At 45.1% G+C, this 576,716-nt stretch overlaps 6 protein-coding genes, 1 long non-coding RNA gene and 1 other non-coding gene across 12 annotated transcripts; 5 read left to right on the top strand and 3 right to left on the bottom strand.

The window, feature by feature from the left end:
• The first annotated feature begins 2,936 nt into the window (after positions 1-2,936).
• LOC115094726 (homeobox protein CDX-4-like) lies at positions 2,937-51,632 on the top strand. The gene is made up of 3 exons (XM_029607983.1): positions 2,937-3,411; positions 41,820-41,965; positions 51,459-51,632. Exons 1-3 carry the CDS (start codon positions 2,937-2,939, stop codon positions 51,630-51,632), a joined length of 795 nt encoding a protein of 264 aa, XP_029463843.1.
• A 23,256-nt stretch (positions 51,633-74,888) lies between these two features.
• Positions 74,889-144,527, top strand: CHIC1 (cysteine rich hydrophobic domain 1). Its single transcript, XM_029607690.1, has 6 exons — positions 74,889-75,193; positions 100,590-100,644; positions 118,560-118,715; positions 136,172-136,228; positions 136,428-136,487; positions 143,076-144,527. The coding sequence occupies exons 1-6, from the start codon at positions 75,033-75,035 to the stop codon at positions 143,124-143,126; spliced, it is 540 nt and encodes a 179-aa protein (XP_029463550.1). The 5' UTR covers positions 74,889-75,032; the 3' UTR covers positions 143,127-144,527.
• A 33,813-nt stretch (positions 144,528-178,340) lies between these two features.
• Positions 178,341-238,475, top strand: LOC115094538 (pre-mRNA 3'-end-processing factor FIP1-like). Of its 2 annotated transcripts, none has more exons than XM_029607687.1 (16): positions 178,341-178,708; positions 180,115-180,154; positions 181,460-181,544; positions 188,134-188,255; positions 194,053-194,111; positions 195,184-195,294; positions 196,309-196,439; positions 202,127-202,254; positions 205,841-205,946; positions 212,922-213,132; positions 225,207-225,233; positions 226,177-226,234; positions 226,676-226,731; positions 234,273-234,435; positions 236,096-236,257; positions 237,256-238,475. In XM_029607687.1, the coding sequence occupies exons 1-16, from the start codon at positions 178,630-178,632 to the stop codon at positions 237,377-237,379; spliced, it is 1,662 nt and encodes a 553-aa protein (XP_029463547.1). In that variant the 5' UTR covers positions 178,341-178,629; the 3' UTR covers positions 237,380-238,475. The 2 variants fall into 2 exon arrangements, with proteins under 2 accessions (XP_029463547.1, XP_029463548.1); XM_029607688.1 differs by having other exon boundaries at positions 178,349-178,708; positions 188,134-188,231.
• A 13,467-nt stretch (positions 238,476-251,942) lies between these two features.
• Positions 251,943-252,070, bottom strand: LOC115094769. The gene has a single exon (XR_003857622.1). It is a non-coding gene; the product is annotated as a small nucleolar RNA SNORA76 (small nucleolar RNA).
• Positions 252,071-253,485: 1,415 nt separating this feature from the next.
• LOC115094533 (ligand of Numb protein X 2-like) lies at positions 253,486-344,518 on the bottom strand. 2 transcript variants are annotated; one of them, XM_029607682.1, is made up of 10 exons: positions 344,384-344,518; positions 327,057-327,526; positions 307,418-307,644; positions 298,097-298,296; positions 296,791-297,162; positions 295,421-295,603; positions 294,602-294,776; positions 286,319-286,544; positions 263,843-264,001; positions 253,486-256,318 (listed from the first exon to the last, which is right to left on the bottom strand). In XM_029607682.1, exons 2-10 carry the CDS (start codon positions 327,443-327,445, stop codon positions 256,183-256,185), a joined length of 2,067 nt encoding a protein of 688 aa, XP_029463542.1. In that variant the 5' UTR covers positions 327,446-327,526; positions 344,384-344,518; the 3' UTR covers positions 253,486-256,182. The 2 variants fall into 2 exon arrangements, with proteins under 2 accessions (XP_029463542.1, XP_029463543.1); XM_029607683.1 differs by lacking the exon at positions 344,384-344,518 and adding an exon at positions 343,872-344,027.
• Positions 344,094-413,369, top strand: LOC115094537. Of its 2 annotated transcripts, none has more exons than XR_003857576.1 (3): positions 344,094-344,366; positions 357,161-357,292; positions 413,254-413,369. It is a non-coding gene; the product is annotated as an uncharacterized LOC115094537 (long non-coding RNA). The 2 variants fall into 2 exon arrangements; XR_003857577.1 differs by lacking the exon at positions 344,094-344,366 and adding an exon at positions 344,423-344,544.
• Positions 413,370-413,385: 16 nt separating this feature from the next.
• On the bottom strand, positions 413,386-455,962 carry LOC115094536 (ras-like protein family member 11A-like). Its single transcript, XM_029607686.1, has 4 exons — positions 455,622-455,962; positions 449,311-449,367; positions 437,438-437,520; positions 413,386-416,569 (listed from the first exon to the last, which is right to left on the bottom strand). The coding sequence occupies exons 1-4, from the start codon at positions 455,764-455,766 to the stop codon at positions 416,102-416,104; spliced, it is 753 nt and encodes a 250-aa protein (XP_029463546.1). The 5' UTR covers positions 455,767-455,962; the 3' UTR covers positions 413,386-416,101.
• Positions 455,963-462,384: 6,422 nt separating this feature from the next.
• LOC115094534 (ubiquitin carboxyl-terminal hydrolase 12-like) lies at positions 462,385-549,084 on the top strand. Of its 2 annotated transcripts, XM_029607684.1 has the most exons (9): positions 462,386-462,624; positions 492,667-492,747; positions 502,761-502,974; positions 520,154-520,380; positions 530,278-530,354; positions 532,068-532,151; positions 534,120-534,317; positions 535,136-535,214; positions 546,145-549,084. In XM_029607684.1, the coding sequence occupies exons 1-9, from the start codon at positions 462,577-462,579 to the stop codon at positions 546,244-546,246; spliced, it is 1,110 nt and encodes a 369-aa protein (XP_029463544.1). In that variant the 5' UTR covers positions 462,386-462,576; the 3' UTR covers positions 546,247-549,084. The 2 variants fall into 2 exon arrangements, with proteins under 2 accessions (XP_029463545.1, XP_029463544.1); XM_029607685.1 differs by lacking the exon at positions 492,667-492,747 and having other exon boundaries at positions 462,385-462,624.
• The last annotated feature ends 27,632 nt before the right edge of the window (positions 549,085-576,716 follow it).

Here is a 576,716-nt window from a genome sequence, read left to right as displayed (position 1 = left end):
ACCTATATGGGCACCCAGTTTCCCCTTCCCTTTTTCGAGCTAACTCAAAATCCAACAACATTAATGCTTGCTCAGCAACACGGAATAATAAGAGATTATTGTAAATAGATTGAGTAGCAATACAAGAATTCCAAATGACTCAAAATCCAACGCCGCTTGCTCTTCGGCACTGGATGGTAGCAGCTTGTATTCATCTGCTCAGTTTATGCATCTCTAGGTATCATGCCTTAATCTTCTACGATATCCATCCGGTATCTCTCTTAACAAATCCATTCTCAACATCCCTTCTTTACTGTATAAATCCCAAAGAAATGTTGGTTTTGAATCCTCCAGTCAATATGCACTCGTAACACAGCCTCGGCAAACGCCTGACCCCAACCTCTGAAATGCACCTTATGACTCCAGTATAACCATTAGACTGAACGCCATTCAATAATCTCCCAACATAAACTTGCACACTGACAAATAAGGATGCCAACGAAATCAAATAGCAAGTCTGTGAACAGCAGCACCGGGCACATGATTTAAAAGAAAAGTGACATGCTATCACTGCGGAGCAAACTGATCAATAGCTAATGGCAGCGGGGTTTGTTTGAATGAGCCCCATTTCCAGACACTCAACAATGACCACATTGCTGGGTAACAGACTCCTCCCTGGGATATGGTGCTGCAGTTACTATTACGACCTTTAAAATGAAAACTGTGATGTTACGGGCAGGCATAACAGTAAGAAGTCAGAAATACATTTTGAGTAAACACGTAAGAGAATTCCCAGAAATCTCTGAGGCAAAGGAAGGAACCAGACTCTGAAGACGTATTTTATTTCCTTTGTTTGAATTCACGTGCTAAGAACTTTCAGTCCCACCCTTAACTCCTAACCACCGTGCATGATGTAGATGCAAATGAAAATGCCTTATCTGAGGCTCCTTTTTAAGCATATCAGATTGGCACTTTCCAGGCTGTCTGTGGTCACCCATAGATCTCATGAGGAAGTACAGAGCCAGTGGTGCTCGCAAAGAATCAAAATTGCATTTCAAAGGGAGAAATGTGCCAGGAGAGGTGGGGAAGGGGGAATCAACCAGGGGGGGGGGGGGGGGAAATGGAGTACAAAGAGAAAACCTGAAATTTCTAGGGTGCCATAAGATAACATAAGCCAAAAATCGGAACGTGCTCTGCACTGCCCAATGGGAAACCTGACATTGGATTCTGTGGTTGCACGGCGCTGGCTGATTAGACCTGGGGCAGGGAACCGTGCAGAGAAGGAGAGAGTACAACACCTTTTTCTGCACTGACGCCCTAGTGGCAAGTCAAGAGGGCAGCGGGGGAGAAAGTGCATCTCGCCCTCCGGGCTACAGAAAGTCACGGTGATACTTTGCTTACACCTGTATGACTAGGGAAAAAAATCTTTTATGCAGCGCAGCGTACAGAGATAGCACTATACTGCTTGTAATTATCAGTCCTGAGGCCTTAGGAGGGTACAAAACTGCAAAGAGCTAAATTCAAATAGATATTTATTTATTTATTTATTATTAGTCACATGACCCCCCCCTTTCAAAAATGGAGTGGGTTACGCCATTGCAATGAACAGCAGGTTGGTACCTACAGACTTGCAAGGGTTAAATATAAGTTCTGTAAGGCAAAGGAAGTCGTCCTGCAGCAGGGCCTCCACGCCCATCAGCAGAGGTTCAGACCTGAGTGCGTTTATTCCGAATTGTTCTGGAGGTAGCGCAAGGTGTGAGTTACATTCAGGAACAGAAGGCACTGCCCTGTCCCCAGAAGGACTTATAATCTAAGAGGCCTGTTTACCGCAGGTTCTCTTCCAGTTTGGGTCTGCGCGGAACAATGCTTAGTAAACAGGGCCCTCGGTTTGCGCCCGGGGCAACGCAGGGCGATGCGACTTTGCCCACGGTCACGAGGGGAGCGTCAGCGGGATTCAGCCCCGGCTCTCAGCCCCTGGGCTACTCCTCCGCACGCGAACAGGGCGAGCCCTCGGGTCCTTTCCTCACTGGAGTCAGGGAAGAGCCCCAGGTGACTCTGAACGGTGTCAAAGTGCAAAGAATTCGCTCTGGGAAGGAAGGTGAACTTCAAACGGCTCGCCAGGGCCTGCACCTCCTTTTACAGCAGGACCTGCTGATAAAACAGCCTTGCTGCTCCGGGCCAAGGCAAAATAAGCTGGCTGGAAATTCAACCAGCCCTCCAAAGTCAAAGGAATTCGTTTATCACCTTTCCCCAATACCTATGCGCAGCGCCCTAAACTCTCAGACCTGCACGAGTTCTTTACAAATAAATTGGTGACCTGAAAAATCAAACCGTAATGTGGTTTGTTTTTTTTAAATATGTATCTTTTTAACTCCTCTGAGATTATTGCTCTATCCAGCAATGTTCATTTGCAGCCCAAACGTCCTCCAGATAGCTCCCTTCCCAAAAAAATGTTGCTTTACATGACTTTTCTTAATACAAGGGTTAAGTAAGTCATCCCCGTTGCTTCATCTCTACGAGAAATGTGGTTTGTTTGTTTTTTTTAGGAGAGAGGGAATTGGGGTGAGACCCATGAAAGAGCCCAGGGGGAATAAAAAGAAGGCAGGCAGGAGAAGTCACAGCGAGGTGGGGTTGTCTGGGATAACCAGCCCTTCATTTGAATGCAAATGTCACTTCAGGGCAGGCAGCTTATCCTGACGTCAGGAAGGGCTTGGTAAACCATTACCACCAGCAGCACCACCTGGAAACACAGCCCCTCATAGCGAAGTAGTGTGTGTGTGTGTGTGTGTGTGCGTGGGGCGGAGGACGCTCACGGAAAGGAGCGTTTCTATCTGACAAGGTGCAGAGTAGGGAAAAAAAGACAGAAAACAAAAACCAAAAGGTGTAACCGAGGGAGGGAGGAAGGGGGTAAGGCTCAGGATGTCTTAGAAAGACCTTGCCCGTGCCGTACAGTCATCATGTACGTGAGCTACCTGGTGGAGAAAGAAAGCAACATGTACCCGGGATCCCTGAGGTGCGCCAACAGCGGCGGCGGCCTCCCAGCGCAGAACTTCGTCCCTGCGCCGGCGTACTCGGACTACGTGGGATACCACCCCGCGCCTGGGGCGGAGAGCAACAGCCACAGCCACCACCACCACCACCACCACCACCACGGGCAATCCTCTGCGGGATGGGGACCTCACTACGGCGCGCCGAGGGAGGACTGGAGCGCGTATGAGCCGGGACCTTCCAGCGCCGTCCCTGCCCCCCTCACTGGTTTATCTCCCGGGCAGGTTTCCTACAGCTCCCCCGACTACAGCTCCTTACCCCCCGCTCCTGGATCTGGAGTAATGGCTCTTGTTGACACGGGCAGCACAGTGCAAAACCCACCCAGCTCTCAAAGGCATCATTCCTATGAATGGATGAGAAAAAATGTGCAATCCACTGCCTCAGGTAAGCAAGTTAAAAAGTTTACACAGGGGATTACCTGTTTCCTCTTTTATCGTTATTATGGCCTGCAACATACAGGAGCTTTAGAACTGGTTTAGCAATTATGCTGGATGCCAAAGTATTTTCCCAGGCTAATGCAGGTTTTCACAGGAAATGTGCTCCAGAATAGTTCCACTAACGTCCCTGCGTTGCTCAGCGCGATCCACTCAGATTTTACTTTAGGTCCCGTGGAAAGCTGGACTGCTCACGCCACTTCACCGGACAGACTGCCATAATGTCACTGGGGGAAATGTCAGGAGGGGGGGGGAGGAAAAAGCTTTGTTTTAATCATTGGTGCGGAGAGAAACATTTTGCCCACTGCTGTGGAGGGAAGAGCCGGAGGCTTCAAGGAAGAGAGCCCAATATCATGGCCCTCCTGTCAGAAAAAAACCCGATTTCTCTCATACTGTGCTCGTGGCAAAACCGATTTGAGAATGGGGGTCCTAAGCACTAAAGGCACTCGGACAAGACCCCTTTCAGGTTTTTCTGCGCAGTGGACACCGTCAGGCACTTGACGAACTTGTGCAACCTTTCGTAATAAAAAAGGAACCCAGAGGTTCTCAGCCTTGTAAATATTTTGGGGCCCCTTTATTAAAGCTTTGGCATCAGTTTCGCTCCAGCCCGTGGCCAGACCCTACCAACGAAAACATCTCCCCGTTTTTTAACAGAGGAAAACGCCGGCCCGGGTCTCCCAGAAGTGATCCCTATTGTTTAGCCCTGCAAGAGGAGGCAAGGATATAGAGGAAGCCCCCGCCGAATGCCGCAACCCCTTTAGCACAAGGCAAAACCTGTCACACTTTTTCTGAGGGCTGAAATGAGAGCGTTTCGTGCCTGCGTTTTCCTGTTCCACTTATCCTCGGTTCTAAATGAAAACCCTCCATTCAGGCATTTTGAGCTCATAATATTCCTCCGTATCTGTGAATGCGAAACAGGGCATCATAGACTCATAAATCGGATATGTTTGCCGGGTGAGTTAATTCCTGAATCCACGCACATTTTTTATCATTTCTATGACAATGTACAAGCTAGAAGTCTGGCAAAAAAAAAAAAAACCCAAGGCAAAATTTTATACATAAGGTTTGCTGTATTGAAGTCTAGAAAATGCTTTTGGAGAAGCTTTTCACACACGGAAGTTTATGTAAGGTGAACCACGTAATCCTACCTAAAGGAAAGAAATGTAAAATAAGTCGATTTTAATAAGGTTTTATCGGTGAAGCTTCTGCCGGAAGTGAATCAGATATCGTGCAAGAGGGAAAAAAAACCCGATATGCATAATTTCTGGGATGCCAACTGGAAACCAATATTAATATTTTCATAGTGCTCTAGTCTCATCCTAACCCCATGAACAAGTGATCAGGGAATACACCTGTCTGCATCTTTCACAGAAAGCAGAAAAGGAACTGCCGCGAATTCCACCAGGGATAAAATTAGTTTAAGAAAAAAAAAAAGTCCAACGCAAGTAGCCGCAGGCTACATGTTTAATAGACTAACAAACGTAAATCAAGTAATGTGAAAACCTTGCACGTTGAAAGGTTTTATTCGGCTTATCCAGGTCACAGCTCCACCCAGCTGCTGTGCTGCTTTCTCACTGACCTAACTTCCTTTGCAGTGAACCAAAGTCTGTCGAGAAATACAAATGGATACTGTACATGGAAAGGTTTGTCCTCATAAAAGAATGAGGGCCAAACATGCATTAAATGTGAGAAATGCCTTTAATTCTACTGCACCTACATTCGTAAAAAAAAGCCCACACACAACTCCCAGAGCACCGAACAGCAGTGCATCCCAGGAAAATCTGTCACTTGAGTTTTAAAAATCCTAAAAGTTGGGCAGCCAGCTTAGGAAATAAGTTCATAGAGGATTTTACGTCAAAACAATATTTGCTTTTAAAGTTTTTAAAGAAACAAAGGTGCGTTCTTTCTGTAAGCTCTGAATACAGTAAAACAAGTTTCTCGCAGGGAGATCCCCCACCCTTGCCGTTTAATATCAGGCAAACGAAAAAAATTAACGTGTGATGTCTTCCTCCCCCCTGCTTCGATTTCCTTAATCACAAATGTATTTTTGCATCAAAGACTGAACGAGCACTGTCCCTTATCATTTGTAAAGTCCTACGCGCACCTCACGTAGGTGACTCCCTTGTTTCTAACAAGTTTCTGAGAAAGTCAAAATAAAGAGAAATGCCAGAGCTGCAAACACGAGCCCTTAAGGAGTTAACGCTTACAAGGATAAAAGCATTGGAAACCAAACTGTCTTAGCATTTCACGTGTTTTTATTGTGTTCATAAGAGCAAACCTGACAATCCAAATCTTAATAAAACACAAAAAAATGTAGCTATACTGAGCCCTATTTTCAAAAAGGCTTTCTCTCCTTCTGTGACTGGGCCAAAACAACCTTCTGAAAATGGGGCAGCCTGCGTCCCAAGCACCTGTAACTGTGCGTGGATTAACTGAGAATAAATGTGTCAGCTGACACGCGTTACCTTTTTAATCTTATTAAAGGGAAAGTGCAAACAAAAATCTCTCTCTATATATAATATACCATATGTATATATATAGAGAGAGAGCACACAAACTCTGAACTGAGGAAGAAAGCTTAGCTCTCTAAAGCTAGTCATAAATGCATTAAGTTAATCCAATAAACATGTAGTGGCTACAAATTCTTTGTTGTCCTATAATCTCCAAAAATACATTCAAATGGAAAATAAATGGATTAATTAATCTGTGGATTTAGCTCATATTAAGTGCAAAATAAATCAAGAGAGAAACTCGATTGATGTCAATTGTAAATTTTGTAAGCATATGTAAAAACCCTAAACTTTCTCCCTATTCCGGAAGGATTATAATTACTGTTTACCCTACTGACAGATGCCCTTCTCATGAAACAACGCCGGCAGAAAGTCAGTCTGTCCTTACAGGTAAAACAACTGTGCAGATGTTTTCATGTGTACGGGAGGGAGGAGTGAAGAAAAGGCCGACTAGGATAAAAAAAAAACAAGGTCTAGCAATCTACATGTTGCCACAGATAAAGAGATACAGATAACAGGGAAAGAAAGAGAGAAAAAAACCCAGATAAAACGAGAAGGAAAAGAAGCACAAACAAAAAATGAAACTAATAAAAAAAAAGACAAGAAAAGGAAGAAAATACATTTTTCCACATAGAAATCCCCTTGAAATTGAGCCCTTGGGTATTGAGTTTTAACCGCAGTGAGGAAATATTAGCAGAGGTGAAAACCATACAAAACGTGAGCGCAAAATCCTACTGCTTGTCACCTTCCGATCAACTCTTACACATCAAGGAGCCACTCTCCCCTCCCATCTCCTTCCCCTGTGGCTCTCCCCTTCACTCCATCACTGCAATGCAGGTTGCGATTCACTTGTAGTTTCTGCTAATGTCATTTTTTTTTTTCCTGCTCCGACATTCTCCTTTTATTTTGACCCCGCTGAGGGGAGTATAACTCTGGAAAGCTATAGTCAGGAAATGAATTACGGTAAATCAGACCAATGAAAATATTATCGCCTTACACTATTTTTGTTGTTGTTGTTTAACGTTTTTGTGCATTCGACTGGACTAACAAAAGCAAGCATTCCACTTTATCCAGCGTATAATTTTATACGTCGATATGACCTTATGAAAGTGCACCACGGCTTACAAATGACTCTGCTGACAAAACGTGTAATAATTAAGATACAATGCTGATGGGCAGCAGGAGAGTATGGGCTTCTTCTCATGGTAATTCAGCTCTCTGTAAACTTGTTTGAGGCCTGTTTTTATCTGTCTTGGATTTCGAGGCCTATCTGTCAGAAAGAGGCAGCAGGCCCCCTTTTAACACTTCTTCCCGTGGCTTTGATATGCAGCCCGGTCCCTCTCTCTCTTCTCCCTCCTTTCTGCGGGAGTTATATGGCCGGAAAGGGTGATGATTTTCACAGCACATAAAGAGGCCTGCTCCTCGCTTTTATTGTCTCCCGAAGAAGTGCTCCTCTGAATTTTATGACCAAGGTGAATGGGGAAAGGCCTGGTTCCCTTTTTCCCCCCCTTTCCAATACAGGACGCATGGGCCAGGATTATTGAGGAACCGATATTACCCAGTTGAAGTTTAACTCTCTGTTTTTCAAAGGCCAGCAGCTGTTTTCTGGAACCACACTGCGCGGACTGCTTCTAAGCAACCATCGTTTTATTAAAACCTGAGAGTTTAGCCTCCTTAAAAAAATAAAAATATTATTAAATGGCCGAGATTCACTCTAAAACAGAAATCAATGCAAAACAAGCCCAGCTCGGAATAGAATGCTGCCAGGAATTCCTTGATAAGCTGATGCGATATTCTACCGGGGGGGGGGGGGGGGGGGCCATGCAATACGGAGCTCTCGGCCAGGCGCACTGTGTAACCCGTGCTGGGATGCGTGCTTTGGATGCGCGTCCATAGCCCCTTATACTATAAGGGGATGAGCGCACGCAAAACGCCGTGTCCAACACGCTCATCGAATGCGCAAACGCACGCGCCCGACCCGCACATTTTTACGCTCGGAAATTAACGCCTTACCCAGAGCAGGCGTTAATTTCTGAGCAGCCCCAAAATACTGCTTTTCTGTACATCTTCCGACTTAATACTGTGGCGATATAATAAGCCGGAGGAACCAAAAGGTTTAAAAAAAAAAATTTTTTTTTTTTTTTAAAGTGTGCCGGCGTTCAGGTTAGGAAAAAAAGGATGCTCTATTAACAAGCATCCGTTTTCCTAACTAGCTGACAGCCACCTTTCCTTGGCAGCGAGAACCCCCTTCATTTAAGCATTCAATCTCGGGCCCAGGCTGGACGGGACTTAGGAAAAGCGGGCGCTCAACGCCGAGTGCCCGTTTTCCCTGCTGATTTTTTTTTTCTTTTTTTTTGCATCGGCCCCTCTGCGTTAAAACCGTGCGCTGAAATCCAGTGCATGGTTTCTTAAGGCACAGATTAAATTTGTTCTTATCTCCCGATGTAGTAAGCTAATAATTATATATGCTAATGCCTGTGGAGTTAAAATATACAGGTTCGATGAGTCAGTAATTGCATTCGGTACGTTTTAACTCGGGAGGAGATAGGGGGTGAGGGAGCCGCCAGCAGAACAGCGCTGCCACTTATTCGGGATAAGTGTGGACGGATCCGGGTTTAAGTGGCCGAGGATAGCCGCTGCCATTCACCCCTACAAGTCGGTGCTTATCAGCTACCTGGCCAGCCTTGTGATAAAACTTTCAATTTTGCCTGTCCATCACCAGATAGCAAACTTGGAAACTTTACTCCACCTCTGACCCAGGGGTAAGGTTTCCGGCATCAAGATGTGCTCGTTCAGCCAGGGCACCTCTGTGCATTGGGAGGGCACACTCAATGCCCCCGTTAGCATGGGATTTCCGCGCGAGGGCGCTAAGCTGACCGCACGGTATTAAACGCTTATTCTGTGAGCGTGGAAGCTCCTTGCTGCGTGGGCAGTAAAGTTTTATGCTTGGAAAGCGAGCAGTGAAGAGCAGGTAAACCCGTGCGTTCGGCCGAGCGCATCTTCCTGAAGCAGGCGACATTACCCGAAATCCCAATTCATTTTAAATGCATTTTAGTGAGGAACACCTTTCATACTGGAAGTAAATTCTAGCTGAGCGGCGCAAGTTATTTTGATGCATGCCACCACTTTAAACTAAGCTCTCGCCCTTTTATGCAAATGGCACAGTTTAGAAACTAATGCTTATTAGACCCGCAGTGTAAACGTGTGCACATACGTTGCTTGTACTGTAATTTTATTTTTTTTTTAATAAAAATGAATTATTCCCTGTCCGCTGCTAATAGTTTGCCTACCAGCTGACAGAAGAAGGGTGACCGGGCTGGACCCATGGCTTTCTAGGGCGATGTCTCCATGTGTCGAGCTGATATAAAAGATGCAAAGAGATTGCAAGGCCATTTCTAAACTAATGCCTGCAGCATACATTATAGGGTCCGCATCATCTCCAGCCAAGTTTAGAGGGGAAAACGCAAAGACAGCAGATACCAAGTTGGGGCCCCTGACTTTTACGGAACTGGACCCCGGCCATGTCACGTGCTCAATACCACCAATTGTTTGGGGCTTCGACGGCAGGGTTTTCAATAAAGATTAGGAGTTAACGAAGTTGCCGCTGAACTAGAGTAAGCCTTATCACCCTGCACGTTTGATAGGCAAAGTTACAAGTTTATAAGGTTTGCGATATCAGAATGAAAAGTTTTAATAACTATTTAATGTTCTATGTAATTTGAATGTTTAATTGAAGCTTGTGCTTAGGGAATAGCCACTGTTAGTAATTGCATCAGTAGCATGGGATCTATCGACCCCTTGGGATCCTGCCAGGTTCTTGTGACCTGGATTGGCCACTGTTGGAAACAGGATGTTGGGCTTGATGGACCCTTGGTCTGACCCAGTATGGCATGTTCTTATGTGCTTATGTAAGGAAACTACCCCAAAATAATAGAAGTGATATAGAGGGGGTACTGGTGACTCCTTACACCTAACAGATCTCACTTATGGGTTTATTTACTAAGCTGCAGTGTTGAACCGCAGGGAAAGGTTACCCCAGGATTTACTATAACTCGAGGGAGTTGGTGATTGGGGCGAAGGTGTTCCTTGGGGTCAGCCAGAGCCATTCTGAAAATGGGGCAGGCCAGAGCGGGAACCCTAGGGGGGGGCATTACTGCCACCGCTAGACCACTAGAGATATAAAGTAAGAATTTGAGGGTGTCAGGAGAAGGGGGTCCTGGGGGGGGGGGGGAGAAGAGTTTTTGGACCAAGGGGGGGTGACTGTGACTGGGGCTACTTTCGACTTATTCATCTATTTCCATCACAGGTTGCAGCTGTGGGTGGGGGTGGGGAGAGACAACTCACTAGAAACCCCCCCCCCAGGGGTTTTTACAGGTGGGTTGAGGGAGGGGGACTGGCGGCCGCCTGGTCCCTTTGCGAACAAACCCTGGGAACACCGGATTGCATGTTGGCGCTCCGATACTCTCACCAGGGGAGGGGGGGGCAGGAAGATAGCTACACCTTTTGAGGTTTAGTGTAATTTCCATCAAATAACGTGGCTGGCCAACTTCACCAGAAGCCGCCTATTTGACTTGCATAGTAAACAGCTGATATGCATCCATCTGCATGCAAATCAGCTCATTGCACTGGGTTTGCAAACTTGCAGACAGACGGAAGGACTCCAGATTTCAATGCATTTACCTGTGCGGTAAATGACCGCCTTGCAGAGCCGAGGGGAACCACTTTATTATTTATCTTTTTAAATTAAAAAAGGCCTACTTTTTAAAAACAACGGCCCCTCTTCTGCCTGTCCATTGGGCTCCCTACACCCCCCCCCCCTTTCTTTGCAAAGCACTGCACATGGAAGAGAGATGATGAGGCTTGCTTGTCATTTAAGCATGAAACATTTTATCTATTTATTTATTTACTCATCGAGTTTTATAATACCGTCGTTCGGTTTCGCCATCACAACGGTTTACAAAGTTATGATGTTTAACCGTGTTTCCAAAACACGGTTCATATGGTTGCTAACATAGAAGATATCGTTTATGAACTTAGGGGGTAATTTTCAAAAGGAGTTACATGCGTAAATGTAGCTACTATTGTAGCAATTTTCAAAAGCCATTTACTCAAGTAAAGTGCACTTATGTGAGTAAATCCTATAGACAAGTCAATGGCATAAACTGTAGCAATTTTCAAAAACCCACTTACTCAAGTAAAGTGAATTTACCCCAGTAAACCTGGTTTTTACTCGAGTAAATGCTTTTTAAAATCAGGCCCTAGGTTTGTAGATTCATCAAAACATATTACAGAACTGAGTAATAATCACAAGTTTCTTGGGTCCATCTGTTTTTCCTAGTGTTATAGGAGGGGAGCGGAGTTTTTGAGTCAGTGGGTGAGTTGGTAGGCTTTGGTAAACATCCATGTTTTTAGCTCTTTTTTAAGTTTCTTGTGTTCTGAGATCTATTGGGAGGGTGTTCCAGAGTTTGGGGCTTCCAAGTGAAATTGCTCTCTTTTGAGTTGAGGTGAGTTGTTTGGATCAAGAAGGTGGGTCGTTTATTTGCTGATCTGAGGTTTCTGTTTATACTTTATTACCCGCATTATACTGCCCTCTGCCACTGCAGGGAAATTCTGTACACATTTGTTTCTTTAAGTTAAAACTTTACAGAGACGACCTGGAATATAAACTCTACTCAATAAAATGCAATCAACCTCGAAATAAATGATAAGTTTCCAAAGTCCTGATCTGTTTTGCGTTAAACTAAATAACCTTCGGATTTTGTTTCTAAGGGACATCTTACATGTCAGGGCTGTTCAAATCTACAAAATTTAGAGAATTCTTTTCACCTAAAGGAACAACTGTATTAAAAAAAAAAAAAGAAAGAAAAGTCTTCCTTCAAGTACAGAGCATCTTGTCCTTTTGTAACTTCTCCTGAGATGAAAGGAAGCCCGACATTTGTTTAGGCTTGTAAATTCCTAACCAAACTGGCTGGTGTCCCTGGACCTGAAAGGGCTGCGGAGGATAAGATCTTCCTTGTACTTCTTTTGTGCCAGTAGCTGCTTCTTCGGCCTTAACACCTCAAGAAAGTTTAGGGAACTGCTCTGGAGAAGCTTTTGTCCTTCAGTTTGTCCCCGAAATTCAGATCAAAAACAACCTGGGAAGATCAGAGGGGCCTTCACGGAGTGGGGAGGAACAAAAAAAACAACAAAAAACAATCAAAACTCCTCTTTACGGACTAGAAAGTGCTTTACAGAAGAGTGAATGGGCAATGGGTCTGGGAAGACAGGGCTGGAATGGAGGACGAACGAGTTAGTGATCCCCCTGCTATGGGCAAGCGCTGTGTGCAACGCCATCCTCATAATTCAGCCTAGCGGAGCACGAGTGCCCTGCTGGCAACAATTAACAGCAGCAGCGCTATCCAGGCTCCCCTCGTGCGGCCCAAGGTCTCAGTCAAGGTAATGTGCAAACGTGGTCCCACTGATGCACATTTATAGTTTGAATATTCAGCAGTGGTCGAACAGAGAATTTGTTTAATATAATTAAGCAGGAGTTTCCTCTGGAACAGCTTTCTGGATCACCTGGGATTTTATCTTGGCAAACGTGATGGGACTCAGTGTCACTGGAGTATTACTGGAGTATTGCCCTTGGAGAAACTGGGGGGGGGGGGGGGGGGGGGGGAAAGGGGAGGGGGCGTGGCCTGTACTTAGGGTTCTGATGATGTCCTATGCTGTTAGGTGGCACCGTAAAAGTGCCCTGTTTACATCATGGATGTCTGAGAGGATCCCTCACTGTCTTGCAAGCTGACCTGCCTCAGTTCCAATCCATAGGACGCCACCAGAAAATACATCAGGACGGCCATTACCTGTGAAAATGTCCAGCACTGATGAAGCTGGGAGGGTTACTGATATTTCTGACTAATTTAAAAAGTTTGGATTCTGAGAAAGAGAAGGACTGATGCAGAAAGTTGTTCTGACACTCCAGTTAAGTTTAATTTAAAACACTAAGGGTCGATTTTTAAAAGATCTGCGCGTGCGTCCGCGTGCGCACGGTTCCCGGCGCGCGCACGTGGACGCGATAGCTTTATAAAACGCATGCATCGGGAACCGCGCGCACACGGACGCACGCGCAGATCTTTTAAAAATCGAGCCTCAACGTTTTCAATTAAATTTAACTGGAGTGTCAGAATAACTTTCTGCGCACCGAGTTTTAACACTCGCACACGCATGTGTGGGCGGCCTGCGACTCGCGTGTGCGGGGCAGGAGGGGAAAAATTTCAAAAGTACTTGCGGCGACATGATCAGGCCTTGGCAAGTTCCCTCCCAGTCCATTCCAATCAAGGAGCAGACTGGGAGGAAACTTCCCTATCCCTAACCCTATCCTTCCTCCCTCTTCCCCTCTCCTCCCCGACTCCTAAACCCACCCTGGCTTTCCCCATTTTTTTATTATTTTAACACTTACTGCTCCTCCCGAGCTGAAGATCACTCAAAATCCTGCAGCCCGTTTCTTGACTGGCACATCAACTCGTGAGCACACTGCCCCGGTATTACAGCCACTTCACTGGTTACCAATCACATTGCCAAGTCAAAATAAACTTGCCTCAATTACTCGTTCCCTCATTAATAACAATATACAATCCCCATGGAGAAACACCATCCTGAAAATACATTCCCCGGCGGGATCACTCCCTTCAACTAATCAGAATCTCTTGGGTATTCTCTCCTCTAATAGCCACTGCTATTAATTGCATCAGTGGCATGGGATCTTCTTAGTGTTTGGGTAATTGCCAGGTTCTTGTGGCCTGGTTTGGCCTCTGTTGGATGCTGGGCTTGATGGACCCTTGGTCTGACCCAGCTTGGCAATTTCTTATGTTCTTATGTTCTTAATTGGCGCGCCTTGATGAAACGAGGGAAAGAGCATTGTCAATAGCAGGTCCAATTTTCTGGAATTCACTCTCAAACGAATTGGGAAGCGTAAAAGACCCGAGGTTCTTTAAAAAGGCATTAAAAACCTTTTTATTTAAACTTGCTTTCATTGATTAATTTTATGTTTAATGTTTTTTTTTTCTGATTTTTTTTGATTATGTGTCGATTTTTATAAGGATTGTATGTCAAATCCCAATGTTCTCTTTTTAAAAATTGTGAATGTTATACTGTAACCCGCCCTGAATGTCGGACGGGCGGGCTAAAAATATTTTATATAAATAAATAAACAAGTATCTTCCACGCGCCAGCAGCCAGCTAACGGCGCATGCTGCTCTGGGACGGTGCCTAACGGCCCCTGGCACTTCTGTGCGTAAAGGGGGTCACGCGTGCGGCCGGGCCTGTTCTAAAATGCGAGAGGCACACGCAAGGCCCGGCCGCGCGCGTGACCCCCATTTTTTACATGCGCAGGCCTTTTAAAATCGGGCCTTTAATGACTTGCCTATCTAGTATCCTAAGGTGGAAATTTTAAAAAGGATTTACAAGCAAGACTGGAAGATTGGGCATCCAAATGGCAGATGAAATTTAATGTGGACAAGTGCAAGGTGTTGTATATAGGTAAAAATAACCCTTGCTGTAGTTACACGATGTTAGGTTCCATATTAGGAGCTACCACCCAGGAAAGAGATCTAGGCATCATAGTGGATAATACTTTAAAATCGTCGGCTCAGTGTGCTGCAGCAGTCAAAAAAGCAAATAGAATGTTAGGAATTATTAGGAAGGGAATGGTTAATATTTATTTATTTAAAAACTTTTATATACCGAAGTTCATAGCAATATCACATCGGTTTACAGACAACAAGGGTAAATAATCAGATGAACCAAATGAGAAGAATAAAGTTACATTAAACAGGGCATAAGCGAACTTGGGCGGTAGGAGAAGAGATAGAAGAGTGTTACAGAACCTGAGAGCGAGGTTTTTTCAACAAAATATCAACAGAGAGGCACAAAATAACTATAGTACATAATAGAACGGAAAATGTCATAATGCCTCTGTATCGCTCCATGGTGAGACCGCACCTTGAATACTGTGTACAATTCTGGTCACCACATCTCAAAAAAGATATAATTGCGATGGAGAAGGTACAGAGAAGGGCAACCAAAATGACCCAGCATGGCAATTTCTAAATTTCTTAAGTGTAAAACTGGATTTTACATGTGTAAATGCACTTTACCTGTGAAAGAGGACTTTTGAAAATTGCTATAATATATGTAATTAAATTGTCCATACGACATTCACATGTAACTGCTCTTTTAGTATGTAAATGGCTTTTGAAAATTGTTACAATAGTATAGTTAGAATTTTTTAGCTCAGGTGAGTTTTTAGTTACAGGCACTTGGACTACTTTTCTTGTTATTGGAACCTCACTGTTGGGATGCCCTAATTCTAATGCATCATTAGTATCCTTTGAAGGTACCTCTCTCTGAACCATGCGCTGCTGAGCGACTGTCGGCTTTCCCCTTTGTTCTAGTTTAAAAGCTGCTCTATCTCCTTTTTAAAGGTTAGCGCCAGCAGTCTGGTTCCACCCTGGTTAAGGTGGAGCCCATCCCTTCGGAAGAGACTCCCCCTTCCCCAAAAGGTTCCCCAGTTCCTTACAAAACTGAATCCCTCTTCCTTGCACCATCGTCTCATTCACGCATTGAGACTCCGGAGCTCTGCCTGCCTCTGGTGACTTGCACGTGGAACAGGGAGCATTTCAGAGAATGCTACCCTGGAGGTTCTGGATTTAAGCTTTCTACCTAAGAGCCTAAATTTAGCTTCCAGAACCTCCCTCCCACATTTTCCTATGTCATTGGTGCCCACATGTACCTCGACTGCAAGTTCCTCCCCAGCACTGTCTAAATTCCTATCTAGGTGACGCGTGAGGTCCGCCACCTTCGCACCAGGTAGACATGTTACCAGGCGATCCTCACGCCCACCCGCCACCCAGCTATCTACATTCCTAATAATCGAATCACCAACTATGACGGCCAACCTAACCCTTCCCTCCTGGGCAGTAGGCCTTGGGGAGATATCCTCAGTGCGAAAGGACAGTGCACCACCTGGAGAGCAGGTCCTTACTACAGGATCCTTTCCTGCTGCACCTGGTTGGTGCTCTCCCTTCATGAGACCTTCTTCCTCCAAGGCAGCACCAGGGCTGCCAGTCTGAAGTTGGGACTTGGCTACGATGTCCCTGAAGGTCTCATCTATTTACCTCTCTGTCTGCCTCAGCTCCTCCAGGTCTGCCACTCTAGCCTCCAGAGATCGGACTCGTTCTCTGAGAGCCAGGAGCTCTTTGCATCGCATGCACATGTACAACTTCTCACCGGTGGGTAAAAAATCATACATGTGACACTCGATGCAAAAGACTGGGAAGCCCCCCTCTTGCTGCTGGGCTGCTGCCTTCATCTCAATTTTGATCAGTTCCTAGTTAAGGTTTAGGTTGCTATGTGTCTAATGTCCTTTAAATGTATTAATGAATTCACTATACGTCTGGTAGTGGCCTACAGGGGAATGATCAAACTCTCAGTAAGGTGTGGGGAATTTGTGAAGTGAAGTTAAAAGCTGATTTGTTTTTTTTTCTTTTTTTTTAGTGTGAAAGTGGCACCTGCCTATAAATTAAAGGTTGAGCTACTTGGATTTATTACCCATCTTTTTTTCAACCAAAGTGGTTTGCAGTACCTTAGAATAGCAGCATATGATTAAAGATTATCCACAGCTTTAGAAATAGAAACTGTATAACAAATTAAAGTAGTACGGTAGCAAAATCACATTACTCAGTCAGAACAAGTCTTTCATAGTGAATATAATGTGGAAATATCAGAACTACAGTATGAGCAAAAAATGGATAAACCTTACAAATTTCAGACTATAGCTGCCATTAAGACCTTCCATGCAGTAGTTGGCTATGATGGAAATCAATGTAAAACCATGCGATATCAAGGGAAGGTAGTCGGAGTGTTCACGTAACCTTATGTGTATGCTAACTAAGGATATGTGGGGAATGTAGGTGATCCCCTTTAAATAACAATGGGAAAAGGATTCTCTAGAAGGAATGTGTCTGGTTCCAGATAAGCTGGTGTTCAAAAGTTTAGGCAGGGAGATCCAGGGTAACCAGCAGGAGGCAGGGGTGCCCAGAGAGCTTTCCCTCACAGAGAGGGCTCAGCAGAGGCTTTCCCCTTAAGGAGAAAGGCCTGAGGTTAGAGAGGAGTTTTTCCCCTTCAAGAGAAAACTACTAGGAGACCAGGATTTGATCCTAAGGAAGGAAGAAGTGAGTTGCATCACCACAGTTTGTGGATGGTCCCAGAGTTTTGCAGTCCAGAAGGGCTAAAGCTTGGGGAGTTGGGGATGTCTTGCTGCTGCCCTAAGGGGTATAATGAAGTCTGGGAAGGGTTCAGCATTGCCCTAAGCATGAGAAAAGAGTTATAAAAACCGCTGAGAGATCTGTGATGATGAGATTTGTTTGAAGAGAATTCCAAAGGGACAGCAGGTTTCCTTATCATAAAAAGTGTTTTCCATACACAGCAGGATGAATTAGTCATGGCATGTGGGTGATGTCATCCAACAGCACAAAACAGATCCTTCTTCTATGCTCATACAGCTTTTTTCGTACTGAGCATGTGCAGGAATTCCTGCACAGATGTTGCCTCATAAGCCCCCTCAGTCAATTTTAGAACTAGCTAAGTAGTCGACTCTCCAGGTAGGCAGTCAGTAGCATGGCTAATTCATCCTGCTGTCTATGGAGAAGTCCCAGGGCTGCGCACCGACATGCGCAATGGCCCGTTGGTGACATCGAGGCAGACCAGGCTTGAAAACCCGACCCCCCCCCTCCCGACTTTGCAATGGAGGGCACGCCGGAGGGGAGGGGGGAAGAACGACGCACGATGCACGCTCGACCCCTAACCCCCTCTGTGCGCGATTGCGTGGTGACGTCATCAGCCGGGGACGGGTGCGCGGTGATGACGTCGCCAGCGCGATTTAAATGGCTGGCACACGCTTGCCGGCCCTTTTCCCCTTACCGGCCGGCGCAATTCCCACCCACCCTACCCAAGGCGAGGTTAACGCCTCTGCTTGTTAGCATCGACGAAGTTAAATGTATCTTGTGTATCTTGTTCTTTTAATTGAACTCTTATGTTTATACGGCACAGTTAGTAAAGTTATGTTAGTTAGAGTTATGTTAATAATGTACATCGATTACACCGTCACAGCTATTTATGTGGGTGAATGAGCCGGTAGAGCGACCTTGGAAATCACGGCGGGGTGCTGGGCATAAGGGGCTGCCTTGCTAGGAAACAAGGCTGGCAGCCTGGGGGTTAGTGCTGGGAGTGTATTTGGCTTGCACCAGGGTTGATTAATCTGTTGTTAATAACAATAAAAATTCAACCTTCTTCATCCACTTAATTTTGTATGTGTAATAATTTCTTTAAGTCAGGATGATATCGGGTGGGAGGGGGATAGCCCGAGGCATTGGTGCCGGGTCTCAGCATCACTGTTTACAGAAAGCAAACTTGCCTTCTCTGTCAACAAGCAGGTCTGAATTAGCAATGACATGTGAGGAGTCCCAAGCTGAGGACTGTAGCAGAGCATTTACTGAATAAGCTACCTGGAACCCCACCATGAAGAGTAGCAAAACTGCGTGTCCGAATTTAGTGTCACTCTTTGAAAGAGTATCAAGACATATTGGGATGTAAAGGTGGACACTGACAACCAAGTTGCAGCTTTGCAGATGTCTTCAAGAGGTACATTAAAAACATAAGACATGGCATACTGGGTCAGACCAAAGGTCCAACAACTCCAGCATCCTGAGTCCAAGAGTGGACAATCCAAGTCGCAAGTACCTGGCAAGTACCCAAACAATAAATAGATCCCAAGCTACTAATACTGGTAACAAGCAGTGATTATTCCCTATTGATTAATAGCAGTTTATGGACTTCTCCTCCAGGAACTTATTCAAACCTTTTCTAAACCCAGCTACCCTTCCTAATAATTCCCAACATTCTATTTGCTTTTTTGACTGCTGCAGCACACTGAGCCGACGATTTCAATGTGTTATCCACTATGATGCCTAGATCTATTTCCTGGGGGGATTTGGAAGTCCTATTCTTTAACTGGGTGAACAGGGAACTTACTGGGAAAACTGGCAATGGCATCGGCGTGTGTGTCTTTTAAATTTTCCCACACTTACGTGGCAGAAGTGGCATTTACTTGCACAGGTGCTCGCCCACTTAAAACTGCACCGCTAGTGCACAGTCAGGCTATTTTATAGCGTGCGAGCATACACATGCATAGGTTATAAAGTGGCCAAGTCCCTGGGTGCAGGCTGACAAATACGCGCAGTTCTGCACCCGCGCGCCTCTATGACAATTAATATACCCTGGGTGGGTGTGGAATGCCAATCTAATGTGGAAGAACTGTATATAAGGAGAGTGATGAAATAAAGCCTGGAGCTCACTGACTTTTCTGGCTGACATGGTTGCAACAATGAATTATCCTTTCCACTCTAGTGATTCAAACGGTGACTTCACAAGCTGTGAGAATCACATTCAGGTCTCATGTTTGAGAACCAGAGGTTTTGTATGCCATAAGCCTTTTATGAACTTGAATACCAATGAATGAATGGGAACTGGCCTAACCTCAATATGAATATGGTATGCCACTACAGTACTGACGAGGTACTGAGACCTGAGGAGGAAAAACAGACAGGCCGATACAGTAAAGTACGGCCGAGATTACCCCATTTCTAACCCGCTAGGTACCCGCAATTTGGCCGCGTAACTCCAACCCGCGATTCACTATCCCTTTTAACCCATCCTTACCGCTTCTTTAAATCAACGGGTAATCCTTTCCGCCCGCGGCATGTAAATGATATGTAAACGCTCCGATTAGCTATTCCCTCCCATTCAGTAACGTGCGCCCCGACTATCGCCTTTTTAACCTGCAGTTTAGCCGCGTCTTTAACCTGCTAAATTATCGCCTACCCTTACCCCTGCGTTAGAGGCAGGGGTAAGGGTAGGCGGCAAACTTTCCCCCAGCCCCCGCTCACCTGCCCTGGCCGCGTCCATGGGTGCTGGTCTCCCGTATAGGCCCACGCTGACAGGGACAGGGACATTGACTCACAAATGTCCCTTCACTTTCTCTTTCAGCATTCCTTCTCCCGCTTCAGCAGCCCAGGGCAGATCGGGCGCTCTCCGCGAGGCGGCTTCCAGCAGCCCCCGCCGGTGAAGATGCATGAACGCATCCCCTTGCGCACGCTGTCCTCCAATTTTATAACATGCGGCGCTTGTGCGCACGTTGTAAAATCATGTGTCCATGTGTGCGCGCCGGGTAGCGCGCGCAGGTCTTAAAATCTATCCCAATCAGTGAGCATTTAACATCCAGGTTGAAGCATAGAGGGGGAAGGTTCAGATGATATAGACAGCCCTCTTCTTGAGTAACAAAGATGGATTGGCCCCGAGAGGGATCGGAGGGCTGATGGCAGTTGTACCAAGTGCATGAACCATACTTTTCTGGGCCATGCTGGTGCTATAAATTTCAGATGGGATCGATCTTTGAGCATTCTGTATACCATCCTAGCTATCAGCAGAATCAGTAGAAAAATGTACATGAAATCTGCATTCTAGTTAAGCAGAAAAGTGTCCTCAGCAGATATGAGTTTGCTGGGAAGCCTGGAGCAAAATCTTTCCACTTTTCTGTTTTCTTCTGATGCAAAGAGGTCTATTGGCTGTTGAATGTTGCAGGGACCATTCATGTAGGTGAAATATCCTGCTGAGATGGTCCGCAAATGGTGATTCCCGGAAGATAGGTTGCTTGCAGAATAGCTTGATGATTGCACTCCCATTCTGATATATTTATTGCCTATTAGCAGAGAACCCATGGCACTGTGCCTTCTTGTTTGATGACACAGAACTTGAATAATTAATTGTTTGTCTGAATAAGAATTCTCTTCCCTTTGAGGACATGCATAAAAGTCGCTAAGGTGTGCCTGATCACTCACAGTTCTAGAAGGTTGATCTGAAACTGCCTTTTTGCTAATGACAACATCCCTTGGGTTCGGAAGGGACCCATGTAGGCTTCCCATCCCTCGATGAAGACATCTGGTGAGGAGTAGATGGAGTGGTGTTCCCTCCTGTAAGGTGTAGGGGTCTAGCCACTTATGAAGTTCTTGTTTCATTTCCTGTGAGATATTCACCAAAGTAGTCAATGGTTTCATTCAACTGGTTCCAATGGATGCAGAGGCCCCACTTGAAGGAGTCGCATGTAGAAGTGGGTTAGTGATACTACATGAACAGCTGCTGCCATGTGGCTCAGAACAACTAGCACTTACCTGGCTGTTGTTTATGTTCAGCAAACAATAAACAAGGAATCCCAACATATTCGCTCAATCTGTCAGAAGAAATGCATTCTCTTGTAAAATCTATTCATGTCTCAATTAATTTGATTGAGATGGAACTAGAGTCGATTTTTTGAAATTCACTAGGAATCCTAGTAATTGTAGGAGTTGAAGTGACTTCTGTAGGGAAGTCAGTACTCCTTCCTGTGAAGTTGTTTCATCCAGTTAAGGAAAGACATAGATGCCCTGACAAAGGAGGTGTGCAGCTACTACAGCTAGGCATTTGGTAAAGACTCTTGGAGCTACTGACAGACCAAAGGGAGCACTAGATACTGGTAGTGAGAGAATTCCACCACAAAGCTTAGATATTGCCATTGGGAGGGATAGATGGGTATGTAAACATAAGCATCTTTCAGATCCAGGGCACACATCCACTCCTCCGCCTGGATGAAAGTAGAACCATGTGGAGGGAGTTGATTTTGAATTTCACCTGAAACACATTCTTGTTCACATTCTTCTTAAATCTAGGGTGGGTCTCAATCCTCTGGATTTCTTGGGGATAAGAAAATAGTGGGAATAGAATTCCCTGGCCATGTTGATCGGGCGGGACAGGTCCTATCACCCACTGTGTGAGCAGCCACTCCACCTCCAGGTAGAGTTGAATTTAGTGAGCTAGATTGAAGGCTGAGCAATGAAAAAGTGTAGGAAGTCGAGAGAAACACAAATGGTAACCAGACTCTATAATCTTGGGAACCTAGCAATCACTGGTGATTTTGCACCATTCCTCCGGATAGAGGTGAATTCTTGCCCTACTGGAGAGCATGAGTTCTGGGCTTGGAAGCTAGTTAAAAACCTGGTCAAGATATGGACTTGTTGCATCACTTTTTGTTGGCGCCTTTCAAGCTCTCGGCTTTTGAGACGGAAACTGTTGTTGCCTTGAAAGCAGAGACAGAGCTCTGTACTGCTGGAATTGCCAGAAGGGGCATATCTGGAAGTAAGACCGCTTCTAAGAAAAATAGGGCCATCTCAAAGTGGACTGTTGCTTTGAGCCTATTGAGAGCGACTGGACTGCCACATGTTGCTCCTTTATTTGAGCAACTGTTTCACCAAATTTGTCTTTGAAGAACTGATTTCCCAGGCAAGGGATGTTTGCTCTTCAGACCACTGCTAAAATGATAAGGGGAATGGAACAACTCCCCTATGAGGAAAGACTCCCCTATGAGGAAAGACTAAAGAGGTTAGGACTTTTCAGCTTGGAGAAGAGACGACTGAGGGGGGATATGATAGAGGTGTTTAAAATCATGAGAGGTCTAGAACGGGTAGATGTGAATCGGTTATTTACTCTTTCGGATAGTAGAAAGACTAGGGGGCACTCCATGAAGTTAGCATGGGGCACATTTAAAACTAATCGGAGAAAGTTCTTTTTTACTCAACGCACAATTAAACTCTGGAATTTGTTGCCAGCGAATGTGGTTAGTGCAGTTAGTATAGCTGTGTTTAAAAAAGGATTGGATAAGTTCTTGGAGGAGAAGTCCATTACCTGCTATTAAGTTCACTTAGAGAATAGCCACTGCCATTAGCAATGGTTACATGGAATGGACTTAGTTTTTGGGTACTTGCCAGGTTCTTATGGCCTGGATTGGCCACTATTGGAAACAGGATGCTGGGCTTGATGGACCCTTGGTCTGACCCAGTATGGCATTTTCTTATATTAATTGATTTCCGGACAGTTCTTCAGACCTTAGATAGTAATTTTCTTTTTTTAACTTTCTGTTTAATAGAATTTTTAAATCATGCAAAAACCAAGTCTTTGCACAGTAAAAGCAATAAAGACAAGAAAAGAGATAATTATACAATTTATAAATTAATATATAAATCTTTCTCTCCCTAAATGATTAATAACAAAGAAGGGGGGATTCAGAAACCGAGGAGAAATGAACAAATCTATATTATTTATTTATTTATTTATTTAATTCTTTTTTATATACCGATGCTCAAGACCAGGTCTTATCGTACCGGTTTATAATAAACTAAGGGGGGGGGGGGGAAACCAGTTAACACAGAGAGCGAAAGTTACATTACAACAGGGAATGTGGAATAAGGATGTTAGAAAAAAGGGATAGATTAACAATTTCTAACTGGAGAGCGGTGCATGTAAGCAGAGAACAATTGCTTACATGGTAAAATTATATACAGTTTAAACAGAGGAGTCAATTGGGCATGTTATATAAGAGCGTACTTAGCAGAAAACAGTTCCTTTGTGGGGTGGAAAGAGGATATTAATACAGACTGTGTGGATATTAATCACCCCTAATAACAATAATCTAATATACTCCTAAAATGACTATGGGTTGACAGCAGAATTTGTCATCTTAGTGCTTAAAAAAGCCCTTAACTGGTCAGGATAAAAAAAAAAAAAGTGTTCACACCCAGTTTAATATTTTGAAGACTATCTTAGAAGAAATGTTGCACCTAGAGCTATTACCTCAGACCTTAATAACAAAAAGCCATTATGTCGGTCTTGCGTTATCTTGGCTAAGTCAGGATAAATTCTGACAAAACCCTCAAAAAGGAAACATTGAAATTAAAAAAATAAAACTTCATTACCAATTCAACATCTTGCACATGCAAAAAGAAACCAACATTGTAGACCTTTCAGTCCCTTCAACATTGGAATTCTCCAAATAAGTGGATACATTTGTGAATCAGCAATAGGTTGAGAATGAGCTGCTTGATTAGAAATTGGCTTGAAAGAAAGAAACATAACTTTATCAAAAGAGGAAATCTTCGCCACTGGGATCTTCAGGATTTCAAGGAAATAGTGTCTATATGTTAGCCGAGGCAATTCAGCCAATACTTTGGGGAAATTTAAAAATCTCAGATTTAAACGCTTGGCTTGATTTTCCAAACTTTCTATCTTCGTGGAGCGATTAAAGCGCTCCCAAAAGGTTGTGGCATTCACAGTCTTAATGTCCTTAACCTCTCTCTCCAAAGACTGAAAAGTGCCTGAATACTCTTGCAGGATGTTTTGATGATATTGGGCAACTTTATCCAACTTCTGGGAGACAATCTCAATCCGTGAGGAATGAGCACTGAAGGACTGAGACAAGCCCACGATCAAATCCCAAAGGGAATCTAGGGCGACCACTGCCAGTTTAACAATTGAAGGGGGATACGCAAGAAGCTCGCCATCTACAACAGGACCAGCCTCTGGCAGACTCAAATCCAACAAAACCTCCGTGGTTGAAGCACCATATACGGCAGTACTGTCCTCCACACCGGGGAGTTGAAACCGCCATTGTGGAGAAGAGTTCAACTCCTCTCCAAGATTAATGCTGACAACACCCTCCAGGATGGAAGCAACGATGAAGTAATCAGAGCACGCCCCCGCTGTGTCGGCGCTCGTCTGGGCTAATTCAAATAGCAGGGGCCACGTATCAGGCAGGCTGAGAGTAATTTCCCCAGGCAAAAACAGAGCTCCTCGCTCTGTCTCCCCAACGGGGCTCGAAGCCCGCAATTCAGGGGTAATAATGGTGTATTCAGTCTGCTGGTTCCGGGGAGCGAGGATTTGGAAGGGTAAACCCTCACTCTCCCCTTCCTTTTGTGAAGCATTCTAAAGCACAAAACATAGCCAAGAAACAGGTAAGCGGAGAGCAGCTGAATACATGAACACTCTTGCCACCATCTTGGTTCTGCCCCTCAGTCCTTAGACGGTAATTTTAAAATGAGTGTACATGCGCCCTTAAAGACGTATATCAGCGTGCAAGCAAAGATATGCTGGAATTTTTAATCGTGTGTGCAGATGCACACATAAGGCCAAATTTTAAAAGGCCCACGTGCATAAAAATCAGGGGTTACGCGCGCATTTTAAAACGGGTCCAGCCAAGCGCGAGTAACCCCTGATATGCGCACAAGTGCCGGGCCTGCTGAAAGGATCGGGCTGGGGGGGGGGGGTCTGGGCAGGCCGGGAAAGTGCCATTAATTGCCTTCTCGGGAAAGGAGTTTACTTCTGCTCCAAAGGAGCAGTAAGTATCAAAACAAAAAAAAATGGGGATAGGTTGAGTTAGTCTAGGGGTCAGGGAGGAGAGGGGGAAGAGGGAGGAAGGATAAGGTTAGGGTTACGTTAATTCCTTCCCAGTCCGCTCCTTTATTGAGACGGACTGGGAGGGAACTGGGGAAGCCCTACTAGCATAGTCACGCGTATTATTCTAAAATTCCCCCCTGCACACGGAACAGGGCACCCGCCCGCACATGCGCGCACAGACATGAAAAACGGACATGAAAACCCGGCACACATGCGCGTGGGAAACATATTTTATAACGTGTGCATGCTGACGCGCACATGTTATAAAATTGGCAAGTCCATATGCGTGAGCTGGTAACCACGCACACACATGGACACGTGTGCGCGTCTTTTAAAATCAACCTGTTATGTTTTAAAATACACCAACTGCACGTAAGTATGCTCCTAATTTTAAGAGGTTACTCAATCACAGCTAGCGCTTGTCTTCCACAGGACTTTGTTGGCTTTTATGCACAAATATATGCAGATTTTAAAAGCCACTTTGCCAATTTTCCAATTAGTCCTCCAGTTTGTCCAGTTAATATTGAGGTCTTTCAGACCCCTCTGGTTCTTCATACTGCACGCCGTCCAGTTGACCTGGACCCTCACCTTACATATAAGCCCTAAAACTCGAGATCTACAGACTTACTCATCAGGAGCAGCGGTAAAGTTATGCAGATATCTCGCGTATGTGAGCTGCAGTTTTCGGTTTTAAAATATGGAGTCATACGCATAAGGTTTGGCCCCACTCTGGAATGCCCATGCCCTGCCACTTTTCCAACCTCTTATTCCTCTGGAGAGCATAATTTGTGTTTTCTTTAAATCTGCATTGCTTGTGCAAAGCCCATGTATGAGCATATGTGAGCATTTTAGCACGAGCAATACTTTTAAAATCAACCAGTTACTGTTTTTGGTAATTTATTGTATTTCATTATTTATTTATTTATTTATTTGACAGTTTTTCTATACCGACATTAAAGTACACATCATATCAGTTTACATTATAACAAAAGGTGAAAAGTACAAATAACAGGGGAAGGGGAAGTGGAGAACTATGAGAAACTGCGGGTCGGAGGGGGGACCCCAACAAATTAGAGAAGGAGTGAAACGATAGGAACGGTAACATATGGTTAAATATGGTTCAAGTGTACAAAATATACAAGAAGTGCACGGGTACAGAAAATAAATGTACAAAATGTATAAGGTTAAATGTATATGGTTAAATAAGTACAAAATGTATATGGTTAAATAAGGTGCAAGAGTACAAAATATACAGGAGGTACATGAGTACAGAGTATAAAAATATTCCGGGGTCCGGTGTGTAGAGAAAACAATTATAGAATATGCATGGGTTATGAAGATTACAGGGGGGTAATGAGAATAGCTGAAGTGTCGAGGATGTTAATCAGGGAAGGCTTGATGAAAGAGCCACGTTTTTAGCTGTTTTCTAAATTTGAAAGGGCAGGGTTCCATGCGAAGATTGGACGGTAGGTCATTCCAGAGCGTGGGGCCGGCAATTGAGAAGGCGCGATTTCTTGTGGCTGAGAGGCGGGCTTTCTTAAGAGGGGGAACTAGTAGGGTACATTTATTTATTTATTTATTTATTTAGCATTTTTATATACCGACTTTCCAATAACAGAATTATTGATCAACTCGGTTTACATTATAACAGAACAATCACATTGACAAGTAAATGTCTTACAATGAACAGGTAGATATAACTTGGATAGGTATATATGGGGTTAACCAGTACAAGATACATTGCCTAATGTAGGCGTAAGTAAAGATACAGTGCCTAATGTAGCTTAAATAAACAGTGCTAATTATAAGACTAGCTTATGATCCTCGACTGCCAAAGTCTGGCAGGGCGAGAGGATTGCGTGGGTTGGAGGGGTTCATTAAGCCAAGAGGAGTTGTGGTTGTAGACAGCTTTGTATAAAATGGTGAAGGTTTTGAACAAGATGCGGTAGGAGATGGGGAGCCAGTGTAGGCTTTTAAGGATAGGGGTAATATGGTCAGATTTGCGTGTGTTACTAATGATCCTTGCTGTGGCATTTTGCAGTATCTGGAGAGGTCTGATGGTGGAGGAAGGAAGGCCAAGATACAGGGAATTACAGTAATCTAGCTTGGGTGTTAATGTGGCATGAATAACAGTTTTGAGATCGTGGGTGTGGAGAAGTGGCTTGAGCTTTTTTAGGACCATGAGCTTGTAAAAACCTCCCTTAATTACAGAGGTGATGTGGTTTTTGAGGTTCAGATGTGGATCGATAAGGACCCCTAGATTCCGTACTGAGGGTTGCAAGAGGAGGGACATGCTCAGAGGGTCAGTGGCTGTGGCCAGCTTAAAGGTTTGGTGGTTAATGCTTGGCCTTCTCAGTAGCACCCTTAGATTTCTACAATTACTTCAAAGTTCCGCCACTAGAGTCTTAATGGGACATTCTATTTATCATCCGATTACACCTGCTTTAGCATGATTTCACCATTTACCGATTTCATTTAGAATTCAATACTGTTATGACCGTCAGTCACAGATGGCTGCGGCCGCATCTACTCACATCCTGCACCGTCCTGCTACCCTCTCCGGGCCTGCTCGTGGCAGGGGCTAGCCTCTGCTGCTGCGTACCCCATGGTTTCTCGTGGAGGTCGGGATGCCACCACCACTCACGCCAACTCCGGGCCTTCCTAGGCGCACGCGCCACCGGGCCCTCTTTTGAAGCTGCTATGGCGAGAACCTTAGGGGCGTCCCTCACTGATGATGTCATGGGATCTGGGTTCTTAAGCTCCACCTTCGCCTCCAGCTAGCCGACTTGGTAACAAGTTCCATCACTACTCTACTGACTCCCGTCTCCTCGGACCTGTGGTGACTGTCTCGGACCCTTCTTGGACTCTGGACCCTGGCTCAGGTACCTGCTCCTCAGGGGCCTGCGTGCACTCTCTCTGGAGACCCAGTCTCCTGGCTTCCCCCTCTCCTCGGGCTAGCCCTGTGCCTTCCAAGAGTCCTACCTGCCGGCTTCCCGCCCCTCGGAATTGCCTCTGGGAACACTCTCACCACTTGGGAGATGTATCTCTGTGCTTCCCCGCTCCTCGGGGCAGTGCCTACATTCTACACTTGAGATTGTCTATGCTTCCCCGTTCCTTGGGGCAGTCCCTACATTCAAGCACCGGCGATTGCCGGCACTCCCCTGCTCCTCGGGGTTGTCTACGTCATTACCTGGAGACCTGACTCGGGCTTCCTCGCTCCGCGGGTTAGCCTATGACATCGCATCAGTACCTTCCTCGCCTTGCAGCTCCGCCCCTCAGGGTTGCCTCTGCAGTATACCTCCTGCGCTCCCTGCCTCGCGCCCCCCACTCCTCAGGCCTGCCTAATGCCACCCTCTCAGAGGTCTCTGCCCAGGTACTGCTCTCCAACTTAACCTGCTTACTGTGGGGTCCCTCTTTGCTGTCTCTCTCACCCTGCTCCTCGGGAGCTCCCCACAGATTCTCTCCCAGAGCTCCTGCTGTACCAAGACCTCGCCTCCCGACGGTGTGGACCTCTGGGGGCTCCTCCCCACAGGTGGTAACAACTCTCACCTCGGACCAAGGGTCCACGAAACCCACAAACCATAATAAATACAAGATATTGGTCCATAAAATCATTAATAATGCAATCAGAAAATAAGGAACTATTGGAGGTCTCTACAATTCATTCATCAGGCTCATCTGAGATAGATCAGAGACCAAGCTTCTCTTTGGCTAGCTCTTTAATTTGGAATGCCAGGCCAGGAAATCTATGAGTTAAGACCAGACACCAGAACTTTTTTTAAAAATCCCTGAAAACCTGGCTTTTCCAGCAAACCTTTGCAGCAGTAAATTAATAAAAGAATTAAGTTTGGACTTGGCCTAGAAGCAGACTATGATTTTGTATATAATCAACCTTAGGATTATAAGATGATGATAGGTTGAAAAATCACTCTTCCCTCCCATAACAGTGAATTTTGTTCAGGCTTATTTGTTGACGTCTATGTTTATGCTTATATGTATGTTTTAATTTTGTAAACCACCACGTCTACTGGAATGCGCAGTAAAATAATTTTAAATAAATAAATAGCTTATTGTGGACACAAACTGCTGGCTTCTCAGCCAAGGCATCCGGCATGCTCCAATGGAGCCTGATGAGGAGCAAGTTGTCGTATTGAACACCTCTGCTCAGATAAGATGGAGTGTACATTTTTCTGCATCTAGAAGCAGCTGTGGGTATCCAGAGCTGCTACCCCCCTGGAGGAAGAAAGAGCTTCAGTTTTTGAATGCAGTCATATAACTATTGAACCATGAGTGGAAATACATGCAATAAGTATGGAGTTTTAAAACATCTTTTTACAAAATGGTCCATGGAGTATTTGAAAATATTCTTGTTTTCTTTGCTCTTTTCAGAGCTGACTCCACTACAACTGACTGATGAGACAGCTGTACTACTCTGAAACCTAGAGTTTTCTGGACTTTATATTTGTTTTTCTAATTTCCTCGCTACTGGAGCACCGGAAATCAGATTCTCCCACATTCTTGTTTGCAATTCTTGCAGGAAATAGACTCTGCCGGGATATCTATGATCTGAAGAAGACCGAAGACTTCTGAGTGAGGGTCTTTGTCTTTATGGACACTGACTCCTAGCACCTTACCCAACTTGATAAAAAAAAAAAATTGGATTACGAGAAATTCTCAGGTGGAGACAAGTGTTCCGGACTGAGGGTATTCACATTGAACCTTCCTCAGATCCAAGAGGGGAGGAAATACTAACCCAGGACCCCAAAGATGAAGCAGGCAGCTGAGGAAGAATTGATTGCCTCGAAGGGATATATTCCTAATGGATCTCCTCCAACTGGCTGGACTCCGCTGCATGCAAATGTTGAGGGCTAGAACCACCCTGCAGTCAGGTGGGACTCCTTGCATGAGATATCAGAGATATCATGGAGGTTGAAGAGTATCTTTTTTGTCTTTAGCCACCAGAGAAGTACAGAAAGATTTCACCAACTCTGCCACTTGATCTAAGGGCTGTTTGGCCAGGCACTGGAGATGGAACATCTTCTTTTCAAATCCGGATGGAACCTTCCTGCATGTTCTCTGACTTTGTAACTAGTTACTGGGCCACTTTGTAATAACTAGTGGCCCAGTTAGAGACTAAACGCAGCACATATCAAATGGGATCTGTGTTTCTAGGCATAGTCCTCGCTCTAATAATGTCGGTGGGGATACTGTTCTAGTGATTCGCAGAGGTAAGTGAAGCATATCTCCTTCTGCCCTTGAAAAACCTCCCAAATGTATGTAAGGAACTGGAGATCAAGTGAAGAGTGGCATTAGAAGCACTTCTGCTTGGTATATCAACAATGCAGCAGCTTCCTTTGACGCATGAGGTGCAGATGGAGGGAACACCAATGGTGTTGATGCACAATATGTCGAGTGCTCCAGGTTTTGATGCTCCAGGGCCAGTGCGCGGTGCATCAACGGTGCCAGTACTCCAAACATTGACGTCACTGATGGTCATTGGATGGTGAATGATGCACTGACTACATCAGTGGCACCAAACTTGATGTTTTTTTCAGCGACAATTGCACCACTGGCTCCAAAGAGTGATGCTTCTTCTTTTTCTAAGGACCTGACCTCCATGCCTTTTCATGTTTACTTGAACCCAAGCACCTGACCTGCTCAAGCAAGGAGGGGAAATTTTCAAAGATCTCCTGCTTAACTCAGCACCTGGGGAGCACGAAAAGGCTCTGCTCCAGGGAGAAGGACTGGCTGCAGCTCCTCAGAGATTAGGGAGATACTTAATGAAGTCAGCAATTAAAACATTCAAAACAAATCAGAGAAACTTCCTTTTTCACTCATGCAAAATTAAGCTTTGGAATTCATTGCCAGAGGATGTGGTTAAGGCAGTCAATGCACCATTCACCACTGCATCGAGCCCCAGTGACATCAATGTATATAATTCTTACATTTTCCAGGTCCTGGTCTTTTGGGAGTGTGAAGGCATTCGACCACAGTGGAAACAATTTGCCTGGTCATGGTTTGGTCCCAGGCAGCAGTAGCAGATATTGTGCTCATCTGTAATTCGCTTTTTCTGCCGCATACACGGTTCTTGAAGCCATTAATAGTGGGCTTTTTGGTGCCAGACATCCTGTGAAGAAAATATATTTTTTTTTAATATAGCACTGAAAAGTGCTGTTTAAGTGAAGTGGTTGCCAAGGCAGCGAGGCAACACAGAAGTGGAAAAACTGAAGATCAGAGAGAGATAGGATACACGGCCGTGCTAAAGCTCAGAAAAAATCAAGACTGAGGAGCCTCACAAGGCAATGCCCATGGAGGAATTCCTGCACATGCTCAGTAGAGCAAAAGCTATATGAGCTTAGAGAGAAGGCTGCATTTGGTGCCATCAGCTGATGTCATCCACAAGTCATGGCTAATTCAACCCTGCTTGTTGATGGAAAATGTAGTGATCTATTTTACTTAAGTGGAAAGTTGTGGAGTGATTATGGTATTTTCCTATAAAGCAACGCAACTAAAGCTGGGCAAACATAAATCCCTGGTCAATACATCTTGGCAGAAAAAACTCTTATTGTAGATACAGTCACATTAGTCAAAGAAATTGTGGTTTGTGGTGTGGAAACAAGGACCCTGACACGGCCATGTTTCGCATCAGGGCTGCGTCAGGGGGACCGGACACTGTACGTATCTATAAACAAGAAAAAAATGTATATAGTATTGAGCAGGCAGGAGAGCACCAAACTTGCATTTGTTCTATATGTGTGTGCTGCTTACTCCGCCCTTCCTGTGTGCATTTTCCTATAAAGCACATGAAGAACAGATTTGGAGGTAGAAAGCATTGTTGTTGATGATGTTGCTGCTGTGAACCTGTAAGCCCTGATTTAATCAGTAGAATGTTAATTTTTTTTTTTCTCTGATTGCTGGAGACCCCAGAAAATAAATGTTTCCTTGTTTGAAGAGATGTTTGGATTGACGCCTTCCTTTGCCATAAGGTGTGGGCTCAAGAGAGGAAAACTGTCTTTCCAGGAAGTGGAGCACAGGCAGAAGGGTGGCAGAGGAGAAAGCTTCCCCTGTCCAGCTTGATAAATTCAGACCATTCCCCCATCTTCTACACCATCTGCTCCACCACTTTTATTTTTTTAACCCATTCAGAGAATGGTGCTCGGCTCATAAGCAGGCAGCAGATCCTCTATCGTTTTATGTGCAACATCAGGGGTTTACATTCACAGAGGCAGATTTTTAAAAAAGTGCCGCTCGCGCAAAAATGGCCTCCTACGAACACATGCGGAGAGCGCACGAACAATGCCGATTTTTTTTTTTTTTTTTTTTTATTAAACACTTTTGTTGTTTTACTGGTATAATATTCCATATTAGGAGCTACCACCCAGGAAAAAGATCTAGGCATCATAGTGGATAATACTTTAAAATCGTCGGCTCAGTGTGCTGCGGCAGTCAAAAAAGCAAACAGAATGTTAGGAATTATTAGAAAGGGAATGGTGAATAAAACAGAAAATGTCATAATGCCTCTGTATCGCTCCATGGTGAGACCACACCTTGAATACTGTGTACAATTCTGGTCGCCGCATCTCAAAAAAGATATAGTTGCGATGGAGAAGGTACAGAATCCTAACACCGTCAGCCTAAATAGTGGATTTTTCCCACGCTAGGCGCAGGGGGTGTCAGGAGGGGCGCCAACATGAGGGGAGGAGTGCAGACGTGTTGGCGAAGGTCCCGATCGCGCCGGCAGTCTGGAGGTTCGGGTCTGGGTCCTAACAGGGGATGGATGTGTTTGTGTGTGAATGGGAGCTTGCCTTTGGGGGCAAGGGGGTGAAACATTTTTGCCACCCCCACTAATCCAAGACAAGCTCAAGGAGACTGAAAATCAAAAGTTTTCAGGTATGAGAAGCTGGGGATTTTCCCTTCTTGCTTTAATTATTAGGTGTTTTATGTGTCTGCTATTTTGAAATATTTTATTGCCTTTTGAAAATTTTTAAAACTTTTTATATGGGTTCTTAATTATGGTTGCTATTCTATTTGTTATCTTTTTGGCAATATTCTATTCTTTTTATTAGTATGGCTTATTATGATTGATTTATATTTCTTGATTTTATTGTTTGACTTATGAGGATTGGTGGTTTCTGTTTTAGACATTTTATATACCGTCATTCCATATATAGATCACAGCGGTTTAGAAAGCTACATTCATAGTTATGACTCAAACAAACAAACAATGATTGGTTACAGAGGAAGTATTCCTATACATGTATTAATATCTATCCTGTGAATTTTCTATTACATATGAATAACATCGCTCTTTGGATTTATTTTCATGTTTTGATTATTATCTTTTGTCTTTCTTGTCTTTATGGTTCTCTATTTTCAGGTGTATTAGATTAATTCATACGCGTTTTTGAACAGCCATGTTTTTAGATCACATTTAAATCTTTTTCTATCAGGTAAAATACGTAACGTCTCAGGCAGAGAATTCCAGAGCTTTGGGGCCACTACAGAAAACACGCGATCTCTTATTTGCATCAGATGTGTGCTTTTTATTGTTGGAATAGTCAATAGTCCTTTATTTTGGGATCTTAATGTTCGCTGAGGTGTGTAAGGTTGCAGGGTTACTCCTAACAGGCTGGAGTTATTGTAATGAATGATGTTGAAAATAATCTTTAGTACTTTATAATAAATTCTGGATTGTACTGGTAACCAATGCAGTGAGATCAGCGAGGGTGTAATGGGGGTCATATTTCTTGGATGCTGCGGCATTTTGTAATAGCTGTAGTGGTTTTGATATGCTGGCAGACCTGGTAGGAAGGAGTTGTAGAGTTTGCAGTACAGTAGGGAAGTCTGCCATTGTTAATAATGGTTTCAGCCGGTGCAGTATATGCAGCTTGGCGTAACCAGTTTTGATTAGTTTACTGATGTGCATTTTCATTGTTCGGCTGGTTGTATTCCTAAGTACTGTATTTGATCTGAGGGATTTATTTGAAAATTGCCCAGGTCCAGGATGGGTGGTTTAACTATTGAAGAGTTTCTACTTAGCCAGATGATTTCGGTCTTTTTGGGGTTTAATGCTTCGTAATATACAGAGTCTAGCTTGTTGGAGTTTCTGTCTACACACGTCTATTGGTATTTATGGTCTCTCTGTTCTGTATTTGGTGAGGCTCTGCCTGTGCTCACGAGGTGAGATGTTCTGCTAGCATGTATGGTTTCTATGTAGGAATTTAGAGCAGACTGGTTTGCTCTGCTTTCTTAATAGGAGGAGTTAGGGCCTGGTGGAATATTTGCCTTTTCATAGACGGGGTTGTTCCTGTTTGAGTGCTTGCAGTTAGTACTGTTTTGGTACGAGATTTTTACTGTCCAAGGGCCAAACCCACACCTATGACGCATTACAATAGGTTTAATACTATAGGGGTTCTGAGTGTCTTATTTTGCAGGGTTTTCTGGTCGGCGCCACAGCAGCGCACGTTGTTCTGAACAACAAACTGGTGCTGACTTACAGGGCCCAGCCTGCGTCGATTTTATGTACCGGTGGCTGGGGAAGGAGCACCTGGGGATCATTCCTGCACAATTTAGAAATTTTGGATCTGTGGATGGGGTAAAATGGGTTCAGGGGGGGAGAGGGTTAATGTTCGTAGTTTTGATTGCTGGAGAGAGCAGGGCTTTTTCTGGCAGTGGAAGGGGGACTGGGACAGAGCGTAAGACTGATGATTTCTATTGTGTGCTGAAATGACAGGAGTCGGATGGCACCTCATAGACTTAACCAGTTTATTAAAGCACGAGCTTTCCAGGACAGTTCACTTCATCAGATGTATTTGTGTGTGGGTTATTGGGGAAAACAACAAAAATTTTGTGCTAAAAAAAAAAAAAACCAAAGAATGTGGAGGGAGGGCAACACAGCAATTTTTTCGCACAGAGCAGCAAAAAATGCTCGCAGCGGCCCTGGTCCAAGGGTCCGTGCCCACAACAGAAACTGAACGCTTGAACACATTTATAAACTGAAACATCACCTGCTCATCCCAAACACATAATCATTCCTCTTCTCCCAATAAAGCAGAAAAAAAAAAAAAACTCAGCCAAACAACCAAAAAGTTATTTTGCAAATTTCTTTTTACATTTCAGATTTTTCACTACACAATTTTACAATGAAAATAAGCAGCCTGCCTCCATGGCTTGATAGCTGGAGCACAAATCATCGATCCACCGTCTTCACCTCTCTATATTTAGACTGCAAGCTCTAAGGAACAAGGCCATTAGAGCCATGTGAATACTTGTGTACAGACGTGGTGTACACTGCCACAGAGAAAACATAGCGGGATCAATATTCAAAAATGGATAACTTATCCAGGATATTCAGCTGAATGAATGTCCTGCTGAATACTGACAATTATAGTTCTTCAACTAAATGTATCCAGATACCTTTTAAACCTAATCAGCTATGTTTGAATATAGCCCATTAGGTTTAAAATGATCCAGCTGATAACTGGATAAGAACACAAGAACTTGCCATGCTGGGCCAGACCAAGGGACCATCAAGCCCAGCATCCTGTTTCCAACAGAGGCCAAACCAGGCCACAAGAACCTGGCAAGTACCCAAACACTAAGAAGATCCCATGCTGCTGATGCAATTCATAGCAGTGGCTATTCCCTAAGTAAACTTGATTAATAGCCATTAATGGACTTCTCCTCCAAGAACTTATCCAAACCATTTTTGAACCCAGCTACACTAACTGCACTAACCACATCCTCTGGCAACAAATTCCAGAGCTTTATTGTGCGCTGAGTGAAAATGAATTTTCTCCGATTAGTCTTAAATGTGCTACTTGCTAACTTCATGGAGTGCACCCTATTCCTTCTATTATCTGAAAGTGTAAATAACCGATTCACATCTACTCGTTCAAGACCTCTCATGATCTTAAACACCTCTATCATATCCCCCCTCAGCTGTCTCTTCTCCAAGCTGAACAGCCCTAACCTCTTCAGCCTTTCCTCATAGGGGAGCTGTTCCATCCCCTTTATCATTTTGGTTGCCCTTCTCTGTATCTTCTCCATCGCAACTATATCTTTTTTGAGATGCGGTGACCCGAATTGTACACAGTATTCAAGGTGTGGTCTCACCATGAAGCGATACAGAGGCATTATGACATTTTCCGTTCTATTCACCATTCCCTTCCTAATAATTCCTAACATTCTGTTTGCTTTTTTGACTGCTGCAGCACACTGAGCCGACGATTTTAAAGTATCATCCACTATGATGCCTAGATCTTTTTCCTGTGTGGTAGCTCCTAACATGGAACCTAACATCGTGTAACTACAGCAAGGGTTATTTTTCCCTATGTGCAACACCTTGCACTTGTCCACATTAAATTTCATCTGCCATTTGGATGCCCAATCTTCCAGTCTTGCAAGGTCGTCCTGCAATGTATCACAGTCTGCTTGTGATGTAACTACTCTGAATAATTTTGTATCATCCGCAAATTTAATAACCTCACTCGTCGTATTCCTTTCCAAATCATTTATATATATATTGAAAAGCACCGGTCCAAGTACAGATCCCTGAGGCACTCCACTGTTTACCCTTGTGAGTGGGCTTTTGAAAATTGTTACAATATATGCCGTTGAATTTTCCATAGGATATTCACTTCTAAGTGCACTTTATGCATACAAATGGATTTTGAAAATTGCTACAAAGGTATGTTACATTTGCACGTGGAATTCCTTTTAAAATTACCTCCTATAAGCTGTTCACTATGTTAGATGCAGATAGAATATGTGATAATAGAGCTTGATCAAATCATGGTGTTATGTTCGTGGACCCTTGGGCCGGCTGAGACGGTAGATGTTATACTGTGGGAACCCACAGGGAGCGTCACCGCCGGGAGGTGGCGCTGAAGAGACTCCGGAGAAGACTTCACCACTGGAAGTCCGAGGTCCCCCCAGGAGGAGTCCGAAGGAACCCGGACCTCTTGGACTTAGGCAGGACCCTATGTGACCAAGGATCCGGACAGCGGCCGAAGAGATGGACGAAGAGGACGGCTGGGGCGCAGGAGGCTGGAAGAGTCTTCACCCTTGGAAGCCCACGGCTCCCCCGGGAGGAGCCCGTGAGAGGCCGAGCCGCTGGGACATAGGAGGATCCTCTGGGCCACCAAGTACCGGATACCTGAGGTGATGGAAGAGGCTGAAGTCAGAGTCCAAGAACGAAGCTGGATCAGAAGCCAGAAGTCAGAGGTCCGAAGCCAGAGGCGGAAGCTGGAATCAGAGTCGCGGGACAGAGCCGGATCGGAAGCCAGAAGTCAGAAGTCAAAAGCAAAACCAGGGGCGGAAGCTGAAGATGAAGTCAGGAGATGAAGCCGGGTCAGAAGACGAAGAGATGATCCAAAATCCAAACGCAGCAACTAGTAACTCAGGGGACTGAGTGAACCTCGTTGTAAGGCACTGTCATTCGAGGCAGAGCTTGAGTTTCCCGCGCTGGGCCCTTTAAGAGGGACTCCTCCCCGCCCGCGTGCGCGTCTAGGGGGCGGGGCCAGTCGCGGCGGATGGTCGGCGTCTCTCCCGGGACCGTAACACATGGCAGTCGAACAGAAGAACAAAAGAGGGGCGTATGAAACCAAGCATGTTGCAGAATAAAGCCATCAAGACCAACTGTAAGACAGGCTGAAACCTCAGTATAGTAGGGATAGACTATAAAAAAAGCTTTAGATAGTATCCCACGCTCTTGGATGATAAACTGCTTTGAAATGTACAACGTGCATTGATTAAATGCATTGTTTACCATGAAACGGTGACAGACTGCACTCCCATCTAAATTATGAAGATGGACAACATGCTATCAAGATCCAAAGTCAGAGCTAGGGCAGGGGAAAAAGTTAGGAACTTACGCATAGATTTTTCAGCACTAGGCTGTTCATTTAAGGCACATAACGTAGGTGCCTAGTGAATAGCAGGCCTACATTTAGATACTAGGAAGATAACTTTGAAATATGTGTATGGGTGCGCACTATTTCACTATAGTCTTTTATAACGTGTTTCACCTATGCTCATATTGTAAAATACGCATATGTTTGCTGCACAGCATGCGCGCACATGAACACCTATGCACAAATACACGTGACGTATTGAAACTATGCATTTTGATATATTGAGAGCGTGTGCTTTACCCACCTATTTTAAACATACACACTGATATATTTATTTATTTAAAAACTTTTCTATACCGTCGTTTAGTGATGCACCATCACAACGGTTTACAATTAGGCATGAAATAAGTTTGGTTTGGTTTATAAATTATCCATTATAAATTAATTTAGGCATGAAAGTAAGCGAGGACTTACTCGCATTAAGTGCTGATGCACGCGTAACTCAAGCAGTTTTATAACACATGCATGCCCTGGAAATTAACCAGTTTGCTGATTAGTTCACCAGTTCGCTCAGTCCTCTTCCAGGTCATCGAGACGTTCCTGGGTGTTCAGCCTGAATTCCCTTCGGTCCATCCAGACCCGACCCCCCCCCAGTCAGAACTACACAACAATCAAGGAACGCAGGAACACTGGAACAGACACATGGTTACCTGCGCGTGTAAATTGCGGCTTTTAAAATCCGCCTTGTTCGCGTGCAGCCCGCACATGCGCGTAATGTAGGCATTTCCGCGCGAGCAACGCTTTTAAAATTGACGGTAACTTCGAAAGCAGCACAGCTGAGATGTCCCAGAGGTAGTCCCGAGGAACTGGAGGCCTTGCAGGTTTAGATCCTCAGGTGATACGCCTTTCTTACTTGCCGGTATCTGACCTGTTGCCTAACTCTCATTGCTCTAGTTGTCCAGGCCTCTCCTATCTGGAACTTCTTAGCTGTTCCTGTCCCTTTCTCTCATGTGTTGTGCCATCCTCACCTGCTGTTCTCTCACGTGATGCCTCCTCCAGTTGCTCTGGCTGTTTCCGCTTCTTCCTCTTGGTTTCCGGGATGCTCCCGTGCATCTCCTCTAGCCCTCTGCTCCAGTTTTCACCCTGATTTTAGGCTGATTAAGAAGATGGTGCAGTGTTTCAAGGCCTCCAGCCACTCCCGGAACCCGCGTTTCAAGTTCTGCCACCTCACCTCCCCCCAAGCAGCCAAAATGCCTGCTGCCTGGTGCCGCAAATGTGTTTGGAGCAGGCCCCATCCACCACGAGCTCTTTCCAACAGGCTCCCTGGCCCTGCAGAAAAGCAGACGTGCAGCGTGGCAGCACGAGGGAGCCTCCCTAAGCGTGAGGCCGAAGGAGAGGCAAGAAGCCCGGAGCCACCACCACCACCAGTAAGGATGAATGCTGCCGCCGCTGCCGCACAGGGAGAGGTTGGGGGGGGGGGGGGGGGTGGCAGAGGGAGAGGGAGATTCTCGGTATTGAGGGGGTGGGGGGGGGGGCAGAGAGGAGATAGGGGGGTAAGGAGTGTTATGCTGCTGAGAGGGTGGGGTGGGAGAATCTGCTCAATATTGTTTTATTGTCCACCAAAATTAATTCCGATATTTACCCAGAAAAATAATGAGCTGGGCGTTTTTTTTCCCAACTGATTTTCTCCTGTTTTTATTCTTAACTTAATAAACCCTGATACATTCCTGTCAAAATAAAGAAGCATAAAAACCGAGAAGTTATCAGGGCAATGGATTATCGTGACCATGCTTGCCTTCTAGGTGGAGTTTACATACTTAGTAGAAATGAAAGATAAATGCTGTCAGGATCTGTGGGTGATTTGCTATTCAAGGTGTCTAGCAGGGCACCAAGATTCCTGACTTGAAGTTTCAAGGTGTTATGATTTGTGGCTATGTGGGCCCCTGGCCCGAGATGCAAGTTGTTACTGCCTTTGGGAAGGACCCCCACAGGTCTGCAGCGTCGGGAGGCGAGGTCAGAGACAGCGGAGAGCTCTGGGTGAGGCAATGGAGAGGTCTCACGGTACCAAGAGAGGATCCCCGTGGAGAGTAGACTGGAGGCAATACCTGGGCAGGGACCCAGAGGGGAGGAGTGCCAGACAGACCGCAGAGCGGCCAATCTGGAGGTACTCCGGAGGGCAACCCCGAGGGGAGGAGCTGCACAGCGTAGGATGATGATGTAACGCCGAAGGCCAACCCACAGGACAGGGAAGCCTGAGCTGAGCCTCTGGTGATGACGTAGCACTGCCCCGAGGAGCGGGGAAATGTTGGCAGTCTCGATATAGTACGTTGGCGCAACCCCGAGGAGCGGGGAAGTGAGCAAAGTCCCAGAGAAGCCGGAGGGCGCTACCCCTAGGAGTGGGGTAGCGCCCCTGTAGAACTCACAAATAGTTGAGGTGTCCCAGAGGTAGCCCCGAGGAATGGGAGGCCTTGCAGGTTAGAACCCAGGAGACGCAGAGCCAGCCCGAGGAGCTGGGTAGGCGAGGAGAGCGAGTCCCCGAACGCGTGCACTGGCCCCCGAGGATCGGGCACCAGACAGGGTCCAAGCCCAAGGCACGAAGCGTAGTTTCTGGAACACGTAGGCAGTAATCGAAGACGTACGGAACCTGTTGCCAAGTCGCTAGCTGAGGGCGAAGGTGGAGTTTGAATACACCGGTCTGATGATGTCATCAACCGGAGACGCCCCCGAGGTTCCCGCCGGTGGCGCGCGGGCGGCGTCCAGACCGCCATGAGAAGTTCCGGGGAACACGGCAGTGAAAGCTGGCCCGAGCTGCGAACAGCCCCGGGGAGGGCAGGAGAGCAGTGCAGGAAGTAAGTACACGCGGACGCAGTCATCTGCGACCAACGCACATTACACAAGGAGAGTGTATAGTATCCGAGAGGGATTTTAATATTTAATACTAAATTTGCCCAAATTGGGCAAACTTTAATAAAGGGCTTTTTCTATACACCGAATCTTTACTGCTACACAGCTAACTGGATCGGCTTCCGATTTGTTTTATGTTTTGAACATACAGCATCTCCGTTTTATTCGGGTTTAGACAAAATGTATTTTTAGCTCACTCTTGAATGGCTGCCAAGGTGCCTTAAAAGAAGTCTAAAGGTTCATTAACACCACTACCTACCCCAGAATTACAATGGGAATGGATTTTAATGGCCCTTATTGTATTTATTTAATGAACTGTGTTTTGGCAAGGAAAATAAAATGCAGAAGGTTTAGACTGATGTAGATAGGAGAAATGCCAGAAAGCTCACAAAGGAATCTGTGCTCGGTCAATCAATAACACAATTTTTATTGCATGCTCTTCCCGAAAAGCTCAAGGCACAGTACAACAAAAAGGAAAACAATATAATAACTCGTGTGTATTTCACCTACCTTGAGAAAAACCTTCCCCTACGGCAAATGCATCTTCCTTTTCAGGACAGTAGCTAGCACCTGTTGGTTTAATTAATGCTCTTCAGTGATTGCAAAGTCACATAAACAATTACTTCTGACTAAAACAGTTGTATAAAGATTTTAAAAAGAAATGAAGGTTTAAATGTCTGACTTAAGATGCTACAGCACATGTAATAATTTTTTTTTTTTTAAATTTCCATACACAGGAAAGACAAGGACAAAGGAGAAATACCGCGTGGTTTACACAGATCACCAGAGGCTGGAACTGGAGAAGGAATTCCATTCAAACAGATACATTACAATCAGGAGGAAATCAGAGCTGGCGGCCAGCCTGGGACTTTCCGACAGACAGGTACACGTGCTGCATGTGGTCGCCGAGTCCAAAGCACCTAGTTATAGCATCAGTGGTGTAGCCAGAATTGAATTTTTTTTTTGGGGGGGGGGGGCTTAAGGTTAATATGGGTGGGCAGAAGGCAGCATATAGGTCCGAGCCCTCCTAGTTGTACTCTTATCAATAAATACTACCTTGGAATGCATCTGACCATGGATTTCTTTGTAGTCTGCAACATCCATCATGCATCATGAGTGACGCTTTAAAATATTTTGTTTCTAGCACTTACCAACATTAAAAATAGCTTACTGATCTGTATTAATTTATTTCATATGTATTGCAGTTTATAAACACACAACAATATCATATAAAAGTCAATAAATAACACCTCACAGAAACATCTGATCCAGTCATGTAATAAAACAAAAATCAATGCATTCTTTTATGAAGACTCTTTGCAAAAATGCAAATTATTTCATAATTACAATAAAACAGCAATAATCATAAGAACTTAAGACTTGCAATGGGTGCAGAGCAGAACTAGGATGATTCATATTATAACCCAACAGGCAAAAAAAAAATGTATTCAGATTCTGGTGTCACCTCAGTAATAGCAAAACAAACTCCCTCCTGTTAGGTTTTGTGGACCCAATGGTAGTGCAACAGTCTTACCTGAGTCAGCTCGGGAAGGAAGGTAAACTTGACGTTCCCGGCGACAATCCAGGAACAGGAGGAGACACGGGTATAGCGCCCTAGGATGGTCAAAACCAGAAGGCAGGCAGCAGACAAGAGTAATCCAAAGCCAGTCCAGGTATAAGGCAGGCGGCAGACAAGAGTAACCCAAATACAGTCCCAAACAGTGGCAAGACACGAACTCCAAAGACAGCACCAGCACAAGCGAGCCTGTAGCTGAGGCAAGGGACTTGCGCTGGACTGTCAGATTAAATACAGCAGCTCTCCCGCGCAAAGCGTGGGGGCTGCCGAGAGCAACGCTGGTGAAAGGGGAGAAGCAATGCTGTGTTGGCTTGAACACCCCATCGCAGCGCAGGACCGCACCAGGGACGGCCCCGATCGCAGCGGATGGCCGGCAGCAGCACGGGAGCCACAGGTTCGTTCCCTAACAGTACCCCCTCCGCTAGGCTTTCTCCCCAGATTCCGAGGCCTGGGCTTTTGAGGAAAACGTGCATGAAAGTCATTAATTAATTGAGGTGCTTGGATGTTTTTAGGTGGTTCCCAAGAGTTTTCCTCAGGACCAAAGTTTTTCCAAGAAATTAAATATTGGAATGTTCGTCCCTTTTGTCTGACATCCAAAATCTCCTTAACTTCATATTGGGTGTCTTCTTCCACGATGATGGATGAATCCTGTTTACAATTTCTGGACGGCCAGGATGAAATTGCTGGTTTCAAGAGGAATATGTGAAAGACATCGTGAATTCGGAGTGTAGGAGGAAGACATAATTTGTAGGTAACCTCCCCGATCCATTTGTCTATTGGAAAAGGTCCCACAAAATAAAGAGCGAACTTCAGAGATGGCATGCGTAATCGAAGTTTGCGGGTGCTTAACCAGACTAGATCTCCAGGATGGAGTTGGGAGCTGGTCTTCGTTTCTTATCCGCTTGTTTCTTAGCTTTAATTGCAGCCTGCTGTAAGAGGTCTCAGGTGTCTTTCCACAAGTTCTTTAGGTCTTGGATGGCCCACTCCACAGCAGGACAGACGGAGGGAGTATAGATCGGTAACGAAATCCGAGGGTGGCGCCCATAGACCAGATTGAAGGGCGAAGATCCGGTGGACTGTTTACGATGATTATTATAGCAGCTCTCTGCCCAGGGAAGAAGCGGTGACCAGTTATCTTGTCGTTGGTTTACATAACAGCGTAAAAAGGTTTTAAGGTACTGATTAGTCAGTTCTGCCAGACCATTGGTCTGGGGATGGTAGGCCGAGGAAAAGTCGAGTTTTATCCCAATGTTTTTGCATATATTCTTCCAATATCACACTTTGATTTGTACACCTCTGTCTGAGAGGATATATTGAGGTAGTCCATGGATGCGGAATATGTGTTGCACAAAAAGCTGGGCTAGTTTTGAAGCCAAGGGTAGACCAGGAAGAGGGATAAAATGTGCCATTTTCGAAAACCTGTCCACTATGACCGAGATGGTGTTATTACCTTCAGATAGAGGAAGATCCGTGATAAAATTGGCAGCAATGTGAGTCCAAGGTTTGTCAGGGATAGGTAGAGGTTGAAGCAGGCTCCAAGGTTTATTTTGGGGAGTCTTGTGAGCCGCGCAAATGGAGCAGGATTCAACAAATCTTTTGGTATCTTATTCCCAATGTGGCCACCAATAATGGTGGGCGAGAAGTTCTTTGGTGCGATGGATCTCCGGATGGCCTGCCAGACGAGACTCATGGACCCAGCATAACACCTTTTCTCTCAGACGCTTGGGGACCACGGTTTTGCCAGGAGGGACAGAAAAGGTAGCGGCGATCACAATTCGAGCAGGGTCAATTATATACTGAGGTGGTTCTGGAGTGTCATTGGACAGGAAGCTCCTTGATAAGGCATCAGCCTTCAAATTTCTTTTGGCTGGTCGAAACAGAATTTTAAAATTGAATCGGCTGAAGAATAGAGCCCAACGGGCTTGTTGTGGATTCAATTATTGTGCATGCATTTATTTATTTATTTTATTTATTTAAGATTTTTATATACCGACAATCGTTGGGAACATCTCATCGGTTTACATGAGAACGAAATGCAGCAAACAGGCTTTACATATAACAAGGAACAGGGATATATAAAATTTTATCAGTTAACATGTAAACGAAATGCCGCTAACTGGCTTTTGGAGGTAATAAGGAACATGATAAATTAATAAGAATATCAAAACATATGTAACAGGATTTTTACAACTGTTATATCAAAACTATGTAACAGGAATTATATCGAGTTTTATATAAAAATTAGGGTGACAGGTAAACAGAGCAAGCTGGGGGAGCATTTTGCGGGGAAAAGTATACATAAGAAATCAAGGAAGGGAATAGGTGGACCAGGAGTAGGTGGAAAAGGAACAGGTCTTAGGAGCGAGGAAGAGGTGGGAGACTGGGGAGGGAGTGGGAGGAGCGAGAAGGAGGGGTAAGAAAGGGGGGAGGGGCTGTTGGGGAACTGCAGGGTCGGGGAGCCAGGTTAAGGGGATGAGTTAAAGGAGGAGTCAGGCCAGGGGGGAGCCAATGGAGGAATGATGAGCTTGTGCAAGCAGAGGGAAAAGTAGATTATGTGTAAGCCTGCTTGAACAGCCAGGTCTTGAGGTTCATGAGCTATGCCAAATTCTTGCATGAGCTATGCCAAATTCTTATGATCTGTATAGAAGATAATGGTGTGTTTTGCACCCTCCAATAGATGCCGCCATTCCTCTAGTGCCATTTTAATTGCTAGAAGTTCCTTGTCACCAATGGCATAATTCTTCTCGGTCGGTGAAAACGTTTTAGAAAAATAAGCACAAGGGACAAATTCCTCGTCCTGAGGCTGCTGTAAGAGGATAGCTCCGTCACCTAGGGCAGAGGCATCCACCTCCATATAGAATGGTTTTGCAGGGTCTGGATGTTGCAAACATAGGTCCTTTATGAATCTTTCTTTTAATAATTGAAAGACTTTAACAGCCTGACAGGTCCTGTTATGGCTGTTGGCCCCATTTCTAGTCATGGCCGTGAGTGGTGCTACTAATGTTGAGTAATCAGGGATGAATTGGCGGTAGTAGTTTGAAAACCCCAGGAATCGTTGTAAGACTTTCAATCCTACAGGTTGCGGCCAGTCCAGGATTGCCTTAAGCTTCTCAGGGTCCATTCGTAGGCCATCCTGGGAAATGATGTAGCCTAAGAAGGGGAGTTCTGTCTTGTGAAACATGCATTTCTCTAATTTTGCAAATAACTTATTTTCCTGTAGTCGTTGGAGAACCTGTTGGACATGGATAATGTGTTGTTCCAAAGATTTAGAAAATATAAGAATGTCATCTAAATAAACCAGAACCTGAGAGTAAAGGAGATCCCGAAAAATATCATTGAATCATTGTCTGAAAAACTGCCAGGGCATTACATAGTCCAAAGGGCATAATGCCCGTCACGTGTATTAAAAGCTGTTTTCCATTCGTCCCCTTGTCGAATTCGTACAAGATTGTAAGCTCCCCGAAGATCTAACTTTGTGAAAATTTTGGCACCTTTAAGCCGATCAAATAATTCCGTAATGAAGGGAATTGGATATTGATTCCTCTGAGTGATGGCGTTAGTCCTCGAAAATCAATACATGGTTGCAGAGACCCATCCTTCTTTTAAACAAAAAAAAAATCCTGCCCCTGCTGGAGAGGAGGATGGTCTAATAAAACCCTGAGCTAGATTTTCTTGGATTTATTGATTCATTGCCTCTGTCTCGGGTTCCGAAAGCACATAGATTCTTCTACGGGGAGGAGTTTTCCCTGGAAGAAGATCAATAGCACAATCGTAGCCATGATGGGGGGGGCATCCATGAAATCCGCATATTGATTAGGCAGTCCAGATAAGGTAGATTTCATACAGAAGAGATTACCAGAGGGTTTTTTTTTATAGAAGCCAAACAGTTTTTATGACACTCTGAACCCCAGCCGGTTCCCAGTCTATTCTAGGTTGGTGCAGTCTTAACCATGGCAGGCCCAAAATAACTTGATTGACTGAAGAGGGTAGCACATAAAGACGGATAGTCTCCTGACACAAGACTTCTGTAGTCATGGTAATGGGTTCCATTATGCGTGAAATTCTGTCATTAAGAGATTGTCCGGAGACTGAAGAAATGACGAGGGGCACCTTTAGTTGTTCAGTGGAGATTTGGAAATTTTGGACTAGTTTTTCTGCAATGAAGTTCCCAGCAGCCCCGGTATCCAAGAAGGCCTGTAAATTGATGGATTTCTGGGCAATGGAAAGAGTCACAGGCATTAATATTTGTTGAGAGGAGATTGCTGGACCAAGGGAGACTTCTCCCACCCGTCCTAGGTCTGGGAGTTTCCCGATTTCAGAGGGCAGGTTCTGGCGTAATGTCCAGAGTCAGCACAGTAGAGACATAAGTTCTGTTGTTGTCGTCGCCACTGTTGCTCCTCCGCCGAGATACGAAGACGATCTATTTGTATAGATTCTTCGAAAGGACCAGAAGACTCCTGAATTTTGGGGGGAATGAATGGACGTTGAAAGGAGGGTGCTAAATGCACCGTCTGCCGAAAGGTGCTCTTTTCTCGAGCCCTCTCTTGAAAGCAGAGGTCTAAACGGCTTGCTAGTCTGATTAAGTCTTCCAGGGAATCTGGCGGATCTAAGCCACATAGTTCATCCTTTAATTTATCTGAAAGAACTTGGCGAAAAATAGCGGTAGGACATTCTTCACCCCATCTCAATTCTGTGGCAAGGGTACGAAATTGGATGGCATACTCTCCCACAGTTCTTGAGCCTTGACGAATTTGAAGCATTTCTGATGCTGCTGACGCAGAGTGTCCAGGTTCATGAAAAACCAAGTGAAATTCTTTCAGGAATTGGTTTAAATTGTTTAGCAGCCGATCATTACGCTCCCAAAGCGGAGATGTCCATGCCAAAGCTGAACCTTCCAGGAGGGAAAGGATGAAAGTAACTTTGGTCTTGTCGGTGGGGAATAATGGAACTTGCCAGGAAAAGTGCACCTTGCACTGGTTAATGAACCCATGACATAGCTTCGGATCTCCGTTAAAGCGGGGGGGGGGGGGGGGAGGGAACCGGAGAACGCTGCTAGGGGCTGGAGGGGTTGCGGGGGATGGAGATGGTGCTACTGCTAAGGCATCCATCCGCGCCGCCAATCTTTCCAGGACTCCCGTAACTTGATCCAGGACCCCCTGTTGTTGCTGGACTCGGGTTGCTAGTCCTGGGACGGCCTGCAGAGCTGTTAGGTCTACCGGGTCCATGGCCTCAGCTAACTGTTAGGGTTTGTGGACCCAATGGTAGTGTAACAGTCTTACCTGAGTCGGCTCGGGAAGGAAGGTAGTCTTGGCGTTCCCGGCAACAATCCCATGCCCGCACAGGAGGAGACACGGGTATAGCACCCTAGGGTGGTCAAAACCAGAAGGCAGGCAGCAGACAAGGGTAATCCAAAGCCAGTCCAGGTATAAGGCAGGGGGCAGGCAAGAGTAATCCAAAGCCAGTCCAGGTAGTAGGCAGGCAGCAGACAAAAATAACCCAAAGACGGTCCCAAACAGCGGCAATACACGAACTCCGAAGACAGCACCAGCACAAGTGAGCCTGTAGCTGAGGCAAGGGACTTGTGCTGGACTGTCAGATTAAATACAGTAGTTTTCCCGCGCAAGGCACGGGAGCTGCCGGGAGGGACGCTGGTGAAAGGGGAGGAGCAACGCTGCGTTGGCTTGAACATTGCATCCAGAGCAGAACCGCACCGGGGATGGCCCCGATCGTGGCGGATGGCCGGCAACAATGCGGGAGCACAGGTTCATTTCCTAACACCTCCACTGCCAAGCACTTTGTGAAGTAATACAACCCCTACAAAAAAATAAAAAAACCATCTAGAACCTTGCCATACCATAACATAACAGCAATACCTCTCAGGACTCAAATAGCAGCAACCTGTGAAAAGGCAGAAAGGCAAACATTACACCAGGCCCTAGAACACTAATACACCACCTACTGGGCAAACAAGCCGGACTCCTACAAATCCATACACAGAAACTACACGCTAGCCGAAATATTGCATCTCTGTCACACATGCACAACACACAGACAGAATAAGAAACTATAAATTAGAAACAGAAACATGCAGACAAGATTGAAATGGAAAAACCCCCCAAAACAGTCTCTGTAAACAGTGGAATAATGAAGAAAAAGTAAAATACAAATATGTAAGAAATGCACATTCCCAAAGATGGCATTTTTCAATTGCTGAAAGTTAATATACATTTTTTTTAACCTTCATTGTCTGATCTATTTTTCTAATCAGCTGGTCAAAGTCTCTTTTTTTCCCCTTGTCTGTCTTTTCCTAATTCCTTTTTCAAGGTCTCTTTTTTTCTGCTTTCTTCTCCTTCTCTTCCTCTCTCATAGAGGCTCTCACTCCCACACACTCTCTCTTACATAGGCTCCCACTCTCACATGCAGGCTCTTACTCTCATATACTCTCTCATACATGCAGGTTCCCATTCCCTCACACACACAAGCTGTGAGTCTTACATGCTCTCTCTCACAAGCAGGCTCCCACTCCTATATGCTTGCTCTCTCTCACATCCACAGGATCTCACACCCACATGCTCTTTCACAGTCTCTCCACACCCATATACTCACTCTCTCTTTTTCACACCACACAGGCTCTCCTCTCCACATGCTCTGTCTCTCACAAACACTTACAGGCTCACTCCTACATGCTCTCTTTCTCTCACACACACAAACATGACACACAGGCTTCTCACTCCCATGCACTCTCTCATACATACACCAGGCTTCTCTCTCATGCATACATACACACACACACACACACACACACACACACACACAGGCTTCTCACACCCATGCTCTCTATCATGCATACACACACAGGCTTCTCATTCCCATGCTCTCTCTCATGCATACACACACACACAGGCTTCTCACTTCTCACTTGTAGCAGGGCCGCTGCAGTTCCTACCTCGCAGCGGCCCGAGAAGAGGAGGCTAAGAGGTGACAGAGAGGCTGAGGCCCTGTAGTGTGTGTTTGTGTGTGTGTGTATGAGAGTGAGTTGAAATATTGTGTGTAAGAGAGAGTTGAGAGACTGTGTGTGGGAGTGAAAGCCTGTATGATTGGAGAGACAGCATGTGAGACCTTCTGTGTGTGATTGTGTGAGAGAGACCACTGTGTGAGAATGAGAGCCTGAGTGTGTGTTTGAGGGAAGAAAAGAAGAAGACAGATGGATAGAGAAAAAAAACAGAAAAAAAAGAGACCCTGTAAAAGGAATTGGCAAAAGACCAAGAAAGGGAAGGTGGAAGAAAAAAAAAAAGCCTGTGACCAACCAATTAGAAAACTAAGACCAGACAGCAAAATAAAAAAAAAAAAATATTTGGAATTTTTAGTGATTGTCATATGTTATCTTTGGGAATGTGCAAGACTAGCACTATCTCTAGGCCCCGCAAATGTTTAATACTGCGGGGCCTGCACAGAGGAGGCAGCAGAATGGGCTTCAGTGCCAGTAGCAGCGATCAGCACCTCCCCAATAGCCACGCGGCAGCAGTGATAGCGGCAGCAGAGGAACGAGAGAGGCTCTGAGGGCACCCGTGGGTTTGTCTGAGAGGAAGCCTGTGTCTGTATGAGCTTGCATGTGTGTGTGTGTGTGTGTGTATAAGGAAGAGAGGAGAAAGTTTGTGCATCCCTCTTCCACTAATCCATAACAATCCTGGGGTGACTGGAAATCAAAGGTCCCAGGTATGGAGAGTGTGGATTTTTAAAATCCTTTTGAGTTTTATTTTTCAGGTGTTATTTGCTGTGTTTGCTGTTTTGAAATATTTTATTGGTGTTTGAGACATTTAAAAGAACATGTATATGAGTTTTTAATTACTTGATCTTTTATTCATCAGTTTTTTAAATAAAATTATTAGTATGCTTTTAGTATTATTAATCAAGTTTACTTGGGGAATAGCCACTGCTATTAATTGCATCAGTAGCATGGGATCTTCTTAGTGTTTGGGTAATTGCCAGGTTCTTGTGGCCTGGTTTGGCCTCTGTTGGAAATGGGATGCTGGGCTTGATGGACCCTTGGTCTGATCCAGCATGGCAAGTTCTTATGTTCTTATTGTTTGGGGATGGTGATAACTCTGTTTTTTCATTGTTGCACTGCATAGAGTATCTGGCTTCTTGCGGTTTCCAGTTCAGGTTTTGTCTGCGCGTTTGTATTTCTGCTTTATGGTTCCTCTGCTCTGTATTTGGTGAGCGTCTGTTTATGTTCTGCATGTGTGACTGAGGTGAGGCATTCCCCTAATAGGAAGTGTATCAGTGTATTCGGGCTTTCAGAGGGACAAGCCCACGCCCAACACCCATCACAACAGGCTTCATACCATAGGGGTTCCTTGTGGGGGTTTTTGCAGGGATTTCTGGTTAGCATCACAGCAGGGCATGTGAATATAACAGAGGTGATATTTGTACCTCAGAATACTGTACTCTGATATTTTTCATTTATAATATAAATGTATAACTCTTAACTGGGTGTGTGGAATGGGGCGGGGGGCGTTGTGCAAGGCTATAAGGCTCTCCTGGGGCATCTAATACCCTTGCACCAGCCATGGGGTTCGGAAGAGGGCGGTTGTCAGTTTTTAAAGTTTGCATCACCGAAGAGAGCTGGGCGGGTTTTTTTTGTTGGTCCTGGGACAGCGAATGAATAAAGGGGGTGGGGGCAGCACAAAAGCTAGCACCGGCCCCGTATCCTATGTCCTGAATGCATTTGGAAGAGGAATTTCTTAGGTGCAAGATCCACACAAGACCGTAACCCTTTTTATTTTCTCTAACTCTGCAGGTGAAAATTTGGTTTCAGAATCGTCGAGCCAAAGAGAGGAAGCTGATAAAAAAGAAGATCGGTCAGTTTGACGGCAGCGGGGGTTCGGTTCAGAGTGACTCGGGCTCAGTGAGCCCAGCAGAACTGACCAGTGCATTATTTCCCCCGCCACCGCATGCCATGAACGGTTTATAGCCCCACCACCACCACCCCCGGGGGGGGGGGGGACCTGCAACACTTTATCTGAAACAATCCCCCCCCCCCCCAGCAAATAACCAGAGACACGCCAGGCAGCTCTTTCCCCAGGGAACGTCAACGCTGTAAAGGGAGCGGACCTCATCCTGACACAATCACAGCACCGGCCTGCGAAAGGCAGAGGACCGCAGGAGTCACAACGTTTAGGGCTCTTATTTGCCAGGAAACCCACGGACCAACTCCAGCACGAGGACGCCTGAGAAATAAAGCAGGTTTCTCGACGCCTAGCGGCCCTCATGTAAAAACCACAGGGTTATAGATTTCGCTGCCAGATCGTGCCAGAACAAAATTCACTTTTAGGCCGCAGCATCTCATCTCTGGGCACGGCAGGCTTTACTGTGTGGTCGCAACATAAGACCCCGGATTTTCTTTTAACGGAGGGCTATATAAACTTTAAAGTATCCTAAACCATGGACCCCCATCCACGGGATGCTGGACTCACTTTGCTGTGCATTCCATGTGCGCGTGTGGACCTTTCAGGCTCTGAGAAACCACGCTGAGCGGCTGTGTATGGGAATGATTATTAATTCCACCCCCCCTTCTTCATCAGTCACAGCCAAGACTCTGAATCCTCTTAAAAGTCACAGGGCAGCATAAATCAAAAAAGAAAAAAAAACAACAACCTGATCTTCCGTTAGCAAAACTGGTTGAGATGCAGGCTTCAAACGCAAAATACAGCGAAGCCTGCAGAAAAGGGCGATTCACTCCTCAAGTGTCAGACAAACGTTCGATAAGCTGACTGCATGGCTCTAATGCTCCCTGGAGCCGTCAGGGGTTGAATGCGTTTCAGGAACATGCGCTTGTGGTACGTTCCATGCAGACTAACGTATTGATCTTTGTAAATTTTCAGATTTAGTACACCGAAGGCAATAATCGTGTTTTCTGAAACCTGAAAGAATAAGAATGAAGGGCACCTCACCCTACACTTGAATGTGATTCAATAAAAGTTTATTCTGGCCTCCAAAGGCGTTCGGGTTTTTTTTTTGTTACGTGTCTTCGTTTTCTGTTATTTTAGGTTTGTGTAACCTCATGGTCTTGGATGCTACAGGAGCGGCACTCGCAGCCAGGGGTGGGGGAGAGGGGGGTCTCGGCCATCTCACACAATGGCGACACCTACAGGGCAGGCTCAGGATAGCAGAGGCCGAGGACCGACGGGGGGGGGGGGGGGGGGGGGGGGGGGGGTGGGGTAATATGCAAAATAAAAAAGGCGTGGGGGTGGGGAGGGGAATCTCCCATCCAGTTGCAAATGAAGGCCCAGTACAGGCCAGCTCTGAATCTGCAGGAGGAAACTGCCCAGCCAAAACAAACAAAAAAAAAAAAGATCAGTTTTGGTTTCAATTTTTCACAGGTAACCTTATTAGGGATGTGAATCGTTTTTTAACGATTTAAATTATCGTCCGATAATTTTGAAATCGTCATTAATCGGTAAGGGACTCGATACAATAGGAATTCCCTCGATTTATTGTGAAAAATCGTTAAATCGAGTATGGGAATTATTTGGGGGGAGGGCGGGAAAACCGGCACACCAAAACAACCCCTAAACCCACCCCGACCCTTTAAAACCAATCCTTTACCCTCCCCCACCCTCCCGAACCCCCCCAAAATGTTAAATTACCTGGTGGTCCAGTGGGGGGGGGGGGGGTCCCGGCGCAATCTCCAGCTCTCGGGCCATCGGCGCCATTTTGGCTACCACTGATAAAAATGGCGCCGATGGCCCAATAAAAAAAAACCCACCCCGACCCTTTACAAATTACCCCTTTGCTTCTCCCACCCTCCCGACCCCCCCAAAAAACCTTTTACATGTACCTGGTGGTCTAGCGGGGGGTCCGGGAGCCATCCCTTCAATCATACCCTCAGTGCCAGTGCCGGTGCTGGACTGGTTTCAAAATGGCGCCGATCGCCTTTGCCCTCACTATGTCACAGGGAGCGACCGTCGCTCCCTGTGACAAAGTGAGGGCAAAGGCGATCGAGCTCCCTGTGACAAAGTGAGGACAAAGGCGATCGGCGCCATTTTCAAACCAGTCCAGCACCGGCATCGAGGGTATGATTGAAGGGATGGCTCCCGGACCCCCCCGCTAGACCACCAGGTACATGTAAAAGGTTTTTGGGGGGGTCGGGAGGGTGGGAGAAGCAAAGGGGTAATTTGTAAAGGGTCGGGGTGGGTTTTTTTTTTTATCGGGCCATCGGTGCCATTTTTATCAGTGGTAGCCAAAATGGCGCTGATGGCCCGAGAGCGGGAGATCGCGCCGGGCCCCCCCCCCCCACTGGACCAGGTAATTTAACATTTTGGGGGGGGGTTCGGGAGGGTGGGAGAGCAAAGGGGTCATTTGTAAAGGGTCGGGGTGGGGTTTTTTTTATCGTCGGGCCGATCTTCCTGCTTGGGGGGAGGGAGGAAGCGGACGTTGTGCGCTGCGCTTCCGCCCCCCCCCCCCCCCCCGACAGGAAGTTCGGCCCGACGCCCGAAGATAGCAGGAGTCCGGTGGCAGCAGGAGAGGCAGCTGATCTTCCTGCTCTGGGGGAGAAAGCGGAAGCTGTGCACGTGCTTGAATGTGTATGTGTGGATGAGAATGGGAGTGTGTGTGGGTGAAAACTGGAGCCTGGGTGTGTATGTGGGTGAGAATGGAAGCTTGAATATGTGGGTGAATGGGAGCTCAAATGTGTGTATGTGTGGTTGAGAATGGGAGCCTGGGTTTGTGGGTGGGTGAGAATGGGAGCTTGAATGTGTGTATATATGGGTGAGAATGAGAGCCTGGGTTTGTGTGGGTGGGTGAGAATGGAAGCTTGAATATGTGGATAAGAATGGGTGCTTGAATGTGTGTATGTGTGGGTGAATAGGACCTTAAATGTGTATATGTATGGATGAGAATGGGAGCTTGAATATGTGTGGGTGAGACTGGGAGCATGGGTTTGTGGGTGAGAATGGGAGTCTGGGTTTATATGTGTGGGTGAGAATGGGTGCCTGGATGTGCGTCTGTGTGTGCATAAGAATATAAGCCTGGGGAGGGGTGAGAAAGTGAGAACTTGTATGTGTGTCTGCAGAGAATGTGAGCTTGTGGGGGGGGGGGAGAGCATATGAGAGTGACAGCTTGAGTGTGTGAGAGGGAGTCTGTGAGAGAAAGCGTGTATGTGTGTGTGGAAGGGAAGAAGACAGTAATAGAAGAAAGACACTGAAAAGGAATTAGGAAATGAGCTATAAGGGAAAAAATGGGAAAAAGAGACCAGGACCAACTGATTAGAAAAATACAAAGATCAGACAACAAAGGTAAAAATATATATCTACAAGCCGTTAAGCCCGTCACAACGGGCTACATTACATTTTCGTTTTCGGTCCATTTTCGAAAACAGCACCCTCCTACACTTTTTCTCCCTCATTCCCCCTTCCCCTCAGTCACTCACCCCCTTCCCACCCCTCAGTCTTACTCACTCTCTGTCTCCCACTGCCTCCTTCCCCTCACTCTCACCTCCCTCCCCTTCCCTCAGTCACTCCCACCTCTCTCCCCTTCCCTCAGTCACTCCCAACCCTGTCTCAATCCCATCCCCTCTCCCTCAGCCCTCCTCCACTCCCTTTTTCTCTGCTCCACAACTTCTTACCCTTCCACTTACTCACATCCCTGTCTCTCACCTCTCCCTCATTCTCCCTCTCCCCTCACTCTTCCCCCCCTCTCAGTCCCTTCCCCTCACTCAGTCCCTCCCTCCCTCAGTCCCTCCCCCTCCCTCAGTCCCTCCCTCCCTCTCACTCAATCCCTCCCTCCCTCCCACTCAGTCCCTCCCTCCCTCCCTCTCACTCAGTCCGTCCCTCCCTCCCTCTCACTCAATCCCTCCCTCCCTCCCACTCAGTCCCTCCCTCCCTCCCTCTCACTCAGTCCGTCCCTCCCTCCCTCTCTCTCCTCCCTCCCTCGCTACTGGCCGCCGCTGCTCCTCGTCGTCATTCGCTGCCGTCGCTGCCGCCGCCGCCCGACGCTGCCGCCGCCGCTGCCACCCACCGCCGCCATCGCCGCTGCCGCTGCCACCCGACGCCACCATGTTTTTTTGTGTTTTACGCTGGCTAAGACCAACGTCCTTGCCCGCACATGCGCAGTAGAGCTGTGCTCTACTGCGCATGTGCGGGCCGTCGGTCATGGCCCATTTATAAGGTAGATATTTTGAGATGTTAGCAATTTAAATATAAGCAACACAACCGCTCTCTCAAAATTTATGGACAGGTAGGAGCCGTGTATAAAATCGTAATAATAAGAAGGCTAAAGTACCACAAATCACCGTGAATTATGTTTGTATCATTAAGTAAACCTCATACTTAGGCGTAGATGTGAATGCTATGCTGCATAATTTGGCATTTATCAGTAAAAAAAACAACTAGTAGACCTGCATGCCTACAGCCCACCCATGTTAACCTTGTGCCCACCCAAAAAAATCAATTCTGGCTACGCCACTGCCGCTGAGACGGAGAGTTGGAAACTGACACTTATCAAGCAGGTGAGAAGAAGCTGAGGGGACTGGACTGGCCCATCCTGCTTGAGGCATTTCCTGCTGAGCTGCTGCCCGTGCCTCTGCCTTCACTTGGTTCTCAAAGCCCTGTTCCTACACCACATCTGTAAACAGCTGTCGGCCACCGCAGTGCGGCACACCGGGCCTTATCCAATAAAAGTATTTTCCTATAGGCACAGGACGGAGAAAAATCCTTTTGCAGAAGGCGGCCAGCTGTGGCCCCCTAAACATTTCATGTTTTCAACAGGAAAAGCTTAAAAAAAATATCCAAAAAGGGCTAAAAAGCCAAGCCAGGTTGACGGCAACATATAACAACAGGGTTAACAAGATTTATCATTAAAAAGAGTTCCAAATTCCCATTTTATCAACACTGAGAGTGTCTCTTTAACATCTTCTCAGGGAATGCGGATAAAAATAACGATTTGTGTGTCAACAAAGGAACCCACATTGTTCAATTCTACTGGACGAGCAACGTGGGTGCTCTGTGGGGCAACCACTTGTCTTGTTTCTCTGGAATGCCAACATCAACAGATGAACTACTACATTTATACTGTATAGAAACAGATAATCTGACACCAGTTAAGAATATTAAGACCCAACCACTTCGTCTCCTTTTACAATGCCATAGGCCACACTGGTTAGTACCAGGTAATGTGTACAATGACTATTTCTAAGCAATCAAAATAGCATTGGCCTAGAATTGTCAAACACACATGGATAAAGCTGAACAATTCCTTATCTAAGTTTAAATATCATTAAGAGAGAAAAGTGATGACTCCGGAGACATATGCCTGCTTTTTCTACAGATTGGTATGTATTTCCATTCAGACACTGCCAAGAATACAAAACATCATCTTTTATTTGTAGCAACACTGTGCGTTCAAAGGTTAGGGTCTAAAGACAAGCCCTATAAACTGTGATAACGCATACGAGTTCACTAACCCTAGTTATAGGTGAAACTTCTGAACAATTTCCTGGGAATTTTGTTTCTTCTGGAGTTCACTAAACCTGGGAGCCTCATCTGATCAGACTGCAAACAAAACATCTTCTGGTCGAGTCATGAGAACACACAGACGGCCATTTTGTGATTTTGGATTCCCAGTCCTGAAGAGGCAGTAAGACCCAAAGTGGCTCATGGGTATTACTGATATGCAGAATGCATTCAAACTACACATATAATTTATCAGGAATATATTAGAACTACCTTATAAGCATTTGGAGAAAACATAATCTAGACAAAGTAACAGTGAGTCTTGATATCTGTGCCTTGTAAAATGGTGGAAGCTATAACTAAGAACAAAACTACGGGCCATACAGTAAACATAGTTCAATTGGGAACAGCCTGCATGAATTTAGCAGAGGAAAGTTGTGCCTTCCTAACAGGGGCGGTTCATGTCAATCTGCTGCCTGAGGCAAGGGATTAGATGACGCTCCCCCTCCCCCCACCAAGCATGGTGCAGGTCAAATCATAGAACGGGCTAAGGGGGACGGGAGCCATTTCAGTGATTAGAAATGCTAAGGAAGAGGGTGTAGATGGGGGACATTGTCTCAGAGGAGTGGCAGATTGAGAATCAAGAATAATTTTCTAGGAATCTGGCAATCCCACCACACTCCCAGTAACCTTGGCCCCCTGGGGAAGTGGGAGATGGGGGTATGGTGGAGGTCTGTGTGCACTGCACACTCTCATGGCCAGTGCAAAGGTACTAAGTGCCCTAGGCAAACATTACAGTTTTGAGCTCCTACCCCCAGCCCTCACTATACACAATTCAAAAATGCATTTATAGTAATAGGTTTTATATGCAAAAGATCATTCAAAGTACAGTCTTCTGAGGAAATTATATCATTTACAACAACATGTATATTATATTTACATGCATTGCTATAGTACCAATGAGGAAACTCTGCAAAACAGCAAAAAAGACACATGGAACCCATATGGTGTTAGGCCTGTTGTAAAGTGCAATGGGTTTGGGCTTAGCCCTCAGAAAAGCCATGAATAAGCTGAACTACAATTACAATTTAGTAAACCTTCAATAACAAAACAGCACTAGCTGCCATCACCCAAACAGTGAAAATCCTGCCTATGAAAATGCAACACTGCAAATATTACACCAGGCCCTAAAACACCAATATACCTTCCATTAGGAAAACAAACAAGCCAGGCTCCTACACAGAAACTATGCACTAGCAGAATACTTCACCTCAGACATGTATACAGAACACAAACAGATCCTCACCAAATACAGAAGAAAGAGACTATAAAGTACATACAGAAACATGTAGACAAAAACTGAATTGGAAACTGCAAAAAGCCAGACTCTGCATGCAGTACAACAATGGAAAAAACAGAAATATCACCATGCCTCATAAAACAAAGATAAAATCAGGAAATATAAAAAAATCAATAATAATGTTAAAATCATACTAATAAAAAGATATTTCAAAACAGCTGACACACAGAATAATATTCAATAATTAAATTCATAAAAATGTTTAAAATGTTTCCTATGCAAAATAGGCTCGGCGCGCGCAAGGGGCTTTTTTAAGGGTTACGCGCATAATGTATGCGCGTAACCCTTTTAAAATCCGGCCCAGAAACTATAAACTAACAGAATCCCTCATCTTGGTCACACATACAGACCAACAAACAAGAAAATCAAGAAAAATAAAACATCAAACATAGTAAAACCATACTAATAAAAATAAATACAACTTTCAAAACAGCTAATGAAGAGAACATCCAATAATTTAAATCTCATGAAAATGTTTATAAATTTCCTAAAACACCAAAATAATATTTCAAAACAGCAGACACATCAAATAACATCCAATAATGAAACTAATAACAATTAAAATATCTGCCACTCTCCTTATCTGGAATTTTTTATTATTTCCAGTCATCATGAGATTATCATGGATTAGGAGAAAACGGCCACACAAACTTTATCCTCTCTCTTTCACACACACACACATGCTCTCTCACACACACACCCCCTCCCTTCTATTTCTCTCTCATACATACCCCCCATTCTCTCTCACACACACATGTACACACAGGCTCTGTCTTACACACATAACTCTCTCTTCCTCACACACACATAGGCTCTCTGTCTCTCACACACACACACACACACTCACACTCTCTGGCTCTTATATGCATACACACACACACACAGGCTCTCTGGCTCTCACATGCATGCACACACAGACGCAGGCTCTCTGGCTCTCATACACCCATCCCCTGCAGTCTTGCTTATCAGTCCCCAGAGGTCTTGTTCCCCAGCATAGACCCCCAGCATTCTTGGTCCCAAGCCCCCTCTCCCCTCTCAGACCCTCACTCCCCAGCCGTCTTGCTATCCGGCCCCCTTCTCATCAGCACTCTTGGTCCCAAGCCCGTCTTCCCTCTCAGATCACCCAATCTCCCCTTCCAGATACCCCACTTCCCAGCAGTCTTGCTCCCCAGCACGTTTCCCCTCCCCCTTCCATATACCACACTCCCCAACAGACTTTCTCTCATCCCCTTCTCCCCGCCCAGGCCCCACTTCCCAGCAGTCTTGCTTCCCAGCCTCCTTTCCCTGCCCCCATCCCCTCCCAGACCCCCTACTTCCCAGAAATTGTTCCCAGCAGTCTTGTTCTCCCTCCCATATCGTCTCACCCACAATCCCCTCACTCACCGCAGGTGACCCAGTATATTATTTCCTTTTTGCCGGCGCTGCTGCAACCCCCCTAACTCACCCTCCACAGCGCAGGTTACTTCTTCCTCCTCGGCTGTCGGCATCTGATGACATCATTCAGTCGGAAGGGAAGAAGCAGCCCGCGCTGAAAGGCCACGATCCTTTAATTTTTCAGACGCATGGAAGGTGGGGATGAGCAGCAGAAAAGAATAATGATGTGCCCTCCCACTGCCACCAATCAGGCATCTCCCATTGTCAGCAAAAAACTGTGGGGGAGGGACCATGGCCCCTGCAGCCCTCCCATTCCAAAGCCTATTGATTCCACTGGTTGACGCTGAGTGAAGAAGTACCTTCCCTGATTTGTTTTAAATCTGCTGGTTGTATTGCTATTCGTGCAAATCCCTTGTTATCCCTACCAGTAGCAGTTAAAGAACTGGAGAAGTTTAGAAGGGTTGTCTGGATTTAAAGTTAACATGGGGAAATCGGAGTTGTTAAATTTAACTCTAGATGAATTGCAAATAAGTCAAATAAAAGATGCATTTCCCTTTAAATGGGCAAAAGGAGTATCAGATACACAGAGATCTAGTTAGAGGCAGCTTGGCAACAATTGTTCTATTTAAATTTATCACCCATTAATGGATAAAACTACAAAGGAAATGGAGCTGTGGTCTCTTCACCAGTTTTCATGGCTAGGACAAATATCCATGATTCTAGGGAATGAAGAAGGGCTTTTGACCTTCCTATGCACGAGGCCTCGGGAAGTACGTAGGCAACATGATGTCCTGGTTAATATGGAAAGCTGAGACCACATTTGGCAGAAACTTTGGGTGGGTGCAAAGCACCACTCTTTTGTGGAAGAACTGCAAATATAAGGTGAATACTGAACCAAAGCTTGAAGCTCGCTGACTCTTCTGGCTGAGGTGATTATAACAAGCAATAATGCTTTCCAAGTGAGAAATTTAAGAGAAGCTGACTCCAGTAGTTCAAAGGGTGGCTGCATAGGTTGCATCAGGACCATGTTAAGGTCCTATGGGACATTTGGTTTGACAGCTAAATGCTTGGTGTGCCATAAACCTTTCATGAACTTCGATTCCAAAGGATGAGTAGAGACCGGCCTACCCTCAACATGAATATGGTACGCTACTATGGCACCAAGATATACTTTCACTGACAAAGTACTGAGACCTAAAGAAAAAAGAAAGAGTAAGTACTAAAATAGGTCTCATGGTTCACATATGAACAGATTCAAGAAGCTTTGATGACACTAGGGAGAGAACTGTCTCCATTTAAAGCTATAAGCTCTCCTAGTTGAGGGTTTTCTAGTGCTTTGGGGTAAGAAAAGTGGGGCAAACAGCGAATGCTTAACATCCAGGCTGCCAAGTTGAGAAAGGAAAGGTTTGGATGATACAGAGGTCCCTCACTTTGAGTTAACAAGGATGTACTGGCACCGAGGGGGATTGGAGGGCTGTTGGATAGTTGTACCAAGTATATGAATCACACATGTCTGGGTCATGCTAGTGCCATAAGTATTAGATGGGTCCAGTCTTTGAGCACTTTTTATACATTCCTGGCTCTCAGCAGAATCAGTGGAAAAGCGTAAGTGAGATCTTCATTCCAGCTGAGCAGAAAAGGTCTTGAATGGCCCTGAGTCCGCTAGGAAGAATGGAACAAATGTTTCCACTTTTCTGTTCTCTTTAGAAGCGAAGAATTCGATGGAGGGATGTCCCCGAACAATGAATATTCTGTCGACCATTGATTGTTGAAGGGACCATTCGTGCAGGCAAAATATCCTGCTGAGTTGGTCCAATAATGTGCTGGCGATTCCCAGAAGGTAGTTTGCTTACAGAATAGCTTGATGATTGCATGCCTATTTCTGTCACAGCCATTACATACCTGAAGGGGGGCCTAGGGCTGCAGTGAAGATCCAGATCACAAGGCAACCTCCAACAGAGTTAGGTAGGCCTTCACAGGTAGGACCTGAGGCACTGTGTAATAGTAGCAGGAGGTGGAAAAGGCAGGCTCAGGTTGGGACAGGCAGCATTTATAGATATGTGATAGTCAATCTGAAATCAGGGAAGGCAGCGATCAGGCATAGGCGAAAGACAATTCAAGGTTAAGGCATGCAGCAAGCAGTACAAGGCCAGATCACAAGGAGTAGTATGGGCCATAACAGCTAACAAACTCAGGAGCAGGAAGCAAGACCTATTGTTAAGGCACCTGGTGAGTGGAATGGGCTTCTATGTATACAGGAGTAGTCCAGGAGCCAAGCTGGAGGATCTCAACAGGCCTCAGGTTTCAACAGTGGGACCTGGATCGCAAGGCAGGAGCACACGATAGATGGTATGTTACAATTTCCATATCTTTGTCGCCACCTGACAGAAAGTCCATGACTGCATGCCTCCTTGTTTGTTCACATAGAATATGGCTGCTTGGTTGTCAGTTTGAATAAGAATGTTCTTTCCCTCGAGAAAATGAGGGAAAGTTCTTAAAGCACATCTAATTGCTTGCAGTTCTAGAAGGCTGATTTGAAACTATCTTTCTATTAAAGATCAAGTCCCTTGGGTTTGGAAGGGAAACCTGTGGGCTCCCAATCTCTTGGGGAGCCCCCGTAGTTCCTCAACAGGTCTCTCACCAATGTGACCTGGTGAGGAAGTAGATGGAGTGGCACCCACTCTTCTAAGATGTAGAGGTCTAGCCACCAACAAAATTATTTCATTTCCATGAGACATTTAGTGAAGCAGTCAAGGATTCAGTCAACTGGTCTCAATGGGAGCGGAGGCCCCATTGAAGGAGTCAAATGTGGAGATGGGTTAATGAAACTACATGAACTGCCATCACTATGTGTCCTAGAACAACTAGCACTTCCCTGGCAGTTGTGTGATCTCTGTTCTGCAATCAAAGATCAAGGAATCTGAGAGTATGCACCCAATTATTTAGAAGAAACACTCTTCTCTGTAGGGAGTCTATCCATGCCCCGATAAATATGATTCTCTGAGATGGAATAAAGGTCAATTTTTTGAAAATCAGTAGGAATCCTAATGATTGTAGGAACTGAATTGACTTCTGTCAGGAGGTCAGTACTCCTTCCTAGGAAGTTCAGTCACAGATGCCCTGTTGAAGAAGGTGTGCTGCTGCTACTACAGCTAAGCAATTTGTAAAGACTCTCAAAGCCACTGACAGACCAAAGGGGATCACTAGATATTGGTAGTGTGAGGATTCCATCACAAAGTATAGATAATGTCAGTGTGAAGCGTAAGTAAGCATCTTTCAGATCCAGGACACATAAGTTCATTTTGAATTTCTCTTCTTAAATCCAGGATGGGTCTAAATTCTCAAGATTTCTTGGGAATAAGAACATTGCCCTGTTGATCAGGTGGGAAAGGTTCTATTGCCCAATCTGTGAATATTAACTCCATGGCCAGGTGGAATTGCGCTGACTGAGATGGGTCCATTTTGAAGGCAGAGCAATAAAGTTTGGGAAGAAGTGTAAGCTGTAGTGAGATTTAGCAATCTTGAGAACCCAATGATCCTTGGTAATCTTGTGCCATTCTTCCAGATGGAGGTGAATTCTCCCTCCTACCAGAGAGGATGAGTGCCGGGTTTGGAAACTGGTCAAAAACTTGGTATATGCATGGTCTGGACTTATTGGATCAAGTTCAATTGATACATTTCACACTGTCGGCTTTGAGCCAGAAGCCGTTGTTGTGGTGGAAGTAGAACTAGTTTTCAGTACCAGTCGAATTGCCAGAAGGGGCGTCTCTAGAAATACAACTGCTTATAAGCAAAATAAAGTCATCTTGGACTGAGAGCAACTGCACTGCCACATGTGGCTCCTTCATTTGAGCAACCACTTTTCTGACTTTGTCTCCAAAGAGATGATCTTTCAGACAGGGGATGTCCATTAGTGTATCGTAGACACTGGCAGCCAAGCCATCTGGTGTTTCCTAATGAAGGCTGATGAGGAGCGGGCTGTCATATAGAAAGCCTTATAAACTGAATGAATAAGATGGTGAATATCCTCTTCTAGGAGCAGCTGTGGATATGCAGAGCTGTTTATTCCCTGGGGGAAGAAAGGGCTTCAGCTTTTAAATGCAGTCATGTAAGTACTGAACTATGTAAAACTGGTGAGCAAAAATGAATGCATTAAGCATGGAACTCTGGAACACCTTTTAATCCAAAATTGTTCAGAAGCTTGGATCTTTCCTTGGTGGAGTGTCTGAAACATTCATGTTTTTTTTTCTTTTCTTAGAGCTGACTTGACTACAACTGACTAATGAGGCAGTTTTCTGGACTCTGGAGTTTTCTAGACTCTGTATTTGAGGTCTAGTTTTTTTGGTACTGTGGAGCAGGAAATTGGATTCTCCTACATTCACATTTGTAATTCTTGCAGGATAGCATGAATGGGAATAGTTGCTGGCTCCGCTTGGGGGTCTAAGATCTGGAGAAGACCAAAGACTTCTGAGTGAGGGTCTTTGTCTTTATGGACACTTGTCCAAAAACCTAAAGACGTGTTCCAAAGGCTCAGGTAAGGGATTGGATGGTTTTCCCATCGAATCTTCATCAGATCCAAAAGGAGAGGAAACACTAACCTAGGACCCCAATGATAAGTAGGTGACCTGGAGAGGTCTTTGGTCACCTTGGAGAGGTGACTGGATGCCACTGTAAGCAAATTTTGAGGACTGGAGCTACCCTAGAGGCCCTGATGGAATGTCTGTCTTGTCAGGACTCTTTCTTGGAATAAATCTGATATTCTAGAGAGGAGAGGCTGAAGAATACCATCCTTGTCTTTAGTTGCCAGACAGGTAAATAAAGTCTTCACCAACTCTGCCACTTGGTCTAAGGGCTGTTGAGCCTGACCAGATATTAGAGGTGGAACAACCTCTTTTGAAACCAGGTTGGAACCTTCCTGCACATCCTTTGGACTATGTAAGATCTGTCCTGAGACTAGTTAAAGATTAAGGTGGCACAGAGCAAATGGAATCTGGTGTTTCTGGGTTTAGGCCTTGCTCCAATACTTTTGTTGGGGACACTGCCCTATAAATTGTCAGAAATAATTGAAACGTATCTCCTTCTGCCCCTGAAAAACCTCCAAGCTGTATGGAAGGAACATTGAATCTAGTGAAGAGCTGCACTGGAAACACCATGGACCAGTGCATCAACAATGCAACAATCTGCTCTGACACATGAGATGTAGAAGGAGGGTGCATCCATGGCATAGATGCCCAAGTGCTCCGGAGCTTGATGTTTCAAGTGTTCCGGAGTTCAATGAATTGAGTGCTCCAGCATCAACAGCACTGAGGCCTTCTGCATCAATGATGCTGAGGCCTTATACTTCAGCTATGCCAAGGATTTATGCATTGACAGTGCCACAAACAGATACATTGATGGCACTGATGAATTGATGGTGCTGATGTACCATGCGTCAACAGTGCCTGTGTTGCATGCATCTGTTAGTTTACCTGCTCGCGGACTGCCCCTTTAGCCTTACCTAGCTACCTTCTTCCTACCCTTGGACGGATTATAGTATTAATCCTTAGCCTGGACTCTCGCTATCCTTGCCTGCCACTGACCATAGCCTGGACTCTCGATATGCTTGCCTGCCTCCGAACTCAGCCTGACCCCATATCTACTCTTCAGCTTGTGTCACAGAGACTGCCACCTAAGTCCTGCCAGTCCCTGGAACCCAAAATATCAACCCAAGGAGAAAGGGGTTGGTACGGACAATTCTTTAGTTCAGTTTCTGCACTGCCAGCTGGCAGTGAGGACCTACAGGGCCTTCCTGTAGGTTGTATCAATCTCACCCCAATACAAGGGTCCACAATCCTAACACCATTGGGACTCAATGCAATGACAAATGACACATAGACTGCTTCAACAGCACCGAGACGTGATATCTTTTCTGTGCTCTACATAAGAACATAATATATAGCAGGTGGTGCAATTGGCACAGAAAAGTCATTGTGTCTCAGTGCTGTTGATGCAGTCTATGCACCATTTATCACTGCATTGAACCCAAGTGCTGTCAATGCTGTTAGGATTGTGGACCCTTGTGTTGGGGTGAGGTTAATGCAACCTACAGAGAAGGCCCTGTAGGTCCTCACTGCCAACTGGCTCTGAAGAGTAAGACTTCTTTTTCAAGGGACATGAGCTCCAGTAGCAGATGCTGTGTCCATCTATAATGGACATTTTCACACCACATACACAGTCCTTGAAGCCACTAATAATGGGCTTCTTGGTCCTGACATCCTGTGGAATATATACAGAATATGTATATATATATTTAGAGAGAGAGAGAGAGAGAGAGAGAGAGATACATATGTATGTACAGATATAGATTAGATGTTAGAAAAGTCATTAATCTCATCCATAATGCAAAACAACACAAGGTGCCCTGGGTGTTACTTGAAGTGGACGCCGAAAAAGCCTTGGACCGGGTAATGGAAAAGATGGGGCTAGACATGTATTTCTTAAAATGGGTAAAATCATTATACTAAAGCCCAGCAGCCTGCATCAAAGTAAATGGGGGATATACCCAAAACGTTTCTGCACAACTGAGGCACAAGACAAGGGCGTCCGCTGTCACCCTTATTATTTGCAATATGCACAGAACCACTTGCGGAGAAAATCAGACGAAACCCAGCCATCGAGGGTATTCAAACAGGGGAAAAGCAGTATAAAAAATCTTTATATGCTGATGACATCCTATTTACCCTATCAGACCTGGAGCAATCATTGAGCAAGGTTATCACTGAACTGGAAGATTTATTTATTTATTTAGACCATTTTCTATACCGGCGTTTGGAACCAGGACCTTCTCATCGGTCTACATCTTATGCAACACGCATACAGGAATAAATAACTAAAACACTCTTTACAGTACAAAATAACACAATCAATAGTAATGTTAGCTATCTTCAATTTCAAATAATAAAAAACTATCTAGGTTAACGAAAATTAATTGAAAATTCTGTAAAAACTTGCACAAATAACCATATTAATTGTCATGATAACAATTATTAATAGCATTGCTAAAAATATGTTGGCTGATCATTTGACACCTTTAATAACATCACAATTGCTGGACTAAACTCTTATTAAAAGCTTGATTAATAAGCCATGTTTTCAATGACGGGAAAATGTCAGGATTTAAAATTAATCACGATAAATCGGAATTGCTGCCCATCTCCTCACCTGAAGGGCTGGCTCCAAACCTTAAAAAGCAATTCCCTTTTCAATGGGCGAATGAAGCAGTGAAATATCTAGGAATAGTGTTGGGATCGGAACATTCTGGCTTATTTCATTTGAACTGGACCCCACTTTTTAAAAAAAAATTGGGTAAAGATTTGGAGGCTTGGGAACGACTGCCCACGTCGTGGCTAGGAAGGACAGCGGCGCTAGAAATGTCTCTCTTACCAAAATGGGGTTATCTCTTTCAAACTCTGCCGTGCCTTGTGCCGGTTGGCTATTGGAAAGCATCGCAGAGGAAAACGTTTTCCTTCATATGGAAGAAAAGACCACCAAGGAGTCTCCAGAAGAGTGCTATATCAAACCAGGTCTAATGGAGGACAGGGGGTCCCTAATATCGTTACGTATTATGCGGCCTCACACTTAAAAGCAGCGGTAGACCTCCATAATGAGGTTAGATTTCAACAATGGATGGCTATTGAGGATGATATGTTCTTGGGTGGAAATATGAGAGACCTAATCTGGAAACCCGGGAAAATTCTACATGATCCCAACATATATGTCACCCTGCACCGCTACCACATTGATGATAGGGAGGTCATGGAGGCAGCCACTACTGGGTCGTCGGCAATACGCTTACTCTACCCCTATATCAGACTGTGAAAGTTTTCCTGCAGGAAGAGATAGTCAAGGGTTCCAAAAATGGGCAGATAAGGGGGTTAACCGCATTGGGGCAGGTGTGGCAAGAGCAGTCAATGGCCCCTTCCGAGCTATTAAAGGAAAAATTTCATCTCACAGATAAAGATCTTTTTGCTTATATACAATTACGACATTTCATGTCTACTAAGCAGATCCAAGAAGATCTCGTTAAAGGGAAAACCCTTTTTTGAAGGCTACTGTGAAAAGACCCACATGTTAAAAGGAACAATCTCTAAATTATATAGGCTGCTTTATAGCACTAATGGCAAGAAAGAGGCCCACGTGCGGGCTTGGGAGTGAGAGATAGCGCAAACGTTATCAGAGGAGGAATTGGGATTTTTGTTTTATGATGGCCCGTCGCAGCTCCATATCTGCACAAAATTCTATATAAGATGGTACATGACTCCAGTTAAGTTAAATAAGATGTCATCCACTGTTAGCCAATATTGCTGGAGGAAATGTGGTAAAGTGGGCGACTTCCCACACAAGTGGTGGGGGGTGCCCAGTTATCCAACAGCTCTGGACCCTCGTGGCAGGTTGCTTGCAAGAATTACTGCACTTTCCTATAATATTAACTCCACCGGTAGCCTTATTGAATTTTCCCTTGGACAGTGCCATCCTCTCAGCAAGCCACGAGAGGAGCTATAGCCAAAGACTGGGAAGATGTTAGGGCACCCTCTCTTAAACAAAAGTACTTACCAGACTGAAGCGGATCTATTATATGGAAAACCTGACCGCTTTAAGACATGATAAAATGCAAACATTTCAGGATACATGGCAGTGTTTTTGGCTATAGCCGGAAAAGCAGAAATCTTAGTTGTACGGGAACGGCTATGGGCTGAGAGAGGAGCTACGCTTAGATAACCTTTTATGCTATCCCAATCTTTTGCTTACTTCCATGTCCTGAAAAGCTACACCTACTTCATACTGATACCATTTAATATGTTGCAGTCCTCTCAGGACAGAGCCTATTTTGTTGGAAACTATATTGCCAGGGGGGGGGGGGTGGTATGGGGGGATAATCAGGGGGGAATGGGAGATATTATTGGAAACCTCATGGTGAGCGTGCAGTATAAATGTATTTTATTTGGCTCTGATACAGCGGTATGTCTTATAATCTATAATGTATCATTATTATGTAGTATATTATTCAAGATTTACTTGGTCTCGGGGGTCATGATAGGTCAGTATTGGTTGTCTAGTAATCATGTGTTTCTTTTCCTGAACTCCTGTATCTCCCCTATTTGGGAACATTTCTCTGTTTATATGCTGCCTCATTCATCACTGTGAATAAAAATACTAATTACAGAAAAAGATATAGATTAGATATATATCTCACTGAAAAGTGCTGTTTGGAGGGCTGCCAAGACAGCAAGGCAACACAGAACGAAAAAACTTTGAAACACCAAGAGATCACTAAAAAAAAAAAAAAGAGAGAAATAGACTACAAGTCCATACTGCAACACAGACAAAAAAAGACTGAGGGGTAGATTTTCAAAGGGGTACGCGCGTAAGATACGCGCATACCCCTCAAAAACCTACCCCAAACCCCCCCTGCGCGTGCCAAGCCTATTTTGCATAGGCTCGGCGGCGCACGCAAGCCCCGGGATGCGATTAAGTCCCAGAGCTTGCATGGAGGGGCGTGTCGGGGGGGCGTTTCAGGGGCGTACCGGGAGTGACGCGGCGTTGCGGAGGTGGCGCCGCGGGGGTGGTTTCGGCCCGGGGGCATTCCGGGGCCGTGGCCGCAGCCTCCGGACCAGCCCCTGGACCGGAACATGGAGTGCGGCAGCCGGCCCGGCACGCGCAAAGTTAGGGGGGGGTTAGATAGGGCCGGGGGGGTGGGTTAGGTAGGGGAACGGAGGCAGGCTGCGCAGCTCGGCGCCCACAGGCTGCCGATTTTGGGCAGCCTTGCGCGCACTGACCCCGGATTTTAATGGATACGCGCGGCTACGCGCGTATCCATTAAAATCCCGCGTACTCTTGTTCGCGCCTGGTGCGCGAACAAAAGTACGCGTGTGCGCAGATTTATAAAATCTGCCCCTGAGGGAGCTCATGAGGCAACGTCCACGCAGGAATTCCCGCATATGCTCAGCAGATCAAAAGCTCTGTAAGTATAGACAGACGGGTCCATTCGGCACTGTCGGATGACATCACCCAGGTATCATGACTAACTTAGCCCCTGCTTGTCAACAGAGAATTAACAATAATACATGATAATAAAAAAGACTGCACCTCAAAATCCATCAAATGTAGCAAAGCAGTCTGCAGAAAAAAAAATCGTCAGCTCCGCACTGAAAGTCCACTGAGAGTGCATGCTTCATGAGAAGTTCTCATTTACTTTTTACTATATTTCCAGCATGAAGCAAAGAAGATAACATAGCACTGATCTAAAAAAAATAAAAATGTTAAGGCAGGAATAAGTTGGAGTGATTTATGAGCATGTCACTGACCTGATTCCCTTCCAACCCAAAGGTTAAGAGGTTTCCCAACATATTGGTTCTCTTCTTAGAAATTCCTGGATTCTGAGAAGGTAATCGCTCTGACCTGCAAGGAAATACAGAATACAATTAGAATATAAACTGCCTTTGTTCTGTGCTGCAACCGCACCTTGAGCATTTGTTGTGTGCAGTTCTGGTCTCCCCCCCATCTCACGAAAGACAACGGTGGAACTAGAAAAGGTGCAGAGGAGGGCATCAAAGATGGTAGAGGAAAGGCAATGGCTGTGCAAAATGGGCTTCTTCAGTTTGGAAAAGAGACGAATGAGCGTGGACAGAACAGAAGTTTATAAAATCACGAGTGGGGTGAAACAAGCAAATAAAATAAATGGTTACCTTCTATACTGAATTTTCTCTGGGCACTGGATATCAAGTAATTCTCGCTGTGTTTCTGTGGGAGAGTTCAGTCTCTATGGCCTTACAGTCTTTACCCTTTCTGATAGCTACCGTACTAACTGTAACTGTACTTCTTTTACGGGCTACATATCCACTGAGATCTGGACTGAGGCCGCTATCTCATTTCAGGTAGGCCTCCAAAACGCCATCAGATGCCAGTTTTTCTCTGACCAAAAACATGATCTACAGGCACACCCTAGGATGAAAGGATCTGTAGCTTTGTGCCAGCCTACGAAACCGGCGGGCCTTCCGCATGATGGACTGTGCGTCTGCAATCCACTGGGCTATCCAGTTCTAGAAATGAAAAGCCATCCATACCTGTGCCAAATCATACAGCAAGCTAACGTCCCTCTGATTTAGTCCGTTTCTTACTATTGTGACCTTGAATTTTAATTTGTTCTTTTCCCCTCTGGCATTGAAAAAGGGGGTCTATTTTGGTTTTTTTATGTATTTATTTGGACACACACAACACACTAAATTCAAGAAAGCATGGGATAAATACAGAGGATCTCTAAGGAAGTGATGTGAATTTTGATGCTAAATTAATTGGATGGGCAGCCTAGATGGGCCATACAGTCTTTTAGACAGGAGAGAGAGAGAGAGAGAGAGAGAGAGAGAGAGCGAGCAAGAGACTAGTGATAATGCCCTCATCCTAGATAGGTATTTATATCTCGATGGGAGGCCCACCTAATAACTCGAGGTGAGGTTTAGGTATTAGTGTAGATGTTAGGGGCCACTATGACATTCAAAGTGAGACGTACGAACAACACAGTGCTCTCTTGTGAAGATTTGATGACCTTCAGCCTGGTTGTCTTGTCTTCAGAGTTCCAAGCTCCATGTCTTGTCTTCAGAATTCCAAGCTCCACGTCTTGCCTTCAGAATTCCAAGCTCCACATCTTGTCTCCGGACTTCCAAGCTCCAGTCCCAGACTAGGCTGAGTCTTGCTGCAAGGGCACACACCCCTCGACCTGCTCTGGGGAGCGCCCCCTAGCGCTCCCTTCCACCACAGCAAACACTATGTATTGTGTCAATTTTCTCAATACAAAAACTTCAATATATAAAACCACTTCTGCCATCATCGGCAAAACCCATATCAAGGGTAAATTTAATAAAGTAATATGGTATAACTATGTCAGCAGGATAACCATCACATTTGACTCTAATTGTAGAATCCTTTTCTAGCTGGCAAAAAATAAGATCCAAAATATGCCTGTCTACCTGTGTTGACTCAGAAATAACCTGTGACATACCTAAATCTGACAAATGCCATGGTGATATCCTCTGTATTAAGCAAAGGTTCATCAGCATGTAAACTAAAATCATCCAGATCAATCGTATTGAAAGAGTCCAAGATAAAGTCTGAAATTTCATCCACTACAGACTCAAAGATGCTCCCATATTCTCTGAGGCAGGGGGAGGGATGCCATGGAACATAAAATTCCACAGTTTTTCCAACCTCCCTCATTTATAAATAAACATTCAGACCCATATGAAATTAGTTTTTTTTGACTATGGCAATTTTAGCCATGGACAGATTTCACAGCTTTCCTTAATCGTTTGCCTCTGCAACACCTACTACATCCATTCACCTCCCCTAAACCATTCAAACACTATAGATTTTCTGCTAGTGTTCATAAAAATAATGTTGTGTCAATAAAAATGTCATGGAATGACAAGCCTGTTGTCTTCAGGGTCAGGAGCTCAGGGTCTGCGAGGATGCTGTACTGGAGAGTGGAGGACTATATTTCCAGTGATAATTTTCCAAAATAACAGGTCGATACAGTTATGCCGCGTTAGAAAGAGTGCGGCAGTGCCGGGCGCACCCTCGTTCCCCGCACGCACAGTTCTCTTCACATACCGCTCGATACTCTATTTAAATTGCATGCAAATGCAAGCCGCGTCTGCGAAGTGTTAGGCGAAGCGTTAGGCCCGCGCAACCCATTTTACTGTATAGGCGCTTAATACAGCGCCTATACAGTATCCTGGGTGCGCTGGTACCTGTCATTTCAAATGACATTTCAACTGACATTTGAAATGATAGGTACCAGGAAGTGGATGGTTCCCCCCCCTCCTGAAGCAAGGCGCAGGGCGAAAATTAAAACAAAAGGGAATAAAGTGTAAAAAAAGTAAACTTACTGGCGGGAGCCAGCGGGCGCGCGTTCGAGGCGGGAGCGAGTTCATCGAGGCGGGAGCCGGCAGGCGCGCGTGCTGTCATTGAGGCGGGAGCCGGCGGGCGGGTGGGCGCTCGTTCATCCAGGCAGCAGCGGGAGCCGGCTGTCGCGCGTTCATCCAGGCGGCGGCGGGAGCCGGCGGGCGTGCATTCATCCAGGCAGACGGAGCCGGCGGCGAAAGCAGCCTCCAGCAGCCCCCGCCGGCAGTGAATGAATGCACGCCTGTGTACGCCCGTGCAATTTCGGGGCTCAAGGCATGACGTCACGACGCTTGACGTTACAGCATGTGACGTCGGCGTTCGCTAATGCACTGCCTTGAGCGCCGAAATTGCACGGGCGTACACAGGCGTGCATTCATTCACTGCTGGCGGGGGCTGCAGGAGGCCGCTTTCGCCGCCGGCTCCCTCCGCCTAGATGAACGCACGCCCGCCGGCTCCCGCCGCCGCCTGGATGAACGCGCGCCCGCTGGCTCCCGCCGCCGCCTGGATGAACGCGCGCCCACCCGCCCGGCGGCTCCCGCCGCCGCCTGGATGAACGCACGCCCACCCGCCCGGCGGCTCCCGCCGCCGCCTGGATGAACACACACCCGCCGGCTCCCGCCGCCACCTGAATGAACGCGCGCCCACCCGCCCGCCGGCTCCTGCCGCCGCCTGGATGAACGCGCGCCCGCCGGCTCCTGCCACCGTCTGGATGAACGCGCGCCCACCCGCTCGCCGGCTTCCGCCTCGATGACAGCACGCGCGCCTGCCGGCTCCCGCCTCGATGACCGCCCGCCCGCGTGGAAATGGAGGATTCGGAAAGTGACATCCAAGGTATTTATAACAACTTAACCAAAAGCGGGGCTCGCTGCAAATGTTAGTATATATGTATCTAGCATTATTGTTTTAAATTCATTTAAGGAATCGCATGTTTAGTGCAATGATTCACAATATCATTTAAAAAAAAAAAAGGGGGGGGGGCTAGCCGACAATAATAAAATAGACATGGACAGAGATTAAAAGCTGCCCTTTCATATATTTAATGGTTTAAAGGTTTTTAGGTTTTCTTTTGAGGGAAAGTTTGCCGTCTACCCTTAACCCTTGCCTCTAACGCAGGGGTAGGGGTAGGCGGTAAGTTAGCAGGTTAAACGCGGGGCAAAATGGCAGGGTAAAATAGCGATAGTCGGGGCGCGCGTTACTGTATGGGAGGGAATAGCTAATCCGATCGTTTACATGTAATATACATGCCGCATGCGGAAGGGGTTACCCGGGGATTTAAAGAGGCGGTAAGAATGGATTAAAGGGGATAGTGTATCGCGGGTTGGACTAACACGGCAGAAAAGTGAGTAGAAAGCCGGTTAGGGGCAGGGTAACCGCGGCCGCACTTTACTGTATTGAGCTGTAAAATAGGTATTGGATTGGGGGCCAGAGGCAACTTTCACTTTTCACTTCTTCCCAATAGAGAAAAAGGAAGCAAGTTGAAGTTCACCTACTGGGAATCTGCAGGGTCCTTGTGACCCAGACTGGTCACCCTCAGAAACAGGATGCAGGGCTTGATGGGCCATGGGTGTGGCCCAGCATGGCACTTCTTAAAGTTGTTAAGGTTCAGGTGGCAAAAGTTCCCAGGTCGACAACCTAGCAGAAAATCACCACTAGGCTGATGCCCTGTGCGAAAATTGGCTCCCCCCTCCCCTGTGGCAGCTGCTCTGGCACAACATTCTTTGTACACAAATGATGACGGTAAAATAATAATAATAAATAAAATAATAATAACAATAATAAAGGAATTAAGCTCTCAGTAAACATATCTTTTCTTCATGAGTTGGCAAGCCTAGTGCTTGCGAGCCGAGCCCCTCTGCCCCCTTCTCTTGGCTTCGTAATAACTGTAATGGTCCCAGGTCTGTCACCTTCTCCCTTCGCTCTCCGGCGCCCCTGGTGGAGAACCAGGCACGTGCCCCATCACCGCCTCGCCTCGCCTCCGCCCTTCCAGCGCGCGCCTCCGCCCCGCGCCCTGGGAGGCGGTGCGTGTTCAAACTTCCGTGCCAATAAAGTTTCTTGAATCGGAATCTGACAAGAGACAGAAAGGCAGCTTTTAGGGGCGCGCACGCGCAGCCTCAACTACTACTACAACACCACTCACAATAGCAGCGCAGACTCGGCGGCGCGTGCCCCTGATCTACTCCTCTCCCGCCTCCCCCCCCCCCCCCCCCCTCCTTCCTTGACGCGTCACGCAGTGATTGCGGCTCTCGGTGACGTCATGAGCGTCCTGCTGCCCAACATGGCGGACTTCGACACAATCTATGAGCTGGACGAGGAGGAGGAGGAGGAGGACGAGGTGGAGCGGGTGGTGAGCGAGGAGCGGCTGCTGCGCTGCACGCCTGACCCGGTGGCGGTGCGGGGCGCCGGGCACATCACGGTGTAAGCGGCGGGGCGCGGTTATGTGGCTGATTGTTATTGTTGTGATGCTGGGGAGGCGGGTGTTTGCCGATACTTTATTACCGCGCGCAGCGGGAAGTGCTAGGCCGGGCTTCCGTGACGGCAACTCTTTAAGAAACCTCCGCTGCTGGCTCTCTCTCTTTTTTTTCTTTCTTTCTTTCTTTCTTTCTCCCCGCCCTGTACCTTTCCCCTCCCCCTGTGAGCCCTGGCGGCGGCGGCTGCGGGGATGCTAGAAACACGAAATCTGAAATAAAGATGCTTTTAAATGAAAGATTTAAGTGGTAGAATGAAAGACAAAAAACTTGGCTAACCGCTCTCCGTTTGTTTAGGACAAATTGTTATCAAGCATATGCGATGTTAAGGGTTTGCTCTTTTAACTTTTTCTGGCAACTTAATTTTTTTTTGTTTCCTGAGTGTTTCTGATTCTTTGGGTGAAATTACACTTTTACAGTTTCCTTGACAAGGTGTGATTGAAAATGGTGCTATGTAAAAGATCTTTTTTTTTTTCCCTTTCAATTAAGTAAGATAACAAAAGCGATTTCCGGCCAAAGAGGAAATTAGTGACAGTGAAATAAACATAAAGTTTAAAGAGGAGTGATCAGATCGGCATAGTTTCACATAATTAAAAAGGAATTACAATTTAATCTATAAATATAACTGCTGGGCTAGAAAACAAGTATGCAATACACTGGTATGATGTAAATAAACCTTCTGAACCAGAGCATATACTTCTTTAATGCAGTACCTGAAATGGAATGAAAATCTGATATGCCTTTTATCCCTTTAATCCAGTTGATGTTTAAAACTCGTGCTTTCTGACTTCAAGTAAGATTCTGCACAGAGGTTTAATTGAGACATTGTATTTAATTCATTTTCTTGCCACTATAAGAAATTTGGACCATATTTTGACAAACTGCATTGGTTTTCTAATTGCTTCTTCAAAGACTTGCAAATTGGCCACACACAAAAAACACAATCAAATTGTATCTTGCTGGTGTTAACAGACGTAATGCTTTAAGTTTTGGTAATCTGAAAATTAGTTTTACAGCATTCATAATATAAAATTAGGGGAAAAAAAACCTTTAAATTGTGATTTAGATCAATTTGTGTTGGGAACCCCTGATTGGTCATACTTTGTGAATGATGGATGTAGTGTTATTCTCATAATCCTGCTTGTAAGCCACTGATGAAATTTAGATATTCATTTGTAACGGGGAATATCTAATTAAGATACTGTTCTCATCCTAATAATTGGTGGAAAAAAGTTATGAAATTGCCCACCCATTTTTAGTCAAAATAACCACTCCCATTCTATTTGCAGATCCACCTCTTGCCTAAAACTTAAGAGGTTTAATGCCAAAAGCTGGCCTCCTGTATAATAAATCAAAAATATTAAGGAAAGTTTTCTTAAAGGTTATTGGAAACAAATTTTATGAACTTTGCATTATAGAGACATTTACCTACTTTTCTGCCAGTTTAAATATATTTATTGATCTATTGGAAGCGTTGTAGAGCAATCCTTGATTGCTTAGAAATAATTCTTACAGTAAAAATTGTTAATCTGAATTTGGAAGTTGAATTATATTAAAAAAAGGGGGGTACAATAGTAATCAGGTCTCCATTTTCAGTTATTAATCATTTGTGTTAAAGCATCTGTGAATTAAATCTCTCATGATCAGAAACTTTCAGGTACCAAGTGTTTTAATCTTGGTATGATACTTTTGAAGCAAATTCCTCTTCTTACGGTATTCAGTTTTAGAATGTTTTAAAAGAATAAATCTGCCGTGTGCTTTTTATGCACGTAAATGGCTTTTTAAAATTGCTACAATAGTATGTTACACTTTCACATGTAACTCTTTTTAAAGCTTTTTAAAGCTATCCTCCTTAGATGATAACTAAGTTATGCATGCAGTGGCACGTGTGTATATGGCCATGTGGAGGCTTAAGATAGTATTTTATAACCTGCCAGTCTCATATTCCATCCATTAAGAAAGGTGGAAGGAAGGCCAAACGATTGCTGGTATAGTTGGTTGAAAGATGAGGAGAAAGAGACTGTTTTAACCAAAAGATCTTCATTCAAAAATAGGAAAAAGCATAACCATTGGCAAGTTAAATATAAAACATCAATAAGACAGGCTAAAAGAGAATTTGAAAAAAAGGTGGCTGTAGAGACATACTCATAATGAAAACTTTTTAAAAATATATCCGAAGCAGAAAACCTGCAGGGAAGTTGGTTGGACCATTAGATGATTAAGGGGTTAAAAGGGCACTTAGGGAAGATAAGGGCATCGTGGAAAGACTAAATTAATTCTTTGCATCAGTGTTTAACGAGGAGGATGTTGGGGAGATACCCATTCTGAAGACAGTTTTCAAGGGTGACGATTCAGATGAACTGACCCAAATCGCAGTGAAACTGAAAGATTTAGAAAACCAGATTGCCAAATTGAAGAGTAGCTAATCAACTGGACCACATGGTATATGCCCTGGGGTTCTGAAAGAACTAAAAAATGAAATTTCAGACCTAGTATAAGTAATTTGTAATCTATCATTAAAATCATCCATTGTACCTGAAAACTGGAAGGTGGCCAGTATATATAACCCTGATATATAAAAAGGGCTCCAGAGGTGATCTGGGAAACTAGAGACTGGGGAGCCTGACTTCAATGCCGGGAAAAATCGTGGAAACTATTATAAAAATAAAATCACAGAACATATAGATAATGATTTAATGGGACATAACCAGCATGGAGTATACACAAGGGAAGCCTTGCCTCACAAATCTGCTACATTTTTTTTGAAGGGGTGAGTAAATGTGGATAATGGTGAACTGGTAGATGCGATGTATTTGGATTTTCAGAAGGCATTTGACAAAGTCCCTTATGAGAGGCTTCTAAGAACTAAAAAGTCATAGGATAGGAGGCAAGATTGTTCTGTTGATTGCAAACTGGTTAAAAGACAGGAAACAGAGTAGGATTAAATGGTCTCTTTTCACAGTGGAAAAATGTAAACAATGAAGTGCCTCAGCGATCTGTACTTGGACCTGTGCTTTCTAGTATATTTATAAATGATCTGGAAAAGGGTATGACAAGTGAGGTGATCAAATTTGCAGATATGACACAATTATTCAGAGTAGTTAAGTCACAAGCATATTGTGATAAATTGCAAGAGGATGTTGTGATACTGGAGGATTCAGCGTTCAAATGACAGATGAAATATGTGGACAAGTGCAAGATGATGCATATAGGGAAAAATACCCATGCTGTAGTTACACAACGTTAGGTTCTGTATTTGGAGTTACCACCCAGGGATAAAATCTGGGCGTCATAGTTGATATTACATTGAAATTGTTGGCTCAGTGTGCTGTGATGGTTGAAAAAGTAAACAGAGCATTAGGAATTATTAGGAAGGGAATGGCAAATAAAGAGGTATTAGGACATCCTCCATTTTATCGCTGCATAATTAGACCGCACCTTGAATACTGTGTGCAATTCTGGTCACCACATCTCAAAAAGATATAGTCGTACTGGAGAAAGTACAGCGAAGGGCCGACCAAAATGATAAAGGGCATGGAAAGGCTCCCATATGAGGAAAGTCTAAAATGGTTAGGGCTATTCAGCTTGGAGAAGAGACAGTTGAGGGGGGGATATAATAAAGGTCTATAAAATCATGAAAGGACTTGAACAGGTAAATTTGAAACGATTAGTCTTTTGGATAATACAAGTACTGGGGGCACTCCATGAAGTTAGCAAGTAACCCATTTTAAAATGAATCTGAGAATTTTTTTTCACTCAATACCCAATTAAGCTCTGGAATTCATTGCCAGAGAATGTGGTCAAGGCAGTTAATGTAGCTGGGTTTAAAAAAGGTTTGGATAAGTTCCTGGAGAAATACCTAAACCACTATTAATGAAGCCACTTTTTGTTGCCAGCATTAGTAGCATAGATTCTCTTTAATGTTTGGTTATTTGCCAGTTACTTGTGACTTGAATTGGCCGCTGTTGGAGACAGGATACTAGGCTTGATGGACCCTTGTTCTCACCTAGTATGGCATATCTTATGTTCTTATATCTCTACCCTGCAACACATAAATGTATATTTCCTTATGGCTGAATATATGCAGTGCATTGAAAGCGCATACTTTTCTCCAAGGAGAAGCAGGGTGGTAGTCCTCACACATGGGTGACATCATCAGATGGAGCCTGGCACAGAAAACTCTTATCAAAGTTTCTAGAAACATTGACAGGTACACTGAGCATGCCTAGAATGCCACTAATCACGTGTCCATGCGGGGGCTCCCTCTTCAGTCTCTTCAGGGTGGCGGTCTGAATCCCTTCTCTTGCTCTCCTCCTACATTCTTGGACTACCTGTTGTCCCTCTCAGTCTGGTCTGCAGAACCCATCAGTGAGGGTTCACCTCGGTGCCATTGGGGCATACCATTGGGGTTCTGATGGTTCTGCAATTTCTTCCCATCCGCTAGTGGGCAGATTCATGAGGGGTTTACTACAACTAACCCCCCCCCCCCCCCCGCTTGACCCCCTCCCCGGCAATTTCCTGGGATCTCGACGTAGTCCTCTTGCAACTCATGAAATCTCCGTTTGAACCGTTGCGTTCTTGTGATCTAAAATACCTCTCCTGAAACATGATCTTCTTGGTTGCGGTTACATCAGCTTGGTGAACTGCAAGCTCTGGTGTCGTACCCGCCTTACACAAAGTTTTGTCACGACAAAACAGGCTGGGCTGTTCTGCTTGGAGAAGAAACGGCTGAGGGGGGATATGATAGAGGTCTTTAAGATCATGAGAGGTCTTGAACGAGTAGATGTGACTTAGTTATTTACACTTTTGAATAATAGAAGGACTAGGGGGTATTCCATGAAGTTAGCAAGTAGCACATTTAAGACTCATTGGAGAAAATTCTTTTTCACTCAACGCACAATAAAGCTCTGGAATTTGTTGCCAGAGGATGTGGTTAGTGCAGTTAGTGTAGCTGGGTTCAAAAAAGGTTTGGATGAGTTCTTGGAGGATAAGTCCATTAACGGCTATTAATCAAGTTTACTTAGGGAATAGCCTCTGCTATTAATTGCATCAGTAGCATGGGACCTTCTTAGTGTTTGGATAATTGCCAGGTTCTTGTGGCCTGGTTTGGCCTCTGTTGGAAACAGGATGCTGGGCTTGATGGACCCTTGGTCTGGCCAGCATGGCAATTTCTTATGTTCTTAAGGTGATCCTATGGACACACCCGAAGTTCCTTCCCAAGATGGTTTCGGAGTTCCATCTCAACCAATCCATTGTGTTGCTTCTTTTTTCCAGATGCCTCACGCTCACCAAGGGGAGCATGCTCTACATGCATTGAATTGCAAGAGGATGTTTGTCTCTTACAAGTAAAGGACAGCGCCCCTCCGCATCTCCACTCAGCTTTTAGTCTCCTTCGACAGAAACAGAATTAGGAGTCGCTGTCTCCAAACTGGCTAGCGGATTGCATCGCTTTCTGTTACGCACAGTCGGGTTTGCAGCTTGATGGCCACGTCAAAGTTCACTCTCTCTGGGCCATTTCGGTCTTGGTGGCTTACTTGCGTGCAGTTCCCATTCACGAGATTTGCAGAGCGGCGACCTGGAGTTCCCTTCACACATTTGCCTCGCATTATTACCTGGACAAGGATGGCCAACAAGACAGTTGTTTCGGACAGTCTGTCCTCCGTAATCTCTTCCAGTCATAGAAACCCAACTCTTCCTCCATGGGCCCTATTTTTGGGGGCAGGTCTTCTCCTGTTTTTGGCAGCTACAGTTGCTGTGCATGTTGGCACCCTTTCTTTGCTGCACATGTTCGAAGCGGCCTGGAGCTACTTAATCACCCATGTGTGAGGACTACCATCCTGCTTGTCCTTGGAGAAAGCAGAGTTGCTTACCAGTAATAGGTGTTCTCCAAGGACAGTAGGATTTTAGTTCTCACAAAACCTGCCCACTGCCCCACAGAGTTGGGTTTCTCTGTTTATTTTTTTTCGCGAACTCTATAATACTGAAGAGAGACCCCCGCGTGGACAGCAGCATGCTGAGCATGCTCAGTGGGCCTGTCAAAATTTCTTGAAACTTTGACAAAAGTTTTCCATGCCAGGCTCCATCTGATGATGTCACCCACATGTGAGGACTAACATCCTGCTGTCCTTGGAGAACACCTGGTACAGGTAAGCAACTCTTGCTTTCCTACCTATTTTAAAAATATATGCACATATATTTTACGCATGGAAATAAAGTAGGACTTGAGAAAAACCCGATTTATGCGTACAAGTTGGTAATAATTTTAAAACATGCACACTTAATTGAAATTATCAGTTTACCAATTACTCCACCAGTTCAAGCAGTCCTCCAGATCATTAAGATCCTAGTTCTTCAGCCACAACTTTTCTCAGTTCACCAAGACTTCCCACCCAGCCAGTAATACAATAAACACTTTTGATAATCATGCCAGATAATTAGCAGGTATATAATTACATGAGTAAGCTGGCAAATTATGTATGTAAATATTGTCTCCGCCCTGGAATGCCTCTAGCGTTTTTACGCGCGAACCCTGAATTATGTGTATGCTTTCAATGTTTTTAAAATAGCGGCATACGAGTACAGGCTACTTGCATGAGTATTTGCTAATTTTTGCATGTATAACTCTTTGAAAATGCACTCTTAATTTGTGCTCCGCGCTAGGCGATTAACATACACAACTATAACATTCAATCACATAAAACAATACATTTAATTAAAATAACATAAAACAATACATTTACATTTAATTAAAATAACATGAAATGTAAAGTAAGAGAAACATAACTTATCCTTAGGCCTGCTGAAAAAGAAATGCTTTTACTTTTTTCTTGAACTGTAAATAATCCTGTACTGCAATTAGCTCTCTAGATAAAACCATTCCAGAAACTAGGTTCCATATAAGAAAATGAGCTCAATATATAAAGAATACGTCTCCATTCAATTAAAGTTTCTAATCAGACAACCCTTTGGCGTCTTATCCCTTTTGTTGCCCTCACGGCTTTCTTAGATAGCCTACCCTCCTGTTTTGTCGGTCCTGTAATGTATAATCATGCAATAGTGGAACAAATAATAAATTCTGATCTGCAAATAGGCCGCCGGCGCGCAACTCCCGGGGCTTTGCTTGGGGGGTGTGCTGGGGGCGGCGCAGCGTTCGGGGCGTGTCCAGGGGCATGATGGTCTGGGGGCGGGGCCGAGTGCTCTAGCATAGCGGCCTGTGCTGGGGTAGGGAGCCGGCGACGCACGCAAGTTACGCCTGCCAGAGGCAGGCGTAACGCAACAAAATAAGGTAGGGGAGGGGGATTTAGTTAGGGCTGGGGGGTGGGTTAGATTAAAAAAAAGGTTCCCTCCAAGGCAGGCTGCCGATTTTGCGCAGCCTTGCGCATGCCAACCCCGGATTTTAAAAGATACGTGCGTATCTTTTAAAATCCAACATACGTTGTTTGCGCCAGTTACGGGAACAAAAGTACATGCGCGCGCATACTTTTTTAAAATCTACCCCTTTGAATATAGTTCTCTGTTGAACAGGAAGCCAATGAAAATATTTTAATGTAGGAATAATACTACCATAAAACTTCACATTAGCAATAATTCTAGCAGTGACATTTTGTACCAGTTATAATGCTCGTATTAGAGTTTTAGGCAACCCCACAAATGCATTACCATAGTCCAGCTTTGATATCAGAGCTTGGGCCACCCGCACTAAATCTTGATATGAAACATGTAATTTTAATAATCTATTCTAAGCAACTTAGGCATATAAAAGGCAGACCTTGCCATCATACTTATGTGAGTCTTTAAAGTAAATCTCAAATCCATCATAATACCCAAATTTTATGAATCTGTCAGTTTATTAGTCCCGCAACAATCTGCTCAATAAAACTTGTAGAAGGAGGTAATGATCTTGACACCCCGAACAACCCTATTTTACTCATATTCAATACCCATTTATTTTTAACCATCCAAGAGTTGATCGTTTTATGACAATTTGCCAACTTTTCAACTGGTGGACTACTTTCTGAGCTACATGGCATGATGAATGTCATTAACGTATAAACGGTAGGGTACCTCTGCTGCTAAAACTTGCCCGAAAGGCAAGTTTTATTGTATTTTACTTTTATCTAATTCTTATACTTTTTTTGTTTTAATTCTATTATATTTATTATGTAACTGTATTATTCTATATAATAATGCTAGTTTTTAATTGTTTGCAATTATAAACTGTTATTGTTCAACAGAATAGCGGTGTATAAATCTTCTAAATAAACAAAACAATAAAGGTTAAAGATAAATATTGAATAATATTGAGGGCAAGGCAGAGCCTTGAGCACCTAGATTAAGCACTTTCTAAGAAGAACATTTATCACCTAAACAAATTTTTCTATCTCTCATAAAGGTGGAGAACCATTTTAACACCATAGCCCCAATATAATGCAATTATTCAGTAAGTCGATGATGGTATCAAATGCAGCAGTAATATTCAGTTGAACAAGAATAGCAGATTGTTTGTTTGTTTTTTATCTAGTTGTCGTAATGTGTCAAATAGCATCAAAAGCATCAGTACTGTGTCCTTTTCTAAACTCCAAAATGAAATGGGTCTGGCACATTATGCTCTTCAAGATAGTTCACTAGACGGACTTCCGGTTATGCTGTGAGAAGGGTGTCAGCAGCCTGGTAGAGTTCCCGTTCCCATCCGTCTTCGTCCTTTTGAGGTGGATCACAGCATTTCAACAACACAGTGTCTGCTTCAAATGAAATCATAAAAATTCTATTCCCTCCATGTAGGCGAGTTGCAAACCTAAAAGCGCTTCAAAGTAGAATCGATCTACAGAGGCCTTGTCAGCTGGTGTGGAGGACTCTACTTCAGGAGGAACTGGGCTTTACACTGAATACAAACGATCCCTCTTGCAGACTTGCAGATAAAATCTCATCTAAGCTGGATTCGTGCCTTAAAATAATGGTTGACAAGGAAGCACAATTGGTTCAGTCCGTATAAGACAACACTGAGCATTTGGAGGAACGTGATGCTAAGATAATGGACCTGGAGCTGGCGCAGGCCTCTGCAGGGGCTAATATTGACAAATTGGACAAGAACCTTACCGCAGCAATGGAGAAGATTGACTATCTTGAAAATAGATTGAGGTGGTGCAATATCTGGATTCTCTGTGTCTCTGAAAAAAAATGAAGACCATGACATGAGCCAGTTCTCAAAATAACTACCCAAACTACTGCAGGTACCAACAAAAAATGGTACAGTCAAAATTGATTGAGCTTGACCGCATGCTTGTTCCTGCTCCAGGAATAGGAGGAAGACCTCGAGCTGTCGTTAAATTTTATAACTTTAACGACAAGTGGCTCATTCTTAATGCAGCATGAGAGGCAAAGACTTTGGAATATCGGTGGAATCACGTAATGATCTTTCCAGATTTCTCAACAGGGCTGCAAAGAAAACGGCTTGCATTTCTGGGAGGTAAGCGGGAGTTTCAAAAAAGTAACAAAATATGCCATGATGTACCCAGCCAAATTACGAGTACATGTGAATGGCAAGCTGATCCTGTTTGATGACATTTCTTCAGCTGAGAAATATCTACAAGCAGCTCGGGATGATCATGCAGTGGTGGATTAGTGCTCCTGACTTCTCTTGTGGCTCTTCATGATCCATAGCAGAGAGCGGGTGCAACACTGGGCTTCCACCTAAATGGCTAGGCCTGAGTGAGCTGCAGGCTTCGCAGCAACTTCAATGTCTGGTTTGGGTGTTTTCCCTTATTTTTTTCTGGAGCACCGATCTTTTCTCCTGAACTGGTTCTTATTTTATTCTGGTGTGTATCTCTGCTTTTTTTTATGTTTTTTATTTTGCTTTTGGCCTACTCCTGCATCTTTATAGTACTTGGGCGAATAAACTATCCGGTGAGAGAGGCTGTTTTAGCCCAGGATGGAGACTGTTTCAACTACAGGTCACAGACTGGAGCTTAATGACCCTTGCAGAAGTTATGTTCTTTGCTTATGACTTTATTATGCGGAGTGTCTGTTTTTGGATGGGTAAAGGACTGTCAATTTTGTTTTTTTGCTTCATATGTGATGAGTGTCAAGCAGTTGGATCTGTTAATATTTTTCTTATGGGTCTTTTTCATTTCTTTTTTTGGATTCTTATTACTTCTGCCTACACTTCTGAAATATGCATGCCTGTCCACTCTATACAGGCTTCTGTTCCTGATCTAATACTTTTGTGTCTTCTTTTTCCTTTTCATATTTTCTTTCTCATGCATAGAGGAGCAAATGATATGGTGCTGTTTATTCTCCTTGTGTTCATGGTGGGATACTAGAAGTTTGGGTAGGTTGGGGGGGGGGGGGGTGATTTGTGGGAGAGCTATAGAGGTTTTGGAGATGGGGTGATTGAGATGATTTGTTATATGGGCCTTGAGATTATCTACTTGGGTCTTCGGTATATTTATTCTTCCTTTCACTACTTTATTAAGAATCTTGATTGCTTTTGTTGGTATCACTTTCGTGGGCCTTGTAATTTCATTTTTCAGTTTATCCATGCCCATTGCTCTGGGGAATATATAGAAGTTAGAGGATGGTTGATGTTAATGGGTTTGTTACTAAGGGAGGGGGGATTGCTGACTGGGGTAGGTTTACCAAAGGTGTTCCCACCCAAGAGAGTTTGGGCTGTTAGGTTTGGTGTGAGGGCGGTTTCATCAGGGGAGGAGGTTACTATTTTTTCAGATGCTAATGGGGTATTTTTTTACGGTTGAAGTGTTTATTTTAGGTATTTTCAGTAGCTGGGGTAAATGGCATGCTGTTTTTTTATGTATTAATGCAGTGGGTTACAAAACAAAAGGGAATGCAGAGGAGAAAATGGTGACTAGCATATCATTTATTCAACGCTTCATTACCATTTCTTTCTCATTTTTGCTTGGGTTGACTGGATATACTTGGGGGGGGGGGAGACTATCTCTTGGGTTTTTAGCCAAGAGTCCTTGATTGTGGTCTCTGTTTTCTGGGTTTATGTTTTTCTCTGTCGGATATGGCTATAAATTTTCTTTGAATGTTAAGAGAAAGCAGATCCTTTAATTTGCTAGCAGGAATTGTATTCATGTTTTGATGATGTAAGAGACACATCTCACAAATCAGAAACTTGAAAACTTAAAACTGGATTGGTTGGGCAAATTTACTATTTTTCTTGCAATTCAAGGAGTAAGGGAGTATGTATTTTTGTTAAGAATTTACCCCCGGTGGTCTGTCGTTTACATGGGCCCAATGAGGATCAATCAGATTTCTTTTGTTCCTTTATGGACAGAATTGCAAGTTTTGGATTTGAACATTTGTGCCTAGGAGGAGACTGGAATGTATGTCCTGATCCTGTAAAAGACAGCACCTCAGTACCTAGGTCTAGTTCTCCCCAGTTCAGGGCTTTAGGGATCTTGTCACCACTTTCAATTTGATTAACATCTGGAGTCAGTTGCACCCTACTGAAAAATATTTCACATTTTATTCACCCAGACACAATATGTATAGCAGACTCCATTACTTCCTTTGTACCCCCAATTAAGGGTTTAAAATAATTGATAGTGATATTTTCCTGCACATTATCTGACCATCACCTGGTGAGAGTTCATCTATGTCCTGAGTCTGCTAAATTCAGGAACTTCACATGGAGGTTCAGTACTACTTTGTTGAGGGTTAAACGCTTTCCTGACCTTGTAAGTGAGGCAGTTGCAGAATTTGATATCCATAACCCCAAACAAGATTGTGTCAACTCTCTCCGCTGGGAAGCTTTCAAGGCTTTTTTTTGGGGGGAAATCATTAGTTATGCCAGTTTCCTCCAAAAAGAGAGGAAAAAAAGTGGAAGCCACGTTGATATCTAAAATTTGTGACTTAGAACTTCAGCACAAGCATTCTTGTTCAATATGTGTTCTCAAAGCACTGGAGAAGTGTAGATGAGAGCTGCGGTCATCTCGAAATTGGTAAGATTGAAAAGCTTTGAAATTTACCAAGCTGAAATTTTATGAACATGGGGATAAACTAGGGTGGTTTTGTTTTTTGTTTTGTTTTTGTTTTGCAAGAGCGGTTAAAAAAAAAAATGGGTGTGCAGATCTTATATTGTGCAAGTTAGGAAGCAATTGGGAATTCTCACTACAAAATCTCAGATGCCTTTTTGCAATATTTTTCCATTCTTTACAAGGAATCCGATGAGGCTAACCCTGGTGATATTGGTTACTTTCTGCAGGGGTTAGGATTGCCTACTTTTGATGATGCACAAAAGGATAGGTTAGCTGCTCCTAATTCCCTTGCTTGAAATCCAGGTGACTGTTAAGACCTTACCTGGAGGTAAATGCCCAGGCCCAAATGGTTTTCCCATTGATTATTTTAAAAAAATATCTTTCGCAGATCTCTCTCCATCTTCTTCTGGTTTTTAATGTGGCTGCCGAAGGAGAGCAATCATGGGGGAACCATGGCTAATGCTATGATCACATACATAAAAAGGGGAAAGATGCAACATATTGTGGGTCCTATAGACCCATCTCTCTTCTTAATTCAGACATAAACGTTTCTTGGCAAAGGTGTTATAGCTCAAATTAGAAATACTGCTTCCTGCTTTGGTACATCCTGATCAAACGGGGTTTGTGAAAGGCAGGATTTCATCCTCAAACACGAGAAGGCTATTCAGTCTGTTACATTTGGCCAAGTTCAGGGGTATGCCTGGCCTGATAGTTTCGTTGGATGCAGAAAAGGCATTTGATCACTTGGCATGTCTTTTTCTGTTTGTGGTTTTAGAGCATGCTGGCTTGCCTGCCCAAATTATTGCCTGGATTAAAGCTTATGTATGAATGGCCTAGAACCCATCTTAATTTTAATGGGTCTCTTTCTTCCTTTTTTTAATATTGCTAGAGGTATTAGGCAAGGCTGCCCTCTCTTACCCCTGTTATTTGATCTTGCTATTGAGCCTCTGGCACCCGGGCATTCAGGGGTTTCGATTTGGAGGGCAGGCCCATAAAATGTCTTTGTATGCTGATGGTGTTGGTTTACTTAACAGCTCCTCGGGTTTATGGCCTAGCCCTTCTTACTCTCCTTCTTAAATATGGTGCCATGTTCGGATATAAAATCAGTATTGATAAATCAGAGTTTGACTTACCCAAAGATGGGAGTCCAAGAGATTTTCTGAGTTCAAAGTGGAGGCAAATGGTTTTAAATACCTGGGGATTTTTGTTCCTAGGAACCCTAAAGAGCTCTATGTCAAGAATTATGCAGGCCCCCCCCCCCCCCCCCCCCCCCCAGTCAGTCAGCTGAAATATAATCTTTGCATGGGAGCATTTGACGATTTCCTGGGTGGGTCGAATTAGCTTTCTCAAAATGAATATGTTGCTGAAGCTTTTGTATCTTTTCCAGCTTATTTCCCGTCAATTCCGGTCACTGTGTTTAATGATCTAAAGAAGGGTGTGTCTAGATTCATATGGCAGAGTCGACAGGCCAGGATGAGGTTGTGTCATTTGTGGCTGCCCAAGAATCAGGGAGGGTGTGGCATTACCTAATCTTCATGTATATTATTGGGCAGCCAGACTTATCGTCTTGAAAGCATGGTTAGCCTCACGAGACAAGGCTTCTGTTGGAGAAGATTCAAGCCGAGGCGGTCAATTTGGGAGCATTTCCTTTCCTACCTCATGACTCTCCTAAAAGTAGAAGAGTGTGCATATGTTGACCCGCATATTTGGAGACAAACTTTACAGTTCTTCAGATGGGACAATGACACCCTTTCACCTGTTACTCCCATTTATGAAAACCCAATTATTTCTGGTTGCACGTTCTCACTAGCATTAAGGCTTGGTGGGATAAGGGTTTGGTTTAGATATCCCAGTTATGGGATGATGAGTTGCCTTATGTTTCAGTATTTATGTGAAGAATTTGAAATTTCCCCAGATTTTCATGCCTATTTACAATTAAGGCAATTCTTGGGGAGTGCGATTTGATTTGTCTAAACCTTCAAAGCTGTTGAATGGTCTGGAGGAATGTTTGACTGATCTAGATGCCTATGTTAAGGGCATTTTACTTATGTATTGGGGATACTTCGGAGTAAATATAGTAAGGAAACTCCTCGTTCTATCATTAATTAGTGGAATTAAGACTTGGATGTTGACCTAGATTCCAGGGCGTGGAAAGCTATTTCCATCTGCGCCAGAAGAGTAGAGCTTATGATTGTTACTAAATAGAACTTATCACAGCCCTGTATTTTATTCCAAATGTTTTCCAGGTGCCAGTGGTCAGTTAGGTACCTAATATTTATAGGTGGTGGTTTTGCCCTGAAGTGCTACGTTTTTGGCACAAAAGTTACATAAGAAATAGCTGAACTCCTTCATCTTGCTATTCATGTCGCAGCGGAATTGGGGTTATTGGGCAGATAGTATCAGTCCCTAGTGCCGGTGCACTGTAGGGCGTTGGTTGTGCGGCTGCTGTTAGCTGCTTGGCTTACTAGTGCTACTTTCTGGAAAGTCGTTCCCAGTACTGATTATTGGCACTCGCAGATCCGGGATATTGCTGACTTAGAAGAGTTAAGCTACAATCTTAAGGGCGAAAGTGCTAAATATAATGCTGTTTGGAGCCCTTGTTTTGCGTATTTAGGCACTCTTTAAAGGATGTCTGACTTGGAATGATTGCCTTTTCTCCATTTCCTTTCCACTCGGTCCCCTTAATGACCGTTTTTTAAATGTGATTCCTTTTGAGGTAAACCTCACTGCATTACTGTTGTTCGATTCTATATATATTCTTATATTATATCCCTGAAAATTAATAAAGAGTTTGTAAAAAAAAAACCCAAAAAACATTGTAATACATATTTTTCTAAAACTTTTGCCAAAGAAGGTACATTTGAAATTGGGCACTGGTTTAATTTATTAACTGGAAGCAAGCTGCTTTTTTTTTTTTTTTTTATTGAATCAGATGAACAACAGCTTGTTTTAATTTCTCCAGAACATCTTCCTTATGGTACTGGTTAATAACATTTACAATAATTCCATCAGTGAAATCCTTCATACCCTGTAACCTCCCAAAAAGTACAAGGTTTTAAATGAGGGAGTTCTTAACTAGCATATTATTGTCTTCACTTCCAACTGAGTAACAAACTCAAATTCTGACCGGTATCCGGGTCTACAGTATCATCTTCTCTGTTACCAAATTGATTCTAGAACAGTCTTTTTCTCAAAGTAATCGGCCAGATCCTCACAATTTTCAAAATTATCTTTCCTTTTTTTTTTTTTTTTATAATGACCTTTCCTTTTCCTCCTGCTAGACCAAACCTTTCAGGTGACGTTACTTCTCAGCTGACAGAGACAGAAGTCTCATCTCCTCCGTGATTTCCTCACCTGCCATAAAGGAGGCATGGATCTGGAGCCTGCAGCTGCAGGCAAGAGTGTGATGGATTCTCCTTAAACTCCCAGAGCTTGGGTTGTGCCCTCAGCATGGCTGAGTTCTTCGCTCCTGGGGCAACAGTCCTACAGGACTGCTTTTCCCAGTACAGCGAGCCTCCCAGGAAGAACCTTGGTGGAGTGCACCCTGGGAATTTGATCCCAGTACCCCTAGGGTACTGGGGATCACTCTTAGTAGGGGGTTCACTATTCTGAGCAATAGGCAACCAAGAGGTTTGGTCCCTAGTAAGCAAAGACTCTCTTTGGGGCTTCCCCCTTCAACCTGCCAGCCCCACCATTGTTCTTCCCTGCCCTTTTGTGGGGCTGTGCTTAGAGCAATAAAGCAAAAAAAAAAAAAAATTGCAAGGAGGAAAAAAATGCGAGCCAGCGCAGAGGGCCTCCGGTAAATAATAGCAGAAGGGAGCAGGAAAAGTGGAGCAAGAGCTATTGTACATTTGGCCATTATTTCGGCGCATTCTTGCACACAGATTCAGACTCATGGTTCACCTGATAGAGGTAAAAAAAAAAAAAGTGAAGACATACTCCAAGGTCACAGATGCACAGCCTGAGAGCAAAGAGTTTCCAATATTGTGGGCTTTTTTTTTTCCCCCGACATGCCCTAGATAGGTTTAGTCAAGGCCCACTGTCAGCAGGGGAAGGCCCTCAGGAAGGGGGTGAGCTAAGAACAGACCCTGCCCATTCACCTGTGGTAGCTGATGACTCTCTAGCCCTGGGACAGCCAAGATCTCTGGCCTGACAGGAAGACTGGGGCAGGAGCTCCTAGGGGACCCATGGTGGAGGTTTTATGCTAGAGGTTTTTGTGCTTTTTGTTTGTGCTTTTGCACCAAGCCTAACCCTAACCCTATAAACCCAGACCCATGCAGAGCAGAGAGAAAGGGCCCTACCTTGAAATGCCTAAAAGGAGCCCCTAGGGCTGCAATTTCCTCTGCTCCCATGCCCACCCCTGGTTCCCCGGAAGGAGTTTGCTCAGGGGACATCTGAGAGCAGCAACGACTCCCAAGCTTCCGTGTTCCTCAGAGGAGGAAGAGTCAGCCAGAGTGCGGCTGTTCCACAGAGAGGAGCTATCAGCTCTTATTTACCAGTATGTTAACATTCACTGGGCACAAAGGGGGCTTTTCCCTTGTATGAAGCCTTAAAACGCATAGTCCCAATAGAATGGGATACTCCACACAGGGGTTTCAAAGAAGCAGAGTTATGGGGAAATTATACCCCCCCCCCCCCTTCCTGTGGAGGAGAAAAATAATCTCATAGATCTCAAAGGTGAATGTGCTAGTGTTGGCTGTGACCTGTAAAACTACTATCCCAGTAGGAGGAAGAATGGCATTAAAAGACCACCGAATAGGAAAATCGAGGCTATCCTAAAGCAAGCCTTTACAGTGGGAGCTATGGTATTGCAAGCCTTGCTAGGCAAAGGATACATAGCCCAAGCAGTGTTATGTTGGATACAGTAGCTACCCGAGAGTACAGAGACGGCCCCCTTAGAATCGAGGGGTGGCTTTTCTGTTTGATGTAACACTACTAACCTCCCAGTTTTCCCCACCGTGAACTTCAAGTAATCACAGAATTGATCTGGTTCTATCACAGCTCTAGTTAATGTAACAATTCATATATCCAGAACCTTTGAGGATGAAATCTTCAATCCAAATGAATTCATAGCATGATCCGATCACGGACTGGTGACCACAGAAGGTAGCAATAACATGTCCTTTTGCACAGTCTCTTGACAATAACAGTCTCCTTTTGCACAGTCTCTTGACAAAATATTCAGATAGTCTGGTGTAGCAAACATGATAAGAGGCATGTGGCATCTTATAGACTAACCAATTTATAGAAGTACGAGCTTTCCAGGTCAGAGTTTACATTGTCAGATGATTCAAAGCTGGTTCAAAATAATATTCCATTTCTTATGCCATGTTTCAGTGATCAGGAGCATATTCAGCTTATATTGTGAAATAAAATCCATAATATATTTATCTATATTAGTAACTGACTTTGTGGTGTTATGGAATTGAGCTGATTAGTTGCAAACACAGAGAGTTTGAGAGACTTCTTTCAATTGGCAGCAAAGCAAAAGCATTAGGGAAGAAACAATGCCTTAATTATTTCTGGTACCCGACAATTCCTATCTCTTATTTGTTGTGACCCTTAAAAGATTCATATAGCAGCCTTTTTTGGAATCCCAGATTGGATCTTTGATCGAGTTTGAATCTTTCCAATTGGGGTGCAAAGTTTTGTATTGGGCATAGATATTAAGGAAGTGATTCATGCTTTTATTTCTTACTGCAGTAGCATTCAGCGCACCCCTAATACTATCTTCTACAAATTAACTGAAGTATTTGCTAGAACTCAACCTTGCATATGTCCCCATCCCATTTATAAACTGTATTGACTACCATTTTGCTAGTGCATGTACTTCAAGATCTTTAACGTCCTGAATCAGATTGATCTTGTATGCCTAAGTATCAGCTGCACCATCCTGCCTTTCAAGGTTTGCGTTAGAGAGCCTAATATGCTCCCAAACGTGTTATAGTCATTTGGCATGTCTGTATATTTGAAACGGATTAGACCCTAGCACTCAAGTCATTTTTGAGGTGGGATTTGTAATGCGGGAAAGAGTTTTAAAGACAAAGTCACTAGTTGATCATTTCAGCAAGGAAGGATGAGTAATTCTACTGCTGGTTCATTTGATTAGGGGGTGGAGAGAAGAGCGGAATTAAAAGATGGAAGGGTGACAAATTTAAATAATGTCACTAAGTTAAGTGAAAACAAATCTAGAGTGGATTTTGATAACAAGAATAGAAATAAACATGACTACTATCTCTGAGGGATGAGATGATATGGCCTTGCTTTCCAAAATAGATTTGGAGGCAGTTTGCAACATGATTGATATAATGGACTAGAAATTTTTGTTTTTCAATTTCTAACTGGATTTATTCCAAGTTTCCAGTTAGTAATAATTCTGAATTGAATCTCCAGAGGCTGCCTTTGGTTTTATATTTAGTATTTTTCCAGTAGAGATCCAGTAGAAAAGACACAAAACTGTAAACAGTGAATCAGAAAAAGACCTAGACAGATTGTCTGTGTTTCTGTGTGAGCTAAACATTTAATGATTAGAGACTCCATGTATTTATTATAAAGGAACTTTGAGGTTGTCATTCAATCAGGTTCCTGGATAGGCATGCTCCTAGTCCTCTGTTACATATATCTTTATTGAAATGTATTAATTGTTCATGCTGGATGTCCTAAGCAATGTACTGTAAAACATACATCTAAATCTGTATATAATATCTATAAAAATAAACAACTAAAACAGAACACAGAAAAGGCATATATCCTTGTCACATGAGAACTCGGAGCATGTACACTAGTTTTAAAAAGGTGCATTTTCAACGTTGTTTTAAAGGTCTTATTACAATCCAATAAACGCAAGGCCTCTGGTAATGAGTTCCATAGTGTGGGGGCTGCTATAGAGAAGGCAGACTCTCTTGTTTTCCATAAGGTGTGCCTGCCATATTGATGGTATGTCTATCAAATCTCTCTGCGAGGATCTTAAAGCAAATATGTGGGTCAATAAATGCGAAATAATGCATTAAACCAGGGTGAGTTGCAGAAGTTGATTAGCTTGAAGACTGTCATACTGACTTTATATTGTATGTGCTGGTCAATGGGAAGCCAATATAAGTCAATTAATACTAGGGAGTTTTCCATTGATAAGCAGGAATTAGCCATGCCGCATGGGTGACGACATAAGAAGGCACTTTGCAGCAGCCTCCAGATACAGGACCAGGCTGTACCTCAGCCACTGATATTTTCCTCTGGTGACCTAGTATGATCTGTCCTCGCGTACTAAAACCCATGCGATTTTTCTCATCGGCAGCCTTTGACGAACGCATGGACCAGAAGGATTTGCGAGGCTCTCTTCTCTGTCGCACTCTGATGCATTGACAGCAATGCAAATGGTGGTAGAGCTTGTCCTCAAAACCCTCAGAGATCCGACCAGCATCAAATCATTTATGTTGCCTTGAGACAGAATACCAGCAATGCTGTGGGCTGTACCAAGTGCATTAAGGGATTCATTAGCATTGGAAGCTTTCCCAGTGCCCCATAGTGTCTTGGAATCTAGGCCACAGCAGCCATCTGGGAGTCCTTCTGTTGACATGATTGACGCGGTGCATCCTTGAACCCCTTCACCAGTTGTAACTTTTGAAACTGTGTCTGAGGAGTTGAATTATTTATATGGTTCTGGGGATTTCTCTAATTGGGCGGTGTCCTTAGGCCTCCCTTTAGATCTCTATCTCTATCTTCCACAAGCAAGAACTAAAGCCTCCAGAAGATCTCTCGTTTTGAGATTTCATGAAGATTTGGCTAAAACCATCCTGTTTGAGTTGGAGGTAGGAGGAAAACCAAAGCTTCAATATTTAGTTTCCCCTTTATCATTTTGGTCACCCTTCTCTGTACTTTTTCTACTTCTGGTATATCTTTTTTGGGATGTGATCAGAATTGCACGCAATACTCAAGATGAGGTCTCACCATGGAGCGATACAGAGGCATTATGACATTCTCTGTTTTATTCTCCATTCCTTTCCTGGTAATTCCTAGCATTCTATTTGCTTTCTTGGCTCAGCAGAAGATGTCAACGTATCCATGATGACACCTAGAACCTTTTCCTAGATGGTGACTCCCAGTTTGGTATCTTGCGTTGTGTAGCTATAATTTGCGTTGCTCTTCCCTGTGTGCATCACTTTGCACAGGTGGCATAGCCAGAACTGATTTTTTTTTTTTAGGTGGGCCCAAGGTTAACGTGGGCAAGTAGTAGGCATACAGGTGCGAGCTCTACTAATTGTATTCTTATCAACAAAGAATACCTTAACATGCACCCTCCAATGGACTTCTAAGTAGTCTTAAAATATTTTAACTCACTTATTTCAAGAACGTACCAAACCCGGCAAAAGAACCTTGAGCAATATCACAGTATTTCTTAACTTTGCAGACTATTTTTGTTTTTGATAGACAGCAGGTTTTGTTTGTGTGCCTTCAACATGTTTTATATAAGTTGCTGAACCAAAACAGATCATGCCCATGGGATTTCTCCCTGTTCCTGACATTCATGTAAGCCCTGGGCGGGATGGCTCCCCTAGACTGAACACAGAGCACATAGAAGGAGAAATGGGCCTGATCTGCTCTCAGATTCTCCACAGATAGTCTCACACATCTGAGTTCCAGGGTAGGAAGCTTAGCTTCAAGGCCCTTTTGCATTAAACCCAGTACCAGCCCCTCTTCTTTCTCTGTACACAGCACTGATAATAGTCACAGTGTATTACATTCAAAATCACACTGAGAAGCAATGTGTTTTCCAACTTCTTTACTCGTAGCTGATTAGATGACTGAAAAATATTTACAGCACTCAAATCAGATTTCAATGAATAATTAGGTGGTAGATTAATAAACTTGTAACCTCACTCTTCTAGCAAAGTCTCTGATTTTCTTTGGAAGCCAAGTCCTTACCGCTTGTCGTCCTGCTTTTGCCAGTTACTCAGATTGAAAATAGTTCAATCCTCCACTCCCAAATGTATTGCATCTTCTCTGCACCGTGGAATGATTAGAATAAAGTCCCAATAATTTATCAGAATGTAAGTCCCAATTCTCATACCTTCTGTGAGTCTTCTTAAATCCTTCTGAAAGTACCGAGTGGGCACTCCCTTCTCAAGTACTTCTCACCTGAGTTGGCAGCTTACATAGTTCCTGGACAGTATCTTCAGCATCATCTCCCTGCAAGGGACAGGATTCCACTCCTCGGGCTATTCCCAAGTGAAAGATGCTTCCTCCCAATAGAATGGAAACCGATTCCCAGATACCAAGGGCACGCCACTCCGGGTGGAACAACAATTAGTCTTTTACACAAAGGGGAAACCCCCCCCAAAAAATAAACGGGAAGAGTAGAAAAACTTCCTTGCCTCAAAACCGAGGTGACAGAACGACAGGCACTGTAAAGTGGAAACTCCTCGGCATTGGGTCACTAACAGGTCTGACAGTAAATATTACCCTGCCTCAAAGGGCTTATTTACTAAAGGTTTTCTCTCATTTTGTGTCTATGGGGGGGAAAATGCTTATTAAATAGAGCTGTGTGATTATGCTTGAGGCAATGGGGGATGAATTGACTTGCCCAAAGTCACAAGGAGTATTATGGGAGGAGCAGGACTTGAAGACTGGCTTCTCTGGTTTTCAGCCCTCCTGACCCTCTAACTACTAAGACTCTTCCTCCTCTTATCCAGGGCAGTTTTTGTCTCCCTCATTTGTAATGCACTGTCTTGGGCAGTTAGCTATACAAGATCCCCCACCTACTTCAAATCAGCAAAGTTTGTAATCATCTATCTACCAATATTAGTGTGGCCATTGCACAAATATCTGGCCTCTTAGGTTCCCTGCGTAGCTTGCCGGACAGACCTTGCTAGGTAAGCACCACTATCTTGTGATCATTTCTTTGCTATTTAAACATTAATTTTCTGGTAAAACATTGGTTAAAAACAACTATCAGAATACCTGAGAGATCCAAGACACACAGGATTAAAGATTTTTATTTGTAGATGAGAACTGTATTTGTAAAGGAAACAGTCTTGGTTAAGTTTGGACTCGGCACTGGGTGCTGTCATCTAGGAAGCTAACTTTCTATCCAGCTAAAAAGTTGGTCAGCTAAATAAGGGGGTTAAACGGAAGCGTTCCAGGGCAGGGACACTTGTTTAGCTAACTAAGGGGGTCATTCATCAAATCGTGTTAGGGCTCTAACGTATGCAATAAATATCGCATCGTGAAATGCGTGTGCAGATTTGAAAAATGTATTCAAGTGGGAGGAGTTTGGACAGAATAAATGGAAATGAGGGATGTTTAATGTTGCGTGCGATCCCGTAATGCATGCTATTGTGGGATTTAATGCTGGAAATAACTTTTTTTTCCTGGCGTTATGCCTGCGATAGCTGGGCGTTTCGGGGGAGGGGAGAGAAAGAGAGAGAGCGCCTCTGTGGAGGTCCACTGATTTGTGAACTTTTTATACCCCTGTAAGAGGGGCCATTATGAACTCGGGGTGAGGTTTGTGGGGTGAGTTGGGTTTTGGGGGCCAGTTTAACATGCACAGTCATATTTGCGAACAGCACGTGTTCTCTCATGGTACAAATCTACTCTTCTTTCACCTTTCATCACTCCAAATCACATTAAATCTTCACGGATGGTAACTCTGCTGTTCGTAAGTATGACTGTGCATGTGAAATAGCCCCTCCCCACAAACCTTGATACTGCGCATTATCTGGATAAGTCTAGGACTGCTATTCAGCTGTCATAAAGTTAGCTGGATAAATTTATCTGGCTACCTATAAAATAGTTGATTATATTCAGCAGCGTGGCTGTACCGCTAAATAACTTGGCCAGGTTAGCCAGATAAACGTATTTAGCTCTTGTGCATTCAGTGGCTGAATATCCGCCCTGCTGGGGATTTTTCATATGTCCAAAGATAGTTACTGCAGTAATATACTCTTGGCTATTGTGTTTAATTTGAATTCATTATACTGTTGGCTTAGTCATACAGCGCAAGTTGGAAATCACACCCGTTAATTTTATATATTGTACTTTGAAGGTGAATCTTGGTGCTTATTTTCCTTATGGGCTTGTGTTTGTCTCGGTAGAATTTTAAAGTTATCTTTAATTAGTGAATTTCTATACTCTTATTTTTTTTGCTTTGCTATGTTTTATGCGACCTTTTAGGAGCCGAAAGTAAGTTAAACACAGTTGGGTCCAGGACATTTTCTGTGTAGGTCCTGTGCAGTGGAATGAGCTGCCTTATGGGCGAGGAAGTGAGAAGACTATCTATTATGAAAACTAAAGTATTTTTGTTTTTTTTTTTTTTGCAAGCCTGTTCTGTATAGGGTCACAGTTAGTTAATAGCAACATTTTGGTATATGGTGTATATGACTGATTTTAATATTTTATTGTATTTTGTGTTTATAGGTCAGAATTGTGTTTTAATTGTGTGTGTGTGTTGTAATCTACATTGGACAATTTGCAGATTTATGGAATAGAATATTTATTAAATAAATAATCATCACAGCCTAACTACTAGTTAACACATTTGTCAAGATGAGAGAGAAATCTTCAGTTATCTTATGAAGGGTATCCTGCTCCTCTGAAGAGGAAAGAAGGTCATATTTACAGCAAACTTCATGTCAGGCAGCTGCATTCATTTCTACATCTAGTTAGAACTGGGAGAATTCTGCACTACTGTGGAGCGCAGAATTTGCGCAGAATTCCCCTCCTCCCGAGCAGAATTGCCATTTTCTTTGCAGAATTTGGCAGAGGAGACCCTAGCATGCTGCGAGCGGAGCACGCGAAGATGAAGGCCCCCGGCGCGCCACCAGACGCGCGCTCTACTTATGGCAAAGATGAAGGCCCTAGCATGCCGTTCGTGGCAAAATTGAAGGCCTCCGTGAGAGTGAATGTGTGTGTGAGAGGGGGGAGAGAGCATGGGAGATGGGGGCAGGGGATGTTTGAGTGTGGGTTTCAGAGAGAGGGAGCCTATATGAGCAGAGTGTGAAGGAGTGTGTGTGAGAGACTGGGAGCTGGTGTGCATGAAAAAGGGATCGTGTGTATGTGAGGGTGCTAGCCTGTGTGAAGAGATTGTGTATGTGTGAGACAGAGCCTGTGTGAAGGGATTGTGTATGGGTGAGACAGAGCCTGTGTGAAGGGCTGCATGAGAGAGAGACATAGGTAGACTGTGTGTGTGGGTGTGTATGCAAGAGAGAGGACCCTGTATGAGGGGATGTGTATGTGAGAGTGAGGGAGCCTGTATAAGGGGATGTGTGTGAGAGAGTGAGGGAGCCTGTATGAGGGGATGTGTGTGTGTGTGTGAGAGAGTGAGGGAGCCTGTATGAGGGGATGTGTGTGTGTGTGTGTGAGAGAGTGAGGGAACCTGTATGAGGGGGTGTGTATGTGAGAGTGAGGGAGCCTGTATAAGGGATGTGTGTGTGTGAGAGAGTGAGGGAGCCTGTATGAGGGGGGGTGTATGTGCACTAGAGAGAGGGAGCCTGTGTGTGAGAGAGGGAGGGACAGAGGGAGCCTGTGTGAGGGGCAGTACTGAGAAAGGGGTCAAACTCTGGGACTGGCGATAGTGGAAGGGGTTGAGCCTAGAGGTGGAGGGGAGAGATACTGGCAGGTGGAGGAGTTGGGGCCTGAGAGGGTAAAGTGGCCAGGGGAGTAGGGAGAGCGCGTGGACGGGACACTCTTACAGTGAATTTCTAGGGAAATTCTGCTCAGAATATTTAAAATTCTGCATCTCTAAGTAATAACTTTTTTCTGTATTAATTGAAAATGTCCTGTAAATGGTGTTGTTTTGAGCAATATAAAGTTTGCAGAATTCCCCCAGGAGTAATCTTCTTGACTTGGGAGGTCAAGGAAGAAATCCTCCTTTGAGTTTCCTCCGAGGATTTCCTGTTTCCAGTTATTGTTCAAGATCTCCTACAACTTTCATTTGAATCGAGTCTTGGAAACGGCACTGAGCTTGCTCACCACCTGCTTTCCTTGATGGTACTTAATAACAGCAGTGATAAGGGTATTTTTTTAATTGCTTTAAAGGCCTGCATAATGTCCCTTCTGAACCTGGCGCCATGTTTTGTTTCAAGTGGTTTAGTTATACATGGGGGAAAATAATTTGTGTTTGGGACACAGGATTAGTAGTGGTGAACTTATGGGTCATACTTATAAATGCATATAGGATGGTTATTAATTATTAAATCTATACTATGACATTAAAATATTGGTATACTGAAAATAAAAAAATATATTCCCCCATGTTAGCCTTATATTTCATGTTTGCCTCATATGTATAATTTAAGATGTGAAACAAAATCAGAGTGGATAAAACTGGATTATTTGTATTTCTTTTTAAAGGTTTGGCTTGAGCAACAAGTTTGACCCCGAATTCCCTTCTATTCTGACAGGGAAGGTAAGTGGATTTACCCAAGGTTTTCTAAAATGGGGTAAAAGTAAATTCTTAAGTTTTTTTCGGAACGGTATTGATATTAAAGAGAGAGTAATTGAGAGACAGGTCTTTAAAGCACTGAATTATATTGGATTGATTTTCTTGCACGTCAGCATGTACTTTGGGTTTTTCTTTTTCACTTTCACCAGGCGTTGTATTCCTACAAAGAAGGAAGCTCTGCAGTGTCATTTGGTTAAAATAAAGGCTGATAGGTGTTGATCATAAGTGCATATACATCTGTATTTGGTGTTTAATGCAGGTTTCTTGCTGCAAATCTTTTAATCTTGTTATTTTGGGACAAAAGAGGGGTGCTTGTTTTTTTGGGGTTTTTTTCACCTTATCTCCAGCGACAACTTCTACTGGGGAAAGTTACCTTTTGATCTATGGCACAAAAGCACAGACTTGCTCCAGGTGACAAGAAAATGAGAGGCACTGAACCTTAAGGAAAGACAGGGAAGGTTTCCTGCCCTGAGCTTTAAACAAAAAAAAAAAAGGTTCCTACCGAGAGATTAGCCTGCAATGCAGGGAAGTATAGGGCAATAAAGTGCGCCCCTCTGTATTGTGATCTAACATGACAGGTGATTGATTACCTTGGATTCCTGATGACCGAAGGAGGCAGATCCAGCCTGCTGGGCTTTGCTCAGGCCTTTCCTCTATTTGCAGTGTCTCTTGCATCCTGTTGTAAAATATTACAGCCCCCCTTTTAAAGATGTTTAAAAAGGAATGAGAGATGCCCGAAGGAAATGTCCCTTTACAATGTGGACTGTACAGCCAGAAGCTGTATGCTTATCATTCTTTCTTTTGAAGACACAAACAAAAACTCTCCAAGTAACTACATTAGCCAGTTCCAAGGTTTTCCTAAAGCATTCCTGATTGCCTGAATCAGGATGTTACTTCATTTTGTGGCCTTTAAACTTAAAATGTAAATCAACACTATTGTAGGAAGTTTGACACACACATTAGTATCCAGGTTTTTGCAAATAACTTTACTTACTGCATTAGTACACTACTTGCAAAGTAATTTAATGCTCTGACTTTCCTCCAGACAAATAGCAGATAATAACTTTTAATTGGATTAAACTTGTATATTTGAAACTAGTTTTCTGGAATTGCAGTGTTCATCAGAGGTCAATGTAGTAAAGAGGAAATGTCAGATGAATTTGATTTCCTGATTAACCCACAAAATAGGAACTATATGGAATCATGATATAATGAGAGTTAAAGTAGCACTCACTGCCTTTGAAGCTGCTTGAAAGGAAAAATGTACGTGATTTGCTGGTTAGGCATAGTAGTACTTGTAAACCATTTGCCTATTTGACCTGTTCCACACTTTAAAAGCATTTTCACAACTATTTTTTGATACTTTTGCTCACAGATGGAATGAGACCAGCCACTGCTGATCTCTCCAATCATGAGATATTTTCATTAACTTCTCTCAGTGCTCTGGCAGTTTCATCAGAGTATCTTCACACTGCTAAAGTCACGTTGTCACATATGTGCCTGCTTTGACTTTCAGATCATGTGTGCTCAGTTTACCATTTAATCTGTTACCGTTCCTGGATGTACATTGCTCAATTAATACATCGTTCTCTGTTCATGACATGTTTTGTGTTGTGTAAGCTTTTCTTATGATTTACTGTGTATGTTGCCTGTAATCCACTGAATAGAAACTGTGGAAATAAATGTAAGAATACAGTCACTACCCCATTGTCAGATGCTGTGAGCAGGAAGAGCAAATGTCAAGTTAAACAATCCATTTTTACTGGGCAGTAGCTAGCAAACGGGGAAAAAATATTTAGCGTGCACATAAATGGAGTTTCATTTTCACAAAAGTGAAAGGCATTTGGCGGTGGTTTAAGAATTGAGGTATTTTATTTTATAGCTCTACCCCATAACCCAAATCAAATCTATTTTGTTGTTTGGTTTCTGAAGCTATCTTGCAAATTTATGGCCAGTTTAAGTTGTCATTAGCAAAGAGAGGTTGGATAGGAAAAGGAAAACATTTGTCTGTTTCGGTGTCTGGTAGATTTACTGTGAAATTAAGGCCAGTGACCTGCAAACATCACTGTATAATGTCTGGATCTTGTCAAAATAAATTATGAGCATGTGTGAATATTACAACTGTTCACGTTATTCATGTAAGGCATATTTGGATAGTGGATTAAGTCTTGTTTGATGAGGAAATGTAAATGATGGGGTTCATTTTAAATAGTTCTAAAAGGTAAACTAACCATGATTATTTATTTATTTATTGGGTTTTATATACCGGGGTTCCTGTGTGGGATACAGATCACCTCGGTTTACAGTGAACGGTAACTTTGCTCATGGGCTGTACATAGAACAATAGATAACAATGGAAAACAAGAACAGTAGAAAACTTCGCTCGTAGGCGATACCAGTAGGGTTGTGCACGGGAAAATGTATTTGGTTCATTTTTTTTGGTTCGGTTTCTTGTTTCATTTGATTTGGATCAGAAGAAGCTCATTCATTTAATTTGTTTCCATTAAAGTCAGTGGAGGAAGCAATGCATCCTATTTTTGACTCTTAACATTGAGGTTTTCCCATCCAAGTTTAACGAAATTTGCTGGCGGGCTTCAGTAGCAGAGGCAACGGCACCTCAAAACACCAAGAGTGGCATGAACACCCTACAACCCCAAAAGAGGAACAAAGGTCACAAACTATGGCATGAACAGCCTGAGCCACTGTGAGAAGGGGCAAAGTCACACAGATCATGGCATGAAAACTGCAGAACCCCAAAAGAGGGGCAATGCAGTGCAAAAAGTGGAAGAAATACCCCTGGGCGCCAACAGAGGCAAAGGTGCCAACAAAAGTAGCATAAATACCCCAAGGCATCATGAGAAGGCATAGGGCCCTAACAACAATGGCATGAACACCCTAAGGGGCATTAGGAGAGAGGTAAAACACACCAACAATGGAATGATCATCCTTTATTGCCGTAAGAGGGGTATGGTAGCAAGAGGAGTAGCATGATTACCTCGTAGACATTGAACGAGGTGTGAGGCAGCAAGAGGAATGGCTTCAACACTCCAAGATGCTGAACTAAAAGGTAGGCAGGAGGAGCAGATCTAGACAATGGGCAGAGGCAAGGCTTCAAAGATACCAAAGCATCCAGAAGGGCAAGAGAAGGTTTTTCTTTTGCTTTCTGAAAATATTTGGGTCATCACATCTTTATCTGCCATCTTTTACTGTTGTGTTCTCAGTCGACAAGCAGAGCTGGATTAGCCATGATGCAGGTGATGTCATCCACCAGTGATGGATGGATCTATCTCTGGGCTCAGTAAACTTTACTGTGCAAGAGTTAGTGCATGCACAGCCCCATGAAACCCTCATTCTGTTTTAGTCTGTGCTATCACATGGATGTCTGACACTCACTCGCTTTCTCTTGTATTTGTTTGCATGTTAAATTTTTCTCCTGCCTCGTTGCAGTCTCGTGTTTTTTTTTTTTCCTTGCTGCCTCTTAACAGCACTTTAAATACCATAGAAGAAAAAAAAGTTAGAAAATATCCAAGGAAATGCCAAAGCTGCTAGCAGCAGCTTCAAGGTCTGTATCTATGAATGCCAGATGTCTGTCATGGATTCTCATGAGGTTTGATATAAGTGTTTGGGCCCTGATCATAATATAGCTAATTGCTACAATTGTGGTCGTAGATCTCTTAGACTGGAGCAATCTCAAGCCTGGAAGATGTGGGACCTTAGAGTACTAAGGGTAAGCTCTGGCATGAGTCCAAACACCGGAATCTGTTCCCCCTGCTAGAGAAGGATGTTCTCAGGCTCCCAACACACAGAGCTAGATTGGGATTCTTTGCCCCTTTTTCTTCACTCTGCTGGAAAGGCTCCTCCTCCTCATGATACCAGCTGCTGGAACCCCCCTCCCCCCACCCCGTCAGTACCTAGAAAAGATGGTGTCTTTTCAGCACAAAAACCATCATTGCTATGATGCAGAAAGTCCCCATGGCACAACAAATCTTTTCTACCAGGGCCCCAATTCTTTCAGGGTGCTATCTGTAGCATTGACATGGAAACCACGGTAGTGGTGCTGATGCTGCTCTATCAGTGAGAGGAACTGTGGCGTCTGTAAGGAAAGCATCGGAACATTCAGCACAGAAGACTTTAGCAGAGGCCCCGGCACAGATATCAGTTCAGACTCCTATCTGTGCAGAGCACCTCGAAGTAGAAACTCTTCTTTCCTTGGAGTCGAGCACTTCTGAGTTGCTACAACAGAATGAGGAAGAACCCATATGGGCGTCTGAAGAGGAAGTATTTCCTCCAACCTTAGCGAAGAGGGTACCTCAGCCCATGGACCAGCTCACAGAGTTGGTGAAGAATTTATTTTTCTCTTTGACGCCTGAGGATAGGAGGGAAGGCTTGCAACCTCTCCTCTCCAAGATGGGGGAACTGTTCCCACAGAGTGGCATTCTACTTAATTCAACACCAGTACGCAACTCACTGTAATAGCTCCTGTCTATAGGTCTTGGCCCCCAACAGTCTGGCAATGTCAGTCTTCTGCAGTTCCTACAATCGCCAACAGACTCTGCAGCGATCCTGGTGCACGAGTTATTTCAAAATCTCCAGTCAAGGATGTTTCCCACCTCATGGCTCAAAAGCTTGATTTTGAAGTACATGATGTAGCCAGCCCCTAGGTTTGACGTAGTCCAGATTCCTGACCACTCTATGATGGTCATCTCTCAGGCATGCCAAAAGGACTTAGGAGTACTCTCAGTATTCCCTCAGGAAAAGACCTAAAACTTCTGGGCACCTTTAACAAGAAAGTCTTCCATAATTCTATGTGGAGTACTCTGATTGTGGTGCATCAATTGTATATGGCTCATACCTGCATGTGTGTCAAGAAGCTGAAGCCTTTAATGGAATTGCTGGACCAGGAGCAGGCTGATGAAGGATGCGGAAAAACATGATAAACATGTAATCGGCTCAGTTTGGGTCATTTGATACTGCAGCCAGGACCTCAGCAGCAGCCATTAGAGCATGAAGACTGATCTGGTTTTGGGCTAGCAGTCTGCATGAAGATGTATATGATCGCTTCATTGTTTGGATCACAGCAAAGAGATGATAGCTCAAATTAAAGAGCATCAAGCCACGATTCAGTCATTGTCAGTCGGAGGAGACCAGCATTCTCTGCCCAGACATCAGTATTTCTCTTATAGATGACTGTTCTTTCAAAGATGCCCTTCCTACTGTGCAACAACTCCCTGCCAGGGAATGTCAAAGGGAAAATGTCAAGTGAAGATTCTGCAGCAGATGCAATCAAAACCAGGTACGGTTTTTGAAGGCCCTCAAACCTGACTGTCTTACCCCCTCTGGTGTGGGAGAGGGTCTAATTTATTTTTCTGGAATGGTAGAAGATCACCAAGGACAAGTGGGTTCTAAAGTTTATGGAAGATGGCTACCACTTTTCAGCCTTTTGTCACTTTTCAGCCTTAAATTCAGACCCTTCGCATCTGCCTAACTATATCTGGAAGTGGTCTCTCATTCTGCAGACGGTGATAGAGTGAATGCCTTTGCAGAAGTTTGTTAAGGGATTCTACTCCTGGTGCTTCCTCATTACCAAGAAAATGGGAATATTGAGACCAATTCTGGATGTACAAAAACTGAATAAACTACCGGTTCCAGAGAAATTCAGGATCACCTCCCTCCACACAATCCTCACTTTTATTCAACTGTGGGATTGGATTTTCACTCTAAATCTCAAGGATGCTTATGCACACATCCTTATTCATCTTTCTCACAGGAAGTTCCTCAGATTTGTAGTGAAGGAGCTACGTTACCAATACAAAGCATCCCCTCTAGCTTTTTGATGGCCCTGAGAGTGCCCAGCGCTGGTAGCAGCCCGACTTTAAAGGATAGATGTCTGTGTATTCTCTTACCTAGACAACTGGCTAGTGATGGGCCTATCCCAGTAGGGGGTTCTGCAGTCATGGGAAGATAAATTGGCTCCGCCAGACCTTGGGATTACTGATCAACAGTCTATCCCCTTGTTCAGAGAATTCAGTTCATAAGTGTGTGGATAAATTCTGTACAGGAACAAGCCTTCTTCCTGCAGAAAAGGGCCATAGCGCTAAGAGGCCTAGTGAAGTCACTCTTGCATTGGGACGGTCTCCAGCAAAGAATAGTCTTGTTCTTCTTTGACCAAATGGTAGCTGTTGGGACCTTCAGTGGGACCAGCTAAGGAAATGTCCCACCTCATATTGGTGATATTTAAAATGAAAGCATCCCTTCTCTGGTGGTTGGAACAGTTAGTCATGAATGTAGGCCTCATCTCATGAAGCAATTCTCTGTACCGATGCTTTCACTGAGGGGTTTGGGGGCTCATACTTGTATGTCTTGAACTCAGGAAGCGTAGACCTTTGTGAAGAGTTGCCTTAAAATCAATCTACTAGAACTGCATGTCATTTTATTATGAAGGAAAAGCTGTCTTTCACCATTGGGAAAGAGAATACTGATCCAGATGGGCAATTAGGTGGCCATGTTCTAGATAAACAAGCAAATGGGCATAGGACTCATTCATGCTCTGCCAGGAGTCTGTCTGGAATTGTCATGGGGTTCACCTGTAAGCCATCTTATCTTCCAGAAACATAAACACACTAGCAGACCATCTCAGCAGAGTTCTACTGCATGAGTGGTCCATGGATGAATGGCAAACAGATTGTTGGGCGTCTTCAGAGATTGATTGAACAATCAACCTGTTTGCCTCAGAAACGTCAAGAGGTTCAGCTGCCAATGATTTTCTGCTAAACTATTAAATCTGTCTACTTTATGCATATCTACAAATCCCATTTATTACAAGGACAGTCTAGAAGGTACTTCAGGATCATGTGCAGATGATCCTCATTGCTCTGGCATGGTCATGGCAAGTGTGGTTTCTATACCTCACCCAGTTGTCAGTATAATCTCCAATTCCATTAGGAGCTTTTCCGTTTCTCATCACACACAGAACAGAATCTGCCACCCTAATCTCGCCTCACTGGCCTTCATGGCACAGATGTTGAATACGCAGTCTGTTCCTTCTGAAAGATGTGGAAAATGTCCTGACTTTGGCCAGGAGACCTTCCATTTTAAGAATGTCAGTCCTGCTCTCTGGATTTGCTCCAATACTTGTTTTGCCTTTCTTATTCAGGGCTTGGTTCTTCAGTGAAAGTGCACCTCAGTGTGATTGCAGCATACCACCTACAGGTGGAAGGAGTTCCAACCTCCGTACATCCTTTGTATCTCATTTATGAAAGGATTGTGGCAATCCAAGCCCCCAGTCAGTAAACTACCAATGCTTTGGAGTCTTAATGTTGTCTTGCTTCGGCTTATGAAGCCTCCCTTTGAACGTTTGACTAGTTTGAAGGAAATTGTTCCTTTTATTGCTGCATCCACTCAAAAGGTTAGTGAATTTCAAAACCTGGTCTCCTATTCACTATACCTTCAATACTTCCACAGCAGGGTGGTTCTACATAATCACCCTAAGTTCCTTCCAAAAGTGGTGTCTACTTCTCACATTAACCAAGCCATGTGCTGCCTATCTTTTTTCCAAGACTATATGAGAAGGATCTTCACTCTTTGGACTGTAAGAGAGCCTCATTGTCAAGTTTCTCAACTGTTTTGTATCTTTTGATCCTAATAAATTGGGTGGCAGTAGCCAAAAGAGCTCTGTTCAATGGCTAGTAGACTTACCACCCCCTGTTATGCACTGGCTGGCTTGAGATTTTTGACTGTTATAGCCCATCAAGCGAGAGCCATGGCATTTTCTGTGGTTCACCTCATGGCTGCATCCACTGAAGACATGACTTGGTCTGTATATACATTCACATCCCACTATTATCTGGACAGCATGTCAAGAGATGATAGTAGTTTTGACAAGACGTTTTGCACAGCCTGTCAACCTAGTAGTCCATTCTCCACTAATGGGGCCAGATTGCTTTTTCAGTAATTGCTCTACTGCGCAACTCTCAGCTTGGGATTCCCCACATATCATGGCTAATTCAGCCCTGCTTGTCAACAGAGAAAGCAAGTTTGCTTACCTGTAAATAGGGTTCTCTGTAGACAACAGGATAAATTTGCCAGGCTTATTCTCACACCTCCCTGAAGAGTTGACTACTTTGCTAAAGCTTAAGTTCTGCATAAGATTGAAGGGCTCACAAGGCAGTGTGTGTGTGTGGGAACTCTCGTGTATACCCAGTAAAGTTTACTGAGCTCTGAGAAATGGGGTCCTTTCAGCGCTATCAAATGACATCACGGCAGGAGGGGGGGGGGAGAGGAATTGGATTCAGTCGACAACCAATATGGGCCCTGACTTTAACAGTCTGCGTCACCAATAAAGAAACATAAGGGAAAAAGCACAGGGCTGCTTTTATGGCCAAGTCCTTAAGCAAAGCTCGTCAAGCATTGCTATCTGAGTTTTCAAGAAGGCTCATCACAGGGTAAAATTGTTGCTAGCAGTACATTTTTTTTAAAGGTTATCAAAAGACTTGGGGGGGTAACTGCACAGAGCGGCAGCTGCTGCCCATAAGAGAAACATGGGGGTAACCTGCATGGCAAGCTTTCTGGGCAGACTGGACGGACCATTTGGTCCTTTTCTCAGTCATTATTAAGTTACTGTGTTTCACCCATGTGTCATGGCTAATTTAATCCTCCTGACTACGGTGAACCCTTTTTATAGGGAAGCAAACTTGCTTTACCTCGGTATAACCAGGAGAGACTCTGAGCAGGAGAAGCAGATCTGGTAGAAATAGTGGCCCAGCAAGACGCTAAACCAGAAGAGAGGCGAGGCATGGAGAAGCAGGTTGAGTAACAGCAAGAATGGCAACACAGCAAGTTAAAACCTTTTTATTCAGTTTAGCTTACAATTAGATCATAGATTTAAAAAAAAATTTTTGCCTTGTTTTATATAATTTAATTTTCTGTTTTAAGTTAAGTGATGTTTATTATTTTACGATGAGGATTTTGTTGTCATTTTAATTCTTTTTGTTTTATTGTCCTTTTTGCTGTATTATGTTTACATGGTGATGTAAGGTGCTGAGGCCAAAAACAGTTTGTGCATTGGTTCTATGTAGCTATGACCTCAGTCACCCTGTCGCTTGCTTGGAAATTCAGGGAATCCCAGCAGAGGAAGGTTTATCTTAAGGAGGATCCAACACAATATGCAAATCTACTCCATGGAATAGTAACACTAATGAAAACCAAACCACCACTGGAAAAAATTGCATTTCTTATATAAGCATAATGACATGAAATCACTTTCAGAAGAAAAGCACATGGGCTGGACAGAGAAAAAATGTCAAGTCTGGTGCAGACAGTTTCAATCATTGTTTAAAAAAACCAAAAACCCTTCTACAAAAGGTTTATTTTTCTTAATCTTGTTAGCGTCTTTCATACACTTTAATACAACAAGTCTGTGACTTCACAAAATAAGCTACGTACAATTTAAATAACTCTCGATGAATTTATAAAAAGGCAGATTCTTCTTATTCCGATTTAGGATGTTAGGCATCAAAATACACACATCCCAAATTTTCTGTGGAGTCTCTTGTCCAATTTCTATAAAACAAAAGAGAGAGCGAGCACATTGTCTTTCCTTATGTACTTAAAAAAAAAAAAAAAGTTAACTCTTAATGTAATCATGCATTGGGAGTTAAAAATAAACAATTGTGTTATCCCAAAAATGTGTGCACTGCAAATTAGCCTGCACAAAACATAATTTCTTCATCGGGTCGGACTAGTCTAAAAGACTGGGTTATGCTCATCGACCAGCAGATGGGAGATAGAGACTGACAGGTTCCCGGATGTTGCCTCTCTCCATGCATCCATGCTGACCTCAGCCTAGCGGAATATTCTCATTCATTCTCACTCTCACTCATATATGGTGGGTGAGCATCCCACGCTGTTGAACTGAGGCATTGTTAGCCAAGCAGAATCCGTTAAGGGGACTATTGCTGAAGTGACAGCAGTGATATTTTGGATGGGCCCAAGGTTTAACAAGGGTGGACACTAGGCATGCAGATTATACTCTTCTTGATAAATAATGCTGTAGCGTGCACTTATTTATTTTACTATATTTAGACATTTTATATACTGTCCCATGTAAAGATCACAGTGGTTTACAAAATGACATTCATAGTTACAAATTCAACAGACAAACATAAGCAGAACAAAGCGGATGGTTACAATGTGGGTATTCATATGTAGGTGTTAAACTCCATAATTCTAGAGAGGGTTTCTGGGGCACATGAAAATATGACAAGCAGTGTTGTTCCTCACAAATAAAAGGTAGTTTTCACATCTTAGTCTGTGGGTTGTTTGAGAATCATGCATTCTCTCGTTTGATTTATTCTGCATGCTGTGATTATTATTTGTTTGACAACCGAGTTCTGTTTGCTACACTTGTTACACTTTTAATATTTCAAACTGTCTTCATGCACTTACCAAATGCTAAAGCCAGGTATATATTTATAATAATCCCAGTTTAGGAATGCTGCCTTCGTAAACTGTCATTAATTGCAGCTCTCACACATCCAATTTTCCCTGCCCCATGCTCATCCACCTCCTCTCAACCCCTCACCCATATCATCCTCTCCCCAGCAGTCTCACATTCACTCCCCAGATCCCCTGCAGTCTCATTCTCACCTGACCCCCACCCTGTCAGCTGCCTCCCATCCTCTGCTGGCCCTGCTGTGCCGTCCCTTTGCAAACTACAGCAGGAGAGCTCAAACAAGCAGCCTGACAGACACTGCCTTACCTCATCCGGCCAGTCTGTGTTATTTCAGTGAGCAAATTTTAATGCCCTGCCATGCTACTGCTAAACATTTATTATAAATCTTTCCTTGCTTCGATTCTGTTGCACACTGAAGGTTCCTCTTCCCGTATGTTGTGATATTATAAGGATTACATTTCAGATGCCTGTTTTTTTTTCCCCACCAGTTTGCTTCCCACTGGATGTGTGGAGCTTACAGTTTCCCCCGTTTCCTTTTCTCAGCTGTAGCTTTGGGAGGGCAGGCTGTCATGGGGGGGGGAGGGGAGTCGGAGAAGTCCCTCTCTGTTACAGAGGGGGCTCAGATATCAGTGCAGCGCTGGTGTGAGGCCTCTGATTTCAGTGAGTCTGAGAAGCAAAGCGGGTCGGCTCAGCTTCTGACGGCCTCCAGCACCTCTCTGCGCTTACATTCCCTACCCTGGGTAGGGAATAATATATTACCTAATGTCCCGCTCCTGCTTAACGCCTGCTTCTCCTGCATACTACTGCAGACTTTGTTTCCTGCCACCTCTGATCTTCTCGCTTCCGTGGATTTTTTTTTTTTTTGCTCTTTGGCTGCGTAGTGCAACAAGCCTGCTGCAATTGGCCCATCCCTGCCCCCTTGCCAAATACTCACCGAAGCTGCTGGCTCTTTTGTCATTGGCCCTAGGTGGCTGCTAGATGCTTGTTGTTGGCCCCATGGTTAAACTTGCAAATTGAAGGGAAAAATTGGGTGGGCAACTGCCCACCCGTGGCTGCGCCACTGAGTGACAGTATTCACTCCTTCCCTCTGTTGAGCTTGGTCCTGGCTCTGCGCATCTTCACCGTTGCTTCTTCCTTAATTGGAGTGATGGGACCAGGGGGCTTCCAGTGACATTGCCTTGGATTGAGGTAAAGTTTATTTTACTTGTCCTGATTCTCTTTCCTCTTGTCCTCACCCCATTCCCCTCCTTTTGCTACACTTATCCTGATACTCTGAATTGGTAGAGGGTTCCTTTTCTCTGTGTGTGAGCAGTCTGGCTTGCCGGAGGACAGAGTTGACTGAACTCCATCTATTCTTCTACAGACCTTTACAGACCAAGAACAACCAAGAGCTCGCTTACGTAGAAACAGAAAATGCAGTAGTCTTCAGAAAAGTAGCTTTATCAAAGCTCCTACTTCCTTCTCCTCTCATTTGGGGCCTGCTATCCTCCCTAGGGGCCTGTCTGCCTTATCCCTCTCCCCTTGGGAAACATCTTGCAACCACCCTTGTGAGCTGTCTTAAAGTGGACCAGACTAAATGTGTATTAGACCCTTTAAGGAGTGTCTAATATACATTTCTTTACAGTAGCATAAAGCAAAAAAAAAAAAAAAAAAAGAGCAAGGGCTGAGAAGTGCTCTGTCAGGACTTGTGAACAGGGCAGGTTCAACAGCAGTGTGGAGGCCACAAGGGAAGCCAGTAAGGTATTGTGGCCTGATTTGGTACCTGGGGTGTTCTGCAGCAGCTACACAGAAGATAGGTGGCAACATGGCTTCCCTTGAAGAGTGGGAGGAAGCCCGTGGTCTGCAGTAGTTCTGGAGTTAGGAGAGTGCATATGGGGAGTGGAGAGACTCTGCCATGGCTGTTCTGGAGCAGTGAGCAGGAAAGTATAGCGACAATCCAGGGGGATGGGGAGTTTCTGATAAAACGGGATCAGCAGTTGCAGATTCTCTCACAGATGCAGGCAGTCTTGAAGAGGGCCTAGTGGCCTTTTAACAGTGCATGCAAGTGAGAGGGACATATAGCCTCCCTTCCTTCCCTCAGTTGAGCAAGTCTTCTCAAGGGGCGAAAGCTGGCAGTGAGTTCCCGGGCCGGCTCATCTTTTTGTGGAGACATCTGTGGTGTGAGGCTGGCAGCGGAGTCATTCTTCATCTAGGAGTGAAGTTTAGTCGGACTCTCAATTCAGGAAATTGAAATGAGTATTCCTGATCCCATAAGCATGGGAAGGCTTCTTTCCCATGGCGACAGTTGCCGGATCCACCAGAGCTCAGGGATTGAACATTGTATGGAAGCCTACAGTGCCAAATGAGGCACCAATAAGAGGAGCCCATTTCTGGGCCATCCCTCTCAGAGCAAAAGAAAGTGTCATGCCTGCTTCTCTGGAGCAGGCATGTCCTCGACACTGAGGTGGGAAATAGCTCTGTCAGTGCAGGGCCTATTGTCCTTCATGGTGCAAAAGATCCCCATGCACCAAGTCATTTGTTTTATCCATCCCAGGGCCAACCAGGGTGCCAACTGTGTCCTTGGCATGAAGCTCAAACTCTAACGTTCAGTGGACCTACTCAGCGTGACATACCAAGGTGCCCTCAATGGTATCAGAGTGGAGGGCTTTGCATAAGGGAACAGCACAGGACTGCTTCTACAGCCAAGTCCATAAGCAAAGCACATCAAGTAGCACTGTTTGAATTTTCTAGAAGGCTCATCACCCAGTAAAAATGTTGCTAGCAGTACATTTTTTATGAGTTATCTTAAGGCTTGGGGATAACTGCATGGAGTGGCAGTTGCTACCCTTAAGAGAAACATAAGAGTAATCTGCATGGCAGATACTACATAAGGAATTTGCTGGGCAGACTGGATGGACCATTTGGTCCTTTTCTGCCGTCATTACTATGTTATAAGGCCAGGAATCTCACCACTGAAACTAGGGCATGGCAGGAGATGCAGCTAGTGCCATCCTTGGGCCAACTACAGCAGAGTCAGTGGCTTTGGTGCAGAGTTCTTCCACAGCTGTATAGACAGCTTTTAATGATGATGAAATGATTTGGATCTCCAAAGATCAACTGCATCACAGAGGGTTCCCTGGCACATGGGGTCCAGCTGTCAGAGCTAGTGAATGATTTCTTTGTCTTCTGAAGCCCTAGAGGGGAAAATTAGAACCTCTCTTGTCCAAAGTTGAGGAAGTCCCACGCTGGTGCAAACCTCTCCTCAAGAGCTTTTGAAATTGATTCTGCAGGTAATGGATTTCTCTTCCAAGAACTTATCCAGTCCTTTTTTAAACACAGTTTCACTAACTGCACTAACCACATCCTCTGGCAACAAATTCCAGAGTTTAATTGTGCATTGAGTGAAAAAGAACTTTCTCCGATTAGTTTTAAATGTGCTACTTGCTAACTTCATGGAGTGCCCCCTAGTCTTTCTACTATCCGAAAGAGTAAATAACCGATTCACATCTACCCGTTCTAGACCTCTCATGATTTTAAACACCTCTATCATATCCCCCCTCAGCCGTCTCTTCTCCAAGCTGAAAAGTCCTAACCTCTTTAGTCTTTCCTCATAGGGGAGCTGTTCCATTCCCCTTATCATTTTGGTCACCCTTCTCTGTACCTTCTCCATCGCAATTGTATCTTTTTTTGAGATGCGGCGACCAGAATTGCACACAGTATTCAAGGTGGGGTACACAGTATTTAAATGTTCTTACCAGACATTTCTTCCTCCACCTAGCAGAAGTTTCTTCAGTCACCTTTGTTCTCTTCAGGATCATGGCTTAGTGGTCCATTGTGGTTGGGAAAAGAGGAAGATTCTACAGGGATTCTTTCAGATCCACTACTCGATTTATCTCTGGAGGATTTCTGCTACTCCCAGTTCTTGGTAATGTTATCAAAGATGCTGTCCATCAGTGTCAGGAAGGAACATAAGAACATAAGAAAATGCTATACTGGGTCAGACCAAGGGTCCATCAAGCCCAGCATCCTGTTTCCAACAGTGGCCAATCCAGGCCATAAGAACCTGGCAAGTACCCAAAAACTAAGTCTATTCCATGTAACCATTGCTAATGGCAGTGGCTATTCTCTAAGTGAACTTAATAGCAGGTAATGGACTTCTCCTCCAAGAACTTATCCAATCCTTTTTTAAACACAGCTATACTAACTGCACGAACCACATTCTCTGGCAACAAATTCCAGAGTTTAATTGTGCGTTGAGTAAAAAAGAACTTTCTCCGATTAGTTTTAAATGTGCCCCATGCTAACTTCATGGAGTGTCCCCTAGTCCTTCTACTATCCGAAAGAGTAAATAACCGATTCACATCTACCCGTTCTAGACCTCTCATGATTTTAAACACCTCTATCATATCCCCCCTCAGTCGTCTCTTCTCCAAGCTGAAAAGTCCTAACCTCTTTAGTCTTTCCTCATAGGGGAGTTGTTCCATTCCCCTTATCATTTTGGTAGCCCTTCTCTGTACCTTCTCTGTACCTTCTCCATCGCAAGGAAAAGATCCTGAGAACAGATGTTTTCAGGCTTTTAATGTTTCTTCAATCTCCAGCAGATTCTGCAACTATCCTGGCTCACAAGCTACTTCTGGACCTCCAGTTAAGGATGTAGCAAACACAATATCAAGTCAGTTGGGAGCCCGGAAACTGTAGTTGAAATAAGGGATACAGGCTTACCCAGAGTTTGGGGTCATTCATATCTGCATGAATGCGTGCAAAAGCTTTCTGATTCGACAGACCCAGAGCAGGTGGGTATCCACTAATCTGGTTTTGTTTGATGTGATGAAAGGAGCATAAGTCTCTTTCATATGTTAGTCAAGAAATGCATGACATTAGTCCAATAAAAAGACATTGCCTTAAAACTTTTTGCTTACTGACCTTTATATCTGTACATGCAAGTAGACTAACAGGGCAACCATAATACTTACATAAGAAGTTGTCAGACTGGGTCAGACCAAGGGTCCATTAAGCCCAGCTTCCTGTTTCCAAGTGGCCAATCCAGGATACAAGTACCTGGCAAGTACCCAAAAACGAAATAGATCCATGCTATTTATGCCAGTAATAGCAATAGCTATTCCCTAGGTCAACTTGATTAATAGTTTATGGACTTCTCCAAGAACTTGTCCAAACCTTTTTTTTAAATCTAGTTAAGCTAACTTCCTTAACCACATCCTTTGGCAACGAGTTCCAGAGCTTAATTATGCATTGAGTGAGAGAGAATGTTCTTCAGTTTGTTTTAAATATGCTACTTGTTAACTTCATGGTGTTGCCCCCCTGTTCTTGTACTGATTTACATTAACTCGTTCTAGTCCTCTCATTTTATAGACCATCATATCCCCCCTCAGCCGTCTCTTCTCCAAGCTGAAGAGCCCTAACCTCTTTAGTCTTTCCTCATAGGGGAGCTGTTCCATTCCCCTCATCATTTTGGTTGCCCTTCTCTGTACCTTCTCCAGTGTATCAATATCTTTTTTTGAGATGCAGCGACCAGAATTGTACACAGTACTGAAGATGCCATCTCACCATGGAGCAATACAGAGGCATTATGACACTTTCTGTTTTGTTCACCATTCCCTTTCTAATAATTCCTAACATTTTGTTTGCTTGCTTAACTGCCACAGTACACTGAGCCGACGATTTTAATGTATTGTCCATTCTGTCACCTAGATCTTTTTTGTGGGTGGTAATTCCTAACATGAAACCTAACATCATATAACTAAAACATGGGTTATTTTTCCCTATATGCATCACCTTGCACTTGTCCATTTAAATTTCTTCTGCCATTTGGGTGCCCAATCTTCCAGTCTCGCAAGGTTCTCCTGCAATTTATCACTATCCGCATTTGATTTAACTAATGTGAATAATTTTGTCTCATCTATAAATTTGATCACCTCACTCATCCCGCTTTCGATATCATTTATAAATGTATTATAAAATAGTCGTCCAAGTACAGATCCCTGAGGCACGCCACTGTTTACCACTCTCCACTGAGAAAACAGACCATTTTAATCCTACTCTCTGTTTCCTGTCTTTTAACCAATTTGCAATCCACAAAAGTACATCTTCTCCTATCCCATGACTTTTTAGTTTTTAGAAGCCTCTCATTGGTGCTATTGGATTTTCAGAAGGTGTTTGGCAAATACACTACATCTACCGGCTCACCTTTATCCACGTTTGTTTAATCCTTTCAAAAAAAAATGTAGCATAGTTGTAAATCCATTCTGACTGTGTTGCCATTAAACCCATGTCTATCTATATGTTCTGTGATTTTGTTTTTTAGAATAGTTTCCACAATTTTTCCTGGCACTGAAGTCAGTAGATCACCCCTGGAGCCTTTTTCAAATATTGGGGTTACATTGGTCACCTTCCAGGTAGAATGGACGATTTTAATAATAGATTACAAATTACTAGTAATAGATCTGAAATTTCATTTTTTTAGTTTTCAGATTTACTACTCTTCAGTTTGTCAATCTGGCCTACTACATCTTTCAGGTTCACAGTGATGTGGATCAGTTCATCTGAATTATCACCCTTGAAAACCATTTGTGGAATGGATAAATTTAGGTACACGCATTCACTGTCAAATTTTCCTGACTTTTAGTTAAAGCACGCACACTTGAAGTTAGTTTACCCCACAATTTCACTTCACCCCAAACTTTTAAATCCCAATATTGCCCAGCTAGCAATAATTACCAGTCCTCTTCAGCTAGCAAAATCTTCTTTTCCTCTCAATTCTTCTTGCATGGAATGAATTTGATTGGCTAATATAATTTGTATTAACTAGCTGACACCCATTTAAAATTCCCTGGAGGTCTCTCTTCATTGTCCCTCTCCCACAGTCCAGACCCAGCACTCCCATCCACTATAGCATTTCTTTCCCTTCTTTCTGATCCGCTGCCCAGGCCCTCTCCTCACCAACCAAACCCACTTCAAGCTGACCTTGCCAGTCTCTAGGAGTTCCCCAGTCTTCCCCTTATCCTATCCCTTGCCCCATTGCAGGTCTGGACCTTTCGGGGCAGGAGCAATCACAAGTCACTCTCGTCCCACTGCCCCTGCAATTCAAAATGGCTGCCAGTCATCCTAAAACCGGCGCCATTATTTTCATAAAATACATAATACATCTAGAATATTTTTTGAACAAACAAAAAGGAGACCTAGAAACAAGATTTACAATAAGCAGTGCCAAGACTAAAAATGCACCCCCTTCTATGTTGGAGACTATAGGTAGCGCTGCTTTAATAAAACCAAAATTCCCTAAACTCCCTTGAAAATGCTTCTAATGATGGTGCTGCCCTTGCTTGTTTCACTTGGTGGCTGCACTGTCCTGTTGTAATTCCTTTGTGGTGTTACTCGTGCGTACGCTGAATATTCCCTGCAAACCAGTAAAGTCTCTTCTCCGTTGTTTCAGGTCGCCCCAGAAGAGTTTAAGACCAGTCTTGGCCGTGTGAATGCGTGTTTGAAAAAGAATCTCCCAATCAATGTAAAGTGGTTGCTGTGCGGCTGCCTGTGCTGCTGCTGCACGTTGGGCTGCAGCCTGTGGCCTGTTATTTGTCTAAACAAAAGAGTAAGTACAAAGTGTACAGTTTTATGGTGCCGGACGATTTACAGCGGCTGCTAATGGTAAAAAGCTGTGCAGATGTGTAAACAATGAAGTAACCAAACCCTTTTCTTTATTAGAAACGTTTCCCCTAAACTGATTTAACAAAAATCATGGAGCAAGTTTCACAGTTGTCTAATTTGCCAGGAGTATCTTTCGTGCTTGGTGGTCGATATTTATTTAAGCACGCTCAGGCCAATTCTGGTGAATAAAGGCACTTGGTTGTTGTGTTAATGTACTTAGATTCATAGGCTTAAAGGGCAGCAAACAAGTTAGAGGCGAGTATCTTTTATTGGAGTAACTTAATACAATTATAAGCAGCAGATCCCTGCAAAATAAGCCAAGGATGATTTACGACCCATACAGGTAAACCGAAGGTTGGGTTGCCACATCCGTATGGGTTTTTTTTGCCCCAGCAATTTCTTCCAATTACATCAGGTTGTCTTCCAGTTTAGTGCACAGTGCTCTGTCGTACGTTTTATCATCTGATAACATAAGGGATTTGAATCAGCTGCTTTTTCTTAGTGCAAGAACTTGAAAATGCGTTACTTGAAATCCCCAAAAAATTGACACTGAGAATGATGGATCCCACTATACTGTGTTACATAAAAGAAGAGATCACAGTATAAGGCTTCAAGGGAAGGGGGGGTTAGACTCAGAAATGATCGTAAGGAAAATGTTTCATCACAGAAAGAGTGGGGGATGCACAGAACAGCTTCTTGTGAAGATGGAAAGGAACAGTAATGGAATTCAGGAAAGCACAGAGGATGCCTAAACTGCAGGGAGTTGAGGGGGCAAGCCTGAGATCAGTTGGGGCTGTGTGGCACTGCATCAGGAATGAAAGTGGGCCGACCCTACTGGCTGTGGAATCCTTGTTTGTATGGAAGAGCGGAGGCAATTAGCCTGGGGATTGGGCAGCATATGGATATTCCAAGCAGGTGAAGGAGAAGAACTTAGGAAAACAGAGACACAACTGAGTGTGTGCAGTGGGAAGGGGAAGGAAAGAAAGACCAGGGTCTGGGATCAGTTGTTGCACCTGTTCAACTTCAGATTGGACTCGCACTTGCTAAGCAAGACCTCCATGGTGAGAAGGGGAAGGTGGAAAGAAGTTGGAATATGGAAATCCAGTGGTTCTCAACTTTTGTTTCTGGCAAGACGCACCTGACAGATGGTTCTCACATGCATGACACACTGAACACATGACCGTCATGGGGCTAAATGTGAATATGTACTCTGTATCTACAGGAACCACCCTGACCCCCCAACAATGGGTACAGAACTAGGGCATTCTCCATTCAGTTCACCATACAAAAAAGATATTTCTGGTGTGCTCTCACTAACAGCAACATAAACTCTCTCGCCTACCAGGCGCAATAGCCCTCCTCATGAAAAAAACAACTAATTTACCACCAATGCATGTCCTATTGAGAACACAACAAAAAGGATTGATACAAATGCCTGCATTCTAGTAAAATACCTCAACTTAGTCACACGCAAAGCCGACCTTCACCAAGTACAGAAAGACCACAGATTACAAATATGGAGACAGAAACAAATGGATATCCGAAAAAGCCACTCTGCATGCAGTGCGAACCTGGAGAAATGGAAAGAGAAATAGAGCACCTAACATAGTGACAGGATCTGCAATAATGCACACAAACTAACCCGCACAAAGTTACACCTGCATTATGGCATGCACTCAAACAGTAACAACCCTATCTATGAAAAGGCAACTCTATAAATATTAAACCAGGCCCTAAACACCAATATACTTCCTATTAAAGAAACAGGACAAGCCAAGCTGTTATAGATCCCCCACACAGAAACTTCAAGCTTGCGGAATACCCTTACCTGGGTGTCACACGCAGAGCACAGACAGACCCTCACCAAATACAGATTAAAGTGACAATCACGTTACATTTTTTTGTTTTCCCATTGTTGCACTGTATACTGAAATAGAATTTATTTATTTAACATTTTTTATATACCGATAGCCGTTTGCACATCGTATCGGTGTACATTTAACTCAGAACTAGTAGGCGATGCCTTTACATGGAACAGAAACTAAAAATAAACAGTAAAGTATATTAAGAGATATTACAATGGACAAGTTAAACAATATTAATAAAAGTAATGTACAGTATATGTACAATAGCGTCAACAGTCATATAGACAAAAGATTTTCGTACGTCGGGTGGAGGGTGTAGAGGGGAAGTAGGCTTGTTGAAAAAGCAATGTTTTTAATTTCTTTTTGGGGTGGATGTTTCTGTGCAGAGATCAGGCGGGAGAGAGTTCCAAAGAGGGGGCAGCGAGGGAGAATGCTCTATTCATAGTATAGTTTAGTTTGTAGGGTTTGATGAAGGGGGAGCAGAGTGTTCCTTGGAGGGCAGGACGTGTAGATCTAGTGGAGGAGCGAGGAAGAAGGGGGGGGCAGAGCCAATTGAATTTTTCATTAGAGATACTTTTGTGGATGAGGGATAGTGTTTTGAAAAGGATACGTGATTGGATAGGTAGCCAGTGGAGTTCTATGAGGGTAGGTGTGATGTGATCTTAGAAAATACATCCAATCATTAGATCTTAGAATAACATCCAATCATTAAAAACTTACAAAATTATTTAAAAAGACAAATTCTCTAAACACCAATAAAATATTTTAAACAGCATATACATCACATAATACACAATAATTAGAATGGCAGTCAATCAAGAAAGATAAACTTAAAAAGCCACCTTTGCTTACCTTCTCCAGCAACTTTCCTACTCCTTTCCTTTGTAGGACAATAGCACACAGAAGCAGCAATGGCTGCTGAAGCTCTGTCCTTGTACTCCTCTTCCTTAGGGCCCATGACTAGTCTGACTCACACCAGTCACCTCCCTGACCAATCTTTCTCTTTCTCTCTCACACACACACAAACGCACACCAGTTATCTCCCTGACAAAAGAACATGCCATACTGGGTCAGACCAAGGGTCCATCAAGCCCAGCATCCTGTTTCCAACAGTACCTGGCAAGTACCCAAAAACTAAGTCTATTTCATGTTACCGTTGCTAGTAATAGCAGTGGCTATTTTCTAAGTCAGCTTAATTAATAGGTAATGGACTTCTCCAAGAACTTATCCAATCCTTTTTTAAACCCAGCTACATTAGCTGCACTAACCACATCCTCTGGCAACAAATTCCAGAGTTTAATTGTGCGTTGAGTAAAAAAGAACTTTCTCTGATTAGTTTTAAATGTGCCCCATGCTAACTTCATGGAGTGCCCCCTAGTCTTTCTATTATCCAAAAGCGTAAATAACCGATTCACATCTACCCATTCTAGACCTCTCTTGATTTTAAACACTTCTATCGTATCCCCCCTCAGCCGTCTCTTCTCCAAGCTGAAAAGTCCTAACCTCTTTAGTCTTTCCTCATAGGGGAGTTGTTCCATCCCCTTTATCATTTTGGTCGCCCTTCTCTGTACCTTCTCCATCGCAATTATATCTTTTTTGAGATGCGGCAACCAGAATTGTACACAGTATTCAAGGTGCGGTCTCACCATGGAGCGATACAGAGGCATTATGACATTTTCCGTTTTATTCATCATTCCTTTTCTAATAATTCCCAACATTCTGTTTGCTTTTTTGACTGCCGTAGCACACTGAACCAACGATTTCAATGTGTTATCCACTATGACACCTAGATCTCTTTCTTGGGATGTAACTCCTAATATGGAACCTAACATTGTGTAACTGGAGCATGGGTTATTTTTCCCTATATGCATCACCTTGCACTTATCCACATTAAATTTCATCTGCCATTTCAATGCCCAATTTTCCAGTCTTAGAAGATCTTCCTGCAATTTATCACAATCTGCTTGTAATTTAACTACTCTGAACAATTTAGTATCATCTGCAAATTTGATTACCTCACTTGTCGTATTCCTTTTCAGATAATTTATAAATATATTGAAAAGTAAGGGTCCCAATACAGATCCCTGAGGCACTCCACTGCCCACTCCCTTCCACTGAGAAAATTGTCCATTTAATCCTACTCTCTGTTTCCTGTCTTAGCCATTTTATAATCCACGAAAGGACATCACCACCTATCCCATGACTTTTTACTTTTCCTAGAAGGCTATCATGAGGAACTTTGTCAAATGCCTTCTGAAAATCCAAATATACTACATCTACCGGTTCAACTTTATCCACATGTTTGTTAACTCCTTCAAAAAAGTGAAGCAGATTTGTGAGGCAAGACTTGCCCTGGGTAAAGCCATGCTGACTGTTCCATTAAACCATGTCTTTCTATATGTTCTGTGATTTTGATATTTAGAACACTTTCCACTATTTTTCCTGGCACTGAAGTCAGGCTAACTGGTCTGTAGTTTCCCGTATCGCCCCTGGAGCCCTTTTTAAATATTGGGGTTACATTAGCCACCCTCCAGGTACAATGGATGATTTTAATGATAGGTACAAATTTTTACTAATAGGTCTGAAATTTCATTTTTGAGTTCCTTCAGAACCCTGGGGTGTATACCATCCAGTCCAGGTGATTAACTACTCTTCAGTTTGTCAATCAGGCCTACCACATCTTCTAGTCCATCTGAGTCATTATCCATGAAAACCACATCTGATAGGGGTATCTCCCCAACATCCTCTTCAGTAAACACTGAAGCAGAAAAATTATTTAATCTTTCCGTGATGGCCTTATCTTGTCTAATTTAACCCCTCGATCGTCTAAGGGTCCAACTGACTCCCTCATGGGCTTTCTGCTTCGGATATATTTTAAAAAGTTTTTACTGTGAGTTTTTGCCTCTATGGCCAACTTCTTTTCAAATTCTCTCTTAGCCTGTCTTATCAGTGTCTTACATTTCACTTGCCAACATTTATGCTTTATCCTATTTTCTTCTGTTGGATCCTTCTTCCAATTTTTGAATGAAGATCTTTTGGCTAAAATAGCCTCTTTCGCCTCCCCTTTTAACCATTCCGGTGATCGTTTTGCCTTCTTTCCACCTTTCTTAATGTGTGGAATACATCTGGACTGTGCTTCTTTGCATCTGAACTGAATCACAAAGTGGACAAATTCTGCTCCCTGCACAGGCAACAACACAAGTTAGCCATGGAACGCCTTCGCTCGCCCCTGGAACACAGGCCTTCTATACGCGTATCCCCTGATACCGCTGATAGCCAAAACTCTTGTGAAACTACAACAGGACAAAGGGTCAATGATACTCATAGCCCCGTATTGGCCTCGACAAGTATGGCTTCTCATGCTTCTCGACCTCTCGATCAGAGAGCCCATTCGCCTGGGCACAGCACCCACTCTCATAACTCAGAACCAAGGCATGTTACGCCACCCGAACCTTCAAACTCTATCCCTCACAGCCTGGATGTTGAAAGCTTGATCCTGCAAATGCTCAACCTTTCAACTGATATCTCTCAAGTGCTTTTAGCTTCACGAAAGCCTTCCACATGAAAATCCTATTGTTCTAAGTGGAATAGATTTACCATATGGTGCACACAAAAAGGTATTGATCCTTTTTCATGCCCCACTCCAGACTTCCTTGGTGAGGGTTCCCCTGAGTGCCATCTCAGCGTACCACAAGGGAGTAGGGGATGCCCCAGTAACAACGCAACCCCTTGTGAGAAGGTTTGAGGGGTCTATTATAACTTAAGCCCCCTCTACTGCCACCAGTCACTGAATGGGCCCTAAATGTAGTGCTTGTGCTCCCCGTTTGAGCCTTTGCACTCCTGCGATGTTAAATTTCTTACATGGAAAGTTCTCTTCCTAGTAGCCATTACATCCGCTCGAAGGGTTAGTGAATTACAAGCACTTGTCACATACTCACCCTATACCAGGTTCCTACATTACTAAGTGGTCCTCCGTACTTACCCAAAATTCCTTCCCAAGGTGGCTACTGACTTCCACTTGAATCAGTCTATAGTCTTGCCCACATTTTTCCCAAGGCCTCACTCACTAAGGTGAGAGGGTTTTACACATCTTGGACTGTTAGCGTGCACTTGCATTTTACCTAGACTGCACGGCAGTCCATAGGAAATCCACCCAACTCTTCATTTCTTTTGATTAAAAACAAACCAGGAGTTGCAGTGGGCAAGCAAACTCTCTCCAACTGGCTAGCAGACTTTATCAAATTCTGCTATGAAAAAAGCAGGCCTTCCCTTCCAGGGATGAGTGAAGGCGCACTCAGTAAGAGCCATGGCAACCTCGGTGGCACACTATCATTCAGTACCGATTGCTGAGATTTGTAAAGCTGCAACATGGAGCTCTCTTCACACATTTGCAGCTCATTACTGCCTGGACAAGGAAGGACGACAGGACTCTTCCTTTGGCCAATCCGTCTTGAAGAACTTATTTCCAGTATAATCCCAACTCCTTCCACATCTATCTGCTGTGATTTTCAGGCTGCCTCATTTTTACCATCAGTACACCAGTTGTTGTGCCTGTTGCACAAATTGTACGCTGTTGGTCCAAAACAAATGTCAGCCTGTAGCTTGCTAATCACCCACATGTGAGGACTACCATCCTGCTTGTTCTAGGAGAAAAGTAGAATAGCTTACCTATAACAGGTGTTCTCCCAGTATAGCAGGATGTAGTCACCATGAAACCCACCCACCACCCCGCGGAGTTTGGTCAGAAATGTTTTATTGTTTTATTTTTTCGCTCGCACCTTTTGCTACAAACGAGACTGAAGGGAGACCCCTGTGGCTACAGGGATTATGGCATGCTGGGTATGCTCAGTGTGCCAGTCAAAAGTTCTAGAAACTTTGACAGAAAAGTTTTCCGTGATAGGGCTCCGTCCAGTGACGTCACCCAAATGTGAGGACTACATCCTGCTGACCTGGGAGAACACCTGTTACAGGTAAGCAACTCTGCTCTCTAGTATCGCCACCTCAGCAGTAGTTGCAGCAGAACGGTCACAGCATTGGTCACATGCCTGTGCTGCTGTCTACTCTGAGCTCAGGAGGATTGTGAGACACTTAAGGTTTGTAGCCATGTTGAGATCCTGATGAGAATCCATCCACAAGTACCAATGCACCGATGTTTAATAGGCCATCTCAAGAAAAATTTGACCACTTAATTTCAGACACCTTGGAAGCTTTCAAAGAACTGTTGGGGATTTTTTGTTTTAAATTAGTTTAAGATATTTTCTATTAGGCATTTGCTTGGTTTTCTTTGTGCTCTATAGTTGAATTGTATGAAATGGCAGTTGTGAAATACATCTATCCCTGAGGCTGCACTGTAAACTCTGTGCTTTAAAATCAACAAGTATGCACCACATCTTAGATCTCTGAGAAATGCTGTTCTCCTGGAACCCTATGCCACTCGTAAATGATAAACTCTCCTGGGGAAAGCTGCTTTTGTTGGGGAAAAAAAAATCTTCAGAGGGATAGCCTGTACAAGTGACAGACCTGATGATAAATTCTGTAGTCTAGCCAGTGCCTCCAGGGTCAAGAAATTCTGCAGGCTCCCCTTGGAAATGCTAAAGTGCTTGAGGGTATTCCCACCCTAAATTTCTGCTGCAAGTCTGCATTTTATAATTAAGACAAGTAAAGAATGGTACTGCTTTTGATTATAACTAAAAAGTATCTCCCAGTAGTCCATAAACTATTTACAGATATAAATATGAATGCTTGCACATTCATGTGTTTGGATACCAGATTACACAGAACATTTAAAGGATGATTGTAAAAACCATTTCCATGGCTAAAATAGTACTTTTGCCACAGAAATGGGTGTCTTTGAAAATTGCCCACCCTATATGCGCACAAAAGTATGCCTGTCGCTTTGTGCATGTACTTTTACCTGTAATGGTGGGGAGTGCTCCTGTGGGGTGGGGAATGGTTTGCACTTATGTGCAAACTTTCACATTTTCAAAAGCATGCACAGAACCTTTCTTGGAAAAAGTAGGCACTAAAATTAGCAGGTATAAATGTGGGGAAGTAGTTTTTCTGAGATTTTCAAAGGGAAAGTATATACGTGTACTTTTCCTATGAAAATAAAAGCAAAGTCTGCAGTTTGCACCAGTGCAGGCAGTTATAAAATTACCTCCTTAGCTGTGGAGCCTCACAAATCCCAAATTCAATTGGATTGAGACTGACTCGTACCTTTATAAATATGTCATTAAAACTTGAAATTTTCTGTCTGCAACCTTTCTTGTGTTTGAAGTTTATGTAACTAACAAAATAGAAGCACCTGGTAAAGCATCCTTATTTTATTGAAACATATTTAATTGCTTTACAGTTTTCAATAAATCACCAAAAGCAATGTGCAAAATTAAAACATCAAGTTACAATTTGTAAAAACTAAACAAAACTAAAACAATTCTACAACATCATTTTGCCCTTATTTGCCTCTTTCCCCCTTGGTTTGGAGATGTGTGCCAGAGAGCTTACAGAGAGTCCCCAAAAGAGGTATTTTTTAAAATACATTCAGCTTCAGGCACACAGGTGGCTTGTTTACAAGTCTCTGCGGAGGCATGCCAAGTGGAAAAGGCATTCGCCGAAGACAAGCAGGATGGTAGTCCTCAAACATGGGTGACATCATCAGATGGAGCCCTGATGTGGAAAACTTGTCAAAGCTTCTAGAACTTTGATTAGTCACTGAGCATGCCCAGCATGCCCTATACCACAAGTCCACGAGGGGTCCCTCCCAGTCTCTTTCTGCAGCTCACACTGTGAGTGAGCCCACTTTGGCTATTTTTTAGCTTGTGGAAAACCTTGGATTTTCTTGTGTTTTTTGCGGATTTTTCCTCGTTCTGTTGCTGGGTCCCTCTCTGTGCCCTCCCTTAATGTCTCTAGTCAGGGTTTTCGGCGATTTGGGTAAGTTTCCTTTTGTGGTCAGTTCCCGTGGCAGTGGTGCATCGGTGCCCACCTGCCATCGCTGCCATCATTTTCACTTCATCCCTCTTTTAGTTTCATCTGTCATGGCCACGTCCAGTTTTCGGCGAAGCCCCTACTGCCCGAAGACAATGTCCATCACGGATCTGCATGAAATGTGTCTGGGGGCATCACATGAGATCCAGGGTTGCCGCTTATGCGCCCAGATAACCATGAAGGGATGTATGCTTTATCTCAACAAGATGGAACAGTTCTTTGGGTTGAAGAAGTCCAAGCCATCGTCAACAGTGGCTTCAAAGAACCAAAGAGGTACACCGATGGATATCAAGCCATCAATATGGGGGGGTGTCATCTGTTCCGTCTAAGAAAAGAAAAGTTCAAGATGCTTTCCCTGGACACCTTGATCCCCCTTTTGCAAAAAGGGGACCTAAAGGATGCATATACTCACATCAAGATCTTCTCCAGTCACAGAAGTATCTCTGATTTGTGGTGGAAAAACAGCATTTCCAGTACCTGGTGTTGCTGTTTGGGCTCATGTCAGCCCCATGGGTCTGGTGGTGCACCTATGCAGGCTAGTAGTGCATGTTTTCCCATATCTGGATGATTGGCTGGTCAAGAGCACGTCTCACACAGGGGCCATCAGTCCATGCATTTCACCGTCCGAGTATTGGAGTCACTAGGGTTTGTTCTCAACTACCCAAAACCCCATCTCAGCCCATCACTTCAATTGGACTTTATAGGAACCCTGCTAGACATGGCTCAGGCCAAGGCTTTCCTGCCTCGTCGGAGAGCCATCACCTTGACCATTGTGGCAGAGATCCAGCAGGTGTCAGACTGGCATATGTTGAGACTGTTGGGCCATATGGCTGCAATTGTCTGTCACTCCCTTGGCACGTTTACACATACACAGAGCCAATGGAGCCTGAGGTTGCAGTGGCGCCAGGCCACTCAGAGCCTCCAGGAATGCATCCGAGTCACCCCGTCTCTCTGGGACTCATTGTCCTGGTGGCGGGTACTTTCAGATCTGGAACAAGGGATCTTTTTGTGAAGTCTCCCTACCCAACTGCAGGGTAGAAAGTCTGATACTTCACTTTCAATGCATATCCAGCATAGCTCTCTGCTTCAACGGCAGGGGAGAAAGTCTGTTACTTCACTTTCAACGCATATCCAGCATAGCTCTCTGCTTCAACGGCAGGGGCAATGTAGAAAAGAGGATCTATATATGACACCAACAAGGACTGAATTGCATAGTCGAGTAAGCAAAAGCATGGGTGTAGCTTGCTTATTGAGGCGGTTACTACCCCTAACTAAGCTACATATTCAGTTAGATGCAGTTCCAACACTGCTCTCTACATTAATGGTGGGGTGGAAGGGAAATATCTATCCATCAATTTTTACTATCAAAGTTTACTATCCATCAATTCCCTTTTGACCAGCCTCAAACTTATACTAAACACAAACAAAACAGAAATCCTCATCTCACCGGACGAAAAACACACTACCTTCAACATTCAAAACTTAACACAATCCACAATACCACCCATCAACCACTCACCGTCAGTCAGAGACTTAGGGGTGCGCATCGACAATCAATTCAACCTTAAATCCTTCATCCACAACACAACTAAAGAATGTTATTTCAAACTTCAAGTGCTAAAAAATCTGAAACCACTCCTTCACTTCAGTGACTTCCGTTTAGTAGTTCAGTCTATAATTCTATCCAAGTTAGACTACTGCAATTCTCTTCTGCTAGGTCTTCCGTTATCAGCCATAAAACACTTACAGATGGTACAAAACGCCGCGGCGAGGTTACTCACCAATACCAACAAAAGAGCCCACATCACTCCAATTCTGTTCTACCTCCACTGGCTTCCCATAAAAGCAAGAATCACATTCAAGACTTTATCAATGATCCATAAGGATATTATGGGCAGCGCCCACTTAAATCTTACCTCGCAACTACGCCTTCACACATCAAAAAGACCTATCAGATTTAATTATAAAGGTTCTTTATTTGCTCCCCCGATCAAAACTTCGCTAGCTAAAAGGGCACTCTCCACAGCCGGACCCACCCTTTGGAATTCATTACCGCCTGATCTGCGACTTGAAACCTGTTATTTAACATTCAAGAAAAACCTAAAAACGTGGCTCTTCCGGCAAGCCTATCCGGAATCGAAGGTACACTTTGACTCCGATCAATGAGCAAAATAGCTCACTACAAGGCCCAACACAGACCTTTTACCTATTGTTTATTCTTGTTAGTTGACAACTACTATTGTCGTATATTGTATATATGTGTTTTATCTATCACATCTAATTTTATCATTTATTGATTTTAGTTCTTTTTGTTCAATTTGTGGATTGTTTAATGTAAACCCGAACGTTACCTGTTCAATACTCTATTGTTTAATGTAACGCCTTACGGCGAAAGTTTTGTTCTTTGGAAACCGTCTTGATTTGATTTGCATATCGAGAAAGTCGGTATATAAAAACCCTAAATAAATAAATAAATAAATAGAACTAAAAGGTACTAGGAGCCAAGCGTAACAAGTAAGAGGGAAAAAAAAAAGTGCATAGCTTGCTGGGCAGACTGGATGGGCTGTTTGGTCTTCTTCTGCCGTCATTTCTATGTTTCTATGTTTATGTTTCAAATTGTCTTAATCATGGATGCATACACCCTGGGGTGGGGAGCTCATGTAGATGGGCTCAGCATCCAGGGTCTCTGGTCTGATCAAAAACGATCTTGTCAAATCAACTTCTTGGAGCTTCGAGCAATCGGGTACATGCTATGGGCTTTCAGAGATCGGCTGTCGTCAAAGTTGACATGATCCAGACCGACAACCAGGTAGCCATGTGGAATGTCAACAGGGAGGCACAGGATCATACCTCCTGTGTCAGGAAGCGGTCCAGATCTGGTTGTGGGCCCTGTTCCACAGGATGGTGCTCAGGGCCATATATATGGCCGGGACGGAGAACGTGGTAGCAGACAGGCTGAGTCGAGCCTTCAGACTCCACGAGTGGTCCCTTGACCATGGAGTAGCAAATCAGATATTCCGCCTCTGGGGGAGCCTGGATGTAGATCTGTTGGGTCCCCCTGCAACAGGAAGATGTCTCAGTTCTGTATCCTTTACAGGTCAGCCAGCAAAACAACCTCAGACACTCTTGACCATCATTGGGACAACGGTCTTCTGTATTTGTATCCTTTGATTCCCTTAGTGGCAAAGACTTTCTTGAAGTTTGGCGAGGACAGGGGGACTATGATCCTCATAGCCCCTCATTGGCCAAGACAAGTCTGGTTTCTGCTCCTTTGGGAGATGACTATCTGGAGACCGATCTGTCTGGGGACTTCCCCAGATCTCATCACACAAGATCAAGGCAGGCTGTGGCATCCCAACCTCCAGGCCCTGTTGCTCACAGCCTGGATGATGAGAGGTTAATCCTGTAGCCCCTTGATCTTTCAGAGGATGTGTCTCGGGTCCTGGTGGCTTTTAGAAAGCCTTCCACTAGAAAGTCCTATAGGCTGAAGTGAAGGAGGTTTTCTGTGTGGTGTGAGCAGAAGGCCCTAGATCCGTTCTCCTGCCCCACACAAAAACTGCTTGACTACTGCTACACATATCGAAGGCTGGTTTAAAGACTAACTCCATTAGAGTTCATCTTAGTGCAATTGGCACATACCACCAAGGTGTAGGTGGTACCCATCTCTGTACAGTCTATATTTGAACATTTCATGAAGGGCCTGCATAAATTAAAGCCTCCCCTAAGGCCTCCCGCTGTGTCTTGGGACCTCAACATTGTGTTGGCTCAGCTGATGAAAGTTCATTTTGAGCTGCGCATCTGTGATCTGAAGTACCTGATTTGGAAGTCATACTTTTGGTGGCTGTCACTTCAGCGCTCAGTCAGCAAGCTCCAGACCTTAGTGACTTATCCACCTTCCACTAAGTTTTATCATGACAGGGTGGTCTTGCGTACACACCCTAAGTTCCTGCCTAGGATGGTGACAGACTTCCATCATAACCAGACTATTGTCTTGCCATCATTCTTTCCCAGGCACACCAATGAGCCTTAGCCTTCTGGCTGAATCGGACAGAAACCTGAAGACAGTTCACCCATTTTTTTTATTTCTTTTGTTAGGAATAAATTGGGCATTGCCTTTGCCAAACAGATGCTATCCAATTGGCTAGCAGATTGCATCTCCTTCTATTATACCCAGGTGGGACTGCATCTTGGGAATCATATCAAGGCTCATTCTGTCAGAGCCATGTCAGTGGCCCATTGGCAAGCAATTCCTATGGCGGAGATCTGCAAGTCTGCAACCTGGAGTTCTCTCCCCATATTCAAATCTCATTACTGTCTGGGTAGAGATGGCCAGAACCTGTTTGAGGTGTAGACCCAACTCTGCCGCCTAGGGCCTGTTGTTTTGGTTCAGGCTGTCTCCCCCTCTGTTACCAACAGCACTATTGTTGTGCCCATTGGCACCTGGATGGGTGTCTGTTGATCCCCTTTTGTGTTGGGGAGCAGCCTATAGTTAGGGATTCACCCATGTGTGAGGACTATCATCCTGCTTGTTGTTGGAGAATGCAGAGCTGCTTATCGTGACAGGAAATTGGTAGAAAATGTTTAGAATACTTTCAGAATCTCAAAACTGTTTTGTTATATTGCTTAAAGTAGCATTCCTTTTCGTCCCAGACCAGTTCAGGCAAGTGGGTTATACTTCCTTACCAGCAGGCACAGAGCAATAAGCTTATTAATGTTACCTTTTAGGGTCCTGAGCTGACAGCCTGCTAGTAGTATTCTCTGCCTCCATCAGATGATAGGGTAGCATACCTGTGCTGTTTTGGAGTTTGTTTTGGCCTGTTGGAAAAAAAGCAATTTAGAAAAGTTTTTGGTGCACTCCTGGTGCGACAGGCCTGGGATCTGATCCTCCCCCAGTTGAGTGGAGTGGTCCAGCGGGCATCCAAGAGGAACCGGCGGTTGGAGTCCCTGAACCTGACTGCTTGTGCTGTGCCTCCATTCTTGTTTCCCTCCCCTCAGGTTCTCCTCTAATCTCCCTCCCTTCTTGGAAGGGCCTCCTTGCCAGCTGCAGGCTTTGCCTAGCATTGTAAAGTTTGGGAAGAGAGAGAAAGCTAAAGCAGAAGGGTTGAGCAAGCTGACTAGAGCTAAAATCAGTTCAGGTCTGTGTTGGGGTTCCAGGCCTCATTCCTGCGACCTCCACATGTGGTGAGTAAAGTTGGAAGGAATCAGGGAAGAGGCATGGCTGACAGAATGTGCTAAATGTTGCAGCCTGTGCAGGGAGTGCAGCCTGTGCCCAATGTTGCAATTGTTGTGGGAGGGAGCCAATGCTGCTGGGCTGAGGCTTCAGGTAGTGGCAGTCTCCAGGCAAAGGGAGTTTCCTGCCAGTGCATCTTTGGGCACTTTAGGACAAAATATGAGGACCTCTGATTTTAACTCCTATTTCCTCAGATGAGGGCCAGTTGTCTTTGCCCACTCTTGCATCAGGCCCACTGGGGAAGGGGTCTCCAGGAGATCTCAATCAGGCCTCCTTATCCTCAGCCTCTCCTTTCTTACTAGATTTTATATTGTTGCACTAAGCCTACTATTTAAAGCAGGGTACTGGTGGGGAATGCATTTGTTCCCTTGGGTCCTCCCGGGGCAGGGGAGCTTGGAGCCAACAAAGTGCTCCCACTGAGAAAGCTGGAGGAAGAAAGGACCTTTAGGTGTGGTACATCTGTCCCAAAAGAGCAGCTCCGGGGTGAGTTTGGGGAGGGTCCAGAGGAGAATGAAGTTACTGCAAAGGAAGAGGAAGATTCTTTGGTGGTATGCCCTTTTAGAAAGAGTGGCTTCCGTAATTGTTGGCACTCTGTAGCTTTAGACATGAGGGGATTTGGTTGAGGAGAACAAATTGACAGAGGATCCTATCATGGCAGCCTTAAGGAAGCCTGCAAGAGTATTTCTTTTTTTATCAAGTGATCAAGGAGTTGATAGCTGTGGAATGGGACTCTCCAGATGCAAACTTGAGAATCGGGAAGGCAAAGGGTTGGATCTATCCATTGCAAATGGAAGAGAGGGACAAGCTGAAAGCTCTGCGGGTGGATGCACTGGTGTGTGCTATCAGCAGAAAATTACTAGAGTTGAAGAAGTGGGGTACAGCACTCAAAGATGCACAGGATTGCAAGATCAAATCCTTCCTCGAGCAGTCTTTTGAAGTCTCTGAATAAGCCTTGCAGGCAGCTGTATGTAGTGGTTATGTGTCTAGAGCATGCTTTCATTGGTCTCATCAGCTTCAGGAAGGGGTGTCAGGGACAGCTGGTTCAGACCGAGAGGAGGTGGCATAGTTCTAGGGGAAACATCGATGATCTTTTTTGGGTATCTGCATGGAGCATGTCCACAGTGGTGACTGCTTGCTCTGGATGAGGAACTAGATGGCTGGCTCAGCTTTCAAAGCATGGCTCAGCAAGCTCCCTTTTGGAGAAAATTTGGAGAAATTAGTCAAGGATATGGAGTCTTAAGTCTCCCAGACTACCAGAAGATAAATCTAAGGGTGCCTCCAGACTTCTCTGTCTAGGAGTTGCTTCAGAGAAATGTAAATGTTACTGACGGGAAAGTATCCAGCCCTCAATGAACCACCCATTTTGGAGGGACAAAAGAGGGTGGAAGAGAGAGAAATGTAAGTGGTGTATGTGGCACCTCAAGTTCTCAGTGAAAGTCAGGTTCAGAATGGCAGTCTCTTGGTCTTGTCTTACTGGAGGTGGGTCCAGATTACTTCAGATGTCCTGGATGTCATAAGAGATGGTTATGTTTTGGAACTTTTCCTGACCTATTTAGATGTCTTTATGACATCCCCTTGCTACCCTTGTATGAAGAGAGAAGTAGTCCGGATCACTGTGGATCAACTCTAGTACCAGAGTCAGAAAAGGCCTTACAAAGGTATTCATAGTTCCCAAGAAGGGAGGGGACCTTTTAGGCCTATCTTATGCTTGAAATAGATCATCAAGATATTGTGGGTGCCTTGTTTCCTGATGGAAACTGAGATCTGTCATGATGATAAGGCAGGGGGTGTTCTTACCATCCCTGGATTTAATGGAGGCTTTGCCGTTCAGTTTGGCTAATCACCAAGAACCTTCTTGAAGGTAATGGTGGTGGTAATAATGGCATTGCCATTTTAGTGCATCCATATCTGGATGATTGGTTGATCAAAGCAGTGTCTCCTGCGGAAAGTTGTCTATTCACCTCCAGAGCATTACAGTGTTTCCAGGAGCTGGACCGAGTGGTGAATTTTGCCAAGAGCAAAGGGGACCAGGTGTGCATGACTGCAGTAAGCATTTGTGAGATTCAGGGTCAAGTGTTCACACTGATGTCTGTACCGAGACCCAGAGTATGAGACTATCTACAGGTCCTGAGCTCTAGAGCCGTTTGCCCTAGATCTGTTGACCTGGGCAAGGGCTTACAATGCATCCTTTGCAGAAGTCCCTCCTGCCTTGATGGGTTCCTCAGTTGCAGGTCTACCTCTTGAGGTTTTTCTCTGTCAGCGGAAATCAAGGACATCCTGGTCTGGTGGCTAAACATGAAGAATCTGGATTATGGAAAGTGTGTCTTGGATAATGGTCACAACCAATGCCCGTTTTTTATGGTTAGGGAGTGCATTATTGAGATCCGGTTGCTCAGGACTCGTGGAGTTTTCTGGAGGCTATTTGATCCAGCAATCAGTTGGAGGCAAGAACCATCATAAAAGCATTACAGGAATGTGGTCTTGGTCAATCCAGAACAGCCTGTGCGAAGCCTTTCAGAGACTGTGGTGGCAGTGACATGAATGGCAACGGGTAACCCCTGTCACAAGTTAAGGGCAACAGGCACCATTTTGAATGAGGGCAATGGGCAGCTCGGGAGCACGAGGTGGCTCCCAGGCCCCCCCCCCCCCCCCCCCGCTAGATCATTGGGTGTTTTGGTGAGTCCTTGGGGGGGAGAGGGTTGGGAGAGTGTAAGGGGGAGGGATCTGCTGGTGGGAGTCTGAGTTTTTGAATAAATGGGGAGTATTGAGGCAGATTTTGTTTTGTTTTGTTATAAAGCTTTTTTTTTTTTTTATTTTAACACCCCATCAAAAAAGAAAGGGAAAAGCAACACAAAATTTCACATTTTTTTCATATTTTTTGTTTTTCCCGAAATGCAACAAAATAGGAAATATTGTCTGTATTTCCTATTTCGTTGCAAGCGACTTCCCACCCCTACCTGATGCAGATTATGCACACAAGCCTGAGCTCCAGCCATCCCTTCCCTGGGGACCTCTCCCTGGGATGCAGGTAAAAATATGCACATACGTAGATGTTTACCCATAAATTGGGTGGCAAATATGTAAAAGCCCATTTCCACTGGTAAAGCATTAGTTTACTTGGGGGAAAAAGCTTTTAAAATTGCCCTCTCACAGTACATACCATTGGGTTAATCCCTTTAGGGATCCAAGATATTAACTGTTCCTTAATGTACTACTTCCTCTCTTGGTTTAGGGGTTTTTTTTGTCTGTATTTGATGTCTTAGTTCTGCTGCTTACAGTTTGGATGGTGGCTAATATTAAATCTTTGGCTTTCCTTTCCAGACTAGAAGATCAATTCAGAAGTTGTTAGAATGGGAAAATAACAGATTATACCATAAGGTAAGACATGTTTTAATAGATTCGTTGTGTTTATTTTGGACTGGAAATAGCAATGCAGTGGCTGTAGGTGGATGTTGTAATATAGAGCATTGTGGTATAGTTACTGTATGTCAGTTGCAAGAGAATGGGGGAGAATTAGAGAAATGAATTCTGTGGACAGCATAAAATTAACACTGAAATGTTTAATGTACTTCTTCAGCTTGGTTTGCACTGGAAGTTGAGTAAAAGAAAATGTGAAACTAGCAATATGATGGAGTATGTAAGTATAATTTTCCTAATCGTGCTTTTCAGCAGCCAGCACTAAAACCTGGTACATTTGAAAAGTAGTAATGCAGTGTGGCTGGAGGCTTCTCAGTCTGGGGGGAAAAGATTTTAGCTGCACTAAATCGTTTTGTCTTGTGTGGAAGATAGCCTGGTGGGGGGGGGGGGGGGGGGAATATGTTACTGTAGGTATGATAGACCAGTAATGGCTACAAATTCATGGAGTGGGACTTTTTCAAAAGATTTTACCCAAAGAACCCTCACTTTTTCCTAAAGAAGCGAGACAGGGGGAGGGCAGAGCTGGCAGACGATGGTGAGGTCCGTGGATAGCAGGTGCAAAGTCTACAGGTATTGAAGTACCTGCAGCACCAGGTGATGCCAGCTTTCAAAGAGAAACCCCACAGAGTTTCGTTTTTTTTTTTTTTTTTTTTTTTTTTTTAAATTTGCTATGCAAGCTCCACATATATTCCAAATGTTGCCCCTTGGATGTTCAGCAAATCAGCCCCAGCCTCACTTCTTTCTTTCCTGCCAAAGATTCTTAAAGGTTTCCCATTATACTAAGGGCACGTCCCTGAGGCTTCTAGCATCCTGCAAAGCTTAGTCCTTCCAGGTAACGGGCATTCTTTCTTAGATTTAAATAGGAGAAATCTCTCTCTGTAAGAATATTAGAGCTCCAGCTGATCATTTAAGTACAGCTCCAATGCATGCATGGATCGGCCAATAGCATGGGAGGGCGTGCTGAGCAGGAGAGAAAACACAGACACTGCTGAACCAGGAGGTAACTGCATACTGCTGGGGTTTCACACACCCAGCGGCAGATGAGACAAAACGTTAACGTTCCTACCAGGACTCTGCAGTGTCCCCCGAGTCAGTGATGGCACAGAACCAGTCTGCTGCAAAACCTGTGAAGTTTGAGCCACAAGTAGCTGCTCAGATGGTCAGGAAGAGTAGAGGACGGGGGAAAGGGAGAGAGCGGACAGGACAAGTGTAGATAGTGTGCAGGAAGGAGGAGGAAAAGGGTCAGGAAGCAATAGACAATAGGAAGGATGACAAAGTGAGGAGTACAATGAGAAAAGTGGCACACTCCACTCACCCGTGCACCCTCCCTCCCAACAGGCCTAATACATGCAACCCAGAAATATGCCTCTGCCTCCACTCAACACCAGTCACCCCTTCGAAAACCCACTCACCCCTCACACCACTGACCGCATCCACTCACTCCAAAAACATATTCTGAGCCACCATACCACACGCCACCAGAAAGCTACTCCCAATAGTCACCCTGCCACTATGACCACACACTACACACAATACAACCCATACCTCCACCCCATAGTAACACTCTGGCGATCCAACTTCCCCCACCCCCCTCCCTCCCAGCACCACAAAAACATCCTCTTGCGCACACCCCTAACTACAGTCACCCACAGCACGCACGCTGCTGGAAACCCTGTCACGATGCTTGCCCCCTCCCCCACGCACACCCACTCACCCCTTCACATCTTCCATACACGCCCCCATACTTCCACCTGCAACACTCAAACCCCATCCACCCGTAGCCACTTGCCCCTTCACAGCAGCAGCAGCACCACCATGTGCCACTACACCAGCACCACATATCGTCTATACGTGCCCCCTCCACACCTCTCCCTGCAAAACTAATTCCACGACTCAACGCCCCTGCACACCTACTCATCCCTAGCCACCCCCCCCCCCCCCCAATAGCACCACACACCACCCTCACCTCACCTTTTCACATATTGAGGAAGTAGCGGAATAGAAGTTTGAATTGTAAATAACCCTCACAGCCTCTCACACCACTGAAAACTATGTAACCCTCACCCCTCACACATCAACTCACCCCGTCTCAGCAGCACGTTTCACCTCCACACACGTCCACCTTCATCATATGCAGACAACCACAAAACCCAGTCGCAACGCTCGCCTCCTGCACACCTACTCAGCCTCGTGCGCAAACACACACCACCAACTCGACCCTCATGCTACTGACATCCCCACCACCCACACACACTCTCCCACATCCACCTTCACCCACAACCACCACGTTCCGCAGCCTATCCACATAACCACCCCCAAATACATATCTACACGCCCCCTACAAATGCCCTGTGCTGCTGCACGTCACTCTCACAATCCTCTAACCGAGGTGAGTAGCACAGCGCACCTTCCCATGTACACACGTAATCGATGCTGGTCCAGAGCAGGACAGGGCAGCATAGCACTGAAGTTGATGCAGGAGACATTGGGCAGTACAAGGCTAGAGCTGGTGCAGTGGTGGAGGGGGGTGTGTGTGTGTATTGGACAGCAACAGAGAGGCTTCTGGGGTTTCCCCAGACTCCACCAGCAGCAGGAAGACTAGGCCAGAAGTGGAAAGGAGGGAGGGAGGGAAGGAGGAGGATGGGCATGAGTAGGCGATAGAAGAAGGGTTGAGTTACAGATGTGATAGGGTAGGAGAGGGAACATGGAGGAGATGTGGAAAATATGATGGGGAAATTAGTGCGTGCACGCACCCAGCCTTCCATCCCCCTCCACACACACACACACACACACACACACACACCACCACTCTCGCACCCCTCACCTACACAACTCCCACCAACCCCCTACACACACATACAGGGGAGGAAACGTAGAGTGTAGAGGTAGAGCAGGGACAGAGTGGAGGAGAGGAGCTTGCACACATACACAATACCCTCTAGGCCCAGCCTCTTCCATCCACCTACACACATACATTATACACCAGTACCACCCACCCCACACAAACCTTACACCACTCCCTGCCTTCACATCATTTCCGCCTACCTACATCACCCCCCCCCCCCCCCCCATGCCTACACCTACACACACACACACCAGGAGGGGGAGAGTGCGAGACGGAAAGCACACAGACACGAAAAGAGGGAGCAAGACAGCGGAGAGATTGCAAGAGGTAAACCGTGCACACCTACACAGAGATAGTCCCCCTCCTCACACCCGCCACATCAGTGGGGTTGGTGAACGAAGCCCCTAGTAATTAATATTTACAGTACTTTGTCACAGTCCTCTGCATTAGGCAGGCAAGTAACCATCTGACCTAAACGCCAAAAGCAAACATGTTCAGCTGCATGAATAAAGGTGCGAGCAGCAGGAAAAAAAGAAACGATTGCCCTTTTTGTTCACTAGTGTGAGACCCCTTTTTGTGAACTGTGCTCAGTTCTGGAAGCCTTTGTAAGTACCTGGAGGGGGGATGAGAGGTCCACTAAAATAGTATCTGGCCTGCAGTATAAACTCTACCCACAAAAGCTTAAGACTCTCAAAATACACTTGTTGAACAAAAGAAAGGAAAGGGGAGATGTGATAGAAACAGTCAAATGTTTAGCAGGTTTCAGTAAAGTACAAGAAAAATAAACAAGGTCCCCGGGGTTCATGATATGAAAGTGGAAGGGGGTAGAGATATATTCAGTGGAAATGTAAAAAAAAAGAATAATAGACGCCTGGAATAACCTACATTTTAAATGCAAAATCTTACCCAAAAAATGACCGGGTTTAAGAGACTTGTGATTAAAAGACAGAGCCATAAGTTATTTAAGTGGCAGTGTACGATTCAGAACATGGAGAACCACTGCCAAGTGAACCTTGGTGAACTCGTTATTCCCAGGATAAGTCTTATAAACACATCCTTTCTGGTTTTATCTTCACTTTATAATCGTACACCAGTGAATATTAGGGTTCCCCGCTTTTAGTTGTAGAATAAGCTATCGGCAGAAGTAGTGGAAACCGCTTATGTGACAGGATTTTAAAATGCTTGGGACAGATATAGAGGGCCATTGGTAAGAACAAGGCTGAGAGATTGAATAAAAGAGACTGGACAGGCCCTTGCATGCCTATTTACTCAGAATGGCTGAGAACGAGGCTGACTCGGAGAAGGAGCGACATCCTGCATGCACTCAGGCTTCTGTGGCTGACATCTGGGCTATATCTTTAGCTAGCACAGTGAAGATGGGAACAGCTGGGCAGAATGGGTGAGTCAGATGGCCCTTATCTGTCATCGGTGATGTAACTGTGTTACAAGGCATGTTTATAAGGTCTCCAACTTAGAGCTTAGCATTCAAACATGAGCACAAGAAGCTTAAAAGTAAGGTCACTGAATAATCATGGTAGGATTTGATGTTGTCTGCTTCCATGTCCAAAATGTGATCATTATCCTACCCTGCTAGTTCAGTGCATTTATCTCTCTCTAAAAGCCTGCCAGCTATGATCAAGCCAGTAATAATCTGGTTTTCATTCCTCACCATTTACTGTTGTGCATAAAGTTCCACAAATAAGTTCTAGGGGTGTTACCTTTTAATTGATCTAACTTAACATGCTGTATGTAACTATCTTACAAAATGTTATATTTATTTTATCAGAACCGTTATATGCATAAAACTTTCAGTTCCATTGCTATATCGGGATAAAGGAGTAGCAGTGTAAAATCCTTGGGTATTTTCTTTTTTTTTTTAATAAACGTTTTATTGAATGTGATTCAGAGATGTTCCAGACATTGCTTATAATAACAAACGAATGCCCTTGACAAGTTCACCAGTTCAGAAAATGGTGCGATCCACAACGGAACACTTTTTCTGCCCAGGTCCTGCTGCTTTTCTATTTCCTCCCTTCACAGTCCCTTGCATACGCCCAGCCCCTTTCCTTCCCGTCGGCTGTTTAGTCTCCATGCTGAGCCAGTTTGTGTACAGTAGGGATGTGCAGTCATTTTAAGACAAAGGGTAATGCGACCCAAATCAGGTATTTTCAGTTCAGTTTACCCTGAAACAGATACACAATACCCACGAAAATCCCAGATATGTTCAGATAATGGTGTGCGCTATTTGGAAAGAATGATTTAGATGCACTAAGCCGTGGGATTTTTTTTTGCAGGAGGGCTCCCACTCTCGTGAGGGGCTGTTGCCATAGTAATGAGCCTCCTCCCCTGAAAAATTGTGGCCGTATTGCTGCATTGTTGTCTTGGGGGCAAAACAACACAACTTCAGCCCTTTAGGCTTGAGGGCGGCCCCGACCTCACGGGACCGCCATCATCTTAAGTGTCAGAAAAAAAATCAAAGCCGCTCAAAAAAATAAAGTGCAGGGTCAGAGGTGACCCCCCTGCTGACCCTGGGGCTGCCATTCAAGATGGCCCTAACTATAAATGTAAAAAAAAGATAAAATGAAAGGTAGTCATGCGATGATGGCCGCCCCCTCCCCCCCATAATCTTCATGTTGGCCAAAGAGGCTCCCCCATGCCCCAACTAAAAAAAAAAAATTAAAAAAATAGCATTATTACAAACCCCCCCCCCCCCGCCTGACTTTACCCCAAAATCCAGTGACCCCCCTCCCCCAGGACTCTTCAAGTAGGAAAAAAGCACCCCCGCAGCTCTGAAGAATAATTTTCTGCATGCAAAAGTACCTGGGGCGAGGGGACACCCCGGGTCCTTGCACAGGTGAAATCCGTTCTTCAGAGGTATGGGAGTGACAACCGCTTTAAGTTATTAACACTGTGTTTCCTATTAATGAGCTGCTTTGCATGGATTTGCAAATCGAATGCGATGCAGCGGGATTCCGGGCAGGGCAATGCAAGACATCGTGTATGTAGCACATATCATCGCCATTTAACGTGCGTTGGAGCCCTACCGTCTCCCAGAACGTGTGCTGTTTTCCAAAACAAAAACAGCCCATGAAATTTAAAAAAAAAATGAATAAATGAAAGCAAAATAATCATGGCAAATTGAAAAAAAAGGTCCCTGCACATCCCTGATATACAGATATGTCTGTAACACATTATATAAAGTCTGTCTAAATACTTCGCAGAGACCATGGACCCGATCAAACTTAACAGAAAGAATAACAAGATTTCTATACTTTCCTTGCGTTCTTATAAATTGACCAAATGTTAATTTTCTCAATTTGAAGATTTTCCATCATCATTTTGCATCTGAGGAATCTTCCTTTATTTCATTTAATTAAAAATACATTTTCAGGCAACAAACGGATAAGGCCAAAAATGCTTAGGAATAGATGTTCAATCTGAAACCTAACATCACCACATGGAATTGTGATTGAAAGAACTGAGAAATCTTAATGCAGTGGGAAAACTGTGTAAACATTCCTGCACTCTTTTTACATTTGATACATAAAACACCCGGTGTCATGTTTCATTTTATATAAACATATTTTGTTTTCTAAGTGAAGGCTTGCTAAGGCCAGTGCTTCTTATTGTACAAGGATTGTCCCTCTGTGCCTGCTGACCAAGAGGACCCTTAAGGGCGTGGATCCATAAGGCAAGCATACGCGCAATAGCCGTGGTATGCAAGAAGAGCCACTGACTTCAGCAACTAGATAAAGGGATAAACTTCCCCTACCTCCCACCATGTCCCATGTTCTCCCGCTGGACACTGGAGCACTAGAGGAATTAGAAGCACAGGGAGAAAGCAATCTGATTGGCTGAACACTTCTGCTTGTTTTATAATTCAACATTTAGCAGTACAGGAGAGAAGCCTGGCTGTGGAGTGTCAGCAACTAAACTGAAGTATTTTTGTTCTTCCCTTCACAGGTCATACTAATAGAATTCTTACCAAAATATCCTATATTTCGACCTGACTGAGGAATGGCGCTCAGTTTGTTGTTCATGTTCTCCATCATTCCTGCCCTTAGTGCCTTGTAGATGACTGTGGAGAGAAGATGGTCTTCGTTGCTGAGTTTCACAAGAAGCGTTCTTTGTAGAATGGTAGAATGGCCCTCCTTGCTACATTTTTTTAAATTTTTTTTTTCTTTTGTGTAAGACAACTACAATTTGCACATTTATTTTTTTATGTTCGAGTGAGGCTTACGTGTTTGCACTCTGAATTTTGACAAAAAGAAGAAACGACATCGTTGCCACTAAGGATATAACATCAGTGCTGCTTAACACTCGTTTTGAGCTTTGCTGCCTTACTTATTATCTGCAGGCCCCTCTGCCTCTCAGCCCCAATGGAAATTACTTACGACTCAACCCCCCACTCCGGTATGCCACCCTGTAATGGAAATATTTCAAGCACGCTTCTCTTATCTCAACATGAACCTGATAGCAAAGCACTTGCAACAGGCAGCACTACTTTTATCCTGCACTTTGCAAACAAAACAAAAAAAAACAAACACCTCATTGTGTATATTACAAGGTATATACTTATTTTACCTACCAAGAATTTGTAAATATTGCTTCTCTGTGTACTGTAAAGCGTGGTATGCCAATGTTTACAGCATGTAATATAGCTCTTTAATGTGCTGCCAACTGTTCTGTACAATTGGGTTTCCAGTGATGTTTGGAGGATCCTGTTGATTGCACAGACCCTTTAACATGCCATTCTCCAGAAAAGCCATAATAAGTTTGTACATATTGCCAGACAGAGGGCTAAGTTGCACTTTGTGGCAAAAAAAGAAAATTCACAGCTATTTTTTTTTTTTTTTTTTTATAAAAAGCTGTGTACCAATAGTATTTTTCTCAACATTTCTCATTAGAAACTCTTGATGTATTTCATCTTTTTGGAAAGTTATGTAAGGCATGCAGACTGCGGTACAGTGGATGAAATCTTGTATACTGTTAGGAGATAAAAGCCAAATTAAAAACATTATGTAAGCTATTGTCAAAAGAAAGCAGGTTAAGTGAATTCATAATTAAACAGTAAAATGGACCTGTAGTAAAATCAAATATTTAGAAACAGATGTGCAGTACAATTGTCCATGAATAATAATTTTTACTTTGCTTCAACAATTAACGCAGAACAAATTTGCCAGCCCTTGCTACATATGCAGTTAAAAATTGGAGGAAACCAGAAGGTCTATTTGAAGCTCTGTTATTTAGTGTATAAGAATAAAGTATAGATAAGCTATGGATAAGTTCCCAGTGGATTGGTAGTTTTCACTGATCACTCTGAAAAGAGCTAGATGACATCAGAAGAATTGTTTGTTAAATCAAAGTATTTTATAGCTGCAGCAAGTTAAAATGCTAGCAGCAGCCCAAATCATGGCAAAGCAGTTTGTCGTCATCTTTGGTCTGGTCCTTCCATCCTGTTGTGTTATTCAGCTGAGCTAAAGAAATAACACTGTATGGAGGCATGTGTGGCCTAGCATTCAACCCCATTTGTAGAAGTTATAACTGTGAAACAATTTGTTTCTCTTCTTAAAAAAAAAAAAAAGTCAAAGGACAGTACTGTTGAGTTTCAGCTTCTCTCTATAATCTGTAAAAATGATTTTCTGTCGATAAGCAGACTGAATAGCCATTACATGTGGGTGATATAATCCGGCAGCATCAGACAGACTTGTCTCTCTAAACTGTAGAGCTTTGAGCTGTACTGAGCATGTGCAGGATTTTCTGTGCAGGCATTGTCTTGTGAATTGCCTCAGTAATTTTTTGTCTAAGTTAAAGCATGTACTTCATCTCTCCTCTGGTTTTTTTTTTCCTTAAACTTTATTTCCTTCAGAAATTTTTTTTTCTGACAAGTCTCGCTGCTTCTGCAGCCACACAAGTGCTATCTACAGAATAACTAAAAGGAAAAAAAGTGAGTGTCTTCCCTCACAAAAAATGTTGGACCAGAAGAAAGTCTACAACGTTGAGTGGATTTAAGAGCTGCCCATGCAGAAAAATCATCAGTGAGGGACATGACCAGCATTTTTATTTATTTATTTATTTATTTATTTTTTGTTACCACAACCAGGTAAACTGTGAAGCCTGCAGATGGATATACCTGTGCTCACATCACTTCAAGGCCTTAAAAATAGAAGTGCTGCTTAAAGCTCTGAGTAGTAGCAGTAGGTCTTCCACAGTATAGCATCATCTGCTTACTCTGTAAAGCACTTCAGTTGGAGTCATTAAAAAAAATTCTCCTGTCTGTGAAAGCCAAAGCTGCTCCCTGGGTGACATCACTCCCTTGAGCTAGTCTCATCTGTTTTGAAGAAACAAACAACCCTCATGAGGTGTCTATGCTGGCGTCAGACCATTCATCTTTGGCACCATAAGTCTGAGGCATCGCTGCACACCTACATTGCATTGAAACATGCTGCTCAGACACACTCAAAGCATAGCACATCAAAACAGTCTACGCACAGTGCATTGACACACCTAATGCTTGACCCAGCAACGCAAGCTACATCCAGTGCACCCTACACTGATGCATAATGCATCAATGCAAGTCATTCCCTCCAATGCATCTGGACTCTTCTGATACAGGGGTATCTTCATATCGTGTCATGGTGCACCTAATGCGAGCCATGATGCATTTGACACATTTCACTCCATGATGTCCCAGGACCATCCTCAAGTGTACAATATAGTAGGAGCTCAATATCTCCCTTCTGGGATCTAACAACAATGCTTTAGCCATCCATGATCTACTGGAGAAGAAGTCAGGTTACCCTTCTCTCCTCCAATGGTCAGAAGGTTAACACCTCCAAGACTGGTAGCAGAAGATCTCCAGTTACCTATCTGCTCAATAGTACCGCTGTCCTCAAATAAGCCACCTAACACTATGCAAGAACCCATTCTGGTTTCAGAAGATGATGTTCCTCTACTTACCCCAGGCCAAAGGTCACAGCAGTCTTATAACCAGATTACAGGGTTAGTGAGGAGTTTCTTTACTTCAGTTGCAAAAAAGAGACAGATGGAACACTCCAGCTTCTTTTTTCAACTCTTCGTTTCCGTAGTGCCTCAGCCTGGAGTCCCAAACTCACTCACAGATGTGTTTTCGTTATCAGATCATCTATACACTGAGTTGGAGTGGAGTCCAGTAATTTAGAGGCAGTAGACCAGGCTGCTCCTCCAAAGCTTCAACTGGAGAAATGTTCCTCTTCCCTTTCTTGGTATTGGTGTCCTGACTGAGGAATCTGCTGGAATACCATTGGATCCTCTGCTGGATCTTCCAGAGCATTCTTCTCCTCTGCAATACCTCACCAATTCTAACTTATGGACACGAATGCCTAGTGGCAACGGCACTAGGTATTCATGTCCTTAAGATTAAAGACCTACAAAAATTCTACATCTCTCAAAATCCTGGCTACAGCAGCAGAACCTGCCACCTTACCAATTCATGACATTAAGGCATTACCCTTGAAAATGTGGGACATGCCCATAAATGGCCCTTTGATGTTTAGAAAGTTGAACCTCAAATTCAGTCTGACAGTCTCCCAGTTTTGGCATGGTACACCCGCCACACCAATCTGTTGGAGCCGAGTCAGCTATGAAAAAAAGCAAAGAATACTCATACATTCAAATTTCCCACAGGATAAAGATCAAACTTCTAGACAGTTTCTGCAAAAGAACATTCCAAAACACCATGTTCTCTATCCACATTGCAATCCACCAATTCTGTATGGTCCAATACATTCCTGACTGTCTTTAAAAGCTCAAGCCATGCCTACCATCTTCAGATTAAAATACTTTCCTGCAATTGTTCTGGAAAACAGAGGAAGTGCAACACTTGCTCTGTTCTTATTTATTTTTATATAACGACATTCAAAAACGAGTATCACATCGGTTTACATGATAACTTGTGGGATAGTGTGACAGGTCATATTTACATTGTAACATTGTAAAACACAGACGTATTATCTTAACATTATAACAGCTAATTATTGAATAATTATATATTATATATTGAATATAACAGCTAATTATATTCAATAACAGCTAGTTATTGAAACAGTATGGATATTAGATTGGAATATTATGTATTTTCTTGGTAGATTATGTGTAGTGTTGGAGTTCTGGTTGTTTGGAGGGGTGGTTCTAGCTATAAATCCTTTGATTCTGCTTCACATGCCACCACAGCCTTGATTAGAGTAAGCCATATTGTGTGGCTAAGAGCCAGTTCCATCTGAGAAGGATGTCCATGAAAAATTAGCAGACTTTGCATGCTTAGGAGACATCCTCAGAAAGAAGCTCAGAGAAACTGTCTTACAGATAAAATCAGAATGAAGCAGTACAATCCCATTCCCTCCAGAACATCCTGCTCCATCGCAATGTCCATACTATATATATATATATATATATATATATATATATATATATATATATATATATATATAAAACAGCCTTACTTTCATAGAAGGCCATATTGTCCTTTCAAGCAGTGCCAGCTTCTTCTGCTTCTGGCACAGTGTCAACTGCAGCTCTTGGCCAGACCTAGACAAAGGGAATGCCATCTGTCAAAATCCAGAGAACAGTCCCAGCCTAAACCAGAGCCCAGTTTTTGATACAGTCAAACAATCCCCTTCTTTCCCTTGCAGTAGTGGGTCAAATTCAACATTTTCTGGACCAATGGCATCAAATAAAGGACTCTTGTGCAACATGGATACTGGTTGCATTTCTCACATCTCTTCCACACAATTTGTTGCCCCAACTGGATCCTTCTCACCTCCCACAGATCCATCTGGAGGTACAGTCTCTATTCGAACATCAGGCAATAGAAATTATTCCTGCATCACAACACAAGTAGGGTTTCTTCTCCAGATACTTTCTTACCCCAAAATGTTGAGGGGATTACGACTGTTCCTGGACTTGTACCTCCTCAAACATATCTTGCAGAAGAAAATCAAAATGAGCTTCCTCAGTACAATTCTCCCATTCATTCAGCCCCCAACTAGATGTGTGCCCTGGAACTCAAAGATGCCTATACTTGCATTCCAATCTACCCAGCCCATTGGCATTACCCCAGGTTCCAAGCAGATTCATCCCACTACCTTCTATTTGGCCTCGTCTCTCCTCCCAGAGTGTTCATGAAATATCTTGCAGTAATGGCAGCGCACCTTCATCACCAAGGGATTCAAATTTTCCCATACCTAGACTGGCCGACCACAGCAACTTCTCAAGAAGCAGTTCTTCACTCTCTAGGTGAAGTTTCTCATCAACTTAAATAAATTGAAGCTGGAATCCACTCAGACCCTAAAGTTCATAGGTGCTTCGATAGACTCCTTACTTCAGAAGGCATTCCTGCCCCGTGATCAGAGGGCAATCATGCTCTTGTTCACACATGTGCAACTTGCTAAGCCGAGGTCCACTGCCAAGCAGCTCCTAGTTATGGCGGCAGCAATCCACGTAGTTATTTTAACTCACCATCATATACAAAAATGCAGTGGAGTATCAGATCTCAGTGGGATTAGCTCATTCAATCACTGTCTATAGTAGTTCAGATAACACCACCAATGGCATGGGAATTGCCATGTTTGTTGTGCTCTCAAGTACTCCAGGAAGGAGTCTGCTCCATTTGTGTCTCCATCAGCTCATTCTCATGACATACCTCGACCAGGGGCTGTGGGGAGCTCAGGTGGGATCCTTCTGTATTCAAGGAGCTTTGGTCTGCACATAAGAACATAAGAAAATGCCATACTGGGTCAGACCAAGGGTCCATCAAGCCCAGCATCCTGTTTCCAACAGTGGCCAATCCAGGCCATAAGAACCTGGCAAGTACCCAAAAACTAAGTCTATTCCATGTTACCGTTGCACTAACCACATCCTCTGGCAACAAATTCCAGAGTTTAATTGTGCGTTGAGTAAAAAAAAGAACTTTCTCCGATTAGTTTTAAATGTGCCCCATGCTAACTTCATGGAGTGCCCCCTAGTCTATTATCCAAAAGAGTAAATAACCGATTCGCATCTACGCGTTCTAGACCTCTCATGATTTTAAACACCTCTATCATATCCCCCCTCAGTCGTCTCTTCTCCAAGCTGAAAAGTCCTAACATCTTCAGTCTTCCCTCATAGGGGAGCTGTTCCATTCCCCTTATCATTTTGGTAGCCCTTCTCTGTACCTTCTCCATCGCAATTATATATATATATTTTTTTTTTTTTTTAGATGCGGCGACCAGAATTGTACACAGTGTTCAAGGTGCAGTCTCACCATTGAGCAATAGAGGCATTATGACATTTTCCGTTTTATTCACCATTCCCTTTCTAATAATTCCCAATATTCTGTTTGCTTTTTTGACTGCCGCAGCACACTGTGCCGACGATTTCAATGTGTTATCCACTATGATGCCTAGATCTCTTTCTTGGGTTGTAGCACCTAATATGGAACCTAACATTGTGTAACTATAGCATGGGTTATTTTTCCCTATATGCATCACCTTGCACTTATCCACATTAAATTTCATCTGCTACTTTGATACCCAATTTTCCAGTCTCACAAGGTCTTCCTGCAATTTATCACAATCTGCTTGTGCAAATTTGATTATCTCACTTTTGTTGTATTTCTTTCCAGATCATTTATAAATATATTGAAAAGTAAGGGTCCCAATACAGATCCCTGAGGCACTCCACTGCCCACTCCCTTCCACTGAGAAAATTGTCCATTTAATCCTACTCTCTGTTTCCTGTCTTTTAGCCAGTTTGCAATCCACGAAAGGACATCGCCACCTATCCCATGACTTTTTACTTTTCCTAGAAGCCTCTCATGAGGAACTTTGTCAAACGCTTTCTGAAAATCCAAGTATACTACATCTATCGGTTCACCTTTATCCATATGTTTATTAACTCCTTCAAAAAAGTGAAGCAGATTTGTGAGGCAAGACTTGCCTTGGATAAAGCTATGCTGACTTTATTCCATTAAACCATGTCTTTCTATATGTTCTGTGATTTTGATGTTTAGAACACTTTCCACTATTTTTCCTGGCACTGAAGTCAGGCTAACTGGTCTGTAGTTTCCCAGATCGCCACTGGAGCCCTTTTTAAATATTGGGGTTGCATTAGCTATCCTCCAGTCTTCAGGTACAATGGATGATTTTAATGATAGGTTACACATTTTTACTAATAGGTCTGAAATTTCATTTTTTAGTTCCTTCAGAACTCTGGGGTGTATACCATCCGGTCCAGGTGATTTACTACTCTTCAGTTTGTCAATCAGGTCTACCACATCTTCTAGTTTCACCGTGATTTGATTCAGTCCATCTGAATCATTACCCATGAAAACCTTCTCCAGTACGGGTACCTCCCCAACATCCTCTTCAGTAAACACCGAAGCAAAGAAATCATTTAATCTTTCCGCGATGGCCGTATCTTCTCTAAATGCCCCTTTAACCCCTCGATCATCTAATGGTCCAACTGACTCCCTCACAGGCTTTCTGCTTCGGATATATTTTAAAAAGTTTTTACTGTGAGTTTTTGCCTCTACGGCCAACTTCTTTTCACATTCTCTCTTAGCCTGTCTTATATTTAACTTGCCAACGTTTATGCATTATCCTATTTTCTTCTGTTGGATCCTTCTTCCAATTTTTGAATGAAGATCTTTTGGCTAAAATAGCTTCTTTCAACTCCCCTTTTAACCATGCCGGTAATCGTTTTGCCTTCTTTCCACCTTTCTTAATGTATGGAATACATCTGGACTGTGCTTCTAGAATGGTATTTTTTTTTAACAATGACCATGCCTCTTGCACATTTTTTACTTTTGTAACTGCTTCTTTCAGTTTTTTTCTAACAATTTCTCATTTTATCAAAGTTTCCCTTTTGAAAGTTTAGCACGAGAGCTGTGGATTTGCATACTGTTCCTCTTCCAGTTATTAATTCAAATTTGATTATATTATGATCACTATTGCCAAGCGGCCCCACCACTGTTACCTCTCTCACCAAGTCTTGTGCTCCACTGAGAATTAGATCTAAAATTGCTCCCTCTCTCATCTGTTCCTGAACCAATTGCTCCTTAAAGCTATCATTTATTCCATCGAGGAACTGTATCTCTCTAGCATGTCCCGATGATCATTTACCCAGTCAATATTGGAGTAATTGAAGTCTTCCATTATTACCGCACTACCAATTTGGTTAGCTTCCCTAATTTCTCTTAGCATTTCACTGTCCGTCTCACCATCTTGACCAGGTGGACGATAGGAGTATACTATCACTATAGTCTTCCCTGACACACAAGGGATTTCTACCCATAAAGATTCAATTTTGCATTTAGTCTCATGTAGGATCAATCTCCTGTGGCTCAGTTACATGGCATGCTCACCACATTCATGAATCTCCTCTGCAGCAAAAGTATCCTGTTCCAAACAGATAACCAAGTTGCCATGTTCTATGTCAACAATGAGGGAGGAACAAGATTATGGCTTCTCTCGAGAAGCACTGAAGATCTGGAACTGGGCAGAATGTCACCAAGCAACCCTTCAGATGTCTTATCTGCCAGATATTTCCAACATCTTACCCAATCAACTCAGCACAATGTTTTGACTTCACTAATGGTCTCTGCAGCAATCAGTAGCAAACAGACTTGTTGGACTTTAGGAGTCTACCGGTGGACCTGTTTTGTATCACAGCATAACACAAAACTAAATCAGTTTTGCTCTATTCTTCCAAGTAATCACAGACTTACACAGGTCACTTTCCTCCTTGACTGGGGCCAAAGCTTCATGTATGCACTTCACTTGATTTCTCTCATACCCAAAACAGTGCAGCAAGTCCTTTTAGGATTGTGTCCGCTTGATCCTCATAGTGCCGGTGTGGCCCAGGCAAAATTGGTTTGCTTATCTGGTCAAGCTTTTCCAGCAGCCCTCCTGTACCTCTGGGATCGGACCCTGTTCTAATTCAAGACAACAGGATAATCTCTCATCCCAAACTTTCAGCCTTCAATCTCACAGCTTGGATGTTGAACACTTAGTAATAGCGAATCTCCACTTAACATCTAACATTGATGACACATTGGTTTCGTCCAGAAAACTCTCAACCAAGAAAGACCACTTCTTCAAATGGAAAAGGTTCTCCATCTAGTGTCATCAACATGACACTGACCCCTTTTCATGTGAACCTTCACAGCTTTTAAGATACTTGCTTCACCTCTCTAACTCAGGCCTCATCACTGCCTCAGTGAAGGCACATCTAAGTGCCATAGCTGCTTACTATGCCGTGTTGGGTAGCAAATCAATTTCCATGCATCTGCTCATATGTCATTCCATGAAAGGTCTCTGGCTTGTAAAGTCCCTGAAACCTCTTGTTTCATGCAGTCTAAATGTGGTGCTCTCTATTGATGAAGCCTCCTTTTGAACCCTTGAAATCTGTTCCTTTAAAGTTTTTTGACTTGGAAAGTTCTTTTCCTCACTGCAATCATCTCGGCAAGAAGAGTCCGCAAACACCAAGCCCTTGTCCACTACCCTTTGTAAATAGAGTTCTATCAAAACAGCATGGTTCTTAGAACCCATCCAAAGTAGTTTCAACTTTTCATATGAGTCTGTCATTCTACTTACTGTCTTTACAAGGCCCCATAAGCAAGAGTGCAAGAAAGCCCCCCATCCTCTAGGCTATAAGCAGGCCTTGGCATATTAAAGACATACGTAACCTCATATTCAAACTATGACCCAAACCGCCTAGGAATATCAGTTGCCAAGCAGACTATCCAGTTGGATAGCTGATTGGGTCCATCATTGCTATGACTTTGCAGGACTTCAGCTGGCAAATTTAACTAAAGCTCATCAAGTAAGAACCATGGCTGCTTCTGTTGCTCGTCTCCGAGAAGTACCCATCAACGATATCTGCAAAGCTGCAGCATGGTTTTCAGTTCACACATTCACGTCCCATTACTGTCTTGATAACATCTCAGTGTCTGACAGTAGGTTTGGACAAGCAATTTTGTAAAATCTGTTCTCGCCATAGTCCACTCTCTATGGTAGAGTTTGGGTTGCTTAATAAGTAGTTGCTATGCTGCAACCCTCAGCTTGGGACTCCCCACATGTAAATGGCTAATTCAGCCTGCTTATCAATGGAAAAAGCATGTTTGCTTACCATCAACAGTGTTTTCCACTTAGCAGGATGGAATACCTGCCCACCTCACTGAAGAATTGACTACACGGTGTAAATGACAGTCATTGCTGCTGGGCAGGTCCAATGCTCCTCGAGCTCCGGGTTCTCTCAGCGTCTGGTCTCTGGTCCCTTTTGCAACGTCCAGCAACCTTTACGCTCCCAGGCCCAATGAGTTCTCAGCAAAAAGAGAACAAAGCAAATTCCAAAATGAAGGGAAGGTTTTTAATCCACACGCTCACCTTCCCTGGCACCATGGTCGCTGTCCTTTTCGCCCCGGCCGGGACAGCTTCCAGAAACAAAGTCCTCACAAAGCCCACCAGTAGCCTGGTCCCACTCCATCCTTGGCAGTTCCTGGAGGAAGACTGAAAGTGCTCTGGCTTTGGCTCCTTTTTATAGGATGGAGACTCCTCCCCTGCTAGCCAATGATTGGGTCCTGGGTCTCCACCCTTGTCCTCCCACACCTGAGTCTCTATTTTCTCTGATGCCACAGGGGAAAGGAAACCAGCATGACTGACTGTGTCGCTTTGTATTTCTTCCCCCTTCCCAGGGGTTTTTAGTTTCTGGAAGTTTTCTGGTTCCTTGGGTTTTAACCTTCCTCCCCATGTTGGCATAGTGACCCTGTCACAATAGCTACATTTAGCTCTGTTACTGATTTGAAGAGGTTCGTGTGGGGAACTCCCGGGAATGCCCAGTACAGCTCAGAGCTCTCCAGCTTGGAGAGAGAATTCCATTCAGTGCCGCCATGTGACATCATCCACATGTAATGGCTAATTCATCTTGCTGTCTACAGAAAACACTGTTTACAATAAGTAAACATGCTTTATTAGAGGATAGGGTTAGCAGCATTTTTATTGTGGAATTAGAAAATCAAAATAATCCTTCTTTTGGTGGTTTTTGAGTGCAGCAGAGACTGCAGTCCTTTAATCATGTAGGGACAGTTGGGATTGTGCCACCTGCTTTCCTGATGGGAGCTTCTGTGATTATCCAGAACTGTCCCATGACCTCGGGATTGTGCTGTGATCTACCCATTTCTAGGGCAGAGCAAGAGGAGAAATGGGAGCGGAATCATGCCTTGGAAGCAGATAGGCTTTGTCTCATGTCCCCAGTTTCCCACCACTAGTCAGGGATGTATAGCGGATGAGACCTTCTAAAGCCCATTTTGTTGGGGAAATAAGCAGAGAGTGAAAATGTGCTTGAATAAATGGAAACTAGAATTAAGGAAACAATTACCAGAGCAGACTTCCTCCTGTGTCGACTTTGTCAGAGCAGTGCTTTAGATGACATTATTTTGGTAGTTACAGTTGTGCTCATAAGTTTACATCCCCCTGGCAGAATTTGTAAGATGTGTAGCATTTTAAGAAACCTGAGTGATCAGACAAAACACGTCTGTTATTTTCAGTGTGTTTCAGATTAAACTACTGTGCATCACGGAATAGCAGAATCATTAAACAAACTGTTATCGGTGGACCCTTGGGCTGGGGTGAGATCGGTGAGAACCTGCAGGTTCTCACCGCCAGCAGGCGGCAGACCCGGGCAAAGCAGAGACCATTCTGGAGCTTCACCAGCCCACATTCCCCTCGGGTTGAGCCTTTGGGTGCTGGGGCCAGCAGGACTTAGGGGCAGGGTCTCTGCTGATGACTAGCGACATGGTTCAAGACCAGGTTAGGGTCGTAGGCAGGTGGCGGTCAGGCGTCTCGAGAGTCCAGGTAAGGATCAAAACCATGTATCCGTCTGAGGAAGAGGGACGGATAGGGCTGAGGCAGGGAAGGCGGCGGAAAGCAGGAAGCAACACGCACTACAATTGTAGCTTGACTTGTTGCTGAAGCAGGATGCATTGGGGAAGCTACCCTGATATACAGGGCAATGCCGGTGATGTCATTAGTAGGAGCTGCGGGGATTTCAAATGGCCTGAGGTTGGGTGCACACAAGGGGGAGGTGTGGGTAGCTGGAGCTGGCACCCGGTAGCCTTCCACCAAGGGAAGAGTCGGCGGTGTCTTGCCACACCGGGAAGAAAAGCAGTCGACCCAACCACAAAGGTGGGAGCGGTGGTTTGCAGGGGCAGCCCGCGAACTGCCGAACACAAAACAAACCATAGCAATAAGAGAAATAATAAAATGGTCCTGTTCAAAGGTTTGCATACCCTTGAATGTTTGGGGTGATAATATACACTCCAGTTGACACACAGGTTGAGATGGCAATGAAGGGTAGGTATTGACACCTGTACTTTGACTGTAATTAGTGTCAATAAATAATCAATTAGTTTCTTAGCTCTTGAGAACCCCTTATGCTTTTTCATTCAGGGCTGCACTGACTTTGATTACTGAAGCATGGGGAAAGCAAAAGCACTGTCAAAGCATAAAAGTAGTTCAACTTTATAAATCAGGAAAAGGATATAAAAAGATATCCAAAGATTTGAAAATGCCAATCAGTACTTTTCAAACTCTGATCAAAAAGTAGAAAATTATGGGTTCTGTTAAGACCAAGGTTAGACCAAGAAAGATTTCAGACACAGCTGCCAGTTTGTGGGAATGCAAAGAAAGACCCACAAGCAACTCTTACTGAAATACATGTTTCTCTGAAACAAAGGGGAGTGGGTGTTTCAGCATGCACGATAAGATGATACTTGAACAAAAATGGACTGCGTGGTAGAATTGCAAGAAAACAAGCCAATGCTGCACCAACACCACTAAACAGCCCCTTTACAATATACCAAGCAGCACGAAGAGAAGCCTCAAAACTTCTGGATCAAACTATTTGGCGTGAAGAGACCAACATTGAACTTTATTTTTACAACTGTAAATGCTATGATGAGGCGCACAGCATCCCTACTGTGAAGCATGGAGGAGGATCTCTGCAGCAGCACAGGGGATTTAGTCAGGATTGATGGCAGGATGAAAGCAGCATCTTATCAGAAAATACCGGAGGAGAATCTGCATTCATCAGCCAGGAAGCTGCGCATGGGGACGCACTTGGACTTCCCAACGTGACAATGATCGGGAATATAAGGCCAAGTCGACCTTCAGCGGCTGCAGCAGGAGAAAGCGAAGGCTCTGGAGTGGCCGTCACAGTCTCCTGACCTCAACATCACTGAGCCACTTTGGGGAGACCTCAAACCTGCAGTTCATGCTGGACAAGCAAAGAGTTTACAGGAGCTGGAGATTTTTGCCAGGAGGAATGGGCACAGCTTTACCCCATGAGAAAATAAAGGGCCTCGTTCACACCTATCACAAAATGACTGCAAACTGTCATTGATGCAAAAGGGGGCAATGCACGATATTAAGAACTAAGGGCGTGCAAACTTCTGAACAGGACCATTTTATTCCCTTATTGCTATGGTTTGTTTAATGATTGTGCTATTCTGTGATGCATAATAGTTTAATTAGAATCACATTAAAAATAACAGAGGTGTTTTATCTGATCACTCATGTTTTTCTTTAAATGCTATACATCTTACAAATTCTGAAAGTGCAGTTTTTGATGGTTTGATATTTTAATCACAGTCCTAAGTTCATTTTAGCAGATATTCTTAACCTTGTCTGCATATTGTGATGAGCGATCCAGAAATGTCATTACTCCCCTCTTCTTTTACCTTCCTTTTTTTTGGATACGGTTGACTGCTGTTTCAGTACATTTAGGTCCGTACTCGACTCCATCCCCAGAAAGTCACCTTCCAGCCTCAGACTACCGATCATGGAAGACAGACATAGAGTAGAAGTTTCTCTTAAGCCACTGCTGCTCTATGGGTTCCGTGTCCTAAGCATTTGTCCTGTAGATACAAAATAGGAGAAAACCTTAATCCATAAACCCCTAAATCTGCTTGTGTACAAATCTGTCAGGGCTCTGGGCACAGTGGCTTATTTTTTTCCAGTGTTAGTTAAAGAAGGGATCCATAATCAGGCCAACATACAGCAGAGCTAACAACCGTTTTTGACTGGAAAAGAAAGTGCCTTGCTTATTAAAATATCAGATGAACTGTGCAGAGGGGGTGGACAAAGAAAAATATGAAAACTGTAAGGCAAATTTACACTTCCCCTCCAAACACAAAGCCAAGCCAGGGATGAATCTTACATTTACCTAACCTGTATTATCTCTACTTGATCTCATTTGCACCTTTTTTCTGTCCTACCTGACTGTCTCTGTACATGTGCTGAATGTTGCTTAGATAGTATTAGCAGAGCAGGAATACTGTAGATGACATTTGATATCTTGCAGCTAATTCTGTCTGAATCCCACAGAGACACTAATGGAGAAACGGGGCAAAAATGTCATTTTATCATTTAGAAATGGAATCCTGTTGTAAATGTGGACAGCTGAGTACTTATTTTTTTTTTTTGCTGAAAGCTAAGCATTTAAGGGCTGATGTCGTAGGTTGAATATTAAAACTGTGTGCTGAAATTCAGCGCACGGCGTACACACGTGCTAAAATTTTACTCCCAATGCAGTAAGCTAGTGGTATGCTGATGCAGTGGGAATTAAAAAAAAAAGTGTTAACCCAAAAATGTGCACAAAAGACATTCCTAGTGCACCTAAAATACAATTTATGCGCAGAAAAACCTGTTGTTTTATACGAATAAGTCATGATACAGGACTCCCCCGCACCATAAACTTCAGGGCCAGCCCCATAGACTAACATTAGTCAAATAACTTTCCAGCAGCTGTAACCGAGTTTTCAGCAGTGAGAAACCATGCGTTAAGCCTGCATGCTTCTCTGCCATGGGAAGTAAGAGCTAGTGCCTTGGTTACCGGGGGATTTAAATAGAGCACTAATTTGTGCATGTGTTTTTTGCATGCAGAACTTTCTGCATGGTGTAAGGCTCAACTCACCTTATTACTCCAGGCCGTCGGAGATGTGCAGGCAGTGAGCGAGAGCGCGCTTTATAAGACACAAGCCCATGGCCAGCCCCTTGCCCCCACAGAAACATCTTACCTCATAGCTGCAAGATCTGCCTTTTGTCTAGAAGCTCCTGATAAATCAGCTGCCCTGGCTTCTTACTTTTGCCACCTTTCAGATATTACCCCGCATTCAGTTTGGGAAAACTCTTGGTAGCAGAATTGACCTGCTGTGCTTTGCTGCTCAACGTGCAAAACGGATAGCAAAAGTAAAATAGCCTCTAGTGAGTCCGATGCTCGGAAGTCTTCACTGCCTACCCCCCAGCCTGAGTACTAAACTCTGCCTTTCCTTCGGGATCGCAGACCCTGTGAAACGTGCAGCCTGGTAAGAAGAGCACAGCAGGCTCTGTAATCGGAGAGTGAAATCATGGTTTCAGATGGTGGGATCTTATTTTAAGGGAGGGGGTGTTGGCTTTTACATTCATCCTTCCACAGGTGTGTTCTGTGTAAAATTTGTCTCATTGGGTAAATGTTTCGGGGTTTATTTTCAAGTTGATAAATTAGTGCAACTCCTATACTTTTATCATAGAATGAGCCCCTGCATTAGTGTGAAAGTGATTGTAGGTTCAGAGTTTTAGCACATGGACTTGTCGACACTTAGCATTTTAAGCAATAACATGAAGTAAAACTCTTCTAATATACTCTGTGTGTATATATTTTGGCCCTAATGTAATTATATACATTTGTTCAGTCTGAAAACTGTTGTCTTCTAAAAATCCTGTTTCGTTTTTTGTTTTTTTTCTCATTAACATAATTTGTAACTCAGAAGAGAGGCTTCTTGAAATCACGTGAAGTATTTTTAACGAGACTGAGTCCTAACCATTTTTTCCTTTTGTGTGTTTACAATAAATGAAAAATAAAAATAAAAGGAACTTCTTTATTTTTCAAAAGACCTCACCCCTTGAATTGCTGAATGGAGTTGTGTCTGTACATGTTTTGCCTCAGGACTTTACTGCATTAGTGGACACTGGGTGAGGTAGCCTTGGCCACGCTGTCAGACCTGCTTAATGTTACTCTGTTTGCAGGCTGCAGATCCCTAAAATCTGCTCAGCCAATCTGCTTCTTCCATTCCCTGCGAGCCCCGTGAAGGAGAGAGTGTTTATCTCCAATACTTGTCCCACCCTAAATCCAATCCCTTCTGTATTTTGGGATTAATTAGAAGCCATGTTCCCAAAAAGTAGATTACTTCAGGACTGATTTTCTTGGCATGCCTCTAAAATTTCAGCGTTGAGACAACAATGTAATCCTTTATTCCAATATTACAATAGCATTGTGCTGCTGTAAGCAGTGTGGCCGCAGGCAAAGCTGAGGTTTGTGCCAAGCTGATAGTGGCTGCAGCAGAGTTCACATTTTACATAAATCTAGTATGTTTGCTGGCTTTTACAAAAGTTCAGCCTGATAGTTGGTTTTTTTTGTTTGTTTTAATACAAACTTCTCTCATCTTTGGGGGTGCTATAACTAGTTTATGGTTCCTGTAGCCTAGAAATGCAGGAGCTATGTGTGGAAATAAAGCCCCTCTTGTTAGCATAATAGGGAGGAGTGGATTGGCCGCTGTTGGAAACAGGATGCTGGGCTTGATGGACCCTTGGTCTGACCCAGCGTGGCATGTTCTTATGTTCTGAGGGTAAAGTAGTGCTGCACGTGCAGCAATGGCCTTCTAGAAATGTGCATGTCTGATAACCCACTGCCTGCCTGCGCCTTTACGTGCGTAGAGGAGCGGCATTCCAGGCAGTGGGACTTACACACATGCTTTTTCATTTTAAAAAGGATTCTTGTAAACTCTCACAGAAAAAAAAAAACTGCGCGTGCGCACAATATCAAGTGTAACAGTTATGCGCGTAGTCTGCTGGGATAATTATCCCAAAGTGGGAATATGTGCCCGAGTCTGCTTTTGGAAGTTGGTGTAATGTATACACACGTTTGGCAAACACGTGTGATGTTAAAAAAAAAAAAAAAAATTACCGAGTGGTAACATAGCAGATGCAAGATTTGTACTGCTAAAGAGATATCCCAGCTGCCAGCTGTAGAAACGTGGCTGCCATCCACGTCAGTTCCTCTTGTCTTCATCTTGCATACATTCAGACACTTTTAAGCCACCCCCTGTGTCTTACCAGACATTTCAATGATCTAAACAGCTATGAAAACTGTTAAGAATGGGATCAGGTTCTCCAGCGTCTGCTGAGCTTGCATAAATCAGTAGCTAAGTATGTTTGACATGCAGAACGTCCTCTGGTTCCTCCATGAGTACAGGAGCCTTGCTTTCCCCACTCAGGAGATGCTTAGAGATCTCATCCTGTTTTATCTCTAATGCATAATTTATCTTAATACTGGTTCACGTCCTCAAATTTAAACCAAAACAAACTTTCACAACAACTTGAGGCAGACTGCTTGTTTGCAGTTTGTTTTGGTTATCTCTAATGCAGACATGGCATGCTTTGCTGGGGTTATTACTTGTAAGACACTGAAGAGTTTTGTATGTCAACAGAAGAGATTTCATGAACCCTGTGGGAGCTATTTATTTTCTTATTAAAGATGCCTATTGTCCTGAGCACGTTTCAAAAAATTAATATTGAACCTCTGTCTGTCAGCAAGAAATGTCATTTTTTTTTTTGGGCACAAATGACTAAGAAAAGATTTTTTTTGTGTGTGTCATAAGGGTTAAATCGGAAGTTACAGTTTACAAAATCATGTATCATAGATGAACATGTTAAGTTATTAAGATATTCTTGCAAATCACTGTTACTTTTTCTAATACAGAGCAGCTATGTGTAACTACAGGTTTTTGATCTTAAGGGCCTGAATGTGGCTTCATCTGTACAATCTTCAGTAAGTTTTGTCAAAGCACTCATTCAATGTAAATCTGTAACTTCTTTATCACTGATGTCTAGCATGGTCATTATTTTATGGGCTGTTAATCTGAAGGAGTACAATATTTAGATCCGTGCTTATCAGCAAGGTGAGGAAGGAAAAGGCATTTAGAGATCATCTGCCATCCCTCACTAGTACAATTTACCTGTTGCATATGTCATTCACAGTCATTTATGACAATGAGGTATCCAGACTAACACATTTCTTATCTAGATTAGAAGAAATAGTCTGGGATTCAGGTATTTCGTGTTTTCTTTGTGAGTTTAAAAAAAATATATGCTGCAGAAATTACATGTGAGATTATAGAGGATGTAGGGTAATCTGTTGTGTATAGCTTAGGGGTAAACCATTGTCAGATTCCCCCAGGTCACTGTAGAGCAGTGGGGAAAATCTGATCGTAAATATAATTTAGATATTTTGGAATTTAATATAAACAGCAATAATGTACTTTAAGAAGCTGTACTTTTCATCCTTTTACTGTGCTTTAGTCTCTATAAAAATTTACAGCTTTTGTTGTTCAGAATTTGACTTGTTTAAAAAAAATATCTTCCAGAACGTCTATAAAATTAAGAAAATCCCACCCTCGCATTCTGCTGTTTATATAAATGCAGCATAGCTTTCCTTAGCAAACCAAAGCCCCAATAGCAAAGGTCGTAAGGAAGAAGCCAGCAATTTGCATAATGAAGATGTAACCATGCGGAGCCACTGAACGAGGGCAAGTGGATCTGTGCACGCTTCTGCTTTTGGCAAAACACTTTTTTGCAAAGCTGCTTAGAAAATTATTTGGTAGCATCTGTACAAACAAAAAGGATCTGGGGCTAAGCAAAGAACACGCCTCCCTCTTAAAAGAAAAAAAAACGTCATACTGCTTTCTGAGGTAGCAAGAGTTGTTTCAAGCCCTGAGATAAGGAAAGGACTCTTGTCAGCATGAATGTGCCAAATGTAGGAAACCATGTACCTCTCGGAGAGCTCAGTGAGGCTTTTGTCACTTGTTCATGAGTCAAATAGAAAACTGCAAATTGCAGGATTGCAAAGTTCAAATAAATGTTTAAAACAAGTCCTAACTGCCTGCGGCTGAATTTACTTTTCCCATGTGTTATAAATGCGTAAATAACTGTAGTGTCAAATACATTCTAGACAAGTAGACTGTACAGCTTTGAGCATTTATATACAGGCCGATACAGAACGGTGCGCTCAGCTAAGCAACACCGTTTAGCTCCCGTTTGGTCTTGCGTTTTAGACGTGCTATTATCACCCCTTATGCTGTAAGGGGTAATAGCGCGTGGAATACGCGCGGCTAACCCCCCTGAAACTAATAGCACTCATCACATGTAAATGCAGGTTGATGGGCCTATTAGTTATTCCCCCGGAATACTGAAAGTAAAATGTGAGGCCAAGCCGCACATTTTACTCTCAGAAATGAACACCCGCCCAAGCGTTAAACTTAGAAAGCACTGGGAAAAGTGTACAGAAAAGCAGAAAAAAAAAAAAGCTTTTCTTTACACCCTCCGACTTAATATCATAGCGATATTAAATCCGAGGCACCAAAAATAATAAAAAAAAAAATATGCCCGCTGGTCGGCGGGTTAAAAAATGGATGATCAGTTTTGCCGGCGTCCATTTTCCGAACCCGTGGCCGTCAGTGGGTTCGACCAATGCCAGTAAAATTAAAGCGTCAGTCGTCAGACCCGCTGACAGCCGCTAATGAGGCGCTAGGGACCCTAGTGCCTCCTCATTAGCACGTGGCTTTATTTGAATACAAAATCACACGCCCGGGAGAGGTGCCTGGGCACTCGGCGGGAGAGCGGGCGCTTGACTGGGAGCACTGGCTCTCCCGCACCTCTTATTGCATCGGCCTTAAAGTAAGCAGCGGCGGCAGCATACAGAACGCAGTGTTAAAGTTTAATATGGGTCCTGTGTTCCTTCCCTAAAATATAAAGAGGAAGAGGGGAAATGATTTACTTGGGATCACAGATTGAGTGGTGGATAAATAAACAGACCTCAGGTTTTAAGGTCTGTACGACTGCCACACCATGCCATCAGCCTGACTTACACAATCTCTGCGTGAAAGTATTATTACTACTACTGGGGTAGATTTTCAAAAAGGGCGCCCTCGCGTACTTTTGTAGGCGCATCAGGCGCAAACAAAAGTACGCTGGATTTTAGTAGATACGCGCGTATCTGCTAAAATCCTGGATCGGCGCGCGCAAGGCTACCGATTTCGTGTAGCCGGTGCACGCCGAGCCGCGCAGCCTACCTCCATTCCCTCCGAGGCCGCTCCGAAATCGGAGCGGCCTCGGAGGGAATTCGCTAACGCCCTCCCCTCACCTTCCCCTCCCTTCCTCTACCTAACCCCCCCCCCCCCCCCCACCTTTGTTGGGGGATTTACGCCTCCCAGAGGGAGAAGTAAATCCCAGCGGGCCGCTGGTGCGCCTAGACACAACCCAGGGGCGGTTCCGGAGGGCGCGGCCATGCCCCCGGGCCGAAACCACGCCCTGGGCCCGCCCCCGAAACGCAGCGTCCCGCCCTGAAAATGGCGTGCCGCTTGGCCCCGCCCCTGACACGCCCCCCTCGGAAAACCCCGGGACTTACGCGAGTCCTGGGGTTCTGCGCACGCCGGCAGGCCTATGTAAAATAGGCACACCGGTGCGCAAGCCCTGCTCGCGTAAATCCGGGCGGATTTACGCGAGCAGGGCTCTTAAAATCCGCCCCACTATGATTAAAGTGCTACTAGACATATACAGCATTTTACTGATACACATTAGAGATGGGCCCTTCTCCGTGTAGCTTACAAATCTAGTCAAGACCAGAGCCCCTGGTCTTCCATGATGCTGCAGAAAAGGCCACAAAATCAGCGCCTTTCTGAGGAATTCCCCAATACCTGCAGAATCACCACAGGAGACCAAGACCATGGCCTCTTCTCCCATCCTCTGGCTTTCCCCAACTCTACCTCAATCTTGACATGGAGGAGGAGGAGGAGCACAGTGGCGCTGCAGAGCTTCAAGCTGCTGTGTCTTCCTCTATTTCTGAACCCCCCAGTGTTGCACTTTGAACAGTGCAGCATTAAAGTGGGCTGCTCTGTTCAAAATGCGACACTAATCCCGGGGAAAAAGAGAAGGATGCAGCCTGAGGCATTGCACTGTTGATATGTGAGGTAGAAAGGATTGGGGGTAAGAGTGAGTGAGGGGATCTGAAGCCTTTCAAGAAGAAGGAAAGTGAGTAAAGGCTAGGAGTGGAGGAAACCCGAGTGAGGGGATGTGCGAGGTTGCGGGGAGAATGTGGGTATGAAGGGGGAATGCGCTGAGTGAATGCTTTTTCACGTACATTTGAAGCAAAACACCTGCAAGAGAGTCGGTGCATCAGAATAAAACAGTAAAAGGGGCACTAAGGGAGGATAAAGCATATCAGAGAGCCTATAAATGAATTCTTTGCTTTAGTCTTTACTGAGGAAGATGTGACATAACTTTACTGAATGCAGTTTGAATCCTTTTCTTCATCTGCTTCTCTTGTAGAATTAACATGGTAACAACTACCAGAGAAGTGAGCAACTGATGAGTGCTGATTATATAAAAATAAAAAATTGGAATTTCTTAGCATGCGGATAGATGGATTCAGGACCAGTGGGTTATGCACCTCTACCCGCAGATGGAGATGGAGCAAATTGATGTCACAGTATATATATAGTCCTGCCATGACAGACTGCCAGTATTCTCAGTCTCCAGCAGATGGTGGAGGTGCATTTCCCTACTGGGGATTGCTTCAAAATTTAGAGGAGAATTAACAGGAGCTTTGAGTCGCCCTGCTCTCCTGCGGTGATACCTAATGGTCCCTCCCCCAGTTGAGAGTTCCTGTGATGATTTCCGAGGTTCCCTCAGATGAGTGTCTTGGTCCGGTAGCTGGCTCTTCAGCTGGCGTGGACTTAGCTGCTTTAAGCAGCTGAAAGGCAGCGGGTGCAGGAAGCTGAGTGCGGCAGTGACGCTATATGCCCTCTCTTCCCGCAGCTGGAGACAGTCTCTGTACTCAGTCAGGAAAGGCTCAGGTAAGTTTAAAAAAGAAACGAGTAAGAGGGGTTGTTGTAGGACTTCCTCTGGTCTCCGTGCTCGGCGTGCCAATCCAACATTCGTTCCCGCTCCTGTGGGAGTTAAGGGACCCGGGTAGCCTGGCGGGTTGAGCAGCCCAGTTGGGTTAGGCCCTGCGGTTAGGCTTCTTTCTGTGTGCTGCACAGAAGGCTGCAGCAGCGTTTTCGTGTGCTTTTCTGCGCATTCAGCTGCCTTCTGCAGGACCTTCGGTGCGTGCAAGTGTGTTCGACTGTGCATCTGAATTCTGCGCCCGGTTTCTTTTGAGCGCACTGCCTGTGCACATATTCTGGAACATATTGGTTGTGCACCCAGGACTGGTGCAGTGACAATGTGCTTAAGTTTTATGGTGCATAACCTTGGCATGCCTAAATTTCGTGTGTCTAAATGTTTTAATGTGAATTTGGCTGGATCACTTCTTCAATTGTCTGTTAAGCATATTGACGTGACTAATGGCCCCTGGAGCTAAGGAACCTAAGCGCCTTTCCCGCTGCGCTGCCTGTCATATTCGAGCATCTCGGTCTGGAATGCCCTCTAGCTTGAGCAGCACTGCTTAGAGGCTCGGAGAATTATCTTCCTCTGATTTAACTAAGCCTGATTCTTCCCAGCCTGATTAATGGCCTGGTTAAGGACATATCAGGAGAGTCGCCTGACCTTGGAACTCCCTTGACAGGCTCCTCCACAGGAGACGGCAGCTCGGTGGGCACTGCACAAGTGCCTTCTGGTTTTGGCATGGATCTTTCTGCCTTTCTTGGGTAGAATTTCTTTCAAGGATTGCAATCCTTTCTTCAGGCGCAGTCCTCTGCCCCGTCTAATCCTGTCAGGTCAGATTCTCAGGTGGGGGCCTCTGTCAGTACTACTGTTAAGCGCCAAAGTACACCTTGATTGACTGCAGGTCCTCCCGATAGGAATCTGGATGGCATGGATGATGAGGCTGATCCTGACTCTCTGGAGGATGGGGAAATTCCTCCAGGACTGGAACCGTAAAGGACTATGTTGCGGTTCTTTCATAGAGATGAACTGCTGGCCCTGATCTCCCAGGCATTGAAGATGCTGGGAGTACCTGGGGCAGATTCCATATCTGAGCCAAAGAAAAATCCCATTTTTGTTTCTTTGTGTAAAGCCTCTTGTTTTTTTTCCCTATTATGGAGAATTGATTGATCTTGAGTGGGACGCCCCAGAGGCAAATTTCAAAAGGGGTCGCACCTTGGAAGGCCTGTAACCCCTGGATCCAGTGGTGAGAGAGCATCTGCGTTTTCTGAAAGTGGATGCACTTGTTTCTGCCATCTCTAAATGGACTATCCCCGTGGAGGAAGGAGCAGCCTTGAAGGATGTGTATGATAGCAGGATTGAGGCCATACTTAAGCAAGCATTTGAAGCAATGGTGACCTTGCAGATTATTTCTTGTTGTTCCCTGGTAGCTCACTCTTTTTTGCTTCTCTCTCGGGAGGTTGATGACTCTGGAGTGAATGCCAGGGCAGTTATGGAACCCGCCGCCAACTTTTTAGCAGATGCGGGCTGCAAATTGGTCTGCACTTCGGCCAGAGGAGTAGCTTTGGTAATAGCGGCCATCAGTCGATTATGGCTGAGAAATTGGTCAGCCGATGTGAACTCACTCCAGAGAATGAAATTGCCTTTTAAAGGGTCGCTCTTGTTTGAGAGCGAGTTGGAGAAACTGGCCAGTAAGTGGGGCGAATCCCAGGTTCCTGAGTTGACTGAGGATAAGAAGCAGTCACCTACGCCCCTTTAGTATGAGGGATTGTCTCGGGTTCCAAGTGGTTTTGTCCCTACAGAGGGGCAACATTTCAGAGGACTCGACCTTTCAGTAGGTCTCGTCCTTTTATCCCAGACATCCCAGGCGGGGCACGGGCTCAGGTAGTGGAACCTCTGGAGCCTCCCAATGAAGGTCTGCTGACCCATCCTCAGGATAGGGGAACATCTCTCTCTTTTATCAGAGATGGTTGAAATCACATGGGATCAGTAGGTCCTGGAAGTGATACGAGAGGGATATGTGCTGGAGTTTTGCAGTGTTTCTCGGGACCTGTTCATGGTGTCTCCCTGCCACTCCCCAAGGAAGAAGCAGGTAGAAGCGTGTACACAGTCAAGACTCCTCAGTCTGAGAGTTGTGGTTCCAGTACCCACGTCTCAAGAAAATATGGGTCGATATTCCACTTCTTTCCTCGTGCCCAAGAAGGAGGGCTCCTTTCGTCCCATCCTGGATCTCAAAGGGGTCAACCATCATTTGCAGTTGACTCATTTTCGCATGGAAACATTGTGTTCAGTGATAATGGCCATGCAGTCGGAGGAATTTCTGATGACCTTGGATCTGCCCAAGGCGTACCTCCATATCCAATTGGAGCACCAATGTTTTCTGTGTTTCGTGGTGTTGGGGTGCCGTTATCAATTTCTGGCACTGCCTTTTGGTCTGGCCACCGCTCCCAGAACTTTCTTCAAGGTTATGGTGGTGGTGGCAGCAGAGTTGAGAAGGGATGGGATTTGGTACACCCACATTTGGACGACTGGATGATTCAGGCCAAGTCTCTGGAAGAGAGCTGCCTGGTGAACCCGCAAGGTGATCTCCCTGTTGCAGGAGCTTGGTTGGGTGGTGAACCTAGCCAAGAGCAGTCTTCAGCCATCTGTCGTTGGAGTATCTGGGTGTTCAGTTTGAACAAAGCAGGACAAGGTTTTCCTGCTAGAAGCTTGTATTCAGACGTTGATGACACCGGTGCATCTCTTGATGAACACTATACACCCGACAGTGTGGTCCTATCTGCAGGTATTCAGTTTGATGGCAGCAACCTTGAAAGTGGTGCCGTGGCCGAGAGCACACATGTGTCCTCTTCGGCGCTCCCTGCTGTCTCATTGAAACCTGCAGCCTCAGGACTATTCGATTTGGCTCCAATGGAAGTCTGCTCTCACCTCCATCGATGGTTGCAAGCGGATCATCTGAGAGAGGGAATTTCCCTGACATTGCTGGACTGGTTAGTACTTATGACAAATGTGAGCATCCAGGATTGGGGAGCTCACTGTCAGGAACTAACTGCTCTAGGAGGCTGGAATACAGAAGAATCTCTCTGGAACATCAATTGGCTGGAAGCCCAAGCAGTCCGGTTGACGTGCTTGCAGTTCAGCGGCAGGCTTGCAGGGTTGAGCAGTCCAGGTAATGTCGGATAATGCAATGACTATGGCTTACATCAATTGGCAGGGAGGAACCAAGAGGCAACAAGTGTCGCCGGAGATAAATCAACTTATGGAATGGGCGGAAATGCATCTTCAGGAGATCTCAGCCTCGCATATTGCAGGGAAAGACAATGTAAAAGCAGACTTTATCAGCAGGGAGAGTCTGGACTCAGGGGAATGGGTATTGTCAGACATTTCAGCTGGGGCTTTCCATTTCTGGATCTGCTAGCACCTTCTCACAATGTGAAGGTTTGATTCTTCAGTCACAGGAGAGATCTGAAGTCCTTGAGTATCAATGCTGTCATGCAGGTCTGGCAGGAGCTGCTGTATGCCTTTCCCCTGTGGCCCATGTTGGGCAGAATAGTTCAGAGGGTCGAAAGTCATAGGGGGATACTGCTTGTGGTGACACCGGATTGGCCCAGGAGGTCATGGTATGCAGATCCGCCTTCCAGTGCACAGGAATCTGTTGCAGCAGGGACCTGTCCTTCATGAAGATCCGACTCTCTTTTGTGTTATGGTATGGCCCTTGAGAGGACTCACTTGTTGAAGTGTGGATATTCTACTGCGGTGATTGCCATCTTATTACAAGCACGAACGTTCTCCACTTCCTTAGCCTGTGTGTGGGTTTGGCGAGTGTTTGAGGCTTGGTGTGATGATTAGGGAGTGCTTCCTCGTTCAGTTAAGATCCTGCTCATTTTGGAATTTTTGCAGGATGGGTTGAATAAAGGGTTGGCCCTTAATTCCTTGAAGATACAGATAGTGACTCTTGCCTATTTCAGGGCCATGTGAATGTTGAATCCTTATTGTCTCATCCAGATGTGGCCTGTTTCTTGAGGAGAGTGAAACATCTTCGTCCTCCCTTGCGGTTACTGGTACCCTTGTGGAGTCTTCATCTGGTATTGGAGTTCTTGGTGAGCCATAAGTTTCGACCATTGCATAGCCTTTCATTGCAGTTATTGACCTTGTAAACGGTGTTTCTGGTGGCGATATGTTCTGCGCATCAAATTTCTGAGCTGCAGGCCTTGTCTTGCTGGAAGCTGTTTCTTCGAGTGACTCCAGGGACAGTACAGCTGCATACTGTTCCTTCTTTTTTGCCTAAAGTGGTTTCAGATTTTCACTTGAATCAGTCCATTTCCCTACCGTCCCTGAATAGGGAAAGAGATGCAGAAGAATATCACCTGTTGCATCGTTTGGATTTCAAGAGACATGTCTTGAGGTATCTGGAGGTTTCTAAACCTTTCTGAAAGACAGATAGCCTGTTTGTCCTTCATGGTGGAGGTAAACAGGGTGAACCAGTTTCACTGGCTTCACTAGCTTGCTGGATTAAGGAGGTAGTCACGGCCACATATGTGGCCGCTAAAAAGCCGTTGCCTACGCAATGCTCAAGCAGTGTCATGGGCGGAGGTTAGATTGTTGTCCTCCATTGACATTTTGCCGAGCTACATCATGGTCCTCCTTACACACCTTTTCCAGGTGTTATCGTCTGGATGTGCAGGCCTGGGAGGATGCAGCCTTTGCACGTGCTGGGTTGAGACTGGACCGCAGGCAGCCTCCCACCCTGTTCGGGAGGAGCTTGGGTACATCCCACTGGTCCTGAAAACATCCACATGCTAGGAAATGAGAAATTACAACTTATCTGATCGTTTCCTTTTCCTTAATGTGGATAGATGGATTCAGCTTCCCACCCTGGGCTGCCAAATGATTGTGAGAAGGTCGTGCTGTGTGGCTAAGTGTTAGCCACACAGCACGACCTTCTCACAATCACTTACCAGTAAGTGTTCACATGGATGAACACTTACTGGTAAGTGTTCATCCATGCATACGTTCTTGCCTGAATACAGAAGTGGTTGTCACTTTTTAATTACGTTTTTGCTGGTCTGTCCACAGTTGCTTTTGCAGAGATTACTGGCAGGCTGATGTCATGGCAGGATTATATATACTGTGATGTCAGTTTGCTCTGTCTCCATCTGCTGGTAGAGATGCATAATCCACTGGTCCTGAATCCATCTATCCACCTTAAGGAAAAGGAAATTATTAGGTAAGTATTAATTTCTCATTATTAGGAAAATGTGTATATGATATAACCTATAAAATTGACACCAGTGGGGTTTTTTATGTTTATTTAGATTAAGTATTGTGTGTATCATTATGGCAGATACTCATGCCAGAAGGGATATTTAAAGGTGATGTCAGAGAACCTGTAACAAATCTCGCACAGGTGCCTTGCTGACTTTCTAGTACATGCGAAAAACTGATATATGTGCATTTTTAATAATGAGTTATGCACATAATACTGATAATATCAGTTTTTATATCATATAATGAGTTATGCACATAATACCCATTTTTTTTTCGCATGTACTAGAAACTTGGTGAGGTATACGTGTACCCACCAAAATGGAAGAAACAAATGCACATTCTTATAAAATGAGTGAGGTGGAACAGGTAAATTCAAATCGGTTGTTTATGCTATCAAAAACTCTAAAGACTAGGGCACATTCAATGAAGTTAGTAGCCGATCCATTTAAGATAAATAGGAGAAAATTCTTTTTTACTCAAAGCATAATTAAACTCTGGAATTAGTTGCCAGAGGATGTGGTGAAAGCTATTAGTGTAGCTGCATTTAAAAAAGGTTTGGACAAGTTCCTTGGAGGAAAAGTCCATTGACCATTATTAAGATGGAGTTGCAGAAATCCACTGCTTATTCTTGGGCTAAGCAGCTTGGGATCTTATCTACCTCTTGGGATCCTGCCAGGTACTTGTGACTTGGATTGGCCACTGTTGGAAACAGGATGCTGGGCTTGATGGACCTTTGGTTCTTACGTTATCTCAAACTAAAAATCATCAAACTGCCTGTTCTGGTTTGTCATGTCAAGAAAGTTTGCTAATTTTTCTTATACTTTGGTTAACAACTTTTTAAAATGTAATTGAAAAGGAAATCAGAATAGCCGTTGTAGTTTATAAGTATCTGAGACTAATAAAGGGCACTACACAGCGCTAATGTGGGGAATTTAGGACCATTAAAGCAGAAGGAGCAGTGGAAGCAATAATTGTGCAATTATGGATACAGAAGAGGGAGAAATCTTGGGAGTATGACTGTACTGTAACCTGGAAACTTGAGCAATGATTGCTTCTGTCACTTTGGGGGTAATGACTTGTCAATTACAAACAGTGTTCTGGCATCAGAGGCACTGCAGGCCGATTAGTCTGACCTCTGGGGTACGTACATGAGTGAAATCACTGCTAAAGCAGAGGATAGTGCTGTTTCTGGCTCCAGCAGATTACAGTAATCGAGGCAGCATGGTTTTACCAGAGCTGGAGCAGAGGAGAGGCTTGATGTAAAGTATTTGGATTTCAGTAAGGCCTTTGACACGGGTCTGCTTTAGCAACTTATAAATTGAACACCCCTGATGAGGTCCCTAAAGTGGCTGACTGGGCTTGAAACTGAGTGAGTGGGAGGTGAGAAAGAGTAGTGGTAAATGGAGAATACTCTCAGGAGCTGGGCGTTACCACTGGTGTGCTGCATGGATATGTCCTCAGCCTGGTACTTTTCAATATTTCCATATGTAGTAGGGAAAGATTTGTCTTTTTCGTGGATTATACCAAAATTTGCAATCTGGAAAGGTACTGCGAACAGTAAGGGGGGAATCTAGCAAAACTTCAGCTTCGGGTTAAAGTTCGACAGCTAAAATTTAACGCTCAATAAAAAAAAAAAAAAATGCAGTTAAGCATTTGGGCTGCAAAACCCCACGGGATCAGTACAGGCTAGGGAGTGAAATTTTAAGCGTGAACGCAGAATGTGCCTATTCCAAAGGTGGAATCTGCTGCAGCCAGAATGAACAGGCTGCTCAACACCCTGTGGTCCCGCAGCCCGTGGATTGCCTCACTTAAAAAATGTCTCTTATCAAACTGCTTCCCCTTGCTGAGGTCGGGCGCATCTTCATGAGCTTGTCCTTCATGGAGGCCAGTTGCCTTTTGCTAATGTGTGGCGCTGGCGAGCTGGTCTGCAGGATAATCGAGGAGGCATCTTCTTTGTTTGAACTCAAAAAAACCATAAAAGCGGTGCTAAAAAATGTAAGGAAAGGGGGATTGGGGAGGGGGGGCTGTAATCCTGGCAAGGGAGGATTGGGGGTTGCTCCAACTTTCCCAAGACTTGTGGAATTAGGGCAGGAATGGCTCACTGCTTCCATAGGGATCCTTCAGGCCTCGCACTGCCCTAAATACAAGTCTAAATGTGTAAAAAAAAACAAAACCTAAACTAATAATGGTGGGGGGAGAGGTGTTAAAGATATAGAATTAAGCAATAAGGAGAGGGGAGAACACAGATCTTGGATGGCCCCCTGTTTGGAAAAGTCATCATTGGTCTTGGTGGATAGGGGCCAGTTGTGTTCAAATCAAATTCAACTGATTTCAGATCAGAACGTTATTTATCATTTGGATCTTGGGATGATCATAATCTAATAATCTTAAAGTGGTCAACCAGATGGCTAAAGCGACAGCAACATTATTAGGTGCATAGGGAGAAGCCTAGTCAGTAGATAAAAAAAAAAAGTGGTGATATTGCCCCTGTATAGGTCCCGGGTGAGACCTCACTTGGAATACTGTACACAGTCCTGGAGACCGCACCTTCAGAAGGAGAGAAACAGGATGGAGTCGGTCCAGAGGGCGGCTACTAAAATGGTCAGTGGTCTTCATTCTAAAGCATATAAGGATAGGCAAAGACCTAGAGGAAAGGTGGGACCAAGGAGCTATGATAGAGACATTTAAATACCTCCAAGCAATCCTAAGCAGGAAGGCCTCTTTCAAGAAAAGGAGGCTCTAGAATGAGGGGGTCATGGGATGAGGGGGAAAGGAGGTAGACTCAAACAATCTTAGGAAATATTTCTTTACAGAGAGGGGGTGGATGCATGGAATGACCTCCCAGTGGAGGTGGACAGTATGACAGTATCTAAAATCAAGAAAGCATGGGACAAGCAGAGGGGTTCTCATAGAAACATAGAAATGACGGCAGAAGAAGACTAAACGGCCCATCCAGTCTGCCCAGCAAGCTTTCACACTTTTTATTTTTTCTCTCTCATACTTATCTGTTACTCTTGGCTCTTAGTAACCTTTTTTATTCTATTTCCCTTCCATCCCCACTCTTCCAACTTCGTTAAATCTCGTCTCATTCTCTCCACTCCTTCCGGCGTGTCCACTCTGTTGCAGATCTTAGTGTCATCCGCAAACAAACCTTACCTTCTAACCCATCCGCTATGTCGCTCACATAGATATTGAACAGAACCGGTCCCGACACCGATCCTTGTGGCACTCCGCTTAACACCATTCTCTCTTCAGAGTAAGTTCCATTTATTATCACACATTGTCTTCTGTTGGTTAACCAGTTTGCAATCCAGGCCACCACCTTGGCACTCATTCCTAAGCTTCTCGTTTTATTCACCAGTCTCCTGTGCGGGGACCGTATCAAAAGCTTTGCTGAAATCCAAGTAGATGACGTCGAGTGCTCTTGTTTGATCCAACTCCCTAGTCACCCAGTTGAAAAAGTCAATCAGATTTGTCTGACAGGATCTTCCCCTGGTGAATCCATGCTGCCTCAGGTCCAGCAATTCTCCCGACTATAGATAGTTCACTATTCTTTCTTTCAGCAGCCTCTCCATCACTTTTCCCACCACTGAGGTGAGGCTGACCGGCCTATAGTTACCAGCCTCCTCTCTGCTCCCACTCTTGTGAAGCGGGACCACCACTGCTCTTCTCCAGTCATTTGGCACCACTCCTGTTTCTAGGGATCTATTGAGCAGGTCACACAGCAGAGCCGCCAGCACATCTCTGAGCTCCCTCAGTATGCTGGGATGAACCCATCAGGCCCAATGGCTTTGTCCACTTTGTTTCCCCAGCTCTTCCCACACATTCTCCACTGTAAACGGAGTTACATCTACTCCACTCCCCTCCAGTTTCTTGCTAACTAGCGACGGTCCTTCTCCTGGGTCCTCTTTAGTGAACACCGAATTGCAGTGTTTGTTTAATATTTCTGCCATTTCTTCATCTCTCTCTACACATTGATCCTTTTCACCTTTCAATTTCACTATACCACTTTGAACTTTTCTCCTTTCTCTGATGTACCTGAAAAATGTTTTATCATCTCTCCTTACCTCTTTGGCAATCCTTTCTTCCGCTTAACTTTTTGCCATCTTGATTAATTTCTTCATCTCCCTCAGTTGTACCAGATATTCTTCTTGTGCTCCTCCCTTTGGGATCTTTTATATTTCTTGAACGCTGTTCTTTTAGCCTTTATTTTGTCAGCCACCTCCTTTGAGAACCAGATAGGTTTCATTTTTCTTTTGCTTTTCTTTACTTTTCTAACATATAGATTAGTTGCCTTGGTAACAGCTCCTTTTAGGTTGGTCCACTGTTGATTCACATCTCTCTCGTTCTCCCAGCCTTTTAGTTCTTCCTCCAGGTACTTCCCCATTTCCTCAAAGTCCGTGTTTTTGAACTGCAAAACTTGGGTCTTTGTGCTTCTTTTCTTTATCCTTTTTGTGATATTAAACCATACCGTTTGATGATCACTGGTGCTGAGGTGGGCGCCCACCTGGACATCAGAGACATTATCTCCATTAGGGAGCACTAAGTCGAGTATAGCTCCTTCTCTCGTAGGCTCCATTACCATTTGTTTGAACAAAGCCCCTTGCAGGGCATCCACTATTTCTCTACTACTGTTAGATTCTGCAGATGGGATTCTCCAGTCTACATCTGGAAGATTAAAGTCTCCAACGATCACAACTTCTCCCTTCTTTCCTATCCTGTGGATGTCTTCAATCAGATCTCTGTCCAGCTCTTCCTTTTGATTTGGAGGCCTGTAAACCACTCCAATATAAATGGATGCCCCATCTTTTTTTAGGTTGGCCCATTGTGCTTCTTCATTGCCCCATCTTCCTTGCAGCTCAGATGCTTGGATATTGTTTCTGACATAAAGAGCCACTCCTCCCCCTTTCCTATCCTCTCTGTCCTTCCTTAACATGTTATAGCCTGGTATTGCCGTATCCCAGTCATGAGATTCTGTGAACCACGTCTCTGTGACAGCAACAACGTCCAAGTCCGCCTCCACCATTAGGGCTTGCAGATCTGGGATTTTATTGCCCAAACTACGAGCATTTGTGCTCATAGCTTTCCAGCTTTCCTTGTTCAGGTTACTGCTGTTCCTGGACTCCTTTTGAGACTTTAATTGAGTTTTGTTATTCACTTCACCCTTTCCCTTTGCAGTTGTGCCTCTGATGACAGAGTCATCCATCACAGTGAGCTTTTTACTTTGGTTTCTGATCTGGAATTTCTGTATGCATTGGGTTTCTTCTCTCTTTTCAGATAACACTTCAATCTTTTTCTCAAGAACTTCTTCAGTGTTTAATATAGAGAAGGCTTTTTGTACTAGTTACATCACAGGTCTAATTCTACCAAAGGTACTGTAATCCTGGTTTTTATTGAGTTCCTTAATGCCCTGTGCGAGTGGAGGGTTATAGTTGTGGGCTGCCCAGCTGTCAAGAATGGCTGTCTGTGGGTCACAGGTCTTATCCTACCTGAGCCTGCTGTGTAACTCTTTTTTCTTGACTTTTGGTTTTTCTGTGGTAATGGGGAATTAATTCCTGAATAATGTAAAGTGGGGGAGACTTTCTCTATTGAAACTAATTCAGCTTTAACTTCACAGCCAGCTCCTTTTTCAAGGAAGAGAGTTCTGCAGAAATGGGGCAAGCCCTAAATTTCCAGATGCTTTTCCTCAGCATAAAGGCTGCAGAATAGCTACATTGGATATTCCTCATTTTGGTAATTTATTTGATGGTTAACACCTAAGGAAATACCAATTTCCTAATTTATCTTGGTGCCAATTTTGAAGTTAGGCAGACTACATCAGAAAAACAAACCTAGGGGTGGGAAGGAGAGCTAGAGATGGCAGAGCAGCGCAGCTGGGATGGATGGATGGATGGATGGACAGACAAGCTAGGCTGGAATGGTATTTTTCTGTCAAGTTTCTATGTTTTAAATAGAAATAGAGAAATGGATAGAGAGGAATTGCAAGGTCCATCCAGTCTGCTCAATGGGGGGGGGGGGGGGGAAAGAGATGCTCTAACAATTTCTTCCTGCTCCTTTGAGCTTCCCCTTCAGTAACAACTGAAGCTGGGAGCTGGGGCCAGGAACCTTCATTTGCAACTACATGGGGGGATCTCCCCCCTATTCCTTATCCCCTCCCAAGTCACTTTCCTCCAGTCACTACAGGAACAGTCCTGGGTGAGGACCACGCACGAGGGCTCTTTCCAGACCCCTGCAAGCATGGGGCTCTCTCTTCCAGAGCCGGCGAGGGTTTGCAGAGCGGAGTGTACCCAGTCTCACACCTTACCCTCCCTTCCTCGGCTGCGGGATTCCTCTGCGCTTAACCCATGCCGCCTTCAATTCTGTTATGGTTTTGTCCTTTCCTACCTCCTGTGGAAGATGTCCATGTATTCCTCAGCCTCCCTGTGAGAAGAACTATATCCCCCCCCCCCCCCGTGTCTATTACTACTGAATCCTCTAAGCCTTTTGTTTCCTACTGCAAAGGAAATTCTAGAACCGTTCTGTCTTGTGCATTACTTGTACCTTTCAGGTATCTGGATGTCTCCATCCTCTCAAGTCTTCCCGCTCCAGTTTTTTCTTGTGTACATATTTAGGTCCTTAGCTAATCCCAGTGCTGCCTCCCCGCCCATCCTTTCTGGACCCCATGCTGGCATTACCTGACTGAGGAGTGACTTCTAGGAGGGAGGTTTATGTTAAAGAGAGGTGGTTACAATTTTAAAATATTAGGGTACTAAGCCAAGGAGTCTTAGTATCTAGATCAAAAGAAGCAACATCAGGGTCAAGAAACAAAGTGATCTTTTATACTAACTATTACTATTATTCAACTTGGAAAGGATAAAACAGCATTGTGGTCTATGAGAATTGTTAAATGAAATAACCCCCAGCTCATTCCTTGCTGAAGAAATGGGGGCTCCAGGAAATGGATAGGGGCGGATCAAAGCAGGGGGTGCTAGAACCTCACTGGGCTCCTCTGGCTTGGGGCGGGGGAACAGGCAGCTCGGACGCCCCGGAGCCGGGGGACGTGGCTGGCAGCGTTTCAGCTGCCAAGGTTTCCCCGGGAAGGCAGCTCAGTGCTAGGATCCGCCTGGGGCTCCCGCAGCTCGGGGCAGCCGTCTGGGCTCAGGGTTCTGCTCGTGGTGCTGGAACCTACCTGTGCGCTCCCACGATGGGCAGGGAGCTCACAGGCGTTACCCATGTGGACCCCCTTGATTTCGGGGTGGGGGAGCGTTAGGACATGCCCGGCTTTTCTCGGCCGCTGATGATGGTTTTGTGTTCCCCTCCGTCCTGAGAGCGGGAGGCGCTAGGGCCGGCCCGGGCTCCCCTCGGGGCTTGGTGAAAGAGGCACTAGGACCGGCTCTGGCTCCCTCGATGCGCGAAGCCTGCAACGCTCGGACCTGCCCGGCTTCCTCTCGGTGCTGGAACAGAGAGGCGCTAGGACCTGACCGGGCTCCTTCGGTGCTCGTACTGGAAGGCGCTAGGACCTGCCCGGGCTCCCTTAGGTGCTTGTAAAGGAAGGCGCTAGGACCTGCCCGAGCTCCCTTAGGCGCTCGTAAAGGAAGGCGCTAGGACCTGCCCTGGCTCCCTCGGTGCCCATACAGGAAGGCGCTAGGACCTGCCCGGGCTCCCTTAGGTGCTTGTAAAGGAAGGCGCTAGGACCTGCCCGGGCTCCCTTAGGCGCTTGTAAAGGAAGGCGCTAGGACTCTGCCCTGGCTCCCTCGATGCTCATACAGGAAGGCGCTAGGACCTGCCCGGGCTCCCTTAGGCGCTTGTAAAGGAAGGCGCTAGGACCTGCCCTGGCTCCCTCGGTGCTCATACAGGAAGGCGCTAGGACCTGCCCGGGCTCCCTTAGGTGCTTGGCGCGGAAGGTGCTGGTACCTACCTGGGGCTTTGTACGTTGGATGGGGGCAGCGCCAGGGCTCACCTTGGTGCTGCAGGCGTTGGGACCTGCCGGGCTCCCTTTGGTGCGGTGGGCGCTAAGACCTGCCCGGGCTCCTCTGGGTGCTCAAAAAGGGAGGCGCTGGGACCGGCTCGGGCTCCGCAGGGTGCGGGAGGCGCTAGGACCGGGCAGTGCTCCCGCGGTGCTCGGGGACGGCGGTGCGGGGTCCGGGCCTCGGGATGGCGCTGAGGTGGCAGCGGCGGCGGAGGGGGCTCGGTCCTCTGCTCTGAGCTGTGGGGAGCGCTGCCTCCCCCCCCCCCCCACCGGGCCTGGCCCTATAGCCCCATCCGTTCCTTCCAGCGCAGCCATGGCCGCGGGCAGCAGCTCGGCGCCGCAAGCCGGCCGGGAGACGGAGGAGGAGGAGGAGGAGCACTGGCTGTACGGGGGTAGGTGCCGTGGGCTCCCCTCGGGAGGGATGGGGCCGGGGGGGGGCTGCGTGCTAGGATCGCACTTAAAGTAAAGCTTTGGGGCATCTGGACAGGAAGATGCACCCCCCCCATGGACAGGGGAGAGGGCGCCCTGGCTGAGGTTCTGGGACGGGGCCCTGCCGCTCTGAGGTCCTGCATTAGGGCTGTTGCTGTGGGGGGGTGGTCCCGGCTGAGGCTCTGCAGTTAGGGGGTGTTTTATGGTGGAGGTGGCCCAGCCTGATGTCCTGTCCTGGGATCTTGGGGGTGGAGGAGCAAAGAGCCGTGGCACTGAGAGAGGAAGGGTAGCCCCAGCAGCTTCGTCCGTGGCCCTCCTGGCATCCCCTGCAGCCGTGCTGCACGCTCGGGAGGGCCGCTGGGTCCTGTAGGTAAAGCGCCCCTAGAAGTCCCAGTGCTCATTTTTGGATGGAGAGGACTTTTTGCAAGGCATTGGCCAGAGAAATGCCAGATGACAGTGAGTGTCAGCGCATTATACAGGCCTGTGATCGCAGACCAGGAACACTCCATTTCTTTCACTGTTTTGCTATTTGAATTAAGATCTCTTTAAAAAAAAAAAAAAAAAAACTTCCAATGGTGAATTAAAATAATTTGGAACATAGGTTCTCAATGCTGGTCCTTTAGGACTACCCACAGGTCCAGTGTTCAGGATACCCAAGCAATGCAAATGCATATGTGGATTATACAACTTATGAATATGCAGAGTGGATAACTGGACCTGTTGGTGGCAAGCTGTGAGAGTCCTTGGTTCAAAAGACAAATAGGGTAGGACGTTAGAAGAGAAGCAGATTTTTTTTGAAAACAGCAATGACGATGCTCTGGTTTCAGTCTCGGAACATCCTCCTACTTCAGTTCCTGGTGGCAGGGTTGGGGGCTTTCTTTTCCCAGGTAAAAGAGCTGCGAGGCTGGACTACAGACACCTCTGAAAGCGTTTTGGTGCATTTCCTGTGCTGCTTAAAGCTTGTTTTATCAGCGCTCAGCAGACTTGAGTCACTGCCTTCATCTGTCTCAGCTCACCTGAGCTGCTGCTGCTGCTTCAGCTGTATTTCAGTGTATTGCATGGTAGGCACAGGCTGGCTGGGGACATTCCTATCCCCAGAGGTTTCCCCCTCCTCCCAGCCTCGTAAACAAGGTGTGCTCCTCGTCCTGGTGTGCTGCTGGCACTGTTCGGTACATACTGCATCTCCCCCCAAGCCTGCTGCAAATGCCTGGCTTTTAAAACTGTCTATTTTGCCAAGCAGCTCCTTCTGGTTTTTGTGTCTTATTGTAGCTCCCTTGATTAAACTTTTTATGCAAATGCAGGTTATCTGCTGTCCTAGCCAGCGGAATAATTTCTCTCTCTCTCTGCTATTCGATCATGATATTTGTAGATGACAACATTGGTAGACGAGAAGATGGTGCGCTCTCTGGGTAAGATTTTATTCTCTTTCATCTTTATTTTTTTTTTTCCTGCTGAGAAATCATTTTTCTCTGTTTCTGTCTCTGTAATCACAAGTATATCTGTGTAGTGCAAACAGATGAAAACAGCCTTTATATAAAGATGGATTGACAGGGTCATGAACCTGCGCCTCTCCTCCCCCAACACACCTATTTCCCTTTACCCCTTAGTTTGACCCTGCATGGTTTCCCCCTCTAGGTTTGGGTCCCAGGTCAATGCCCCCCCCTGAATCCATCACTGCCCTCTCAATGCATGGTTTAGCCCTGTAGCTTTCATCATTTTGTTACACTACAGTAATGGCTTGAAGCAACAGTGCTAGAAACACTTTTTTTTTTTGTAAAATAATTTCCAATTACAAGAGAGAGTCATTAGGCTTCTCTTTTTTGTTTTTTGAGAAGGTTATGTTTAAACATTTGGACAGCTCTTCATACAGAGTGTTCCCAGCATTGTGGACATAAGTACAATGTGGCACTCCTTGTGTCGATCCTCATCAGGACCTCTTGCGGACAAATGCAAAGCCGGAATATAGCCGGAGCACTGCCTGGGTGCTTGTGGCTGTGTTGCCGGGTCCCTCGCTTATCGTTGCAGTCACGCTCGGACCACATTGGTGTCGAGAACCCCGGAAGCTGTAGAGCCGGCCTGCACGAGTAGTTTGTAGGACCTGAGGCTAGGAGCAGTTATGATTTGCTGCTGTCTGAAGCAGATTTTAAGCTTGGGTAGCTTACAAGAACATGAGTGTACCAACTGAATGGCGGAGAAAATGGCGGAGGAGGAGAAGTGAAAGGCAGCCATGCTGCCAGTGGCTCTCAGTTCAAAAAAGAAAACCTCTTTCTAGGTGTGTGTTTTCTGGGGATGGGGGGAGGGAAGTAGGAGGTGGTGCACTTTTTAATATGGCTGTAGGTTCGCTCCCTGCAGTTTCCCAGTTTGTAGTCGTGCTGTACATCTGGCATATTTTAAATTGCAAACGCCTCTTGGATAAAGTGGAAAGGATGAGGGGCCAGATTCTGTCTTACTCTGCGAAAACGGAGCAAGTGATCTCAGGGTAACAGCAGAAACCTGAAGAAGTCTTTTAGTGAAGAGAGAAATTCACAGTAGAATACCTTCTTGCAGGGGTGGGTGAGGCGTTTCACAGCTCTTCAGTAGAACTCTGCGTGCGTCAGTCCTGCCTCTGTGTGTGGGACTGCAGCTATCACGCAGCACCCATGGAGGCAAGCTCGGAGGAAGAATGTCAGGTGTATATGTCCCCCCTAATCCGTGCTTGTTAATGTCTGTCTTAGACGCTTGGAGTCTTCTCACGCTTTGCAAGATCTCTCTCAGGAGGGCGGGACTGGCGTCACCGAAGACAAACACATATCGGAGCAGGTAGGTGTACCTTCAGACAGATTGTTGGCGGCAGCATCCTGGTACCAGCAAGAGTTTGGATTTAGAAAGCAACACTCTTTTGAGTTACACAAGTTACAGTTCAGTACCTCAGAGATAGACATGTGGATGGTCTGGTAGCACTTTTGTTACCCCGACACGAGAACCTCGCAAAGGATAGTTAAAGGCGAGTCACCTGAATGCAACTTGCCATGAGCTAAATGTAAATAAATAAATAAAAGAATAAAATGTACTATGATTGCTCAATAGCCACTGGGTAAACTGAGGCACGGAGAGAGGAAATGATTTGACAGTGTCACCTAGAAGTCGGGTTGCCTTACGGCATTTTTCTGTCGATAAGCAGGGCTGAGTGCGGCATGGGGTGATGTCGTCATCAGGGTGGCACCAGCCAGAGCTGTCTTTCAAAGCTTAAGGCTTTTTTGCCCTGCTGGGCATGCGCGGTAGTTCTCGCGCAAAGGGAGCCTTCTAGAAATCTCCTCAGTAGTTCGTCATCTGCACTTCGCCTGGATAGGGAATCTGTCTCCGATTCCTTCTTGGTTTTATAATATTTTTTCTTGCTTCAGCAATCCCAAAAAAGCACCAGCTATACCAGCACTGTTGAATTAATTGGGCTGAGTCTTTTATGGTTTGTCTGCTGTTTTTGTGATTTTGATTATTTGTTTTAATTTTATATTTTAATTGACCTACTTTACTTTTACAGCTTTTAATAACTAACTTATTTCATACTTTTTAACAGAGTTAGTTATTACTATTTTATAAATGTATTTATTATATGTCTTAAACCCTGTAAACCGTTGTGAAGGCACGTCTGATGTGACTGTATAGAAATACAATAAACTAAACTACTGCGGCGCAGAGGAAAACTGCAGATTTCAGATATTGTAGTTGTGACCACATAATGTCCTTAACTACTGTTACCTATGCCTGGGCCTGGATCACGACCAGGCTAATTACCATGACACTGGGAGAATGTTGCCCAGGAAGTAGAGGCAGCGAGCCGAAAAAATTGCTAGTCTCTGGGTGGAGGACACCTCAACTCCTCCATCGGCCACCCCCTCATCTCCAGAAGAGGTAGGATGGGAGCTCCTTCGCTTGCAGTTGTCTCGGAGAGGCCTGGGCCAACCCCCCCCCCATGCACTGGAGCACCAGCCAGCCTCTCCAAAAAGGGCTGGGCCCAGGATGGCCCCTTGTAACTTCGCATAAAGCGCTGAAGAAGATGGCGTCGTGTGTTGAAGGCCAGGCAGGCGTCGGTGGTGCGCACACGTTTACTCACCTGGTATCTGGTAAAGAAATATTTGAAAGGACTCTTACCGTGTATGATACTAGGTCATTTGTCTATTCTACGACGAGAAAAATTAAGGCACGGATTATGGAGCACTGCAGTCAGATTCGCAATGCAACTGCAAATGCTCCATTAGAGTTGAGCATTGGCATCAGTGCCAACGTGATGCTGAACTCCCATTTTTTTTTTTTTTTAAATTGTATTTTTGTATTGCAACAGATTTGTGAGTAAACATGGTGGGGATATTTAATAAACTGCTTTTGCAGGCTGAACAGCGCTGATGTTCACCTTAGACTCTTACTTCCAATGGTTGAAATAAGATTGACTGGCTTGTGTGTTTTTGAATGTTTCTGGGAATCTGATTGGGTGTCGTCTGTATTTAATGCTTGGATATTCTCATACATGTGATTGGGAAACCATGATGGTGCCTGATCTGTGGTGAGCATTTTTCTGACGATGCCACTATAGACGTGGTATATTTCAATTTTGTTTTTTTTAACATTTTTATTTGATAGTATTGTGGCGATGTATAGCAGAGTTTGATTTTATGGTTTGTTTGTTTTTTTAGAAGCAAGTCATTTGAGATTTATACATATGAGATGTCTGGGGATATGCTTTTTTTGTCTTTAAAAAAAAATATTTGGAACATTGATCCTTAAATATTAACCAAATAAGGAGGTTTTGTTTTTTCAGTGCATTGTGTTAAACTGAATATTGGAAATATTTTATTATGATGATGTAACTGAAAACCTTTTTGATAACAATGATGTATTTTTGAAGATCTGAAGGAGTGAATTTACACATGAATACTCCTCTGTGATGTGGTTTGAAGATGTCTATATAATGTGAAGCATTGGAGGATACAATTTCAAATCTGTCGTTTATAACTAACATTGAGGCTATGTAATCCTTCCCTGAAGAAGCAGTAATGTGCAAAACATGAGAGGAATAGAATATTTGTAATTTTATCTGTGTGTATGTGTTTTTGTACGGTGGTGGATGTTATTAACGGTGTGATTTTGATATTGTGTGACATGTTGGGATGTTGATTGGATTTTGTTATAGATATGTATAATAAAATGTTTTGATATTTTTGATTAAAATATAGTTTTGTAACTATTTTGTATACATATCACTTATTAATATCAACTAGGATACAGCAACACCCAATTTTACATAGTGCAGTATCTTTACAAATGCCTCTAGCAGCTAAATCTTTGTACAGTTAGCAGAGGGTGAGGAAACTGTCTCACATCCCCTTCTTGACATGGAGGGTGGCAGTTTGAGGGTCTTGATATGGTAGCAAGAAGCTCTGCAGCCTTCATTGCAGCATGCCGATGGCCTGGTTCCGAGCCAGTGGAGTTCGCGAAGACATCCATGAAAAACTGGCTGATCTCCCCTACTCAGGAGAACATTCATTTGGGGACAAGCTAAAAGAAACAGTCACCTAAATAAGGGATCAGAGCCTGGCAATACAATTGCTTTTTAGTGGGGAGAGATCAATCTTCCACCTCATGCCACTTCTACTCGCAATTCAGAAAGCCATTCTCTCCATGGAGGCCTTATCGATCCTATCAAGGCTGCCACCTGCTTCCATTCCAGTCACCACGACCCCAGCAACGGTCTCCCCAACAGAGGGGGAAGACAAAGGGATAGAAGGCTGCAGACGCAACCATCGCAAACTGCAGCAGGATTTTTAAGAGAAACCTCTGCCACAGCGGATAACAAGGATTGGGAGGCAGCTTCTTGGCAAAGATAACATCGGACCAGTAGGTGCTGGCAATAGTGCAGCAGGGGATACGGACTCAATTTCCAAAACAAACCTCTGACACCCCCCCCCCCCCCCCCCCCGCGCTCCCCTATGTGATCAACCCAACGGGATCTCTTACAACAAGGAGGTACAATCCCTTCTCAAGCAGAAGGCCATACAGGAGCTAGCCCATGCAATTATTCCAAATACTTCCTCATTCCCTCATTCCCAGCCTATCCTGGATCTCAGGAATCTCAACAAACATTTCTGTCAGGAAAAATTCAAGATGACCTCCCTAGGCACTATCCTACCCTTTATCCAACCACAGGACTGGATGTGCTTCCTAGATCTCAAGGATGCTTATCCTCATATCTCTATGCACCCATCTTCTTGGTACCTCTGCTTCAAAGTGGGAGACAAGCATTATCAATACAAAGTATTCCCTTTTGGCCTTTCGTCAACCCTAAGAGCATTCACAGAATGTCTAGCTGTGGTAGTAGCATACCTACAAAGGTTGGGAATTTGCATTTTTCCTTACCTGGATGACTGGTTGATCACAGCCCCCTCGAGAGATTCTACATTCAGACTGTGCTAACCATCCAGTGTCTGGAGTAATTTGGATTTGTCATGAGCTATGAGAAGTCGAATCTGCAACCAACTCAAACAACTCAGTTCATAGGGGCCAAATAGATGCAACCTTATCTATGGCTTTTTTCCCCCCAACAACTAGGCTCAAATTCCAGGATCTGGCAAAAATTCTAGAACTTCGGGCCCCAGAACCTGCAGCAGCAATATACGTAGTTCCCTTGACCCATCTCCGTATGCGGCGACTCCAGTGGGACTTGAGAATGCAATGGAATCAGTTCCTCCAGCCCTTCTCGACAAGGGTAGTAATAACAGATTTAATGAAAATAAATATCAATTGATGGCTGCGCCAGAGCATACTGGAAGCCGGACTTCCACTTCAGCCATAACTTCATCAAGTTATTTATACCCATGTTATTTATACCCAATCGTTGGATGTAATTGTATATTTGTTTAATTGTTCAATCTGTTTGATGTAATTTTCTGTTCCTTGTTCTGTGTAAACCGAAGTGGTATGCACTAGTGCATGAACTCCGGTATATAAAAGCCTTTAAATAAATAAATAAATAAATAAAGTTATTCTGACCATGGATGCCTCCACCTGGGGCTGGGGTACACATCTTCTACAATTCAGAACACAAGGATTATAGTTGCTCAGCAATCGTGTTGCCAAAACTCGTAGAGCACAGAACAGTACATCATGCCCTCACAAGTTTTCCAGCATGTACTTCATGCTCAGCACATAATGATTCCTACCGACAACCAATGTATTATATAAACAAGGGGGAACAAGGACCTGGACCCTCTGCAAAGAGACTTTAGTCAACTGGAATTCGGCAAAGATCCACCAGCCCATCCTCCAAGTGGTCTACCTTCCAGGGATCGTAAACACAGAAGTGAACCGACTCAGAGTTTTCCGACCTCACAAATGGGCTTTTAATCAAACCGTCGCAGACAACTTGTTCTGCCGCTGGGGCTAGTCTTGGATAGATCTCTTTGCAATTGAACAGAACAGACTTGTTTCTGCTCTCTCTACCCAAGCTGATATAGGGAAATACCCAGATGCTTTCCTAATTTCTTGGTCCCAAGGACTTCTCTATGCCCTCCCTACTATTCCACTCATGGCAAAAACAGTGCAGAAATGCATATGAGCTGGAGCCAAGATATTGATAGCCCCAGCACAGCCCAGACAAACATGGCATGCATATCTCATTTGACTTTTAACAGAGCCCTCGCAAAGTCTGAGTTCAGATCCTTCCCTGCTCACGTCACTCAAGCATGCTTCCACTTATCAGAGGTCAGTCGTCATAGAAACCATCCCACCCGCTCGTAACTATTCCTTCTGAAGGAAACGATATACCAGTTGGTGCAAAGAATGATCCATAAGACCATTCGCATGTGAACCTAGACTACTGTTGGATTATTTCCACTTCCTTTCTGGAAAAGGTCTCGCAACATCTTCCATTTGAGAACACTTGAGTACAATATCCACTTATCACATCTCAGAGGAGGGAAGTTCCTTATCGTACCATCCTCTCGTTTCTGTACTTAAGGCCCCCTATACAAAAGCCTCCTGTGCCTTGGGATTTTAACATAGTATTACAGAGTCTGATGGAGCCACCCTTCGAATACCTAACTTGGAAGGTTGTCTTTTTAGCAGCAATTACATCAGCAAGAAGAGTAAGCAAACTGCAGGCCCAGGCCCTAGTACACGTCCTACCTTACCTGCAGTTCTTCTATGACAGTGGTCTTGCGAACCCACCGAAAGTTCCTGTCAAAGATAGACTGATTTTATGTGAAAAGCAGAGACTATTATGCTTTCCACATTTTTTCCAAAATCGCATATGCATGAGCAAGAAAGGAAATTGCATTAGTTTAAACTGCAAGAGGGCCTTGGAAGTCATAGGAGGTCCTCCTAACCCTTTGTGTCTTATGACCCAAACAGATTGGGGATGTCCGTTACAAAGCAAACTCTCTCAGATTGGATTACATCCTGCATTCAGCATTGTTATACAACAAAATCCCTTATTCTTTCACATCCAGCGACGGCACACCATGTCAGAGCAGTGGCAGCTTCCCTAGCACATCTAGGAAATGTCCATTGAGGACATCTGCAAAGTGGCCACATGGTTGTCCATCCATACCTTCACGTTGCACTACTGCAATGGGAAGAGCAATTTTGCATCGTATCTCATCCACACAAATGCTGCCCACAGAGGAGTCCGGGTTGTTGTTTAAAAAAAAAAAAAAAATAGCATTACTAGACTCTTCCCCCCCCCCCCCCCCAAGAGATTTTGTTTACAATCCTCAGCTTGGGACTCCCCATGCAGCATGGCTAATTCAGTCTGCTTATCGACAAAAACAAAAAGCAAGTTTGCTTACCGTAAATAGTGTTTTCTGTAGATAGCAGGATGAATTAGCTATGCATTCCTGCCCTTCCTCCCTGGACAGCATCTCCACGCACGCTGGATAACTTTTTTTTCACTTTGGATGTGAACTGTGAAGACTTCTAGAAGGAACTACTGCGCATGCCCAGTTGGGCAAACAGCCTTAAGCTTTGAGAGACAGCTCTGTCCGGCGCCGCCCTGATGTCATCACCCCATGCAGCACAGCTAATTCATCCTGCTAGCTACAGAAAACACAGTTTATGGTAAGCAAACTTGCATTTCTTTTGTCTGGGTGCTCAGTGCTCCCTCTCCATCTTTGAATTCTCAACCATAATCTGTCTGTCACTCGGTGGTGGGGCACGCTTACCGCTGAGGTTGTTCGTGCAAGAATTCTCTCTCACCCAGGGAAACCTGCATGACTGTCATGAAGTTGCTTATCTGCTTCTCCTGTTGACCTCACAGCATGCTGACTTGACTTTGTTTCATGTTGCGTGACTGGTGCTGTATTGTGTACACTGCACAGTGCTGTGCGGAATAAGAACAGAAATGTGCTCGCGTCCCTTCCAGGCCCCTCAGAGTGAGGATGAAGATAGTGACAGCGACAGTGATGAGGATGATGTGAAAGTCACCATTGGCAACATCGAAACTGGAGCATCTTCCTACCTGTATGTATTCTGGAGCTGGGTATGGTAGGTTGTCATGTTATACTGCAAATTCGTAATTGATGATCTTGATATTTTAAGAAATGTATTTTTGAGGGAGAGTTGACGATGAATGGCCTGTATGGCAGTGGTTCTCAACCCAGATCCCTGAAGACCTCCCAGCCAGTCTGGTTTTCAGGAGATCAATGAATATGCATGAGAAGAGATTTGCTTGCACTTGCCCCCCCCCCCCCCCTGCATATTCATTGTAAATCTTCTGGAAATCTGGGTGGCCGAGGACTAGCTTGAGAACCCTGGAAACAAAGTGGCAGCCTGCGATCAACTGATTGTAGCTGGCCAGTAATAAGTGCTGATCAGAAAGTGGCCTTATGCTGCTTCTTATAGTTTAACAGTTGAGGTGGTAGAAGAGTTTGAGGAGTGGAGGCGTGAGGAATAGTTCGGTTCTCTGGTCTTTGAGTTAGTTACATCATAACCAATCCCTTTAGTTTCTAAAATAAACAAGGTAGAATTAAGAACATAAGACTTGCCATACTGGGTCAGACCATGAAGCCCAATATCCTGTTTTCAACAGTATCTTATCCAGGTCACAAGTTACCTGGCAGGATCCTAAGGGGTAGACAGATTCCCATGGTGCTTATCCCAAGAATAAGCAGTGGATTTCTGCAACTCTACCTTAATGGTTAATGGACTTTCCTCCAGGAACTTGTCCAAACCTATTTTTTAAATGCAGCTACACTAATAGCTTTCACCACATCCTCTGGCAATGAATTCCAGAGCTTAATTGTGTTGAGTAAAAGAAAAAAAAAATTTGCTCTTTAAGTGTTACGTATTCCCGAGTAACTTCATTGTGTGTCCCCTGGTCTTTGTATTTTTCGAAAGAGTAAATATGATTAACGTTTACTAATTCCGTTCCACTTATTTTATAGACCGCTCTCATATTTCCCCTCAACAGTCTCACCTCCAAGCTGAAGAGTCCTAACCTCTTTAGCCACAGGGGAATTGTTCCATCCCCTTTATCATTTTGGTTCTTCTTCTCTGTACCTTTTCTAATTCTGCTATATCTTTCTTGAGATGTGGTGACCAGAACTGCACACAATACTCAAGATGAGGTCGCTCCATGGAGTGATACAGAGGCATTATGATATTCTCTGTTTTATTCTCCATTCCTTTCCTAATAATCCCTAGCTTTCTATTTGCTTTCTTGGCTGCTACTACTGCACACTGAGCAGAAGATTTCAACGTATTTTCAGTGATGACACCTAGATCCTTTTCCTGAGCGGTGACTCTAATATGGAACCTTGCATTGCTTATCCATAATTTAGGTTTCTCTTCCCTAAATGCATCACTTTGCAATTGTCCACATTAAATTTAATTTGCCATTTGAATGCCCAATCTCCCGGTTTTGCAAGGTCCTCTTTCTATTTCTCACAATCCTTTTGTAATTTAACAACTTTGAATAATTTTGTGTCCTCAGCAAATTTGATCATCTCATTCCTTGTCCTCATTTCCAGGTCATTTATAAATATATTAAAAAGCATCGGTCCCAGAACAGATCCCTGGGGAACTCCACTATTTACCGCTCTCCATTAGGAAAAGTTACCATTTAGCCCTACTCTGTTTTCTATCTTTTAACCAGTTGGCAATCCACAATAGGACACTGCCCCCTATCCCATGACTTTTTAACTTCCTAAGAAATCTCTCATGGGGACTTTTTCAAACACTTTCTGGAGATCCAGATTCTATATCAACTGGCTCACCTATATCCACTTGTTTTACATCCTCAGAAAAACATAGCAGATTTGTGAGGCAAAGGTTCCTTGGCCAAATCCATGTTGGTTTTGTCCCATTAAACTTTGCCTATCTATATGTTCAGCAGTTTTGTTCTTTGATAGTTTCTACCATTTTGCCTGGCACAGATGTCAGACTTGCTGGTCTGTAGTTTCCTGGATCACCTCTTGATCCCTTTCAGCACTCTGGGATGTATACCTTCTGGTCCAGGTGATTTGCTACTCTTTAATTTATCAATTTGCCCTAGTACATCTTCCAAGTTCACTGATATTTGTTTCAGTTCCTCTGAATCATGACATTTAATGATATTCAAAGGTGAACAATTGCTCTTCATCTCTTCTCTTTCAAGAAAGTCATGAAAACTTGGCTCTTTGGCGAGTGACAAATCTGTTTCAGTGACACATACTCTATTAAAGTCTCTGCCTTTATCCTTAAACTACCCTGCAAGGACGTTGACAACATGGAAACAGAAATAATGTTAATCTTTGCCTATAGCTCATAAGTCTCTCCTAAAGATTGTCATAATGTCAAACCTTACAAATTTCTCCTGACAGCTCAGTAGATCCTTATGATGTAAATAGCCTGATACCTAATGTCAATACACTATGAAAACGAGGGACTGAGACAAATTAAAATACCATATATATAGATTGCACCTATCTCTGTACAACAAGTACCTCTCCTGGAAAATCTCATTACATATCATTTTATTCATATCACCAGATCGAGGCAACCATAGTAACAGACTACATTCTTAACTCCTTTTGTTAATCCTTGGAATACCATATTCTTTTCATGTAATCATAGTAATCTCTAGATCAGTGACTTTTAACATGCCTATACCACTGTATTTCAGTCGACCTCCAATATGTTTCACCACTGTATTATCTTACACAGCTTGAACTCTGGCTGGAAAAGCATGAAATAAGTTCAAGGTGATGCCTTTTTTCTGTCAATAAGCAGGGCTGAATTAGTTATGATGTGGGTGATGACATCCGGTAGCACCAAATTAACTCATCTCTCCTACTTAGAGTGGGGTTTTTGGGGGGGGTTTTTGGCTGAGCATAGCACAGACATGTACTCAGTCTCTCCGAAAGTTTTTCTCTTCAGTTTTTTCTTCAAAAAAATCTTTTTTTTTCTCTTAATAGCCTTGCTGCCTCATAATGCCCAGCAAAAAGAAACCAACAATAACTGGATTTAAGAACTACCCTTGCAACAATGTAATGTCCATTACAGATGGTCATAAATGGTTACCATTGCCCGGGGCTTGGACCATGATCAGGCAAACTGCTAGAATTGCCCCCCCCCCCCTGTCAGTAAGACTGGGGTTGAGTAGCATTGACCGTTCTGCATCGAAGAAGAAGCAGCAGCATCACTCTGGAGCCGCTGGAGTAGCCAGCATCAGAAAAACATCGGTCTGCATCAACAAATAAGTCTTCTATGCCCAGTGCATTAGCACCATCATCACATTGTGCTTTGCCACTGCCGACACATGGCACTTCATCACACGGTGCATCAATGCACAGCGCATTACCACAAGGCACACCCGCAGCATTGAAGCACAGTGCATGTCCCCCATTGATTTAGGAAACTCTGGTGCCATCAACATATGCATGTTCCGTACCTTTGAAATAGAAGCATTCGAAAAATGGCAAGTTGGTGCTATGGAAGCATACTACCACAAAGATACCAAAGCATCTGCCACCACTGAAGCATAAATCTTCGGCACCAGCAAAGCTAAAGGCCTAGACACCATCAACATGTAAGTTGCCTCAAGCTCCGGACATCATGTCGAATTATCCATACAACGTTCTGCTGGTTGCCTGATACCAGCAACAGGAGATGTAATATTTTTACCTCCTGCAATCCATTAGAGCCTTTACCCCAATAAGATTGCTAGCAGAAGGCTTATGCTTAGCGACATCAGATCCAATATGTTGTCTGGTTCCTCTTACCTTGAACACACCTTCCCGTTCAAGGACAAGAGTCTGTCTTAGTTTCTAAAGAAGTTCCACCACTCACACAAGGTCAGAGGACATATCAGCCACTCGACCAACAATTTCTTTACCTCTTTGGCTAAAGAGAAAGGGTGCTCTTTCCTCTCATATCCAGTTTTGGTAGCACCCTCCCACAAGACAGAGTACCAGTATCCCCAATTCAGGTGACTATACCATCAGACACCCCCCCCCCCCCCCCCCAGAGGTTGTTCTTCATCTCATTCACTTACAGTAGAGTCCAACCTTTCAGAAATTGTCCATCAGATATGACTTGAGGGAGGTGATTCACCATCTTTATCTTTAGGATCCTGGATTAGTGTTCCACGATCCTGGGTTTGGAAGAGAGATTGTCAGGAATAACCGTTAACCCATTACTGGAGCCTCCAAAGCATTCCTGCCCTCCAGAAGACCTTTCCTATTCAAATTGTTTATATAAACTGGAAAAACGCTTGGCGTGAATGTGCACAAAGATAAAGATCCTCTGACGTAGGTCTTCGGTCTCCTTCAAATTTTGGACCCTCCTGTGGGACCAGCAGCTGTCCCAGTTCGGAATATCCTATAACAGCTGTAAACAAAAATGTAGAAAAATCCTCGCTTGGGCCACTGCGACAGACCGCAAATATAGTGCAAAAAATACCGGGATTTGTTCTAGTCCAGTTACCTCACCAATCTGTCGTGGAATCCACCCTGAAATAAGCAAAGAAAATAATTTATTCCAATATATCTCCAGGAAAGGATCCCAGGATGCTGGATAATTTCAGGCAGAAAGTTTTCAGAGCTCCATGTTAGATGCATGGACTTCTTCTCACCAATTTTACATGGTGCAGAATCTACACAACTGCATACAGAAGCTAAAACTGTTCCTTCGTTTGGTTGAAGGTAGAAATTATCTGCAGCCACTTCTAGCTACAACTTGGTTGTTAGTACATACCTTTATGTCCTGTTACTGTCTAGACAGCCTCTCAAGGAGTGACAGTAAATTTGGACAAGCAGTTTTGCAAAGCCTGTTCACCTGGTAGTCTACTTTCCTTGTGGGCTCCAGATTGTTTACTCTGTAAATGCTCTGCTGCAGCCCTCGGCTTGAGACTTCCTATGAGTCATAGCTAATTCAGCCCTACTTATCGATGGGGAAAAATCAAGTTTGATTACCTTAGATAGCAGGATGAAATTAGCCATGCTTAAATACCTGTCTGCCTCACTGAAGAGTTGATTTAGCTAAATTTCCACTCTATGCTTGACCGAGGAGGCTCACAAAGCAATGCCCATGCAAGAATTCCCACACATACCCAGTAGAGCTAAAATCTCTGATAGCTAGGAGAGATGAGTCTGGGGCCACTGGATAATGTCACCCAAATGTCATGGCTAACTTATCCTGCTACCTACTATGAACATTTTAAAATATTCAAACTTGCTGTGTTGAAGTAACTCGATACCTCTGTGATGAGCTTTCAAGAGTTCTCCTCTCTTTGAGGTAACCCAAGAACGGGCACAGTTACACTGGGTTTAAATAAATACAGTCAGCTAGATCTTAGGCTGACTGCGTATGCTCTTTACTGGCCCATGCAGATAGCCTAAGAGCTCCATGACTCTGCACTATTTAAACCCAACATAACTATGCCATTTCTTCGCTGACCTGATGAAGAGAGGAGCTCTCTTGAGAGCTGGTCGCAGATGTATTAAATCAGTCGAACAGAAAGGTCTCGCCTATAAAGAGCTTGTTTATTGGCCCTCTATTCTACATAGCTGTGGGAAAGACTAGTTATTTATTCTTTCAAATAATACTAAACCAAGGGGACACTTCATGAAACAACCAGCAGATTCAAAACAGATTATAGAAATCAAACTGTGGAACCTGTTGGCAGAGGACGTGAACAAGGTGACTAGCATAGTCTGGCTTAAAAGAGGCTAGGATGCTTTTCTGGAGGAAAAGTCTATAACCTATTAGCCGAGTAAGAGTTGATTGACCTTGGTCTTACCCAGCATGGCACTCACATCCAAAGCTTTAAGCACCGTGTGAGGAAATGCTCTTCTCTTTGCAGGGGAACTCCAATGAATCTGAACTTAAAAGCAGGTAGAGGCTATGGGGTATCTGTTTCAGGTCAGTTTTTAACGTTGACATTATTGCATAATGTTTGTTTTCGGTTGGTTTCTTTCAACAGTAAATCCTGATTTTCTTCTTTAAGTTGAAATACTGCTAAAAAAAAAAATAATAATAATAATAATTTGCATCAATTCAATGGCATCTCCCCACTGCAACATGATCAGAAAATCTTTTAACTCTCTACATTCTCCGGCATCCTCTCCCTTTTCTTCTCCTCCTCCTCCTCCTGTGTTGGTGGTACTTTTGGGGTTGCCCCTGCGTCTGGAACAGCCACTTGGGGTTCTTGCTTTTTGGGCGGTCTCTGGGGTTATTACCATTCCTGTGACAATCTCTTGGAAACACTGCTATCCATCAGAGCAGCGGGAGGGAGTTTGAGATATTGTAACGTATCTGCCATCACATGGGCTCTTTAATTGGCCTTCTGTGACGTCTCGGAGGAAGGAGACCTGGTCTGGTGGTTGATTAAATATCTCCCGAGACCAGTATGCTTTCTCTGAGTTAGTAGTAGTAAGGTTTAGTTTTCAGTCTCTTCTTTGGAAGCTGTCATTCAGAGTAGGCACCAAAAGTAGTTGCCAAGTGTTCCACAACGGAAGGAAGTGCATATTTGTGAAATATTGTAAGAGTAAATCATAGTGAAGTAAGGGTCATAAAAACACAAGTTACTATTTTTCTTCTGCCCCTATATTCCATCCTTCTCTCTCCAATGACTCAAGGCGCAGAGGCAGCAGCCTGGCTTCTGGCAACCTCTTCACATCCAAGGAAACCATGAAAAAACAAAGAAGACAAGCCATATGTGTTAACTTTTTGAAACTAATTATTTAAGTGCTCCAAATCTCACAGTAAATTGATTTTAATTTGATTTAAACATAACATTTTTTGAAACCTAAGCTGATAATTGGTGTCCCAGGAGTGAGTAATTTCTCTAATGCTCAGAGATGGATGAAGAATTGCTCAGGAAACTGCAATTTCATGATGCATTAAGAACCTCTCTTGTATTATCAAACTATAAAACACTTTGTTTTGTCTTTTTGTGTTTTGTTTTGTTTTGTTGTTTTTTTACATTGAAAAGCCAAGCTACAGTCCAAAGGAATTGACCTGGATGCTGTTGGGAATATAAACGGACTGCCAGTCATTGAAGTGGATTTGGATGCGTTTGAAGAAAAACCATGGAGGAAGCCAGGTGACCTCCCCTTGAAGACTGTTGAGGGGAGCTGCCCAGTGGGCTTTTTTATGTGGATGAGGCTGTGGTGGTCATTGGCAGAGGGGTGTGTGTAGTGTGGGAGTTCTGAGAGGCAGGGCAGCAAGTTCCTAAGTTGTGTTTTCCACCTGTCAGTTCACCACACACTCACTCTCTCTCTCTCACACACTCACACTCTTTCTCTCTCTCACACACTCACACTCTTTCTCTCTCTCACACACTCACACTCTCTCTCACTCACACACTCACACTCTCTCTCTCTCACACTCTCTCTCTCACACTCTCTCTCTCACACACTCACACTCTCTCTCTCTCACGCACTCTCTCATGGATTGCAAAAGACTTTGTGTAGGTGTACAAGAGAAGGCCCCCACCACCTCCCCATCCAGAAAATCTGCTGGGGCTCCTAGGGCGGCGGGTCTGCTCCTACTGCCCTTGGTTGAGGTTTTTGTGAAACTTGAAGTGATTGGTCAGCCATGTCCATATCTTCTAAACATCCGAGTAGTTTTGATTTTGCATTCTGCACAATTAACTCTGTAGCTAATAAAATGGGAAGAAAACTTGCTGAGGTTTTGTTCAGAGCTCCTGGGTGCTTTCTGAAGAGCAGCGTGTCTCTGGTCGTGTGTTCATAGATATCATAGCATTCCTTTTATTTGCCACCTTCCCCCCTTGGGTATTTTTTTTTTTTTTTTTAATACAGGTATTCGACTTTTCCATTTCCAATTCTTGTGCTATAAACAATATTCCCATTTCATCTTGTGTGCACCAGTTTGTGTCCTGATCTTCAATGTATGCTCTGGGCTGAAAATTCCCTTCCTGAGAGAGAATCAAAAGTGAAGCTCAGCTGTTAAAATTCCGTTCTTGTCTCCCTAGGTATCTAGTAAAAATATTCCGTAATCTGCCTTGCGGTGGCATCCCTTGTGTCCTACTGAAAACCATGTGCTCTTTTTCTGCCTAGATCTGTTCTCTCAAACTTACTTTTTCTCTCTCATGCAGGTGCCGATTTGTCCGATTATTTCAATTATGGCTTTAATGAAGACACGTGGAAAGCTTATTGTGAGAAGCAGAAGCGGCTTCAGCTGGGACTGGATGCTTCACCCCCCAGCAGCGTGGACAATAAGATCATGGTACAGGCTATCTTGTCTGGATTCAGCTAGTCCCTGCTCAGTCTGCAGCTTTTCTGACATAGTTGAGGACGAGTATTGCCTTCCCTAAGAGTCAGCATAGTGACCACCAAAACAATGACTACCTGGTTGTAGAGGGCACTTTGTGTTTTGGGGATTGCTATATTTCCCCCCCTGTAAAGCAAGTAGTAAGTTGTAATTCTTGGAAAAACACAGGCATAAGATCATCGTAAATGTGGCGACTGCAGCACTCTTGACGTTGCATGCCATGGGATCTGTTGTCTTGTTGGTGGCTCATGGTTTGGTATCTTTCAGTTGTCTGATCCTTAATCACGGGGAAGCATGGATAAAGCCAGAGATGAAGTAAGGTCTGTGGCACAGTAGTAGATGAGGAGCCTGGAAGTCTGCATCTGCCAATGTTCTCTGTTTCGCTGTCTTGCAATCAAATAGTCCAGTGGGTTTGACGTTAAAAGGCCATTAGGACCAGCTACGATGGTTTATAAGGAGAATTCGGTCATAAAAGGAATTGTTTTCCTTGGAAGATTAGCAGCTTTGATGCCATAGTCTTAGAAGCAGAATATTCCTCTAAACAGCTGTAACTGGCTAAGGATACTTCTTACCTCTCTACCCTCTCCACCTGCAGGAGTGGGCATCCTCTGTGTGGTGGCCACTGCGGTGATCAGCCAGGCTTTTGTGATACGGGCTCCAGGGATTGGGGAACTCTTTGCCACCGGTGGTGTTTGGGTGGCACGTGGCTTTGTGCAGTCATGTGGCTGCAACGCTTCAAAGGTGTGCCCCTGGTAGGGTGGTCTCCTGGTGCTTCCGTGCATCTGCCTCTGGTAGGTGTCTGTCTTCAGCAGATTTTGCTGCATTATCCATTGCTGCTGGTTGCGCTGGTTTCCTGAGGGGGTGTGGTGGGTGTTTGGCTGATCCTGGAGGCATGCTTTCTCCTCTTTGCTGCAGTTTGGTGTTGGCTAAAGGGGCTGTGGGCAGTACACCTGGGGTTGCCTATATGGGGCAGTTCTTGTACGTGGTTCTCCCTTCCTCCATCTCCACAATGCAAGAGGGGTTTGGGAAGGAGGAACTTGGAGACCCCCACAACTCTGTCTGCATGGGGCCCTGGGATTAGCCCTCTGGTCAGAGCGCTACCTCTGCTGGCAGTGCTGGGTCTTTGTTGCAGTGTGTGCCACATACATCCCTTTTAGTAAGGATGTCCGGCCGTGCATGCACAATCGAAACATGCGTGCATGCATACGGAAGGACTGAGACTGTTCTTGTTCGTACTCGGATCAGTCCAGACTCCTGGATTTTGCCTCCCTGCCAGCAGACAAACATTTCACTGATGCTGCATATAACCTAGTGTGCCACCTGCAGTCTTAGCATTTCTCTGTCTCCAGCGGGTGGTAGGGGTGTAAAACCTGCCGTCGACTGGTTTGCTGGATAATTTACACTCAGGAGTGGGCTGGTCCCTGGTTGGGGGGGGACGGGACTGTGATCCTGGGGTGCTTTCATCCTTTCCTGAGGAGGATTGAAAGCCAGTGGTGCTGGCTCCTATCCTCTGACTCTTCTGGGCTGCTGCCCGCCTGTTCTCCGGATCAGGGAAGCAAAGTTTTCCTTGCTTATCACCCTATTTTTAGAGGAGCCTGTGGTTCCATTAAGTTTCCCATCCATAGGGTTTGTTTGAAATGGTTCCGTGGAAAGCGAAGGCGTCTGGGCTTTTTTCAATGGGCTACATGGAGAACCCTTTGGTGTCGGGTTCAAATTGAAGAGCGTCGCTCTCAAGCTTCCCAAGGCAAAATTTGGGGGCCCTTCACCAAGGGGTTTTTGGAGTGGTGGCCTGGTGCTTGGTAGTATTATGGCACATGGGGTGAGGGGATACCTCTGCAAAAAATGTCTTTGTAGTCTTGGCCTTGGGCACACGTGTGGCTGTCGGCAGCTGTTCTCTTGCTGCCTGTTTGTGCTGGGGCTTCAGCAGCCTCAGGTACAGGGGGAAAGGATAGCACGTTCCTCTATTGTGCTATCCAGATCAATTCCAGAACCTGGAAGCTAGCCTCCCTGGCGCGAACCCAGATTGATCTCTGTGAATAATCAGGAGCCACTGCTCCCAATCTCATCTCTAGGACTCTGGCCAATATTTTCAAATCTGTTGACGAATGATATGGGTCTATGAGTCACAAAGTGTGGGATTCCTACCCCCTTTCGCCAAAATAGTTATCCCAGCTAAGTTGGCATTGGATGAGATAGTATCCCCATTTCTCAAAGAATTGAACATATTGACCAATGGCTGAGTAAGAACAGGATTGAATGTTTTGTAGAATCTGGCAGTAAAACCATCCAGTCCAGGGGATTTACCTATTTTTAAGTCCTTAATAACTTGGTATATTTCACCTGTCGAAATTTCTTTAAGGATCTCCCAAATTTCCTCCAGCACCAATGGAAGCTCCACACTGAGTAATTCTCTATGCCCTTTGGTGTCACATTTGTTTCAGTCATATAACTCCTCATAGGATTGTGTGAATTGCTTACGAATATCACCTAAATTATATAGAACATTCCCCATATTATCTTTTATTTTAGTAATGTGATTTTGGGTGATCCTCTTTCAACCTTCTTGCAAGGAGGTGTCTGCATTATTTCCAAAGTCAAAATGCCTCTGTTTGAGCAGATCTAACTGAAATGCTATCTTGGCTAAATCTAACTTCTGGAAATCCCTTTTAGTGGTCTCCAGCTTCCGCAACCTATGAGGATCTGGTGATCTCTTGTGGCTGACCTCCAATTTGGTAATCTGCATAAATTGCAATCCTTTTTTTCCCTCCCTTTTTAAGACATGTTGCCCATAAGATTCTTACCCCTAACTGTAGACTTTAGACACTCCCATAAAGTCCCCGTTGTGACGACATCTGTGCTGTTGATGACCAGATATTTGTGGATATCTTTCAGAGGAGAATCATTAAATATTTAAAAAGTCTATCACTTAAACGCCAATACTGCATGCCCCCACTCCCCACATCCTGTTTTCAAAGATAACCAGACTGGCACATGATCCGACCATGTGATACAGCATCCATTACATGACCCACTAGAGGTTTATCTATGAGAAAGTAATCCATCCTGAGTAGGACTTATGTGTTTGTGAAAAATAAGTATAGTTCCAAGAGATAAGGTTCTTTAGTCTCCAAATATTTACTAGTCCATGGTCCGTAAGTACATTTTTTAAGGACTCCCTGTCTTTTTTTTTTTTTGCCCTTCCAAACCCAGAGCCAGTATTGTCAAGAAAAGGATATCTTGTAATATTAAAATCTCCTCCTATAATGAGAGATCCCTCTGCCCACTCCTCCACCAGAGTAGAGATGCTATCCAATAAAGGTCCTTGTTCTATGTTAGGAGCATATAAATTAAGCATAGTGTATAGCCCATTTATTTTCCTTCTGGGGAACACTGAAAATGAGCAATGATGTACCTTGGCTGGTTATTGTACACAGGCCCCAGAGCTCTTATGTGCCCTCTCAAGGGCACCTCTGCAGTTTTCTTGTCCTGTCCCAGCACCGCTGTACAAATGCTGGAGAGCACCTGGAAGTAGTTCCCAAATTCAGACTCTTTAGGCATGCCTCAATCTTAAGTTCGACTTATGGGACCTGTTTTCAAGGTCATCTATTCGGGCCATTAGATCATCATTTGTCTGCAGCAACTCCATATGGGCCTTACTCCAGCGTGCCATTTCAGAAGCCTGCTCATCCAGCCTGGACTTGGACTCCTCCATGTGGCACCCCAAGTCCGTGATGTCCCTGCAGATGTCAGCCATTTCCCCTGTTTCTTTTTTATGCTGGCTGCATTGGTATGAAGTTCCTTATTCCATAATTGGAACTCCTTCCACAACTGTGCGACTGCAATCACGATAACGCTGCAAACATAGCCTACCTCCAAAACCTTGTGTCTTGCAGGCATTACCGTCGGGCCCCAGCAGTCTGGCCACTGCTGCGCTCACAGAGGAAAACTGTTTTAAGTCAACCTTTTTATCGAGGCCAACCCAGCTCTTAATTCTGCCAGCAGCAGCATGTAAACTATCGAGGAAGCACTTGGTATGTGAAATGAATGGGGATTATTTGAAATTCAGGACAAGAGCGTCCGTTTTAGGCAGCCATCTCGCCTGATGACATCACTTCCTCCTCAGGCAGTTCACTTCTGTCTTGCAGCTTGACTTTTGAGAGGAAATGTCTGAGATGGAAAGGCCAGGCAGGGGAGTGCAACAGATTCATGCTTCAGTTTCACACATTTTAGGTTTTCTACAGAAAGGATTGGTAAAAGGACTAGCCTGTAACTCCCTTCGAGGGCAGCTGGCAGCTTTGGGCTGTCTTAGGGGTAAAGTGCAGGGTATGCCCTTAGCACACCTGGATGTAATGTGCTTTCTTCGAGGGGCAAAATATTTCGCCCTCTGATGTGGTGGATTTGCCTGTCTTTTAATCTTAATTTTAGTTCTGAGAGGCATGTGTGAAGTTCTGTCTGAACCGCTGAACAAAGCAATTATAAAGGATTTAACCCTGAAGGTGGCTTTTCTGGTGGCAAATCTGTTCAGCCAGAAGGATTTCCGAGCTTCAGGTGTTGTCATGTGGAGATCCTTTTCTACAGATTTCAGACTCTGGGGTGTCACACACAGTACCCTTCCTCCCAAAGGCTGTTTCTGCGTTCCCATCTTAATCAAACGCTGGAGCTTCTGGCCCTTCCTGATTTTGGATTCATCTGCTATTCACGCAAAGGAACTTTGGGTGCTGGATGTACAGTGGATGTTGTTGAGGAACTTCAAGGTTGCTAATGGTTTCCATTTGTCAAATCACCTCTTTGTGCTTTTGGAATGGTCCGAGGAAAGGGTGTAAGGTGCTAAAGCTACAATTGTCCGTTGGTTAAAGGAAGCTATTACCTTGGCTTATGCTTGTAAGGATCGCCTCGTACCAAAGGTTTTGAGAGCTCAGGCAACCTCCTGGGCTGAGGGTCAACAGATGTCCCTGCAAGAGATTTGTCGGGCGGCTACTTGGAAATCGTTGCACATTTTTGCCAGACGTTAGCGTTTGGATGTCTGGGCTCCAGACTCCATGGGATTTAGGGAGAGAGTCTACGAGTGGGCCTGTCTCAGTCCCACGCTGTGTAGGGAAGTTTGGGTACATCCCAGGAGTCTGGACTGATCTGGGTATGAACAGGAATGGGAAAATTTGGTTCTTAACCTGCTAATTTTCATTCCTGTAATACCATGGATCAGCCCAGAGCCCCACCCACTGGAGGACTCTGCTCGTACTGATATTTAATGTATAATGCAGAGTGTTGAGGGATTCATTGATATCATCTTTGATTACTATTGGAAGGGATTTTTGCCTTTGGGGCTTCACCTTTTCCCCTGCTCGTTTCAAAGGGGTTTTTGGAGTCCTCTTAGTTGTTAGTCATCTTGGTTTGGGAACAGGTCAATACCATGAGACTGCAGATGTCACACTAAGTTATATGCAGCATCAGTGAAACTTTTTTTTTTCTGTCTCCATCTGCTGGCAGGGAGGCAAAACCCAGGAGTCTGGACTGATCTGTGATATTAAGGGAACAAAAATAAGCAGGTAAGAACCAAATTTCCTATGCTTGGCAATTGGTGCTCTCACTTTTGTGAAATGTGCCCTAAAAATCTTGCCCTAGACTTTTTTTTTTCTTTGTAGATTCAGCAGGGAAGAACGGAAAGTGTAGAGAGAGAGCCCGAAAACAACATTATCGACCCGGAATTTAAATCGGATTTGACGACGTCGTTAGTTGGAGGGCGGATGAAGGCAGGCCCTCCTCCCAACAGGTACAGACTGAGATGATTTGAGCTTTCTTTTATGCATGTCAGTGTTGTCAGGGGTTAGTGTTCTGACACTAAATCGCAAGGGAATTTTAAAGCATCAATGACATATCCTCCCATGCTGTGAGGAAGAGAGCAGCCTTTACTGCAGTCCCTATCTGTTTAAAGCCTATTAAATTGAACTAACGATGCGCTAAGGACCTGAGCTGCACACCCCCACTTTCACCTCCTTTCCACACCATCGTGCCTTCAGCCACGGACTACAATCTTTAGAAGTGGCACTTGTTAGTGACCAGGCAGATGAGAAGAGAAGCTGGGCAAAATTCTAGATGAAGATGGCAGTGTAAGGGCATGGGGGAGGGGAGGGGGAGAGGAGCACGAGCAGTGTCAATGGTGATACAGTAGATGGGAAATTCAGCAGGCTGAGTACCTGCCAACTACTACTGTAGATAATGCAGTGTTTTCCAAGACTAGAGCTGTTTTGGGGGTAAGACTGCTCTTCTACTGAAAGCATATTTAAATCTGGCTATAAGCTGGAGGCACTGCTCATTTTTAGAACTGTATACGGTAGGGATGTGCATTCGTTTCATTCGTTTAATTCGTTTCATAAGTTTCCCATTACATGTCAATTAGATGTGCATTTGTTTCATATGTTTTATACATTTCATATTACATGCTTGTATAGGAAACGGATGAAATGAATGCACATCCCTAGTATATAGCTCTTGTCACGCAGTTGTCTGCAGGTATACCCCATACCCCTGTGAAGAACCTGGGCAGGCAAACCAGGAAAGAGTGCAACAAGGTGATAGAGCTGGAGGGATGCTAGAGTGCATAAAGAGGGGTGTGCAACTGGGAGAAAAGAGGACGTGACCGTGTCATCGTACGGGCTGCTGGCGAGACCTCACCTGGCGTATTGTATCCACTTCTGGATGATGTGCCTCTGGAAGGATGTAGATAGGTGGCCGAGATGGTGTGTAGGGCCTTTCAGAAGCCCTATGAGGTGAGGCTTAGAAATCTAAATACGGCATACCTAGGAGATAAGATCAAGACACTTAAATATCTCAAAGGTATTACTAATGCACAAGAAGCAAACTGTTTCAAGGGAAAGGATATTCTAGATCAAGGGGTCATGATAGGCCCCAAGTTGGGTAAATGGAGAAGAAACATCAGGAAACGTTTGGGGGGGGGGGGGGGGGGGTTTCATAGAAAGGTTGATGAAAGCATGGAATGCCCTCCTGGGGTGGGTGGTGACAGCAAAAACTAACTTTTGAGATTAAGGGGCATGGGATAAGCACACAGAATCCTAAGAACTAAAGCTAGGAAAGCTGAGAGATTAATAAGCAAGGTCAGTAGTCCTAGGCAGCCACGTGGCTGGGGCTGTTGGACTGGTTGTGATGGTGGAATCAACTGGGAGGGTAATTTAAATAGAAGTCCTAGTGGAAATGCAGTCGCTCAAGTAGCTGGATCTGTTCTCCAGTCTTCCTTATTAACAGAAGCTACTCGTAAGACTAACAGCTGGGCCTGTAGGGCAGGCTGCAGAATCTGTAATTTAGAAGTCTTCGTTGAAGAGAAGTCCCTGATGTAACCCTGTCTGTCTAGCAGGCTAAGCAGGGGGGGGACCTAGTTGGCTGGATGGTGCTAGCTATTTATTGTAGGCGTTTAGGCATGGGGAAGGTGGAGTGCTGGAAGGAACTAAGTGGGGATCTTGTATGCTTCCTTCTACCTGAGACGGAGCACGAAGGAGAGACAAAAAAACAAATTTTAAAAGAGGAGAAATCTTGCAGGTGGTCCCCTCCATGGCTGGCAGCCAGGATGTGTCTCTAAGCAGTGAGAACAGAATAACTGAGCGGATGGTCTTTTCTGCTGTCCATTCACTGTTCATTCTAGTCAGGGGGCAGGGGGAAAATAGATTGGCATCTTTTTGGGCAGGCTTCGCTAGTGCTTAGGCAGTAGATAAACCTGAGTGCTCCTGTCCTAGTTCTGCTTTAATTCAGCTCACTGTTGATCTGTTGTAAATCTGTTTTTCCTGTGAAATATTGAGTGATGGACATAGCAAAATACGTATTCTTGAGAAATTAAATGTTGCTATGATATCTTGATGCTTTTGCCCTCACCACATCAGTTCCCCTAAGCTCGCTTTGGCCAGAGCTTGATTGCTGTTACCCTGCTAGAAGTATAACTTTTTTTTTTTTCTCTGAGATTAGGGGGTCCTTGAGGACCACAGCCCAGTTTATTTTTCAGGATTTTCACAATAAATGTGCATGGGAGAGATTTGCATGCACCACCTCCATTTTCTGCAAATAATAAATCTCATGGATATTCATTATGGAAATCCTGAAAACCTGATTGCAGCTCTTGTCTTAGACAGAAGAAAGGCAGACTCCAGCGTTCTAAGATTTAAATCGTTGATTCGTAGAGATTTTTCTTTGGCTTTTGCATATTGAGGTTTTTTTGAATTGCCCTTGTCCTAGTGCGGTATTTTCAGCAGAGCTCCTTCACACGTCTCTGAGGGTGTTTGTCTGCTTCTTGCATATTGTGCTGTAAAATCACATTCTAATCTTCCAGATGAGGCAGCACCAGGAGGGATGAGTTATTCTGTTCAGTGACTGATACAGCACAGGACATCCAGCTACATAACTTCTCCCCTGCAGTTTTAATGAAGGCCGGTGTGAATGACCACAGCCTGCTGTCTGCCTCTAGGTTTAAAATCCAATTTTAGCTTGTGTTCCTCTCTTCTCGTGTCCGTGCTCTGGAGGGCCTTCCCCCGGTGACGTTGAGCCCACTACTTATGGCAGGTCCAGATTGTGTCTGGACACAATCTGGACCTGCCAGATTCAGTGCCTCTGCTCTCCGCCCCACCCACTCATGTGTTGCATCAGGATAGCCATGCCTGCTGTGTCAGGGCTGGGGTGGAGTGTATCAGTTCATTGCTGGGAAATGTCATGTTTATAAGCACAGACTACTATTTGAGGTAGTTACTCCATATCAGTTGATCTTTTTTGGATTAATACACCTTCAAAATAACGTTTGAAAACTTGACAGCATAGTAAATATTGACATATGACACCATTTGACCCAGTCAGTTGGCCCCAGCTACACTGCTGTTGCTAAGGATTATGTCTCAGGTATCAGCGATACAAACTTGCCCGCCTATACTGTTCTGGCTCTGGTGATCACCCTTTCTTGCCTTTTACCACCACCCTCTGTGTTAAGGATATTTCCCAAGCTTGACTGCATTAAATCCTTCTTGCCCTACGTTGGGGAATGTAGCCAAGTCAACCCGCTGTCCATGTTAGGAGATCTGCCATTTCCCACCAGTTATACCTGAGAGCATGCCAGGGTCCCACCATCCTGTCTTCCTAGGAGCTCAAGAGCAGCCACACCGCCAGTTTCTGCACATCATCTCTCCTTTAGGGTATAAAGATTGCATGCACATCTGGATAAGCCAGGCATGGATGAGTAGGCGTCTGACTGTATAAATACGAAACTTGCACGGATGCTGAAGGCCAGGGCTCTTCCAGACTGTTGTTGTTGTTACTGCGCTCGATACGTGCGCTGTTGCTGAGACTCTGTGTGTGCTTTACGTCAGGAAGCTGGGTGGAACAATTGACGTGATTGGCGGACAGTCAGGCACCATCAGGCGGGTGGAAGGAAGGCGGAGGGACAAGCATGCATCCGAGGAGAATCCCATCCAGGTAAGAGTCGGGCGCTTCTGTTACAAGCTATTCATGTAAACTCTTCCCCCACGCACTGCTTTGGGCAGGACAGAGCCCAGGGTAGGAGGAAACGTTCTTCCCCGATATGTTTGTCTGCTTGTCCCAACCCGTAGTCTTGAAAACAATAGTAAACTTGTACCACAAATGTTTTGCATACCTGATGACGTTGCCCATGCTTGGTCTAAATTTGACACCCAACTGATGCAGAAAAGGCACTTATCGTTTCCATAATGGATTATTCCAGTGGGGGTTTATGAATTTTGTTTGGATGAAGTATGATTTCCCTACAAGATAAGAGAAATAAGACCTTTTGATGAACAAGAAGAAAGCTGAGCTGTGCTGTCGATCCATGCCTTGTACTTGCAGCTCACATACTATGCACTAAAGGACTGCAATTTGTATCTGCACACACCAGTCTAGCTTTAGCAAATGTTCCCGAAAGCAGCTGCTAATTCTGCTTAGCTTAGTGTGAAGCGCCCATCACACATGTAGGGTAACGTCATTGCCACTTGGTGCCAGTCGGATGTTTCCAGAGCTTTCTAGGCATTTCTTGAAATGCATCTTGAATGTGTGTGGCAGTTCCCACAACCCCATGGTGTACCTCAGTTCTTGTTTTGTATCCCCATCCCCAAGCGCTTATTGGGATTTCTTCAAAGTTTTTTCCTCTAATTATTTCGATATTTTTTCAGTTTACGGTGTGCCTTGGAACCACTTTTGCCCATTCTAGCTTTCTAGTTGTTTCTTTTCAGCAGTTTGAAGCTTTATATATTTTTTTCAGTGTTTCCGTCGGCAAGCCTGTTTTCAGGATGTAGCCCCATAAGCTTCTTAATCAGAATTTTTCTTCTCTGATTTTTTTTTCTTTAAAACAGTCATTGCTTTTATTTTGCCTTGTGTATTTTTCTAAGTTTCCAAGAAGTCAACCAGCTTAATGTGTTGTCCCAACCACAAACAGATGATGTCCATCAGGACCATCATGATACCTGCTAGTGGTGTTTTGAAAAGGGACACGATTCCACCTGTTGTGGCATCTACTCAAGGTGGTCACCAAGGGTAATCAAATTCTGCAAGATGATACTCCCAGTTTTGTCTTGAAGAACTGAAACTTGGATGTAGCAAACTGGAACCAACGTCAAAGCACCATGGAGCTCCACCAAACACGGAAGGCAAGGATTTGCAGAAGGAAGTCTGGAAGTGTTGGTCTGGATAGAACCCAAAGACTAAAGGGATCTAGCTTTTCCCAGCTCCTGGCAGGCAGCATGTTCCGAACATGGCACCAAGGACCCATCAAAGGAACATAGTCTCTGAGAGCAGGGGCAGTCTGGAGGTTGCTTTCCAGCCCCAAAAGTGACTGCAGCTGGAGGCTAGCTTTACTTTCTCTCCAGGGTACTTGCTATGTTAGTCTCCAAAAATTCCAGCTTCAGGCTTTCAACACCCCTTAAAGAGACTCTGAAGAGACCAGCCCACCTGTTGAGTCCCAGTCAGTTTTTTGAATCTGCATCCTTCAAAAAGGAACTGCAGAGGATGACGGTGTAGTTGGTTGCTTAGCGCACTCGAGTGCAGAGCAGCATGCGGGGACTAGCTCGAACTCTTGGGCCATCAAGTGACTGACCTATTTCTGTCTTGCCTTAAGTGCCGAATGTCTCTATGCAGACACTGGGCGTTCAGTTCTGAATGTGCTAAATCGGAGGCAAACAAGTTCAGAGAGGGAAGTTTCTCCAGTCCCACGTTACTAAAAGTTTGCCTTTGGAACCAAGAGGTGGCTGACTTATGGGTTAGTGCCAGCTCAGAAGTTACTTCAGTTTTTATTGATAGTTACTGACCATTCATGGAGGTTTACCTACAGGTTAGAGAAACTGGTTTCCAAAGAGGAATACTCATCTGACCTCCCACCCTTCCAAGGATCTTGCCTTTTCAGAATGAATTTATTTATTTTTTAACAGATTATCACTAAATCAAATGAAGAACCCAGAGTACCCCTTTTGGTCTCCAGAAGTACCTGGATGCCTCAAAGGAGATGGTTGCCACGCCCATCCATCTTCTCTACCATGATATATGCAGGAGAATGTGTGAAACTGCCCACTCAATGCTACCAGGTGCCAGGAAGGCAGACACCAGTTGCTACAGCAATCTGATGGTCAAATTCATTCTGAAAGGCCAGAAGATCTTAACACTTGCCTTGGTGTCCCCTGTCCATGAGCATCAGACCTTAGACTGTTTTGGAAAGAAGGATTTAAGAATTCCATGCTACGCATCCTGCCAGCCCTGTACTTGATACCATTTGGAAAGGGCATAAAAGTTCACTTGACTGCTTCCCTCAAGAGGATCAAAGGGCATTCCATTCACTAGGAGCTGAAAGTATGGCATGTGAAAAACATCTAGTTCGCTTGGCCTATGATGATTTTGAAATGGCATTTACTGCCTGTCATGGCCATAGATGAGCACAAACACTCAGTCTGAGAGCATCTGGCTTTCAACATGTCTGTAAAAAAAGGGTTGCGGGCATGTTCTATACTGGATGGGATCTCTTCAGAAATAAGGCCAAGGAGGCTATGAATCTCGAGGATCAGCACACTACACTTCAGACCTTCTCTGCTACCACCTCTAAACCACTCTCCTCTTTCAGGAGGTACCAGAGTCAGGAATCCAGGAAGCAAGGCTTTCCAGCAAAGACATTATCAGGACTTCAGCTCTTGCCGCCTTTACAACAGACGTTCTAAGCCTCGCACTGCTATGCAACACGCTAGTCCTTACTCCAAAAGAGTTCCCTTCGGGTGGAAGGCTAAGGTTTTATGTAATCTGTTGGGCAAACTATGGCGCATGGGCCCCATTTTGCTCCACAGGAGTTTCCATCTGACCTGTGGTTATGAGATTGGTCCCAACCCATGGGGGCAAGAGCAGGACCTCCTCCCCTACTCAGACCTTTGAAATCTTCATCAGCCTTTTGGGCCCAAACACTTGGCCACCACTTGCCCATAGTAACTTCCAATAGCTGAGTACTTGGGATAATTTCAGAGGCCTGCAAATTAAACTCCTCTATACCGCCTTTTGGCCTAGTGTCAGCTGCATGGATTTTTACAAAACGTCTAGCTATTGTCACATAATTCCTTAGTGCTTCCCTACTTGAATGACTGGCTGATCAAGGGCACTTCTTAAACAGAGAGAGACTAATTGGGCTGTGGGAGCTGCTAGGGTTAATTGTCATCTACCCCAAGTCCAATTCGAACCTGAAACCACAAATAACTGCAGCTTGAGTTATGCATTTTCATCTCCCTGCCAGCAGAATGTCAGACTTGGTGTGGGCAGTGGAAGAGGCAGAATCAGCAGACAGCTTGGTCTAGGCTGAGGATATTGTGCCAGATGGTTTCACAGTCCATGTTGTTCCTATGCCACATTTCCATTGTGGGCTTTTTTTCGACCCGGCAATTTCTTCTAGCTTCTTTGTACTTTCAGCTCAATTGGAGCCAGGCTGGGATCTTAGCCGCATGAGCCTTCATTTGCAACTAGCTGACTACTTTTTTTTTTGCCCTATTTTGTATCCCTTCCCAGCTTATATTTGTCAGGTCATTGCAGTACTGGTCCTGAGCTCCTTCCAGATCCTCACAATCATGGACCCTGAATTTGACCACTGGATGTCACCTTTTTAAGCAATGACCATGAGACTGCCTTTGCAGTACCCCCAGCCCCATCTGATGTGGGGATGATCCCAAAGACGTTTTGCATGGCAGTGCACAGCACTGAACCAGTAGCACATTTGCAGGTGAGAGCTGTCCAGTGAACCTCCATTCCAGGAATGCATCTGTGTATGAGAGAAGCCGAGACTCCCTGCATTGGTGCCCCTTCCATTCCGGTCGGACCCAGGGCATGCCTTTCCAAATTAGAATAATTCAATGGTCCTAACCATTGCATCCTATTGAGACTGGGTTGTTTACATAAATGGACTCCACACACAGGGACCCTGGTCCCTCCAAGAGAAAAGACTACACATCATTCTGGAGTTAGGAGCAATAAGATATGTTCTGAATATTTTCAGAAACTAGGTGGCCATTCAGATTGTCCAGACGGACAGTCAGCCTTGTGTCTTTTTTGTTTTAATGCTATGTATGAATTATTTATTGATGTATTGTATTGTTTTATGAACTGCGGTGAGTCACACTTCTGTTTGAGAAAGACGGTATACAAATGTAACATTACAGGCCAGATGGCAGGCCCGGAGGCTGTTAGACTGTGGAAATGGACCATCTCATATTGGACGAGTGTCAGCCACTCTGGGGACAGGGACAGAAAACACTTTGGCTGGCAGGCTGAGTTGCCAGCTAGACCCTCATGAGTGGTCCCCTAGTCAGAGTGCAGGAAACGGCATCTTTCTTTGGTAGGGAAGTCCAGAGCTACATCTGTGGGCAGCAACATCAAACAGAAGGAGCTCGGAGAGCAGGGATTTCTCTGCGTATCCACCACTTCAGAAAAGACTGGGGGGCTCTCTGTGCCATCTTGTTTGAGAGATTTGGTTTCAAATATTTTGGGTTATTTCAGGAAACCAATCATGGTGGCTCTTTTTCTAGCTTTAAGAATGCAGAATCAAGGAATGATATTTCATCCCATTCTCACCTTCAAGTCTCATCTCAGCAGGGTGGCGGGGTGCGCACACACCCTGCCCTAAAGTTGTGTTGTATTCCATCCTTCCAACACTATCCCCAAACCATGGGCCAGTAAAGGTGAGCAAGGCTTACACACCTTGGACTGGAAGAGAGCCCATTGCCTTCTATCTGAAGCAGGCTAAAGATCATAGAAAGTTCACCCAGCTTTGTTTCTTTATGCCCCACTGAACCTGGGATTGCAGTGTTACAGCAAAACTTAATTTTCTTTTGTTTCCTGGATTATATCTTGAGCAAAGAACCACTACCATTGGAGGATGAATTATAAGCTGCTCCAACTTTTGGCACCCGCTTAACCTGAAGCAAAAGCTTCAACGAGAAGGCCCAGAACCCTACAAGACGCTGCAGTGTAGGTTGTGCCAGGAGAGAACACCGGACCCTGCAGCTCTTCACGCAGGAAAGACATCAAAATGAAAGGCTCCCGTTCATGCTTTTCTATGAACGTTCTGGGCAGGATTCAGTGCCAAAAAAAAAAAAAATGGGGAGAAGGCTGCTACACCGGTGAAACAATTAAGGACAAGGATCGGTCTTCGTAGACGTAACCTAAAGCATTACAGAGAGAAACAGAATGACAGCTGACTAGGTGAAGGCTTCTCAAAGAAAACACCTCACTTAATGACCTCAGTCAGGGAACTTTCCAAGGGTGGAAGAATGGAAAACATTCTGACATTAGGATGAGACGAGAAGGACCATTGGCTTTCTAGGAAACTGTGAAGTTTTACTGTTGCCTTGTGTCTGTCCAACCCTCTTTCCCTTGCCTGAGCTATAATAGCATATGTTTATATATTTAGCTCAAGGTGAGTTTTATATTCAGGTACCTATGTATTTTCTTTGACCCCAGAGGGCCTACAATCTTAAATTTGTACCTGAGGCAATAGAGGGCTAAGTGACTTGCCCAAGGTCACAAGGAGCATTAATGAGATTTGAACCCTGGCCTTCCTGGCTCTCGGCCTGGCTGTTCTCCACTCCAAGCTGCAATATGCAGGCTGCCTAAGACCTAGATGTCTCTTCTATTCATACCAAGTGTGACTGCGCTGCTTCTTCACCAACCTGATTAAGAGAACTTGTCTCGGTTGTATTAAGTTAGTCCAGTGAAAGACGTCATCTAGAACTGGTTTGTTTGACCCTTTAGTTCTGGATTAAATCTGACTATAAAAAGTAAAGAAAAAAAAATGGAATTAGATAAGATGAATTTCCTTCAATTCTCCCTAAGGAGGTTTGACCTTAGAAGGGCAGGTGGAGGCGTTTAATGTCAGGGCTGTGGCTTCATCAGTTGCCCATCTAAGGTCCACCTTTGTAGATGAGAGACAGGACTGTGACAGGAGTTCAAGTCTCGCGCCCACATCCCGCTGCAGTCCATCCTTCTGGAACTCTCTAAGGGTTAGAGCCCAATTCCAGCTCCCCCCCCCCCCCCCCCCCCCTTAGCTTGAGGTAAGACACACACAATGCTTTTCAGTAAATTCCTAGAAAGCTCTGGAAGCATCCGATCAGCAAAGAATGGTTCTGATGTCAGCCATGTGCGACTGCTGATTTGCTTTGTTCAGAGAGCACCTGTCACAGGTTAGCAGTTTTTTGCTTTTTATGGTGATATTCTGTTGCTGTCCGGCTTTACTGATCCTTGCCAGAGACGCTTCCAGGATTTGGATCCTGCCCTCCCAGGCAGAGCTACCACCACTCACACTTACGGAGCCCACCGAGCAGTTTGTCCCTAAACATGTGGAAGAGTTCTGTGCTGCTTCGGGAGCAAACTGGATTCCCCTTACAGCACCGGCGTGGGAGTTATCCAGAGCCTTCCAGACAGATCAGCCGTGCACTGTTCCCAGGAAGCTCAGCGATGGGCCATTGAGGTCCTTTGCTTTCTTGTTTTAACTTGTCAGGTTAGAGGCCAAAGGTCTGAGACCGATCCCTTGCTATCTTCTCCCTTCCTGCCCTTGTGCAATAAACTTCCTGCAGCCTCCTATCCTACCCCTATTCCATCTCTCACATTGTGCAGCTTTTTTTTTTCAGGATACCCACAAGAAGTGTTCATGCAATCAGTTTGCCTGTTTTGAGCTTATTTTACATTAGTACAAGGTTTTTGTGTTCTTGGGAAGTCCTGTGACTCGCCACCCCACACCCTCCGTCAAGGACCAGCATTGGCAACGTGTGCTCTGTCATCAGTCTCTGGCCACGGGCAGATTTTTCTGCCACTACAGCAGGCTTCTTTAATCTCGCAACCTTCAAGAACATACAAAAGGCGAGCAAGATCTTAACACCTAATCAAATTTTATTTTATTTTTTTTTTTTATATATATATATATAGGTCCTTGGAGATCATGCAAATAATCCACAAGGAGCAAAGCAGCCAAGCTCTCAGCCTCAGCAGAAACCAGTGCCGCCGCCGCCTCCGCAGCAGCCGCCACCGTTTGTTTCACCAGCCGGCCCTCCTCTGCCCCTCGCCAGGCCACCTCCGCCTCACTTCCTGCACCCTCCGCCACCCGTGACGAACGTCCCTCCACCTCTGCACCCACCAGGTAGCTGTGGGAGTGCTGCCGGGACTGTCTGGGCAGGCCGCGCTAGAACCGAATTGGCTTTGGGAAATGTAATTTTCGGTGGCCTTGGTTGGGAATTAGATTTTAATTTGGTTTTAAGAGTTACGGTTAAAGGGTAGGGAAAAAACACACACTCTGTATCAGCTTTGAACGATGTGCGGCGTATCGTTATGAAAAATGAAAATATTTCACTCCGCATTCGGTCTTGCTTATTCTGCTAAAGACATTGGGCAACAGATAATGATAGTTGCAGGTTTATTTTTACTGTACTTAAGTGCCTGGAGAGGTTTAGGAGAGGCTGTGCTCACAGAACTGGGACAGGGCCATGGCACTGATCTGGTTTCTCCGCACGTCCAGCCAAATTCTGGGCTTCAGTTTCTCTGGCTCTAGTCATGCGCACCTAAAAATGGGAAAAGGGACAACCATGATGCACTTTTTCAAAATTTCAGATATACATTTACAAAAGCACATTTATTCATATTTATTATATAAAAACACCCTGGAACATGCCCAAAATCATTTTCAACCTTGTGTATTTAAATAATGAGAGAACAAAACCAATAAAAAACAAACCCCTACCATACCCCAGTCGTATCCACAGCACACACTGAGATTAAGAACATTGTTGCTGAAATGCTGAACAATAAGGTGTTACGCCCTGAAATTATAGCTCAAAAACTATTATTAAATGCTCACATGATTAGTCCATATCAGTCGTAGACCGCAAACCTGTTCTAATTTTTAACCCCAACCAAGGCCTTTGTTTCACTGGTCTTCAGCTTCTGCAGGGGGGGTGGAGGGATATTTGGTACAACAAATTGTGGATATTTTCAAAGGCACTTTCCAGGAACATCTTAAAAGAAAAAAAACTTTAAAAGATGTCTGAGATTCGGTCAACAGCATCTACGGCTGTATTGATCCAACAGCTGGCTTATCAGGTTTCACAGATTGAATCTTCACAAGCTCTGCTTAAATAAAGATGAACAGGTACAGCCGATGAAACCATTGTAGATTCCTTTCACTTTTTTTTTTATTTTTCAAAAGCTCAAAACTTACTTCCTTAGGCTATGATCGCTGCTGAAATTAAACAGAGCAAATCTCACTCTAACTTAATAAAATCTTCTGTTTCTTTATATTGTAAATTGCAAGACATGGATCTTCAAAAAGCTCTCGTGCTCTGCAAATAGAAATATCAGCGCGAGCTGGAAAAAGTGTTATATATATATGGCTTTTTTTTTTTTTTTTTTTTAATCTAGCGCTGAAAAACCTTACTTATAAGAAACTATCACGGCTGCATTCAAACACAGAGCGGTGCCACTCTGAGTTGGAAAATGCCTCTGCCAAATTAGACCAAACCAGACATCTATATAAGTTAAATACAACTTCAAAAAGTATATTGGATTCATTTTTAAATTTAGAAAACAAACCACATCCCCCTTAAAGTTGTCTTATATTACATGTTGAACCTTGGCTTGCCTCAAATTCTTAACCCACAAATTGGAAGTGTCACAATGCTTTCTACTGAGACTGACAAGGGAGAACTTGTAAACTGGAGGAACGCTGGGGTTCCTGCATGAGGTCTGGGACCTCACCTGCTCGTGTGTTTAACAGTTGGGGGTATGGTAGCTTTTCATGTGACTGTTTTGCTTTTATTCCATCATTAGTTAATACATAAGGTTGAAAAGTGATTTGGGGCATGTTCCAGCATGTATTTATATAATGAATGTGAGTACATATGTCTTTGTACATTTATATCTGAAAGTTTGAAAAATTGCAATAAAAGTATTGTTAAATACTTATTGTTCCTTTTTCCCATTTTTTAGGATTGCATTTTGTAAGGGATCTCTTCTAGTACCACCTTTGTTTTTACCTACCTGCTTAGGTGCTACAACCCAAGAAAGAGATCTAGGTGTCATAGTGGATAATACACTGAAATACTCGAATGAGTGTGCTGCGGCAGTCAAAAAAGCAAACAATGTTGGGAATTATTAGGAAGGGAATGGAAAATAAAACTGAGTATGACATAATGCCTCTATATCACTCAGTAGTTATACAGCACCTTGAATACTGTGTACAATTCTGGTCACCGCATCTCAAAAAAGATATAGTTGTGATGGAGAAGGTACAGAGAAGGGCTACCAAAATGATAAAGGGGATGGAACAGCTTCCCTATGAGGAAACGCTGAAGAGGTTAGGACTTTTCAGCTTGGAGAAGAGACGGCTGAGGGGGGATATGATAGAGGTGTTTAAAATCATGAGAGGTCTAGGACGGGTAGATGTGAATCAGTTATTTACTCTTTCGAATAATAGAAAGACTAGGGGGCACTCCATGAAGTTAGCATGTAGCACATTTAAAACTAATTGGAGAAAGTTCTTTTTTACTCAACGCACAATTAAACTCTGGAATTTGTTGCCAGAGGATGTGGTTAGTGCAGTTAGTATAGCTGTGTTTAAAAAAGGATTGGATAAGTTCTTGGAGGAGAAGTCCATTACCTGCTATTAATTAAGTTGACTTAGAAAATAGCCACTGCTATTACTAGCAACAGTAACATGGAATAGACTTAATTTTTGGGTACTTGCCAGGTTCTTATGGCCTGGATTGGCCACTGTTGGAAACAGGATGCTGGGCTTGATGGACCCTTGGTCTGACCCAGTATGGCATGTTCTTATGTTCTTAATGCACAACCAAAGAGAGTCCAAGGCCTCAGCTTCCTGAGCAATAGCCATCCTGAATGTTACAATATCATCACCCCTTCGTGTAAGCTGGGGGAAATCTGCACGGCAAGCCTCACCATGGGGTACAAAGGCAGATGCTCCATCCCAGCTACCAGAAACTGCAGAGCACAACAGCAGTCAGGGCTGCCACTTCCCTGTCAATTCAAGGATTGCAAAGGGAAGAGAGGTCTCTCCAGGGAAAACCCAAAGATCTCCCTACAAAACATTCAGTTTCTGCCTGTCAGGCACTTGGGAGCAGATTGCATTTGGGAACTCAAAGGTATTTCTCTGTCACGAGAGAATCCCAATCTAAATTAGTGACTTGGTCAAGGAGAAGCAGCAGGATTTGAACCCGGGCTTCTCCGGTTTGCAGCCCTGCACTCTAACCACGAAGCTGCTGTGCCACTCGCCAGGCAGAATGATTCCCCCCCCCACACACACTTCACCAAACCTGCTCTTAGCCACCTATTTCTAAGCTGTCAAACTAGAAGCCTACATTTAGGAAGTCGTGGTAAATTTTTCAAAAAGGCCAATTTTAGGAGCTTAACTCCCAACTTTAGATACCTAAACTCTGTGTGAAAATTGACTTCCTGGTGTCTGAGTTTGGGGGTCAGTGATGCGATGTATTCACTACCCTGAAACTGCTCATAGCCTTCAAGCTTGAAAGTACAGGTGACTAGCTCCAGTCCTCATGGGCCACTAACAGACGGGGCTTATGACCTATCCTAAATCTGTGATAGAAGGTGGAACGCACAGTGTGCAGTGATTATCTGACAAGAATTCAGCATGGATATCTTAGAAAGCTTATTTGAATCAGCTGCAGTGCCGTTGCCTTGGCAGTGTGACTCTGATCTGAGGAATCTGTGTATTAAGCATTGATGTAAAAGGGAGTAGTATATACCAGTGCACGAGGAAAGAGGGAGATTTTTTTTTTTTCTAATCGGGGGAATGCTAGCAAGTTTTTAAAAAGGTATCAACTCCTTTCATGACTTCATAGACCTCTATCATATTCCCCCCTCAACCGTCTCTTCTCCAAGCTGAACAGCCCTAACCTCTTCAGCCTTTCCTCATAGGGGAGCTGTTCCATCCACTTTATCATTTTGGTTGCCCTTCTCATTACTTTCTCCAGTGCAACTACATCTTTTTTTTTTTTTTTTTTTGAGATGCGGCGACCAGAATTGCACACAGTATTCAAGGTGCGGTCTCACCACTGAGCGATACAGAGGCATTATGACGTTATCCAGACCACTGAGTTTGATGTCTGTGGCCAGGTAAAATGGTAGAAACAATCAAAGAATAAAATAGATAAGCATAGTTTAATGGACAAAGCCAGCATGGATTTAGCCAAAGGAAATCTTGCCTCACAAATTTGCTACAGTTTTTTTGAGGGCATAAATAAACGTGGCTAAAGGTGAGCCAGCTGATATAGAGTATCTCTATTTCCAGAAAGCATTTGACAAAGTCCCTCATGAGAGACTTCTTAAGAAATTAAAAAGCCATGGGCTAGGGGTAGTGTCGTATTGTGGATTGCCAACTGGTTAAAAGATAGAAAACAGAGCGTAGGGCTAAATGGTAAATTTTCCCAATGGAAAAAGGTGAATAGTGGAGTGCCCCAGAGATCTGTTTTGGGACTACTTTTTAATAAATTTATAAATAACTTTGAAATGGGAACAACATGTGAGATGATCAGATTTGCTAATGACGCACAATTATTCAAAGTTGTTAAATCACAAAAGGAGTGTGAGAAATTGCAACAGGACATTCTGAATCTTCACCCTGGTATCTCCTCAACATCCTCTTTAGTAAACATTACTTTACTAAGGAGGATGTTGAGGAAATACCCATTCTGGAGATGGTTTTCAAGGGTGATGATTCAAATGAACTGAACCAAAACACTGTGAATCTGGAAAATGTAGTAGACTGACAAACTGAAGAGTAGCAAATCACTTGGACCGGATGGTATACATCCCAGGGTTCTGGAAGAACTAAAAAAATGAAATTTCAGACCTGTTACAAATAATTTGTAACCATTAAAATCACCCATTATACCTGAAGACTGGAAGGTGAGCAATGTAACCCCAGTATATAAAAAGGGCTCCAGGGGTGATCTGGGAAACTACAGACCGGTTAGCCTGCCTTCAGTGCCAGGAAAAATCGTGGAAACTATTATAAAGATTAAAATCACAGAACATATAGATACACATGATTTAATGGGACACAGTCAGCATGGCCCAAGGGAAGTCTTGCCTCACAAATCTGCTTCACTTTTTTGAAGGAGTTAATAAACATATGGATAAAGGTGAACCGGTAGATATAGTATACTTGGATTTTCAGAAGGCGTTTGACAAAGTTCCTCATGAGAGGCTTCTAGGAAAAGTAAAAGGTCATGGGATAAGAGGCAATGTCCTTTCTATGGATTGCAAACTGCTTAAAAGGAAATGGAGAGTAGGATTAAATGGACAATTTTTCACAGTGGAAAAAGATAAACAGTGGAGTGCCTCAGGGATCTGTACTTGGACTGGTGCTTTTTAATATATTTATAAATGATCTGGAAATAAGTACAATGAGTGAGGTGATCAAATTTACAGATGACACAATTATTCAGAGTAGCTAAATCACAAGCAGATTGTGATAAATTGCAGGAAGACCTTCTGAGACTGGAAAATTGGGCATCCAAATGGCAGATGAAATTTAAAGTGGACAAGTGCAAGGTGTTGCATATAGGAAAAAATAACCCATGCTATAATTACACAATGTTGGGTTCCATATTAGGAGTTCACATATATATACTAACTGTTGCTGGATCGTGAGTCACCAATATAAATCTCTGTTAAGAATTTTTTTTATTCTTTATTCAAATTATCAAATTCTAAAATCTCAATTTTTCATGTTACTATTTTTAGTTAAATTGTTTTGTATATTTTTTTTTATAATGAAGAGACAGAGCCTCAGAACTGGTATCTTAGGTTATGACTTAAGATTGTTAAACCAGTAAGTTCAATCACCCGCTCAATTTTGTAAGTCTCTTTTTCTGCTTTAAAATAAAATGCCAATGTTGCAAATTGTTTTAATTCTCAAAACTGCTATGAGATCAATCTTTGCATTTTTAAATTCTCAAAACTGCTGTGAAATCAATTTTCTTTGTTGGAATTTTGTTTTTATAATAGGGATGATGCAAATAATCCCTTCTGTATATCTTGACCAATGATAACAAGAATATTTCACTAAATGCAAAAACATCTGTCCATATTGGTAACTTGTATCCCAATTTGTAAGCCCAAAATCTTATAGCTTGCACAACTGTGTAATGGTTTCAGAATCTGACTGACTGAAACTTGCCCGATGTTGCAGGAGAGCCGTTTGTAATTTTGCTTTGATGTGGTTTCTTTTTTTTAGCGATCAGCTTGCTACACATTTGAATTGAAAACGGCTACAAAGTATCAAGGAGGCATGTTACAAATTCTCAAAAATTATTGCTGATGTCTAGCCAAAGCAATGCAAGCCTCTCTTGAATGGCTGTTGTATCTGCTGATTTAATGCAGCAAAAGGCACTTATCTGAAACTTGGAGCTCATTCTGATTTTCTTAGCTTAACAAGTCAGTGCCGTGCTCCACCGCCAACGTTAACGTTTCTCTAAACGCTGCTTCAGGGCGGATTCTGGAAACTAATGTAAAGAACAGAGCAACAGAATTAGTTTAACAACTCAGCCTCAAAATACAATCATTTTAATGGTCTGTTGGATGAGTTGACATATAAGCACGCTGGATGTTTAAACGTTATTTTTCATTGGTCACATTTGAAAATGGAGGGTAGCTTAAAAAAGCCGTAGCCATGTTTGTTGGCAGAATTATGCCCGATACATCTGAAAGCTGAGAGATACGTGTGAGTACAGACCATTAAAATGATTGTATTTTGAGGCTGAGTTGTTAAACTAATTCTGTTGCTCTGTTCTTTACATTAGTTTCCAGAATCCGCCCTGAAGCAGCGTTTAGAGAAACGTTAACGTTGGCGGTGGAGCACGGCACTGACTTGTTAAGCTAAGAAAATCAGAATGAGCTCCAAGTTTCAGATAAGTGCCTTTTGCTGCATTAAATCAGCAGATACAACAGCCATTCAAGAGAGGCTTGCATTGCTTTGGCTAGACATCAGCAATAAGTTTTGAGAATTTGTAACATGCCTCCTTGATACTTTGTAGCCGTTTTCAATTCAAATGTGTAGCAAGCTGATCGCTAAAAAAAAAGAAACCACATCAAAGCAAAATTACAAACGGCTCTCCTGCAACATCGGGCAAGTTTCAGTCAGTCAGATTCTAAAACCATTACACAGTTGTGCAAGCTATAAGATTTTGGACTTACAAATTGGGATACAAGTTACCAATATGGACAGATGTTTTTGCATTTAGTGAAATATTCTTGTTATCATTGGTCAAGATATACAGAAGGGATTATTTGCATCATCCCTATTATAAAAACAAAATTCCAACAAAGAAAATTGATTTCACAGCAGTTTTGAGAATTTAAAAATGCAAAGATTGATCTCATAGCAGTTTTGAGAATTTTTGAGAATTAAAACAATTTGCAACATTGGCATTTTATTTTAAAGCAGAAAAAGAGACTTACAAAATTGAGCCGGTGACTGAATTTACTGGTTTAACAATCTTAGGTCATAACCTAAGATACCAGTTCTGAGGCTCTGTCTCCTTATTATAAAAAAACATACAAAACAATTTAATTAAAAACAGTAAAATGAAAAATTGAGATTTATTTTAGAATTTGATAATTTGAATAAAGAATAAAAAATTTCTTAACAGAGATTTATATTGGTGACCCATGATCCAGTAACAGTATATATTTGTGGATTGAATTGGATTCTAACAGATCCCCTCTTTATTTTGGTTCCATATTAGGAGTTACCATCTAGGAAAAAGATTTGGGATTATAGTGGATAATACACTGAAATAGTCGACTCAGTGTGCTGCGGCAGTCAAAAAAGCAAACAATGTTGGGAATTATTGTAATGAAGGGAATGGAAAATAAAACTGAGTATGACATAATGCCTCTGTATCACTCCATGGTGAGACCGCACCTAGAATACTGTGTACAATTCTGGTCGCCGCATCTCAAAAAAGATATAATTGCGATGGAGAAGGTACAGAGAAGGGCAACCAAAATGATAAAGGGCATAGAATGGCTCCCCATGTGAGGAAAGACTGAAGAGGTTAGGACTGTTCAGCTTGAAGAAGAGGTGGCTGAGGAGGGAACATGATAGAGGTCTACGAAGTCATGAAAGGAGTTGAACAATTAAATGTGAAATGGTTCTTTACTCTTTCAGATAATACAAGGAATACGGGGCACTTCAAGAAGTTAGCAAGTAGCACATTTAAAACAAATTGGAGAACATTCTTTTTCACTCAGTGCACAATTAAGCTCTGGAATTTGTTGCCAGAGGATGTGGTTAAGGCAGCTAGTGTAGCTGGATTTAAAAAAAGGTTTGGATAAGTTTAAAATCCATAAACTACTATTAATCAATAGAAAATACCCATTGCTTGTTAGCGGCATTAGTAGCATGGGACCTTGCAAGGTGCTTTTAACTTGGATTGTCCACTGTTGGAGACAGGATGCTGGGCTTGATGGACCCTTGTTCTGACCCAGCATGGTATGTTCTTATGTTCTTATGTACATTGCAAAACTGGGAGATATGCAAATGACATTTAAGGTGGACAAATGCAAAGTGACACCCTTAGGGAAGAGTAACCCACTCAGGAAAAGGATCTAAGTGTCATTGCTGAAAATACATTGAGATCTGCTCAGTGTGCAGCAGCAGCCAATTAGAAAACAAATAGAATGCTAGGGATTATTAGAAAAGGAATGGAGAATAAAACAGGGAATATAATACCTTTTGTATCGCTCCATAGTGCGACCTCATCTTAAATCCTGTATCCAATTCTGGTCACCACATCTCAAAAAATATATAGCGGAATGTGGAAAGGTAGAGAGAAGGGCAACCAAAATGATAAAGGGGTTGGAACAGCTCCCCTATGAGGAAAGGCTGAAGAGGTTAGGGCTCTTCAGCTTGGAGAAGAGACGGCTGAAGGGGGGAGATCTATAAAATAATGAGTGGAATGGAATGAGTAAACATTAATCAGTTGTTTCCTGTTCATACCCCAGATCAGTCCAGACAAGTGGGTTCTGCATCCTTAACATCAGCTAGAAGCAGAGACTAAATACTTTTCAGGCAATGCTACATAACTGAGAATGCCACCTGTGGTCCTTCAGTATTTCTCTGTCTCCAGCAGATGGTAGAGGTGCAAACCTGCAGTCTGATCTTAGTTTAAAGAAAACAGACATGAAGACAGTGTTTCCAGAGGTATTCGCTCCCTCACTCCCTCTGAGGCCTTCTCACCCAGTCTGGATGTCTGCAGCAGCCAGGAGCTTCCTGCTGTTTCTCTGGGTTGCTCGGGGGCTGTTTCTTTAAAAAAAAAAAAAAAAAAAAAGTGCCAGGGAGTCCTTTTTCTTTCAGCAGCAGCAGTTGGCCTTTGACTCCGGGGTGAGGAGGAAGGCGCGCAGCTTGTGCGATTTCAGAACCTGAGGCCGGGATAGCGTCAGCAGCGGTGTCTGAGCTGCTTTTTTTTCACCACTCAGGAGTGTTCGGTTTTTTTGGTTTTTTTTTAAACCACGGCTGCATCTCTCTTCAGGCCGCCTCCCGTGGAGTGCGGGGAAGTCTATAGGGCCTGCAGGGGGAGGCGATTGCACCTCAGTGCAGCCCTTCTCTTCTGTAGCTGCCTCTGGAGGTGAAGATGCCTTGGCAGAGGGCTCAGCAGGCAGTGATGCACCCATTCTGCAGATTTAGCCTATAATTCTTTCTGGGTCCAAGTAGCAGCCTTGGGTTGTTACAGAGGGAGGTTGCAAGTACTGTTAGCGTCTCATCCGAACATGGTACATTTTCTTAAACGAACAAAGCATTTGCATGCTCTGGTCCGTAAGCTTTTTACCTGTCATGGAATCTTAATTTGGTTCTGTGAGTGTGTATTTATTTTAATTTATGTATTTAAGCATTTTATATACAGTCGTTCCAAGCGAAGATCACAACAGTTTACAAAAGTGACATTCATATTATAGGTCAACACAACATCTAAGCATGTTAACTAGAGGGCTTGGATAGTAATTTGGTTATACATAGTTTCCATTTCAATAGTCTTCATTAGAGATGTGTTTCGGGTAAAAATTTAGTGTCTGGTTTCGTTTCGGGGGGCCTCCTGCAGGAATGTAGTTTTTCCCGCGGTTTGGGGGTTTTTTTTTCCGGGGGCCCCAATAATGCGCACTAACCTGGCAGAGTTAGTGCGCGCATTAACACAAAAATGAATTTTTTCCAAAATTTTGGAAAAAAGTCAATCGTTTTTCGGTTCTCCCAAACCATTCCAAATTAGGCAATTTTGTTGAAATTGCCTAATTTGGGGAAAACGATTGTACATCCCTAGTCTTCATATACTAGTCAGAGGTGTCTTAGTACACTTTACATCACACATTACCTGTCGATCATTCTTCAAACATTAACGATGTTTTTAATCTTGTAGTTTTCTGCATATTGATATTTTGTAAGATCGTATGCCTTTTTGAAGAGACAGGTTTTCAGCTCCTGTTTGAAACTCTTTGTCTGATATCACACGTAATGTCTCTGGAAGAGAGTTCCACAACATGGGACCTGCTATGGAAAACATTCAGTCTCTTATTTGTGTTAGAGTATTGTGTGGACCTCCTTTTCAACCTTTGAAAAGGAATTACCCTGAACACTGTGTTCCTGGTGGCAATTTGTTTGGCGAGATGGAATTTCAGAGCTTCAAGCCTTATCGTGCAGAAATCCTTTTTTGCAAATTTTCGGTGATGGAGTTTTTGTGTGCGGTGCCTTCCTTTTTGCCCAAGGTCGTCAGCATTTCATCTTAGCCAGATGGTGGAATTACCAGGCTTCCCCCGGACCTGCTGTCTGATTCTCTCCATGCAAAGGAGCTTCACCTTTTGGGCGTAAGTCGGGTTCTCTTGCGATATCTCAAGGTGATACATGGATTTCGGAGGTCAGACCTCTTCTTTGTGTTCAGTGGACCAAATAAGAGTTGCAAAGCAGATAGCATGATTGCAAGGTGGGTAAAGGAGGCGATTGTTTCGGCCTGTATTTGTAAAGGTCGGTCGATCCGTGAGGGATTGTGAGCACATTCGATTAGGGCGCAGCCAGCCTCCTGGGCGGACTGTCAGTTGGTGTCTCTGCAGCGGATTTGTCGTGCAGCTCCTTGGTTCTGTTTGCACACTTTTACTAAACATTACTGTTTTGATGACGGAGCCTCCGGAAGAGGCCTCGTTTGGTGAAAGTGTGCTGCGTGCAGGTCTTTCGGGATCCCATGCAGTGTGGAGGGGCTTGGGTACACCCCACTTGTTTGGACTGATCTGGGGTATGAACAGCAAAGGAAAATTGATTCTTACCTGCTAATATTTGTTCCTGGCTTCTTATTTTTATTAGGACTATTTCGAAAGGACCTTTCCTGCTTCTGGAAGCTGCAGGTGCTGCAGAATTTGGAATGTGATTGTACATAGTTTGGTTGGGGGTTCGAACTTATTCCTCAGCTCGGTCGAGAGAGAGAAATCTTTGGTGTTTGGGAAGTAGTCATTGTGGCTTGGGTACAGGTCAGTACTGAGGCACTGCAGGTGGCACTCTCGGCTAAGTAGCATTGCCTGAAAGGTTTTTATTCTCTGCTTCCAACTGCTGGTAGGGATGCAAAACCTACTTGTTTGGATTGATCTATGGTATTCCAGGAACGAAAATTAGCAGGTAAGAACCAATTTTCCTTTACTCTTTTGAAAAGTACAAAGATCAAGGTACACACAATGAAGTTACTAGGAAATACCTTTAAAACTAATGAGAGATCATATTTTTTCACTCAATGCATAATTAAGCGCTGGAATTCATTGCCAGAGGATGTGGTGAAAGCTATTGCAGTAGCTGCGTTTAAAAAAAAGTTTGGAAAAGTCCATCATCCATTATTATTAAAGTAGAGTTGCAGAAGTCCATTACTTATTCTTGGGATAAGCAGCTTGGAATTTATCTACCGCTTGGGATCCTGCCAGGTACTTGTGACCTGGCTTGGCCACTGTTGGAAACAGATATTGGGCTTGATGGACCTTTGGTCTGACCCAGTATAGCAAGTCTTATGTTCTTATGGTTGCGCCATGGTAGATTAGGCCTTAGATTTCTGAGATTAAATGCTTCTTTACCTGGATTTTGAAGAAATATGGAGATTGTGTGCCACAGTATAGACAGCTCAAAATATCCTCTTGGTTTTTGTTCTTGCACAGGTCTTCCACCTCCAGGCCCCATCCCAGGTAAGCCCATGCTTTCTGTGTAATCGCCTTGTTAGAAAACCCAAAGGCGCTGCCATGCAGAGGTATCTGGGTGAGATTTCCTGGCTCTGGTCAGCAGGGACAAAGGGATGCTATAGAGGCAGCGTTGACGACCCCCTGCAGGAATCCTAGGAGTCAGATTCAGGGGACCATGATTACAGAGTTCTGGAAGGCACTCGGCCCCTGGCCCAAGACTGTTGCTACAGTGACCAGATTGTATTAAATTATAGGGGGGAAAAAATATGAAGGTTCCTGATGCAAGATGTCTGCCTTAGTTCCAGCTGAGCTGCAGGAAACTGCCAGATAACAGGGGGGGGGGGTGGGGTGGGTTTGTTTTTAAACAGCAAGCAGCTTCCTTCTGAAAGGGTTTGCCCCATGCTATTCCTAATGTAAACGCTTTTTTTTTTTTTTTTTTTTTTTAAATAAACCAGGGAGGGCAGTTTCTTTTGGTTTTTGGCACGAGCGGTGATCTAGCCGGTAACAGATTCTCCTGCCTGGCTTTTTACGCACTCAGCATGCCAGCGGCTGCACAGCAGTTCTCTCCACTTCTGTTTTTAAGGACTGGGAATTTAGGCTGCAGGTTTACTATGCTAAAAGTCTATGAAGGGGTTGAGTGGGGGGAGAGGGAGGGCAGCAGGTAAGACCATGTAGAGAAAACGACTCGATTTCTTGGCCAGGAGGGATTGACCTGTATGGTTTTTATCTCGGCGGCCATATTGTTGCCCTAAGAGTGCCTGTGCCCACGAGGCAAGGGGGCCTCTCGCACTGTCGGGGACTTGTACCAATTGCGCATCTATGGTTTGAAGCGAGTGTGAGGGGGTTGCGAACATCTTGTACAGTGCGCACACCCCCATGCACCCCTCTGTAATGCAGAGTTGCCTAAAGCCTGCGTTGCCCGCTTGATTTTCTGTGTTTTTATACCTAGGATTGTTTCCTCCACCTCTGGCCCCTCCACCAGCACTTCTAATTCCGACACTGGATGGGTAAGAGGAGTTTCCTTTCAATGCCAATGCCATTTATCTTCTTGTGCTTCCGGTGCCGCGTAGCGCTGTGAAATCAAATTCAATTGCTCTGCCAGTGCCTGGCCCTTGAAGCGTTCAGAATTGTAACTGCTTCTCTCTCCGTGTCATGATCTTACAACGTGCGAGGTTCTGCGGTTACAAAACACGTGGCGTCTTCCAAGTCATGGTGTTCTCGCCGTACCATGGTCCTAGGAACTGTGCCATTCTCTGCCCCACCAGTTTGAGGCATCACGAGTTCAGAAACCATAGCATTCTCCATGCCACGGTCTCAGGAACTGTCGTTCTGTATGCCGTGGTCTTGGGAACCATCGCAACTGGGACGTGGGATTCAGAACAACACTGGCGTACCTTAAAATTACTTCCACTATTTTTATGTCTTTTTTTTATTTTTTTTTTCCAAAGCTCATCTGCCAGTTACAATAACAGACAACCTCCTTCATTTGGATACAGCTCCGGGGGTAAGTAGCGATAAGGACCGACTTGGAATGGTCTTTTTCCAATAGAATGAGGACCTGATGGGGTGGGTTTTTAAGAGCCTATAGTGGTAGTTCCCACAATACAGTCCTGAGGAAGGCCAAACCTCTCTGGTTTTCATGGTACCCATAACAGATAGTTCTTCTGGGTTCCCATCCATTTGTTCTAATTAATCAGATTAATTTGCATATATTAGTTACCTTTAAATTCAGATCTGATGGGGGTTCTTAAGGACCAAATCTGCAAACCAGAGGCCTTGTTCCTTGACAACTATAATGGACTAATGCCGGATTCCCTATTGTTATGGCTCCCAATTGGATTTAAAATTAATAATGGAGACATTTTATTACATTTTTTCCTGATTTCCCACCATCTGGTCTTCTGCCATAGCTCCAGTCCAGCAAGCCCACGATTTTTCCTTCCACGAATCTCCCTGAAGGTGCATAACTAGCTGGGGAAGCAGTGATATTTAGTGAAGTCTAAGCCTTTGGTACATTATGTCATTCCTGGGTTCCTGCCTTAGGCTGCCTCTCCTCTGTGTGATGTCCCATGTCCTTGGGCTGTCCTTGGAGAGGGACACTTTCCACTTTACCTCTGCTGGGTTAAGTTGATCCCAAACATGGGTCTTCCCTGTAAAGATGCACGGCGCCAATCGGTGAACCTGCCTGGCATGATTTTGTGTGGACAGTTTAAGAGCTACGTGTGCTGGGTCGATGGGGAGTCTTCCAGTTTCACTTTACATTGGTGGTTCTAATCTTACAAGGAGCCCCCTCAGTCAGCACTGTGCCTATTGCAACAGTCATATAGGGCGTTTATGTGCACACTTGTTACATGGTCTCAGGACTATTGCAGCTCAGTTACTATGGTCTGCCCCATTGCCTCTCAGGTGCTGCTAGTTGCAGAGTGCTCTGAATACATGGTTGGATGTCTGACTTTAATCATGTGTTACTTTCTCCTGTAATACTGTCACTGAGTTCCTCCAAGTGTGTACATAAGTCTTGTGCACCCCCCCTCCTCTATTTCCTCCTATGCTCTGCTTTCCTTCCCTTACGAGTGAAAACTCCTGTTACCTCAGGTCTTCCAAGTATGAGGCCCCCGCTATACACTTCATGCATACTTCAGATTCAAGTTTGCACCAGAAGGCGTTAATCATGGAACCATTCATTAAACTGTGGTTATCACTAACCGGATGTGTGTACTGGGTTATTATATTGTCTAGCTCTCTATATAAAGAGAGAGAGTGTGTGTTATTGTAACTAATGGCTTCTTTTCTCCTAGGACAAGCAGGATGGTAGTCCTCACATATGGATGACATCATCAGATGGAGCCCAGCATGCCACTATCTATGCATCCACGCGGGGTCCCTCTTCAGTCTCTCTTTTTCCACAATGCTGAAGCCTCGCAGCCATGGAGCTTGCGCTCTTCTGTTTGTGTGGGGAAAACTATTTTCCTCCCTTCCCGTCGGGTCCCTCTGTGCTTCGGGGATGTTTTTGGGCGCTGCGGTAAGTCTTTGTTGTTCGCAGTCGATTACCGATGGTGCCGCCTCCCGGTGGCCACCGGGCATCGACCGCACGTTGCGTGCTTTTTCCAATGGCATCGTCTGGCTTCCGCCAGTGCCCCCGGACCATGTCCATTACAGACCCCCCATGAGGTCTGCGTTTTGTGCCTGGGGGCATTGCATGATGTCCGTGGCTGCGATTTTTTTGTCCAGGGGCGGTCGCACATGCCTCAATAAAATAGAAAAGTTGTTTGGCACCAAAAAGTCAGAACCCTCTACTTTTGGCTTCGGCGGCATCGACACCAAAGGGTAAGGAGGTCTTAGCGACCCCGACCCCCTTTAGTGTCTCCACTACCGGTTACCAGGCTGGAACTAGTTGCAGGGGACTGTCAGATTTCAGTTTCCTCTTGTTCCAGGTCTGGATCCTCTCCATCTCCCTTGGCTTTGGGGCCGAGCATCAGGGGAAATCAAGAAAACATTGCTATCGATCCTCATTGTCACATACGTCTGACCACAGGAGGGCACCGGCACTGACCGTGCTGCCCCCAAAGTGGTCCCGGGCCGAGGAAGCCTCACCTTCCGTGCAACCCGAAAGTCCACAGCGATCCCCACTAATGCCGGTAGAAGGCACAGATCCTTCCCACCCCTCCACCCCCGCGGTTTGGGGAGGATCTGGTTTTTCCGCCACCGCCTCATCAAGCTGTCTTGTCCTCGTCAGCATTCAAGAAGGATTTGGAGAGATGCATGCAGCTGGTGGACAGCTGGGCCTTTCAGGATATTGAGCCGCCAGTTCCACCGGGACTGCCTCTGCCACCAGAGCCCACTCCATCGGAGCTTGTGCTTTTGTTGGAATGGCTGGACCTGCTGCTTGGTGTTTTGCCGACGTAGCCTGCCCCTATGCGACGGGCTCCCTCCTTGACACAGGGAGCATCGATGCGGCCTCCACTGTTGGCTATCCCGGTGAGTGATTCCTCCATTGAAGATAGGCTATCGGGGTTGATGGTGCCACTTCCACGCAAAACACCCTGACCGGTGTTAGCCCTCCCTGGTCCTTCGGGATCAATGCTGTTGGAACCGCCGATTCCCTTGGTGCTCTCAGTGCCCCCAGGGCCTTAGGTGCCGGTGCATCCTCCGGTTCCACCGGTACCTTTGGTGCCCACACCAATGCCATTGGTGTCGCACAGACCATTGGGGTCTCAGCATAAAAGCTCACTGGGGGCTTCACCTCAGGTGTTCCTGGGCACACTGAATGAGGATGCTCTCTATGATCCTTGGGAGGGTGAGGCATCCCCACTCGATGGAGGACTCCGAGGACTTGCCTTCCGAGCCATCTCCTCCTGAGGAGAGGCGTAAATCTCCACTGGAAGACTTAACTTTTTCCAGGTACATGAGGGCCATGGCAGAATCTTTGCCTTTTCAGCTCCTGACCGAGCAGGATTCCAGGCAAAAGATGCTGGAAGTCCTGCAATTTGTGGTCACTCTAAAAGAGATGGTTGCTGTACCAGTGCACTACATCTTTAAAGATGTGGTTGACCGGCAATAGGAGCACCCCATTTCCATCCCTCCAGTAAGCCAGAAGACTGATGCTGTCTATGTGGTACAACACACCACAGGATTTGAATGCCGCCAGTTTCCACACCAGTCAGTAGTGGTGGAATCCGCCTTAAAGAAAGCAAAGAGACTGCGGACTCAAGCTTCGGCTCCTCTAGGTTGTGAGCATAGGGCCCTGGACGTTCTAGGAAGAAGTCTTCCAGGGGTCCATGTTGGTAGCCCGGATTGCGTGTTATCAGCTTTATATGAGCCAATACTCCAGAAACCTCTGGAAACAGGTTCGGGATCAGGTGGAGCACCTTCCACAGCAATTTCAGGAAGATTTCCTGAAGGTGATCCAACAAGGCCTGGAGTGTGACAAATATGAGGTTTTCTCGGCTTACAATGTGTTTGAAACAGCAGCGAGAGTGGCAGCGGCAGGCATTGGAGCTCGATACATGACCTGGTGTCGGGCTTCAGGCCTCAGACCTCCGTCCCTAAGTACAAAACTGTCTTGCGGACCTGTCATGCCCTGTACTGGGGAGAATCTCTTCGGTGATAAGATCAAAGAAGCAGTAGTGCAGCTGAAGGACTACAATGAAACCCTCCAGCAACTATCAGTCAGCACCTTGGACCCTCTATCCTCTGGCAAAAATCCATCGTGGCAAACATCAAGATTCCCCTTTTACTACTAGGGCGAGACTTCAGCAGGCGCCAGCTAGGTCAAGGGTAAGGCAACTATGTGCCCCTCGACCGCACCCGGTCCCGCAGCAGAGCCCCACCACTGGGTTTTGACTAGAGGCGAGGGAGTTTAAGCCAGCAATCCGTGCCCCCGAGAAACTATTCTCCAGTGGGAGGGGCCATCTACAAATGTTTGCCAATCTGTGGCTCTGTCACCTTGGGATACAGATTGAACTTCCGACTGACCCCTCCACCATCTCCTCCGTGACCCTTATGAAGGGCCTCCAGCAAACCAGCAAATACTTCAACTAGAGCTGGCTCAAGTGGTCAAGCCTGTTCCGCCAAATCAGCAGAATGATTGGTTTTACTCCAGGCATTTCCTGATTCCCAAGAAAGCCAGAGGCCTTTGCCCCATCTTAGATCTAAGGGTGCTGAACAGATTTCTCATAAGAGAAAAATTCAAAATGGTCTCGGGTGCCCTAATTCCTCTCCTGAGGACTGGGGAGTGACTTTGCTCCCTCAGACGCTTACACTCATATTGCGATCTCTCCCTGCCATCAGAAATACCTCCGTTTTTCTGGTGGGGGAGGAACACTATCAGTATCAAGTGCTGCCTTTCAGCTTCGCATCCGCACCCCGCGTCTTCACGAAATGCCTGGCAGTAATGGGCGGTTATTTCAGGAGATACCAGGTGCATGTCTTCCCCTTCCTGGATGATTGGCTCATCAAGAGCGACACCAGGCAGGGACATTCTCTCCACTCCACCATCTGGATCCTGGAGGTCTCAACTACCCAAAATCCCAGCTGGTTCCATCACTATAGCTGGATTTCATTGGGGCCAGGTTCGATACAGTCCAGGACAAGGCTTTTTTACCCTGGGACCAAGCACTGACCCTGGTGTCCCTGGCAGAATCTATCTCTTGCAGCCACAAGGCCTCTGCGCACCAGATCCTGTATCTCTTGGAAAACATGGTGGCGACTGTGCATGTCACACCTTTTGCTCGACTGCATGTGTTCAGAGAGCAGTGGACATTGCACTCTCAATGGTGTCAAGCTACCCAGGACCTTCGATCTCGCATCATAGTCACCACGCCACTTCAGCAATCCATCTCGTGTTGGGAGACCCTGTCCAACCTAGAGATGCGAATGCCTTTCCAGGTTTCTCCATCACGGGTTGTTATCACTTCAGATGCATCCCACATGGGTTGGGGAGCCCATGTTGCAGGCCTCAGCACTCAGGGTAAATGGGCCTCGCAGGAGCAGCAAATCAAACTTCCTGGAGCTCCGGCTAATCCGGTACACCCTATGGGCATTTCAGGATCAAGGTAGTTCTGGTGCAAACCAACAACCAAGTGGTGATGTGGTACCTGAATAAGCAAGAGGAATGGGTTATTTCCTCCTCTGCCAAGAGGCAGTACAGATCTGGTCCTGGGCTCTCTCTTACAGGGCATTCTCCTGCAAGCCATATACCTGCCAGGGGCTGAAAATGTGATGGCAGACGCTTTGAGTCGGAGTTGAAATAGGAGGAGGCGGATCGGATCATCTGCCTTTTGGGGGACCCCAGACATGGATCTGTTTGCTTCCCTGTGCAACAGGAAAGTGAATCGGTTCACTCCCTAGTCAGGATGGTCGGCCGACTGGTTTTGGATGCCTTCATTCATCATTGGGGCAGTGGCCTCCTATATGCATATCTTCTGCTTCCACTAGTGTCAAGGACTCTCTTAAAATTTCAACAGGACCGAGGGCCCATGATCCTGTTTGCGCCTTATTGGCCACAGCAGATCTTATTCTCGCTTCTACAGGATCTATCCTCATGGCCTCTGATCCATCTGGGGACCCCTCCAGTCCTGATCATGCAGGATCAGGGTAGGCTACACCATCTCACCCTCCCGGCCTTTTCCCTAACAGCATGGATGTTGATCGGATGACACTGTAGGCCCTGGGCCTCTCAGACAGCGTGTCTCTGGTCTTGGTGGAGTCTAGGAAGCCTTCGACTAAGAAGTCTTGCAATCTCAAGTGGAAGAGGTGCTCTGTCTGCTGCAAGGGAAAATATTTGGATCAGTTCTCCTGCTCAACTGTGAGACTTCTGGACTATCTGTTACACCTGAGTCTGGCTCCATGAGAGTTCACTTTAGTGCCATTGGAGCATATCACCGGGGAGGTGGATGGCTCGTCCATCTCAAGCCATCCTCTCATGGGGTGTTTCATGAGGGGCTTGCTTCAGCTCAAGCCTCCGATCCGACCCCCAGTGGTATCCTGGGACCTCAGCTTGATCTTGACCCATTTCATGAGATCACTGTTTGAGCCCCTGAGATCTTGCGACCTGAAGTACCTATCCTGTAAGGTCATCTTCCTAGTGGCGGTAACCTCAGCATGCATGGTCAGTGAACTTCGGGCTTTGGTGCCATATCCACCTTATACAAACTTTTTCATAAGGTGGTTTTGCGCATGCATCCTAAGTTCCTACCAAAGGTGGTCACTGAGTTCCATCTCAATCAGTCTATTGTCCTGCTCACCTTTTTTTCAAGGCCGCACTCTCACCATGTTGAATGAGTCCTGCACACCCTAGATCAGTGATGGCAAACTCCAGTCCTCCAGTGCCACAAACAGGCCAGGTTTTCAAGATATCCACAATGAATATACATGAGAAAGATCTGCATGCATTGGCTCCATTGTATGCAAATCTATCTCATGCATATTCATTGTGGATATCCTGAAAACCTGGCCTGTTTGTGGCATTCGAGGACTGGAGTTCACCATCACTGCCCTAGATTGTAAGAGGGCCCTAGCCTTTTACCTGGACTGGATAGCAGCCCATCGCCAGTCCATGCAACTTTGTCTCCTTTGATAAGAACAGATTGGGAGTCGCAGTGTCCACGCAGACCTTGTCAAACTGGCTAGCAGACTGTATTTCATTCTCGTTCCGCACAAGTGGGACTGCAACTTAAGGGCCACGTCAAGGCTCATTCTGTACGAGCCATGTCAGCTTCGGGGGCTCACTTGCATGTGGTACCCATGCATGAGATCTGCAGGGTGGCGACTTGGCATTCCCTCCACACCTTCGCCTCTCATTATTGCTAGACAAAGATGGTCGACATGACAGTAGTTTCAGTCAGTCTGTCCTCTGTAAGCCTTTTCAGCCATGAAAATCAACTCTCCTTACCTTGGGCCCTTTTTTCAGATTTAGGCTGTCTCCCTCTGTGACCAACAGCACCGAGTTTGTGTGCCCGTTGGCACCTGGTTGGATGCCTGTTGGTCTTGTTTGTTGTTTGGGAGCAGCCTGTAGCTATGTATTCACCCATGTGTGAAGACTACCATCCGGATGTTAGTCCTCATGAAATCCACCCGCCGCCCCACGGAGTTGACTTTCTTTAGGTTTGTTTTATTTTTTTGTGAATTCCATATTATAAGACAGAAGAGGGGACCCCACATGGATAGTGGCATGCTGGGCATGCTCGGTGTGTCAGGTTTTCTGTGCTGGGCTCCATCTGATGATGTCACCCATGTGTGAAGGCTAACATTCTGCTGTCCTAGGAGACCACCTGTTACAGGTAAGCAACTCTGCTCTCTCCCTCTTTATAAGGTCTTCACTTCACTAACTTGTGTCTTTAATATATTTAGAACAGGCAAACCATTTTCATTTGATGTTATATATCCAAAAGAAATGTAATGGAAATAGAGCTCTATTGATTTTCCCAGCAAGAGAGAGATCTTCAAGGGTGGAAAGTGGTTCACTTTGACTTTGCTGCTGTCTTTTTAGCTGTCTGGTGAGGCCGTGGGCCATTGGGTCACTCAGGAAGTGTTTCCTTGTTGCAGATCCTGGTTTTGTCAGCTATCCTCCAATCTCCACCACTCGCACGCCCTGGGTGACAATGGTGGATAAGGGGACGAGCAGCTCTGCTGGAAGTCGCTGGGAGTACTCCAGATCCAGACGAGAACGGGACAGAGAGAGAACGCCATCTGTCAGTGAATACAGCAAGTGAGTGCTGGGCTGTCATCGGTGGAGACACCGCCTCCTGCAGACATGGCCATAATCTTTCTTTAGACTAGACTAAGAGCAGTTTGGTCCCTTTTTAGCAAAGGGCGGTTAAGAGGCCAGAGCCCTTGTAGCTCGTATGAGAGGCAGTCATGGAGATCTGGTTACCCAGAAAACAGATGTATGCGAGGTCTTTTATGAGACCTTATACACCGCAGATACTAACGAAGGGAAAGAGGTAGAAGACCTCTTCTTTCAAAACTTGCCCCTCCCAAAACTCTTAGAACCGCACTTGGATTTCTTGAACTGGCCAATTCATCGCCTCTGTGTGCAATCTGGCAAATCCCCCAGCCCAGATGGATTCTCATACGACTTCTATAAAATATTGCGCAGCCACCTGGTCACCCCCCTAACAAATTTCTACCTAGAGGGCCTTGCTAAACAGGCCTTTCTGGCAACCTTTAATTTGGCCCACATCACGGTCCTCCCAAAACCTGAGAAAGTTCTTACTCTCCTATTACAGGTCAATTTCCCTTCTATACTGGGACTTAAAAATCCTAGCAAAAGTTTTAGCTGACAGACTAAATATTTAATTACCCTCCTTATCAAGTCGGGTTTGTCAAGGGGAGGAAGGTGAACTCTAAAATCATTAGCTTACTGACTGCTCTGAAAACCTGCCAGTTACACAGAACCCCTGCCTTAGCTATTGGATTCGACTCCGAGAAAGCATTCGACAGAGTATCATGGATATACCTTTTTTCAACACTCTGTACATTTGGCTTTCAAGGAGACTTTTTGAAATACATATCCTTACTCTGTAATCAACTGGTATCGCACATCAGTCACAAGACTGGAGAAGGACCCTGCGTGGACGTGTGATATGGGGCAATGCTGGGCATGCTCAGTGTGCCTAGTCAAAGTTCTAGAAACTTTGACATGTTTTCTGCGTTGGGGCTCCATCGGATGATGTCACCCACATGTGAGGACTAATATCCTGCTGTCCTTGGAGAACACCTGTTACACAGAGCTGCTTACCTATGTTTATGTAAACTGATATTGTGATGACTGACTATTTATTTATTTATTTATTTATTTATTAATTTTTATATACCGGAATTCCTGTATGCAATACAAATCAATCCGGTTTACAAGTAACGAAAAGGTTGCCCTGGTCTTGGGGTTAGACCGGGGTTTTTTTTACATGGAACACAGAACAATAACTAATCAACCATTGAACACAGAACAATAACTAATCAACCATTGAACATTATTTTAGGGAATATTGAAAGTAACAAAATTTAACAAATTTAACAAATTTAAACATAATAACATAATAACAAATAAACTTATTCGTGTATTGAATAGTATGTGTGTGTTCACCTTTTTACAAGGAACTTTAGTAGCGTACTAGTAGACGTACTAGTAGACGTACTAGTAGACTTCTACTAGTTCTGCTGCTACCACTGGTGAGCCTCAAGACAGGTAGAGAACATTACAGCACAGAATGCAGTCTGTTTTCTTGTTAGTATATTGCTTGCTGCATGCAGCACTGATTGCCAGTGCGTGTTGGTCACAAAAATGCATTTGTACTGCGTATCACCCTCTGATTTCCTCTGCGATGAGACGGTGATTCTGGCAGCGTCTGCTTCTTTCTCTGTTTTAGAAGTGACGACGAGCGCTACCATTACTTTGGCCAAGAGCGAAGTTACGATTATGAGCGGGAGTACCGTCGAAGCAGAGACCACAGCAGAGAGAGGGAGGAGCGGCAGCGGGACCGTAGGCACCGGGAGAAGGAGGAGACCAGCAAGCACAAGAGTTCCAGGCGGTGAGGCCACTGTGGCGCTCCCCAAATACCATCCCCGAGAACCTCCGGCAGGCCTAGCACTTAAAGCAAACGCATTTCTTGAAGGTTTATTTCCGATATCCTAAAACCAAAGACAGGCTGGGTGGGGTTTCAAGGACCCAATGTGGGAGTCGTGGATGTAGTGAAATCTCATGTGGGAGAGATGAGGCCCTGGGCTCCAGGGTTTTACTGTTACTAGCGCTGGCATGACGCTGGTCCCCACAAAGTGATCCAGGCAGTAGATTTATGATCCCAGTACCACTCTGATAAGTTGAAGCTATGCTTTCCCGGCCTGCTTTGGTGCTGGTGCCCTGGCCAGGGACCTCAGTCAGTCCTTTTGGTCTTATACAGAGAGATTGTCTACCTACCTTTGCATTTTCTTTTGACTAACTGGGTTGGTTTTGTGAATTGTTTTAGTTGTAGTCATTTTACTGGCTTTTAGTTTCTCAGAGGACCAGCCAGGGAAGTGCTGGGGCTTGTGCTCTCTGCACCTTGCAGTCTCTCCTCCGCGCTACTTCCTCCCTTCCCCCTCATCCACTGATTTGCAGCTTGCATTCTGCTACCCCCCCCAACACAAGTCTGGTTTTTCAGGGTAAGCAAAATTTGAAAATGAATGGGGGTCTTAGACCATCTGTCTGAAGAATTATTGGTTTCTTTTTCTACTTTTCAGCCCCTTCAATGTGGATTACAGTCAGATACTGTAGTAATTTCCCTGTCCCCCTGTGTGAGGGGAGGGTGAAGGGATTTACCCCGGGTCACAAAGCACAGTGGCATTTGAACCCTGGTTTGCTAGCCCTCTGTGTAACCACTGGCCTGTGCCTCCTGAAAGAAGCGATGGAGGACCACTCTCTGATTTGTGTAGCATGGGCAATGCATCCCCATTCCCCCTCACACATTGCAGCCCAATGCTTACCAAAAGCACTGCATTCATGTCTTCTGATGTCTTTTTGTTTTTTGGGGGGTTTTTTCTTATTAATCAGGAAACAGCATGAGAACGAAGAAGGAGAAGGGCACAGACGCCACAAACATAAAAAGAACAAGCGCAGTAAGGAGGAGAAAGAGGAGTGCCTTTCGCTGGGAGGCGATCAGGACGGCAGAGAGTAACGGGCTCCGGCGGCGGTCCCGGGAGCGAGAGAGGGCGTGAGCTGGCGTTCAGCACGCGGGCGCTGACCAGAAGCCACGCGGCCTGGGGGAACCAGCAGACTCCGTGATGGCTTTGGCTGGAAGTGGCGTTAGTAATGAGGATCAATAGCAATGGCCAGCGCTGTTCCCTATCTACAATCAAAAAAAAAAAAAGGGGGAAGAGAAAGTAGCATGACCCAAGCCATGCACCTGTCGTGGCCTGGAGAGGCGTGGGGTTCTCCAGCCGTGGCGAGTGTGGCCGACTAAACTCACCAGCTAAGAGAAACTTTGAAAGCAGTCTCACAGCTGCTCGGCTGAACAGGGCCCTGTGAAATCTTTTAAGACATTATCCTGGACCCCTCCCTAGCAAGTTTGCCTTGGTCTGTGTGCTAGAGGCTACTGTCTGTCTGTCCGACCTTTGGGAGAAGGATCGAGGTAGGGCTGGACTCCATTCTGAGCTGATTGGACTTTGCAGAGTGGCAGGAGCCTCCCGCAAAGCTAAGCCCCCCCCGCAGGGCCAGAACACACATCAATCCCATGATTCCTATGGGCTTGGGGGGGAGGGGGTTATATTATGGCAGCGCTTCCCAAACCAGGCATGGGGACCCTGCAGCCACTTGGGTCTTCAGGATCTCTCCCCTCCCCCCCCCCCCCCCCCGTGAGAGAAATGTGCATATCTTCTGTCTGCAGGGTATGTACGGTGCAGCTCCTGCCACGCTGAGGGGGCTGTGGGGGTATCTGGGCCAGGTTTCAGAACCACCGCGTTAAACTGCTTTCCCCTGCGCCTGGTGCTAGAGTCTGAAATGTGTTCATCATGGTTGAGTCACTGCTTAAAATCGAAATAGGCTGCCACGCACTTTCCAGAGAAAAGCTCTCGCCCAGGAAGCACTGTTTGCCCCTTTTGGATGGGAGCAGAGCTGGGAGGTGGGGGCGAGTCACCCACAGTCACTTGGGCTTTGAAAGGGCAGAACACAGTTCAATCCATGCCATCATTTTTTTTGTATTCTGGCTTTTCACTCTTCATCATCCTCCTCCTCTGACACCTCCCCCCCCCCCCCAAAAAAAAAAAAACCCACCCAATGAAGGATTATTAAAACTCCTGCCTGCCCCTAGAGCAGCAGTTAAATGCATGTTTTCTTTGCCCTTTGAGATTATGCACATTTTTACAATGCACTGCCGGGTCTCTTAGTTTGGGTTACCTGGGGATGCTCTCACTTTGCACTGCTCGCTGCCACTCTCATGCCCTCTTCCTGCCTTTCCCATCTTCTGCTGAGAGCGGACAGAGAAGGTTGCAGGAGGGCTCTCGCCGGTGTGGCAGAAGCTAAATGGTTAACATTATTTGTCTTGAAACTTCTTCTGGGAAACTACCGCAAACATACACACACATATTCTAACAATTTCTCCTACTCTTTAGTTACTTTCAGCCTCTACCTCAAACAACCAGAGTGAGGGGGAAAAACATTCTGCGCTCTGGCCCTTCTGTAAAAAAAGACTATTTCCTACCCTGTGCTTGTGGGGGAAAAAATCTTTATTGCAGCGGGTTCTGTCAGCTACGGGACCGCTAAAGCAGCAGTGTGAGCGGGAACCTGCACCGTGTCCTCTGGGCCTTGGCTGTATGCTTACATTTCTGTCTTCGCTCTTTTTTTTTTTTTTTCCCCCTCGTCTTATAGTATGACCGATTGTTTGAGACTACAAAGTTTGTGCTGTTTGTTTATGGCAACGCGCCCCTGCACCCACATACTTTCTCTCTCATTTCTGTTTTGCAATAAGCAGGGGGGTTCCTGAGCACCCTGCATGGGGGAAGTCAGGCCCTGCTACTGTGGGTAAAGCTGTAGATAGAAAAGCCTGGGAGTAGAGCCTGGATGGAAGATTAATAGAAGAGCAAGACCATGGTGGTAAATTTGGCCTGCAAGTGGCTCTTTGTCGTCTTACTTAGAGCAACTTTTCACCCTGCTGAAGGAAATCTTTTTTTTTTTTTAATTAGTAATTTTTATTTTGCAACATCAAACCACATTGAACAAAACTATTGCTGTGCATTGCAATAGCAGAAGAGATGAGACTGTAGCAATTGCCACCCTCCATGCTTTTATGAAACAAAACTCCCCCTACGACCCCACCCCCAGACCAGATATCATGGACACAACCTTGATCCAATCTATTCTCATTTGCACACCAATACTTTATGCGAGCACAAGGTACCAACGTCTGATGAATCCAAGCCCAGAGCCCTCCTCCAAGGGCCTCCAATAATCCTCAAACTTAGCTAAATTCTTTCTCTGCATTGCTGTCAAACACTTCGCATAAGAAACTTTTTCCAGTCTTTGTGTCCTGCCGCTGCTCTTTCCTCCACGGAGCTGCCCGCTCACAAACAGCAGCACTGAAACTTGTAGAAGATACGGACAGGGTTTGCTACATTAAGCCAAAAGAATAATTGTTCCTTAGCCACTTTTCTCCCCCGAAACATCATTTATCAATTGTAATACCCGATCAGCAAGAAGGAACCTGTGGCCCACCCTGCCTCCTCCATTTAATTTATTTAGATTTATATTCCACTTTTTGCATGTGGCTTCAGAGTGGATTACATTCAAATACTATAGGTATTTCCCTATCCCCAGAGAGCTTACAATCTATGTTTTTGTACCTGAGGCAATGGAGGGGTAAAGTGACTTGCCCAAGGTCAGAAGGAGCAACAACGGGACAAACCCTGGTCTCCTGGCTCATCGCCCACTGCTCTAACCACCAGGCTACTCCTCCACTCCATTTATCCTCCCGCTGGGCTATAATGGATGCAGCCGAACTGCAGTAAGGTACCAGCAATTATAGAGCACCTTAGAACTGCTTTCCTCAATAGAGGCAGAAATGGGACTGTGTTTTGGATGTTGAAAGCACATATCCTGTATCTTTGCTCCCAGGGTGCCACCCCAGTCTCATTCCCCTGCCTGTACACGTGCCCCCTTCAATAAACCTCTGTATCTTAGAGATACCCCCACATCAGTTTGGCTGGTATGCTCACAATAGCCTTTCAACAGGTTTTCCCTTTTTCAATGCTTCAGGCCCCTACCCCCTTTTCTCAAACAAACGATGAGCAACCTGGGCCTTTTAGAAGTAATCATCAATTGGGAGAGCAAACAGCCGCTGCCATTCCTCAAACTCCTCTTAACAACTGCTTGCCATGCCATAATTGCTCAAAGCTAGGACAGCCCCTATCCCTCCATCTCTTAGAGGAAGGATTGCTGATCCCTGGTTGAAAAGATGTCCTATAATAACCTCTAGCCCCTTAACTTTCCATTTATCCCATGTTGTGAGCGTCAAACGTAGCACGGGAGCTGAACGACAAAACAGGGGGCAAAATTCGTGGGGCAACCATACCATTACTTCTGGCAGTGTATTATTCAACATCAATCTCTCCCTATGAACCCACCTTCTATTCCCTTTCCCTATCTGCCAATCTAAGACCACCCTTAATTGGGACACTACATAATACCACTGCAGACATGGCACTCCCAATTCCCCCCCTTCGTCCTTGGTCAAGTATAAAACTTGTTTTGTCACCCTAGGAGGCCTTCACTTACAAAAAATCTCATTGGCTTTCATTGCCACAACTCCAACCACTTCTCTGGGATAACTACAGGCAAAGTCTGAAAAAGGTAGCACAGACGGAATAAGACTTTCATTTTTATTGCCACAATTCTACCCAACCCTGTAAGATATCTCCCCGCCCCCCAATGCTGTAAATCTGAATCTATTGTCCTCCGTAATCCCTCAAAATTCATCTTAAACAAGTCAACTATCTCAGTCCCAAGCTTGATACACCCCCCCCACACCCATATTTAACTCCACTCCTGGCAATCTTAATAGGAACCTTGTCTTTTACCCTTGTCAACTGAGCTTCTGGGAACGTAACATTCATAAGCTCAGATTTTTCCATGTTCATTTTGTATTCTGAAATCTTTCCAAACTCCTCGTTTCATCTAGCAACGGAGGTAGAGACTGCTCCGGATGTGTGAAGACATCATCTGCAAACATGAACAATTTCTACTCTCTGTTTCCCATCTGAATTCCCTTATTTGCTGACAACTACCTACTTTGCTCAGCCGTGGGCTCTAAGTATAAAGCAAATAGAAGGGGCAACAGTCGACGGCCGGGTCTGGTACCCCTTTCTGTCAGGAAGGATAATGTGTAGCTCCCATTAGTTTTCAAACATGCACTAGGTAAAGTATACAACTTCCTAATCCATGTAAGAAAACTGCCTCCTAGCCCCACTTTATTTAACACTGCAAAAAGGTATTCCCAGTGCTCCATAGCAAATGCCTCCTCAGTATCAACAGTAACACCAAAGGTCTTCAATTGCAGTGTGCCCACCATACCAGATGCACTACCCTCCTCATATTATCCACAGATAATCTCCCAGAAATAAATCCAGTCTGATCAGGGTCCACTAACTTAGGTGCTATCTGGCCGTCAAGATTTTTGCCAATATTTTAAAATCCACATTATTAAGTGATTATGGGCCTATATGATCCACAAATTCCCATCCCTCCCAGGCTTAGCTAGGACTGTAATCCCCACCCTATTTGAGTCTTCAGCAATAGCAGCATTTCCCAATGGTGAATTTAACATAGCTACTAGGGGTAGAACAATCACTGAGCACATTTCTTTGTAAAAGAGGCCTTGTCTCTCGTGAGATCCTTTTATCATCTGTTCTACTTCAAATGCGGTTATCACTTTATTGATCCTTTGTTGCATCATCTCATCAACTAAGGGAAGGTCAATATTATGCAAGTATATTAATTTCTACAGGATCAATTCCTGATTTGTTTCACATATAATTCCTGATAGAACTGAGAAAAGCGGGTGCCAGTGCTATGATCAGTACTGGAGAAATTACTTGCCTGATAATTTCATTTTCCTTAGTGTAGACAGATGGATTTAGGACCAATGGGTTATGTGCGCCCCTACTAGCAGATGGAGACTGAGTCAGGTTTCAAAGCTGATGTCACCCCAGCCCTTCTGTATTCTCTTCAAAAGCCATCGTGGACATACAATTGAGGCCGCCCCCTGGTGGACATCCCAGACAGCATGCCTAATTCAACCAGCTTTCTACAGCAAACACTATTTACAGTAAGCAAACTTGCATTTACATTCAGGTACTATAGGTATTTCCCTATCCCCACAGGGCTTACAATCACATTTTGTACATGAGACAGAGGGTAAAGTGACTTGCCCAAGGTCACAAGAAGTGACAGTGGGATTTGAACACTGGTTTCCGTGGGTCGTAGCCCGCTGCTCTAACCACGAGGCTACTCCTCCATCATGCGTAAACCCACCATTCCCCTCCCCTTCCCTCTCCTAGACCTCTTTTTCTAGGTCCTCAATGCATTCTTTCAAAGCTATATTGTCCTTTTGGAGTGCCTTTATCAATTTCCTGTTCCTTCTCACTCCTCATGCTCCTTTGGATGGGTCTCAGCCTCATTCACTCTCGCTCCCAAATCAGCACACTCTTTCCGCACCTCGCTGACCATGCCCAGAATTTCTTCCTTTAGCGATCCCGTCTTGTCTGATCTCTGTAAACCACTGCTGGAAGTCTGCCTGAGTAATCGGCTCTCTCCCCCCCCCCCCCCCCCCCCCCCCGGTATTTAGTGCTGCACTTGCCTGGCCTGCAGCTCGCTCTTGGCCCACTTCAGCTCCGCCATTTTCTCTGCTCTCCTCTCCCTCATGGCCCTCATGGAAGCGCACCAGGGCTGCTGCATAGGAGACATGTTTTAAATCTTCATATGATTTTAGCTCTTGGGATTTACTGTTTTTGCCAAGCCGGGGGGAACGGATTGCAGCAATTAAGGAGGCATTTTGAGAATGGGGATGGGAACACAGGTCTTAGATAGGTCAACATGGGTGACATCTGCTGAAAGAAATCTTAAGTCTTAATTGCATTCAACGTTGCTGCTGTTGCATGATGGGTGTTAGCTTTTAATTCTGTCACTCTTACTTTGTAAAGAAAGCCGAGTGATGTTTTCCTCCATCCCAAAACGAAGAGTAAGTCTGTTGTAGACGAGTTCCAGCTGACAGACTGTTTCAGGGAGAGGAAGGATTGTAACGGGGTGGAAATTGCCTCCTGAAATCTGGCAGCAAATCTGGGGAGCCATTCTTACTCTTCTCCCCCTCCCAGTATGCTTCCATTTCAACTCTAAAGGGGGGGGGGGGGGGAGGGGGCTGTAAGGGGTGACCAAGAGCCACCGTGTGGAGTTTTGCAGGAGACTGGCTCCTTGCCTTAGATCTGTACCTGTCATTGCTCCTTCCCACCTACTGCTGTATAGCTTTATTCCTTTTGGCAATGGGAGAGAATCATGTTCCAGACTCCCTTACACAGAGACTTTTTTTTTTTCCCCTTAACAGATTCACACATTTTTAACTTCTGCCAGCACCAAGAGAACGGGGAGCATCGGTGGCTATGAAATGCTCCAGTAATGAGGGTTGCTCAGTTTTGCAAAACACTTTTTGTATTGTACCCATGTAAGTAAGAATTTAGTACATCTGTGTGAAGCACTACCTTATAATTAACTTTATATACTAGGGATGGGGCCAGTAACTGCCCACCTTTGTGGGGCACAGAGAAGGGAAAGAATAAACACATCTTTTGTAAACCTGTTTGCTGCCACTCTTTATTCCAGGATCAGAGGGCTTCCCGCTTTCTTTAGCGAAGAAGGAGAAAAATACAGAATCCGAACTCCCTGCTCACCAGTCATAATGAAATAAATGTTCCTGATCATTTTCCCTCTTGAAAAGGAAAAAAAACAAAACCCCCTCTCATTGTGAGAATGCGCCTCCTATTAAGGCAGATCCAGGCCTGTGTAAGACGGGCGCTCGTGACTGAGCACCCACTCTCCTTACTCGCGCCCAGCCAGCGCTTCTGGGCGCGCCATGCTTTATTTAAATCAGGGGCAGTAATAAAAAGGACGCGCTAGGGATAAATTGTGCGTCCCTAGTGCGTCCGTGGCATCGGGCGCCCAGGAGAAGCGGCTGTGCGCCATTTAGGAAAACGGATGCTCAATTAACGGGCGACTGTTTCCCTAACAACCTTCGGCACAATGTTTTGTTGTTTTTTTTTTTGTTTTTTAATGCTACTTCCTTTGGTTCCTCCTACTTAGTTTCGGGATGATACTAAGTTGGAGGAACCACATAAAAGCAGTATTTTGGGCTTTTTTATGGCTTTGAGTTTTTTGTTTTGTTTTTTGACTGCCCAGAGCACATAAGACAATGCCAGCCATGGGGCTGGCGCTAGGTTTTCCGTGTTAAAACATGTGCATCGGGGGTCATAGCTAATCGCATCATCTACAGGTGATGCGCGCGATAAGATACACACTAGTCTGGATGCGCTAATCCCCTTATTGCATCAGGCGCTAGGCTCCGCCCATGATATAGCATCGGCCTGAGTGTGGTACAAGGCAGCCTGCATTTTATATTGCTCGATGCTGCACAGTAAGGATTAGTGTGAGGCTGCCTTCCTTGGTACCCTGGGAGGTCATAAGGTAGCTGATTTATAATTTGCTTCATTTAGCCAATGATCACTTTGCACTAACTTTTACAGGTACAAAGCAGAATCTGCAATTTATTGGGGGCCCGTATAAGTACTGTGCAGGACAGAGCATTCTTTCTGGCGGATAGGACGCACCTGCTGCGTATCCTGGCCATTCAGCTGAGAGATTCTACTTGCACCTTGGCCTGCCAGATCTCAACCTTGCTGGGCCACATGGCTGCGGCCATCGAGGTGGTGCCACGTACCTGTTTGCGCATACAACACCTACAATGGGGGCTGAAGGCGCAATGGACAGCTCTCACATCTGCTGCCCTGGCGAGTAAGGCTAACCCAAAGTATGAGAGTGGACTTACTGATGGCTGTGCCCCACAGCTCTCACTGACGGGGCACCACTTTGCCCCCCCCCCCCCAACTCATCAGCTGATCCTCACCATAGATGCCTCAAGCAAGGGGTGGGGAGTCCTTTTGGACCAAGTACAAACACAAGGACTCTGGTCCCGCTAGGAAAGAGTCCAACAGATAAACCTCCTAGAGCTCCGAGCTATTGGAAATGCCAATCGCCCATTCAAGAGGTTCCAACAAGGGAGAACAGTCATGGTCCACATGGATAATCAGGTCACAATGTTCTACATAAACAAGGAAGGAGGGTCCGGTTCCTGGATGCTGTGCAGGGAAGTGGTGCACATCCGGGAATGGGCAGAGGCGCGCTCCATCATCCTTCAGGCAACCTACCTAGCCGGGGGGTGGAGAACTCCAGAGCAGACAAACCAAGCAGGATCTTCCATCCACATGAATGGGATCATCACCAGGACCTCTTCCAGGCTTGGGGCCTCCCATGAATAGATCTTTTCACTACTTAGCACAACAGGAAGGTACAAATGTTCTACTCAGTTTACCCCAGCAGGAACGACTCGCACAAGACGCGTTTCTCAGATCATGGACAGAAGGGCTTATCTACACTTATCTCCCGCGATCCTGCTCATCTAGAGAACAGAAGTTTATTGCTGACAGTGCTGACCTCATCCTGATAGCTCCGGGTTGGCAGCCAGGTAACCCCGAAGGGATGTCAGTTTCGACTCAACAAGATGCATCAATTTGTTGGGTCGAGGAAGACTGAGGCAATTGGCTGCATTGACATGAAAGGACCTGGGCACTGTACCAATAGACACCACCTCATCAACATCAGCAGGACAGTCTGTTCTGTTGAGGTCGCCAGCAGATAGGGGTGCCAGAGACAGACCATTGTTGATCTCCTCTGGGCTGAGGACGCCAGGTTCATCTTCAACCTCGGCACCAGGAAATGACCAGGCCAAGCAGCTAGGGAAGCCTAAGAAGCATCAGTACTGATGCATGGGGGTCAGGCACAGGGACCTACTGGCTTTTTTCCACAAAGCGACCCCGTGGCAAGGAGTGCCCATCCTTCATCAATGCCCAGGTTCCATGACAGTCTCCACCAGTCCTGGTACCAGTCACCCCTCCTTCTTCCCAGTCTGTGTTGGCATTGGCAACATTTAAGGAGGAGCTAGAGCGTCAAGCCCAGCTCGTGGTGGCGCAGGTGCTACAGAGCTTCAGAGCGTGTGCCATCTATTCTTGTTTCGCTTCTGGGGAAGCTCAAGGTGCTCATCAGTGCGTTACTGACCCAGCTAGCATCTGGTCCCAGGACAGCACCAATGCCGCTAGTGACTTTCAGAGATTGGCTGTCCAACAAAGTTGTTCCAATCCAGACTGACAATCAAGTAGCCATGTTAGTATGTCAACAAGCAGGGAGGCATGGCATCATACCTCCTGTGTCAGAAAGTGGTCCAGATCTGGTCATGGGCTCAATCTTACAGGATGGTGCTCAGGGCCATGTACCTGGCCGGGACAGAGAACATGGTGGCAGATAGACTTATTGGAGCCTTCAGACCTCACGAGTGGTCCCTGGAGCAGGGGTAGTGAATTGGATATTCCGTTTCTGTGGGAGCCCAGATGTAGAGCTGTTTGCATCCTCCTGCAACAGGAAGGTACCTTGCTTCTGCTCCCTGCCAGCTCATACACAAACCAGCCTCAGATGCCCATGCCCATCATTGGCGCAAGGGTTTTCTGTACAGATAATCCTCCAATTCACTTAGGGGCACTCTGTTGAAGCGTCATAATGACAGTGGTCTTGTTTCCACTCCTGTGGGAAGCTGTCCATCTGGAAACTAATCAGTCTGGGAACTTCCTCAGATCTCATCATGCAAGATCAAGGCAGGCTGTGGCATCCCAGCCTCCAGGCCCTGTTGCTCACAGTCTGGATGTTGAGAGGTTAAGCCTGCCACTGCTTCATCTTTCTCAGGATGTGTCTTAGGTCCTGGTGGCTTCTAGAAAGCCTTCCACTAGGAAGTCCTGTGGACTTAAGTGGAGGAGGGTTTCAGTGTGATATGAGCAGAAGGCCCTAGATCCGTTCTCCTGCCCCACACAAAAACTGCTTGATTACCTTCTACACCTTTTGGAGGCTGGCTTAAAAAGCGAGTTCATCTTAGTGCAATTGGTGCATACCACCACAGTGTTCTAGTTCATGCAGGACCTGCTTCAATTGAAGCTTCTTCTAAGGCCTCCCACTGTGTCTTGGGACCTCAACATAGTGTTAGCTCAGCTGCTGAAAGCTCCTTTTGAGCCGCTGCACACCTGTGACCTGAAGTACCTGACCCAGGTGGTCATATTTTTGGTGGCAGTCACTTCATTGCGCAGGGTCAATGAGGTCCAGATCTTAGTGACTTATCCACCTTATACTAAGGTATCATGATAGGGTGCATACACAAGACCACCCTAAGCTCTTGCCTAGGGTAGTGATGGATTTCTATCTTACCCAGTCAATCGTCCTGCCAATATTCTTTCCCAGACCCCATTCAGACCAAGACAAATGAGTACTGAACCATTTGAATTGCAAGCAAGCCGTAGCCTTCAATCTGGAGTAGACAGAAGCTCATAGACATGCCACCCAACTTTGTTTCTTTTGATAAGAATAGGTCAAATGGAGCAGTTACCAAATGGACAACATCCAATTAGCTAGCAGATTGCATTTCCTTCTGTTATACCAAGGCAGGACTGCATGTTGGGGAGGTCATGTAAAGGCTCATTCTGCCAAACCCATGGCAGCATCTGCGGCCCACTTGTGAGCAGTTCCCATGGAGATCCGCAAGGCTGCACTGTCAAGTTCTCTCCCCCTATTCATAATCACATTAGTGTCTGGATAGGGATGGCTGACCTGACAGTAGTTTTGGCCACCACCGGTGGTGTTGTGCCGGTTGGCAGCTGATTTGGTGTCTGTTGGTCCCCTTTTGGGTTAGGGAGCAGCCTGCAGCTAGGGATTCACCCATGTGTGATGACTACTTTCCTGCTTGTCCTTGAAGAAAGAGTTGCTTACCTGTAACAGGTGTGCTAAGATAGTAGGATGTTAGTACTCATGAAACCCACCTGCCACCTCGTTGAGTTGGGTTTCTCCTATTTTTTATTTTATCATAATTCTAATTTACAAGACTGAAGAGGGACCCCACACGGACACATGATACAGGACATGCTAGGCATGCACAGTATGCCTAGTCAAAGTTTCTAGAAATGTGGACATAAATTGTCCAGATCAGGGCTCCATGTGATGTCACTCATAGGGAAGGACTAATATCTGGCTGTCCTCTAAGCACACCTGTTATAGGTAAGCAACTCTGCTTATGACTACGGTTTTACACATCCATGGACACAGGAAGAGGGTACTAGAAACAGACAAAAAGCAGGCAAAGAAAACATTCAAATGGCAACTAGGGCTTTACAAAATCCACCCAGGCAGTGCTAACAGCATGGAAGGGGTGAACAGCAGCAGAGGAGTCTGCAACCAACCTGTGAAACTTGATAGCAGAGCATCAGCTCAGGTATTCAATCAAGAGATTGAGGGGAGAGGGGACAGCAGTCAGGTACTCTTTCAGATAGTTGAAAGACTAGGGGGCACGCCCTGAAGTTAGCATGGGGCACATTTAAAACAAATCGGAGAAAGTTCTTTTTCACGCAACGCACAATAAAGCTCTGGAATTTGTTGCCAGAGGATGTGGTTAGTGCAGTTAGTATAGCTGTGTTTAAAAAATGATTGGATAAGTTCTTGGAGGAGAAGTCCATTACCTGCTATTAAGTTCACTTAGAGAATAGCCACTGCCATTAGCAATGGTAACATGGAATAGACTTAGTTTTTGGGTACTTGCCAGGTTCTTATGGCCTGGACTGGCCACTATTGGAAACAGGATGCTGGGCTTGATGGACCCTTGGTCTGACCCAGTATGGCATTTTCTTATGTTCTTATGAGAACATGTGGTGGAGGGAGAGCCAGGACCCAGAGAGGAGAATGAAAAGTGGGGTATATAAGGAGAATGTGCATAGTCCTGCACTCTTTCACCACACTCCCTCCTATCTCCCGTCACACACACACAATGCATGCATCCCACAAGCACACCTCTCCTCCTCCCCCCCCCCCCCCAAACACCATTTACCCCCCTCACACCTTTACCACCATCCAGTTTAACAAAATCATATCCTGAGAAACCCCTCCCCAAAGCCCCTACCCATATGCAACCTTCCCCACAGCCATTCACACCAAGGAAAACTACTCCCACTACAACTCATCCCACTGCCCCACTCCGTATCTCCAGCCCCTCAACCACTGTTGCAACACTCTACTCCCCCCCCCCCCCACCCTATTTCCACACTAGGGTAACCCACCTCCTTATACCACACCAACATAGCCTACCACACCCCCTCCAATCACACACAACAACAGGTGCTCAAACCAGTCCTATGGGCCCCCATCCACATATCCCTAACGAAGATGCATGCACTACCTCCTATGTATGCAAATATTTCTCATGCATCTTCGTTAGGGATATGTGGATGAGGGTCCATAGAAAAATTATGTAAACACAGCTTTCCACCCCCCCCCCTTTCATACACCCACGCACCTGCTCCACCCACACAAAATAGAGGGGGAGAGAAAGCACACATACATACAGACCACCCCCCCCCCCAGCCCATGCACTACCAGCTGCACACCCACCCCACACTCCCCCCATCCATCTAAACACAAATCCAATATACCAGTTCCACCCCCCACACACACACACCTACAGCAATCCCAACCTCCACCATTCCCACAGTCACTTCACCTACTTCATCAACTCCCTTAATACAAATTGTGGAGGAGGCCAGCAGGACAAGTGGATGGGGGAAAGCAGAGTTGCTTACCTGTAACAGGTGTTCTCCCCGGATAGCAGGATGTTAGTCCTCACATATGGGTGACATCATCAGATGTAGCCCTGTCACAGAATACTTTTGTCAAAGTTTCTAGAACTTTGATTGGCACACTGAGCATGCCTAGAATAAAAGCACATATGCTGAGAAATATGGGAAGGAGAGGGTCACAGATGCCAATGGACAGTGTAAGTTATATTATTAACCACAGCTGTCCATGTTTTCCACCAAAAGCGATATAGAGATGTATTCAATGTAGGGTAAGGATCCCACCCTCTGTCATATTTAAAATTTTCCTCTTTCAGAACGTATCACAATTTCTCCATAGTGGCTAGATCTTGAACTTGGGTTCACCAGTCTCCATGTTAGATTTCCAGAAGGTTGCAATAGTGAACCAGGCTGCCAGAAGGAGCTGCCTGACAGCTAAATTTCACAGGAACCACAGACCCAACTTAAGCGTAACATGTAGAGAAATGCCCACGGTGTCTGTAATGTCCTGTGTAACGTGGGACCAGAACTGGTGAACTCCTGGGCAGTGCCACCACTTCTGTACCTGTCTCGCTAAAGCTCCTTCGGCAACTAGTATCATAGAACATATTGTACCAAAAGATCTCTCTTCTATGTAATAATTTGACCATATGGTCAACATATCTGGTACAAATGGAAGCATTGTAGTTGGTTGCCCAAATACTTTTCTAACCTTTAAAGCAAGAAAAGGCCCAAGTCCTAGTTGCATGTGTTGGTTGGATCTCCAAATTTTCCGAAAAGTATACACCACTAGATACTAGCGATGCCCTTAGCAGAGGTGTCCTCTCCATACCATCCAGAGGTCGTAACAGTTGTGAAAGGTCAAGGTACCATGCTGCAAATTATTCCAGTTTCATTCTAATTCAAGCTGCTGTTTCTTGCTTCGCGCCTGTCCTTACCCAAAGTCGCAAATACTGGACCTCTGAATCCTAAGTAGACCCCTCACAATCTCCAGCTTCAGAAATGCATATTTAATTTGTTTTTTTATTCACCATCAGTGTCCTAGCCACATATTTCTTTATGGTAAGATGATTAAGTGAAAAGAAAAAAAAAAGGTTCATAGGTTTCACTGAATGCATTTAGGACACCAGCATCCTGCTTGCCTGAGGTAAATCTGTTTTACAGTAGGAATACTTTAGAAGGGAAATTGTTACTTGTGGTCTCTGGCTCCAGTTCTTGTTATGGACCTCTTCTGAATGGCTGCAGCATGTGAAGAGATGAATGCTGGTGCCCGGTTAGTGTCAAGGGCCAGGAAACCACAAACAAAGCTTACACTACTGCCTTTTTTTTTTTTTTTTAAAGAATAAAACACAATTTTGCAAATGACTCATTTTGTGAAGAAGCACTCCATGAAGTTTCATCTATTATTCAATGGCTGCACAGCTGCTGCTATGTTAAAGCTGGGGTCCTGGCTGAGTTCCAGCCCATCTTGAATGAAAGTATAATACCAGCTCCTGCTGGTTATTAGACTGACCACCCTAAAGGATAGGCTACCCTTAAGTAGCATTTTATACTTAGAATACAGATTTTAGAGGTAGGGTTTAGGATTTAGCATGTCACCCAGTTTTCTGCTGGTGGAAGGAATGATGCAGCATTGGGATGCAACCCATCCCATGGGTCCCAGCACAAAATAAAGGAGGGAGGGGAAGGATGTTAAAACATTGACAGGAACGATACAGTAAGTCGCGGGAGAGCGCCCGCTCTCCTGTGCGCGCGATTCAGTAAATTAATTTAAATTAGGGCTCGCGGTAAAAAGAGGCGCTAGCGCGTCCCTAGCGCCTCTCTTTTGACATGAGCAGCGGCTGTCAGCGGGTTTGACAGCCAACGCTCAATTTTGCCGACGACGGTTCTCGAGCCCGCTGACAGCCACGGGCTCAGAAACCAGACGCTGGTAAAATTGAGCGTCCGGTTTTCAACCCGTGAGCCGATTTCAAATTTTTTTTTTTTTTATTTTTTTTTACACTTTTGGGACCTCTGATATTAAGTCGGAGGGTGCACAGAAAAGCAGTTTTTACTGCTTTTCTGTGCACTTTCCCGGTGCCAAGAGAAATTAACGCCAACCTTTGGGTAGGCGCTAATTTCTGAAAGTAAAATGTGCGGCTTGGCTGCACATTTTACTTTCTAAAGTTGGGCCTGCTTTTTCCACCACTTTTCCCATTCTGTGCACTCCAGCTGTATACTATGGATACGGGGGCTGTAAGGTTAGAGGGGAAAGTTACTACCCTTCAGCATGAAAAGGTGCGTGCCCTGCATAGCATATGGCATTCGCGTCCCTCATTTTCTTACATCCAGACCGGCTGATGCAATGTCGGCACGGGGAAAAACGGGTGTTCATGATTGAGTGCCCGCTCTCCCAACACATGCCGATCAACTTCTCCAAGGCACCCGATTTAATATTTAAAATCAGCTGCTGTAGTAGAAAGGAGGCTCACAGCCACAGGTTAGGAAAGGAACGCTCGTTAATTAACCTCACCACCGGCGCTTTTTTTTTTTTAAAGGTTGTCCTCACTTTTGTTCCTCCGACTTAATATTGCCATGATATTAAGTCAGAGGAAGTACAGAAAAGCAGTATTTTCTGCTTTTCTGTACACTTTTTTGGGCTGCTCAAAAATTAACACCTGCTCCAGGCAGACGTTCATTGCTGAGGGTAAAAATGTGCGCATGGGGCGCACATTTTTTTTTTTTTAATCAGGGGAGAATAGCTAATAGCGCTCATCTCATGCAAATCCATATTGATGAGACTATTAGTTTCATGGGGGGCTGGACACCCTAATCTCCTAGCATAAGGGGTTGTGGATGCGTTTCCAAAACGAGCAACCAACCATGGGGTTAACCAGTGCTCTCGGCTGAGAGTAGTGTATTGAACTGACCTGACAGTTTTCTGTTTTATTGAAAAATGAGTGACCGGATAAAGGCTCAGTTTTATATAAAAGTCTGAATGCTGCTGATCCGAACTGCCTGTACCAAAAGGGGGCCATAGTAACTAAGGGCAAACTACAGGCAAGAGCACAGGAATATTCACTCTAGCAACCACCACAGAAGGAGCAGCAGAAGGGCCAACTGCTACTTAAATCTCAAATTAGTCCAAATATGCTTTTTAAGGCTAGTTTTTGAGGATTCAATTTAAATAGTCACTAGTAAATGCAGGGGAAGTGATCCAAAACAGTTATGGGTTCTACTAAGCAGAAGTAGAGAAGCACAGCAGCTCTGACAAGGTAAATAAATGCAGGAAGATATACAGTACTGGAAGGCTTGATGATAGAGAAGAAAAACATGGTATTGTTAAAAGTAAGCTTTTATTTATTACAGAACTCCTCAAAACACACTCCAACTTTTACTGCTCGCTTTCAAAAAGGCAGTTTTGTGAATCAGGACCTCAAAAAAAAAAAAAAGTTAAAAAACTATTTTGTGGATTAAACCATATTCTGCTTTTTCACATCCAAGCTCAGCAGTGGACATTCACAGAGTCCCTTCATGCACTATGAACGTTGTCAAAAATCACACCAGCTTGTTCCAGGCATTTGGTTTCTTTCACTGCTATCAGCACCGAGGCTTTAGAATTTTTGATTAAATTGATGTAGGAATAGACAGCACACCCACATTTTCCAAATCAGCCCAGACCAGGAAATCACATTTTTATAAAAAACATCCATTAGTCAAGCACTGAGCATCAAAAATCATAAGGCAGATTAAAAAGCACTATGATACAGCACTGCCTAATTTTTTTTCAACAAATAATTTATATAAAATGTCAGCACAGAATTTCAAGTCTACAGCCAGAAAGATTCCGAGATTAGTTGCGGTGCAAACAATCAATGTGGTCACTAAGAAATCTTTGCATAGTACTCAAGGCACCTGGTGAACCTATAAAATGCTGCTAGATATTCACAGTAAATTTCTCATTTAAAAAAGGCACTTCTTTGCCCCTTTTTGTGGGTTATTTCTCTGCAGCCCCGTGCTGCACAATTATGAAGTCAGCTGTTGTGAATAGTTTGGCTGTTCTGCATCAGCCTATGCCAGGTGACAGCTGGGATCCCAGTTTCCCCCTTTTAATTTTTGTTCACACCAGCATCCAACCTAGGAGGGAACACAAAGCTCCAAGCAATATGAAGGATTTACTGACCATTCTGCCAACAGCTCCCACCCTAGCCAGCTGAATTTGAGAGAGATCCTATAGAAGATGCCTTCAGAAAACAGAGAAAACTAAACAGTTGCGTCTGATTTACAACAGAATTTCAACATAACCAGCCCCAACATCTTGCTGTAATGCTTCACCACGACGTAGAGTTGTACAAAAATCAACCATAACAAATAATCAAAGGAGTAAAATATTTTCCAACACAAGTCAAGAATACAGACTTGCACCCTGAGAAAATTCTACCACAAATGGTCAATTTTTCTTTACAGTTGAAACTGAACCTCCTATTCACCTCACTCTGCACCATGATAAAGCTCAGTACAGTACTAGGATATAATTCGTTTATTCTACGAGAAGCTCATTGTTTTAAGGCAATGTATAAATACGCAATTTTTAGCCTTAGGAAGCTGTTTCCCAGCTCCCAAGGTATCACAGATGTTTAAACTCTGTATTCTAAGGTCATTCATTGGAAGAGTAGACATTAACATTTGTCTACTCTTCCAATTATTAAGGAAACTAACTTTTTCATCAATAAACTGCTAAACCCAGGTTTGTCTCAAGTAATGTACAGCCTAGAATAAGGTTAGTGCCTGCACTATTCTTTGGTGACAGAGCTCCAGTCATTTTCTGCCATATTCTGGACATCTCCGAGAAAAACTATCCTAGCTTTTGGGATCACTGGCTGGCTGCAGCCATTTTTTGGGGAAAAAAAATATCTTGTCTCATTCTTGGTGTCACTGCATTTCCTGGTGATAACCGATATCCAACACCAATGCCCAGGAAGAGCGGAGCTTTATACTCCTTGGAGGCTGGTGCTTCACAGGACAAAAGAAGAAACAGGAAAACATCTGCAGAGCACAGCAAGGGGTTGGAATTCTAGTCTGCTCCATTGTACTCTTGGCTATGTCGTTTGCAAACCAATAGTTAACTATAAAATTTATTTCAGTCTGTCCCCCAATCCCTTATTTTTCTCCATCAGCATTCTTCACTGCTTCCTCAGACTGCAGGGAAGTAGCTGTCAGCCAGAGGTCTGAACAAAACACCTTTAAATAGCGTTAAGCTCTTCCCTAGCTGGATATTCATGCACCTTTCATGTGCACTCTGCTGTGTTAAAATATTCCAAAAGTCACTCAATTTTTGCTGATCAATTGCCAAGAATGAGTTATTTATCAAGTTGTTTTTTTGACGTGGTTGATTTTAGCTTAAATTCAGCCCATGTAGCTCTGGACATACGAATCCTGTAGTACTCAACCATCCCTAAAATTCACTAATCTTGGAAAAGCCGCAGTGAGCTGTGCAGGATTGTGTGTCCTTTCCTTCACTCCTTGGCTTGGATCCTTGAATATCTCTGATTTTATTACAGATCTTGAGACAAAACGGCATGAGATAGCAAAAAAGAAACTGATTAAATATGAGATTTGGATTTAAGTCCTATCTAATTTTGATTAGCCATATTTTTTGCAGTCTTCAAGTTTCATAAACAGAAAGAAGACTCATTTCCCTGTACAGATGAGGAGAGTTATCTTCAAAGGACCTTCCCTTGAGGCAAGGGCAACATATAACTGACAGGACAACCTTGCTCTACACAGAAAGACTTGCACCTCATTTGTTTTCTACTCAGACCCAAATCATTAGATACATACTAAACAGATTCTCCTATAACTATTTACTGATGGTCTCTGAACAAGTGATAGGCTTGAATATAGCACAAGGCAGGAGCTGAAGGAGCAGTTTCTCCTATCACTACTAGCTTCATTCCCTTGGTTTCTACATATAAGGTCAACATGTATCCAAATAAGGCAGCCTCTGCAGACTTCATGGACATAGCCTTTGACATTACACAAGGCTTCCAGGCCACGAGACCACCACCAGAGTGACTTTGTTTCTTTGTTCCTTCAGCATGGGGATTAGCTCAGCGTTGCTCATGCCAGTAGCAGATACACCATTCACTGCTACTATTTCATCTCCACACCTGTGGGTCAAAAACACAACCACCATCAGGATGCAAACTCTACAAACTCCACTCACTACACCATTTTTTATTTCCATATAAATTGTTTAAATGGTGTCAACAGCTTAACAGAGGATACTGGACATTGAAATCACATAGGAACTTCCTCAAGACAAGAGACAAATACTACATCTGAACCTGCCTATAAAGAAATGTTGCAGGCACGACTTTCAGATCTTGCTGCTGGGATTATAGGTGTAACAGCAGAGGCATGCGAGAGGAATGGACCATCTGTAAGGACCACAGTCACTCCCATATTAAGTCAACAAATGAAGAGCTAACATGGCAAAATATGGGGGATATGCTACCAGACCTCAGACCTGCAACTGTGGTGTGAGGCAGACTATGTAATACCTTTTGTCTGCTCATTGCTCGAAGACAGCCTCTGCACAGTGTGGGAACTTCTCTGAGGCTAACTCACAAGCACTGAAATGTGCTCTCCAGAGAAATGACTTGGGTAAACAAATAACTAGCTGGTGTTGTATCTATTAAAAAAACCCAAAAACCTGTTTTAAAAGCAAATTAAAGTAAGACACTTGTGCTCTCTATGTGCATCTCTGCAACTTCCGGGACAATCCTGCAGTTTGTTTGTTTTTTTTGTTTGGAATCCTCTCCTTCTCTGTTACAAGAAACTGAGTTGATCAGCTATAGTTGTGTTCTCCCCAAATTATTAAGATGAGTTAGAAATACCATAAATGGTGTTTTCCGTGGATAGCAGGATGAATTAGCCATGCTTTCTGGGTGCGCCCCCTGGTGGCCCGGTATGGAACTTCTCTCACAATGTTGAAAAAAACCCTGTGTGTCTTGCTCCTTTGCAGTTGCTTCCCACTCGATTGATTCTCTCTCAATTTGTAATATAGCAAAGATACACAAGAGCGTTTAGAGAAGAAACAGAGATAAGATTAATAGTATTAAAAAAAAAAAACGAAACTGTCCAGGAAGGTGGGTGGATAAGCATGGCTAATTCATCCTGCTATCCATGGAAAACAGCATTTATGGTAAGCAAATGTGCTTTTTTTCCCCGCAGATAAACAGGCTGAATAAGCCATGCTTTCTGGAAGTCCCTAGCCAGAATTTGAAGCATAGGATACTTCCTAAGGAAGAAATACATGTTCAACTTTTATTTCTCTTTTTTATCCTCGAAGGGTGGACAGTTTATGAATTTGTTGCATAATGCAATATTTGCTCTCTCATGAGTGCATTAGATTTTGTCTGAGCTTATAGACAATAGTGAGAGGTGAAGGTATGTAATGAGGACCATGTAGCTGCTTTGCAGATGTCTTCCACTGGGACTTGTTTAAGGTGCGCTATTGAAGTTGAAGGCACTCAGTTGATGAGCTTTTAGTTTGGAAGATAGCTGTTGAGGCTATGTAGAACAAACAAATATATGCATTGAGAAAGCGAGTTGGAAAGTGTCCATTTTGTCACTGGTAAACCAGGAGCATTCGGGTTGAAAGAGAAAAAGTTGGGAGTGTCCATTTGTAGTGGCAGTTCTGTTTGTAATAGGCCAATGCATGTAGCAGGGCTTCTCTACTAAGAACATAACGTACTGGGTCAGACCAAGGGTCCATCAAGCCCATCTTGTTTCCAACAGTGGCCAATCCAGGCCATAAGAACCTGGCAAAAGTTGGGAAAAACGTTGGTAGGGTAATGATCTGATTCAGATGGAAAGCAGAAACTACTTTTGGAAGGAAGGAAGGGTGAGTCCATAGGGTGATTGTCATAATAGAACTGAAGGTAAGGGGGGGGGGGGGGGGGAGTGGACTAATGCCTGTAGTTCACCGACTCGTCAAGCTGATGTTATGGCTACCAGGAATAACACCTTCCAAGATAAGAATTTTAATGAAGATGTTTGCATCAGTTCAAAAAGGTGGGAGCATCAATGTTTCCAATACCAAGGTATTGCCGGTTTTGTGATTGGAGGTCTGAGTTTTAACACACCCTTCATAAAATTGAGACACTAGAGGGTGAGTGGATATTGGTGTTCACTGCATGGTTGTATAGTAAGCAGCTATGGCGCTGAGATGTACTCTTATTGACGAGAGATGGCTAACCCAGAAATATAGAGATTATGGAGGTATTCAAGTCTATTCTCTGGGGAGGAGGAAATAGGGTTAAGACCTGTTGACGAGCACCAATGACGATATCTTTGCCATTTGCCTGCGTAAGTTTTCTTTGGGGTTAGTTTTCTTGAAGAGATGAGAATATCCTTAATCTCCGTTGGAATTTGAAGATGGCTTAATATCTCCCTTTCAATCTCCATGCTGTTAAATGAAGGGAGTCTTGCAATGGGTGTAGCAGCAACCCTTTGTTGTGTGTCAGGTGGTCTGGTCTGCTCGAAAGAAGGATTGGTGGATAGGTAGGCATACCAGGGTTGTCTGGGCCATGCTGGTGCTATGAGAATGAGACCTGACTCATCCGCTATGCACTTCTGTAGTACTAGAGTTAACATAGGAATTGAAGGAAATGCATACAGTAGATGTTTTGTCCACTCAAGTAGAAAGGCATCCTGGTTTATTCTGTGGTGACTTGGGTATAGGGAGCAGAAGTTCTGAAACTTTGGGTTTTGCTTGGTTGCGAACAGGTCTATGTTTGGAGGTCTCCATTTCTTGAAGGGGAGTTTGCTACCTCCTGGAGAAGTTCCTATTCGTGAGGCTGAAAGATTCTGCTAAGGTGGTCAGCCTCTGTTTGTTATACCTGGTAGATGGGTTGTTTGGAGACATATGGAGTGAGTCAGGGCCCACTACTGTTAAAACTGCTTCCCTGCAAAAAATCCACGAACCTGATCCGCCTTCTTTGTTTAGGTAGAACATAGCCACATGATTGTCTGTGTAGACCAATGCAGTTTTTTTGTGTAGGATGTGGGAGAATGTTCTTATTGCATATCATATTGCTCGGAGCTCCAGAAGATTGATTTGGAGTAATCTTTCGTTGGGGGACCAAAAGGCCTTGTGTTTTGAAGCCTAAAACGTGAGCTCCCCATCCTTTCATGGAAGCATCCATTAGTACTATTTGATGAATTGAGTTCCAAAAGGGGGCGCCCTATTTTAAGGTTCCAGGATTCAGCCACCATTTTGTATGACATTGGTTGAGTCTGTTTTATTTTCTTTGACATGGGATAGCAGTGCTGTTTCCATTGAGTTTTCAGGCCCCATTATAAACGACATGTGAAGAAGAGTATGGGGAACTACATACATGGCCGTTGCCATGTGTCCCAATATTGAAGCTAGATTTTGAAGCATGTAACTTCTTTCCTGTGGGAGGAAGGCCTTGCACAGGTGTGTGTTCAAAATTGTGCCTATGAACCGAAGTGTTTGAGATGGGGTCAGGTGTGATTTCTCATAATTGACGATGAAGCGTAATGTTTCAAGACAAGTAATCGTTTGAATCTGAATGTCTTTATAGTAGACTTGGCCTTTTTGCTACCATGAGCCAATTGTCTAGGTATGGAAACAGTTTTTATGCCTTGTTTTCGGAAGTGGGCCATAGCTACTATTAGGCATTTGGTGAATAACCTGGGTGCCGAAGAAAGGCCAAACAGGAGGACCTTGTACTGATAATGTTTGGAGTTTACCTGAAGCAAAGGTAACGCCATGAAGCTGGGTGCATTGGGATGCGAGTATAAGCATCCTTCAGGTCTGGTAAGCACATCCAATTGTTGGGTTGTAATAAGGGTAAAATTGTTTTCAGAGAAAAGTCATCTTGAATTTTTCTCTCTGAAAGTGTTTGTTCAGAGGCCTGAGGTCCAGAATTGTATGTAAACCTCCACTTTTCTTGGGGGATGAGGAAGTATTAGGAGTAAAACCCATGATTCCGTTGGTGATGCGGTAGTTCTTGAAATCGCATGCATCTCCTGAAGTAGAAGTGGAATTTCCTCTAATTTCCGAGAAGGTGGGGCTTTGAATGGAAGTTTTAGCTGATACCTTTTTTTTTTTTTTTACACTACACCGAGTACCTAACGGTCTGATGTAATTTGGCCCCACTCCTGATAAAATGAAAGGAGTCGACCACCCACATGTAGATGTTGCTGTGACCCTGTCTGGCTCAAAAAGATTGCTGTGGTTTTGAAACAGTTTGAGGTTGTTTTGGTGCTCTCTGAGATCAATTTCGTCCCCAACTTTGATTTGTACTTGGTTGTGATCTAGGTTATATGGGGGAGATCTGTATGATGTATAAGACCTATAAGATCACATGGGATAAAATGGCTTCCTGTATGCCGGGTAGTAACGTCTCGGAGGGGCCTGATCAGTGGGTGCTGTTAGAGATGAGACTGCTACGCTCTGTTCTTTTAATTGTGTTACTGTCTCCGAGTTTCTCCCTGAACAAGTTGTCTCCTCTACATGGAAGGTCCGCCAATTTGTCATAGACCTCTTCCTTGACTGCACTTGCTCTGAGCCACGCTTTTCTACGGGCTGCTATAGCTGATGCTGAAATTCGTGATGAGGTATCAAATCTCTCATAAACCGTGTGAAGTAGGTGACGAAGTCCTTCTGCCATGTCTAGTATACCCTGTTTTTTTCTGGGTGTCTTGAGTATCTGAGTTCGATTCAGTTTTGATGTTTTATAGACATTCATATAAATATTGAGCAATATAAAATTGGTGTTGTGGGATCTTTGCATTAAGTATTGCTCAAACACGTTTTTGCCAAAATCGTCCAGATATCTCTCTTTAGTAGGAGGGGTATTTTAATATAACCTAGATCTTCTTGCTTTCTTCATAGCAGATTCTACCACTATGGATGCATGTGGTTGATCAGAAGCTCGATAATGCTTTGATTTTTGCATTCTAAATTTTAGATGTGTCTTTTTTGAAGTTGATGATCCGGAAAAAGGTGATTCCCAAGCTTTATCCATTACGCCATCCAGTACTGAGTGGGAAGATAAAGCGGTAGGTTCTGTTGGCATGTCAAATATCTTTAGCAGGCCATGTATGTCTGACTTGGATCAGGGAGTTTCTTGATTTCCAGATGTAAAGTGTTACCCACCTTTTCTAGGAACTTTGGGTACAAAGGTTCCTCTGGGGGCGATGAAGGTTGTTCTTCTGGAGGATCTGACTGAATGCTTATTGGAGATTCCGGTGAAGACGGGGAGGAGTAAATAGGTTCTCCTGTCAGTCCTTTAGATGGTGAGCTTGAAAAATCCTGTCTGTTACAGTCTCCGGATAGAAGACCAGGCAAAGGAGGAATGATTAAAGTCTCCGGTTCTGCTTCGGAAGGACTGGATGGAGAGTGTGGAATTTGGGATGACAGCAGACTATCGAAAAAAGTTTGAAGTATACCTGTGATTTGATTAATCGATTGGGAGGCTGCTGCCTGCAAGCCTTTAGTTGAAGATTTGGATGTTTTTCTCCTTTTTGGAGGAGAGGTTGTTTTATTGTTTGGTTTCCTCTGTTCTTCTAGGGCATCTATGGGAGGGGAAGGATGATGGGAGTATTGGAGGTGTTGGAATACCCTCATCTGAAGTGTCAGTTTCCATATTCATTATATTTAATGGAGTGGAGATGATCTGTTCAACAGGACTTTGGTTCTGTGTTTTTGCTTGGTATGCGTTGATTTTACTTTTTGCGTCGTATGCATATAGTCTTGTTCTAAACTGAGTCGATGCATACGTCGAGGTGAGGCACTTCGACTCCATATGAGTCTTTTTTGGCGCCGAAGTAGACACACTGTGAAATTGGTCGACGCATTTCAATGCTGGGTTTATGCGATGGCTTCGATGCACCAGCAGTCTTCAACAGTTCATGGGCAGAATGGGAGTGGGACCACTTGGTATGTGGTACCGTACCCGATCCAGAACCTTTGGGAGGTTCGAGAGAAAGCCCTTTTTTTTGGCACAGATTTTTTGGGTTCTCTGCCCGGAGAAGAGTGGGTTTGACTCTGGGCATAAGAACCAGACATACCTTCTCTTGGATCTCTAAGCAGCGCAATTTTCGCCACTCGTAGTCCCCTAGGGAACATTCTGCCACAATCATGGTACTCACATTGATTATGATCCGGGCCTAAACATCTGTAGCACTGTTCATGTCCATCAGTGCTACATGGGCAAAACTTGAAACCCGGCGCCTTTGGTGACATCTTTTGGCACTTAAAAGTGCTGTTGGGGACTCACGTGAGGTGAGAGAAGAGAGTCGAATTTGTGAAGAGAAAATAGAACCACAACCGTTACTACAGCGGGAAGAGTCAATCATGTGGGAAGCAACCACGCAGCCGCATAGGACTGAGAGAGTTTTTTTTTCAACATTCAAGTTCCGCACTGGGCTGGCCAGGGGGCACACAAAGAAAGCATGGCTAATTCAGGCTGCTTGCCTGCAGAAAAAAAACTGGGTAGACATGCCAGCAAAATGTGGAAAAATGTGGCTAACATTCTATACATAAAAATCTGATCATTTCCAGAAGCAATCCTCTCTACTTATCTATTTGAAAAGTTAACCAGGCTACATTAGGAGTTAATGATTTAACTAGTAAGATAGAGCAGCAGCACAGGTGGGATTCAGAGCATGCTGCATTCAAGTCATAGCCCTCAATATAGTGAAGGCTTGATAAAACATTTTTCAAAGTACACAAACTATGATAATCAACTATTCTTCTTAAAGGGCTCTAAAAGGAAAGGTGAAGGGCTGAAAAGGATAGTGCATGAGGAATGCAGAGGACTCTCCTTTCCCCCAAAGAATGACTACCATATACTTCTTGAAGAGTCAATACTAAAATTAAAATGTCTAAGCATTAAGAAGCCATTGAAATGGATCCTACCGTTTCTAACTCCAGAGAGCAGAATGATTTAATTAAATTAGTGATATAGCACAGAGGAATAGGATGGCTCTACTTTGAGCCTATCAATACCAGAAAATCATGGAAGCATTTCTAGTAAGGTTTATCCCACATCACACTACTGACATTTTCACAAGCTAAAAGTAAATTTCATTTCATGTTACTTTGTGCTTCTTTGGAGGAAAGCAAAAATATATTCCAAGTGTCCCATAATACCAAAAACTATAACTGGATGGTAACAGTGAAAATTAAACAGAAGGACATAATTAGTCAGCACTCAAGCATCAATGTGACAGACTATTGCATAAAACAGCAGAGCAGTTGGACACACAGCTCTTACATTGCATCTCGAGTCTTCCATTAGTGATTTCTAAAACTTATCCTATTGACTCCTAAGCTAGTTGGGTTTTCAGGATGTCCATAATGATATTTACATATTTTGGGTTTCAAATGTATACAAATATCCATAATGTATATGCATGGAGACCCAGTATCTGTAAATATCTAATATCATTGTGGATATTTAGAACTTGTGTTTTGTTCTCTCAACATAGTAGATGACAGCAGAGGTTTAAAATACAAACCTATTATAACTGCTTCCTCTACCCTCACCTACCCTTTCAAACACCACTCCCTCAGAATAAGTGTCAGGAAAACAAACTTAAGCACTTTCATGGACATGCACAAAACTACAAAACCATAGCACAAAATGCCATACTTCAGTCTTCCATCAAAGAACGCAGGTGTGGCAGGTACGATGGTTTTAATGAAGAAGGGCTGGTGTCCTTTGCTCTCCTCAAAGCCCCCCACGATGCTGAAGCCCCAGCTTTCTCGGGTACTTTTCTGCAGGGTAATGTCTCGGCAGTAGTGCAGGAAGCTGAAAGGAAAGGAAAGGAGTCATAAATACGGCTGATTACTCCAGAGCAGTTTTTTTGGGGTTTTTTGCACCACATGTTCTGTACCTCTGTGTTAAGGGCAGACTTAGCCACAATACACCATGTCCTTATAAGCAGTAGAGCTGACTATGGTAATTATTTATCAGGGGTTGCCATAGAGCTTTGAAAAGATTTCAACACCTCCAAAATACAATGGAGAAAATACTTACCTGATAATTTCGTTTTTCTTAGTGTAGATAGATGGACTCAGGACTAATGGGTTTATGCTCTCCTACTAGCAGATGGAGATAGAGTCAGGTTTCAAAGCTGACATCACCTTAGATACACCCCTGCAGTGACCTCAGCCCTTCAGTATTCTCTTCAAAAGCCATTGTGGACATACTATTGAAAAACGATTAAAAACAGACAATTGTAACTATACTCAACCAAACATAAAACGATGAATCCCAGCAAGATTATAGATGGCCTGATCTAGGGATTGGGTGACTGTTTACCCGTAACCTCTTGGAATAGATATCCACTTCACAGATGATTCCTTGGCACCGTGGGAGGGATGCCAAGTCCATCTGTCTACACCAAGGAAAACAAAATTATCAGGTAAGTAATTTCTCCATTTCCTAGTGTGTAGCCAGATGGCCTCAGGACCAATGGGAAGTATAAAAGCTACTCCCGATCAGGCAGGAGGCTGCTCGCAGTCCGATTAGCACAGCCCTTGCAAAGGCTGCATCCTCTCAGGCCTGAACATCCAGGCGATAGAACCTGAAGAAAGTGTAAGGAGGACCACATCGCCGCTTGGCAGATGTCAACAGGGAGAAGCAGCTTAGCTTCCGCCCAAGATACTGCCTGAGCCCTAGTGGAATGAGCTTTAACCTGAAGGGGTAATGGCATTCCTGCCTCTACATAAGCTCCCGTGACCACCTCCTTGATCCAGCGAGCTATGGTAACCCACGAGGCTGGTTCGCCCTGTCCCCTTCCATACAAACAAGTGGTCCATCTTGCACACCAGTTCCAGATACCGCATCAAAAACCTGACATTTAAATGGCGGAGGAGACTGTATTCTTCCGTGTCCTTGTGCCTATCTAGAGATGGCAATGAAATAGACTGATTTACATGAAACTCCGAGACTACCTTGGGCAAGAAGGATGGAACGGTATGGAGTTGTAATGCTCCTGGGGCCATCCGGAGGAATGGTTCCCTACACAACAATGCTTGTAGTTCAGAGATGTGATGAATCGAACATATCACCACCAGGAACACTGTTTTCAGGGTTAACAGGGGTAAGGACAGGCTGCGCAGTGGTCGAAAGGAGGGCCCTGCCAAAAATTCCACAAGGGAACCAACCACCATAGGGGTGGCTGGAGGAGGTTTACCCCTTTTAGAAAACAGGCTATGTCCAGATGCGCTGCCCGTAGGGGTGGCTGGAGGAGCTTTACCCTTTTTAGAAAACGGGCCCCGTCCAGATGCGCTGACAGGTGGGTTCCATTTACCTCACCTCTGAAACAGGAGACATCCACTACCTGGACCTTCAAGGAGTTAAGGGACAACCCTTTATTCAAGCAGTCCTGTAAAAATTCCAGAACCAGAGGTATTTTGGCCGTCCAAGAGGCAACACTGTGTTCCTCGCTCCAGGCCTAAAATACTCTCCAGACCCACACATATGCTAAAGACGTCGAGAACTTCCGCACGTGGAGGAAGGTGGTAATTGCTGCCACAAAGTATCCCCACTTCATGTGGTGAGCTGTCTCAGGGGCCAAACCGTAAGACAAAAATTGAGCCGGATCCATGTGAAGATGGGAGGCATGTCTGCATACCATGGGCTCCTGGACCAATCTGGAGTCACTAGATTGGCCCCTTGTGGCCACCTTGTGGCAATCAATCCTGAAAACGACTCTGCCCAGCAGTGGCCACAGAGGGAAGGCATATAGTAAGTCCTCTTCTGGGCAGGTCTGAACAAGTGCATCGATCCCCAGGGGCCGCTGATCTCCGAAACTGAAGAATTGGGAAACCTTCGCGTTGTGAGATGCAGCCAGCAGGTCAATGACAGGAAGCCCCAGCAACCTATCAGCAGCTGAAAGGCTCTGGTCAACAACGCCCATTCTCCTGGATCCAGACTCTCCCTGCTTAGAAAGTCTGCTCTGATTTTGTCTTTTCCTGCAATGTGGGAGGCCAAGATCATATGTAGATTCAATTCCACCCATTCCATAAGGAGATCTATCTCCAGAGACACTTGTTAGCTCTTGGTTCCTCCCTTGCAGTTGATGTGGGCTACTGTTGTTGCATTGCCCGACATTACGTGGACCGCCTAACCCTGAGTAAGCGGCTGAACTGTAGACATGCCAATCTAACCACTCGGGCTTCCAGGTGGTTTATGTTCCAGAGTGCATCTTCCTTGTTCCAACATTCCTGGGCCGTCAGTTCCTGACAGTGAGCTCCCCAACCCCAGAGGCTTGCATCTGTCATGAGGACCAGCCAGTTCGGTGGGGACAGGTTTACACTGTTGCCCAGGTGAGCTCCCTGAAGCCACTACTGGAGCAGAGAATATACTTCCATTGGTAGATGGAGACGAACTGAATAGTCTTGAGACAATGGATTCCAACATGACAGCAGATAGCGTTGAAGTGGCCACATGGGTGCCCTCACCCATGATACTATCTCCAGGGTTGACGCCATCAAACTGAGGACCTGAAGATAGCTGCACACCTTGGGGCATATTGTGTTCATCAAGTGATACACTTGGGATATCAACTTCCTTATCTGGGAAGACAGGAGGAAGACCTTGCCATGATTGGTGTTGAACTGGACTCCCAGATAGTGCAAGGACTGGGAGGGTTTGAGGCTGCTTTTGTCTATATTTACGACCCAACCAAGCTCCTGAAGCAGGGACACCACCTGGAGACTCTCTTCCAAAGACTTCGCCCAGATCAATTAGTTGTCTGAGTATGGGTGCACCAGGATTCCCTCTTTCCTCAGTGCCACTGCTATGACCATAATAATCTTGGAAAATGTTCTGGTGGTGGTGGCCAGGGCAAAGGACAGAACCCAGCACTGATGATGGCAGCCCAATACTACAAAGCGTAGGAAACGCTGATATTCTTGCCAGATTGGAATATGAAGGTAGGCCTCAGAGAGGTCCAGGGAGGTTAGGAACTCTCCCGGTTGTACGGCCATTATCACAGAGTGCAAAGTTTCCATGCAGAAATGAATTACCCATAGGTGTCTGCTGACACTCTTGAGGGTCCAGGATGGGGAGAGCATATAACCCATTGGTCCTGAGTTCATCTGGCTACATGCTAGGAAATGGCAAGGATTATAATTAGGGCTGAGGTCAGAGAACACACCCCAATCATCCTAGAAGATAAGCAGTGGCATATCAAATTCAAAATATTAAGTGGTGTTTACAAATGCTTACAACAAGTTCAGGATACTTAAGATTGGTTAGTACCATGCATGCCTAGTCAACTCATTTGTCACACTATGCCCTGCTGCTACAATAGCTAAATTAGTCCCTACTTGTAATTCTGAGTTCAACTGTATAGCCCCTTGATTATAGAACACATTCCCTTAGGCGAGCCTTCTAGAATAAAAAACTCATTTTTCTCTTTTAGAAAACATGTGAAATCCTGGTTTTGCATACAAGCTTTTCTAGGATAAATGGGGCCTAGCTTTGAATAGTTAACCTCTTGGAAAGGAACATTTGTATTTTTTTTTAATTCTATCATTGTTTAGTTAGTAATCTTTGGTAAATGAAGGAAATATTTTTAAAAGTTAAATAAGGACTTTATTGTGAGATGTAAATTCCTTGTAAGCTTGAGTATTCTACAGTCTTTTTGATATTTATTTATTTATTTAAAGGCTTTTATATACCGGAGTTCATGTACTAGTACATACCACTTCGGTTTACACAGAACCAATATTGGAAAATATATATATTGATATATATATATATTTTTTTTAATTATATTTTATTGGCATTTTAACAAATATAGGACAGCAACAGCATGCCACAGAATCAGGACATGATATATCAAAAATAAAGGTTACAAAAGAGTGCTATATAACAAATCAAATATCAAGCAATAGAAGGGAGATGGATCATCCATTATACATTATGGCTACTATTTAACTAACCTCACCAGGAGATTGATAAGAATCCAAAAAGGAAAATAAGATGGTTCAAAGAAAAAACAATGTGTGCTATTGATATTCATTGCACATTTACAAGGAAATCAAATTATAATCTGGGCACCTGCCTAGCTCAAGGGCAAAGAGCCAGGAATTTCTTCCATCGTTGCTGAGTTGCTCTTGATATATCGGGGGAAAATCCTGATCTTTTGGCCAAAATATAAGCTATCATGATTACGAAGAAAAAGTCTAAGAACAGTCTCTGTCCGAACAGAATACGAAATTAACCAAGACTTTCAACCTGGTTTTCGGCTGGTGATTCCAATAATTCAGTTAAGTTTACAGCTCCAGAGGAAACACTCTTTCCTCTCAGATGACAAAAGGTAAATCCTTGAAATAGGTGGAATTGCTTCCAATGAGAAATGTAGAACATCTTGCAAGTAATTTTTAAAATATTCCCTTAAAGAAAGCAACTTAACCTTTGGAAAATTCAAAACTCTGAGGTTTAGGTATCTAGAAGAATTTTCTAAATCTTCCAACCTTTTAGAAGAAGAGAGCTCTCCTTGAATTAGACCACTCTGGATGGATTGTAACTGATTCACCTTAGAATCAAGTTCATCTATCTTTGATGAATGAGCTGTAATAAGTGGATTCAACGAATGAGCATGGTTCTGAGCATACTTCAAAACTAAAGTTAATGAAATAATGGAGCACTCTAGTGACATAAGTGCAATCCAGATTGAGTCCATAGTTATTACAGCAGGTTTAACTGGAAGAATTTGAAAAAAAAAAAAAAAGAACCTACTGAGATAATTTGAGGAAGTTCTCTATCAATAGTCTGGGAGGGTTCCAAACAGTGTCTTCCAGAAGGAGTAGAAGCCGAGGCAGGGTAGCCATGATGTTACGCTTCCAAACTCAACTTAGCTGATGTTCCTTCCAACAATAATGATGACAAAACGTGGTCACTGGAGTCGCACATCTCAGCACTAACTGCTAAAACCACCTCCGCGGCAGCTGCTTCTGTAAACGCTATCCGTCCAGGTGGCTCACCCGGTCTTGCAGCATCGAGATGTGCGAGGGGAGAAGGAGTAGCCGGGGTTCCAGGATTTAATGTTTCACCCAGGGATGCCAGCACGCCTTTAGTCCCGGCATTCACAGCTGACCAATCACTAGAGCTAGTGGATCCAAAGCAGTGCAGAAGCAATCGATACTCCTCTGAATCAGGGTAGGTTGAGACGGAGCTGAGATAAGCTCTCTCATCCACCCTTTTCCTCTTTGTATGCAGCATTTTTACAAGAAAATGAGAAAAAAATAACAGAAGATACAGAACTTCCAACACAGTGTCCTCCCCTCAAGATGTCATCTTGATTCTCTGATTTTTATATTTTTAAGGTATATGTTTAGGTATTATGTTAACATTGGCTTGAGTTGGTTTTGTCTTTGATATGTACTAATTGTTTATTTTTATTGATATCCCATCTGTGTATGCTCCCTCATGCTTATGGTATAAATGTATTAAACACTGCATAGCAGAACTGTAATACATGCAATCATAGAACAGAAAAACATTACAACTATAATCAAATATTTATAAAAAGACCACATTAAAAAAATCCTTTAAAACCCACTGCCTCATCCCACACCATTCCCATCCCACAGAACTTCATTTCCTAGCAACCCCCTCAAACTCAGCCATAACAAGCCATAACTCACCACAGTCCCTTATCAAATGTCCTCCTTAATTAAGGAAACCATCAACTAACTCCATCACAGAATGTCTGTCTAGTGCAAGTACTGCTCCAAGAGCCACACCTCCAACAGCTTATGAAACCTCAAATAATTACTGTCCATCTGAAGCTCTTGTGCTACAGCATTCCACATTCCAGGGACATAGCAAGAAAAGGCTGCTTTTCTGGTCAAAACCAGTTTAGCTACTCTTAAAACCAGTCACAAGCGATCGCTGCTGCGAGAACTGCAAGGCCCTACTAGGTATATAATACTCATGTAGATCAATAAGGTACTTTGGACCAGTGGACTTATGTTATTGTAATTTTGTCTTATTATGCTTTTATGTTATTTATGTTTTATCATGCATATTGCCTAGTATTTTCTTAGGTGATTAAGACATTTTAATAAAAATAAAGAAAAGATAAAGCCTCATTAAGACATCTGTGGACCACACCCAAAACCTTGAATTGCACTCTACCTACAATTGGGAGCCAGTGAAACACTCTCAGGATCAGTCACATGATCCTACTAGGACTTCCAAACCAACACTTGACCGAGGTAGTCTGAATCAACTGAAGGTGTCTAAGAGCAAAGCTAGGTAAAACAAGATAGAATGAGTTAAGATAATCCAGACAATTGGCTACCAGACTCGCTCCTTTGACAGAAAATACAATTAGTAAATCTGCCAGATACATGCACATGGTCCTTTGCTGGAACCTGAGCAGACATTTAAATGGACATCTAATTTAACCCCTAAGCTAGTAACTGTGTCTAAGGAGAATATTTATCCTGGAAATAGAAAGGAGGGAATGATCCATATGGCTTCAGATTATGCTAGATTCAGGTGTAATTTATGGTAATACCAGCTATGGCTTCTAAACAAATACAAAGCTGCTATCCCTAGACCAAACCCTTGGCTAAGGTCTGCAATGGGACCCTAGGTGAAGTTTAATCTTGTTCATTTTCTTTTCTTAAATCCTGCTAGTCTAATCCAGACTAGCTGATTGAGACAGAGGACACCATCACTGGTTGTAAGGGAGGTGTGATCCAGGCACATGCCAATAACCTGTCAAAGAAAACTTCCACTCTAATACTAAACAAACTGGGAGGGAAAGAAGGCAACTAACAGCAATACTTGCTGAGGGGTGGACAGATAAGGAGACAACAAGATAGATGACAGAGCTATGGAGACCTCTCATCTGACCTCTGCAGTAAAATAGCCACAATCTGAACCTATAGAGAAGTAAGCGCCTGATCCTTATTTGTATTTTATTAAAATTTCTTAATCACTCATGCACATGCCCTTAGCGATTTACAAGATAAATATACATAATAAAAATTACAGTTGCGTACAGCACAAAATGACCTAAGACAACAAAATACAAGACAATCAATAACCAAAATCTATCTTGGAAGCTGAAAACATGATTTTAGTGCAGTTTAAATGTTTTAGTACACTCCATTAGTCTCAAAGCTGCAGGTATAGTATTCCACATAGCAGGCGCAGCCACTGAAAAAGCAGTCTCTTGTTGCTGATAGTCTAGCTGCTCGTACTGTAGGCACTTCAAGAATTCCCCTATTTTGGGATCCTAGCGAGTTGGTATATCCTTAACAGGGAGTTTATCCAGGGCAGAGTAGAAATACTGAGACGTTTGTGAATGAGGAACAGTATCTTTGACCGCACTCTAAAATGGACAGGTAGCCAATGAAGATGCTAGAGGGTTGATGTAATGTGGTCAGTATAATTTTTACCACTAATCAGCCAAGCTGTTGAATTGAGAAGCAATTGAAGAGACTTTAATGATGAGACCGGAAGCCCAAGATAAATGGCATTGCAATAGTCCAAGGAGGCAACACTGATGCTTGAACCACTAATTTTAAATCATCTAGTACTAGTAAATTCTTTAAGCCATAAAGAACTCTGAGCTTGAAAAAAAATCCACCTTTGGCCACAGTCTTTATATGATGGTTAAAAGACAGCTTGGGATCAATCCAAATCAAGACTTTTAGCATGTGGCAAAATTGGAAATTTGAGGTTATCCAGCACTACCGGTATGTTTGAAGGAATATTAAGGCTTTTAGAGTGTTGAATAACCATGAACTCTGTTTTAGCTACATTAAGTGAAAATTATGCTGAAGCCACTGCTTAATGGCTGACAAATACCAACTGAGCTCATTTTGATGAAAAATTGGATATCAGTGAAGATTCTGTATCCTTCACAAAGACTAAGATCTTGCAAACTGGTGCCAAATAGGTGTTAAATAAAAGCGATGAAAGTGCCAAACCCTGAAGTACACCTATGGAGTTAGCGTACCATGATGTGTGAGAGAGAGAGAGAGGATGTAAACTATGCCAGTTCTTGGCCAGACATACCACATTCTTTCCATCTAATCAGAAGAATGTCAGAGTCAAGAGTATCAAAAGCAGATATATGTCCAACATAAGTAACATAACTATGACCACGTCTAATGTTGTCAAACAGAGACCATTAAAATCTCAGTGTTGAGAGATTCCCTAAATCCAAATTGGTAATGCTCTAAAATCTGATGTTTTTCAATAAACTCGGACAATTGTTTAAGGACTACTGCTAATAGCTGAGAGATGAGATTGGCCTATAGTTAGTGAGGACAGAGGAATCTAAACCAGGTTTGTTTGTTTTTCAGTAAGGGCCTAATCATAGAACACTTTAGGCTAGCCGGAGCCACTCTGACAATGATAAATTCACAAGGTTAGTGAGAGCCAGAGAATTTAAGTTTCTAGAAATCTTCAAAGTAGGCATGCTGCAGATGTTTAAAGGGGTTCACTTTTGCAATAAATCTGAGAGATCTCAAGAAGCAGAGGAGTTACTAAAATTTGACTGTGGTGCCATAGGAGCATCTAAAGAATTGGTGTGCCAAGATGGCACTGCCTGGAAGGTGACCTGCAGGTCAGAGCCCTTAGAATTCAAATAATCTTTGAAATCATTACAGGTATAGTATCTGGGGAAATCCCTTTCTTCTTTTTACATATGGATGGGTCATTGGTGAGGGGTTTTTTTGCAATCCCAAAAAGAACTTTAGGATTGAAACCTATTTCCTGGACCTGATTTGAATAGAATACCTTCTTAGCTAACGACATTGAGCTCTTTTACTCTAACAATTTCTTTTTGAAAGACTAAAGATATAGGCTGAATTGATGTTTCCGCCAAGAATGTTCAGCTCTTCGTAATTGACTCTTAGCTATTAGAAAGGGAGTGATCCATCTCCTATCCTCATAGACCTGTTTATGCGGAATGGATCAAGGTCATCTAAGATAAAAAGGAGTTAATAAGGAGTTCCAATTACTAACAGCTAACTCCATGTCAGAAGGGTGAAAAGCAGATAGCTCATCTGCAATAATTTCAGAGGTTGTTTTTTTTTATCGCTCCAACTTCTCTTAAGGAACTCTGTTGGTAGTGAAAATGAAGGAAAATGAGTGGTAGATACACACATCTGAAGGAAAATTAACAAATGATCAGACCATGGAACAGGGCACAGCACAGGAATTAAGGGTTGAGTCCTAAACATAATAGTATTGACAAAGAATAAATCAAGAGAGTGTCCTAAACCTGTGGGTCGAAGAATTCACTAAATGACTCCATCCTAATGATGTCATAATATTAAGGAGGAGCAAGCTGTTGACATAGAACAAAAGAATATAAGATATGCCATATTGGGTCAGACCAAGGATCTATCAAGCCCAGGATCCTGTTTCCAACAGTGGCCAATCCAAGTCGCAAGTACCCAAACTTCAATAAATCACAAGCTACTACTGCTTATTAATTGTTTATGGATTTTTTCCTCTAAGAACTTATCCAACCCTTTTTTTTTAACCCAGTTACACTATTTATTTTATTTTTTATTTATTTTTAATTTTTATATACCGAAGTTCTTGTTGGAATTACAAATCACTCCGGTTTACATAAAATGATGAACTGCCCAACAGCGGATGGGGGCTTTACATAGAACTGTAGAACATAAGGAACAATAAGGAACACTAACTGCTATAAACCATATCCTCTGGCAATGAATTCCAGAGTTTAACTATGCTCTGAGTGAAAAGAATTTTCTTCGATTTGTTTTAAATGAGCTACTTGCTAACTTCACAGAGTGTCCCCTAGTCCTATTATCTAAGAGAGTAAATAACTGATTTACATTAACTTGTTCAAGTCCTTTCATGATTTTGTAGACCTGTATCATATCCCCCCCCCCCCCCCCTCCCTCAGTCGTCTCTTCTCCAAACTGAACAGTTCTAACTTCTTTAGCCTTTCCTCATAGGGCAGCCGTTCCTTGCCACTTATATTCATTGCCCTTCTCTGCCTTATTAACATGAAGACTGAAGTCAACTAGAATAATCATGTTAAATTTTGCTTTAGATGATATTAACTGTTCCAAGAAAGGAGATAAATCAGCGTATGTTAGGAGGGTTGTACACTAGACATTCGCTCACAAACTGAGACAACAATACCATCACTTCATAACAGGAATCACCACTTACATTTTCAATGAACATATGCCAACAATCCCTAAATATTACTGTTAAACCTCCACCCCACCCCCTCTTTCTGGGTTGAGAAACAATTTGAAACCCTGGAGGACATAACTGATTAAGAACGACAGTCTGAAGCTAGGAGCCAAGTTTCAGTAAGGCAAAAGATGTCTGGCTTTTTTTCCCCAAATCAAATCCATAACAATCTTTTTCTTTATGGTTTGTACACTAATGAGCATAATCAAGTTTTTATCAAAAGCAGTACCAGATTGAGATAGAAGGATAAAAATAAGACAAGACGGCTGGCACCCAACACTGTGGGAAGCCATAGTCCATAGATCGCCAAACCTGCCATGGCCCGTGATAACTGGAATATTTCTTGAGAGCCGATCATGACGGTTTACTGACACAGTCATTGGCCTTCTTGGCACTTGTCTTGCACGAAGGAGTGCAAAGAAGCTCCTTTGTGCTGGCGACAGAATGCACACCCCTTTGGTGTCAGCGCTCACTTTTGACCCCTCCCCCCATGTGGATGATGTAGGCTGGGGGCGGCCCACAGTCCCTGTTGACAGCTGGGCTGGCGGCAGATCTTTGGCAGCAGCTTGTATTTGATGTGAAGCTCCCCAGACAGGCATTCTGTTAGGCACAGAATGCCTCTCTGAAGAAAGACCAATGTCAACCCTCTGGGGGGGTAGCATTGTCAGCTTTTCACGGAAACTCAAAAAAAACAAAACGAGACACCTCATTCCAACATATGCCAAGGAGGGGTTAAATTCTTACAAGCTTTTTGTTTGCTTGAGATAACTAAGGGTGGATATCCCTTTCTGTGCAAACAAGCCCTCTCAAGAGCCAGGCCAATCAAAGAAATTGATCAGATTCATCTAACAAGATTTACCTCATGCTGACTCGGATCTTGCAATCCATTGGATTCCAAAAAATTGCATCATCCTTGGTTTTAGCAGCGACTCCATTAGTTTCCTCACCAGAGATCAGAGTAACTGGCCTGTAGTTCTCAGCCTCTTCCTTATCTCCACTTTTATGAATAAGAACCACATCCTCCCTTTCTGTCCTCCAGAACTATACCAAACTCTAAGGAAGATTTGAAAAAGGTCAGCCAGCGGAACTACCAGGACATCTCTGATGTATCCCATCTGGCCCCATAGCCTTATCTACTTTAAGTTTAATTAGCTCCTCAAACACACTGTTCTGAAAATCAATTGAGGCTTACCTCACTTCCGATATGATTTTGATAAACACTGCATTCAGAAATTATTCAGACCCTTTCACATTTTCCACCTTTTATGTTACAGCCTTATTCTAAAATGAATATGCATTTTCCCCTCCTCAAGTACACAATACCCCATGATGACAAAGCAAAATCAGATGTGTGCAAGTTGTAAAAAAAACCAAAAAAACCAAAAGTGATTTACATAAGTATTCAGATCTTTTGCTGTAATATTCAGAGTTGAGCTCAGGTTCATCCTGTTTCCATTGATCATCCTTTGAGCTGTCTCTCCAACTTGGAGTTCATCTCTGGTAAATTTAATTGATTAGACATGATTTGAAAAGGCATACACCTGTCTATATAAGGTCCTACAGCTGACAGTGCATGGCAGAGCAAAATCAAGTAAATGAAGTGACTGTGAGTGCCATATACACGAAACTGGTTGCAGCCCTTTGTGGGAAAGAGCTAGACAACTGTAAGAGTACATTGTTTTCTGATACAATTTCCCAAAAGTAATTTTGAGAGTGTTTAATTCTAGAAAATGTGAATGATAAGTTCCTCAAAATTGGGGTTAGTTAATTGTAGAGCAAAATCAAAGCCATGAAATCAAAAGGAATTGTCTGTAGACCTCCAGGACAGGATTGTGTCAAGGCACAGATAAGGGTTCAAAACAATTGCAGCACTGAAGGTCCCAAAGAACACAGCAGCCTCTATCATTCTTAAATGAAAGAATTTTGGTACCATCGGGACTCTTCCTAGAGCTGGCCACCTGCCCAAACTGAGCAATCAAGAGAAGGGCGTTGGTCAAGAAGATGACCAAGAACCCGACTGTCACTCAAGACAGAGCTCCAGAGTTCCGCTGTGGAGATGGAAGAAGCTTCCAGAACCATCACCATTTCTTCAGCACTCTACCAATCAGGCCTTTATGATAGAGTGGCCAGACAGTAGCCACTCATCAGTAAAAGGCACATGACAGATCACTTGGAGTTTGCCAAAAGGCACTCAAAGGTCTCTCAGAGCATGAGAAAAAAAAAAAAGAAGATTCTCTCATTTGATGAAACCGTGACTGGCCTGAATGCCAAGCGTCAACTGGAGGAAACCAGATACCACTCATCTAGCAAATACCATCCATAAGGTGAAGCATGGTGGTGGCAGCAGCATCATGGCTGTGGGGATGTTTTTCAGCTGCAGGAACTGGGAGACCTATCAGGATTGCAGGAAAGATGAATGGAGAAAAGTACAGAGAGATCCCTGATGAAAACCTGCTCCAGAGCACTGTGGACCTCAACCTGGGGTGACGAATCACCTTCCAACAGGACAACCCTAAGCACACAGCCAAGACAATGCAAGAGTGGCTTTGGAACAAGTTTGTAAATGTCCTTGAGTGGCCTAGAACATCTCTGGAGAGACCTGAAAATAGCTGTTCATCAACACTCCCCATCCAAGCTGACAGTGCTTGAGAGCATCTGCAGAGAATGTGAGAAAAATCCCCAAATCCAGGTGTGCCAAGATTGTAGCGTCACACCCAAGAAGACTGGAGGCTGTAATCCCTGTAAAAGGTGAAGGGTCTGAATACTTATCTAAATGTGATATTTCAGAGTTTTGTTTTGTTTTTTTAATTTGCACAAATTTCTACAAACCTGATTTCGCTTTGTCATTATGGAGTATTGTGTGTAGCTTGAGGGGGGGAAAAATGCATATTATCCATTTTAGAATAAGGCTGTAACAAAATGTGGGAAAAGCAAAGGGGTCTGAATACTTTGAATGCACTGTATTTTCTTCAGCACAGGACACCAGATGCCCATGAGATAACATGCTAGGATTTTCAGCTAAGCGCATCATAGTAAAAGAGCTATCTGCTATACCTATTAGAGAGTTTTCTAGGCTGGCACTCTGCTTGCATCAATCGGTTGAAGATTAATTTCTGTTTTGCCTCCCTTGCCTTGAGAGACTCACCTATTTCAGACTATTATTGGCACACTCAGATTCACATCTAATCACCAATTTCATGATCCTGGATTTAACAAAACATACACTAGCATTTAATGAAATTCAACATGCAGTATCAGCATGTTTCCTACAGGCCCTATGAGAATCTCATCTTTTTTCCCCAACAGAAGGATGGATGGATACTGTCCTCAAACCACCATTCAGATGCTCATTTTCCTAGTTTCACAAGGCACTGCAGAAGGACTTTGAGAGATTAGGAAAATGGGCATTGAATGGCAGATGAAATTTAAATATGGAAAGTAGAAAGCAATGCACATAGGGAAAAATAATCCCAACTATAGGTACACACAATGCAGAGTCACCACCCAGGAAAAAGGTCCTTGGAGTCCATGTGGACAATAAGTTTAAATCCTCAGTTCCAGATGTGGCAGCATTCAAAAAAGCAAAAAAAGAGAATGGTAGGAATGATTTGGAAAAGTAATGAATAAGGCAGAGATTATTATAATGCCTTTATATTGAGCCATGGTGAGACTGCATCTTTAGTACTGAGAGAGTTCTGGTCACCCTCAGAGATACCCCTTGTTTATCCCATGCTTTCTTGAATTCAGATATTGTTTTTGTCTCCACCACCTCCACTGGGAGATCGTTCCTTGCATCAACCACCCTCGCTATAAAGAAATATTTCCTAAGACTACTCCTGAGGCCATCCCCTTTTACTCTCATCCTAGAGCCGCCTTTCCATTGAAAGAGGCTCACCTCCTGTGCATGGAAAACTTGGAGATATTTAAATGTCTATCAAATCTCCACCATCTCGCCTTTCCTCGAGAGTATACATGTTTAGATCTTTACGTTTGTCCCCATATGCTTTAGAATGAAGACCAATGACCATTTTAGTAGCCGCCCTCTGAACAGACGCCATCCTGTTTATATCCTTTAGAAATTGAGGTCTTCACAACTGTACACAGTATTCCAAATGATGTCTCACCAGGGACAAGATCATCTCCCTTTTCTCTCCCTATGCAGCCAAGCATCTTTCTGGTCTTTGCTGTCGCTTTATCCACCTGTTTGGCCACCTTCAGCTTGGAAGAGACAATGCTGAGAGGGAACATGACAGAAGTTTATAAAACTATGAGTGGAGTGGATAAACAGACTAACAGAAGAAGATTTTGTAGCATTTGAAATAAATACTAAAATAAGAGGCCACAAGCAGACTTAAAAACGAATCGCAGAAAGTACTTTTTCCACTCAACACACAATCAAGCTCTGGGATCTGTTACCAGGAGACATGGTTGAGGCAACTGGTGCAATGTGCTTCAAGGACGCGTGGACAGGTTCCTGGAGGTAAAGCTAACAGAAAATTATTAGCCAAATAGACTAGGGAAAGCCATTGCTGACCCTACCAGTGAGTAACAAGAAATATATATAGACCTACGTTTTGGGATCTGCTGGCTGATCACTACCAGACAAGATGTTTTGCCTGATGGATATCTTGGACCTATCTGGCACAGTATGTTTTTATATGTACTTAATAGTGCAAGGTGGTTTGGGAGACAAATGTCTGGTGGTTAGAGTAACGGATTGGGAATCAACCCTGGAACATGAGTTCGTTTCCCCTCTCACAAAAGGCAAGACTTTGAGCAAGTCTATCTTCTTGTGCCTCAGTTGTAATCATAGTTCCCTCTAAGCTGAGCACTTGAGCAATTGTTCATACATTTCGGTGCTTTGCTCACAGATTTTACATGGTCGCTCACAAATGTTTCTTTGTGCTATATACAGAAATGGAGCACTAACACCGGCACTCAAAAATTGTTGGTCCCACAAAATTGTTGCTCCCACAAAATGTTTGCACACATCTAGTCATTCCTTGGAGGGAACATTGTAATCCTAACTGCCACAAACTCTTTCGGAGACCCTCTTTCTGTGCCTGAGGTTTCAGGAACCCAGTCAAAACAAATCATTTCCCTTAATTGAGTTTCATAGCAAGACTTTAGAAATGAAAAAGTTGAAGTACAATGGAATCTCTCCTGATGTATAATCTTGGATAATGGAAGCCAGTCATCACCTAAACAAACAGCTGTCCTTAAGTAGCTCGAGAGATCTGTGCGCACTAGAAGTGACAAGAGAAACTGAAAAATGAAAAGTGGAGAAATTACTTACCTGATAATTTCATTTTCCTTAGTGTAGACAGATGAACTCAGGACCAATGGGTTTATGCTCCCCTGCCAGCAGATGGAGACAGAGCAAGCTGACGTCACAGTATATATAACCCTACAGTGACCCTAGCCTGCCAGTATTCTCTTCAAAAGCAACTGTGGACAGACTAGCAAAAAACTGAATTGAAAACATGATTAAAAAACAAATAACTAGAACTATACTCAAACAAACAAACATTGAACTCACATAAGATTCTATGTATCCCAAGGTAAGGACTGGATGAACACTTACCAGTAATCCCTTGGGACCCAGAGCCCCACAGGAGGACTGACACACATGCAGCAGACTCTTAAGCTTCTTGCTTACCAGCGCCATTGTTGCGGTAAACGTGCGTCGGAACAGCTCACGCTCAAAAATGAAATTCGCCCAAAAAACAAGAGCCTAGAAAAGAGTGCGACAAGGCGCACGCACAACCTGTGTGACAAGTTAAACACATTAAAAAAAGTTTGTACGTGTAAAAAGCACGCCCAAAAACCAAATACACAGTGCGCACACCAAAGGCCTATAGAGGGCAGCAGAACAGTGACAAGAGTAGACAAAAAATGGCTGTCACAGCCTACCATGCAGCATGCAAGAAAAAAGTCAAAGTGCGGGACCTAACCTACCAGTGGCCGTTCAATCCGGCAGGCTGCCCAGCTCCCCAACCCAAATGGGAATGAACGTCGGTATGGTGCACAGAGAAAGTCCTGAAACCCCTCTGATTCAGATTCAGGGTAAAACCTTTTTTTTGTTTTAAACCTTATCTGAGCGCAGTGCTTACCAGCTGAGTACAGAGACTGTATCTGGCTGCAGGGGGAGAGGGCATCTGCCTTCACTGCCGTACTTGGCCTCCTGCACCCACTGCCTTTCAGCTGAACTGGCAGCTAAGTCCACGCTGGGAAACCCAGCTAAATGACCAAGGCACACCTCTGAGGGACCATGGAAATCGCCTCAGGAATTCTCAACTGGGGGAGGAACTTTTAGGTATGACTGTGGGAGAGCAGGGCTTTCTTTTCCTGAATTTAGAATTTCAAAGTTTTTTCTTCCAAAAAGCTCGAAGCGATCCCCATAGGGAGATGCACATCCAGCATCTGCTGGAGACGGAGAATACTGGCAGGCTGGGGGTCACTGCAGGGTTATATATAATGTGATGTCAGCTTGCTCCATCTCCATACAGGGGAGCATAAACCCACTGGTCCTGAGTCCATCTGTGTACAATTCTGGTCGCCGCATCTCAAAAAAAGATAGTTGCGATGGAGAAGATACAGAGAAGGGCAACCAAAATGATAAAGGGGATGGAACAGCTCTCCTATGAGGAAAGGCTGAAGAGGTTAGGGCTGTTCAGCTTGGAGAAGAGGCGGCTGAGGGGGGAATATGATAGAGGTGTTTAAGATCATGAGAGGTCTTGAACGAGTAGATGTGACGCGGTTATTTACACTTTCGAATAATAGAAGGAGGGGCATTCCATGAAGTTAGCTAGTAGCACATTTAAGACTAATCGGAGAAAATTCTCACACTTAATGCACAATTAAGCTATGGAATTTGTTGCCAGAGGATGTGGTTAATGCAGTTAGTATAGCTGGGTTCAAAAAAGGTTTGGATAAGTTCTTGGAGAAGTCCATTAACTGCTGTTAATCAAGTTTACTTAGGGAATAGCCACTGCTATTAATTGCATCAGTAGCATGGGATCTTCTTAGTGTTTGGATAATTGCCAGGTTCTTGTGGCCTGGTTTGGCCTCTGTTGGAAACAGGATGCTGGGCTTGATGGACCCTTGGTCTGACCCAGAATGGCAATTTCTTATGTTCTTATCTGTCTACATGCTAGGAAAAAAGTTTTAACCGATGGTGTGGCTATAATATAAAAAAAAAAGTGCAAATCTTATGTCACAAATGTGTAAACCATAGAAAAGGACACAACATAAACCAGAAACTGCCTCAAATTATGCAGACTAATGGGAAGCAGGTGTTTTCTAGGCTATGTTCCAACCCAGGGCATGAATTTTGCTAAGGTATAAAACCTATCAGAGCAAACCTGAAGGGAGAGGATGGAAGTACAGATACAGTAATCAATGCAAGAAAGTTTGTACACTTTTGCACCTGAAATAAAATACTTGGGTTTCCAAGCTCTAACAATTAGCCTTGTGATCTAAGCACAACCCACAGTTCTCTCTGAATACAAAACTCTTCCCTCAAGTGCTATAATTAGCCTGTTGTGCAAACAAAAGAAGAGCAGGTAAATAGCCTGATTAGCCAGGAGCTTTCCTTCCTTGGAAGGGCGTTGTCCTCACAGTGAGAGGGTGAGGAAGGGCAGTGTCTCCTGCTGAAAGCCACTGCTCTGAGGAGTTTCACCTTGATTTGTAAATACCAGGCTTCCCTGTTTGTAAATGAACACGAGCATCACTCACAGCACAGGGTACGGAAAGCAGCAGTCCCCAGCCTACCCCAGGAGGTTTAAGTCTAAAAGTAAAAGGAACTCCTTTACCTAACAAGACAGACACGTTACTGCCCATCAGAACTCAATTTACTTATTGAATTTTTAGGAAAATACCACCAAACTGAATTGCTGAAAACTAGGAAGAGGTTGTGTTATATTAAAAAAAATAAAAATAAAAAAATAAAGTATAGCCTCATGATGTATTTGAAGAGTTTTATATACCATCATTCGGAAACGTTAAAATAACGCCATCATAACGGTTTACAAAATAGGTTATAGGGAAATGGGGGGTTAACAATGGTTGTAAAGTACAAACTGTTATTAGGCTTAGGAAATAACATTAGTAATGATTAAGTTCAGTTTATGAGTTCTTTCTTATTTAAGAAAAGCATAGATGTGATGAATTTCAATTAGTCATGAGGTTGTGTTGGAGGATGGCGATGTTTAGATGATCCTTTGGGTGGATTGGTATGCTTTGTTGAACAACCAAGTTTTTAATTCTTTTTTAAAGGTTTTCTTGAATTCTTAGCTTAGTCGGGAGGGAGTTCCATAGTTTTGGGCTGCCAAGGGAGATGGCTCTATTTTGGGTGGAGGTGAGTTGATTTGAATGGGTTGGTGGTGTTTTTAGGAGTCCTTTGTTTGCTGACCTCAGGTTTCTACTTGAGGTATGTAGGTGTATGTAGGGGCTTAGCCAATTTTTTTGTTCTCCGTATATAATTTTATGTAAGATGGAAAGGACTTTGTATTCAATCCTGTATTTTATTGGTAGCCAATGGAGTGAAATAAGGGTTGGGGTGATGTGGTCACGCTTTTTGGCTCCTGTGAGGAACCAGGAGCGGTGTATTTACAAATCAAGGTGAAACTAGTCACAGCGGAACCAGGAGCCGTGCGGTAGCTCTGGAAGTGGAGATGCTCATGTCCTGGGTGGAACGTCATCTGACAATTCTAGCGACATCCCACCAACGTGCAGGTGGATTTTCTAAGCCATCAGCATTAGATCCCGGAGGATGCCCTGGACTTAGTCTCCCACAAGTGGGGCCAACCTCACATAGACATAGACCTGATGGCACCTCAAGTTAATGCCAGGGCGCAGCGCTTCTTCAGCCGCAGAAGAAAGCATGGGGCAGAAGCCGAAGATGTGCTCATAGCTTCTTGGCCCCAGGACATTCTCCTTTACGTGTTTCCTCTGATCAGCCAGAAAACAGCAAGATAGGCAATCAAACAGCGCCGTGAGGATAACAAAGAATAGATGCCCAAGGGTCTTTTTCCAAATCTTTAATTGATGGATTCGTATGTGATTAATTAAAAATGCCCGACTCGCACAGAGTTTCGCCACGTTCCAGTGGAGACGGCACACGCTGATGCGCAGTAACACGTATGCAGCGCCATTTGCGAATGGAACCAGGAGAAGCTTAAGCACTATTTTATTTATTTGCAGTTTTTATATACAGACATTTGTTTAGTAACCTCACATCGGTTCACAATTAACAGAAACATTGCAGCTGTGCCAAATAGAACAAACATGTGCAACAGTGCTTTACAATAAACAAAGATTTACAATAAATACACTTTACAATAATCTTAACTGGGGGGGGGGGGGGGGGGGGAGAGAACAGTGGAACAATGAAAGGGAAAAATAATATACATAGCAAATTGTTATCTCACTGAATTTATAAGTCTATAAATAGAACGAATTTTATAAAAACACAATTGGAAAAGAGAAAAGCTGGGTATGAGAGAAAGAAATGGGATAGAAGTCTTATATACAATAGATACGAATAATTGCCAACAAAAAGTTAGGTGTGGAGATAAAGAAATAGGGGATGTACATTTACACTACATTATTTATTAGAGATACATCTGTAATGTGGATGTTGTTGGAATTAACTAATAGTTATTCAGTGTGCTCTCATTTAAGCCCCTCAGGCAGCCACTGGAATGTGGTGAAACTCAGCACGAGTCGGGCATTTTTAATCACATACGTCTCCACCAATTAAAGATTTGGACAAAGACCCTTGGGCATCTATTCTTTGTTGTTATCCTCTGATCAGCCAGGTCATCAGGAGAATAGAAGTTCATCCGGACCGAGTGATCCTAGTTGCTCTGGAGTGGCCGTGTTGACCATGGTTTGCGGACCTGGTCAACCTATCGCTGGACAGACCCCTGCGGTTTTGGTTACTTGCCGGGTTCTTGTGGCCTGGTTTGGCCTCTGTTGGAAACAGGATGCTGGGCTTGATGGACCCTTGGTCTGACCCAGGTTGGCAATTTCTTATATTCGCATATATGCTATTTTAGAAACTTACAACATACACCTGTAAGGGTGCACAAGTGAATCTACGCATGTAAAAAATGGAGCAGTCCAGGGGCAGTCCTGGGCGGGACCATCATTTAAACATGGTAAATTGCTATTTTATAAAAGACTTACATGAGTAGATTTGGCAACTTATTTGCGTATATTTACACCTGCTCTATATCTGGTGTAAGTGATCGTAAACGTCTTAAAAGTGAAATACTGACTGGGTGAAATTGGGGGGGGGGGGGGGGGATGTGGGGCAGTTGAGGCTGAAGAGCCAGGAGGCTCTCAATGACCTGCAGATGGACTGGGCAAACTGGTAGACTAATTAGTAAAACTGGTAAATTTCATTGCCACGTGCATGTTAGAAAGTCTCCAGACTTGCACGCGTAAAACCTGACTTACAGGGGTTGGGGAGTAAATGCAGGTAAAATCTCCACATGCACATTTTTAAAGTTAGAAGTAAAAGTGCTCAGGTATTGCAGTTGCATGCCACTTCGTCAGGTAAGTCAAAACTTATCTGGATAAGTAGCAGCTTTGCCTCTACTTAGCCAGATAAGCCTGAAAAGGACTGCTTATCCAGCTAAGTCACATATTTTATTTATTTATTTATTTGTGTTTTTCTATACCGGCATTCACGGCAGTTCGTATCATGTCGGTTTACATAAAACAAGGGGTGAGCAATACATTATAACGTACATAGCTAAAACGTAAGAGTATACATTACAAAAGTATAACAAGTGCGTAGAAGAAAAAGTTACAATAAAACAGGGGTTATTCTAACTGGGATTAGAGTTAGAGGAGAGATAAAAAGTTTAACAAGAAGTAAATCATTGTAGTGATTGGTTGGTATTGTCTGTTTCAGTTTAATAGAAGATGCTCAGTGTTGCTGCATTTGATGGAAGTCAGAGATGACTTTTGATGACAGTCAGAGAAGTCTCAAATAAAGCTAATTATCCAAAAAAGTAGCACTATTTAAGACATATCCAAGAGGCTACTTGGGCAAATAAATCAGAACTTATCCGGAAAGTACAATATGTATTAGCGTTCCCCACACACACACACACACACACATATGGGCACAGGTTGCTGGGTACATTTGTGCATATATGATGTATATGCACAGCTTATAAAATACAGACGTAGATTTCCACATGCACATGGGCATGTGCACAGCTGTTTTAAAGATATTCTCTTAAGATTGTAAGCTCTCTGGGGAAGGGAAATACCTGCTATACCAGAACGTAAGTCACCTTGTGCTTGGTTTAGAAAGGAGAGTAATTAAATCTACATCCAAACCCAAGAAGGGTCTGATTTAAGGATCAAGGAAAAAGTAGGACAAAGGAAAGGTACAAAAATCCCATAAACTGGTTGACTTCCGCAATCTGCGAGCAGTATGCCTTTTTCTGTAAAAATTAAATTCCCGCAGTTTCACAAAATTAAAAATTCTTCAGGAAACGCTTCCAGCAAATTAGCTTGCAGGCTTTTTGTACTCTTGCCACTACTTTTTCTCCCCAATACTTACATCTGGCTCTTAAAAAGTATAAAAGAAGAAAACATGAAAAACTTTTTAAAATGGCTGTACAGGAGGGGAACACCACACCATAGTTTCTAAATGCAGGATTCGTTACCGCTTTTAGCATGATGCACTCTGACACCAGAAGGCAGCAAATGAGACCACCCTTAATGAGAATTTGATAACACCCTAACAGTCTCTGATTGCAGAAACAGGGAAAACATATTTAAGGTGAATCCACTGAAGAGTACATCTTAGGACTGGTCTTTTTTTTTTCACTTTTCCCCCCCAACCATTGAAAATAAAAGCTTCTGACTGAAACAACTTACCCAGGGAGTGCAAGCCACATGATCCAGAGAGGTGACCATACAGATTCTCGCCCTCTGGCCGGGTCAGCGGCAGCTTCTGGGGGATCCACTGTCCCATCTGCTGCAGGAACCTCCAGCGTTTTCAGCACCACGGAGTGAGAAGCCGTATTGGACTTCAACGCTGCAACTGCCTCAGAGTAACTGAGCTGGGTCAGATCAACCCCATTAATGCTCACGAGCACATCTCCTGTGGATCGTAAGGGACAGAGTCTGCTTACAACAGGCAGCCCAATGAAGCCTCCTGAAACTCGCGGCCTAGCTCTCGCCAGTATTTGATATTTAAAGCTTTCATAGCAGCTGTTTAACTAAAAACTGGATTCAATCACAACTTTAGTAACTCACTTGTATCCTCCCTAAATTTCTGGACATGTTGAACACAGTACCAACCACCAAAATACTCGTGCCCCCATGTAATAAGGAGCACTGTGTGCACACGTTAGCACCAGGTTGTGTGCACATTATTTTTTTTGTGCAAATGTTTACTCCAGATAGGAATTTTGCACACACATTAGGACACCTCCAGGCATGAATCTGATTCACGCTCTTCCAGCAATTTAGTTCAGAGCATTTTACAGAAGTAGAGATCAATAACAGATAGCAAATGCAAATTCCATGTTAAGCAAACCATTAGCTATTAACCCCTCCTCCCCCATCCCATCACTGTTGCATGGAAGAGAGTTAAGCTTTACTCCTATTTCCTAACACTGCAATTTAACTCCTGGTCAGAAGTGGATTAAAGTTTCTGGGGCTCATGTTAATCTATGGGGAGTTAGGGATGCAAGGGACCTACAATTTAGATTTAAGCATATAAAACAAAATTTGTGCATAAATTAGGTTTTCTGCACATAACCCATGTCTTATTCACCAAAAATATGTTTTATGCCCAGAAATCATGGCTTATGTATGCTAAATGTTTCTTATTGTGCATATTTCAAGTTAGCAAGCTTTTTTTTTTTCTTTTTAACTCTCACTATATTACCATGCCATTAGCTTACTGCATCAGGAATTAATTCAATTTTAATCACAAGTTAAGAAAGTGTAAGGTAAAATTTAGTTGAGGTTTTATTACATCAGGCTCTCAGCACTTTAGTGACCATTGTCCAAAGAAGGAATGGGAAAGCAGAACACCATCTCTGCATCAACCCCCTCCCCCCAAACACTTCACACCTTCTTCCACTATTTAATCCAATAGGTCTTTTGATCTGGTTTAAAATAGATTATACCTCTTCCCTACTGTTGTATTTATTGCACCTGATTTTAATCTTATTTTATTCTTTTTGATTGTTTTATCAAGATTGCATTGTTTCCACATTGCACATAACAGAATATAAATAAAACTGATATTTATCTCTCTAAACAATGGAGAAATTACTTATCTGATAATTTCATTTTCCTTAGTGTAGACAGATGGACAGATCAATGGGTTATGCTCCCCCTACCAGCAGATAGAGAGTCAGATTTCAAAGATGACGTCACCCTACGTACACCCCTGCAGTGACCTCAGCCCTTCAGTATCCTCTTCAAGCGCCACTGCGGGCATACTATTGAAAAAACTTGATTAAAAACGATTAAAACCAGATAACTGTACTCAACCAACCAAACACTGAACCCCAGTAAGATTATGGATGCCCTGATCTAGGGACTGGATGACTGTTTGTGTGTAATCTCTTGGAATAGATATTCACTCCACAGGCGAATCCTTGGCACCGTTCTTGGGTAGCCTTGGGCGGGATGCCAAGTCCATCTGTCTACACTAAGGAAAACAAAATTATCAGGTAAGTAATTTCTCCATTTCCTAGCGAGTAGCCAGATGGACTCAGGGCCAATGGGATGTACAAAAACTACTCCCGATCAGAGCGGGAGGCTGCCCACAATCCGGTTAACACCACCCTTGCAAAGGCTGCATCCTCTTGGGCCTGAACGTCCAGGCGATAGCATATAGAGAAGGTGTGAAAGGAGGACCACATCGCCGCTCAGCAGATGTCAACGGGAGACATCAGTCTAGCTTCCGCACATGAGACCACCTGAGCCCGAAGAGGTAATGGCTTTCCTGCCTCCACATAGGCTCCCGTGACCACCTCCTTAATCCAGTGAGCTATGGTAGCCCGCAAAGCTGGATTTCCCTGCTTCCTTCCACCGTGAAGGACAAACAGGCAGTCAATCTTTCGGACCGGTTCTGAAGCTTCCAGATACCGCACCAAAAGCCTAACATTCAAATGACAGAGGAGGCAGTATTCAACGTCCTTGTGCTTATCTAGGGATGGTAATGAAATGGACCAATTCAAATGAAAGTGAGACTACCTTGAGCAATAAGGATGGAACGGTATGAAGCTGTAACGCTCCTGGAGTCATCCAGAGGAATGGCTCCTGACAAGGCCTGTAGTTCAGAGATGCGACATGCCAAGCATATAGCCACCAGGATCATCATTTTCAAGGTGAATAAATGCAAGGGAAGACTGCGCAGCGGCCGAATGGAGGGCCCTGCCAAAAACTCCAATACTACATTAAGATTCCTCAAGGGAACCGGCCACCATAGGGGTGGTCAGAGGTGCTTCACCCCTTTCAGAAAGTGGGCCATGTCCGGATGAGCCAACAGGCAGGTTTCCGTGCACCTCGCCCCTGAAACAGGAGAGAGCTGCCACCTGGACCTTCAAGAAGTTAAGGGTCAAAAATTCCAGAATTAGTGGGATTTTGACCATCTGAAGGGAAACACTGTGTTCCTCATACCAGGCCTCAAATACTCTCCAGACCCGCACATATGCTAGGGACGTAGAGAACTTCCACGCGTGGAATAAGGTGGCAATTACTGCCGCCAAATACCCTCTCTTCATCATCCCTCTCAAGGGCCAGACCATAAGACAGAATAGAGTCAGATCCTCGTGAAGGACCGGTCCCTGCTGTAGTGGTGGTGGTGGTGGGGAGGTTCTCCACCAGGAGTCTCCGCATGACCACATGCCACAAACGCATGGGCCAACCTGGAGCTACTAGTAGGACTAATCCCCTGTGGTGCTCGATTCTGCAATTGACCCTGCCCAGCAAAGATCACGGAGAGAAGGCATATAGCAACTCCTCTTCTGGCCAGGTGTGAACGAGAGCGACAATCCCCAGGGACCACTAATCTGTGTCTGAAGAATCGAAGAACCTTTGCGTTGTGAGATGGACGGGAGACTCCAGTGATCTACCACAAGTTGAAGGCTTTGGCAGACAGCACCCACTCTCCTGGATCCATACTCCCCTTACTTAGAAAGTGCTGGCGTTGTCTTTTCCTGCGATGTGGGAGGCTGAGATCATCTGTAGATGTATTTCTGCACATTCCATAAGGAGATCTATTTCCTGTGACACTTGCTGGCTTTTGGTTCCACCCTGGCGGTTGATGTAGGCTACTGTCGTCGTGTTGTCAGATATTATGCGGCCCACTTGACCCTGGAGTATGTGGCTGAATTGTAGACATGCCAATCTGACTGCCCCTGCTTCCAGGCGGTTTATGTTCCAGAGGACCCCCTTGCTTGGTCCAACGTCCCTCGTCCTCAGTTCCTGACAGTGAGCTCTTTGGCCCAAGGCTTGCGTCTGTGGTGAGGACCAGATGGTTTGGGGAGGACAGGAGTACACCCCTGCCCAGATAAGCTTTCTGCAGCTACCAGTGGAGCAGAGAGCATACTTCCATCGGCAAGTGGAGGCAAATCAAATAGTCTTGAGACTGCGGGTTCCAACATGACAGCAGGAAGCGTTGAAGTGGTTGCATGTTTGGCCTCGCCCACGGCACTACTTCCAGGGTTGTTGCCAAACCGAGAACTTGAAGATAGCTTCACATCATCTGTCGTATCATGCTCAATCGATGCACTTGGGACACCAACTTCCTTATCCACGTAGTTGGAAGGAATACCTTGCCCTGCTTGGTGTCGAATCGGACTCCCAGATATTCCAAGGACTGGGAGAGTTTGAGACTGCATTTGTCTCACCCTGTTGGTCACCCGTAAACTCTCTTCCATGGACTTTACTCAGATCAACTATTAGGCTTGATACTTCACTTTGATGCAGCTCCAGCACTGCTCTCTACATCAATGATGGGGGTGGAAGGAAATTAGAAGCAAAAAGTTACCAATAAGGGCCCTGACCTCAGCGGTCAGAGTAACAGATAAGTATGAGAAAAATAAGTGTGAAAGCTTGCTGGGCAGACTAGATGGGCCATTTGGTGGTCTTCTGCCATCCAAGTACGGGTGCACCAGGATTCCCTCTTCTCAATGCTGCCGCTATGACCACCACAATCTTGGAAAAATGTTCTGGGGGTGGTGACCAGGCCAAAGGGCAGAATCCGAAACTGATAATGGCGACCCAGTACTGCAGAGTGTAGGAAACATTGATGTTTTTGACAGATTGGAATATGTAGGTAGGCTTTGGATAGGTCTAGGAAGGTTAAGAACTCTGCCGATTGTTCAGCCATTATCACGCATTATCACGGGGTTTCCATGCGGAAATTAATCACTCACAGATGTCTGTTGATGCTCAAGGTCCAGGATGGGGCGAAAGGAATCTTCCTTCTTGGGTATGATGAAATAGATGGAGTAATGCCCCATATTTTCCTGGGGCGCGGGTACTGGAATTATAACCTTCATTCTGAAAAGTCTCCACTGCCTGCTTCTTGTGCTGGGAGTGTCAAGGAGATATCATGAATACGTCCCGAGGAGTGCTGCGAAATTCCAGCACATATCTTTCTCGTATGACCTCCAGTATCCATTTGTCTGAAGTGATCTCGTCCCACTGTTGATAGAAAAGGGACAATCGACCCCCTATATCCTCGTTCTGAGGGTGGGTTGGCAAATTTTCATTGGGGGGTTCGGGACGAACCTGAACCTGCTCGTCTCTTGGGTTGTTGGCTCCGAAAGGACTGAGACCTCCGAAAAGTTTCTGTGCGGACGAAAGCACTAGGAGCCCTTGGATCGACCCCTCATAGGTGAAGGGCACTGTAACTGCTTTCTCTTATCTTCTGGTAGCTGGGGAACTGGAGATTCTCCCATTTACTGGCCAGCTTTTCCAATTTGCTTCCGAAGAGAAGTAATCCTTTAGAGGGCATCTTTGAGAGATTTGTCTTGGAGGTTGCATCTGCTGACCAATTCCTCAGCCATAGCTGTCTTCTTGCTGCCACCAGTGAGGCCATTCCTCCTGTTGAGGTACGGACTAGGTCCAAGCCAGTGTAAGCTAAAAAACAGCGATGGCAGGTTCCATAACTGCTCTGGAATTTGACCCAAGTCATCCACCTCCCGAGAGAGGAGTAAGCATGGTACCAGGGCACAACAAGAAGCTATCTGTAGTCATTGCTATTGCATCAAAGGCCTGTTTAAAGATGGACTTCATCCGTCTATCGTGCGCATCCTTTAAGGCCGCTCCTCCCTCCACTAGAGTTTGCTTAGAGATGGCACAGACCAACGCATCCACTTTAGGGAAACGAAAATGTTCTCTCACTGCCGTATCCAGTGGGTACAGAGCTTCTAATGTTAGTCTACCTTTAAAACTTGCTTCTGGGGTGTCCCGTTCCAGGTCAATCAACTCCTAGAAGGCTTCCAGAACTGGAAAGTAGCAAGAGGCTTTCCATAGGGAAATCAGAATGGTATTCTTCTTTGGTTCCATCATAGAGTCCGCCCCAGGAACTCCCATCATCTTCAGGGTCTGGGAAACCAGGGCCAGCAATTTGTCTCTTATGGAAAAACCATAACATGGTCAGATACAGTTCTAAACCTGGGGGAATTTCCCCATCTTCCAAGGAATCTGTGTTCATGCCGTCCAGGTCCCTGCTAGGGATTCCCCTTTGTGAAGTCTGCCGATAGGGCTGGGAGAGGGAGGGCTTACTGGCTGAGGTTCCCTCTGGACAGGGGCAAGGGAGATAGACTCTGCCTGTATAAAGGCTTAGAAGGCCTTGAAAACATTCCACCAAGAGAAAACAGCCGGATCCATGCTTAGCCCAGTAGGTACTGGGTTAGGTGCCGCAGAATTTCCTTCTCCTATGGATGACCCAGTCCCGAGGGTACTCGGGGTCCAGGGTACTTCAGTGCTGACATAAGCAAGAATCCAGGTCAGACCTAATATGACAAGCTACGCAAAAAGAAAGGCGCTTATGTTTCTTTGCTGCCGGAGTTATTGGCCACCTTAACTGCGGGTTCAGTTGGCTCGCGCTTAAAATTTTATATGCACACAAATTGTGTGCCTACGCAGGCCACGGCAAGGTGCATGCACAGTCTTTACGCCTGGCTTTACTTGTATTCTGCACCTAGAAAGTTGTGCACACAGCACACGCAGCGTTATGTGCACAGTGTGTGAGCAGAGCTGACACACACTGCTGACACACACGCTCTATGGTGGGCAATACAGCGCACAAGATGGCACCACCACAGCCTACCACACGGTGTACCAACCAAGCCTAAAGTGGGGCCTAGCCCAATAGAAGGTCGCTCAACCCGCTTGGAAACCCACATCCCCTTTCTACTACAGGATCGGGAACGACGTTGGTACGGCGTGCTGAGCAAGGAGACCGGAAGAAGCCTTACCGAAACCCCTCCAAAACATCTCTGAATCGGGAGGTAAATCCTCTTTTTTTTTTTTTTTTAAATACTTACTTGGGTCCAGCGCTTACCAGCTGAGTACAGAAACAGTCCCCAGCTGCGGGGGGAGAGGGCTTTGACAGTCACTTCTACGTTTGGCTTCCTACACCTGCTGCCTTTCAGCTGCTTAAGCAGCAAAGTCCACACAGGGAACAGACTACTGGACCAAGGCGCATCTCTGAGGGATCTCGGAAATCACCTCAGGAATTATCAACTGGGGAGGGACCTTTAGGTATCACTGCAGCAGAGTGGGGCTCAATCTTTTTTCCAATTTAAAAGTAGAATTTTTCCTTCCATAAAGTACAGCGATCCCCACAGGGAAAGCACATCCTCCATCTGCTGGAGATGGAGAAATAGTGAAGGGCTGAGGTCACTGCAGGGGTGTATGTAGGGTGATGTCAGTTTTGAAACCTGATTCAGTCTCCATCTGCTGGCAGGAGTGCATGACCCATTGGTCCTGAGCCTGGCTATTGGCTATTTGCTAGGAAAAATAAATATTTAAAAGTTGCCTATCTTGGGGCTCTAGGCAATACTCAATAAAATAGTTTTTTTGCAATTGGCAGCAAACCAACATTCCTGCTGTAACATTCATGCAGCACATCCCAGATTTGTCCTAGGGACTCCACAAACAGTCTGGTTTTCAGAATATCTGCAAGAAATATGTACGAGATCAAATTGGCACATACTGATTCAATGTATGCAAATTTATCTCAAATAACAGAGAAGCTGTTTAAATACAATAGAAGACCATCATACTAAGCACTGCCTGTGGCCCTTCATTGCTTTACAAATAATCAGTTCAAATGTTCAGAGATTTTTTTTGGTATTTCTTTTGCAAATAAAACACACTTATCTTAGCCTCTCTGTGTATCAGGTGCAAAAAATCCCATCAGTTTCAGTTATTCTTACTCAAAAGATCATCCCCTGAAGCAGAGTTTCACCTCAAAACATGGCATGTGTCAGGACTGAGGGGATTTGTTACACCTGATACACAAAGAAAGGCTCAAAAAAGAAAGACAGACCAAAGATAAATGTTATTTTATTTGCAAAAGAAATACCCAAAAAATCTCTGAACTTTTGGACCGATGATTATTTGCAAAGCAATGAAGGGTCGCCAGTATGATGTATTTAAGCAGCCTCTCTGTTCTTATTTGTGCTATCACCGATTTTTTGGTGACTATTTTCTGCAAATTTATCTCACCAGAAAAAGAGTGGAGATCAGCGGGAACACACTACATAAATCAATGGCAAATACGAGCTGTGTCTGATAAGAGTAGGTGATGCGACTCTCAAATAATGTACAAACCACAGTCCTTTCAAATCATGTAGTTTCGATGACTACATGAAGGTTGAATAAACCTACATTATTTGAAAGAGTCAGGTCGACTACTCTTAATCAGACATACCTTGTATTTGCCATTTCAAATTTCTCTCATACATATTCATCGTGGATATCCTGAAACCCAGACCGGAGATGGGAACCCAGGACAGGCTTGGGAAGTCTGGGCTACAGTGTAAAATGTAAGCAGTGTCTGCTCACCTCTAGTACCCTGCATCTACATCCTGAAAACACTTATTGTAAAAAACACACACGAAAAAGGTATCCATAGATCAAATGGGAAATTTTTCATTTTAATTCATCTGTTGTCACCTCGTTTGATCCGGCCATCCCGGAGAAGGCATCCGATGGGCTGCACACTGGATACATAAACGGGAAGCTTGCTTCTACTATCCCGTCCCCCGCCAATGGTTATCCCCAACGATTCTCGGGGCTCCTTTCTTATTGTTACAATCTTTTCCTGGCACAAGCATCCCTGGCACGGCTCCTAGAAAGACATACCAGTTTTATAAATCCTTACTTCGAGTCTCGTAGGTGGAGAACCCTTCCCAGCACAATATTTATATATGACTGGTACAGCACTTTTTTTTTGGCCAACATTTTACCTAAATGCAGCCGTTTCCTTCTGGAATATCACATTCCCTATCTACTTTCCCCAATCGGTTTTCATTGCTTCAGTGCTAAATGGCAGCAGCTCATAAGATCAGGTAAAAGCAAAGATTTACCCAATGTCCCTTTTTTCTGCTGCTTGTTCTAGGTGTGAGTTCATGAGTCCGAAATGCCTGGCGTTAACTTTTCAGTGACCACTAGGTGTCAGAAGCTGAAATTCCTGAGCTACGGTTATCATTGATAGGCAGGAAGGAGCAAGGCGGAGGGGAGAGCGGGTGATGGGGTAACAGGCATACAATGTGCCCTTCTTCCTACAGAAGCAGAAAAAAAAAGGCCTCCTCTGCCATACTCCTGATACCTGCAGATGTCAAGCTGGGGAGGGAAGAAAAAGGGAGGCAATCAAACTGTAGATCCACTCATGCAGTGGGGGCTTTTCACCCAATTGTTAAAGCCCACAAAAAAAGCAAATTGCCAAGTCAAGCAACAGTTAAGTATAGCACACCGCCAGCAGCACGCACTTACTCTGTGATATGCTGGTTTCCGTCGGTAGTGATGCTGGCTGGGCCTCCTCCATTGGACAGGGCTTCCACCGTTGCTGCTGCTGCTGCTACTACTACTACTAGATGTGCCCCCTTCCTCAGATACCTCCATCAGCTGAGCCTCAGCTTGCCTCATAACCACAAAGTTTACTCTGGCCTCGCTGGACTACAATGAAAAGTGGAGTTAGTAAAAAACCTTTTGCTTCAAGGTAAGTACCATCCAGTGAAAGAATTCACCCAGACTTGTCATTGAAAAAAGTTGCCATCAAAATAAAATCTGCATAAAACGCCAAGTGCTAGAAAACGTCCGAGTAATAATTAACGTATCCTAACAACTGCTCAGCTGTTCTGTACGTCTATCCCTATGTGAGCGAGGGATGGACGTACTAAAGTATTCCTTTACACTACCGAACAAGAGACCTGCACAGCCGCTTCTCTGGATAAATTCTTATGTTGAGTGAAATAAAAACTAAGGATAATTTTCAAAGTGTTTTATGTATCTCGACATATATGTTTACTTGCATTAAATGAGCTTTTGAAAATTGCCCAGTCTCTGTTCAGGTAAAAGCACAGAGGCCACAGGGAAAAGGAGCAAGAAGTCGTTTTTGGGGGGGGGGGGGGGGGGGGGGAGAGTAAAAGGACATGCAGAGATTTTATTTGATTTTCAAACTACCCAACCCACAAATAGCAGGTGCGGAAGTTCAAACTATGTCCAAGATAACTCTTATAATGGATTTTAAAAAATGCATAAGAAAGCACTGTGTGTCTTCAGAGAGTTCCTAGAACATGGGGACAGGACAGGAGGCAAGGAGGTTTAATCTTTTCAGTATAGCTAAGGTTCAAATTTTTCTTTTTATTCTCAATAATGGGAGATGGGGACAGGCAGGCAGGCAGCTGGGTGTTTACCCCATGTTATACAGGTTCTCTCTCTCAGCCAAGACGGGACCAGTCATGATCCAGATTTCACATTGATTTTAGCAAAAGGCCAGGATGATGCATCAATGCTGTGACCTCTTCACTAACTATTCCATGGCTGCCACAGGTTTACGCGCACTATGTAAGGGTTTTAAAATTGTATAATCAATGGGCTTGTGCTTTACTTTCTTATTTGTGGGACATTTATCCAAAGCTCCGGCATATCACGATCCCATGGAATATTGAAGCCCTATGGCTCATGTCAATGACATCACAGCCTTGTGGCTCACGGTAAAGGGTCACTTAATTTGCCATCTGTGGCCAACATAAGCCAGAGGTCAGATTTGTCTGTGATGGTTTTATTCCATAATAATCTTTCATAGGAAACACTTAAAAGCATGTGAAGGACACAAGCTTCCCGCTGCTGTGTGCTCCTACCTGAATGATGTGGGCAGCCGTCTCAGGTGTTCCCTGGCGCACATCCTGCCCATTGATGGAGAGAACCTTGTCATTGCATCTTAGCTTCCCGTCTTGGGCAGCCAAACCCCCATCCAGGAGGTCCAGAACAAAGATCCCGGCCTCCTCTGTCTTTCGGATGAGTTTGATGCCCAAGGGCTCTGAGCGATCCCGCTTCAGCAGGGTGACGTGAATCACTTCCTTGCAGGTGCTGCTGGTAGCAGCCTCTCTCCAAGACGTTCTGCTGGAGAAACCCTTCTCCTGCAGTACCACGAGGTGCAGAACAGAGCACGAACGGCGCAGCAGGGAAATAGCCTGGCTATGGGTAACACTGCTGACGTTGACCCCATTCACCTAGGAAAGGGAAACACATAATATATAACCCCTATTTTAGACTCATAGATGGTGGCAGAGTAGCTTCAGTTATTCTATATAAACAAGGCTCAGATTTAGATAACAGAATGTAGCGGTTACATCTTTCCAACCAACTCAGGGTAACAAACAGCCAGATTAATGGTTCAGGCTGCAGCTACCACCCAAGAGATGCAGATAAGCAAACATCTCCTTTTTCTCCCCCACTAATGCTCTGTGGTTTAAATTCTCAGAGTTTGAGATTCTCTCTACAGCACTAAAGTGCATGCTCCCTTCTTCCCTTGCCAACTATAAAAGCTGCACAGTGACCTTTCCACTACTGTAGCACTATGAAAATCAATTGCAAGTAATGTGTATCAAAATGTAAGAAGTCATTTTTCAGACAAAATTAGTTTCCAAACTCATAGCAAGTGATTACAGGAATAGAGAGGTTTATCAAAATATACTAACATACATTGTTGTGCGATGTTTGTAAACAGACCCCATTAATCCCAATGGAGCCAACTAACACGCACTGGCATATTTTGATAATTAGGCCCCTAAATTTGCAGCAACATTTATTTACTTAAATGTTTTTATTATTAAAGAAACAGGGCCAGATGACTGGCAGAGCTTCTATCAGGTCAGGGTCAGGACTGGGGATACTGAAGAGACAATGTTCACCACCTTGGGGGGAGGGGGTATCCCAGTCATTGTGCAACAGTGATACCTAGTGGTCAGATTCAGGTCCCATGATTGCAGGGTTCTGGAAGGAGCCACAGTACATGGCTCCCCTGGCCAAGGACTATCACCTCAACAACTGGATTAGGTGACTTGGTACACAGCTCCCAGCTTACGATGCTCCCGCACATAGCCTCCCCCCTTCGCACATGAGATGCAAGCAATGAGACCACCACCACCCACAGAAATATTATACCTCCAGAATGTGATCTCCAGGTGCTATTCTTCCATCTGCAGCAACAAGAGAATCCCGAAGAACATCCTGAACAACAATGTTGCCCAGAGGGGTGTCCTTGCCTCCAACAATCCGCATTCCCAATTCTTCTTCCGGGTCCTCTCGATGAATTTCGACTGTATTTGTTTCTGCCACGAGGCTAGACCTATGATGGTGGTCAGCTGGTGAAAATCAGGAGATGCGACATACAAAAAGGATTCAGTTTCATTTCTGCAATACACTGGCAACCATTCATGTCACTCTTTGCCTTTACTCTGGGTTTTTACACTGACATAGAACTACAACATTATAATCCAGAAAATGTACAGGCTTCAAGAAAGAATCAGATATGTTGAAAAGCTTCAACACTATTCTGAAGTTATTACAGGATACAAATATACTTTGCCATGTAGTCTTTCCATGCCTACAATCAAACCTCGCACTACTCAAGAGGCAGCTGCCATTCCCTTGCAGGCTGTCCCTCCATAGAAAGTCTCCAATAGACCGTGATGGGTCAAGGAAAGGAGCAATAGTCTACACAGGCATGCCACAGTCAATTAAAAATTGAATTTCTAGGATCTTTCATAGAAGTCTTTATGCAGCCTGCACACTTGTAAATTAACCCAATAAATTAGATTTATAATTCACTTCAAGTTAAGCCCCCATTTCTGTGATGACCATTACATGCACTTGGAAAGCCAAGTATAACTTTAGTTCCCATCCACTAGAAAGTCAGGACTGGGGCTCAGATGAGTTATCAATATCACTCAGCTCACTCACTGTAAGGATAATCCCTCAAACTAGTTGCTTTTCTCCTAATCTCATTTTCCCTCATTGCCTACATTATAGCAGGTTCACTCATCTGAAAATAGGGCTCTCTGTAGACAACAGTATGAATTAGCCATTACATGCAGGTGGCGTCATCCAACAGTAACATGGTAACATAGTAATGACGGCAGAAAAGGATCAGATGGCCCATCCAGTCTGCCCAGCAAGCGGCTGTATCTGCTGCTCCATGCAGTTACCTCCAAGTCTTAAGAGTAGTCATATTTGCAATTAATCAAATCCAAGCAACTGTCAAACTCAAATTACTGCTAGCTGCATTTTTTATTGGGTGAGGAGCCTTCTTGATAATTCAGACAATGTCGTTTGATGGTCTTTGCTTTGAGACTTGGCCAAAAAAGCCACCCTGTGCTTTTTTCCTTATTTAAACGTTTTTATATACTGGTATTCGTCGAAACATATCGGTTTACATGGATCAGAACGTTGAAAGTACATAAAACAGGGGTGATTGGAACTGGGAGGATAACTTGAAAAGCCTTAATGGGTAAACACTATATACAACAGATTCATATATACAATCCTTATGTCTGTGTCAGTATCCCAGACTGTAAAAAAAAGTCAGGGCTCATGTTGGTTGCCATCTGTATCCAGTTCCCCTTTCCCACCCCACCCCAAACCAACAAAGCGAGAAGCAATGAAGCAGTTGAGTCAAAAGCATCAAGGTTATTGAGGGCAGTAATCTCCATGCCTTCTGTTAAGGGTAGTAACTGCCACTCCATGCAGGTTACTCCTATGCACCCTCCTCTTCTTCATTTCCGTCCTCTAGCCTTTGGGGATCCAGAGTGATTATTCCATGCCCCTTTGAATTTGTTCACCGTTTTCTTCTTCACCATCTTCTCTATGAAGAAATACTTCCTGATGTTGTTTGAATTGTCCCCCCTAGTTCTACTGTTTCCTTTCTGATGGAAAAGGTTCAAAGTTTGTGCATCATTAAAGCCATTCTGGTATCTAAAGGTCTGTACAATATCTCCCCTGCACTTCCTCTCTTCCAGGGTATACATATTTAGATCTTTCAACCTCTCCTCATAAATCTTCCAATGGAGACCCCACACCATTTTGTTTGCCCTTCTCTGAACTGCTTCCATCCACTCTATCATTTTTTAACACAGCAGGTGAGGCATTATCACCTCCTTAATTCCTCTCGCTAAGTAGCCCAGCATTCTTTTGGCTTTAGCTATCGCCTTGTCACATTGCTTTGCCATCTTCAGATGGACAGACAATATTAACCAAGGACTCTCTTGGTACATATACATCTGTGTTTCACTCTCCATCATATACAGCTCTTTCGGATTACCACACCCCAGATACGTAACTCTGCGTTTCTTAGCACTGAATGCCAGGTGCCAAATTTTCAATCATTCTTCATGCTTTCTTAATTCACTTTTCATCTACTCTACTCCCATCAGGCGTGTCCACTATTGCAGATCTAGTATGATCCAAAAATAAACAAGTAACCTTCTATCCCTTTTGCAATGTCGCTCACAAAGATACTGAATAGAATCTGTCTCAAAACAGATCCCTGTGGCCCTCCACATAACGCAGTTCTTGCTTCAAAGTAGGTTCCATTTACCATTACATACTGTCTCCTATCAGACAACCAGTTTGTTATCCACGCCACCACCTTGGCACTTACTCCCAAGCTTTTCATTTTATTTTATTCACAAACCTCCTATGTGCTACTGTATCAAATACTTTGCTGAACTCTCTTTCATGATCTAATTCTCCAGTCACCCAACAAAATAAACAAAACAAAAAAAACCACCTCAGTAAGATTGGTCTGACAGGACCTTCCCTTGGTGAATCCATGCTACCTCAGATCCAGCAAGCCACCCGATTGTAGATAGTTCACTATCCTTTCCTTCAGCAGAGTCTCCCTTAAATTTCCCCACCATGGAGGTGATGCTAACCGGCCTGTAGTTTCCTTGCAACCATTCTTCTTGTTTAGAAGGACCACCACCACCACACGTCTCCAAATCGCTCAGCACCACTCCCATTTCCAGGGATCTATTAAATAGGTCTTTCAGCAGGATTTGCCAGCACATCTCTGAACTCCCTCAGTATCCTGGGATGTACCTCATGGCCTTGTACACTTTCATTTTACTTAGCTCATTCCATCTCATTCTCTTCTGTAAATGGAGTTTTGTCTACCCCATCCCCCATCTATAGACTTGTCAACCAGCAACAGTCCTCCTCCAGGGTCTTCTTTAGTAAACACCAAACAAGTATTTAATATTTCCTCCATTTCTTTGTCTCTCTTCACACATTGCATTCTTCACACCTTTCAGTTTCACTATACTACTTTAGGCCTTTCTTCTTTTTCTGATATATTTGAAAATTTTTGTCACCTCGCTTTACATCTTTGACAATCCTTTCTTCCGCTTTCCTGATTTCTTTCTTAGTCTTCCTTACCTTCAGATATTTTCCTTTTGTTCCTCTTTTTCGAATCCTTTATACTTCTTGCTATTCTTTTTGCCTTTATTTTGTCAGCCACCTCTTGAGAACTAGATCCGTTTCTTCTTAGTTTTGTTTACTTTTCTAACATATAGATTTGGTGCCTTTGTAATAGCTCTTTTTAATTTGGTCTGCTGTTTCACCTCACCATTTTCTCCCATTCTTCAAGGTATACACCCATTTTGACAAAGTCCGTATTTGTGAAATTCAAAGCTTGGGTCTTCATGTGACTTCTCTGTATCCTGTTCGCAATATCAAACCATACCATCTGATGATCACTGGTGCTCAGGTGGGCACCTACCCAGACAGAGACATTATCCCCATTAGTGAGCACTAGGTAGAGAATCACACACTCTCCCTCATGGGTTCCATTACTATTTGTTTGAGCAGAACCCCTTGAAGGACATCCACTCTACTTCTTGTAGGTTCCTCAGAAGGGATACTCCAATCCACATCCAGCAGATTAAAATCTTCAACATGCAACATTTCTCCCTTCTTTCCCACGTTTTGGATTTCTTCGATTAGATCTCTGTCCTTTGCCCTTCCTAAACAAGTTATAGCCTGGTATGGCCATATCCCAATCACGAGAATCAGAGAACTGTGTCTCCATAACAGCAACAATGTCAAAGTCCACCTCCATCATTAAGGCCTGCAGGTCTGGTATTTTATTGCCCAGACTACAAGAATTTGTGGTCAAAGCTTTCCTTTTCTGCCTTTTTTGAACTGTTTAATTTTGTTACTCTCTCTTCCCACTTCCTGTATTTCTTGGGGGTGACCTGCTACCTGGCTACCTCCTGCCACCCCCGATCTCTAGTTTAAATGCCTGATAATGTATGATCTGAATTTCCCACTGAGCATCCTCTTTCCTGCCAAAGACATGTAGGCAATCCCTACCATATATAACCTTTTACTGCCCCATACACAGCCCCAGCCTTCAATATATTCAAAACCAGTTTATGTCAGGTTTTGAGCCAGGAATTGAAATTTTCTATATGGCATAGCCTTTCCCTTCCCATGAACGTGTATTACTTCCAAAAAGGCAATAGCTTTTGCCACCTGTCTAATCTTCCCTAGATTTTGAAAGTCATTCTGTACTTTATGGATACCATTTCTAGCAAGGTTATTGGTCCTCAGATGGATAACTGATATCAGTCCATACTCTCTTCCATAATTGCTTTGACTATTTGGTTCACATTTCTACTAGCTGAGGATCCTGGAAGGCAATTGACTGTTGTGTCCCCATCAAAGCGAGTTCTCAAATTGGTTGCTCTAATGAGGGTCTCCCCCAGCATAAAAAGCTCTCTTTTATGACATTTGATCCTGTTGGAGGGTTTCTGGGTGTGTTTGGTAACTACTTCCCTTTCAGACATCACTTCATATTCTATTGCTGGGGTGTCTATTTTCCAATGCAGAAAAAGTGTTATGTAAGGGTAACAGCAGGCAGAAAATGTCTTTTCATCACAGGCCTCATTCTGCCAGAGCCCACTGTTATCCAATTGTTCCAGGGTTTCTGAATCCGGGATGTTTAACTTATGTGGGAGTGGGGGCAGATACACAGAATGCTTCAAAAATTGAGAAATTGGGCATCTCAGTCACAGTTCTTGTTCTACCAGAACCCACTGTAAACCATTTATGCCTGGTTTGACTCTTCTCCTTAATTTGTCCAAATGATAGGTGAAAGACCCTCAGCTCCTGGAACTCAGTAAAGACTTTACTGAGCATGTGTAGCATGCATGGCCTCGAGAGCCTATCAGTCTCTTCCAGAGTTTAAGCTCTATTGAAGCAGTCAACTCTCCAGGGAAACAAGTGGGTATTAAGTATAGCTAGATTCATCCTGCTCAACCGAGTGACACCTATTCACAAACAAGTACACCTGCTTCCTCTGTTGACAGACAGGCATAAATTAGTTATTACACATGGGGAGTCCCAAATTAAGGCTGCTCTACGGAAGCACTTAAGAAAATTCATCCCCACCATATGGACACTGGACTACTGGGTGAACAGGCTGCAAAGAAATGCATGCCCAAAGTTTGTGTCTCCTCAGGACAGTACAGGATTGTGAAGTTGTGCACAAATGACCAAGTAGCAGTTTTGCAACCGTCAAAAGAAGCAGCACCGAGATGGGTTACTGAGGTTGCAATGGCTCTCACTGGATAAGCCAAAACAATCTGATCTGTAAGCCAGCCAGCACGTACAGGGCACTATACAGACTATTAGCCAACTGGGCAGAGTTCATTTAGCAACTCCCCTTCCTAATCAATCAGAATCAAAAAGGACAGAAATAGTTGAGAAGCTCGACGGTGAGGTTGCGTTCTCTTTTAGTAATAAGACAGTATTCTCTTACAGTCCAAGGAGAGAAGGGCCTGATCTCCTTTGTGCACGTGGTCTTGGAAAGAACATAGGCAGTACAATAGGTTGATTAATGTAGATTGCAGATATTTTCAGAAGGAACTTGGGGAAATTACTGTTGAATAAAATCAAGAGGTCAGTTGACCTCTGACTGTATTATCCTTCTGACCTAGCAATTCAGAGCTGAGCACTGCTAACAGTTAAATCTAATAGTCAAGAAAAATAGGTCATAAAATATAAGAAATGCTTAAGGCTGTAACACATGTCTCAGAGAAAGACACTGCTTCTAGCAGCTCAGAAAATACAGAGAAGAGTCAGCTGATATTTGTGGATAAACTCTTCATAAACTCTTCATAATTGGCTATAGCTTCTAGGAAAATCTAAATACATGTATACTCAGAAATAGCCAGGACGAAGATAAGGCGCCTGGGAAAGTCCTACGCTATTGAAGACAGCAGTGGTCAGAGAGGTAGAAGAGCCCATGATATCAAAGACAAGAACCTCATACAGCCTGTGGGCTAGTGACCTTCCTGCACCTGCATGGCAGGGAGGGTACCAGCACCTAGGGCCCTACTGTGGGCTTTACCAGTCTCTGAAATTAGGGACAACTTTTGGTCCTGTGATTGAGCAGGCAATTCACATCTCTGAATACTCACCTAGCATGTAGCTGGTGCACCTGCAAGCCACTGAGGATTGTGTGACTTGAGTGGGAGGAGAGTGCAAGTTTTGGCAATGTGCCACCTTTGATCCAGACTACGCAGTAAGTGTTATAAATCTAGTCAGAACTTAAAGCTCTGAACTAGCCAGAGTCTGATGACTTCTTCTAAAGTGGCTCTCCCCAGCCACTTTAGAAGTTTAAGATTAAGTCATTTGCAATTCTGATCTAAGGAGAACATGTACAGTTGTAACACTCTGCTGAAGTGGTGGATTTCTGGAATGTAGGTTACCTGGAGATAGGCTCTGTGATGCCCTGCCCATGATCACATTTGGTTAGCCTCCTGACAGAGGGTGTAAGAACCCATACTTTTCTGCTGGTTTAAACAGAACATGGAGCATAGAGGCACTCCAGACTTCCCTTGCTGCTCCAGGCGGTTGATTTACAGATCTCTCTCCATTGGAGACACTGCACAGGTGAGTGCCCTCACCCTTGGTAGAGGCCTTGCTAGACAATCATTTGATGTGGTGGGACTCAGAGAGAGTCCTGGATTCATCCAGCACCGAAGGAATGCTCTCATCCCAGAGGTCTTGAAGATTTGGGGCGATAATGGTTGATAGAGCTGATTCCATTGTCTTTAGAAATCCCAATAGAGACCCTATATATGTTGGCGAGTCAGAAAGTAACATGCACTGCAGCAGCGATGTAACCAAGAAGAACTGGGACCAAACTTGCTGCTGATCGATCCTATTGAAGGAAGGCCCTTATCAGGCCCATTAACACTGCAGCTATATCACCGGGAGAGACACTTTTTCCTGAAGGCGAGTCTATCCAAGCTCCTATGAACTGAATTCTTTGAGACAGAACCAAGTTTGACTTGGCAAAGTTCACTAGGAAACCCCGGACTAGAGGAGCCATATGAACTTTCATGAACTCAGAACTCCTGCTGGAGATGGATCAGTTACCAACCAATCATCCAGATATGAGAATATGCAGATTCCCTCATTATAAAGCTGTGCCACCACTACCAAAATACATTTCATGAACACTATCAGAGATAAGAGGCTAAAGGGGAGTACCTTATATTTGTGCTGCACATCTCACTATGAACCTGAAGAGCTTCCGATGGGCAGGATGAATGGGAACGTGTGCATAAGTGTCTTTCAGATCCAGAGTACATAACTACTCTCTGTAGATTGAAAAGGAGAATTGTCCGAATGGAGTTAATCTTGAACCTCTCCTGAACCGGCAACTTGTTTAGTCTTTGCAAGTTCAGTACAGACCTCAATCCCCCTGACTTTTTGGGAAATAGGATTAGAATCCCTGGCCATCCTCTTGGCAAGGTACTAGTTCAACTGCCTTCTGAAGGAGGAATGACTCCACCTTCAACAGCAGTTGGGTAGATTGAGAAGAGTTGAAGTTGAAGACTGAAATCTATTGAATTGGAGGAGGGTAAAATGTAAGCAACAGCCATATTCCACAATTTTCAGGACCCACCAGTCTTTGGTAATCCAGAGTCATTCCAGAAAGGACTGACCCCCCCCCCCCCCCTCCCTCCCACGGATGATGAAAGCATTACTCATCAAAAACTAATACCTGGCTTAGGCTGATGCCTTTCCCTCTGCCAACTTTAAGAGTGGGAGAAGCTTGACACTGAAAAGGGCAGAAGAGATCTGGAAAGATGGATACTTGTAAAAACAAGTACTGGTGATAGGCAGGGGCCGGTTAGACTCCTGTCACAGCTGATAATTGTAGAGTTGATAGTTCTGATTTGAGGCAGAAGCAATTTCTTGAACTTTTGTCACTGAACAAGTTGTCCCCTGTATAGGACACATTCACGAGACGATCATACACATCCTCGTGAAGGCCGCTTGCTCCCAATCATGCGAGTCTTCAGGCCCCTCTAGAAACTGCTTAACATCTAGCTGCAGTATCAAAAACTTTGTATATGGAATGGATAAGGCGCTTCTTGCATTCCTCCATGTCTTCTCATTGGAAGTCCATCTATTCTGGGTCTGACGAATCGGTCAAGAATTTTAACTTCTGGACACGTTCATGCAAATATTGTGCCACATAAATCTGATGAGCCACAATTAGGGTACTCGGCATGGATCCCTAAAGACAACATTCTCAAACACATCCAAAGTGTTTGGGAATGTCTTAACATGCACCTTCAGGTCCATTTCCAGATGCACATTAAGAGTGATCACATATGGTAACTTGGACGAAGAGAAAGGGGCTCACAAGGCAGAATGCATGCATTCTCCCAGGATATTTTCACAGGAGGACTTAACAAAATGTGTTGGAGGTTTAACTACATGACAGGATATAAAACTAGTAATAAAAGCCTCATCTAAGGGCAGGGAAATCCTGTAAGTGTGTAACAGATGCGTGGTAGTAGAGATAGCACGTTAGCTCAGGGTACTGTGTGATAGTAGAGAATGGATTGACTATTCAGAGAAAGAAGCAGAACTCAGTTTCCATGTGTGGCAGTAGAATGTGGACTGGACAATACATAGAGTGTCGGGGCTACAGGGAAAGAGGAGCAGAGCTCAATTCCCATAGAAGAGCAGAGTTGGAGAGTACAAGGAGGGAGAGGGGCGGAGCTCAATTTGCATACCAGCTATGTAGGTGCACAGCAACTTTCCTCTATTATATTTAGAAGAAAAGTGACATAGGTGGAAGGTTGCAAGCAATGGTCCAATGATTTCAACTGGCCAAAAACTTATAACACATTCTGCAGTGCAAGTACTAAGAATAGTATTGCTCCTAGGCATAACTGGATTCTCTGTAGCTTGTAATACCTCTTATTGCATCAAATGTAAGAATTGGCTTAAGATGCTGTAGTCATGAGCTTCCAAGGCTGCCTATGGATTATTTTCATCTTCATCCAACAACAGGCATCTTAAACCTACAAAGAATCCTATATAACATTCTAAACAGAGAATGACCTACCTAAAGACACTAACATGATCAGAGATTTAAAATGGAGGTTAAATTCTCACCATCATCACTCTCATCAAAGGCAGGATTAACCAGCCCTGGCTCAGACGTGCTCAGAGCCACTACTGCAGCTATCGAGCTTTCTGCCACCAGCAACGAGATTCTGGGTGGAAGGCTGGAGTCAGCTGTCCCGTTAGCTTCCACCCTGGGGATGCTCCCTCTCTCTTCCCTGGAAGGAACAGACTTTCTCCTTTCCAATTCAGTTTTGTGTTTCTTAAAGCCAGGGCATCTAAAACAAAAAAATTAAAAAAAAAAAGGGGGAAAGAGGGTGGGGGGAGAAAAAAGAAAATGTAAAGATACTGGACAAAAAGCAATAGTACTCTACGGCAAAAGGACAAGCACACATGGGATGATAAAAGCTAGCATGAGTCACACTATTCATACCATGAAATGCTATAAGGGATGATTTCAGTCAGGAACCAACCTGGTCACCATGAGAAAGGTTAATGAGGGGAAAGCAGAGTTGCTTACCTGTAATAGGTGTTCTCTTAGGACAGCAGGATGTCAGTCCTCATACATGGGAGACATCGGATGGAGCCCAGCAACGAAAACTTATGTCAAAGTTTCTGGAACTTTGACTGAGCATGCCCTAATCCATGCATAGTCCCTCTTCAGTGCCGTAACATAGAATTACAATAAACATTAAACAAAAAATAGGAGATACTCAACTCCATGGGTGGTGGGCAGGTTTCGTGAGGACTAACATCCTGCTGTCCTACGAGAATACCTGTTACAGGTAAGCAACTCTGCTTTCTCAGAGGACAAGCAGGATGGTAGTCTTCACACATAGGTTAATCCCTAGCTACAGGCTGCTCCCCAACACAAAAGGGGACCAACAAGTACCAACCACGTGCCAATGGGCACAACCACCACAGTGCTGCTGGTAATAGAGGGGGGGAGTCAGTCTGAACTCAAATAATGGGCCCTAGGCATGGAGAGTTGGGTTCTACAACTCAGAGATTCTGAAGAACAGTTGGCCGAACCTACTGTCACATCGGCCATCCTAGATTGTAGTGTGATGCGAATGTGTGGAGAGAACTCCATGTCGCAGCCCTGCAGATCACCTCCATGGGAGGTAAGTGGGCCACCAATGTTGCCATGGCTCTGACAGAATAAGCCTTGACATGATCCCCAAGATGCAGTCCCACCTGAGCTTAACAGCAGGAGATGCAGTCTGCTAGCCAATTGGAAAGTATGTTTGGCAACAGCAACTTCCAACCTATTCCTAGCAAAAGAAATAAAAAAGTTAGGTGGGCAGTCTATGGGCTTCTGTCTACTCCAGATAGAAGGTTAAGGCTCTCTTGAAATCCAAACCATGCAGGGCTCATTCGCCTTGGTGCAAACGGGGCCTAGGAAAGAATGTTGGCAGGACGATTGACTGGTTAAAATGTAAATCTGTCACCACCTTAGGCAGGAACTCAGGTTGGTCTTTCATTCACACCCTATCATGATAAAACTTAGTATAAGGTGGATAAGTCACTAAGGCCTGGAACTCACAGACCTTGCACGCTGAAATGACTACCATCAAAAATATGACCTTCCAGGTCAGGTACTTCAGGTCACAGGAGCGCAGAGGCTCAAAAGGAGCTAACACCACACTGAAGTCCCAAGACACAGCGGAAGGCCTTAGGGAAGACTTCAACTGAAGCAGGCCCTGCATAAAGCATACAACTATCAGCTGTACAAAGATAGGCATACTACCTACACCTTGGTGGTATACACCAATTGTACTGAGATGGCATTCCAGTGGTGGATGCCTGGAATGCCTTTCCGGAGGAAGTGGTGAAGACCAGAACTGTGAAGGACTTCAAAGGGGCGTGGGATAAACACTGTGGATCCATAAAGTCTAGAGGACGTGAATGAAGAGTGGGTGGCTCGCGGGAATGACAGCTACTACCTGGAGATAATACCCTTATTCAATAAACATACACACGGTTAACACGACTCCAACATTGCTCTAAGCTTCAATGGCAAGAGGAAATGTGGAAAAAAGGATTTACATTCACAAAAAAGCGGGGAGTAGCTTGCTTGTTACGGCGGTTACTACCCCAAACCAAATAAGCCTGATACTTCACTTTCAATGCATATCCAGCATAGCTCTCTACTTCAACGGCAGGGGGAATGAAGAAAAGTGTATCTATATTCAGACAACCACCAACAAAGACTGAATTACATAGTCTGGGTAAACAAATAAGCATGGGTGTAGCTTGCTTATTGCAGTAGTTACTACCCCTAACTAATTAAGCTAGATATTTCACTTAGATGCAGTTCCAACACTGCTCTCTACATTAATGGTGGGGGTGGAAGGGAAATAGAAACAAAAGGTTACTAAGAGCCACGAGAAACAGATAAGTATGAGAAAAAAAAAGTGCAACACTTGCTGGGCAGACTGGATGGGCCATTTGGTCGTCTTCTGCCGTCATTTCTATGTACTCTGAGTTGGTTTTCAAGCCAGCCTCCAATAGGTGAAGGTGGTAGTCAATCAGTTTTTGCTTGGGGCAGGAGAATGGATCTAGAGCCTTCTGCTCACACCACACAGAAAACCTCCTCCACTTCAGTCCATAGGACTTTCTAATGGAAGGTTTTCTGGAACCTACCAGGACCAGCGACATCTTTAGAAAGATAGAGTGGCTGCAGGATTAACCTCTCAACATCCAGGTTGTGATGCCACAGCCTGCTCTGATCTTGCATGATGAGATCTGGGGGAAGTCCCCAGACTGATTGGTTTCTGGCTGGACAACTCCTGAAGGAGTAGAAACCAAATCTGTCTCAGCCAATAAGGGGCTATGAGGCTCATAGTCCTTCGGTCTTCACGAAGCTTCAAGAAAGTCTTCATAACTAGAGGAATCAGAGGATATGCATACATGTTGGGCAAAGGCATCTGAGGCTGGTTTGCCATCCGGTTCACTATCCCCTGGTTTAGAGACCACTGAGTCATGCCTTCGGACCCAATATCTATCCGCTATCACATTCTCCAATCCGGCCAGATACATGGCCCCGCCCCCACCAAGTACCATCCCATGGGACAGGGCCCAGGACCTTCCGGCACAGGAGGTACGACCCTGTGCATCCCTGCTTGACGATATACCATATAGCAACTTTGTTGTATCAGGACAATTCTGGGCAGCCGATCTCTGAAAGCATGTAGCATGTACCGGATCACCTGAAGCTCCAGGAAGTTGATTTGACACCATGTTTCCTGGGCGGACCATAAGCCCTGGGTGCGGAGCCTCTCTACATGAGCTCCCCACCCCAAGGTGGATGCATCCGTGGGTAGGGAGATTTTGGAAAGATATTCCCCGTTCCAAATTTGAGAGAGCCTGCCACCAGGACAAAGAGTCCCAGAGAGGTGTAGTGACTCGGATGCGAGCCCAGAGGTTCTGCATGGCCTGGCACCACTGCAGGGTCCACTGGGCTCTACGCATGTGTAAGTGTGCCAAGGGAGTGACATGGACGGTTGTGGCCATATGGCCCAACAGCTTCAACATGTACCGAGCTGAAACCTGCTGGCTTTGTTGAATCACCACTGCCAAGGACACCAAAGTGACCGCCCTGGATTGCGACAGGAAGGCTTTTGCCTGAACTGCGTCTAGCAGGGCTCCTATGAAGTCCAATCAAGGTGACACGCTGAGATGGAACTTTGGGTAGTTGATGACGAACCCTTGTGACTCCAACAGCCGGATGGTCAAGCACAAGGACCAATCGGTCACTATCTGAGAGGTGCTCTTGACCAGCCAATTGTCCAGATAAGGGAAAACATGCACTCCAGTTTGTGGAGGTGTGCCCCCACCACAGCTATATATTTTGTAAAGACACGTGGGCCCAACTCTTGCCCGAACGGCAACATACTATACTAGAAGTGCCTTTTCCCCTCCACTACAAATCTGTGATCCAGGAAGATCTCGATGTGAGTGTATATGTCCTTTAAAATCGAGGGAGCATAGCCAGTCCCCTTTTTGCAGGAGAGGAATCAGGGTGCCCAAGGAAACCATCTTGAACTTGTTGAGAAATCTGTTCAAGGCCCTTAGATCTAGGATGGGACTGAGTCCTCCTGTTCTCTTTGGAATCAGGAAGTACCAGGAATAGAATTCCCTGTCTATGCCCTGGTGGAGCAGGCTAGACTGCTCTGGCCATTAAGAGGGCGGACAGATCCCAAAATAGTACCTCCTGATGCACTATTGGCCCCCAAAAATGGGCACAGGGGGGCAATTTGGCAGGACATCCAATACGTTTAATGGTTACCCTTGATGGACTATGGACAAGACCCACTTGTCCAAAGTTATACTGGGTCACCGATCCGCAAAGAACCAATGTCCAGGAATGCCTGCTGGGCCACCACCTGGACCCTGTGCCCCAGCTCCCCCTTGAAATTTGCCAATGCCAAAACAGACTGGGAGGCAGGAAAGGTGGCCAAATCTTTCTCTGAGCTGGGTCGGCGACTGGCACCAGGACCAGTGGAGACCATTGCGGACCCCCGGCATTGATGGAGGATGGGCACTCCTCACCTTGGGATCATCATGGCATGAGCTGGCACTGTACATAGAGTGCAACCTTGGCTTCCCTCTGTGCTTGGCCCAGTCTTTCCCCAGTGCCGAGGTCAATGACAACAAACCTAACATCCTCGACTTGGAAGAGACAGATAGGGACCGGTCCCCGGTGTCCCATACACTGATGGAGCAGACGGCTCCGCTGATGGCTCAGTGTCCATCGATGCAGATGCCAATGTCAATGCCTCGAACTTCCTCGACCCGAAGATCTTCTCTATCTTGTTGCGCCGAGTGAGACGTCCCTGGGGGGGGAATCTGGGCGTAGATGCGGCAACCCCAGTTGTCATGTGATGCCCCCAGAGGACACACACCTCATGGGGTCTGTGACAGACAGTCCTCTGACACTGGACGAGGCTATGAAAGAAAAGGGAAAAATGCAGGACTGACAGCGGGCGGTCGACACTGGCAGGCATCGCCGCCACTGGGGTGGGGGGGTGAAGAACGGAAGCAAAATAAGACTTATGAAACCACTGAAAAACCTGACTGGGGAAACTAGAGGGAACCAAGGAGGGACCTGAGATCGATGAATTCATGCGAAAACCCGAACAGGATGGTGAAAAAAGTTTTCAAAGGCAATTTCAAGAGAAAAGCCATGAGCTCACTATCGCGAGGTGAAAGCTCTGCGGAAAAAGAAAGACTGAAGAGGGACCCCACATGGACTAGGGTATGCTGGGCATGTTTCGTATGCTCAAAGCTCCAAAAACTTGGACATAAATTTTCTGTGCCAGGCTCCATCTGATGATGTCACCCATGTGTGAGGACTACCATCCTGCTTGTCCTAGGAGAGTGAAACTACTCCACATCTGTGTACATTAGAAGTACTATTACTACTTATTCTCCCACCACTACCTTGTAACAAAAAATGTCGCACCTTTTTATTTTGATTTCAGTTATATATCATTCCATTTGGATCATTCACTCAAGAATAATATTCTGTACTATAACCAAGTAGAGAATGGTATATCTACCCAGGAAATGAATTTGCATTCAGAATTAAAATTGTCTTGTTCTGAGCCAGAGATTTGAGGGATTTGTTGCATTTTTGCTGGTAAAAAGACCACATATTTAAATATAAAGTAATCAGTGCTGTCTGCAGTATCATTACTATGCTTTGCAGATTATGTACAATGTTAATTCTCATTTGTAAGTCTATCTACACCAAAATTCCATCCTGCTGCTAAGAGACCTAATTAAAGCAGAGATATGGTTTTACAAAGCCACCCCTACTCAAGCATTCTAGTTTGGTTGAATAAAATCAATTTAGATTATACCACCTTTCACTGCACAAAGAATGGTAGCCCTGAAAGATTGTTTACTAATACAGGTCCCTTTAATCAGGTGTGAGACACCTTCCTGCTATCCTTTGAATCCCTATTGGAATTTTATCAGTGGTGTGACAGGAATGGCCAATTTCCACAGGGAACTGCGAATATAACCTGGCCACGTTTTATTTAACATATGATTGGCTGGAGAGACTGAGCAGGAGGCACTTTCATAAAATTTAAGAATAGTAGATATCTTCTCAGGTATTAAATTTAACAAATCAGAAAATGAGGATCTTCCAACTTCTGCTCACTGAGCCAACGGGGGCTGGAGATGCCCGAGAGAAATGTTCACAATAACCCAGGAAAGGAATCCCAGCCACACAACACATGAGTAGAGGGGAGAGGAAGACCATGCAGTCACTCAGTGACATCCATGGCTGGGTCTCAGTGTGCACACATACCATGTTCTGGAGGGAGGTGTGGTCTGTGGCCCTCTAGACAGGTGACCGCAATAGCTGGGTAACAGAGGGAGTAAGATGAGAGAATAAAATCCCCCAGGTGGGGTCACAGTTCTAACAGGCCAATGCAATATAGTATCTCAGGTTAGTGCTCTGGGTAACACTTATAGGACACGATAAAATAACCACTGATGCAATACGGGGATTAGTGCGTCCAAAATGAATGTCCAATCGAGTGCAGAGTTAATAGTGCTCATCACATGCAAATTCCATGTAGAAGAGGCCAATAGCTATTACGCTGTGATGCCAAAAATTGCCGTGTGGCAAATTTAATGCCTGCCCGGCAGCTGGCGTTAAAACAGGCCACGCTCAAGGGCTCACCGGAAAAAAAAACAAACAAGAAATCCTGTTTTCTGTGATTCCTCCTATTAGTATCATCATGATTATAAGTAGGAACCACCACAAAAAAGCAGAATCATACCACACAGGTTCAACAAAAAAAAGAAATCCTCTGTGGTTCCTCATAGGGGGAACCTCAGTAAGCATCTCCAAGATCTTCCCGATTCTCCAAGCAGTCTGGGTCAGACCCGGGTGTCCTGTACCTGAAATGGTGCATCCGAGATCCCTGTGGCAAAACAGCCCTTGCCAAACTACAAATCCCACCCCCTCCGGGCCAGGAACCCCTGCCAGCAGTAAGTGAAGGAGTGAACAAATGAGTATTAAAGTGTCTGACACTTACTGCAGATTGGCCCATTCACTGTCATGTCAGTAAAAGGACCAATCCCCTTTCAGAAGGCTGTCCTGAAAGAGGATTGGTTCTTTCACCAACAAGTGTCAGTGAAAAGGACCAAAAATCGGGAACAGCTCTGCTGGGGGTGGTGAGGGAGCTCTGGCCAGGCTGTTGTGGACGCACAGCCACTTCTCCTGGGCGCTCGATGCGGAGTGTAGGGACACACAAATTGCCCATTGTGCATCCCTTTTAGCATGGCAGCTCATTTGCCTATTGCATCAAAAGCCCAGGAGAGATGGATATGTGCACATTCAAAAAACGTGCACACAGTTTAGACAATTTTTAGCCTGCACATGGACAACTTTACTAAGAAGAAACTGCCAACTAAAAAAAAAAAAAAAAGGCAATCTTGTGGACTTATTCATACAGTAAATTATTCCTGAGAAGGCACTTAATGTTTGTTTACACTGCCAAGGGAATTAGTTTTAACTCCATAAACCCTTAAGAAAGCATTTAAATACAGATTACATGGACAACTATGCTGAAATGCTGTCCAAACTAAGCACTTTACTAAACCACCACACTCCTGAAGAAATCCCACTTGGAGATATCAGGAAAAAAAAAATCAAACTATCTTCCCAGTAAGAGACTGTATGCCTTCTCCACCAGCAATTCCCCAGTCACGCAAAGAATGCAAGAGCAAATTTACTGCCAACATCAAACACACTTGGGAGGAGAACAAAATTTCTAAACCGCAGTTATAGCTGGAGACCCACGTTCCTTAGAAATTACAAAAGTGCACACCCAAGAATATTTGAAATCACAAAATAAACTGGTCATGATTTTTAAATGTTTCCATCAAGCTTTTTACAAGAGGAGAAATCCCATGCTCAAAATTCAAGACGGTCAGGCATAAAACACTGTTCAGCCAAAGTGAATTTAGACTAGAGTGAGCTACCGCCGAATGAAGTACCCCAGGTGCTGGCGTCCCCTAATTTCTCCCAGTGGAGAGAGCATACTGAAATCAACCTACTGCTGCAGCACTCAGAGCATCTGCTTCCTTTTACAGCAGATCCAGTCCTTACCCAAACCCCATCTGCCCATATCTAATCTACATACTGTCCCAGGCAGGGAACTCCTTTCACAACTGAGCAGGAGCTGCTGCCAACAAAGCAAGGGAAAGCAGAGGTGGAGAAAAGAAAGACCAACATTAAAGAGTTGGGGGGGGGGGGGGGGGGGGGAAGTTGGGTGTTGGCCCAACAGTTTCCTTCTTTGGGCTTCCATTTCAAATCAAAACTGGCCTGCATTGGGCTATAGCACCGTTTAGTCTGTATTCGCAACTGCCCGGAGAGAGGGGGTATCCCTATTTTATAATGCCGCACCTAGTCCAGCTACTGTAATGAGGGTCTTTGGCCAGATGTCGTGACTGCAGCTCTCCCATATGCACCCTAAATCCAGTCAATACGTGTCATCGTGTAATGCCACCGACCTGGGGGGAGGGGTGCAGAATCCTGGCCTAGGAATCAAACTTCGTCATGCACAGCACTGCTACTGAGCCACAAGGGCCAGCAAGATGAAGTTTTAAAGAAACTAATCAGCATGGATAGCCAAAATACAGATATAAAGCAGGGACTCAACCCAATAAATGTCCCAGGCAGCAGGAGTAGGAGGATAGCTGCTGGGGTTCATTCTATAGGTCTTGTTTTCCTATTCTCCAGCTAGCTCGCCATCATAAATTTGCTCCTGCATCTTGCCAGAATCTCCAAAAATTTGTGGCTCAGCAAACACATAATTTGCATCCCAATTTCCAACCCACAAAAATGGGCAGGCTCAAATTTCTGAAACTTTTCCAGCACACCATTGAAAGCCCTGACCAATGAGATGCAAGACCATGCTCTGTGAGAGCCACAAATCCATGTCCTAGCTACAACTGCAATCAAGGGCAAAAGTTCGTTTGATGTGAATCTGAGGTACCAGGCACCAGTTTCACAGTCACTCATAACAGTCTGGCAGTAAGTTACTTCTCTTTGACCCAAAAGAGACAATGGATAAGTGATGAATAGAGTGAAAGTGGTTTTACTTGCTGGCTCTTGTTTATTAGACAACTGCAACCACACCTTCCAGGCATTTTGCAATCTGGATATAAATTCACCACATTTTCTGTCCCTGAGATCTTAGACTGCTTTTTTGTCATAAATACAGTCAGGCCTGACTAATCCATAATTGGTTCATTTAGCTGCATGGGCATATATAGTCAATAGCTAAACATTTTGCTAATATGTCTGTAGCAATCAGCTGACAAGCATTTACAAATGAATGCGGCATATCTCTCATATATATATATATATATATATATATATATATATATATATATATATATATATGTATATATATATATACATGTATATATACACACACACACATATATATACATATACACACACACATACATGTACATATATACACACACACACATACACACACTGTATCTGAAAGATCACCAGTGCTTCACTGAGATCGGCTTTATATGATCAGAACATGAAAAACATTCAAGATGGTCCTGATCTAGGGTGGTGGGGCACTGTTACCTGGATTCCAGCAGATACTCAAAGGGTCCAAGTATCAAAGGCACTGGAAAGGATTAGGTTTGAAATATCACAATTGGAGAACCCCCTCTATTAAAAAAAACAAAAAACCACACAGGGGAAGGGAGTTTTGACTTCTCTTTATAATGATAACATTTCAACATTACTCAACCCTTTTTCTCTCCTATCACTGAAACAAACAAACAAACAAAAAAAGTGCTTTACAGCAAGGAGAGAGAGGACATTGCAATGTCCTTCATGTAGTTGTCACCAGGAGATGCATCTTATCCATGTGACAAGACTTGCAGAGTGCTCTCTTATTTGAACAATCATAAACCAAGCTCACTACTAACTGCCTTAAACGAGACCATTATAAGACATGCTAGACTGTGCCAGTGAAAGTTCTTATGTGAAACACCGCTCTCCGCTTCTCTGGGAAGCTATAAAACCATGACACTTCACAGCTGTGAGAATCAGGAAGAGCCATATGATCCTACCAGAAGGAAGAGAAACCGGGTGCCGGTAACCACCCTTGACAGAATTCCAAGGCTGCAGAATATCTAGTTTCCGTGCACAAGGAACAATGCTGCGTAACTAGTTTGCAGATGAACAATCATTAACCAGGGACAAAGGTTATTCAGAAAATGCCGCTGTGTAAGTTTTATAGGACACACCATTTATGTACGATGCAACCAGCTCCCTTGCAGGGAAACAAAGCAAGGGACTACAAACATGCCAGCCAGGGTAACCAAGGATTGTCTTAGAAAAAACAAAGATCTGAGATTTAGGCGTATGGCTTGATCCCGAATTCACCTTTTAAAAAAAAACAAAAAAAAAAAAAAAAAACACATTTCAACCAAGATACAGGAAGGCTATTACAAATTATTAATTCTTAGACGTTTAAAACCTTTATTGAATCACAAGGAATTTAGAACTGTACTCCAAGCGTTATTTACCAACATAGATTATTGTAATTCTCTACTGCTTGCTCTTCCAAAATAAACAATTAGACCATTGCAGGTTCTGCAGAATTCCACTTCAAACAAAAGAGACCACATCACTCCTGTGCTCGCTGCTTTACATTGGCTACCGGTTGAATTTAGAATTAAATATAAGGTTCTACATCTAATACACAAAGCAATCTATTCAGAGCAGGTAGATTGGATGAATGCAGTCATACGCCACAACGAAATCTGCAGTCAGCTGGCAAAGGGCTCCTTACAATTCCATCTATTTCCACGGCTAGACTCACTTCCGTCAGAGAAAGGGCTGTATCACTGGCTGGTCCAGGCCTTTGGAATTCACTACCTACTGAATTAAGGCTCCAAAGTAATTTAAAAATTTTTAAGAAAGCATTGAAAACCTGGTTGTATGCTCAAGCATTTCAAATTGAAGCCAGTTAGGAACCTTTTATATTATTGTAGTATTTTAAGTTCAAAATTGTCTTAAATTAATTACTTTAATTCGTTAGATAATTTTTTTGTTTTATTTATATGATTGTAACTTTTACTCCATATGCTTGGTTAAACTATTGTATTTTTTTGTATGAAACTTTTTGTATTTTAAATTTTGTTTTTATGAACTTTATGTATTTTTATTTTATTTTAAGGAGTTTTTGTAAACCGGTGTGAAGGTATATACCAACATCGGTATAGAAAAATTAAGAAATAAAGCCATCTTGATTTAGCTGCACCAGCACAATAAAGGGGCTAAAATATCTAGAAGGAAGAAGTTCCAGCACCTTCACTAATGAGCTGTCTGCTTCCTAATACTTTTTTTTGTATTAATACAGTGCCACAGTATTTGAACATCATATTTTTGAACATTTATAAGGTGTTTACTCTCTGCATATCATGTTTAAATCCAACTTACCTTTCCATTTTAGACTGACAACACTCCTGACTCCCCCTCACCCAGAAACAGTCTTGTAGTCCAGGCACAATAAACAGTGTCTGCTTTGTGAAGCATTTTGGGATTAGGAGCACTAATTTTTATGTTACTTGTACATCGTGTGATAAATTAAAACCTTTCAGGAACCAGTTCTATTACCTCCCTTTCTCTAGATCAGTGGTTCTCAACTTTTCTTCTAGCAGGACACACCTGAGAGGTGATGCTCACATGCATGACACACTGAACACATGACCATGATGGGACTTAATATAAAGCGTATACTCTGCATCCCCAGGAGTCCCCCGCTTACTAACAGTGGGTGCAGAGCAGAACTAAGACATTTCCCTGTACAACTCACCAAAAGAGTTATTCCGATTCTGGTGTCATCTCAATAACAGCATCACAAACTCCCTCTACTATAGGTGCATTGTAAAATAATACAAACAAACCCCACTCTGTACCTGCCTATCAAACCTGCCATACCTCAGCAGCACTAACTCCAAGAAATGAAACAGCAATAGACCTAACCCATGAAAAGGCAGCAGTTCACCACCAGTGCAATATAATATTGAGAAAATGCAACAAATAAGGCTGATACACACCTCTAGTAAAGTACCTCATCTCAGTCACATACACACAGAACACAGACCTGCCTTCAGCAAATACAGAATAAAAGACCACAAATTACAAATGTGTAAAACAAACCTGGAATGGAAACCCCAAGATCACCTTCTCAATGCAGTGCAAAACTGGAGACTAGAAACAAAAATATATTTCCTCCTACACTAAGCAAAGAGGGAAGAAACGCATATTCTCAAAACTGACATAGTATGACTTGTACCCAGTCACTCCCCTCCATGCCCCCATCACTTCTCCCAACCACTCAGTCATCCCTTCTCATGCTCCTATCCCTGTCCAATATTCCTGACACCCCCCCCACCCCCTTCCCCGTGTTCCCTCTTTCCCCTTCCCAGAACGCAGAATTGCTTACCTGTAACAGGTGTTCTCCTAGGACAGCAGGATGCTAGTCCTCACATATGAGTGACATCAGGATGGAGCCCATCACGGAACACTTTTGTCAAAGTTTCTAGAACTCTGACTGGCACACTGAGCATGCCCAGCATGCCACCAACCCTGCATCCAGTAGGGGTCCCCCCTCAGTCTCGTTTGTAGTAAAAAGTACAAGCGAAAAATAAAATAAGAAAACGATAAACCCAACTCCGCAGGGCGGCGGGTGGTTTTTGTGAAGACTAACATCCTGCTGACCTGGGAGAACACCTGTTACAGGTAAGCAACTCTGCTTTCTCCCAGGACAAGCAGGATGGTAGTCTTTAACATATGGATGAATAGCAAGCTACAGGCTGCATCATATGAAATAGACCAACCAGCACACATGTGCAACAGGCAGAACTACTTGCTGTTGGCAAGGATGAGGCAGCCTGAAATTCACAGCGGGACGAGGTAGGACGAATTGGGTTTCTACACTGGCCAATCTGTCCTAAAGAATTTATTCCCAAAGACAGAGTCTTGCCTTCCAGCCTTGTCTAGACAGTAGTGAGCTGTGAAGATGTGGAGAGCGCCCCATGTCGCAGCCCTGCAGATGTCAGCAATTGGTACTAAACAGTAGTGTGCTACCGACGTTGCCATGGCCCTGATGGAGTGTGCCTTCACCCGTCCCTGAAGTGGAAGGCCTGCTTGCTGGTAGCAGAATACAATGCAGTCTACCAACCAGTTGGAGAGTGTTTGCTTGCCCACTGCAACTCCAAGTTTGCTTTTATCAAAAGATGGAAAGAGTTGGGTGGATTTCCTAGGGACTGCGGTGCGGTCCAAATAAAGTGCAAGAGCACGCTTACAGTCCAAGTTGTGTAGAGCTCGCTCACCTAAGTGAGCGTGAGGCCTTGGAAAAAGAGTGGGCAAGACCATGGACTGAGTTAAATGGAAATCAGTTACCACTTTAGGAAGGAATTTAGGGTGAGTGCGAAGAACCACCCGGTCATGGAGGAACCTTGTGTAGGGTGAGTAGGTCACAAGGGCCTGTAACTCACTTACCCTGCGAGCAGATGTGATGGCTAGTAGGAAAAGTACTTTCCATGTAAAGTATCTGAGGTCGCAGGAGTGCAAGGGCTCAAAAGGAGTGTGCATGAGCCGTGCAAGGACAACATTGAGGTCCCATACCACGATCAGTGGCCGCAGAGGAAGCTTAAGCTATAAGCCTCTCATGAAGCAACTCACCAGGGGTTGAGCCATTATTGGGGCATCCCCTACTCCTTGTGGTAAGCAGAGATGGCACTGAGGTGTACGCGCATTGAGGAAGTCTGTAGGTCAGATTCTGAGAGGTGCCAGAGATAGTCTAACAGATTCGATGTGGGGCAAGAAAAGGGATCCAAGCCCTTCTGTGTACACCACAAGGTAAACCTCTTCCATTTAGAGCGGTAAGACTTCCGTGTGAAAGGCTATCACGAAGCTACGAGGACTTGAGAGATGTCACTAGAAAGATTGAGTGTTTGTAGTATCAACCTTTCAACATCCAGGCTGTCAGAGCGAGGGTCTGGAAGTTCGGGTGGTGTAACTTGCCTTGATTCTGTGTTATGAGGTTGGGTGCTGTGCCAAGGCGAATGGGTTTCTGGACAGAGAGGTCGAGAAATATGGGGAACCATACTTGGCGTGGCCAATATGGGGCTATGAGTATCATTAAGCCTCGGTCCTGTTGTAGCTTCACGAGAATCCTGGCTATTGGCGGAATCAGAGGATACGCATATAGCAGGCCTATGTTCCAGGGATGGGCGAAGTCATCTTTGGCTGGTGCTCTTCAGTCCCTGTGTAGGGAGCAGAAGTGTTCCACTTTGTGGCTCTGATTGGACTCAAAGAGGTCGATGGTCAGCTGACCCCATCTGTGGAAGATTTTGCTCGCAACCAAGGGATCCAGAGACCATTCATGGGGCTGGAAATGTTGGCTGATGCGGTCTGCTTGTGCATTCTGCATGCCAGCTAGATAAGTGGCTTGCAGTAGTATGTAGTGCAACAGGGCCAAGGCCCAAATCTGCGCTGCCTCTTGGCAGAGCAGGTAAGAGTCCATGCCCCCTGTTTGTTCAGGTACCACATCACAACTTGGTTGTCTGTTTGGATCAGGACAACTTTGTTGGAGAGGCAGTCCTGGAATGCATAAAAGGCGTACCGCATCACCTGAAGCTCCAGAAAATTGATTTGATAGGTCGCTTTGGCTGTTGCCCAAGACCCTTGAATTTGACAGTCTTGGAAATGGACTCCCCAACCTAGGTTGGAGGAGTCCGTGGTTAGGGTAAACTGAGGAGCTGGTTGCTGGAAAGGAAGACCTACTTGCAAGTTGGCTTTGTGTGTCCACCAGGTAAGGGACAGACGAAGCTGGCTGGTGATGTGTACCAGGGACAAAAGCGGTTGAGTAGCTTGTTGCCACTGAGATTTTAGAGTCCTCATGGCTAGGCGCGCCATTGGTTTAACATGGACTGTTGATGCCATATGGCTGAGCAACTTGACTAAGTGGCCAGCAGAGGTTCTTTTTCGAAGGCGGATAGAGCTGGCCAGGTTGGACAGCATAATTGCGTGGTCGGTGGGTAAGAATGCTTTGGCTATTGTGTCCAGTTCTGCTCCTATGGAGAGATGGTGAGATGAAATTAAATGGGATTTGGAGTAATTGATTAGAAATCCCAAAGAGTTTAGAAGTCTTGTGGTGAGTCCGAGGGAGTCGAAGGTTCCTTGTTTGGACTGGCTTCTTATGAGCCAGTTGTCCAGGTTTGGAAAAACATATACGCCCCTTCTGTGTAACTGTGCAGCCACGACTGCCAGGCACTTTGTAAACACTTGGGGCGGCGAGGCCGAATGGCAGGAACCTGTATTGATAGTGCCAGTAACGCACCACGAATCGCAGATACTTGCGATGAGGAGGGAAGATTGCAATGTGGGCGTATGCGTCTTGAAGGTCCAGAGAGCAAAGCCAATCTCCCTGTTGTAAGAGTGGAAGCATGGTTCTCCAGGACACCATTCTGAACCGTTCCTTGTGAAGAAATGTGTTCAAGGCACAGAGATCCAGAATAGGTCGGAGGCCGCTGGTCTTTTTTGGAATTAGGAAGTACCTGGAGTAGAACCCCCTCCCCTGCTGATTCGGTGGAACCGGTTCCATGGCTGTGGCCAACAGAAGGGTCGAGAGCTCTGACTAGAGTAGTCCTGTGTGATCCTCCCAGCTCCACAATGGAATGGGTGGGAAGTTCAGGGGTATTTTTGAAAAATGTAAACAGTAACCATGGGTTATAATGGACAATACCCACTGGTCCGTGGTAATTGGGTGCCAATTGGTTGCAAAGTGGCAAAGGCAGTCCCCCTCGGGAGGATGGCTGCTGCTCTCTGGAAAGGAATCAAAATCCCGCCGCAGGGCCAGCTTGTGGAGCTGGCTGTGGCCTTGGTGTTCTTGCTTGGCATGCCTGTCCCCTCCGAGGTGCTCGTGCACAGGACGCAGGAGGGAAATATCTGTGGGACCTGTAGAATTGTTTCCTGGTGTCCCTTTGTGTGTTCCTGTGGACTACAGAGGGAATATCTGGGGAGACAGTTGATAACTGATGCAGGGTCTCATGATGGTCTTAACTGGGCCACTGAATCCTGGATCTTGTCCCCGAATAGGGTGACTCCTGTACAGGGTAGATCTGCAAGTTTGTCCTGCACTTCCGGGCATAGGTCTGATGCCTTGAGCCAGGCCCAGCGCCTAGCACTGATACTTGCTGCCGAGACTCTGGATGCTGTTTCAAAAGAATCATAGGCAGCTCTGACTTCATGTTTGCCTGCTTCCAATCCTTTTTGCAGGATGGAGGACAAGGCTTCTTGTTGTTTCTGTGGTAATGTCTCCGCAATCTCCTGGACTTGTTTCCAGAGATTTCTATAATATTGGTTCATGTACAATTGATATGCTGCTATTCGTGCTATCAACATGGACCCTTGGAAAACTCTTCGTCCCAATGCATCTAAGGCCTTCTGTTCCTTACCAGGAGGAGCAGGGGAATGTAGGCGTGATCATTTAGCCTTTTTCTGAGCTGATTCCACAACTACAAAATAGTATGGCAGCTGACTTTTCTGAAAACCTGGAGCTTGTTGGATCAGGTACATAGCATCTGTCTTTCTGTTGATTGGAGGAACAGTACCTGGATGGTCCCACAGGCAGTATAAGAGGTCAAGAAGGACTTGGTGCACTGGTATCGCCATTATCTCCTTTGGAGCGTCTACGAATTGTAAGACCTCCAACATTTTGTGACGAGAATCTTACTCCGGCATCAGTGGAAAAGGGAACGTCTCAGACATCTGACAAAATTGGCAAAGGAGAGGTCTTTCGGAGAAATCGTAGCCTCTCTTCCGGGGGTGAGGCTCTGAGAGCAAGTCCTAGCAAGCTTGTGAAGAACCATCTGAAGATGCATCCCCCCATGGATCATTGGGAGTTTCCCCTGCCCCTGGATGGAGGAAGTATGCCAAAACCTAAAGGGCGGGAAGGCATCGACACCGAGGGAATCAGTGCTGGCATCGAAGGCACTGGGGCAAATGGGGTGCGCTTGAGCCCCGATGGACCTGGAATGGACTCTGGCATCAGTGGTTCCTGTGGAAAGATCTGGCCAGGAACAGATTCTTCCCCCTGCGAGGAACCCGGTATTGGTATCGGGACCTGCGGAGGCCTCGATGGACAACTCTGTGCCAGCATGTCTGGTGGCACAGGTTGAGTAGGCAAGGCAACAATGAGCGTGTCAAGGTGCTTGAGGAGAGGTGTGGACATCGAGGGAGCCGGTTCCGGTGCCAGTATGGGGGTCAGCGCCGGCTGGAAGCCTCGTAGGGCATTCAGCACTGCCTCTTGAACCATGCGGTCCAATTCCTCCTGAGAAGCTGGCATGGGTGGCAAGGTAATCAGGGTAGAAGGCAGGCTAGGTGTTACCAGAGCTTCCACGGGGGTCCATGGAGTCTCGGTGCCCAGCACAGATATTGGTGGGGGAATGCCTAGGGGTCCCGGATCCAGAGGAGGATGGGGGCTCCTCTCTCCGGGCCTTCTTCGCAGGTGGCTCTATGGAAGTTGATGCCACCACGGTATCTGTGCCGGCACCGGTCGGGGATGTCCGGTGCTTCCCTCGGTGCTCAGTCTGGTCCTTCTCCATGATGTTCTTGGTAGGGCCTCTTCGAGGTCGATAGACCCTCTGTGGTTGATGGCGCTTGAACTGGCATCATGGAGCAGAACATTATGAACCAAATAAGTGCTCCATCTTGTCCAGATGAGCGCAACGGCCTTTGGGGATCATTTGTGTGCAACTAGGGCATCGGACATTGTGTGAGAGAGCTAAGCACAAAACGCAAACGGTATGCGGGTCCATGATGGATATGGTCCTCGGACACTCAGGACATTTTCTGAACCCTGTCGCCATCGTAAAAAAGGCAGGCGCGCAGTCTATGATCGTTAGGCACTGATAGGGAATGCCACCAGCAATAGACTGCAAACTACAGGGAAACACTTACCAAGTGCCGGAGGGAACAGTGCGCGATGGGGGAACCCGGTAAGGGTGATTTCAAGAAGATTAAAACTTCAAAAGTTCCGTGAGGAAAGTTGTGATACATTTCTCACAGAGCTCCTAAAGTGCGAGACAACTGCTGCGCGGGAAAAAAAAAAAAAAAAAAAAAAGACTGAAAGGGGGACCCCTGGTGGCTATAGGTTAGTGGCATGCTAGGCATGCTCAGTGTGCCAGTCAAAGTTCCTAGAAACTTTGACAAAAGTGTTCCGTAACAGGGCTCCATCTGATGTCACCCATATGTGATGACTAACATCCTGCTTGTCCTGGGAGAATACCTCTAACCACCTCTTCCCTACCCCTTCCTGCTCAGCATTCCCCACTCCTCCCCAACCCAACAGCCCCACACCTCCATCTCTCTCTACTTCCATCTCTTTCCTACCCAACAGACCCCAACCCCTCCCTCTTCCACCTGTCCCCTACCCAGCAACCCCAACCCTCCTTTCCCCCATCCCTGATTCCCTATCTTCCCATGCCTTCCTACCCAGTACATTTCCCCCTCCTCCTGGCTCTCAGCCAGCAGAAAAGACTTGTCCAATCCAGAGTCTCAATCTCACTTTATCAGCAGCAGATGAGGGCAAGAAGCATTGAGGAGGCACCAGATCTACAGAGCACGCACTTTTCACCCTTATGCTCCTGCTTTCATATCCAGGCCCCATGGGGTGAATAGAGCATCAGCAGCCTCACTGCCAGGCCAGGCCAAGGAAGTTAAAGTTGGTGTCCTGCCAGGCCCATATGAACAAGAGTTTGTGATATCATGCTCTGATCTGGATGGAACCACCTCCTACTGGCTAGGAAGAGGAGAAGAACAAAAGCAGCTTCGTGTCATTCCCAGCAAAAGAAGTAAGCAAACTCCTGCCCAGACTGATGAGGAAAGATCAGTCTTCTGCTGGCTCTGCGACACACTAGTGTGTCCAGACATCTGTTGAGAACCACTGCTCTAGATGAAGTGAGCTTCTCATATAAAATATTAAGAGAACGTTTACAAATTATCATGAGGAATGCTCCTTGCCTCCCTCGCATACTCCAATGTATATTATAATCTTTCGTCCCCCTTATTTCCTACTCCAAGTTTACACATCCTTGTTATAATGTAACTTTATACTCCTTCAAATCGTCTCTACTGTTTGGTTGGTTATAGTTTCTACTTGTTCGATGTAAACCGAGCTGATTTGATTTGTATCAAGAAATTCGGTATATAAAAGCCTTTAATAAATAAATAAATAAATATTGGGCTTCTCTCATAATTTTCTGGTAGTACTTACTGTTAACCAGAGTTTTTTTTGCATGTAACTACCCATAAGAGATGTGAAACCCACTTGCCACTGTTCAGTCCGGTGACCACTCACTTGCTCACAATCTGAGACATACCACATAGGAGCAGTGAATGCATGTAACCTCATTGTCACCTATGGATTTCTCAAACAAAAAAACAATATTGACTGGCTCTTTAATATGCAATCCTAGCTATAATATTCCATGGCCCTTAATTTTTGTCCAAGATAAATTTAAGACATTAGGGCCCATAGATAGAAATTGGGAGAAATCCCTTTGTGTATCTACTCAGCTATCATTCCCAAAGTTCAACAAGACGTGTCTGCACCTGTGGTGTAGGTGAGCCTCCAGTTCACACCTCTGCATGCTCTGCTGACATTCCACCTGGAAGGGACAATCCACCAGAAGCTTATCCAGTAGGTTCCTCACTAAGAGGCTCGACTTCCTGCAATGCTGGAAACACAGTTTTTTACGGTCCATAGGACAAAAGTCCCGCTCCCTCATGAAGTTCTCCAGGCACTTGTAGCAGTAGGTGTGCCCGCAGGGCGTATCCATAGGCTGGAGCAAAGGCTGAAGGCAGATGTGGCACACTAGCTCGTCATCCACCTCGTCTTGGAAGTTGTAAATGTGGTTCTCCAGCAGCAGGTGAGGCTGGCCGCACTCGTGACAGAGGTCTCTCATTTTGGCATCCTGCTCTGTCAGTGCCGGGTCTGCCATGACAACCCTGGTGTGTAGACTTTAGCTCAAGGGATGAAAATGGTCAACTTGCAGTCAAGATATCACCAGCATGATCCTTTTCTGTAATCAGAAAAAAAAAAACACACACATAAGACTGTATTCTATGGCTGTAAATCCTAAAAAAGTCACTCTATGAAGAGACATGAGGGGGTTGTCATGAGCTAGTTTTGGGCTGCTAGTTCTTGACATAGACATGTAGTATATCATTTACCTGCTCTCTAGCATGTGCTATACAAAGATATGCATGGTCCTGCTAATTTTCAAAGCAAACTCATGTGCGTCAAAGTCCATGTGTACTCTGAATGCAGGCTATTATAAAATTGGGCTCGACGAATACAAAATTGCAAAAAAAAACCCCAAAACTTCATTTGGGCAATATGTACATTTTATTTATGCTTAGGCAGCATTAATTAAATGAATAAAAAGTGAATGTAGTGAAGCGAAGATGCAGAAAGAGGCGGCATTGTGTGTCTCTTCAGCATCAAAGTCTGGGTCTAGGTCCTGATGTTACTATTTCAATTATACAGAATAGTTTATAAAATTAGTTATCCCAACTAAATATAGGTTCTACTAAAACATACAGATGACAAACACAATTACAGAGATCGACACCAACAAACTGTCAGATGCTCAAATAATCCCTTGGCAAAAAACATCATCATCTCATTGGGCACTGTGCAGGGCTGCTTTAGAGCCAACAAATTTTAAAGTGTACTTTAACAAGATCCACATACTACTCTAACCCCTCCTCCTTTTCCAGTTTCAAATTCAACCTGAAGGCATATTTCTTGCAAGAAGCCATTCCAACACGAGACTCCCCTTAATTGACCTTTATAAATCAGCTCTCTCAAACCTATGGTCTGCTACCAACTCCCCTCCCTCTGCATGGCTCCATTCCTTTTTTATTTCAGTAGTCAGCTCTTTGAAAAGAAAAAAATACAACCGTGAAAGGAGCGCCTTATGAGATATGCCAATCATTTACTGGTTCCCTGGAAGTATTGACTTTTCAGTGTTTACCTTATGTACAATAATACATGCAAAAATCACACTATATTTCAAAGAAGAGTTCCTTTATTATTTTAATGAAAAAAAAAATTTAGAGCAGTGATTTTTAAAGTTAGGTCCACAAGAATCTGCAACAGGCTTGCAACATATGCAAAACCGTGGCTCTAATGCATGCCAATATATCTGCTAAATAAATATTCACCATAGATACCCTGACAAAACAAACCTGTTTACCATCCTCAAGGACTAGAATCATGAGCCACAAATACACAGGAAAAGGAAAAACAACCTTACAGGTTCTCAATATATGTATTTTGTTTTAATCAGTACATAAGAACTTGCCAATCTGGGTCAGACCAAGGGTCCATCAAGCCCAGCATCCTGTTTCCAACAGTGGCCAATCCAGGCCATAAGAACCTGGCAATTACCCAAACACTAAGAAGATCCCATGCTACTGATGCAATTAATAGCAGTGGCTATTCCCTAAGTAAACTTGATTAATAGCTGTTAATGGACTTCTCCTCCAAGACCTTATCCAAACCTTTTTTGAACCCAGCTACACTAACAGCACTAACCACATCCTCTGGCAACAAATTCCAGAGCTTAATTGTGCATTGAGTGAAAAAGAATTTTCTCCGATTAGTCTTAAATGTGCTACTTGCTAACTTCATGGAATGCCCCCTAGTCCTTCTATTATTCGAAAGTGTAAATAACCGATTCACATCTACTCGTTCAAGACCTCCCATGATCTTAAAGACCTCTATTATATCCCCCCTCAGCCGTCTCTTCTCCAAGCTGAACAGCCCTAACCTCGTCAGCCTTTCCTCATAAGGGAGCTGTTCCATCCCCTTTATCATTTTGGTTGCCCTTCTCTGTACCTTCTCCATCGCAACTATATCTTTTTTGATATGCGGCGACCAGAATTGTACACAGTATTCAAAATGCAGTCTCACCATGGAGCGATATAGAGGCATGATGACATTTTCAGTTTTATTAACCATTCCCTTCCTAATAATTCCAAACATTCTGTTTGCTTTTTTGACTGCTGCAGCACACTGAGCCGACGATTTTAAAGTATCCACTATGATGCCTAGATCTTTTTCCTGGGTGGTAGCTCCTAATATGGAACCTAACATGTAACTACAGCAAGGATTATTTTTCCCTATATGCAACACTTTGCACTTGTCCACATTAAATTTCATCTGCCATCTGGATGCCCAATCTTCCAGTCTTGCAAGGTCCTCCTGTAAAATATCACAATCCACTTGTGATTTAACTACTCTGAATAATTTTGTATCATCCGCAAATTTGATAACCTCACTTGTCGTATTCCTTTCCAGATCATTTATATATATATTGAAAAGCACCGGTCCAAGTACAGATCCCTGAGGCACTCCACTGTTTACCCTTTTCCACTGAGAAAATTGACCATTTAATCCTACTCTGTTTCCTGTCTTTTAACCAGTTTGTAATCCACAAAAGGACATCGCCTCCTATCCCATGACTTTTTAGTTTTCGTAGAAGCCTCTCATGAGGGACTTTGTGAAACGCCTTCTGAAAATCCAAATTCACTGCATCCACTGGTTCACCTTTAGCCACATATTTATTAACCCCTTCAAAAAAAATTTGTTAGGCAAGACTTCCCTTGGGTAAATCCATGTTGACTGTGTTCCATTAAACCATGTTTTTCTATATGCTCTACGATTTTGATCTTGAGAATAGTTTCCACTATTTTTCCCAGCACTGAAGTCAGGCTCACTGGTCTATAGTTACCCAGATCACCCCTGAAGCCTTTTTTAAATATTGGGGTTACATTGGCTACCCTCCAGTCTTTAGGTACAATGGATGATTTTAATGATAGGTTACAAATTTTAACTAATACATCAGAAATTTCATTTTTTAGTTCCTTCAGTACCCTAGGATGCATACCATCCGGTCCAGGTGATTTGCTACTCTTTAGTTTGTCAATCTGGCCTACTACATCTTCTAGGTTCACAGTGATTTCGTTCAGTTCGTCTGACTCATCACCCCCGAAAACCATCTCCGGAACTGGTATCTCCCCAACATCCTCATTAGTAAACACGGAAGCAAAGAATTCATTTAATCTTTCTGCAATGGTCTTATGTTCCCTAAGAACCCCTTTATCCCTTCGGTCATCTAATGGTCCAACCAACTCCCTCACAGGTTTCTTGCTTTGGATATATTTTAAAAAGATTTTGTGAGTTTTTGCCTCTATGGCCATCTTCATTTCAAATTCTCTCTTCGCCTGCCTTATCAATGTTTTACACTTAGCTTGACAATGCTTATGTTTTAGCCTATTTTCTTCAGATGGATCCTTTTCCAATTTTTGAAGGATTTTTTTTGGCTAAAATAGCCTCTTTCACCTCACCTTTTAACCATGACGGTAATCGTTTTGCCTTCCTTCCACCTTTCTTAATGTGTGGAATACATATGGACTGCGCCTCTAGTATTGTATTTTTAAACAATGTCCATGCCTGTGAACACTTTTAACCTTTGCAGCTACACCTTTCAGTTTTTTTTCTATTTTCCTCATTTTATCAGTTTCCCTTTTGAAAGTTTAGTGTTAGACCTGCAGATTTACTTATTGTCCCCCTTCCAGTGTTTAAATCTGATCATGTTATGATCACTTTTGCCAAGTGGCCCCACCACAGTTACCTCTCTCACCAAATCCTGCATTCCACTAAGAATTAAATCTAAAATAGCTCCTTCTCTTGTTGGTTCCTGAACCAATTGCTCCATGAAGCAGTCATTTATTACATCCAGGAACTTTATGTCTCTAGCAAGTCCTGATGTTACATTTACCCAGTCAATATTAGGGTAACTGAAATCTCCCATCACCACTGCACTGCCAAATTGGTTAGCTTCCCTGATTTCTCTTAGCATTTCATCATCTGCCTGACTTTTGTCCAGGTGGTCGGTAGTATACTCCTATCACTATACTCTTACCCAACACACATGGGATTTCTACCCATATAGATTCTACTGAGCATTTAGTTTCTTGTACGATCTTTATCCTGTTGGACTCTATACCCTCCCGGACATAAAGTGCCACACCCCCACCAAGTTGATCCTCCCTATCATTGCAATATAATTTGTACCCTGATATAGCACTGTCCCATTGGTAATCCTCCTTCCACCAAGTCTCTGTGATGCCAATTATGTCACTCATCATTTGCTGCTATACACTCTAACTCTCCCATCTTACTTCTTAGACTTCTGGCATTGGCATACAGACATTTCAAAATGTGTTTTTTGTTTGAATTAACAACCTGCTTTTCAGTTAGGGATAATTCTGAAATCATTAGCTTCTGTGATTTTTTACATATAGGCATATGGACTGTGTTTGCTTTTAATGGAAGCTCTGTTGGGATGCCCCAAGTCTCCTGTTTCATTAGTATCCTTCAAGGATACATTTCTCCGAACCATTCACTGCTGAGTGACTGACAGCTTTCCTCCTTGTTCTAGTTTAAAAGCTGCTCTGTCTCCTTTTTGAAAGTTAGTGCCAGCAGCTTGGTTCCACTCTGGTTAAGGTGGAGCCGATCCTTTCGGGGGGGGGGGGGGGGGGGGGAAAAAAAAAAAAAAAAAGGTCTCCCCTCCCCCAAAAGTTTCCCTAGTTCCTAACAAAGCTGAATCCCTCTTCCCTGCACCATCATCTCATTCACACAGACTCCAGAGCTCTGCCTGTCTCTGGGGACCTGCACGTGGAACAGGGAGCATTTCAGAGAATGCCACCCTGGAGGTTTTGGATTTCAGCTTCCTACCTAAAATCCTAAATTTGGCTTCCAGAACCTCTCTCCCACATTTTCCTATGTCGTTGGTAGGTAATTTAACTACACAATTCTGTATATCAAACAAACTTTACAGCAAACAAGAAAAATATGAAAACACAGTCACTAGTCTAGTACAATTTGTGGTGCAGCAGGAGAACTGGTATAACTATGCAGGAACATAGCAATAAGAATCCTTGCCACAAAGAACTTATAGCTTTCAAGGGTCAATTTGAGCTTCGACTGGCCATATGCACCACCCACGTTAACTTTCATTTGGTGTTCCCGCATTCCTGTTCTATTTAGTTAGTGAATATTTCAAGCTCCTGAACTAAAGAATACTACAAGACTTATTTCCTCCTCGGTGGAGGCGGCATAAAAGCACTCAATTTTCTGCAACCAAACGTCACAGTATTTCTGCTCAGTCAGATATGGAAACAGAATATTAAAAATAAAAGATAAAATTTTAAAAAAATTCTTTAGAGAGTTACTAGCAACCACGTCTTTTTCAGGGAGCCTCAGTCATTTTGAGAAAAATAAATAAATATATGGTGGGCATGAAATCTCTGACTGAGGAGGAACTAAAAAACATCCTGCTATATCCAGGTAATACTCTCCAAGAAGACACTAAGCATAAACTTTTGTTTTTTGTTTGTTTGTTTTTTGTTTTTTTTTTTAACAGCTAGTATTCCTTCTCAGATCTAAGAATAAACCATAACATGAAAACCAGATGCCTTTATATTTATATATAAAGTCTTAGTCTCTCATACTGAACATGTGATCAAAAAGGGTGCAAGAAATTTTGATGCACAGGTTAAGTGATTTATACAGCAAGTAGATTTGGTTGTCCATGAGGTATTTTGCACTTGGTCTAATTCTCTGGTTGTAAGGAGAAGAAATTCTGTTTCATAACTTATCTGAGCTTTAGCTCGTGCTGTTGAGTACTTTGTCTACAAACTATTGCATTACTCATTCCTGGGATGTGGATAATCTGTGCCGGTGAAGTGACAGAATTGAATATACCACATATTAAATACATAGCAATGCACAAGGCTAAAACAGAAAATCACCCAAATAATCAGGCTGTACAACCAATTACTCCTGCCCCCAAGTATAGCTGCTGTAGCGACAACTATCAGACAAGAGGCACTACTTAGGGACAGCCAGGACTCCCTCTCTACCAGGAATTGCTTCCTTCCTTCAGTGTCCCTAGCCCCATCCTTTTCCATAGGGTTTACAAACTATAGTACCCGCATGTAATCTACTTTGAAGTATCTGAAAAAGCAGAATATAAATCAAATAAATACAAACCTAAGCCTGAGCACAGACGTTAAGTGACCTACTCAAGCCTGCCCAGTGAGTTGCACATAAGGAAGTCAAACATTCATTAATGCTAAGGGATGAATTTAAGATTAACAGTTACCTAGTATACTAAATGAGTGTTTGCTATCTGATAAAGGCAGCAAAGTCACAAACTGCGACAGACTACATAAAGACAAAAGGCAGCACATCAAAACATTTAATACTCAAATCTATGCCATCCATGGGTAGTAAATGCTGTAAAAGAACATTAAATACATTTGCTTTTCCTCTTACTTTAGGTAAAGGAACTACATCAGGATTTCCAGCTTCGAAGCTCTAGTATCACAAAAACATCCCACTGGTCCATCCTTTCCATGAGCTGTGATGGCTTTTAAAAATTATACATCTGGGTGTGAAGGGACACTTCATGTGTCAGACCTACCTTAACTCCAAACATCAGAAAACTCTAGGGTCTCCCCTTACTGTAGTCTTACATCCGATTGTCTGATGCTAGGAGCAGATTTTCTGCCTGAAGCTTCCCTTGAGTTGCTTTTATTTCCATAAGTAGACAGACAGTTCCTGAAAACCTAAACCTGAATCAGAGGCGAAGACTCCAGCTCACACCCGTCTGGGGATGGCAAGTTGAAACAGAGATGTTGAGTAGTATGCAGACAAAAAACTGCTATGCCTTTCAGTCACTCAGATATTAATTCATACGTCTATTCAACAGATATCAGAAGAAGCACGAATGATGACTAAGTTTAAAAGAATCTAAGCATCTTCTGAGGTGTGGATTATACGAGTTTCTGACATTGCCCCTTTATTCCAGTAATGCCTGGGTATGACGACTTCTCTTAGACCGATTTGTCTCATCATGTGACCTTTGGCTAACAGGAGTAGAGAAATGTTGCAGTTGTTAGATTTTGAATTAGGAGTCCAACATCTCACTGGGCTTCAGCAGACTTGGTATCTCAGAAGCTAAGCAGGGTCAGCCCTCAACAGCACCGACTTCAAAAGGAGCACAGGTTGCTGTAGGTTATAATGTTGATGACCAAATGAATAGTTTTCCTTCCTCAGAGTCTGTAGTGGACTAGTGCCGTGGCAGGCTTTTAAAGGGAAGATGGTATGAAAAAGGGGTTATGATATTTATTATTTAAAGGCTTTTATATACCGATAACCATTTGCACATCGTGGCAGGGGTATAGGATTAACAAGTATGGGAAAAACTATGTACAGGTTGATCGGGAGTGCTAATGAGTCAAGAAATTTAATGTGGATTCGCAGTAGAGAAAAAAAAAGTTGAGGGGTATTAGTGGAAGGCCTGTTTGAAGAGCCATGTTTTTAGGTTTTTGTTTTTTTTTTTTTAATTTCAGTGTGCATGGTTCTATGCGGAGGTCGGGGGGCATTGTTTTCCAAATTGAGGGACCTGCTATTGAGAATGCTCTGTCCCTTGTGGATGAGAGGTGTGCGAGTTTAGGGGAGGGTTCCTTGGTAGGCGGTTCTGGTGGGTCTGCTGGAAGTATGGAAGCGGAGTGAGTCGTGTAGCCATTGTATGTTTTCGTTGACTAGTGGTCTTGTGTATAAGGGATAAGCTTTTGTATTGAACTCTCGAGGCAATAGGGATCAGATGTGGACGGAAGAGGGTTATGTTTCATTTTCTCAACTGCAGGCAGATTTTGGAATTCCGAACTATACCAGATATATATATATTTACAGAGTCTGAGATGTGTTTTGCAATCAAGGACTGCTGAAACAGCATTACGTCATCGTACTGGGTTAGAAAGATTAACTAAATCGAAGTCCCAATCTAAATTATCTAGATCAGTGATGCTCAAACCGGTCCTGTGGGCCTCCCCAGCCAGTCGGGTTTTCAGGATATACCTAGTGCATGCAAATCTCATGCTTATTCATTACCTGTGTATGCAAATAACAAAATAGGGTAGTAATCAGAAAAAAATAGCTTGCTATGAATGCATTACAGCTAGAAAGCCTTTCAAATTAAGCCTGCTTTTTGGACACCAAGTGTACAAGTACCTCATAGCCCGAAAACACAATAGAGCTAGAGGTGAAAATGCTCCTCTCACTTTCCAAAGCAATCTTGAGCATTAGCATTTCAACAGACCCTCTTTGTCAAACACAGCAGTAATCAAAAGCAGTTCTACTAGGTACATAACCAGGTCTTAACTATCCAGCAGCCGAGACAGATTTACTAAATTACAGTGACAGGCTGCAACCCACATACCAGTCACTGGTGCTCCTTCCCATTGTCTTCTTAAGCACTGGCAGAAGAAACCAAAAATTAGACTCCAAAGTACAGTTCCTGCAGCTAAGTGTGAACACACAGCAAGAGGAAATGTGATTCCCTTCAACAATTAATCTTCCACCACATTCAGCTCACTACCTTATAATTAGCCTTCTGTCAAGTACATAAACAGCTAAGAAACTTTTGGGTTTTTTTTTTATGCGGTAGGCTGCAGCATGCCATTGTAAGGGAATTCAGACCTATCAAAGAATTTCTGATTTACTCTAAGCAATCTCTCGTGTGTGTGTGTGTGTGTGGGGGGGGGGGGGGCGGTTAACATACAAACTTGAAAGCAGATAAAGGTAAGTTTCAAAGAGGCATTGTTACTCTTCAGTTTAGTTGAAGGGATTAACACTTCCTTACTGAGAGAGTGGTAAACAGAATCCTTGCCAGGCTAGTCAGTTGTCCTCGTCCGTCTCTCTCTTCCCCCCCCCCCCCCCCGGGTAGTCCTGGAGGGGGAATGGGGTCATTTCCCCCCTGGTCTCAGTATCCATCAGGGGCAGGACACTAAATGCAAAAAACATTTTGTGTGCACAATTCGTTTTATATGCGAAAAACATGATTTGTTCACAAATCATACTTTCTATATATACAATATGAGATATACATAAATCATATTTTGCTGCACACTATGCCTTTTCTTTGCACACACTTTCTGGTCTATGTGCATTTAACTCCTTTAGTTCGCTGCACTGGGAGTTAAAAAAAAAAAGTTAGCTTGTGCGCTGAATTTCAGTGCACAGTTTAAACCCTCAGCTTTTTACATCAGCCTCTTAAATTGTAAGCCCTCTTGGGATAGGGAAATATGTACAGTACCTGAATGTAATCCATTCTGAAGTGCCTGAAAGGCAGAATATAAATCAAATCAAACTTTCTCCTTTAGAAAGTAGGCTTAAGAAAGAAAATACACACACTTTCACTTACTACTTGTCCTTTGGCTAGCATATATATTGCTTCATTTTAGACCTCTGCATAAAGCAGCCCCACAGACATTGTCCAAAACAAAATTTGATTTGATTTTTATTCTGCTTTTTGACACGTCAAAGCAGATTGCATTCAGGTAATGCAGCTATTTCCCTACCCTCAAAGGGCTTATAATATAAACATTGTACCTGAGGCAACAGAGGGTAACATGACTTGCCCAAGGTCACAAGGAGCGGTAACAGGATTTGAACCCAGTCTTCCCTGGTTTGTAGCCCGCTGTCCTAACCACTAGGCTTACTCATCAATTAAGGATTAATCCAAAAAAGTCAAAATGGATGGAGTAGCATGTTATTGCTGTACTAGGCATCTACCGTGCAGTAAATGCCTAATGCAGCTTAGTTGCTGACCCCCTTAGATTGTAAACCCTCTGGGGACAGGAAAATACCTACCATACCTGAATGTAATTAATCTTGAACCACCAATGAAAAAGTATGAGCTAAGTCTGAATAAAATAAAATAAAAAACAGATCAAGAAATTCAATTTTAAAAAAGTACTCATGGTTTTCTGATCTTACAATTAGTACCCTCAGCAGAGTACATCAACATATACTGTCTGCCCTTTTATCAGTTTAAAAGCCACGACAAACTACATAGAACAAAGATCATAAATATTCATGTACCTTCTATTTCAGTTTGGTATAACAGAATTTAGAATTCTATTTGTTTGGGTTACAGAACTGAGCTAATGAAGCTGAAGACAATACATACAGGAAACAAAATGGGACACGTTGGCCTGGGAGCTTCGTGCAGCCGTTTCACTGCACATGAAGTTTCCGATGTCAATCAGTGCTATGAAAAGCTCAGCATGATCTGGAATTCCCTAGCACCATGGCGAAATACAGATTCCCAACTATATTTACAGTTCAGGTCTACTGCAACAACTGTTACAGAACCAAAAACCTCATGTCTGAAGTTACATACTGATTTGCTGTGTACAAATCCACACCAATATTACTAAAACCTCATTCCTTGCATATCAAAGGTTGTGAAATTATATTAATGGAGTACAACTATCCTGCTGAGGGGCAGTGGTGATTTTCTGCCAGGTCACCAACCATGGAACTATTTTATAATTTTGCTTCCTTTTTCCCATTGCCACTAGAGTGGAAGGCGGAAGTTACCACTAGCTTGGAACCAGCACTGCTGAGGGAGCAAGACTATGGTGAAATGTACTTGTCCTCACTGTAAAAAAAAAAAAAAAAAGACACCCTTCATCAACAATAGCCATCCATCAGAACCAACGTCAGGAAATATTTCTTCACGGAGAGGGTGGTGGATGCCTGGAATACACTTCCTGAGGAAGTGATGAAGACAAAAACAGTGAAAGAATTCAAAGGGGCATGGGATAAACACTGTGGATCCCTAAAGGCTAGAGGATGGGAATAAATAAAAGAGTGCTTGGGGGTAACTTGCTGGTGCAGCAGTTACTACCCTTAACCAATAAGGGCCCTGACTTTGGCAGTCTGGGAAACTAAGCATGGGGGTGACCTGCACGGCACTGCAGTTGCTACCATAAGCTTGCTGGGCAGACTGGATGGGCCATTTGGTCCTTTTCTGCCGTCACTTCTACGAAGGAAAAGGAAAAAAAGGCAGTTTCTTAACACACAAGGTCTAGATCAGCAAATTTCCAGAGTATAACTTGCCCATTATCTTTCTGAAAACTAAGCTATAACAAAGCTGTCAGCAGATAAGGCTCTCACACACCCAGTTGCCCTTATATTTATTTATTTATTTATTATAAATAAATATATATGACATAGTATATTATATATACTATGTCATCGCTCCCTACCATTCATTGCTTTCTGTATCTGTACTAGGTGTGCCTGATGACCAAAACTGACATTACCACGTACGTATTCCAGCCATCCACCCCTCTCAGTAAAGCAGTACTCCCTCACTCTTCCTCTGGGCTGCCATCTTTCCAAGTTCATGTCTTGACTGCTTGACCGTTTTCTTCTATACAAAATTCCACCTTCTTGTGCAGTATGGAAGCCCACCAGGTATCTGAATGTTTCTATCATAACCCTTATTTTGAATGTAATAGCCAGACTTGTTGAAATCACAGTGGGCTAAACCAAATACCAACACCATGCAGCACTTTTCAAGAGCATTTTAATTAGGACGACTGCACCCCTATGGCATAAAACAGAAAGCTCGTACTGTTTCACAAGGCACTCCTGCCCCACAGGACTTTTCTTTCTAAAATTACATATGCTACACGGTAGGTCAAACAAAACAAATAATCACTACAACTGATTCTGTAAAATCAAAAAGTACAAAAAAACTAGGTAATGGATTAAATCTCCATAGAAAGCTGAATATCCCTCGTGATGGAAAAAATATCTTTTTAAGGCATAAGAAGGCTATACTACTAAGAAAGTATATCCAGATACTCCACTATGCATGAGGCTCTGAAATTTTGCAAAACACTGAGGTTGATGACAGGCACTCGCTATGAACGGCATAACACACCATTTATGATTCTGGCACAGACCATGTCTGCCCACCTGTATAGAAGAACACATTTTGTACCTCTGAAAATCCCAGATTTCTTGGCAGGAGCAAAGGATAATTTAAGGATTTGTGTCACTATTGTGGTTTAGTAGATCTTCACCAGCATTCAGTGCTGGGATATCTCTCTTTTTTATGCATCTCTTCAGCTCACAGTGTGAAGTGGGCTAAAATGAAAACTTCAATTTTCATACCAGGACAGATCCTGTCTGCATAGCAGTAATAGTTAGAAAAAGAACACAAATGAGAGAATTTTTGCATATTTTTCAGTTACTTTAAATCTTTTATTAAGGTTAATGGGCTGAACAATACAATGTCTACAGTCAGACTCTGGTGCATACTGTTTCCTTGCGCTCACCAGGACATCATTTGATATTAACCTGAAATCAGTCTAGAACATAAAAACTTCCCCTCATATTCCCCCACCCAAGATAACCCACTATCAAGCCCACCTCCTGAAATATGAGATTGTCAGTGCCCCTCAAGCATTGGTTGAATAAACGCATTCAAAACAAAATTCTTCATCCCAACATACCCTTCTTTATTTATTTATTTTATTTAAGATCTTTTAATATACCGATACTCAAGACAAATATCTTATCGTACCGGTTCACAGCAAAACAAGGGGTAACAAAAAACTAGCATACAAACATCCTGCATACCAATGCTATCCACTTTTCCCTGATATTAAGATTCAAAGAATACGCACTCCTCCCACATTCCCACCCCTACTTTCACTTCCCTAGAATATTTTTCAGTTAAAAAAAAAAAAGAGCAAATTTCTGCACAAACTTGTGACAAGTTATTAGAAAGAAAAAAAACACTATATGATGCCCTTGATTATGTGCCCTTCAATCTGTATGCTAAAAAAAAGCCTTACAGTATTTCTGCATGTAACTAATCAAACAGAAAAATGATTTCTGCATCCAATCAATATCTCTGGAGAAGATTACAAAGTAAATTTGCATTAATTCCAGAGTATCTGTTGCTATCCAGAAGTCAGTTTTGACCAGCTCTGAATTGATACTGGATGATTCTATTAACTTGGATAAACAAGCTCATTTCTATATTAAATAATAACATAATAGGATTTTCACACACACACTTCCCATATTGGGTCAGTCGAAAGGCCCATCAAGTCCAGTATCCTATTTGCAACAGTGGCCAATCTAGGTCACAAGTACCTATCAGGATCCCAAAGGTTTGACGGATTCCATGCTAATTATCCCATCAATAAAATAAGCTTGCATAAATAAAGGAGCTTTCAATTTCTCTCTTAGCTTACAATAATCAGGTTCTTCTCTCAACTGTCTAGCAAGCCCATCCCATAAATTCAGATCCGTGAATGAAAAGGCTCTTGCCCTACTTACTTGAAGCCTTTAATACTGAACAAAAGATATTGTGAATTGGATCTGCCCAGAAGAATGCAATACCCATTGGGAAGCATACCTTAAGAACATAAGAAGTCGCCATACTGGGTCAGACTGAGGGTTCATCAAGGCCAGCATCCTGGTTTCTAAATCCAGGCTACAAGTACCTGGCAAATACCCAAAACATTAAATAGATCCCATGCTACTGATGCAATTAATAGCAGTGGCTATTCCCTCCTATGTCAACTTGATTAATAGCAGATAATGGACTTCTCCAGGAACTTAGCCAAATTTTTTTAAACCCAGCTACACTAAATGCACTAAGCGCCGTCCTCTGGCAACACATTTGTGCAACCTGCGCACGCCGAGCCCGGAGCAGCCTCGGAGGGAACTTTCCTTCCACCTCCCCTCACCTTCCCCGACCCCCCCCCCCCCACCTTTGTTGGCAGATTTACGCCTGCCAAAAGCAGGCGTAAATCTGCGCGTGCCAGCGGGCTGCTGGCGCACCATCACCCGACCCGGGGGGCTGGTCCGGGGGCCTCGACCACATCCCTGGGCCGGCGTCATGCCCTCGACATGCCTCCCGCCCCGCCCCAAAATTCGTGCCGCCCACCCGACACGCCCCCTTTGCAAAGCCCTGGGACTTACGCGCGTCTCGGGGCTTGTGCGCACCGCCGAGCCTATGCAAAATAGGCTCGGCACGCGCAGGGGGAGTTTGGGGTAGGTTTTCGGGGGGGTACGCGCATACCCCTTTGAAAATCTACCCCTTAATCTTTCAATGATGGTCTTATCTTCCCTAAGTGCCCCTTTATCCCTCAATTATCTAACGGTCCAACCAACTCCCTCACAGGCTTCCTGCTTTGGGTATATATTAAAAAGTTTTCATTACGAGTTTTTGCCCCTACAGCCAACTTCTTTTAAAATTCTCTCTCAGCCTGCCTTATCAATCTTTTACATTTAACCTGACAATGCTTATGCTTTTCCCTATTTTCTTCGGATGGATCCTGCTTCCAATTTTTGAAGGATTTTTTTGGGATAAAATAGTCTTTCACCTCACTTTTTAGCCATGCCTACAATCATTTGGCCTTCTTTCCACCTTTCTTAACGAGTGGAATACAACTGGACTGTGTTTCTAAGATTTGTTTTTTTTAAACAATGTCTGCACTTGTTGCATACTCTTAACCTTTACAGCTGTACCTTTCAGGTTTTTTTTTCTATTTTATTCATTTTATAGAAACATAGAAATGGCGGCAGAAACAGCCCATCCAATCTGCCCAGCAAGCTCCCATAACTATCAGTTTCACAGACCACCAGGGCCCTTGTTGGTTACTGTTTGAGTCAAATTTCCCACTACCCCCTGCCGTTGAAGCAGAGAGTAATGTTGGAGTTGCATCAAAAGTTGGTTTATTGGTATCTCTGTTGGGATGCCCTAACTCTCCTGTTTCATCAGTGTCCTTCAAAGATACCTCCCTCCAAACCATGTGCTGCTGAGCGACTGTCTGCTTTCTTCCTCCATCATTTTAAAAGCTGCTCTATCTCCTTTTTAAAGGTTAGCCCCAGCAGCCCAGTTTCACCTTTTGGAAAACATTACCCCTTCCCCAGAAGATTGCCCAGGTCCTGAAACTGATTCCCTCTTCCCTGCACCCTTGTCTCAACCACACATTGAGATTCCAGAGCTCTGTCTGCTTCTGTGGACCTGCACAAGGAACATTTCAGCTTTCCACCTAAAATCCTACATGACAACTTCCAGAAACTCCCTCCCACATTTTTTTGTCATTGCTGCCCACATGTACCACAATTCTGCCACCCCTACACCAGGCAAGCAAATTACCAAGCGGTCCTCACTGCCACCAGAATAGTTTCAATCTGTCCTATTCATACTTGGGAATGACTCCCGAACTAAATGTGATTCCAAAATTCCAAGCACGTACATTTAGCGGAATCAATATAGTATTTTCACACATTCTTCCACACTAGTATTCAGTTCTAGATTAGCTAATGTCTTAGCACCCTATTCTAGTCACATTAAAAAATTCAGTTCACATACATTAACTCATATGTTATACGTTCCCAAAGTAACTTAAGGTGTGAGATGGTGTTCCTGGGTGGATGTAGAGATTTCAGGATAAATGTGTAACTTGTTTTCTGATCTCCTTTTAATACAACCGTAAACAGTAGCAAGTCTCAAGCAAATGTGAATGTTAGCTGTGAGTGTGAAGACAGATTCTGGAGTGACCAAGCTAGGAGACCGGTCTGTGTGTTAAGATAACAGGCCTGACTTGTGTATCGGCACAGAACTCCATTCCATCGTTAGAGGTCCTACTGGAGCAGTACAGGCCAGGGTCTCTCTCGGTCACGATCAGATATAGCTCATTCCCATCTCCCCCTCCCCCCAAAAAAGGAATTACAAATCTTTGGTTAAGGAAATTGCCAACCTGTTTGAACCAATCAATTGGAAAGTTCTACAGGAAGGCTCTTTTCACTGCTTAAGTTTTTGGTTGCCGATGACAAATCACTGCTTCGCAGCAGCTGCTGACAGCAGAAACCAAGGCAGCCAGACCTGAAATATACTTCCTTGTTAGACCGCGCAGGAGGTGCTGTGCTCCCTGTCGCTTGGTGCGCTCCCAGAACACTGATTCACCTGACGTGTCCGTCGAAGCATAAGAACATAAGAAAATGCCATACTGGGTCAGACCAAGGGTCCATCAAGCCCAGCATCCTGTTTCCAACAGTGGCCAATCCAGGCCATAAGAACCTGGAAAGTACCCAAAAACTAAGTCTATTCCATGTAACCATTGCTAATGGCAGTGGCTATTCTCTAAGTGAACTTAATAGCAGGTAATGGACTTCTCCTCCAAGAACTTATCCAATCCTTTTTTAAACACAGCTACACTAACTGCACTAACCACATTCTCTGGCAACAAATTCCAGAGTTTAATTGTGCGTTGAGTAAAAAAGAACTTTCTCCGATTAGTTTTAAATGTGCCCCATGCTAACTTCATGGAGTGTCCCCTAGTTCTTCTACTATCCGAAAGAGTAAATAACCGATTCACATCTACCCGTTCCATTTAGATTTCTTAGGCTCAGGTGGGGTAGCCCTTTGTTTTTGTTTTTTAAACCCCCCAATCTGTGCCAGTTACCAGAAATACTGCGTGCTCCAGCTGCACCCCTGTCAGCCCGCTGCTGCCATTTCCTTTCTTTCCCTCGCCCTCTTTGCAGAAGTGCAAAACACTAACTCGCTCGCGGGAAGCCGACAACAGGAGCAGGAGAGCGGCGCGTGCACATGGGACTGCTCGCGCTCTCCAACACAGGTGCGTCCGCCGCCGCTGCGTGCGCTCGGGGGCGTGGCCTCCCCTCTCACAGGGTCACCGCTCGCGCCAGGGACCGGTCGGTCACCCTTCTCACCGGCGGAGCCGCGCTTCGCCCCACTTTGTTTTCACCCGCGTGTCGCGCGCCCCCCCCCCCATGAAAATAAAAGGCAAACCCCCCCCACAGGTGTCAGCGACTCCCGGAGTCGCAGCGGGGTTGGGTGGGCCACGAGCCCTCTCTGAGGAAAGAGAAAGCAACCGCCCCCGGACACCGGCCCCTGATGGACGACAACTCCTCCTCCTCCTCCTTTGTAAGGACCCAGCAGGGTAAGGTTCCCGCTCACCTGAGGCGCCGCTCGCCGGGTCCAGCTACGGCTTCTCTCCCCCTCTTTCGGCGCCAGGGAAAAGGAACTGACGCGAGAGGAGGCGGAGCCGCCGCCAGGTGTGCCTTACGTCACCCTGCCCGAGACCCGCAGGGAGGCGGAGCTTCTGAACCTGTTAGCAGGTATGGGGGGGGGAGGAGCCGCTGAGCCTGGGCGGGCACGTGTTTAGGATTTCAGGTTTCCCTCCGCTCGTCCTCCTTATTCCAGTCCCTAATTTAAGGAAAGGGATGAATTAAGAATGAGTGCCTGCCTAGCTCTGCAGTTTGCGCAGCCTTGTTAGCGCGCGGTGCTCCAGGTATTCTATGATCTTCTGAAGCTTTAACCCTGGGGATATTACGAGCTGATAAAGTAGCGCTTGGATCTTCGGTTTTAGTGCTGGACTAGATTGGCACATAAGATTAATATTAAGCACTAAATTTATTTATTTAGAGAACTATTTAGAGAACAAAGAAACAATCTCTCTAGATTCAGTTTTCTCTTCCCTAACTGCAAAAGGAATACATAGGAAAATAAGAGGCCTGAGTAAACTCAGGACTCGGTATAGTGTTGGTCTTTGTAATTTTTGTGGCTGTAGCCCTCGCCCTGCTCAGAACAAGTATTGTATGCATACAAATAAATGTTGCAGTAGTTCCAGCGATATGCACATAAACCTTTCTTCACAGGAAACATGTTGTATGTCCATAAAACACGATTTATGCTCATAAATTTTATGTGTAGAGCATATGCTTTGTGTACAAATTGTGTTATATGTACATTATTCTGTCTCTGCTACACTGTGCACAACTTACTTAACAATGGTTTTTTACTTGCAAAGATTATTTATTTATTTATTTATTTATTTAAATTCTTTTAATATACCGATGCTCAAGACCAGGTCTTATCGTACCGGTTTACAATAAACTAGGGGGAACCAGTTAACAGAGAAAGCAAAAGTTACATTATTTATTTTATTTATTTATTTTTGGTTTTTATATACCGGAAGTTCCTGTATAATATACATATCACTCCGGTTCACAGATAACAGAGATAACTATCGCCGGGATGGCGGTTTACATGGAACATGTAACATATTTACATGGAACATTATATTTACATGTAACATTATATTTACATGGAACATTATAACAGGGAACGTGGAACTAGGCTGTTACAGAAAAGATAGGTTAAACAAATTCTAACTGGAGAGAAGGGCAAAAAGCAGGAGAGGGTGCTTACAGGATAAGAATTATGTACAAATTTACATAGTGTATATGAATTAAGCAAGTTATAAGATAGTGCAATTAGTCGAACAACAGTCGATAACTGCTTCAACTCCAGGCTAACAAGTAAAATATAAGTAAACAGAGTCTTGCTGGAAATAGCAGCAACCAGAGCAGTTTGGACCACAGCAATAGATGGGTAAAATGGATATTATTTTGCAGGGGTGACCAGATTAGCTGCTGAATCCACACAAGGAGAAACACTCCTGCTTCCTAGTCAGAGGTTAACCCTTTAGAGCCAGCTGCACTGAAAATAGCAGAAACAGTGAAGTGCAGGCTGACCACCAGTTGGCAGAGCAAAGCATGAACAATAGCATTGCAAAAGAGAAGGGAAGGCTGCTATGGAAGCAGAACACTAAAGGCAGTACAACAGGAAGTAAACAGAAAAACAAGTGGAGACAAAATACACAAAAGTCGTGTTTTTGGTGTAGAAACTCTTTTTATAGCATGTTTTTGGATTAGCTTGCTTTTTTTTTTTGAGTCCTGATGCATTAGCTGAGGGGTAGATTTTAAAAAAGTGCGCCTTCGCGTACTTTTGTTGGCGCATCAGGCGCAAACAAAAGTACGCTGGATTTTAGTAGATACGCGCATAGCCGCACGTATCCGCTAAAATCCTGGATCGGCGCACGCAAGGCTGCCGATTTTGTGTAGCCAGCGCGCGCCGAGCCGCGCAGCCTGCCTCCATTCCCTCCGAGGCCGCTCTGAAATCGGAGCGGCCTCGGAGGGAATTCTCTTTCGCCCTCCCCTCACCTTCCCCTCCCTTCCTCTACCTAACCCACCCCCCGGCCCTGTCTAACCCCCCCCCTTACCTTTGTCGGGGGATTTACGCCTCCCGGAGGGAGAAGTAAATCCCCGCGCGCCAGCGGGCCGCTAGCGCGCCGAGACGGAGCTGGGGGCGGTTCCGGAGGGTGCGGCCATGCCCTCGGACCGCCCCGGGCCGTAACCACGCCCCTGGGCCCGCCCACGAAACGCCGCATCCCGCCCCCAAAATGCCACGCCGATCGGCCCTGCTCCCGACACGCCCCCCTCGAAAAACCCCGGGACTTACGCGAGTCCCGGGGCTCTGCGCGCGCCGGTAGGCCTATGGAACATAGGCGCACCGGCGCGCAAGGCCCTGCTCGCGTAAATCGGGTGGATTTACGCGAGCAGGGCTTTTAAAATCCGCCCCTTACTGCATTGGGAGTTAAAAAAAATTTTTTTAGCATGAAAGTAAAGAAAATATGCACTGAAGTTCCAGACATGTTTTTTACTCACACCTTCTTACTACATTGCGGTTTCTGTAAGCTCATGTTAAGTTGCCTAACTTACATATACTGTAGAGGTCCTGTGATCTTTTTCAGTCAGTGACCCAAATGATACTTCAAAGCAGTGACAGCCTAATAACATCACATCACACAGAATTCTGAGCCACATGGCAAAGGAGTGGCAGCTTCTTCTTTCAAGGAAGGGCGCAGAGAGCCTTGGAAGCCTGCACTAAATAGTAGGGTAATTCTTTTCTCGATAAATGAGGAAGGACATGTCTTTGGTAGGGATGTGAATCGTTTTTTGACGATTTAAAATATCGTCCGATATATTTTAAATCGTCAAAAAATCGTTAGGGCCACGATACAATACCAATTCCCCCGATTTATCGTTAAAAAATCGTAAATCGGGGGAAGGGGGAGGGCAGGAAAACCGGCACACTAAAACCCCCTAAAACCCACCCCCGACCCATTAAATTAAATCCCCCACCCTCCCGAACCCCCCCCAATGCTTTAAATTACCTGGAGATCCGGCGGTGGTCCAGAACGGCGGCGGTCCGGAACGGCCCCCTCAATAGAATCGTGTTGTCTTCAGCCGGCGCCATTTTTCAAAATGGCCGCCGCAAAATGGCGGCGGCCATAGACAAAAACGATTCGACGGAGGAGGTCGTTCCGGACCCCCGCTGGACTTTTGGCAGGTCTTGTGGGGGTCAGGAGGCCCCCCCAAGCTGGCCAAAAGTTTCCTGGGAGTCCAGCGGGGTTCCGGGAGCGATTTCTCGCCGCGAATCGTTTTCGTACGGAAAATGGCGCCGGCAGGAGATCGAGTGCAGGAGGTCGTTCAGCGGCAGTCCGGAACCGCCGCTGAACGACCTCCTGCACTCGATCTCCTGCCGGCGCCATTTTCCGTACGAAAACGATTCGCGGCGAGAAATCGCTCCCGGAACCCCGCTGGACTCCCAGGAAACTTTTGGCCAGCTTGGGGGGGCCTCCTGACCCCCACAAGACTTGCCAAAAGTCCAGCGGGGGTCCGGAACGACCTCCTCCGTCGAATCGTTTTTGTCTATGGCCGCCGCCATTTTGCGGCGGCCATTTTGAAAAATGGCGCCGGCTGAAGACAACACGATTCTATTGAGGGGGCCGTTCCGGACCGCCGCCGTTCTGGACCACCGCCGGATCCCCAGGTAATTTAAAGCATTTGGGGGGGGGTTCGGGAGGGTGGGGGATTTAATTTAAAGGGTCGGGGTGGGTTTTAGGGGGTTTAGTGTGCCGGCTCACGATTTTAACGATTTTTCACGATAGTTTACACACCCAAACGGCAACAATGCGATTCCCTCCCCCTCCCAAGCGAAATCGATCGTTAAGACGATCGAGGACACGATTCACATCTCTAGTCTTTGGTACTCAGGGTTCCATTAACATCATCATTAAGGCTGGGGGCTGAAGAACGGTAGTGGCCCGAGGCATGTTGTTATCATAGCAAACTGAAGAAGGTACTCACAAGAAAGTTCCAAGAGAGAGAGAGAGACCCGAGGAGCGGGTCAGACGAAGCCCAAGGCAGGAAGGCCCTCTGAGGAGTGGATAGCCAAGACACGGAAGGTCCCTGTGGAGCGGTTACCCAGAGTGTCCGAATGCCAGAAGGAGATACTGGAACAGGAGATCCAAGAATGGAGCGGATTTAACAATGAGAGAACTCCTTGCTAACTCGTCTTAGCTGTGGGCCAGTCAGCTTAAGTACACCAGCGGGTTGACGTCAACAGGAGGGGATGCCCCCGAGGTTCCCGCCATGATGTATACAAAAGGAGGCCCTGCGCATGCGCCTAGGTGATTCTGGAAGTAAGATGGTGGTTGGCAGCGCCCACGCCGTCCCGGGGAGGTCGGCGTTGGTTGGCGGAGGCCGCCATTCTTCCCATGATTGACGGTGCAGGGAAAAAAGAGGTGAGCATGAAAGGTTGCAGCCATCTGTGACCGGCGGGCACAACAGGAGCGTCTTCCATAAAAAAAATGATTTAAATGCACTTTTAGAATCTGCCAACCATTGTCAAGGCGAGCCTAAACTCCTATATAGCCGTACCACTCAAATTGCTGTTTGGAGAAGTGATCGCTCGAGGGTTTGAGTACAAAGGTGAGAAGACTGGGCCAAGATAAGAAGCAGACAAAAATGGTGGGGGAACGATGGCACCAACAAAATTCTGGCCAGCATTTCAAAGGAGGTTTTACAACAAATCTCCAAAAGTGCGCAAACAGCATTGGACGAGCAGTTCAGCAAGCAGCAGTGGACGACATAAAAGGAGGTTTGGAAGGGCTGTCAACGCTTAGCAACAAATCTCCTTAAATGACAATTGGCTAATGGATGCTGAGCGACACATTTGCTACATTGCGGGGGAAAAAATGTGGCAGTGATAGAAGGAATAGAAGACCAAGAAAACCGGGGCTGGCGAAACAATAGTAAAATTGTGGGGCTGTCGGAATCAGTCCTTGAGGAAGAGTTATACAGTTTTGTGGAGAAATGGCTACCTGAACGTTTGGGCCGTACCTTCCCCGGAGATTGCCTGCGCTGTGAGCGCGCGCACCTCCTGGGCCCACCTTGAGACACGGAAGGTAAGCTGCGACCAGCGATGGCCAAAAACTGGCAGTGAAGACCATCGAATATAGAGTCCAAAAAATACTCCTTTTTAATGATTTCTCGGCACATGTGGCTGCCCCAGCATAGGGAGATGTCGGGGCTTTGCTCGGAAACGTATCGAAAAAGTGTCCAGTTGTTGCTCTTCTTCCCAGCTAAACTTTATGTCCAGCATGAAAATAAAGTGCTCTGTTTAAAAAAAAAAAAAAAAAAAAAAAAGATGCTGAGAGATTCCTAGAATCATTGCCAGCTTCGGCTGAAGACTGCTAATGCTTCCTACTTACAGGTCGATCCTGTAAGGCCGCGGTAATAACAGTGCGGCAGTGTCAGGCGCACCCTTCCTCCCCGCACGCACAGTTCTCTTCACTAACTCCCCGATACTCTCCTCTAATCACATGCAAATGCATGCCGCGGCTTTAAAGCGGTAGGGAAGGGTTATGCCCGCGTAACCCATTTTACTGTATAGGCGCTTAATACAGCGCCTATACAGTAACCAGGGTGCGCTGGTACCTGTCATTTCAAATGTCATTTCAAATGACATTTGAAATGACATTTGAAATGACAGGCACCATGAAGTAAAAAAAAAAAATACCAAAATATGTAAAAACCTGAGTGTTCAAAAAAAAAAAATTTTTAAATACCTGTCGGAGGGCCGCGTGGGTCCAGGCGGCGGCGGCGGGAGCTGGGTGGTCGCGTGTTAAATCTAGGCCGCGGGCGGGTGGGCGCCTGTTCCAGGCGGCAGCGGCAGTGGCAGCGGGGGGACACGCGTTAGTTCGAGACGGTCGGTGGGCGGCGGGTGGTCGCGTGTTAAATCTAGGCCGGGTCCACACAGGCGCGCATTCATTCATCCAGGCGGAGGAGCCGGCGGCGAAAGCTGCAGGCTCCGCCTGAATGAATGCGCGCCTGTGCGACCCCTGCGATTCGGCGCTCAAGGCAGTCACAGCATTCATTCACTGCCGGTGGGGGCTGCCGGGGCAGCCCCCACCGGCAGTGAATGAATGCAACCCCTGCGATTCGGCGCTCAAGGCAGTCACATGCCGTGACGTCACGGCATGTGACTGCCTTGAGCGCCGAATCGCAGGGGTCGCACAGGCGAGCATTCATTCACTGCCGGTGGGGGCTGCGAGGCAGCCCCCACCAGCAGTGAATGAATGCTGTGACTGCCTTGAGCGCCGAATCGCAGGGGTCGCATTCATTCATTCCCACCGGCAGTGAATGAATGCTGTGACTGCCTTGAGCGCCGAATCGCAGGGGTCGCATTCATTCATTCCCACCGGCAGTGAATGAATGCTGTGACTGCCTTGAGCGCCGAATCGCAGGGGTCGCATTCATTCATTCCCACCGGCAGTGAATGAATGCTGTGACTGCCTTGAGCGCCGAATCGCAGGGGTCGCATTCATTCATTCCCACCGGCAGTGAATGAATGCTGTGACTGCCTTGAGCGCCGAATCGCAGGGGTCGCACAGGCGCGCATTCATTCAGGCGGAGCCGGCTGCTTTCGCCGCCGGCTCCTCCGCCTGGATGAATGAATGTGCGCCTGTGCGGACCCGGCCTAGATTTAACATGCAACCACCCGCCGCCCACCGACCGTCTCGAACTAACGCGTGTCCCCCCGCCGCCGCTGCCGCCTGGAACAGGCGCCCACCCGCCCGCGGCCTAGATTTAACACGCGACCACCCGGCTCCCGCCGCCGCCGCCTGTACCCACGCGGCCCTCCGACAGGTATTTAAAAATTTTTATTTTTTTTTCTGACAGGTTTTATGTGTCCCACATCATTACATTTTCTCGATCATCTCTGTATCGCTTTTTTTTTTATTGTGTTTTATTGTTTTTGAGTGTCTTAAGCGGTGTCGATGGATTTGTTACTAGACTCACAGTCCTAACTCCTACTAGGGGGAGGCGGTAAACTAACACGTTACGGCCGCGGCAAAACAGTGCGTTACTAATGAGAGAACCTGAGTGCCCGTTACGGTATCGGAGGGGAATAGCTAATTCCTTCATTATACAGCTAATTCGTTCATTTACATGCCGGGTGGGGAAGGGTTACGCGTCTGTTTTAAGAAGCGCTACGGACGCGCGAAACTGGAGACTATCGCTGGTTTGCCTTACGCGTCCGAATTGTGACGCGTTCCCTCCCAGTCTACTCCTTAATTGGAGCAGACTGGGAGGGAACTGGGGAGGCCCAATTGCGCGTAGCTGGTAAAAATCTCCACCCTGCGAGTCGCGGGCCGCCCACACGTGCGTGCGCAGATTTTCAAATCCAGTGCGCATGTGCTTATCGGATTTTATAACATGCATGTGCTGGTGCCTGGAACTGCGCATACATGGACACGCACATGGACTTTTTAAAATCGACCCCTAAGTCTACTGAGCCTGAAGATTTAGGGGTTAATTTTGTAAATATAGAATCCCTTCCCCCCCCCCCCATCCCTTTCTCCCCCTTTGCTTTCCTCCTGTTTGATTACATACATATGAGAACCCCTTCAGGAATCCCCTGTTCCACGGCAACCTGTCAATCTTGATCACGTGATTATTTTCCCGCGCATGTTCTCTTTAGAGCTAGCCTTTTTAAACGCTCAATTCTTCAGCGTTTCCTTCTGGGACATCACGATTACACTATCTACAACCCCTTTAAGTAAGCCGGTACTTTTCCTTTGTATTTCTACTTTGCCTTGCTCTTAAACTTTCAAAGTAAGTTTTTGTTTATTTGCTTTTGGTCTCTTTCTTAGCCTTTCAACATGTCGGGCACAAGCACAGTGAGAATATTTTGACCGCTTGTTTTCAACCCACTTCTTCATCTTGCAGAACTATATGGTCATTTTTTTGGCTAGCCTTTCACATTATTTCCGTGGTTCCCTTTGAGTTTAGCTTCGTTTAATTATTTACCGCTGTTCTTTGTTTTTATTTTGGGTTGAAGTGATTGAGACCTTCGGGTCCATTCCTTGAAGTATTTTACAGCCTGTTGCGATGTCCCCAGAGGACTTAATTAATCTTTTAGACGTTTGCTACTGAATGAATCATTTTGGGACTCCATGGTTTGAAGGTAATCTTGCTGTTTGTGATACCTCATAAGATGCTGAAAGCTTCGGTAACATACGATACCCTAATGCTCCCGTGCTTGTTCTTTGTTTTAGTATCTGACATTTAGCGATTTTCGCCATAACCAGAGCTTTATTCCTAGCCTCCTAAGGTACTATATATCAGTTGAATTAATTGCGCCAGTCCTAATACTCCACTTGATTTTGCACCTCCTTTCCTTCCTTTCCTTCATTTTCCTTGCCTTCCTCTTCTTCCTTGCCTCTCCCAGTTTTCCCCTTCCCTTCTTCCCCCTTCCTCCCCTCCCCACTTTTCCTTCCCACCTTTTCCTTTTTTCTGCCCTCCCCCCTTCCCCCCTCCTTCGTTTCCTCTTTCCTTTTTCCCTTCTCCCTTCCCTCCTCCCCCAACACCCCCCCCCCCCCCCATCCACACAGGGTTCATATCACCTATATGTTTTCAGACTGCTCCTGTGCCTCAGACTGCTTTGTTGTTGTTTTGTTGGTTGCTTCTCACAGTGTCTTGTATACCTCTCATTTTTACAGCTTTACAAATGTTATCATTGTGCCTGCCACACTGTACAATATCTGTATGTATTTTGTTTTTATAGAACTTTGGAATTCATCCCCCTGACGCAGCCTGACACGAAACACGGCTGTGTCGGGGCTTTGTATAACTACGTGTTTACGCTTCATTTGATTTAAATCTTGTGCACTATTGGTGTGTGCACTTATTAAACTGTTTATGCTTCATTTATAGTGCTATTGTCCAGTTTAATTCATTGCCGCACATTATTTTGCTGTGATTTACCTAAATGTGTGTGCCCTTAACTCCGCCCCTCTTGCATACTATTAATTCTAGCCCAGAAATTTCAAAGTTAACTCTGTGGGAGGCTGGGAAGGCTGTGATACGAGGCCACATAATAGCTTATATAGCAAAAAATAACAGGATCGAGAATGCTGCTATTTTGTGGATGACAAAAATACTAAAAAAGGCACAGGCTAAACACATTGGGGTAGATTTTGAAAGGGTTGCGTGTGTAAGATACGCGCATAACCCCCGAAAACCTATCCCTGTGTGCGCCGAGCCTATTTTGCATAGGCTCGGCGGCACGCACAAGCCTTTGGGAAACGCTTATGTCCCGGGGCTTTGAAAAAGGGGCAGGCCACGGCCCGGGGGCATGTCCGGGGCATGGCGGCAGTCCGGGGGTGGGGCCGAGTGCTCTGACACAGCAGCCTGTGTCGGGGCATAGCGCGCCGGCAGCCTGCCAGCTCGTAACTCTGTGAAATAAGGTGGGGGGGATTTAGGTAGGGCTGGGGGGGGGGGGGTTAGATAGGGGAAGGGAGGGAAAGGTGGGGGGGAGGTGAAAAAAAATTCCCTCCGAGGCCGCTTCGATTTCGGAGCAGCCTCGGATGGAACGGGGAAAGCCATCGGGGCTCCCCTAGGGCACGGCGCGTGCAAGGTGCACAAGTGTGCACCCTCTTGCGCGCGCCGACCCTGGATTTTACAACATGCACGCGTCAGGACGCGCATGTTATAAAATCGGGTGTACATTTGTGCGTGCCGGGTAGTGTGCACGAATGTACCCCGCACGCGTAAAATTTATTTTTTTTGGGGGGGGGGGGGCCATACATTGTTCTGCAATGTGTGCCCCAGTGCAAAATAAAAGAGAGTTTGTCGTAGCTTGCGAGGCATTAAATCACCTGCTGTTTCAGAGAACATCCAAATCGCTCCAGTTTTTTCCAATATCAGCTCTATCATTACAGTAATAAGCTTAGTAAGATTTTAGCTAATTTAATATGCATAAAAGTCCCCAAATTGTACACTGCAGGTATAAGAGCAAACAAGGAAAATATATGCAGTCTTCAGAGGATATCACCGAAAGATTTTTAGAATACTATCAGGAACTTTACAGTCAGAAATTTTCGTATGTGGATATCAGAGAAAGATTTTTTAGAAACTTTAAATGGTCCAAGCACTCCCTGAAAAAAAGTGGAAAGATTAAACCGGTGAGCGAGGAAGAAATCTTTTGGATAATCCAAAATCTTAAATTAGGTAAAGCAGCAGGGATTGACAGGCTTGGAACGTGTGCATGTTATAAAAATAGCCACGTCCATGTGCGTGCACCGGGAACTGCATGCACATGGACACACATGCAGAGTTTTTAAAATCTACCCCTGAGTATGCTAAACGCTCTGTGACTTCTCAATATTTTGACATTGTGGAGGAATGTTTATAACCAGCTAACCACTGAAATGAAAAACCATCTCTTGACCCTGGGATATTCGACTGACTTGGGATACTTACACGTATTTCTAGTTGCTCAACGAAAACTGCTTCTTGAGTAATTGCTATTTCTGCTTTAAAAAAAACAAACAAACTTGTGTCCAGAACAAGTGATGATAAGGAATTTAAGACGAAAGGATGGGCAAACGAGAGTGTGAGTGAGGTATGCACGAAAGGTATGAATGATGTATGAAACGGGAACTGGTTTGTATTTGGGGATGAGAGAACCTGTTCAAAAGGGTGGGTGGAAAATAAAGTAAAAATGTAGTGACGTCTGTCTAAGATATGTTTCTGTACTACACTGTGGCTGCTATTTGTTATGTTATACTGCAATAAACATTATTTTGGGGAAAAAAAAGAGGTTTGGACAAGTTCTGGAGGAAAAGGTCATAAAACATTATTAGTGAGGTAGATTAGAGAAAGCTGACTTCTATCCCTGTAGTGAGTAACAAGAAATAGATCTATTGCTTGGGATTTGCCAGGTACTCCTGACCTGGACTGGCCACTCGATGGACCTTGGTCTGACCCAGCATGGCACTTCTTATATTCATAATGTGGAGGCGGGGGTGAGGGGTGAGAAGCTGATGTGTGAGGATCAGGAGAGAAAGAGATTGTTTTTATCTTTTAGATTAGTATGATGTTTTAGGACTGTTTAGTTTAGAAATTTATTCATTGGTTTGTTGTGTTGTCTTTAAGATGTTATTTGTTATGAATGTGATTTGTAATTAGCATTGGGCTATTTGATGGATATTGCAGAATATAAGATTGACTGAATGAATTAAAGGTAGCAAAACTGTGTAATAAGGTGGTGGCCAGAACCAGAAGGTTGCTAGACTGCATAGGGAGAAGCATAACCAGCAAAAAAAAAAAAAAAGAAAATTTTAATGCATCTGTACAGGTCATTGGTGCACCTTCATATTGTCAAGTTGCTGCTATTCTAATTTGTTATCCATCTTTTTATTGTGAAGCTACAAATGACCTCTATTTGTATACTATTATGCTAATATGCTCTATCATGTTTTTGAGGGATTTTGAATTTATAAGCCAGATAATAAATTCAATTAAATACATAAACTAGAATATTGTGTTCAGTTCTGGAAGCCATTCCTCTAAAAAGATGTAGAAAGGCTACTGAAATGGTCTGGATCTACACATAAAGCCATACTGCATGAGATTTAAGTGTAAATATTTTTATTAATTTGCAAAAACACAATATAATGCACCAGACGTGGAGCAAGAGATTCTTTGTACCCCATATCCATATTAACAAAGCTTATAGTATATAACAAATGAAAGTGACAATAAACCCCCCAGGTGTCATCCCCTAACAGAGTACATTTCCGAATAACAGACAGTAAGGTACAAATCATTTATAAAAAGATCAGCTCAAGTCATTTAAAAGATGGCTTCTCAATCTATAGGGTACAGAGTCTATATATACAGACCAAATACATAAATACTCAGCTTTCCACTTAGGAGAAGCTCTTCTGTTGCATGAGATTTAAAGAGCTAAATATGTATACCTTAGGAAAGGAGAGACAGGGGGAGAATGCCAAAAACACTCAAATACTTCAATAGTATAAATCAGGACAAGAAACAAAACTTTTTTCAGAGTAAAGAATGTTCAGAAACAAGAGATTCCAGTATGATTTAGAAGTCAAAATTAGTAGTGTAGGATGTTCACCTTCTGAATTTTCTATTTGATTTCTCTTGATTAATGTTTTTTTATGGAGGTGACTTGCTGAATATTTGTATTTTATGGATGTTTTCTTTATTAACGTATTTAATGATGTTTTGATGTTTTTTGAATTATAATTCTATATTAGTTTATCTATGACAATGTCCTTTTCAAGCCCAAGGCACACTTACATTAACAAAATTGTGTAGCACACCAAGCTCCGCAGAGCAGGTAAGTGCGGATATGACTCATGGCCAAAGAAGAGTTAGGGAAGCACTGAAAACCTCACCAGTCTCTTCCAAATTTTAAAACAAAGTGAGAGAGGGGGAAGAAAGACATGAACCCATCACAATACATCAGCTTCCATTACGTACAACAGGGTTTGACAAGAGACTTAAATACTTTTTGGTTCTTACTGATTTATCTGCAGCCTTGGACATCATTAATCTCCCTATTCTTCTGGGTCATCTTGAATTTCTGGGTATCGTTTCTACTGTCCTTCACTGGTTTTCATCTTTCTTACTGAGCGTTTGCAAACAATTCTTCCTCCTCCGCTGTGCCTCTTGCCACAGGGGTTCTGCAAAGCTCCTCACATTTTTTTTTGTTTGTTTTTTTTCGCAGATCCGAGACTGGCTTTCCTGTAATAATCTTGTACTGAACCTCAACAAAACAGAGATACGATTCCTTTCACGGTCCAAGACTGAATCCATCCCCACTCACTGGTCCGTTAAAGTCACCAACATCCCAATTAAGGTATCCTAGATTTGATTTTCTGCCTGTGTTCACAAATACAGTCATTGGTTCAAAGCTGTTTCTTTAAACTCCCGAATGCTACACACCAAGACATTCTTAAACACTTCAGTCTTTTAATTCTATCATATCTAGACTATTGCAACTCCCTTTAGCTAGGGTTGCCCCACTCTACAGGGAAAGCTTTACAAGCCATTCAGAATTCTGCTGCCTGTTTTGGTTTCTGGGACTCCTGTACATGCCCACATTTTTCCAACCTTAGCAAAGCTTCATTGGCTGCCCATATGCTGGCATATAAGATTTAAAAATTCTTACATTAAGTCTATTAATTCTCCTCCTTCATGCTCTCCTGATGTACCCTCCTTTTCTACCCCTCCCTGCTCACTCCCTTGATCTGTTAAGTTCTTTGAAAATGTTCTCCGCAATATTCTGTTATTCAACGACTAAGAAAATATGTTGATTGTTCACAAAACCCTACTGTTCCCAACTACTATGTTAACTCCATTTGATTGTAAGATAATTGCATATGTTGGATGATAATTGCAGATTTGTAAACCGTTAAGGCTCTACCGAATAACGGTATATAAAACCCTACAAATAAATAAATAAATATTAAAGACCTTGCCCCGAGTGGCCTTCCCAAACCTATCACCTGTTGCCCCTTACGATCCAGATCGAAAGGTCTGCTGGCTCTCCAAAAAGATATGGCTAGCCAAGTTCTGTGACCGTATGTTTAGTGTTGCAGGCTTTCAGCTGTGGAATGAACTTTCAGAAGTCCTAAAGGCAGAGGATAACCTGTTTTGTTTCAGGAAACTCCTGAAAACACATCTGTTTTCCTCTGCATTTACTATCTAATTTTCCCCTTTTTTTTTTTTTTGGTCACTTCTATCCTTGGCACATGATGTATTTGGTTGAGTAAAGGCTACCCTAATCTGTATGTATACTTTATTTTGTCTTTGCTTTACATGTTCTGCTCAGTATTGTACTGAGCTATATTTATCACTGTGTAAGTATATTGTAACCCCTCATGTTCTGTGGATCGGCATGAGAAGGGAGATACCAGCGTGGTGTGGGCTGCTGGCTCTGTTAGTTTGCCCTGGCTGCCACGTGTGGCTATCTGAGCAACTCCACTGCTGTTGCTCCCAGCGTTCGGAGAGAGTCGCATTCAGTGTTCAGTACATGCTCTCCTCGCATCCCTCGGCCTGGGCAAAAAGGCAGAGGCAAAAAGGACTCGAAGGCTTAAAAGGGAAAAGAGAATGATGATTTATAGAGCATGTGCTGCACAGACTGAGGCCTGGCTGTCTATGACCTGCATGCTGGCCATTAATTCCCTCACTCTGGAGCTCATGCTTTAGTTAGGAAGGAGAGGCAAGGCATGACTTGCCATCTTCTTAGAAAGGGGCTCTTGCATGTTTAAGAACCACCGCTGACGTCTCTTTTTGATGCAGGGTGCTGAGAGCAGAATCTAAATGCTGAGCATTCGGCAGTGGGGACTTTTTTCCATGGCACACTAGTTGGGGAAACGCAGGTCTATGAGATGTATAGCTGATTATTTTATTATTTAGATGGTTTTTTTAAAGATGTAAATTGCTACAAGCTGTTTGTAGAGGTGATTAACAAATAAATAGACGAGACTCCTAGCTATGTAAGATTCAGGAGCAAATTCAGAAAATATTTCTTCATGGAAAAAGTGGTGAATGCATGGAATGGACTCTTAATGGTGGAGACAATTTGGGCCTAAATACTTCTCATCTGCTGTCCTAGTTTATGCAGAAGTAGGAACATATCATGAGCACCCAGGATGTCCCCTTCCTCCCACCACCCTCCTTACAATTACACCCCAACAAAACAAGCATAGACACTTCCCTTGGGATCAAAAGATCTCAGCTTTATTAAACAAAATAACAAGCCAACAAACATGCAGATATATATACCAGAGCCTGGAGAACATAAAACAGCCCCGGTGGTCATCTGCCAGTTCCCAGCAAGGCGCGACCACCCTCAGGCCTGTAGTCCAAACAACAGCACCCACTGTCTCCAAAGCAGCCTCTGCCACAGCCCAGCAAGGAACCGCCCACCCCCAAGCGACTGAACCCAAACGCAGCAGAGAAGCCAAAGCTTCCATCTCTGACCAACCAACTATCCTAGCTGCTTGGTCTATACAACTCAATCAGTAAAGAAAGCTCGGGTACCCCACTCCCCCACCAGTTGTGATGACCACCAGCCCATACAGTAAAACAATTAGAGGGTGGGATGCTGCCTGCCACCACAAAAGCTTTTTGTGGGAATGACTGCCTAACCCTCATGTAAACAGCAGAAAACAAAACAATGTCCCTTGATCCTCTGCGGCCCAGGCCAGTCAGCGCCAGCCACCTCACCGCCGCTTGATGCAAGCTACCAGAGGACCAATGGACAAATCCTCCTCCCCGACAAAACTACTACTTCTCTAAGCCAGTGCCCTTTCTCATATACCCCCTGGCCCTGCAGTCAGGCAGACCGCATAAGGTGGAACCTGGCCCCCATGTCATCCAGACCAGCCATGGACTACGCCATAACTGATCCATCCATGACATGGGCACCCAGGATGCCTCCCTTCCTCCTTCCTTACAATGACACCCCAAGAAAACAGACATAGACACTTCCCTTGGGATCAAAAGGCCACAGCTTTATTATGTTTAAGTATTTTTATTGATTTTCACAAAACTTTACAATCAGCAATACATATATAACAAGGTTAAACAACAGCACATTGAATACCTAACTAATCCCACTGTCCCCACCCTACCTCATCCCATAAGCAGGGCAAAGAAAAGTAGTACATCAAAAGAACAGAGAGCAAGCTCGTGAAACCTTCACGGCCGCCTTCAGGGAAGTGTTATCTTTTTGTATAGATGTGAACCCTGGGTCAAAATGAGAGATGTCTCCACCCACAGGGAGGAGCCCTGTGGGCCTCACCGTCGATGGGCGTGGTCTCCGCCCACGCCCATCGATGGTGGGCCCATCGACACAACTGTATGATAGACTTTATTATGAAGGAAGAAAAGCAAACCCCGCAGAGCGGGGACTGCACATAAGTACAGTTCTGAGCAAAGGGTATGCCCAGGGTGATACCACAGATGTGAAGATCCAGTAGTGGCCCGCAGAGGGGTATGCCAGGAAGTCCCTTCAGTCGAGTAGATATTACCTCAGAAGTGCAGAGCGGGCTACGCCGAGGTTGACTGTACTGGAGATGATGATGAACCAGTCTGAGGTGTAGGAACCCAGAAGTGGAACTTGTAGTTGGTATGATGATACCCTGAAGCATAGAGTATACTGGAACAGCTTCTACTGAAGAGAAGTGGTAGTGGCCCAAGGCATGGGGTACGTCGCAGAGAAGCTTCAGTAAGGTTGGTATTGCTGAAGTCTGAAGAAGGTACTCAAAATGGTAGTTCCAGGAGAGTGACCCGAGGAGCGGGTACCCAGAGTGTCCATACACCAAGAGCAAGTCTGGAACAGGAAGTCCAAGAATGGAGCGGATTCAGCAACGAGGAAACTCCTTGCTAACTTGTAGTAGCAGAGGGCTGGTCAACTTAAGTACAGCAATGAGTTGACATCATCGGGAGGGGCTGCCCCCGAGGTTCCCGCCATGACGTGTACAAAGGAGGCCCTTGCGTACACACGCCTTAGGTGATTACGGAAACAAGATGGCGGTTGGCAGCGCCCACGCTGTCCCGGGGATGCCGGGAAGATCGGCGTTCGTTAGCGGAGGCCACCATTCTTCCTAGGATTGAAGGTGCAGGGAAAAAAGAGGAGAGCATGAGAGGTTGCAGCTGTCTGCGACCGGGTGTAACAGGAAGAATAGACCCAAGAACCCCCTCCCCCCCAAACTCCCCAGGCTCTTAGCAGAAGGAGGATATAATCATAAAAACTGCAAAAAGGAAGAGAATATTACTGGGCAGAGGGCAAAGTAAGATCATTGAGTACAGAGCTGCAAGCTCTATGGGGCAGGGATTGAATATAAACATCCCAAATAGGCAAAAACGATCGAAATTTACGGGCTATATCAATCCGTTCAGCTGTTTTTTCATTACGTTAAAGAAAGTGGATCTGCTTTTTCCAATAGGTCAAATTCGGTGGGTCAGTCCCCACCCAATAAAATAAAATGGTTTTTCTGGCTAGCAGCAAGACCTTCCAGATCCACAATTGCTTGTGCCTTTGTCCCAGAGCTACGCCCCGCAACTGATCAAAAAAGGAGGACATGGGTTTGTAAAAGTAACGGAATGCCAGCTACTCGGGAAATATAAGCAATTACAGCTTCCCAGAAAAGCTGGGTTTTCACAGACACACAAAATCTATGACCCAGTGTGCCCGGGGATTGTGCGCACTTCTCACAAACAAGCGAGGTAACAAGTTTGAGAAATTTATGTTGGGTTCCCCGGAGGCCTCGACTACTGACAATCGGGATTCGCTTAAAAAACATAAGGCATATTGAGAAAAATCATATCTAGCAGAAGTTCCCCTTGCCACCGCGCAAACAAGCCTGCAAAGTTTATTTTAGGCTTCAAACTCATAGTAGTATGATATAGTGTGGGGGAACGGATCCTCCATGTCTAATATATCGGATAGGAGCGCTCTTTTGTCCTTATGCCAATCTGGGCCCCAAAGGGACCTAAGGTAGCTCCGGGCCTGAAAATAAGCAAACAGATATGTCCCAGGTAAATTGAATTCCTCACGCACTGTTGAAAAAGTTTTAATAGACCCCTTCCTCGGAAAGCAGTTGCCCAACCCACTTCAGCCCGTGGGTGGCCCATCAAGAAAAAATACCATTGGTGAGCCTGGGTACGAAATCAGGGTTCCCGAGGAAGGGAAGAAATTGAGAAACTTTACTGTCCAGGTGTTGCGCAGTGCAAAAAAACCTCCACGCTCGGTGTAAAGGAAAATACAAGGAGCTGTTTTCAGCAGTTTAGGGGCCATTCATGGGGAGGCATGTAAAAGGTAGCCAAGGATAAGGCCTGGCGTAGAAAGTGTTTGTTCAGAGTGAAATAGGACGTTTCTAGTAACCAGTCAGTAGCATGACGCAGGCTACACGCTATACTGTAGGATTTCAGATCCGCCAGACCCAAGCCCCCATCATCCCTCTTTCGACGAATAGTCGCCCAAGCTAGCCGGGGTCATCTATTTTTCCAGAGGAAATGCTGTAAGAGTAGGTCTAAGCATTCCAGTTCCCGATTAGTGAAACAACAGGGCAAGGTTTGGAATAAATAAAGCCATTTGGGCAACAGGATCATCTGAATGAGATTAACCCGGCCAGAAAGAGAGAGTGGGAAGTCCTGCCAAACTGTAAGAGTACATTGAGTAGCCTGAAGCAAACAAAAATTAAGCTTTCCGAGTTGCCTCAGGTTCTTGTGGCCTGGTTTGGCCTCTGTTGGAAACAGGATGCTGGGCTTGATGGACCCTTGGTCTGACCCAGCATGGCAGTTTCTTATGTTCTTATGTTCTAAATCCCAGATAGGAAAACGATTCGGAAACCCATTTCATTGGAAAAGTACCAACCCAATTGCGAAGGACGGCTGGATCAACTAACTAATAGCGCTCATCAACATGCATTTGCATGTGATGAGCACTATTAGTTTTAAGGGGGGTTGGCAGCGCATTTTTGACGCTCTAAACCCCTTACTGTATAAGGGGTAATAGATGCGCTTTGAAAACGCACAGCCAATCGCAAGCTAAACGGTGCGCTCGGCCTGAATGTAAAACAAACTCTCAAAGAGATCAGCCACCATGCCACACTTTGCTGATTGCCTGTTAATCACCTCCACAACCCCCAAATTATCACACCTAAATCTTACCTTCTTATTCCGCAACCGCAAACCCCAAATAACCAAAGCTACCGCTATAGGAAATAATTCTAAAAAGATAATATTCTTTGTGCCACCAGCTGAAACTCAATCCACCAGCAAAGTATAGCATAACAAGCACCCTGAAAATAAACCCCAAATCCTACTCCCCTGGCCACATCTGAGTACTGTTCAGTATCTCTACAAGACACCGGATCAGACTGACACACCGAAATACCATCAAATTTAACCAAGAAAGAACGCCAAAGCGCCAGATCTTCCCTAATCCGCCGAGTTATTCGTATACAATGATTGCTCTTGGCCATCAGAGCCCCACTGCCACAGCGGCGGACCATCTGGACTGTCAAATCAAAGGAAGCATAGTGCACCGTACACGCATCCCTTGGAATGAAATCATTCACAGATAAACCCTCAGGAAGAGTTGTGAATCAACCTGTCCTTACCAGGATCTTTATTCGGCACCATAGCAAGAAGTGACACAATCATTCTTTTAGAAGGCTTTATGACAAAAGGATCCGCTATTCTACCTAAACCTATCTCCACCTCAGCCACAACATCACTCAGTCTACCATGTGAAGCAGAATTTTTTACCACCGAACTACAATAGGGCCCTCATAGGGAATATGAAAATCAAAAAGAAAACTCTCACGCAAAACCCTGGCTGCAACCCTCCTCAGATAGTGCTCCAACCACTCTGCCATAGTCTCTATGTTAATAGGAGTTGGAGTGCGAACAAATAACTCACTACTTGGAAACTCCTGCCACATTACTTCCACTCTTCTTGGGACACTTACTGCTTGGGTGTCCGGCTCCGCAACCGGAGCAAAGGTGCTTAAACTTACAGACCGGAAAGTTGCGGACAGACCTGTTAAAACGCCAACAGACTTCAAACAATCTTGCCCCCTGCTTGGCCATGCCAGATTGTGTGGCAACCGGCCGAAATGGCCAAACTGCTGTACCGGAGCCACCCCCAACCGAAGAGACTGATGTAGTTCCAGACCCCATCAAAGGAGCTCCAGCTGTTGCGCTGGAGGTGGACCCTGGGCCTGGTGCAGGATTGGTACGGCCCTCTGGTCGGACCCAGAGAGCGCCTGCCACCAGGAGGCGGAGCACAGGAGGAGACAGAGGCTCGCTGGAGCTTTGCCAATAGCAACCCAGGGTTCCCTCAGGTTGAGCCCTTGGTTACCCGGGCCGCCTGGTCTTAAGTGGGTCTCGCAGGGTCTCCTAGAGAGAGAGTTCAAGGGAGTGCCTACCACGAACAAGGGTGCGCGGTCGGTGTGCAAACAGGGAAGTCCAGAGGTCGCAGGAGGCCAAAAGAAAGTGTCCAAGTATATAGCAAGGATCAAGGCCAGAGTATCAGTCCAGAATGGTCAGCCAAAGCAGGGGCAGTAACAGAGGTCAATCCAGGCATAGTCAGGTAAGGCAAAAGGTCAAGTTCCAGGCGGCGATCAAGAGTAGTCAGGTCACAGGCAGAGGTCAAGGTCCAGGCGGTGATCAAGAGAAGTCAGATGACAGGCAAAAGTCAAGTTCCAGGCAGCGATCAAGAGTAGTCGGAGTTCAGGCAGAGGTCAGGTCAGGCAGCAATCAAAGAGTAGTCAGAGAACAGGCAAAGGTCAGTACCATGAGATCAGTCCAAAGGGTACTACCAGGAATGGAGAGACGAAGGAACAGGAGACGCTTGGACAAAGGAACTGGAACAGGAGATATAGGAGCAAAGACACTGGAATGCAGGAAGGCAAACTAGAGACACCGGAGTGTACGACCCGATTGCCAAGGCACCATTCAAGGGAACGGGCCTTGCCTTATATACCCAGGGAGTGTGATGTCATCAAGAGGTGTCGGGTTCGGGTTTCCCACACTTGGCCCTTTAAGTAGCGCGACGTCGGCCGCGTGTGCGCCTAGGGGCGGGAATGAGGAGCAGGAAGACACGGAGCCCCTCCGGGAGCTCCGCTGTGAGGCCGGCGTTGGAGACGGTGAGCGGGGGAGCCGGGGATGCCGCGAACTCGCTGCAGCGGCAGAGGGAGTGAGCCCGAAGCTGGTAGACGGACGGGAGAGGTGAGCAGGACTGGCTGCAGAGCGCAACACCAGCCACCTTATTAGTCATTTGCTTGAGCCAGAGACTGACATCCTGCATATCCCAAGACTTATTCTCTTCCATCTTGTATAATTGTATAATTGTATATTTGTTTAATTGTTCAATCTGTTTGATGTAATTTTCTGTTCCTTGTTCCGTGTAAACCGAAGTGGTATGCACTAGTGCATGAACTCCGGTATATAAAAGCCTTTAAATAAATAAATAAATAAATCTTGTCCCTGAAACACTTGTTGTAATTAAACCACGTCCATCCAGAATAATCTTTATGGGCTTCAAGAATCGTATCTGCATACGCCAGCAAAGCTCCCTACTGAGAGGGATCATGATGCCCTATAACACTAGCCAGACGCAAAAAAACCCAACAAACCCAATTTGTATAAGTAGATTATAAAACAGTTCTGAAATCTTCCTGAAAGTACGTCATCACTTAAAGTATCCCAAAGCTCTAAAACAAGAGGCTTCTTAGTTCAAGGTTTTTGCTCCCTCGTAAGATATGGAATTTCAGGAAATGGACGAGATATTTGAAAATTACTTTTATTTTAAAGGAGGAGGCAAAATTTCTTTTTGTCATAACCAAGTTGTTACAACCCCCCCCCCCCAAAAAAGACAGTAGACCTGTCTATTTACTGCAGTATTTCAGATGCTACTTGACTTCTCGCTTCACCCTTTGCTTCTCCACCACTAACGCTCCTCTGTGCTTATCCCAGGATTTCTTGAATCCATTTTTTTTTCCTCCCAGTGCTTTAACCGCTGTATAAAGAGCTCATCACTGATGAGCTTGGGAAGTGTGACCCATGGCGGGGTTTTTGGGTGTGTGGCCTATGAGGTCGTACGGGGTGTCAGGCACAAGGGGGGGGGGGGGTGCTGCCACGCCCCCAGCATCTTTCCACATCCAAGGTTTTAGGCTTGTAAGTTTAGGATGAATTCTTGGCTTTTATTACTAACCTTTATTTTTATGTAAAACAATGTTGGATCTTGAAGGCTGACATTCTGCCACCTGTACAGGTGAATGTTTCTGTTTCAGAAAGGGGTTCCCAGAGGAGCGCAGTCCCAAAAACTTGTCTCTGAGTTACTTTTCTCAAGGGATCGTCTCTCTCCCCTCCCTACACCTTGCTACACTGCTGGCTCTCGTTTAACTCTAAATTCACTTTCTGGCGATTGGTAAGGATTTAACTATAGGTTCTGAATGAAACGGAAAATGGAGAAAACGGGGATGTAGATGAGTACTGTACTGATTCCTGCTTCTCCTCCCCATAAACGCATATGTGGCTACAAGGAAAACCAAATTTAGCAGGTGTCAAATGCTCGTGCACATGTTTTTAAAGATGGCACAAGCCTCCGTAAGAGTGTTTGGCATACTAGGAGGTATTCCTGCTAATTATGTCGTTATCCAAGTCAGTGCTGCCAGGTAAAAAAAAAAAAAAGAGAGAGAAAATCAAACATTTGCTGGTCTTTAATTAAACTTAAGTAACTTTAATTATCTGGATTTATTTTTACTCTGACGTGCTGGGCTGAACAATGACTCACTTGTAATGGTAAGCACTAAAAAAAATCCATGCTCTGAATACAATATTTAAACCTACGAACAAACTCGTCTTTGTGACTTACTCAAACCTCACAGCTGCCTTGTATAGGACACATAAAAAAAAGAGGTAAATACATTTCCGAGTTTCATGTATAGCTCTACATTATTAAAGATATTAATTCTAGATTGCTAGAGAATCTGCAGGGGGTGGGATTTTTGCAAGGAAAAAGGATTTTGATTCTGTTTTCTTTCTTTTTTTTTTTTATATTGTGTATTCCTTTCTTTCATCCTGTGGTTCAGATGAAATTATCGTTCTTCTGTTTTAACTGCAGACTTCCTCCCTTAATTATAGCTTGTTCCTGGCACAAAGCAAGCCCGTTCTAATACCAGCAATTACCCGAAAGCTCCCTCCTGAAGGATGGAGAGGGGAGGTGGCTGCACCTTGTCAGGCTCCAGGCAGGGCTGCATATGGTTCGTGGTACCTGCTTCAGGGCTCTGAGCCAGGGATGGGAGAGGAGAGGGAAGCAGGAGAGGCGACACCCCCGGATTGGTGGTACCCCGGGGGGTGTCGCCTTTCCCGTGCCTCACCCCGTCTTCATCAGCCTCAGTATATTATGAAATTCAGCCGAGTAATCTGTGCTCCTTCCTGAGTCTCAATAATGTGCCAGAGATGGAAGCAGTAACAGATCCAGGCATTTAGACCACTCACTTCTTACTGTGGTGTGGTACAATTATTAATTCTCTTCCCTTTAAACCTGTAATAATTAGATTATATGATATTTCTGAGACCTTCCTTAAAAGCACTCCGCCACTTATAGTTAAGACTCTAAAACATGAGGCTTCTTAGCTGGTTGAAAACCTTTGATTCCTTGAAGTAAATGGAATTTCAGGAAATGGGCAACGTACACAGAAATTACTTTTTCTTCTTTTTTAATTTGAAAGGAGGGGTAAAATGTTTCAATCAAGTTGTTATAGGAGCAGAGAACAAGACGGCAAATAAAGACTGCAAGGTCTCTTTTCTCCATCTACTGCAGTGATACAGATGTTACTTGACCTCTGGCTTCACCCGTTGCTTCCCCATCACTAAAACCTGTCCCGGGGTTTTTCCTTCCCTGCCTCAGCTGAGAGGCTGTTCAGTACTGTATTAACAGCTCTTGAGACATTACAAATAAAGAGAAAGGCTGTTCTGAAGAGGGAGTGCTGTGCCAGATCTGCTACTGCCAAAGAGGAGCGTATCAATTTCATTTTTCACACATAGAGCACCGGTCATTCCAGGATCAGCCCTGGTTTGATCAACAAAGAATTAGGAAGAAATGTGTCGACCCGAGGCCCAAGATCTGCTGCCTGGCGGGAGGGGAGGTGTTCAGATTATTTTTTTGCCTTCTGCTGGTGTAACACATGCTGGTCGTAGAGAACATATTGGGAAGTTCTAGACCAAATTGGCGAGTTACGGAATCTGAAGGCTGGAGTATGGCCAGCGTAATGCCAGTTTTTAAAAAGGGCTCCAGGGATGATCCAGAAAACTACAGGCTGGTGAGCCTGATGTAAGTGCCAGGCAAAGTGGTTGAAACTATTATAAAGAACAACATTACTGAATATATAGATAGTCCTAGTTTAATGGGACAAACCCAACACAGATTTAGCCAAGGGAAGTCTTGGCTCACCAATCTGCTATATTTTTTTGAAGATGTAAAATGTGGATAAAGCTGAGCCAGAGCGTATCTGGATGTTCAGAAAGCATTTGACAAAGTCCCTCGTGAAAGACTCCTGAGGAAATTAAAAAGTCATGGGACAGGAGGCAATGTCCTGTTGATTGTGAACTGGTTAAAATATAGAAAGTAAAGAGTAGGGCTAAACGGTAAATATTCCCAATGGAGACAGGTGAATAGTGGAATGTCCCAGGGTTCAGTTCTGGACCACTGTTTTTTTAACATATTTATAAATGGCCTGGAAATAGGAACAAGTGAGGTGATCAGATTTGTACATGATACAAAATCATTCAAAGTTGTTAAATCACAAAAGGATTGTGAGAATTTGCAAGAGGACTTTCGAGATTGGAAAACTGGGCATCCAAATGGAACTGAAATTTAATGTCAACAAGTGCAAAGTGATACATTTAAGGAAGAGTACCCAAATTATAGCTACATAATGCAAGTTTCCACATTAGGAGTCACCACTCAGGAAAAGGATCCAGGCGTCATCATGGATAATATGTTGCAGTCCTCAGTTTGAGGTGGAGGCCAAGAAAGCAAATAAATACTAGGAATTATTAGGAAAGAAATGGAGAATAAAAGAGAGAATATCATAATGCCTCTGTATCGCTCCATGGTGCAACCTCATCTTGAGTATTGTGTTCAGTTCTGGTCACCGCATCTCAAGAAAGATAGAGCAGAATTAGAAAAGGTACAGAGAAGGGTGACCAAGATGATAAAGGGGATGGAACGATTCCCTTATGAGGAAAGGCTAATCAGCTTGAAAATAATCAGCTGAGGGGAGATAGAGGTCTAATTTAATTAAATTAAAAAATGTATAGCCTACCATTCTATTTATAGAGAGGTACAGTAAAATATACATTAAATAATGACTGGGTAGAATGGGTAAATGCAAATCAGTTGTTTCTCCAAGGACGAGCAGGATGGTAGTCCTCACACATGGTGACATCATCAGATGGAGCCCGGAACAGAAAATGTTTGTCAGAGTTTCTAGAAACTTTGACAGACACACTGTGCATGCCTAGCATGCCGCTAACCACGCGTCCCCGCAGGGTCCCTTTTCAGTCTCTTTTTCTGCAGAGCTGAAGCCTCGCGGTTGTGGAGCTCATGCTTATTCGGTGATAATTCATTTCCAGCGTTGTGTAGGGTTCCTCTGTGTTTCGGGATTTTTCTTCATCGCTTTTGGTAAGTTTTTTTCTCTAGAACTCGTGGTTGATTGCCAATGGTGTTGCCCTCCGGTGCTGCCGGCCTTCGACCACACACCAGATACATTTTGAGATGGCGTCGTCCGGCTTTCGCCAGTGCCCCAGTACCTCCGGACCATGTCCATCACAGACCCCCACGAGGTCTGTGTTCTTTGCCTGGGGGCATTCACAATGTCCGTGGTTGCGATTTTTGTGCCCAGATGACCCCTAAGGACCGTCTGGTACGGTTAGACAAAAGGGAAAAGCTATTCAGCTCTAAAAAATTGGATCTGTCGTCAGCATCCAGGACTTCTACCCCACAAGGGAAAGACGTCTCCGCTTTGACCACCTCGGTCTCCCCTCTGCTACAGCTCCTAGATCCCTAGGTGGGGGTGGGGGACTGAGCGAGATTCATATCCTCTCAGTCCAAGTCGGGCTCCTCGATGTCACCATCATTCCTGGGCAAGGACTGAGTTGGGCACCGCGAGATGTCCAGGAATCATCGACACCACTTGTCTTCATCAAAGTCAGACCATGGAAAGACACTGACCTCATTGGTGCCTCCTCAAGTGGTCTCGACTGGAGGAGGGAATTCCCTCCAATACTTCTGAAGTCTCTCAGTGGTCCCCACCGATGCTGGTGGAAGGTTCAGTTTCACCCCCTGACACCGGCGCCGATCCGATTCTGTTGCCTCCTCCTCCTGCTGTTCTATCCTCAGCAGCTTTTGAGATGGAGTTAGAGAGGCGTGTGCGGTTGGAGGTCGGCTGGGCCCTGCAGGGTATTGAGCCTCCGGTGCCCCCAGGACTGCCATTGCCGCAAGTCCTGACTCCATTGGTGCTTGTGCCTCTGCCAGAGCGGCTGGACCTACTGCTCGGTATCTTACCGATCCAGTCAGCTCCAATGCCCCAAGCTCCTTCGCGGCCAAGGGGAGCATCACTGCTGCCGTCACCAGTTCCCATTCCGGTGAGCAACTCAGATGAGGAGGGTCCTTCGGTGTTGACGGTGCCTCCATCGCACATGGCACCCCAACAACCTCTGGCTCTTCCGGGGCCTCCGGGATCGATGCCCTTGGTGCCTTCGATGCCACTGGCACTTCCGAAGCTGGGGGATCTATTGGCACCCATGCAGCCCCAGATCCCATCGGTGCCCTTGGTTCCACTTCGGTTCCACTGATTCCCCCGTGGCCCTCTGGTTCGAGGCTTAAGGACCAGATGGGTGCTCCACCCCTCACATCACTGTATGTTCACAGCGAAGGGGAAGCCCCTATGATCCCTGGGAGGGTGAGTCATCTTTTTCCTCCACGGAGGAATCGGACTTGCTGTTGGAATCCTCTCCACCGGAGGAGAGGCGAAAATCTCCAGAGGACCTTTCTTTAGCTGGGTTTAAGGCCATGGTGGAGTCAGTGCCTTTCCAGCTTTTGACAGAACAGGATTCTCGTCACAAGATGCTGAAAATCCTGCAATTTCTGGATGTTCCTAAGGAGGTGGTGGCTGTTCCAGTCCATGACATCTTTAAGTAACTAGTCTCCCGACTCTGGGAACACGCCTTCTCTGTTCCTCCTGTGAATCAGAAGACGGATGCAATCTATCTGGTCCAATCCCCCACAGGGTTTGATTGCCGTCAGCTTCCTCACCAGTCTGTGGTGGTGGAGTCGGCCCTTAAGAAGGCGAAGAGACTTTGCAGTCATGCCTCGGCACCCCCGGGCCAAGAGCACAGGCTCTGGATGCTCTTGGTCGCCGGGTGTTCCTTCCAAGGCTTGATGTTAGCAGCTAGGATTGCTTGTTATCAGCTGTATATGGGGCAGTAGTCCAGGAACCTCTGGAAACAATCCCAGGAGTTGGGAGAATGCCTCCTGCAACAATTCCAGGAGGACTTCCAGAAAATAGTTCAGCAAGGCTTGGACTGTGATAAACTCAAAGTCCTTTCTGTGTACAAAGTCTTCGAGACAGCCATGAGAGTAGCTGCCGCAGGCATTGGGGTTCACCATTTGGCTTGGCTGCGTGCCTCTGACTTGTGTCCCAGGTTCCAGGACCATCTGGCAGATCTACCCTGTATATCAAGAATCTTTTCGGGGACAGGATTAAGAAGACGGTGGCCAAACTGAAGGACTATCACAAAACCCTTCAGCACTTATCAGCCAGCACTTCGGATATCCAGCTTTCCAGCAAAAAACCTCCCAGGCAATATCCATGATGGCTTTTTTACTGGCTACGCAAGTACTACCTGCGGCCTCTAGGTCGAGACCTAGACCTAAAGCTCTGGAATTTGTTGCCAGAGGATGTGGTTACTGCAGTTAGTGTAGCTGGGTTCAAAAAAGGTTTGGATAAGTTCTTGGAGGAGAAGTCCATTAATGGCTATTAATCAATTATACTTAGGGAATAGCCATTGCTATTAATTGCATCAGTAGCATGGGTTCTTCTTAGTGTTTGGGTAATTGCCAGGTTCTTGTGGCCTGGTTTTGGCCTCTGTTGGAAACAGGATGCTGGGCTTGATGGACCCTTGGTCTGACCCAGCATGGCAATTTCTTATGTTCTTATGTTCTCAGTGGGCTCCAGCAAGACTGACGGCACGGCAACCTCGTATGTCCCACCAGGCTCCCGCCCCACCACAAAACCCTGTTGTGGGATTTTGACTGGCAACCAGGGCATTTGAGCCAGCGAACCCTGCCCCAGAGTGCCACCCCCCTGTAGGTGGCTCTCCTGCAGCTGTTCGCAGATCGATGGACGTCAGTCACCTCGGACCACTGGGTCCTGTCAATCTTGAGGCAGGGTACAAACTGCATTTCCAACAGACTCCACTCCATTCTCCTCCATGTCCCCAGGCATAGAAGCATAGAGAACCACAGATATTCCGAGTAGAGTTTTCTGCCCTCTTAATAGCTCAAGTGGTCAAACCAGTTCTGCCAGGCCAACAAGGGGATAGGTTCTAATCCAGGTATTTCATGATTCCCAAGAAAACTGGTGGCCTTCGCCCCATTCTGGATCTGAGGGCGTTGAACTGGTTTCTGGTCAGAGAGAAATTTAAAATGGTCTCTTTGGGCACTTTGATTTCCCCTCCTGAAGGTTGGGCTCTGCTCCCTCAGTCTCAAAGACACATATGCCCATATCCCCATTTCTCCGATGGATCAGAGGTACCTACGATTCCTGGTAGAGGAAGAACACTGCCAGTACCACGTACTGCCCTTCGGCCTAGCATCAGCACCCTGTGTTTTCACCAAATGCCTGGCGGTATTAGTGACCTATCTTCGGAGGTGAGGGGTTTATATCTTCCTCTACCTTGACGATTGGCTTATCAAGAGCGCCTCCAGGTAGGGGGTGCTGCGTTCCCTGCAAGTCACAATATGTATCTTGGAAAATCTGAGATTTCTTATCAACTATCTGAAATCCCATCTCCAGCCATCATTACAACTGGACTTCATCAGGGCCAGGCTGGACAGAAGAAGGCCTTTTTGCCTCGAAACAGGGAGGAGACCCTTGCTGCCCTTGCTTGGGTAGTCTCCAGTTGCACCCATGTCTCAGCACACCAGTTCCTACAACTTCTGGGTCATATGGCAGCGAGGGTTCATGTTTCGCCGCTTGCTCGGCTTCACATGTGCAAGGCTCAATGGACATTATGCTCCCAGTGGTGTCAAGCCACCCAGGATCTTCAGGCTCGTGTCCTGATCACCACTCCCCTTCGGCGATTCCTTATGTGGTGGGCAACCCCATCCAATCTGGAGCAGGGGATGCCCTTCTGGAGCCAGCAGCCCCATATTGTCCTCACCACAGATGCTTCTCACACGGGTTGGAGAGCCCATGTTGCAGACCTCCACACTCAGGGTCTTTGGTCCTTGCAGGAACACAATTACGGGCGATCCGGTATGCCCTGAAAGCGTACAGAGAGCACCTGCACAACAAAGTAGTCCTGGTTCAGACTGACAGTCAGATAGCGATGTGGTATCTGAACAAGCAGGGAGGAACAGGGTCGTACATCCTCTGTCAGGAAGCAGTCCAGATCTGGTCATGGGCCCTCGAGAACGGCATTCTCCTCTGGGCGGTGTATTTCCCCAGGACAGACAACATCCTAGAGGACTCGTTTGCTTCCCTAGAAAACAAGAAAGTGGATTGATTCTGCTTCCTGGGCCCAAGCAGAGAATTGGTGTCAGATGCCTTTTCACTTCACTGGGGCACAGGTTTGCTGTATGCTTACCCTCTCCTTCCACTGATCTCAAAAACACACCAAAAGCTCCAACAGGACCAAGGTACCATGATCCTGGTCGCACCTTTTTGGCCTCACCAGGTCTGGTTCCCACTTCTATGGGAGCTGGCCTCGTGCTCTCCGATCTGGTTGGGGACTGCTCCGGATTGGACCTCTCAGGACCAGGGCAGGCTCCACCACCCCAACCTCCAAGTTCTGACTCTCACGGCTTGGATGTTGCCTGGGTGACTGTACAGGCTCTGGACCTTTCGGAAGGTGTATCTTGAGTCCTCTTGGAGTCCAGAAAGCCCTCCACGAGAAAATCTTACAATCTCAAGTGGAAGTGGTTTTCAGCTTGGTGTGTTGGACATGGTCTGGATCCCTTCTCTTGTTCCCCTGCGGAGCTTTTTGACTACCTATTGCACCTCTCCGAGTCTGGTCTGCAGACCACTTTGGTGAGGATTCACCTTAGTACCATCAGAGCATACTATCAGGGGAGAGATGGTGCCTCCATTTCCACCCATCCGCTTGTGGGGCGGTTCATGAGGGGCTTGTTGCAACTTAAGCCTCCCACTTGGCCTCCAGCAGTCTCCTGGGACCTCAATGTAGTCCTATCCCAGCTCATTAACATTACCAACAAAGCACGGAATCTCGGCATATACTTCGATCCAAAACTCAACATGCAGTCAGATATTCATACAGTCATCAAATCCTCTTTTTACAAGATTTGCCTACTAAAACACATTAAGCCCCTATTGGAACATAATGCTTTCCGCACTGTCCTACAATCTCTTGTGCTAATCGGTCTAGACTACTGCAACTCCCTTTACATTGGTCTTCCTGCATCATCTCTATGTCCACTTCAACTTGCTCAAAACTCTGCAGCTCGCTTACTCTCTGGCTCTAAATTCTCCGATCGCATCACTCCTGTATTGTACAATCTTCACTGGTTACCCATCTGTTGGCGCATAATTTATAAACTGCTTACCATCATTCACAACTTAATATATAATAAAAACTGTTGCTCTCTTCCACTCTACATCTATATACTCCTTCTCGAATCCTACAATCCCAGGACCAAATGTTCCTGCAGATACCTTCGCCAAAATCTACTAGGTTAGTCATCATCCAAGAAAGATCTTTCTCCATAGCAGGCCCCATCATCTGGAACACTATCCCCATTCACATTCGTCTCATAACTAACTCTAAGGAATTCAAGAAGGGCTAAAAATCCATCTTTTCAAATGTGCTTTCCCTGACTAACATCTTTCCCAATTATTTGCCTCCCCCACCACCTTTGCTTTTCCCGCCTCTCTCTCCAGTACTCTATGTTCATTTTGCAAAGTATCAGACTACTTTTATATTTTAAGTTCAATATTTATTTTATTCTTTCATTTTATTTTAATTTAATCCTATTTGTTCCATTATTTATTTTTAGCTTTGTGTATGTTTTCGTTGTAAACTGCCCCGAAACTTGGAGGGTGTGGTATATAAGTATTCTAAAATAAATAAATAAAATGAATGAAGGCTCCATTTGAGCCCTTGAGACCCGAAGTATCTATCCTGGAAGGTCATCTTCTTGGTAGCGGTTTCTTCAGCATGCAGGGTCAGTGAATTGCAAGCTCTGATGTCGTACCCCCTTATACCACATTTTGTCATGATAAGGAGGTCCTACGTATGCATCTGAAGTTCCTCCCTAAGGTGGTTTTGGAGTTCCATCTCAATCAGTCCATTGTCCTGCCTTTTTCCCAAGGCCACATGCTCCCCAAGGTGACCAAGCTCTCCATACCCTGGATTGTAAAAGGGCTCTTGCCTTTTATCTGGAACAGACGCCTCCTCACCGCCTGTCCACTCAGCTTTTTGTTTCCTTTGACAAAACAGGTTGGGGATCACAGTGTCTAAGCAGACCTTATCCCATTGGCTAGCGGACTGTATTTCCTTCTGCTATGCTCAAGCAGGCTTGCAGCTTGAAGGTCACGTCAAGGCTCATTCTGTTCGGGCCATGTCAGTTTCAGTGGCTCACTTGCGTGCCGTCCCCATTAATGAAATTTGCAGGGTGGTAACCTGGAGTTCCCCCCACACGTTCGCCTCTCATTATTGTCTGGATAAGGATGGCCGACGTGACAATTGTTTTGGACAGTCGTCCATAATCTGTTTCAGCCATGAAACCCCAACTCTTCCTACCATGGGCCCTGTCCTTGGGTGCAGGCCTGCTCCCCTAGTTATCGCAGCTCTCGTTGTTGTGCACATTGGCACCTGATCTATGCTGCACATGATAGGAGCGGCCTGGAGCTACATAATCACCCACGTGTGTGGACTACCATCCTGCTTGTCCTTGGAGAAAGCAGAGTTGCTTACCTGTAACAGTTGTTCTCTGAGGACAGTGGGATGTCAGTCCTCATGAAACCTGCCTGCCATCCCACGGAGTTGGGTTTCTTTTGGTTTGTTTTATTTTTCATGAACTCTGTGTTATAATACTGAAACGCACCCCGCGTGGATGTGTGGTTAGTGGTATGCTAGGCATGCTCAGTGTGTCTGTTAACGTTTCTAGAAACTTTGACAAATGTTTTCCATGCCGGGCTCCATCCGATGATATCACCCATGTGTGAGGACTACATCCTGATGTCCTTGGAGAACACTTGTTACAGGTAAGCAACTCTGCTTTACTCTTTGAAATAGTACAACGATTAGGGGGCACATAATTAAGAGTAGTACATTTAAAACAAATAGGAGAAAATATTTTGTTTACTCAACACATAATTAAGCTCTGGAATTTGTTGTTGGAGGATATGGTAAAAGCTGAAAGTGTAGTTGGGTTTAAAAAAGGTTTGGACAAGTTCCTGGAGGAAAAGTCCATAAACCATTATTAAGATGGACTTAGATTCTATGCTGTTTATCCCGGGGTCAAGCAGTGGATTTCCCCATTGACCTTTTAGGATCCTGCCAGGTACTTGTGACCTGGATTGGCTACTTTTGGAAACAGGATACTGGGCTTGATGAACCTTTGATCATACCCAGTATGGTAAATCTTATATACTTATGTTCAGTTGGCTCTTGATTGTGTTGGGGCCCGATTCACTAACATTTTTCTGTCATTCTCTGGGTTTTATTTTTGGTAGAGGAGAGAGGGGCAGGGCTTTTGCTCTTAGATAGTCTGCTCTATAACTGTAGCCTAGTCTATAATAAACACAATTTCTCGTATGTGCCTTATCTATGGCTCTATACTAGACTGTAAGTTGCATGGAACAGGGACTGACTCTTATATGCCTCTGTGTGGTGCTGCTTAGGCATGGCAGCGCTACAGATATGGTGATTAATAGCACTATCTGGAGTTTCTGTGCTTCTCGGCAGTTCAGCATTATGGTGGACAATGCTGCCCCCTAGAGACAAATCTGAGAACTTCACTTGTAGCACACTACTGAAAGAGACCTGTTTCCAAAAGGCACTAAAATGCTACTCCCTCCATTAAACTACAACATCCCACCCCTATCTACTTTCAAAAACCCCTGTGCCTCTCTTATGCTTAAAGATTAGATGCTCTGGGCTAATGTTTGGGCAGCCCCGGAGCTTTTAATGAGGAGGTGCTGTTGATGTGTGTGATGAGATCTGAGCTGTAGGTCAGGAGAACTCCTGCAACTCATGAATTTAAATCCACACTCCTCCGGTTTTGTCCTGCAGACTTGACACCAAAACGAATAGCCAGGTTTTCCACCTCAGAGGTGGCTGCATGCACCTCTGAGGCTTAAACTATAGTAGGCCTCGTCTTGCTCTTCGGGTTTATGCAGGTCCATTACCTAATCCAACACCCAGTTCTACTGTATCACTTCCAGCCCTCATCTAGACTATCAGAACTGGCTTTATCGATATGTGGAAATCCCAGCCCACAGCACAACCTGAAGATGTGAAGTGAGAGATTCTTGAATCTACTCGGAAGGGCTGGATAAAACGCGCATGTATATTAACGCTAAGAGCCTGGTCTGTCTGTCAGTGTGCGCAGGGTGTAATGGATGCAAGGTTACAATAAGAGTTTAACACAAGCCCCACAGGGTGAAGGGGAAAGTCCCCTCTTTCTTACGAGGTCCGGAATCAAACATCTACGCCTTAAATAATGGGTCGAGATGCCATGCCCATTGGCTTCTACGAGCTCAGGTCAGTTCATGATGCATATTTATACAATATCAGGTGAATTTTCAAAGAAGTTATGCATGTAAATGTAGCATGCTATGATAGCAATTTTTAAAAGCCATTTACCTGCGATAAAACCTATTGACAATTCAATGGCATATACTGTAGCAATTTTAAAACACCCACTTCTATAGCTAAAGTGCATTTACCTGTGAAAAACCCAGTTTAAGCTTGTAAATGCTTTTGAAAATCATACCCTATAACTTCATGTACATTTAATTAAAGGGTGCAATAATCAATGTGCCTTGCTTCTAATCTTCAGTTCTGAAGCAAAAAAGAATTCACTTTTATAAATATCTTAATGTGATTATTTGCATTGATTTTTCTGTTAGTCTCATTTGCCTTTTTTAATGATATCCCATGTTTCCGTGCATCTTTTTTTTTTTTCTTTTTTTACAAAGATATAACCCAGAATTTAAAATAAATACTATTAAAGCCACAGATCCCCCTTCCTCATCTAATTAGTCATTGCCTGCTGTCAGTCCACCTCCTGCCGTCTCCCGTGTGGCCCCGGCTCTGAGCCCAGGACCGCTGGGTTCAAGCACAGATGCTGGATTGTAAACTGCTTTTATCACTGGACAGCTGTCGGGAGCCATAAAACTCTACATGAGCTTCTGACGGTAGCTCCCCCCCATCTCCTCTCCTGGGACAGGAGAGGCACATCTGGCTCCTGAAGCGTCACTGCTCTCCCCACACTGGATCAGATACCCAGAAAATGTGGCAGGAAGAGTCCCAATTGCATTGTGTGCCTGCAGCCTGTTTAATAAGACTTTGCAGGTGCACCTTCATCTGTTGCCTGTATATATTATATATTAGGGATGTGAATCATTTTTTGACAATTTAAAACAATCGTCAGATATATTTTAAATCGTCAAAAATCGTTAGAGCCGCGATACAATAGCAATTCCCCCGATTTATCGTCAAAAAATCGTAAATTGGGGGAGGGGGGAGGGCGGGAAAACCGGCACACCAAAACAACCCTAAAACCCACCCCAACCCTTTAAAACAAATCCCCCACCCTCCCGAACCCCCCCAAAATGTTTTAAATTACCTGGGGTCTAGTGGGGGGGTCCCGGCGCGATCTCCCGCGCTCGGGCCATGGCTGCATTAATAGAAATGGCGCCGGTGGCCCTTTGCCCTTATCATGTGACAGGGCAAAGGTAGCGCCAGCGCCATTTTGGTTCCTGTCACCCGACGTCACGAGTGCAGGAGATCGCTCCCGGACCCCCGCTGGACCCCCAGGGACTTTTGGCCAGCTTGGGGGGGCCTCCTGACCCCCACAAGACTTGCCAAAAGTCCAGCGGGGGTCCGGGAGCGACCTCCTGCACTCGGGCCATATTGCCAATATTCAAAATGGCGCTGGTGCTACTTTTGCCCTCACTATGTCGAGATAGTGAGGGCAAAAGTAGCTTTTGTTGGTTCCCCCTTTCGATGTAAACCGATCTGATATGGTCCTCAACCATGAAGGTCGGTATAGAAAAGTGTTAAATAAATAAATAAAATATACACAGGTATAGACACACTCACTCTTCTATGCACTCACCGTCTCATTCACACACACAGGCATCCTCTCATATACCCACACACACTTACACATACACCCCCCCCCCCCCTTTGATCCGTTGGCACTCTCCCAAGGCCAGTCTCTGGCTTCTTCAGCCGCTGGCTGCACAGCAGCAGGGCCTCTTCTTTCGCTGGCCTTTTCCACAGGACCTTGCTTTTGCTGGCAGGGAGTGGGAACCCTGCCAGTACATCACTGCTTCGCACTGCCGCAGAACCTGCCTGCTGGCGGCAATGGCACCCCTCCCCCTGTTGTCACCTGGGGCGGACCACCTCTTCACCTACCCCCCCCCCCCCCCCCCTTAGTACACCTCTGCCCGAGAGGATGCAGCCTTTGCGCTAGTGGTGTTGGTCGACCGCATGCAGCCTCCCGCCCTCTTCAGGAGTGGCTTGGGTACATCCCACTGGTCGTGGATTAACCTGTCTGAATGCTGACAAGCGATAAATTACTGCTTGCCTGATTGTTTCCTTTTCTCTAGTGAAGACAGATTAATCCACCTTTCTGCCCTGGGCTGCCGGTTTGTGGTTCTGTTGTCATCCTGAGTGACTATGTTTCCAGGGATAACTGGTGTCAGTTTCAGTCCCTAGATTAGTGATGTTACACTCTTTGGCTGAGCTCAGTGTTTCCTGTTGGCTGAGTGCTTGAGTGGTTGCCTGTTAATGGTTATAATCAAGCACTGTTAGTTTGTCCACAGTTGGCTTTTGCAGAAAATACTGGCGGGCTGATGTCAGAGCAGGGGTATACGTACCGTGACGTCAGCTTTGCTCTGTCTCCATCTGCTGGTAGAGGTGCATAATCCACTGGTCGTGGATTAACCTGTCTTCACGAGAGAAAAGGAAATTATCAGCTAAGTAGTAATTTCTCATTTCATAGGGCTTTCAGTGCAGAAGGCAAAATGGACAAAGTAGATGGGCCTTCTCTGTCACATTCTCTGCTTCTTTCCATAATTACTGTGTTCTTGATCGTACTTTGTGCTGCTAAGCACAGTGGCACAGTTACAAACTCTGCCCACAACTACTTTTTTTTTTTGCAGGCTGTGTGAGGTTCTCCACGCATTCGGGCCGATTCGGTAAGGATCGCGGGAGAACGGGCACCCAGCCACCTCTCCTGGGCGCACGATCCCATATTTAAATGAGGGGTCGCACTAAAAGGAGGCGCTAGGGAATGATGACGCGCCCCTAGTGCCTCCTTGGCCCAGATTAGGTGGCTCTGTCAGCGGGTTCAGGAAACTGACGCTCAGTTTTACGAGCGTCGGTTTTCCGAGTCCACCGACAACCATCGCTTCGAAAAATGGCTGCCGTTAAAATTGAGTATCCGTTCCCCTAACCGGACCGGCCGGTACATTTGTTTTAAAGTTTTTTTTTTGACAATTTTGGTTCTTCCGACTTAATAACACCAGGATATGTGTAAAATGTGCGTACTTTCAGTATCCTGGGTGACTAACTAATCTGTTTGCATGTGATGAGCGCCATTAGTTTGCAGGGGCTTTGGCCGCATGTTTTCGAGGCGCTAAACCCCCTTACGGTAGGAGGGGTAATAGACGCGAGTCGAAAACTCGCGGCCAAACGCACGTTAAACAGTGCGCACGGCCCAGCGCACCTTACAGAATCGGCCCGCTTGTAATTTTCAAGGCTGATGCAAGCTGAGAAGGCGGAAACGGCGCCCGACCACCCAGGAGGCCGCCAACGATGCAGACCGTTCTCCGTCGGGCCGCCGCGCAGATCAAGGGGGGGAAAAACGTGCGGGATTCGTAAATCACGGACCCCAGCGAGAGACGGGGACAGATTGCAGGTTCGGATGGCGTTTATTGGCAGGACAGTTTTACATGCACTGGCCAAAGTAATATGCAGCGTGACCGAAATAAGAAGCCAGGAAAAGAAAGGCCGGGCCTGCTCCCGAGGGCTGATCTAATCTGGCAGGACCTGGCTTGTTTTCTAACCCGGTGTTTCTGTGGCTTTATCTGTCTTTAATTGTGCCACTTTGTAAACTCAGCACTTAGTTCCTGACAAGGGATCAAAAGGAAGTTTTATCAGATCAGGGGGGGCCTCCCAGAGCAGCCACTTCTGACAAAGGCCCAGGCCTCATGCAGGAGGGGGGCAGGACCTGCAGGGCCTTCCGCTCATTTGGATCCCAAACCCTGGCCTGATACTGCTTCTGTGATGTAAAAGCCACCGTGTGGCCATTAATGCGGCCCTGTTTCCTGCCTCACAACACCACCCTGCTCCTTTCTAGTCTTTATGCCTTTTTTTTTTTTTTTATTCTAATATAATTTCTTATATTGTTGTACTCTGTTTTGTAATAACAGGGAGAGGGCGCCTTTTATATTGATACCCCCACACCTTGCACATCTCTTGGGTTTTTTTTTTCTCCTTCACCGAGTAGTTTGTTTTTTTTTCACACTCTGTGCATCACTGTGACACCTGAGTGGGGATCTAATAAATCTGCTCTTCAGCAGGAGTGAGGAAGGGAAGGAGGCTGGAGAGGGGAAGGGCACTGAGGCCCTCAGCAGGAGTGAGGAAGGGAAGGAGGGTGGAGAGGGGGAAGGGGGCTGAGGCCCTCAGCAGGAGTGAGGAAGGGAAGGAGGCTGGAGAGGGGGAAGGGCACTGAGGCCCTCAGCAGGAGTGAGGAAGGGAAGGAGGCTGGAGAGGGGGAAGGGCGCCGAGGCCCTCAGCAGGAGTGAGGAAGGGAAGGAGGCTGGAGAGGGGGAAGGGCACTGAGGCCCTCAGCAGGAGTGAGGAAGGGAAGGAGGCTGGAGAGGGGAAGGGCGCCGAGGCCCTCAGCAGGAGTGAGGAAGGGAAGGAGGCTGGAGAGGGGGAAGGGCGCCGAGGCCCTCAGCAGGAGTGAGGAAGGGAAGGAGGCTGGAGAGAGGGAAGGGCGCCGAGGCCCTCAGCAGGAGTGAGGAAGGGAAGGAGGCTGGAGAGGGGGAAGGGCGCCGAGGCCCTCAGCAGGAGTGAGGAAGGGAAGGAGGCTGGAGAGGGGGAAGGGCGCAGAGGCCATCAGCAGGAGTGAGGAAGGGAAGGAGGCTGGAGAGGGGGAAGGGCGCCGAGGCCCTCAGCAGGAGTGAGGAAGGGAAGGAGACTGGAGAGGGGGAAGGGCGCCGAGGCCCTCAGCAGAAGTGAGGAAGGGAAGGAGGGTGGAGAGGGGAAAGGGGGCTGAGGCCCTCAGCAGGAGAGAGGAAGGAGGCTGGAGAGGGGAAGGGCACTGAGGCCCTCAGCAGGAGTGAGGAAGGGAAGGAGGCTGGAGAGGGGAAGGGCGCCGAGGCCCTCAGCAGGAGTGAGGAAGGGAAGGAGGCTGGAGAGGGGGAAGGGCGCCGAGGCCCTCAGCAGGAGTGAGGAAGGGAAGGAGGCTGGAGAGGGGGAAGGGCGCCGAGGCCCTCAGCAGGAGTGAGGAAGGGAAGGAGGCTGGAGAGGGGGAAGGGCACCGAGGCCCTCAGCAGAAGTGAGGAAGGGAAGGAGGGTGGAGAGGGGAAAGGGCACTGAGGCCCTCAGCAGGAGTGAGGAAGGGAAGGACGATGGAGAGGGGGAAGGGCACTGAGGCCCTCAGCAGGAGTGAGGAAGGGAAGGAGGGTAGAGAGGGGGAAGGGCACTGAGGCCCTCAGCAGGAGTGAGGAAGGGAAGGAGGGTAGAGAGGGGAAAGGGCACTGAGGCCCTCAGCAGGAGTGAGGAAGGGAAGGACGATGGAGAGGGGAAGGGGGCTGAGGCCCTCAGCAGGAGTGAGGAAGGGAAGGACGATGGAGAGGGGAAGGGCACTGAGGCCCTCAGCAGCAGTGAGGAAGGGAAGGACGATGGAGAGGGGAAAGGGCGCTGCCTTTAATTGATTTGTTGTATTGGAAAAACCTTTCTAAACCATTTCCACATCGACTTGTCCAAAGGCCATCACAATGTCACATACTCGATTTAAAAAAATGCACATCCACCGGGGAGGAAGTCACACCCCTGCGCTGACCCTAGATAGGGAACGAAAGAGCTTTTATAATGCAAAGCATGAAAGGATGGAAATTATAAATTCCCCTGGAAATGAGGGTGTGACCTTTCATTCCCCCAAAAATTCAGCCTCTCTTCAGACAGGGCGACTAACAATGGAAGGCAGGGGCTGTGTATAGGCCATCTCCACCCAGCCACTCACTCCCACCCTTCAAATGTCTTCACACTTTGCTGCCAGGGCGGCTCTCTGCAGCCTGACCTGACCTTTCACCTGGCACGGACAGAGAGGGGTCAAATGTACAAATGGCACAAGCTAACACCTTGCCGTAGGTACTGACTGGATGTGTGTGTGTGTATGTGTGTGTGTGTGGGGGTGTGTGTGTGTATGTGTGTGGTGTGTGTATGTGTGAGTGTGGTGTGTGTGGGGTGGGTGTGGGTGTGGGTGGGGTGTGTGTATGTGTGCGTGTGTGTATGTGGTGTGTGTGTGTGTGTATGTATGTGTGTAATAGTGTGTGTGTGTATGTATGTGTGGTGTGGGGGGTGTGGGGTGTGTGTGGTGTGGGGGTGTGTGTGTGAGTGGGTGTGTGGTATGTATGTGTGTGGGGGGTGTGTGTGGGGGGGGTAGGTGTGTGGGTGTGGGTGTTGGGTGTGTGTGTGTGTATATATGGGTTTGGTGTGTGTCTGTCTGGGATGCACAGGGGGAGGGAAGCTTGCTCTGCACACAATAATAGTCACAGATTCTCCTAGGGAAATGGAGCCGTTCTGAACATCAGCATTTAGGATTTTTTTTATTGGGGGGGTGAGGTGTTTCTTCACTGAAGAAGCCCCAGGAAAGAGCACGTGTTGGAGTAAAGGAGCCTTTCCTCTGATAGTGCAGCAGCACAAAGCTACGAGTCAGTCTCCTGCTACTCCGCTTCACAGCCAATTCTAAATGTGCCAAATTTCAGCTCTTTTTTGTTTTTAGGAGCCCTCCATTCACCCAGAAGCTCTTCTTCAGCCAATTAAACTTCCATTGGACAGTGTGGAATAAAGTAGTGGAACTATGGAAGGAATAGGTGGAGAGACTGGGGGGGGGGGGGAGAGGGCCCTGGAGAAGGGTGTTCCCTTCCCTCCTATCTCTGGAGGGCAGGCCTGGGCAGGAAGCTGCCAGGGCCTCCCTTAGACAAGCCTGGGTGGCAGCGCTCCTTTGATCTTCCCTCCCGAGGACTCTGCCACCAGCAGCTGCGGCTCCTCTCTCTCTCTCTCTCTCCATCCCCTCTAGCCAAGCCGTTCAGCCCAGAGCGGCTCCTCCGAGGCCTGGTTTTCAGGCTCCCGAATTCAAGAAGGGAGAAGGGAACATCAAACGGAGCCTGCAGCTTTTGATGTGCTCCAGAGATGCTATCGGCCCGCCCTTTGTCTTGTTGCCTGTGTGGCTCGTGTCCTCTGCAGGCCCCGCAACTAAAGCCATCTGAATCTTCAAAGCCAGGAGGGGGAGATCTGTGGAGCTGGCACAAGTGCCAGGCCAGGAGGCCGCCCTCCATTTCTCCTCCCCCTGTCTCCTCTCCTGCTTTCACATTTGTCCAAAGCGACTTTTCCCTCCTTCACTTTTTCTTTTTTTTTTCTGTTGTTGTCAGTTTCACACGATCAGTTTGACGAGAGCCGCCCTGCTGGCTGTCAGAGATGTGGGCCCAGCTCCTGGCCGGCCCCGGGGACTCTTTGAAGTGACCAGGGAGACCCCGTGCGGGTGGCTCTCACCCTTTAACTGCAGGCGCTTTCAGGAAGGGCCTGGCCCCGTTTCATGTGGGATCTGGTAACGGGGATGTGTGAATTACTGCAGGGGGATAAGAAAAGTGATTTTTGTGTGTGGGGGGGGGGGGGGGGGGGCTTAGGTGGAAATGTTTCATGTCCTAGGTAGACCCTTTCGGCTCAGCTCACATATTCCCCTCAGAAGCTTTCCACACAGAAAAGAATAAAATCACGTGTTCATGACACTTAGTCCCATGGATAGGTAAAATGTGGTGTCAAGAAACGAGTCGTAGGCCAGACCTTTTCCTCGGAGGAACTTCATGCCTTTGATACTTAGCTGTGGAGAGTTAGACTCCCTTCTTTGGGTCGCTCTTCCCTGACCATGGCAATATATGCAGGCACTCAATATTAACGTCAAAGTCCATCAGCCATGAAAACCAAAGGTGTAGTTTTTGCTATTCCTCCACTAAAGGAGCACAGATCAGCGAGGGGAGTCTTACTCTCAAAAGCTAATTCCTGGTGTATTTAGTTATTCCCCCATTGCCTGCAATTTCTTTCTTTGACCTTTATTTGTGCATTTACAGTGTGCAGAAAGACACCAAACTGCCCAGTTTTAAATCTACTAAGGATTCCCTCCATCTTTCTCTTCGGTTGACTCCTCTGCTGTGTTTAATCTGTAGGTTTGCACGGTCTAATATTTTGGTTGAATAGCTTGCTTTCCGTCCCCAAGATTAGTCCTTCTTTGCCAGTGCTCTGCGGCTCTTGACATTACACTCCTTCGGGCCGATACAGTAAAAGTCGCGGGAGAGCGGGCAAGTGCCTGCTCTCCCAGCGCGCGCACAGGCCACTCTCCTGTGCACGTGATTTAGTATCGGCCCACATGCAAATGAGGGCCTGCGGTAAAAAGAGGCGCTAGGGACACTAGCGCGTCCCTAGCGCCTCTTTTTTGACAGGAGTGGCGGCTCTCAGCGAGTTTGACAGCCGATGCTCAATTTTGCCGGTGTCGGTTCTCAAACCCGCTGACAGCCACGGGTTCGGAAACCGGACACCGGCAAAATTGAGCGTCCGGTTTTCAAGCCGCGGGACCTCCGACTTAATATTGCCATGATATTAAGTCGGAGGTGTTATGCTCAGGCTTGTGAACCCTTAGGCCAAAGGGAGGATGGTATACCTTTGGAGAAAGATCCGTAGGTTCTCCCATTGGGAGGCGAGGCAGGAACAGAAGATGTGACCAGCTGACCCTCGGCACTGTAGACAGAGACGACTGTGGAGGTGGACGAAGAGTCGTGACGTGGAAGAACGGAAGTGTGTCTTCGCCACTGAAGTCCGCGATCCCCCCAGGAGGAGCCTGTAGGGATCCGGACCACTGGGACTTAGGTGGACCTTTGAGAGGTCAAGGAAACGGACGTTCGGTGCAAGGGCTGACTGAAGCTTCACCTCTGGAAGCCCGCGGTTCCCCCGGGAGGATCCCATAGGGACCCGGGCCGCTGGGACTTAGTTGGGCCCTTGGAGACGATAGTCAGGAAGAAGTCCAAGGTCAAGTGCCAGAGGGTCATCGCTTACCAGTCCAAGGTCACACACCAAGGGATCACCACTTGCCAGTCCGAAGTCAATACCAGGAATCATCGCTAGCCGATCCGAAGTCAGGAACCAGGAACACCAAGACGAAACAGGAACAAGGAATCAAGACACTGGAACTCACCGAAGCAAGCAGACCTGACCAACGTAGGACGTTGCCAAGTCAAGGAATGAGCAGAGGAAGCCTCCTTATATACTTCCTCTGCTCTAGATCATTGGAAGCAGGTGAGTATCATTAAAGGGATCAGGTCCCTTTAAATCAAGCAAGGGGGCGCGGCCTCGCACCTAAAGATGGCGGTGGCCATCTTGGATTTCCTCCGCGGAGGAAAGCCAGCAGAACGCACCGAGGGAGGAGCAGGGACGGCTCCCTACCCGGCGGCCAGACTGCGGACCAGCACCGGAGTGTCGGGCACCGGCTCGGGGGAATTAGTCAGGAGTTACCACGGCGGGTCGCCGCCGCAGTGGAGGTAGGGAGCTGCGCCCATGGATGGCCACGGGTGCAGAAAACAACAGGAGGGTGCACAGAAAATCAGTTTTTACTGCTTTTCTGTGCACTTCCCCGACACCGGCAGAAATTAACGCCTATCGTGCGGGAATGACTAATGGGGCCATCCACATGCATTTCGGGGGGGTTGGACACACGTTTTCGACACGCTGCTACCTATACTGTATCGGCCTGCTTGTTAGGTCCTTGTGACTGGAAAGCTATTTGTGATTTGGGAATCGCTGCCCCGGGAAGAAGCAGAGGACTCAGAAAAGATGTTCTTACAGGCTAAGTACTCACCCTCGCCCCCCACACCCCCGCTCCCCCAGGAAAGAGCCTGTGCAGACTGTGGAAGCGTGCGGTCCTAGGAGGGATGTCCTTACAGCAGGAAGGAAGATGGAGGGGGCTTCCAGTGTGCAAATTCTGAACTCAGGGTCCTGTGTGTCCCGTTCCCCCCCCCCCCCCCCCCCCCCGGACTGTTTTGCAGGATAACCACACTGAATATTCATGAGATATATTTATGTACTCCTGGGTCCCAGAGCCAGGTAATTTCTAATTTTTTTTTATTTTTGGTTACCCTGAAAGCCAGGATCTCTTTGGAGTGGAGAGGTTGTGTTATGACAGGACTCAGGAACAGACTTCCTGAGCTGGTGCATCACCCTCCCTCTCTCTGCCCTGTTAAAATCTCAGCTAAAAACCCACTTTTTTTTCAGTCTGCTTTTAAATCTTAAGCCTGATTGTCCCCCCTCAGCCTCATTAACTCGTTTTAATCATTGCCTTACTATAATGAAACTCCCTAAGCTATAATGAAACTCTCTACATTTGTCTTGATTAGATTGTAAGCTCTATGGAGCAGGGACTGTCGTATGTGTTTTGTAGAGCACTGCGTATGTCGAGTGGCGCTATAGAAATGTTAGAGGAGGAGGAGGGGGAGTCTCTCTCTCTAGTGCTGCACCAGGTACGAAACTGGGCAGACTGGATGGGCCACATGGTTCTCATCTACCATCATTTCCTCTCGTTACTTATCCAGGAAGAAGCCCGGCAGCACGTTGAAAGGATGCTCCTGTTTACCACCAGGACTTATCTTCTGTCTTCTGTTCTCCTGCTAGATAATTGGCCTGGAGAATGGATTTTTTTTAAACCAGAGTTGCAACTATAATGAGCAGTACAAATGGTGTTTAGAAAAGGTGAAAACATATATTATGGTGGGTTTCTTTTTTAATTCAACAGAACCCCCCAAAACTCTGCATGATCTGACCCAGATCCTCCTGGAGAATTATCAGAACTAGGAGGTCCAGAACCTGCTTCAGCACTGGGAAACGGTCCATTAAATTCAGACCAGGTCTGTCCCAGCTGTATTCATGTGACAGTCATGGATGTGTTTGCTGTTCTGTAGCGGAGGCCTGTGGTCACAGCAGTCCTTACTAGCATGCTGGTGGGAATAAAGAATTTTTGTTTGAATTTAAAAAAAATTATTATTATAATCTGGAAACCAGATTTAGAGAACTGAGTCCTAGAGGGATGCGGGAGATAAAGTGACTTGCCCGGGGGGGGGGGGGGGTCACACAGAGAGTCCGTGCCAGAGTGGAGCCTTCTCCATCAGAGCAAAATCCTCCAGGCACATTTACAATATTTCCTATCACGCATGCCGGTCTGGGTTGGGAGCGTGGCCCACCGGGCGGTGAGATGATAAAGAATATAAATGAGGCGTCACCTTCTATTCTTTTTTTGTTTGTTGACCTTTAATTCCGAAGAATATAAGTGAAAACGCTGCTTGCATGCGACAGTTGTTCTGAGAGAGAGAGAGAGAGAGAGACGTGGGTGGCAGAGAAATCCCCGCGCCTGCTGAGAGCACAGAGTAAAGAACAGGACCCTCCATCTGGATGTCATCCTGGAAGTCTGTTTGTCTTGTGCTCTACCAGATGTTTACTTCTTCCAGACTGGACCAAATCTGATGGGGGGGAATTCAATTAATGTTAGAGCCACATTGCTTATCCCATAATTAAATCTTGGATCATTTTGTGTGTGTGTGTGTGTGTGTGTGTAAACCCGGGAAAAAAAAAGAAAAGGCAAAAATTATTATTTTCCAAACAAGGCCAAAAAAAAAAATCAAATTCTTCCTAAATAAACAAGAAGCTGAGCATACCCTACATACCTTTGCTTGAGGCTGAGTGCATCTGGGAGTTTAAAAATGGTTGTAAAAATACTCTGAGAAAAAGCTCTTATATGCAACAAAGAAACCTCTGAACAAATGCAATCCTGTAGTAAAACTATTGATAGCATCATTCGGCTAATCCTCTCATTCAGGAGTGAGGTCGGGGGGGGTTATTTTAACCCCAAACTATATAGAATGGAACAAACTCCTACACCTCCAGATCTGCAGAGAGACAATCTGTGGCCACAGAAACGCCTCTAATAATGGGTGCAGAGCAGGATTAGGAAGCTTCCCCTTACTTTTCACTATATTCACGTTCTGATGTAATCTCAGCAACGGTGATACGATCTCCCTCCACTGTCAAGGCCCTCTGTGAAACCACACAAAATCCTGAAAAGCCACTCTCGGCACTTATCTAGCAAATCTGCTGCAGCCCAAGCACTTCTAATACTTGGAACTCTGACAGCTAAGGCTCAGCCTATGAGAAGGTGACAACATAAACATTGCAGATTGGAAACCACAGCAAGCTGGACTGTTACAGGGCCTTGTACAGAAAATATATGCTTGCAGAATACCTCACCTCAGTCACAAATGCAAAAAAAACCCAACCCAAAAACCTAGGCCCTCACCAAATACAGAGTAAGTGATCAAAGACTAGAAAAAGGAATACAGAGACCAAAAATGAACTGGAAACCCCAAGAAGCCAGACTCTGCATGCAGTGCAACACCAGAGAAATAAAAACAGAAAAGCATTTCCTCCTGTGCCGTGCAACGTACGAGGATATCAGAGATTGCACATTTCCAGATCCAAGATGGCTGCATGAACAAACCCTGCTGAAATTGGGCTTTCGAGGAGCTGCTTGTGAGCTTTGCCCATCTGCATGGTGAAAAAACACAAGGAAAAGGTACAAAGACGTCTCCCCGTGTTTCGGAACTTACCTGCTGTTGGTTACATGGGAAGCACTGGTTTCATGCTACCTATAATATCAGTGAGGTCCGCTGGGGTTTGTGCATCAGAGGAGTTTGGTTTCGAGCTGCAGGACATTTTTTCTTAGCACAGACCTTTATGGGCCTCCCCTTCAACCAGCTTCCGGAGGTGTCGTCTCAGACCTTCGGGACGATGGTAGACATCGTGAAGCCGGCAGGACCACAATCCTTGGAGCTTGCGAGAGTGAGTGGTCATGGCGGGCAGGAGGTCTGAAACACAGCAGGAGAGGAAGCGATTCAACTGGGGTTGGAACTGAGTTGCAAGCTTTGGGATGAAATGGGCAGGAAGAGGTATCAGTGGTGGGAATAAGGGATTCATGGTCTCTCCCCATCCCTTCTCCTCACAGAGATTATCATTTCCCTTGTGGTTCCTCCCCAGTCAAGCCTGAGATCATCGATAATGTATTTATTGATCTGATATTCTGCCTTTTTCCCAAAGTTGAGCTCAAGGCAGACTACAATAAATTTAAATGAACAGAGGCATCTGAACAGCTTACTTTGGATATTATCTGGTCTGCACTTGCCTCCCTCCACCAGGCTATTTCTTCATTGGTATCAATGTCAGAGGTTGAGGTAGGGCTGTAAGCTCAGGAGTCCACGTTGTCTGGTCCAGTTAATCAGTCGGCAGTGGTTCAGTCTTCCATGGTTATCAGTAAAGAGCTTTCAAATTTGGAAAGTTAAACAGTGCATTTGAATTTGAGGTGGATTTCATTTTCCTAAAATGCTTACCACTGTGCCACAAGATTTGTTGACGAGGTACTTAACTGAAATTCTTAAGGACCCACGGAATGTAATTCCTCCTTTCAATCATATTTAGTAATCACCTGGAGGGAGAAGGGTGAAGGAGCAGAGAGGAGAGCAGCCGGATGGAGGGGTTGTCTGTGAATGGCTTGGACTTGACTGTTTTGTTGGAAAGGTCTGGTGGAGATGAAATGAAGAGGGCATCGTTGTTGTCCTTTGTTTTCGCTCAGCCAAGAACTCTGTCATGCGCCATTATTCTGTAACTGGGGAGACCTTGTGTTTGGATGGGAAGGTTCGAATGTTTCCAGGTTTATGCAAGAATGCTTAAGAGCGTAGAAAGACAAAAATGTGCCAAGAGGTTTTTGTCTCTTGGGATGTACTTTTGTAAATTTGTCGAGCCTGTAAATAGTTTGTTAAGGTACTGAATGTGGCGTACACCTTTCTTGAACCCTCACAACTGGGTTTTTTATGGATGCTAAGAAGTTAGAAGGTGCAGGGAGTAGAGGTCACAGGTAAAGCCCTGATAGCTCTTGACACATATGAAGTAGTGATCACAGGTAGGGTTGCCAATTGGCTCCACATTTTCAGGACAAGCTGATCCAGTCCTGGTTTTATCCCATTGCATGCTGGGACTTATACTCTTGCTTTTCTAAGGGACCCAAAAGGAATTCAGAACAACAAGTCCCATCATGCAATGGGACAAATCCAGGAGTGGGTGAACCTGTCCTGAAAATCTGGAGCCAGTTGGCAACCCTACCTCATATGTGTCAAGAGCTGTCAGGGCTTTACCTGCTACCTCTGCTCCCTGCACCTTCTAACTTCTTAGCATCCATAAAAACTCAGTTGTGAGGGTTCATAGGTTGTTTCATGTTTATTTTCTTCTAACTGTTTTTCCATCAATGCCAGTCCCTCAGTGGTGGTTTATGCCTGGATCTCCTTACGTCGTGGGCTATTAGGGAATGGCAATGGGATTTTTTTTCTCAATTTATTTTATTTGTTAATGTATATTTCATGTTTCAGTTTATCCTAGTTCATGTACGGCTTGATGTAATTAATTTGAAAGTAAAAAAAAAATAAAGTAAAAAAAACAACAGAGATGCATATTTTCCCAAAAAAATGACAGAGAAAACCAAAAGCTTCCCACACAAAAATGAGCAGGAAATACTCCGTGTAATCCTGGGGGAAAGAGGAGAAACAGCGGCTACAGCAGCAAAATATGTGATATCCTGTCACCAAGCCAGAAATGTAATCTGACCAGGGATAATACGGACCAGCCCCATAACCTGAGACTTGCCCTGTTATTGCAGTGTCCAGAACATCTAACTTTACTGTCTGTTACTATTTTGTAATTCTGCTTCTCTTCCTTTCCTCTCCTTTTTTATTTTAAGCCTTCTAGGTATTATTTGTTTATAAAATTTGTATTCTGCTGATCTACATGGAAATCCACGTAAAATTGTCAGGCCAACAAGGTATTCTGAATCTGACTGAAAGTCCCCATCTCTCGGGTCAGAAGCTTTTCCAAACATCATAAAGCAGCTGTGGAAAAGACACCCACAGCAGGGGGGAGAAGGCTTCCCTGCTGGGCAGGCACAAGCTTAAAGCAAACAGGCTGCCCTTCCCGGGGGGGGGGGAAAAGGGAGGCCCGGGCCCTGCTGAGACGCAGGGTAAGGGGACAGGGAGGCAGGAGCTGCTGCTGCTCCTTTGTGATCAGAGGGAATATCCCTGGGGCTGATGCAGTAAGGTGCGCGTTAAAACGGGTGCTGGTATCGCGCGCCCGTTTTGTACTAACGCACGCGTGGCCACGTCTCCTGGGTGCCCGATGCAATATTTAAATGAGGCGCTGCGTTAAAAAGGGACCCACTCAGGGGAAAATGGTGCATCCCAGGCGCTCAAATGCATCAGGGGCCCACAACTGTAACGGATGCTCAGTCTGAGCATCCGTTTTATCCCGCTTCAGGACGATTTCTCCCAATATACATGCACAATAGCAAGGGGCAAAATCGGTCCGGAGTGGGTATATTATGCATCCAGTTTTTTGGGTTTTTTTTACATCAAACCTTTATTCTTAAACACTGCAAGCAACAGATTTAAGCATCGCAACGATACTAAGTAGAAGGGACCACAGAGGTCCGTATTTTTAAATTTGTAATCAGCCCTTGACTCGCGGATTGACTTAACGCCCGCTCCAGGGCTGCAGTTAATTTTGCCGTGTTAAAACGTGCATGCTGGACGTTTGGAGATTTTCTGCATCGGGGGGGGGGGGGGGGGTTAATAGCTAACAGCCTCATCTACATGGAATTTACATGTGATGAGTGCTGTTGGCTACGCATGTGTTTGGGCGCATGTTTTGGACGTGCTGATCTCTTTATTGCATCGGGCGCTAGTCTAGCGCATCCAAAACTCGTGTCCAAATGCATGTAGATCTGTGCGCTAGGCTGGGCACCCTTTATTGCATCGGCTCCTTCAGGTTTCGGGAGAAAGGGAAGGGGGTAGTCCTTGTTCCTGCCTGTATCAGTGACTCCCAGTGAGATACCTTTACCGTCCCAGGAGCGGTGCTACCAACTCCCAAGGACCTTTTCAAGGGAGAGAAACAACTCTGACCTCCTTTGGCGTCTGATGCCTTCTGGGCTTTTCCGTCTGTGCTCTGTTCACCACATTCTAAAAATGAGATTTTCCCCTGGACGTGATCCCTTAATAACTGGATCAGCGTTAAGAGTGCAGGAAGTTTCTGCCACGTTGACCTCTTCTTTAGCGGTGCTGAGTGGTCCTGAAAGCTCACGCTCAGCATCATCTTTGGATAACTCTTCTCTTGTTCCAATAAAAGGTGTCGAGGCCTGAAAAGGACTTATCTAAATAGGGCATGAACACATACTTAGATTTTGTTTAACTCTCTTTTTATTTAAATTTCAATATACACAACGAGCATGACTTGAGTATGAAAAAATACATACAAATCCATGAATATACATAGGGGGAAAAACCAAAGATAATTATAATATGTACTTCCAGAATTCAATATAGAGAAAAGGGGGAAGGAGAACTAAGAAAAAGCCTGGGAGTGCATTTAGGAAAAGAAAAATGAAATCTATACCAAGAGCTCATAATCCCATCCCCACCGTCCTCCCACATCAGAGGGCAGGGTCCCCACAGCCTTAGGTTTCTCAGAATCAATGAATAACCTCATTTTTCATTGATAAGCAGAGCTGAATTAGCCATGACATGCGGGTAAGGGCATCCAGCAGCGTTGAATGGTCCTTTCTCTATTTCTCGTACAGGTCGATGCAATATAGTGCGCTCGGCTGAACATATGGCTTTATATGTGTTTGGACATGTGTCCAAAACCCCTAATACATTAAGGGGATAGTTGTTGTGAACATCGGCCGCGGCAAGCCGCGACCGGGACTTACCGCTGGTCCCAGGGGCCGAACGGACCGTCGGCACTAGGCGGACTTCGCGTGTTTCTTCAGCGGCAGCAGCCGCTGCTGCCCCAAGATGGCCGCGGCGTCTCTCTCCGCGCGGCTAAGCTCCGCCCCCTGCCAGCTGCTAGGGCCGCGCGGGCGGCTCTGGCTTGTTATTGAAGAAACTCTCACAGGATGTGAGCTGGCTCCTTCCTGCTGCATCCCATTGGCTAGAGGACTATTTAAGCAAGGTCTGTACACTCAGACCTTGCCTTGTCTTCTTGGCTCCTGCGTTTGTTTTGTTCCTGGTTCCTGTTCGCCCTCCTGCGTTGTTTTCTGATCCGGCTGACGTTCTCTCTGGCTTCTGACCTCTGGACTGGCTGCGGACTCCTCTGGCTTCTGACCCCTGGACTGGCTGCGGACTCCTCTGGCTTCTGATCCCTGGACTGGCTGCGGACTCCTCTGGCTTCTGACCCCTGGACTGGCTGCGGACTCCTCTGGCTTCTGATCCCTGGACTGGCTGCGGACTTCTCTGGCTTTGGACCCTTGGACTGGCTGCGGATCTCTCTGGCTCACGACTTCTGGATTGGACTCCTTCACGAGATTCGCGGGGTTTGCTCCTCGACCTGCTGGAGGCGCCAGCATCTGGATTACACGACCTGCAGGAGGCGCCTGCGTCCAGATCTTACTCTTTTCATCAGCAAATCCCGAGAATCAGCCTCGCCTAACGACGGTGGTCTACTCGATCATCGTCGAACCAAGGGTCCACCACTTGATTCATAACAGTAAGACAAGGCCATGGACCCGGCGGAGGCCTCTGCTCTGCGGGCCATTCCCGGCCTGGCTCAGAAGATCATGGAGCAACAGGGTATGCTCGAAGCCATGGCCGCCTCCATGGAACGGCTCAACGCTCGACTAGATGCGGTGGTAGCCAGCCAGCCAAGTGCATCAACCGTAGCTCCACCGGTCGCTCCTGCTCCACTTTCAACGTCCAGCAGCCTTCGACCAGTCCTTCCACTTCCAGCACCACCACGCTACGCCGGAGATCCCCGTCTCTGCCTGGGATTTTTGGATCAATGTACCATGCATTTCAGACTACAATCACCCTTCTTTCCAGATGACGCCACTAAGATTACCTACATTCTGTCCCTGTTGGAAGGCAAAGCCCTCACATGGGCCTCTCCTTTATGGCAACGTTCTGACCCGGTATTGCAGAACTACTTCCAATTTATTGAACTATTCCGCACTACTTTCGAAGAACCCGGAAAACAAGCCGCTGCCGCCACGGATTTACTACACCTCCGTCAAGGAGGACGTTCCCTCACGGATTACAACATTGATTTTCGTACTCTGGCCAATGAACTCCACTGGGAAGAGAGAGTCCTTCGGACCATATATCTTGAAGGACTTACTGCCAAGATCAAAGATGAACTGGCTGCCCGAGAACTTCCGTCCTCCTTAAATGGTACCATCGAACTGGCCACCAGGATCGACCGTAGATTACAAGAAAGAGCACGAGAGGGCGGCAACTGGAGGAGACGGTCTACTTTTTCCCAGATCTCTCCAAACCCCACTCCTCCGCCTCAAGGAGCCCATTCCAATGAGGGTTCCAGGGACGAACCTATGCAGCTCGGAAGAGGCCCGCTGTCTACAGAAGAACGCTTGAGACGGCGCAGATCGGGGCTTTGCTTGTACTGTGGAGGCTCCGGACATCGTTTAGCTAACTGCCCTATTCGTCCGGGAAACTTCAAAGCCTAGGGACTTTGGGGGGTGTTTCCCTGGGTCAGTTTTCTCCACAACCCCCACTCACTTTACCTATCACTCTCCATATGAACGAACATGAATTCTCCACGTTGGCGCTAATAGACTCTGGAGCCGGAGGGAATTTCATTTTACAATCACTGGTGGATAAGCTCCACGTTCCAGTTCGACTTTGTCTGCAACCTCTAATCATTTCCTCCATCCACGGGGAACCTTTACCCGGCAGAATCACGCATCAGACGGAGCCCCTGAATTGTTTTATTGCACCAGATCATTTTGAACAAATTACCTTCTATGTCATCAACAAAGCCATTCACCCTGTAGTACTGGGCATACCTTGGCTGCAGCGTCATAACCCCCAGTTTGATTGGACTTCCTTACGACTGACACAGTGGGGTCCCGAATGTTCTGGGACCTGTTTCAAGGACTCTGGTTCCGCTTCCAATTATGTCTGCACCTCGCTTTTGGGAGAACTACCCTCTTCATACCACCAATTTGCAGATGTTTTCTCGAAGAAAGCGGCTGATGCGTTGCCGCCTCATCGGGCGTTTGACTGCGCTATCAAGTTGATTCCTGGTTCTATACCTCCGCGAGGACGAGTCTACCCTTTGTCTGCTACCGAGACTCGAGCTATGACCGAATATATTCAGGACAATCTACAAAAAGGATTTATTCGACGATCCACATCGCCCGCGGGGGCTGGATTTTTTTTTGTGGAAAAAAAAGATGGGACTCTACGCCCTTGCATCGACTACCGAGGACTTAATGCTATTACCATCAAGGATCGTTATCCTTTGCCTCTTATTGCTGAATTGTTTGATCGTCTGCAAGGAGCTCAAATCTTTTCTAAACTTGATCTGCGTGGTGCATACAATTTAATACGAATTCAAGAAGGGGATGAGTGGAAGACTGCGTTCAACACCAGAGACGGACATTATGAGTACTTGGTAATGCCGTTTGGTTTAACTAACGCACCTGCAGTTTTTCAGAATTTTATTAATGAAATCTTTAGGGACCTGTTATATACTTGCGTTGTGGTGTATCTTGATGATATTTTGATTTTTTCTAAGGACTTACTTACTCATCGTCAACACGTGCTACAAGTCCTACAAAGACTCCGGGACCATCAGTTGTATGCTAAACTGGAGAAATGTCTTTTCGAAACAGAGTCTTTGCCGTTCCTGGGATACGTTATTTCTAAACACGGGTTCCAAATGGATCCAACTAAACTAAAAAGTATACAAGACTGGACTCAACCGAAGGGGCTAAAAGCCTTGCAGAGATTTCTTGGTTTTGCGAACTACTACCGACATTTTATTAAGGACTTTTCCAAGTTATCTGCGCCCCTCACTGCTCTCACTCGTAAAGGAGCTAATATCACTACTTGGCCCATGGCGGCCGAAGAAGCATTTCAGGCCCTTAAGGATTCCTTTTTACGACAGCCCTGTCTTCGCCACCCGGACCCAAGTCGCGCATTTACTGTTGAAGTTGATGCATCCACCGAAGGTGTAGGAGCAGTATTAAGTCAGACCACTGTCAAGGGTACGTCTCATCCCTGCTCCTACTTTTCAAAGAAGTTCTCTCCCGCGGAGCGTAACTACGCTATTGGCGACAAAGAATTATTAGCCATTAAACTTGCATTAGAAGAATGGCGACAGTGGCTGGAGGGGGCCCAGCATAAAATCACCATCTTCACTGATCATAAGAATCTGATTTACCTACAACAAGCCCAGCGACTTAACCCACGGCAGGCCCGCTGGGCTTTATTTTTTTCCCGTTTTGACTTTGAGCTCCGGTATCGGCCTGCCAGTAAGAATATTAAAGCGGATGCACTATCCCGGTCCTTTGTCTGCGAAGATGGTGAAGAGGTATTGCAGACCGTCATCGACCCTGCCCGTATCATTCTGGCACCTACTGTTCCGGTTCCGATAGGGAAGACGGTGGTTCCCAGCCGACTCCGTAACAGGGTTTTGAAATGGGGACATGATTCCCAATTCGCTGGACATCCTGGACGCAAGAGGACACAGGATCTCCTTCAGCGCTTCTATTGGTGGCCGGGGATGAACAAAGACATTCGGGCATACGTGGACTCGTGTCCCGTTTGTGCCCAACATAAGACTCCAGTGGGCAGGCCGTGGGGACGGCTACAACCTTTGCCGGCACCATCCAAGCCTTGGACACATATCTCCACCGATTTTGTGGTTGATTTACCTGCTTCTGAAGGACACACTGTGATTTGGGTAGTAATTGATCGCTTCTCTAAGATGGCTCATTTTACGCCCCTGCCCACTCTTCCCTCTGCTCCTCGGCTGGCTCAACTGTTTATGTCCCATATCTTCCGCCTTCATGGACTGCCTTCCCACATTTCCTCCGATAGAGGTTCCCAGTTCACTGCCCGGTATTGGCGGAGCCTTTGTGCCAAATTTCAGGTTTCTTTGGACTTCACGACCGCCTTCCATCCGCAAGCCAATGGCCAAGTTGAGCGGACTAATCGTACTCTCAAGCAGTTTCTGCGTGCGTATGTCAATTCCCGGCAGGATGACTGGGCGGCTTTGCTACCCTGGGCGGAGTTTTCCCATAACTACCACCGGAGTACCTCAACCGGCTCCTCCCCGTTTCAAGTTGTATTTGGCTACCAACCTACTCCGCCGGTGCCTCTCCCTCTGGCGGTCCCCTCGCCGGCGGCCCAGCTTACTGCCACTCAGTTCCGGCAATTGTGGGTGCACACCCGCCGCATGCTCCGCAAAGCGGCTCGTCTGGCTAAGAAGTTTGCTGATCGACATAGGAGGCCGGCACCTCTATTTCATCCGGGCGATAGGGTGTGGCTGAGCACCAGGAACATTCGTTTACGTGTCCCTTCGATGAGATTGGCTCCCCGGTATATCGGTCCTTTTTCAGTGGCCAAGCAGATCGGTCCTGTCACTTATCGACTGCATCTACCCACCTCTCTTCGCATTCACAACGTTTTCCATGTCTCTTTGCTGAAACCTCTGCTCCTCAACTGGCCTTCCCGTAAGGTTCCTGTCTCTTCGCCCGTTCAGCTGGAGGACGACTCTACCTATCAAGTCCGTGAGGTTCTCGATGTTCGAAGACGGGGTCGTCGTTGGGAATATCTTTTGGCGTGGGAAGGTTTTGGGCCTGAAGAAAACTCCTGGGAACCTGCTACTAATATCTTGGATAAGGATCTCCTCAAGACTTTTCATACCGCTCACCCGGATAAACCCAAGCCTTCTAGGGGGAGGCCTAAAGGAGGGGGTACTGTTGTGAACATCGGCCGCGGCAAGCCGCGACCGGGACTTACCGCTGGTCCCAGGGGCCGAACGGACCGTCGGCACTAGGCGGACTTCGCGTGTTTCTTCAGCGGCAGCAGCCGCTGCTGCCCCAAGATGGCCGCGGCGTCTCTCTCCGCGCGGCTAAGCTCCGCCCCCTGCCAGCTGCTAGGGCCGCGCGGGCGGCTCTGGCTTGTTATTGAAGAAACTCTCACAGGATGTGAGCTGGCTCCTTCCTGCTGCATCCCATTGGCTAGAGACTATTTAAGCAAGGTCTGTACACTCAGACCTTGCCTTGTCTTCTTGGCTCCTGCGTTTGTTTTGTTCCTGGTTCCTGTTCGCCCTCCTGCGTTGTTTTCTGATCCGGCTGACGTTCTCTCTGGCTTCTGACCTCTGGACTGGCTGCGGACTCCTCTGGCTTCTGACCCCTGGACTGGCTGCGGACTCCTCTGGCTTCTGATCCCTGGACTGGCTGCGGACTCCTCTGGCTTCTGACCCCTGGACTGGCTGCGGACTCCTCTGGCTTCTGATCCCTGGACTGGCTGCGGACTTCTCTGGCTTTGGACCCTTGGACTGGCTGCGGATCTCTCTGGCTCACGACTTCTGGATTGGACTCCTTCACGAGATTCGCGGGGTTTGCTCCTCGACCTGCTGGAGGCGCCAGCATCTGGATTACACGACCTGCAGGAGGCGCCTGCGTCCAGATCTTACTCTTTTCATCAGCAAATCCCGAGAATCAGCCTCGCCTAACGACGGTGGTCTACTCGATCATCGTCGAACCAAGGGTCCACCACTTGATTCATAACAATAGTACATCCAAAACACGTGTCCAAACCAGCACGTAGCAAATAGCGCTCATCACATGTAAATTCATGTTGATGAGGCTAATGTTCGCCTGACGCGCACATTTTTACTCTCAAAAATTAATGCTTGCCCTAGAGCAGCCATTATTTCTTGAGGAGCCCCTAAAGTGTACAGAAAAGCAGGAAATATTGTAATATCGTAGCGATATTAAATTGGAGGAACTGAAAAGAGAAGTACCATTAAAAAAAACGTGTTGCCGGCAATCAGGTTAGGAAAACAGACATTCAATTAACGAGTGTCCGTTTTCCTAACCCGCTGACAGCCACCTCTCCTGGGCACCTGATGCCAAGGAGGCACCAGGGACGCAAAAGTTTCCCTACTTCCTCCTTTTTACCGCGGGCAGTCCATTTAAATATAAAATCCGGCACCCAGGAGAGGTGGATTGGCGCAAGTTAAGTCAATCATGAGTGTCCATTTAATGCGCACCAATATTGTATTGACCTGATAGTTAGTGGAGCTTTTTGCTCTATTGAGCATGTGTGGAAATTCCCACTCGGGCATTGCCTTGTGAGCACCCTCCAGTCTTTTTTCGTCCAAGTACTAGCACAGACCTGTACCTCTATTTCTCTCTAATTTCTTAAGAAATTTTCAAAACTTTTATCTTTAAAGTTGCCTTGCAGAAACCCTAATGGGGGAGGAGTTTCAAGATGGCCACCGACATCGATTCCCACAATGATGCTGGTTCTGTTTAAAATGTTTTTTTCCTCATTTGCATCGATGGGCAAATGGATCGGGAAAGCATGCATCTTCCTTGAGGTTTCCTCGTTGATTATTACCGGCCCTACCACCGAGTTTTTTGTCAGCGGGGAAGATACAGCTCAGTGCTGTACCAGAGAGATATCCTTGGGTGGTGCGGTGCACATGGGCACAGCCCTGCATTCCCTGGATGCTAACATCATATTATCGCTAGATAGCCATCCTCTCCCCAGTCAGCCTCTGCATTTTGCCAGGATAAAGGCTGCTGCCTTTGCTGCAGTGAATTTGTGGCTAGAAGGCATCGAAAGACCTTTGTCGGGCAGTTCAATATTTCTGCTGATGAAGAGCGGGGCAAAAAGGTCTTTCCTCTACTCCGCTCGTTATAGACATGGATTTGTCGGCATGTCAGGTACTCTATAAAGATGTAGAATTAATTCTGTCTAAAACTGCTACTATGACTTTGGACTCTATCTAGGAAGCAATTGTTGATCTTTCCTCCCAACTGGATCAATATGTTACCTCTTAGCAGTCTCTGTCTGTATCCCTTCAGACTTTGCAAAAGGATTTGGCTAAGCTTTTGATACAATTTCAGGAGTTCCAGCCTAAGATCTGTTCTTTGCAAGAAAATATTGGGACTTTATTGAAGGAGCATTTGGCTCTGCAATAAAAATTTGAATCTAAATTCACTTTTTATGTAACTGTTTTTTGTTTTTTTTAATAGATGGGAGGATTTGGGTGGGGGGAGGGCTGGTGGAAGGGGAGAAGTTTCTGGAATATAGGATGGAGATTGTATGAGCATATTTATTTATTTATTTAAGGCTTTTATATACCGACTTTCTTGATACAAATCAAATCAACTCGGTTTACATCAAACAATGCAGTAACTGTAACCAAACCAAACAACAAGAGACAAATTGAAGGAGTATAAAGTTACATTATAACAAGGATGCCTTAACTGGGAGTAGGAAACAAGAAAGGGGGAAACGAAGATAAAGTGCAATATACAAGAGAATATGTGAGGGGCAAGGAGCCAACCTCGTGGTAACTTGTAACATGATTTAGCATTTATTTCATTTGTTCTAGTTTGGTACTATTTGTAATTCTTTATCTCTTAGGTTGAGCAGTTTTGAGTGTGATATTGGTACCTCTACCAATAACATTAATGATAATAAAAAGATTTTTCCATAAAATTGAATCAATGGAAAATGTGGTTAGGCCTAAAAATATCAGACTGATACATTTTCCTAGACAAAAATCTGTACCGTCAACACAAATGTTGAGAAGATATTTTATTGAGGTTTTGAACATTTCTGAGAGTATTTTGCCACCTATTGATAAAGCTTTTGGCCAAAAAGACTCCTTGATCTTGGTCTACATACCTCCTTAGATGTCCTCAATATTACAGATTTCCTAGAGAGCTCCACTACTGAAGGAATAGTTGCTTCATCTTTCGTTGCAACGTTAGTGGTTGGTTCAGATCGGGGCTTGGTGATGAGGCGCCAATAGACTACATTCTTTTTTTGAATTATTGGGTAATATGTATCCGGATGTTGCAAAAGCAACTCAGCTTGGAAGAAAGAGGTTTCTGCTGTTGAGACCTGGGGTGTTGCAACTTGGGGGATTGTTTTAGCTTAATGTCCCCAGAAAAGTTGCAAGTGGTTAATTTTTATTTTTATTTTTTTGATCCCCTACAATTGTCAAATTTTATAAACCAGGGGGCAGACCCTTATTCACACATTGGTTTCATCCTCTTGGTTTCATTCTCTGGATAGCTAAATAATCATAATTTCATTGAGTTAAATGCCCAATGGCTGTTTTGTTTTTATTCGGTATAAATTGAATTCCTCTCTTCTATGGCATCCTTCCCCCATTGTGGGTTAACAGTTTGATTGTATATTTCCCCTGTTTCTCGATGTTACCTGATCACTCATTTTCTTTTCTGTACAATAATTATTTCTTGGTATTGTTGTAAAAGAAAGAAAGAAATAAAAGTTGCCTCGCTGCCTCAGCACTTTTCAGTGTGGTTTTTTTTTTTTTGTGGAAATGTCTAGCAAGAAAAAAGCCACAGTAAGTGGGTTTAAAGACTGTGTATTTGTGGCAGGAAAATATCCATTACAGATGGACATGAACTCTGCTACCATTGCTTGACTACAGGCCCATGATCAAGTTAATCGTTACAATTGTAGACAGATGTCCCCATGAACTCAAAGGTCCATGGCCTGGAAAATGGAGGAGCTGCAACAGTTTCTTAGAAGCTGCAATACATCCTCTTCCTGAAGTGCAGTCTCTCCTGCCTCTCCAGGTACAGATTTGAGCATCAGCTCCTCTAAATATCTCCCCATTCAGTAGAACAGGCTGAATCCTCAGGGGTTGAGTAAACATAGCCACCATGTGTCAAAGAAAAGGAACCACCAGAGCATCAAGCACCGAAGAAGCACAGAAACTTAAGTGCATTGGCCCTTTTGGCACACAAGTCTTCATCGGTGCCATCCAAGCACAAAGTTGCATTAGCGTCATCAAAGCATAAGGCCCCAGTGCTATCGATACATAAGCCCATGATGCATCGAGCCCCGGAGCATCGATCTTCAATGCTTTTGTCTATTAAATCATTGGAAGCATGATGTGCTGCAAATCTTCCTATGCAACTATATACCGGTCAAGGCAAACTTATCACAGGAACAAAAGGGGGTATGATCCTCCCTGCCACCATCGATTATTGCAGCACTCTTGCAACAAAATGTTTCTCACAGGGACTGTATCTAGAAACACCAGATCCTATTTGCTCTCTAGTGCTTTTCCAGTCTGCCTCCAGTTCAGATTCTACAAAGCCCAGAAGATGTGCAACGTTTCATTCTAGTATCAGAAGATGATGTTCCATCACTCACACCAGGTCAGAGGGCATGTCTGCCCCTTGACCAAGTAGCGAAATTGGTAAAAAAAAATATATATATATCTTTACCTCATTACTGGCTAAGGATAAGAAGGTTGCTATACAACTTTTCCTTTCCAAGATATCATATATTTATTTCCATGAAAGGGAGGCCCAAAATCCCCAGTACATGTGGATTCTCTTTCGAAACCCCTACAAGGTTCTTCTAGCCCATAGCATTTACATGCAGCGGACCCTACAGTAGCTATTCTGAGGATACGCACCAGGAGTTCTCTCTTCCGAGGCAATCACAGACTCCTTTTCAGTCATCAGTTTTATCATTGGAGTCCTTGATCAAAGAGGGATTGATGGAAATTCCCTCTGACCCCCTTCCATATCACTTGTCTTCTCTGGAAGACATTTCCTACAAATTAGGAAAAGCCCTTGGAGTAAATGTTCATAAGAACAAACGTCTTGGGCCTGCTCCAGGTTTTAGAAACTTCATCATATCCTGCAAGGTTTACAAATGAGAATATGGGAAAATTCCATTTCCTGTTCCCTAGTAGCACGGAAATGACTTGTTGTGCTCCCATCAATCAGTAGTGCTAGAATCAGCTCTTAAAAAGGAGAAGAAAACAATTAATCTTTCAGGGAAAGATCTTGGGCTACTGGACATTTATGGCAAAAAGATGTCACTGCTTATGAATTCCACACGATCCAGTTCTCAGACGACTGTACACAAAAACCGAAGCTGTTTTGTAGTACAAAACAGCCAGGAACAGCAGAATCGCTAACTCTCGGCCACTGTTGGATGCCAAAAACTATATACGCTATCTTCCTTGCTTTTTCTATGAGGTGTTCGATACCACTTCACACTCCTCATCAAACTCCATTGCAGCTCACTGCATGGCCTGGTTGAGAGCCCTATGTGAGGATGTCCATGAAAAGTCAGCAAATGTATTCTATCCTGGAGATAACCTCATCAGAGAAAAACTTAGAAAAAACAGCAGCTCAAATAAAGGAACAGCACATGGCAGTGCAGTCCCTCTCCACAGAACCAGAACAACAATTTTCTACAAGGCATCCATTCTACACTTTTTTCCCCAATATCTTTATTAACTTTTTCCAGTTATGCATGGTTACATCAAACTGACATAAGAACCAAGACCCCTCCACTCCCCTGACCCTCCCATCCCCAGTCCTTGAAAAAAAACAAAACCCACAGGGTAAACACAATAGAACAATCCCACAAGTTCTCCTCATAAATATCACTTAATATTGGTGACACAATTAGACCCAACAACGGAAGCACCTGCTGAAGAGCTAACATGACAACCAATTTACGTTTCAGCTCCGTTGGTGACAGGTGCAAAAAAAAAGCCCCCAAGTTTGTTGAAAAAATAACTTCTTCCTGCCCAATGAAAAAGCAACAGACTTCCATTCCAATAAATAAAGCTCCAACATAGAAGATCTCTAACTTGCCACATCTGGTCCCACCTTGTCCAGCCATTTGGTAAGGATAAACATTCTACACTTTTAAAAGGCCATATTTTCAGAGACACCCCTTCCTGCAATTCTAGTGCTACTGGATGCTGTTTCTACTTCCGTAGCAACAACTTCTGACTCGCACTTGATAGTGTAAACGCTGTCAGCCAAAAGCAGTGGAAAAGGTCCAGTCCAAGCCTGCACCAAGTCTTGCCTACCCTTCAAACCCAGGACTATTCTCTCCCTTAGGGAAGAGAATCTATCTCTACCTAGAAGAGTGGTACAAGATTAACAAAGATGGCTGGGCTTTCGAGATTGTAGATTATGGATACCCCATTTCTGCCAGCTTCCTGTGCTTCCTCACTGCTCACCCTTCAATCTGCATCTGTCTCACTTGCTACAAGTCCCCTTGAAAATGGAGTTACTCCTTGAAAGGCCAGGCGATTAGAAGTGGTTGCTCCCCATCTCACTGGACAGAGGTTCTACGCTTGCTATTTCCTTATTCCTAAGAAAGTCCTGGATTTAAGAAGCCTGAACATGCATATACTTGGGGGAAAAATTAAAAATGAATTTCCTCCCTTCAACCAGAAAGGGGAGTGGATGTGCTTTCTGGATCTAAAAGATGCTTATGTTCACATTTCCGTCCTCCCCCTCCCACTGGCAATACCTGTGTGCTATGGTGGATTCTTCTCGTTATCAGTACAAAGTGCTCCCCTTCAGCCTCTCAGCCACACTGAGAGTCTTCACTAAATTCCTAGCTGTAGTAGCAGTGCATCTATGCTGTCAGGGCATCCAAGTCTTCTATTACCTTGGACAACTGGTTTGTTACAGGCAATTCCCAAGAGAGAGTTCTAACGTCCCTGGAGAAATCAATATGTCTTTTGCTGTCGCTGGTCTTCCCCGTGAATTGTGAGAAAGCGACTCTGATTCCCTCCCAGACAATCAAGTTGATTGGGGCATGGATAGACTTCAGGAAAGAGCTTGCATTTCTTCAGATTGTGCTCAAGCTCTACAGGCATTAGCTTACGGACCAATCAACTGCTAGTGAGGCGCTGGTTGTTCTCGGTCACATGATGGCAGCAGTTGACATAGTATTGATGACTCTACTACTTGAGTGGGGCCTTCATTCCCAATGGGACCAGCTTCCTCAGCACCTAACAACCAAAGTGGAGATTTCAACAGAAACGAAGCAGGAATTGAGTTGGTGACTGGACCCTTTCATTTTTTCCAGGAAGAAGCACCTCTGCGACAAGCTCCTCACCAAGTAACCTTAGTAATGGAGGGCTCCACAAAGAGTTGGGGGGCCCCACACAGGCCCCTTTTTTTAATTCAAGGGACATGGCCATTCCTAGAGAAACAATATCAAATCAACTTCCTTGAGCTGAGAGTGATAAGGGATGCCCTCAGAACATTCACTCGCTTTCTTCAAGGGACGAGCATTCTCTTTCAACCAGACAAGCAAGTTTCCATGTTCTGCATGAACAAACAAGGAGGCACAGGATCTTGGACTCTATGCCAAGAGCCAATAAAAATATGGGAATGGGCATGTAGACGTGTACTGCAAGCCGACCCGCCTTCCTGCAACCTCCAGAGTGCCTCAGCAGAATCTTGCGTCCACACAAATGGCCCCTTCAACAATCAACAGCCAACAGACTGTTCAAGCTCGGGGGATTTCCAGCAATTAACCTATTTTGTGTCAGAACAAAACTGAAAATTACAAGAGTTTAGCTCCATTCTTCTCAGCAAACTCAGAACTTCTCAAGACCCTTTTCTGCTTGACTGAAATACAAATCTCATGTACACTTTTCCACCTATTCCGCTAGTAACCAGAATAGTGTAAAAAATACTGAAGGACTGAGATGTCTGGGCCATGCTGGAGCTATGATGATATGAAAAGTCTGGTACAGCTCTCCAGTCATCCTCTGATATCTCTCTGATCAGATCCATACTTATTAACTCAAGAAGAGGGATGTCTGTTTCATCCTAATCTTCCCTCCCTCAGCTTGATGGGCATGGATGTTGAATGCTCAATGATAAAAAAAAACAACCAACTTGTCCTTTCCTAAAGCAGTGGAGGATATATTGGTGTCTGCCAGAAAACCTTCAACTAGCAGAGCTTACAGTTTCAAATGGAATAGATTCTCCACATTTTGTCAGCTGTCTGTATTTATACTTTACGCATATCAGTGTGATTCCTGCACAGGGCTCTGTTGAAGATCTGCTGTTCAGCTGTCCATGCTGTATTCATGCTTTACATGTATTAGTGTGATTCCTGCATGGGGCTCTGAACAGGATCTGCTCTTCAGCTGTCCATGCTGTATTCATGCTTTACATGTATTATTGTGATTCCTGCACAGGGCTCCGAGAAGGATCTGCTCTTCAGCTGTCCATGCTGTATTCATGCTTTACATGTATTAGTGTGATTCCTGCACGGGGCTCTGAACAGGATCTGCTCTTCAGCTGTCCATGCTTTATTCATGCTTTACATGTATTAGTGTGATTCCTGCACGGGGCTCTGAACAGGATCTGCTCTTCAGCTGTCTGTGCTGTATTCATGCTTTATGTGTATCAATGTGATTCCTGCACAGGGCTCTGTTGAAGATCTGCTCTTCAGCTGTCCATGCTGTATTCATGCTTTACATGTATTATTGTGATTCCTGCACAGGGCTCCGAGAAGGATCTGCTCTTCAGCTGTCTGTGCTGTATTCATGCTTTATGTGTTTGTGTGATACCTGCACTAGGCTCTCTGATGGGGATCAGTGCAGAAGCCCTTAATTTAGTTATATTCATAATGATGGGAGTGCATATGTAGGCTCAGCTTTCAAACATAGTATTTCAGTCTTCTTAGGACTGAACTATAAATCAGAATAAATGGGGGATCTTGATGAATTTACATAGAACATAATGGCAGACCCTATGGTCCATTCAGATCTCTTATTTAGCTTTATAGTCGTTTCCTCTCCCTCAGAGATCCCCTGTGCTTGTCCTATGCTGTCTTGAATGCACATAACTGTTCCTGTTTCCATCATCCACCACCCTTTCAGTCAAGAAATATTTCCTTAGATCATTCCTGAGTCTACCCCCTTTTGCCGTCATCCCAGATCTTCCTCTCCATTGATAGGCCTAGCCCCTGCGCATTTATTCCTTGGAGATGTTTACATGTCTCTCATATCTCCCTTTTCCTCCAGGGTATACACATTTAGATCTTTGCCTGTCCCCATATGCTTTATGTTAGACCATTGACCGTTTTAGTAGCCGCCCATGGGGCTGACTCTGTTTTGTTTATGTTCTTCGCGGTATCCAGAACTGTACACAGAACTCCAGATGAGGTCTCACCAAAAACAGGATCAGCTCCATTTTCCTGCTCTAAATGCTGCTTAACGCCTCTAAACTTTTTTTTTTTGTTAATTTTGCTGTTTTAGGAGGACAGGCACAGCTATTTTTTTTCCCAGAACATTTCATTGTGTGTGTGTGTGTACGTGTGTGCTTTGCAATGCGGTGCCATGATAGTGGGAACCTGACCTCCAATGTGTGATAAACCCTGCAGGGACCTCTTGTCCGGTGCTTCCAGAGGCAAAGTAGGCTGATGTCCCATGAAGAACACCTGTCACAGGGACGAAACCCCCAGCTTTGATGGGGGTTTCGTCCCCGTGACAGGGGAAAAAGCACCCTCTCACCTTTCTGCCTAAAAAAAAAAAAAGTCTATACAGAAATGCAGGTGCAGCCCGAAGATGGTGGACAGAGAGCGCCCTCTAGTGTTCACCGTAAGTGCTGCTTAAAAGGCAGAAGAGAAAACCAAGTGGCTGAAGATGATTGGGGGGGGGGGGGGGGGGTGTATCTGCCTCTGAGAAACCTTCAATAATTTAAAACCCAAGGGAAGGGGGGGAAAGCAGCAGCATGGTCCTTAGCCCTTTCACGGAGACAAATGGTGGATTCCTTTTACTTGTTTTCCATAGTGCAGCCTGCTGCAGTGCTTGTGAAGCAAACAGGAGTCATTTTAGATGGCCACCCCCTTTATTAGATCAATAGAAAATAATAATAAGGCATATACGTAGTACCATGAGCTTCAAAGGTCAGAAAGATCCTATCTTCGGAGGTGTCGGTTGACCAAGAAGGATTCAAAGTCCTTATAAATTTACAAAGCAATGGCTACAAAATACATTGGAACAATTCTGTGCCTTTGTCAGTAAAATATTGATACATTTGTACCTGTATCAAGAGTACTTAAACATCTGCATTTTGTACCCGGCTTAGTATGGCACAGCAACATCTGCATTTGTCCAGCACTTGGAAGGAAGATCGGCCTTCAGTTTTGGGAGTCTGTTTCTTACCAGCAGGTGGCAGTGCAGGTTTGCTGTTCAAGGACGCATTCCTAGAGGATTCATCTGCCTCCTGTGCCTCAAAATATTGAATCACTTTGCCAGGAAAGAGGCTTTATTCCTGCTGAGCACTGCTCTGCGACGCTTTTAACTTTGCACAGATTCAACGTCCTTAGCTTTGCCAAACCCATCCCTCACTAAAAATGTATGTGCAGCACACGCATGCAGCGTGCATGCATGCAATGTGCCTGTTTAGGGAGGAGGAAACAGCGTATTAAAAGCTTGTGATGTGTACATGTAAGGAGGAATGTTATCCATATTATAAGCTTGTGGTGCATAGGGTACATGTAGGAGGAGCACCTTGCGTATTAAAAGTTGTGATGTGTGGGCAGCACTTGGATTTCTGAACCTGGTCCTTAGCTGCCAGCAAGCAGCGTAACTTAGGGGCTTTTCCATTGTTTACCAGCATCTCTCTAGGACTGTAGCCGTGACTCAGCTTCTACTGAATAAGAGCCACAAATAAACAGGACCCCTCGGTCACTGACATCTTTTAACTGAATCAATGGAGACCCCTAAGGGCAGGAATGATGAGGCCTCCTCTGGGACCAAGAAGGTAAGGCCAAGTAGCTTAGGAGGTTTCAGGGGCTGTTAGGGCTCCTGATGAAGAAAGAGAGTCTCAGTGAGGAAAGTAAAGATGATATAAGAGCTCCTGGCAGCGAATAAGGATCCAAATATTTTATGGAGGATGACGTGACATGCCCGAGATTTAAACACTGCTTCTCTGAGTCTCGGCTTGCTGCTCTAACCACTGGGCTCCTCCTCCGCTCCTATATGTCCACCCTATCGTCAACCCCATCGTCAACCATTGCCGAGTGCAGAGATCAGACGTGGCCCATCGGCCTGGGGTCAGTGGCAGCCTTTACCCCAGCCCAGGACTCTGAGAAAGTCTGGCGTGAGCACTGGGAGAGGGAGCAAGCCAGGGAACCTTAAATTAGCCACATTCCTGCTTTCCCTGATTGCTTTCCAGTATTATTGCATTAATGGAAGACCGGCTGGACTAGCAGAATCCTAAATCCCCTTCAGTCATTCATTTGCTCGGAGAAAAAGAGAAGCCTCTGTCCCTTTGCCGCTGCCTTCCCAGCTCTTTCCCTGTGGCTTCTGCTGCACTCCTCCCCCTTCCTCTTTGCTGCTTTCCTTACTGCTTCTCTCCTCCCCAGCTATGGTCGCTCTGCTGCTCTCCTTCCCGGTGACTCTGTGCCTATATCCAGGATGGCCACTAATGTATCCCCAGAATACAGCCCCCCCCCCCTCCCCTTGGAAAAAGCCGTACCAAACATTTCCTTGTTTAAAAGGCTCCTTTTCCATCTCCCTCTCTCCTCCTTGACAGTCAGATCAGCAGCGATGCTGGCGAGCTGACAGCCTGGGATCACAATGAACAGTAGAGATGTGCATTTGTTTTGAATGAATGCAGAAAAATGCAATGAATGAGGTAGGTTTTGGTTCGTTTGGAACGCAATGGACCAAAAAAATGACCTCCCATGAAGACATCTAAAAAATGACCTCCTATGCAAAAAAAATCAAAAATGGCCGTCTAAGCTCCCTCCAGGAAAGAGAAGGCTTAGGGCCTAGGCATTACCAGCTGGGCCTCCTCTGGCCCCTCTGAATCCCACCCCAGCTGGTTCAGAATCCAGCTGAGCATCCCTGTGCCTCGCTGACCACCACCTCCTGCCCATTGACGTTTTCCAGGAGCTCAGGACATTCCCGGCCCTCACTTAACCCCCCCATTCCCGTGGCTCTGCAGTCGTAAGGGCAGGGGGCAAAGTCCACTTTAGAAGTGGAGTACGATGGCCGCCGAGCGACCGGCATTATATTTTCTTCTGCGCCTGTACAAGAAAACGGCACCGGCCGTCCCCGAGACGGATGCAAAGGTGACATCACTGTAGTGCCACCCGGCACAGAGTGAGTGGACCGTTCTGGCCATTTCCACTGCGAGGCTGGGGGGAGGGGGGTTTGGGGTGGTCTCTGGCTCATGGGTGTGTGTGTGGGGGGGGGGGGGGGGTGGAGGGGCCTGGGGAGGCCCAGCTGGGTAGGCCTGGGCCCTGGGCTGAATTTTAAACTGCCGGGGGGGGTGCTTGGAGGAGCCCAGAGAAGCCCCACCTGGGGCCAGGCCTCAGGCTTCTCTCTCCCCAGTGGAAAGGGGATTACAGGGCCTCCAAGGGGGGGGGGGGGGCATGTTTTATTTATTTAATGATTTGGGCAGGGGTGATTTAATATTTTTCAGTTTGGGGAATTAAAAACCACTAAATGAACCCCTGAAACAAAAACAAACCCCCCTAAGCGAAACAAACCCTGCATTCCTAATGATCAGCTGCTTCCCCTCCTCCTCCTCCTCCTCCTAGGTGTCCTGATTACACAGGGAGGACATACTCGCTCCGCTGGCCGGTCACTATTCTGCCCACGGTACCTTGCCCCCCCCCCAATAAACTGAACCTGACGAGTAGGAGGGGGGAGATGGAGAAGAACCTGAGGAGAGACAGGAATCCGAGGGCAAGGGGAGGTGAAGAGAACTCTGGCAGGGGAGGAGGAAGTAGAAAAGATGAATATGAGACTTGCTTATAAATTTTGGGGATATAAAAAAAAAGAGCCTTCCTGCTGCTTTCTCAGGTCCCGGGTTCATCTGCTCCCCCCCCCCCCCCCCCCACTCCACCAATTACCCCAATGTCTGGGGCCAGGGCTTCTCCAGGATGGCAGGGATCTCTCCCCCCCCCCCCCCCCCACTTCCCCACCTACAAGAGAAATCTCCGTTCACTCTTTCCACGCCAGCTTTGCTTTCAAGACGATGCCAAGGTCAGCCTCAATGAAATGCTCTCCAGACAGGCCCCGCACCTTAAACCCGGGCATGCGTTTCAGCAATAAAACAGCACCCGAGCGCCATTTTGCCGACGGCCGACTCGGAACCCATCTCAAAGCTGCCGGTGCCATCTGGTTTTTTTTAAAAAAGGAAGCCCAGCAGGCGGAATGGACTGGGGATCCCTCCTGCCTCTTTTCTAGGAATGAAGGAGGCACCGGATTTAGATTATGTGCAGGGGAGGCCCAGCCCCTTGGGATATTGGATGGGGGGGAGGGGGTAAATGGGTCCTAGAGATGCCCTGAGACCTGGGGAGGGGGGCCCTGTTTTTTCCCCCTTGAAGAGGGTTGTGTAATGTTTATTCTGGTTTGGCAAACTTACTGAACCAAAATAAACAAAAAATACAAACGCTTCCCCCTTCCCTGCAAAACGAGAAGCAAACTGAAATGAGAATTTGTGCGTTTGTGCCTGCACATCCCTACTCCTCTGCCTCCCTGTGCCTCCGCCACTCTCCTCCCAATGCCTTTCACAGGGCATTTCAACCTTTTATTATTATTATTATTTTTTTATTTTTTTTTGCATAACAGGACCAGAGGGAAGGACTGATCTTTTTCTAGGGGTGCAGCCGAGGACGGGATGGCTGCTGGGCTCAGTCAGAAGATGGGCTGAAATCCTGGGACGAGAGCCCGCAGCAAGGCCTTAATTAAAACCAGTTCAGCGGCTGGACCATTCCACACCATTTCTGATGCTTTTTTATTTTTTCTGTTTCTGTTTGTTTACTGGTCCGGTCGCTGCAGCAAGCGAGAAAAGAACAGGGCGTCCTGTGGAAACACGAGCGGGAGAGGGAAACTGGGGCTCGCTTTCGCAGGCTGGCGCGTGCACCCACGGCCGACTCTGCACAGCATTTCCTGGAAGGCCCAACACCTATGCATGTCCCCCGCCTCTAAAAACAGCACAAAAAATGAAACCAGACAAGTTCTCGGACATACGCTCTGGCCTCTCACTGTTTGTCATCCGTCGGGGGAGGGCAAATTCCATATCGAAGAAGCAGGAAAAGCAAGCAGAGGCCAAGCTTTGGGAACGATTTCCCACGCAGCGTTGTAGAAGGGATGGGGGCAGTTTGTGATGTGAATATGAGGGGTGGGGTGGGTGGTCTGTGTGTGGGCAGGGAGTGCTTTCTAACAGGTCAAACACCTTCTTACAGTTCCCATTAGAAAGCCACGGGGAACTATTTTTTATTTTTTTGCAAGCTTGGCTCTTTGAAAACCCCGATCCAGCGTTTCAGGTTTTTGAACCCACCCCAGATAATCACGTTTTCTTCCTGCATGCCAAATCCGGTGAATTCCTGTCCCTTCCTTGGGGAGTTATTGTACCTCTGCGTGTTCAGACAGACAGGAGCACTGAACCCCAGCCCCCCCTTTTACATACATAATTCTTTCCAACATTCAGTACCTAGGAAAGTCTAAAATGACATGGAGTGCGTGCAGAATTTATCGGGAAGAAGTTAAATAGCCAAATGCTAAAGAGAAGCGCTTCGCAGTAAAAGGGCCGTCGGACGCAATTTCACATAGGTGACCCTCCATTTACTCCCCGGCAATTCTATATCACGCAGCATAATCCCCCTCCTCCTGCACATACCTCTGCATTTGCCCCACAGGCACGGAGACCCGCAGGGGCTGGAAGAGAGGCAGGAGAAGTGTATGGGTGTCAGCTGGAAATGAGAAAGGAGCAGGGGGCGGCTGGGAATTGGCAGGAGGTAACTCACCCGGGTCATCTCAAACAGGCTGATCCTGTCCTGGTTTTGTCCTGTTGCAGGCACGGTGTGGTAGATCCACTGAGAAAAGCAGGAATGCGTCTCCATGCTATGCAGTGAGATAAACCAGGCCTGGGTCAGTCGCTTCTGGTTGAACCGGGAGAGCTGGTAATCCTAAAACAAGCCCACACGTTGCATTTCACGTCCTGCTGGACCAGGGGGAAATCTTAACAGGTGCAGTCAAACGCACCTTTCCGCCTGCCCTTGAGTGAGCATTTTCAGTGCGCAAAACGTACTGCTGACGCGGCAGGGAGTTTTGTGTGCAGAAAGTGCGCGTTTCTAAACGGGAGTACGGCTTAGCTCCTGCTCACACAAATCCCATGCAGATGAGGGCCTAAGACACAGTGCTCCCAATGCAAAGAAACTACATCTGGGCCAGTGCAACTTTCTTAGCACTGGACACTTAATTCCTGGGTCAGGGCTGGAGTTAAGTTTCTAGGGCTATGAAAAAAAACAGAAACAAACCGTCAGGAATTCTCTGGGTTTGAGCCAGCAGCTGCCGCCACTTAACCAGGTGATTCTTGACTTATCTGGGTACGTGGCGGCAGCTGCCATTTAGCAGGATAAATACCGCTAGATACGTGATTAAATCAGTATCCGGCTACGTGGTGGCGGTGGCAGCTGCAGCCACTTATGTCTCCAGCCCCGTTCCTGAATCAAATGTGTGTTCGGCCTGTTTAGGCATGGTTGGTTGGTTGTTTTTTTTAAAGTTTAGGGATTTGCATATCATTGGCTTAATGCATTGGGAGTTAAAAAATAATCTAATCTGGGCGTTGAAAACCGGCACGGATTAGTGCATTGGCCTGTGATCTCCAAGGAATGATCTTCCACGCTAGGTCTCAGCTTTCCCCACGATTGATCTAGCTCGGTGAGCTCGGACCCACCCCGGCCTTCTGTCTCTTCCTGTGTTGGCTGACTTGCTTATCAACTCCTTCAGGCTATCAGGGTCTGAAAGGACAGGCTGATGCAGCCCCCCAGTTTTACCCCATGACACCCGCTTGGGGATCTGTAGCTCTATTTTATTTTTTTTTCCTTTGAAGGTGGGATCAGCCTACACTGGAAGGAACGGGGTCGGAGGGAAACCAGCTGAGGCCTCCTTCACGGTTTTAACAAGGCCCACTCCTTGTAAAACAGGCCGGTAACTTCCTGTGTGCTTTCTGAATATTTATTTTCTGTTTTGAGATCTATCAAAGTCTATAATGTGCGGTTACATTTAAGACAGAGAACGAATCCCTTGAGAGGATTTGAAAGGAGACGCGATGAAATATTTGTTCCTCGCCCTCTTGAAAAAGCTCACTTTGCCATTTCTTTTTAGCCCGCAAAGTAAGGCTCATTTAGTTTTGGGCAGATTGTCTGATTTTGGGGGGAAAAAAAGTGCTTTTGGCTCGAGGGCTGGCTTCGCCCCACTGCATGCAGGCAAACTCTGATTTTCGTAAGAAAGTAAGCAAGACGTCTCCACGCGTGCAGCGGGGCCAAAATCAGGACTGAATGAGCCTGTCCGAGCTGACCCTGTTTGTCTTTCTACCTCGCCAGGGAACGCATTTAAAGGTTTCGAGCCCCACGCACGGAGCTTAAAATGCATAAATCCCCAGCAGCTCGCACCGCAGCCTCTCCCCCACGGGTCAGAGCGTCGTGGACGACTTGGCCTTGGACGACAGAACCTGTCTGAAGCGCCTTTTCAAGTCCTGCATGTTGGGCGACTTGGGCCGGACCAGGTGAAGGCCCCTCCTCTTCTCCCCGTTGCTGCCGCCTATCACTCGGCTCACTTCCTGGCACAGCTGGTAAAATGCCTCGTGCACCCCCTCGAAACGTTCCCGGGCGGACACCTCCGCGTAGGTGCTGGTGAGCTCGCCGGCCAACTGCGGCCCCTCCTCGGGGGACACCTGCCGGGCCCGCAGCAGGTCTCCCTTGTTGGCAATCAGGAGGAGGGGGATGCTGGCGTTGGGGTGGATCTTGCGGATGTGCTGGCAGAGCGGCCGCACCACCCGGAAGCTCTCGTAGTCGGTGATGGAGTAGACCAGGACGAAGCCGTCTGCCCAGTAGATGGACCGGTTTATCTGCTCCTGACAACAGATGTTCTCAGCATCGTCCTGCCGGCAAACGTACAAAGAGGCAGAAGTTACAATGTGCAAAAAAACGATAGTCCACCAGGAAAAACCTTTAAGAGAGGGCTAACTTAAGGCCTGGCTTTTCGTTCCATCATTATTGATCATACCAGAAAGATAAGTAAAATCGCAGCTTCCTACTTTGAACTTTTCAGAGGTTTATATTCGGTGAGATTAATATAAATATATAGGAGGCAATAAACCCTGCTGAGTTTGCCAAAATAATCTAATCAAAACTATGGATTTAAATATAAAAAAAAAAAAAAAAAAAACTATGCAGGTAGATTTGCTTTGAATTATTTAAATTACTCATACACATTTGCATCTTCTCTTTGGGCAGGTACTTTTTTTTTTAAGGGAAACTTATGAGAATAGGTTTTATTATTCAAAACTACCCAGACAAGGGCCTCACCCCCAACCAAGCTCCAGCCTGGAAAGGCCCCCACAGGTACGCAGGTAACAGTGGCCATGTTGTCGACATGCGCAGGTACTTTTACCCGTGTGCAGGGCGCACGATAATTTAAAAGCCCATTTACCTGAGTTCAACAGCATTTTTACCTGCGGAAATGTCTTGGGACTACTGTCCCCCCATAAATATTACCAGTGCACTTGTACCAAGTGCTGCACGGAGTTTTATGTTTCAAGGACAGAGGGAAAGTCTCTTCTGAGCTGGACGAGGCGGTTCATACAGGAGAAATGCTGGCAGGTACCAAGCTGTACGACCAGTGTTTGGAATTAGTTTAACAGTTGTTTTTTTTTATTGACTTAAAGGTCAGCGCGTGCACAATAAAGCCAGTATCTTGACAGTGCCAATATTTTCCATGATGTCAATACCCCACTCAATGATACAACAACCAAACCAGTAGTGAAGGACAAAGACCACTAAAATATTAAATTGCAAGAAGGAGTATCTTGTGCAGGAAAGTTAAAACAGTTAAGCTCTCCATCTAGGCTTAACCCATAGTTCAAAACGAAGCAGCATATGGCATCATTGTTGTGTCTTCTGGAAGTTGCTGTGTGGTAGCCAAACCTGCCGAAATGTAGCATAATCTTTAGATGATGGAGTAGAGGCAATTTATTTATTTCTTTATTTAGAGGCTTTTCTATACCGATATTAGTGGGTACATCATATCGGTTTACATCCAAACTGAAGATAGAAATTACATAAAACAGGGAGGGGGGTGGGATAACAGTGGCTAAAAACTGATAATAAATTAAAGGATGGCAAGTGGAAAAAAAGAAAGAACTGCAAAGAAAATAAGATTACATCATTACATCGTAATATAAGATTATTAGTAGCAATAAATAAATTAGCAATAAATTAAATAAATCAATAAATTAGGAATAGTATCAATAAATTAGTATCAATAAGTATCAATAAATAATAATAATCAATATTATTATCAATATTGATTATGTCAGTTATCAATTGTTATCAATACCAATATTATCTATAATCAATAAAATAAATAATCAATAAAGTATCAATAATCAATGTATTTATCAATAAATAAATTAGTATCAATTATAAATAAATTAGTAATCAATAAATAAATTAGCAATAAATTAGTATCAATAAATTAATTAGTAGTAATAAATAATATCATAACAAGATTATTAGTAGCAATAAATACGACATTCCAAATAATCCATGTCAGTCATCCTCATTATCCAATCAGACAAAGGTTGGGGTGGGGGGTTAGGCTTTAACCAACTGTAAAGTATGCATTTCTTTCCCAGCAGAATGCCTGTCATCAAGAGTAACTTATGAAACCTCCCCACCAAAATATGGGGGATCCAAATACCCCAGTATACAAAACTCAACTGAAAAGTGAATTCTCAAATACCCAATTACATCTGACCAGAAAGTTTGCATGAGTGAGCCTGCCCATTAACAGTGATACAGAACCTTGAGCCTTTCGTTTCATACAGGCGTCTGATTTAACAATTGCAATTTGTTTGGCTCGTGTAGCCTCTAGAGAATACCTGAGGTTCACTGAGGGAAACAGCTGGAATAGATTTAGTACAGAGTATACTACGGTTAGCTGTAAATGGAATACTGCAGTCCCTTCCCCGCACAATAGCAAGCTCTGTCAAAACAGAGGAATGACGGCACGGATTTAACAATTTGTAAAGGCGCGATATTGAAAGGGTCTTTCTGCCAATCTCCTGCAAAAAGGAATCAAATGCTGCAGAGATATAAGGAGTATCAGATCGCACGAAAATAGAAAGAAGATAATGGCTCAGTTGTAGGTACAGTACATAAAGAATTCATGTCTGGAATGCCTTTTTCCTGGAGACGAGTATTAAAGGAAGCCATCACAGTGGTTTACAGGACCCATACATCACCCAGGGTAGAAATCCCTTTATCCGCTAATCTGTTATAAGTAGCACATGTCATAGCTGGGGTAAAGTCAGGATTACCACAGATAGGAATAATGGTGTGGCCCTAACCTGTACCCCCCTCTTTAGAGCTCTTAAAAAAATCCCAAGCTTTCTGAGTTGAGACTAGCAATACACGGAACGCCATCAACTTCGGCAATCACCTGCTATCTGCATGGAGGACATGTTTTAAATCCAGGAATAGACAATCTGCTTCTGAGATGCTACATCCATGAAACAACTAGAGTCTTTCGACCATTCTGAGAGGGATCCCAACAAAATTGCCATATTATAGGATTGAAAATGAGTAAAATTGAGCCCTCCTTCATCAGCTGTCATAGAACCTCTCTTGCCCTTTTCCCTATCCACAGAAATTGAGAACACAAGTAGTTAAGACTCAACAGATTTTTATGCCAAATAATCATAGGCAACTAAGGCAGGGGTGTGACAGGTCGGGTGAACCATCTACAGGCACAAAAGCCGTACTGGAGTAGAAAAGGTTTTTATTCACTCAATTGAATTATCAGGCAGACATATCTTGCATTTGAAGGGAGGGACAGAACACAAGATCAAAAAGATCTTCAACAATATGGGAACAGACAGATCTGTGAAATGTAGAAGTAGATGATAAATGACAAACACCCGCAAAAACACTCAAAAACAGAATACCCACCGAAATGAGTTGGCAATCTGAATTTAAAACTTTTTAAAAAGACCTAAAAGCATGGTATTTGGCATTGCTTATAAGGAAGGTGAATGAGAGCAGCCCAAAACAGGAGCTTTACCACTGATCTTTTACCATCGTTTGTTGCTCTGCATGGTTGTCACCCCAGATCCTTTTCAGAGATGTCTTCCTTATGCTAGTAACCACAATTATATTATTTCATATTTTCACCTTGGGAATACCTTTGAATGTTATTCTATTTTTGAGTGTTTTTGCGGGTGTTTGTCATTTATCATCTACTTTTACATTTCACAGATCTGTCTGTTCCCAAATTGTTGAAGATGTTTTTGATCTCCTGTTCTATCCCTCCTGATACAGCCAGTGCGAAACACGGCCATGTCGGGGGACCAACAATGTTATTACAATTAATTGTTCTACTGCTTTCAAATGCAAGATATGTCTGCCTGATAATTCCATTGAGTGAATAAAAACCTTTTCTACTCCAGTACGGCTTTTGTGCCTGTAGATGGTTCACCCGACCTGTCACACCCCTGCCTTAGTTGGATTCATCCCGTTGGTGTGTTCTTTGTTCTCCACTTGCCTGTTGGATTCGTGGACCCTTGGACCGATCGGAACCAGATGACGAGCCGCTGAGTGAGGTGGCAGCGGAAGTCCCGATCGGAAGGCGGCAAGGACCGAGTTCTGAGTGGCTGAAGTGGAATCCCGGAAAGCCCTATGCGACCAAGGGCTGTGGCAAGGAAGGACGAAACGGTGAAGCTGGTGCGATGGTGAGAAGATCTTCGCCCTGGAAGCCGAGCCTCCCCCGAGAGGAGCTCATAGGAGTTCGGCCGCTGGGACTTAGGAGATTCACCCTGGAAGCCGGCGTCCCCCCAGGAGGAGCCCGTAGGGACCCGGCCGCTGGGACTTAGGAGAGCCCGCGGGGGCGGAGTCAGATGGAGTCCGAAGTAGTCGCTCACCAGTCCAGAGTCGTGTGCCAGGGAATCGTCGCTTGCCAGTCCGGGATCAGAAGCCAAAGGATCGCTGTAAGCCACACCAGGGTTCGAGAGCCGGGAGTCGTCGTAAGCCAGTCCAAGATCTAGAGCCAGAGAGAACAACGTAAGCCGCGCCGGGTCAGAAGCCAAGAGTCGTCGTAATCCAGTCCAGAGTCGGGAGCCGAGAGTCACCGTAAGCCAGTCCGAGATCAGGAAGCACAGGGAAACAAGAGGATCAGGAACGCAGCAACTGGAGACAGGAGTGAACCTGGGAACCTCGTTGCAAGGCACTGGAGGAGAGCAGCTGCAGGGCTTAAGTAGCCCTGCAGCGTCTGACGTCATCGGAGGCAGTCCTGAGTGTTTCCCGCGCTGGCCCCTTTAAATAGAAGGCTGAGACGCGCGTGTCTAGGGGGCGGGGCCAGCCGCCGAAGGACGCTGACTGCTCCGGCGGGGCGGAAACGGAGCAGGAGAGGGCCCTGCAGGCCCGGGCGATGCTGCCCGATGTCGGGGCTGACGCGGGGGAGGTCCCCGGAGGCCTGGGGGACGCGGGAGGACACCGAGGCCGCGACCGGGTAGGCAACGATCCCGGGGCCGCCCCGGGATCGCAACAGTGCCTGGTAATAATCATAGGCAACATAAGCAGTAGATAGAATAATTTTGGAAAAGAATCATTATTATCAAGGTGATTCTTCCTTGAAATGACAAGGGAAAAGGTGCCCAGCTCTTCAGCTTGTTCTCAAATACTTTCAACATCCTGGGAATATTCGCCTGATATAATTGAGATGGATCACAGGGTATTCAGACTCCTAAATATTTAAGTTGACCAGTCGCCCACTTAAGTGGAAAGTCTACTCAAGTAGAGGCCAAACCCCCAAAGACATTTAATCCCTCGGACTTTTCCAAATTTATCTTCAAGCCGGAAAAAGAGCCATAGGTTAGAGCTGATGGTAATGAAAACTTAGCATTTGTCAAAAGTAGTAAAATATCATTGGCAAATGATAATAACTTAAGTCCGCTTTCTCCAATTGATATATACGATACCTGTGGTTCACACTCCAAAGTCAGCAGAAGGGGCTCCAGGGATAAAATAAAAAGCAGGGGCCATGAAGGGAATCCCTGCCTGGTCCCTCACTGTTCCGACAGAACCCTGATTACACAAACGCGTGCAGTCAGACTGGAACGGAGGGCTTGACTATATTGTAAGATAGGCCCCTCAAATCCCACAAATGGAGAGGACAGAGAGACCCTATCAAACACCTTCTCTGCATCTACACCTACCATCAGGGGGGATCTCTCACTGATCTGTGGCCGTCAAGCTTCTAGAGCTGCTAACAATTTCCGTATATTAATACTCGAACGGCGCCCTGCAATAAAATCTCACTTGTGAGGAAGATACTAAGGAAGGCAAAATGTATTAGCAAGTATCTTGGCATATATTTTAATATCCTGGTTTAACAGGGAAATAACAGGCTGGGTTTTGCAAATCGTGCCCTGGTTTAGGTAGTAGGGTGATTACAGCCTGCTGCGGGAGCTGAGGCATTGATCCCTGTTTCACCATATTGGAGTATAAAGAACAGAATGGGCTAACCACCCCATTCAGACAAAATTTTATAAAAATCACAGTTTAAGCCATTTGGACCTGGAGATTTTAAAGAAGGGAGAGAGCCAATTATACAACGCACTTTATATGTGGAGCATTCAGCCTATCTAAAGAGGTTTGGGAGAGCTTCAGCAATGCTAAGTTCTCAAAAATTTGTCACATACTCCAGACTGTTCCTAGCAAATATAAATCTCCATAATATTGTCAAAAAATATGACAAATCCCTTGGACATTATGTTGGGAATGACCTGCCGAGGGCTTGACAGTGGCAATAAACTTAGACTCACCACTCACTTTCACCAGACGAGAGAGCAATTTGTCTGGCTCACTGCATGTAAATAAAATTTACAGTTTAAGGATTGTAGAGAAGCCTGTGCTCTGCAATGCAGTAGGGCTAAAAATTCACTAAGCACACAGAATTCCTGAGTATGTAGCATAGATTGCTTAAGGGATTCTAATTTAGTCTCCAAAGAGATGATGTCCTTCATCCATGTCTTCCTTTTCCCCGAAACATAGCTAATAATGTCCCCATGTCACACTGTTTTTGCAGTTTCCCAAAAAAGGACGGGTTGATCCATATGCTGAGAATTAAAATCAGCATATTGCTCCCATTTATATTGTAAGTAAACTGCAAAATCAGGTCGCTGTGTAGCCAAAGAGGAATTCTCCAAAGTTTCGCCCGATCTAAAGACAGTGTTTAGGGTACATCGAACTGGAGCATGATCAGAAATGATTACAAATGGAATATGGTCTGTCCAGTGCCAAATTACTTTTCTTATCTGCACCTCCAGCACTATGTGACCACTTTACCCAAAACGGACCTCGCGACTTCACTGTTAGACCTGCTGGACACTCTTTTCAGGCCAGAAGGGAGTCCGTGTTCGGTGGCTACCCTTCGGAACAAGATTAAGACAACTTACCGCTCCTCCCACCTACACCGCCATCATGGATAGCTGGCGGAGAGATGGGGGACACTCAGGTGCAGGAGGACATGCTTCGTAAAAGCTTCCGTTCGTTAAAAGACCTGACTGGTAATATGGCGTTACATGAACTCCACCTGAAGGCCCTACGGAGAGCCTACGTGTTGCGATGGCAGGCTTTTAAAGCAGGCATAGCCCAAGGCCAGCAGTGTCCTAGGTGTCAAGACAGAAAGGGGCACGCTGACTCATGCTTTTTGGTCCTGTACTGTAGTCCAACGCTTCTGGGCCAGGGTCCTGGGATATATCTCCACACTTTTAAGGCATCATATCCCTATGGACTTGGGGGCCATTCTCTTCGAGGACATGAGGCCTACGGGACTTAAACCTCGAGGTGCCACGTTACTGCTCCGCAAAGCATGTCTTCTGGGTAAAAAAAAAAAATCAATCTTGTTGGCGTGGCAGGAGGCCGCGGGTCCTTCCTACTGGACCTGGCGCAATTTATTGCACCATCTGGCGGTTATGGATTACAAAGCATCACATAACTCTTTCAAGAAACAGCAGGCTTTCACGGGCACTTGGCTCAACTATCTTGGACTCACTTATCCCCAAAGGCACGGAGCTTAGTATTAAATAACATCTCATAACTGGATCGCCTGGGACATCACCTTGGGATCAAAGGCTTCTTGTCTGGCAGCTTTGAGCCACTTTACTATTATAGTGCTACATGCGCCCGAATCCCAATTTGTATTATTACCTGCATTATTATTTCTAATTCTACTCACGTGAAGGTCTCTCTCTAGAGAAACTTGGGGGCTGGGTTGGGGGGGGGGGGGGAATAGAGGACTCTGTATTTTTTCACTGCTTTATAGTTGTGGAATAAAGGGTTCTTATGTTTGTTGACCTGCAGGGGCGGGATGTGCCAGTGCTCTCACGCCCGTCTCCTCCGCTGCAGTTATATTCCTTTATGATTGTTAGCTTATCCGGTTCAGTGATCTGTTGAGTGTTTATCTGTACAAGATTGTGTTTTGATTACAATAATAATAAAAAACAGATTAACCATAAATATATTGAAAAGCACCGGTCCAAGTACAGATCCCTGAGGCACTCCACTGTTTACCCTTTTCCACTGAGAAAATTGACCATTTAATCCTACTCTGTTTCCTGTCTTTTAACCAGTTTGTAATCCACGAAAGGACATCGCCTCCTATCCCATGACTTTTTAGTTTTCTTAGAAGCCTCTCATGAGGGACTTTGTCAAACGCCTTCTGAAAATCCAAATACACTACATCTACCGGTTCACCTTTTTCTTTTTTTTTTATGCAATTTAACAAAACTTATTACAAGAATTTCTCTTGAAAAATGAAATACAGAGATGTTACTACATCCAATTACAATTGAAACCTTTAAAGGAAAATCTAACATCTTCCGCAGCTCTGCAATGAAGTCCACCAGTAATGGGGGGCAGGATTTACTCAACAAAGAAATTTAAGATAATCTTATGTCAACATATTAGTTCGATAGATACAGAGAGTTATTCATTATTAAGGACAAGCAGTTCCAATGTTGGCACTTGCTGGGGTAACATTTTCCCTATTAAAAACTGGGTTAACTGTGGAGGGTCATAAAATATATAAGTATTACTATTGTACTTAACAGTACATTTGCAAGGGAATTTCAAAAAGAATGACCCCCCCCCAATAAGCAAAACTTGCGGTTTTAACAGTAGGAAGGCTTTTCTCCTTTTTTGTGTCTCACGCAAGACATCTGGAAAAACTCTGATATTACAACCAAGAAATACCTCGTTTCTATACCGTAAACACAACCGCAGTAGCCAATCTTTATCATGATCCAATGCTAAGCCTACTATTAATGTTGCTGGTGTCGCCAAGTCAGTGTCTGAACTTTCTAGGATGTTAGAAATATCAATTATTTGATTTTGCCCAGGGTCTATAGATCTTCTCCCTTGAGTTTGCTCCTCAGATCTTCTTGTTTTGGATGCATAAAACATCTTTGAGATGGGGGGCATTGCTGCCTCTTCTATTTTTAGTATTTCCAACAAATAACGTTTAAACAGGTCTCTTGGGGGTGTCAATGGTACCTGAGGGAAATATATAAATCTCAGGTTTCTATATTTACTCACATTCTCCAGGTTTTCTAATTTCCTTGCAATACAGTTACTGTCCTTAATAAACGTTGCCTGTGTTGCCTTAATTTCCAGTATCTGTTGTCTGTTAGACATTCCTTGGTTTTCCAACTCCACTGTTGCATGTTTTAGCACTTTCACTTCCTCTTCAAAACGAGCAACTTTTACTGTTAATGGCTGAACAATTTGTATTATAGAAGCGCGCATCTCAATAATTGTTTCCCATAAAATTTCCATTGAAAAATGAGAAGGTCTTACCACCTCAGGAATACTTTGAATTGGGACCACAGTTATTCCCCCAGATCTGTCCAACAACGAAGAAGCTGCATTCACGTTGTTTACTCCCTCGATGTTACTTGGGTTTGCTGGTGGCGTTTCAACCCCTCCGTTCCCTGCCAGGATATGCCCTTCGGTCGTCTGGCGTGCCTGTTTGGATCAGGGTATCTCTCTCGCCTGCTGGGTTCTCCGGCGGTGTCCTCGTCGCGGGGCTCAAAGGTGACATCGAGCCTGGGAGAGAGGGGAGCTCAACTTCTCCTCCCCAAATCTCCAGCAGCTGAGCATTTCCCGTGTTTGCCTCTCTGTGCACGATATGGGCATCCGTTGGCCCCGAGATCGGCGTCGACGACGGGGGAATTGTAGGGTATGGTTCCCCTCGTGGTTTTCGCTTCCTTCCCATTAGAGGTAATTCTTTAGCAAGTAAAATTTTCAGGCAACGCAGGAGCTCAAAGTCGTGCTACTCTATCGAGCGGCCCTCTTAGGTCCCGCCCCCCAACCGGTTCACCTTTTATCCACATGCTTATTAAGCCCTTCAACAAAAATGAAGCAGATTAGTGAGGCAAGACTTCCCTTGGGTAAATCCGTGTTGACTGTGTCCCATTAAACCATGTCTTTCTATATGCTCTGTGATTTTGATCTATAGAATAGTTTCCATGATTTTTCCTGGCACTGAAGCCAGGCTCACCGGTCTCTAGTTTCCTGGATCACTTCTGGATCCCAAATGCTTGAAAAATCCTTACATTGCTGTGACACTGTAGGCAAAAAATCTTGAAACAAAAGCAAACCATGCTTACAAAAGGCTTGGAACAGTATTGCTTTATGGGCATAATTTAACAGCCGAGCTATAACAACCCCATTGCCTGTCTATTACCAAGCCGGCACGCTCGCTCAAACGACAGCTTGCCTTGTAATTCAGGTAAATGTAGCTGCATCAGCAGCCAGGCTTCTAATGTGGTTTGTAGCTCTGCGTCTGGGATAGATTCAGCTAGGCCCACCAGACGTATGTATTTCGCCAAGAGCGATTTTCTAAGTCGTCAATCTTCCATTCCATCGCAGCCTTATCTTTACCTAAATTATGCACCCGGCCTTGCAGAGCTAATACATCATCTTCTGCAGTTGAAACACGTTGCTCAATGAGGTCCACTCACTTACCAATATCAGACATAGCAGCATTCAGCACTTCCAGTTTATCTGTTAATTTTGCAAAATATGCCTTGAGTGCGCCACTAACAGAGTCCATCGCTTTTTAAATTAACAAGCCTGTACCATCACCATTAGCAGCACCATCTGCAGGTGCATCTGCCATCTTAGAATCTCCGCCACGCTGCTAATTTTTCTCTTTTTTTTAGCAAATCTTGTGGTCATCGCTGTTACGCCCGTCGGTCACAGACGGCTGCTCGCCTCTCTCTTCTCTTCTGTGACTCCGTTGGGGAAAGTGGCAGCCTCCGCCAACTAGTACCGACCCGCCTGGCGTTCCCGGGACGGCGTGGGCGCTGCCGACCGCCATCTTGATTCCGGGGATCACATAGGCGTGGGAATCCTCTGGCATACCCCGCGCTGCGGGCCACTACCATTCCAGATCTACGTGAGGAACCCCGCTAGTGAACCCTGCGCTGCCATCTCTACGAGAGGACCTTATCAGTGCACCCCCGCTCTGCGGACCATTACCGGATTGCTACTAGGAGGTATTCCCTCTGGGTATACCCCATCTCACAAATATTGTGCTTGTCTCTGCACTGCCCGCTTCTTGGACAGTATTTCTCTCTCTCTAATAGACTCTATTCCACAGCTGTGTCTGAAGCCTGCCGAGATCTCGCCTCCCGAAGGTGAGGCTCACAGGGCTCCTCCCTGTGGGTGGTACCTTCGCTCCCGTCGGCCCAGGGGCCCACAAACATAGAAAACCCTAACAGTCGCAAAGAGATCAAGTCAGGGATAAGTCTTTGAGAGCACAGGAATTCGACACTCACTTGAAACCTTTTCAGCACTTTTATTGATTTTAATTGGGGGTGGCATCCAGAGCTGAGGCAGAAGGACATCTGATTCAGGTCATGCCCATGTGATCTTTCCCAGTGTTTGGAATTAAACCGTGACATTGGGATTAGCATCTACTGAAAAAAATGCTAGGGGAAGTTTAATATCCATAGGAGACAGGACCTTGGTTTCTTATCTCAGCTGAAAGACAGAGCTCGCAGGAGCCTGCTGTCTTCTCATTGCATGCTGGAATTATGTCCCTCCTGCTTGGCTACTGACCCCCTACTCCCCAACTTCCACCTTGGGGTTCTCCTGTCCGTGTGCTGGACAGGACTAATTCTGCATAATGTCTGAGAAGTTAAATGGGCCAACCTGCTTCAGATCATGACCTGAGATCCCCCTCTAGCACTGCGACCGAAGTATTTATCTATTCAAAATCATTTAAATTCCAGCAATCTGACTTATTCATGCATTCCATAATTAATGCACACACTGGGTTTTTAAAATTCACCTTTAAGGGGGCAATTTGCACTCAACCAGGTAGTGCAAATTACTGTGAGATCAGCCCCGCGGCTGCAAGAAACGGCATTTGATTAAACACGACTCCTGCTGTCGCCCACGCCACAACCTGGCAGGCTGCTATGGAGTCTATCCCATTGCAGCTAAATATCAGGAGAGGCCCAGTAGACCGTCAAGGAGCTCATCCCACACTGGCTGAAGAGAGTAAGTGAGGACCTGGCAACTGCCAGCAGATCCCATCCCGCTGGTGGCTGAAGAAGAGGCCCAGGCCCTTAGAGAGAGAGAGAAAGAATGTGTGTGTGTGTGTGTGTGTGTGTGCGCGCGCGAGCACACGTATGGGAGCCTGCTTCTGTGTGTGTGTGAGAGAGAGAAAGAGAGTGTGTGAGAGAACCTGTGTGTGTGTTTTTTGCTAGTGTTCCTGTGGGGTTTTTTTTTTTTGCTAATTCATAGATCCTGTGGTGCCAGCAGGACTTACTTCCAGAACTGCAGGAGTCATACATTAGGTGGGTCAGATAAATGAGAGACTATGTATGTGAGGAGGAGAGAGAGCATGCATGAATGAGAAAGTGTGTATGTTAGGGAGAGAGCGGGTGTGAGATTTGTTGAGCATGGTGGTATATCAAATTTTATTAAAATGATCACATTGTATTAAAATTAGAGACGGAGAGAGCATATGTGAGGGAGAGTGCATATGAGTGAGACAGAGAGAGCATGTGTGTGAGAGTATATGAGAGAGGCAAGAGAGCATGTGTGTGTGAGAGAGGGAATGTGTTTGTCAGCATGACTGTGTATGTGAGAGAGGGAATGTGTGAGTGAATGAATGAACATATGTGTGTTACAGAGTGTGTTTATGAGAGAGATCATTTGTGGCTTTCTTCCCCCACCCCCAATCCAAGACAATCTCATGTTGACTGGAAATCAAAACTTTCTAGGTATGAATTGTGGGAATTTTTGTTTCCTTATTAGTTTTAATTTTAGAGTGTTATTTGATGTGTCTGCTATTTTGAAATATTTTATTGGTGTTTGGGAGCTTTTTAAAAACTTGTATATGAGTTATTAATTATTTGGTGTCCTATTTTTCAGCTGTTTTGAAATATTTTTATCAGTATGGTTTTACTGTTTTGATTAATGTATTTATTATATTTCTTGATTTTATTATTATTTTTTTGTTTAATGAGGAATGGTGATGTTTCTGGTTTTCTATAGTTACACTATATACAGAGTCTGGCTTGTTGCGGTTTCCAATTCAGTTTTTGTATGCACGTTTCTATTTGTACTTTATGGTCTCTTTATTTTGTATTTATTAAGGGTCTATTTGTATTCTGCATGTGTGCCCGAGAATAGGTATTCTGCTAGCAAATAGTTTCTATGTAGGAATCTGTAGCCGCCTAATTATTTTTCAATTAAAATCTATTGTTATAAATGCATAATTCTTAATTGTGTGTGTGTGTTGATGTGTGTTTGTGTGTGGTGGGGGGGGAGGCGCAAGACTATAAGGTTCACGCAGGACACCTAATATCCTTGCACAGGCCATGGGTTCCAGGGGAGTGGGTGAAGATTCAGAGGGTGGAGGGGGGGCATTTTTTAAAGTTTAGATTACTGAAGGGAGCTGGGCTTTATTTGGCAGGCCTGGGACAGAGACTGAATGAATAGAGGGTGCAACTTAGTAATTGTTAGCATAGGGTAGCAAACAAGCTAGCACCAGCCCTGCTGCTCCTGGCCAAGTACTGAGTCTGTTGGAAATGGTGTGAATCTGGCCGAAACTTACTGTTGCGTCCATTGGACTCAGACGGCTTCGTCCCACATGCCTCACCTCTATTTCTGCTTTCTCCACCAGCCTCGGGAGAATGGCGTCCGTAGCGTCTCCTAGCCGCACCCTCCGGCGTCCCCGGAGCGGCTATGGCGCGGCGTCCCGCCACGTTCTACCCGAGGGCCTCCTAGGGCGTGTGCACGCGCACGTCTCACGTCTTTACTGCAGTGTTGGCGCGAACCTCGGGGGCGTCTCCCTCGAGTGACGTCACTGCTTCCGACTATTTAGCCTGCCCACTTGCTAACCACCATTGAGTTAGCAAGGATTGGATTCGTCCGGTCTAAGCTGCTCTGCCGCTTCTCGCTGCTGCTGGAAGCTCTCTCCACCCTCCGGGGTTCTACTAACTTGGGTACCCGCTCCTCGGGGGCCCTTTGCTTATTTACAGGTGCCTATCCTGAATCCAGGTACTCGCTCCTCGAGGGCCTGCATTGTCTATCCTGGTGCCTGCTACCAACTCTACCATTACAGCTACAAGAGAGTGAGTACTAACATCTGCCAGTCTGTCTCACCTTCAGCTCCTCACTGAATACCTGCATCGGAGCTCTCTACACCACCATTGTGGGACGGGTCTCCTCCGCCGAGGACCCCAGACTGCTGCTACAGAAACTCCTCTCTACTGCCACCTCTGGCGAACTCTACAAGCTGCATAATAAAGTTATTACCTCTGTGTTTTGTGCATCTGAGTCTAGCCTGGTGCTACAGTTCCCCGCGGGAGTCTCGATCACTGTTGCCCTAAGAATCCACCAAACACTTCGAAAACCTAACACTTACACTTTCATTTCCCAGAGAAGACAGGCCTCATTATCATCATGAAAATAGCGTTTACGCCAGAGCCCGTTTTACATTCTTTAAACCGTTCTACAACAACCGATCCTCATCTGCTACCACCCCTTTGAAAATGTTTTTGCTTGAATTTTTTGTCTTTTGTGTTTTTCGGTCAGGCTCAGCTCTCCAAATGTTAAGTAATTTAGTTCAAGGTTTTCTTCCCAATTTAAATCCAGTGGTTATTAACTTCAAACATCTGGCAGACGAAGTGGTATTTACAGCTGCCAGGGTCCTTTTCAAAACAACCTCCAAAATTAATTAAAAACCAACATTTGTGTTTTCAAGTCGTGGAAGCCTGGTGTCATCCCTTGCTTTAGACTTTAATAAATCAGCCGAGTGTTCATACTTTGGAGAAGAAACATCTGGAAAGGCTGCCCTTGAAAGACTGGAATGTCCCAAAGGCACAAAAAATAATAGAAAAGACATGTGCCCCCCCCCCCCAAAAAAAATATGTCTGCTGAAACATATATTCTTCTTTTATTATTTAACTACAATATATGCAAGAGCAGTTGACAGAGCAGTCCTTTTACTTGCTTATGCACTCGGAGAATGGACCAAAATCTAATATTGCATGGATGCAGAATAAACACAGCCACTTTGCTTGGAAATCAGTTTGTTTGGCTTTAAGAGTGTGAAATCGGTTCTCTTCCACCATCTTGCCTCAGTGCAGATTTAAACGCATTGCATCCAAATCGGGATGGCCTCAGCCTGACCTGATGCCATCGCTAATTGTTCTTACATGATGAGCCAGCTGTGTTAGCTGCCGCCCTTTGCTAAGCGACTTAAATATCATACGTTTAAGACAGAACCAGACGTTCCGATGCAGTCCCAAGCTCCAGCCATGGCCTATGCTTGCTTCGGTGGGATAATTTGGAGAGAAAAGAGAGAGAGAGAGAGAGAGAGAGATGTTCATTCTCTCTCTCCTGAAATGCACAGGAGAGAGGAAATTCCAGGAGCACGGAAAAAAGGAGAATAATCTATTTTTAACTCCGAGAAAAAGGAGCGGCATTGCCAGCTGATCTAATCTCTGGAGAGAGAGCCTAGGCTATGCCTGGCTTTTGGATACCTCTACCTGATCATCATCATTTTACATTTATAATCCATTTGCTTCCAATGACCCCAAAGCATTTGACCACAACACATTCCAAAGGGCCTGCATCGTTATCTGTAGAACTAATGTGAAATGGAAGCAGCAGAACTGCAAGTAGCACAGTGCACTCGGGGGTTAAAAACAATCCCTCCACCAGCTGTGTATAAGAACGGGCAGTACTTTAAGAAGAGAAGCGTTCATTTTCTGTTGAGCAGCTGTTTGTTCCTGCACAGAGCTGCTGACCAGTTAATGCACAGTAATTTCTCATGGAGACTTTCTCTTTTACCACTGAAAATGTTTGCACTCTCTCTCTCTCACCTACAGTTCCCTGGCTCGATGCCTTCCTGTGAGGCTTTGAAGCAGCACGGGAACAACGGACAAACAGGCCGATGCTATATCGTGCACTGAGCCTGGCGCACAGGCTAACAAGCTCTTGGACGCGTGTTTTGGATGCATTTGATTAAATCGTGATGCAAAAAGGGGATTAGCGCGTCCAAAACGTGCGTCCAAACCAGCGCACAGCTAACAGCGCTCATCACGTGTAAATGCATATAGATGAGGCTATTAGCTATTACCCCCGATACAAAAAAATCACCGGGTGCCCAATGCACAGGTTTTAACATGGAAAACTTAATGCCAGCGTTGTCTTTATGTTCTCCGAGCCATCTGAAACCCCCCACCTGACAAAGCTACAAAAAAAGCCCAAAAGACTGCTTTCCTGTGGTTCCTCCTACTTAGTATGATCCAGTAGTTTTTAAACTTACATCTCCTCCACAGCAGAAGTAAACTTACGCGGCACTAGACCTGGCCGAGCCCCCGGGCACATAAGGATTTGCATGCACCTCTCTCAGCCCCGCCCTGGAACGCCCATGCCCCGCCCAGACTCCACCCAGACCACGCCCCTTTCTGAACCAGAGTGAGATGGGCGCACAGTGGGAGATAGGCACATATCTGGGCAGCTTTTAAAATACGGTGGACGTGCGCAAACGCAATTTGCATTCCCTAATTGCTGCGCTTGCCAGACTTTTAAAATCCACCTTTTCGATTATTGCACCAACATTATTTATTTTATTTATTGATTCAAAATTTATAAGCTGCTTATCAACATTTCTAGGCAGTTTTCATAAAAACACTCATAACACATATTTACATAAAAACATTAAACAATAAAACAAATATAACACAGGACTACCAAATCAAAAATTCAACATTTGTGAATTCTTCGTAGAATTGTCATATCCCCTTAATGAGCTTTTAGACTGAAACTCATTGACAGCCCGAAATGTCTCAGGTGTCCTGAACCCATGGCCACGCTATGTCATGGCCTATGGGACTGTGCCCCCATTCAGCAGTTTTGGATAAATTATGATAAATTTCAGATAGGGATACCATCTAAGGCATCCATATGCATTTTGGGGGTCATATCAGATTATGTCTCCGGCACCGAAAGTGAACTAAAGTTTCTGACTAAAGGGTTGTGTATAGTGAGGAGTTACCGCATATTCTGGCCAGATAGATTGTGGGAGATGCACCTACATTTTATTTTTGGTATGCAGAAATGTTAGACTTGTTATTATTGGATTATGAAACCTGGTGTCTGGGATGTGGGGGTAAGGGGGCAAAACATTTCCCTGGTATATGGGGCCCTTTCATTGCGCAATTACCCCAGATCTCCAAAATAGGTTCCCTGTATCTGATCGAACAACATCTATGTCAGTGTACCAATGATTGTTTTGTTTTATTTTGTACATTAGAAACGAGGCATTTACAGGATAATCCTCTGTACTTCAGTTTGTGTGGCGGGCTCTCTACATGCTGTGGGATTGGTGGATGGGGGGGAAGGGGCTTTTGGGGTAGAGAGGGTGGGATGTTAGTGTACATTGTAAAGGGTGAATTGTTTTTTGACATTTATGTACCGATATTTTTGTTGAATTTGAAAACTCAATAAAGACATCATGCAAAAAAACAAAACAAAACGGAGTGAGAAAAACGTAGGTCTTTACTTATGGCCCAGATATCTCATCTTTCCAGTTTACATACGAGCAGCCAATCTCCCTCAGTGTCTGAACTGCAGACGCTTGACGATGCCTCCCTGAATTATAAATTGGCCATTCCTCAGCAGTCTTTTTGCGAGGGAGGAAATAAAGCTGGGTGTTATCTTGCCAGACGTTTGAAGGCTTTTTATTCTCAGGGCTCTTTAGCTGAAATTAAAACTTTTCAGGGGAAGATAGTGTCCACTTCCTCTCATATCCAGGCGTGTGTTACCCAATTTTATGTGACTCTGTACAGCCAAGATGAGAATATTGTGGACCTCGAGATTGATGATTACATTCGTTCTGTATCACTGCCTGTGCTCTCTAGGAAAAAACAGGTTTTTCGGGATAACCCCGTTAGCACGCCTGAGCTTTGAAATGTGATTAAACAGCTGAAAATGGAAAACTGCCTTGGCCTAGAAGGATTTTCGAGTGGGTTTTATAAACAATACTCCCGTATGCTGGTATTTCCCTCGGACTGATTTCTTTAATTACATAAGGGAAGGGGGATCTTTATCTACTACAAGAATAACCGTTATAGCTAAGCCAGGCAGGGATCCAACACAGTGCAGATCTCATCGGCCAGTCTCACTGATCAACTTAGATCTGAAGGTAACTGCTTTTCTGTGCACCCTCCGACTTAATATCATGGTGATATTAAGTCGGAGGTCCCGAAGGGTAAAAAAAGTTAAAAAAAAAAAATTTGAAGTTGGCCCGCGGCTGTCGGGTCGAAAACCGGACGCTCAATTTTGCCGGCATCCGGTTTCCTAGCCCGTGGCTGTCAGCGGGCTCGAGAACCGATGTCGGCAAAATTGAGCGTCGGCTGTCAAACCCGCTGACAGCCGCCGCTCCGGGCCAAAAGGAGGCGCTAGGGGCGTGCTAGTGTCCCTAGCGCCTCCTTTTGCCTGTTTCTACCGCCAGGCCTCATTTAAATAGAGAATCGTGCGCACAGGAGAGCGGGCGCTCGCCTGCTCTCCCGCGGACTTTACTGTATCTGCCCGAATCACTGCATTGCAGATTTCCATCACAGCGCCCAGGCTGCCATCAAACGATGCACGGGCAGCCGAAAAGCAGATCTTCGTCTGAACCCCACGACGGCGTTACACTGATTTCACATAAAGCAGGAATACAGCACAGATAACTGAAAAGTGCAGTCAAAAAATGAGGAATGAGAAGGAGCAAAGGAGGGGGGAGCCAGAGTACAAGATGAACTTTTTAAAATTTTAAATCATGTAAAAATACAAGAAATAAAATATATTAGGACCAATATAAAGGGAAACTTAAGAATCAGACCAAAAGAGAATGCAACAAAGCAAAGAAACGTGGAAGTTGATATTTTAAGTTGTGTAGACGCTGGCATCGATCTTTCTTCTTTTTTATGTGTTTATCTGCTTATGTTTGCGAGCATCTACTGCCCAAAGCAAAGAAACGTGGAAGTTGATATTTTAAGTTGTGTAGACGCTGGCATCGATCTTTCTTCTTTTTTATGTGTTTATCTGCTTATGTTTGCGAGCATCTACTGCCCAGTCTGTGCTCTAATAACCATCATCACTCTGCATTTGAATTCTGACATGGCCAGTTACAGACTATTTCCTCTCTTAAAACATTAACATGTCTAAGGCTGGAGTCCCAAGCATCCACATGCATGTCCAGCTGCGACCGCGGTCAAGACCTCAGTGCGATTCACTTCCAAAGTTAGGGGTTTTAATTAGAAACTGGATAAACAGATCCGAGTCTCAGTTTTTTACTTCCTCAGGCAGGCAATGCACTTTTGGCTCTGTTCACAGTCTCCCCCCACGGTGAACTTCAAATGTCACAAGACACTCTGCAGCATTTCAGACCCACAGCAAACGCGCCTCTTAGCTCATGGAGTGACAATTCGACCACGGGGGACATGTCAAGGTTTTACTAGCTGAAGGGCAGCCTGCAGCCTGCCTCCGTCAGGGGGATGATGGTGCATCGTTGTCTTTCGACCTGTCAGCGTCCTCCTTCTGCCATGGGCTTCCAGCTTGATTGTAACCAGGCCTGGGATCTAGTGCCCTGAGCCTTCATGCACAGCTATCTGGGGTATATATTCGACCAATATAAGGATTATCCAAAGTAACTGCAGCGTATGAGTTTTCAAGATTTATATAGGTCCCATGCTTCGGAAATTATGAATAAAGAGAATTACAGTCTTTTTGTGAATTAAGTTTTTCTGCAGTTGGTTTTCAGTGCTCCATGACCGCAGGTTCACTGAGGGAATCCAGAAAGCGTTTAAACCATAAAACCCCAATTGACATTCGTGTAAAATGCCCAAAATATGGCACTGACCTTATGTGTGTCGCTTGTAAAGTCTGCTAATAACCGGATTTAAATTGGTGGATAGGATTTCTCTTGCCAAGCTAGAAACAGCTATAATATGGCAAGCATTGCTTATCACAAGCTACTTACCCCTACGGTTAAACAGAGGAGCAATATAATCTGAGAAACCTGCTGAATAATATGGCAGCATTAGGAAGAGCTAGGAGGTGGCTGGGGTGGTGAAGCTGGAATATCCGCAGAGAAAGGAAAGCATTCTGGGGCCCTATTACAGCAGAGGGACTGACCAAAAAGAGCAACATCGCTATTCGTGAGGTTCTTTCGTCATGGAGGGGGAGGAGGGAGGGGCAACCCCATCTATGACCCAGCCTCGGAGGGGGGGGGGGGTGCGCAATAGCCCCTGAACCCCACTCCCTTCCGGCACTGCGAGCCCTTTCGGGTCTTGTGGGTCGGCTCCGCTAAACGGGATCGGCACATCCAGCCCCGTGACTTTTCAAGCTGCTCAATGTGCCGACGTACAGGAAGAGGTGGTGTATGCGCCAGCTGGAAGGCTTCTTCTGCCACCACACGTGCCGGGCGTCGCCAACCTCCGCACGGTCCCGGAAGAATTTCCAGCAGGGCTTTCTTTTCTCTAGTTTTGCTCTAGTCCTCGTCTTTTTTCTTCCCATCTTCCTCACTCTACTCCATCATATTCTCTTTCCTACCTCTCTCCCTGTCTCTCTCCCTTTATTCCCTCCCTTTCTTTCCCATCCCCAATTTACTCTCCTAGAAAATTAAACAAAACCCCAACAACATGAGAACGGCACGCACAGTTCATTCTTTTTAAAAGACAAAGTCCGTGAAATAAAACAGAAAAGCGTATCCAATTTACAGAACGGCTCCGTGTCGATTTGATACCTGCCAGCAATTGTTCTCCTTGTTGGGAGATTTCTAGCTCTCGGCACTTTTTTTTTTTTAAATGTATTTTTTTTTATTTCCTCTGAGTGCTGCTCTAGGACCAGACGAGAAGCCAAGGCACAGAAGAGTCCGAATAAGTGGCTGCTAAGCAGGAGCGCACGCGGGGCAAGGTAAAAGGCCAGAAAGTGGTTAAGAATCCGGAAGCAGGGGCCACACAATAAAAAAACGAGGAAAGCTGAGCAGAGAGAGATAAGAGGTGACCCGGGGCTCCCCTCCCTCATATCCAAGGTGGCACTTGATGACGCTGAATAAAGTGGCCACAGTTCCCCCCCAGCATGGTTACAGGAACCCTGCAGCAGTCAAACATACAGGACAGGGTCTGGCAGGCCACAGAGAGAGACGTCAGGTCAAGACCAAGATGATGCTTTACCTCTAATGACACAAAGGGCGTGTCCTGAATTTGCAAAGAGATCTGCTCTCCGTCCACAGTGAACTTCCTCGAATATAAGGCTCCTGGTAAACAATAAAGCACATAATTAAAGATAGTAAAGGGGCATCAACAGAAAGACAGAAAGCTAAATTACCAAAACCAGCCAGTGCTGGGTCCGGGGGCTGGCAATCCTGAACTCTTCACCTATATTATTTGTATCTGTCAATCCGTCATCCCTGTGCCAGTCTATTTAGTGTACCAGTGTGTACTCTCTCCGTGGTATCTACCTGGGCACAGGGCCTATTTTTTGGGCAGAATCACCCTGTCCTGGGTGGAATAGCTCACAGGCAGATATTCCGCGCCTGCACTGAAAAGGGCACAGGGTCACAATTTACACTTGGAGCAGCCAGCAAAACGTGGTTTTGTTTTAAATTAAGCAGTACAGTCCTAAAAGGGAGCAGGAACTTCAGAGTTCCTGCTCCCTTTTAGGACTGGACTCCTCCATTAAGGAGAGAGAGCTTGATGCAAGTCTAATAAGGGGGAAACGCTCTTATGTCAAGTATTATAGCATTTCTATAGGAAGGGATGTGCCGGGACTTTTTTAAATTTCTTTTTTAAATGTCGTGTCTCTTTCTTTCATTGACCTTGGGTAATTTTTCTGCCACCCCTGCCCAGCTGGCCGGGACCCTCCTCGCCGTTGGTAGGCCAGGGGCCGTCACTATAGCAAGCAGCCATCCCTCCTCCCCTCCCTGGGCTTCAGGGCACCACATGCTGGGATTCCTACGCAGAAGGCTCCCTACACTGGCGGTTCCTATAAATAGAATAATTAATATTTTATTAATCGGAGCGCCATCACTGTGAGCATCCTCACACAGGAATGCAATGTCTTTCTGAAAGAGCCTAAAATTTCTGATCATTCATTGTTAGTTTTTCAGTCGTATAGACCGAGAGATTTCCCCAAGGTCACGCACAGTCAGCGGCAAAAGAAACAGCAACGCTGACGGCTGAATCCTGAGCTCGAGAGTAATTGCACTTTTGGATTTACACAGATGGCCTAACGTAGTCTAGAGCAGATCTATACATTTTGTTAGATAAATAAATAAATAAATAGCCTCTTTTATCCCCATAGGATCCCAATGTGCTTTGCAGCTCAATAGTTCAGAAGCATCGATGCAGCTTCTCTTGGGGGTGGCAGGGCCTGACTGCACATTTCTGGCACCCGGCCTTGCTGCTCTTACTGCCCAGCTGCAGTCGGATAATCCAAGACACAGTGAGACAACAGCACTTGACCACAGTCAAACGGGGGGGGGGGGGCAATTTTGAGCACATTGGGCAGTTGCAAAATACCCGCATGGTTTCTCTTTGAAATTTAGCACATGGGAAAAGGCCTCCCCCCACCACACCCCTCCCTAATACTTTGCACCTGCAGTTTCTGCAGGCGAGGGTGGGGGGGGGGGGGAAGAATGGCGCGTGGGCACCTGGAAACGGCATGCGTGGGTGCTGTTTACCTTCCACGCTGAAACGTATCCCGGGAACGCCTCCTCACAATCCAACCGGAAGTTATGCGCACCCTGGAAGCTGGGCTGAGGAGGGCGATGTTCAGACAGGGCAAGTGACCCGGGTATTCGGGCACTTACTCAGGTCGGTGGCTTTTAGAGGCTTTTAGAGAAGAAGAGAGAGCTTGACCTTCCCAGGACTTCTCACGCTTGGCAGTTCAAGGACAAAATTACTAGGCCGAGCCTGGACGAATGTAATACGATCTACATTAAAAACAGACTCCGGGGATTTCCTGTCTCTTCACAGTGACTGTAATTAAAAGAGTTGGTTTCCAAGAATGAGTGAGGAAGGAGGGGGAACACAGACAGGAAAATTAATGGCGGCTTTGCTCCTTTCTCAGGGCAGGGTCTGTTTTCAGGACAGAGCTTCTCCTTCCCTTACAAAGTGCTGGAAATAATCTCAGTCTTGGGGAAACATTGATAATACGGAGGAAAGGCAACAGAACAAAGTTCACTCTGACAGGGGCCAGGCTTTGAGACGGTACTAAAATGATTAACTAAAAAAATAAATCAGTCTTAGCTGTAAGGTTCAGTGAACCGGAAAGATGTAAGGCTGCTAGCACTGAGAACTGACGTCTTCCATGCAACAAGAGAAGAGATGCAGCATGGGCAATAGCAGTGCAGATTCCACCCACCCATCAGACCGGTCTAGACAAATGGGTTATGCTCCTCTCCCAGCAGATGAAGACAGACATCAACTGGTTTGCTGATGTCAACATATATATATATAGGGTTCCCGTGCTGACATCAGCTTACCTGTATTCTCTGCCTCCAGCAGATAGTAAGTTAGCATACCCATCCTTCTGGAGTCAGGACTTGGCCTGGCAAAAAGAGGAAATTGGTGAATATTTGGTTGGACTTCTGGGGCAACAAACCTGAGGGTCTGATCCTCCCTCAGTCGAGTCGACTTAGAGCAGAGGATTTCCAGGAAGACATCAGACAATACTCCTAGACTGAGGCCGTCTCTGGTGCTGTCCTTTTTTTTTCTTCTCTGCCTTTTCGAAAGCTTTGCCCCATTCCCCCTCCGTCCTCTGGCCATCTGCTCTGTGGTAGATTCACCTACTAATAACCCCACCTGCCACCCCAGCTGGGCAGGGGTGGCAGAAGCAGCAGAAGGGACTGAGAAGCTGGCTGCAGCAGGAGATACAGCCTGGGCCAGTTCTGGGTCCTGGCTCCCATTCCAGCTACTTCTGCGAGGGCAGTGAGTGGTTTGAGGAAGAGGGGAGAGCCACGTCGGTACCAGCTGAGAAGCAGAGCGGCCTTTGTAGTGTGTGCGGCCTGTGCTACACTGGATCTGAAGCCAATGGCCATGGACGCTCTTGCTTAGTGAAAAGAGGGGGAGCTGAAGTTCGAGGCCCAACCGTGCCTGAGTGGCAGGCCACAGTGGTCGTAGAGGAGGGTGTTTCCCACTGGTGCAGTTTTGGCCACGGCGGGAACGGTAAGTCATCTTGGAGCAGTGTTGCTCCACAGAAAGTGTGGAAATGGTGCCACTTATCTAACTCCCTGCTACCTCGGGAGAGGAGCAGGATCCTAGGCTAATTCTAATCCAGGATCAGCTGTGGGACCTTTAGGCTCTGTCTCGCTGACTTCTTCATCCTCCACCTCCTCCTTTTTCCCCCTCCCACAGATTTGTTTTAGTTTTGTACCAGGCAGCCTGCTCAAAGCAAGGTGCTGGTGTGGGAGCTTCTCTTAGGTCTCCCCAGGAGCAGGGAGCACAAAAGCAGTGAGAGAGCTCTCCCAGAGGTAGCAGATCAGGAGTTGGAGGAAAAAAAGATCCTCTCAGTCCAGAATATCAGTGATGTCCCTGAAGGAGGGATTAACAGGGGGATCTGGGGGAGAATCTGGAGGAGGGAGAGATTTCTTCAAGAGAAAATGAAGAATCGTCAGCGATTCGCCTATTTAAGAAAAGCGGAGTTGCCTTTGGTATAATGGACGACAAAGTTACAGAGGAATCTTATTAGGATGGGCATGAGAGAGCCTGCGAGATCCTTTCTACTTTATCAGGTGATCAAAGGGTTGGTTGCTGCAGAATGGGAGTCTCTGGATACAAACCCGAGAGTCGGAAAAGTGATGAGTAGAATTTACCTAAGAGAGGAGAAGCTGACGACTTCACAAGTGGAAACGCTGGTGTGTGCGGTCACTAGGAAAACCATTATAACTTGTGAAAGGAGCTACAACACTGAAGAATGCTCAGGACAGCAAATTCACGTTCCTGCTTAAGCAATCCTTCAAGGTTTCTAGTTTGGCTCTGCAATGCAGAAATCTGTAGGGGCTACATGGCAAGAGCGTGCCTGCATTGGACTCAGAATGGGGATACCAGGGGCTGCTGGTATGGGCCCGGAGGAGGTGGCACAGCCTTCCTGGTGGATGCCTCTTATGATCTGGTCCCTGTGGCATGTGACCATGGTGGTGTCTGCTTGCCATTTGCTCTGGCTGAGGAATTGGGCACAGCTTCCAAGGCACATCTTGGCAAGCTCCCATTTAAAGAAAAACTCCTTTTTGGGGGGAAGATCTGAAGAAGACAATCAAGGACTTAAGAGAGTCTAAGTTGCCCAAGCTCCTGGAACATAAACCTAAATATCTTTCCTCTGCATTTCCAGCTAGGACTCACTAGAGAACCTAAATATTATCAACCTGAGAAAACTTTTGAGCCTCAGCAAAACAGATCATTTTGCAGGTTCCAGCCCTTTCTTGCTTCTGGATAGAAACTCTAAGGTCTGTCCTGATGGCGGTGGGGCAGGGAAAATTTTTTTAACATCCCTAGATTACATGGAAGACCATCTTCTTATTCTATTAGGAAGGACAATCAAAGGTTTCTGCACTTTGCAGTCCTGGGCATTTCTGTTTGGCTTGGCTATGACTCAGAATCTTCTCGAAGGTGATGGTCGTGCTCAAGAAACCAAAAATGGGACCTTCCCTGCTGAGTTATCCAGCTAAATGCTGTTGAATTATGGACCTCGTAGAGTCCCATGGAAGCCAGTTGGTCCTTCAGCTATCTAGTGATGAGAGCCAGAAGAAAGATCTCACAGGAGTCTGCCTGGGTTGTTGAAGGATAGGTCGCCCAAATCTTCTCAGACAATGCAACAGCAGTGGCGAACGTGAATCACCAGAGTCGAACCAGGAGTTCTCGGGTGGCAAAGGAAATGAGTCTTCTCATTCTCTGGGCAGAGGGAGCACTTACGGGTGCTTTACGCAGCTCAGATAGCAGGAGTGGAGGATAGCTCTATGGACAAAAAGTCCTCACACCCCCCGGATCCAGGAGAGTGGGAACTTTTAAAGAGGATTTCTCCCTGATTGTGGCCAAGCGGAGAGGAATGTCAAGACAGGTTTCTCAGCTGCATGAGAGAGGATGGTTCGGAGGTTGTGGGTGCATTAATGCAACCATGGCCTGCGCATGGTCTCCTGCACATCTTCCCTCCACGGGCTCTCGGTGGCCACGTCCTGTAGAAGATAATCGGAGTTTGGATATGTCACAGACTTTTAAATACCCGAAAGGAATCGATAATGCAGAAGAATCAAAACTTTTTCCAATGGAAAAGAAGCTGTAGAACCAGGGGTCTCAACATGAAACTCCAAGAGGGTAGGAACATCAGGAAATATTTTTTTCACAGAAATGGTGCTGCCTTCCCAGAAGAGGTGGTAAAGACAAGAATGGAAAAGGATTCAAGAGGGCATGTGATAAACATAGAGGACCCTAGAGGATGGAAATGAGGAATTAAGATAACTGTGGTTACTTTTGATGTAATCTTTCTGCATGGAGCGGCAGTTACAACCCTAAACATCTGCTGGGCAGACTGGATGGACCATTTTGGAAATTGTAGACCTGTAAGCCTGACATTAATACCAGGTAAGATGGTGGAGAAAACTATCAAGAACAGAATCGTTGAGCACATAAAAAGAAATGATATAATTAGGAATAGCCAGCAGAGATTTCGGGAAGGTCAATCATGTCTCACAAGTCTCTTAAAATTCTTTGAAATTGTAACTTAAGCACATGAAAGCTGTTAAACCGGTCAAAACTGTATTTGGGGTTTAAAAAAATCATTTGACAAAGTACTACATAAGCGATTGCTCCTGTAAGTGATAGATGATGGGATAGGTGGCCCATACATTCATGGGTCAGTAACTGGTTAAAGGGAGGGAGACAATGAATGGGATTGCATGGCCAGGTCACATACTGGAGGAGTCAAGGGTTGGTTCTAGGCCTGGTACTATTCAATTTGTTTATAAATGATCTAGAAGTGTGACTGCAATATTAGCAGATGATACCAAACTTATGCAGGTACAATACAAGCGGACTGTATAAAAATGCAGGAGGATGCAGAAATGAGAAATGGAATTTAATATAGACAACTGCAAAGTGATGCACAGTGGGAGAAAAAAAATGCAGACTACACGTACACAGTGCTGGTGTCCACTCTGGAAAGCTGCTGTCAAGAGAGGGAACCTGGAATTCCTGTGACCCACATGCTTAAACCATCAGTACAGTGTGCGGCAACAGCAAAAAAAAAAAAAAGCCAACTATATGTTAGGAATAATTTTGAAAAGTGTTGATGACAAATCCGAAGACATTATCCTGCCTCTGTATAGAACTCTGGTGTGATCACACCTGGAGCACTGCGTACAGTTCTGGTTGTTCCATCTCAGAAAGATTGTGAAGAGCTTGAGAAGGTACAAAGAAGGCCAACCAGAATAGCAAGAGGATTGGGACATCTCTCATATAAAAAAAAAAAAGGCTAAAACACTGAGGGCTTCTTTTTAGCTTGGAAAAAATAATATCGAGGGGGGTATACGACAGAGGTCTATGAGATACTGAATGGACAAGAACAAACCACAAGCAAGCAGTTGTGCTGTCCAAAAATACTAGGACCAGAGGGCGTTCAATGAAACCGGACACTAGCAGTTCCAAGCTGAACAGAAGAAAGTATTTCTTTGGTCAGTGGGGCAATTAACATACTCTGTGGAATCTGCTGCCATGAAATGTAGTCAGAGCAAGCGGCAGGGCAGGGTTGAAGAGTGGTCTAGATGCATTTCTGGAAAACAAGGACGTAAACAGATATTAGAGATTGGGTGGAGGCCAAGAGGCTTCACACTTTTATAGATCTATAGGGATGAGACAGGTAGCTGGGCGAGATGGAATATTGGTCTGACCCAGCTTGACCATGCTTTTCTTATGTTAATTGCCCCAGAATTAAAAAAAAACAAAAACCTCTGCCACAGGAAACCAGGCGTTCATATAGGAAGAGGCGGGGCACTCTGCTTTAAATCCAGGGAGACCAAATGCTGATCACTCTCTTGTGAGGGAAGTTTATTTATCACAGACATTTGCCACCTGTTGCAAGTGTTCATGGTGTTTGTCCCAAGTGAAATACAGATTAGGGGGAGGAGGCAGGTGGCCTACCAGAAACAGGGAAGAGACATGCCAAGGTTATTCCAGAGAGAAGGACCAATGGTCAGAGACAAGAGAAATGCAGAAAGGCAGAGCAGACCGAGAGAGAGAGAGAGAGAGAGAGAGAGAGAGAGAGATACCAACAGGTGCAGCAAATAGGAGTGAGTCCAGCATGGGCAATAGATACCAAATCATAGAAACTTAATGGAGCGATTTATCACCGCTCTGCTCTGCTGCAGCGATTGCTCTGCATGAATCAATACAAACTGCCCAGTATTTTCAGAGGTCAGAATGCTAGAGCAATGCCTGCACCGCAGTTTCATGCTAGCTTCCCCTTCTCGGCGACTCCGTACTTCTTCTGATGAAGAGACTCGCAACTGTACCTAACTTGTACCTTGACATGTAGTTAGATTTAATAGACTGGGATTTATTTTTTCGCGGCACTGACAGCATGTGAATACACGGATACAGTAAACACTGAACGGCATTCACACAGGGATAAAAGAGCCCCCGTTGCTGAAGTGGAAAGAGAGAGAGCGCAGGGACGGCTGCAGGAATGGAGAGAGCTGGGAGATCACAAAGGTGAAAGAGAGGTTTCCAGAGATGACTATAAATCTTCCCTAGAAAAATACTTAAACCAGTGAGAGAGAATATCAGACAAGGCTTCAGTCTGAAGCACCATAAGAGACAGATTTAACCATTAGTAATTAGCAGTACCCAAGCATGACAGGAAGGGTAGGCAGGTGTAAGATGTTATCTCACAAACCTCTGCTTTACAGGGATATTTTGGGCAGATCAAGGCTTCCAAAATTTGTCCTGATGACCCCACAGCCATACGAAATGCACATTTACTGATTCTCTAGTGTATGCAAATTATCTCCTGGATAATTTGTCAAATCATGAGTTAATCCTGAGAAATTGCAAGCTGACCTCGCTAGACTTTATTTATTTATTTATCTATCTCTTTTCTATACCGACATTCATGATACAGATCATATCATATCGGTTCACAAGGAACAAGGGGGTTATAACATTAACAGTGAAGAAGAAGCAAAAGTTACAATAAAACGAGGTCGTGGGAACTTGGGAGCTGAAGTAGCCAGAGGCAGAAGATAAACGTAGTAAATTTAACAAGAATATACAGGAAGTGCCCTGTATAAGTGGCACTTATATACGAACCGTGAACCAGCTAAGAAAGTGAAGCAGTGATAATAAGGGGGTTTAGCAGGAGGGAAGGGGGGGAGTGGGCTGGTTTAAGGGAATGCTTGTTGAAACAGCCAGGTCTTGAGTTTTTTCCTAAATGTCAACAGGCAGGGTTCCTGTCTGAGATCTGGCGGAATGGCGTTCCAGATGGCAGGTCCCACTGTCGATAAGGCCCGATCTCTGGTGGCTGTACGATGGGTGGATTTGGTTGTGGGGGCATGCAGGGTTCCTTTGTAAGCTTCTCTGATGGGTCTTGTAGAAGTGTGGAGTCTAAACGGTATCTGAAGGTCGAGAGGGAGCCGATTGTGAATGGTTTTGTGGATGATGGTGAGGGACTTGCGTCGGATTCTAAAACTTATTGGGAGCCAGTGCAGGTTCCTGAGGATGGGCGCGATGTGATCTCCTCGGTTGGTAGGGGCATAGGTTGACTGCTGAAGAAACCCAAAATGGGACCTTCCCTGGGCCCCTCCTATGCCCCCGGATAAAGGTGTCAGGACCAGGGACCACCCCTGCCCTCACGTACCCCTTCTGTGGGGGTCCTGGATAGTAAAAAGGGCCGGATGGATGCCAACTCGCCTCCTGTCCCTCTGACGTCCCTTACAAATGAAACTGGTTGGCAACCCACCTGCACAGTTTACTAACCAGAACCCCCGAAGTGAGGCAGGGGGTGGTTCTTAGCCCGAGCTCCCTTTTTCAAAGGGAGGGGGGTTAGAAGGCCCAGCCTGGCAACTTTTTTTTTTTTTTGCAGGGGGGGGGGGGGGAGATTTGAGGAGCTCAGAGTCTTCCCCAGGCCTCAGAACCTTTTTTTTGGGGGGGAGGAAGCCTCAGGTTGGGCCTGGATCAGCCTCACGTTGGGATGGGCCCAGCGAGGCCCTGGGGAAGCCTTGGGTTAGCAGTGGATGCCGACCCTCCCTCACATGTCAACACTTCCCATTTTCCCCAATGCAAAACAAAAAATGGGGTGATTCGTGGTTGATGGTGCAGCTCACACCTCTTTCCTAAGCTGGTGGTGCTCGTGCAGTCCTATGCATTATAGGCGGCCTGCCCCTGAGACTGGGGGACTGGGCATCTCTAGGGCAGGTGAAATTTTATGTGGTCGAGGTCTACATGATGCATATTAGGGAAAAATAATCCAAATCATAAGGTTCTACATTGGGCGGCACAACCCAGTAAAAGGACCTTGGAATCAGCGGTGGATTCCCGATGACGACCGGCCCGGGGATTCCCCGCCCAGGCCGGCCCAGGAGCTACCACGTGACGAGTGCGACCGGCCCACCGGGGGGATGCCCGATAACCCCATAGGCCAATCTGCCCCTACTTGGAACCATTGTGGACAATACTTTGAAATCCTTGGCCCAGTGCATGCCAAGCAGTCAAGAAAAAGCAAATAGAAAGTGTGGTGTCATTAGGAAGGGAATGGAAAATAAAACAGAGGCTATCATAATGCTTCTGTATCAATTCATGGTGCAACCATACTTTGAGTACTGTGTGCAGTTCTGGTCGCCCCAGCTTAAAAAAGACACAGTGGAACTAGAAAAGGTACAGAGAAGGGCGACCAAAATGATAAAGGGGATGGAACAGCTCCCCTATGAGGAAAGACTAAAGAGGTTAGGGCTGCTCAGCTTGGAGAAGAGACGGCTGAAGGGGGATATGAAAAACGTCTATAAAATCTTGAGTGGGTTGGAATGGGTAAACAGGGAATGGTTAATTACCCTTTCCAACAGTACTAGGACTAGTGGACTCTCCATAAAGCTAATAGGTAGGACATTTAAAACAAAATGGAGAAAGTATTTTTTTTCCCCTTCTCACACACTTAAATGGTGGAATTTGCTGCCAAAGGAGGTGGTGAAAGCAGTTAATGTAGCTGGGTTTAAAAAGGGTTTAGATAAGGACCTGTTCACGAACCATTGTTGGCCAGGTAGACTTGGGGAAGGCCCTGCTTATCTCAGTTGTGAGGAAGGAGGACTGGACGTGGTCTCTGCTGGGTCCTTGTGACCTGGACTGACCACCGTGGGAGGCGGGATGCTGGGGTTGCTGGACCTTTGGTTTGAGCTGGCGCGGCAGGTCTTATGTTCTTACAATGCTCACTGTGGATATTCTGAAAATCCGACTGGCAATGGCATCACTGGGAGTTGTGAGAAGCCCTGTTCTAGACAGCAGACAGACAGACAGAGTGCATAAAGTTTCTATTTGCACGGCCCACGAGCAGGGGGAAGAGAATACTTTTATCACTCACAGGTGGCGAATCCCCCCAGATTAATTCTGTTAGCCACGTTCCTCCCCTCGGCCCTGACCAGGAAGGGAAAAAAACCCCCAACATCTTTATCTGCTGGGGACTCCTCCTGTATCAGGTAACCAAGCAGACTTAGAAACATAGAAACATAGAAATGACGGCAGAAGAAGACCAAACGGCCCATCCAGTCTGCCCAGCAAGCTTCCCTCATTTTTTCTCTCATACTTATCTGTTTCTCTTAGCTCTTGATTCTATTTCCCTTCCACCCCCACCATTAATGTAGAGAGCGGTGATGGAGCTGCATCCAAGTGAAATATCTATCTTGATTAGTTAGAGGTAGTAGGGGTAGTAACCGCCGCAATAACCAAGCTACACCCATGCTTATTTGTTTTTACCCAGATTATGTTATACAGCCCTTATTGGTTGTTTATCTTCTCCCCTGCCGTTGAAGCAGGGAGCTATGCTGGATATGCGTGAAGTATCAGTTTTTTTCTTCTCCCCTGCCGTTGAAGCAGAGAACCATGCTGGATATGCATCGAAAGTGAAGTATCAGGCACATTTGGTTTGGGGTAGTAACCGCCGTAACAAGCCAGCTACTCCCCGCTTTGTGAGGGGCGTTAGCAGCATGGGGTGATCTATTTTCTGTTTGGGTACTTGCCAGGTACTTCCTACCCGGATTGGCCACTGTTGGAAACAGGACTCTGAGCTTGAGCAGTCCGACCCGGGACAGCAATTTCTTATGTGTCTGCCACCTACTTTTATAAAGAAATATTAAATGCACTCCTAATGTAACTGCTCCAGGCTGTTCGGTGTGTGCGGTACTAAATTGCTCTTAACTTATCAATCTTCTCCGTCTTCCAGAGACGTGCCTCAAGTTAAAAACGCAGACATACATCACTTCCTCGAAGTTCAGTGAATGCTTCCTGGAAGTTTCCTGAATAATTACCCAAGCAAAGCGCTTTAGGCAATGGCCACCGAACCTGGAGTAATCAGTAGCAATAAAGTCACGTGTAGTCTTTCCATTTTTGGGTGCAATTCTTTTTAAATCTTTTTGGGCCCAGCAGATTCCTCCTGCTGTTTTGGACCTGCAGCTCCGCCAGAATCAGGATTGGGATCTGGCACCACGAGCCTTCACTTACAACTACCCAAGGGAAATTTCCCCCTTCCAGCGCCAATCCTCACGGGGGTGGGGGTCATGCCCCAGCCTCCCTTCCAGAGCCCTATCATTATGCACCCTTCATCCAGCCACCAGGCGTCACTGTTGAGCAAAGGTCAAGATTTCCCTCCCCACCTCAGGGGTACGAAGGCTGCCCCTGTGGCATCCCCCAGCCCCAAGGGACCCAGGGAAGAGGAGAGCTGATCCGGAAATCCGAATGGCTTCATTTTTGGATGCGGGGATTAAACCTCTGTGCCTTGCCTGACCTGATGGGACCGCATTAGCAGGTAGTGCAAAGTGTGAAGCTGTAAACGGCAGTTAGGAGGAAGGCCTTACCAGCGTTTGTCTCATAGTCGCCAATGAATCTTTTTGTGAGGAATCGTACAATCAGCGCTGCAAAACAAGGGGAAAAAAACCAACAATACATTTGTTTCCTTTCTGCAGAAATAAAAGTCTCTTCCTGATTTCCCTGCTTTCACATCTGAGGAAGCTTCTGTCAAGCCCATCACAGAAGCCACATTGTGAGAGGCTTTTACTGGACCAACATAAGAAACATTAGCCAAAAATATTACCCGTGAGCTTTCATTCCTTCTTCCCTAAAAACTCTTGTGCAGCAGCATCTTTTGACCCATTACACGTCAAAGCCTGCAAGCTTTTCAGCGAGACCCGTGTGGTTATGGGAACTCTGCACCACTCCTGTGCGCCACTCCTGCGCTCTCCTGTGCGCGCGATTCAGTATTCAAAGTAGGCTCGGCGGTAAAAAGAGGCGCTAGGGACACTAGCGCGTCCCTAGCGCCTCTTTTTGGACAGGAGCGGCGGCTGTCAGCGGGTTTGACAGCCGACGCTCAATTTTGCCGGCGTCGGTTCTCGAGCCCGCTGACAGCCACAGGTTCAGAAACCGGAAGACGGCAAAATTGAGCGTCCGGTTTTCGGCACAACAGCCGCGGGCCGACTTCAAATGTTTTTTTTTTTTTTTAACTTTTTATAACTTTCGGGACCTCCGACTTAATATCGCCATGATATTAAGTCGGAGGGTGCACAGAAAAGCAGTTTTTACTGCTTTTCTGTGCACTTTCCTGGTGCCCGGAGAAATTAGCGCTTGGCTGCACATTTTCCTTTCTGAATCGCGCGGGAATACCTAATAGGGCCATCAACATGCATTTGCATGTTGTGGGCGCTATTAGGTTCATGGGGGTTGGACGCGCGTTTTCGACCCCTTACTGAATAAGGGATAACGCTAGCGCGTCGAAAATGTGCGTCCAAGCGCGGTTAACAGTGCGCTCCGCCGGAGTGCACTGTACTGTATCGGCCCGTTGGTGTGGAGACAGACATGCAGTTAAGGGTACACATTATGAACTCTCATGAGATTTGAACTGCCTTTTCAAATTTGTTGAATGTTTCTTATGCTGTGCACATAAAAAGGTGTCAGATTGACAGCGCTGTAAACCGAAGCCCCTTGCTTGGTCACAAAATAGCCTCAGCATAGGCAGCAGTGCAAGCTCCTTCCCCACCACATACACAGAACAGGCAAGAAAGCAAAGATAGTGCAGTGCAAGCTTCCACCCACCCAGCCACCGCTCCTCCCCACAGAACAGCACTAAATGGTCAGTTTTCCCAGTGCAGCAGGACAGAGAGTGGCAGGCCCCAGGGATCTGTCCTTGGACCAATATTCCACTTATTCATTAATGATCTAGCAAAGGGAGTGATAAGTGAGGTGAGCACATTTGTAGATGACACAAAAATATTCAAAGCACTTATAACACAAACAGACTGTGAGAACCTGCGGAAAGACCTTGTGAAATGGGAGAACCGGGCATTTCAATGACAAATGAAGTTTTTTTTATTTTAAACCGTTTATATTTCTGCCCTACCTGGACAAGTACTTCAGGGCGGATTACAATTTAAAACACAAAAAAACCCCAAAACATTTCTGACACACATAACAAAGAAGAACATAAATCATAAATCATAATATCTCTTCTGTCTTTCGCTCCGGCTGCCTTAGTCCCCAAGTTCATCTCACCTTGTTTATTGTAACTTTGCTTTTTGTTAAATGGTTTTTTAAGTTATACCCCTTCGTTCCGTGTAAACCGATATGATATGATCTTGTTCATGAATGTCGGTATAGAAAAGAGTTAAATAAATAAAAATAAAAAATGTATTTATTTATTTAAAAGCTTTTACATACCGTCATTAAGTTATTTACCATCATAACGGTTTACAATAGGGCACATATATCAAGGAGAATATAGATCATACTTTAAATCGAGGGTGCTATTATTATCCGGTAACAATACGATATTAAGTATAGTATGGTTTATGACGTAGAATTTACTAAACTAAAATTGATAACCCTGAAATGAGTAAAACTAAAATACAGGTCTGTTTCAACCTCCAAAGGCTTGGATAGAATAAAATGCTTTAAGCGGCTTCCTAAAAGCCCAGTAATCAGCGATCTCATGAATAGCAATGGATATAGCATTCCACAAGACTGGTCCAGGCTGACATCAAATGAGCTTCAGCAGGAGAAGGAACTACTAGCAACGTCTTATCTCTGGACCTCAGTACACGAACAGGGCTATGGGACAACAAATATTGAGGTCCCTTACATAAGAACATAAGAAATTGCCATACTGGGTCAGACCAAGGGTCCATCAAGCCCAGCATCCTGTTTCCAACAGTGGCCATAAGAACCTGGCAAGTACCCTTATCCCTGAGAGCCTTGTAGACAAGGGTGACCACCTTGAAATTGGCCCCTGTACATCAAGGGTAGCCAGCGAAGCTCAACTAATTGTGTGGTGATGTGCTGCTGCTGCGTCCGTCGGTGCTAGACGGCTTCGCCCCATTTGCCTCATCTTGTTCACGGCTCCTCCCGCTTCCCTTGGGAAAATGGCTGCTGCCGCTTCTACAAACCGACCTCTCCGGCGTCCCCGGAACGGCTATGGTGCTGCCTCCCGCCATGCTCCTCCCAAGGGCCTACTAGGGTGCGCGTGCGCATGCCACCCACATCTTTATTCCAGCATTGGCGCGAACCTCGGGGGCATTCCCCTCTACTGACGTCACGCCATCCGGGTATTAAGCCTGTACTTTGTTGCTAGCTCATTGAGTTAGCAAAGGATTGGTTTCGGCCGGTCTAAGCTACTCTGACGCTTCCGTGCTGCCGCTGGAAGCTTTCTCCTTGCCCTTCGGGGTAACTGCTAACCTGGGTACCCGCTCCTCAGGGCCCTCTGCTTTATTTCAGGTGCCTTACAGGGATCAGGTACTCGCTCCTCGAGGGCCTGCTCTCCCTCCTCGGTGCTGCTACCTAACTTCTTCAACCTGGTGGAATCGCATACCAACAGCTACCATCTACTGAGTAATCTAACTCTCAGTCTATCTCATCCACAGTACTGCCTTGCTGGGAAACCTACACCAGAATCTCCCTATACCTACGGGGTGATAAGGGTCCCCTCTGCCGAGGGTCCTGAGACTGCTCCATCCAGACCGCCTCACTACTGCCACCTCCGGTGGTACACTTCAAGCTGTTTAATAAAAGAGCTAAACTCTGTGTTTGTGCGTCTGTGTTTAGCCCAGTACTGTGGCGCCTCACAGGGCTCCTCCCCATGGGTGTAGTCATCTGCCACAGTACCCGAGAACCCACCCAAACACCGCTTAGCCATAACAGCTGCTTGCAAGGCTTTCCCTGCAATTAACCTGGTGGCAGCATTTTACAACATCTGAAGGGAATGGAGGTGATGTTTTGGTAGGTCAACAGAGAGTGCAGTCCAATAATCCACTGCACTCAGTACAATGGCCTGTATGACTATTTGAAAGTCAGCAACAAAAATAATGTATTTCAGGCTAGGTAATACCCTCGGTTAATAAAATGTGCACTTTAAAAACTGCTTGAGTTGCAATTTCAGGGAAAGCTGGGTATCTAATGTGATAACTGTGTCCTGGACTTCTGCAAACTGATGCACACAGGGAAAAAAATAAACCTAATCTTACATACACAATGCTGGGTTTTGGATTAGCATTAACTACCCAGGGAAAGGATCTTGTGGTCATTGTGGACAGTGCGTTAAAATCCTCAGCACAGTGTGAGGCGGTGGTCAAAAAAGCAAACAAAATGTTAGTAATTATTCAGAAAATAAAAAAAGAGAGCATCTTAATGATGCTGTGTAGGTCTATGGTTTGAATACATCTTGAGTATTGTGTGCAGTTCTGGTCTCCCCGTCTCAAAAAAAACAAAAGAAACGGAACTAGAAAACTAGAAAAGGCAGAGGAGAAGAATGATAAAGGGGATGGAACGGATCCCTTCGGAAGAAAAGCTGAACAGGTTAGGACTCTTCATCTTGGAGAAGAGATGATTGAGAGGGGATGGGCCGGCTTTATAAAACCGTGTGTGGGGTGGAACAGGTAAATAGGGAACAGTATACCAGCACCAGAGGAAATTCCTTTAACAGCAGTAGATTTAAAACAAATTGGACAAAGTATTTTTTCACTCAATGCACAAACAGGCTATGGAATCGGTTGCCATAAGATGTGGTCTCGGCAAGCAGCACCGCTGGGTTTATGGAGGGAAAAATCCATAAACAGTTATTAGCCAGGTGACTCTGGAGCATCAAGAAACTGGATTTACATTTTGGGATGGGCCACTGTGGGAGACTGGACGCTGGGCGCCGAAGGACCTTTGGTCTGACCCAGCAATGGCTCTTCCTATGTTCGCAAGCGGCAGCAACAGAATAAGCACTGACCGGCCAGCAGGCCTCAGCCCAGCTCTGCGGATGCCAACTCCAGTTTGCTTTCTGTGCCCGTGCAATCTGCGGCCTCTTTGCTGAGACCGCTGCCAATTAGTGCCTACTTCTGATGGTGGATTTTCCTGCTGAAGGCCCCTGGCCCACCGAGGCCTGGACTTTTGAGACAGGAGTGACTTTCAATCGCTGCAGCCCCGAGCTGCGATTGAACCGTTGATCTCCGGTTCCCTTGCGCTATCCAGTCTCCTACACGGTCTTTTCTCATGCAATGAATAGGCTGTGCTGCCTATGGTCTATTTGCTGTCAAAGCAGTAAAGCACTTAGCAGTGGTAAGAGACCTTTCCACACACAACTGCAGTGACAGCACATCCTTTCTATCAACTCCCTGCCAGCTGCCTCCTCCATATTCCAATATGCACTGGGACGTGGGACGCTGACTTCCTTGTATGTAGGGCTGTTTCGAAAGATGGACCCGATATTGAAATATACTGCTTTGAAATTGGGTGTATATATATATATATATATATATATATATATATATATATATATATAGTTTGGGATGCTGAAAAAATATGCTCAAAAATAGAGTGTTTTATATTCAGCGTCCCAAACTTTTCCTTTTTAGGAAAAATAATTGCTGTGGTAATGTCATTTCAAGTGGCAGCTTTTCCTCAAAAGCTCTATTTTAAAGAATGAATTTCTGTAATTCCTTTTATAGGAACTTTCCACTCATACAACTGCAATTGGTCCTGATGGCGTTTTAATAAGGGAAGTTCACTCTACTAGACTTTAAGAGAGTAGATTTCCATGGTCCGCGTAGGACTGAAGTACCCACGGACTTTAGCCTGAATTTTCAAAGCCCACAGGTTTACCCCCTGGCTCAGGACCCGATGCAAAATGTGTGAGTGTAGATTTCCACACATACTTAAAAAAAAGTGTACCCATAAAATACTTTCCCTGGCCCAATGCTGCTCCCTGAAGGTGCCTCTTTCTAGTGCACGAAAAAGGACGCGTGAAATCGCTCCTCCACCTGCTTTTACATGCATCACCCCCCTTTCCCCGCGGGCAGTTTTCAGAAGCTTATTTTACACACACAAAACTGGGTTTTATGCACGCAAACAGCTTTTGACAATTCCCCCCCCCCCCCCCCCCCCCAACGTCTGTGCTAAGGTCAGTGATGCTCCATCCAGAGAGCGCCCTGCAGCGGAAGCAGAGCGGCGTCCCTGCCGGGAGGAGCTGCTGCTGCTGCTGCACTGTTCAGCATCTCCTGGGCCGGCGTCCTGCCTTCGGTGGGAGATTCTGTCCTCGTCGGCCCGTTCAGCCGAGGTATCCCAGTCTCCAGAGAAAAAAAAGAAAAAGAGTAGCAGATCTCCGCGCAAGTTGCCAGCTCATGTACTAACCGCAGTCATAGCTGTGAGCCAGCCTAGCCTGCCAGGAGTGCCCGGTTATGACTGGGAGAACATGAGTAGGCTTGGGACTTAACTAGGAAGGGACTTGCTCCCTCCTGGAAGCACAGAGATGCCTTTTGCTGTTTAAGAAAGATAATAAACAATGGATTACATTGATATAACAATCCAGAGAAAATGTGAACCCCATGGACGAGGACAGCGAGCACTCTCGGTGCTTCATGGACCCGTGTGGGTCTCGGAACCTCATTCGTTGGTCCCTTAAAGGGCATCTCGACTCGCTAAAAACTCCAAAATAAAACTTAAAGAAATGACAAACTCCTAGCAAGTCCGGTTTGATCTCAGCTCTGGAGCAATCGTTCGGCAAAGCGCAGCTTCTCTCTGTGCTTATCGGGAAATCAAAGTCGCTCCAACATATGAAGAACAACAAAAAAAAAAGCTTGCAATGGAAACCATGTGTGCGCTGGCTTTCAGGAGAGGCCGAGCACACAAGAGCGAGACTTACCCGTTTTGCCCACGCTGTTGCCCCCCAGGACCACCAGCTTGACCGTCTTGCTGGGCGCGCAGTCCCCGAGGGGGCACTCGGGGATGGGGAGCAGGAGGAAGTTGCTGGAGTACTGGGACATGGTGTCCTGGGGCGGGAGGCGCATGCCAGGAGCCGGGGCGGCGCCGCTGCCTTTCAAGCCAGAGACCCGCACAGCCCCCCTCCTGCTAAACTCGGAATCCCGGGGCTTCCAGCTGCGTCCTGCCGCCTTCGCGCCGCATCCTGGGTGCGTAATGCACAACGCGCCTCCGACTCTCCCTTCCCGGGGACGCGGCTGCCTCCGGGGCAGAGGCAGAAGGAAAGGTCGAGCTCCGCGTCCAGATCTTCAGCCAATCAGAAGCTCAGAAAGCCAATCCCACTAGACACAGGGTGAGTGGTTTTATTTGTGGCTCAGCAGATTTTTCTGTTCTATCTTTCATCATTTTTAGCTGGGGAAACACCTTCAGACTAATCCTTAACTTAATCCTTTCTGGTGACCCTTCTAGATCTGGAGAAGCTACAGAAAGGGGAGGAAAGAGAACAGGATAAACATGTGCACTATTCTTTCACTAGTTGTGTTTTAATTTCTCTGGCGTAGGGTTCATGTTTAGAAAGTTCACAGAGTTATTTTTTTTTTTTTTTTGGCTGGGCTGGGCCATTTTAGGTCTCGTCTGGCCCCTGCAGAGAATTTTGTGACGCCACATGGTCACCCAGCTTTTCTGTGGCTCCTAGGCTCTGTATCTAAACAATCAGAATAACTTTATCACATATTCTAATACAGGGGTTCTCAACAATTCTGTCTCATGCATGTTCATTGTGGATATCCTGAAAACCAGTCCTGTTTGAAGCTCTTGGGGACCAGAGTTGGTCACAGTTTTTAAAATAAAGAACATAACAGAACCTGTAGAAAAGGGGGAAAAAGCACCCCATGAATATATATAGACTGAACCAAATGAAGTCATAAAGGGAGAATTATTAATAGCAATTTGTGCACAGAGCAAAAAGAAGCCATAGAGATATATACACATATATACTATACATATACACACACACAGTATATTTGTGAGGCTGTCTCAGAATCTCACACTAGCAAGGTGCCATAGTTTGGCTCAGTGCCTGCCTTTAGTGACCAGTGGAACGTGGACAAGCCAGGGGATCTCTATCCTGAACCTGCTGCATACCAAAGAATCCTTGGACTGAAGCCATGGCAAAGCAACTTCATCTGTGCTGCTTCTTGCTTGGAAGATGATCTAATTAATCCAGGGCTACCTAACCTTTTCCTACAGTAGCCCTCTGCCTTCACTGGCATTTTCATGGGACCCACCAAGTATTAATGTTTCACAACCCTTCTTCTAGCCAATAAGGCAGCAATTTCACAAACCTCCACGAGTGCAAGGTACATGAGTACGAAAATACCTGTGTACCTTTAACTAATTTTCAGAGAGAAAGAGGGAGTACTTTTGTATCCACGTACCTTGCACTTGCTAGATATTTGAAAATCAAATATAAGCATGGATCTTCCCTTCCCAGATCTTACCCTGCCTCCATTCCATCCATTTTTTCCCATGGATAAATATAGGTCCCCTGCAACAGGCAGCTTGCAGTCCCTTTGATCTAGCCATGGGTCCACTCCCTGCTGCCTTTCTGCACTCATCTCCTGTAAGATCCTACCGTACCGTACCCACCGTGTCCAGTAATAATAACCCTCTTCTTAACACACTGCCTTTTCTCTCCTCAATCCTTCCCTCAGAAGCAAACTGCCTCCAGACATCCAGATTGCCCTTTTGTTTCTCACATTCTGCTCCAAGCTAAAAACTCATCTCTTCAGCTTTGTATAAATATAACTGCCCCATTTCACAGCTAGTTGTATCTGGTGAATCGCTATTTTAATGATGTACCACTAAAATTAATTCACCCTTGGGTGGGACACCATAAAAATATATACATGTGCGTGGTCTATGCTGGCCTTTGGATTTTCGTCTGTTTATATGGATCACTTACAGACCCCACAGTATCTATTCCATACACCAAAATTCATTATGTATCCTTTGTTCAAACCCATGAGGCTGATGTACTAAAAGGTGCATCATTTAAGTTTAAGCACATGCCATTTTGCTACCAGGACTTCTATGCAAATGAACACACTAGCAAAGGTGTGCAAAGTTTCTCTACAGAAAATTTTGCAAAACCTTTAATTACACTTCTCTGGTGTACCTACATTTTTTGTTTTGAAAAAATCACATTTGCAAAGGGTTTTTTGCATGTAGTTTAGCTACTCGTTCAAAGTTAATGAACTGCTTTGCATAATTTTGCATCGCAATCACTTATCTATGAATTAAAATAAAATTTTGCTAGTGTAAAAACAAAAGCTGTTTGCAAAACCTATCGCTGATTTTTACTCACTAGGAGGGTAAATAGTGCAAGTTATCCCACTGAATGCGAACTATTAATGAGTTCTGCACAGGAAGTAACTTTTGTGAAATGTTGAGCTCTTTAGTACATCAGCCTCTATGATTGTACCAACTTTGATATTTCATTCAGCCCAGCAGTAAAGCGGGAACATACTATTCCATTCAGTGACAAAGCAGATGTCTAGCCAGATACTGGGGAACATGACTGAATGCAGTTTCCTAAAACTGAAGCACTAGTGACAGAATTACAGCTAAGAAGAGACTACAAAGTATCTGCAGCTCACCCTGCAGGGTATCCTCCTGTGGGCTGGTCAGGATGGCTTCTGCCTGTACAGCAGGTTGCAATTCTACTTCTGTCTGTAATGTTTGCTTGGGTGGTGCCCAACCGTGGGTATGAATTTATGGAACTTTTAGACTGTCTATATATAGGTTTTCTATACAGACATAGTTTATTTTTATGTTTTATGGTAAATTATTGTTTCCTTGGTACTTCGCGTAGACCTATTTTTAGTGTTAGGCGATTCATAAATTTTAATAAATGTAAGTAAATATGAATAAATAATATGCTAAATTTGATTTTGTGTGGGTGTTTCGGGGTCAAGCATTTGTTGAGGGAGGGATATGCAATGAGCATTCCCTATAGCTGAGGAACGATAACAGTCCTACTAGAGCTTAAACCACTGGTCGATTCACCTGTTGGTTAGCTGGTATGGCTGCTGTCTGCAGACTAGCAGGTCTGTGGTTTCAGTCCTGGCTGAGATGTTTCTTCCTGCTGAAACTACCAATACTAGTGCTAAATTGTAAGGATGGCTTTTGGAATGTGGTCTCAGGGAACTGGCTAAAAACACTAACTCATCTCACAGAGGCCACATGTCATATGACACATCTGAAGAAAGAACCTATATGGTCCCAAAAGCTCATGTACTACTACATTTGATTAATGCTGGTGCAATATAAAGTATCACATTTCAATTTTCTTCAGCTAGAAATTTTCACATAGGCCAGCAAATGGCTTTCTGATAGTAATGTAAGTATTAATGTAATAGTAAGATTACTTGCAGTTATCTTACCATTTATTCATGTTATTTGACAAATTTTAATGTCGTCTATTTTATATTTCTTTCACATCTAATTTTAATATTTATTGATTTACGTTCTTTTGTTCAATATGTTGATTGTTTAATGTAACGCCGCACGTTATCTGTTCAATACTCTGTTTATTGTTTAATGTAACGCCTTACCGGCGACAGTTTTGTTATCTGGAAACCAACCTCATTTGATATGTATATCGAGAATGTCGGTATATAAAAACCCTAAATAAATAAATAAATAATGTTTGGAACAGAGACAAATTTAAACCGGAAACCTGGAGATCAAAATCTCTGTAATGCTGGGTCAACTGCCTGAGCCATCCAGTCTGAGAAGTGACAGGCTCAGTATCCCTGTGCCTGCCCAGAGCTCTCCAGTCCTAGAGGGGTCAGGCTCTGTATTCATACCCTGTGACAGACTTTATCCCTGGGCCTATCCCCAAACTTTTTATCAAAATGCCCCTGTTTTATCAGAAGGGCCACATAAAGCACTTAAAAACAGTGAGAGGGCAGGAAGAAAGTTTTTACAACCTCTTCCCCCAAGTCTCTGCTTTCTACCTCTCCCCTAATGTCACCTTCTCTTTTCCCCCTCTCCCTGGCCAGCAGCTCCCTGCTCCCAGCTACTTCTCCCTCTTTGTTTCATCTTGAGCTGGCCCTTCCCTCCATCTCCTCTCCCACTAGATTGCAGCTACCCTTCTCCCTTTATCTGTGTAGACGCCTCTCTCCTCCATCTGCCAGCAATGTTCAGGCTTGCACCTACCTCCTCCATCTTGTCAGTGACACTTGGACCCCATGGCTCCCAGCTCCCTCTTGTCAGAGATGCTCAGGCCCATTGACTTTAATCCTTTATGGCTTCCTGCTTTTATCTCCAGCGCAGTCTCCCTTATTTTGGCATCAGTGGTTCTGGCAAACATCTCCTGCCGTTCTCTGTTCCTAATGTACCTTCCCCATCATGCCTCTGCTGTCGCCCAAATTTTCTGGGGGGGAGGTGGAGGGGGGGGAAGGCCAAAGCATGGAAGGCCACAGGACTCCAAAAACTTAAAAAAATGATTATAGCCAACAGCATTTTCAATTTGCCAACTAAAACAGAGCATTGAGAATATCTCATTTAACTTATAGAACAGGGCACTAGACAGGTTATTACAGATATTATTTTAAACAATTTAAAAATGTATAGAAAATGTAACCGTTAAATACTGCAAAGTTTACATATTCCAAATATCAAAACAATGTTTTCCCACTTGTTGTTTGTGGGTTTTTTCATCATAAGGTTTGTAATCTTTCCTTTTGTGCGTCTTTTTAATCCTTTTCCTGGTTTTCTTTCCATTTTACCTTTTCTCCCTCACCTTCCTCCACTTGTTTTTTCTCATCTTACTTCTCATCTTGCTATTTTTGCCCATCTTTTGTCTCACACCCTTCCACCTCCTCTCTGAACCTCTAACTACATCTTCTCTTCTCACCTCAACTTCTCTTGCTCTCAACCTTGTGCTTGCCTCCCCCCTCCTTCCCCATCTCACCCCGTCGCTGACTTGCAGCTGCATTTAAGCCCTCTGGCCTCTGAGTCTCAACCTTCCATCTTTCACATTGCTCTCCTCCTTCATCAGCGAACCAGTGTCCTTCAATCTTCCTCTTTCAGTCCCTTTTGTCGTTTTCCCCTTTTCAGTTCTTCTACTAAGTCCCAATTGTTCCCCCCCCCCCCCCCCGTGTACCCCACAACCCAGCTTTACCCACCCTCCCATAATGTCCCTCTAACTTCAATTTGAATTGAATTTAATTTAAATTTTCTATTCTGCCTCTCAGGGCTGGTCAGCCACTTCAGAAGGAGATTACAGAGTGGTTGATTAGATTAAAAGACAAAAAAGCATTATATGCAAATTAGCATGCAGTGTAAGAATCAGCTAGGGTACTATACAATGTGGTCGAATTACAACAAGATGGTGATAGAGACTATAAGGTTCAGATATTGCTTGAATTATTTGTTGCCAGAGGATGTGGTTAGTGCAGTTAGTGTAGCTGGGTTCAAAAAAGGTTTGGATAAGTTCTTGGAGAAGTCCATTAATGGCTATTAATCAATTTCACTTAGGGAATAGCCACTGCTATTAATTGCATCAGTAGCATGGGATCTTCTTAGTGTTTGGGTAATTGCCAGGTTCTTGTGGCCTGGTTTTGGCCTCTGTTGGAAACAGGATGCTGGGCTTGATGGACCCTTGGTCTGACCCAGCATGGCAATTTCTTATGTTCTTAATTTGCATAAATCAAACTTCTCCATTTTCCAAGAAATTGAATCTATTATTAAACCGCTGAGTATCATGGTTTCCATAAAACTAACTGGTGTCAGCCAAGATTATAAATTAGTTGTCACAACCATGGGTGTCAGCCTGCTGACCAAATATGCATGTTTTTACTTGGTGCCTGAAGTTCAAGTAGTCATTAATTCCTTGCAGTCATGAATCATCCACCCTCTGTGACTCCCCCAGTCTCAATCACTCCTCTTCAGTACTCCCTCCCAGCCTTTGTCACCTTGTCTCTAGCTGCTAGTGTAATAATGTTCGTAATAATATTTTGTATTTCTAGTCTGCTTTTCCAATTTTAGCACAAACTGGTTTACAACATATTTTTCAGATACAGTAAGTCCCTTCCCAAAAGAGCTTACAGTCTAAGAGGGCACCTGAAGTAATGGGAAAGAAAGTAACGTACACAAGGTCAGAGGGAGTGTTAGGGAGAGAAGCAGGATTTGAACCTCAGGTTCCTTGGTTTAGAGTCCATTATGCTAATAACTAGGCCGCTCCTGGCTAGGCCAGCGTGACCCGGAGCATTGCAAGACACCTGAAGGAGCGCGTGCACACATGTTCATCATTCCTCTGGCGGTCCTGCTGTTGCCTATGCCAATTCTCAGATAAAGGTGGTGGCAGGACCACAAGGATCCCCACTATGGATACTGCCAGCCACTGCTGACTCCTAGTTTTTGGTCGCCACTGGCAACCATATTGTTGGAGCTCTGGCGAGCCAGATAATTATTTCTCAGCAGGTTGTGCGGGTTCTGATCTAAGGTAAATCTAATGCTGTAAAGGTTTTGGTGTGGACCCTGAGCCATTTTAGTAGCCCTTCTATGGACCACTTCCAGCTCGTCTGTCTTGAAAACTGTGCTCGGCGAGGAGCTGGACCCGAGCCCTTATGGCCAGGCCTTCCCTTCTGTGGCACATCTGGAAGGGCTGGGCGGGGCAGCACGGCTTTCCCTCACTGTCCTCATCCCCGGCCGGACCCTGCCTGCGCGGCTCCCGTCCCCGGCCGGAACCCTTTCTCTGCCGCACTCGCCGCCCGGCCCTTTCCTCCGCGGCGGCACCTGTCCCCCGGTCGGACGGCTTTGGCGGTGGTACCACCTGCGGCTGTCAGTGGCTTGCGCTCCGGTTCCATCATGGCGGCGGCGGCGGGGGCCGGATGGAGGTGCTGATGACAGTCCGAAAGTTCGCCTCCGTCTGTACGATGGTGAGTGCCGAGGGCAGGTTTCGGAGTCCCGGCTCTTCTCTCGCGGCCGCCCTCGAGTCCCGGTTCCCTGGCGTCCGGAGGCGTGGGCAGGGAGTCGTCCTGCTCCTCCAGGGCTGCGGGGCTGGAGATTCCGGGAGCGGATTCGCTAGAGCTGAACCTGTAGCAAAATGCGATTGTAGGGGGTGGTTATACGTGGCTGGGCCCGGGGAAGGAAGGAGGGTTGTACGGGGCTGGGCCCGGGGAATGGAGGGGGTCCTTGCTAATGCTCTCGCCAGCAGGAAGCCAGAGGGCAGGTCTTTTGTTGCTGACTTAGCATTACAGCTGCGCTCCTTTCTAGAAGTTAACTTTTTTTTTCCATCCCTTACTTTCATTTGATTATATGCATTGTTGCGTTTCTTATTGTGCAGCATTGATGATCATCTGCGTTGAACACGCGTGTTTCAGTAACAGTGCTGAGAGTGTATATTAATGCTATCCCGTGCTGTGCTCGATGCAAGAATTGTTTTCATTTTGTGTTATTTGCATGCAATAGTGTGGTAGTACTTTCCCCCCATAGTATACATAATTGCAAATGAAACTAGCAGTTTTATGACTTGAGCATGTTTATAGATAAATTCTGATAAAATAGACACAGATATCCAAATATGAATGTCCTGAGCCAACTGCATTAGAATAAGTTTAAAATTTCAGTTAGGAAACGCTGAAAAGTTTTTATGTAGATAAAAGCAGCAAGCACAAGAATGCCTGTAACAGCAGACACTGCCTTTTGTCATTAATGCACAAGCTCTGTACTTCCACATGATGTTCTGGGAGATTAGTACATATTTCGGAATCTGTTCCGGGTAGCAAAAGAACAGCTATTACAAGAGGTTCAAGGCAAGTACACGGTGATCTCCAGAACAAGGGTGGGAAAACACTGGTGTGGGGTTATAGAGCTCCAGCTTGGTCACTAGCAGTTTCATAGTTAACATAGTTTAGGGATATGAGCAAAACGAAACGTTCGTCCTGAAAGGTTTTGTTAAAATTAAATTTGTTCTGTTTGGGGGTTTTTTTGTGTCATTACTGTGCATTGCTGTAATATATCAAATGTTGAAATACTATCACTGCTTTAGTTCTCTGTAATAAAGAATGTGTTGTGGAGGCAACAGTGTCAGAAATGGCTTTCTGACATATAGCCATGTTTTTTTGTCCTTTTTTTAATCTGTGAATACTTTTTGGATTATGATATTTCTGATGACAGTGAAGGACACACAACTCTTAATATCAAATTAAACGTAGACTATGATGGCACATAAAGGCCACAAGTCCAGTCTTCCCTTTCTGCTGCAATACCACAGACCCTACTTGATCTTTGACTTTCCCCTTGCTTCCTCTCCACTAAGGATCCTGTGTGCTCAGGGATGAACAAATATTTAGAAAATTCAGCTGCTAGCCCAAAATGTTTAGAAACCCAGGAATGTTTTTTTTCCTTTTCACGTTTCTTTGTTTTGCTTACTTTGTGCTTTTTTTTATTTTGCTCTTTATTTTATTTTTAGGTTATTTTATTTTTATTTCCTTTCCAGGTGCTATCTCCAGTGTTCCTCTCTCTTTTTTTACTTCAGGTGCACTCTGCCCCTTCTCTTCCATCCCACCTGGCACTCTCCTCTGTTCCCTCCAGCATACTTCGTATAGGGCCTAGTAGCAGGAAGCAGTCTCAGGCCTCCACTGGTGTTAGGTTCTCGACCTGGGCCCCTGGCAGCAGCTTCTTGTGCCAAACCTGACATTGGTAGCAGTGGGTCCCCAGCAACAGCAGTGATGACTCCTCTGAGCAGGTCAGGCCATTGACATAGGCAGCATCTCTTCTGCCCTGCCCCAGCTTCCGCAGCAGATGCCACATGCCAGTTTTTTTTGTTTTCTATTCTGTGTGTGCTTGCCTTATGACTTTCTTGAATTCCAGTATCATTTTTAGCCCCATCAACGCGTTTCTGCCACCCGTTCAGTTACTCCTGAGTCTAGTTACCTCTTTCTCCTTATTCTACAAATTTACTTCCACCTGTATAAACTTGCTCAAGGTAGTTGAATGTGTCTGTCATCTCTCTGCTGATACTTATAGCTTTCCCCACTACTTTGTCACATCTGCAGCTTTGACATAATGAGATATAATCATCCCCAGTTCCTTTTGACTGAAGATGGAGCTCACCCTCATAATATACTGCTTCCTGGGTATCTGCTCCCTAAATGCATGACTTCACTTTTATGTTAAATTGCATTTGTAACAAATAGTCCTGTGTTGTGGATTTTTGCATCACACTACCCCTCCCCCCCCCCCATGAAGACACACAGGATGATCCAATAAATGTGCGTGGAAAACAGGTGCTTAGTGTTGAGTCCCGCTTTCCTAACGCGCGCGCCCAGCCACCTCTCCTAGGTGCGTGATCGAATATTTAAAGGAGGGGTTGCAGTAGAAAGGAGGCACTAGGGACAAATGTGCGTCCCAGGTACCTCTTCAGCATCAGGCACACAGGAGAGGTGGCTGTCACTCGGGTTGGGAAAATGCACTCTCAATCTACAAGTGTCCGTTTTCTCCCGCTACCTGCATTGACACGCACAAGATACTCGGCCTGTGTGTGTATTGAATGTCCAGAATGTTTTTTTTTCCAAATACTTGTTTTTTTAAAAATAAATCACTGATTTATTTGGTTCTTCCTACTTAGTTATTGCTATGATACTATTAGGAGGAATCAAAGAAAGCAGAATCTTTTTTTTATTGCGTCTTTGAGTGTGGTATACCTTAATGCTTGCCCTGGGCTGACGTTAAATCAGCTGCATTGCAAGGGCGCATTGGCCGTGGGGAAGATATTTTGGATCGCGGGTATTAGTTAATAGCCTCATCTACATGAATTTCCATGTAATGAGCGCTATTAGCTACGCAGTGATTTGGACGCGCTAATCCCCGTATTGGATAGGTGGTTATGGATGCGCGTGCCACTCACGTGTTAAGCCGTCTGCAGAGGCTGGCACAGGGTACTGGATCGGCCTGACAGAGTAGAAAGGATGTAAATGTTGCTTAAAAAGTTAACCCTTTAGACTACTTCTATTTAAGCAGTTAACTGTTTAAATGGAAAAATTCATTAAAAGCTGTTTGCAGCTGTAGGGGTGGGGTCCCAACATGCCCAGGAGCTCTCAGGGCTGGCCAGTAGTGGCTCAGCATGCCCTAACATGGAGAGCTGCAAAGCATGCTGGGAGAGTGGAACTCAGAAGTTAGCCACAGGCCAGCTTGAGCTTGGCTTCTGTCCCTACACAGCAACCCAGGAAAATTGTAAACAGTTAAGACTAAACCAGGAGTGGCCAACTCTAGGCCGCAAGAACCACAAACAGGCCTGGTTTTCAGATATCCATAATGAATATATATCTGTTATACAGTCAGTAAGGTGGTCCTTCCGTTGACGGTGAAAGGTCCTCTTGATGAATGCCTTTTCTGAATGTAACGGCAGTGTTAGTAGAATCTTTGGGAGACCGAGATCGACAAGTGTCTTGCTCTCAGTCAAGCCTACACATTTTCCCTCTTCCTTTTTCATCTGGATATTGAACATATTTGTCTTGACTTCTCCCGAGTGATCCGTGCAGTAAAAGGGAGGTTGTGGAGACTCCTAGCCCAACAGCTTGCAGTGTAGAAGAAGCAGCGAAAGGGCAGAAGAGGTATGGGGGAGAGGGAAAGGAGCAGGTTAGAGGGGTTTGTTGTGCCGAGGGTGAAATTGGGCAGCAGTACGGCCTCTTTCAATGAGGATGGCGTAAATAATGCAATCCAGGTTATTAGCTTTATAATCCAAATGCCTTTTTCTCCCATTGGCACTTCCCCTTCTCCAGGACAACCAAGGGCTGACTAAGGAAGGTGCCTGTAAGGCTGAATTGTTCCTTGTAAGGGGGAAGAGCTCTCACCTGCACTGACACAGTCTCCTTCTTCCCCATACAAATATAGTGCTTGCTTGAGCACCCCTAATATGAGGAAACTCCTTCGCTGTGTCTGAGTTCAGTGCCCCAGTTGTTTTGAAAAGTTAGCTCCGGTGCCTCTCCCATTCTGTCCATGTGTCTTGCTGTACGACCTTTGATAAGATTAAAGCCCTAACCTTGGCCTCTTGAGTAGGTGGCAGGAGCCCAGCCGTATATGATTCTTCTTCTCAATACCTTTTTTAATAAAGTATCACCTTGACACTTCTGATTGTGATGTGGTTGACGCAGCCTCACAAATGAACTTGCTAGGCCCGCGGTGGGCGGACCCGGTCAGGCTGGGGCTGGGTCGAACTTCACCTGTACCAACTCCATTTCCCCATGGCTTGAGCCTTTGGGTTCAAGGGCCAGCAGGACTTAGCTCCCATAAGGAGCAGACGGACAAAGTCAGGAAGTAGGGCAAGGTCAGGACAGGCAGAGAGCAGGCAGGGTCAAGGTCCAGGCAATGACCAGGGCACAAAAGATCAGGACAAGAATGGGCAAGAAAAGACAGGAGCAAGCAGGGATGACCCAAAGCCAGGACAAGACGAGGCAAGGCAGGCTAGAACGAGGTACGAGAGGGCAGGATCTGCTAGCAACGCACACTGCACAGCAAGGCAGGGGGGGACCTGTTGTGGAGGAAGAGCTGGCGTTTAAATAGCCTGGTCCTGGTGCCATCATCCCTTAGCACTGCGAAGAGTTTCCCACCGCGGAACCTATTAAAGGGAGTTCTGTTGTGTGTTTGTGCCTAAGGCGGACCTAGTAGACGGCCGTGTGCCGGAGCTGGGATTGGCGGCGGCGGTGTATGGGGATGAGTGCGGGGCAGCTGTTGCATGGCTGCTGCAGTCGACCGAGCATTTCCTAAAGCAGTGCAATCCTTGTGGGCCTCCAGGGTTACCATTTCTGTACTTCCTTTACCCATGTGCTCCTTTAGCTTAGTCTCTGGCCTCCTCGCACCACAGAGCATCGTTAATGAGTCACTTCTAATCGGAGCTGTGTTAGCAGCTGAAGAAACTGCTCAGTCAGTAAATCATTGTCAAACCGGAGTCTGCTGGTCTGAGAATGTAACATCCTGCATGGAGCTGTAATGAGTTTGTGTCAAGTACAATATCGTCTGGCACAGGTGAGGACGGACCACGCTCTCACCTTCAATCAGAGGAGCATTTTCAGAGGTTTCCATCACGCAGACCTCCAAAGGCAACAATTTATCCCAAAAGATTCTGATCCTTTAGATCAGGGGATGGGCAGTTCTGGTCCTCAAGGGCCACAGACCCAGTCGGGTTTTCAGGATATCCCTAATGAATATGCATGGGAGAGATTTGCATGCACTCTGCCTCGCTTGTATTCTTTAGGGATATCCTGAAAACCCCGGCTGGTTGGAGGCCCTCAAGGACCGGAATCGCCTTTAATATTTGCAGGAAGGCTTTACCAGTTTCCTTCACGGTGGCACGGCGGCAGCAGCAGCCGCGCTGGGTGAACATTGGCAGCAGCTGGATTTGTCCCGCCTTTCCTTAAACAGGGCTGCTGGTGGGTGTATTTCCGTTCTTTTACTTGAAGTGATCTTCTGTCTAAAAGAGGACAGCGGTGAACCGTGGGAGGCCCGAGTGATGGATTTCAGAAACCGATTTCAATGTTTGTTCAAGCAGCTCACGGCATTGCAAAGTCTGTTTTGGACTAAAATGGCAGCAGCGGACCCAAGAAATCAAATTGTAGAATATCATTAGGCTTTGATTATTTTTTCATGGAAATATTTCAGAAAAGTAAAGTTTGCATGCAATTGGGAGAGGTTTGAAGGTTGTTTTTTTTTTAATTTTTTTTTTGGGATGAACCAGTAGTTCAAGTGGTTTGACACAGCTTCAACAACTCTTCCAGCACGGCCGTTATTGGGATTTCAGGAGAGCCGCAGGAGCAGTTTAAAGAATTACAAGTACGGCAGCTTTATTACTGTTTGCTGTGTAAAGCTCTGAAATACAACCCAGCACATGGCAGCCCCAGTTCTTAGCCTTCTCCGGGCTCTGGTGTGCTCTGCCCTGTGGGGGTCACTGGGAAGGTGGCAGAGGTTGGCAGCGCATGCCCTGTTGGAGCTTGGTTGTATCGGGAGCCTTTCTGGGAGCTGCTGCTTTGAAGGATAAACGAATCTTCATCCCGCCAGACGTGAAACCTTTGGTTGGTGGGAAGGGGGCTTGGTAAGATTTCCTCTTTCACAGCTTAAAATGTGAGCGGTTCTGGGGTAGCACGATCCAGTGGTCTAGGCAGCTTATATGTACATAATAATAACATAAAGCTAATACAAATTATAAAATTCCAGACAGGGTAAAATATAATACTAAAGCTATCAAACTATTACAATAAATACGAAACCGTTTTCAGTCTGTAAACATTTTTTTCCCCCAATACCAGGATTTGTTTTGTCCTTGTTTTTAATTTTTACAGCCTTGATGTCGTCTTGAAAATGTTAAAGTTTCTGCCCCCCCCCTCCCTTGGGATCTTGTGCAGCTGCTGTCTTGCTGCCAGTGACAGATATTTTTATTTTTATTTTTTTAATTTTTCAGAATTGATCAAACCAACTTTTGCAGCTTTGCCAAATTCATTGAAACATTTGAGCTCAGTGTGAAAAAGAACAGTGAAAATGATCTTGAAACAGCTGCTGATGTCCCATGGGGGAAATGGACCATACATTAGGAAGGTGGTCTCTTACTAGTGTGAAAAATCTTTTGCAGTAAACAGGATTGAACTTGGCCCCATTCTCAGTGTTGTCTGCATGTGTAATGGATAAGGTATGCCGAGGCGCAGCCTCTCAACAAGATCCCCACTGGGCCATGGTGCTCTCTTTCTCCCTCAGTAGTCTTACACTGCAGCAGGGATGTTGTGGGCACGTGGGCCCAGAGTCTCAATAGGACCTGCTGTCTCTTCTTTTCAACCTCGGCTCTGCCCGGGCCAAAGAAATGAGGCTGCTGAGTGGGCCCGGGCCCTGCTGCTGAAGAAGACAGCAGATTGGCTGCATTGAGCCTGGCTGCCTGGCCCCAGAGAGGGCTGCCACGTCGGACCAGAGCCGTGAGGCTGAAAAGGGAAGGCTACTGCCTGGGTCTGGGGTGCACGGCTGAAGAAAGAAACATTGCTGCATTGGGCCTGGACCACAAAGCCAAAGAGAGAAGGTGGCAAAGTCTCTCTCTCTCTCTCACCCCCCCCCCCCCCAAAGACAAGAGACTGCAGTAACCGGCTAAATACACATTCAGGAGGCCAGAGAGAGTGTGAGCAGTAGCATATGTGAGAGGTTTATAGGCAGTAGTGTGTCCAAGAGGTTTGTGTGTGAAATAGCATGGGTGAATGACGCTGCATGGGTCCAAAGAGGTAGCTTCTGCTGCCGGCACATCTCAGGGAGAGAGAGAGAGTGAGAGAGCTTGTGTGTATCTGTGTGTGTGTGTGAGCACGTCTGTGTGTGCATGTATGTGACTACGTGTGTGCGTGTATGGATGTGAAAGCTTGTGTTACAGGCTCTCGTAGGCATGCACATACAAACGTGTCTGAGGGAGAGAGAGCCTGTATGTGAGAGAGAGGGAGTGTATGTGAGAGCATAGACATGTATTTGAGAGAAGGGGGCGTGTGTGAGAGAATGAATGTATTGGGGGAAAGGGTGTCTGTGTGAGAGAGAATATAAAGTTTGTGCGGCCCCCCCCCCCCTCAATCCCTGACAATCTCAGGGTGATTGGAAATCAAAAGCTCCCAGATATGGAGAGGAGTTTTTAAAATCCTTATTTTAATTATTGGGTGGTGTTTGATGTTTCTGCTGTTTTGAAACATTTTATTGTTTTGGGAAATTTTATAAAAAGTTGTTTGTTTTTTTTATTATTGGCTGTTTGACAGTTTTGACATTTATTCATGATGTTAATTATTGGATGTTTGTCGGCTGTTTTAATATTTATTTTTTTATTAGTATGATGTTAATGTTATGAATGTTACAAGTCTTGATTTTCTTGCTGGATATTTTGTGAGTAATGATGATGATGATGCTGGTTTTCTCTTGTTGCTCTGCATAATACAGTTGGGCTTGTGGTTTCCAGTTCAGTTTCTATTTATACTTTATGGCCTTTCTAGTTTGTTTTGATGAGGGTCTGCCCTGTGTAACTTGAATTCTTGCTGTGAAAATGATGGGACTTCTCATCCCTGTTATTAGGGCGTTGGGGTCATCCCTTCTTCATTTGTACTTTAACAAAAGTTTGCTCTTTCTTCATTTTACCTGCATGTAGAAAGCAGTTTTGAATGTTATTGCTGAAAATATTTTTGTCATACACGTTTTATTTTTCACAATGTCACATACCCCTGCGGGTATGTGACATTGTGAAATATGCTTCGGGGTGCCTCCAGGGTCAAGGAAACTTGAAAGTGTGCCCTGATATAAAAAAAATGGTTGAGAAGCTCGGTGCTAAGGCATCACAGAGGATCATGGCAGATTGATACTTTCTAAATAGGCAGAGCACATCCGGTAAATCCATGTCTGAGACTGCGATAGCCCGATAGGCATATTGGTTGTGAGATATCTATGAAACTGAACTTTAATTACGTGTTAACATACTTTCAGTAAAAAAAAAAAAATGGCCGTCAGCTTGGAAAGAGATGGGATGAGATGCAGGACGGGCATGGGCGTGGTGCCGAAGGCTTTTGCTCTATAATGCATAGAATAACGCATTAAAACAAAATCTAGGTTTCCAAATTTATATTTGGGACAATAATTGCACTTCAAGCCATTTTGCAGTTTTTGATGTTGAGGTCTCTTAGAGAACAACTTGATTGCAACGATGTGTTAAATGACTTGACTCATGGACTCAGCCAGATCTGCGCTAGACAGCCGAAGTTCAAATCCTGCCATGTTTCAGTTAGACCGGTTCAGTTTCTTAGGTGACCCTAATGCTGCTTTGAATCTCGTCTGGCACATTAATTAACTTGGTGTTTTCCATAAGTGCTGAAAGTCAGAGACACGTTTTCCTAAATAATCGTACGTAGCACTGAGAGATACTCACAATCCCTTCTCTCCCCCTCATGTCTCACGCACCCTTTCACCTTCGCTCTCTCAACCCCCCCCCCCCCCCCCCCACCTCCACTACTGTCACTTCCGGTTCCTTTCCCCTTCTTTCCATCTTACTCAGCTTCTCATCTCCCTTCTTCTCCTCTAACTCACGGTCCCTCCCCGTCCTCTCCTCCCTCTCCCACCCTTGCTCGGGTCTTTCCCGTAATGCTGGAAACCCCCGCTGGCACGTCTGCGTTGGCGCCGCTGCGCAGATCTTCTGCCAGCCCTGCAACATTTGCTGCGCCGCCCCTCCCGCCGCGTGTGGACCCCCAAAAAAAAGTCATCCTTGCTCTGGGCTGGTCTGGCTGCTTGCGGGGAAAGTTTGATGGGCTGGTAAAATACTCCACGTCAGAATTTTGGGACCCCTGGGGTGTCACCAATCTCTGTCATTTTTTTTGCTGCTGTAAACTACCCCTCTAGAAATTAAAATCCCTCAACATCCATTCGTTTATTTTCTAGGCTGTTTGAATTTGGACAGGGCTTATTTTTGTCTAAGCATGTTTTGTTACGTTTTATTCTTCTTGGACGGGCCTCATGTCGGCCTCCTGAAATCAGCTGGTCACGTGTGTGGTTTCTGAACCCTTCCCGTCTGTTCGTGGCCTTCAGTCTGGAGCTTCCCCAGATCCGTTCCCTGCTGAGGTTGTAAATGCAGTGCTAAACGCAGGTGCTGAGGGATGGGTTTCCCTGCCCTCTGGTGCAACCAACGTAACTGGGTTTTGGCATGCTTGAAAAATGTTAGGTCTCTCCAGTGCTGGAGACCAGGGGGCATTCAGGGGTCCTTAAAAAGACCCTGCAAAATATTCTTTAAAGCGTCAGGACACTATTGAGGCAAGTTTAATTTCAGAACGTTTCACTGGGATGTCTTTTTAGTGCTGGGGAATTGTAGGCCCTCGCCTGACTCTTCCAGTACAGAAATGAAAAATTGCAGAGGAGAAGCAAATTATGGGGAACCCTGCAAGATTATCCTGGAACGAAGCTTGCAAGGACTGATGCGTACGTTTGTGGTTTTTGCTGTCCTGTGGTTCATGTTCAACATTGCCTAGAAAGTAACGTACTGTTTTAGAGTCGGGAAGAACCAGGCCATATAAATGAGATTTAGTATTGTATTCACCGAAGGCAGCTACGGCAGTGAATCATCAACAATGACAGCTGTGGTATAAATTCTGCTATGTTACTGGGTGTCACGACCTCCGCAAATGAAGACTGAAACCAGTTCACGTCGCAGCTTGAGAAAGCCGAGCAGGCACGGGGCAGCCCGAGTGACCGCGGATGTGGCATAATAAATGCATGAACTTCACGTCCGTGACAGTTTTATGATGAATTGTTTCCATAAACCCTGATTTCGTTGCTGCCCCAGGACGGCTGCAACTTTTTTCCATTTTCTCAGGATTAGTTTACATTCATCAGCACTTTCAGAAATGTCTCTGCCGTCTCAAAGGTGCCACGACCTTCGATTAATGGGGAACAAATAGCTGCAAATGTCATTTCTAAATCATGCGTCCTGTCCTCCTCGTCATGTGCAGAAAACACTTAGCCGAGGCTGGGGATAAGTGATCAGCCTCGGCCAGAAAGAAATGTCTGGAAAAGGGGAACTGCTTTAGATAATGCTGTGTCTTGCATTTCCAACAGGAAACCTCTGGCTCACCAGGCACGGATTCAGAAGTTGAGATGATGATGAGTTTCACTGTATGCACTCTGCATCACTTGCCTTCCAGAAGGACAAGGTTCTAGTTGTCAGGAACTTTGGAAGTTCACTCAAACATCTCATCTGTCAACTCCCGAGCTCTCTTTGCTGTACTAGTAGTAGATGACTCGGTACTTAGGATTGTTTTTGTGAAAACAAGCAAATGTACTGGAGAAAAGAAGCTTTGCCCAAGCAGTAAGGAGCGGTGTATAAACCGGGGAGAGTGAGAATACAAGGCCAAGACTCACGGAAGGTGGCAGGTAGGACTGCTCGAGGCCAGTGTGAAGCTGGGCGTGCCTGTTGCAGAAACATTTAGAAAGAAAGGGTTATTCACCAGTCATACCATATAAGAACATAAGATTTTTTCATACTGGGTCAGACCAAGGGTCCATCAAGCCCATTAACCTGTTTCCAACAATGGCCAATCCAAGTCACAAGTATCTGGCGAGACCTTGCTATAGCGCAGTGATAAGTAGTGGCTAATTCCCCAAGTCTACTTGGTTGGTAACAATTTATGGACTTCTCCAGGAACTTGTCCAAACGTTTTCTAAACCCAGCTACACTACATGCCTTAATCACATCCTCTGGCAATGAATTCCAGAGCTTAATTGTGCATTGAGTGAAAGAATTTCTCCAGTTTTGTTTTAAATGTGCTGCCTAATAACTTTAGGGAGTGTCCCCTAATCTCTGTATTTGTTTTGAAAGAGTAAATAACTGATTTACACTTATCTGATCTGTTCCACTCATGATTTTATGGACCTCTATATATACATAAACAGGCTCATTTTAAAATGAGTGTGCATGGGCCCATACATGTACATATTAGCATGGGAGTGGAGATATGCTGGAATTTTAAATCATGTGTGCACAGTTAAAATTGTAAGTATTCTCCTAAATTTACTTGAGCAAACCTTACTTGCATATCTTTCATAGGACTTTGCTGCTCTTACGTGCGTATGTAAGCGGATTTTAAAACATGCTCGAGCGAGGCGCGGTCACAGTTTTTCCAGTTGGTTCACCAGTTTGCCCAGTCAGTGTCGAGGTCTTTCCAGACCCCCTCTGGTTCTTCATCCTGCCCGCCCCCCCAGATGACCTGGACCCCTCACCCTGTCGGGAAAGCCCTAAAACGCGAGATCCTCAGACTTGCTCCTCGTCAGGAGCAGCAGTAAAGTTATGCAGTTAACAAACTGCTGCCCCCAGTTTTAAAATACGGAGGTACGTGCGTAAGTTGGCCCCGCCCCCTTTTTTTGTGGCGCATGCACATATAGATATGTGCATAAATTCTGGCTTTTGAAATCTGTGCTGCTCATGAGCAGCCCACATACGTGCATATGTGTGAGCAATGCTTTCAAAATCACCCTCAAAAGTGTTTTCTTGTTGATGCCTTTGGATGCAATGCTAACATTAGGGGAGGCCAAATCTAGTCTAGTGCTTGAGTGTTTTATGAGTTCTCGTCTTAAGTTATTGCATGACATTTTGGCATCAGCAATGCCATAAAAACTGCTGTTCCTCTTCAAACTTTCTCTTTTTAGCACAGGCGATTCTCCTTCCTTGCTTTCAGTTTAGTTGCAACCAAGCTCTCTTACTGAAATTATGGTGCTATGTGTAATCTGGGGATTTCCCCCTCACATTTACTTCCTTTGTTTTAGGAGTTTAGGAAACTACTTATGGTTATAAGACAAGGAAATGGTCTTTGGGTCATCACCATGTTCATAAAGAGGAGCTCATCATAAAGGTAAACCTCTGGGATTCCAAGATGGCCGCAAGCTAAAGGAAGCAGTTCCATGGATTCCTTCCTGCTGCCATAAAAACTAGGTGTTCTTACCTTTCTTCGTTTGTCCTTTCTTCTATGGGCAAGAGAGTGTACCTGGAAATGTCGGCTACCTCAACACCGACAGGCGCGATGGACCAACATCTTCTCTGGAGCAGGGTCCCTCAGTGCACCGTAGAGCAGTTGGGCAATGGTTCGTTGGCCGCAGTCCCCGACTCGGAACTATCTTTTACTCCAAAGCAGCGCCGTGGACCCCCCTTAGCTGGGAGTCTCTGTGGCCTGTATTGATGGAGATGGAGGTGCTCTGTCGCGAGCTGATGACCTTGCAGCACCAGCTGGGTCAGCACTGTGGGAGACGCCCGAGTTGAGGAGCATAATTCTGGGGAACCTTCTCGATGTGCAGAGTCAGCGGGGTCGCCTGTTGATTTTTTTTTCTTTCCTATGCTTACCATGGAGGGAGCTTCTAAAACAAAGGTGGTTCTTTATCGCTAATTAAACCTCAGGATATTACCTTAGACTTAATTTGGGAAGCCATTATGAAACTCTCTCTTCAAATGGCACAGTTCACATAGCACTGTCAGGAATTATCTACTGTAGTTCAAGATTCTCGATCTCGTGTAGCTAGAATTTTACCAAGAATGGAACAATTGGAAACTAAAGTAACCACGCTACAAAATTCGGAGGGAGATATTTCATCTGGTCATTTGTATTTGCAAAATAAAGTGGAAAATGTGATTCGTTGTTGAAACATCAAGATAATACATTTTCCTAAGAAAAAATCGGTAACCCCTTTGGAGATACTGCGCAGGTATTTTCTGGAAAATTTGAAAGTCTCAGAAAATTTGATTTCCCCCCTCCCAGTTTCAAAGACTTATTATTTGTTAATAAATTATAAGATTTCACAAGAAAAAGTGGAGTCTACAACTCCACTAGAATTATCGCACTTAGCTTCACTTTGTGAAAAATCTTCAGAAGGAACTGAGTCCTCCACTTTAATAGTAACATTCGCTATTCAGTCATTTTGAAATTGTTTTATTTTGTAATAGGAATGTTTTATTTTGTAATAGGAATGTTTTATTTTTAGGATTGAATGTTCAGATGTTTGCTGATGTAGCTAAAGCAACTCTAAGAGAGAGTTTTCTGTTGATGCGTCCGACTGTCACTAGTTTTTGTCATTATTTTCCCTGCAAGTGTGTAGACAAATTTAAATATTTAAAAATGTAAATATGTATTTTTGAGCTCTCCCAGTTGTCTTTATTTCTTAATGCTAGATTCTCCCAGGGACCTGCTGCTTCCTGTCACAGGTTAGAGGTTTCCATGATAATGGCGTTTAACATTTTTTGAGAGTACCTTCCTTAACATTTGGAGTCTGTTTTTGGTTTTTTTTTGTATTATTTCCTCTCTGTATTTTCTAGCTTGGAATTCCCCCTAATTGTGGGCTGACAGAGTATGAGGGATCTTCTTTTGATTGCTTGCAACATTATTTCCTATTATAATGTGGATCTCTATATGCCATTTCTGTACTAGTTTATTTTGCTTGGATTTTTGTTGAAAATTCTATAAATAAAAAAAAAATAAAAAAAAAAGAGCTCATCAAAGAATATACAGGAATAATGAAGTGCTTCAGATCAATTGACACAACCAATCATCCAAACACCACAAATTAAAAAAAACCCCAAAAACGTACTACAAAACAATCCTGCAAAGTTTATTAACCCATGTGGGTTGGGTATCTCATCAGCTAATTCTGAACACACAATAATATACCAAATTTATCTCAGCCTAGAGAAACCATCTCCTTGGAGGCCTCCCCACACATACCGGTGTGTGAAATGTGTGTTGTCATCACTCTTTTTGTTAGAGCAAAAAGAATATTTTGGTAAGAGTTGTGAGCACGATAGTTTGCGTGCACTTGACTGGCTGTTTTATATTTAAAGTGGCTAGTAAACCCTCTAAGTTTCTCCGCTTGCATGCTAGAAGCTTCTCTAACCTATTGTAAAGCTGCCTCTTGTTTATACTATAAAAACTGTGACTTTTTTACCATTACAAATTACAAGAATTCAAAACCTATCCCTCTGCAGTAGGGGAAGGATCCTCTCTGGAGACAAGCACAGGATAGTTTATCCTGGTTTCACATCCAATTTAGACCACGTGGCTTGCAAAAAAGGCAACAACGAATTACTCAGCAACCCAAATTAATTTCTTGGTCATCTTTGCTGATGACTGATAGTAAAGTGCAGGAATACATACAATGGCTAACTATGCCTGTCCCATGCTAAAATAGAAATGTACGTTTGTGTTTTCCAGGTCTTATGTATAATGCATATAAGAATATACCTCGCCTGTGCAATTTAACATGCTCATATTGATTTTATTTTTACTTTAATAGATGTGATTTCCCCACGCTCTTGTCTGACTCAATGTGATTTACATGTGCATAAATTAGTATCTTTATACGGTCAATCAGCAAATTAAAGCATCATCATTAAAGAAGTATATACAAATTTCATAAATTATCATACCAATAGCATCAGTAAGACACACAATGCTCTGAAAAGACCCCCTAGTCTTTGCAACACACTCTGAAATATTCCCATTTCATCAGCGCCTGCAGCCCACCCAGCGTGTTGCACTAGTCAGGTAAGGAGCTTTGAATCATCCTAAGATATACAGCTGTCTTGAGGCTCCCTATGTGGACAGTGCTACCTGCTCAGTAAATTGTTGAAACAAATTTTCTAATAAAATGGCAGATGAGCAGAAGCCCTTAATCTGCCGGACTTTCCTTGTATTGTTTATTTTTTTATGATTAGGTGCATTCTTCCATGCGGGTTCAGTCATCCCTGCCATGGAGATTATCACTAAGCTGTCAGTTTCCGTAAGTTGGTGGGAGGGGTGTCGTGGGATGCCACGGGGAGGAGACACATGAAATGTTGACTCGGACACCTCCTCCATATGCTTCTGTGTACCTACTTAAACAAATTTTTTTTTTTTTTGTGCCCAGATTGGTACCAAGCGATATTTAAACAGTTTGATGAATCGTTACGGATAAGTTAAGAAGAAATCGGCAAACTTACTATTTGTCCAGAGATACTGAAAGTGGTAGGGAAAACCCTAGGCCACAGAGGGACCCACGTGGAAGTGTTAAGCTCTTGATACGGAGGTGACATCCGATGAGACTCCTATCAGAGAGGGCCTTAAACCAGTGATTCCGAGGTACCCCTAACCAGTCGGGATATTCCCAATGAATATGCACGCGATCGATTTGCATACACTGGGTTTCTAATGTATGCAAATTAGTCTCCTGCATATTCATTGTGACAATGCTGGAAACCTGCCTGGGTAGGAGAGGGTTAGGAAGCACTGCCTGCAAACAGCAGAGATGTACTACTTGGAATTGGGGCTCATCTGGGTGAGATTAAAAGAGATGTTTCAGATTTGATAATAGATTTACAAAAAAATCAGCACGAGTGCATGGATATGGAAAAGCACAATTTGGCACTAAGAACATACTGATGTGGCAAAAAAAAATATAAAAACAGCTCTGGGTCAGCTGCTAGGTTTGAAATCCTGATCTCCACCACATAACGTGAGTAACTGGAGTCCCAGAAGGCACGGAAAATGAAAACTTAAAAAAAAGGTGGTAAACTGGATACTGGAAGAGGTCGCGTGTGTAAAGGACCCCATCCCTTGGGAGGCAGAGCGAGGCGAGGCATGCCAGACACCCGGGCCCTTAATCTGCAAATGACCAGAGACCTCGTCCGAGTCTCGGGGTTCTGAGATTGGCCGAATAAATGATGTGGGATTGGTTAACTGGGAGATGCCAGGAGGCTTCTCAGGTATTGTAGTGGGAAGGCTAGGAAGAGTTTCACTGTATTGGCTGTGCTTTCTACATTGGTGGTGGGAGTTTTTTTTTTATTTCCTTTGTCCTGCTGACAGTGTGGGAAGGGCACGGGTAGGTAATTTTAAATTAAATTTTGCATATTTATATTCTGCCTTTCTAACGCGATGGTTAAGGTGGATTAAAGCATTTAAGGAAGGAGTGTGTTGCATATGGATGGGTGAAGCTTGAATATGAAGGAGCGGGGGGGAGAGAGTCTCTGCCTGGATATACAAGAGTTTGTCCAGCAATCTGAAACGGGATCAAGATGCTCGGGTCAGACTTTATTTTAATGCAATAGAATAAATGAGTGTACAGAAATCTAAAATAATATCCTGGAATGGGATTGTTTGTCCCAGGAAAAGATCTAAAGTATTACCATATTTGAACTCTTGTCAGCCCAGAGTTTAACATGGGCTGGAGAGCTGAGCATCTTCTCTTCCTTCCCTCCCTACCGGAAACTGATCTCTTCTTAACTAATAATCTCCATCCAGCATAGGTGTCGGAACGGGGCGGGCTGCAGGGGTCATGACCCTGTCCAACTTTGGGTAGGGCACAGGCAGTAGATTTTGGGAGCAGAAAACTCTCCCCTCCAGCCTGTATGGCCCAATAAGGAACAGATTTACTTGCCAATCCTCCACACTGCCTTTGACCCAGTGGGTCTGTCCAGCACCAGTACCTTTAGCCAAACAAATGTTGCTTCTGCAACCAGCATCGGTAGGGTGTGTCTTCTGTCCTTTCTGGGGCTGTGTGAGTCAGACGTCAGCTGTCCGAGCCGCAGAATGCTCTGTAGGACACCAGCGCCACAGGGATCAAACGGCAGACGTCTGAACTGGCTGCCACAGGAGGGACAGGAAAGGTTGGCACTGGCTCCGGGAGTGGCACCGGCCCTGGGGAGAAAGTGAGTCCGGAAGGATAGAGGCACCGGGTCAAAAGGGGGGAGAGATCAGCAGGAGCAGTAAACAAGTTTGGAGTTCCCTGGGAAGGGTGGGCAGGAGAGGGAAAGGACTCGGAGATTGCTAGGAGGAAGGGGAAGAGCAGAGAAAAAAAAACAGGATGGGGATTTGGCAGAGGGAGAACAGAGGCAAAACAGGATGGGGATCTGGTGGGGGGGGGGGGAAGTAGAGGATAAATAGGATGGGGGGATTGATGGGACTCTGGGATTAGGGGTAGAGCAGAGAAGAAATGGGGATTTGGGGGAGACCAGAGTATCATAGTGGGGGTAGGAAGGCAGAGCAGATGTAGAGTGACTGGGCAGTGAGATGGGGGGCAGTGGTAACTTTGCAGTTGTCTGTATAGGAGCAAGGGGGTGAGATAGAGAAGGGGGAGAAGAGTCGAGAAAGTGGTATGAATGACCGATGGACGGGGGAGAGGGTAACAGGCAGTGGAAAGGATGGGGGTCTTGTGGAAGGGCGAGAGAAATCAAAAGGCTGGGTCTGTGAGGGAAGGGGGCTGAGAAGGTGGGGAAGGAAGGGTAATAAGCTAGGAAGGGGGTAAAAGACAGAAGAAAGGAGGGAGGGAGGAAAGGGCATGAAGAGCAAGGGAGGAACTAGGGCCGGTGGGGCTGATCCGCAGGAGGGGGGAGAGGTGGGTTGGTGTTCAGCTGCCTGTTCTGGGAGGTAAATAGCTGCCAGCCTTTGCCATGTTGTCTCTAGTTTTTTTTCTCATTCTCTGCCCTTGTCTCTCTTTTTTTTTTTTTTTTTTTGTTTTGTTTTCTGTCTCTCTCCGGTGTCCTTACTCCTTTTCCTTTCTGTTTCAGTTCTGTCTTCCTTCTTTGTCAATAGATAATTTGAATACTTTCTCTTCCTTCTGCTATCCTCTTCTGCTTTCTCCTCCATTTTTCCCCTTCTTTTTCCCACATTATCTTCTTGGCTTCCCCTCCCCACCCCAAGCTGAAGAGCCCTAGGCCTGCGTAGCCTCTCATCGTAGGAGAGCCCTTCCACCCCTTTTATCGGTTTTGCCGCCCTCCTCTGGTTCTGCTGCGTCTCTCTCGAGATGGATGGTGACCAGAACTGCACCCGATACAGACTCGATACAGAGGCAGTGTGATCTTTTCCATTTTATTCTCCCTTCCTTTTCAGATCATTTCTGTTTGCTTTTGTGGACCTCCGCCACACTCTGAGGTGCAGATTTCAGTGTCTTGCCTACACAGGAACTCCAAGGTCCTTTCTCCTTTCTCCTTGCAGTACAGAAGCCGGCGTTATATATCTGCAGTTGGGATTGTTTTCCCCTGCTTGTATAATTTTTGTACTTTTCCTCATTGAATTTCATCTGCCTTTCGGAGGTGCAGTCTCCTTGTCTCTCACAGTCGGCGCTGTTTTAACAACTTCGAATAGTTCCGTGTCGTCTGAAAATTAGATTGCCTGCCTGCCTGCCTCCTTCCCTTTTCCGGATCATTTGTGAATCTGTTAAGCAGCACAGGTCCCAGTGGTGCTTCCCTAATGAGCTTTCTCCATTTGGAAAACTGTCATCCTAAACCTGTTTCTAAGGGGTGCCAAGCACGCTGCATTAGGACTGTAACACAATACCAGAAGGACTGCCACTCATCTCCCTTCCAGAGCCATGAAAATTTGATGAAATTGGAAAACGATTCCTTTCTTTGCCAATATAGTAACCTAAGTCTGGACAAGTTTCTCTTATGCCTCATGGCACTAGACAATTAAGTAACAGATGACCTCTTTGGCAGTGAATGGCATTTGTTGTGACCATCATCCGAGTAGTATGAAACACACTATTTTTCTGCTGGGTAACTAACTTGGAGAAGAGACGACTGAGACTGGACGTGATTGAGATGTATGCAAACATGAGTGGGGTGGAACAGGTAAATAGGGATCAGCTATTTACCCTTTGAAACAATATTATTTATTTAGATTTACATTCCACTTTCTGCAGCGCTTCAAAGTGGATTACATTCAGGTACTGTAGGGATTTCCCTATCCCCAGAGGGCTTACAATCTAAGTTTTGTACCTGAGGCAATGGAGGGTAAAGTGGTACTAGGTCTATGGAACTAGCAACTGGCAGATTTAAAATGAATCATAGGAAATATTTTTCACTCTGCGCACAATCAAACTATGGAATCTGATGTCAGACGATGCGGTCAAGGCAACTAGCAAAGTGAGCTTCATAACCAGTCGCTAGCCAGGTCGACTTTGGAAAGCCAGGGCTTATCCCTGGGAGTGAGATACAAGAAATAGATCAACTATTTTATATCTAATGGGTACTTGCGACCTGGTCTGGCCACTGTCAGGCACAGAATGCTGGACTTGATGGACCTTGGGCCGGACCCAGCATGGCGCTTCTTATGTTCTAATTTTCTAGATTTTGATGTTCAGAGTTTTGAAAAAAATGCTCTTATGTGCTCGAGAGATGGTGCCCAGACCGCAGGAGGCAGCAGATGTACCTTTGGCCCCTGAACAGGGTTCTGAGGCAGGAGGAGATGGTGGAGGCATCTTTTGCCCTAATGAGGCCTTCTTATGGGCCCATATAAATTAAAAGCCTTATTGGAGTGGTCCCGGCCAGTAGGACTAAAGCACTGCAGCACTTCCTGGGATTTGCAAATTACTATAGGCAATTTATCCATGATTACTCCTCCTTAGCAGCCCCACTCATAGGGCTCCAAAAACGGCTCTGGCACCAAGAATTGGACCATGGATGCTATCCAAGCAATTGAGTGTACCCTTGATCCATTCCTACGACATCCAGATCCATCCAAGCTATTCATCCTGAAGATAGATGCTTGAGATCTCTTTAATGCTTGGGTACTTGCCAGGTTCTTGTGACTTGGATTGGCCACTGTTGGAGATGGGATGCTGGGCTTGATGGACCCTTGGCCTGACCCAGCATGGCATATTCTTATGTTCTTACCTTCTGGGTAGGTGCTGTCCTACAGCATAACCATAACGGTTCACTCACGACCTGTTCCTACTTTTCAAATGAATTCTCTCCAGCAGAGAAGAATGATGCCATTGGAGATTGTGAGCTACTAGCAGTCGAGCTAGTAGCTCACAATCTGGAGACAAGCACCCAGTAACAATCTATATGGATCTCGAGAACCTAAAGCATCTAGTGCAAGCCCTCGGCAAGCTCCACTAGTAGTTTATTAATTGATATGACTTTGAGTTGCAGTACTGTCCTGCAGAGAAGACCTGCTGAGTTGATACTCTCTCGTGTTCCTTTGATGCTGAGGATTTCTCTAGAATCCCCACGGCATACCATCGACCCTGCAAAGGCTGCAGTTGCTGCTGCATTTATTTATTTATTTAGACATTTTATATACCGTTGTTCCATATCAAGATCACAGCGTTTACAAAACAACATTCATAATTTTAGAACAGAATTAGCACATATAGAGTAAAATGCCCCGATACAAATTATTCTGCTAGGCAATACATATAACAGCTAATCCATCTTGTAAGTCATGTTTCATTGCATCTGTCCTACTTGCTTCCACTCCAAAGAGCTCTCATTATTCTTAGTATTAAAATTACCTCGCTCTCTTCTCACAATTTATTTCTAATGTTTCAAATTAAACCCTCATCCTTCTTGATACAGTTGTTCTCTTACACTCTTGTTGATTTTAAGTAAGATTATATGCATTTTTAAACAGCCATGTTTTTAGCTCGCATTTAAATCTTTCTGTCTGGTATCGGACGTAACATCTCGGGTAGTGAATTCCAAAGCTTTGGACCCGCTATAGAAAACACACGGTCTCTTACCTGGGGCAGGTGTACACTCTGTATTGTTGAAACAACCAGAAGTCCTCTATTTTGGGGTCTTAGTGCTCGCTGAGGTGCGTGTAGTTGTAATTTCACACTTATTAGACCAGAATGAATTATTTTGAATATTAGCATTAATAATTTTGTAATATATTTGAGATTGTACTGGTAGCCAGTGCAGTGAAATCAGAGTGGGTGTAATGTGATCAGATTTCTTCGCTCCTAATAAGAGTCTAGCTGAGGCATTTTGTAATAATGGTAGGGATTTTAAGATATAAGAACATGCCATACTGGGTCAGACCCAAGGGTCCATCAAGCACAGCATCCTGTCTCCAACAGTGGCCAATCCAGGCCATAAGAACCTGGCAAGTTCCCAAAAACTAAGTCTATTCCATGCTACTGATGCAATTAATAGCAGTGGCTATTCCCTAACTAAACTTGATTAATAGCCATTAATGGACTTCTCCTCCAAGAACTTATCCAAACCTTTTTTGAACCCAGCTACACTAACTGCACTAACCACATCCTCTGGCAACAAATTCCAGAGCTTAATTGTGCATTGAGTGAAAAAGAATTTTCTCCGATTAGTCTTAAATGTGCTACTTATTAACTTCATGGAATGTCTGCTAGTTTTTATATTATTTGAAAGAATAAATAACCGATTCACATCTACTCGTTCTAGACCTCTCATGATTTTAAACACCTCTATCATATTTCCCCTCAGCTGTCTCTTCTCCAAGCTGAACAGTCCCAACCTCTTTAGTCTTTCCTCACAGGGGAGCTGTTCCATGTGAATTGTCCTAGCTCTGCTCTGCACCTGTTCTGATGTTAAATGCTGTTTTATTGTAGTTATAATGATTTCTGGCTTTCTGCAAAGAGGATTCATGAAACAATACATTACTTTTTGTTTTATTACATGATTGGATCTGATTGTTTGTTTTCTTTGCTTTTTACATGATATACTTGTGCATTTATAAACTGCAATAAATATAAAATTAATTAATACAGATTAATAAGGAATTTCTAATGCTGGTAAGTGCTGGAAATAGACATGCGGGAAGACCCAGTAACAGAGTTACAGTGATCTAGGTTTGAGAAAATAAGCTTACAGTCATGTACGAAAATCCTTGAAAGTTAATAAAGGCTTCAGCTGTTAATAAAGGTTAGAGTCCTGCTATCACTCCTTGTGACCTTGGGCAAGTCACTTTACCCTCCATTGCCTCAGGTACAAACTTAGGGGTGGATTTATCAAAATGCGGTAAGTACCGCATGCGATAGCAAAAGGGGCGTGTTTTATGCTAATATAGCATTTATCGCAATTTGCACTAATTACCTGTGCGAAGAGCTTTCAGATTCTGCAATAAGTGCCAAACCTGTTGTATTTCTTTCATTCAACCACCAGGGGACCATTGTTAATGGGCCTAGACACGAGAGAGAGAGCGAGCACACCTAGCCATAATGTCTCCTCCCTATATAGGTATTTGTATCCCTATGGGAGGCCCACCTAGTAACTCGAGGTGGGGTTTAGGTACGAGTGTGTGTATTTATTTATTTATTTATTTATTTAAAGGCTTTTATATACCGATGTTCATGTACTGGTACATATCACGTCGGTTTACATAGAACCAAAGTTGGAAATTACATCGAACAAGAGGTTATAAATAACAGGGCAAATAACAGGGCTAACTTGTAAGAGATTATAGAAAAGGTGAGAACGATTTAAAATTAATGTAGGGGGTTAGGGGCCACTTTGACATTCTACGTGACACCTACAAACAGAACAGTGGTCTCTTGTGAAGATTTGCTGGCCTTTGGAGTGAGGAAACTCACTCCAAGATGAGATTTGGGCAATGTTCTCTCAACCTAGCTTGATGTTACCCAGGTAGAGAGTCCCTCAAGCTAGGTTGAGAGAACATTGCCCAAATCTCATCTTGGAGTAAGTTTCCTCACTCCGAAGGCCAGCAAACCTTCACAAGAGACCACTGTTCTGTTCGTAGGTGTCACGTAGAATGTCAAAGTGGCCCCTAACCCCCTCTACACTCTTACCTAAACCCCACCTCGAGTTACTAGGTGGGCCTACCATAGGGATACAAATACCTACCTATGGGCCATGACATTATGGCCAGTCAGTCAGTCTCTCTCTCTCTCTCTCTCTCTCTCTCTCTCTCTCTCTCTCTCTCTCTCTCTCTCTCTCTCTCTCTCCCTCCCCCCCCTCCCCCGGACCCATCAATTCATACGATATGGTGCAATCGCATGCATTAACGGGGCTTTTCGCATGCGATAAGCCCTTAATGCATGCGAAAACGCCTTATCACATTTTGATAAATGACCCCCTTAGATTGTAAGCCCTCTGGGGATTGGGAAATACCTCCAGTACCTGAATGTAATCCACTTCGAAGTGCTGGAAAAAAGTGGGAAAAGCAGAATAGAAATCAAATAAATAAATATAATCAGCTTGGCATAACCTATATTGACTAATTTATAGATGTGCTTTTTTTATAGTAAGATTTTCGTCTAACTGGATCCCTAAATCATGTACTTGATTTGAGCGGGTATTAGGAAAAGTCCTCAAGTCCAAAACCAGTGGTTTGACCATAGACGAATTTCTCCTTAGCCAAATTTATTTGTCTCATTGGGATCAATGTTAGTTTAAGTTGACAGGACTTGCTGAATAGCTTTCATATAGTCTGATAGTGTCAACATTGTATGATCAAATTATTTGGAAAGTGGAATATAAAACTGTATGTCATCAGCATAAAGAAGAATTGAAATCCCTAGACCTGCCAGTAATTTATACAGGGGAAGCATATACGGTGATAAGGATGAATCTTGAGGGATTCTTGTATCTATAAGGAAAGTTTCAGATATGTGATTGCCCAGTTTAACTTGAAACAACCTATTAGCTAGGAAGGAAGAGAGAACCATCTGAGTACACTTCCATCAATCCCAATGTTCATCAACTGATGATATAACAGGATGTGATCCACAGTATCAAAGGCTGTTTTTAAATCGATTAGCACAAGAAAATAAGATTCACCAGAATCAAATCCCTGTAAAACATCACCCATTAAAGAGAGGAGTAGAATCTCAGTTGAATGTTTCCTAAATCCAAATTGGGAAGACCGTGGCGGTGGTTCCCAGGCACCTACGACAGAAGATTCTTCAGTGGGCCTTGAATCCCGCTTGGTGGGGCACCCAGCGGACAGAGGGAATCTTGTAATTTAGTCATTTGACACTACTGGTAGTCTCAGATGAAGACAGTCATGAAGCATTACGTAGATCCTTGGCCCACATGTACCATGAATAAGATTGTACGCATGACTTGGGGTGTGGGTTTACAATTGCTGCCAGCCCTCAAGGAACCTAGATCTTATTTAGCCACTGACTTCATCACTAACGTTCCCCTCTCTGGCGGCAACACCATCACATGGGTGGTAGTGGATAGATTTTCTAAGATGGCTCATTTCATGCCCCATCCAGGTCTCCTATCATTGCCTGAACTGGCTAAGCTCTTTGTCCAATACATCTTCTGTCTGCACGGGCTCCCTCTTCACGTTCTCTCAGACCAGGGGATTCAGTTCACAGCCCGCTACTGGAAAAAGGCTTGTAGAGGAAGTTTAGAATTACATTGGATTTCACCTCCGCTTACCACCCCAAGAGCAATGGACAAACTGAGCAGATAAATCAGTCTAAAGACCTTTGTACGAGCCTACGCAAACCAACAGCAGCATAACTGGGCTTCCCTCCTCCAATGGGCCGAATTCTCACATAATAACCAAGTGAACAGTTCACTGGGTCCAACACTCTTGTACATCCTGTTTGGACACCATCCCCGTACACCCAGACTTGTTCCAGTCTCTGATTCTTGCCCAGCAGCTAACCTGATGCAACAGGAACTCCAGGAACTGTGGTGTAAGATGAGCAAGTGGCAGATTGTTTAAAAAAACCCCAAAACAAAACACACCAACAAGAAACACTGCCCCATGCCTCAACTTCACCCAGGAAGCTTCGTTTGGCTCAGCATTAAAAATCTACGATTGAAGATGCCATCCATGAAGTTCGTTCATGATTCATGGGTCCATTCCCCATTGAGCAACAACGGCACATGTGACTTACAAGCTCAAACTACTGGCATCTTTACAAATTCATGATGTTTTCCATGTCTCGCTGTTGAAACCTGCCATTCTCTCTTAGCTGGGCAGACCACCCCTCCAGACCACCGAAGTTGTTACAAAGGAAGACACTCAATTCGAGGCCAAGAGAGTCTAGATTCCCAAAGAGTCCAAAATGAGCTGCAGTATCTTTCATATCCTGGAAGAACTATGGACCAGAAGAGAGCTTCTTGGGAGCCGGCCTCCAAACTGCAAGTCCCCAACTCATATATGAATTCCACAGGAGATTCCCTGGGAAACCCAAGCCCAGAAGATGGGGGAGGGGGCTTCGGAGGGGGTTACTGTTAGGAACCAGACACTGATGAGAGTGACCCAGGACACCGTTGACACGCTCCCTCAGCTGGGACTCCACCATCTCCTCAGCGCTGTCAGGCATGGCCCCACATACCACCATGCTACTCCTGTCCTGGAACCTCCTTAGGCACATATGCATATGCGCACATTGGGCCGGATTTTAAAAGGGTTATGCGCGTAACCCTTTAAAAAAAAAACAAACCCCTGCGCGCGCCAAGCCTATTTTGCATAGGCTCGGCAGTGCACACAAGCCCCGGGACACGCGTATGTCCCGAGGCTTTCCTGAGGGGGGGGGGGGGGCGTGTCGGGTGTGTCTCGATCCGCGCGTCATCCGGGGGCAGCACCGCGGGCGTGGTTTCAGCCCGGGGCGTTCCGGGGGTGTGGCCGCGGCCTCCAGACCAGCCCCCGGACCGGACCATGGAGCGCGGCAGCCAGCCCAGCGCGCACAAAGTTACGCCTGCCTCGAGCAGGCGTAACTTTGTCAACAAAGGTAGGGGGGAGTCTAGATAGGGCTGGGGGTGGGTTAGGTAGAGGAAGGGAGGGGAAGGTGGGAGGAGGCCGAAGGAAAGTTCCCTCCGAGCAGCGCGCGCAGGGCTCGGCGCGTGCAAGTTGCACAAATGTGCACCCCCTTGTGCGCGCTGACCCCGGATTTTTGTTCGCGAACAAAAGTACGTGCGCGCGCTGTTTTTTAAAATCTGCCCCACTATGTGGGCCCCGTGGTGGGAAATGCTAAGCAGTGCCCTCCAACGACATTAGGCTGACTGGCCTATTTAAGGAAGGACCTTGCAGCATTAGTTCGCCTCAGCATTGGGTCTCCTGCCTTGCAGTGTGTGTTGCCTAGCGTTCCTGACTCCTGTGTTCTGTTTCTAGTTCTTCTTTGCCTTTTCTTGTCTAGTGTCTTCGTCTATCCTTGGTCCAACTCTCTGGATCTTGACCTCTTGCTTCAACCTGACCATGATTGCCTGCCACCTTGACCTGACCACTCTTGCTAGCTTCCTGCCCCGACCTTGGCCTGTTGCTTACTCCGTTTGTCTGCTGCCTGCCCAGATCTTGGTGTGCTTTTGGACTTTAGTTTTCTTCACTGCCTTAGGGACCTGCTTAGAGCCTGCCGGCCGCCAGAACCCAAGGGTTCAACCTGCGGGAGAGGTGGCTGGTAAAGGTCAAGCTCAAGACTGTCCCACTACAAGGCACGTTCGCTAGCTGCTGGTGTAGGCCTCGTGGGTTCGCCCTCGAGGCTATGTCAACTATGCCGCAGCACAAAGGGCTCACATACCTGCTACCCTTCACAACCCCAAGTCCATTTTAATGATTGGGATGACTTATTAACCCATCGTAAGTTCGGCTTCTAGGACTGCTTGGAAATATTTGACAGAATTTGCAAATGTGAATGGACCCTGAGCCGAGCTAAAGTTTATTCACACCTGTTCTGATTTCCTTGGTAACATTCATATTAGCAGTAGACACTTAGGAGGAATGGACAACAGTGGACAAACGTGCTGCCTTCTGGACTTTTGACTAATGTTTGTGGAGTAACTTGGGAAATTCTACGTTCCAGGTATTTATCATACAATGGATTTCACCTCAGCTCTGTCAGACAGTATATGCCCAGCAAACAAGTATGAAGATTTGGTGAAGCTGTGATGCCAGCAAGATCATATCCCCTAAATGGGGATATCTGCTTGGACAAGCAACCTGGAGAATTTCAACAAACACTCCTAGGTATCCAGATTATGGAGCACCTTGTTCACCCTCTGGGCAAAATATAGTGGGTGAAAATTATTATTATTATTTTTTTTTTTTACAAGCACAGACCTGGCAGAAAGACTTAACTTTTGTGAATACCATCTGGAAAAACATGGCAGACATTCCTTGGGAAAGGCAAGCACATCCCAGAAGAGTCCAGTTCTCTTAAACTTTTGGATTTAATGGGCATCTCACATTGGCTTCTTATTTTCCAAAGAGGTCCAGGGGAAGTACTGTCACTGTCTACCATGCACCATCGGCTGTGGTCATTGGGTGGGGAGCACAGGAAACTAGATATAATCTAATATCAGAAAATCCTGAGAGAGAATTACAAGCAATCTAGGTTAATATATTATAGCACTGATAGCAGTCCTGACTTACCGATGCTGAGACAGACTCCTGTTCAAAACTAACTACGCTCTATTCTTTTTTTTTTTTTAATTCAAAATGAAAAGTAATTGTAAGGGCTCAAATCCAGATTTTAATAAACATTTACAAGGGCAACAGATAAAACAATTGGCACCATGCGAAAGTGCTACTTGATGCATTGTTAGGAATTTTCTTAAACCCCTGTTATTTAACAAAGATCTGGGGAAAACAAATCCAAATTTTGTACCCTAGAAACAAGCCTTGACAATTTGCAATAGAGGGATAGGATAGTATCTCAATCTTGAACAAACACGAAAGCCCCAAGAAGGGTTGTGCTGTTCCCCCTCCGGCAAGTCAAACTGGCACGAAACTGCTTACCTGCCTCATGGCCCTCACCTTGCTTTTCATCCCATTTTCAAGACGGCAGGTAATAGAAATTGGGAGGTTGGGGAGTGGGGACGTGAGCTTTGCGTGGACCTTTAGGATTTCAATAGAGATTTTGTAAACTTATTCCAGAGGAGCAGTTGCTGCCAAGTTCAAATGTTGTAGCTTTCCAGATTCTCAAGTTTGTGATGTACTTCACGCTTATCTTGTACTAGTCTTGCTTGAGCTGCAGACATTTGCTGAACGTACTGTACTGGCTTTTTAACCTTCCCAGCTTGGCTTAACAAAGAAACTTCCTGAGATTGCATTAAAGTATCAGAGGACAGTTTTAGCAGTGGAGAAGATAGCTAATTGTAGAGTATCTAATGTTACAATAGGAGGCATAACCAAAAAAAGATCTGAAAGTCAAGTTAAGACTTCACAGTGGTATCCAAATCCTGCCTCGGAAGCAGGTTTATACAGTTGTCCTCTTGGCACGGACACCACAGCTCCTCCCGCACTTTCTTCTAACCCAAGTGCCCCAGGTCTGCTAGGTCCCACTGGTCACCACTGCCTGCCACTGGCGGTGGGTCCCTCATCCAGCATAGCCGCCTCCGCATTCCAGTAAGTCAACGGCAAAACACGCTGCCCACAGCAATCCTCGCAGTCCAAAACGGGGAGAATGGTGAGAATGTCGGGGCTGACCGATGTCTCACTGTCCAGCTGGACAGCCTCTCTCTGGCAGTGGACCTCTCCAACACTGGGCCAGCTCCACAAATCACGGAGCTTCCATTGAAGTCTGATGAGGTACTGAGGGTTCTGAGAGAAAATCCCTCATCTTGATGTTATGCTTTCCCATGGTAATCGGGGAAAATAGAAAAAAAATATATATTCAGCTGCTATACTGGATCTGGTCCACTGTACCAATGTTTACAGAGTCAGTGACTGGTTGTGTGCTTCTGAAATTCTGTAATCAAGTCATATTATGGTTTGTTTGGTTATTAAAAGGTACCTTATTAATCTGAAAAAAATTTTTTTACAGTTGTAATGTAAATGCAAATTAACCTAGCTATTTCATCAAAAGTACACATACACATCAGAGCATCATTTATCTGGAATGGTCAAGATAATGGACTTTTATGGATATTATGATTTTTTTTTCTGATGAAACAATTTTGGATGATAGAAGTTTGTCCAAATAAATCAAATGAAGCTAACCAATAATCAGATCAAAGACGTTTCCCCAGATAATGCATCAGGGCCCACATTTTCTCTGGATAATGACTTTCCGGTCAACAGATCTTGAGAATAAATGGTGCTGTCTGAATATTCCCTGTGGACATCCTGAAAGCCAAGCCTGATTGAGGCCCTTGAAGCCTAGAGTTGAAACCCCCCTGATCTAGGTTTCTGCATAAACTGCATGTGTGCTGGCTTGTGATGGATGATTGTAACAAAAATGAACTCTTGTTTTATACAATCTCGAGCTGTCTAGTATTTACTGCACATGAAGATGAGATCTTTTGTGGTTTCTTAACTTTGTGAAAGAACGTGTTTGGTATCCCTTGTAAATCACACGCTGGCTCGGTGTTGGAAACTTTATTTTTGTTTAGTTTCACGGAGCCTGGGGATAGTTTAGAATACGATGCATTTTGACCGGTTTCAAAAATGCAGTGGCATAAAAAATCCCGCATCGTTGCAGGCTGTCAAGAACAAGGTGCGGCTGGCGAGGCTTGGCGTAGAGTAATTTGCTTTTCAGACGTTAGTTCCTAGGCAGGCCCAGCCAGCAGAGAAAACCCAAGTGTACAGGATGGACCCTGTTAGCCAACCTTCTTCCATTTGTGTCGGAGCCGATGTCCCATGTATCGTTGCAGAATCCAAGAGCAGTGAGCCAAACCATCAACGGTGCTCACCGGTGTTAGTGAGAATCTGAAGAACGTGCTGAATTGTCCTGTGTAAAGATGACCAAACCTTTCCTTTTTCTCATGTCCAACCTCTGTTTTGTCTTTCTTTACCCCCCCTCAGGGCACCAATGCCTCTGCTCTAGAGAAAGAGATTGGTCCCGAGCAGTTTCCTGTCAATGAGCACTACTTTGGCTTGGTCAACGTAAGTACTTCTCGTCTTCTCGTTTATTGCTCCCCCGCTGCTTGGTCCCCCTTCTGTTCTTGCTTTATTTTTTAAAGTCTGCTTCCAGTTCCTTTAGCCTGGGGCTTGGTGAATCTGCTGTTGAACCTGCTAAACACTAGGCCACTGGCACCAGAACATGTTACTTTGGTTGTGCAATAACCGGGCGAGTGTGTCTGCGTTCTGCATGGGAAGGGAGATCCTGGAACAGGCCCCTAGACGTTTGCTGCTTAGATATAACACTAAATACTGACTGAAGGACAGAGGAGCAGCGGGCTTCCCTGGCTGGGGTGGCAAATTTTAAACAGACCTACTTTTGGGAGCCAGAGCAACACCCACACCAGGAAGCACAAAGTAAAATTGAGTTTTTAATTTTAATTTTTCTTTTTTTTTTTTAAGTCTAAAGTAACTAAGAAAATAGTAGGTGGTCCCTGGGGCCTGAGAAAGTGAGAAATTATGTATATAGTGAACTCTGCAATGCCTTTCATTAGAGTGCCTTGAGAAAGCAGGTTTTACTAATACTTCCGTCCAGTTTGCTTGTGGTGAGGGAGGACAGCAAGACTCTGTATCTCACAGATATCTTGCGTACACGAGGCCATTACAAGAGCAATCTCGCAGGTCGTCCTTTTACGTGAAGTCTGCAAAGAGAAGCAAGAGCGAGCAAGGCAGACAGAAGGCAGCAAGCAAATTCCCTCTCAGAACGATGAGCCGGTCTCGCCGGTTTTGTTGGTGTGTCGTTAAGACGTTCTGAACATGCAGCAGTTTGCCTCTTCTGATCTTCCAGCAGAAGGGTGACGTCTTCTTATGGTAATAAGAGAGTTTAACATGTTTCAGGCGCCATTTTGACTGATGATTTTATCAGGTCACTCCTAATACCGTCTCCTCCTTCAGCATTTTCATGATATCCGAGCTCTCCTACAATCCTCCGAGTGCCCGAAGTGGTCTCCTTGGTGCACCTGTAAATATGGGACCTGATAGTCTACTATTGCTAGAATTCATCTCCCGCCTTCCCTTACAAAATGCACTTATCTGGCATTTTTGTTCTGCTTTTGAGTTACCTGCTGAGGGTTATAGATCATGCGGGCTACACATTTGTTTAAAAGAAATAATTTGTCCTAGACTATGAATCTTTAAGCACTGTTTATTGCATTGGTGCTGAGCTCCAGGAGCCATATAGGTCCTACAGAAAAGTGGATTATTTGCTGGACCAACAGAAGAATGTATTTCTTTATTCATTCTTATATTCCAGAAGCAAAGTTCAGAATGGACTACAACATAATGTAACAACATAAAATACAACAGCAGTTCACGGGATGAAAGACAGAATTAGCTGATGTTTGGGTCTGATAATCCACCTCATTAGTAAAAAGCCTTCTTAAAAACCCAATGTTTTGACTTTCTTTCTAAACATTTTAAACTCCTTTTCCCCACACAATTCAGCTGGAAGCTTGTTGCACACATTGGGATCTGCTCGTGCACGTTACTTGTAATTTACGGTCTCGTAGAGGTGGTAGAATTAATAAATGAGCACGGCTGATGACTGGACCAGCGGTTCCCAACCTTTTTTGCTTTGTGGCACACCTGGCACAAGGTTCACTTCGTTGTGGCACACCACCCACCTCCTCCTCATCACTCTGTCTCTTCTTCCCTCTCAACCCATCCTACTGGCAACATCCTCATCATCCCCTTTCCCTCAACCCCCAGCATCATAATCGCCCCTCCTCCCTCGCATCATCCGTTTCCTCTCCCCCTACCCGCTGGCATCGTCATCACCTTTTCTCTCCCCTCTCCCCTCTCCCCCCAGTACCAGCATCATAATCTTCCCTCTCCCACCGTCTCTTCCTACCCCCAGTCATCATCACCTTCCCTCTCCCCTCTCATCATAATCTTCCATCTCCCACCATCTCTTCCCCCCCATTTATCATCACCTTCCCTCTCCCCTCTCCCCTCAGTACCAGCATCATAATCTTCCATCACCCACCATCTCTTCCTGCCCCCAGTCATCATCACCTTCCCTCTCCCCTCTCATCATAATCTTCCACCATCTCTTCCCCCCCCCATTCATCATCACCTTCCCTCTCCCCTCAGTACCAGCATCATAATCTTCCATCACCCACCATCTCTTCCCACCCCCAGTCATCATCACCTTCCGTCTCCCTTCTCATCATAATCTTACATCTCCCACCATCTCTTCCCCCCCCAGTCATCATCACCTTCCCTCTCCCCTCTCATCATAATCTTCCATCTCCCACCATCTCTTCCCACCCCCAGTCATCATCACCTTCCCTCTCCCCTCTCATCATAATCTTCCATCTCCCACCATCTCTTCCCACCCCCAGTCATCATCACCTTCCCTCTCCCCTCTCATCATAATCTTCCATCTCCCACTATCTCTTCCCGCCGCAGTCATCATCACCTTCCTTCTGCTTCTATCCCCAGCCCCCATCGTTGTCACCCTTCATCTGTTCTCCTTGCCCCCCCCCCCCCCCCCGAGCATTATCATCACCTTCTCTTTCCCTGTACCCCTCTCCCCCACTCCCTGGCATCATCACCTTCCCACTCCAACCACCTTTTCCTCCCCCCTTACATCATCGTCATTACTTCTCCTCTCCACCTCCTCACTCCTGTTAACATCATCATTGCCACTACCTTCCCTTTCTACCCATCTCTCTCCCCCTCCGTCTCTTTTCTTTGCCCTAGCATCATCACCTTCCCTCTGCCTCCTTCCCTGGCATCTTCACTTTCTTTTCCCTCTCCCTCCATCCCCCATGCCAATTACCTTCTCTTCCCTTCCACCCCCTGGCATCACCTGCCCCCTCTCTCCTCTCCACCATCATAATCATCATCATAATCTTCTATCTCCCTCCCTCCCTTGCTGTCATCACCTCCTTTTCCCTTTCCCTTCACCCTGTAGCTTCACCTCCTCTTAACCTCATTCCCTTGCATCATTGCCACCACTTTCTCTTCCCATCCTACTCTCTTTCCCATCCCCTTGAAGCATTAACACCTTCCCTTCACTTTCCCCCACACCCAGTGGCATAGGCAGCTTCCCTTCCTTTTCCTCACCCCCAATCCTTGTACAGAAGAAGTCTGTGGGCAAACTAACCGAGTGCTGCTGCTTCCTCCTTTCCAGCTTCCCTCTGCAATCTTAACTGCACGGAGCCAGCAGGTTTCATGAGACTACGAGACTCCATGTAGTTTCTGTTGCAGAGGGGAAGCAGGACTCTCCTACGCCCCCTGCTGGCGGGAGGACATCCTATAGGCCAGGAAGGAAACAGGAAATGAGACTGCAGCTGTGGCACATCTGCACTCCAGCCAGGGCACACCCTTTTGGGAAATGCTGGACTAGGCTCGTATATTTTCAGTTTGACATAAAGTACATGGATTATCTGCATCCAAAGATGACGTATGTGAGTTTTTCAGACCACCTGGGTCTCATCTGAAGGGTCTTGGTTACTAATGAGTCCTCCTCTTCCAGAAAAAAGCCTTTATCTTTTAAACTGCAGTAATGCTATCTCAATTTTCCTATTAGTTCCACCACCAAACCTGATAACTGCACCACAAAATACACATTACGGAGCAAGGAAGCCCTGTTCGCCATTGCCTGCATACACTCAAGGCTTAGTTAACTTGGTTGATTTCAGGAGGTAGCGCGATCCATATTCAGTCACTGTTCGGATTGCAAAGTTAGCTAGATAAGTTTATCCGGCTAACTTTGGGGCCGATGCAATAATGTTCGCGGAAAGAGGGCGCTGATTTTTCAGCACCCGCATTCTTAACGCACGAATGGCACCCACAAGGGGGGGGCGCCATGCAATATGTAAATTAGGGGGTCGCGCTAGGAAGGAGGCGCTAGGGTCGCTTGCACAACCTTAGCACCTCCTTGCTAACGCGACCCGCTGCGGCTGCCGGTTATGAAGACCCAACGCCGTTAAACTCGGCCTCGGTTTTCATAACCACCTGTCTGCCAGTAATGAAAATGGCCGGGTTTATCGGCGGCCATTTTCATTACTGGCAGACGGCCGATTATGAAAACCGACGCAGAGTTTACCAGCGTCGGTCTTCATAACTCGGCGGTCTCCTGAGTTATTTATTTTTTGTTTTTTTACTTTAAAAAAAGAAGTACAGAAAAGCAGTTTTTCTGCTTTTCTGTTCTTCTTTTCAATGCGCTCAGCTATTAATGACTGCTCCAGGCAGGCGTTAATATCTGAGCGATAAATGTGCATCTGAGACGCACATTTATCTTTTTGCATTCGGAGTGAATGAGTAATAGGGTCATTCACATGCATTTGCCTGTGATGAGCGCTATCTCATTCACTCCGCGTCGGACGCGCGTTACATAGGTGCTAATCCCCCTATTGCATTAGAGGGTGGATTAGTGCCTATTTATCCCGCGTCCGACTGCGGGTTATAGAGTGCGCTCGGCCCCTTTGGAAGTATATTCAATAGTGCAGCTGGCTATCTTCAGCTCAGCTCCTCCCAGCTATGCCCTTGGGACACCCCTAACTTATTAAAAGGCTGGAATTTAGCCGGATACATTTGCAAATCTTCATTTAGACAGATAGCGTCTGAGGTATCGGGCTAAATGCTTTTGAATATGCACCCACATATTCTTCCGAGTAGCTAGCAAAGCAACAGTTCATCATCCTTCCTCCATACAGTGAAGAGTTTGGGAGGGAGGAACAGGAATGTGAACAGCCATTGCTAGATTTTTGAGGTTTGTGTTGCTAATGAACAAAATGCAAAGTGTGTTTCTTACTGTGATATAAATAACGGTGATGAGCATTTTTTTTCACTGACCTCGTTCCCCATCCCTCTCTGCCCTCGCATGCAGGCTTGCCTACAGCCGCTGGTCGGACAGGAACGTTTAAAGGTCCCAGTGGCTATTTCAATGTTTTCCTTCTGCTCTTTGGGGTTTTTCTTTTTCTTTTTTTAAAGCAGCAGGAAAGGGCATTAACGGTTATGCAAAGGTTAAGTGAAGCTTTTATTTTTGGACATGGAAGGATTCCAGCATCCAGATTTAAAAGGATTCTCAAGTCTGTGAAAGCCAAAAGGATTTGCAAAACCCAACTTTAAAGAGAGGAGGAGTTCTTAGGAGCGCAAGTTACTTCTCAGCCTGTCAATTTAATTCAAACTAAACGTTATCAATCACCGTTCCGATACTTTGTTCCAATGTACAGCATAATTAAAAGCACAAATAACTGGAGGTGCACAGGTACTGTTGGGGAAACCTTGGCAGGTTTCTTTGGAATTAAATACAAAGCGTCCCGACTGCTCCAGCTGAGGCAGTTTTGCAGGTAAGGCTGCGCTCAGGTGATGCAGCACCTGAGACCGACAAAATTCCCACAAAAGCAGGCAGTGCAGTGTCTGTGTCTGAATGCTGCATCCTCTTCCAATACCTAACGGGCCTTGGGGAGGATGGAAGAGAGTCAGAGAGCAGGAAGGGGGGGAGGTAAAACACAATAAGCAAAAGCAGGCTCTTGCCAGAGTAGCACTGGTGCTAGTTCCTCTGCCGATGGCTCTGTGCACGTTTGGCACAGTTTCCGGCTCTTTAATGACAACACGATTAGGCAGTATTCTTGCTGGTCCTTTTAAAAGGTGTGAAACCAAGAACAGTGGTGCAGTGAAGGAAAAAAAGACAAGCAGGAAACATTAGCAATTACATTTATGTAAATATTTTTAAGTTAATATAATACTAATGATTAAAAAAAAAATCCGAGGGGAACATTTTTAAAACTTCTTAATGCATAAAGCATCAAAATCCATACTAAATCCACAGCTCCAGATTTTAGAATGATTTTGATCCTTTTATGTATTAAGCTTTTTAAATATGTCCCCTCTTTTTCTATTTTATTATTATTTTTATTATAATGTTAGGGGCTAAGCCCCCTGCTCCCTTCACTCACCACCCCTGCCGATGGGCCCTCCACCCTAGATTCCAGGCTCCTTCCCCGGTGGAAGATGCAAGCTGGGCAGGGTAAGTGATTGCAATGAAAGGAAGGGCGGGGAGCGAGCCAGAGAATTCTCCACCCCGCCCCCTTCCCCTCTTCCCTTGACCGCGTGTGCATGGATGTTAAGGGAACCCCCAAAAACAGAAAGTGATAATTGCATGGCAGTGTCAGAAAGCGAGTGTTATGCCTCCATCAGCAGGATGTGAACGTCTTGTTTGATTGGAGAAGAGCGAGTGGTGGTCCCGCTTCACAAGAGTGGAAACAGAGAAGAGGCTGGTAACTACAGACCGAATAGCCTGACTGGTGGTGGGAAAAGTAATGGAGTCACTGTTGAAAGAGAGAATAGTGAACTATCTACAGTTGGGAGAATTGCTGAACCAGAGGCAGCATGGGTTCACCAGGGGAAGATCCTATCAGACAAATCTGATTGACTTTTTTGACTGGGTAACCAAGGAATTGGATCAAGGAAGAGCACTCGATGTCATCTACTTGGATTTCAGCAAAGCTTTTGATACGGTCCCGCACAAGAGACTGAATAAAATGAGAAGCTTAGGAGTGAGTGCCGAGGTGGTGGCCTGGATTGCAAACTGGTTGATGGACAGAAGACAATGTGTGATGGTAAATGGATCTCTCTCTGAAGAGAGAGCAGTTTTAAGCGGTGTGCCGCAAGGATCTGTGTTGGGACCAGTCCTGTTCAATTTATATTGTTCATTGTTTGTTTTAATTGGATTCTCTTTCATATTGTTAGTTATATGTATCAAAATCGTTGTATGTATCAAGTTGTTATTCTGTAAACCGGAGTGAAGGCATGTTTTGCTATACTTCGGTATAAAAAAGACTTTAAATAAATAAATAAATATCTTTGTGAGTGACATTGCGGACAGGATAGAAGGTAAGGTTTGTCTTTTTGCGGCTGACACTAAGATCTGCAACAGAGTGGACACACCAGAAGGAGTGGAGAGAATGAGACGGGATTTAAGGAAGCTGGAAGAGTGGTCGAAGATATGGCAGCTGAGATTCAATGCCAAGAAGTGCAGAGTCATGCATATGGGGAGTGGAAATCCAAATGAACTGTATTCGATGGGGGAGAGAGGCTGATGTGCACGGAGCAGGAGAGAGACCTTCGGGTGATAGTGTCTAATGATCTGAAGTCGGCAAAACAATGTGATAAGGCGATAGCTAAAGCCAAAAGAATTCTGGGCTGCATAGAGGAATATAGAGTAAGAAAAGGGAAGTGATTATCCCCTTGTACAGGTCCTTGGTGAGGCCTCACCTGGAGGACTGTGTTCAGTTCTGGAGACTGTATTTCCAAAGAGACAGAGACAAGATGGAGGTGATCCCAGAGAAGGGCGACCAAAAAGGTGGAGGGTCTTCATCGATTGACTTATGAGGAGAGCTTGAAGAATCTAAATATGTACACCCTGGAGTAAAGGAGGAGCAGAGGTGATATGATACAGATTTTCAGATACTTGAAAGGTTTTAATGATCCAAAGACAACGACAAACCTTTTCCGTCTGAAAAATATCAACAGAACCAGGGGTCACGATTTGAAGCTCCAGGGAGGAAGACTCAGAACCAATGTCAGGAAGTATTTCTTCACGGAGAGGGTGGTGGATGCCTGGAATGCCCTTCCGGAGGAAGTGGTGAAGACCAGAACTGTGAAGGACTTCAAAGGGGCGTGGGATAAACACTGTGGATCCATAAAGTCTAGAGGACATGAATGAAGAGTGGGTGGCTCGCGGGAATGGCGGTTACTACCTGGAGATAATACCCTTATTCAATAAACATACACACAATTAATGCGACTCGAACATTGCTCTAAGCTTCAACGGCAAGAGGAAATGTGGAAAAAAGGATTTGCATTCACAATAAAGCGGGGAGTAGCTTGCTTGTTACAGTGGTTACTACCCCAAACCAAATAAGCCCGATACTTCACTTCAGTGCATATCCAGCAAAGCTCTCTGCTTCAACGGCAGGGGAGAAAGACTGATACTTCACGCATATCCAGCATAGCTCTCTGCTTCAACGGCAGGGGAGAAAGACTGATACTTCACGCATATCCAGCATAGCTCTCTGCTTCAACAGCAGGAGGGAATGAAGAAAAGTGGATCTATATACAGACAACAACCAACAAGGACTGAATTACATAGTCTGGGTAAACAAATAAGCATGTAGCTTGCTTATTGCGGCGGTTACTACTCCTAACTAATTAAGCTAGATATTTCACTTAGATGCAGTTCCAACACTGCTCTCTACATTTAATGGTGGGGGTGGAAGAGAAATAGAACCAAAAGGTTACTAAGGGCCAAGAGTAACAGATAAGTATGAGAGAAAAAAGTGTGAAGCTTGCTGGGCAGACTGGATGGGCCGTTTGGTCGTCTTCTGCCGTCATTTCTATGTTTCTTTGTTTCTTGTCTCTTTTTTGGGCGAGGAGGAATGGGGGTAGGTGTGTGTGTCTGTGTGTGTGGGGGCAGTGTCAGAAAGCGAGTGTTATGCCTCCATCAGCTGGATGTGTACATTATGGGTGTCTTGTCTCTCTTGGGGGAGGAGGAATGGGGTGTCTGTGTGTGGGGAGTGTTCAGGGGGAAGGATGTAGGTCAGAAGGTTTGCAGAGGGTGTGTGAAGGTGGGGAGGGGTATATGGTAATGGGTTGGGTTCACATATGCGGTTGTGTAGGTGGTGTTGGATTGATGTGGGGTGCGAGTAGTGTGTGGGCACGTTTCCCCCCTTGCACTCTCCACATTCTCCCCCTCTTCCTCTCCTCCCCACCTGTCTGGGAATGGCGTGTCTGTGTTGTGGTTGTAACTGGTGGATGTGTAAGTGGTATCGGGAGGTGAGTGGAGAGTGTGTGTTGGAGGGAGAGATCCTAACCCCCCATTTTCCACCCGCCCTTCCCCTCCTCCCCTCTGTGAGTGTGTGTGGGTGCCTGTGCACTTGCTTCCTCTCCCCCAGTTCACTCCCGACTTCACTCCAGCTGTGCGTGTGTGTGGGAAGGTGAGAGTGTGTGTGTGTGTTGTGGAAAGGTGAGAGTGTGTGTGTGTGTGTTGGTGGATGAACCCATTCCTCCTTGCAGTCTCCGGTCTCCCCCTCCCTCCTGTATGTATGGTGAGGTGGAGAGGATGTGTGAGTGTGAATGTCTGGGAGTGAGTGAAATCCATGGGGGTCTGCACACTTTGCCCCTGTCCTCCTGGCCATGCAGGGGTGGATTGTGTGTGTGTTGGGGAATAACTGAAGGTGTGTGTGCTTGTCCCTCCTCCATCCCTCCCCCTCCTTTCCTCCTCCTTCCTTCATCTCTTCATCTCTCCCTCCTCCATCCCTCCCCTCCTCTCTCCCTCCTCCTCCTCCCTCCCTCTGCTCTGGGTGAGATCGCTGGTTTAATTTTGTTCGGTTGTGTTGGGTTTGCCCGTTTTGTTTTCTGATCCTTTTAGAAGGTGTCACAGCCCCTCCTGCTCCACTTGAACTTTGACTTTCTGTGTTATGTGGTTACCCGGGCTCAGAGTAGTCCTTGCATCGCCTCTGTGCCTGTTCGGTGCTATGGCCTCGCCCGGAGCTGTAGGCGGGGGCAGCGGTGGTGCGGGTGGCGGTGTCCTGGGCTCCAGCAAAGCAGGAGCAGAAGGGGCTGGTGGAAGTTCCCGGGGACCCCCACCAGCTGCAGAAAGACCACGTTGGGAGGGGGACAAGGAGGGGCGGGAACAGCAGGTGGATAAGGGTAGGGGAGGAAGGCCCAGAATAGGTGGAGGAGGAGGAGTGAGAGAATAAAGACGAGGAAGGTGCTGGGCAGGGTAGAAATGATGGGGAAGAGTGGGGAGGGGGGTGGGGGAGGAAGGCCCAGAATAGGTGGAGGAGGAGGAGTGAGAGAATAAAGTCTAGCGTGGAGAGCAGCCCACAATTCATCATGCAATCTTTCAGCGTTTACCTCCTGTCATCGTGGTCCCCCTTGGCACAAAGCAGAATGCCAGAAGTTATAGAATATGTTATTGCTGTTTGATTGCACGAGCATTCGCGTTTAACTGCCCCGTCTCTTGTCTTTTTCTCTCCCACCAGTTCGGCAACACCTGCTACTGCAACTCCGTTCTTCAGGCGCTTTATTTTTGTCGTCCGTTTCGGGAGAAAGTTCTGGCATACAAGGTCCAGCCCCGGAAGAAGGAAAGCCTCTTGACGTGCCTGTCCGACCTCTTCAACAGCATCGCCACGCAGAAGAAGAAAGTGGGAGTCATCCCGCCCAAGAAGTTCATTTCTCGCCTGAGGAAGGAGAACGGTAAGGCTGCACCTGGCCAGAGGACCCAGGGTCCCTTCTGATCGTGGCAGTCTGCCATCACCTCCCCCGGGACTCTGAGCCAGTGTGCCTAGGATAATAACTGCCATGCTGGCTAGTACTCAGATTGTCAGGTCTTACTTAAATAGCTTTATTTGTAGGTTTTCATTTCATTTCACATTGATATCTATCTATTTTTTATTTTTATTTAAAGTAAACAGCATTTCTCTGCATTAGGTATGTTTCATAGCCCTTTTTGGAGCGCTCTTGTGTAGAGCTATCCCAGATTTCAACAAACGTGTCTGGTAAATTGAATGTCTGGCATGACATGATGTGTGCAGGGCTTGGCAATAAATTACATTAAAGTGCATTAGGCAGAAGTCACCGGGACCGCGGGGATTCTTCCAGTGATTTACTATCTCGCGCAGCAGGAGCCTCGGCGTGAAGACAGCTGGACTCTCTTTTGCAGCTAGTGTGTATGTATGAGTGGAGGATAGAGGGAGCCAGGAACCAGCTCCAGAAGGAGTTCAGAACGTCCTGGAGATAGGAAGACAGGGTGTCAGCCGGCGTGAGCTCACCACAGGGCATTCCTCAGCTCGCTGCCTCAGATGGAACGCCAAGGTGTCGGATCAGAAATCCCTCTCATGTGGCTTTGTGGATGTTTAGCCTCAAAGTTGAGGGAAAACTCTGCTGGGAAATACTTTTTCCCTGTTTGCACCCTATGACCCTGCATGGTGACATGGTTGTGGGTTATTGTCATGCTCGAGTGGATTCATTTTCCAGCAGGGATGAGTGGTCAATGCTGTCTGTTGCACGGCAGGTGAGGGCTTCTTTCATTCTAATGAGAAAAGATTGCACCCAATGCATAATATACAAATAACAAGGTTTCAGGTTCAGTCCACGCCATCATTCTCTGTTGGAGCTGGTATTTAGCTAACTCAAGTAATTTATCTGTTGCTTCAGTCAAAGGAAATAACCAATAGGCCAAAATGTAAATATGGCTCTGTACAATTTCTCCCCTTTTCCAGTTCCAAGTTGATTTCCCTGATTTATTGTAACTTTCTCACATCCTTTATCTGATTCACTGTATTTAAAGTTCAAGGTTCTTATTGAGAACATTGTTTTACGTTATGTTATGCTTTACACACTCTGTTAATTGTAAACCGGGTTAATGTGATGCCTGTCATGAAACTCGGTATAACAAAAACAATAAATAATAATAATAATAATAATAAAAGTGAGAGTCTCCCCTTTGCTTTCCCACCTTCTCCCAAGGGTTTAATCAGCATGTTAGTGAATGTAATGGGTCTTTTTTTCTTCATTTTAACAAGGATATCTTTTTCTCCCTCATAGTGTGTCCGTTATAAGGCTGTCATTGCTTTTGGCACCTGTATGGAAATGTTTTGTGTCATTAAAGATGGCTGAACCCTGCCTCCTTATCACATTTAGAACACACAGGGGTAGATTTTCAAACGTTACGCGCACGTGTCCGTGTGCACACATGATGGCCGCGTGCATGTTATAAAATTTCCAGTCAGCGCACGCAAGGGGGTGTAGACTAATGCGAGTCCGTGCGGTGACACATCGGTGCCTTCCCCAGTTCCCTCCCAGTCCGCTCCAATAGTTTTCCTTCTTATGAGGAATGGAAGCAGAGTTAGGTAACTAACTTCATTTGCTTTCATTCCTAAATGAATAACCATCATGTCCATGTCTGGTGTTCATTCAACCTGAAAAGCAGGTTGTTAATACAAACAAAAAACACACTTTGAAATGTCTGTATCCCAATGCCAGAAGTCTAAGAAGTAACATGGGAGAGTTAAGAGTGTATAATAGTGAAAGATGAGACAGACATAATTGGCATCTGATGGAAGGATAACCAATGGGACAATGCTATATCAGGGTACAAATTATATCACAAACGGGCCGATACAGTAAAAGTTGCAGGCCGCTCTCCTGTGCGCACGATTTAGTATCTGCCCGCATGCAAATGAGGGCCCGCGGTAAAAAGAGGCGCTAGGGACACTAGCGCGTCCCTAACGCCTCTTTTTTTTAACAGGAGCAGCAACTGTCAGCGAGTTTGACAGCCGACACTCAATTTTGCCGGCATCGGTTCGCAAACCTGCTGACAGCCACAGGTTCGGAAACCGGATGCAGGCAAAATTGAGCGTCTGGTTTTCAACCCACGAACCGCGGGCTGATTTATTTTTTTTATTATTATTTTTAACTTTTGGGACCTCCGACAATATCACACTTTCCCGGTGCCGGGAGAAATTAACGCCTACCTTTGGGTAGACGCTAATTTCTGAAAGTAAAATGTGCGGCTTGGCTGCACATTTTACTTACTGAATCGCGAGGGAATAACTAATAGGACCATCAACGTGCATGTGCATGTTGCGGGTGCTATTAGTTTCAGGGGGGTTTTCCATGCGCTATTACCCCTTACTGAATAAGAGGCAAAGCTAGCGCGTCGAAAATGCGCGTCCAAACACAGGTTAACAGTGCCCTCCGCCAGAGCGCACTGTACTGTATCGACCTGAATGATAGGGAGGATCAACTTGGTGGGGGTGTGGCACTTTATGTCCGGGAGGGTATAGAGTCCAACAGAATAAAGATCATACAAGAAATTAAATGCTCAGTAGAATCTATATGGGTAGAAATCCCATGTGTGTTGGGTAAGAGTATAGTGATAGGAGTATACTACTGTCCACCTGGACAAAATGGTCAGACAGATGATGAAATGCTAAGAGAAATCAGGGAAGCTAACCAATTTGGCAGTGCAATAATAATGGGAGATTTCAATTACCGTAACATAAGGGAAACTGAATTTCAATTCAAATTATTACCTACAGTGACGGTGTCAGCAAGCCTGACGTTGTGATTCAAACCCAAATCCAACCGGACTTCTAATCATTCACCATCACTCAAAAATTCTTTAATTCTTTTTGAAATTTTTTTTGATTGTTGTTTTTTTCTTTTTCTTTAAAACATGAGCTTTCACTTCATTGATATTATTTTTCACTCCATTGATAATGTTTTCCACTCCATTATTATTATGAAGATAGGAGGTGACTAGCACTCTCTCAAGGAAATACGTGAAAAAACGTATTTTTTCACGTATTTCCTTGAGAGAGTGCTAGTCACCTCCTATCTTCATAATAATAATGGAGTGGAAAACATTATCAATGGAGTGAAAAATAATATCAATGAAGTGAAAGCTCATGTTTTAAAGAAAAAGAAAAAAACAACAATCAAAAAAAATTTCAAAAAGAATTAAAGAATTTTTGAGTGATGGTGAATGATTAGAAGTCCGGTTGGATTTGGGTTTGAATCACAACGTCAGGCTTGCTGACACCGTCACTGTAGGTAATAATTTGAATTGAAATTCAGTTTCCCTTATATGTTACAGTTTTCCTATCGGGTTACTGTGTTGACTCTTTCTGATATAATTTTGAGATTTCAATTACCCCCATATTGACTGGGTAAATGTAACATCAGGACTTGCTAGAGACATAAAGTTCCTGGATGTTTATCAATGACTGCTTCATGGAGCAATTGGTTCAGGAACCGAGAGAGGCAGCTATTTTAGATCTAATTCTTAGTGGAACGCAGGATTTGGTGAGAGAGGTGGGGCCACTTGGCAATAGTGATCGTAACATGATCAAATTTAAACTAATAACTGGAAGGGGGACAATAAGTAAATCTGCAGCTTGAACGTGTAGATATGAATTGGTTATTTACTCTTTCGGATAATAGAAGGACTAGGGGGCACTCCATGAAGTTAGCATGTGGCACATTTAAAATCGGAAAAAATTATTTTTCACTCAACGCACAATTAAACTCTGGAATTTGTTGCCAGGGGAAGTGGATAATGCAGTTAGTGTAGCTGGGTTTAAAAAAAGTTTGGATAAATTCTTGGAGGAGAAGTCCTCGGCCTTACCAGGCCCCGATCTCAGCCGCATCACGATGCTCCGCCCCTTGAGCCGGCACGATGTCATAGGAGGCGGAGATCTGCAAAGGCCTGAAAGCCTCCTGCAGGCCCTGAGCGCCGGGTGTCGCGCGCCAAAGGAATGCAACTAAGGAGCCTGCCCCTTAGTGTGCGCCCCTTCTTGTCACCCCTGTGTCCTTTGGATCTTCCCGTGAACCCCATCACCCCTCCACCAAGCACCTCATACCACTTCACGCTACTTGTACCCTCACCACTACAGCACACTCACTTCATGCACTCAATGATGCATCCACTCCCCATCATACAATACCTATAGCGCAACCATAGAAAACCCCTCACCCCCACCCTAACACACAAACCAAGATCACTTATACCCATCATGACTTTCCCCCTCACACAACTCCTTGGACTTACACCCTTCTCACTCCCTTTCTTCAATGCCCAATCCCTAGTGAAAAAAACCCCACATACTCCATGACTTCTTATTAGAATCAAAGCCAGACATCTGCGCAATCACAGAAACCTGGCTCAAACACACTGACATAGCACTACTAAACCAACTACCATCACATCTCTACAACATTTACTGTCTACCCAGACCCAAAAAAAGAGGGGGCGGCCTTCTCCTCGCAGCCAAAAAAGAACTTAACCTCACCCCCAATTGGTCAATTTACCCCCCCAAATATGAGTTTGGCTTCTTCAAATACAAATAATTACACAATGTTGGGTTCCATATTAGGTGCTACAACCCAAGAAAGAGATCTAGGTGTCATAGTGGATAACACATTGAAATCGTCGGTGCAGTGTGCTGCGGCAGTCAAAAAAGCAAACAGAATGTTGGGAATTATTAGAAAGGGAATGGTGAATAAAACGGAAAATGTTATAATGCCTCTGTATCGCTCCATGGTGAGACCGCACCTTGAATACTGTGTACAATTCTGGTCGCTGCATCTCAAAAAAGATATAATTGCGATGGAGAAGGTACAGAGAAGGGCTACCAAAATGATAAAGGGAATGGAACAGCTCCCCTATGAGGAAAGGCTGAAGAGGTTAGGGCTGTTCAGCTTGGAGAAGAGACGACCAAAGGGGATTATGATAGAGGTGTATAAAATCATGAGAGGTCTAGAACGGGTAGATGTGAATCGGTTATTTACTCTTTCGGATAGTAGAAAGACTAGTGGGCACTCCATGAAGTTAGCATGGGGCACATTTAAAACTAATCGGAGAAAGTTCTTTTTTACTCAACGCATAATTAAACTCTGGAATTTGTTGCCAGAGGATGTGGTTAGTGCAGTTAGTATAGCTGTGTTTAAAAAAGGATTGGATAAGTTCTTGGAGGAGAAGTCCATTACCTGCTATTAATCAAGTTTACTTAGGGAATAGCCACTGCTATTAATTGCATCAGTAGCATGGGATCTTCTTGGTGTTTGGGTACTTGCCAGGTACTTATGGCTTGGATTGGCCGCTGTTGGAAGCAGGATGCTGGGCTTGATGGACCCTTGGTCTGACCCAGTATGGCATTTTCTTATGTTCTTAAATCCCACTGCTACAGATATGCCTAGTATACACCACCCCTGGGTTATTAGAGCATGACACATCCCCCCTCATTGAACTCTTTGCCGACAACATGGATCTCAACTCACCCTCCATCATACTCGGCGACTTCAATCTACATGTCAACTCCTGCCCACCTTCCCCCTCTTGTGAAGCTTTTCTCTTATCCCTTGACACTATGAGATACAAGCAAATCCTGAACCTCCCATCCCATAAAGCAGGACACACACTTGATCTCATTTTTACAAATTCTAGCATAGCCACCACACCCCTACCTGCACCCCAGTAACCTGGTCCGACCACACCCTCATAAACACCACCCTCTCTATAATGAAACCAACCCCCCCCCCCCCCCCGCCACCACGCACTCTTTCCAATTTCGCAAACCCTGCTCCAAAGAAGACCTTATCGCATCATGCTCTGACATCTTAAACAAGATTGACCTCACTAACCCAGAATCAGCTATTGGAACGACACCACCAAAGACATTGCAGACACAATCTGCCCACTAAAAACAATAAATGTAAACCCTTCTCGCAGCAATAAAAAAGCATGGTTCACACCAGAAAAGAAACTCAAAAACCACCTGAGAATTAAGGAAAAAAAATGGAGAAAGCATCCATCCCCCTCTTTACTCGCATCATACAAAACTTCCATGCATGAATACAGGACTACCATCCTAAAAACAAAACGTGATTTCCACACACGCAAAATACACGACTATCAGTACAACTCCAAGGCCCTATTCACTCTCAGGTCTATCCAGTACCGAGCGGTAGGAAGAGCTGCGTTAGTGCCCGGCGCACCCGCGGTTGCTGCACGCACAGTGCAGCTCACCTACCGCTCGATCCTGAACTATAATTTCATGCAAATGTAAACCGCGTCTAAGAAGGGTCCGTGAAGCGTTAGGCCCGTGCAACCCATTTTACTGGATAGAGCGCCTATACAGTATCCTGGGTGCGCGGGCCTAACGCTTCACGCCACGCTGGTATCTGTCATTTCAAATGTCATTTGAAATGACAGATACCAGGAAGTCGGACATCGGACGACCTCTCCTGCCTCCAGCTGCTCGCGAAGATGGACGCCTGCAAAAAGTAAGTTGCTTCGCCGCTTCACACCGTCAGTGTCTTTTCTTCCCTCCTCCCGGAGCAAGGCTGCTTTTCGCGCCCTGCTTCGGGAGGAGGGAAGAAGAGACACTGACGGTGTGAAGCGGCGAAGCAACTTACTTTTTGCACCCCCCTCCGGACATCGGACCTCTCCTGCCTCCCGGTCTTGGTCTGTCCTGTCAGCAGCGTTGTGTCTTACTCCCACAGGCTGGACGATCGGGTGAAGGAAGCTGTCCCAGTTACCAGGTTTGCGTTAAATGAGACTAGAAGACTCCTCCTGCCTCCCACTGCGCAACTTACTTTTTTTTTGCAGCCCTCCGACCAAGTCGCGCAGCGGGAGGCAGGAGGAGTCTTCTAGTCTCATTTAACGCAAACCTGGTAACTGGGACAGCTTCCTTCACCCGATCGTCCAGCCTGTGGGAGTAAGACACAATGCTGCTGACAGGACAGACCAAGACCGGGAGGCAGGAGAGGTCCGATGTCCGGAGGGGGGTGCAAAAAGTAAGTTGCTTTGCCGCTTCACACTGTCAGTGTCTCTTCTTCCCTCCTACCGAAGCAGGGCGCGAAAAGCAGCCTTGCTCCGGGAGGAGGGAAGAAGGGGCTGGCAGTACGAAGCGGCGAAGCGACTTACTTTTTGCTTTTCGCTTTTTTTTTTTTTTTTTGCTTCGGGAGGAGGGGAGAGGACTGGGGCTGCCCCGGAGACCGGCACCCATGATCACGGCCGGGGCAGGTGAGCGGGGGCTGGGGTAAGGGTAGGCGGTAAGTTAGCAGGTTAAACGCGTGACAAAACGGCAGGGAAAAATAGCGATAGTCGGGGCGCGGGTTACGGGATGCTAGGGAATAGCTAATTCGCTCGTTTGCATGCAATATACATGCTGCGTGCGGAAGGGGTTGCCCGGGGATTTTAGGACGCGGTAGGAGTAGGTTAAAGGGGATTCGGGATTGTAGGAAGGGCTAACGCGGCCGGAAAGTGAGTAGAATGCGGGTTAGGAGCTGGGGTAAACGCGGCCGCACTTTACTGAATAGACCTGTCTGATATCAAACCTAACTGAACCTTCCTCCACACACAACCCATCTTTAGACTCCAAAAGCAAATGTGACAACCTAGCCTCCTTCTTCCATAACAAAGTTGCCAAACTGACAGCAAATTTTCCCCCTGATATGGACTTCACCATGCCCCCCCCCCCCCCCCCCCCGACACCACTGCCAATCTTGAACACCTTGAAACCACATCTGCTTTTGAAATTGAATCCCTATTAAAGAAAATCAAACCCTCCACACACCCCCTAGACAACATCACCGCCAAAATGCTACAAACCATCCCTAAAACAATAGCTTCAACCCTCGCAGAGATTATCAATTGTTCCATCACACATGGTTTAGTCTCCTCCTCCCTCAAGCAAGCAATTGTGAAACCCATTCTAAAAAAACGTAATCTCGACCCATCAGAACTAACTAACTATCGCCCAATCTCAAACTTATCTCTATTAGCCAAAATCACTGAAAAGGTAGTCAACCTCCGCCTCACCGAATACCTAGACACACACAACATTCTATCCCCGTCTCAGTTTGGTTTCCGTAAATTTTTCAGTACAGAAACACTCCTATTGTCCCTCACAGACACCATTCTCAAAGGCATGGATAATGGTCAAGCCTTCCTCCTAGCGATGCTTGACATCTCCTCTGCCTTCGACACCGTCAGTCACAAGATCCTCCTAAACAACCTTGCCAACATAGGCATATCTGGAACTGCCCTTCGTTGGTTCATATCATACCTTGAAAACAGACATTTCAAGATCAAATTAAGCAACAGCGAATCTGACCCCATTAAACTTACCCATGGTGTACCCCAAGGCTCTGCCCTCTCTTCCACCCTCTTCAACATCTACCTGCTACCCCTCTGCCACCTCTTAACCAACTTAGGCATCGTTCACTTTATATATGCGGACGGATGTCCAAATTATTATCCCCATCACTGATTCACTAGACAATGCATTAATAGTCTGGAACAACTGCATCAACTCATCAACCACTTCCTATCTAACTTCAGTTTGGCACTCAACACCAATAAAACTGAACTCCTTATTATTTCCCACTATCCCACCACACATTATCCCACACTTTCTAGCACATCACCCCTCCCAGCCCTCCTCACCCAACAAGTACACAATCTAGGTGTTAATATTGACAACCAGATGAACCTTAAAGCATTCATAAAATCAACTTTAAAGGAATGCTATTTTAAACTTCATGTGTTAAAGAAAATTAGGCCTCTCCTACACGCCCATGATTTCCGCAGCGTTCTTCAAACATTAATTTTTGCCAAGATAGATGACTATAATTCTCTCCTACTAGGCCTCCCCTCCTCCACTATCAAACCCCTCCAGTTATTACAGAATGCCACTGCCAGAATACTTACCAATACCCGGAGAAAAGACCACATCACACCCATCCTAAGAGACCTACACTGGCTCCCGATCTCATCTAGAATTCTTTACAAAACCTCTCCCTTATACACAAAACCTTACACAACCAGAACATCACCTGGCTAAATAACTCTTTCCACTTCAATACCTCTAACAGGCCAACCAGATCTGCCTATAAAGGAACTCTTCACATCCCCTCCCCTAAACCACACAATGGACCTCCACCAGAGACAGAGCACTCTCAATAGCAGGACCCATCAACTGGAACTCTATGCCTCCCAACCTACGCATTGAACCCTGCAAAGCTAGCCTAACCATTACCCCCAGCCACCCAAGCTCTACTTTAAAGTTATTAACTGCTCTCTGAACATGCCTTGTCACCAAGCCTTATTCCTTTACACATATTTTATTTCAACAGCCATTCTTCATACCTTAATCTCACTAGTTTTAATGATTTATACCGCACTTTAAGCATGCCTGTTACCAAAATACTTAACCAAACATTGTATATAGTGTACAATATATATATATGCCTATATCCACAATTACGTTCGCTCTGCATATAACGTTATGCACCTTTCTCTAATTTCAATGATATATACCGCACTCTAAACATGCCTTGTCACCAAATTTTTATCCAAACATTGTATATAGTACCCAATATGTATAAACTGGGGTTTCCAGTTCAACAGTTTTGTTCACTCTGCATATAAAGTTATTCACCTTTCTCTGTTGCCACATAACCAAATTGTTCAGTGTATTTTCTCTAACTTTTTATTATATGTTCTATGTAAACCGATACGATGTGAATACGGTTATCGGGATATAAAAACCCTTAAATAAATAAATACGCTGACTTAGGGAATGGCTTCTGCTATTACTGGCATCAGTAGCATGTGATCTATGTAGTGTTTGGGTACTTGCCGGGTACTTGTAGCCTGTTTTGGCAACTGTTGGATACAGGATGTTGGGCTTGATGGACCCTTGATCTGACTCAGTATGGCAATTTCTTATGTTCTTATCGTTTCCCTGAAGCTAAGGAAGTGGGCAAAATACAAATCCAGGACTTTCTGGAGCACCATAAGCTTTGCATGCAGAAATAGTAGGTTACAGCCAAAGGAATAATTCTTAGAGAGACAGTGACAAGTGAGCAATGATGGGTGATGCCTGAGATGGTATAAGCAGCCTAGTGCTTGCTCAAAACATCTCTGTGGCAAAGTTAGTATCCACAGACCCCTACCAGGGAGAGGGAGTCCCTGCCATTGTGCCGTGGTGAATGCCTACTGGCCATGCATATCAAGTTCCAAAGGAAGGCGAGTATGGTTCCTGTCATGACTGGGAGAGTATTAACAGTTGGGAAAACCCTGGGACCTGGGTTCAATACCAGGTTGGCCAGTGTTGAGGAAGCTGTGGAGGCAGAGTTTGCAGGCCCTGGGAGAAGAGGTCAATCACTGCATAATGGCAACGCCTAGTGGCCAGATCTAGGGCCTATGATTGCATGGTCTCAAAAGGAGCCCTGGTGCTTGGCCCCTGGTTGAAGATAGTTGCAGCAATGACTGGACTGAATAAAGGTGGGAGGAGATTCAAACTAGGAGGAAAATGTCCTGGATAGTGCTAATGAAAGTTCACAGTGCCAGTTCCCAGACCTCCTTCCAAAGGAACAGGAAAAAAACTTCTGGGTCCAAACAAATGGTTAAAACCCCTGAGGTGGTTGACTTAATGGCACTATAGTTCCAGTAGAGGCTAGTTCTCCAACAACAAGCAGGTTGGCAGTCCTCACACATGGGTGAGATCATGTAGAGCATGGCACAGAAAACTTATGTCAAAGTTTCTAGAACTTGAGTATGCTCAGGCATCCACGTGGGATCCCTTCAGTCTCCTTTTCCGCAGAGCTTATCTCGCGGTCAGGTGAGAGCCTCACTTTGCCAACTTTTTGGCCTACTTTCTTAGTGTGTTTTTTGTAAAATATTTTTCACTTCCTTGCGCTGTCGATGCAGGGTCCTTCTCCCGTTAGCATCCTAGATGGGTTTTTCGATGTTTATTAGTAAGTTTATTTTCATTGTCAATCCCCCGCTGCAGTGGTGTGGTCGGTGCCTGCCGGCCATCAATGGCTGCCGCCTTAGATTTCAATCTCGTATACCTTTTATTTCACTATTACATGTCCACTTTGAGTTTCAAGTGATGTCCCAAGTTTACGAGGACCATGTCTATCACAAACATGATAGATGTGGCCTCTGCCTTGGGGCATCACATGATATCCAGGGTTGCAGCAAGTGTGCCAGGATGACCCCAAAGGGACATAAGATCTGGCTCGATAAGATGGAGAGCCTGTTCAGGCCAGAGTAGACTGATGCATCGGCATCAAGGGATCTCAGAGCTGCTTCGATGGACACTGAACCATCGACATTGGTGGGGCCACAGGTTCTGTCAAAGTTGTCAGCTGAGAGGGACACTAGAGACTGGCCATAGTCTGGCTTCTCCAGGTCAAGGATATCTGGTTAGTCATCCTCTGCCTCAGCACTGGGGAAGGACCAAGCCAAGCATTAAGGGAAACCGAAGCAGCATTTGTATTATTCCCTGTCGATCCTCTGTGTTGGGTTTGGGGATACAGCAGCTTCTGCTGTGATGCCCCCAAAGCGACCATGCTGTGAGGAGAGCCAGTCCTCCATCAATGCAGGGGGCATGCCACGGACTCCATTGGTCCCAATGCCAGTCACCATTCCTCCTATCATTTCTGAAGAGGATCTGGTTACATCTCTTGCGTCCCAGCCTGTTTTGATGATGTTTGAGGAGGAATTGATGTATGTAGCTGGCAGTCAAGAAGGCAATGCACAGCATCAGTAACTCAACACTGGCACTGTCACTCCTCAAGCCGCTGCTGGAATCCCTGCACATGCTTATTGGTGTGTTACCAATCCAGCCAGCGTCTGTTCCTGGGATGGTATTGTTGCCCTGCAGCAGCCGATCTGGTTGTTGCCCCTGGTTCCTCAGAGGAGGAAGCCCTCCAGTGCCAGAGAAGACACTGGAGCTTGGGCCAACATGACCAGTACCTTCTGTGCCTGCACCACTGGTAGGAGGCTGAGCGCGTAGGGCTCTGTCACCGGTCGATGACATTGGAGAAGAGACACTTATGATCCCTGGGTGGGGGTAAATCCTCTGTGGTTTCTGATTATGCTTCGGATGGTCTCCCCTCCGATCCATCTCCTCCAGAGGATCAACGGAAGTCCCTGCGGAGAACCTTTCCTTTGCAGGCTTTGTCCGAGTGATGGCAGAGGCCATCCCATTTCAGTTGTTGACTGAAGAGGATACCCGGCACGAAATCCTAGATATCCTCCATGGAGCCTCCCAAGCAGATCATGACAGTCCCAGTGCACGAAATCCTTGTGAAGTTACTGATAAGGATGTGGGAACTACCCCTCACAGTGCCTCCCGTGAATAGGATGGATGTGATTTTTCTTGTCTAAAAGGCTTTCGAATTTGACAAGTGTCAGCTGTCTATCAATCAGTGGTCATTGAATCCACTTTCGGACCCCATTACTTGACGCCCCTGGGGAAGGATCACAGAGCACTGGATGCTCTTGGGAGGTAGGTGTTCCAGGGTGCTATACTTATTGCTCATATTGCGGCCTCCCAGCTCTACATGAGCCAATATATGCGGGACATCTGAAAGCAGGTGCAGGACATTGCCAAGCAACTGCCTCAGCAGCAGCAAGACACACTCCTGTTGTTAGTGCATAAGCGTCTGGCGTGCAGAAAACACTGGGTTCATTAGACCTACAATGTTTTCGAGACAGCATCGAGTGTCTCTGCAGTGGGAATTGGCGCCCACGGGCTCACATGGCCACAGCTCTCGGATTTTAGACTGAAGATGCTGAAGATGATGATGTGCATTTAAGGGAAAGAATCTCTTTGGAGATAAAATCAAGGACCCAGTGGTACAAATCCAGGTACTTCATGTGATTCTTCAACAGCTCTCCACTGGCACTCAGGACCAGCCAGGAGGTCATCACTTTCTGGGCCTAGGAAGTCCTTCTTCTGCCTGAGGAAGTACTATCCTCCACATCCTTGTTCCTGTCAGGGCTCTCATGGCCGTACCAGGCATCAAAGAGCCCTGAAGCCCTAGCTGGCACCTAAGTGAGCTCCAGGATGACTGGATCACTGGGAGCTATAGCCAAGTCGTCCATACCTGCCAGTCGGGGGAAAGCTTCAGTTCTTTGCGAACCCATAGCCCAGTTTAACCTCAGACCAGTGAGTTCTCTTCATTGTTCACGAGGGGTACAGATTGAATCTATTAGGTACCTCATCAAATTGCCCCAAGCCTGGGGCTGGTAGTGCATCAGGAAGTACTAGCAGCAGAGCTGTCCTCTCACTTAATAGCCAAATCAGTTGAACCTGTTCCACCAGGGCAAAGAGGGTGCAGATTTTACTCCCGATACTTCTTGATACCAAAGAAAACAGGGGGACTTTATCCTATTCTAGACTTGAGGGCCTTGAACAAATTCCTCAGAAGTGAAAAGTTCAAGATGGTTTCCCTGAGCACTTTGATCCCCTTGTTGCAAAAAGGGCACTGGCTGTGCTCCCTGGAAGATGTGTACACTCACATTGAGATCTTCCTAAATCACCGTAAGTATCTGTTTTGTGGTGAGAAAGCAGCACTTCCAATATTGCCTTCTGCCATTTGGACTCACATCAGTCCCATGTGTCTTTACAAGATGCCTAGCCCTGGTGCCCCGTGCACCTTCGCCAACTGGGAGTTTTACATTTTTCCGTATCTGGATGATTGGCTGATCATGAACATCTCTCAGGCAGGGACTGACTGCTCCACGCACTCAACCATCTGGATTCTGGAGACACTAGGGTTAGTTGTCAACTACTCCAAGTCCCATCTTAGTTTGTCACTGCAATTGGACTTCATTGGAGTCCTGCTAGACAGGGCTCAAGCCAAGGCCTTCAGCCCCAGAAAAGGGCCATCAACCTGAAGACCATCGCAGCAAGGATTCAACAGAGCCAGCAGGCATCAGCTTGGCACGTGTTGAGAGTGTTGGGCCCACATGGCTGCGACAATTCATGTCACACCTTGGCACATCCACACATGTAAAAGGCCCAGTGGACCTTGACATCACAGTGGCAACAAGCTTCTCAGGCCCTCTAGGACCGCATCAGTCACTCTGTTGCCCTGTGATGCTTTGTTCTGGTGGTGGGAAATTTCAACTCTGTAAGGGGGTAGATCTTTCCAAAGTCCTCCCACCCAAATTGTTCTAAGCATGGATGCATCCACCCTAAACTGGGGGGCCCATGTAGATCAGCTCAGCACCCAGAGCCTTTGGCCCGCCCAGGAACGTCTCTATTAAATCAATTTCCTGGAGCTCTGGGCTATCAAGTACGTGCTATGGGCTTTCAAAGATCGGCTGTCCAATAAAATTGTTCTAATACAGACCAACAATCAAGTGGCAATGTGATATGGCAAAAGGCAGGGAGGTACGGAATCGTACCTCCTGTGACAGGAAGCGGTCCATTTCTGGTCATGGGCCCTTTTCCATGGGATGGTGCTCGGTGCCATGTACCTGGATGGAACAGAGAATGTGATAGTGGACATAATGAGTTGTGCCTTCAGACCCCACTACTGGTCTCTGGACCAAAGATTTGCAAATCGGATCTGCCGTCTCTGGGAAGTCTGGATGTGGATCTCTTCGCAGTGCCTTGGAACAGGAAGGTTTCTCATTTCTGCTCCCTGTACAGGATACACAGCAAACCATCTTCAGATGCCTTCACCTGTCATTGGTGAGAGGGTCTCCTGTATGGTATCCTTCAGCTCCACTGGTATCGAAGACTCTCTTGAAGCTTCTCGAGAACAGAGAGACTATGATCCTCATAACCTCTCATTGACCGAGCAGGTCTGGTTTCCTCTCTTCAGGGAGATGTCCACCCAGAAACTGATCAGACTGAGGGCTTCCCCAGATCTCAACACCTAGGATCAAGGCCATTGCACATCCCAACCTCCAGGCCCTGTCGCTCACAGCCTGGATGCTTGGAGATTGATACTGCAGTCACTCGATCTCTCAGAGGATGTCCCTTGTGTCCTAGTGGCTTCCAGAAAGCCTTCCACTAAAAATTCCTATGAACTGAAGTGGAGGAGGTTTTCTTTGTGTGGTGTGAGCAAAAGGCCCTAGATCCTTTCTCCTGCTTCACACAAAAACTGTTTGACCAGCCTCCAGTAGGTGTAGAAGTTAGTTTGAAGACTAGTGTGATTAGCATCTATCACCATGGTGTAGGTGGTATGCCCATCTCTATAGTTGTATATTTTATGCAGGGCATACTTTAGTTGAAGCCTCCCAAAAGGCCTTCCGCTGTGTCTTGGGACCTCAACATGGTGTTAGCTCAGTGGTGAAAGCTCCCTTTAAACCGTTGTGCTCCTGTGACCTGAAGTACCTGACCTGGAAGGTCATATTTTTGGTGACTGTCACTTCCGCACACAGCGTCAGTGAACTCCAGGCATTAATGACTTATTTACCTTACACTATGTTTTTTTCATGACAGGGCGGTCTTAGGTACGCTTCTATCTTAACAAGTCCATCATCCTGCCAACATTGTTTCCCAGGCCCCATTTACACCAAGGCAAACAAGCCCTGCACAGTTTGGACTGCAAAAGAGCCTTAGCCTTCTATCTGGAGTGGACAGAAGCCCATAGACAGTCCACCCAACATTTTGTTTCTTTTGATAGGATTAAGTTGGGCATTGTTGTTGCCAAGCAGATTCCTTCCAGTTCGCTAGCAGACTGCATCTCCTTCTGATATGCCCAGGCACGTCTACATTTTGGAGGTCATGTCAATGGTCACTCTGTTCGAATCATGGCAGGGTCGATGGCCCACGTGTGAGCCGTTCCCTTGGAGGACATTTGCAGAACTGCGACGTGGAGTTCTCTCCATATATTCACATCTCATTATTGTCTGGATAGGGATGGCCGACACAACATCAGGTTTGGCCAGTCTGTCCTTCGGAACTTGTTTGAGGTGTAGAACCCAACTCTGTTCCCACCTAGGGTCCGTTGTTTTTATTCGTGCTGCCCCCACCCCCCACCCGCTACCAACAACACTGGTTGTGTGCCTGTTGGCATTTATTGTGTGTTTTGTTGGACCCCTTTTATGTTGGGATTCATCCATGTGTGAGAACTGCCATCTTGCTTGTCCTCGGAGAAAGCAGAGTTGCTTACCTATTACATGTTTTCTCCAAGGACAGTAGGATGTGAATCCTCACGAAACCCGCCTGCTACCCCGCAGAGTTGGGTTTCCACTATGTGGGTTTCTCCTCCTTTATCATTTTATTCTCTTGAATTCTATATTATAAGACTGAAGGCGACCCCACATGGGCTTGTGGTATATTGCATGCATGAATGTGGTCAATGAGGTTCAGTCAAAGTTCTAGAAACTATGACCTAAGTTTTCAGTGCCTGGCTCCATCTGATGATGTCACCATGTATGAGGACGGATATCCTGCTGTTCTCAGAGAACAACTGTTAAAGGTAAGCAACTCTGCTTTACGAATGAGCTGGAAGTCTAAAGGAGCAGGGGGGCAAATTCCTGAGCCGGAATTCTTTATGCTATTAATCCTTTTTGAAAACAAGTTGCTGCCTGCCCTGCGACCCTCAGCTCATTTTCCCAGGTACCCAGGTGAAATCTCTTCTCAGGTACCGCTCGGCACTGAGTTTAGATTTTTTATGTTCCATCTTAATGAGGTTATTACCAACATACCAATGATGTCATAAGCACAGAGAGAGAGAGAGAGCGAGCTTCACAATTTATTTTTATTGCACAACCGAGAGTGTAACAAATGTTTGCTGTCAACTGGAAGTCACAGAGCAGCCATACAAAAGCCCAGGGTAAGCCATTAGCTATGTAGAGTCGTCTTAACATTATAATCCATTCCGATGAGGAGCAAAAGGCTGGAAGCGCTACCTGCTGAGCCTAAGAGCCGGTAAGAATGTTCTGGCTTTCCCGTTCATCAGAATCCCTTGACGTTAGGACTGTCACGGTTTCCATTATTCTCCGTGTGTTTTCATCTGTCTCTGCAGTGCTGGTTATCTTATCACATTGCACGAGGACTTTGTTTCTCCTCCTCCTCAAACTTTTTATTTATTTTTTTTTAACCTCCAGAGCTGTTTGATAATTACATGCAGCAGGATGCCCACGAGTTCCTAAACTACCTGCTGAACACGGTGGCCGACTTGTTGCAGGAAGAGAGGAAGCAGGAGAAGCAGAATGGCAAGCTGCAGAACGGAAGCCTGGAGAGTGAAGAGATTAAGAGACCAGACCAGACCTGGGTCCACGAAATCTTCCAGGGAACACTAACCAATGAAACCAGATGTCTTAATTGTGAAGCTGTATGTCAAGGGAGAATAGTACTTTGTTTTATTTTCCTGCATTATTGGGGATCCAGAGTTTTAATGATCTCTGGTTGGGTTTCATGATGCTTATTACAGTAGCATTAAGACACACCAAGTCGTGTTTTTGTTTGGAAATTATAGCAGCTCAAGGTAGAGAGACATTCAGGAGCCACATTAGTAGCAGGAGAGCATGGAAAAGCTGCTTTTAAGAAATGTTAAAAGTTAAACCCAAATCACTAAAGCAGTGGTTCCCAACCCTGTCCTGGGGGAGCCACCAGCCAGTTTGGGGTTTCAGGGATGACTGCAGTGAATATGCATGAAGGCAATCTTCATGCATGGCCTCCATTGTATGCAAATTTACTTCTTGCACAGTCATTGCAGATATCCTGACAATCCAACTGGCTGGGGAGTCCTCCAGGTCAGCCTTGAAACCACTGCTCTAAAGCAAATGCAAATAAGCTTGAGGCTTACAGAAGGATGAGGGACTGTGTTAACGTCTTGCCCTTCATACCTCACTCCCTTTTTATGCCTTCCATTTTCCCAAATGCTTGTCTCGTGCCATCCTCCCTGTTACACTTTACTCCTCCTTCCCTACTGTTCTGCCTTGCTTAGTCTTGCACTGTCAGCTCAGAACTTATCTAAATCTCCCGAGTTGCACCAGAGAAGGTTTTTGGAAAATAACTGTATAAATAGCCCAAAACTGGGCCTAACAACGCATTTGTGGCCGGCATTTGAGAGTATTTTGCACTTTACCAGGTCAGTGCTCGCTGTCCTCTTCTGTTATGTGCGACGTCCTTTCTGTCACTGAAATAACGACTAAAGGAAATAGGGAAGGGAGACTAAATAGGGGGAGGGAAAAACAATTCCTGGGTGATTGCGCATGCTGGCTCCTGGTGCCAGATCCCAACCCTCGTTCTGATTAAGCTGCAAGCCCAGCACGGCAGGAGGACACTGACTTCTGTGTTTGAAGAACCGGTGCCACTGCTGCTGCTGCTGCTGTGTTGCTAACCTTGGCAGACCTAGAATGGCCCGCGGTACTTTTTAAACAGTTAAGAACATAAAATTGCTATACTGAGTCAGACCAAGGGTCCATCGAGCCCAGCATCCTGTTTCCAAGTACCTGGCAGGATCCCAAACCGTAAATAAATCTCATGCTACTAATGCCGGAAACGAGCAGTGACTTTTCCCTAGCGCAGCTCGGTTAATAGCAGTTTACAAACTTGCCAGGAACTTGTCCAAACCTTTTTTCTAAACACAGTTAGACTAATTGCCTTAATCACATCCTCTAACAATGAATTGTGCATTAAGTGAAAGAGAATTATCTTGGATTTGTTTTAAATATGCTAATTGCTAACTTTATGGAGTGTCTGAAAGAGTAAATAGCACATTCACACTTACCAATTCTAGTCCTCTCATGATTTTAAAGACCTCTATCATATCTCCCCTCAGCCGTCTCTTCTCCAAGCTGAACAGACCTAACCTCTTCAGCCTTTCCTCATAGGGGAGCTGTTCCATCCCCTTTATCATTTTGGTAGCCCTTCTCTGTAGCTTCTCCATCGCAATTATATCTTTTTTGAGATGCGGCGACCAGAATTGTACACAGTATTCAAGGTGCGGTCTCACCATGGAGCGATACAGAGGCATTATGACATTTTCCGTTCTATTAACCGTTCCCTTCCTAATAATTCCTAACATTCTGTTTGCTTTTTTGACTGCTGCAGCACACTGAGCCGACGATTTTAAAGTATTATCCACTATGATGCCTAGATCTTTTACGTGGGTGGTAGCTCCTAATATGGAACCTAACATCGTGTAACTACAGCAAGGGTTATTTTTCCCTATATGCAATACCTTGCACTTGTCCACATTAAATTTCATCTGCCATTTGGATGCCCAATCTTCCAGTCTCAAAAGGTCCTCCTGTAATGTATCACAATCTGCTTGTAATTTAACAGCTCTGAATATGTGTCATTTGCAGATTTGATAACCTCAGTCGTCGTTCCCCTGTTCTAATTCATTTATAATTATATTGAAAAGCACCGGTCCAAGTACAGATCCCTGAGGCACTCCACTATTTACCTTTCTCTACTGAGAAAACAGACCATTTTAATCCTACTTTCTGTTTCCTGTCTCTTAACCAGTTTGTAATCCACAAAAGGACATCGCCTCCTATCTCATGACATTTTCATTTTCTTAGGACTCTGTCATGTGGGACTTTTGTCAAACGCCTTCTGAAAATCTAAATGCACGAAATCTACCGGCTCATCTTTATCTACATGTTTGTTAACCCTTCAAAAAACTAACATATTTGTGAGGCAAGACTTCCCTTGGGTAAATCCATGTTGGCTGTGTCCCAGTAAACCATTCTGTGATTTTGTTCTTTAGAATAGTTAACCTAAGGTGCAACGATAAAGTGGAGTATACATACAATCCCTAACTCGGATAATACTTAAAAATGTATAAAGGAATAATTATTTTGAAAACAAATTTATAAAAATGTATTTATTACAAGAATGAATCCATATGAAAATACAAAATTACAAGCACATATGGTTCAACAAACACATATACTGAACATACTCTAAAAGGATTAATTTATAAAATCACACAAATAATAATCACCCACAATATATTTCATTCATGCCACACACAAATATACTTAAAAGTCACTCAAAGTTACTACTCTTAAAAATAAAAAATAGATTTAAGTGTTTAAATTAAAAACAATAATTAAAAATTGTATTTAAGTATTGGCTGTAATAGGTGTGTTGCTTTTTTCAAGAGTTGTAACTTTGAGTGACTTTAAGTATGAATTTTAGTGTGGTATGAATGAAATGTGTTGTGGGTGATTATTTGTGTGATTTTATAAATTAAATCTTTTAGAGTATGTTTAGTATATGTGTTTGTTGAAACATGTAGGTGTGTAATTTTGTATTTTGATGTGGATTCATTCTTGCAATAAATACATTTTTGTAATTTTGTTTTCAAAATAATTATTCCTTTATGCATTTCTATGTATCTTTAGAATAGTTTTCATGATTTTTCCCAGCACTGAAGTCAGGCTCACTTGTCTATAGTTTCCCGGATCGCCCCCGGAGCCCTTTTTAAAGATTGTGGTAACTTTTGCCACCCTCCAGTCTTCAGATACATTGGTTGATTTTAATAATAAGTTACAAATGACTAGTAATAGATCTGAAATTTCATTTTTGAGTTCTTTCAGAAAACTGGGGTTTATACCATCTGTTCCGGGTGATTTGCTACTCTTCAGTTTGTCAGTCTGGCCCTACTACATCTTCCAGGTTCACTGTGATTTGGTTCAGTTCATCTGAATCACCCTTGAAAACTGTTTTAGGAACAGGCATCTCCCCGACATTGGTCAATATCGAAGAAAAGAATTAATGTAGTCTTTCTGCAATGGCCTTATCTTCCCTAAGTCCCTCTTTCACCACTCGATCATCTTAACGGTTCAACCAACTCCCCCACAAGCTTCCTGCTTTGGATATATTTTAAATATTTTTATTATGTTTTTGCTTCTATGGCCAGTTTCTTTTCAAATTCTCTCTTATCATTGTCTCACATTTAACTTGCCAATGCTTACGATTTTTCTTATTTTCTTCAGATAGATCCCTCTTCCAATTTTTGAAAGACATTCTTTTGGCTAAAACAGCCTCTTTCACCTCTTCTTTTAACCGTGCTGACAGTTGTTTGGCCTTCTTTCCACCTTTTTCAATTTGTGGAATACATCTGGACTGCGCTTCTGAGATGGCGTTTAACAGTGTCCATGCCTGTTGTACATTCTTAACCTTTGCGGCTGCATCTTTTGGGTTGGGTTTTTTTTTCCTATTTTCCTCAGTTTGTCAGTTTCCCTTTTAAATGTTTAGTGCTAGAGCTGTAGCTTTACTTATCGTCCCCTTCCAGTCTTTAAGTCAGATTTGATCGTGTTATGATCACTGTTGCCAAGTGGGCCCCACTACTGTTCTACCTCTCACACCAGATTCTGTTTTCTTTATAAATGTATGAGATTGCTGCTAAGGATACCTGAAATGACTGAAACATGGGCTGCCGAGCTGACCGTCTCCATAGATTAGCAGGATAAATGAGCCTGAGAAATGCATGATGGTTCCAACACAGAGTGTTTCCTATCGAGCTGTAGAAAATCCTAGAAGGCTTGGCTTGACCTGTGGGGGAGCTCTGACCTGCCACCACTGTGTGGGGTGCTGTCAGCCCTTGTTTTGTCTGAGAACCTGATTGTATGCATTTCACCTCTCTCTCCTCAGATTTATTGTGTATTTCTTTCTTGCCTCTCCGTTCTTCCATCTTCTCATATTCTTAGAACAGGTTTTTTTGTGGCATTTTCTTAGGTTTTGTTGTTGACCATTGCTGTGCCCAGTGAGCCTTCCAGTTTATACTGGTGAGGGCTATTCAACAACCTTCATTTAGCTCTTCTTTGTTTTCCCATATTTGGCTTTTATTTTAATGTCTGCAATTGGAGTTCACTGGGGCTTTGCTGGACACGACTCATGTGAAAGTCTGTCATTGAATTCTGGGATTTTTTTCAGTCAACATACAACACCTGGCAGTTGAGGATGTCGGGTCCTGTAGTGTTAAAGGTTCATGTCACTTCTGCATATGAGACAAGTCAAAGTGGAATCAAGCCACATGGCTTACTAAAAGTATACATGTGTGTCCTGGGACAGCTCAGGGTGGCTCTCCCATGCCAGTCTGGCCAAGGGATTGCCCTTCCCAATTCCTGCTTACGAAACTGTACTGACAACAGATGGTTTCAGTCCTGGCCTGGGGAAATGCTTAAACTCAAGGGCTTCACACCCAGGGTCCTTGGAATACCGAGGACCCTGGGGAATACCCTAGTCTCTTCTACGACTAAGGGCAGTGATGCACGTTGTAAAAACTTTCAGAGTTACCTACCCAAGAGGGTTGAATTAGCACAAGTTTGAAGCTTTTGAGCCTTAGCACCAGTCATCAGTAGTGGCAGATACCCAGGAAAGGTTCCTCCATTTTATGTAAACACGAGCAGTCCACCATTAACACTCACACCCATGTTTTTTACTTCAGCTTGCAACCCTTTTTCTACTACTGCCTTCCATATCTGTCTCGAATAGACCCACCCGTATCTGTCTCGAATAGACCCACCCGTATAGCCCTCCAAGGAACCCTACGTGCCCATTCCATCAAATCTTTCAAACTCTCCTCCACTATAAGCAGAGCTTTCTCTCTCGCCGGCCCCTCTATATGGAACTCCCTACCTCATGATATACGCCTGGAGACATATACTCCCACTTTAAAAAAAAAACTGAAAACATGGTTCTTCCAGCAAGCCTACCCCTTGTCACCCCCTATTACATAATACTCCCCTGCTTGACTAAGAATTGACTAAGAAGTGCATCGATGACTAAGAATTCATGTCTAAGAATTTGCCTTTATGCCCAATGATTTTTGTATTTTGTTCAGTGCTATTTATGTATAGCTATGTTTATAGTTCCTGTTATACCTATTTATAGATTCTATTGCACCTATTCTTCTCAGTTACATGTAAGGGCTCTGCCCAAAAGTTAATTTGTAATTGTAATTTGCATTTTCTCTGTTATATGTAAGGGCTCCGCCCAATAGTTCCTGTTTTTTGTAAACCGATGCGATGTGTGAACGGATGTCGGTATAGAAGAGACTTTAAATAAATAAATAAAATATGCCCAAAATCTATTAGTGATAGCCTCTACCATCTTCACTAAAGGGCCATTTCAGGCCTTGCCATTTTCTGCTTTGTTTCTTATAAATCCCATATTTAACCCAGTAGCAGGCCCCATTTCTAAGTCTTTACTAACACGTTGTGTAATAATCCTCCCAGCTGCCAAGGTTAGTGAGCCTGTTGTAAACCATCTGGCCTCCCCTTGCTCTTTGATGTGTGAGCTTTGACCATGCTTGCTCTGTGCAGGTTATCCCATTGCTTTCTTGCAGGGTTGATGCAATCCTACTACCGATGTTCAGGGTTGTAACTGCTGGCCTGTATTGGTTAGCCCAATTGCTTCTTGGAAGCATAATGCAGTCTGTTTTGGGCAGAACCCTGGCTTCATGCTGGATACTCTACTGATTCATTACTGTTTGGTTACCACTAGTGATCCTCTAATTCTTCTCAATATCACTTTGAAAGATATTGAACAGACCCAGCCGCAGGACCTGAGACATGTTACTAATCACCCTTTGTTCCTGGGAGTGAATTCTGTTTACCACTTCCTTCTCTTGTCTATCACTCAACCAGTTTCTAACCCTCTCCATCGCCTTGGGACCTATCACCAGGCTGCACAATTTATTAATGAGACTTTTGCAGTACAGTATTAAACACTGCTGAAATCAAAGAAAACCACATCCGGTGCATTCGCCCTTGATCTGTTTCCTTGCTTGTCCAATAGAAAAAAAAATCGGATTTGTTTGATATGATCTATTACTGATTAAAAAAACAAAGTGCTCCTTTGGATCCTGCAACTTACTGGATTATGGTTAGTTCATGATCTTTACTTTCAGTAGAATTTCTGTTAATTTCCCCACCATCGAGCTAAGATTAACCAGCCTGTAGTCTCTACCGTCTTCATTGTTACCAATTTTAGGAAGAGAGACCATCTGTTTCTCAGAACCATTCCCATCTCCAGAGATCTACTGAGTAAGACCTTCCATGGACCCCGGAGAATGTCTGAGCTCATTTAGTATCGTTCTCTTCTGTAAATGGCATCCAATTTGCCAGTCCTCCTCCAGACTCTTCAGTGACGAGCCTTCGGATGAAAGGTCTGCGTTTCCCTGTTTCAGCACACACTTTCAGTCTTAGCTACCTCTGACCTTCCTCCTCTCACTGCCAGATCTGAAAAGTCTCGGCACCGCAAATTACCCCTTTGGCTGTCTTTTCTTCAACTTGCACTTTTGCCATCCTGACTTCTTTCCTGCTCTCTTTTTGCCCTTACTTTCTCAGCCTCCTCGTTGCAGAATAATCTAGCTTTCCTTTTCCTCTTGGTTACTTTTCTGGGATACGGATTTGCTGCCCGCTGTTCCTCCTCTTCCCCTGCCTCCTCCTGCTCCATTTCCCCATGGAATCCAGGACTTGTGCGTTGCGGGACTCCTCTCCCCAGTGCCATCTCATGGCTGCTGGTGCTCAGATGCAAAGTTTGCAGGCTCCTATCCGCGTGCACACATTGCGCATTAGCTAATCTTCAAAGAGTGAATAATGGGAAGGTTCTTCTTCTTTACAGATTAAGCGCGGGTATGCACAATAAAAGTACCCACGTACTTTGCAGGTTGCCCCCATGTTCTTCTAACCTCGTGTATAGGCAGAAGAGGTGCCTTTGACATGTTGAATGGTGTGCAAGCTAGCTTGAAAATTGTTCTGCCATAATTAGCTAGTCGTCACTCACATATGCAAATGAAGCCTGGGTGATTCATCTAGTCGATGATAAGCTCTTAATGTTCATGTCCTGGTAACACGTTTCTTAGTCTCACTCATGTGCATGGAATATTAAATACCTTGCATTGTTTTAAGCGATGCTGGACCTGGGTGTGATGTAATGTTAGCATGCGTCAGTCGTTTAGAGTTAAGATTCTACGGTAGGGGTCATGGGCTTTATAGTAAATTTTCAGGAGCCAGGATGTCCATGTAGAAATGCAGGCAATGCTGATATAAGAATTTATTGAATTTCTAATAGCATAGCACTATACTGTGATGTTGTTGAGCGACAGCCAAGCTGTGAAAATAGTTTCAGCATCCAACAGATTTGCAGGACTGATTTTGGAAATATTGAGACCCAGGGAGCAAACTTGGGTAGGTCCCATTTCCTTTCCTGTTTTTTTCTCTCTCCTATCCCATCTACTTTCTCTCTCCTATCCCACCTACTTGCCCATGGTCTCTTCTCACTCAAGCCGATTCAGTAAAATGCGCAGGAGAGCCGGTGCTCTGAGGTGTGCGATTCAGTATGCAAATGAGGGCCCGTGGTAATAAGGATGCGCTAGGGACACTAGCGCATCCCTAGCGCCTCTTTATTGGCAGAAGTGGCGACTTTCAGCGGGTTTGACAGCCGACGCTTAATTTTACTGGCGTCGGTTGTCAAACTCGCTGACAGCCACGGGTTCGGAAAATGGACGCCGGCAAAATTGAGCGTCAGTTTTCCAAGCCGCGGGCTGATTTTTTTTTTTTTTTTTACGACTTTTTATTTTTTTTTTATTTTTGGGGTCTCCGACTTAATATCGCTATAATATTAAGTTGGAGGGTGTATAGAAAAGCAGTTTTTTCTGCTTTTCTGTGCACTTTCCCGGTGCGGGCCAAAATTAATGCCTGCCTTTGGCAGGCGTTAATTTCTGAAAGTAAAATGTGCGGCTTGACTGCACATTTTACTTTCTGTATCACGCGGGACTAACTAACAGGCTCATCAACATGCATTTGCATGTTGTGGGCGCTATTAGTTTTTGGGGGGTTGGACGCGCGTTTTCCTCGCGCTATTACCCCTTACTGTATAAGGGGTGGTAATAGCGCGTCGAAAACGCGCGTCCAGATGGGGGCGAATGGTGTGCTCGGTCTCGGCACACCGTACTGAATCGGCCTGACTGTTCTCCCCCCCCCCCCCCCCCCCCGCTCCCCCAACCGCTAAATCCAATGGCTACTTCTTGGCTCCTAACCCGTGCCCCTTTCTTGCTCCTACTCCACTTCCTTCCCCTAATGACCCCTTTCTGGCCCCTCTCACTCCTACTTCTTCCCTGCCTTGGCCTCTTCCAGTCTCCTGTCCCCACCTCTTCCTGGGTCCTCTCCAGCCCTCACCTCACCTCACCTTGATTGGGTGCCCCTGGCCCCCGCAAAGATCCCCAGGCAGCACTACATACTGCTCCTATTCTGACCTGAGGAAGGAGTGTATTAGCTCCCAAAAGCTAGTCAAGAAGCGGATTGAGTGAGTCCAATAAAGAGGTATCACCTTGTGTGTTCTGTTTGCTAACCTTTATTTCCATACTGTAACAATAGCAGTGAAAATCATTTCGGGGCCTGGGAGCCAATCTGGGCCGCACCTTGCATGGGTTTTGTTAGCGGCAGGAGGCGGATGGGACCCACTGTAAGGCCTGTGAATGTGGGCTGGCTCGCGAGCACTGGGGGATGCTTTTCCCCTGCTATTGCTGCTGGCAGAGGCCTTCAGGAGGCAGCCTGCCAGCCCAGCATTGAACTGTGTGTGTTTTTTAACCTCCTGGCAGGCCTGTGGGAGCCCCAGGCAGCTGCTCCCGAGTGCTCCCTTCTAATACCGCTCTTGAGTATTTGGAGGAAACCAGATTCTTTGCAGACCCGTTTATGATCCAGAAATCGCTGTTGTACCAGAGTTTTCCTGGCCCCATGAGTCCATTTCTGTAGATGAATCAGATCTGAGGTTGCATCCAGCAATTAAATAAATTGTCATTTTCCACTTGCAGCTTTCCCCAGAGGACACATTTTAACAAATTGCGTATTTAGCTGATAAATGAAAGGCAAAGCTTTTTAAACTGTTTAGTCATCTGCGTAGCAAAATGCAGTTTAGAGTATTTGAAGTAATGGGCAGAGGATTAATTGAAAGCTGCCCCATCATAGGTCACTGCAGAACAAACAGATTAAAGCACACATCATTTAACATTGGAATCACAAGAGCCCTGGGCACTGCTTCCCAGCTCACAGTCACAGGCCGGCCTCAGCATTTACGACAGGGCATCCGCCAGCATTTAAAACCACGCAAAGGGATGCCAGCTTGGTGCTGCCAAGCGTAAGTCCTGAATCTTCCACCTGAGGACTGCGCCCACGTGGGAGATTGCAGCCCACCAGTTGAGTCTGCCGATTGACGCGTTGCCTCTCTTGCATGACCATGTCTCTCTCTCTCTTTGTCTCTCAAGGTTAGTAGTAAAGATGAGGACTTCCTGGACCTTTCGGTTGATGTGGAGCAAAATACTTCAATCACACATTGCCTGAGGTATTTCAAGAGTAGCACATGACAACTGTTTCTCTTCTAGTATCCACTAAATCCCAATGATTGTGCTACCATTCCCGATGCAATTATGGCTTTCCATTTCTTTGTGGTCATGAAGTTAATGCAATTTTTTTTTTTTTTTTTTTAACACAGCAGACCGAAATGTCTGCTTTTGGTAAAATGTGTGCGTGTTGTGTGTGATTAAGGTCACCATGTTTAGTATTGATTTGACCTCCTTCATTTCTGTGATTTTCAGGCCTGTACACGCCACTAGAATCGCTTTGGCATTCTTGCAAGGCCCTCCATGCCATAAACTGATTTCTGGTGGCACCCAGTTCAGAGCATCGCTTGTGACAAAATGATCTGTAAATTTCAACTGGAATTGCTAGTTATGTTGGAGGTTGCTTTCGAGAAAACCCTTAATGATGTAGCGGTCCATATTCAGCCGCTGTGTGGCTCGGCAACTGAGCTGGATAAACAGCAGTGCGTCCATCCGGCCAACTTTAGGACCGGTCTCCGGGATGATCGGAGTTATCCAGCTAATTCAGCTCCTCCCGGTTATTTATTTAAAGATGTTTATTACCTGCCTTTCCTGAGTTATCCGGCTGAATGCTTCTGAACGTGGAAAAGGCTGGGACATAACTGCATTTGTTTCGAAACTAAAATGATGCTAGAAAACTCACAAGGCCTTTCATTATGCTCTGTTCTGAGCATCGGTGGAAGGATGCTCAGAACAGAGCATAATGAAAGGCCCTATAAGGAGTTTATAGGGCCGGTGTTCATGATTACCAGAGAATATAATCTCATGATAGCTTCTGCCTCCTCTCAGAATGTATTAAAATACCTAGCAGCCAGAGCTGACTTTTAAATATCGTAAAGCCAAATCGTTCTCGCCTGTCAACCACTGATTGAGCCACATCTTGAATGCAGACCCTTGACACGGAAAGCTCCGATCCTTTGCAAATCATGCATTGCGCTTCTGCGGTGATCGTGACCTGTGGCTTCAAAAGGGCATCCTGCTGTTTGTGCACTATGCAGTGTGTTTAAAGCGCATGGGATCATGAATGCTCACCCAGCATTAATTAAATGTTAGCTAGTATTTTTACACTTTGGTAAGCCGAGGTTCTCTAGTAATCCTGAGAGCAGCCATGAAATGAGGCACAAACATCCATACGTACTGGCACCTGATTGACTCATGCAGCGTCTGTAGTATCATTTATGCATCGTAGTCAACAAGGACTAAGTGTAGTCTGTGTGAGTGAGATCATTTGGGGCCTTTTTGATAATTCAACATTTCCCGGAAGTGCGGTTCATAGGATTTCAGTGACTTGAGTAAAATTGGAATTTAATCAGAGGTGGCTACTAATGTTTGCTGGACACACTTGTGAACTATTGCAAAGTAAAGGCCTGGCAGAGAGTGCGAGTCTTGACTAGGCCGTAAAGGTCTGAGGGGTGTGGCTCGCACGATGTGTTCCCTTCTGCAGGAGAAGCACCTTTATATTCAGCATTAATTATTATAAATCTGATGTTCATCCCCTATACCAAATGGTTTTCATATAACAGAGGCAGCATTGTTTACTGTGGAGCTCTGTTATCAGTGCACACAGTAGGGGAGAGCCTGACCGAGAACATAAGTCTGATCTCCGTGCACCAAGTATTGGGTAAACTTTCCTTTCTCCACTAACAAGTTAATACCGTTTCATCTTGTTTCCACAGGGGATTTAGCAGTACGGAGACTCTATGCAGTGAATATAAGTATTACTGTGAGCAGTGCCGTAGCAAACAGGAAGCCCAGAAAAGGTGAGCTCGGAGCAGCGCTGAGGGAGCTTTGCAAGTGCTCGGTAATATTGCAGTGAGCGAGCAGGAAGTTACCCGCAAAGTGTTAGTCAAGGTATTCAGTGGGACGTATCCGGGTAGGACTGGCGCAGAATATACTTTCATAGTCAGGACGGTTAAGTTTAGCTGCATAGCACTTAGTATCGGCCCAAACCCAATGCCCCTATCCCCATTCATACATCGACCTCACAGCCTTTAGCCTTATCTAATGGGCTCATTTGCATTCGTTTTTAGGAGGAAGTTCATTAGTAAGGGTTGTAATGTAATCACGTCCCCAGCGGAGTCGTGTGGCAGGGCATTAACCGCCTCGTACTGTACTAGGGTTTAGTCTCAACCAAAAGCCATGCAGGAGTTGTCCTCCACCTCTAGCTCAGATCCCACCCTTGGGTCTTAGCCAAATAAAGTTTTGAATGCTGTCCTGCTTTGGAATTAGGATGGTCCTGTCCCGTTTGTTATTAGGCTTGCTCGTGCTCCTCGGGCACAGTAGCATCCTATGTGCTTAGTCCAGAGATCTGTATCCCTGCAGGTTAAGGAGACGTGACCTGAGCACATTTACCTTTGTCTAGCGTGAAAGGCGTTTCTCCTGACCCTGTCATTGCTGGTGCACGTTTTTAACTTTTCTGTCACTTCTTCACAGCTGTCCCCTGCTTGCTTGACCTTCAGTTGCTGGTTTTGAGTTCCATGCCCATTTTCGCACCCCACTGTTTCCCCCCAGACGTCCCATTTCCTGCTTCCACCACCTCTTCCAGGAAGAAACGTTTTGTGATGTTGCTCCTGAGCCTTATACTGCTGTGCATTAGTTACACCTTTTGAGGTATCTGTCATCTGTCCCACGTCTCTCCTGTCCTGTAGGGTACAGATATTTAGGTCCTTAAGTCTCAAATTCATAGGGCTCTTGGTGCAGACTCTGTATCGTTTTTGGTGGCTTTTCTCTGGACCACCTTTACGCTATCTGTATCCGCTTGGAGGTGCAACCTCGAGAAATTGACACCATACACCAGGTGCCTGTACAGAGGCATTATCATCGCCTTTTTTGTTGCTTCTGCCTCTCCCTAGCATCCCCTCTAACTCTGGCCACTGCCGTATCACCTTGAAATCCTCAAACATGGTCACCCAGGACAGTGAGAAGCGAGAACAAAAGGACACGTTTAACTCCCCGCTCCATTTCATAGCAGAAATGGTGAGAAGAAAAGACAGGGGAGCCTGCATTTAAATGTCACTTGTTATGAAGCTACTACTTCTTCATTAAAAGCCAGGCTTGAGGACTGAAGCGTTAATATTATTCTATGGGGTGTCTCTTTACTTCACTAAAATTCCTGTATAGCAAGGCGTGGTTATTGGAGACTGGTGTCATATCTCCAGAACTGGTCCTTGTATCTGTCCTGCTGTGATGGCAAAGCCTCTTGATCACAAGCACGCTTGCTCCCATGTCTGGGATAAAATACCATTGCATTAGGGGTTTTTAAAGTTATTTCTTATAGCTGTAGCTTCAAGTTAGCAGTTTTAATTAGACTTTTAAAATATCTGTATATGGGGACTGCTCGTCTCACAAATGAATGAATGGCTCTGGCATTGTATGTAAACCAGTAGGGTCCGGTGATGTGATTGTTCAAACTTTTCCCTAAAATTTGATTTTCCAAGGGTTCTGTAGATAAAGGGAAGAAAATGTAACTTTCCTTTCAGATAATGCTAGGAAGCAGGGAGTGGTAAAAGATGACTTTGTCTGGCAGGAATGAGGGCGTTTCCGTGACTAGAGTTTAATGAGTGAAAAGGAAGAAAGAGTGGCACAAGAAGATGGTGAAGTGATTCAGGGACTATGCTGGGCCAGAGACACAAAGTCTGGGGAGGGTGCTTAACTAAGAAATGTCTAAATGCCTTCAGGAAGGTGTTGAGTGCTGTAGTGTCCTCTCTCCTCTCCTGTTCCGCACTCAGAATGCGAGTGAAGAGGCTGCCCATGATTCTCGCTCTGCATTTGAAAAGGTTTAAGTACATGGACCAGCTGCATCGATATACCAAGCTCTCCTACCGCGTGGTCTTTCCCCTGGAGCTCCGCCTGTTCAACACTTCTGGAGATGCCACGAACCCCGACAGGATGTACGACCTGGTGGCGGTGGTGGTTCACTGCGGCAGGTACGTTCTGCATGCCTTGCCATGCTCGCCAGAATTAACGTCAACTCGTTCTCGGCAGATCATGGTTTCCTCCTGGCTGATATTACATCTGCTTCATGAGTGTGCTTGTAAGGCAACCTTTCTGCATCATGACCTTGAGATTTAGGGAGTAGTGCAATCTAGGATGGTGGCTCCTCTGGCTCAGTCATGGGTCATCTTCTGATAGTGCTCATTAACCTTCAGTACTGCAGCTGCCCGGGAGCCCAGCTCCAGCTCATCTGCCCATTAAGTGTAAGGGACTGTGAACTGCTTGGCAGAGGCGACCTTTTCAGGCCTGGAAGAGGATGGAGCATTGTTAGCCAGATGGACTTGGGTGTGAGTGAGCTTTCCTTTTAGGATGTGCCGGGTGCTTCCATGCAGTCTAGACGGGTTGTTGAGCTCGATAGACTTTAGTCTGTCTCAGCGAAGCACCTCTGACGTTCTTAACGACAGACAAGAGGCAGTGACTTGACCAACCTTGGAGACCAACCGTCTCTTCCTGCCTTTGGCCATCAAGGGGGATTCCAAACCATCCCCGAGAGTTGTCTTGAGGAAGCGGCAAGCTGCGAGTGAGCACTAAAATCACAAAGAAATAGCAATATTGTCAGCTGCAGTTTGAGAGCCCTGTATGTTTAAGCCTGAGTAGTTGAAGATGGTCGGATTTAGCTGGCATCCTGCTTTAAGGAAGCCTGATAGGGTGGAGGGAGTAATTACCCTGTCTGGTGATGCTCCTAGTTATAAGTAAATGTTACTTCCTGTCTGTCCTCTTAATATAAACCCTGGCTCTCGTCTTCTGACAGTGGGCCGAATCGTGGACACTACATCACCATTGTGAAGAGCCATGGATTCTGGTTGCTCTTTGATGATGACATTGTGGAGGTAGGATTTTTTCTTCCCGTTTTTCTGTTCTGTGAAAATAGTTTCCTGAAGTATCTAATGGGGGAATGTTGACAAATAACATTGCAGCAGGCCTTAAATATTATGGGACCCAGAATTTCTGCCCGAAAGGTCCCCAGGTGGTGGTATGCATTGACTGCTAATGTCATTTCATGTTTGTAAACCAAATTGACCACAGTTCTGGTTAGCTGCCATGGCTTCATATACTGGACATTGACTAAGCACCCAAGAAAATTAGTTGGTTGGACTCAACCTAGTGCCTTGGCTGGATTTATATTTTTCTCACCAAGCTATCAGTTTGGAATAGCTGGCAGACTCCACTCAGTGAAGTCTCAGTCCCGCGCATTTTTCTGTTTGAGGACTGGAAATCACTGGCAGAGCTGGGCTGAGAATTTTCTCTTTGTCTTCAGTTTGCAGCAAGAAAGAAAAAAAAACAGTGGCCTGCCCATTGAAATTTGCAAGCAAGTGATCGCCCAAGAAGCTGTTAAACTTACTGGAAGAAAGAGAGAAAATGGTGTCCTTTTAGCGACAGAATATATTTTAATAATTTCTTCCACAGTGGCCCATCCACTCCAGTATGCAATGAAAGGGAGGCAGTAGTTTGGAATTATGATATGGGTTTAATAATAGGCTAACGTCCCTCTTTAAGGGCAGTATGTGTTGCACGGGATGTCGTATGGTCCTGTCTGGTGAGGGCAGTCTGCTCTGAAGATTGCACTGTCCCAGACGAGATTCATTTCAGGCAAGGAAGTGTAGAGTCTGCCAGCCCCAGCTTGACCTACTTACAATAAATCCAGAGCTTCATCTGCCACATGCTCTGTCTCGGAGAAGGGGAGCTTCCAAAAGAAGAATGAAAAGGCATTCAGAAATTTTGAGCGGTGATTTATTGCCCTTGAACACAGGGCCCTGTTTGCTAACCGTTTTTCCCTTCGGCACAGATTGGGAAGCTTTGTAAATTGGACATAGTTATCCTCTAATCTCTAAGGATTGTACCATCGGGGAATGGATCACACTGCTGCTCCTCAAGGCTGAAGGCCTTTAGCCTCTGCTGACCTGGTACTTGAAGTTTCTGAGCTTCTCTTCAGCAGCTAATGACCACGTGGTTCCTGATTATGGAGACCGAGTGATAACCAGAGAGGAAAAGCATTGTGTATTGTAGCCATATTTTTTTAAGGCTCTATTCACTGGGCTCTCCCCCTTCCCTTATCTGAGGATGTTAGTGCCTAGAATAGGTCATCACCTTTTCACCCTGTTTATTGCTTTTTGGTTTCCTGACATGAAATTTAGGAAAGCAGATGGCTTTAGAATTCAAGTGATGAGTTGACTCGTGTGGGAATGCTGTTTTTAGGAAAAGACTGGCATTGTGAGCAAGCACATATGTTATTAGTAATATTATTTTCCTAGCGAGTAGCCAGATGGACTCAGGACCAATGGGTATAGTGCTCTTCTGCTAGCAAATGGGAGACTGAGTCAGATTTCAAAGTTGATGTCACTCTAGATATACCCCTGCAGTAACCTCAGCTCTTCAATATCTCTCCATCTCCTAGCAGATGCGGACACTATCCCACATTCTAGAATAGTGTTAAGAATTACAGCAAAGAAGAAACAAATTTATCTTAAGGAAGATCGAGCCCCACTCACCTGTAGTGATACCTAAGGGTCCCTCCCCCAGTCGAGAATTCCTGAGGTTGATCTCCATGCTTCACTCAGAGGTGTGCCTTGGTCCGTTAGCCGGTTCCCGGCGTGGACTTAGCCACCCAGCTGAAAGACAGTGGGTGCAGAAACGAGAGTGGTGGTGAAGGTAATTCCCTCTCCCCCCGCAGCTGGAGACCGTCCGACACACGATCGGTAAGCGCCGAGACCAGGTAAGAGAAAATCTTTAATTTTCAGGTCTCCAGTCTCCAGAGCTCAGATTGCTGTTCCGAATCCATCCCCGGCGAGGTTAGAAGGGAGCACCGATCGGGTTGAGCAGCCTTGGTTGGGCTAGGCCCCGATCCAGTGCAAGGGTCCACACACGTGGAAACCCTCGGGGGGGCACCATCTTACGCGCGGGGGTCATCGGCGCCATCTTCTCTTCTTGACCGGCGGTACGCGCAGGGCAGGCCGGACAGCCGATGCGCCTAACTTGTGCGCATCCAATACAGACACGCATAGCTGCGCGCACAACTGAGCGCGCCCAGGCACATATCTACACGCACAGCTGCGTTTACAACTGCATGCGCGCAAACATACAGAGACAATGGCACCGGCACCCAAGAAAGCCAGAAGGCACTCCCTCTGCACAGCCTGCCACATAAGAGCCACGCAGCCTGAATTGGAGTCCTGCCTGTGTCAACACTGCGAAGAAGCCCAGGGGGAACCAAAGCCTGGCCCCTTACTGTCGGGAGATGGCACCAGAACTACTGACAATAGCTCCCCGGATCTATGCATCTCCGAGATGGCTTCCCCACAGGAGGGCACCATAGGGGCCCCTGCTCCAATCCCCCGGGGTTTAACATAGATCCAGGGACCTTCTCCTGGTTGGAATTTTTCCAAGGGCTGCAAGCCTACGTTCAGGCACAATCAGCCCCAGCTGCGCCCCAGGCTCAACCCCTGCCGGAAGCACAAGATCTTCCCAGCCCGGCTCAGATGCCTCGAGACATGCCTCGCCTAACCAAGAACTTCCCTAACAGGGACCAAGACCCTCAGATGATGAGAGTGACTCCCTGGAAGAAGGAGAAATCCCTCCAAGAATGGAACCATACTGAACCATGCTTCACTTCTTCCACAAAGATGAATTACCAGCCCTTGTTCTCCAGATTCTGAAGACTCTGGGTATTCCTGGCACGGACCCTAATGACGGAACCAAAGAAGAACCCCATCTTGGTGTCCCTACTTTCCAATGATGGAAGCCATCCATGAACTGATTGACCTGGAATGGGGTGCCCTGGAGGCCAGCTTCAAAGGGGGTCGGGCCTTGGAAGCCCTATAGAACCAGCGACCAAGGAACGCCTGCGTTTCCCGAAAGTGGACACTATGGTCTGAGCAGTCTCAAAGCGAACAGTAGTTCCCGTTGAGGAAAGGGCTGCATTGAAGGAAACTCAGGACAGACTATTGGAATCCATCCTTAAGCAGGCCTTCGATGCAACAGCAATGACACTGCAGATTGCTTCCTGCTACGCACTGGTGGCGCGTTCCTGCTTGCTCCTCTTGAGAGAGGCAAATAACTCCGGAACTTATACCGGTGAGAAGATGGAACCTGCAGCAGCCTTCCTCACAGACGTAAGCTCAGATCCGTTGTGCACCTCAGTCATGGACGTTGCCTCGGTAGTGGCAGCCAGAAGACAACTATGGCTACGGAATTAGTCTGCGGATGCGACATCTAAAGCGAATCTCACAAGAAAGCCTTTTAAAGGATCTCTCTTGTTCAGAAGCGAATTGGAGAAGTTAGCCAGCAAATGAGGCGAATCCTCAGTGCCTCGGCTACCGGAAGATAGGAATAAAAGATCTCCGCGTCCCTCCCCCAGAAGAACCAAGGGCAGAAAATCGCAGCGCTTTAGACCCTACAGGAACTCGCAGTTCCAGGCACCTCGTCCTTTCGGAACAGACAGACCAAGAGGGGGCAGGCTCCAGCCTTGCTCCACGATGAGAATGGGCCGACCCATCCACAAAAAGAGGATATAGGGGGTCGACTTGCCGTCTTCTACCAAAGATGGGTCGACATAACGTCTGACAAATGGGTTCTAAACATCATTCGAGAAGGTTACTCTATGGAGTTCCGCAGCATCCCTCGAGACAAATTTATGATGTCACCCTGGCACTCCCATTCCAAGAGACTGGCAGTAGAAACCACTCTAACAAGACTACTCAGTCTGAAGGCAATAACTCCGGTTCCCACACACCACAAGAAAATATGGGGCACTATTCCATCTATTTTATCATTCCCAAGAAGGAAGGATCTTTCCAGCCAATCTTGTATCTCAAGAATTTCAGCCATCATCTGCGGATGATACATTTCCCAATGGAAACCCTTCGCTCTGTAATAATGGCAGTACAACCGGGAGCGTTTCTAACCTCCTTGGATCTTTCCGAAGCCTACCTTCACATCCCAGTCTATCAGGATCACCAGCGCTTCCGAGCACTACCCTTCGGCCTAGCAACCCCACCCCCAGAACCTTCACCATAATCATGGTGGTCATGGCGGCAACACTGAGGAAGGAAGGGATCTTTGTACACCCTTAGCTGGACGATTGGCTAATCAGGGCAAAGTCTTCGGAAGAGAGCCAGCAGGTGACCAGCAGAGTCAAGAGCCTACTGCAGGAACTTGGTTGGGTTGTGAACACGGGCAAGAGCAGTTTGCTGCCCTCTCAATTGCTAGAGTACCTGGGGGCCCGGTTTTTAAAAATTTTTTTTAAATTTTATTTTTATTGAATTTGAGTTATTCAAATAACATCTGAACAATGTTCTCAGAAAAATACAGAGAAAAAAAAAGAAATAGAAAACAATACAATCCACATTAGATTCATATTTAAATTGGAAATTATACATCTCTGAGTATCATAAGATGGGAGGGGTGTCAAGATTTACAAAGAAGCAGATATATAGGGGAAATACCAATATTTATTACATATAAGCATAAATTCCCGCTGCCATCTCTTTACTGGCCTATCCCCCCTGGAGAAACATACTAGGAGTGTGAGTTTAGATACTCATGGAGCTGTATTGGATCTACAAATATATGTTTAGCATTTTGAAAGACAGTGATGCATTTACATGGGAAACGTAGATTAAATTTTGCTCCCCTAGTCACTACTTTGTTTCTCATGCCAAGAAATCTTTCGTCTCTCCTGAGTTATTTTCACAATATCTGGGAAGACATGAACTACCTGACCATAAAATTGTAGAGCGAAAGAAAAGTCCAAGTACTGAGTCTCTTTCAGATATAAATGTGAAAGTCACCAGAAGAGTTGCCCTGGTTTCAATAGACATTTCAAACAACTTTTCCAACATCTCAATTAAGTTTAAAGATGTAGCCACTTCTGATCCTTGAGCCTCAGTTTCCTTATTATTCTTTGACGATGGAATATAGTCGATTTTTGATATTGCCGGAATAGCAGTCTCTGGGAATTTTAATATGTTAATCAGGTAACTTTTAAACAAGTCTTTAGGTGATATCAGTCGGGGAAATTCAGAAACCTTAAATTAGGCCTCCTCGTTGCATTTTCCAATGCCTCCAATTTATTTGAATGTTAAAGTTTCTGACTTAATTAAATTTACCTGAACTTCTTTAACATTCTTTATTTCAGATTCCACTTCTTTCATAGATGTTTCCATTAATGACATTTTATTATCAAGGCACTGGACTTTACCAATATTTTCTTTTAACATTATTGTTATTGTGTTAATGGACTTATCCACAGCCAGTAAAAGTTTCCAAATCTCTTCCAGTGTGTTATTTCCGGCATATTCATCTTATACAGCTCACTGGTATCCAAAACGTTTGCTCCTACCTCCAGGAGGTCTCTCCCGCCGGCGTCTGGGTTTATTCCCCACAGATCCTCGTCTCTACAGCCCAAGGAGCCCTGCAACGGGCTCTCCAAATTGCTCAGCATTTCGCTGCCAATTCTCGGGGCAACAGAGTTCGGTGGGTAGCTGGGTTAGATGTTCTTCCCAAAATTTCCTCCGTTTTTTTGGGAGATCCAAACAGCGGGCTTGGAGTTCTAGGTGCTCTGGGGCTGAGGGATGTTTCCTCGGCCAGGGCTGTCACCATTTGCCCCTCGTCGACTGCGCCTGCGGCCCCTCCAACCGGTCTTGAAGCAGCGGGTCTCGCATACGCCTCCTGTATCCACGGTTGCCTTCCATCTGGTGTAGAAGTCGAAGTAAAAATCTCGCGAAACCGTGCTTTCCTTTTTGTGTGAGGCATCTTTGTAAAAGGTAATTTCCAATAGAACAATTCCTGAAGAAATAAGAAAAGCACGAAGCAAAGTTTCACCGCGGAGCCGAGGTGTCTACGTGAACTTATGCAGCCACCATCTTGACTCCCCTGGGGGCCCGTTTTGACACCAGACAGAACAAAGTCTTCCTCCCTCCCCCGAGGAAAAGAAAATTGATGGAACAATTACGACGATTGATGACCAATGCACGCCCCAAGGTATGGGATTATCTTCAAATCCTCGGCCTCATGGCATCAACCCTGGAAATCATCCTTTTGGCAAGGGCCTATATGCAACTGCTCCAGTGCTCCTTATAGTTGCGATGAAACCCCACTGTCCCAGGACTACTCAATTCGCTTCCAACCACCAGCAGAGGTACGTTCTCAGCTCCAGTGGTGGCTACAGGAAGACCACCTAAGCAGAGGAGTAAGCCTATCCCCACCGAACTGGATCTTGCTCACCACGGATGCGAGCCTGTGAGGGTGGGGAGCCCACTGTCAGGAACTGACGGCCCAGGGACAATGGCACAAGGAAGAAGCGGAATGGAACATAAACCGCCTGGAAGCTCGAGCAGTCAGACTAGCATGCCTGCAATTCAGCCACAGACTCAGAGGCAAAGCAATTTGAGAAATGTCGGACAACGCGACAACGTTGTCCAACGTTGGTTCCTCCCTGGCTCTTGGCTCCTCCCGCCAGGGAGGAACCAAGAGCCAGCAGGTGTCTCTGGAGATAGACCCTCTCATGGCATGGGCAGAGATACATCTACAAGGGATCTTGGCCTCCCACATCATAGGAAAAGACAACGTCTCAGCAGACTTCCTCAGCAGAGAGAGCCTGGACCCGGGGGAATGGACGCTGTCGACCACAGCCTTCTAACTGACAGTAAATCGCTGGGGCCTCCCAGCCATGAACCTACTGGCCACCCATCCCAGTGCCTATGTCCCCAGGTTCTTCAGCGGCAGACGAGAGCCGCAGTCCCAAGGAATCGACGCTCTCATCAAGACGGCCAGAGGAAGACTTACTGTACATCTTTCCCCCATGGCCACTACTGGGCAGGGTCATCCGCAAGATAGAATATCACAAGGGACTAGTTCTACTAGTGGTCCTGGATTGGCCAAGATGACCATCGTATGCAGACATGAAAAGACTCCTTTTGGGGAACCCTCTGTGCTTACCTCCACACAGGGACCTTCTCCGGCAGGGCCCAATTCTCCACGAAGATCCGTCTTGATTCTCTCTTACGGTCTGGCCCTTGAGAGGACTCGCCTGAAGAAGTGTGGTTACCCAAAGGCCATGATTGACACCTTGCTCCGAGCACACAAGTTCTCCACATCCCTGTTATACATACCGTTGTGTCCGTTGGGTCCCGACGCCCTCTCTCCGCCCTCCTCACCTCTTTGGCACCTCCCTCTTCGTCCCCGGGAAGATTGGCTGCTGTGGCATCTTCCTGCCGTGGTCCTCCGGCGTCCCCACACCGGCTCAATGCTGCTAACTGCCATGTTTCCTGAAGGCCTAGGAGCACGCACGCGGTGCGGCCCCGACTGAAGTGCTGGCGTTGGCACGAACCTCGGGGGCGTCCCCCGAAGATGATGTCACCCGCGACGGATATTTAAGGTCTTAGAATTTGCTAACACATCGAGTTAGCAAGGATATGGAATGACAACGGATTTGGATTCGTGCTACCTAAGCTACTCTGCCTCCTCGGACTAACTAGGGGTACCCGCTCCTCGGGGGCCTTGCTCTCTCTCTTACTTTGTAGATTGCAGTCTGGAACCGGTACTCGCTCCTGAGGAGCCCTTGTTTCCGGACTTCTTTGAATTCACTTCTGCCTGGAAGTCAGCACTGCCTATTACATCTGTGAGTTACCATCGCTCTGTCAGAGCTTTCCCTGGAACCAGGTACTCGCTCCTCGAGGGCCTATACATTCCAGCTTCTGGGCTTCTATGAGACATTGTGTGAGTCTTACCATCAGGTTCGGTACATGAACTCTGCTTACCCTGCCTACTCATTATATTTCAGTTTCTCTACAGCTCAGCCTCCAGGGATTGCTGTTTCAGCTTCTGAGGGACTACAGCCCAGCCGGGCATTCCAGCTCACTACTGCCACCTCTGGTGGTTCAGTATACTGTCTAATAAAAGAACTAGTGTGTGTCTGTCTCCATACTCTGAGCCTGACTGGTGGTCTCTCTTGGGGTCTTCCCCGGGGGGCGTGGTCATCTGCCACTGGTCCAAGGATCCACCTACTACTTTCCTAAATACACCAGATTGCTAACTTCTATCTGATTGCTCCTCCCATCAGATAGCAGTTTCATTACACATACGGATCTGGAGAGAATTCGAAGCCTGGTGTGAGGACTGCGGGATTCTCCCACAGACAGCCAAGATTCCCATGATTCTGGAGTTCCTACAGGACGGTATGAAGAAGGGATTGTCACTCAACTCCCTCAAGGTCCAGGTAGCTGCACTGGCCTGCTTCAGAGCAGAGGTGGACAGTATCCGGCTATCAACCCATCCAGACTTGTCCCGCTTCCTGAAAGGGGTTAAACAACTCCGACCACCCCTAAAGTGGCCGGTGCCTCTATGGAATCTCAATCTAGTATTAGACTTCCTAGCTGGGGCTTCCTTCAGATCAATACGCGGTCTGTCACTACACCTTTTAACGTTGAAGATGGCATACCTGGTGGCAATATGTTCAGTTCGTCGCATCTCCGAACTACAGGCACTATCCTGTCAAGAACCATTCCTTAGGTTCACCCCTGGAACCATACAGCTGCGCACCGTCCCCTCCTTCCTTCTGAAAGTGGTTTCCGAGTTTCACTTGAACCAAACCATCTCGCTACCTGCTCCGGATGAACATAAGGACTCTGAAGACTCACGCTGCCTTCACCACCTGAATGTCGGCAGACTCCTGGTGCGATACCTGGAAGGATCGGAACCGGTGCGCAAAACGGATCGCTTGTTTGTTCTTCACAAGAGGAAGAAACAAGGAGAAGCGGCCTCGCGGGCAACCATAGCCCGCTGGATGAAAGAAGTAATCAAGGCAGCCTACATAGAGGCAGGAAAGCCCTTACCTCTACAGGTAAAGGCTCATTCTACGAGGGCCCAGGCAGTCTCTTGGGCAGAAACCAAACTGCTATCGCCTGCTGAGATCTGTTGGGCGGCGACGTGGTCCTCCATACACACCTTCTCCAGGTTCTACTGCCTGGATGTTCAGGCCCGGGAAGATGCAGCCTTCGCAAGGGCAGTAGTAAGTGGGCCACGGGCAGCCTCCCGCCCTGTCCGGGAGTAGCTTTTGTACATCCCATTGGTCCTGAGTCCATCTGGCTACACGCTAGGAAATGGAGAAATTACTTACCTGATAATTTCGTTTTTCTTAGTGTAGACAGATGGACTCAGCATCCTGCCCCGGAAAAGGAGAACCTCGGATAACAAACCTTGAGACTAAGCAAATACGGGTAAGCCGCACCTACCCTTAGTTCAAGACACCCACAGTTTTTCCGGTGTCGTTGTTAATTGGTTGAGTGCGCTGGCGGTCTCCAGTTTGGAAATTAGTTGAACCAGTTCAAGTTTTACTCAAGTTTAATCAAGTTATTTAAGCAAAGATATAGCCACAATGGCTTTTCAAATAGAATACTGAAGAGCTGAGGTTACTGCAGGGGTATATCTAGAGTGACATCAGCTTTGAAATCTGACTCCGTCTCCCATCTGCTATCAGGAGCACACTATACCCATTGGTCCTGAGTCCATCTGTCTACACTAAGGAAAACAAAATTATCAGGTAAATAATTTCTCCAATTGTCATGTCACCACAAGAATACACATACCCATAATTCACTCACTTTATACCTAACACTGTGAATTTGCAGGAGTCACATCTTGGTTGGGTTCATACTTTCTAAAGACTGGCGGAGATTTAAAAAAAAAAAAAATGCTGTTTTCCTTAAACTGCAATCCTGTTTGTTAGGCGATGCAGTAGTGACATAACTGTGCAATCAGCACTTAGCTTACAGTTTCTTTTAAGGTTTATTGTGTGTTCTAGCTGACACTGGGTAAACCAATTTTTGCTTAGTAGTAATTTCATGGATAAAAAAGGGTTCTCTGTTCACCTGAGGGCTGAATTACTAAAGCACCCAATGCAGGTTACCGCTCCTCAGTGAGTGATTCGGCTCCCTTGGGAATAACAGAGCCTGCATCAACACCATGGGTTGCCGTGTTTTAATGAATGGCCCCTGAGTTCTTTACTCTTCTGTGGGTACGCTGGGACTCAAGGTCCAAAAGGAAGGGACCCGGGCAAGAGTGGGAAGCGAAAGACTGAGCTGAGGCGTCGTGCATGCCGTTAACATTGATTGATTGGGTTTCTCTGTGCTGGTTGCATTAGCTGATAGTCAAAACGAGCAATGCACACTTCTCGGGCCATGGCTCCGGACTACGCGTGCTGGCATCTTAAGCAGAATCCCGAGATTTTGGCAACTCTTCCAGTTGGACAGTAAAAACCTGAAACTTTATTGCATATTTATTGAGGGAATTGTTTCGAGAAATGTGTTTAAAGTCGAAGGATGTTGTACAAGAGTAACTAGAGTGAAATGCCACCCCACAGGTGAATTAGTGCTCTGGGCACAGGGGTATTTGCCCCAGAGTTTAGGGTTTTGCATGTACCAGGGAAACATTTGTCCTCTGCCTTGTGGTATTTCAACATCTTGCAAAGATGCAGGGGCACAGAGGGACAGCCAAGAATTCAACATCTAAGGGGAAGATACAGTATCTTAGAGAGAAATCATTTTCAACTGCAAGTTATTTCCCCCTTCTGAGGGTGCCTAGCGCTCTGTGCATGCACCCCCTTACACCTGTTGGGCTTTCTGGGTTCAGTCATCCTGTAGTAATTCCACTGTGCTGTAACGTGTGTTGGCTCTTCACCAGTGATGACTGCTTTTCTAATGCCTGCGGAAAGGACCCATTCTAACACTGTCACTCTCTCTCTCCCTCTCTCTCTCTGAATTGTAGAAAATAGATGCCCAAGCCATGGAAGAATTTTATGGTTTAACGTCGGACATTTCCAAAAACTCAGAGTCGGGTTATATTCTCTTTTACCAATCAAGAGACTAAACTCACAGCATCTGAACCAGGTGTACAACGAATAAACCCAGAAATCCGAGCGATCAGAGTTGCCCGATCTGGACATGGAAAAGATGCTCCGAAACAGGCAGCACCTGGCAGCGTGCCATGGGACCTCCCAGCGTGGAGGAGAAAGCTTTTACCTCCACCAGCTCTTGGAGGGACGACTGCTGATCATCCGAAGGCTTCCAAGTGCTATCTTCCAAAATCTCTGTACCTCTACTTGAAAAATCATTCAGCTGCTTTTTTTTTTTTTTAGGCTTCAGGAACACAAAGGAGTTTGAAAGTGACATTGCTGGGTCATCTAACCTTTTTTGTTGTTGGCCCTAAGGCTGCCTCAGTATCTTTCTTTCTCCTCTTCTGAATGTTTTCCTTAGGAGTTCAGATAAGACCATGCAAATGTAACCCGAAACGTTTTTTTAAGCGACTATCACTATGAATGCAGCATTGGGAATGTCCATTAATTTCAGACTTGATTAAAAAAACAAAACAAAACACTAATAAGCCACTTATAAAGCACTAATAAGCCACTTAAAGAAAACAGTAAACCACTCGTAAGCATCTTTGAAACAGAAATGTAGAAGACAGCAGATGAAAGCCCGTGAGGCCCATCCCGAGTGTCCACTTTCATTCCTGCCGCAGCTCCCAGATGATCTCTGGCTTTCCCTTCCTTCTGTCTCGCCGAGGGGCCCGTCTGTGGGCTTTCTTGAATTTTCTTCCTGTTTTTTGTCGCCGTCACCTCCCCCCGTTCCATGAATCCACTGTTCATGGCGTGAAGAAATCTTTTCTGATGTTAAGTCTGTTTGGAGCCTTGTAGCGTATCCTCTGGTTTTAAAGCGCGTGCGGTCGTTAGGCCTGGGAAGTGTCTGAATATGTCTCCTGTCGTACCCCCTCTCCTCTAGGGATTGTTCCTTCCGGAACGTTTGGAAGATATAGAATTGTTAGGTCATTTTCTTAAAGTACTGATAAGGGTGGACAAATCTAACTCTGATTTACTGTCTCTTCAAATAAAAAAAACTTTAAAGCAGTGCTACCAGCGAGGGGCTTCAAAAGATCAAGTTGTCTGCTCTTTGAGCTCTGATACTTCTTTTGGTTTCTGTTCCTAGGTTTTTATTTTTGTTCTATACGGACGTTATATTTTTGAAGCATTACAGGTATGCATCTTTTATTATGGCCTGGAGTCATTCTTCAGGTGTCCCAGCTGTCTGTGGCAGCATGGAGAGACTCCTTGGGCAATCATTTATGTAAAGAGACGGTAAACTCAAGCCAGATCTGCTCATTGCTGAGAGTTGTGTACTCAGTTGGTTTTTTTTTTAGCACAGACTTTGTGATTACAGGCTGAGAAGCAGTTGTAGTTTGTTTTTTTTAAAGATGTCCCTATGCTCAATTATTGAAGAAAGGTTAGTTCCTTTCTGAATTTGTCTCCTGACTGTTTGGGATTCATGGGTTTGTATGTGACGTGGTCAAAGATTTCCAATGTGTCGTTTGCTCTATGCATAGGGTGAAGCCTACTACCCCATGTCCAGAGGGCCAAACTGAGCTAGTCCTACTTTTAACCCATTGCATGCTTGGAGATGTAGTACTGTTTGTCTAAATAACTAAATGGGAAAAATCAGAACTACATCTCCCTGCACACAGTGGGGCAAACCCCAGGACTGGGTCCGCTTGTCCTCCTTGACGTTGAGTCGTAGGATCGCCCTGTCTATGCACCCAGTCAGCACAGCTGATGGCATTTCTGTGAATGTGAACCTGTGTCCTTCCTGTAAACAAACTCTATCACCAGGTACCACGTCGTGCCCCCTTGAAGTGCAGTGGAGGTTTCACCGAGCTGCCTTGGGAGATATCTCGAGATGCAGCCACAAGGAAAAGGAAGAGCATCAGCTTGGATTTCCCTAAGCCATTTCCACTTGAGCAATAATCAACAAGACCCCTACCCTTGTAGTCAGTGGTTATGTGAAAACGGTCCTTAACTGCTAACAGTTAGTAAACAGAATTGTTTAATCAATAGATCAAAATTGCTAATTTAAACTTATTTTCTGTATAAATTATAAATAAAAAATATTCTTATAGTTTGTGTTTAGCAGACAGTTTCCCCTGCTCTTCACTGCAGTACTTAAGACTGGTTATTCCACATTCAGTGAGTGCTATTCTTCTTTTAACGTTTCACCAGATATTCATGTACATAGTAAAGTAAGAGGAGGGAAAAGTGTCTGGGTTTTTTTTTTTAAATTTCAAAAGCTATAAAATGTGAGTTAATATGAGCTGGAAATAATGGAGCAAGTACTCCCATGGGATCTCAAAGGACCATTTTTCCACAAGGACGTTTGTCAGCGGAGGGATGCTCTGCTCTCTTATGGAGCTTCGGTTTCTTAGCAGCAGGTGTACCAAAAGTGCCCTCTTTTTTTTTTTTTTTTTTTTTTTTTGCTTTTTCCTACCATGCGGATATGAAGTACGGACAAGACTAAGCTACCTAGGATGACAGCACACGCCCGCAGAGCACTGAAGTCCGAGTGGGAGGCCTAAGGGGCAGTGTTACGTGTACAGTCGTTTCTACTGCAAAGTGCAGGACCATGCAGTGTGTAAGAAAAACAATCAGATTACGAAGAAAAAAAAAAAACAACCCCTTACCTTTCAAAAGCTCTTGTTTTTTTATTTATCTGTTTGTACTATTAGTTGTTAGGAAAGAATCAACGCTCTGCGGCTCGCTGTGTCAGGATAGGGCTTGCTTCTTAGGGGAGAAAATATTAGTCTTTTAAAGACTGCCTTCAACTTGTTACATATGTATATACTGAATATATCTTGAGACTAATTAAAGAGAAATTCTGAAAAGGAATTTGTCCATGTGCATTATTTCCTTCTCCCCTCCCCCCCCCCCAAACCACATTTGCAGCTGGGCCCGAGCACATTGCAGCCGCTTGTGAGCGGGCAGATCCCGTGTTTTCCTTTCCTAACCCATGGTATGGTAAGAACTTCCCGACATGCTGGACCTGCTGCCTGCCAGCACTGGCGGTCCTAGAGGAGACGTTTTTCCAATAATTCAGGAACTGCTTTCGTTATCTTGGGAAGCCTGCTTTAAGACCAAGGAATTGGGGGAGGATCTGAGCTCTTCCACTGGCTCAGGTTACGAATGTGATTCCCTTTAGGTACTGACTCGGTGTGATCTTGGGCAAATTGCTGTCTTTCCCTGTGGCCTTGGTTTTGCCCAGCTGTTGGTGGCATTTTTCTTCTTCTTTCTCTCTGCAGGAGCACCTAAATTTTACTACACTTGGACTTTCGTCTCAGATTGGGTTGCATGTATGGTTCTAACATGATTAGAAAGCATTTGGCTTCCTGTTTGAATGCAGGATAGTTTGTAAAGCACATCACTATTTTTAAATGTTTAGTAGCAGCTAATTGTAACTTTAAGACAAAGAGGAAGAGATGTTATTGAGCAAACAGACAGGCCAATGCAATAAGGTGTGCTGTGAGTTCTGCACAGTTTTACATAATAAGTTGCCATACTGGGTCAGACCAAGGGTCCATCAAGCCTAACATCTTATTTCTAACAATTGGTACTTGCCAGGTACTTGTATCCTGGATTAGCCAAACATTAAATAGATCCCATGCTACTAATACCAGCAATAAGCAGTGGCTATTTCCTAAGTCAACTTGACTAATAGAAATTTATGGACTTCTCATAAGAACATAAGAAAATGCCATACTGGGTCAGACCAAGGGTCCATCAAGCCCAGCATCCTGTTTCCAACAGTGGCCAATCCAGGCCATAAGAACCTGGCAAGTACCCAAAAACTAAATCTATTCCATGTTACCATTGCTAATGGCAGTGGCTATTCTCTAAGTGAAGATGTCCAAACCTTTTTTTAAATCCAGCTAAGCTAACTGCCTTAACCACTTCCTCTGGCAACAAATTCCAGAGCTTAATTATGCGTTGCATAAGAGAGCATTTTCTCCAATTTGTTTTAAATGTGCTACTTATTAACTTCACGGAGTGCCTCCTAGCCCTTGTATTAACTGAAAATGTAAACAACTGATTCACATTAACCAATTCTAGTCCTCTCATGGTTTTATAGACCTCCATTATATCCCCTTGTCCAAGCTGAACAGCCCTAAACACTTTTAGCCTGTGGTAGGAAAGTCTCTTCAATGTGCATTTTCTGCACGTAAAACTAACAGCTGATGCAGCAAGGATTTTTACAAGCAGAAACCTCGCATTTGTAACTGTGTGCAAAAGCATAGTGCCCACACATGGAAATCCAATTCAAATGTAATTAGCCATTAGTCTCTTATGCAGGGAGGTGTGTATGGATCCCCATGGCCTAAAGCATTGTTTGTTTAACACTGGAATTTAACTCCAGCTCAGAGGTGAGGTAAAGTTTCTCACAATCGTCACAGCTGGCTTTGGTAAAGGATTTCTCCGGCACCGTGATATATCCTTGTTTTCTTTTTTTTCTACTCACCTGTCTCTTGCATGTAGATGCCAGAATAGGAAGAGTTAGAGAAGAAAACCCATAGGCAACAAGAGCAATGAAGATAGATGAAAGAGAAAGGACCATGTGATCCATGCTGGCAGACAGAGCTTTCGGGAACAAGTGCTGTAATAACTGGCAAAAGTCACTGCTACAAAAATGGAAAGGAAGGATTGAAATAAAGACTCTGCGGAGTTTAGACGCATTTACGCCCGATGCAATAAGCCTCTACGTGCAACTTATCCCACTTGCGCCCATTTCTCCATTTCCATGTGTTTTTTACCACCACGTCAATTTGCATGTTGTTAGTCTCCTGCATTTGGGCGCACAGAGGATGTGGTTTCCTGTCGATAGCAGGGCTGAATCAGCCATGCTGTCCGGGAGACCTTCCCGGCGACCTCTAGGCAAAGCTTTCCTCAGTAACCACAGAGTTCTGATTCTGTGCAGCTGCTCATGCATCTTCCCGCGTGAATCTTCTCTGTTACTTGAATTAATTTTTCCGCGCTATTCTCCATACGCGGATTTGTTTCCACACCTAATTTTTTCTTCAGTCCGAACGTTTGGACCAGTCATGGCACCACGACTGTCTGGATTTAAATACTGTCAATGCGGTAAGGTTATGTCCATCACTGATGGCAATGCGCAGAAAAAAATTGCGCACCTCAGAGTCTGGCTCGTATGCCCCAACATCGGACCGCCACTCTGCCCACTCTTCTTCCAGGTCCCAAGCAGGATAGACCAGAGAAAAGGTAAAAAGCCTCATCCTTGGGGCCTCAAGGTAAAACTGCTCTGGATGACACGGCACCTCCATCTCGGCCTATCCCGACTGTACCATTAGCATCGGGAACAGGGGCTGAAGGCAGAGCGCCAAAACAAACAAAGGCGTCCTCAGATCCGTCAGTAGTGACAGGGAAAGCAACTCCGAGCGACACACGATGCTCCAATGCAGGGACAACTTCCGCATCAATCTCCATGCGTCGACGCTCCCACGCACGCATTCATCACGATTGCATTTGAAGCGTCCCAAACATGATGCTAAATGAGATGCACGGACATCATCAAGGAGCTTCGGTCTAGAATCCCAAGCAGTGTTGGCAACACAGATGCCCTGGGACATGGAACTCTCAGAGGGAGAAGTACCTTCAACTCTCCCTTATCTATAGACTCATCCAACACTTCCGAGGAAACTTTTTTTCTGACCTATCTTCGGTTTCCCACAGGAAGCACTCCTCGCCCCAACTTCAAGAACCTCTCGTCAAATGACATAAACCTCCTCATGTCATCCACCCAGCCCCACAAAACCCTCAGGGCTCGTCATATGATATTCTCCTGGTGGCACTACCTCCACGCCCCAGAAAAATCCCCTCAATTAAGTCAATTTGGGAAAGGCTGTAGTCCACAGGGGTGGATTAGCATCCCAGGCTATGAACCAAATATCAGCGATCCTAGCCAACTTCTTTTCATCCCTAGAAGAGGAAGCACATGGAGATCCTCCCAGAAAGCCCCTCTTTGAGAGTATCCTTCACTGAAGACAACTTCTCCGTCTCAACCCCAAGGCCATCTGAAACCAAATCCTCCGTCCTAACCACCACCAGGTTCAGATTCACCACAATCCATGCCTACCTCCCCAGGATCTTCCACAGGCATGCCATCAGACCTGCCGGAGGAGCCCCCAGAACTCTGCTCACCGCCAGAGGTATACGAAGCATTTAAAACATTGGCTCATACCTCAGCGGTAGCTATAGAAGCTCGCTGACTGGCATGGCTAAGGTCAAGTGCAATCCGAAAGGATGTACGCGAAAAGTTAGCCAACCTATGTAAAGGAGACAACCTCTTCGGAGACAAATTACATGAGACTGTCTCCCTCCTTAAAGAGCAAAACGTAGCATTCTTATCCTTGGCATCCCCCCACGGAGCAGCCATCCACATCCAGAAGGAACTTTTTGACATACCGAAAACGCACCTACCAGAGGAGGCAATATCGCCATCGTGCCAACAACCGAGGCCCCAGGGACAGACTCAACTCCCCAGGAATAGACCACATCAGCCACGCCAACAATGGCAGGTGCCAACTGCGCCTCAAAAACACACAGAATTCTTTTTGATCAGCCTGAGAAAGTGGGGCAAAGGACTGGAAGACACTATGAATATTAGACTGTCCAATTCATTGCACATGACAAACCCCCTTGACCAGGGCCCTTGGTCATCGTACAACCCTAAGGAAGAATGCATCTGCTACCCCCCTGGCCTGGGACATTTTTTTCTGTTCGGTGCTTTGTCCTCTATACAAAGGGAAATAGTTATTGGTTATAAATAGGGACGTGTGTGTTTGCCAGCTCATGTCCAGAGAAGTATCCATTTTATAACATGCGCGCATGTTATAAGATAGCCTGTATGTGAATGTGCATGCAAATGTCGCATCTATTGTGTAAGTGGGGGGATTTTATGAGAGATGTGCACCAACACCAGAGGTAGTTTCCCCAGTTCGTTCCCAGTTCGCCAGTTAAGAGATAGGACTTCCAGACCTCCCAAAGTTTAATAGTTTTTCTTTCTTGCCATTAGCACCAACCCTTAAAACTCTGCTGATTGGCCTAGATTTTTTTTTTTTAAATCACTTGCATGCCCATCCATAACAGCAGTAAAGTTACGTGCCAGGGGACCCCGGCATGCACCTGTGCCCATATTTACCCGCACACCTCTTGGTCTTCTCCGGACACATCCACAACCGATGCCCTGCCCCTTTCTCAAAACCTTTGACTTGTGCACGCAGTGGGAGATATGCGTGTCGTTGGGTGGCTTATAAAATCTGCTCGGTGCACGCTGGCCTGACTTGTGCAGGGATTTCCCATTTTTGGTGCTCACGGAGCTTTTAAAATTCACTTTTTTAGTTTTTATTTTTCTCAGGAATTTATTAGAACAAAATGGGAGGAAAAATTAGTGGAAAAAAATGACTTTGCACAAAGTTTTGTTATAATAAACGTTGATAAATTCCTGGAAAAAGTAAAATGAAGAAAAACAAAGATTTGGACCACGTGCCAGTATTAAAGTTACTGTCTAAGGTCTTTAGGTCATCAACCAACATTCGGGGAACCCCCAACAACGAACTTACCAGGGTTTATTTTTTGATTGAAATATTTTTATTAACACTGTAACAATAATACAAACAATACAAGAAAGAAATAAGGTGTATATTTTCTCAACCACCCGTACCCGCTATAGAGAAACAGCTCATTTTGACTGATAGGCCCGATGTCGTACTCTGGTAGATCAGGCTCTACCTAAGCAAAGGTACAGTGACACCCCCTCACACCCTCCGGTAATCTTCCTTCCTGCCCCAACCCATGTGAAAAGTGGGCAAAACAATACATACATATGACTTCTAGCGCTGCTAGAACGCCTGTGGAAGACTAAATCCCAAACTTTTTTTCCCTCCAAGATGAAGTTCCTAAGATGAAGGAGCTGCTAAAGATTCCATAACCATCATGTTATGGATGGCAATTCTCCACTGCCAAAAGGATGGTACATATGACTCTTTCCAAACCAACAAGATAGAACGTTTACCTTGAACAAGAAATTTCTTAACCAATAGCCTCTCGCTATCTTTCCTTAAGTATTTAGATAAATCCACCTGAAATAAAACGAGTTTTGGCAGTGGAGAAATGTTGCCACCTAAGAGATTATTAGTATAAGTAAGAATCCTCTTCCAAAACTGAGAGATTACCAAGCGGTACCAAAAAGCATGAGCAAGAGAGCCCCATTCTGAAGAGCACGTTAAACATAGATCTGTAGATGTAAACTTAGCTATAAAAGTTAATACTTGGAAAAAGAATGCTCTCTGTATGAACTTAAGTTGCATTTCCTGTAAGTAACTACTGGTAGACACCTCTTCACTGCCCCAAAACAGGAAATTAAAGATTTACAAGTTAGTGTAAACCCACCATCTAAGCGCCATCTCTCCAGAAGAGCAGGGATTCCATCATATTGCTCCAAATGCTGCCGTTCCTTCTGAATCCCGGAAAGTGATAATTTGCGATGCTCGCAGTGAAAAAAATCATCCAATTTATTTACCACAGCTAACACCAAGTCCTCTGCAGGTAAGGACTGTATATAATGACTCAGCTGTGCCTATGAAAAAAAAATCTAAAGTCCTCAACCCAAACTGCATTTGTAAGTCCAAACAATACCTGTTGGAGATGAGTAATACCCCGCTCTATCCAAAACAAAAAAAACATTTTGGACTGAGAACCAAGCTGAAAATCTAAATTCCCCTTTATGGTTAGAAAAGGTATGCAAGAAGCAGATAACTGCAATCTTTTCATCAAAGTCTTCCCAAGCCCATTTGAGAGGAGATACTGACAGATGAGTGGCTAAAGCAGAAGGAAAATGGTTGGAAGAAGCATGCAAAACATAGTACAAATCCAAATTATGTATAACCGTCCTATCACTTTCAATAGAAGTAAAAGCAGTCCCGCATTATCCTTAAAAGATGTGCCAAATTATATCCACCTATGTCGGGAAGGCCCATTCCTCCTTCTGATCAAGGTGCTTTGTCACACTAAAGCAATTCTAGCTTTCTTAACCGCCCATGAAAAGTGCTAAAGCATTTTATCTAAAGCACGAATATTTTTCCCCAGCAGGCAAAAAGGCAACATCTGTAAAACATAAAGCCACTTAGGTAACAAAATAATTTTCAAAATATTTACCCGGCCACCCATGGATAACGGCAAAGCGTGTCATACCCTTAATTTATCTTTAGTAAGAGTGAGCAATGGGGAAATGTAAAGAGTTTATAATCTGTCCAAATTCAATGAAACAAAAATTCCGAAATAACAAAAAGACCCCTCCGCCCATTTCAAGAGAAAGTCCCCCACCCATTCTGCCAAAGCTTCAGATTTGTCTTTAATTTAAACCCAGAAGACATCGGATTACATTAAAAAAAAAAAAAAAAAAAAAGTAATTCGCAAAGGCAACATATTTGAGCATGGTGGAACCCATATTAAGTCCCTTAATCACAGCAGAGTTCCAAATTGCTACCAATAGTGGTTCCAAAGTTAAAAGACATAACAATGGCGAAAGGGGGCATCCCTGTCACGTGCCTCTCTGTACAGCAAATGCGGAAAACATCTCCCCATTGACCATTATGGCCGCCATGGGATTGGTGTACAATAGACATATCCAATTAAAAAAAAAAAAAAGTCTAACCCCATATATTAGAGCACAGTAAACAAATTTGGCCTTTCCACTCTATCAAATGCCTTTTCTGCGTCAAAGCTAACCACTAGAAAAGGCAAGTTTCTGATAGTATGCTAATAATTTATGGATATTAGCCATTGCATACCACCCCCATACAAAACCTACTTGACCTACCCCTATATAATATGGCAAAATTAACGCCAATCTATCCGCCAAAATTTTAGCCAACAACTTCTGGTCAAAATTTAACAAAGAGGGTGATAAGACGCAACCAAGCTAGGGTCTTTCCCTGGCTTAGGGAGCACAGTAAGTACCGCCTTATTCATATCAGCGGGAAATTTTCCACTATCTACCAAAGCCGCAAAAGATTTACTGAGTAACTGAGGAATGTAATCTAATAAAATTTTATAAAATTCAGCCTTGAATCCATCAGGGCTCAGAGTCTTCAAAAGTTTCGCCGTCTGGATGCCCACTCTGATCTCACCCACACTAATAGGACAGTTTAATTGTTGTAGATAACATTCCTCAAAGGATTTAAGACCCAATATTTAGCTCCATCAAAACCCCAAGATGAATATAACTTGGTGTAAAATTTCCTTATTAGAGTGAATTCCCCCCCTGTCCTTTAACATGGGTTACGCCCATGGGTCCTCTATCCCCCTTAATCAATCGTGCCAATAGTTTCCCAGGCTTATTAGCTTGATGATAAAGCTTGTATTTATAAGATATTCTTTTTAGCTCTCTGATACAGAAGGGTATCAGCTTGGGTAGAAAGATAAGCCGTCCCTATTGGCAACAGTATTTTTATAAAGCAAAGATTGTTTACATTTTTTTCAGAGTAGCGTTGAGAAGCAATATCTGTTTATCCATGGATTTCCTTCTCCAGGCTAAGTATGAAATGATGTCCCCCATAGAACTGCCTTAGCTGTATACCAAAAAAGGACTGGAGAATTTTCAAAGTGGATCCCATTGGTAGCTTACATAGTCTGCCCATCTTTGCTTAACATATGACTGAAAAGCATTATCCATGGCCAAATAATAGGGGAATTTCCAAGCTAAAGAAGAGGGTCTCTCTTCTAACCCTGTTAACATTAGGCAAATGGGAGCATGATCTGATATCTTGATGTTACCAATACCAGTGTCATCTATCTGAAAAAGGCAGTCCCTAGAAACCAAAAAGTAGTCTATGCGGGAAAAGGTGGCATGCGCTCTGGACGTGTGTAAAATCCTTTTGCATAGGATTAAATGTACGCCACAAGTCCACTAACTGTAACTCCGAAAGCATGAAAGGTATACCCTTTCTAGGGCCCAATGAGAGATCATGCGTGGTATGGGATTTATCCAAGTAACGGTCTGCAACTAAATTAAAATCCCCCCTCCTTACTACCGTTAACCCTTCCATAAGAGACAATAATCGTTGTATTATCTTGAGGAAAAAAGAATGATTATACATATTGGGGGCATAGAGCGTAATCCATTTCCCTCACATCTCCACTAACAAAATAGGAAAGTGCCCTTACAGATCATTAAATTCTTGGAGAACCGTTATGGTTACATTTTTGTGTACTAAAATAGCTACACCCATAGACCTAGTAGAAGCAGAGGCATAAAAAATTTGCCCCACCTCATCCCTCTTGAGTGTTTGGTGTTCCGTATCAAGATGGATTTCTTGGAGAAAGCCAATATCCACAGCCTGTTGTTTCAAAGAGGCCAACATTTTTTTTTCTCTTGATGGGAGTCCCAATACCGTAAATGTTCCAGGACACCAGCTTTAGATAAAATTTACCCTGGACTAAATCTAATATAAAGAAATACCAAACAAGAACATAAGAACATCACATAGTATTTATTTTATTTATTTAAAATTATTTATATACCGCCTTTTCAATTAAAAATTGATCAAAACAGTTTACGTTCAATAACATACATAATATAAATATAAAATAACCAAATCAAGAAATCGGAATAAAAAGCATACATAAAATAACATAGCAATCAAAGACTTCATTAGTAAACATATTTAAAACAGTAAAAATAAAAGTAAAACAACTAGGCCTGTATCAATTCAAAGAGCGAGAAACTGAATGAGAGTATTTAAGGATGAGTAAATGTTAGGTGTGTTCTGCTAAGAGAATATTAAATGCTATTTGAAAAAGGTACATTTTTAGAATTTTCTTAAATTCTTTGCTATTTGAGATTTGTTGGAGATAATTTGGTAAGTTGTTCCGGATTGATGGTCTCACTACTGAAAAGCTCTTTCTTGTTATATTTAACCTAGCAAGAAGGACCGAGGGGATGTCAAGTAGGTTTTGATTTAAAGATCTCAGGTGTCTATCAGGCTTATAAATTCTCAAGGTGGAACACAGCCAGGTTGAGGATGGATTATGTATAAGTGAATGAATAATAGATAAAGTTTTATATTGGATTCTGAATTTGATAGGTAGCCAGTATAGTGAGAACAGAGTGGGGGGATATATGATTTTTAATGGGGTACCAGTTAAAATCTGAGCAGCTGAATTTTGGATTAATTGGAGAGGCTTTATTGCTGTATCAGGGAGACCTAAGTAAAGAGTGTTACAGTAGTCAAGTCCTGAGAAAATTAAAGATTGAAGAACAGTACGAAAGTCTCGATAGAAAAGTAAGGGACGAAGATGCTTCAACATCTGTAATTTGTAAAATGAGTTCTTTACTATTGTGGAGATGTGATGTGTTAGTGACAGATCAGAGTGTATAATCACCCCTAAGCTGCAAGCAGGAGTTGAGATGGGAATAGAAAAGCCATTAGAAAGAAGGTGAGATGAGGTCCATTTATAGGGTTTGAGCTTGATGTTAAATGAATAATTTCAGTTTTTGTGGGGTTTAACTTAAGGTGATTATGAGATAACCAAGCATCAACAGTATTTAAATATAGGACAACTGTAGAAAGAGTGTTTGACCAAGAAGAACTAAACGGAACAAATAACTGAATGTCGTCAGCATAGATTTTGAACTGAATATTCAGAGCAGAAAGAATGTGACAGAGGGAGTAGATATATGTTAAAAAGTATTTTAGACAACAAAGAACCCTGAGGAACACCTGAAGATGCTGTATAGGAATCGGAAGAATGCATACCAATATTGATTTGTTGAGTTCTATTTGATAAGTAAGTTGAAAACCAGTTTAGAACAGTAGAAGCAATACCTATAGACTGCAAGCTTGATAGAATTTGATGTTCCAGTGTATTAAAATCTGTGGAAATGTCCAGAAAAACAAGAATAAAGTCCAAATTAGAGTTGAAACCACGTAGGAGGGAATCAAAAGATGAAAGAAGTGTTTCAGTTGCGTGGCCTTTATGGAAGCCATGCTGACAGGGATGTATAATCTCTTGATCAGAAAGGAAATTTGAAAGCTAATGCAAAACAGACTCAATAAGTTTGGCAAGGGATGGAAGTGAAGCTATTGGTCTAAGATTATTAAGGTTCAGTGGATCACCTAAAATGCCATTCACCTCCTTTTCTGCCACAAGCCACCTGCAAAAACCCCTAGAATAAAATAACCAGAGAGATTGACACCCAACACAATCCCCCATTAATAAGGGAGAAATTAAAAGAGCCTCCCTTCTCAAGGGTCACAAGAATCAAAACAAGAATAACAACATTGTCTCTGTTGAATGCAGGCACCCTGTGCTCCCAGTTCAGACTGAAGCAGTCTCATGGCCGACAAAGAACTAGAAAATGTCCCATACTAGGCCACAAATCCCCCAACTAACATGAAAGAAAGAAAAACACATCCGAAAAGCATAAGCAGGCAACTTCAACGTGCAGGCAGAGCTTCTTGTGTTCTCTCCAAATGATCCGCAAGAGAGGTGGCTTCCACCGCAGACTGAAAACATTGCACTCCCTCTGGAAGAGTAACATGGAGTTTAGTGGAGTAGAGAAGCGTGAATCGCAGGCCCAACTAATGTAGCTCCACTCATGCGGGGGAAAACTCCTTCTGAAGCGCGGACAGCTTGGATGAATAATCTTGAAAGACTAAAATGGACTTATTATCATATGTAAGTTTTTTACCAGATCACAGAGCTTGTAAAATCACAACCTTGTAGGCAGAGTCCAAGAGTCATGCAATTATGACACATGGCCTCTCTGCTCGCTCTCACCATAGGCCAAACTGGTGAGCTCTCTCAGTATTCAGTGGGCCCCTTGACATGTCCAGGCCCAGTTCAGATACCAATCACATCTCCAAGAAGGAGGCCAAGGCGGAGTCACTTAAGGTCTCTGGAAGCCCCACGAACCGTAAGTTATGGCACGAATGATTCTCCAGCTCTTCTAAACGGTCATCTTATCTCCGAAGTGCCCTCTTTAAGCTGCTCAATTCTGTGTCGGTAGCCATAACTGCATCATGATTAGCTGAAATTCGCTGTTCCATGTCTCCCATGCACGAGTCATAGGAAGCCATCCTCGTTATCACCTCCTCAAGTTTGTCAAATTTTTAAAAATCCCAGCTCCTATGCTGTAATCACAGCTGTTTTTAGTTCTGCGATCGTAACACCGGTTGGGGATTTCACTTCTGTGGCTGGCGAGGCCGCTGCCATCTTTCCTGTACCCAGACGAGGCTTCTCTTTCTCTTGCTTAGTGAGACAAACCGACCTACAGCTTAAAAGATACCCCGAACCATGACCAGGTTTGGGATTCGCACGTGAGAAGAAACAATCATCAAAAAAACTCAGGATGGAGGTAGATGTGGCAGAAGGTGTCAAAGAGCGAAGCAAAACACGACTCACTCTGTGCAAGGCATCACGTGACCTCCAGGCTTTAGTTTTTAAAGACTCAAAGATGAATGGAACTGGTGCCATTTGCTTGGATTGCAGTGGTTTCCTGTTCTCTGCTGGTTTGAGCTTTGCATGCCTCATCAGGTTGGGGTCTTATGGGGGGGGGGGGGGGAATAAAAATGAATATTTTGGAAACCATCTTAGTTTCTCATTCAAAAAATGCCATTAATTTCCCTACAGCGAGGATGTCTTATTTTAAACCTGGTTCTATCTAAATGTGACCAGTCTGGCAGAGCAATTCACATGAGCGCTTTTTCTTCTGAAGAAAAAGAAATCCATGATAGTAAAATGTGTTATAAGATGGTTTTAAGTCCAGTCCAACCTCCACACACCCCCCCCCCCCCCTCTTCCTGGGTTGGGGCGGGCCCTACCATCTAACATCACTCCCCATTCCTGTGGGGCAGGAGCTGCAGAAGGTACAGTGCCTGCTCTCTCCCGCCCCCTCCAATCTTGGGGTGAGGGGGGCGGGACCCCCCGATGTTTCTGGGAGAGAGGGCACCACTGGGAGACCAAAATCACCCTGAGTTCTTCATCTCCTAGGGTCAGGCCTGAGTCCAGGACATAGCCCTGGTCTGGAATTACGTAAGAGCGTTCATGGATAAAGACAATCCTGATCTCAATATATAGGAATTCCATCTCAGGAGGAGGAGGAAGTCGTCCCCAGCGTTGGTGAGTAAAGAAACTGGGCTGCATGCAGAGGCTGAAGATTTTCAGGGATTTTTTTTTTATTTTCCAGTTTTGGGCTAGACCCACAAGATTAATGAGAACTAGGTTTTTGTTTTTTATTGGTTCGGCTTTGTCTAGATGAATAAATTTTTTATGGGCCAACCTTATTTCGCTTTCTAGCTTTTACACAGCACGGAAGCAAAGATTAACAAGAAAACAATAATATAAGGTGAGACCTTTTTCTCAGGCTAGCTTGACTGGGCTTTCAGGAGCAAAGGAATGGGTACAGAATGACATTGGCAGAAAACACGAGCATGCCCTCCCCTGGAAATAGTTGCCGTAGCTTGAATGAGTCAGGAGATAATGCGCACACAGAGAACGCAAATACCCAAGTTATTTTATTTTTAGAAAAACACCAAAAGCAGCTTTCCTTCCCTGTTGGCCGTTATAAATAGAATATCAGGCAACCATGAAAAGTTTTGGCTTTCCAGCTTTCAGCCACAGGTTGCCACTCGACCACCCAGCTTGAAAAAGCTTTCCGCTGCTCGAGTGTAAGAGATGCTGCTAGAACTTGCTATTTTTAGAGCTGGAATGCAGTTCATGTCGGTCTGATGGCAGAGCACTCTACCTCATTGTAAGGACCCTTGGCCTACCAGCGCCTCCTTGTCATTCATGTTAAAGAGAGACCTCCTAAGGTTAGGCTGCTTGTACTAGTCTCACCGCATGCATTATTATACACACGTCCAGCTGTTATTTTAAATGTACCCCCTTTCTCCTCCAACAATGTTCTAACGGAGGACCCTGGTTCATTCTTGTGTTCTAAATATACAAATCTGGTGCGCACATCCCTCTCTCCCCCCTTGGAAAAACAATGGTATCTTCTAATTTTAGCTGCAAAGTATTTGCGTATTCATAGAAATTTTGCAGCATTGGATCCGGGGAAATATCCAAGTACATTTTATTTTTTTCTCAGGCCGTGGGTTGATTGCAGCAGTGCTTCTCTGAATGGCCCATATGGTGGATCCCTCTGCCCTTATGCAAACACGCAGACACACACTGCATGTGCCAAGACTTGAGCAGAATTCCATCTGTTGGTGATGGCGCAAGGTATTAAAAAGAGAAGCCAAATATGGGAGGTATGTGTTTTGTATATCGAGCAATGCATTTTTCCCAAATAAAAGTACCTGTTGTACCTGATATAGTTGCGATGGAGAAGGTACAGAGAAGGGCGACTAAAATGATAAAGAGCATGAAACAGCTCCCCTATGAGAAAAGACTAAAGAGATTAGGACTGTTCAGCTTGGAGAAGAGACGACTGAGGGGGGATATGATGGAGGTCTTTAAGATCATGAGAGGTCTAGAACGGGTAGATGTGAATCGGTTATTTACTCTTTCAGATAATAGAAGGACCAGGGGGCACTCCATGAAGCTAGCATGTGGCACATTTAAAACTAATCAGAGAAAGTTCTTTTTTACTCAGTGCACAATTAAACTCTGGAATTTGTTGGCAGGGGATGTGGTGAGTGCAGTTCGTGTAGCTGGGTTTAAAAAAGGATTGGATAAGTTCTTGGAGAAGTCCATTACCTGCTATTAATTAAGTTGACTTAGAAAATAGCCACCGCTATTACTAGCAACAATAACATGGGATAGACTTAGTTTTTGGGTACTTGCCAGGTACTTGTAGCCTGGATTGGCCACTGTTCGAAACAGGATGCTGGGCTTGATGGACCCTTGCTCTGACCCAGTATGCCATGTTCTTATGTTCTTACAGTCACTAGAGTATCTCAGTGTTCAGTTCGACACGAAACAGGGCAGAGTATTCTGCCAGAGGGCTGTATTCAGAAGCTGATGGCACAGGTGCATCTATTGATGAACATGATATGCCCGACAATGTGGTCCTATCTTCAGATGCTCGATTGATTGCGGCAACCCTGGAGGTGGTGCCCATTGGCGAGGGCGCATATGCGTCCGCTTCAGCGCTCTGCTGCCTCGGAGCCCACAGTCTCAAGATTACTCGATTCTGCTCCATCTACCACTGAAGGTCTGCTCTCAACGATGGTGGTGGTTACAAGTGGATCATCTTAGAAAGGGGGTTTCCCTAAGATCACCAGACTGGCTAGTACTCACAACTGATGCAAGCCTCCAGGGTTGGGGAGCTCACTGTCGGGAGCTGAAAGTGCAAGGGTGCTGGAGTGCAGAAAAGTCTCTCTGGAAAATCAATCGGCTGGTAGCCCATGCTGTCTGGTTGGCATGCTTGCTGTTCAGTGACAGATTGCAGGGTCGAGTGGTCTGGATAATGTCAGACAATGCAACGACAGTGGCTTACATTAATCGCCAGGAAGGAACCAAGAGTCAGCAAGTGTCACAGGAAATAGACCAACATATGAAATGGGCGGAAGTGCATCCTCAGGAGATCTCAGCCTCGCCCATTGCAGGAAAAGACAATGTAAGAGCAGACTTTCTCAGCAGACAGAGTCTGGATCCAAGAGAATGGGAATTGTCAAATGAGGCGTTTCAGCTAATAGTGGCTTGCTGGCATCTTCTTTTTCTGGACCTGCTGGTGATTCTCGCAATGCAAAAGTTCCTCGATTCTTCATTCGCAGGAGAGATCCAAAGTCCTTGGACGTCAATGCTCTCATGCAGGACTGGCAAGAGGGGAAGCTGCTGTATGCTTTTTCCCCATGGCCCAAGTTGGGCAGAATGGTTCAGAGGGTCGAGTCACAGGGGCATAGTGTTTTTCGTGGTACTCAGCCAATCTGGCCTAGGAGGCTGTGGTATGCAGATCTGCGAAGGCTTCTGGTGGACTCTCTCCTCTGTTTTCTAGTGCACATGAATCTGCTGTGCTGGGGGCCTGTTCTTCACGAAGATCAGAATCGATTTTGTCTTACTGTATGACCCTTGAGAAGGCTCGGTTGCTGTGGTGATTGCCACCTTGCTAAGAGCGAGAAAGTTCTCCACTTCCTTAGCCTATGTGCGGGTTTGGCGAATGTTTGAGGCTTGGTGTGAAGATCCAGGGATTCTTCCTCGTTTAGTTAAGATCCCGCTCATTTTAGAATTTTTGCAGGATGGATTGAGTAGCTGGTTGGCCCTTAATTCCTTAAAGACACAGGTGGCGGCTCTTGCCTGTTTCCGAGGGCAGGTGGTCCCTTGTCAGCTCATCCAGATGTGACCTGTTTCTTCAAAGGAGCAAAGCATCTTCATCCACCCAGGGCCCGCGGAAGCACTAGGCAAACTAGGCCTGGGCCTAGAGCGCCGAGCAATAGGGGGTGCGAGCCGTGGTATACCGAGGTGAAGTCAGGGGGAGCAAATGCCCCCAGGCACAGGGCCATTACGGGGCGCTGATGGCCGACATGAGCCCATGCCATCGCCGGTGGACCTCATCTCACCGGCGGGTGAGCAGGGAACTACCGCTGTGCTGTGTGCCGGATGCACACAGCAGGAAGATTGGCAGGGCCATGGTGGAGCTTATCTCACTACGGCCCGAAGAAAAAGGTCATGTTTAAACCTGCAGGTGCCCCTCCTCCTTCCTGCCTGCGCGGCCCCGGAAGAAAAACGTTGCCGGAGCCGCGTGGGCAGGAAGGAGGAGGAGCACCGGCTGCGTACAGAAGAGCAGCGTTAATGGGCCATTGCATATCCCATGTCGCAGTGGCCAGAGAAGAGGAGGAAACCCGGTAGCAGGGCCGCCGCAGATTCCATGTCTCAGTGGCTCGAGAAGAGGAGGAGGCCTGGTAGTAGGGCCGCTGCGGATCCCACATTGCGGGCGGCCAGAAAAGATCAGGGCCGCCGCAGAGCCTATCTTGCGGAAACCCACACAGAGGAAACACAGAGGAAGCCCAGAGGTGAGAGAGAGGCTGAGGGCCTGTAGAGAGTGTGTGTATATGAGATGAGTTCAGAGATTGTGTGTGGGAGTGAGGACCTGATTGGAGAGACAGCATGTGACAGTGAGAGCCTGTGCTTGAGCAAGACAGCATGTGGGAGTGAGAGCCTATGTGTGCATTAGAGTGAGACAGCATGTGCACGAGAGAGACAGTGTATGTATGTATGAGAGAGAGCATGTGAGAGTGAGAGCTGTGGATGCGTGAGACTGCATATGTGCGAGAGCCTGTGTGTGTGTGTGTGTATATATATGTGTGAGATAGACAGCATGTGTGAATGAGAACCTGATTGTGTGTTTGAGGGAAGAAGACAGATGGTGAGAAAAGAAATTGGAAAAAAGACCCTGTAAAAGGAATTGGCAAAAAAAAAAACAAGAAAGGGAAGGTGTAAAAAAAAAATCCTTTGACCAACCAATTAGAAAACTAAGATCAGACAGCAAAGGTAAAAAAAATTTACTTTTTACTGATTGGCACATGTAATCTTTGGGAATGTGCAGGAGTAGCACTTTTTCTATGCCGATCTCGCAATGTACAAGATCGGCATTGAGGAAGTGGAAGCCCGCAAATATTTAATACCATGGGGCCTGCACAGAGGAGTGCCCGTTCAGTGCCAGGAGCAGCAATCAGCACCTCCCCAAATATCCACATGGCAGCAGTGACAGCGATAGCAGAGGAACGACAGAGGCTCCGAGGTTGCTTGCAAAAGAAAGAGAGGGGGGATCTGTTTTCAGTGTGTGCATGTGTATGAATAGGAGTCTACCTGGGGGTGTATGTGTGTGAATGCATGGGTGCCTGCCTGAGGGTGTGTCTGTGTATGAGAATGAATGGGTGTCTTCCTGGGGCCTGTCTGTGTGAGAATAGGTGCCTGCCTGTGTGTGGTGTATGTGTGTGTGTGTGAGAATGAATGTGTGCATGCCTGGGGGGTAGGGAGGGAGCGGTGTGAGAATGACTGGGAGCTTGCCTGTGTATGTGTGTGTGTGTGAGCGAGAGTGTGTGTGTGTATGAGAGAATCCAGGGGAGTGAGAGCTGGTGTGGGGGGAGAGAGGGTCTTAGAGCCTGAAAGTGTGTCAATGTCTGTGAGAGAGAGGGAGGTTATGGTGGGTATAAGAGCATGTATGTGTGTGTATCTGTGACAGTGTATATGTGAGTATGTGTGTGAGAGAGAGGATAAAGTTTGTGCGCTCCCCTAACCTGATCCTCGACAATTTCAGAGTGACTGGAAATCAAGAGTTCCCAGGTATGGACAGCAGGGGCTTTTTAAATTCTGTTGTTTTATGTATGCTCTTTTGAAATATATTATTGGTGCTTAGGAAATTTTTAAAAAATGTATTTGATTTCAATTAATAGAAATTATTCTATTTATCAATAGGTTTAAAAATATTAGTATGGTTTTACTATTATAACTGATGCTTTATGTTTCTTGATTTTATTTGTTTTATGAGGAATGGTGGTTCTGTTTTTCCTTTGTTAATACACAGAGTCTGGCTTCTTGGGGTTTCCATTTCAGTTTTTGTCTAATTTGTGCTCCTTTATTTTGTATTCTGTATTTGGTGAGGGTCTGTCTCTGCTCTGTGTGTGTGACCATGATGAGAGATTCTGCTAGCATAGGGATCTATAGCAATCGGGTTTGTTTTGTTTCCTCAGTAGGTGGTGTATTGGTATTCTAGGACCCAGTGTAATATTTACCCTTGCTTTTTCACAGGTAGGGTTATTGTTGTTTGAGTCCTTGGTGTTATTACTGTTGTGTTACAATGGGATTGCAGTATAGATTTTGAGTGTCTTTTTTGCGAGGTTTTATTTTAGTTCACAATGTGCCTGGCAGTGGAAGGTGTTTGTGCTGCTGTTACTGTGAGGTGACACCAGCATTTGAAAATATCTTTTAGTATGATGAGCTGTAAGGGAAACATCCAAGCTCCATTGTTTGGGGGAATTTCAGTGGATGCACAGAGTTACAGAACTGGAGGTGCAGGATTTATATTGACATTCTGTCCCTTCCTATAAATTCCAGACTTCACTCTCATAGCAACATAGAATTAGTTGAATGAAGCTATCAAACAATTTTAATAGTAGTTTTACTAGAAGTGTGAAACTGGCCAGCTTTTTAAAATTACACAGAAGACCCTTTGGTCTTTCTTTTTAAGACTTTTTTTATAACCAATTTTAAAGCAGGATCCATGCTATAGAGGTGGGTGTGATGAAGAAATGTCATTCCCCCCCCCCCCCCCCCCCAAATTCTTCTGTCTAGAGATGCCACTGATTTTCTGTGACCTTAAGCATTTGTCCACAATTGGCTTTTGTAGAGAATACGGGCAGGCTGACGTCACTGCAGGGGTATATATTCTGTGATGTCAGCTTTGCTCCATCGCCATCTGCTGGTAGAGGTGCATAACCCACTGGTTTTGGATTCTCCTGTCTGTATTAAGGAAAAGGAAATGATCAGGTAAGTAGTAACTTCTCCATGTATGCATATAAGTAACAAGGACTTGCCCAATAAAAAAAAAAAAATGACTACAAATTATAAATGGAACTACGTAGCAATAAGTGAGCTCTTATCCACTCCACCTTCATTTCCTTCCACCCTGTTCCCTGCAGGACAGGAGCTGAGGGACTGGATTAGAGAGCAGAAGGGCTCTCTTGCTTTGCCCTGTCTGCTCTAGCCTCACACTCCTTTCCTACCGTTCCCCGTGTACTGCCCCTCGGAGCAGCTGCAGCTGGAAGCAGAGGGGGCTGTTCTTTGTTGCTTGAGATATGAGGCACTAAGCCAAAGAAAAATCATAAGAGTAAAATCCTCTGCGCTCAAGCAGGCCAATAAAGTCGCACAGAAAACGGGTGCTCAGTGTCTAGCGCCCGCTTTCCTAACGCGTGCCCAGCTACCTCTCCTGGGCAGGCGATGCAATATTTAAATGAGGGGGGGTCATGCAAAAAAAAAAAAAAAAAGACAATTGCATGCCCCTACCATCTCCTTGGCAGTGGGTGCCCAGGAGAGGTGGCTGTCAGCAGGTCATTAATTGAGCATCCCTTTTCTTAACCTGTGCACAGCCACGGACTGGGACCATCAGCACTTTTTTTTTTTAAATTTTTTTAACTTTTTGGTTCCTCTGACTTAATATCGACACAAATATTAAGTCGGAGGATGTACAGTAAAGCAGTACCTGTACCTGCTTTTCTGTACACTTTTTTTTGGGCCGCTCAGAAATGATCACCTGCTCTGGGCTAGCGTTAGTTTCTGAGCATACAAATGTGCGGACTGGGCACACACTTTTTTTTGGGGGGGGCGCGAATAGCTAATAGCCTCGTCGACATGCATTTGCATGTGATGAGTGCTATTCGTTTCGGGGAGGGGTTGGACGTGCGTTTTGGACGCGCTAAGCCCTTTATGGTATAAGGGGTTGTGGACACGCATCCAACCACTTGTTAAACAGGCGCGCTCAGCTGAGCGCGCTTTACTAGATCGGCCTGATAAGATAGCAAAGCCCCTGCTGTGTTATTGAACTACAGGTGATTGCTTAGACCCACTGTTAACAATTTGTTGAAAATGTTCCCTCTCAAAAATCCAGGAATGTGCTTTGCAGTATATTTCATAAGATTTGGACATCAATATTAAAAACAAAACAAAAAAAAAAAACCAACTCTTGCTCAGATGTTCTACTTCTAATTGCAAGAATACAAATCTGAACTTTTAACTTCCATAATTTGCTCATTTTCATGTCTCTTGGCCTTCACTTTTTTTTCCTCCTACTGACCTTGGAACATGGCATTACGCTTTGCTCCTAGTCCTAGATGCTTCACAGGTATGTGGTGCCTAGTGATTTGACTATCAGGCAATCTTTTCAACCTTCTTTCATTGCTCTGAGCGATTACATTGCAAAGAGTAAACCCAGTAATCAGCAGAAAGAGACTGGTTTTCATTTTCTCCCACCTGCCCTTTGTGACGACGTCATGATGAATGAAAAACCCCTGAACCAAGGTCACCCTTCCCATGCTGATTTCAAGTGTTTGTGAAAGCTTGCAGAGCGCTGAGAAATTCATCCCTCCCTAACTGGGGATTTCCTTCTAACGCTTCTGTTTTGCTGCAGTAATTATCCTTCATGCCAGAGCTGGAGGGATGGTGCTAACGACCCTGTCTGAATAAGGCCAGCTCTCATCCTCTTCCAGTTCTCGGGAAACAGACATGCTTGCCACCACGACCAGTTTGTTTTCTTGTTTGCCTTGGACAATGTCCAGATTCCTGTGATTCTATGAATTATGTGCATCTCTGTGCCAACTTGTGATGAGGGAGAGAGATCTGATGTTCGAGTACTGCAGTAGCATGCATGATCCCTGGCTAGCACATCACTAAAACAGCAGGCACGCTTCAAGGGGTTTTTTTTGGGTGCATTCATCTGAAGGGAGGCTGTGTCACCCACTATCTGCTTTAGCATTAAGTGTTAGGATAAGAAAAGTTTAAAATATGTATCAATAAGAACATAACTCCGCTAGAGTTCATTTGTGGATCCAGCTTGTATTTTGGTGAAAAGTGCTGCCTCAGTCCAAATAGCACCTAACTTGAGAACGGATTTTCCTGTTCTTTATGCCGCAAAAGTCAGTAAAATGCGAGTATTACTTCAAGCCTAACGCGAGACAATGTCCCGTTACTTTGCCCACCCTCTGACTCGCCATGGATGGTGGCATGGGTCACGCATGTTGAGGAAGCCCCTGACTGGAGTGCCCAGCTGCAGAGTCAAAGGGACGAGGGAGGACAAATGAAACCAGGTCTGATCCGTTTTGATCTCACTTAAGTTATTTGGAGCTGTGGTCATCGGGGGAAAAAATCAATTGGTTGCAGTGAGTCCCTCTGCCTCTGAGAGTCCCAGTGTCTCAGAGCAAATCTGGGGAGTATAGAGCGCTGCTACTCTTGAGATTTTACTGGTTCTCTTTATCAGCTCCCATGGATCTCCATGCCAAGGAGCCGGCCCGCTTTCAACGGAAAGGAGGCTCTACAATCAAGGTGTCCTGCAGTGAGGTGAAAGAGGGTGGACCCAGGCGTAATCTAAGGAAATAAATCTTTTCAGAGAGGGTGCTGGATGCATGGAACAGCGTCCCCGTGGAGGAGGAGGTGGTGGAGACAGGGAACAAGAAAAGCATGGGACAGGCACAGGGGATCTCTGAGGGGAGGGGTGGGGATTGTAGAACTGAGCAGTTGGTGTGGATGGGCAGGCGAGACGGGTGGTGGTGTCTCCTTTCCCAGCCCGGGACCAGAGGTGCCACAATGATGCTGTGAGAATCGTGCTGCCAGCTCAGCTGCCAGCCTGCCCATGTGTGGTGCTGTAAACACCCCCCCCCCCCCCCCCACCAAACCCCAAGCCAATGACAGGAGCTCAGAAGGTAGGACCAGGGCACCTGCGGGCCTCCTAGGGTGCGCGCGTCACCCACGCCTTTATCCACGTCATGGCGGGAACCTCGGGGGCGTCCCCTCCGAGAGACGTCATCACATCCTGGTATTTAGCCTGCCCTTTGTTCGCTAACAAACTGAGTTAGCAAGGATTGGATTCGCCTCCGGTCTAAGCTGCTCTGCTGCTTCCCAGCTGCCGCAGGAAGCTCTCTCTGCCCTTCAGGGTAATTCTTCACTAACCTGGGTATCTGCTCCTTGGGGGCCCTTCTGCTCTATGTCAGGTACCTATCTTGGGATACCGGGTACTCGCTCCTCGAGGTCCTGCTCTCCCTAATCTGGTGCCTGCCACCGAACAACTTCTGCCTGCCAGGACCTTCCAACTATACAGCTTTCTACTTCAGTGAGTACTAACCCTTTCAGTCTGTCTCAGCTTCAGCGCTCTGTGTCTACATCCAGGACCTGTCCCTGCTACACCACGCTGTCTACCATCTACTCGAGTGTGAGACTGGTCTCCTCTGCTGAGGACCCCTGGACTACTTCTACTGGGTTACCTCACTGCTGCCGCCCCTGGGCAGTACCACCGAGCTGTATAATAAATACAAATTCTCTGTGTCTAGAGTCTAGCCGTTCCTCACGGGGCTCCTCCCCGTGGAGTGGCCATCACCGCAGTGCCCATGAAATCCACTCCAACACCTCAAAACCATTAACACCAAGCAACTTTCAAACCCATAACAAAATTGCTGCTAAACCTTTTTATAGGGTGAGCAGCCTTCCTGATCCTTCAGACAGTACTGCTTGAAGGTGCTTTGCCTTTGCGCTTGGCTGTAGAAGTCGTCCTGCAATTTTCCCTAACTTCTGCATATCAGCACCCTGGCCTGTGAAAGTCGGAGCCCAGCGTTGGCTGTCGTCTGAATCCTATTCCCCTTTTCCACCCCCTTTGCTGTAGAAGTGAGAGTGATGTTGCAGTTCCATCAAAATCATGAAAGCTGACTGGTTAAGGGTAGCAGTGCCCATGCCTTCTCTTAGGGGTAGCAGTGCTGCTCCAGGCGGGTTACCTTCCTTCATTTCCATCCTCTAGCTTTTAGGGATCCAAGAGTGTTTATCTCATGCCTTGTTTAATTCTTTCTCTGTTTTTGTCTTCACCACCTCCTCCACAAGAGCTTTCCAGGCATCCACCACCCTCTCCATGAAGAAATATTTCCTGACGTTGGTTCTGAGTCGTCCCCCCTGGAGTTCCATTTTGTGACCCCTAGTTCTACTGTTTCCTTTCCAACGGAAAAGGTTTGAAGTTTGTGCATCATTAAAACCTTTCAGGTATCTGAAGGTCTGTATCCTATCTCCCCTGCGCCTCCCCTCCTCCAGGTTATACATATTTAGGTCCTTCAGCCTCTCCTCATAAGTCTTCCACTACAAACCCTGCTCCATTTTGGTCTCCCTTCTCTGGACCGCCTCCGTCCTATCAGTTTTGAGATGCTGGGAAGAAGAGGGTGTGGGAGAGAAGGAAGGGGGGTGAGAAGGACATGAGGGGAAGCAGAGGATGGAAAACAAGAGAAGGATGCAGGGTAGAGAATGGAGAACAATAGGGAGGAGGAGGCTCCAGGGTAATTCTGGCCCCGAAGCCAAGAACTGTACAGCTGTTGCCCCTTGCTGTCTGCTTATCCTGATAACATCCGCTCCATGATGGGGACACCAAACCCTGCTGCCTGTTGCCCTACAGGCACAGGAGTATTTTAGTGCACCCCATCCTAATAGGAGGTGGAAACCTTTTATTCCAACCCATAGAAAACAACTATAAATATTTTTGTCCCGCCAAGAAATGAGATTTAGGAAAAAGATCCAGAGAAAGGAAGATCCCTGCCACTGCTGCACAGCCTAAACTGCATCAAACAGGCTCCTCTCTGATCTGGATATTTAGCACCCTGGGGCGTTTACCTGTGCCTGAATCCAGTCCTGCCTCAAGAGAAGAAAAAGAGATGGGGGAGCAGCAAACAGCATCCCACCCCACCGCACCCCGCACAGGCAGGAGGACAGGCCAAGCAGGGTTTGATTGCTGCTCCTGGAGGTAATTTTCACTTTAACTCTCTGGCTGCAATTAGCACCTAAATAGGGTACTTGTCATGCTGGAGAAAGAGCCTGCACAGGATGGAATAAGATAAGCACCGCACAGCAGCAACGGTGTCAAGATGAGAAGGCAATAATTAGCGAGTGCCTCTGCTCCCTGATTGTGCTTAACCTTTGCAGGGGGGGTACAGGACATGCTGTACTGGTTTTAAAGGCAGGGGACGTGACGCAGCCTGAAGTGGGCACTGTACGTCAGCCAGGCCTGGTCTGCCCTTCCACCCAACATGAGCAAGCTCTAGCTGGGGGAAAAAAAAAAATCCATCTGATGAAAAAAATAAATCAATTAAAGCATCTGTTTGCAAGGGAATCCTTTCAAAGGTCAGGGCTGTTTGATGTTCCAGGCAGGTCTCTGCCTCCCGCTGGGGGAGCCGCAGCATCCTGGCTGGCAGGACTTGGCCAGGGCATAGCTGTGAGGGCAGAAGGGAGCTCATCTGCTGGCAGGCGCGGTAGCAAGAAAAGGTCTGGAGCGTTTTTATAAGCTTGCAAAGATTGGGACTGCTTTTTATCTCACACCAGGGATCCCTGGCAATTCTTCAGGTTTGCTGCAGAAGCCACACCCACTGCAGCAAACCGGAGAGGAAGTGCCAAAGCAGGGCCTGCTCCTCTATACCCATGGCATCGTGGGTTAGATATAGAGCAGCACAGAAAGTAGCTCCAGAGGGAGCTGCATCCTGCTTTCTTAAACACCAATGTGGCGGAATCATTGGAGGCTATGCATGATAAACCTTGATGAGAGCTGATAGTAAAACACAAATAAATAGAACAGTGCCCCAACAGCAGTTATTGAAAAGATATATTTGGCTGATTGTCACACTATAGCGGTGCGGGGCTCAGCTTTTTCTGTGCGTGGGGCAGATATTCAGAATTATGCCCTCCTCTCTCCTACCCCCCTCCCCTGAGTTACCAATGGCTGCTCGGACACAGGGCTCTCCCTCATGGTGAAGGCAGAGCTCTCCTCCTCCACTTTCTCTCATGCTCCATTCCTAGCCTTGCCTCTCCTTCTCTCTCCCACCCACCGATTGCTGAGCTGGGTCCCTCCCCTCCCCGCCCTGCAGCAGTACTTCCGGCTCCGCCCTTTCTCCCCCTTCCCTCCAGCGCGGCAGCTCGCTCTCCCCGGGCTGTGATGCTGAAAGCCTTTGTCCTGCAGGAGGGGGGCGGGGACAGTGAGGCGACCCCGGAGGCAGCCCCGCCCCTTCTCCCCCCCCCCCCCCCACAGGTTTCCGGTTACCTAGGAAGCCCCCGCGTGCCCTCAGGGAACCACTGCAGGGTCCGTGAATGTTTGGCAGCTCCCACCTTCTCTGCTGATTTTTATCTTCTTGCTGATGCCGCAGCCAGTGCAAGACACTGATGACTGGGCAGAGTCAGATTTAGGATTGTGGCACCCCCTAGGCACTGTTGCTGCTATCACCCTCCTGGTACCATCTCTCCCCACTCCTCTCTCTCTCCCCCCACCCACCAAAGATGGACAACAGGGCAGAAGGTCTAAGGCATAGTCCGTCCACCCCCCCCCCCCCCGCCAGTTTCTTGTGGCAGCTCAGGGGCAGATCCTGTGGCAAACATTTTAAAAATCTGAAGCAAACTGGCAAACATTTCTATCTTTTATAATTACATTATAAAAATAGCCATTTTGCACTACCATTACTAGCATCATTTACTTTTTTTTCATCCAATAAAAATAATCTCAGGTATCAGGGAAGGGAGGAGGGTCAGGGATGGAGGGAGGAGTGCGGAAGGAAAGAGGACTAGGGATGGTGAGGATTGAGAAGATAAGGAATCTGAGATGGAGGACGGAGGGAGAGGGAAGTTCTTGGCTTGAGGAGGAGGGAGTAGGAAGGGTTGGGGAGTGAGTTCCAGGATCTGGGAGGGAAGGATGGGGGAGGTTCCAGGATCTGGGAGGGAAGGATGGGGGAGGTTCCAGGTTCTGGGAGGGAAGGATGGGGGGGAGGTTCCAGGATCTGGGAAGGAAGGATGGGAGAGGTTCCAGGATCTGGGAGAGAAGGATGGGAGAGGTTCCAGGATCTGGGAAGGAAGGATGGGGGAGGTTCTAGGATCTGGGAGAGAAGGATGGGAGAGGTTTCCAGGATCTGGGAGGGAAGGATGGGGGAGGTTCCAGGATCTGGGAAGGAAGGATGGGAGAGGTTCCAGGATCTGGGAGGGAAGGATGGGGGAGGTTCCAGGATCTGGGAAGGAAGGATGGGGGGGGAGGTTCCAGGATCTGGGAAGGATGGGAGAGGTTCCAGGATCTGGGAGGGAAGGATGGGGGAGGTTCCAGGATCTGGGAAGGAAGGATGGGGGAGGTTCCAGGATCTGGGAGGGAAGGATGGGGGAGGTTCCAGGATCTGGGAGGGAAGGATCTGAATTGAAATGTGTGGGAAGGAGAGGAGGGAGGAGTCCTCCCCTCTTTCATATCCCACCCAGTAAGGCAGACACAGACATTTGGTACCAGTCCCTTCTCCCCCACACAAACACTGCCCTCCTTACCCTTGTTCCCTTCTATCTCATGCACAAACACACCCCCATCCCCAGCCGATACCCACCCCCCCCCCACCCCACCCCCAGCCGATACCCCTCTCCTCCCAATGATCTCTGCTCAGTCCCTCCTCATCTCCCCAGAATGATCCCTTTTGTTCTGTTCCCTGCAGGAGAAGACCGGGCAGACTGGCTGGGCCGTTTGGTCTTCTTCTGCCGTCATTTCGGGTTAGACAAGCTCCTGTAGGGAAACGTGCATGGACAGTTATTAGCCAGGTAGAGTTGGGAACGTCGCTTATGCCTGGGTGCAAGTAACAAGAAATAGTTCCATTCTTTGGGCTCTACTAGATGCTTCTGGCCCAACCTGGCCCCGGCTGCAGGCGAGACGCTGGGCTCGATGGACCTTGGGTCTAACCCAGCCTGGCATTGCCGAAGTTCTTATGTTCTCAGCTGGCTTTCGTGGACGGGCACACCGGTGCGTTGGAAACAAGCAGAACAACCTGGAGAGTCAGGGCAGAAATCTCTTTGCATGTTCTAGTGGCAGAAGGGTCGAAGGAAGGGCCTGAACCAAACTGGCTAGGGAAGAGGGACCAATGCACCAATGAGCACTCTCAGACGTTGCATGAGCTGATGTCTTTCCCTCTCAGTCCCGGACGGGACTGAGAGGGAAAGATACCCAAACGATCTACCCCAGGGCTTCCCAAACCTGTCCTGGGGACCCCACCGGCAGACGGGGTTTCAGGGTATCCACAATGAATATGCAGGAGATAAGTTTGAATGCAACGGAGAATCAGCGTATGCAACTCTGTCTCCTGCATATTCATTGTGGATATCCTGAAACCCCCGACTGACGGGGGTCCCCAGGACAGGTTTGGGAAGCCCTGTCGATTCAGTCGGCCCAGCAAGGTATTTAGGGGCTGTAAGTGCCGCTCTGTGCAGGTTAAGCACCCCATGCCTTCTGTTTAGGGTTGTAACCACCGCTCCGTTTAAGCTGTGCTCATGTACATGCGTACACACGCACACACAGGTCATGAACCCTGTGCACATGGCAAACCATAAAGGGCATAATAGCTGATATATCTTTGCTATATCGTTATGCTTATCCATAAAAAAATATGAAATATTTAAGTAAAAGACATGATATGCTAAAATAACTTAGCTATTTTCATTAAAACAGTTACTTAACACTTTGCTCAGGCACACTTGGCTCGTAGCACACACGTTTGAAGTAAGCTTATGAAAAGCAGCACAAAAGAAAATTACTGTGCACATAGCCTGTCAACGATTAGAGGGAAGATTGGTTGGAACCGCCGCTCCGTGCAGCTTACCTCCATGCCCAAATATTACACCATTAACAAGCAGGATCAATGCACAAGGTCCTGCAACCCGATGACCTCCTCTGCTAATGAAGACAAAGAAAAAGGCTGCAGGTGTGAGAATAAAATAACCTGACCCAGTGACATTCCCACCGCTGCAGGCAGAATGGGGGGAG

The sequence above is a fragment of the Rhinatrema bivittatum genome, chromosome 6, assembly GCF_901001135.1.
Source record: "Rhinatrema bivittatum chromosome 6, aRhiBiv1.1, whole genome shotgun sequence".
Taxonomy (NCBI): Eukaryota; Metazoa; Chordata; class Amphibia; order Gymnophiona; family Rhinatrematidae; genus Rhinatrema; species Rhinatrema bivittatum.
The sequence above is the reverse complement of the archived record's forward strand: the minus strand, read 5'-3'. Positions and strand labels throughout refer to the sequence as shown.

Bases quoted from the DNA above. Each gene is read 5' to 3' on its own strand.
- LOC115094726 (XM_029607983.1), top strand. From the start codon at position 2,937: ATGTACGTGAGCTACCTGGTGGAGAAAGAAAGCAACATGTACCCGGGA. The intron at 3,412-41,819 runs GTAAGCAAGTTA...TTCCATACACAG, and splicing joins TGTGCAATCCACTGCCTCAG to GAAAGACAAGGACAAAGGAG. The intron at 41,966-51,458 runs GTACACGTGCTG...CTAACTCTGCAG, and splicing joins TGGGACTTTCCGACAGACAG to GTGAAAATTTGGTTTCAGAA.
- CHIC1 (XM_029607690.1), top strand. From the start codon at position 75,033: ATGAGCGTCCTGCTGCCCAACATGGCGGACTTCGACACAATCTATGAG. The intron at 136,229-136,427 runs GTAAGACATGTT...GTACTTCTTCAG, and splicing joins ATAACAGATTATACCATAAG to CTTGGTTTGCACTGGAAGTT. The intron at 136,488-143,075 runs GTAAGTATAATT...TTCCCTTCACAG, and splicing joins CTAGCAATATGATGGAGTAT to GTCATACTAATAGAATTCTT.
- LOC115094538 (XM_029607687.1), top strand. From the start codon at position 178,630: ATGGCCGCGGGCAGCAGCTCGGCGCCGCAAGCCGGCCGGGAGACGGAG. The intron at 181,545-188,133 runs GTAGGTGTACCT...CGTCCCTTCCAG, and splicing joins ACAAACACATATCGGAGCAG to GCCCCTCAGAGTGAGGATGA. The intron at 236,258-237,255 runs GTGAGGCCACTG...CTTATTAATCAG, and splicing joins AAGCACAAGAGTTCCAGGCG to GAAACAGCATGAGAACGAAG.
- LOC115094533 (XM_029607682.1), bottom strand. From the start codon at position 327,445: ATGGCAGACCCGGCACTGACAGAGCAGGATGCCAAAATGAGAGACCTC. The intron at 307,645-327,056 runs GTGCAGACACGT...TTTTTGTTTTAG, and splicing joins GAGGCTCACCTACACCACAG to ATGCCCTGGCTTTAAGAAAC. The intron at 298,297-307,417 runs GTGAGAATTTAA...GATTTTCACCAG, and splicing joins CTTTGATGAGAGTGATGATG to CTGACCACCATCATAGGTCT.
- LOC115094536 (XM_029607686.1), bottom strand. From the start codon at position 455,766: ATGCGCCTCCCGCCCCAGGACACCATGTCCCAGTACTCCAGCAACTTC. The intron at 437,521-449,310 runs GTAAGGCCTTCC...ATTGTTTACCAG, and splicing joins CGACTATGAGACAAACGCTG to GAGCCTTATATTCGAGGAAG. The intron at 416,570-437,437 runs GTAAAGCATCAT...GTTTGCCGGCAG, and splicing joins CGCCCTTTGTGTCATTAGAG to GACGATGCTGAGAACATCTG.
- LOC115094534 (XM_029607684.1), top strand. From the start codon at position 462,577: ATGGAGGTGCTGATGACAGTCCGAAAGTTCGCCTCCGTCTGTACGATG. The intron at 462,625-492,666 runs GTGAGTGCCGAG...ACCCCCCCTCAG, and splicing joins TCGCCTCCGTCTGTACGATG to GGCACCAATGCCTCTGCTCT. The intron at 534,318-535,135 runs GTACGTTCTGCA...GTCTTCTGACAG, and splicing joins GTGGTGGTTCACTGCGGCAG to TGGGCCGAATCGTGGACACT.